The sequence below is a fragment of the Cavia porcellus genome, unplaced genomic scaffold, assembly GCF_034190915.1.
Source record: "Cavia porcellus strain 051 isolate PalLab524CR breed Dunkin Hartley unplaced genomic scaffold, mCavPor4.1 scaffold_6, whole genome shotgun sequence".
In the NCBI taxonomy this organism is placed as follows: domain Eukaryota; kingdom Metazoa; phylum Chordata; class Mammalia; order Rodentia; family Caviidae; genus Cavia; species Cavia porcellus.
This window is the reverse complement of record NW_026947489.1, coordinates 48196644-48636351: the sequence shown is the minus strand read 5'-3', so window position 1 is coordinate 48636351 and position 439708 is coordinate 48196644. Positions and strand designations below refer to the sequence as shown.

General features: G+C 42.8%; 1 protein-coding gene across 2 annotated transcripts; it reads right to left on the bottom strand.

The window, feature by feature from the left end:
• Positions 1–16684: 16684 nt before the first annotated feature.
• Tmem178b (transmembrane protein 178B) lies at positions 16685–414786 on the bottom strand. 2 transcript variants are annotated; one of them, XM_063250614.1, is made up of 4 exons: positions 412860–413252; positions 300670–300783; positions 93558–93695; positions 16685–16950 (listed from the first exon to the last, which is right to left on the bottom strand). In XM_063250614.1, exons 1-4 carry the CDS (start codon positions 413239–413241, stop codon positions 16862–16864), a joined length of 723 nt encoding a protein of 240 aa, XP_063106684.1. In that variant the 5' UTR covers positions 413242–413252; the 3' UTR covers positions 16685–16861. The 2 variants fall into 2 exon arrangements, with proteins under 2 accessions (XP_063106684.1, XP_023423279.1); XM_023567511.2 differs by lacking the exon at positions 16685–16950 and adding an exon at positions 53372–62842 and having other exon boundaries at positions 412860–414786.
• Positions 414787–439708: the final 24922 nt, after the last annotated feature.

Here is a 439708-nt window from a genome sequence, read left to right as displayed (position 1 = left end):
TCCCCAATACAAACATGTAGTGTCCCATTCCTCCTCTCTGCCAATCTACTATGGTTCAAATGTCCCTGCCCAAATTGAAACTCTGTTTTCTCTCTGTAAGTGTGATGAGAGATGAAATCTTTAAGGGGTGGTTAGGTCACGAGGGCTCCATCTTATTAGTGAATTTGTGCCATCATCCTCGGGGAGCATTGCTGGTGTCAAGGCTGAGGGACCTGGAGACATAGAGTTACTATGTGCCCTGCTCCTCATAGGCCCACGTCTAGCTTAAGCTAGTTTCAGTCCTATTGACTGATCTTATTTGACTCGGAGCAGTCTCAGCCCCAGTAATTTTCTGGTGTAAAAATTCCTAGACAAAGAGTCCCTATGGTAACCCCCTTTTCAGTTGCTTCCTGACTACTAGGAGCTAGTTTTCTCTTCTTAATAAACATTCCTCCTGTCTACCTCTTTTGTCCTTAACTTCACTCTTCAATTTTGCAAAACACAAATCCAGACTATGCCATTACACTTTTCTGTTATAGCACTAAAAGGAGTCTAAAATAGCATTCTAAACATGCTCCCTCATGAAGCCTCTCATATAGCTACACTATGATTGATCTGACCCTTGTCTTGAACAATGGTAATGTTTTCATCTGCATTACTCACTATAGCTATTAATCATTAACTTTTATGAAATGGAAACAGAAGAGATACTGAAGAAATTTCTGAATATGTATATATTTCTGAATTATATATATATACATTTCTGAAAATATATTACTGAATATATATATATGCACATTAGTATGCACAGTCAAGCTTTGGAGACCTATATGCTAGCTCTACTCTTTCCCAAATCCTGTTTCACTAAGATGTATACAGACTATTCAAATTATTCAAACTCAACTGCTATCCATCCTTGAATGGTTTCCTAAAGCTCAGCAGAAATCTGACATTCTGATTTAGGCAGTCTGAAGAGCTTCTGTTAGCCAAAGACGGAAGCTGAGCCCCCTTTTACAGTTGGGGAACATTCCAGAGAGCTTCCTCTGGTCCAGAGTGAGCACCTGTCATGCCAAAGAAGAGTATTTCAAAAATGATGACATCTATGTTTGAAGGAGAAACAGACAAAAATCAATGGCAGAAAAAACTAGTTGACCTCAGTGGTGTGCTTAATTATTTGTTGTTCCTGGAATCCTTTTCCAGTCATTTCCCTGCACCATGACCTGCACTGTGCCCATTCTCCATAGGTTCATTACTAGAAAAACAAAATTTAAAAGCTAAAGGAGAAAAGAATGAGCCTATCGAGATTAGTAGCCTCACATACAGCATCATAGGTGAAATCTGCTTGTGGGAACAGGTGCTCCCCAGAGTGGGGGCTTCTTTCATAGAAAATATGCACAAGCTTTTTCAACTTTCATTTTGGTGTATTTACTTTCTTTGTGCACATAGATACTTCCTTAGACTACTTTGTTTCCTCTATGAAAAAAAAATGAAATGGTGTGCTTGTGATATTTATGCTTAAAATCCTTTCCTTATTATGACCTTTAATATCCATTGAATATACTACTACCAGATTGGAAACATGTAAATGAGGCCTTTCCGAAAAGCAATGGTAATCCTAGCAGAGAGAATATTTTCCATATTATCACATGGAATTTTGGAAGGGTTCTCTGTAATGCACACTGTCACCATGCTCTATACGGGCCATATATTGTCACATATGGTTTGTATGACTTCCTTTCTTAATGCATCCCTTTGTCATCTTTGCCACCTCCTCTTGAGGTGGCTGGCACTTTCCAGCTGCCAGTTCCATATGGAACTGAGAAGTCGCAAAGGCAGAGTCCATACTGATGGCATCAAGCAAAAGCCCTTCCAAAATATCTGGAAACAAGGAGGGAATTCTACAAGACATTTTTAATTTTTATATTAATTTCTCTTTTTATTAATATATGTTTGAAATACACAATTACATTCGTCTTGGGGAACTGGCATAGAGAAATAGCAAACCTTAATTGTTTTTACTCCCTCTTTTCCTTCCCTGCTTTTCCATATCTCTGATTCTCAAATCCCTTTTCCAATTTTAAATTTTTACTTTAGTAACTTTTCTTCAGAACAACATACCACTGTTTTGGGGGTGTTCTTTGTTTGGTCTTTTTAGGCAAAGTGAAATTTTAATCAAAAGAGTAATTCTGTGGTATCATCTTAAGTCTACACCATGCAATATAAAAATTTTGGTATTTTTTTCTTTCTTTTGTCTATGCTTTGTTCTTCTGGGAGAGGGTACTAGAGAGCACCAGGAATTTACCATAATCATAAGATTAATTTGAAATTACAGTTCTGACAAGACACAATAGACCTGAAAATAGACCTCTCCAAATCCAATACCTAGGACTCCAATACCTAGAAATTTTAGATAAAATATAACAAGGTTATTCAAATTGCTAAACTGAGCTGGCCAGAAAGAAAGGTGGATCTGACTGGGCCAGAAACTAGGTAAAACCTGAGTTCTGGAATAAAACATGTGAGTTTTGATGCAGTTTGCTGGGTTGAGGACTCCACGGTAGACTTTTAGTAGGCTAGGAGCTATGTTTCAGCACTCATAAAAGCAGAAGAGATAAGGGCCGTGGGTCTTCTAAAATGTCTGAGTCGGAAGTGAGCCCTTTTACTGAGCCACTGGGGGAAAAATCCCTGCCACCAACCTAGGAATATGCCAAGCAAGCTGCTTGTTCCTGCACAAGTTCAAGAAAATAATCTCTCCTGATAAAACAGCAAACCTGCACCTCAAATAAGTTTTCTGATTTAACTGTGCATTGTCTCAGTAATATGTGTGATGGTTAATCTTTATGATCAGTTCAATTGGATTGAGAAACACCTGAAAAATCCATTGTCTGTGAGGTGTATCTGTGAAAATGTGTCTGCGAGGGTGTGTCCAAATATGATTGGCAGATGGTACAGCAAACTGATAGAGGAAACCATCCTGAATTCTATGATTTCATCCAGTAGGATGAGACCATCAGAAGAGGCAGGAAGCCCACTAACAAAGGCCTTCTGGGTTCCCCCTTTTTCTCTGATTCCTGGAAACACTGAGCACAGCAGCTTTCCTTTGTTACACCCTCTGCCATGGTGTTTCTGTCTTACCACAATCCTAAAAGCAATGGAGCCCACTGATCACGCACCAAAACCTCTGAAATCACAAGGCAGAAAAAGCTGTCCTCCTTCAAGTTGACTTATGTCAGGTATTTCAGCACTGCGCTAGAAACCTAACTTAATGTGAGTATCTCAAAACAAGGAAAGTTAATATAAAACTTGATTTCAAACAATAATCCCTTAAATATCTGGCAGAAGCAAACACAAAAAGACTCTAGGGGGAAGTAGATGCCCCACACATCAGTCAAGCCACACGGAATTTCCTTTAGTCCCTTGGCCATAAAAATATTTACTAATGTCTTTTAGTTATATTTTATTATATTTTTCTACCTTTTGTTACTTTAATTATAAAAACTTTAAAAAGGGGAGGCTGGGGATTTAGCTCAGTGGCATAAGCACCTGCCTTGCAAGCAGGCAGTCGTGAGTTCGATCCCCGGTACCGATAAAAAGGAAAAGGACAAAAAAAAAAAAAAAAAAAAAACTTATCTCCGTGACCAAATAATTAAATCTTTTAACATGATATAAATTTTATCAGTATTTTTTTCATATCAGTTTGATACAACCTCTTTCTGCAGTGTATTAGTCACTTTCCCATCAATGTGGCAAAATACTCAACACCTACAACACAAGAAGTTTGTTTGGCTCATAGGCTTTGTGGGTTCAGTCCACAGAAGGCAACAAGGCAGAAACGGCACAGCGGGGGGAGCACAGCGGAAAACAGGCGCTCACCCTGTGCAGCCAAGAAGCAGAAAGAGAAGGGAGGAGCCAGAGACAATACTTCACCCTTCCAGGTCAAATTCCTCAGGAACCAGCCTCTTCCAACTGTACCCCATCTTCTGATAGCACATTCAGCTGTCAAAAGTCCAACTCACTGATGAGTATCGGGTCCCCATCATTTAATTACCTTCCAAAAGCTCCACGTCTAAACACATGAGACCCTTAGGCGTTACTTTAGATCTATCATAACGCGCAGTAAGGATAGCAGCCTTTTGACTATCTGTTGCCAATATTTTCCCAGTTTAATTGCCTTTGTACTAACAACGTAAATATGTTAAGTCTGACACTCTAAGAGCCCTTATCTACTGATCAGAAAGACATGTATATTTCCTACAGGTTTTTAGTGGTTTTGTAGGTATACTAATATTTTAAAATTCACCTATGATTGTTTTTTTCTGTATCAATATGCACTGAGGTCTTTTCAATGTCTTCTCTGATGCTGTTCCACTTGCTCATCCTGATTCCCACACACTCTCTTTCCTCTCAGCTCCAAGGTGGTTTGATTCAGGAAAGCTTCCCCGGACAACTGTGTAGTGAGATTTCAGGACTCAGGCACTCAGTGGCGCAGCATTTGTCCACAGTGCATGAGGCCTGGGTTCCATCCCCAAGATCTAAAAAATATTTTTAAAGTGAAAACATTTTTAAATACTTAACTACTTAAACTCTCCCCTAGTTTCCTTGTCCTTTATGGCATCCATAGACATCTGCAGTTACACATGTCCTTATTTATTTGTTTAATGCCTGACATCTCTCCTCCATGATATTCTAATTTCTATGAGAGCAACACAATATTATTTTTCCAAATAGATAGATAGATTGATTGATAGATAGATAGAGTTGAATGATTGAATAGGTCAGGGCCAGCCTCAGCTTTCTGTTCTCCCACCTACAAAAATTCTATGCATATTTACTGCACACCATTTTCCTCCCTGCAGCTGAGGAGAGAATTCTGCCTTCTCCCACACATGGCTCATCCATTCGCCTGTGTCCTGGAGGGAACCCCTTTTCCTCTCATCAGTTATTTCCCTAATCTAGTATGTTTTGTTTCCATCTCCACTGTCTCAGCAAGAAACCTACTCAAATACATCCATCTTAACATAGGAATATTCCAGTTATCTATCTTTACTAGCCCTTGGAAGATCTAAAGTAAATCATATTAACGTAATTCATATGCAGTAAATGCACCTAATGTAGTTAATCGTATAAATTAGTGATTTCTGATAAATGTATGTCTTCCTATAGTGGCCATAACAAAGATGCAGAACATTTGCAATTTGTTTTCCTGCGCTTCTCTCTTATGCTCTTCAAACTACTCCAATGTCAGGCAACCAATAGTCTAGCTTCTGTCCCCTACACATTAGATTTGTCCCTGCAGACAAATTCCAGAAATGAAATCTTACACTATGTAAGATGAAGTGGGATATTATACCACTTTAGTGTCTGTACATTACTTTTGCATTAGTAATTTGTTCCTTTTATTGGTGAGTAGTTATCCATTGTGTGGATTTACAATATTTGTTCTTCCAGTTATTGGTGGACATTTAGACTGTTCATATTTTTTCTATTATGAATAAAAGTGAATTTGATACTTGCATACAAGTCTTTCTGCAGGCATATATTTGTGCTTTCTTTTCTTTTGGGGAAATACCTAGGAAAGTGTTGGCTGGGTTGTACGGAAAGTGAATACTGCATGTGTTTAACTTTTTAAGGCACTGCTGAACTCTGTTCCAAACCATTCACATTATTTTCCCTTCTTAGAAGTTGTGTACAAAAGTTCCAAAAGCTCTGCATCCCTGCCAACACTTCAGTTTAAAAACCGAAGGCAGCCTAATTTATCTAATTTTTTCTAGTAATTCCACTTTGACAAGGTTTCTATTCAAGTGGTTTGCCAATTTTAAAAAATGTGTGGTTTTTCTGATTACTGAATTTTAAGACCACTTTAAATATTTTAAGTACAAGTGCCTTTTCAGATGTTTTCTCCCCATCTGTACTTCGTAAGTCTTTTAAAGAGCAAAAGCTTTAAACTTTAAAGTACAATTTAGTGATTTTGTTCTTTCACAGTTCATGTTTATTTGACTGCTTTAAGGATTTTTGCTTAACTCAAACCATGAAGGAATTTCCCTTGTTCGTTGAAGCATTTTATAATTTTCCCTATTATATAGGTTTTATGATCTGTCTTGAGTTGACCTTGTGAAAGTTGTGAGGTGAGGATTGGACGGAGGTTTAATTTTTCCATATGTCCATTCAGTTGTTCTAGCATTATTTGTCCGAATACTATTCTTTCTCCCACTGGCTAATCTCGGAAAGTCATCAGATCACATGTATCAGGAGCAGTTTCTTTAGTCTTAGTTCCATTGGTCTATGTGTGTATCCTTACACTGGTACCATACCATACTATCCTAATAAGAAAGCTTTTTAGTCAGGCTTAAAATTAAGTAGTGTAAATTATTACTTTGTTATTTTTCAAATATTCTGGTACATTCTTTGATTTTAATATGATGCTTAGAATCAGTTTTTCAGTTGCTTCAAAGAAGACTCACTTGTGATTTTGATCCCAAATATGTTGAATCTGAAGACCATTTTAAGGAGTTAATACTTTTATAGCACTGAGTTTCCCAATGCATGAACATGACATCTATCTCCACTTAGTTGTTATTTAATTTAAATCAGCAATTTTTAGTGTTTGGGTTTTATATTATACTCTCTTAAATATGTTTTTCATATTTGAGAACTATTGTGATACTATTTAAATTTCAGTTTCCAAACATTTGTTGCTAGAATACAGACATATATCTTTATTCTGAAATCTTTCAACACTCAATTGTCAGTGACAGTCTCTTTTTTTGGCAGCTTAGAGGATTTTCTTTATATTGTCATTTGCAAATAAAGACAGTTTTCCTTCTTATTAATTTGAATATATTTTATCTAATTTCACTTACTTCTATTACCAAGCTAATATCATATAGAATTGGTAAACATGAAAACTCTGATCTACCACCTAATCTAATAAAAGCATTTAGAATTCCACCACTGAGAGTGAGCCTTAGGACACATTTTTCGAGGGGGTTTTTCATCATGGTCAGTAAGTTTCCTGCACTTCCTAGTTCTTATCACAATGGTGGTTGTACTTTTTTTTCCTGCTTCTGTGATTCCCAGCCTAGATCTAGGATTGGAATGTGAGTCCTAGTATGTTGGTCCATTTTGTGTTGTTGTAAAAGACTATCTGAAGCCAGCTATTTTACAAAGAAATGTGGTCATAATTCTGGTGGCTGAAAAGTCCAAACAGCATGGTGGCGGCATGTGGTAAGGTCCTGTGGCTGAGTCACAATATGCAGAAGGGAATTTGTAATAGCAAGGGACCAAAACAGCAAGGAGGGACCGAGCTTTCTCCTTTATCACAATTCACTATCACGGGAAGTAATCCAAGCCTATGAGCCCCAGCCCTTGAGGAAGGTAGGGCCCCCATGACTAATTACCTTGACTAAAACTTGCCTGTTAAATGGTTTAGTACCTCAACACTGACACACTGTGGAGCTCAAGCTTCCAGTACATGAAACTTTGGGATACACACTCAAGCCATATCCTAACCGTATCAACCAGTACGGGCGCTGAGTCCACTGGCAGCGATTGAATGACACAGGAAAATACAGCAGACAAATTTAGGGTTAAAGAGTCACATACTCTTAGATACTTTCCTCCAAATCTCCCCAAAGTTATTTGCAAATTAGCAGCTAGCGGTCTAATTATTTCAATTACAATCACTCCTGAAGCATAAAGCACTGATAATATAATGAATATTAACTGGATCAGGTTGTTTTGCTAACATCAAACTGACAAGCACTGAGGAACTCAGATAGGTGTGAGAAGTAACTGTGAAACTGTACATGCTGGGTTGGGCGGGAGAGGTGTGCTGGAGGGGCGGACACTGTGAAGAGGAGAAAGATGTCAGAGAAAGAACTGAAGGATACCTCAGACACATCTCACATTTCCAGGGACAGCGCTGGTGACAGTCATTATACCTTCAAAATCCTGCTTGCCTATTTTAATTCATTCCTCAATAAGGATAGTTACAAACAAGTACTTTAAAATAACATTAACCTCTGAGCTGTTTTTGGCAAGTACAGCTGAGAACTATTGAGAATTGAGTCTTTATTCAGTGCCCAACTATCTCTCTGGTCCAGATCTCTTCAATCAACTTCTCCAGTATATTATCTCCCAGGCCAGCATCCCTCACAATATTTTTTGGAGGGATAGACACACATACACAGAAGCTCACAGTGTAAAAAATATCACTGCCACCTCCAATAATTCCATGAGTTTGGGTGCATTAGGCTAACCATGTGCTTCTATGCTAGAACTCAATTGAACTTTGGTGTAGAAATGAACATGATGAATTTCCAAAAGGATGTTATGCCATCCAGTGCTGAATGTAATATTTAAGCTTGGAATAAAACAGACTTCTGGACGTGGAGTCTAGAAGTGGTTTGGTAGGAATACTATTAGACTTTGAAATAGGAAACCTAGACTTCATTCACAGTGTGTCTACTTTTCTCATCGCTGAAACAAAACACCCAGCACCTGAACTTAAAGGAGGAAAGGTTTATTTCAGCTTATAGTTTGTAGAGGTTTCAGTCTAAACTGGCTGGTCCCAAAGGCCTGGCAAGGGAGAAACTGTCCTTGGTACGGCAGGCAGAAAAGGCAGCACCAGTGAAGTAGCAGCAGCCTGCCTCTCTTTCATCCCATCCAGGCTACAAATCTTCGGGGTGGTGCCACCCATACCCAAAGTGGGCCTTCCCATTAGCCAGAACAATGATAAACCAATTAGTGGACTAATCCAGCACCACACACCTTAGATTCAGCCACTTTCGAAAAACTTCACCTATGACTGCATGAGACTTTGGGGAGACATCTAGACACAAGCCATACCACAGCACAGGTCACTGGGGGTGGTGATTTAAAAGTTCTGAGTCTTTGTTTCTTCAGCAATTTAAACATAATGCTCTAATTAATCCCACAGGGCTAATCAGGGAGAATAAATGAATTAATGGATACAAAATCACCTAGTCAATTCCAGCTGCTACCTAAATGTGAGTTCTCTTTTTTAATTCCAACCCATATGTTCTTCAGGAAAATCTAGATTTCTAAAAATCTAGCATGACTTGTGCAATGAAGAAAATTATCATTGACGACAAATCATTTAATTATGATCTAATTCAAGTTAAAGTATGTATTCAAAAAAGAGCCTAAAATTTTATAACTAGTAAAGAGGATAACAGTGAACATTGCATAGGACAGTGGTGGCAAGCCTACGGCAGGAGTGTCACAGTAGGCACACAGAGCCCTCTCTGTTGGCACATGCGCCAAGAATATAGTTGTTTTTTCTAAATTGACACCTCAGGATTCAGGTTTAGTTGCAGTGTTGGTACTTTGTGATAAATAAGTGAGTTTAGGGTTGCGGTTTGGGCATTCAGTGTCTAAAAGGTCCCCATCACTGATGGAGGATATTTAACATACGTGTCATAAACTTCCATTCACATGATGAAAATTCTAGGAAATTCGAGTTCCTTCATGAGAAACAGTGGCACAGCCTTTGGGAGGATAATTTGTGAGGTTAGCCTGGAACAAAGCCGGCTGGCCCATCATAGCCATGCAGTTGCAGCAAGGCCAAACAGACATTGAAAGAAAGGAAGAATACTAAGGGGACAGAGCAAAAGGAAAGGGACAGTCTGCCCAGGCGGGGTTCTTGCCTCATTCAGGGGACATTTGGCCTTGGGCATTTAATAGAGATTTAGGCTGTATCAGATTCTTTTTTATGACCTCTCAGTTCTTAATTTCCTTTGCACAGCTTTAACTTTGGATCTCGCCCTCATTGTTCAAAACTGCTTAGTGCCCAAAATTTCAAAATGATTTGCACAAATAGAAAAATCCTGCCACTAATTGTGTATGAGTAAGTTCCGTCACTTAAAATTCTCTGACACTAATCCTAAAGCTCTCAATTTGTCCGTTATTACCGTATCGTCTCTTATCTTGGTCCTTAAGAGGAAAGCTTTAATCCCTGCAGGACGTTTGAGCCCTGGTGGCCCTTTTGCGGTGCAGCCAGCCTAAGAGTGGCCACTAGGTGGCGCTGCAGATCCAGTAGCAGAGGCGGAATTCGGGCTCAAGCAGGGAAGCGGCTTCTCCCTCCGGGTTGGTACACTGGCAAGGCCTAGGCTGCTCTGCCATTTGTTGTCCGGATCCTGGGGTGTCTGGGCTCCAGCCTGATACCAACATTCCTTCCTTAGTTCTCAGCAGTTTGTTACAGGAATCCAGGGCTCGGCAGTAGTATCCCCAAGCCTGATCAGAAGGTTGCCACTGACCCATTCTTGCTGCCTTCTGTCCTCATCTTCCCTCAAGTCCCCAAGTTTGGGGGTGCTGGGGCACCTCCTCAGTCACTCATGCAGGTTTCTGCTGCTGACAGTTTGTGCCACACAAACATCTAGAAGTCTTAACTTGACCTCAGTAACACATCCAGGTGCCGTGGATTAGGGTGGCAGCTCAGCTCCTTCACTTAGGGGGCCAGTGCTTCCCCACGGGAGCACAGGGGTAACTGAGGTTCTATGTCCCTAGCCCGCCCCTCCCCCAGCCCTCTATCAATGCATACCGTCTTCACAAGGGCATAGGGCTTCTCTTTAAAGCTGCCTCTCTCTTCTCCTTCTTTTTTTCCTGAATGTATTTTTGGATATTTGTTTTAACTCTAAAGCAACATAGGCATTGGCCATTTTTTTTTCTGTTAGAAAACTGGACTGTTATTCAGCAATGAAAAATATCCATCAAGCTACTAATGGAAAATCAAGGGGAAATTCTAAGTGCATGTTGCTAAGCAAAAGAAGTCAACATAAAAGACTATATATTTTGAATGACTCCAAATATGTATTCTGAAAAAGCAGGGATAAATAGAGGTGGTAAAAAGATCAGGGGTGGCCTGGGGTTCAGGGGTATAGAAGAAGAGCTCAGTAACTGAAATGCAGGGGGTTTCCAGGGAAGTGAAGGTTCTCTGAGTTGCTGTGATGACAGAAATGTTACACATCTGTCAGGACCGTGGAATGCACCACGAGAAGAGTGAGTCCTCATGCCACTGGGTACCGTAGTTAATGGACATGTATCGTTACAGGCTCATCAATCACAACAAAGCACTGTGAGAAGTTAAGAACAGGGAGAACAGGAAGTAAGAGTTCAGACAGTCTCAATGCTTTCTTACACCTGACACTGCTCACACAAGATCAGCTATTAATTTAAAAAGGAGTCTGTTGGAGGAAAACCTTACATTTACCTCGTGCACTACAGTTTTCCAGTCAAAGCATTTCATTCTTATAGGAGTTCTAGAAAAGGGACAGAAATGGTCCTGCCCAAGTTTACACAGCTGAGGCCAATCAACTGACTTCTTGAGGGCACATGGTTAAAAGCAGAAAGGCAAGAACTTGCACCTGAGTCTTCTCATTCTTAGCTATAGGGCTCTTTTCTCTACATCCTATAATGTTTGCAAGCAGAGAAATCGGTGCGATATCACCTCCTATCTCCGTGAATTCCTCCGTGATCCTTATTTTTTTACTGCCAGGCTTTGGCTTTTCCTCCACTCAGTAGGGGAATACAGTGTAAACTGTACTCACGACTTCACACTCGGGCTGAAATGGCTTCATGGAAGGACTGCACACATAAAGCGGCACCCGCTCTCTTTCCCCAACTCTACCACCAGTTCTTCTCTGCAGTGTCTCTTAGAAACTTGGCTCCTCCCCACTTTTAAAAAGATCCATTTGCGCCTGAGTGAAAGCAGAGGGACAGGCTGGAGGAGGCTTGTTCTTTTAAAGAATCACAGCAGCTCCTGGAGAGCGAGCACACCTAGGAAGGGAACACTCCAGAGACCCCGGTTTTGTCTCCTTTTGGGAGCTCAAACTGCCTCAGCTAGAGACTGCACAAATCTCCACATTTCTAAAATGAGGTGGGAAAAGAGAGTCAAAGTTCCTCAGAAAGGCACTGCTTTCCCTAACTTGTCACCTGGACACTTGCACAGCTGAGCAGTGTATATTTATGATTTTATGACAATTTATAGATTCTGCGCATTCCTGTTTTCAGTCAAAACAATGAGCTGTAAATAAAACAGGATGTACATGGCCATTTCTATTCCCTGAGGTTGTAAAGCAGTTCACAACAGCTGCACTAAGGAACATGATGTCGGAAGACGTTGGAAAGGACTGAAGTGGAAGGGGGACACTCACACGGGGCCCGGAGCTCAGAGACGGCAGCTGACGTGTGTGGTGTCTTTGTGGTTCCCAGAGGATTCACCCCTGTTGCACTGCCCAGCCTCAGGATCGGGAATAGAACTCGAATAGATGAGGGTTAGATCACAAAAGCAGAGGCCAGCTTGGAAAAGGAAGAGATAGTTTGTGAAATGTGCCCAGAAATTTGAACTTTTCCTACAGGGAGTGAAAGCTGAGTTTCAGGAAGCCATAGTGAAGGGGACTAGGTTCCACATTCATCACCCTGGGGTTTGGGGTCGAGAGAGAGACAGTCCCTGTTTTCATGAAGCCACTTCTACTGTGAGGCAGTGGCTGCTCTACCTGAAGCTCTACTGATGGAAGGAGTCCCTGGTGGCTGATATTCTCACCCTCCTCCAGCCCGCTTGATCTCCAATGCTGCTGTTCCTCACAATTCACCCTGCTCACCTGCTCTGGACTGTGTCCTCCAAACAGATGCATTGAAGTCCTGCCCACAGCACCTCCAAGCCTGAGTCCTCTCTTGCAGGTAACATGAGTGATGTCATCCTGGAGTAGATGTGGCCTTGTCCAACACAACCTGTGTCCCTATGAGAAAAGAAGACAGAGGCACACGGGAAGAGGGCTGCACGTGAGGACACAGATGTACCGGGTGAGGATGCCTTGTAAGGACGGATTCATAGATTAGAGGAAGTAGCCTTGAGTTGAGATAGGCCAACGATGGGTGACAGATGACAGGAACCAGAAGAGGCCAAGAGATTTTCTGCTACAGGTTTCCAGGTTCTGGCATCCAGTCTGCAGAAAAGTCACTCTGTGGGGGATCCTTGCTAAGACCACCCTGGGAAGCAAGACTGGTTCTCATTCTGAGCATCTGCACCCTTCACGGTCTTATCCATTGCCAGGGTTAAGGAGCCGTCTGTAGAGTGGTGATTCCCAAGTTCACACGGTAAAGCTGTATTAGGTGAACAGGGATTTAATTTTACCCAGTAGGAAAAGGGGAGAGAAAACCCTGCTTTTCCTGTCTTTCCATTTCCGCACACCAGGCTTCGGCCTCACTCAGTCAGAGGAGACACTGTGGGGAGGTCAGCTAGGCCGAGTGGCTCCAAGGCAGAAAGAAGAGAAGGGAATTCCTGGCATTTCAGCTCCTGAAGACTCGGACACAGACCTAGGAGGTGTTTTGGAGGATAATGTCCAGGTGTTTTTGCTGAGTTTGTAAATCATCCCTGAGGTCAGATGAGTATCTGTGACATTTCCACAAACACATCCCCTGCAGGCCACTTGGCAGCTACACAGGGACATCTCGCAAGCGTCTCAAACAGGCTGGTTCCCAAATTAACTCTGGACTTTCCGCCCTAACCAGTCTCTCTCTGTCACCACCAGCTAACTCAAGGCAGTGGACTGTCCCTGGCATTCATCGGAAGTGGCCTCTTCGCGACCCCTGCTTTTTCATTGGTCTCCATAGACTTCATTCTCCACCCAGCAGCAGTGTGTCCTAGAGATTCTGTGAAAAATGTTGAAAAATCTTCCCGATGCCCCTAGAAGAACCCCCATAATCCTCGCCACGGCCGCAAGGCGCTACGCCATCCCTGCTGCTGCTCTCTAACCACGCTGTGTGTCTCTTTTCTCCTGGCTCTCCGCATTCTCCGCATGCACATGTGCTAAACTTGGGCTGCCTACTGCAGGCACAGGGAGCAGCCCCTTCCCAGCCCCCCCAGTCGCCTCTCAAAGAGAGGCCCTGATGCCCGAGGGCACCTCACTCATTCTGTGAGAACTAACCTCAATGTGCCTTCATTCATTGCTTTTTTTCTTTTTTTGTGGGTGGGTGGGGGGAGGTAGGGTGGTGGGGATTGAACTCGTGACCTTGCACCTACCGGGCAGGCCCTTAAGCCGCTGAGCTAAACCCCGGCCCTCATTGCTTTTTTATTTATTGTCAGCCTCTCCCATTCCTCCCTTCTGCCTAAACCATAGGCCTGCTGGGCACAGGGACCCTGCCTATCCTGTTCATCAGTGTATATTCCACGTTGTGTACATAGTCAGCACTCCAGAAACTTGAAGAGATAAATGAATTGTACAACCAAAATCCCACAATTATGGGATAAAGTTCTAGGCAGGATAAATAAAACTGGCTCTGAGAACAGATAATACCATAAGCTGGCACTGGTTGTGGTTTAGGAAGTTTGATCGGAGGGAACGGTCCTGAAAGACTGGCATGTACAGCCAGGCAGAAGGGGTGGGCTAGGAAGGAAGCCTTTCAGCCTCAGTGGGAGCAGTGTGTGCAAAGGCCCTGAGGTAGAAAGGGGCATGTTGTGCTCTAGAGTCCGAAAGATAGAGGTGAGAAAGCAGGGAGGAGAAAGATTCAGAAAGAAGCTGGTGAAGCAGGCTAGAAGCAGCCTGGTCAGACTGATGAAAAACTTAAACTCAGGAATGACGTGGCATGATCAGAGATTCCTAACAAGACTCCCCTGGCTGCCATGGAGACTTAGTCAGATGGGGCTGGAGTGGGATGGGGTGAGATGTGAGTGAATATGAAATGGGGTGTGAAGTAACCTGAAGTTCCCACAGGTGGTGTGGAAACTAGGGTGAGGGGCAATTCCCAAAGATATTCAGAAAGATATGGGAAAACAAACAAACAAACAAACAAACAAAACAGACCTGGTCTTCACCCTCAAAAACCTTACTTTCCTGAGTATGAGAAGGTGTTTGGAGGGCAGGAAGGGTAGTATGCAAGGTTGGGAACAAACATGAAGAGGCAGGTGGGAGACTTGGTCAAATAAAACCCTAAAAGCATTAAAAAGGGAATTCTGGGAAGATGAAAACCCAGGACTCTTGGCCAATGCTGTTGGTCTGATTATCTCACCAAAGCACCGTGTCAGAGGAGCCCCGGCCACACGGCTCACCCCTGAGGAGAACCAGGTTTTGCATGAGCAGTCTTGGCTTTCAGCCCAACTGCGTGCGCTTTCAGGTCTGATTTTTTTTTTTTTTTTTTTTTTTGGTTACTCGACAGATTGCATTCTTGCTTGTCTTTTAATTATTGAATTACTGTTTTTTATCTGCAGCCTCAGACTACTAACCTTATTATAACAATTGCCCAAGACCCAGACTGAACAGTGTGCAATCAAAGTCCATGATAATGAAAATGCTTAAATTAAATTTTAAAAAAAATCTAACATAGCAGCGTGTGCTGGAATGGACTGTATGAGCTACTAACTACATGAATGATTTATTTTAGAAGTTATGTCAGATGAAGAAAATCATATTTTGATGTCAATGTTCAGCGTCCAGGCCAACTCTAATGGACTCGTCATCAAGCCTCTAAATGAAAGTCTCATGCAGGGATTATTAACCTATAAATAATACCCTAATGGTCTCTTGGTGGTTTATGACTATTTTTTTAAAAATACCTCCCAGTGGCTTTACTGGTTATTTCATGTTTCTTTCTATTGTCCCATACATGTTTGTAACTCTGGGCGAGTGTGTTTTGTTGTGATCTCACACAAATAGCCAGACTGTGATGTCCTGGCAAGAATCTGCTTCTGAAAAAAAAAAAAAAGAATCTGCTTCTGTTTTCCATACTACTTTAAAGAAGAATAAGAAAAGGAAAAAAAAAGTTTCATACAATATTAAAGAAAATCCTAATTTTGTGCCTTGTGAAAGCAGAATGGTTTTATCAATAGTTAATGAGCATGCTCTATTCTAAATTCTGTTCATCTTTTACCAAAACAAAAAGAAATAGCACAATGTGAAGAAACTACCATTTTTACCTTTGAAACTGAAAACTTCTGATGCCAAATGTGTGGGTTTCCCACACCAAGCAATTCTGATGCTGTCTACCGGGGGTCAGGATGGTCCCCAACTCAGATGCCAATCATAAATAGTGGGGGCCCACGTTACTCACACTTCTGTCCAACTTGGCTGCAAATCAGAGCCTCTACCATCTCTCTCCTCAGGTTTGGTAATTTGCTATAAGGGCTCAGAAAACTCACAGGGACACTTAAGCTTACTGGGTTAGCATGAAAGTATTTTAAAGGATGTAGATGAAAAGTGGGCCCTGGGCAGGGACCCAGCCGTGGGATCTCGTGTTCTGAGGAGATGAGGAGATGAGATGTACTACCCTTCTGGGCATGTGGATGTGTTCCCCAACCACAAGGCTCCGAGAATCCCACACAGGGATTCCTGTGGTTTCATCACATAGGCACGGTCAATTGCTAACTCAGTAGATAGCCCCTCTCCTCTTCCTGGACAAGGGAGGTTAGGGCTGAAATTTCCAAATTTCTAATCATGGCTGGTCTTTCTGGTAACCAGCTCCAGTCTCGGAGATCATCAAGAGATGCTCTTATCCCTGGAGAAATCCTAGGAATTTAGGAGCTCTGTGTTAGTAGCTAGAGTCCAAGATCAAGTACTGCAGAAAAGATACTCCTAATACCTCTAGGACTCAGGAACTTGCAAAGGTTTTAGGAGCTTTGTGGCAGGAAGCAGGGACAAGTATATCTGTGTATGCAGACACCAAGAAAAGAAAAACTCCAAGAAAAGAAAAGAAAAAAGAAAAACATATAAATATTTTAATACTAAATTTATGGAGACATCATGAGATTAAAACAAGTTATGTTTGGCCTCTGCAGTTACAATAGGCGTTCAAAATGGTAGCTATTAGCTTGCAGACAATGTGTTAGTCCAGTGAACTGCTGATCATCAAGATTGCTGCACACACATTTTCAAGTTCTTCTCCAAGAGCTGGCAGTGCAGTGGGTCTTCTGTGATATATGACATCCTTCAGGACTCCGCCATACAAGGGAAACATCCTCTGTTGAAAAAAAGCATAGTGTTTTTCTTTTCCTGGAGTGTATGTGCATTTTTTTGGCTGCCACCCCCATCTCTCTGTTTCTCTGCTTCTATCTATCTATCTATCTATCTATCTATCTATCTATCTATCCATCCATCCATCTGTCTATAACAAGGCATTTGATCACTTTACAAAAGTCTAGTGACCAAAGATCATATCGAAAGATACTTGACCTTCCTGGTAATCAGAACTAGAATCTAGTGGACTAGAAATGATGGAGCACAACAGAAAGGTGTGATTTAAAGCACCAGTTACACCAAGCACTGAATAAAGATAGGGGGTCTCCCTGGTTTAAATCTCAGTTGTTCGTATTCCATCCACATCTGGTTTCCTTTAGGGGTAATGTATGGGAAAGTACACTGGCCCGATAGGGAGCACACATATGGAAACCTAGAGTTTTCAGTTAATCATTTAAATCCATAAAAATTGCTTAGGATTATTCACTTATATATACCAGGAAATATTCTAGGGGCCTGATGTACAGCTGTAAACAAGACAGGGACGTTGCCCTACAGCCTATGACTTTCCATTCTGTTGGACATGAACAAGATAATGTCTCTGTCTCAAGATAATAGACTGATAATTTGTAAGTCAGGGTAAGGTAAGTGCAGTGGGGCAGTGGAGAGGTAGGGTAAGGAGAATAGGGAAAAAAGGGTGAGATATTTCTTACGCAAACTGTGAGGTCATCGAAGGCCCCATTAATAAGAAGGTATTTCCAGCTAAGTCTTGGAGAAAGTGAGAGATTAAATTTGGGGCAAGAACTTTCTAGGTAGGGAGAGCAACAAGAGCTCTGTTAGTGTATGGGCATGTACATACACAGAGGAGTGAGCATGTAAAACCAGTCCCAGGTTTAGATATAGAAAGGACTTTGCAAGGAGAACGAGATGGAGGGAAGGCCCCAGCCATTTCCTCTGGGCTCCAAGTCCCCACCATGACCATCCCCTTCTCCCAACCCCACAGCCCTCTCAGCATTCTTGCCTGATCACGTAAAAAGGTCTGGATCAGCCTGAGCTGAGCGGGGAGCCCAAGCGCTGCCGCAGGGCCCTTCCTCCAGCCTCGCTTTCAGTTAGTACCTGATGACTATTACCTTGTGCCTTTGGATAGGTGAGATGTTAGCTGGGAGCTACCTCTAAGGTATGCCCAGGGCCATGTACCACGGCACACTTGTTCATTTGCCCTGCCCTCCTACACACACACACACACACACACACACACACACACACACACTCACGCACGCACGTGCGCGCACAAAATGGAGAAAAGGTTTATTTTGACTCATGATTTCAGAGGTTTTAATCCGTGGTTGGCTGGCTCTGAGGTGGAAACACCGTAGTGGACAGCATGGCAGCTGAGAAGAAGAGAAGGCAAGGACCACCAAGAGAGGAAGGAGCCAGGGACAAGAGCGTCTCCTAGGTTATGTCCCACTGATCCACTTCCTCCAACCACACCCTGCCTCCTAACCACACACGCAGGTATGAACTAAGTGATACACTAATCCACAGTTAGGTATGGGGTCCCTATGATCTAATTACCTTTCCAAAACCCTACCTCTGCACACATGAGCCTTTGGGGGAACATATTTTATTTAAACCATAACACATACACATGTAAGCATTATATACTAGGAAGGAGAAAAAAAAAAAGAATCTAAATGTTCTCTCATCCTCCCTGTCTCTCCTTACCCTGCATACCCTTCTACCTAGCACCCCTGGGGCAGGTCTTTTCTCTGTAATGGACCTCCAGGTTCTAAAATCCACCCATCTAGGGGTATCGAGGTATATGAGGGGATGTGCCAGAATTCAAAAAGCCCTTTTTTTGTTCCATAGGTTCAGCTCTCATAACAAAGCACCTGATTATTCATTCCAGTGAGACTTGAAACCGAAGATCAGTTGCCTTTTAGTCCTATACCAATGACAGTGAGCCTTTAGTACTTTTAATGATATAGACAGCTCTCTGCAGCATGAATGCTGTAAGTTCACCACCAGTGTGACACATATGGATTTAGCCTTCTTCTCTAGCTCAGTAAACTCCTTGACTCAGATTTGGAGAGAGAGAGAGCAAAAAGGAGTAAGGCTTAAGGAGCAATGAAAATAAATTATTTTGACACGATCCTCTTCTCACCTCAACCATCTACACTTACAACAACCTTCCCTTTCCTTTCATTCCCTGTAAAACTAAAAGACAGCACAGGTAAAGAGGGGAACTGTGAATGGAAAACTTTTTAGGCCTCTGGCTGGGTAAGTGGGGGCAGAGACAGAGATAGTGAGGACCCCAAGAGGGAGAAGAAGGGAGTCAGCAGCCAGAGAATACAGCTGGGAACGCAGGGAAGGCGGAGCATCTCAGAGGCTTCCATCTGGATCTGTTCCACGCTGAGAACAGGCTGCATGGAAGGAGGGGAACATTTTTAACCTGCACACCTCCAACCCTGGAGTCAAATTTGGGAGAAGCAGAGGGAAGCTGCAGGGAGTTGCTACTGAACCCAGCAGAGATTTAGCACATTGATTTTTTCCCCTTTGTTTTTTTTTTTTTGTTGTTGTTTGTTTTGTTTTGTTTTGTTTTGTTTTCTGGCACTGTGGTTTGTGATTGAGTGGGGAGTTTGGGGAAGACAGCCAAGGCTTTTAAAGGTGTCAATACTCTGGCAAGAAATACGGAATACTGGCTGCGAAGAGAGCCCAGCTACCCCCGTCTCCCCTCCTTTGCCTCGTTTTTCTTTTTCTCTCTGTGCTTTCTTTAATGACCTGCCTGTCAGCGAGGTGGTCAGCAGCTGTGATAAAGCACAGAGCGGGCCTAGAGAGGTCTTGAGTTTGACTGCTGGTAACCTTAAGCATGTGGTGGCCCAGAACCCAGCTCCCAGACTGCCTGTCTTCTTTCATTCTTGCATCCACTGAGTAGGCATACAGTGCATTATGCACCAACACCAGGCATACAGCTGTGACAAACACGGTTCTGCCCTCAAGAAGCTTACAGTCCTCAAAAGTCAGTAACATTAAATAAATGGTAATAAGCAAATTGGTGATTGTAAATAATGGTAAATTTCACACAGGAAAACAAGAGTGCAGAATGAAAGAGAATTACCCTTTGGGCTGCTCTCTTTAAATGGAGATAAAATAGAGGTAAGTCCTGAATCCACCCATGAGCATGGTGTGTCAAGGAAGATGAGAGAAAAGAAAAAGAGCTCAGGCTGATTCTTCAGACCTAACAGATCAAGATTAGCATCTTAGCCCAAACTTTGTTATGCTTATTCATTGGCATCACATGTAAGTTTGGATCTAGTACAGGAAGTAGAGCATTTGTACTTCAAGCTATTCAGTGGTGCAGGCCTGCTACTTTTTAAAGCAGAAATTTCCAGGTTAAAGTAAATTAAAAATGATGATACAATTTTTAAAGTTACTTCTTATAATAAAAGTGAAGAAGCAGGGATACTTGTTTCCTTATTTTCCTAGGGAAAGGTTTCAAATTCTTTAGCAGGAAATTGAAAGCATTCCCAGATCTTTTTTATATAGGAGTAACATTTCCAGCTTGTAGAGGTTTGGGCTATTACAACTGAAGGTCACTAAAGGATGCTCTATATTGCACTCAATAAATATTTAATGAGGTCCACTCAGTGAATTCCACCCAGCCAGGGAGCCTCAGTGCACAGCACAGAGCCTGGGAAAGGCCCACCCAGTGACACCCGCTAGCTGGGGAGCCTTGGCGAGCCACACAGACCCAGGGAAAGGCCTGCCCAGCAACCTCCACTCAGCCGGGGAAACCCCCTCCTCTACCTCCATGGACAGTCAACACCAACTCAGGAAGCACCTGAGACTTTGCATTCGGCTGCTCTGGAGGAATACAGGAAAATGAGCCAAGGAAGGAACAAAATGCAATCTCAAACTTCCATCTCATCCCAAACAAGTCCAGGAGACATGGACATAGAAGAATGTGTAAGTCATACACCTGAAATTTCTGAAATCAAAGCAACTGAAGTAAAGAAACAACTCCATGAAACTGTAAAGGAAATCAGATAAAAAATAATCGCCCAAGTAAAACAAGAAATAATAAACATAATGAAAGAAATGCCGAGCATATCTAAAGAAGACATAGATTAAAAAATAGAGGAGCACTGCAAAATGATGGAAACATTGAATAAACAATATAGGGAAGAATTAGAATGCATGAAACAAATTCAAAGAGATATCCAAAGGAAATCAAAAATTGCATTGAAAGCTGGCAAACCCCCTTGAACAAATGTGAAGATAGACTTTCAAGCCTTATAGAGAACATTGCATCTAGTATCAGTAAAGGAACCAGCAAACAATTCAACAGTTGCAAGACAATGCAAAGAAAGACAATATAGAATTGATGGCTATAAACAAAAAAGGAATCAATACAAATGATATAAAGGACTATTTACAGAAGTAACAGCAGAAAATTTCCCAAGCATGGGAAAAGAAACTGACATACAGATAGGTAAAGCATATAAAACTCTAATTAGCTATAACCAAAATAAATCTACACCCAGACATATAATAAAGATCTCAGAAATTCAGCATAAGAACAGAATATTAAAATCTGTCAGAGAAGAAAAACAAATCACCTAAAAGGAAAACCCATCAGAATCACAGCAGATTTCTCAACACAATCATGTCAACAAGAGCATAGAGTAAAGTATTCCAAATCCTAAAACAAAATAGCTTCCAATGCAGATTGATGTACCCTGAAAAAATATCCTTCACAATTGATGGAGAAATAAGATACTTATACAACAAAGAATAACTGAAGAACTTTGTGATCACCAAACCAACCCTACAAAGAGTACTGAAAGATATTATAGATAGACATAAAAATGACTATGATATCAAGAATAACAACAGAAAAAAACTACAAAGCAGGACAAACAATTAAACAGAGGGGAAAGGTAGAGAATCAACAGCAGAAAGATAACATGACAGAAATAAGCATATACATATCAGTTATAACCATTAATGTAAATGGTCTCAATTCACCAGTTTAAAAAAAAACAGACTGGTAGAATGGATCAAGAAATAAAATCTAACCATATGCTGTATACAAGAAAACCATCTAACTCAAAAGGAAACTCAGAGACTGAAAGTCAAAGGATGGAAAACAGTACTTTCATGGAACAGGAAACCAGAAAACAGCAGGGGTAGCTATTCTGTTTGCAGACATTGTAAACTTCAAACCAAGAATGATCAAATGGGATAAAGATGATCAGGCAGAAAACTTCAACAGGAAAAGATAACAACCTTAAATACATATGCACCAAATATAAGAGTATGCAGATATATGAAACAAACATTAATAGACATGAAAAATCAAATAAGCAATAACAGAATTATAACTGGAGATCATAACACTCCATTGACACAAAGAGACAGATCAACGAGACAAAAAATCAGCAAAGAAATAGTGGGAACCGAATCAAACTTGTAAACAAATGGAATTAGAGATGTGTACAGAATATTCCACTCAACAACATCAGAATACACATTCTTCTCAGCTGCACGTGTGACATTCTCTAAAACAGACCATACACCAGCCCACAGAACACGCTTAAGTAAATGCACAACAAATGAAATTATCCCATGCATATTATCTGACTAGTGTCATGAAACTGGAAATTAATGACAAAAGAAACTGCAAAAATTCCATAAAGACAAGGCAATTAAATAATACCCTCCTAAACACAGAGGAAATTAAAGAAGAAATTAAACAATATCTATAAGCAAACAAAAATGCAAATACAACTTTCCGAACCTATGGGATGCAATGAAAGCAGTCCTCAGAAGTTAATTGCAATGAATTCTCACATCAGGAAAACCAAATGAACACAAATAAACAACCTGATGCTTCTCCTCAAACATCTAGAAAAAAAAAAGAGCAAGTCAAGCTCAACGCCCAAAAAAGGGAGGAAACTCTAAAGATACAGCAGAAATTAGCAAAATTGAAACTCAGAAAACAATGCAAAGAATTAACAAATCAAAGAATTGGTTTTTTGAAAGCAAAAATAAGATAGATAAGCCTCTAGCCAACCTTATCAAAAAAAGAAAGGAAAAAACTTAAATTCGGCAATTAGGAATGAAAATGGTAAAATTACTACAGACCCTTTGAAAATACAGAAGATCATCAATACCTACTTCAAAAATCTTCACTCTTATAGGCTCAATAACATAGAAGAAATAAACAGATTCCTAGAAACATATGAATTACCAAAACTAGATCAAGAAGATGTAAAACTCCTGAATAACCCAATTTCAGTTAATGAACCTGAAAAAGTAATTAGAAACTTACCAACAAAGAAAAGCCCAGGTTCTGATGGATTCACTGCTGAATTCTACAAGAAATTTAGGGAAGACTTAATGCCAACACTCCTTAAACTCTTTGATGAAATTGAAAGGGAAGCAAATCTCCTTACTCCTGGAACCAAGTATTTCCCTAATACCAAAACCAGAGAAAGACTCAACCAAAAAAGAGAACTACAGGCCAATCTTCCTAATAAACATAGAGGCAAAAATCCTCAATAAAATACTGACAAATAGAATACAATGAGTCATCAAGAAGATTCTACACTATGACCAAGTGGGATTCATCCCAGGAAATGCAGGAATGGTTCAACATACACAAATCAATAAAAGTAATACACCATATCAACAGAGCCAAAGACAAAAATCACATGATCATCTCAATAGATGCAGAAAAACCTCTGGACAAAATTCAGCATTTATTCATGATAAAAACCCTACAGAAAATCTGAATAAATGGTCTTTACCTCAATCTGATAAAATCCATATACAATAAACCAGTAGCCAACATCTTACTAAATGGACAAAAACTGAAAACCTAGAACCAGGAACAAGACAAGGGTGTCCATTATCACCAGTCATATTCATCAATATAATTTTGAAAATATTAGCCAGAGCAATTAGACAAGAGAAAAAAGGGATAAGGATAGGAAAGGAAGAAGTTAAATCATCATTACTGGCAGATGACATGACACCTTACCTAGAAGACCCCAAAACTCCACTGAAAGGTTTCTAGATGTAATAACCAAATTCAGTAATGTAGCTGGATACAAAGTCCACACTCAAAAACTAATAGCATTCCTGTACACAAACAATAAACTCACTGAAAGAAAAATAAAGGAAACCACATTCTTCACAATAGCACTGAAAAATTAAATAGGAATCAATCTAAGGAAGGAAGTAAAGTATATATACATTTAAAATTAGAGTACTCTGAAAAAAAATCAAAGATTGCAAAAGATGGAAAGACACTCTTTGTTCATGGATAAGAAGAACAAACGTGAAAATGGCCATTTTCCCAACATTGTTATTAATGCAATTCCAATAAAAATACCATTAGCATCCTTCACAGATATAGAGAAATCATTCCTAAAATTCATCTGCAGCAAAAGAGACCTAAAATAGAAAAGGCAATCCTAGGTAACAAAAGCAAGACAGGAGGCATCACAATCCCTGACTTGAAAGTATACTACAAAGCTCCTTTGATAAAATCAGCATGGTATTGGCATAAAAACAGACCTAAAGATCAATCGAATAGATTAGAAGATACAGCCACAACTACAAACAAACTCAATCACCTGATCTTTGACAAAGGGGTCAAGCATGTTCACTGGAACAAAGATAGCCTCTATAATAAGTGGTACTGGAAAAACTGGCTCTTCATATGCTAAAAACTAAAACTAGACCCATGCCTATCACCATGCACCAAATTAAAGTCATCATGGATTAAAAATCTATTATATTTAAACAGAAACACTAAATACACTGGAAGACAAAGTAAATAGAAATCTTGACAACAGGGTAGGCAGAGAGTTTACAAACAAAAATCAAACTGCACAGGAAATATGTCACAATCAACAACTGGAATCTCAACTTATTAAAAAGTTTTTGCATATCAACAGAAATCTCTAATGGAGAGAAAAGAAAACCACAAACCAGGAAAAAAATCTTAACCAACTGTCCCTCAGACAAAGGACTCCTATCTAAAACATATAATGAATTTTAAAAAATCAAGGCCTCCAAAATTCAAAGACCCACTTCAAAAATGGGCATCTGTGATGAATATATAGTTCTCAGATGAGAAACTAGAAATGGCAAATAAACATATGAAACAATGTTCATCATTATTGGTCACTCAGAGATGCAAATTAAAGCAACACTGAGATTCCATCTCACCCCAGAAAGAATGGCTATCATCAAGAAATCAACCAATAACAAATGCTGGTGGGGCTGTGGGGGAAAAGGAACCCTTCTCTGCTATTGGTGAGAGTGCAGATTTTTGAAACCACTGTGGAAATCAGTGTGGTGATTTCTCGGAAAGCTTGAATTAGAGGTCCCATTTGACTCAGCTATTCCCCTTCTGGGTACTTTTCCAGAAGAATTTAACACATCACACCACAGGGATACATGTGTACGTATGTTTAACACAACGTGTAATAGCTAAATCTTGGAAACAACTCAAATGCCCATCAATTAAAGAATGGATAAAAAAGATGGGGTATTTGTATACAGTGGAGTACTACTAAGCTATAAAGGAGGATAAACTCAAGGCTTTTATAGGTACATGTATGCAACTAGAGACCATACTCATCACTGAAATAAATCACTCATATGTATAAACATTGTATTGTCTCCCTCATGTAGAAAACTAAAAGATTAAATAGGTTCCAAAAAGTATTTATATATATATGCATATACAAGATAACTAAGATAATTGTACTATTGATCCTATTAGTTCAGGGAAAGAAACTGTGAGTGCTTATATTGTTTGATCTGTTTTGCATGCCTGTAATCTTATAATCTGAGCAACTATTTTGAAGCTAACAATATGCAATCTAGTGACTATTGCTAATTTTCTATCATCTTGTTCTGAAAGCTTGTATCAGTTCTACTGTTTTGCTTTGTTTTTAATGTTTTTAAAAAAGAAATATTTGCTAAACATTTAACATGTGCCATGCATTGTTCTTGCCGAGAGTACAGCACGGAACAGAACAGAACATTAGAGGCTGAGTCCTTGTCTTATGAAGCTTATGTTTTTACTGGGAAGAGGCAGTCAATAAATAAACAGATCAATAGGCAATGACAAGAAAAACTAGGCAGAGAAAGGGACAGAGAACGAATCACAAATTCCCAGTTCATATGAAGATTAGAGAAGATGATGTTTGGGCAGGGACCTAAAAGACAGCAGGGAAGGAGAATTTCAGGCACAGAAGATAAAAAGGTTGCATGGTGGAGTTGTGTCTGGCGTGTTCTAGCCCAGGAATCTCATGTAGCCAGTGTCAAGTCAGGAGTACCTTAGTTTGGGTAATCCCCGATGTAGGGGATTATGTGCAGTGGAACTGATATTAGGAAGCACTGTGATGAATGGGGAATCGAAGGAATGAAAGCTAATAAATCACACATCAATGAATAGGTTAGCACTGTGAGGAGCTGAGCTCAATCCTGTTGGGGAGTTTGAAGGTAGAATATGGTTTAGAATTGGCCCACTGCGGAGTCAGGAGGCTGTTCATCCACCTCACGTCTTACTGGCACTGACAACTTCTGGAACCTGCCCCTAAGCCATAGAATACCTCTGGGTAGATGCAGGAAAGCGCCAGAACATAGGATGATGTCTTCTGGTGACCACTTGGCAAGCCAGAAGATGTGGCCAGGGTCTTGGCTGTGTCCACTGGAGCAAGGAGGGTGAGCAGGAGCTAAGATCAGAAAGGAGGCAGGACCCAAGTCCTGGAGACCATGACAAGATCGTTGGGTTTAATTTTTGATAAGATGGCAAGCATTTGGAGAGTCTGAGTGACATGATCTGATACCCATCTTTAAATTGAAATGTGATGACTGCAGAGGAGGTGGCACAGAAACAGAACTGAAAGCGGGAAAGCCAGTAAGAAGACCTGCATGTAACAGAGCCAAGGGTACAGTGATCTGACCGTAAAAAGTGGCTGACATCCTGGTTAGTTCTGAGGGCATAGCTTATAGAATTCACTAATGAATTGGATCTGGGACAGATAGAAAGCAAAGAGTTGAGACAAACTATTTTCTGGCCTGAGAAATTGAGAGAACAGATGCTTATAGAAGTGGGTCGGGCTTAGGGAGGAGCCCTTTAGGAGCTGATAGATGTGGAACTCCCATACTAAATCAAATATACACAAAGGAGGCGACTGGCCCAAGCCTGAATCTCTATGCAACACCCTGCAACCTAACATCGTGTAAACACATGGACACACCTAACTTACGGACAGCCATGTCTCAGCTAATCACAGGTAGCCAAGCTTCAGTCAATCACAGGCAGCCAGCTGATCACACCACGTACAAACAAGGCAGACACAGCTCTAACCAAGCAAGCTATTTCTGTGCCTCACTTCCACTTTCTCTCTGTACTCAAGGCCCACTTGATAGGGTGGCGCTCCCTTGGCCTCTCCTGGTTCTGACTGCTGCCCAATTCAGGAATTGCTTTTTGTCTAAATAAACTCTGTCAAATTCAATTTGCCAAAAAATGTGCACACCTCTTAGGCATCCAGTTGGAGATATGGATGAACAGAGACACGTGTGCTTTGTTGACTTGTGGCTGTGGCCTATTCCCTTATGGCCAAACCAGTGTTTCTCTCTGCACACAATGCTCCATAAGTTCTTCGAGTTTGAGCACTTTCATTCTAATCCCACATTTCTGAGCATGCACAAGTGTTTTTTTTGGGTTCTCATACTCTTCCTTCCCCCTCCTTACAAATCGAAATAAACAGGTTTGGACAATGACTTCCTGTTCCTTATTTTCCACTGCTCCTTTCCAGGACCTCCTCAACCAAGGCTGATGTTGTGCTGTAGTTAAATACATAAACTCTTATATCTCTGCTCTATTTCACATTCACAAAACAAGCATTGAGGACAACGTTGCTCACATGTCTTGGCTCAGTGTAGAGGCACCACAGAACGACCTGAACAAATTTTTCCACTAGGTAAAGTTACACGTTATAAAGTTAATGCTGACTCACAAAGTAAACCTCAGTGCCTCCACACAATGAAAGTTTATTTCCTGTCCACAGCACAGGAATCTGTCCTGGTGACTCTGATCCATGACTCAAAGCCCCCAGATCCTTCCATGGATCTTCCTCACCTGAGTCCTTCACTTTCACCATTTGGGACATTCAGTGGCTGCCTCTAGAAGTGGCCTAGATCATCGGCCACATCCCCTTGCTAGAACTGAATCACACTGCTCCAGTATGCAAGAGGGGATTATCTCTACTACACTTTATCCCTCCTAAACTGTACTAAAGGTACTTTGGTGCTTTGGTTTGGCTTTCATTCTCTTGAGCATATTATATCGTGGCTTTACTTTGTAAAGTATGATCGTTTCTGGTGAACCAAAAAGATAGCTTCAAAATCTACAAAATCAGGAATCAAACCATACTGACTTCAAAGTGAGGTCAAGTCACAGAATTCATCTGGGCACATGTATCCGGAACAATGCACCCTGTGTACTCAAGAAAGGATCCAATGTGTCCCAATGTGTTACCTGAGCTATTTCCTATGTGTAGGAAGTGAGTCCTAAATTTAGTAATTTCCAGGATCTTTCTACCGCCCCCCTCCCACCCCAAGCCAGCTGCCACTATTTATCAGCTAGGGAGGTAGCTGAGAAAAAGAGGTTCAAAAAAGAAAGAAAGAAGAAATGAGGGGACGGGCTGGGGTGAGGGAACAGGGAAAGGCCAAGAGCCGGGCTAGACTGACAATAAAAAGCAAAAATGAGAAAGGAAGAGAGGCTGCAGGGGAAAGTCGACAGAGAGAAGGGCGAGGGAGAGCCAAGGCGGAGAGGGTGCAGATCTAGGGGAGGTGGAACAGAGGGCAGCGGACCCTGCAGAGGCAGGCGGTGCGAGGAAGAGGACAGAGCCCGCAGGGGCGCTCGCAGTGTGCAGCAGCGCGCTTCCGAGGGGGAACCGAGCTGCTAGTGTCTGCGCGCGGGGAGGCGAGCGGGGAGAGGCGGGAGGTGGCCAATGTAAAGCAAAAAGGAGGAAAGCCAGGGGCAGGGGGCGGGGAAGCCGCCGCTGCGGAAAAGCTCAAAGCAGACTGCATGCTCTGCATGCTAGGTGTTCAAGGCTGTCGCCGCCAGCTCGGTCTGAGATGACACACTCACCCCACCCCTCAAAACTCAGGCTACTGCCTCCCACCCCTCCGAGCTCCCAGCGCCTGGGCGTCCCGGTCCTGCACCTGACCGCGCCTGGGCTCACCTGGCAGCTCCCAGCCAGCTCAGGCCACCTCCTGGACTCTCTACTCTGCTGGAGTCTCCAGTGTGACTGCCCTGAGCGGGAGGTGGGGCTGTCTGTGCAGGCTGGAAATAGAGGACTCAAGAGAGTGCTGCTGATGGAGTGGAGCAGCAATGGTCAGGAATTGGCGGAAAAGGATCAAAAGGGCCTCTCGGTTTTCTCTTCCTGGCCCTAACCTCTGCCCTTGGCAACATTTCGCAGCGAGGGGCTATCAGCGACGGTGCATGTGCAGACATTCAGGCTTGGGACGAATACAAGAGCTGCCTAGAGTTTGATCCTGTTAGAGGCGGAACTGGGCAGTTGGGTTGGTGGAGGATGGGGGCCCTTGAGGGTTTAGGATTGCATCAAGTTGGACTTGACCTCTCTTTTTCTCTTTCCTCTTTCCATTTCTTCTCCCTTCATTTTTTTCTGGGCCACACCTGAGACTTGTCATGAGTCCCAAGAGTGTTACTTGAGCATACAGGACACTTAGTACATCCATCTTTGGGGCAGCTTGGGATGCTGAATTACCACCACGCCTCCTCACTGCTAAACTCTCCTCCAAGGCTGCCAGTTAAAATCGCACAATTTACAGCTGCTTATCACAATGCAAAAGGAAGAGCTGATGTGCAGATCAGCAGAGGCTTACAGCGCATCTGATACAATTCATTATAGTTTCTTTCTACGCCACCGGTTCACAGGTGCTAGGAACAATCTGAGGACCTGTTAGAATTCAAGTTCCTCGTCTTGTCCTCAAAGGTTCCAGTTTAATAGTTCTGGGGCAGGCAGGTCTCAGGGCTTGTTTTTAACAAGCCCTCCAAGTGACTGATATCCTTCATAATGACCACACCACTTGCTGTTCAACCTAACCTGTTTTTCCTTAGATTCTGAACTAGCTTACCTTGAAGTTTTCATTCTTACTTTCCAATACTGGGAATTGAACTCAGGGCTTTTGCACTGACCTACAACCCCAGTGTCCTATTTTATTTGAGATAGGGTCTCACACATCACTAAATTGCCCAGGCTGGGCTCAAACCTGCAATTCTCCTGCCTCAGCCTCCCAGAGTACTGGAATTACAAATATGGGCCACAATACCTGGCTCCTTGAAATTTTAAATGTGAAGATATAGCATGTGGAAGGCTATTTGGCATTAGCAACTTTACTAGATGTCAAATCTACTAAAGCTTCTCTCCTGTGGGAAGCTAATATATTGGCTTTTGAGTGTATTATTAGAATACATTATTGTCAGTTGTGTGGCTCCTCTTATGCAGGTGACAGAAACAAAGAAAAGGACCAGTTAAGCCACAGATCTACAGTGGTTTCCCCACTAGATGCTTTGCACTAATCAATAACAAACACCAAGGTTTATTCACTAAACACTTTCCAAAGCAAAGATCACACACTTGGGATTAGATACAAGTCTGCTTCCCAAGCAGCTGTTCTAAGAGCTTGGAGGTTTAAAAATCTAAGCCATCCCAGTCCATTTAATTGGAATTTAACAAGAATTTTAAGCAGATAAGGTAATTTCTTCACACACTCAAAGATAATCAGAAACAGATGTGACTAGCATAGTAAAAATCAGGAAAGAACTTCTTCTAGTTCAAGGATTTAATCAGAGAAGACCCCAGTCAATGACCTGTAAGAACCCATTCTTCCAAGATTCTGCTATTTGTTTTTCACTGTTCAATTTCTTCTTGGCTCTCACCCATCATTCCAGACTGCTGTGAACATTTGGAATCTGGTTCCCCCAACTCGTATTCATCCTCCAGTTTGATTCACAGACCTAGGAAGAGATTCTTTCAAGGTGGAGACAAAAGCCTGAACCAAGACAGATCCATGACTGTACCGCGGCAAAGGCAAACCTATTCTTCTGGCCACATGGACACTGCCCAGCTCACATGTGGAACCTCAGTACACACCTAGTGTTGCACAGAGGTAGCAGGTATCTTTTCTGTAGATGGTAAGAGACACATAGTAGGTGACAGGCCCAAAGTGATGGGTGCAGTGGGAGTACACAGAGGTGGGATCAGAAGGACTTCCAGATGCTTCTAATAATCATGAGCCATGACATTAAGCTGGCCTTTCTTAGCCTTAACCACATACCCATCATATGCCAGGCATGATGCCTGCGTTATCTTATTACTCCCACAGGTCCTTATGAAAAAGACCTAGTGGCCACTGCATGGGCTCTGGGGCCAGATGGGTTGCATTTGAATCTTGACTCCAGCACTTTGAAAGCATAGTGTTGGAAAGCTGGTTATCTGTTTCAAGAGCCTCACTTGAAAATGACGATGGTAATGGCACCACTTGTGGGTTGTGCAATTAGGTCGGATCTCTAGCTGCTGTGACAGATAAGCCCTTGAGTCTTTATGGCTTAATATATTAAAGGTTTACTTCACAAAGATAATGGTCCAACTGGGCTTTTGATGGGCAGCTCTCCACATGAAAATTAGGGACCCGTGCTATTTCCTTTTTGTGATTTTGCTAACTGCTGGGAAAGATCACTTAGGATTGGGCTTGAAGATGAGAGAGGGGATTATGGGACAGACCTAAAGGTGATGCAAACTACAAACTGTAAACTGAAATAAACCTTTAACTTGTAGGTTTTGTGTATTATATCTCAGCAACAAGAAAGCAATGGATCCACTTGTTTTTGCATATATGTTTAAAGAGCAGCCTGAGGCTTAGGGGAGAAAAGGCACCACCCACCTGCACCCTGGGAACCTAGGGCAGGCTGTACTTGGTGGATGTGATTTGGAGGCAGCAAAGAGGCCAGATAGACCTTTCCAGAGAAAAGGATCTTGATTTGAAGCAGCAGTGTATCAGGAACCCAGCCAAGAGTCTCAATTGTCAGTCTCAAGAATGTCGCCAGAAGAAAAAAAACAGAGACAAGTATGTATTTCAGCCTTGGCTGGGAAGTCAGTGTCTCTGGATCCAACTTCCTCCACTCCCCAAACAGCCACTGTGTAGTGAGAGGTAGGGCTAGCAAAGGATTACAATTCATCTAAAGATTCCAACTCCAGAGGGTGTAGATAATCTTATGTTTGAAGTATTTTGACCCGAGTATAATCCTGTGATAATTTAAGGTGTAGATGATCTTGTGCTTAGAAGTGTCTTATCTTTGAATATAATCCTCAGATGACTTAAGAAGGTGTAGATGATCTCATATGTAGAAGAGTCAATGGAAAATCTCAGATTGGTGGTACCAATAATCCCAATTCTTCCTTTTATCCCATAAGGAAATATGCAAAACCAGTCACTGAATCCGTGGTCCCCAGCAGCAGTAGATAGAAGGAGGAGACTCCCCTGGGTGTGCAGGAGAGTTCAGTCACTGCAGGTATTGAGTGGTAATGAAGGAGAGAAATTCCAAGGATGATACCCATAGAGGGGCAAGTCTGCCTCATAGTTTCAAAAGAGAGCCATGAGGAAAACTTTGGAGTCAAAATAAAGTATAAGTCACCCCAGGTGACTGAACCTGCAGAATTAGATGAGCAGTTGCACAAAACACATACAGTGTGAGAGAAGATGGGGGACAAATCAGAGTCGTGGGCACACCAGCATGAAAAGACATTCGTATGTCTCAGGCTTGTGCGGCCTGTTCCATAGCTGTCCCGTAAGTTTTCCTCAGGTCAGATCATTTTATTCTACCTTCATTAGTGTATTTTGAAAAGAAACACATTTTCACAATAAGAAATGAAAAAAGTAGTATCATTTTCCATAAATAAAAATCCTTTTAAAAAGCTACCAATAAAAACATATAAACAAAAATCTATCTCTGTGTTGTAAATGTTTCAGAAGAAAACTCTAAATTTTAGTCTTTCTCTTTCAGAAAAGGAAGATTAGCAAGCATGGGAGAGGTGCTAAAGCTGTACTTACTAAACTGGGATGTTCTCTTTGTTTAAATCAAAAAATTTGGAATAGAAAAGAGAATCAACTTTCACACTACCCGGTACACATTTTATTTAGTGCTGGCAGCGCTCAGATCTAGAGCACTGCATTCTATTTTATACAGTGTTCACACCCTGCTTGTGATCTTGTACTATCTAAAATTGTCCCCCCTGCTGCTAGTGCCGTGAATCCTGCACACTGGGAAGACCAAGAGTGATGGAATCACAGTGTTTACACAGGTCCAAGAAAGGAGCAGTCAGTTCCAGAGGCTCAGGGAGGCTGGGCAAGTCAGGCCCAAAATGCATACCTTGAATCTGGCCATCAAGGATCGTGGATAGTATCTTTGGTGGAGAGGATGTAACAGTACAGCTAGGGTGACAGAACGGAGTGGTGGAAGAGTGGATGAGCAGCAATAGCAATGACAAACACTGAGAAGGGAAAGAGAGAACAGGGAGAGATAAGAGATTAAGGAGTCTTGCTTCTCTTGTAAAACGTGGGTTACATTTGAACGTGCTTTTAGCTGTTGGGAATGGAGGCGCACATACAGCTCTAAGTCCTACAAAGTAGTGATGACAGAGAAAGGTCACAGTTTGGGAGAAAATGGAAAGGGTTCGGGTCAAGGGTACTTTCCTTAGTGCCTGTAGCTTTGAAGGTAGGAGGTTAGGACACATGCAAGCAAGGTGACTGCTTGACTCTAGAAGTGGGAAGTGGAATGAGCTTATTTTTGGAGCCTAATTTACCTCTGTCAGTGGAAGGTGAGGTTATTTTTGAGGGCAAAGGAAAAGCTTAGTGAAGCTTGACCTACTGACTCGCCACTAAAACAAGCACGTTAGCCAAGGTTCTCCAGAGAAACAGAACCAATAGAGTATATGTACATTAGAGAGAGGGCAGATGGAAAGAGGAGGACAGCGAGGAGGGAGGGGGGAGGGAGAAAGAGGAGGGGGGGAGGAGGAAGAGGAAGGAGAAGAGAAAGAAGGAGAAGGGAGAAGAGGGGAAAGAGAGGAGAAGAAAGGAGATGAAACAGGGAGAGGGGAGAATTTTTAAGGACTTGGTTCATAATAAGTATCAAGGCTGATAAGACAAAAAGTCTTCAGACTAGATACTCAGAGAGGGTTGATGTTGCAGCTCAGATTTCAAGGCAGACTAAGGCAGGATTCCTTCCTTTCTTCCTTCCTTCCTTCCTTCCTTCCTGCCTGCCTTCCTGCCTTCCCACCTTCCCACCTTCCTGCCTTCCTGCCTTCCTTCCTGTCTTCTGATTGATTTAATGGAGGGTACTCTGCTGTACTGAAAGTGTACTGAATTAACTACTAATTTTGCCTTGAAAAAAATACCTTCCCAGCAACATTCAAGCTGATGTTTTACTAAATATCTGGGTCTTGTGGCCTGGTCAGGTTGACCCATAACATTAGCCATCATAAAGAATATGTCTCAAACTCAACAAGAGCAAAGAGATGACACAGAGAAATACGGGTCTATAGCATGTAGAGAGAATCCTTTGGATTCTACTAGGTTTTGATTCTGTTGACTGTGGAGCTCCTGATGGAGCCTGATCAGATGAAATAAAATAGAAGAACCATGGTGTGAGAACCACCTCAGTCAAGAAACTGTCATGGGTCAGGGATATAGCTCAGTGGCACAGTGCCTGCCAGGCAAGGGTGAGGTCCTGAGTTCAATCCCCAGTACAGAAAAAAAAGCATCATATTAGCATAGAGATAGACCCTATAAAATGTACCTTCTAAATGCAAATTCTGATTATGAAGCTCTTGTTAACAAAGCAGTAGGACATCATCCTGCTGCTTCTTAAGTAGCAGAATGTAGATTCTTCAGAGATAAACTCTGTGATTTTCCTTTTTCTTCCTCTATATTTAACAAGTATCAAAAGTATACACACTTATCTCACTGGGATCAATTCGTTTATTTACTTTATCTTCAAGGTTGTCTTCTCTCAGCGTCATGGGATTTCCACTGGGGCTTTTTCCTTTGTTTGTTCACAAGCCAGAAGTCTTTCCACGTCTGTCCTGTGCTTGGCAGGAGTTCTTGGAGAGTAGCCTAGTGGTAAGCCACCTGCTCTGGGTTGAGGGTGGATCTATTCTAGTCATAGACTTTGTGATCTGAACAAAAGAATTGAGTATGTGCTTGTTGAATTGTCAGGCAGTACTAAATTTGGCAGGCCAGCTGAATTTTAGCAGAAAAAGCATGCAAAATAAGGTTGGGCAATTGGGGAAATATCCCACAGGGAAAAAAAGCAATTGAGTGGATCTCAGTAGGAATTACATGGTCATAGAACTCCAGCTTGAGACTTGCAATTAGCTGTGTGACCTTATAGAAAGGGAGCCCTTCCTCAAATAAAAATGGAAAGTTATACCACACCAGAACATTTTGAAACCAATGAGTCTTTGAGAAGAAGCCCCCAGCCCTAGACTTTATGTGCATTAGAAAAAACTGATTTCCTCCAACTTTAAAATGGGTATGGCTTTGAAGTTTATTTCCTCTGGGTTTTTCATCACCACAATCAGAATGACTCACCCTGCCAGCTCCACCTTTCTCTTGGTAGCAATTGCTTCATCCCACCCGACAGTTTACCTGATTCCTCTTCTGGGGTATCAGCCCCTTGATAAGAACACCTATCTTCAGCACAGGTGCAATTATCACAGGTGTAACTCCATTTGGATCTGTGGTTGGTTGAATCTAAAGATACAAAACCATGAATGTAGAAGGCTGATTATGCTGGTTAACTTCTTTTCTTCCCACACCTCAGGTTCTCTTCTCATTATTCATTCTAATTCAGCAACTTTCTTAAAGTTGTAAAAGTCAGAAAGTAAAAACAATTCTTCAGATCTTTGACTAGCACAAACTGTAGGGGGAAAATGCCTTGTGCCTGGACACTTTCAGGTGGAGAAAGATCATAACAGTTTTGGCTTTGTTTTAAAGATATATCCCAGTAAGTTTGTGGGCCACTGAAATAGTAAGATGATTTCGTGTGGATTTCTGCCAAGTTGTATTTCATTCCATTCTGCATATGTGTAATTGACCTCAAAATTTAAGATTTTGTGTTTTTGGAACTCTAATCAAAATCACTTTGAATTTGATGCTATCCATGATTATATTAGCAAACCCTCATTTCAGGTCATGAGTGAATTTCGTATGATATAGTTTCTGGGTTTTTTGTTTGTTTGTTTGTTTGTTTTTTGGTACCAGGGATTGAACTCATGACCTTGTGCTTGCCAGGTAGGTGCTTATGCCACTGAGCTAAATCCTAGCCCGTAGTCTCTGTTTTTAATCCCACTCTTTGTGGATAGGATTGGGGCTAGGATGAAACTTTGGTGGTAACTACCCTGTTCCACATTGACCCAAACCCACTCATAAAAGGCTTCCCACAGTACTACTGGGTATCCCTTTTTTCACCATCTTATCCACAAAGATCCTATAAATGACATATTAAAATATTTTCTAAAGTATAAGGCAATATTTTCCCATAGTAGCCCCTAAAGCTTGGCAGCCAAGGAATCTATTAACATATGAATGAAACAAAGCTTAGGACACAACTTCTTAGCATGCATGTGCTGGTCCTGGTACCAGTGGTGTTCACAATCTGCTGCTCCTGTTTCTGAAGCACAGTTATGTGTCACTTACCAATGGGGATATGTTCTGATGTATCCAAGGGTGATTCTGCAATTTTGCAAAAGTCACAGAGAGCTTACACAATCCTCAGTGGTGTCACCACCTGTACAGCAAGGTTAAGTGGTGTAGCTTTTAGGCTATAGATCGGTGTACAGTGCTCTTGAAACCATTTCCCTAGACCAGGATAGCACGGAGGTAAATTCTTGTGATCTAAATAGAGAAAAGGTACAGTCAAAATAGTAGGATAAAGGAATCTTTAGTTCTTTTATAATCTTATGGGAACCACCATCATATATTTGGCCCATCATTAACCAAAAATGTTGTTTTACTGCATTGACTGGAAATTGAACTCAGCCCATGTTCTGATGCTCAGCTGCCTTTTCATGCTTCAGATGCCATCTGATGGCCATCTCCAATCCTATTTGACTCTTTCATGATTCCTCAAAAGCTGTGACTTTGAAATCACAGTGTAAGTTAATTAAATGAATCAAGTAATTGAGACTCACACATAAGCTTTTGAGATTCGCCTTCAATGTATGACAGGCTCATAGATTCTCTATTTGAGACAAGTTCTCCAATCAGAGATTTAGTACTATTTCTTCTGACTTTTTTGTCTGATTCTTCAGGATTAGATGACTTAACAGGCTTTTGTCACCTCGAACATCTTCAGCTATTAAACAGAGCTATGTGATGAGAAGCTGATTATCCTCATGTGAGAATGTTTCAAATTTTTTCTCCAATTGACCTAAAGAGTCAATACCTCTTGCTATTCTGACCTTTTTTGATGGAGAACATCCAAAGGCCTTGAATGATCATGACAGCATCAAGAGTTTAAGCTGATTCTCCCAAAGCACCAAGGACTTAGAAGATTTTCTAAACCAAAATGCCAGGCTTAGAGTGAAGGTGCCAGGACAGAATCACTCCTCTGATAATTCTTCAGGTTGCACCCTGAGGAGAAAGGGCCAAACAAGGTGACCAGAGAATACTTTGATGGCAGAAAGAGTTTTCCTCTTCTTTTTACTCCTTGTTCAGAATGTAAGGCTTGGAGTTGATGGGAGCATCCATGTTTTTGTTTCCATAGTGTGTGAACCAGAATGAGTTTGATAAACATCCCAGGTTTAGAAAACCAAGCCAGGCTTTGTCTTTTCCCTCTAGACTATAGATTCCCAAAAGTCCTTCCTAAAGAGTGATTATTTTAAAACCCATTTCAGAGACAGAATATCAAAGTTTGAGTCTTAAAGAGGTAGCTTTGAGATAAAGCAGTCACACTGCCTTCTTTTATGCCATATTTCCCTCCAAATAAGACCTAGCTAGAAAAGAATCAGCCTTGAAAACTAGAGATCAAAAATGCCCGTCCTTGCCTTACCTGTCATCACCATCCCCTTGTTCAGTGGCTCTTCTGTAATACAGCAGGTGAGGCAGGAAAGACTCATTAGGGCTGGTGTTTTGATCTCTAGCTTTCAAGGCTGATTCCTTTCCAGCCAGGTCTTATTTGGGGAGAAAGAGGGTAGGCAAAGAAACTGAAGGCCAAAGAGATTTACTGACTTGGCTGAGGCTGCACAGTCAGGAGAGAGTGGAGCAGGCCTTTGAGGGCCGGGATTTGCAATTCTGGGCTCCCTTCACTGTAGTGAGCTATGCTTCCTTCCCTCATGAGTTGTACTCCCTCTGTCAGCTTTTATTTCTGCCCTTTCCAATGTTAAGGTGCTTTTTCTTCCAAGACAATAGTGAAAGAGAATGGAGTTTGAATAGTCCTGGCTTCTGCTAATATCATGCCACATTTTCTAAGATTGGGACTATATAAGGTGGTAAATTTAGACACATGGGAAGACAAAGTGAACCAATTAGACACAGGTGGGGCACAAAAATACCAGTGAGGTCACAGTTGACCACAGGTGAAGGATTAAGGCAGGGAGTGCTATTGCAGAAAAGCCAAATTGATACCAGCATGTATTTATAGAAGGGTGACATGCAGAGGCCAGGAAGCAATCATTAGGCTACAAGCTATATTAGTCAGATCTCTAGTTAATAGGATGCTTGTATGTCACACTTTGAAAAGAGAGTACCCAGAGGGAGGAACAAAGCTATAGATAAGTGTAAGTTAGAATGAAAGTTAAGGAATTTGGGTTGTTGCAGGCAACAATTTTCACAGATTCCACCCATAGTCTGATTACTTACACAAGTAAGAGGAGAGATGGGTAAAGAAGCGGGGAATTTTCTCCGTCAGAAAGTTCCTTCCACCCAGCTGGCCACTTAGCATAGGATTTTAGGAGCCAATCCTGTTTCTTGCTTTCTGATCAGGGTTAAGGTTCCCTGTTGGTCTGTCTATAAAGACAGGAGGTCTTATGGAGTCAGTTCTCACCAAGGCTGGCTCCTCTTCCTGTGCAGGCTCCTGCTATGTAAGTTTCCCTGCCAGGTAGTTATGGGCAATTCAAGAGCACAGTGGTTGAGCAGCCACTGACTTGTGACTGGAACCCCAAACTCTCCATCGCAATCCTCTGGCTCCACCTGCTTTCCAAATTTGTTTTCAGCCTATACATGAAAGATTTCCTCACTCTGTCTTTACCAAAACCCTGCAGGAATCTAAATTGCTTTTATCTTAAGCCTGTACCTGGGTTGCTTTAGAAACCAGCACATTGAATATGATGGAAATATATAGGTCAACCACAGAGACCCAACATTGATTTCCAGAAGTTAAACACAGGATTGTTCTGACTTCGGATATGTTTTACACAGTCACTCCATACTTTAAGGTAAAATGATTTAAAAACAACTCACTGCCATGCCTTATTTTGCTCTTTACAGTGCTCAAGCTTATCTATGTCGCCAGAAATGAAAAAACAGACACACGAGTATGTCATCATCTTGTAAGTCAGTGACTGAAAGTAGAAATGCCCCAGAGCCGGTTTTCTCCATCTCTCCTGAAAGAAATTTCTAAGGAAAAAATACTCAAGAGCAGTGGGAGAATGTCAAAGGCAGAGTCCAATGTCTCAGACTGGGGACCAGGGATCCCCTGGAGCATGGATTTGGCTTCCTCTGTCTGACTCCACAGCTCAGGGGCTCTTCTCAAAAGAACTCTGGGACACATAGGCCGAGGAACTGCTAGGTGTTGCAGAGAATGGCCCAGTTCCCAAGTTTGTGCCATCAGAATTGCAAATCAAATATATTAACACAGAGGCCACGAATGGTCCCACACCATTAACATATAATTTGGTGATCAGATTTCTAATACATGAAATTTGCAGGACATATTCAAACCATAGCATGCCAAGCACAGGCTCAACAACTGGACAGATTTAGGATTGAATGTCAGTTCTGTCTATCCCGTTTCCCCCAGCAATGGGGAAGCCTCAACTAAGTCTAAGGACAAAGCCACATACCTGCTAGAAACCACTTGTCTCACATAGGATCAAACTAAATGTCTGGTGTTTTCTCCTCTGTGTTTTATCTCACACATCTTTCTATACTAACACAGGGACTGACCTTGTTTTAATGACTATGGTACGGCACTACAGGGCCAAATTGATTTTTGTCATTTCCAAGGGTGAAGCTCAAATATCTTTGTACAAATAACTTGTAAATGAATATAGCTGCAGGAAAATTCCCAGGAAGCGAATTTCTGCAAGTGCTGTTAAAGTTTTGAGCCCTGTCTAAAAGTGGTACCCAAGAAAGCCTTGCTCTGTAAGGTACAAGGAAGGGAGGACAAACACGCAGAGTGAGCAAGGAACTACCAGTGTCTTTTGTTACTCTTTCACGCTCTCACAAAGCATTGTTGCTGCTATTTTGCGGGTCCTTGGGTGCTGATTCCACTGCAGATGAGAACACCATTGAGCTTTTCTCAGTGGGGACATCTGTCAGAATCTGGGCTTATTCTTGGCAACCCAGTGACACGTTCCTTGCATTTCCGGGGGACTCTTGGCTTCCCTCAGCAATGACCCCTTTGTGGCTGAAGACTTTTTTCTGGCTTTTCTACCCTCATGTCTATCCTATAGCCTCTTCTGAGATTTGATACATTGATTCCGTGAGCAAATTGTGAGATACAAACCCCCAAACTGGAGTCTGACAACAGAGTGTTATTTGAGAAGGCACATGAGAAACACAATAAAGGCCTAAGTAATAAAAACAAAGTGCCGGGTGTTGCAGCATTTAATATTTAAGCCTTTATTATGGAAAATAGCAAGGATATATAAAAAATTGGAAAAATCATATTCTCTGCCTCTGTGCTTCCTCCCACTGAGCTTCAGTTATTATCACTAGTGACCCTTCTTATTTATTTGTACCCACCAGTTCCCTGTCACCTATATGAAGGAAGCAACTCTCAAACATCCTGTCATTTCATCCACAACTCATCATTTCATTCATAGTTAAGTGTCTAATTTTAAGACATAAATTCTTTTCAAAAAGGTGTACTCACACATTAACATGTAGGAACTAATTAAGAGTAATTTCAGTGTATTCAATCCAGTTGGTGTTCAAATTTCCAACTGCCTCATAAAAAATTAAACATGACTTTTAAATGTCAGGAAAGCAAATCCTCCAGGAGAATTGAGTTCAAGTCTCAGGTTTGTCTTTTTCCCCCATGAGTGACTTTAGATAACTCTCTGCCTTCCATTTGCCTCTGTTTTTAAGAACTGTAGGTCTGGAAAACACCAACAAATCTAATTATTTTCAGAGGATGCTGATCACAAAAAGAAGATAGAAAAGAAAAAAAAAACCTCCTTGCAATAACTGAAGCTAACATCAACTTTTATGTAACTTCTATATATTAGTGACTAGATCAATAAATGCTCACCAAACTCAATACAAGTTACAAAATCTGTGTACTCTTACCCTATGAAGCAGATGTGTTAGCATCAAAGGTTATCCTTCTTGTCTTTCTTGGTAAATAAGTGATTTTCAAAATGAAGGAAATATAGGAGATGCTTTCAATTTAAGGCACAGAAGTGTGTGTGTGTGTGTGTGTGTGTGTGTGTGTGTGTGTGTGTGTTGCTAGGGATTGAGCTCAGGGTCTCCTGCATGCTAAGCAAGTACTATTGAGCCACACCTCCAACCCAAGAAACGTAATGTTAATCCTTTATTTAAAATACACAGGCAGTCCTTTAAAATATTGTTTCATGAGGAGACTGGAAATGGGGACATGAGAAAGGAAGAAAGAAAGAAAGAGGATTTGCCAGTGATTCTGCAAGTCAAGTCATGCCAATGGAAGCTCTAGGGTCATGTGAGATAAAAGACACACATGTAAATTATGAAGTGCCATCAAACCGTTTTAGAAAGCTGAGGATCTCCAGAGTGTTCTTAGTTGCACTGAGCATTTCCTCACTGAATTCATATCAGCAGCAAGCAGATCCAAAGGAAAACATGTACTATCTTAGCAAAATTTAGAAGACAAGGTGAAAAAAAGAAAAATAATTAGCTATATCTTAGTCTGTTCCTGTTTCTAGAACAAAATACCTGGTAGTTTTATAAATGGGTAATTTAGAAAGACTGGAAGTCTACTTGGTTCACAGCTCTGGATGCTGGGAAGTCCCAGGCACAGTGCTGGGTGTGTGCTCAGCTTTGGTGGGTGTTTTCACTGTGTCATAACACGTGGGAGGGCATCTGCTGTGGAGAGACACCACATATGTCAGAGAGATCTCCCTTTTGTAACAGTTGTTCCCTAGATGACCCATGAATCCTTCAATCCACTGGTCTACATGCAGAACAATCTGTTTATAAGGGCTCTGCCCTTATGGCCCAATCTCCTTCCACAGATCCCACCTCCAAACAGCAGTAACCACAATTTGGGGGTTGTTTCCAATACATAAGATTCATGGGACACACTCAGACACATCGACATAAAAACAAAAACATTCCTAAAAACTTGTGGACATCAAAAAAGAGAAAGAGAAGAGAGAGAGAGAGAGAGAGAGAGAGAGAGAGAGAGAGAGAGAGAGAGAACCATTGTGGATACCTTTTTCTTGATTTACATGTGCATTGAGCAGGAAAGTAGATCCAGTCCTGTAAATGGAAGGAGGAAATGAGCAAGAGCCACCCGCAGGTCTCCTTGTGGCTTGGTGAGGACATTATGTAGTGCATCTTCCACTCGTGCAGCAATAGGTGAGACACAGCTGTGCACCTGTCTTCCGTCTCCTTAACAGATGAGGTTTCTGCAGTGAACATTTGGGAAGGATGAGAAGTGGCTGCCTTCTCTCCTTTTTGAGATCAGCAATGCTTAGGGTTGGAAGAGGCTGAGCCCTGCTCTTCTAATGTTATCCAGAGGGTACAACCTGTGCCCTTTAGCAGAGCACTGATGCCCACACACCTAACAGTGGTATCTCCTCAGCTAAAGGTGGAGAGACTTCTAACATGCCAGACCTGTGCAAAGCTTACAGGTGACGAGGCTGCTACTAGCTGAGGGTTCATGAGGAAGGCAGAGACTGCAGAGAGGAGCAGCTAGGGTGGTCTTCACATAGCCTCAAGAGACCTTGGCAGGTTCCATAGGGAGACTGGTGGCAGTGTCCTCCGCTGACCAGTACTGCTCAAGAGCAAGAAGATGCAGACTTGCAAAGACTTGGCAACCAGATAGCAAGACTAGCAGGGCTGCTAATTGGCAATTTCCATAGACTTTTTCCCTTTTTCTTCCACATGCTGGGACACACACAAACACTCGGTCTCTTGTTAACAAGCCTCTGGGGTCATAAGGCTCTGTGCGAGGAAACAAGGGAGAGGAGGAGGAGAGAACATCTTCAAGCACAGGGGGACATTGTGTTTGAATGTCTGCTTCCCACCTGTGGTGGGAGAGAGAAGGGGTAGGAACAAGCGCAAGAGAAAAAGCTAGACACTGTACCATCCTTTTGTTCATTGTCTCCAGAAACTGTGAAAACTGAAAAACAAGAACTTATCCTTGATTCTCATTTCTATCCTTTCCCACCTCCTTTTCAGATGCCTCCTTGTAAGTATTTGCCTTAAGCAGCCCATGCCGACAGGTTGCTGGCAGGCACAGGCTCCTGTTTTTGTACCTGGAGGCTGAACGCATATGGTGCACCTACTGTGTGTCAGGCAGTACAATAGGCCCTGGGCTGTAAGTCAAAGACAGACAGTTTCCCCGCCTTCAAGGAACTAAGGTGTCAGGGCGGGAGACTGACAAAATAACAAGTAAGTGTCAAGCAAAATAATTGCAAACTGGGACAAAAGCACACCATAAAGCAAGGGCCCAAGATTAAGACTAAGGGAAAAGGACTTACCTTTGATTGCAAGGCACAGGGGAAGTCTTATAAAGAACCGTCATTGAATCTGTGACCTGAAGGATTTTTGAGCGAAGAGGAGATGTGCTCAGTGGAGGAACTGTATGAAAAGGCAGGGGGGCAGCACCACGCTGGGCGTTGCTTCAGGAACTGGAATTAGGCCAAGGTGGCTTCCAATTAGTGTGCAAGGAGAATTAGGTAGATGAGGGTTATCAGAGAAGGTCAAGTGAAATAGGGCTTAGAAGGCACCGAAGGTGTTTGGGTTTTATTTTTAGTCCAGCGGGAAGCTACTGGATGGGTTTAAGCCTGAGGGAGGGTGTGACTGGGTATATATTTTGATTTCAGTATACCTTCCTGATACAGACCAGATGGGAGGGTGGTAGTGGAGGGATGTAGCTCCTTAGTAAATTATTTTGGGGCAGGTGAGAGGTAATGGAGACCAGGCAAAAGGACACAGTGGTAGTCCTGCAACAGACCTGGGCTCCAAGCTCACCTGTGCTTTGCTTGTTTGTTCCCTTTGCCTGGAAAAACATCATGAAACAAATCAGCTACCAGGCGGGCTCTGCAGTCAAACTGTGATCCTACTTCCTGTGTGACCTGGCAAGTCACCTCCACTATCTGGCAACGCCAGAGATCAGACAAGATGATTATGAAAAGTGATCAGCACGAAGCAGGGTACATAGTTACAATCTCCCAAACTGGAAGCTAATGCCATTGGTTATTGGAAGCTTCAAACTCAACTGCCCAATGTCTGCTTTCACGGAGTGGAGATGGGGAGAACTGTCTTTACCCTCAAGAAAAATATGAATCTGTAGCAAAACAGATTTGAATTTATGGTAAGAATCTAGAGGGAGCTATGAAAGGGTAAATAGGAAGATGTTTAAGGTTTTTGAAAAGATAAGCTACCTAAAGGAAAGACAAGTACATTATGGTCCTTATAAATATAAATTTGGGAGCTAGAGAGATCTGGGTTTTGAACCCTTAAGTTGCTGCTTACCAGCTGTGAGCCTTGGGAATGTTACTTAACCTTTCTGAGACTGTTCTCATCGGCCGTCATTGCTAATGCCCATGCTTTCTGCATAAGGTCCTAGTTACTTTTTACTTGCTGCTGAGACAAAATACCTGATGCCCAAAGTTGGAAAGGAGAGTCCATACTTAGTTGGCTCCAAGGCAGGGTGGCATGGTAGGGCCTCAGTTCATTGCAGCTGCAAACAGCAAGGTGGAAATTGGCAAGAGAGAGGGACACACCTTCTTCCTGCCATTACATTGTATGTGGGTGTAGCACTGACACCATCAATCTAAGCGCTAGGCAATGAACCAATCACAGATTCATAATACAAATGCATGAGACCTGGGGGCCACTGATATAAACCATGACAGTCATGGTAATGAGCTGACTAAGAAGTACACTAAAGGGCTTGATTGGCACAAGGGCTAGGATCTAGCAAGGGCTCAGCATGTAGGTGCTGCCAAAGAAAGGATAAAAACTTACTCTGCGTTAAGGGAAGGAGAGTATCTCCATGAAATGCTTCTTCGAAATGACAAGGACGTCATTGAAGAATGAGACTCCCCATGTTCACCCCTGCTCTGAACAATAGGTAGTTTAGTGTTGTGTGGCTGCTATAACAAAGTACCAAAAACTGGGAGACTTAAACAACAGACTCATTGTCTGCCATTGCTGAGGCTGGATGTTTGAGATCGAGGCATTGGCAGGCTTGATTCCCTCTGAGGACCATGATGGAATCTGTTCCATGCCCCTCTTAGTTCCTAGCCCTGCTGGAAATCCCTGGTGTCCCTTGGTTGGTGGATGTGTCACCCTAATCTCTGCATTTACACTCACCTGGCATTTTCTGTTTGGGTGTTTTTAGGTCCAAATTTCCTCTTTTTGTCAGGACACAAGTCATATCGATTCAGGGCCTAATCCTAATGATTGCATCTTACTTTGATCATTTGTAAAAATCATGCTTCCAAGTAAGGTCATATTGCTAGGGACCAGGGGTCAGGGCTTCAGCACCTCTTTGGAAGAAACACAATTGAACCCAGAGCAGTGGGTATGCCAGTATTCTTTCCAGATCAGATTAAGAGATTATTGCAGATTTGCTAGTGTGAAGGTTGGTGATGGAGTGGAGAGGCCTGGGTTAATTATTTACAGCCTAGCTCCACAAAGCATCCTACCTTCGAGGCCCCTCCTTACCAAGTCAATACTCTTAAACAGACAACAGGAGTTTGCTCACCAGCAACCAATCATGGACAAATGTGGCCACTCTAAGAATCGTAGTAGTAGTTCCTGTACAAACAAGCAAGCATCAGCTCCACTTTCTTCATGATCTGCCTCCACCTTGACTGGGATTCAGCCTCAGCCTTGCATCACTGGCCTCTGTGAATGTTACCCAGGCTGTGTATGGTTCAAATCAAAAGAATGTCATTTACATTATAGTCTATTTGTTTAAAAAAATACGTAAAAGTCTTGAGACCACAGCCAATCCCTACACCCCAGTTGTTCCTAACTGCTTTTCCTTCTGGTCTACCAGCGGGACTCAGACACACACACAGAGAGAGAGAGAGACAGAGAGAGAGAGAGAGAGAGAGAGAGAGAGAGAGAGAGAGAGACAGAGAGACAGAGACACAGACAGAGACAGAGACAGATACTGTAGCATGGAAAGGAAGAGAAATGAGAAAAGTAATAGGTCACAGCAAAGTGTTCTGTGCACTTCATGATAACTAACAACAGGCAAAGCAAGCATTAAAGATAATTCTATCAAGAAAATCAATCCACTAAATGACAAAGAAGCAGCCACCCAGCAGCTTTGCTATTGGCAAAACCATTGTGCTAATAATTTAGAGATAAGAGGCAAAATTAAAAGTAGCTTCACTGTTATGCACTCTAAGCATCCTGCAGAACTCAGAACTGAGCGAGGTCTGCAGACCAAGGTTGAAACTGAACTCTTTTCAAGGCAGAAAATTTCTGTACTAAAGCAGGAAGATGATGAGAAATTCGAGGATAAAGCATTTAGTGCAAGGAGGAGAGTCCCCTTATTTCCATCAGCTGATACATCGAACACTTGTGCTGCACATCCAACATGACAACAATTATTTGAACAAATAGCAGCTAGGAAGAAAACAGGTCAAAATATTAGCAGTGGTTACCTCTGGGTGGTAGAATAAAATGGAGTTCTTCTTCCTCCTCCTCCTTCTCCTGTCCTTCCTCCTTCTTTTCTCTTCCTCTTTATCTTTCTTTATTTTCCTTATTTTGTCCAATGAATAAATAAGTCTTTTAAAGAATCCTTTGTTTTTTACATTGTTTCTTCATTTCAATAAAATGTCATATCAAAATTTTCCATCAAAAATCTCTTTAAAACCCATTGTATCTTTTAGTTTCAGTATACGAAGAACTGGGTTATTCTAGAATAAAATATGTATTCCAGTGCATGCAATATTCAATGAGATGAATCCACATTTGGATTTGAAAATAGCTAAGGATAGATCTATTTTTTCCCAGGCCTAATTTTAGTGTAGATGATGTTCAATCTTCCTAGCATTTGACAGTTGTAATAAGATAGACCTCTAAGGGGCTAGAAACCAAATTCTCAAGCTTAAATACTTTTTGAAGTCCATTTCATTTCTATGCCCATTTGGTTTAGAGTTAACAAGAAATACTTTACATAGACATCATTTTATTTTTCTAAAGCAGGATCTTTTGAAGATTCTTCCACTTATTTTGTAGGTATGGATTATCAAATTTGACTTTTTGTTGTGGATTGCATTCCCAATCTTTACTGTTCTGGTGTGTGAACCTCAGAGATAACGACATTTTAAAGTCTGAAACTTTAGAACATTTATCAAGTTATTAAAACCACCAGTTAGGCTGAAGATGTAGCTCCATGGTAGAGCACTTGCAGAGCATTAGCAAGGGTTTGATCCAGCACCTTAGGAAGAGAGAGAGAGAGAGAAGAAAGAAAAAAGTCACCCTAAAACCATCAATTATAATGATAAGCACCCAAGGAATTTGGAACCTGCTGCTAAAAGGATTGAGAAAACCAACTTCAAAGATGCCATTGTGAGAAGGGGTACACAAAAAAATTTTTTGTTTTGACCAAACACTCATATTTGCACATCATTTGAAATGGCGTCTTTTTCTTCTCAAACAGAAACAATCCTTCTTGTAAATAAGATCCTCTGAAAGCAACTGATAACTGTGTTTAAGGTATATCTTGACTTCCTCAAAATCTCTTTACCTAGTAGAGAGATCTGTGATCCTTAAGTACACAACAATGCAATTAAGCTGTCATAGTCAGAGAACTGTGTGTCCTGATACAGATGGCTGGAATTCTGTTGGCCTGGGATTCACCATGGGAGAGACATTATTAACTCCATTCTAAAATATGTTGGTGACACATAATCAGAGCTAAAGTGAGCCAAAGGAAACGCCATGTTACGACACTCGTGGCAGATGCAATTCTTGCTAACAAGTTGAGCTATGGGGAGAAAATTTAAATAGTGGCTTATTTTTTTTCCTCTCCCTCCCGCCCTAAATAGTGGCTTATTAACACCATAGTGTGGGGAAACCCCTACTTCGAATCCCACAGTTTATGCAACAGCACAGGGGGATACAGTCACATCCAATACTTGATTTAAAATGGACTCTGTTACTCCCCACGCCATTCCTCTCCCTCTACCTTATGATCTGAATGTCAGATCCAGGGTCCTCTGTGTCCATGACTGGAAGGCAGATTAGTCCCACACCCTCTCCTCCACTGGCCATCATGGGAATGCCATCTTCTTACTCATAGAGAATCACAGCACCTTTCACCTCTACTCTCTTCTGATTTATTTTTCTCTAACTAGATTATCTCGATATTGACCACTGTGTGCTTTACTTATTTCATAACCTCCCTCTTCTAGAAAATAAAAATTTCTGTGTGTTTTATTCACTGCTCCATCTCCATGGCCCAGAACCATGCTTGACACAAAATATATTATCAAAAACTATATACCCCAGAACACAAAGTGATGTAAGGGCAGTGAGTTTTATCCCTCAGCCTTCAGATCCACTGGGGATGCACTCCAGGGCTTTCTTAAGAACAGGCAAAAGCAGAGTCCTCTTCCAGAACAACCCAAGTCTGCTGTCTCATGTGACTAAAATCTACAGGTTCTGCACATCTTCTTAGCGGCAGAGGCTGTAGAGTTGATGCATCCTTGACACCTGCTTGTTGCAAGAAACCAGACCCAATTACTTGGCCCAATTACTTGTTCCCCTGGTGCCGACCTTAACAGCCAGGCTCAGGCCCAGTAGAAAGGATCTTTCTAGGGTTATTAGTTAACATTGATACCTAACGCAGTCAACCTGAAAGTGGATAGTAATTACTGGAGATTGGGAAGGGTGTGGGCTGATAGGGATATATAAAAGAGAGGTTAGATTTGAACAGCACCTGCTGTGTGCGTGAATGGAAATGTCACACTGAACTCCATTATTATGTACAATTTATACATGTTAACCAGAAATTTTAAAAAGGTAAAAGAAAAAAAAGTGATGCTTAGGCTGATGGTGGATTTGTAACTACCTGTGTTCATGGTCCTTTGAAGGGCTACTAATATCTTGATCCTAGGTAAAAGATCCCAGCAGCAGTGTTGAAATGAACAGGCAAACGGGTCAGACCAGTGGAAATGGGGATGGTCTGAGGTCATATGAAAACAGTGATTCTGAGGCTGGACATGCGAGCTGTTCTTTTAGCAAGGTTCCCATTGACGATAAGGCAGGTATCCCAGAACCACCCCTGGAGTGGCAAGGTTCGGGAGCACTTCACTTCTGGGAAAGGAAGAGTTCTGTAAAGCGGAGCTCTGGTCTCATCCTCTCCTCAATTAAAACACTTCAAAGCGTGATTTTATTACACACAACTGTGTGCCTGGGTAGGATAGTTGATTACAATGAACATGCTTGCCTTTAGTTTATGCACACTTCAACTGTACATCAGCTTTTGCTACGGCAAGTGAGTTGGGTCCCTGTGGCACGCTGAACAATCGGTAGGTTTCAGACACTCTTCTTAGATAAAATGGAAAATTTTCTTCATAAAGCATAAGGGCAGACAGAGGAGGTGAAGGGAGGCTAACAGGCCCTGTGACAGTTCTGGGCCAGGCATCCTGTCATATTTGTTGACTCTTCCATTTTAAAGTAGTCTGAGGCAGGTGTAGGAAGACCCATTTTACAAGGACACGGAGTGAGGATGCCAAGGGATGCAACTTGTGTACATGAATCAAGTCCAGATCTGCTTTGAGACTCAAGTGCCTGAGTCCACCCCCACCCCAACCTCCCACGAAGGGCGCAGGGAGCTGCTGGAGGAGAAGCAGAAAGGAATAAGACCACTGACCTGTGCAGACAGCTTGGCCAGGCTTATCTGTAGAGGATCAGAAGGAAGAGAATTTTTGGATACCTACAAAGGAACTTTAATCTGGACAAGAAATGTGCTGGTTCTAACCTATTTTTATTTTTATTCTTATTTTTGAGACAGGATCTTACTATGCAGTTCAGGTTGGCCTTGAACTCACTGAGTAGCCCATGTTTGCCTCCAAATCCGTGATCCTCCTGCCTCAGCCTCTTGAGTGCTGGGATCACAGGTGTGCATTACCATGCCCACTGTTCTAATCCATCTTGTAGCTTAGTGTGCAGTAAAGGTTGACTTGGTGGGCTGGGATGACCAAACCTTGCACATTCCAGGAAAAAGTCTGACACTTGACTGGTTCCTGGAAGACAATCGTAAACCCAGGGATATCTCTGCTTGATGAGGGTGTCTTCCTTTACCTGGCTTCCCTGAGCATGCTGGACAGTTCATGCCAACAGTGTGGTTGTGGGGTCTCAGTTTGACCTTTGGCAGGGCTGGAAGACTAAGTAACTAAAGTCAGCCACATGGGCATTCCATGTCCAAATGACCAAGTATTCCAGTATCACCAGGTACCCAGGATTATATGGGCTTTCCAATTGCCAGTACTTTGTACATGTCGCCCCAAAACCTTGCTGGGAGAATTCAGTGCTGTGGCACAAACCCACAGGACAGAACAATGGAACTGTGCCCTTGGTCCCTCTTGTGTCCTGTGAACCTTCACTAATCCTTTCAGTGTCGTAAAACAGAATCCTGAGTATAACAGCTCTTCTGCAGTTGTTCTTCAAGCAAATCACTGAAGCTGATGGTGATCTGAGGATGCCCCACATTTAAGGAATTTAGTACCAGCCATTAAGCCCCAATGGGAGGATTCGATGGAGGGCTATTGCTTTGGTTTTGATCAGTATTTATTGAGCTCTTAACTACACACTAAACATTGCTAGTCATCAGCGTACAAAGATGAGTACCTCAGACTTCCTAATCTTCAAGATAATTTATTCCTGAGGAGATCCCAAGGAAAACAAAGGTTTTATCTGCAAGTGCTAAATGCCACAAAACATAGCATGGTACCCTGTGGCTTCAGGTAGGGCACAGAACCCCAGGTGGGTGTTCTGGGCAGGAATTCCTGAAGTCCCCTTCCAAGGGCCACCCTGAGTATTCTGGGGACTTGGTTATAGATGTTGGAGCTGCCTTTCTTACCAGGGAAGCCAGGTAAAGGAAGACACCCTCATCAAGAACAATTATCTTATAGTTCTCACTGTAGGGATATTTGTGCTTAGAGGCACTGGGCTTGGGATGAGGGAGCATCTGTGTGTTGGCCACAAACCTAATTCTCTGCTAAACCCAGTGATTGCATAATTCATCACAGGTGAGGAAATGAGAGTTGCATTTCACTGGAGAAAGAAAAACAGACTGTCACTTTGTGGCTTAGCCCAGGCTGTCAACAGGCCATGGGGTATTTTGCCTCAGACAAGCTGCTATGACTCTGCCTACATTCAGGTCAGATCTCCCCATCTCTTCACTTCCAACCAGCAAGGCAGGGCTCTTTAATTCCACCCACTTCCTCTTGAAGGTACTAAAGCTGGAAGGTCTTGGACACTTAGGCAGTGTTTCCGTTCTTGTTCACTTCCAGGTGATACTGCTACTCAGACAGACGTGGGTAGGTGGAGGTTAGGACGCTGGTCTTCCATTTCCTCATATTCATCTCTACTCACAACTTTTCTCGGTCTATTCTGTGTAGCGCCTACCTTTGATCTGCACTTACTTTTGACATGATTTACTGTTTACTACCATTACTCCCAAGATGCCTCCTCATTTTCTAAATTTCACTGATTACATTGTTTGTCAGACTAGATTCACACAGGTGGGTCTCTGTGTACAATGCCCTATATTGTGTATTTCTTCCCACAAATGCTACCAGTCGTGATAGTACCTTGAAGACCGTAATTTGTGTCATATCCATCTGGCCATTCTTTTTTTTGTCTTTTTCTTTTTTATTGGTACCGGGGATCGAATTCACAACTGCCTGCTTGCAAGGCAGGCGCTTATGCCACTGAGCTAAATCCCCAGCCCACCTGGCCATTCTTCCAATGTACTCCTGCAGGATGCCTTCTTTTCCCTTTGGTATCCCACCTCCAAGAGACAGTGTTCCCTCTTTCTCTGCCTATCATATATGTTTGGGGAATTGTTAGCTGTCTGAGTCTGGTGGGAGGCAGAGCTCAGTACCCAATAGAAAAGCTAAAAAGTTTCTACATCTGTTTCCCTGGCCTCCTTCAATAGAGCACCCACCTGAGGTTCTGACACAGGAGCTGCTGCCTGAGAAAAGCAGGGATGCATTCTGGTGGGAGTGGCAGAGAAAGCCACATGCATCTCAGGGTGGAGGCGGCAGCCAGGCACACCCTGGTGTCCAGAAAGCAACAGACCCAGGGGTCTAGGTGGCACCAGGAAGTAATTCTGGCTGCCTGTTTCTTCCTACCTATACAACAAGCTTCCAGATCTCATGCTCTTTCTAGAAATTATTTTTCCCTTAACATCATATAGAACCAGTTTTTTTCAATTAAACTTAGAGATGCTGATTGAGAAACAAGACCAGTTAAAAGGCACTTTCCTCCAATTAACTTCCATTTCCCCCCAGCTTTCCTACACAGGACACTTAAAATGTAGATGGGTAGAAAGGAGCTGTAACTCTAAGTTAGGGGAAGAGATGATGAAGACAGATAGCTAGAAAATAGGCTGGGGAGCTAGAATGGAACTAGTGGTTCTAGCATGTAGTGAAACCTTTTAAAAGTAACAGCAGAAAAAGAACAAGTTTCTCTTTTTTTCTCTTGAGAATCTCTTTTTCCCACCCTCACTCATCTCAAGGCATTTATTGTCAATTTCCTTCTGAATTAAGAGTTTTCAGTTAGCTGTCTCTGTAAGCACTGTACTATTTGTATACAAACCCGAGGGAACAATATTGTTCTCTGTCAAATACTGCAATCTCTGCACAGCCCACTCCCCATAACCCTCAAGCAGACAGAAGACACAATTGTTTAAAACACACAACATGATCTTCTTTATTTAATTGTTTTAATCAGTTTACATTCCACAACTGACAGATTATTTATTTTTATTTTTTCCATGAACAAGTCATTTAATTAATTACCACTTTTTTCTTCAATCGATGGAAATACAGTATTTCTGCCAATTTGAAAAAGAAAATTGCAAGATGCAGTCAGTTTCAGTGAAGTCCCCAAATGCTCTCTGCTTCCTCAGTCCTTTTAAAGTCACAGGAACCTGGCAATTTCCCTTTTCATTCCCCCCTCCCACATCCCTGCTAACTTGCTCTCTGAATATCACAAGAGTTTCAAGATCTGGTTTGGATCACCTTTCCTGTAATTAATTAATTAATTATGAGAAGGAACAGACAGTACAATAGATCTGATAAGATGTAGCATTCTGTTAAGATTAAACAATACATTTATTCACATCGTATCAGAACAAATTAACATAATATTTAATCTTATTTTAGCACCAATAACCACAGGAATTGCTACCTTCAAGGGGAGAGTCATTTTTTGAATTCTGTAGTATACGCCACTCCCTGTTTAACCAATCAGAAAGCACTATGCAAATTAAAGGTAAATAAATTTATATTGACCAAGCAATAATCTGGTGGACCATAAACACTCCAGCTGTTTTGAGAGCTTTGTCAGTGATGGCCCCTGTCTAACCATCATATATAAAACACACCCAACCAATTGGCTTATTTTCTTTTGCCTGGTAACACAGGGCTCAGGACATTATATTTTAAATGAATCAAACCTTGTCACATATTTTGAAAAGCTATGAGAATGCCCAGGTGTTGATAGCTCATATTTTATTCTGTTCTCTATGCTAAGGTCTCATTATTTGTCTTTTTTTTCCTGAACAAGAGCTTCTTCAAACCTAAGAAAGGTCTCCAAGCAGAAAGAAAAGGTGGGCAACGGTGGCCTAAGTCACAGAGCAAGGATAGAACTTGTCACTGCTACTTCCTAGGAGACTTTATTTCCCATCAGCTTGTGGCTGTCTCTTCCCAGTGTTTGTCCTGTTTTAGCATTTGATTTTCAGACAAAAATGTAAGGGAACTGAGAGATGGAGAAAACAGCCCCAAATACTGGGAAGACGTTCTTAGCTGGTGACCTCACCAGGTTCAGAAGGTTGTGGAGTGTTTTACACTTCCCAGAGAGAAGGCCTCTCTGAGACAAAAGACATCTGAATAAGAGAAGGTGATGGCTGATGCTCCTACAACTGAAGAACATGATCTATTTTTCCCTCTAGGACTTGGACTGTCATCAAGGTCACCCAGGGATCATGCTGGCACCCTCTGGGGCTGATGTGATACCAAGTTCACAGCAGCCGCATCTCCCCTTACATAAAGCGAGATAGCAGCCTGGACACAGCTGTGTGCTTCCTCCTCTCAGCTGATCCACCTCCTACGTCTGTCAGCTACAGTGACACCTATGACATGAGTGACTCACCAGTAAGGGCCACCCTACCTTGCTGCCTAATAAAGACACAAAATCTGCACTGTCTAGGCAGTAGCCAGAAGCCACCTGTGGGAGATGTGGATGGTCTAAGTTGAGACATTATCTCAGAATAAAATTAACATTGGAGTTAGAAGGGTTCATTTGAAAAAAATTAAAAAGAACATAAAATATTCCAGTATATTTTTTATGTTGATTGCATGTTGAAATATTTCTGATATGTTGGGTTAAAATATAGTATGGAAATTCATTTAACCTGTCTCATTCAACTTTTGAAAATGTAGCTATTAGGATACATAGCTTGTATTATACTTCTATTGGTCAGTGGTGGTGGAAATCACTTTCTGGTTCCAGAGATGATCACCATGGACCATCAGAGAAGATGAAGGTTTAGACTGAAGGTGCCTATAACCATGGGTTGGAAAGGGTGCTGGCACCAAGTGAGCTTGGGGTGCTCCTGGGGGCAGGCAGCCCTTTGTACTGGGGGATTGTCCATCCCTGCTCATTCCTGCTTCTTCTTAGCCTTGGAGGTCCTTCCCTGTCACTATATTGAAGACATTATGGTGATTCTGCTTCTGAATCATTAAGCAGACACTTCTCTATTGGGAAAGTCCCTGCATCTAACCTCCATCTCCAACCTGCAGGAGTCCATGGCCTCCAACCCTCCACCACCAACACTCATTCGCTCCCACCTGGGAATATCCCTTAGCCAGACTCCCTAATTCTGACATGGAGAGAGTCCTATTTGTAGATCGAGTCATAGATTACAAGGTAACTTATACCCATCATCCCCTTTGATGCTCTTTCTCCTCCTCAGCCCAGCACAGAAAGCTCTGTCAGTAAAGACAATGAGATCATCAAAATGGGTAGGAAAAGGCATCTGAGAATGAAAAGGTCAATAAAAGGCTTTGGACTCTGAACACAAACTGCTGTTCTCTTGAGGTTACTTTCCAAGGTGTAAAAATGCAGGGCAAGAGTGGCAGGGGGAAAAACTCTCTGGATACACCTCGAGGCAGTTAGCATACAACAACCAGCATGGGCACAAAGTCTCTGAAAACAGCAGCAGAATGGACCTGGAGACACGGTGTCTGGGAGTCCCCAAAGACCCCTATCCCTCATTAGGCTGAGAGGATATGGAGACACTATGAGGTAACAGGACTCACCTGAGGCCCCAAGTGAGCCGGTGACAAAGTGTCTAGTGTTACCCCGAGGTGGGATCTGGGTGTCAACCTCTGCTGACCTTCACCCTGCTGAACTGGATGATACTGCTCTTGCTTTTGGGGAGATATATTTTTCTTTAAAGGCAACCCCCTTCAGAACAGAGAGTTCTAAGCAGACACTAATGACTCAGGAGCAATCAGAAGTCTCTTGTGTGAAGGTATCTCTCCCTCCTAGTGCCACCAGACCCAAGACTCTAAGGCAGTCCACTTACCTCCTCAGAAAACTGAGGGCTACATCATTGCATCTGAGTAGTCACAATACCCCTCCCCTTTATTTTCAGGTTCCATTTTTATTTGTACATTTTTACAGATAGTCTTGAATAGCAAAACAGTCACACGTGGGTGGAGGTGGGAAAGCTGAAAGGGTGAGTCTGCGAAAGCTCTCTGCATGGAAGGCTGAGTCACACGCACAACACAGACACACTGGCACACACACAGACGAGAGGGGGCCTCTGGGCCACCCAGAGAGGAAAGCAGAAGCTTGAGGTACAGGAGAGGGGAAGGAGGAGTCACAGGGTTCCCTAAGGAGCAACGTCAATCCTTGGGCATGAGGCTGGCATCTGTCAAAGAGATGCCAGGCTGAGCCATCACTGGGCAACTCCCAGATTGAGGGCCAGTGTTCTGGTTACTGAAACTGAACACCTATGCGGTTGGCCATTTCCCCCATTACTGGCTGGGCAGTTATTATAAAGTGAACAATGACTTGGACTCCCCTTGTGGAAAGTCTCAACACAACATTGATACTTGATTCACTGCAAAGCAGAAAGTGCAGGGAACCTTTGAGAAGTGCATTCTTTTATTTTGAGTCTAGGATTCTGTTTTTTCTTAACAAGACCATACTTGGAACATGTCTTGGTGAATAAACCATCCAGGGGCCTTTTATAAAAACCCACAGGCATCTGATAAAGTCATTGGCTTTGCCCACCCTAAACTTGAAACCTCATTGAAACCTTTTGGAATCTGATTCACTGCCACCACTCAGGCATGTAGCTAGAAATAATATCAGCGTAACTATTAAAAAAAAAAAAAAAAACAAGGTACTAACCACATGCCTCGGTTAAAGATCAACTGTTCCAGCTCACCTGTGCTTTATATGGTTTTCTCATTCCTTCACTTCAGGGGATAGTCCAGAAGGATGAGACTGCCCTTTGCAAAACTCACTTTGGACAAAGAAGTCCAGAAATGGATAAAGTAAGCTAAGGAGCCAATTTCCCTGGAGAGCCCAAATGAAGGGGAAAAAAAAACCCTCATGTGCTTCAGAGGGCTGTGTATAACCAGCAGCCAGGATGACCTCTCTCCACATTCTTCCTTCAGCAGCAAGGCAAAGAATCAGAGGAAAGAATTCTATTTTAGAGGGGGCTCTGCTGCTGTGGGGTAATTTGATCAGTGCATAATTCATGTGACACTTCATGTTTGCAAATCACTTTGCAATTTCTTTGTCACTTTTAATATACCATGAGGTAAAGTGTTAGCACTATCCTCATTTTGTAGATGAGGAAGTTCAAGTATGGAGAAGACACAGTGCCCAGAGTCCCAAGTCATTTTAGTGCAGAGCAGAAATGAAATTTACAGTAACTACATTGTATAAGCATAGCTTGGTTAGTGAGTTACTCTGGCTTTAGTGCTCTTTTACCCATGATTAAACTGAGGTGGTACCTGGGAAAAAGAAGAGCAAGTAGAAGAAAGAAAGAGGAAATTCCCCCCAAATAGGAATCTTTTAGCCCTGTTCTACCTGCACTCTAAGTCTGGCACTGAGTTTTCAAAGGCCTTGTTGCTATCTTTGGGGGCTCAAAGGCCTGTGCTCCTGCTGCCAAGAATTCTGTACAGGCCAGTGTGATTCTGGAGCCATTCAAAATCCTCCTAACTTCAGCTGTCAACCCAAAGATGACCACCAAATAGGTAGGACTTGGAGTTATGGCCATTATCATTGAGCACAACAATAATACCTTGGAGTAATAGAATTATGACCACTCTGCATTGTATTTTACTTTTCTAATCTACAATGTGCATGTATTACATGGAGAAAGACCCAATAACTAATAATAACATATTGTAAGAACTAGGAATAATGTTTCAAAAACAGCTTGCACCATCAATGGCAGCATCAATGAAAAGATGACACATACAGTCCCAGAAGTCAACTTTGAGACATCAAAATCATTTGCATGCCTCAACTTTTGTGGGCCTGCTTAAAAATCTGTCCCCTTCCTCTGTCACACACCAGCTGGAAGGCAGCACCAAAGACAGTTCAGCTGGTATGCAACAGTTATTTCTATCTGTGATAAAATCAGCTCTCACTCTGATTCATCCTATTTCCCTGGAAAGGGTGAGATGTGTTCACAGGGGTGCTTAGTCCCTGGAGCAGAGGGGCAATTAAAAGCAACTTCACTCAAACTACAGGAAGCAACCAAGTATCCCACAACAGCCACACCAAAAGATGACCCAGGGGTATTTTTCTCCACCACTTCCAACAGACACTTGAAAATTAGTTAACACTCCTGACATAAGCCAGGTAAAGATAGTCCATTTTAAATGCCTCTGAGTACTGTATTGTTTCCATTACTTTGAATTTGACTCATGTAGGTGGCTTTGGAGATCCAACTGGCACATCCTCCTTGAAATCAGGCCAGCCACACATGGGTGGTACTTTTCTATTAGGCCTCTTAGCATGAATGTGGACATTATTGAGACAGAATATGGAAAGAAAGGCACCACAACCAGGTGGATCCACTCACCCACAGTGGGAGATTACACCAATATGGTGCCAGGGCCCCAGGTGCTGTGCAGGTGCATGAGGGTAAGAAAGGCTGGTCCCCACCTGGTGCTGTCCAGTCTTTGTGCCTTCATGATATCTGGAGGCAAAAGGGTAGAGTTGTTAAAAGGCTAAGGCTTGTGGAGGGTTGTAGTTGGAAGAGGCACAGTTTTTTTGTTTGTTTTTACATTTTATATTTTGATGTCAGTGCACTACAGATCTCCTCACGAAACCTATATCAACAACAAACAAGCGGATTGCTTGGGGTCTATCTCTAGTCTCACTAGAGAAGAAGTAACAAATTGACAAAAGCTGATGAAGAAGGAAAATAGAAGTGAATAGGGAGAGAGGAAAAGGAAAGAGGAAAAGAAACCATTCCTTCCAAAGGAAGAAGAAAGAAATAGGATTTCTCTCCAGGAGACATTCACATTCTCAAATCTCTAACTTACTAGGGAGGGAAGGAGTTGGATTTTCATGGAGCTTGCAAGACATGCGTCACCATATACCTTGTATGCACTAGACTATAAGGACTTTGCACTTGACCTAGATCGGAACTGGGAGGCTTACTGAGGCCACTAACTCCCCTTAGAAGGTACTTGGATTGAAGTTAGTAGTGTCTGACCTAGAGAGCCTCCTAAGTCAAGGCTCTTTTCTTGCTTGTGCATTGCTTCTTTCTCAGCCATCTCACAGCCAAAAAGCTTCAGGAGCTGTTTGAATGGTTTTTGTGGTCACAACACTATGTGGTCACAACACTATGCGTGAAGGGTCAAAGTCATCTTCGAGTTTTCCCATTGGCCAGGACCTGCCAGCTCTAGAGTGGCTTCCACCCTGACCATGTGGTTGGGAGTGGTTTTTGTTCCCAAATAGGAAATAGACCCCAGAGTGTTTATTTGTACTCATCTGAACCCATTGCCAAAAAAAGCCACTCTGGCCTGGCTCTTCTGATGTTGAGTTGAGCCAGATGGTTTACAACTTTTCTTGGGCGATCTCCTAACATTTCAGGGATGCTCAAGTTACAAAGAGGTGCAGGAAGCTTTGTCAAAGGTCTGTCACAAAAGTAAGTGATTGATAGAGCACATGATTTATTTATGGTAAGCATGGAATTTTAAAAAGGCATAATGTTGGGTCTCAGAGGCAGTATTTTGAAATGTGGCTACTTATGTTATAGTTGATAGCAAATCATCCCCTTTAGAATTATTTCCCCTACTTTTCTGCAACTGGAAAACAACTGGAATTTGCACCTAGTCATAGAAAATACCCCTCATCCAAATGGATGCTTGTGGACACCTGCCTGTCCCTGCTTATTTCAAAACACTTGGAAGGAAGACACAAGGCCTCTCAATCTGAGATACTTTTCTTCACTTTTCCTCACGCCCAAGTATGTCCTTCCCCTTAAGGGAGAAATCTAACTTTGAACAAAAAATTAAAATTCCCAATTGAAAAACTGGGTTTTCTTGCAAATAATTTCCCTTCTCATAGAATAAATGCTTTGTTTTAAAAATAACCCCTAGAAACCTCAATGAGAAGCCAATAGCATTTCTTGCTACCCAGCTCACTCCCAATGCCTGGCACACCCACACTCATACTTGAGACCTTTTGCAGCAGCTCACGAGGGTCCCTGGTGAGGAAGTCTTGAGCAGTGTACCCACACCTGTGCGCAGGCATGTACTGAGACAAACATAAAAATGCACAGAGAGAGACACTCTTGCACAAAGAACCACCCAAACCCACTCGTCAGCATCAAATGTCCTATGTGGTTATGCATTGCACACATACACCATTCAAAAGAGTAGAGGAGGCAGGCAGGACTTACCACAGGTGGACAGAAGAGAAGGTCAGTGGTTAGTAGGTGAGTAAAGGAGGTGACTGGGAGAGACTGGAAGGAAGATAGGCCGGAAAACATGTAGATGAAAGAGCACATGGGGGAAGGAAGGCTGCTGAGTTGGCAAAGTTCCCAAAGCATATTTGTTATGAAACGACTGGATGCTCTGTTACATGGCTCACCATGGCTACACCAGACTGGATTCCCTCCCCACTCCCAGGGCTGCTTGGCAGCAGCTGGGCCTCGGGGGTGATTGTGGGCTGTGCCAGTCGTATAGCACTCACAACTCTCTGGCTGGCTTCACTTGCTGGCACTTGTAATGCCAATTTGCTCAAGTGGGCCCGAGACTGGAGTGGGTTTATTCCGCCTCTGTTTGGGTGCTGGCCACTAAGACAGCTATTTTGGGATTCATGGCCTTGAATATCAAGAGGAAGGAGAGGAGGATGGAAAGAGTCGAGAGTTCTCCATAAATTTACACAACACACACAAACTTGAGCCCATGGGAAATGCAGGTGCTTTCTGCATGTAACTCATTTCCTTTCATTTATACAGAGGTCACCCCTAGGAAAGGGGTAGATGTCTAGTAACAGAGGACAGCCCCATGATGGGGAGTGAAGGTCTTGTTTGGTATATGTACTTATACAACAGCAGCCAGAGGCAACATTCCTTGCCCCTCCTGAACCGTGTGTTCCCCTCTTCTCTCATGGCCTTTGTGCCCAGCTGTGTCTTGAACTTCCACAATTAAGAGGACTAAATCCTGCAGAATCCCAGACTGCAGTGTGAAGAACCACAGGGTCCTCTGGCCCAGTGGTTTTGTTCTTGGTTCTGCCCTCTGGGAATCTGAGCTGTACCAAAAATAATTTTAAAAAAAGTACAACACAAGCAATAAAACCTCACATTCAGAAAACATCCACCTCATTGATTCATGCATTCGTTCACTCACACTCACTTGTTCATTCCTCCCTCTCTCCTTTTCCCTTTCAAGGATCTGCAGCTGCATTGTTGGCACCCACAGAGGCCTGGCCCCCGGGTGATACTTCTTAGGTCTCCTGGCCTCCATTTTGGGCCCCGAAACCACTACAGTGATAAACAGTCACAATGCAATATTTCTATTTAAAAAGTGGAAAGGAAAAAAGGAAACCAGCCAAGATACACGCAGAGCACACACACGCACGCACACATCACAGCATTACTCCAAGGCTCCGATCTGCCGAGGGAGTGCAGTGGGGAGGACAGGGTGGCCTCTTGTTTAACTGGGTGTAAGGCAGCTGGAAGGCCAGAAGGGGTTTTCTGAGCATCCACCGAAGTGTCCTTTTTTGAAGTGGGTCGTGCCTTTCAGCGTGTTCTCTCCCCTTCCCACCTCTAAAACTTTGTCGAAAGTTTGGCCACAAAGAGAAAACATGCTTTCTGTTTGTTTTCTCATCCATTCCGTGTGTGTTGCTGGTGGGCCAGGAAGGATCTCAGAACAGGAAGAGCAGAAAATGAAGTGGTTCTGAAATGGCCCCAGAGACGTGGTTACATTCTATGGACTAGGGGCCGCGTTTCCCTGTGAGATGAAGGAGGGAGGGGGTGGTGTCCTCGCTTGTTGGCCCGGGCCATGGCATATCCTTCTCTACACCTGGGTTGCTTCAGACCACTGCCACTGTCCCTTCCAGCTCACCACCACATCCGCATGAGTGACGGGGATCAAGGTGCTATCCCAAGTGGTGATGTTCACCGTGTCTTCAAGAAACCATGAAGCCAAAGTCAAGAATTGATGGAAGAGCCACAGTATGGGAACACTGTCCCCATCTTGGTGATGAAACAACACAAAGTCCGGTGAGATGTAGGTGCCTGAGCCAACTCAACTCTACCTTGGCACTGACATCGTCTTGATTTAGTTTTGTTTTATATATGTATATTATATATATATATATATTTATATATATATAAATGTATGGGTTTGTATTTTAGCACACTGTCCCATTCTCGGGTCTGGATTTAGGGCAGTTGGTCCTCGGGACAGGTTGGACAGAGGGGGCCAAGGTACAGAAGAATCCCGAGATGAGTGTGAGGCCCAGGCCCCCCCATGCACAGAACATGGACCATCCATAGCCATGGCTGATGTCGTCAGGGAGTCCATACAGGTAGCGTGGGTAGCGTGACAGCTCAAAGTTGATCCCAGCCACACAGGTGCACAGTGAAATGATGCAGAAGGTTCCTGGAGAAGAAAAACAAATATGGGGAGGGAAATGGAGGAGGATAGGGAAAAGGAGAAGGAGAGAGAAAGAAAGAAGTTAGGATTATTACATTTTCAATTTTCTTGAGTAGGAGAAGTGAGGAGATCCAGGTAAGAACAGGCTATAACCAAGGGTGCCATCTGAAAGGGACACACAGGAAGAAGAATACTACTAAATGATCTTCATTTCCTTATTCTCTAATAATTGCCAGTCTTTGAAAGATCAGCGAGTCTCTTATTAGGGAAAATATACCAAATAAATGCCTCATTAGCATTTCCTGCAGGGTGGAGTGAGGCAGGAGATCATTTGGTTCCTTTCTCTAAACCATTTTGAACTCACTGTCTTTCTTTGGAGACAGAAAAGATCTCACTTCTTTAATGGGAAATATATCTTTTTTTCCTTTCTTATATAGAACATCTTGTACAATGTTAAGTACCCTGTCATCTATTCACCAATGACTCTTTGACTACCAAGAGAAAATGTTCCTTCTCAGTTCGTCTTCTCAGATTTCCAACTCCTGGATATCTTTTCCTGTTTCCTGTAAGACAACACTTCCCAAAGTATTCTCCCTGGGAAGCTAACTCTCTGAAATCCTTTGTGATCTGCATTTCCAAAGGCCATTAAGGCACAAGTATAGGGGACAGTTCGGAGGTAGGGGAACAGCTGGGAGGTGACCGCATTCATCAGCAGGAGGTATGAGGTTCTGGTAAGGTGGGCCCAGAGCCTGAAGATTATAATGGCTTAGTGAATGATCATTTTTAGAATGATAATGTGACAACTGAAAGTACTGTCAGGGGTTAGCTGGACACAGACATTATATAACTAAAATATGCCCCATGTCTGTGTGTTTATGGGTATGCATTGCATCTATATGCATCTGAAGTATGTGCACATGTATGTGAATGCATGCGTGTGTGGCTACAGCAGTGATGCACATATGTACACATGGCACCAACATCACTTGTGAGAACAGAGGTCTCAATCTTGCAGAAGTTACAAAGCATCCAGGTTGCCCCACATTCCACCCTGGGGCTCAAACTGAATTCTCTGATAGTTATGACTGTGGAACAGGTCTTAGCCCAGACTTTTAGAATCAGCGTGCCTTAGGGAGAGCATGGAAATCTTTTGTTTTTGAGAGTTTTTCAGATGATTGCTGTGGAGCAGGATGCTGGAATCCTGTGTCAGGGCAGAGGGGTGCTTTGCAGCAGGGAGAAAGAAGAGGAGTGACTTCTGGGCACAAACAAGGAGACAACAACTGAGCAGAGGTGGCAGGACAAAAGGAAAGTATGTCTTGGCAGTTTCAAATAACCCAAATTGGACAAAGATAAGCTGGCCTATTCGAGGCTCACACACTGCCATGATACCTCCAGTTACTGGCCAAGGAAGCTATCGTTGAGTGGCTATGATACCATTCCTAACATTTAGATGTAGGGCCAAACGTGTGTGTGTGTGTGTGTGTGTGTGTGTGTGTGTGTGTGCGCACGCGCGTGTGTGTGCACGCACGCACATACACACACACATGTGTATAGCTCATGTGCACATGTGATGTCATTAGCAGTGACAAGTTTAAATTTGAGCTGCCTTGGGAGGAGTGAAGCACTGGAAAGCACAAATCTGAAGCAGGATAAAAAGTTCTGAGCTGGGGATATGGACTGAGGTAGCATCTTACACATTAAAGCTCTGGATCCTGGATCTGACTGAGGTCCCTCAAAGACTTGATAGAAAGTATATTTATGAAGAATGCTGTGGAAAATAGGGCCACTTTTCAATAGTAGTACTGTTCTCTTTATTGAGTCCAAAGGTTAGCTTTGCAAGAAAGGCTCCACCTCAAAACAGTGGTGGTCTTCTCAAGGTACCTGTGTTGGTGAGCTTGATGTACATAATTGGTGGCATACTCTGCTGGCAGGTTGAGCAAGACACAATGGGTATGGGTGACAAATTGTGAGTGGAGAGATAAGTGGAGGGATTATCTCCATGTGGAGCTAATTACCAATTGGGAATGACTCAACTTCTTTATAACATACATTTTGTTACGTTAAGAGTTAACAGGGACATCATTATGGTGTGGATATATGCTGCCCAAGGCTCATATTAGGGAGTCCCTAATGTAGCAGTGTTTGGAGGTGGGAGAGGTTGGAAAGTGATAGAACCTTGAGGTCTCTAACTTCACCAGTGGATGAACCCATTGATGAATTCATAGCTAACTGGCCTATTGGGAGGTGGAGATTAATTGGATAAAGTGGGGCACTAAGGGAGTAACTTTCAGGGTATATCTTATCCCTGGCCTCTTTTTCTCTAGATTTTCCCCTCTTCATTTCCTGGCACCTATGAGGTGAGCAACCTCCTCCTCCACACACACTCACTACAATGATGTTTTGCTTCACCCTGCGCAAAGCAATAGAGCCAGACCATGGACTGAAACCTCCGAAGTTATGAGCCAAAATAAATCTTTCCTCCCTTAAACTGGCTTTCTCAAGTATTTAGTCGCATAGATGGAAAGCTGTCTAACACAGGCATCTTTCTGCCAATTCTTCTGTGATTTTGGAACCTTTGAAAAATTCCTCTTGTCATAATCCGTACAAGGTAGCACTTCAGAGGGTAAGACAGGATGATAGCTGTGAGTTGAGGCCATCCTGGGCTACATAGTGAGTTCAAAGATAGTCTGAACTACACAGTGAGACCCTGTCTCACACATTCCCCCAATTACTCTTGCCAATATCCCCACAGACAGGAAAATCTTATTGGTCTCACTTAAAATGACCTTTTCAGTGGGCATCTATGAAATCTACTAGGAAGCTCTCTTCCACGAAGATGGTACAGTTGGAACAAGCTGTGTTTGTTTCTACATATGCTGCTCTTTTCTGTTATGAAGAAGGATTTATATTTTTATGTACTTCTCTGATTATAAATTCAAATTGGAAAATATATCTTAATAATTAGAAATGGACATATGCAGGCAGATAAATTCTCAAAAACTGAGCCAAATGAACAACGTGTTGCCTCTCTGCCTAAGCACAGTATTCTGATGGTTGAATCAATTATGTGCTTTGATGAATAGCAATCCTGTCCTGGACAGCTGGAGAAAAGGATAAACAAGGTGGGGCAAGCCCTGCATGACCGATTTCTCTGATGTGATGTATATAATTCTACCTGTAGACTGGTAGCAAACTGGGGAGTTCAGGGTGCCAGAACTTTCCCCAGCCACTTGCTGGAGTTAAGTGAAGGCCTTTGAGGAATAAAATACAGATTTTAAATGCCTGTTTTGGGAAAATATGTGTCAATGAAAGGACAACAATATCCATCACAGGATTCAGCCTCCCTTATTCACTAAAAGTGAAGCTGACCTTTGGGTAAATAGCACAGGGCTGGCAAGAGCAACTGACATACACAAGGGGGCTTCTGTTCAGAAAAGTCCGTATTTAGCCCTCTCTATGGGAAATATGAAGCCACAGGCCATGGCCTCCAAGGCTAAGTCTTTAGACTTTGTCATCATGTTTCTCATAACCATTTAGTGAGGTTCAAGAAAGGCAATAGTAATAATGTGTAATCTGTAATCACACCTTCTTAGTAGAACCTCCCCCACCCCCCGACATGGGTTTATGGGTTTGGGCCTAATTCCAATCATACCCATACTAACTAGGCTTATTGTGTTTCAAGCAACTGAAAATAATTCAACTCCGAAGCCCTTCTGCTGGAGAACAAGGATCTCTGTACTGGGAACACTGGCTGTAATAGTCTCAAGTGTCGCTCTTGCCTGGCAGCAGTGATGGCTGTAATAAGCAGGGTCAGTCTGGAGTAGAGGGACAGGTTATCTGTGACAGGGTGGGGGGTGGTTCCTGTGGTAGTGGGCCCCGTAAAACACAGAATAGATGAACAGCAGTTATGTCTGCTTGGTTCTATGGACCAAGCACTGTGCTAGACGTTAGTACAATACAAGGGAGAGTCAGATATTATTCCTGCCCTTAAGTATCTTTAATTAAATTGAAAATAAAAAGAGCGCATGATCTAGTAGGGATAGAGACATGCATAAAGGGAAAGTTAAGGATGAAGTGGAAATGGCACCAGACTAGGGAGGAAGAAAGCTCTGGACCTCTCATCTGTGAAGTCAGGGAGCTGGGGTAGATGGTTTTAGACTTACCAGGTCTAGTACTGCTGGGAAAAGGAGGAATAAGATGGTAAGAGTAACTCTGATGCAGACAACCATGCTGGATGTGAGAGGGCTGCCCATGGAAGTAGGATTGACAGAAGAACAGGATAGTGACAAGAAATAAACAGGACGGGGTCCTCACCTGGGCAGTGCCCTACTGTCCTAGAAATTCAGTGCCTGAGATGAGACTGTGCTACACTCCCTTCCCTGCACCTGAACTGAGAACTGTTGATTGCTACTGTCCACGTCCAGTTTTCTCCATTTCTCACCTGAACCACTATAACATCACTGGCATCCTGTCTTCTACTTTTGCCCCATACAATAACCAGTGGTATATTAAAACCTTAATCAGTTGATGATTCTTTTCATTCAATAACTTCCAATAAATACAACCCAAACTCTGGTATCTTACCCCCATGGCCTTACCTAAGTAGCTTCCACATACTTATCAGAGTGAGTTTCCCATCTTGACCCCCACATTTACTAAACTCCAGCCACACTAGAGAGCATTCTGTGTCACATACTCACTAAGCATGTTTTACCTCAGGGACTTTGCACTTGCTATTTTCATGCCCAGATGGCCTTCTGGCTCCTCCTGGATCTCAATTTAATTATCACCCCAGAAAGATTATCACTGCCTCCTTCTGAAGCAGTAATTGTCCCAGTAGTTTTCAAATCACATTCCATGAGATGTGTCAGAAGAGAGAAGAAGGAAGGAGTAGATAAGACTGCCAGATCGCTCTCTTTTTCTGAGTAGAATAACTCTGTGTTGATCTGTTACTAGAAAAGATTTTAGTGACCTAAGCATCTCTGCAAACCACTGTCTTGCCTATTTTCAAGGAGAACCTAAAATATGTCATTGCAAGAACTCTCCCTGGGACAGCAAAGTCCAGTGGCTGCTCTGTCAGTGACAAATCCACACGACGGGCAGAAAGAGTCCATCAGTCTCAACCTTGAGTCCTGCTGGTCCTACAAAGGACCTCAGACTCCTCAAATGCAGCCCTCCAGGCCAATGGCACAAGCCAGCCAGTCAAAGCTGGCTCGAATGAGAAATAAAAACTAATTACCCTCTCTATGCCAGGATTCTCACCGGCATGGGCTCAGAGTGGGAGGTCTAGTTAGGGACAGATACGGCACCACCCCAAGCAGCTGTAGCCTGAGAGTTTGCACTGACAAGACCTGTAGTAGGGAGGGAGTGGCTCCCTTCTGGACTGCAGGGTTGCTGTAGCCCTATTTGGATATAACACCTGGAGCAGGAAGCTGTGGTGCATGGAGTAATGAGCTGTGTACACACAGATGCTGCCTTCTGACAGGGCACCAGCTTCCTTTGATGTCTGCCCCACCGGAAGTTCTTTCAGTGAATTGGATAAACAATGTCACCTTGTGACCTGCCACCCTGCTTTGGACAGTTACCTCCTTCTTGAGTCGATGCTTGGCTGGAGAAAGGGAGGCCCCTTCCAGGATTCTGGGATTGCTGCCCTCTAGCGGCTCCCTCCACGCCAGGGAGGATAAAAGAGAACTTGTTTTCCTGCCCGGACTCCTGTTCAGATAGCAAGTATAGCTTCCTTGTCCATCTCTTTCACATCACTGCCAGCCCTAATTAATGTTTCTCTGGTTGTCAAATACTAGATTCTGGGTTTCTTGCTAGCTTTAGTTTCCTGGCTATTTGACAACTTCTGCCTGCTTGGCTGTCTCTTCCTTCAGTTTCCAAGCTGCCCTTAAACCAGGCTTCGTTGCACCTCTCTAGCTGTTACCTCTCAGTCTATCAGGGGCTTCTCAGCCTACATTTGTCATTTCAGACTTCCTGGTGCCTGACTCTCCTCTTGTCCTGTGTTGCATACTCTCTGGCACAAACCCATGTTCTCTTGCTGGAACTACCCTCAGCACATGACTGATTCATATGAGTATCTCCCTCTTCCAACCTCATCCCAGGGTTCACTATGTACCCTGACCACACATGGATTTTCAATGCTACCCCCATGCTATGCTTGGCATTTGTCACTACAAGTTTAAGTGTTGGAAACTTGATTTCCAAATTCTTGTGTTAAAGGTACTTGAAGGAAGGGCATTTGGGAGGCAATGAAGTTGGGGCTGTCATGGTGACATTAATAGTGTTATAAGAAGAGGAAGGGAGACCTGAGTAAGCATGCTTGCTCTGTCTCTCCCTACCACGCCATCCACCCTGTTATGAAGCAGCACGAAGCTCCCACCACATGCTGGTGCCATGCTCTTGGGCTCCCTGACATTCCAAACCATGAGCCACATAAGCCATCTTTACACAGTTACCCAGTCTCAGGGACAGTCATGCATCCCTTAATGATGGGATAGGTTCTCATGAGTGCATCATCATACAATTTTATGGCCCTGTGAGCACTGTAGAGGTATATAATGTTCCCAGGAGATAGGAGCTTTCAAAGCTCCTTCACAACCTTATTGGACCACTATCATTTATGTGGTGTTGCTGGCCAAAGCATCATTGGTCACATGACTATATTTTGTAAGAGCAGTAAAAAATGGACTACAACACCCATAAGCCAAAATTGCCTTGTTTTCTAACTTCTTTTATTTTACAAAGCCTTATTTCTTTTGCAAGGAGACCAACCATCCCTGCCTGTTTGTGGAGAAAGACTCTTGAAACATGAGGCTTCCAATATATCTGGGAAGTCCTGGGCTGGGATGAGAATTTGCCAGTCTACTTGGCTTCCTTAACATCCTGCTCTCATGCTGGGGCCACTCGGGGGTCCTACAGTGACTGCTTCAGTGAATCCCTGCTTGTGAGCTACAGAAAGCATGATGTCTTTGCTAGAAGAAACATAGAAACTTGGAACTTGGAGTATGTTCTGAGTTAAGAAAGGCTAGGCCAGGATAACATTGTTTGGGAACAGCAGATTCTTCTGTAACTCTGAAATGTCACCAGGGAACACTTAATCAGCAATGCAGGGCCATCTTAAAGGTTAATGGCCATGATATCCTTAAACTGATATGCAGAGTTATGGAGTTCACTCTTGCTCAGCCCGCTTCCGAGTGCTAATTGCAGATGCACAAAGTGGGCAAGATAGTGTCACCAGTGTAGTTGTCGCCAAATAAGCCTACACAGCAAGGTGAGGGTAGGACATGTGTTTCCACATCCCTTAGGGATTCTCAAAAAATACATATACTACACTGCAGTGATGCTCCGGAAATGGACACTGTAGACAAACAGTATCAGAATTTAGGCCTCAGGCTAGCAGCAAAGATGCTTTTAGTAATTCAAGATACCATCTCCTAGGAAACCAAGGCCTTCTCGAGGGTTCTATAGGGATTCAGAGTGGCTACATATTGTATGCACAGTTATTTCCCCAAATCTCTATTCCTTGTGTGACCAAGTTGTGTCCAAAACTTCACTGGTACATAGTCTCTCCAGCTTTCTAGAGCTAGAAATCCATCTGTGTGACATTTTCTGTCCCCAAGATAGATGCCAGGACAGTCTCCCCAACCCTGACCCATTCCCTTGTTGCTATGTGGGAAGAGGGGCTCTATTCTGACCCAAACCCTACAGGTTTCTGCAAAGCTGGTGCTGCAGAAGTGTCTGTCTGAATGTGCATGTCAGGTGTCTAAGCAGACACAGCTCAAGTCCTTCCTAAGATAGCCCCCTCCAATTCCCACCCAATCTTTAAAACCATAAAGGAATAAATCAGCAAACAGAGAAAGAATCCTTCCTCCCTCAATGGTGGCACATTCATCCCTGGAAGCCAGTGCATACTAAATCCTTTCTTTTCTTAGATTAAATGCCCCGGCAGCATCCAGCTCTCGAGAACACTTTAGAGCTATGCTCAGACCTGCATGGAATATAAATCAGTGTTGAATTATACTCTATTGCATCATCAGCTGTCAATAGGCAGGTCACAAGGTTTCACATCAAAGGTGCTGTAAGGAATCATGGGGATGAGGCAAGGGACTGCAAATGTGTTTGGGAAAAGAACATGCTGGCAGGGATGGAGCCTTGAGTTAAGACAAAGTCACTTATCATTCTGCAGGCTCTACAAATGCTCTTAGGAAGAGATACTGCCAGGAGTGGAACTCAGAAGCCATACCTCTGGGACAGGCAGGGTTTTGTATTTCTGAGGCTGTCTTTCTACCACAAGGCTATTCTTCACCCTGGCACATTTATACCACAGTAATGCAGTGTCCCCACTCAAACAGCTGAAGGGACTAGCCCATTCATCCAAGTCAGCATCACTTCTAAAGAGAACACAGTTGGCTTTCATAGGTGGCTTACACAACTGAAGATCCAACCAACTGCAGATCAAAATACTTGAAGCAAAGATTTTGTCTGTGCTGAACATGTGCTGACTTTCCCCCTTGTGATAATTCCTGCAGCAATACAGTAGAACATTTATTTATATAACATTTATATTGTATATTAGATATTACAACTAATCTAGAAATGATTTAAAGTACACAGGAAGATATATAGATATTTTATGAAAATTTTATATGAGGTTTGAACATCCACAAATTTTGGTAGCCCTGGGGAGTTCAGGACCAATTCCCATGGATATGGAGAATGGACTTTACTTTCAGATTCCTATCAGATAACCTGAAGTTTCATTCATTGGTTTGTATACATCTTCAGGGTGCCTAGCAAATCTGGGAATGCTGTTGTATGAACTGAATTATTTATATTGAACCCTTAACTGCCTTAGGACCTCAGTACCTCAACCCTAAATATATTTGGAGATCAGACTTATAAAAAGATAGCTGGAAAGTTACTGTAATACAGCATAGCCAGAGTTTGATCCCCAGCACTACCTAAATAAACAAATAATATAAACTCATAAAAATGGAACTTACGTGAGGGACATCGCATGGGCCTGATCCCATCTGACTTGTGTCCTTGTGAGGTGTGGGCAAGGGTTCACCCACAACCTGTGCAAAGAACAACTGTATAGGACAATGCACAAGAGCAAGGTCATCTAAAAGTGAAAGAAAAGAAGCTGTGGAGAAACCGCTTGCTGCACCTCAAACTTGAACTTGCAGTCTCTAGAACTACCTAGAAATAAATTTCTGTTGTGTAAGCCACACAATCTGGTATTTTCTTACAGTAATCCCGGAGAATACGAGAAGTGGGTACATAATAATTGGCTTCCTAGCATTATATTGCAATACCTGATAAAAAAAAGAATTCGTTTCCAGACCTGATGGTCAGCCCAAAGCCAGAACTGGCATCAAAACATGGCCACATGAAGTAACAGCTACTGGGCATCTTGTGGTTTTAATTTTTCACCATGCAATCTCTCTCATTTATGTATCTATGCTCAGTCCCACTCATATCATGTTTAGATTTGATCACAAGTCAGTGACCCTGGGCCTCTGAACTAAAACTCAGAGTCTTTTCAAGCTCCTCAGGTAAAAGTATCATTGTCCAGTCACCTTGACTAGACTGTGACCTTCCCATCCCCTATTCAGTCCTGTAAATTATCCTTTATACTTCAATACCACCTAAGTCTCTCAGAAGCCTACCCCAGGTGTACCCAGCTCAGGATAATCCTCACTTATTTTGAATCCCGAAAACTTCCCGAAACTCGGCCTGAAACAAGAAATCCAACAATTACCTATAGGGGATGTCTCTGGTCCTGCCTCTGTTTTGGTTTGTGTTCAGCTAGATTGCAACTTTCTCAAGAACTAGCACTGGCAGACGTATCTTCTTTTGTCCCACACACAGTGCTGGACATCATTTCTATGTCACTTGAAGAAATGAGACTTCAGGTTATGGAGTCTTTATGTGAAATACGAACTTTGACACTGGAGGGGAAGGAAGTGGTCTCTACGCCTGGTCCTCCAGCTCCCCGGCCTTCCTCCTAAATTGTGAAATGGCTCCTGAGGTGTTTGTGCATCTGTGTTTTTGTGTGCATCTCTGTGTGTATACATGCACGTACACACATGCACATGTGCCTATTTGTACCCACTTTGTATTTCAAGCGATACCTTAGATTTCAGGAAGCATTTTATTTTGCAGAAATTCAGCATCAGAATAATGTCCTCTCTGCAGGATTATTTTGAAGAGCGATAATAATACATGTGAAAAGGCTTGGAGAAGTTAAAATTGCTTTCTATATGTAAGGTGTAATATTAGAAATGGAAAGCTTTAAGTGAGGTTGGAAAAATTGTCCTTAAGGGCACACACACACACACACACACACAAATGCAGTTCCTGTTTTCATCTCCACCAGCCGCTCTATTCTCACCTAGCTTCGTCCCAGGGTAAATGCTGCCCTAGGGAGCAACTGCTGTCCACAGAGACCAGAGGAAATGCTCACCCCAAACTGATCCTCCTGGGGTCTCTGTCAGAACCAGAAACACAGAACTTGGAGGGATATCAAAATTTATCTCCAGAGACAGGCGTTCCTGGACATTCCTAGAAATTCATCTTTGAGCTTTGAGAGGTTGGGCACTGGGGAGCTACGTGACGACACTGTGGGTCCGTAAAGATGATCAGTGGAGCAGGGCCTCCACTAGAAAGGGTGAAAGGACTCATCCTGTTATGGCTTACACCTAGATGCCCCTCCAAAGCCTCATGTACTCAAGGATGGGGCTTTGGGTAGGTGACTGGATCATGGGTGCAACTGGATTAGTCTACTGATGGGTTTGTAGCTGAGTGTGATGCTGGCAGGTAAAGCCTATGGAAGGATATATATATCTAAGGTGTTTGTGCATCTCTGTGTGCTTGTTTATACACTGCATATGTGCATATGTGTGCATACATGTGTGCACACATATGCACATGTCCCTATTTGTACTTTATGTTTGAACTGGTGCCTTAGATTTCAGGAAACATTTTTATTTTTCAGAAATACACACACACACACATATACATCCCTCTTACCTTAAGCATTTGCTTCTTCCAGTCTGCCATGCTATGAGCTATTTCTCCTCTGCTTTGTCCCTCTGCCATGCTACCCTGCCTTGGAGCCAGCTGACTACAAACTGCAAGTAAAAATAAACCTTTCCTGCTTTAACTTGTGAGTACTGTCTGCTTTGTCTCAGCAAAGAGAAAGTGACCAAAACACAGCCCTGAAAGGAATACTTGGGAATCATTATACAATATGAGTGTGGACATTTAATAAAACTTCATTTTCTTGCCAGGTATGGTAGTGAAACCTGTAATCTCATCACTTGGCAGGCTAAGGTAGGAGGACTGCTGAGCTCAAGGCCAGCCTGGTCAGGTAACAAGTTTAAGACTAGCTTTAAATACATAGTGAGACTCTGTCTCCAATATTCAAAAAAACCAATTATCTTACTTTTAATTCATTATTTTTTTGGAATTATAAAAATTACTAGGGCCAGCTTTGGTGGTGTTCACCTGTAATTTCAGCACTTGAGAGACTGAGGCAGGAAGATACCATGAGTTTGAAGGCAGCTTGGGCTACACAGCAAGATCCCATCTCACCCCTCCACACACACAGACCCCAGGAAAGAGCTATTGTGGAAAAGTTACATCCATTCAGGAATGCATACAAGATCTGAATAGATGCCAGTATTTTCTCCACCATCTCTCCCAACTTAGATATCCACTGCTAAAAAGTATATACTGCTAGGTTTTTTAAAAGAAAAACTTTAATGCATTTTTATAAATTTTTTTCCTACTAAATCATATTGTTTTGTACCTGACTTTGATCATTTAATGGGCTTTTGATAGCATTTTATATCTATACACACATTTGCATAATCATATATTCCACTGTGTGTATGTACCAAATTCAGCACGCCTCCACAGATGAGTGTGTGCATGGCTTCTGATTTTTCAGTATTACAAAGAATCTCAAAATAAATATCCAAGCTGGGGGCTTTTAGAAGTGCTGTTGCAGAGAATCTGATCCTGCTTCTCTTGGAAATCTGAGCTGGCCCGGGCGGCTACCTCATATTTATATCTGAAATGACATGGAGTTGCATTTTCATTGTCTTGAGTGTACACCACATACTTTCTTTTCCTTTTTTAGTTAAAACATCACCACTATTTTTTATGAAAATGCCATTCTGCAGTCATAATGGTCAATGCAGACTTAGCCGCTTAAGGCTGTTTCTGTGTCTTCTCCATCTCTTGGGGTCACTTTGAGATTTTTACATATTTCACATAGAAATACCATGGTAAATTAACTTACTGAACATCTCAATGCATATGACAAAGCAAATATTTGACATTTCCGTAGAGCCTCAAACTATTTGCCTGCACAAGCATGTAAGAACTAGACTGTCCATTTCATTTCCTTCTATTGGTTCAAATGAAAAAATACAACTAAATTCCTTCAGGATAACAGCCATTGGCTGGCTCTACGTTGTCCACCTGACCACAGGTATCTTATGCTTCAGAGAGGGAGATCTGCTCTGAGCTGTCTATGTAGGTTGGGATGGAGAGTCTGGTAAAGAAGTTAATTAAGAGTACAGCATCTCCGATTTTTCCACATGAATCTTGAAGCTTCTTATTCATCTGGGCTTTTAGTTTAGAGTGAGATCCAACTGGCTTCTCAACTAAACTGAGAGTGGCTCCTACAGCTGTGCAGAAAGGAACATTCTCAAACTGTGATGAGCGGGCTTCCAAGAGCCTCTCAGAGCTTGCCATCTTCCTGCCCTGCTTCTCTTTCCTCCATCTCTGTCTGGCAGATGACAATGGTTCACAGAGCAAGCTGTGAGAACCTCTTGGGCAGAAGGCAATCTTGCCTGGATTTCTTGGAGAGGAATAATGTTTGAAATCACATAAGCCTCCTGCAGACCTTCTCTTGCACCTACAGCTTTCTGGCTTCTCTCATCATTCACCTTCCTACGTACTGTGTGTCTCAGTTAGCTTTCCTATTGCTGGGAGAAATCCACAGCAGAAAGGAGGAGAAATATATTTGGTGTATGTTTTAAAAGGATTCGATCCATGGTCATCTGGCTCCAGGGGAAGAACATCATGGTGGAGGGTGTGATAGAGCAAACTACTTAGCTCTTAGTGTCTGGGGAGCAGAGCAGGGAGACAGCAAGAAGGAGAAAAGGACAAAGAACCAGATATAAACCCCAAAATCACAGCCCTACAACCCACCCAGACATACCTAGAAGTGTGCTTCAGTCATCTGCTAAGCATTTCTTAATGTAGTCAAATTTACAGTCACCGTTAATGATCACACCATAAAAGACTTTTGCAGAAAACTTCACACCACACCATCACCAACCAGAGCAGCATGAAGACCAGCACACATAGGTCTGGCACTGCATTTGAAACCCTGTGTTGGTGGTCATAAGGCTCGCCTGGCCTTATGTGGTATCCCAGCTTCCTGAAAGGACAGCTGCAACTTACAGGGAGGGTGTTTAGGCAAAAGACTTTTCTACTGAGAATCAGGAAAACTGTTCTGGCCCCATGCACACTGATAAAGTGGGAAAATCACTTCATCTCTCTTGGCCATGATCCCCTCAACCATAACATAGAAGAATAACGTCCCTCCTTTTTACTACAGGGGCCCTACAACTCTAGGAATGGGATAAGAAGGTATCATTCTGTGACTTGTAGGATTGACTGTGACTTATTTTGTCTAACATGAACCACCTGGGCAGAAGTTGCCACTTCTCACCTGTTGGCATGCACAGAAGGGATGGTGATGTCATTATTTGACATCAGTGTGCATAGGAGCTCTCCTCTAAATTGCCTTGATTTTAAACATGGAAGGATGGGAACCCAGCTTTTGAAGTGTCTGGAAGAAATTGGCTCCTGAAAGAAATATTTTTGGCATCTGCCCTATCTGATCCAAGCCAATGCCATGTTAATCAGTAGAGAAAGTAGCTGGGGTGGTAGCCAGAAGACCAGGCAAGCCTGCCACCTGGCTTGGTTTGTGTTTCCATCTGCCTGGCACATTTGTCAGACTGGGCCTTGCCTTTCTTTGGGAGGGAAACCTATACCCATGTGATCTTTTTTTCATGCTGTCTCCTTTTTGCTGGGCTGCTGAAAACATTCATAACTTTACTGGGTAAAACAGTTTATATAATGTTTATACAATAGGTATTGTTCCAAGTGTCTTATAAATGTTAGTTTTTTTAAGCCTCCAAGCAACCTTATGAGATTCTGATGAGGAAACTGAGGTACAGAGCAGTTATGTCAATTTCTAAGCTCACACAGCTATAGGCCCTGGGGCCAAGATTCAAGCAATTTGTTATGATGTCTTTCATTATAGCTATTTCATGCACATGTATGTCACCTCTCCATATGGACCAAAGTCAAGGTTAGCAAGAAGCTCTCTTTTTCCTCAACAAGGCCCTCTATGTAACAATGTTGAAATAAGATTTATCACCTAGCTGGGGACATCAGAAGAGGCTGGGAAATGTGACCCTAGGCTTGAGGTGCCCTTTTAAATAAAATCTTGCTGCTGACTTCTTCATAGAATTAGGGAAACTGATCCCGAACCTTACTCACCATTTATATCACGTAGTCGGGTGACTTATTCTGGAGGAACAATAGTTTTTGTGAGCAGAAGAATACAGAAGTTAAGAAAGGAAATCGAGATTAGAGCACCACATTCCTTTCAATGAGAATCTTTGTAGCCACCCAACAGGTCAGAAAAGAATCCAGTCAACAGAGCAAATGCTGGTCAGAAGAGCCCGCAGGAGCCTGGATGAACTCAGCCAGTCCCAGGCACCCTGTGCACCCTCAGCCTCCCCAGCTTACGGGCTGGACCCTTCTAGTTCACCTTTCCTCTTGGGCACTTGAGGAATGATACTTGTTCATTCCTCTTTCTCCACCCACCTCTGACTTCAAACTCTAACGAGAAAAGAATCACAGGATGTGGTGGACAAGGAGAAATACATCCGCTTTATTACTGATAAGACTAGTTCAGCAACTGTGGCCATGGTCAGGCTCCCCATACAAGTCCCTATGCCTCCATTATAAGATTTTCCTGAGGGAATATTTGGGCCTGGAGAGCAGGTATACCTACCCTATGGCCTATCCTGCCAGGCCAGAGAAAGAAAGCAAGTTAGGCCCCCAAACTGACCTTCTGGGGCCAGCCCTTAGTCCTGGGCCTTGTACCTAAAGGTTGGCCAGACAGAGGGGTGAGTAAAGGAAAAAGAGTTAGGTGTGCTGGGCCCCACAGGTGTGGTCTTCCCTGACCACTCTACCCAATGAGAAAGGACAGTCACTCTTTCACCTGTAGGCAGTAGGGCCTTAACAGGATATAGATTCCCCTTGGTTAGGATCCTCCTGAACTGAGAAGAAAAGCTTCCATTTTATGGACCTTTAATGAGGGCCATAAAAGGCTGTGACCCTGGGCCTTCCGGGAACTGTGATTTCCATGGAACTTACCTGGAAACACTAAGAGCTGAGCCACAGAGAGCACTTTAATTGTTGTTTTAAAGAAAAGCGTAGCTGAGCACCTAGTAGGCCCTTTGAGAAGACTCTCCTAGGTTGTGTGAGGGCATCAACAGGGAGAACACAGTTTTTGGCATTTCTCCCCCTCACCAGGTCCCACACTGTGGGTTCCAATGTCACATTAGACTTATATTTTAAGCACTTAAGCATTTTTCCTTGTTTTTCTTTTTTTAAGATAAAAGAAATTTTTGTTTCATTTGCTGCAGACTTCAGTTACATGGAAATATCGACTTGGTTTATGAAAACTTGTCAGCTCCAGGACTAGGAGCAGTTTCTCTTGCAGGGCCAATTTACTCCCTCCCAACACCTCCATCTTCAGCAAGCCCCTACCCTCACCCCCAGGAGATTTTCCCTGACTCACCTGCAGAGAGAACTCCCCAGCTCCCGAGCCCACTCACAATCCCTCTGTCACAGCATCTGCCTCTCTGCCCCACAGACACCTACTGCCCCAGCTCCACTTGCCTGGGTGCCCTTCACTTATGCATGTTTTTGTGTGTCCATGTGCTAGTACTGTGCCTAATATTCAATACCAACCAAAATGAATTTAGTTGGTAAATGAGATGGTTAAGAAGTGCAATAGAGTCGCCTTTAAATACTTGAAATGTTGTTGAAGGAAGTACTGACCTTAGTTTCTGTCACTTTAGCAGAAAGATCCTAAATCAAGTGAGTGAACACTACTGCAAACCATATTAAGGCTTAAAATAAAGAACACAAAATGACAATTGGAATAACTAACAAGAAAGGACCCCATGCCACCATGGAAATTTTGATCGAGAGGGGAGACAGGAAATGACCTGAAATCTGTGCTGCAGGATACAATGAGGCAAGTGCCACCAAAATGGTACAAGGGCAGAGTTCACAGGAGAGTCCAGATTTACTTAAGATAATCAAAAGTTTCTGGACAACTGAAGCTGTATGTTGAACCTTGAGGGAGGCACAGGGCTTCAACAGAAAGATGGGGGAGGCCAGAGCAGGCAGAGGTGAGTTGTCCAGCTGCGTGGAGCACAAGACATGGGCTGAACACTTGACACAAGACACTGACTGACACAAAACTCCAGGCTGGGGACACATTAGGTTTTATTCTCTAACCATCAGGGAGCCACAGAAAATTTTTCATCAGAGAAATGACACAGCAATTAGTGTATTTTAGAAAAGCAGTGTGCTATAAAGGATGAATTTAGTAGAAAGCATGGAAATAAACATTTATGGAACACTTATTCTCTGCTAGCTGCTTATTTCATCTGCACAACAACCCCACAGGGCAGGAAGCACAATCTCAATTTTACAGCGGAGAAAACACAGGCTCAGAGGCAGCTGAATGGTAGGACAGAGGTTGCCACTAAGGACTACAAGACTCCCAAAGTACTGCAGGCTTCATGGGGGCCTGGACACAGCTCAAGGAGTGGAGGGATGGGACTTGGTGAATGGGTCACAAACAACCATGCAATGGGAGCACTGGGAGAAGTTGACAATCGATGGAAAGGTGAGGCTCAAATGGAAGGGTGAAGAATGACACAGGTGACAGACTGATCCAGGACATCAAGAAAAGAAGCTTGTACGTGGGGGAAAGGAAAACACAGGAGCTGACATTTATTGGGTGCCTTCTGAAAACCAGGTAAAGATAAAGCACATGTATAATGTAGACAGGGGGAAAAAAAGGTCTGGTAAAAGGCATGTTTGAGATTCTAGAAGGGTAGAGCTGTCAAGCAAACAATTAGCAAACATGAGGCTAGAGCTCTGAACACGTGCTCTACACAAGGGCTTGAACTCTGAGATCATTATCACTGTGAGAGGGGCTGTTGTTCACAAGGGGTTATCAAAAGTGAAGAGCCATAAGCAAATAAAACAGAAAAGACACAGAGAAAAGCAAGAAAAACACGAGCGTGTTGTGGCAGAAGATAAGAGAGCTTCAGGAAACACAGGAATAGGTGAATCCTAGGGCAGGATGAGGAGGTTCAAGGACCTGTGGCGCCTGGGGCAGAGAGGAGTACGCGCATCTCCGAGAAACCAGCTTAGCACCTCTGACATGGTGAGGACAGAGACCTCACCACAAGAGATGAAGGGGCTGGGAGTGAAACCATAGCAGCAATAAGCAAGGATTATTCTTTTTCCTTATGAGCCTCAAGCTTTGCCTTTTGTCTCAGAATATATGAATAGATAAGGCCCTTAGCAAGAGATTCATTTTCCTATTTCTCTAAGAAACATTCCATCAACAGAATTGATCTCCTTTCTCCTCAAAAGCAACACCGTTCATCTGCCATGATCAAGGCAGATGTGTGGGGTCATCTCGTATTCTACCAGGTCAGGTGTTGTTTGAGGATCATAATTATGCCAATAAATTAATCATTGTTGGGGTCAGAGCGTTGCATGAGAATTCAAAACCAAGACTTCAGAGTCAGTAGATTTCAGTTTGAATTTTAGCTTCCAGAAACCATGTGCTTTTTGGCAAGGTGCTTGAGCTCTTAGCAAGTGCTAGGTGCTGCAAAGTAGGTAAGAGTTAGTGCTCACTGCATGTCAGGCGTGGTTCTAAGCATTTTACACATCAGCTAATTTACACCTCACAACATATCTGCAAGGCTTTCGGATGTTACAGGTCGTATGCAAGGGGTTTGCCTAAATTCAAAGAGCTTTGACCCCGAGTTTGACCTCTAATGACTCTTACTGCATCTGGACTTGATGTGGTCAGTAACACACTGCTGGTAGAAGTGACTCCCTCTTTGCACTCTAATCCTTCTTTCCTTTCCACCGCAAGTACATACCTACATGCTCCTGGCTGCTGGGAGTGGAGGAGGACCCCTATGGCTGATGGATGGAGCAGGTAATCAGCAGCATGTGTCTGCCCTGCTCGTTAAGTCCTCAGGGTTCTCTCCTCATCTCATGTGTCTGCCCCCAGCATCTTTTCTTCCACACGTCCCAGGGACACAGAAGGAAGAGCAGGGATTGGTGTGAAAATCACTTACTCCACTGCCTGTCTCTAAGCTAGTTTCACGGTTCTCTGGGTCTAGTTCTTAACTACAAAGTGAGGATGGCAATACCTTCCATTTCAGGGGTGCTAGGGTGGAAAGAAAGAGCATTTGAACAGTGTCTCCCCCTGACCAAGTGAAGATGCTCTGTTTATCTTCTTCCCTCTCTGCCTCTTCAGTCTGCCTCCAAAGGAGGCTGGAGGCCAAATGAGTTCTTATCCTTCCTTCAAAGTGTCTTCCTTCCCCAAGAATGATGAGTGGGTAAACGGTGTCTTCTTTTCTTCTAAAAGACACAGAGTTCTTTTTTCTTCATAGTTTGCACTTAAAGTTATCAGTCATAAAGGAAAACAGTTAATTTACTACACTAATTGATCTAGTTGTCTGACTCTTCTCTAAAACTAGGAGCAACAGGCCAGGAGTGGTTTTCTTTTATCTTTCTCAGAACTTCAGGACTTAGTAGATACTTCACAGCTGATTGTCCACTTAACAAATAACCAGTGGGAAGGCTTGAATAATTCACTCAAGTGAGGCTAGGCTTGCCTTTTCACAGCTGTGTGTTGGACATCTGTATTTAGGATACGTGCATTTTTCAAAGCCCAAGTCCAGACACATGGTATGAGACAGTGTTCAATCACAGGGAGGTATATTTGAAATCAGGGCAGGATCCTCCTTCTCCAATTAGTCTAGATATGATAAGAAATGCAAACCATTCCCCATCTATCCAGCAGTCTGAGTTCTTTTAGGATGAAGAAAGATGTCCATCAGAACAGAATCCGTTCATAACCCAGGGCCATGGTGGCAAACCCTCTCCAAAGTAAGGCTATTAAGTCTCCCAAGAACTCCTCTCCCTTGGGCCCTTAGCCCCTGTACAGAGTGAAGGGCTGGGTAGACGAGGCTTGCAAGGCTCCACCCACCTCATCCAAAATGAGGTGCAGAGATGCTGCCCTGGACCCAGGGTGTGCCTGGCTGACCATTGCAACGGCTGCTCTTGGGTCATGCTCCTTGGCATTCTGGTCTGGGCCAGTTCTCAAGTCTCTGGTACCCATAAGGAGTTGGGGGCCCTAACTTCCATTTGCATCATCCAACCTGCCCACTAACAGTGACTCAGTCCAAGTACTAGGGGTGACAAAAAGCACTAGAAATCAAAAAACCCTGTTACCTGGGTCTGCCTGTTTTTGATCACCTTTCACCTGTCCCTCACCCTTATGTCCTCCCCTAGCCTCTATCCTCACCACTCCCATACTCAGCAGACCAGAAAGAGAAAATTTACCCTCATCTACACTTGTTCCATCCTCTTAATCATTTCCTGGAAGCAGCTTTTCAGCCTCACAGGAGGGGCCTCCACTGATTCTAGGAGCCAGGATTTTTCTATGATTTGTGACTGGCTTCAAGGGCCAGAGCTTGCCTAAAAATTTCTTTTCTTTGAAACTTGTACGCCCCTATAAGAACATCCCAGAAGAGACTAAAGAAGGAGGCTTTTGAAACAGCTTAGAAATTATCTGTTTCCATGGTAACCAAGCACTGTACAGTCACCATGGTATTCTGGGGCTTTGTTTCCCCTAGAATGGCGACAGAGAAACTGTTCCTCCTCAACAACCTCCCCACAGAAGCGAGAGTCTCCCAACAGCCTTTCCCCAGCCACACTTGTTTGTAGACAGTCCACTGTGTGGAAGCAAAGGGAATGGTTTTAGTCCTACCCCAGGAAAGGCATGGACTCGCTGGTATTGAAAGAAGCAGGCCTTTGGGTGTCAGGGTCCCAGCTCAATAATTCAGATACAACTGGCACATCTATGCTGGTACAGCAGACCATCCAGGCAGGCACCAGGCCAAGAGAAAATCATCCACTCCACAAGAGAACAAGAACTAAAACCCTGCCCCTCCCTTGGCTGGACACTGAGAACAAAGAGCAGACCTCGCCATCCAGGCTCTTCATGGATATGACTTTGCTCTTCAGCTTCAGAGACTGTGTTGCCCACTAAATGGGTAAATTATTCATTCTATGAGCTTCCAAAAGATCCATCAACTCTCCCACCAAAAGCATTCACAGAAAGCAGGTTGTCCTGAGATCCTCTGAGCCCTTCGCCTCTAAATTCTCACCTGACCATTCCCATCAATCTTGGTTTCTTACCCAGTCCTTGTATGCATTGTGCATACCCAATCTCAGTTAGATTCTGCTTTGAAATAATGGCACCAAACCAAACTTCCAATTCTCAGTAAATTCTTGTCCTAGCTCCTCCCAGGAGACTTCACCAAATTTCTGGAGGTGTAGTTCTCCCCAACTACATGAGCAATACATTCAGCTTCCTCTTCTTCATGGGTTGTACTCCCAATATTAGGGGAATCAGCCTTGTACATAAGGGGCACACAGAGATTAGTTATCAAGATACTACACTTGGCCATAGTCAGGGAGGAAAGGAGCCATAAGCAGATTAGAGAACTGATGTGATTTCTTAAGGTCTCCTAAACAACAGGCTGTGGCATGCTGGATGTTGGGGGTTGAGCTGGCTGCATGCTGGTGGGGCTGCCCCTGTGCTGACACACTCTGCCATGGCCCCTCCAAACTCTTAATGTTTGAGAAGGGATCCTAGATTTTCATTTCACACTGAGTCATTCAAACTGTAGCCTGTTCTGCTTGAAGCAGAGAGATGCTAATGAGTGCACAGCATTGCTGCACCTCTGGAGAGTATTACAGCACCCCAACACTGACCTGGCCACTGCAGGGATGGACCCAGTGCTCCTCCCACTCGAAAATCACACAATATTGCATATCACCCAGAGAACTCCAGGGCCATTTGTGAAGCAGATGAATGACAGGGAAGAATGGGAACTGATCCCCTCAACCAAGCAAGCTCTTGAGCATGGCTGTCAAAGCCCTTTATGACCTACTCTCCTGCTTGGTATCATCTAGACATCTCACCTGTCACAGCTGTCCTCTTGCTCAATTGTTCTGAATCAACAGCTCACTCCCATCCCAGGTCCCTGGCACATCCTAGGTTCTTTCTGCAAAGAATGATCCACCCCCCACCCCTTCATCCCTCACGCCTTCCCTTCACGCAAGACCTTACTGCACTCCTGAGAGACCTTCCATGGCCTCCTCCACCCATGTTAATGCCTCCATCACTCTTTTCCTCCAGTTTTGATCACCTAACATGTCTCATGTATTTATGGTACTTGTTTTGTGCCTGTCTTTCCAACCAAAACATAAGCTTTCTGAGCACTTCATCCTATTTATTCCCAACTCTATCCCAGGCCAATGGTCTCGGCTTCATAGAATATACTGAATGAACAAAAGCACAAACGAATGTGTAAGCAGGGTGGTGACCAGTAAGAAAGATGTTATTGGTATAAGGCTTTGTGTTTCTTATTGCTGTGACATGCGGGGTGTTCATGTGGTTTGTAGAGATTTCATGAAGCTGCTCAGAGCACAGTGTAACTGGAGAGAGTTATTTTAAAACAAAATCTCAGCAACTAAAATAATAATATCTAAAAATTTAATGCGAACAATGCTGGCATTGTTGTAAGCCCTTCACATAGGTTAACTCTATAATTCTCACAGCTACGCTTGAATCAGATACTATTATTAGCCTCTTTTAATAGATGAAAAAATTGAAGCAAAGCATAAAAGGCAGATAAGGAAAGTTCCAATTCACATGACTAGTCCACAGCTCCTTTGATCCAGGACTAGATCTCCATGAAAGAAACTACAGTCCTCTCTTTGAATTGGGTGGTTGTGCTTCCTGAACAAAGACTGATCCCACGTTAGGTGGCAAGCAGCCCATGGACAACTGGGTCCAGGAGCACCTAAGAGATGGGGTTAGCTTCCCACACTAGCTCTCCTGGCTGGACTTCACCAGCCGCCTTCCTTCCCATCTCCTTCCAGGATCTGCTCTGTCTCGGCATTTCATCCGGGAATTTAATGGCAAAGTACTCACTCTGCTCTGGCAAACGAGTAGCACTGTGACTTCATTGAATAATCAGTAGGCAGGTTTGTCTAACGTGACCTTCACTGACCACATTTGAGTGTGAAGGGCTAAGACTGCTCACTGTTCTCTTCTGAAGCCCACAAGGTGTAATCTCTTTGGATCTGTTCCTACTCTCAGTGGAAATGAAATCCCCCTGGCTCCTGGATTCCTGCAGTGGTCAGTCCTGGGCACTGGCTGTACATGAGGTAAATCAGGATATTACTTCCCAATCCTCCCGGCGTGTCTCTCCATGTTCTACTAACATGATTTAATTCTCTCCAGGAATTATTATGAATATAATTATGAAATACTAACTATTTTAAAATGTACTTTTCAAGGGGCAAGACCTGTTCCAGGATATAACAGTGGTTTGTGAATTTCTGCTGAAGGTTTTAAAAGACTGTAGCACAAAATGTCTAGAGACAAGTTGTAACATTCTAGTGAAGTCTCACATGAAGCTATAAAAGCAGGTTAGTGGGGTCTGTGGGTAGGTTTTATGCTAGCATCACCCTTGATTGATCACAATAAGATTGCAGATACTTCTTTGCCTATTAAAGTGAACTTTACTTAGGTAATACATACCCCTATTTATTATGAGATTTACATTTTGGTAAGTCATTGGCTTATTGAATTTATTTCCCCTCCAGAGAATATCTAATATGATAATTCTCTGCACCTTGTCCTTCTTCTCTGACCTGTAAGTTATGAAGCCACGACCTAGAAGCTGAAGTTTAAACTTTACTATTCCTTGACATTATATGTTTCTAAGTACAGTGGTGCCTCAATTTATAAGCCTAATTCTTTCTACAATTCTGGTCACAAGCTGAATTGGATAAGAACTGAATCAAATTTCCCCAAAAGGTCAATGAAAGGTTCTTGCCCTAATATAAATTACTGTACAATTATGGCAGTGGTCTAACATGGCAGAAGGCCAAAGCGGGAATGCTTACCACTTCTTCCTTCTTCTTCAGCCCTAAATCCAACTCCCCTTCCTGTTTGCATGCAAAGAAAATTCTAATCAGTTCCTCACGCATCATCAATGCCCACCTCATGCACCACTTCCAATTAGAGGTCGTATAATCTCTGCCTCTCTGTATCCAGTTGAAGGAGATAGCCCAACCACCATGGGTTGTGTACTCCTTTCCACGTCCTCAATACCTGTTCTTTTCTTTTTTTACTTTTTGCTTCTTTATTGCACCAGAAAACTCTACCAGTCAACATGAAACCTAACCATTGAATCTGGTTCAGTTCTTGTCCAATTTAGTTTGTGACCAGAATCATAGAAAGAATTCAGTTCCTGAACCAAGCTACCACTGTAGAGACAGAGCTAACAAAGGCAGTTGAGAGAGACTGAGAGGCAAAGACAGATGGGGAACGTGCGCATCATTTGACTCTATAAGGATTGCTAAAATTACTGCCCAAATGGAACAGTGCTCAAGGCAAACCACCATCAGCTTGGACTTTTCTTTTAGGTTTATAAGTTTTCAAAGTTGCTGGGTCTTTTATTAAGGTCATTGTCTCTCAAAAAAGGGGTTCAATGCATGGCTGATCTGCACTCTGACAAGTAGGAGAATCAGCTATAGATGCCTGACACTTGATGTCATTGGTTTACAAATCACCGCAATCACTCAAGCTTAATGGCTTGAGCTTCCTTAGAGCATTCTCTTCATTCTCCATGACTGGCTGGGAGGTACAAAAGGTCACACTGATCACAGGTGGTAGGAAGAGAAATTTAATGATTTCCTTTTTCCATTACCACTCGTGCCCTCTGGTCTGGCCACCATCTCTTTCACTTGCTCTGAGAAGGGAAGAAATGGAAAGAAGGCAGTCTTGCCACTGCTAGCTAGGGACCTAGGACAATCCGATGTAATGATTCTATGTCAAACACAGGGAGGCCTACATAGACAATGCCTAAAGTCTATTCCATTTCTAATAGTCTATGAATCCAGGTTAATGACAGGACGCGTTTCATGAATTCACATATAATCCGCACTGTACTTCCAAAAGGAATTTGAGATACTTTATAACAGAAGCCAACAGAACCTAAGACTGCTCAAATAAAGATAAAGAGAAAATAAAGAAGCCCACAGAAGGGAGATGATTAGAACAAGAACAATAGATAAGATAGGGAACTTTTTGAAGAATTGTTGCTCTACAGAGAAGATAGCCAAAACACTTTATGTTTGTTGCACCTAATTCACTTTTCCAACACATTCGCTCTGCAAATATTTACCAGGAGTATATATGAGTTTCCAGCACAGGAGACACTCAGATGGAGGCACCCTTCACAGAGGCAAACAAGGCTCTCGAGGTCATGGAGCTCACATTTTCATGCAGCCCCAGAGAAAATAGACAAATACAGAGCATTAGAAACATTACAGACATCTAATGCCTAGATCTTGGTTTCTAATACCCTTCCTCAAACAGAAAAGGGCATCCTTGGACGAACAGTTGATTCTAGGGGTGGATCAGAAAATACACACAATGAGACTCAGAAGCAAAAGAAGAAAACAGAGAGAAAACATGGAGAAACAAATGGGGGTATGTCAAAGGGGCACGGGGCCAGCAAACAGCTCCCAATGGCCAAAGCTAGAGTAACTAAAGCAACAAAGGATCCACACAGTGACTTTCTTCCAAAGACTACAGGATAGAAATAGGGAAAAAAGAATAATTTTACAGTGGAGAAATATGACAAACACTACTTGTGCCAGGTGACCAGGGCAACATCCACAGTCATAAATCATGCTGAGATGATGTGGTAAAAATAGTACTTTACCTCTGTGATTTCCTGCTCCCAATTCATAAGCCAGTCTAATCATGAGATAAAGTATCAGAGGAAAACCAACAGAGGAGCATTCTCCAATATGCCTAACTGGTACTCTTTAAATCTGCCAATGTCATCAAAAACAAAGCAAGTCTGAGAAGCTGTCACAGCCAAGAGGCGCCCAGAAGACAAGAGAATTGAATGCAGTGTGGTATCCGGATGGTACCCGAGGACACAAAAGGACCCCAGATAAAACCAAAGGACTCTGGATGAAGTAGGCATGTGAGGTAAGAACAATGAATCAAATTCATGTGTTAATTGTCACAAATAATGTCCTCTGTGCGTAGCATGTTAATAAAAACAGAAACTATGCAAGGACAGAGGCTAACATATTAACTATTTGCTCTGTTTTTCTTTAAATCTAAAACTGTTCTAAAAATAAATTTTTTTAAATAAAAAACTTAAAAAAGAGTGTCCAGGGGCCAAAGCTGGCCTTGTGTAATAGCTTTCATAGGCTCTACATAGAAATGAATCTTACCGGGGCTGGGGATTTAGCTCAGTGGCATAAGCACCTGCCTTGCAAGCAGGCAGTCGTGAGTTCGATCCCTGGTACCGATAAAAATGAAAAAGGCCAAAAAAAAAAAAAAAAAAAAGAATCTTACCAACAACATGGCAATCTTGGGAAAGGACCTCAGGCTTGATGGAGACCCCAGACCAAATCATAGCTTTCTTCATAGTTCTGGGAGAACCCAGTTAAAATGTGCTGGAATTCTGAACCATTGGACTCATGGGATAATTAATGTTTGTTGCTTTAAGCTGCTAAAAAAAAAAAAGTACAAAACAAAGCCAAATGTAAACATTTCGGAACAGAGTGAGTGTGTTCAAGACAAAGTGTGAAAGTACCTCGGTATCATTAGACTGAGTGGTGGAAGGTGTTTCTCAGAAGGGAATCTTTGAGTGGAAATCTGAATCCAAAACATATTGTGGGAAAAGCTCTATGGGTCAAGGGATCAGCCAGGCCCAGGGCCTTACAGTAAAAGTTTGGGAGTCCAAGACAGGATGGCAGCCAGGATGCTAGCTGGCATGAGCACTTTTCTGTTTCATACGTAACTATTGCTGGATTAAAGAGACAGCATTTACACCCTGTGAAATAACTAGTAACCAGTTGTTTAATTAGTGTGGTTGCAGGGGAAGGAAGAAAAAAAGGGTGAGAGGGGCCAGATCAGCCAGATTATAGAGGGTGTCTAAAAAAGCATAAGGATATTGGATTTTATTTCCAGTTCAACTGCAAACTGTCAGACCACTGACAGCAGTAAGTGATATATCTGATTTGTGATGATTTTAGAACACTGTGCTAACTGCTCTATGCAGGGCTGATACAGGGTGGTTGGAATGGGGTCAGGACAGTCAGACAGGAAGTTCCAGCATCAGCCACATAAAAGATGGTGGAACCTTAGATCTGGCTCAGGGTAGGAATACTTGCAGCAAATGTTGGAAGATTGCAGGAGGGTTCTAGATGGGGTGGCAGGGACTGGAGGTTTAGGATTACCTGTAGATCTGACTATGTCCATTAAGTGTACCCCGGGAGGGAATCACAAGGGGCTGTGGTATTCACATGCTCCATCGGCATGCAGTCTTTCCCTGTGTCACTCTGTTCTTGAGCTTCTGCGAATCACTGATGACTCATCAGGACAGTTGCTGGAACCCAAATGGTGCTCCGCCTGTCTGAGCTAGATCTTCCCTGGAGGCCTTTCTGAAAGAGAAACTGGATCCCCCACCCCCTCCACCAGCCTCCTGCGCAAAAAGCCATCCGGCTTCATCAATTGCTTCCTCTGCATTGAGCACTAATTAAACAATTTGCTGCCAGTTATTTCACAGAGTGAAAGATGTCCTCTCTTTAACCCACATATAGTTAAATCTGGAACACAGAAGGGCCTGTGCTGCTTATCATCCTTCATATGGGAACAGAGAAAAATACTTTTAAAAAGAATTCTTCTACGTTTATTCTGGTCCTGGTAGTTTCACCTAAAGTCACCTGTGATTCCATCTTTGGACTCCTGACTCCAAATGTATCCCTTTCGTTCTTTTTTCCACCTGGCTACCATACTCAGGCCTGGACAGCTCTTGACACTACTGCTATTGGTCTCCTCCTGCCTGTCTCACTTGCAGCTGCTCTAACCCCTTGGACACATGTCTATGGTTAGTTGAAGACACCTGAGACCCCAACCTGCTTGAATACTCAGACTGTGCATCCTTTTTTTTTTTTTAATAATTTTTTTTTTGTCTTTTTCCTTTTCATTGGTACCAGGGATCGAACTCACGACTGCCTGCTTGCAAGGCAGGCACTTATGCCGCTGAGCTAAATCCCCAGCCCCTACATCCTTTTTTTTAATAAGTCCCATTTTTCAGGAAATATCTGCAACTGTGAGCAATGGTTTCACTGTGTCTGGTTGTCATGTCACTGTGAGGTTGTCATGAGTGGCTGATTCTCCAAGTTCTTTACTAAGTCAAACATAGACTAACTCTGGGGGGTAGGAACAGGCCAGGTTCTGGGAAAGGTGGGTCCTTAACATACAGACTTCCACAGGTCAGAGCCTTGCTTCTGTGGAACCTGAACTCTCAGTTTGGCTCTCACAGCTAAGCATGGCTGGGGAATGCACAGCCTGCTCCCAAGTCTGTTCCCTCCTCGTTCCTAATGAAATCAACCTCCAGGGTCAGCAACTGGCAGCTGGACTTGTGGATGCCAGAGGCTGTGTCCAGCCCAGTGAGAACAGACTCAGATTTGAGAAAAGAGTATCTTTCAAATCCCTGAAGCTTCATTTTGCAAAAAATTGAAAACACACTCCAGGCATCAACAGCAGAGGCCTTTGATCTTCAGCCCCTTCTGTTGGTGCCTCCCCTAGTTGGTACCCATGGATGTATGGACACTACTTCCTTCTCAGCCTCTTTCAGGAGGACATCATTTCACCTAGGGACAAAAACAGCAAAGCTCCAGGGTGGAGGAGAGGGCTATGCGACTAAATGACATAGATTCCCTCCAGCTGGGATGGTGCCACAGATAGCACAGGTCCTGGAACAGCAACTTGCCCAAAACCTATTGTCATACTAATGCTTTATCACAGGCTGTGGCTTTACCATTTAAAAAAAAAAAAAACAGAAACAAAAACAACAGTGCATGTCCAAGAAAAGCAAATTTATTTGGATGCCCTGGAAAGTAGGGCTTGGATAGGCCTTCCCAACAACATGGAGGTCCATCAACTCTGCTCTATTTCTTTGTGCATAAGGCTTGGACACGGTCATAATAGGTCTGGTTAAAAAATCAGGAGAGGCCTTGACCAATCAGTTGGACCCTGGTTCCCTAGCACATTGAAACTGGAAAGAACTCTAAAGTTCTACTCCTTCACTAGTTCTTGGCTCTGTTTGAGTGTGAGGATCACCCTAGATACCTGGCTCACTGGTGGTAGGGTGGGAATGAAGATAGCGTCACTTTTTCTATAAAATCCCTCCAGTGGCTGTCGTGGGCAACAGGCAAGGACCACTACCTGGGCAAGCAGAAAACAAAGTTGTTCTTTTAGCCTGGGTGGAGGTTGCAGGCTCCTCTCTTAGCCCAGGGTTTCCAGCCAACTGGTCCAGAGACCCAGCTTCAAGGAGGTGTCTCAGTAGTATGGGTAGGGCTCTCACCCACCCAAGGTTTCAGGTGAGTGGGAGATGACCCGATGACCTCCCAGCAGTCATAGCTGTTGGCCTAGCCACTGTCACTCAGCTCTAGCCTCTGTACTGTCTGACATGTGGAGTATGGGGAACATAAGCCAGCCTACACTATGCTGGCTTCGCATTTGCCAGCTGGCTGAAGCAGCAAGAAAGGAAGGAAGCTCTCAAAAAATCGAACACTCCTGGGCTTAGCACCTGGGCAGGACCTGAGCCTTATGCATGCCCGAATGGAAGGCACAGAGAGTGGCACAGCTGCCTAGGAGCCGCAAATGCCAGGAAAAGGATGGAGATGAAAGCAAGTCAGCCCCCAGGGCTCCTGGATTCCTGTTCAGCCCGGGTTTGTTTGTTCAGCTTTTCTCCAACTCCTGGGAGATCTCTCCAGAGCCACAGGAAAGCCCGTCTGCTACAGCTTTCCTTGTGCTTCTAAAGGCAACTCAGAGAAACCTTAATCTGAATAGAGCCATGCCCCTTTTATCTTTGCACATTTTGGGGTTCAAATAAAGGTTGCCTTACAGAGGGGAAAACAAAAACAATTCCACTGCTAAAATAGCATGGGAATGGTGGGCTAGACGGACTGCACTTTGCTGAAAGGACTGTTGCACAGAGGTGAGCATCACCTCCATCTCTGTAGGAGATAAGAAGGGTGTGGGAAAAGCTATGAAGAGCTACCTTATGCCTTCCAACCCCCAATCTCTGCCCTATATGCAGGTATAAACCCAGCAGAGGCAGCTCTGACATGGGCCCTCTGGATCCTGATGGCAGAGCGTTTGATAGCTCCTTGGAAAGTCCCTGCTTTCCAAGGGGAAAGATGTGCTTCAAGGAAACACAGGCCCTTCAGGCCCCAAATCAATCCTACAAAGATCTCCTCCCCCAGTCAGAGTTCCCTGGGCCCCAGGGATCTCTCCGTGCTTGGAGAGGGCCAAACTTCCTCTTTCCCTAGCCTGATCTGTACAAAGAGCCAGCATGGCCCACACCTCCACCTCTACCTCTGCTTGGAAACCCAGCGTCTAGCTGTTCACCAAAGGGACCTGACACTTACTCAGGTGCTGAAAGCCCAACTATCATTTGTTCCTATATCAAGCAGTCATTTCCCTTCTCTCCATAAGTATGCCTGATTCTCTCTGTCCAAGCCCCATTCCCAGCCTATCAAGTTCCACAAAGGCAGAGTCATCCCTCTGCCTTTCCCTGAGCATCCAAACCTGCAGCTCTGGATTGAAACCACAAAGTATATTCTAGCTCTGATGGCAAAGAAGAAATACAGCAGATGGAGGGACTTTCCCCTTTATTGGGCTGGAACCTATGCCACGCAGCTACATGGTGCTCCTATGTGCATTTCTTTTTAAGGCCACTGGGTAGGCACCATGTCCACCATAATAATAGACTAAGTGAGACAGAAATAAGAGAGAGTCTAGACTTACCTCTCCAGTGTCTTATTTTAAATGAGGCAGTGATGGGAGGAGCTGTAAGCAGAGAGTGGGCACAGGCCTTTGGAGAGGGCCCTTGCTGCCCAGGAAGCACCTCCATCCTTGCCCCAGGGGCCAGGTATGTAAATATCCCAGCACCTCCTGGGTTCATTGCCTTCCAGGTGTGAGATGTCCAGCTGCCACAGTACAAGTACTGCCTCTCCCTAGAGTTTTTCTTCCGTACTAGGCAGTCAGATCCCAGAGGATGAGGACCACATCCTATCTTCCCATCTGCCTTGTCTTCTTTCCACTCTCCCAGAGCTCCAGTAACCAGGTCCTTTCCACCCACTCCCATCCCTGAGCTTTTGGCCTTACCTCCCATGAGGAAGAGAAGTCCCGCCACATACTGCATAAGGCCTCGGTCCCAGCAGCAACCCAGCACACCAATGATCCAGCCGAAGAGGATGATGGCCACTGCCATGCCCATGAAGCCAGCCGTCATTCTGCGCAAGTCTGTGGGGAAGCAGGTGGTAGCAGTGAGCATCAGAGACTGGGATTCAGGGTCCATGCACCTAGCCTTGGGGGGGGGGCTGTGGGCAGGGTACCACAGGGGCAGGAAGGCAACCTGTCTTTTCCAGACAGTCTCCTGCCACCAAGTGTCCTGTGCTGAGGACTCCTGCCACTCTGTCCTCTTGTGCACAGAATGCCAGGACAGTAGAGTTGCTAAGAATAGGAAGAGTTCATCATAATGCTTTTGTCATTGCTTGTATACCTCACATGTTCCAGATAAGTGCTGTCTTCCCCATGCATCTGTGTCATCCTTGGGGGACAGGTGCTGTCTTTACCCATGCACCTGTGTCATCCTTGGGGGACAGGTGCTGTCTTTATACCTCCATGCAAAATGGAGCAACTTGCTAAAAGCCACACAACTAGTAAGCAGTAGAACAGGAACCCAGGCTGGCCCAGCCAACCCCAGCAGTAGCCAGACTCTCAGAGCAGAGAGAGCCAGGGAACAGGCTATAGAAACAGAGCAGGGTCTCAGCAATCAGGCTGCACCTGCCCCACAGCAGCCTCCTTTCTCCCAGGATCTGGTGGGCTCTTCACAGTCACCTGTGAGAGAAAGGCTGGCTGGGGCTTTCTGTGCTCCCCTGCTCAGAACCCAACAAACAAAGCCTGCAGTGGCTTGAGGAGAAAGAGGGATGCCTGGAAGGGCAGTATTTTTAGCAGAAGAGAGAGGTCAGAGTAGCTGTCTGGGCTCAGCTGGCCACTCAGCATCTTGCTTAGTCCACTTCCTCGTTGGCCCTTGCAGTCCTGTGTCTGGAGGAGGCTACCAGAGCTGCTCACACAGGCTTTTCCAGGCTGGGTCATCTTCCTGTGTGCTCTCCTTCCCTTTCCTCCCACTCCCATTCCCTCAAAACAGCCTTCTTGTTAGGAGCACCCTGCCACTATCACTCTGGCCACTCCCTCCATCTGCCCCAGTGCCACCTGCAGCTTCCTGTCACCCACCTATACCACCTGGAGCCCAAGAACCAGACCCAGCCTCCCAGCAGGGCTTCAAATGGAGCAAATGCATTTCTCTAGCCTTTTCCCCAAGATCTGGCTCCCCTGGAGTTCAGAAAGGATTTGGCTGAGCACACTGGAGGACACCTGGGGCAGCTCTTCTCTCTAAGCAGGGGTGATGAGTGAAGTGGAAAAAAGGGTATCACCATCCCATGTGAGCACACCCAGGGTGCTGTCTGGATAATCTCATCTCATCCCAGAGAAAGAAATGCCTGGGCTTCCTGCAGGGAATGCCTAGGGGTCTGAATGCCTTGAAAACAAATGGGCCGGGCCCCTGTTCCTCTCTCACCCTAGCTACCTCTAGTGGAGATCACATAGAGCCAGCAAAAGACCTTGGAACAGTGTGGCTGGAGCCCTTCTGTCTAGGGATCTGGTTTCTTTATACTGAGCTGGACCATCAGACAGTCAATCCAGGGAGGAAGTGGGCAGGCAGGTGGGGAGGGTCACAAAAGAATGGGGGACAGTGGCCAACCCACCCCTCTGGTGCAGAAACAGACAGCCAGAGTCACAGAAGTATCAATGCTTAGTGAGTTGGGGAACTGCCCAGCAGGACTCTGCCCTACCTGGCTTTTCCTAGCAATGTCTTCCTGGGCCAGGTAGAAGTAAAGCTCTTTACAATTACTTCTGCAAACAGCCCAGGATGCCTAATTACCATGCAGCTCTGTGTTGATTGCTCATGTCACCTAATGAGTCAGATGAAGTTCTGTCAAAAGCATCCTCTAATCACAATGTTAATACCCCAGCCAAGCTTCCTGAGCCATCAGCCACAGCCAGCTTGCAGTGAGGGAGAGGAGGAGGGGCTATTCCTGCCCACGGGCCAGTCCCGCTTTTATTGAACCACTCATGGGTATCATGTCCCTCTCTTCTTCCCAGATATGCTCATTGCCACCAGCCCTGTCTTGGATCCCTTCTTTCTTCACCACAAGAGACTTGAGTGAATGTGACTGCGCTGCTTCAAGGGGAAAGGCCCCAGAGGACACGTGAGCCCATCTGAATTGATTCCTGGAAATGGGATCCTTTTTGCATTCAATGCTTCTTTTCTCCCCACCATCTTGAAGGCCAGAAAAGGCTAGAAAAGCACTGATTTCCAGCATAAGAAAATTTCTCTTTGGAAGGTTCACATGCTCCACTGCAGGAGGTACTAGGAGGTCAAGGTTAGCATATTCCTTCCGGGGCCCTTCCCTTTTTGGTACAGGTGAGTTTCCAGTGGGAGCCAGAGAATCTTGTCCCCTCTGAAAGCAGCTAAGACACACAATTCCACTGAGTGTCTCTGCTACAGGCAGGACTTGAACTTGGTCTCGTACATCTTGTACACTGAGGACCTGCTCCCACCCCTATCCCACAGAGGCACAAGAGCAAAGCTGCTACCTGCTGGGTTAAGTGGATAATGTGTCACACTGGGTGAGTCCACTTTGGACACAGATGGATGGAAAGTGAGCTAGGCAAGAAAAGCAAAGCAAAAATGAAAGGAAGGTGATTGTTGTTGGAAGGTGCAAGCAAAGTGTTTCACTTAAAAGAGAACACACAAACACACACATGCATGCACAAACACACACACGCACACACACACACACACACACACACACACACACACATATACAGGTAGAAAGGCAGAGAAGTGGGAAGAACTTTTCCTCTTCTAAGTGTTTTAGTCAGATACTTGTCACCCGGGGCCCAGCTCAGGGAGGACAGTTGAGATTAGTGCTTCTTCCCTGTCTCCCAAAGGGCTTGGCAAAGAGAAGCAGAGGGCTGCACTAAATTGTTGGCCTCGAAACGGGATGGGAAACCAGGGTCCTCTCCATGAGTTGCCATTGACCTGGGAGGATGCAGGCATCCCCTGTGGGTACGATTTTGCCAGAGCTGTGCATGAAATGCTGGTTATTATGACCTGGCACTTACATGGTAACTCAGGCAAGGTTATAAAGTAGGTAGGGCAGGAATATTCCTATTTGACAGATGAAGTAAACAAGATCCAAAGATGGTAAATAACACAGACAGTCTCAGAGCCAGTGAACTACAAGAGTAGTTAACAACTGCATTATTGAGTTATATGAAAAAAAAAATAATGGAAGTAAAGAGCTGTTAGGTTATAACACTAAACTAAACCTACATATCCAGCATTTTTTCCTCCCAAACCAAGCCGAAACTACAGTTTAAATTTGGTTATTCTTTTTCTCTCTCTTTTTTTAAAGACAGAAATCCACAAACGGAAAAATAGTGAAAAGAGTTGATGACCAAATCAGGAAGATCAGGTGCCACAGAGATAACAGACAGTGAAATTTAGTACAAGAGCCAACCCAGAAGCAGTAGCAGGCATGCCGAGACCCACTTGCCCAATTCTGTGCTCACAGACTGGTACCCTTAGAGCAGGTGGCTGAGCAGAAGGGGGAGTGGTCACAAAGGTCTCTGGAGCAAGGTGTCTGAGAAGGAACTAGATTCCTAATGCCCTGCCCACTCCACACCATTGAGGGACACCCTTTGCTTCCCACCCAAGGGGCATGAGATGGATATTCAAGAAGCAGATTGAAGGGTGAGGATTGATCAGCACACTGCAGGGCCAGGGCACCACAAACTGATAAGGTGCCTTGGCTGTTTAGTCTTACCATGGGGGACCCTAGCCCTCTTCTCCTTGGATCCCATGCCCTGGATGCCAGGCCTCTGTCCCCAGCCTAGATACAGGGAGGGGACTTCCTTGCTCCATTAACCACTTCTTAGGCCACTCCACAGTGGAGCTGACTTGGGTTCCCTTCACTGACAAGTGTCTACAGTTAGCTCTTCAGCACTCCACTTTTACACACGAGCAGATAAGTAGTCTCCACACATCCGAAAAAGGCCCATAACAGGGAGGGTATTGATGGGGAAACAAACTGCAGGGAGGAGATAAACATAACCCAAGATGATTAATATCCCCAGAGAGATAAGAACAGGAAACTATTGCCTCTATGAAGTCAAAACAAAGTATTATTAAAAAGGACTAGCTGGGAAACAAAAATAATACCTTGAAACAACAGAATCAAAACCTATGAAATTCTTTTACTATAAATTCAACTCTAATTTATATACAAGTAGCCCTAACTATGCTCCAAAAAGACTTAAGGAGGCTTACAAAACCCACACAGTAGACCAGCATAAAATGATGCTCTCAAGGAGAGAAAGAAAGGAAGATGATGCCAGGTGTTGCATTTGTACAGAAAACCTGATCCACGAGGCCCTTGGGAAAGTCATCATGCCCTCATATGTGAACTTGGAGGCATTACATTATATTATTTCCATTATTTTAAATTTCTACTGCCTGCTGTTTGCACTTCAGTACTAACTACCACTGCCTATGGTGTGGCCATGTGCAGATGGCACCACCGTCATCCAGCAGCCTGTACCTATGGGTCTCGCTCTCTTTGGGTATAAGAGACTCCACTTAATTCTTCCAGATCTCTCACAGAGCCAACAGCAGTACTCCACACTCAGGAATTCATATAACTCGCAATTCTTCCCCTGTCTCTTTCTTCCTTTTTAGATGGAATGAAGGAAAGAAGGAAGAGGAAGGGAGAGAATGAAAGGGAAAGGGAAAGGAACAGAAAACAGGAAAAGAATAGAGAAGGGGAAGAGGAAGGGGAAATGGGAAGAAAGGGGAGGGGAGGGAAGAGGAAAGCAACCCTAACTCACCTGAGACCTTAGAAAACTACCATACTGAGCTGTCCTAAGAACAATTCAGCCAAAAAGACCCTTGAATGTAAGTTTAACTCTGCAGTCAAAGACTGAGATTTTAAAAAATCATCTCATGATTTGTGTTGGGTTTGGGTCCATTTTCTGCATTGCGTGACCCAAACATTTAACATTCTAATTATTGAGATGAGAAAGGTGCATTCTAAACTCTTTAGAATTAAGTTCAGTGTGGCGGAAAGGAGTGGGCAGAGGGAGGTGGATAATGTGGCAGGGTGGAGGAGGAAAGGCAAGAAGAGCCATCAGCTAGAGCCAGAAAAAGCAGCTCTCCCTCATGGAAAAATTTTGATTCTGAAGTTTACACTCTTATTAACATCTAAATTGAAAGGTATTACTTGCAACTGTACATGGGAAACCAGGGCATCTGCATTTAAATAAACACCACTTAGAGAAGGAAAAATATATATTGGGTTCTGAATGCTTTTTATTTGCTCTTTAAAGACCTTGCACAGAAAAGTGATGATGATTGGATTTTTTTTCTCTTTAAAAAGCAGAACTGGTGAGGGTAAGCATGCTTAGACCTTGCTTGGAGGGTAAAGATTGGATGTACAGAAGAAACATGGTGTATTCATGGTGCCAAAAGTTGGAGCTCAGGGTGCTGCTCTGCAGCTGGGAGTGCCCAGGCCACATCCTCTGCTGGCCTCTTGGGCAGCTCTACTGAGCCACATTTGCCACAGGCTCTCCCTTCTGCAGGCCAGGAGCACATTTCCCTGGCTGCAAAGGTGATAGAGGATTGGCGCTGGGAGCTCCCTGGGAGCTGGACAGTTTTTCAGACACTGATCCAAGTACCAAATAGTATGGAGTGCAGAGCAAAGTGGTGAGAACAGAGCTCAAATGTTTTTGCCCAAGGGCTCAGTTGGTCGGGGTCTCAAAAGTGAAGAGACAGAGAGAAATGAACTTGCTACCCATGGATGGGATCCAATCAGCACCAGCTGGCACACGGGACAGGGAATATTCCAGGGCCCAAAAACTGTAGTCACTATGTCTGAATGAAGTGGGTTTTGATTCTGGAGAGCTGAATGGAGACATCAGCAGTGGGGATGAAAGAATGGATTCCGGGAACCAAGATGCCTCTGTTCAAATTCCAGCCATTGGCTATGAGAACTTGAGCAAATTAGTCTTTCTGGATCTTAGCTTTAGCATCTGTGAATGAAGGTTAGGACAACATTCAAAGAGTCATTAAGAGGATAAAGTAAAATAATATGCATACACAAGGTTAGGACCATAGAAATGTAAATAAGAAAAATGGAAGTCACCCTAATTATAGTAATTCTCTTTTTTACACGCTGTATCCTTTACATTTGCCACACATGAGCATCTAAGGAACCAGGTAATGTGCTGGGATGTACCCTTATTTAAGGAGTTGATACTCAGACGGAGTAAGCATTTGGAATCTGTTCTTCTGCCTTGCAGATACCTGGAGAGCCAACTGGAAGGCACTGTTATAAATGAATATGGAGAGGTATCCTTCCTGGGGTGTTGCTGCTGCCTGTTCTCCAAGGACCAAAACAGTTGGAGGGTTTAACTGCCAATAGCAAAGGTGCCAGTGGCCACTGAAGCTGTTTGAACTCTGAGCTCTGTGAGTTCATTAAGGAAAACAGAAACCAAGTGTGTTTGGCTTCTCAGTATAGTTAAGAATTAAGGAATTTTCCTGTGAAAATAAAATAGTTCTTGGGTTCCCACAGGCAATGGCTAATGTGGGGTTTGATTCCTAAAAGCCGCCCTCACTATCTCTGTGTTCTATTCTCCTCAAATCTCCGCCTTCCCCCTCACACCTTTGTCCTACAAAGCAAAGTCATCTCTCCTTCCCTCCCAGGTGACACTGCACTCTGCCATCATGGCTTCCCAACATGCCATGTCAGGCAAGCTCATCACCCTTGAAGATTTCCCTAAAAGGCCAATGTCTGTGGGCGGATTCCATGGCACCTTAGCAGATCCTCACGTGCAGGCCTCAGGGGTTGTCTTTCTCTCATGGATCCCTTACCCTAAAGACTCATATTTTCATAATGAATCAAGTTTATAGACATCAGGATGCAAATCTATTTTCATAAAACATTCTCATATTTAAAGTGTATCTCATATTTAAATCCTTCTCTGTATATTTTCATCACATTTACAATAAACTTTTTATGAAAAATGTGAAAAAAAAGTAAAGCAGTTGGTTGACATTGCCACTTATTAGAGTTGTTTAGTTCTGTCCTTCTCTGTCCAGTAACTTTGATCTAGCTCAGGGTTGTGCTCGTGTTTGGCTTCTTCTATCTTCCCAGTCCCCAGAGTGTTGCCTGACATCTGCAGACACTCAGCAAATATTTTCTAAACAAGCTCACCATCCCATCCTATAACAATAACTTAAACTGTTGGCACCATGGAATAACACAGGTGACAAGAATGTACCCTCACAATTCCACCCACTTCGATGACTCAAATGTCATTGTGACTTGAAGTTAATTTTTCTCTCCTTCCAAATCTCATTTTTTAAAAAAAGCCAGAATTAATTATTTCTTAACAATTCAACATAATTTCTTATTGTATACAAGAGCCATCAGATTCCAGATGACACACAGTCATGAGGCTTAATAAGCACATACAATACATCACAGATTACAAATGCAACAGACCTCTCCATACTGTCCCTCCTCGAAGTCTGGAAGAGACAAGGGGGAAGACAGTTGCTGTGGAAACAAAAAGTGGTTTCTGGGTCAAAAGACAGGCTTGAAGCTTCCTCCTCCTCAGTCCTACCTCTGGGTTAGAAAGCTGCCATAAATAGGGATATTATGTGACACTGCCATATCCAAATCACATCTATTGTCAAAACAATGGAAGGCAAATTACACAATTTGTATTTCTCTGATGAGAGCTAGGTCAGCAGCTAAAGTAAGTGCTCAGAGAGAAGAAAGGAGAACAAACCCAGCACCAAGAGACAGAAATTCACTCCCCCCACAAAAATCTATGAGAATGGCTTCCTTCTTCCCACTACACATTGCTGAACCAACAGCAAAGTGCAGAGGCAGTAACAGAGGAAAACCATACTCAGCTCCCCAGACAGACCAGCACAACCTCCTCCACAGAAAGAGGCTTCCATTTCTCCTTCTCTAACTCAGATGTCTCTGAAGGGTAAAAATGCAAGGAACAGAACCTTGTGGTTACTTGGTGAGAATGTGACCCCAGAGAGTCACTCCAAGCAAACACAGGTGGGAGTTTTAAAACCGATGGGCACCTGATGGTAAAGAATTTGCAAAGCTCAGGGAAAGGGAAGATAAGCAGGAGCCCGCATTAGTGTCCATTCATTATGTGTAGGAAGAGTTGGGAAACATGCAGAACACATACTACTAGTTCTTTCCCCCAAATCAGGCAGCTTGCCCATCACTGAGCCACACTGCCTAATATGCAAGAAGGAAGAAAGGTTTACTTTAGCTCTGGTTTCAGGAGATTCAACCCACAGTCAGCATGCACCAAAGCAGAATCCTTGTGGCAGAAGGGTGTGGCATAGCAAGCTGCTTAGTTCATGATGAGTGGGAAGCAGAACAGGGAACAGTACCAGACAGCAAGGTAGTATACCACATATACTACTAAAGGCAGTGACCATCCACCCAGACACACTGGTTTGCTAAACTGCTAGGCCTTTCTTAACCCAATGAAGTTGGAGATTAGTGCTCAACAAGGCAGACACTATTTTTTCCACTTTGGAAATTGAGACAAAGGATTTCAACTGACCAAGATAACACAGTCAGTAAGAGGCAGCTGGGAAAGCATTTCTCTACTCATGTCCTTTTTATTCCTAGTGTCCTAGAAGGGAAGTTAACATTCAATAAAATGGAATGGAATATTACTCAGCTATTAAAATTATCCTGTTGAGGAATCCCAATGACATAGAAAAGTTGATGTAGAACATTAAACAAAAATCAAGGCACACTCCTGCATGTTCTATATGACCTCTATGCTGCAGATACATACACAGGCACCCATGCCTGTACCCACATGAGAGGACAATGAACAAGTGCATCAGATGTCAGCTGGGGTCCCTTCTGTCTTGTGATTTAGAGAGGAGTTATGCTTTAGATCTAGAGTGCCCCCAAATTCTCATGTGCTCAGAGTTAGAACTTTTGGAAATGATTGTATTGGGGGGTTCATTATGTTTGTCTGTAGTTTCACCCACTAATGCTTTCAGTAGGTGAATGTACTGTTAGGATGTAAGACCTGATTGCAGGAGACATGTAAGCTGTGGGATGGCCTGGAAAGGTATATGTTTTAGTTACTTTTCTCATTGCTGAGATGAAGTACCTAATGTGCAGTTGAGGGAGGAAAGGGTTATTTTGCTCACAGTTTATACAGGTTTCAGTCCATCACTGGCTGGCCCTAAGGCACACAAGCATCACAGAAGAGAAACAGTTCATGATAGGCAGAGGTAGCAAAATAAGAGTGAGAGTAAGTCTCCTGTCTCTTACACCATATGAAGGCTATCCACCCTATGGTGGGTGTAGCCCTCGTACCTTTAGTCCTAGCCAGAACTATGCCAAACCAGTGACTGATTTAGTAATCATACACCCTTAGTCCCAGCACCATGCACTCTTGACCTAGCCACCTCTGCAAAGCCTCTCCCCCGACAACTGCATGAAATTTGGGGGAACATCTAGACACAAGTCATATTATTTGACCCCTGGTCCCTAAAGACTCATGAATATCCCTTTATGCAAAAGACATTTAGTCCATCTCCAAGAGTTCCCAAAGTCTTAACAGTTTCAGTACTTCTGAAAAGTCCAAGTTCAATGTCTCCTGTGAAATTTAAAGCAGAATCTTAGTGGCAAAAGTCCCTATACAAATGAAAATAAAGTTAAACGCTTCTAACATTCAAAGGCACAAGACAGATATTTCCATTCCTATAGTTGCAAACAGGGGGATGGCAACGACTGGAAACAAAACCAGACCAAAATTCAGCATGGCAAACATGAAATTCTGTAGTTCCATGTCTAGCATCTGAGGTAATCTGTGTCAAGATGTGAACTCCAAAGGGCTCCACCATCTGGCACTGCCAGTAATTGTAGCTCCCACAGCTTCTCTCTTGAGATGGCTTTGCTTCCACCTTGTTTTCCTCAGATAATCCACATTTCCAGCTTCTCCAAATTCCTGGGTTTCCACTGCACCTTAAGCTTCACACTCACAGCTCCACACACTGCTGACCTTCCAAGCCTACTGAAATCTGGATAAAAGCCTTCCTTATCCCATAACTTGTACATTGTACATATACCTAAAGCCTGTACCATATGGATGATACCAGCTGGAGCAGTAGCCCGACTTCCTTCTCTCTGGGTTGTAGGGATTGAGTACCTATGAACTGAATTCTGAGAGACAACATCCCTAGATGCCCATCATTCTGGAATACACTGCTCTTGGACTTTCTTTGTGAAACAAAGTCTTTCACTTTTGTAATTTTGAAGCTACAAGGGGTGGAGTCCTGCTGCTTCTTGTGATGCCTTTGGGCCATCTTTTCTATCTTTCTGTCCTATCTCAGCAATCAAGATCTCCCCTGTTCTATCTTTGTAGCTCATGGCTTTACTGGTGCTTCCTTTCTGGTCAAACTCATAACACTTTAAATTAGTCTGCTGAGCTCTTTTTGCTCTTGATTGTCAACAAAGATCTAGCTAAAAGTCCCCAACAGTAGCTATGCCATCACTTTAACATTCTACTGCCTTGAAATTTCTTCTGCCAGATTTAGTCTGCCACCCTTAATCTTAATCTCAGGAAAAATATTAGACAGGAGCAAAATGCAGACAAACTTTTTGCCAAGCCATAACATGTACCATCTGGCGTCCAACAGCCGATACAGTCCTTCTTCTCAGCAGAAACCTCCCAAACCTGATCTTTACTGGCAGGGTTTCTATCAGCCTCTGGTCTTCTGAGCTCTGATGAAAATTTCCCATACAGTATATCCTAAGGTTTTCCTGTTCTACTTTTTCAGAAAGCATTTCTGAACCTTCTCTAACTCTTCTCCTTCCTCTAAGCCAGTTCCAAAAGTTCCTAAACCACATGACCAAGTACTGTCATAACAATGACCCCACTTCTGTGGTACTAAATTCTGTTTTAGTTACTTTTCTCATTGCCAAGACAAAAATACCTAATGCACCAAGTTAAGAGAGGAAAGATTTATTTGGCTCATAGTTTGTATAGGTTTAAGTCCATAATCAACTGGCTCCAAGGCAGACAGGCACCACTGAGGAGAAACAGTTCATGGCAAGCAGAAGGCAGCAAAGCAAGCAAGGATCAAGACAATGTTCCTTCTGTCCCTTACAGTGTATGCAAATTATATACCCCAAGGTGGGTATAGCATGCACACCTTTAATCCTACCCAGAAATAAACCAAATCAATCAGTGGGCTGATTTAGTAATCATATACCCTTAATCCCAGCACCACACTCTAGATCAAGTCAACTCTGAAAAGCCCCATTCCACCCCATAATTGAATGAGACTTTGGGGGGACATTTAGACACAAGCATAACAATTTATCTTCCTCCGTGGCTCCTTGCTTCATGCTCTCTGCTTCCTGGCCATCATAATGTGAGCAGCTTTCTTCTACTATGCTCCCCTGCCATGCCTTTGTTTGTCTGTTTGTTTTTGAGACAGTTCTGGCTGGAGGTCCTCCTGCCTCAGCCTCTGCAGTACTAGGGGTACAGGCATGCACCACCTTACCCAGTGAATCTTGCCATGATGTTTCTGCCTTGGACCCAACCAACAATAGGATGGAAGCTCTAAAAGCCATGAGCCCAAATAAATCTCTCCTCCTTTAAACTGTGGATGTTGTGTATTTTGTCCTAATAACAAGAAAATGACTAAGATGTGAGGTTTGCTTGTCCTTCTATACAATGAGAATGTTTTAATTTAAAAACCAAATTTTGAGTTCTTTGGGAGATGCAGGATTTATTTTCCAATGGTTCTCAATACAGATCATGAGGTATAGGCAACCTACCTGTCAGGAGTGATGGCACGTAATAGGGCTCTTGGACCTTCAGATCCCCTCTTAGAAGGACTGCCTTTAAAGGCTCATGCTCATTCCCCTATCCTTATTTGTAGTTCCATTACCTGTTATCAACCAATCAGAAAATACTAAATGGAAAATCTCAGAAATAAATAATTCCGAACTTTTCAAGAACTTTTGGTTAAGTATATTGTTATAATTGCCCTATTTGATTATTAGTTATTGTTGCTACTCTCTTATTGTGACTAATTTATGAATAAAGCTTTAATATAGGCACATGTGTATATATAGGAAAACAGCACACCAGCCTAGGAGCTATTTATGGTTGCAGGCACCCATTGCAGATCTTGGAATGGGAACCCTGCAGATAGCTGTACTCATAAATGTACTGCTGCTGTTAAATCATTTATTTTTAACAGTGAATGCCACAGACCTGCTTCTTTCTGGTGTAAATGTACACTGTGGAGATCCTCGCTGCTGCAGATGAGGGCTTCTTTCAGAATTCCAGTCCAGCCAGCACTTGGTAGCTAGGAATGGGGTGCTCAACTGTCACTATTCACAGCTGCTGTTCTGTTCCACAAGTGACCCTTGTCAGTGAGATGTGCACAGTTCTCTGTGTACCTGCCTCTCCCACGGTATCCTGCAGTGTACAGATGGGGTTTGGGGAGCAATCTAGACCCTCAAGCAAAACTCATACAAATGTCTCCATAGAAAATTTCCTATCCCGAAATGTCCCTTCAAATACTGAATTTCTTATGAACAAAGTACAGTAATTTCTGTTTGAACATCAAAATGGCATGGGAAAACAACCAAAATGTTGAACTTGAGGTTATGCAACCAGCATTTGTGTTCTGGTTCTGTACATACTGGTTACAATGCATCGTGCAGATAATAACCAAACTGTCTTAAGTTCCAAGGACAATAGATGACAAGCCCCTCTGCCTCCATAATCTAAAGCTGTTTTCCAGTGTAGTAGCCACTGGACAGATGGGAGTGTTGAGCCCTTGAAAGGGATAATAAGCACTTGAATTGAGTAAGTATCAAAGACTCAAACAAATTCTATAAATTACCTCTTAAAATTGTTTACATCATTACACAATGATATGAGCATGATTTGGGCATATGGGATTAAACCAACTATAAGCTGAAGATTAATTTTACTTGTTTGATTTTATGCCTTTAAGGTGGTTAACAGAAAATCTTGAATTACATATGTGTTTTGCATTATGCTTCTAAGGGACTGTCTTAGTTACTTTTTACTGGTTGCTGAGAAAAAATACCTGATGCCCAAAGTTGCGAAAGGGAAAGTTTATTTCTTACAGTTTTTGGAGGTTTCTCCATATGCAGTTGGCTCCAAGGTGGGGTGGCATGGTGGGGCCACAGTTCCTGGCAGCTGTAAACAGCAAGGCAGAAACCAGCAAAAGAGCGAGACACACCTTCTTCCTGCCATTACATTGTATGCTGGCTCCACCCGTATGTGGGTGTAGCACTGACACCATCAATCCAAGCACTAGACAATGAACCAATCACAGATGCACAATGCAAATGCATGAGGCCTAGGGGCCACAGACATAAACCATGATAGGGATTCCACTTCTTCAAGAAGAGATATAAATCCCTATCCCATGATAGGGATTCCACTGCTTCAAGAAGAGATATAAGGCCTTGTGCAGACCTTGCTACGTGGTACTCTAACCTAGTTCTTCAACTTGTAGTACACCCTTACCTTCAGTACCTCCTAGAAGAGACCAGGAGAGTGAGGAAGGAGGCTGGAGAATGACAGCTTCCTCACAGAGAGTCATTAGAGAACTGTTTTCCTTCCTGCCCCTTAGAGACTTCTCCACTCCTACCTATCACAAGAGCACAAGTCAGGAGATAGTTCGAGAGAACCACTTGGAGAGCTGTACTCAGGTGCTCTCAGGCTCAGAGAGCACAGGCACTGTCCCTACCTGTGGGCTGAGAAAAATGAGACACAAGGTTGGATGGAGTTGACTGTGGCAGGGAGTCAAAACACTGCTCTGTGTTCATTATTAGCTGTGGGAGGATCTCAGGCTCACTCCATGGGCAGAGCTATGTCAGCAAGGACTAACACACGCTGAGAAGGCTCTACCCTGGAGTGCTGCCAATACAATGAGATGACTCCACCAGAAAGTATCAGTAGAAGGCAGCACCAAAGTGGGCAAAGGAGGGAGTGGAACCAGGTCACCTGGACAGTGTTCCACCCATATCAGGAGACAATGGTGAGTTATCATTCCTGCAAAGAGCTTTTCCAAAGGAATCACAAACAGCCCTACAAGAGATGGAACCAGCATTTGGGCCCTGCCACAAGAAAGGCACCAACAGATACACCAGGCACAGTAGGCCCCCTGGGTCTTTTACCAGCCCTCTTGGGTGCACAGATCTAGCCCTGGAGGGACCAGAAATTCTAGGGCTACTGGGGAGCAGGCAAAGCAACAAGATTTAAAAAAAACTGAACAGATCAATTTTCTTATTACGGGTTCCCAATAGTGGGTCAAGACCAAGCTGAAAAAAAAAAAAAAAAAAACTGTCTAAACTAGATCCAGGACTGGTTTTTGGATATCAAATCTGACTAAAATTTTATTGGCTACCAATAAAATCTCATTAATTATTATCTGAAAAGTCATCAAAAGATCTGTGGATGCATCTAGGAATAGAGATGGGAGATCTGAAAAAATGGGCTTGAAAGGCTATCATAAGTAAAAAATAATAATAAAGCTGTAGGGTATAGTTTTTTTCATAAAACAGCTACAGATGACCTTATATGAGCTATCCCTGAAATAAGAATAATACACAACAGATGACCTTCTATGAGCTATCCGTGAAATAAGAATAATGCACAATAACAATAAAGCAAGGATTTTATGTGCTAAGCATGCTCTCAGTAGTTTCTATATATTATCACATTTGATCTGCCCTCCCCCAAATCAATGGCTCTACATTCCTCTTTTACTGATGAGACAAGAAGGTGATTGCCCCAAGCTGGGGGCTCAGAAGCGGTAGAATGAGGAGACCCCTGGTTTGACTCTAAGGCGGTTGCTTTTGATCACAAGGTTCTGCAGGCTGCTGCAGTGAGGGATCAAATGAGATTTGTAAAAGCCCTTGGTAAACTATAAAGGGCTACCACAAATGCCAGGGATCACTTATGTTCACCGCCAAGCTACAAGACAGAGGAACAAATACGGCAGACTCAGTGGCTATTATCAGGATCATCTGTTGTGTATTTAGCTGTCCAGAGCAGACTAGTCTTTTCAAACCACATGGTACTAGCAACTTCTCTCTTTTTTCTTCCTAATAAACCATGTACACATATAATTGCTTTGCCCAGAAAACTTGTGTAGAAGGAAACTAAAGTTTACATCTGCCTCCTCCTTGAAAAAAAAAAAATCCCACCCATAGAAATTTTCCTTGTAGGAACATAACATTCCCTCACCAATTCATTCTGTTCACACTTATCAAGCAGCTACCATATGCAAGAGCTATAGCAGGTGAAGTGGAGTCCCTGGCTTCATGAAATGTACCTTCCCAGGAGGGAGACAAACTGCATACATACATGCATACACATGTAAGGATACATATCAGGTGGGATAAATGCTGGGGAGAAAAATTTCATAAATGGGGTGAATGAAGTGGAAGAGCTGCTGTTTAATATAGTAAATCAGGAAAGCTCTCTTAAATGTGGCATACAAGTAGGCACCTGAGAAAGGGAGGAAGCAGGTACATGGTTTCCTGGAGAAAAGAATTCCAGGCAGATGAAAACTAGTAAACACAGACAATGAAGCAGGAGTCATATTTGAAAGAGGATATACTACATGGTCCATATATTCCTATGTGATGTTTTACACCTAATAAATTATTATACATGCTGACTTAGAGGCACATAATCTTATGGCCTGTTAAAAATGAAAACAAAACAAAATACTTGCTATAAGCAGCTTTACCGTCTTGCAGGGAACAAACACATCTTTCAGTTTTCCACTGTAATGACAGAAGAGAGTATGGAGACATTTGCTCAATTAATTTGCCCCGAATGAGAGATCCATTTGATAAATCAGTCACCAGGAGTTTTGTATGCCACACTGGAAGTGTGTATTTCATCCGGGAAGTCCACAGATGAGCAACAGGAGGAGTCCAATCAAGGAGAATCTGGCTAGAACTCTGTTCACTCTAGGAAGATGCTCACAGTTGCACAATGCAGGGTCAGTTCGGGAGGGAGAGCATTGAGAAACAGACAGTCCTACAGGGTGAGAAAATGGTGATCGGTACACCACCAGAGGTAAGGGATGAGAGGAGAGGAAAAGGGAAATTACAGTGAAAACTTTTCAAGACCTGTCCCATTGGTTTAGGACTCCAGCTTATGCCTGGAAATGTAGAAGTTCAGACTGCAGGCAGTTAGAACAAACAATTATTATGTGGTAGAGACTCACGATGTACATCAGATGGTATTAGGCTCTTGGGATGGGGACATTTTTATCAAATATATACATTGTTCTCTTTATCTTCTATCAGTTTCATAGCATCTGTCAGACGGCACCTGTTTTTTCTCAATTTCAATAGAAGTTCCCTACAAGGGAATTTATATCACTTTGTACTGCTCATCCATTTAATCTCCCATATTTCTGACCTTCTTTGGAGCAGGGATTCAGAGCTGACAGAACCTGTATCTCCTGACTGCAATTCCGAAGGCCCCAAATAAAGCCCCTTTTACATTTGCAGTTTCTGAGCTTGGATGGATCAAGAGAAAGCAGCAGGACCAGTGGAAACTGGTGACTGAATATGAGGATTAAGTAAGGGAGTTGGGTGAGTCACTGATGACCTGCAGGTCTTTGGACTGGACCACGAGAAAGATGGCAACATCCTCAACCAAGCTACAAAATAAAAGAGGAGAAACAAAATGTTTTTGCTTACATATTTTTTTATGTTTTACTTTTTAGAAGAGAGCTGGGAAGAAAGACAAAAGGGAGAAAATCTTATAAGAGCCAGATGTCAAATTCAGCTGATTAGGTACCAAATGCATTCACATCAAAATAGTGATGTCTATTGTGGTACTGGCTAGCATGGGAGACGAGGTTAGTATATGAATTACTGTTTTGAGGGTGTTGTAGTTAAAGCAGAGGTTCTAAATGCCTGCTCTCCCAGAGATGTTACACAACATGAGAAGGAAGGAAAGGTGAGGCCTGAACTTGAGTATCAACATTTAAGTTATGAGAAGGAGCAGAGAAGGAGTATCACAGTGAATGGCCACAAAAGGTAGTGTGGAACTCAGCATGGTAGCATGGAACTCATCATGAGTGAAAGATGAAAGGTTTCTCTTGTGGCTGATGTAGCTGAGATCAAGGAAGACCCATTAAAGCCTTTGAAGGCTGAGCACCAATTGTGTTCCAAGCGTCATGCTAGCCTTAGGGGACAGTTTCTACCCCAGCACATTTCTCCATATGGAGCTCCTAGATTCACAACGAGGAGAATTCCCATGTGACCTTTTTAGTGGAAGCCAATTTCACTGAGTTACTAGGAACAAATGGGAGGTAAGGAAGAAAAATTTGCTCCTAAATAGCAGGCTTCAAGTAGCCTGGCAGGAAAGAAGAGGGAAGGGATGGAATGACAATTAAGGAGAACAAAGAGGGAGGACAACTTTTTCTGTAAAGCATTCAAGACGAGCATATTTATATGCAGAAGAAAAAGAATTAGCAAGAGATGAGCCTCAAGATACCAGAGATTCTGCTTTCATTGTTCTGAATATTATCCAGGTTACTACTGCAGATACACACAGAGACTCAGGAAGGTGCCCCGGGTTCCATTGGAAAATGTGGCCAGCAAAACTCAATTCTGAAGGACACTGGGTCTGGGGTTGACCTATTTGAGCTTCAACCGCAGATATACCTCTTAAGAGCTGGTGACCTTAACATCTTCATGGCTCAATTTCTTCATTAGTAAGCAGGATTCTGATAGTACCCACATCGCAGGATTGTTGTGGGAGTTACATTTGTGTATCACATAGAGGTTGGCACAAACAAAGTGCTTTGCAAGCGCTCAGAAATTCACACTGAGAGACATACACACACAATGCCTGAGTTCACCCATCCAGGCACGCTGGGGAAGGAGCTGGTAGAGAGAACAAAGGGAACAAAGCCTGGGGTGGGTAGAGTGAAGAGCAGGTGGATAAGCTTCCAGGGGAGAGGCACCTGTCAACTTTCCAAGGAACTCAGTCTCTGCAGCTTCTCTTGTGTGTGCCTACCTGTTGCCCCCATTCTAGAGGAAGTTTAATCTGAAAGCATGGTGGTGGCCTGGATTTCTCAGGGCACGCCCATTCTTTGACATTTGTTGGTTGGCTGAGGTCCATCTCTCAGCCAGGTATTATTCCACACACTGAAGATACAGACAGGGAACATACTAGCTCTGTGCCTGAGAAGGATAGTGGTCATACAGCTTCGGGTTTCTTTTGTCTTCTTCTGTGCTGCCATTCTGTTTCTGTAGTCATCCCACTGCTTGGAGACTGAGGCTGCATTTTCTTTGTCTACCAGCATCTAAAATATAGCAAAAGCTCTGATCCCACACAGAATGAACGATGTGCCTGTTGTATTCTCTGGGAACATGAATGAGTAGGAGCCCTTAGTGTCTTACCAGGAAGAGCAGTTACCAAGGGAGAAAGAAGCTGACATTTATTTAGCACTTATTATGTGCCAGGCACTGTTGACAGCACTCAGGACACAGCTCACTTAAAGCCAGACAATGAGAAAACCTTTTATATTTGTTTTGTTGAAAAGTGTTGCCTAATGGCATCACTTTTCCAACATTTTCCATTTTCTCTAGGGTTGTTTTCTATGCTCAGAGTGTCTCTCATGACTGGGAACATTTTCATGCTCCACATGTAGTCAGTCCCTTTTGAAATGTACCGGTGTTTTGCTGTTAGGTCTTTTGTTAAGTAAATGCTCGTTATGTAGTTCATGTCTGGTTTTTCAAGAGACAAGTACCCCACCCCTTTGGCCCACTGTGTGCCAATCTCTCCTGCTACTCTCAACATTATCCTTGTTCAGTGGCAAGCTCTCAGTGCCTGCTGAAGCAAGGTGCTCACTAATGAGGTCAAGGTCACTGGAAGATATGTGAAAACCTAAAACAAAATGGGAACAGTGGGAAAAACACTTTTCTCAGTTCTCCCATACAAGTTAAAGTGTTTGATTTCCCAAGTTGGAAAAAAGAAACTTAATGGATCGTGGATTTTTTAAAAAGTATGATACATAAAATATTTAAGGCAAGAAGCTTATATATTGATGCCAGGCTTTTCTGCTTCCCAGATAATCTCTAAAGAAACGAGAGGCATGTCATTTACTAGAAACTAATTACTAGACCTTCATACTTTTAGTCTCTTCATGTCTGGCAGCATAGAACAAATTTTCAAGTTCAAGGTTCATTTCTACCTTCTGGAGATACCATCTTTGTTGCTGCAGAAAAAGAAAAGGGACTGGATGGGAACTTTGGAGGTAGAGGTGAAGGGAAGATTCCTGGACTCTGGGCAGTCCCTCCTAGGTCTGTGAGTACGATGGACTCCTGGTGTCTTCCAGGCATTCTTGAAGAAATTAAAAACAACAAACTCATTGCCTTGTCTGATTCAAATATTCCAGATGAGAAGACACAGGGCAAGATTAAGGTTTTGGAGCTGGAAGTTGAATATGGTTCCTTCTGACTTTGGGAATTCATCAAAGAATGCAAAAAGGAGTATTCTCTTTGCTGAAAGGTAAGAGTTTTAAGTTTATCTAAGCTTATAACAATAAATTGTACTTTGGCTGTATTCAAATGTATTTGTAACATGCATGCTATGGCTTATATCTAGATGCCTCCCAAGAGCTCAGAGGTGGAACTTTGGGAAGACAACCAAATTTATGGGGGTTTATAGCTGACTTGCTATAGGGAGATGGAGTCTGGTCAGAAGAGGTGGATCTCTAGAGACATGACTTTAGAGGGTTTCTCTCCTTCCCTGGCTCCTTGACTTCCTGCTTGCTTCCTACCATGCTTTGAGCATCTCTCTTCCACCATGTCTGTCTGCCTTGCTGTTTTGCCTTGGAGCCATCCAACTACAGATTGAAAGGTCTACAAACTGTGCACCAAGATAAACTTCTCCTTTAAGTTGTAGGTGATGAGTATTGTGTCTCAGCAACCAGAAAGTAACTGAGGCCCTAGGTAAGTCAGAACTGAGTCTCTACCAATCGGATGTCTGTTATATTTGTGTCAGTATTGCAGATCTTTCTCCCAAGCTTCTGGTTCATATTCCTCCTGTACTGGGGGTGGGGGCGTGTTGATAATGGGTATTCTGATGTGTCTCCAATTCTGAACTTCTAGAGCCCAGTTCTTCATCTTCACCCTCAAAGTGCTCCTCCCCTACTCCATGCTGAGGCATTATCATCCTCAGGATTCCCTGATGTCAGCTGCATTTTGAGTCCCATTCCTTCTTTGTCCCTTCATCCCTGCTTAGTTGGCAAGTTCCCCTGATTTTGTCTCCATGCTAAGTGATGCGTGTGTCTGTCCTCCCCATCCCCAGAGATGTTGCCTCTGCTCTGACCCTCCTTTTCCTGCTTCTGAGCAGCCCTGTGGACTCAAATGAGCCTGAGCGCTGGTTTTAGGGCTGCCACCTGTCTGTGTCACCTTTTGCCTGCAGTCTTTCTCTCTCTCTCTTCATCCCAGGCTCCCTGCTGTGGCTAAGGTGAGCCATAAACACCTTACTCTCCCCTAGCACCCTCTGTTTCAAGAGCCCTCTCTGCTCTTCCCCGGCTCACCTTTGCTCATGCCAAAGTAGGCATCTGTATCCCAGACACTCAACCTAAGTCTTAACTCTTTAAGAATACGCGCTCACCTGCTTATGACAGATGTGATGTGTGCAAATAACTAATAAAGCACACATACAATTAACCCAACTTTCAGCACTCCATGGTGATGTTTAGTTGTGAAAGTTAAAGAATGTTTGTGTTAAGATGCTGCCTCCACCAAATATGTAAATCTGTAGCCCAATATATGTGTAGATGTTCTCAGATGAAGTATTAACTTCTGAATGGTACAGGCTGACCAGCGATATTCTTTTATGTGAGAAGCATATTGCAAACATTAAAAACCTTGTGTGAAAAACTGAAAATAACTTCAACTGTTCCAACAATTGGGATACGGTTAACTAAATGAGGTATACTCGTATTATGGGCCATTATACAGCCATAAAGCTGATGTTCTTGGAGAAATTAGACGATGTTGAAAAACCCAGATACAAAGTTGCACATTCTATCTGCTCCAGGACATATAATTATAATGATTATAAACCCTACCAATAATACAAAGCAAAAAAAAAAAAAAAAAAAAAGATCAAAAGAAATACACCAAAGGTTAATAGCGGAGAAGAGGATTATGGGTGATTTTTATACTCTTTATCCTTTGCTGTGGCTTCTACAGTCCCCATAATAAAAATGTGTTGCTCTTACATCAAAGAGGAAAATACCCGAAGCATTATTTAAAAACCAGCATAGAGACAAACAAATGTCCTTAGGCTTTGATAAGAACCGTAGAGACAAGAAGTTCAAACAGCTCTTTTCTGCATTATCAGGCAGAAGCTGTTGCTCCTGGAGGCATCTGATTTCCATCAAGTAAGTTTCCTCATCAGCAACCACTGTGCCCCATCACAGCTGCCAGTGACTCCCACATCGGCAAGATGACCCCGGAATCCAGATTCAAGGACTTACAGAGGGACTGAATATTTGCTTCTGAAACATGTTGGCTCATGACTGACAGGGCATCCTGGTAGAAATCTTTGTTTATTTTCACATCCCTATGGGCACAGTACCATGGTGCTCTAGGCCATCTTTGAATGGGCCTCTTTCCAGGATCAGAAGATACAACAGAGTCTGAATCCCATGTTGCAATGGGGCTGGAAAAACATGATCTGAAACCAGTATTCTAGAGAAAAGGAGAAATAGAAAATGCATATGGCCTGAACTATGTACCAATGATAAAATTCTGAATGTCAGACAGAGGATGGAGGTAGCATAATGTGCCTTGAACACAGCACCAAAAAGTGCTCAGGTCATACTGTTGGTTTGACTGATGGACTTTTCTTATGATGTGAAAGACCATAATGGCATTGCTATAAAGCACTGTCAAGTATGCTTCTCCGTGACAGTATGAAACTGGGGTCTCTTCTGAAGATCCTAAGAACAGCTAGAGACTTCACCACTTCCAGGGATATCTTTACATTGTAGCCAAACATTGAGAATCTTGAGACCTAGAAGTATTTAGACTTGAACTTTTGGGTTTGAGCTTTGGCTCTTGTCAACCATGTGACTCTGGGCATCACTAAGCCTCAGTTCTCCTGTCTGCAAAACGGAGTTAATAATAGTGTCTTACCCACAATGTGGGGGTTAGAGAGTGTTTTTGTTTGGCTGTGATTTGAGTCTGTCCCCTAAAGTTTCATGTACTACAGGCTGCAGTGAGGTAGTATGGAGGTGGAGCTTGGTGTTGGCCATGGGCACCGCCCTTGGAAGGGATTGAAGCTAGTCTCACAGAGTGAGACTGGTTGCTATAAATTGAGTTCAGTTGCCATGATTCTTGCTTCCCATCTTGCCACGCAGCCTCTTCTATGTGTCCATCATCATTGTGCTGCCATTAGCCTAGAAGGTCTCACTGGAGATGAATGGGTGCTTGGAGTCCTGTAGATGGAGACAGCAGGTTCCTATGCAGCCCATATTGGGTATTCCATGAAGGCCAGCCACTGAGGAACCTGGACACTGGGCAAGCTTGACTCCCTCTGAATTCCACTGGACACTCTACTGGAAAAGCAAACTTTTCCCCATGATTTCATCTGAATTTCTCTACATATTCTTTAGCAAGTGACTCAGATCAAATAAAACTCAACATTTTGCAGAATCTAAATGCATAAATTAAGTGCGAGTTTTCTTGTCAGTAGACAGCATGGATTACATTGTCAGCCAGTTCATACTGCTGTAGATCTCCTGGGTCCACCACTCATAGGCTGCTTCTGAACTTGTGGACTGCAGGAAACATCTGAGCCAGCTGTCGGACAACTGATGTCTGAATGAGGCTCATACAGAATATATAATTTTGTTGGATTTTAGACTTGATCTCTGTATCACCCACTCTCATCCTTAGAATGCCTTGTGTTTCAGTGATGACAACATTTATTCAGCACATATGCTGTACAGAATAAATCATGGCTCTGAAGACTTTTAAATTTAATTTATTTTAATCAGCACAACAAACCTTATGCCTCAGAGACAGCTTGGAGGGACACCCTGTGCCATGGAGTCACTTCTTAGTGAAAAATGGCAAGTTGACAATTAAATGGTCTTTGAAAATATGTGATGGCAATACAAAAGAGGTAAGTCGTTCGAGTCCAGCCTGAAACCCAAGGACCAATGAGTCACCACCTGCATAGAGTTCAGCCTTGGAAACCCTGGGGACCAGGGAGATTCTGTCACCGAGTTCACGAATCCCCTCATCTTTGTACACGTGCACCATGGCATATGAAGTCTGTCTCTAAGGCTGATCCGGACCTGTCTCATCCTCCTGGCAAGAGCCAAGAGGTGCTGGATTCCTCAAGACCAGCAGTTTGTTGCTATTTGTAAGAAAAATGTTGACTTCTAAAACTACAACTCAATTAGGGCCTCTGCATTGTTTTTATTCAGTGCCGAGCATTGTGCCTCCCAAATACCTCCATAAATGTGCTGAGTGGATGGGCACGTTGTCCGGGTTACACTTTTACATGGACCATACCAGGGATGATGGTTTTGTGAATGAGCCAAAATATGCATAATCCATTTTACATCCTAAAGTTTGGGGATGAGTTTGAATCAATAAATGGAGCTTTAAAAGAGGTATGTTTATATTTTTGATTTTCCCCCAAATGTTCATTTTATGATATAATTTTTGGGGTGATGGTTCCCCCTTCTTCTAAAATTGTGTTTATGCTTAACAATTTACCATTTTAGCCATTTTTAAATGTACAGTTCAGCAACACTAAGCACATTCATTGTTTGCAACTATCACCACCACCTCCCTCCAGATCTTTCCTTCTTCCCAAATGCAACTCTTTTCCTTTTTTTTTTTTTTTTTTTTTCCCTAGTACTGGAGATTGAACCCAGACCCATCACACTCACCTACTGACAGAAACTTATAAACTCACTTCGTTGCCCAAGCTTTTAACCTGTGGTCCTCCACTCTCAGCTTCCAAAGTGCCGAGATTACAAGCATTTGCTCTGACATTCAGCTGAGTGGCTCATTTTTAATATGATAATGATCGCAGAGCAACCTCAGATAGCTGTGTATCAGGGTGAGCACCAAAAAGAAGGTAGAGGGCCTAATGGGATGTAGCTTCTCTGAGCCCAAATTTCTAGGTGTCTTGATGACTCTAAAAAAGCCAGGGTGTAGGCATAGACTACTGCAACCAATTTAGCACTTGGTTTAAAAAAGAAGAGGAAAATAGTAAGGACATAATCTAATCTGAGGTCCCAGAAGTGTTAACAAAGAGTGGATGATGGCCCTGCTAGGTGAATGCATCTGCTGGGAGTCTGCTTGGTGGCACTGGTCATAGCTGCCTTGGTGAAGTGGTTCCTCTAGGTTACCAGCTGTGGCACAGAGACAGGCTCATTACACTCACCAGATATCCACAAAGTGCTGGAAGCTGCACCAAGTCGAAGCAAAGTGCTGGGAATAGAAACACAGGTCTTTCTGCATGCTGGGGAGAAGCAGGAAACTTTCCAGAAAGAGCTGATGGAATGTTGGAAGAAGGAAGGAGGATGCCCAGGACAACGGTGGGGAGGCACCTGGCTCCAGGCCTCCGCATGGTTGAGCCCAGGACACAGCAAGGACAAAGGAGTTACAGGAGGTACACAAGACCCTGGGGCTAAGGAAAGAAGGGAGGCCCTGGTTCAAGCCCCAGGAAAGAAAGGCTGAATTTGAAAGGATCCAAGAGCCACAGTCCCACATCCTGTTAATTAACAGAACTGTGATTTGCCAATGAACACCCAGCAGGGACGATCATCTGCTTGATAGAGGGGCTTGGCTTTCCTGATGGAATCTCAAGTGCATGAGCCATGAAATTACTTCTAAAAAAAAAAGACAAAGACAGTCAAAGAGCTTGTGCTTGTAGACTGGAAGGACTCTTGCTGCTCTCTTTCTTGAAGAAAGCAGGCTAATTACGGAGACCAGAGAAGGAACAGAAATATTCAACCATATCATCTCTCCTGGGAAAGCAGAGTAGAGAGCACTTAAAATACACTTGGCGGCATTTTACTCACACTATTTCGTGGACACTTCTCAACAACACACTACCCTCCACATTTCACAGGGGAAGAGACAGCAGCACAGAAGAGCTTCCTCAAGGTCACACAGCCACGTGGAATCAGCACACACATTCTGTTGTTCCATCCTGAGACATTCAATGGTTATCACTATGATTTTTAAAAACATGACTTAAGGAAGGTTAGCACCACAGGTTCCAAATAAAAGTCAATCCGTGAGGGGACTTCTTCCCTCCTCCCCACTAGTCATCTAGAGTGCACTGGTCACTGGTCTCCCAGGCTCTTCGCTGCCCTCACAGCAGTGATACATGTTGACTTCCTTGCAGCTTAGAGTCTGCATGTCTTGGCATCTTCTCCAACCCACGCTGGTATTCCAAAGCTCAGAACTGTCCCACAGCTCCCCACTGCCAGCTCTTTGACATGCTGCTCAAGCCTTTGGTTTCTACTGTGCTTTCACTTTCTCCCGTTTCCTGCCTTCCCATCCCCTGCTCATAGAAGAACCAGTCGTGCCAGAACCAACCCAAAGGCGAAGCCTGCTGTACCAGCTGGACCTCTGGCTTCTTTTCTCTGTTTTCTACACTGCTGTGGTTTGACTGTGTCCCCAAAGTTTATGGGTTACAAAGTTATTCCTTAGGGCAAAAGTGCTGTAATGTTTAAGAGATGAGAAAGTCATGAGGACTCTGCCCTCTGGAATGGATTAATATCCTTATTCAAGGATGGGTTTGCTATCTTGAGGGTTGGTTCATTAAAAGAGAGTGCTCAGTCTTTCTTGGTCTCTCTTAGCCACATAGCATCTTTCGTTATGCTAGGACACAGCAAGAGGTGCTCTTACCAGATACGACCCTCAGCCTTAGACTTCCCGGCCTCCATAATTATGAGCCAATTAAATCTGTTCATTGAAATTCCAGTCTGTGATGTTCTGATTTAGCACCAAAAATGAACTAAGAGATTCATTTATCTCTATTATAGTTCTATCCACAGCATAATGATCTCTTTACTCACTGGCCCCATAGCCTTATCTTTCCTTCTATCCTTCTTTCCATCCATCCATCCATCCATCCATCCATTCATCCATCCATTCTCCCATCTGCCCATCTACCCATCCATCTACTCACTAACCTACTCATCCTTCCATCTACCCATCCGTCCATCCATCCATCCATTCACTCACTCACATATGTAAACTCTGTTGAGTAAAGAACCATGACTACCTTCAGTTAGGTGGTTGTTTCTCTCTCACCTCTGATACCTTGATTCAAAGTCTCATTCAAGCATCAACATGGCCACCCTGGGAACTTGTTAGAAAGGCAAATAACGTTTCCCGTCTGATCTACTGAGTGAGAAACTCTGGGGCTGGAATCTGTTTTAATAGGTTCTCCAGGTGGAGAACAAGTATTCTAATGCTGTGTTGACATGTTATAGCCAATAATTGTGGAGGGAAGGAATGCACAACTGTCACTAGGGGCCAGCCACATTGGCGCCTTTGGAGCCTCCTGCTATGTCTGGGGAGACTTTTTCAGACCAGCCTCCCTATCTTGCTCAGAGTTTTGGCTCAACCTTTTTAAAACCCTGTGTTAGCCCTGGTGGTAAGTAGCTGAGTGATTCTGAGTAAATCAAGTCAGTTCACCTCAGACTGTTTGGCCTCTTGGAAATGTAAAGAAAATTCAGGAAAGAGTCCCTTACTGGGTGATGGCTGTCTCCTCTTTTATCCTCCATCCCTCTTTTGAACAGGAGGATTGCTGCTGCAGTTTGGTATGGACTATTCCCAGGAAACATGGCCAGGCCATATGTTGAAAGGTCAGTTCTCAGCTTGGAGCTACTGGGAGGCACTGAAACTTTTAAGAAAAGGGACCTATTGGGTGGTCTTCGGGTCACTGGGAACATGCTCTTGAAAGGTATTATGGAACCCTGGTCTTCTCCTCTTGTCTTTTCCAGTCCCTGACTATGAGGTGAGCAGTTTTTTCTGTCATGCATTTCCACTCTCATGGGCAACCATGGGTCCAAAAGCAACAGGGCCAACTGATCACAGCTTAAAACCTTTCAAACCATAAGCCAATATAAATCTTTTTCTGTTTAAGTTGGTTTTCTCAGGTATTTGTTATAGTAACTAAATTATCTAGCCACCTGCCTATCTTTGGACTTGATATGCATAGCAAATAAGGGAATCCACATGAACGTAAGTCAACTATAAAGCACTTTTGACATGTTAATTACTATTGACAGATTCAGATTTCTGCTGAAGAAGTATACCAAAGTGCTTTAGCCTCAAAATTCTATGGTTCTGCAAATTTCAGATAAACCTCCATTTCAATGAGCACCATAAAAAGATATGCTTCTTATAAGGCAGTGGATGGGTTGTGACACAGGTTTAGGCATTAAGACTAGGTCCTAACCAGCTCAGTTGCTTTGGTGTGACATGAAAAGTTAGTTATCCTCTCTGTAGAGCTGGCATTTTCTTATCTAGAAAATGAGTCATTACTACCACTCAGCTCAGGATGCTTTGGTATATTCCAGATACTCACAACATCCAGTAAGCATATAGTACACGTCATGGGACCCATGACTGCGAATGCACCATTGCTATTATTAACAATATTGTTCTCCTTTTAAGGGGAAAAGCACAAAATAAGAGATCATCTGGTAGTAAACAACCTACAAACAATGATCTTAGTTGTTGCAATCTTATTATGTGATACCTACCTAATTGTATTTTTTTGATAATCCACACTATAGAGTACTATTTATTTTGGCTTGATTTAGTTTACTGTCATGGTTTATGTTGGTGGCCCCCAGGCCTCATGCATTTGCATTATGCATTTGTGATTGGCTCCTTGTATAGTGTGGTTGGATTGATAGTGTCAGTGCCACACCCACATACGGGTGGAGCCAGGATGTAATGCAATGGCAGGAAGAAGGTATGTCTTGCTCTTTGCTGGTTCCTGCTTGCTGTTTGCAGCTGCCATGAACTGCGGCACCCCCCTGCCACCCTGCTTTGGAGCCAACTGAGTATGGACTGAAACCTCCAAAAACTGTAAGAAATAAGCCTTTCCTTTCCCAACTTGGTGCATTAGGTATTTTGTCTCAGTGACCAGTAAAAAATAACTAAGACATTTACTCAGACATAAAATAGGACAGCCTTCCCAATCTTTAAACATCTCATGGTCCATCACTGCCAAGAATTTTACCTCTGGGTGCTGAACAGCACAGGGGTACCCAAGAGCTAAAAGCAGGGCTCCAGAAACCTTTTCTATAAGGGATCAGGTAGCAAATACTTTAGGCTTTGCAGGCCAGACAGTTTCTGTTACTCAACTGTGCCATTAGTACAAATGACAGTAGACACTGTCATTTGTATCTGTATTCACCCAAACGTGGCAGTTTGCTGACAAATGGCTTAGAAGAACTAAGAAACTAGAAGTGAAAGAATTATGGCCAGTCTTATTTAAAATACCTCCTCTTCATCTTCCTCCTCCTCCTCCTATTCTTCTTTTACTTCTCCTTCCTGGTTTTTTTTTTTTTTTTTGAGGGAGTTAATTTATTGTAAAGAAATCAATTATCCACTCTATGCTCTAGTTCATATATCCTGGGGGTATAAGTTCTAGAAATTGTAGTGAATTGTAATAAAATTCCACTTCAATTTCAGAATTAGAATAATGAAATATTCATTACAAGATTTTATCTTAAATGGTATTTGAAGGCCTAGTACTATAGAACAAAACTAGCTAATGTCAGCCTACACAAACTACTTTTCTTCCATTCTAATTAGAATATGGTGCATTTTATTAAATCAAAATTTACGCATCCTACATGCATTTCCACTTATCTCTTTCTAGGAGTTAATTAAATTTATGGAAAAATGGTCTTTTTGACCCCACATATATTACAAGAATGTGTAAGAACATCAGTATCATGATAAGTAATCTTAACCAACTGCTCTCTAAGTAACATGGGGGCTGAATTAGTGGTTGTTTTGTTGTTAGAAGCCTTTAGGATTCATAGTTCACAACCAACTCTGGTACATTCTAAGAATGATGTTTAGGGAATTGGTCAAGTGCAGGGTCCAGATGGAAAGGAAAGAACTAGGTAATGAATGGCAAACAGTAGCAACTCTCAGACATCTTAGGACCACGGTTTCATGGGATATAAGATACAGAAGAGGCAAGAACACGGGAGATGAAAACCAGAGCCAGGGACCTTCCTGAGAAAAGAAGGAGCAGCAAAAACTCCACATTGCCAGGAAGCTGAACAAATCAGATTCCAGTGATGCAGCACAGGGTTTCTGACACTCTGCTAATGCAACATTTAACATATAGTACGCAGGGAACAGACGAGAGCTGGAAAATGACAGGGTGGGGAGAGGTGGGTGGCAATTTTATCTGCCTTTTGAACCTAAACAGCCCAGTTTTAGGAGCACAGATTTACAAAAAAACAACAATAAATAATGTAGCACACCTCTTCTGTACCCTGTGGCAATAGGCTTCCATTTTAATGAAGATTGAAGTAACACAGACATTTTGATGCCGTGACACATCTATTAAAATGGAAATCTGTGCAGAGCCTGTTACGGCAGCTGCTCCTCACCAGGAAGCCCATCTTTACTCTGAAGGGACCCAGAGGCTCCTATGGCATTGTGAAAAGGAGCCCTGTGGCCACTGTTATGGCTTATGCTTCCTCCTTCAGGCAGGATCACCTCCCTTCTGAAAGGTGGGGACTTTCCTGGACTTGTACAGGAGGACAGGTACACAAAATGGAAGGGAATCTAGTTTCTCAGGAGACCTGAATCAAGTTTGGAGAGGCAGGAGCTGCAAAGATAACAACAGACTATACTTCACACTCATATAAAAGCACTTTTATATAAATCAGGTCATTTGATTTTCATAGACCAGGAGATAGATAAGGAGTGGTTTCTCATACACTGAGGTTGGGAAGCCGGTCCCATGTAAGGTAGAGTCAAGGTTAAAGTGAATCATATAGACAGATCACAGCCCTGTCTCTGGACTTTCAGAAAGCACTCTGGCATGCTGAGTTCCCCACACTGGCCAAGTCCTGGGAGCTGTGAATGTGTCTTTATCTGGAGAAAAAGTCTGCATAGATAGAATTAAGTACAAATGTGACTAAGCTGAGGACCTCAAGAAAATCACGCTAGATTTAGCATGGGCCCTAACATCCAATAACTCAATTCATATAAAAGAAAGGTGAGGGAAACTGAGACCCAGAGACCCACGGGAAAGGTCATGTGAAGAGTCAGACAGACTGGGGTGATTTATTCACAAACCAAGGAATGCTGAGACCACTAGAAGCTGGAAGAGGCAGGAAAGAGCCTCCTCCAGATCTTTTCAAGAGGCCGTGACTTTATAGACACCCTGATTTGGACTTCTGGCCTCCAGATCCATGGGAAATTAACTCACCATGCCCAGCCTGTGGTAAATTATCACAGCTAGCCTAGGAATCTTCATTCAGTGGTGACAGACACCTTTTCCTACTTCTCTCCTGGGTGGCCATGAGTTTCAGTAGCATATTAGAAATGAACACTTTTATCAACTGCAAAGGGCAAAATAGTGCAGAAATCACTATATTTTCTAGAAATATTTTGGTTCCTGCGGAGAAACTCCTATCTGCAGTTATGCCTACAATTGCATCCTTCCCCCAGAATTAGGAACAGTCAGAGCAAGGGATTTCCTGTAGTAATAGACAAGCTAATAAAGACTGAAGGTAGATCACACTCCAGACACAGAGCTAAGTAGCTGATTTAGAGATTATCTTGCTTAGTACTTTCACAATTCTAGGAGACAGGAGCCATTATTATTTCTATTTCTAGAAGTGAGAAAACAGAAACTGAGTGCCCTGCCCAGGATTGTGCTTAGCCAGGGACAGAGGCAACATTCCAACCAAGAGAGACTGAACTCTTGCCCATCACAGCAGGGTGAATAATCTGGGCTCTCATCCTGCAGGGGTGTGTGCCTCAGAACAGGCAGCTGAGAGCTCTGAGCACCTATGTAGTGCTCAGTGCTGGAAAACATGACTGATGATCACAAAAGCCCTAACCTGTCCTTTTACAGTGAAGACTGATGCTAAGTAAGGGTAAAATGGATTTCCAGAATCGCACATCAGGACCCAGCAAGATTCCTTGACACCAAACCCTTACTCTTTAAGTCTTTAGATGGACGGTGTGGAGCCTTGTGAACGACTTCTCTGTCCCCCTTCCCAGGGACCTGCCAGGAAGACCAGAGGCAAAACAGGTTTGCCATGGTGTCTTGTTTTGGCTTTCACCACCATGTAGGTTTCTACCTGGGATCTCTGCGCCTTCAAAGTCAATTTTTCAAATAGCCATAAGCCTAGGACAAATGCAATTTATAGCAGCCACACAAAGAGTGACAACATGGCCATTTCATACTTGGGACCAGCCTCCACATGATTACAGAAATCAGTGCTTGGACAGAGTCCTGCCCAGAGTGGTGGGCCCCTCCTTACAGGACAACAAAGGACAGCAAAGCCTCCCTCACTCTCTCATCTTCCCCTCCTTTTGTGGATAGCTCAGATCCCTCTGTACATTTGAGGCTGCTGCCAACCCCCGGGCTCACCTTGGGACAGCTAAGTGTCTATAATAACAGGGTGGTTGGAGCTTGGGTAATTACAGACCCAAGCAGCCAAGGCTGTGACATTTGTCTCCTACAGTCCGTCAGTCTAGCTCGCTCCCATAGCTGTCCACCTGTCTCCAGGCAACTGCTCAGACTTCAACTTTCCTCCAGCCTTTCATCTCTGCTCTCCTCCCCTTGTTCCTTTTATCTTTGCATGGAATTCTGACATGCTTGATCCCAGGTGGCTGGCGACATGGCACACCGAGGTACACCTACTGCACCCCCAGAAACCAAAGTATTTGATCACTGCCAACACGCAGCTCCCAAACACAATGGCTGAAAAGTCAGCAGGAATGACAGGCACAGGAAGAAGGAGAAAAGGATCAAGAAAGAAATCCTACTCCCTTCTCTGCAGACTGCGCCAGGGAGGAGGCCCCACCTCTGCAGGCAGACAGGCAAACACCCACACTCCAGACAAAGGGAAAAGGAGGTTAGCTCAACCCACAGGCCTGAAGGAGCTTCCTCCAAAAGTCTTTCTGCTCTTTCATGCCAGAATGGATTCTTCTCCCCCAAACCTGAAAGAATCTATTGTCTGCGAGCTCCTCCTCCTAGTCCTTCCTTGGAGTGCCATTTAGTGCTGAGATCAGCCCCCAGAGGGCAGACTATGCCTCTCCCTTCCCGGTGAGCCCCTGGCACAGTGGGAATGCCTTACATGCTGGCGCACCCAATAAATGTTTGACATTACTTTGTATCACTGACTTAGTTTCCCAGAGTGCTAGGTTTATCTCACTAGTTTTATATCACTGCCTCAGCTTCCCAGAGTGCTAGGATTACAAGCATAAACCATTATGCCAGTTTGTTATTATTAATGCAGAAAATAATATCCTCAAAGCCATCCTTTCTGGTGTTTGGAAATAATGGCCAAGACTTGGAAATGGGGCAAAGGGTTAATCATGGGTCCATTCACTGTGGTGTTTGCCTGGAATTATCTGCTTTTTTAGGGGCCTACACTTTGGTTTGATCTGCTGTTTACTATTGATTAGCCCATTTACAACTTGTAGGATAGATGTTAACTTTTAGGAAACTGATAGCAATGATTCTGTTCAATAGCCAAGCAAATGAACATGGCCCTGTCGAGATATAGATGATATTTTTGTCCTGCAGAAAAGAATCCTGTTGCTTACCATTTATCACTCTGTGGTCCATCGCATCTTACCTAGCAATCTTATTCTGACACAATTTAGATGCTTTTCCCTATGGAATATATAATTCTTGATCTTTAATGGGCTTTGAATCTGCTCTGCCATCTTGTTCCCCCCCTCAATTAATGAGCTGAATACACTTTGCAACATATTCATTCTATTTTGTTATAAGAATCATACTCTGAACTTTTAAAAATTATACTTTGATAGAATTGAGGTAGGAGGACCTCCCAGTCTGTAGCAATCCTAGAAGATCAGTTATGCATTGGAGACTTGGATCTTTAATGCCACTGGCTCAGATTTTGATTCCTCCTGTTAGTGCTCCCAGTATGGGCTTCCAGAAGAGGAAGTGCTCCAGAAAGAGGAGGTGCTCAGTTTTGGGGAGAAAGTTTCAGAGAGTAAGAAAGAAAACCTAGACAACTAATTAGCACCTGAACTGAGGGCAGAAAGGACAGGCCAGAGGTCATGATTATCCAGACCATGTTCTCCACACTCCTTTTGTGTGTGTGTGTGCTCCATCAGACATTCTTGGACTCTGTTGGAATATTCCAATGTTATATCACTCACACTCAACCCCAGATCAAAGGCTACTTTCTCCCAAAGCTCTCCTTGACCACCTTGATCCTCCATTAAGAGCAGGTCGCACGTGGCTTTTTACGGAGACTCTTGCTCTGCAAAGGAAGTTGAACAGCTTTTCCGAAAGTTGCGTGAAAGGCTTAACTGCAACATAGGACTTCTGGCTGCCTTAGACAAAGACACTATTCTGGGGAGGGGTGGGAGTATTCCCAGCCTTCAACTAAAAGAGGACATGGGAAGTTCTAGGAAATGTGAAACGGCCTTGGGAAAGGGAGGGCAAAATGGAGCCGAACTAAGGGGACATGTTCATCCCAGGGCTCAAGCTGACGGGGAGATAAAGGAAGAGTGCAGGTATGACTGCAAGAAAAAGCCAAGGACAAGCACCTGTTTGGCTCAGTAAAGGATGAACTGCAGAGGAGACAGGGAAGGGATACAGAAATTACTCTGTACTTCTTTTGGCAGTTGTGGGGAGCGGTATCAGGAATCAAACTCAGGACCCCACACTTAGCAGGCAGGTACTATGCCACTGCACTAAATCCCTGGCTCACTCTGTACTTCTGTACCTCAGTCTTAGTTCATTTGTCTTTCTTATTATCTGGTGAATAGATTCAGGAAAGATTTTTTTTTAAAGTAGCATCAGTAAGTTCTACCAAACTTAAGTCTGAAACGCTAGAACTGCCAGAGTCGCAGTGTGAACAGCTGACTAAGAGAATGTCTGTCATGGGTGAATAGGACCCACTACACTTGCAATGCCATGGTGTAATTATTTATTCTCTTGCTTTTACTTCCACTTGACCATGGTGAGTTGAGATCAGATACTAGCTTGTGTTCATCTTGGTGTGCTGGAACCCAACAGAATTTGCTATGAAGAAAACTAATGGTTTTTAAAGTTCCCAAAGATGTGTTTTTGCTGTCCCTAAGTTTTCTGTTCAAATGGAGAATACATATGAGTTTAATTTTGGGTACCACAAGGAAGGAGCAATGAAAATCCCAAGACCCAAAGTAAAGCACAACTTTAAGAAGGGAGTTAAAGCAGAAAGTGCCTGGGTCCAGTGGAAGGAAGAAAAGGATCCACAAAAATGTAGACCTGGCCTTGCCAGACTTAACAGACTGGAGGCATCTGATTCTTAGGCAGCTAACAAATGAACACCTCTAAACCATCTTCCACAAACTGGCAGAGAGAGACATCTAGGAAACAGGGTGAAACCAGCTAGCCAATAACAGCCCAAAGGTCTAGCGAAGTAATTAAGACCAAGTCACCCTCCTAGGGCATTTACGATTATAAAGAACATTCCATTACCCTACATGCCTCATGAACTGGCAAACACCTCACTTGGACTCAAGTGTGTGTAAAGTATAGGACTGGGTCACAGGACCCAAATTTTTGTCAGAATTCTGCCCAAACTAGACATCAGCTCTTATATTTGAATGTGGTTGCACTGCACCCTATGTTTCCCACTAGTGTCCCATACCTGCCTATTCTGGTCATCAAGTATAGACACAGACACAGAAGGAGGTCCCTGGACCACCAGATGGCTGCAGCCCAAATCTGAGTAAGGAAAAAAGCCTTATACTGGCTAGCACTGACCTGGGTGAAAGCAAGGTCAGGCACCCAAAGATGAGAAACAAGAAAGTGGGAGGGAAGTTGGGATGAAGGAGTGAAATCTACTGAAATTTGCATTGATGTTAAACCTTTCTAAACCCTTCCAAAATTAAAGAGCACAAAACAGGTGCTGAAGCTTGCTGTCCTCATATTCAAAGCACACTGATTACAGCTCATGCTCTCTAATTTGGGATGATGGGGAGACGATGCACCTTCCTGCTGATGACAGTGCCTTTGCCTCACTCTGATTGTTACCTCTGCCTTAGAAATGGACAAGGAGCTTCAACAAACCTGACGAATAGTGCGGTCACTGTCCTACCTTTGTCATCTCTGGGCTGTATGATGTCATAGAAGCCAGCTCGCCTTTCTGGGTCTCATAGCCTCATCATTAGACAGAGACGGTTGGCAACAGCCACTTTGCCCCACCAGCCAGCACTGGAAGCTTGCATCGGAGACCATTAGAACACAGCTCAACGGAGCCTTCTGCAGCACCTCCTGCAGCTTCCAGAAAGCACAGACTCTCCATCAAACCAGCCCAGCAAATCTGATTTTCTGCTCCCTGCTTAATAGTCTAATTTGCCTCCCACATGCTCCTGCAGATGGCCCAGTGAAAAGATCACATATGTCTGAGGCTCCAAGCCTGGGCAATGAGAGAAACCCCTTAGTTGTATGGAACAGACACAGAAAAGCATCAGAGTTGGGGGGCTATCCACCTCTGGGGTGTTTCTCAGACTCCATGCACAGGGTCTGGGTCCCAGCTGCCACTTGAGCAGTATTGAGAACCTAGGGATCACTTCATCTTAGGTGTATCTGGATAACAAAGGTTTTTCAGAAGTTTCAGGCATGAAGAGGGCTCCTTTTTCAAAACGGGCATTCAGAACTTCAAGTTGTGTGCCTCTGGTTAGACTACAAGAGTTACCACTAATTTTAGACTGTGAAAGTCAAGCAAAGATCTCAAATATCTTAAAGTTGGCATTTAATTCTACCCTTAGCCCTGGTGGAAACATTTCTGCGTGCTAGTGTGTGAGAGCCCAGCAGCACCCCCAGCCCTGCCTCAGTGGCACTTGTCTAATTTCCCCACCCTCATGCTCAAGTCCTGACTCTAGAAATGACTTACTCAAATCAGGTCCAGCTAAGGTGGGCTCCTTCCTATTACCTGCTGCCGTGTGCCAGAGGCGAATTTTATGGCTCTCATTCTGAGTCCCAGTTGCCCAGGGCTGTAGAAGCCAGGCACTAGGCTGCAGGCAGGCAAAGTGTGCAGGACATTCCTTCTGGCCCCGATGGGGCAGGGAAAGATGTACTGCCATCATTGCATATTAGAAACTGGAATATAACTTCCCATGGAAGCGTTGTCATGGTGATTTGATTCTATCTGATTCAATATAGAGAAGTAAGATGGCTTCAGGTGAGAAAACCAGAGGCTGGAACTAAATGACTTGTTCACGGCCACATAGGTAGCAAATGAGAGTGCTGAAGCCACAGCCAACTCTCCCAGCTACAGCTCATTATGGAAAAGCTAAGTGGGCTTTTACTTACTGCCGGGGAGCCTGCCATCTACTTACAGCGTGGTTTCCACCGGAGAATGTGCTCTGAGTTCCAACTCTCCGCACCACAGAGAAATTCTAGAACACACTCATTTTAAGTTGGAACCAAACAGCTCTATAGAAGGTCTGTTGTTCTGAGCACTTGTTGGAGGAGTCTAACAAGAAGTGACATCACCCCTGGAGATTCTGCCAACAGAGGAAGTTGACACCTTTCAGCTTAGAGGTCCTCAGGACTCTGATGTTAAAGGAAGCCCAGGAGTTACAGGGGAGAAGAATTTTTCTAATCTCTCAAGGTCAAGCTTAGGTTCTTTTTCTCACCACACGATTGCCAAGGGAAAGAAGCTGGATGTGATAGTCACTGTGATTTTGAAGAGACTTCCATGAGTTCATTACTTTAAGCACCCATTGAGGTCCATCTTCAACCCAACTCTCAGCCTTCAATGAAGGTCAGCTGACACTCAGTGCTTCCTGGGGTGACGGTGGCCACAATGTGACACTAGTCTCCCTACCCCTACCTCTTTGCCAACATGTTCATGGGACAAAAAAAAAAGTCCAACCTGGTAACATTTTGTCCTCTTGGCTCTGTTTCTCTCCTGAACAACAATAATCACAAACATTATTGTTCTCAGATGAAGTTGAGGGAGAGATTTCTTTCTTTCTTTCTTTCTTTCTTTTTAATTTTATTTTGAAAGTATACAACAGAACAAGTCAGAATAAAGCCAACTAAGATCGTACAGTGAAATTGGTACAGAATTTCACAGCAGGTTACCGGGATAACAGTAATAGGTATCACAGTATATTTTGTTACCTTTACAATAGTTGTTCTTTCAATCACGCATATCAAAATGAGATGAAAGATAGAACACTATAGAACTTATCAAAACGGAATATTGAATAGAGCAGTACCATTAATCAGAAAAGAGCAAAACAGTAATAAAAATATTTGCCTTCAAAGAAATGGTAGAAGGAAGTCCCCCTTATTTGCTATGGTCAACCTCCCAGGAGATGCTCAGATTTCTGGTTCCCATTTGCTGATGGGCGGGGGAGGGGGGGAGGAGGATTGGGTAAGTGGGATATTTGACTCTAGGCCATGTAGCAGTGGGTTCACTATTGCTTAGCAGGGAGGCAGGATGGTCATTTGGTTTCACAGCGTCCTCAGTTCCAACATGGCACGGATCTCAGGAGCTGCTGCTGGTTCTCCCCCTGGAAGGGCTGCAGTCAGCCAGGCCACTAGAGGGAGAGATTTCAACAACACCTAAATTGCGATGACTATTGAAGAAGGCTCTTCCCAGCCTCTCCCTCCTTCCTTCTCTCACTTGCATTCTGTAACAGTGACCTTCTTTATGATCCTTCTCTTGGTATCACCTGGACTTCTAATAGATAGCTGAGTGATCACTGTGCAAACACTCTGTGTTAAAAAAAAACCTTGAACCTTGTCCCATTTGTTTAAGCCCACATCATAGTGGCCTCTTATCTGTGATCGGACAGTTATTATGGAGAGGAGGTAAAGGGCAGGAGCACCTAAATATTGGTTCGACTCAGCATTGCCACTCCATATGTCTGAAGCTCTGTTTTCTTTCTGTCACATGAGAGGCCTGAACTGGTTGAGACCTGACAGTCAGCATGGCTCTCCAGGCCTTAGAGGCTCTGAAACAGCACGCTCAGGGATTCCCTGAGGGACATGGGATGAAGGACAAGGCACATCATCATGGACCAGGCTGGAGAAGGGCAGAGAGGAGTGGGAGTCCGCAGAAGAAAAGTGGTGGGGCATTGGCCTCTTCTGATCTCTGGAAACATAGTCTTTCTCTTTTTCCTTTGGGTTTTGGATAGCAAAATCCTGGGTGAGGAGGCACCACAGGAGACTAGGAAGAATTAAGATGACCCACAGGTGAGGCACATCTGCCTCTTTTCCTGGAGTAGTGACACGTGCCTCCTCCCCATCTGTCCGAGGGACTGCCTCACTTTTTACTCCCCATCTCTGGGGGTGTCGAGAGCAGAAAAGACCTTCAATGTATCACATCAACTCGCCTTCCAGGCCAGGACATACGGGTGTGAGAATCCCTGCATCTCTACCATGATTAGAAGGGTGAAGATGATTCTATTAGCAGTAATAGTATGTTGTAAATATCCCATTTCCACCTGTTAATTAGCAGCACCCCCTCCTCTTTCCTCCTGAATATGAAGCAACTATAACTTTGGCATTTTGCGGGTGATGCTGTTTATTATACATGGTATTTCAGTAGTTCGTGTGGGAGAAAGAATTAATTATAGCTCTCTGGCTTCAACCTGTTCCCAACCCCCGGTTCTGTCCTCTCTCCCTTTCCCTGATATAGAAAGCCATATGCATATAAATAAGCAGAGTAAACAGAGTTCAGATTTGCTGAGAGGGACCAGGGCATCCTGGGGCCAGCACTGAGCTAGCAATATGGGCATACCAGGGTTGGGGACCACTGTGAGCCAGAAGAGCAGCTTTGGGAGACACTGAGGGCCACTGTGCCTCAGCTTCTATGTCTTAAAAAGCATGTAAGGAGGTGAATTGCTAGAAACTTTGCATTGCTGTCGAGATGCAAGGTTAGTTCTTCAGAAATGTTCATGCTCCTTTGCTTCTGGAACAGATATGAAGCCAGGTGTCTTTGCATAAGGAAGTAATCACAGCTACTTGGGAGGCTAAGACAGGAGGACCACAAGTTCAAGGCCAGCCTGAACAACCTAATGAGACCTGTCTCAATAAAAACTAAAAGGGCTGGGGATGTAACTCAGTGGTAAACTGTCCTGGGGGTCATTTCCGAGTGCATCCCCCACACATGCACATGCATGATCACAATGATTAGACCCAAACAAACCGAAGGTGGCAGGGACTGCTAGGGTCAGGATCCAGCAATGGGACACAGAGTGAAGGAAGGGGTCCCACTGATGCCCAGCAGCCAGCAGGGGGCTGGGGAATCAAAGAAGAACTTCAAGAGAGCAGAAAGTCAAAGTTATCAGAGAAGGGAAGCACATATTTAAAACATGTGGTAACAACTTTATTCATTTGTTTATTTTAAAGAGAAAAAATAAAACATTACAAGATAGTAAGAGAATAACAATGGTTAACACATTGCATGTTACCTTTAAGTTAGTTACTGAAGGTATAAGATATCGGCATTTAATTGTTCAAACAATTGTTTTAATGAACTATGAGAATTAGTAGTATAACTATCTTAGCTATCATATTTTTTTTCTTGCTTTTCCTTTTTTTCTCCATTCCCCATCACAGTTTCTCTTTCCTTTTGAAGCTTCTTGCCATTTTACAATATCTATTGTACATTTTTAATCTTATTTACTCTTTCAGCTTCTCATATTAGCCAGACAATGCAATGTTTACACATGCGAGTGGTTTATTTCACTTATGAGTACGGTCTCAAGTTGTGTCCATTTACCTATAGAAGTCTCAAGTTTATCCTTCTTTATGGCTGAGTACTCCATTATATAAAAAGTCCATATCTTTTCAATCCATTCCTCAGTTGATAGGCATGTGGGTTGTTTCCAAGATTTGCCTATTACAAGCTGTGCTGCTATAAACTTAGGTGCAAATGTATCCTTGTGGTACAATGTTTTTAATTCTTCTGGGAAGATACCCAGAAAGGCAATAGCTAAGTCAATAGGATCTCCAGTCCTAATTTTTTGAGGAATCTCCACACTGATTTCCAGAATGGTTGCACCAGTCTACTCTCCCACCCACCAACAGTGGAAAAGGGTTCCTTTTTCCTCATAGCCCCTCCAGCATTTATTTATGGTTGATTTCTTGATAATAACTATTCTTTTCAAGGTGAGAGGGAATCCAAGTGTTGTGTTAATTTGTATTTCTCAAATAACCAATAATGTTAAACATTTTTTCACATACTTATTTGCTGCTTATATTTCTTCATCTGAGAAGTGTGTATTCATCTCAGATGCCCATTTTTGGATTGGGTTTTTTAATTTGGAAGGTCTGATTTTTTTGAGTTCTTTACATGTTCTCAATAGTAATCCTTTGTCTGAGGAACAGCTGACAAACATTTTCTCCACATTGTGGGATGTCTCTTCACTCTGTTGGTGATTTCTCTTGCTGTGCAAAAGCCTTTTAATAAGATGAGATCCCAGTTGTTGATTGTTTGTGATAGTTCCTGTGTAACTGGGACTTTATTCAGAAAGTCTTTGCCTATACCAATGTCTTCAAGAGTTTTACCTACTCTTATCTTCTAGAAGATTTAATTTTCTGTTTTAATATTTAGATTTTTGTTCTATTTCAAATTTAATTTAGTGCATGGTGAAACACATGGGCCCAATTTTAATCTTCAGCATGTGCAGAGCCAGTTTTTCCAGCACCATTTATTAAAGTGACTACCTTTCTTACAGTGAATGTATTTGTCACTTTTGTCAAAGATAAGGTGGCTTAGTGTGTCTGGAGTTGTTTCTGCATCTTCTAATCTGGTCCATTGATCTTTGGGTCTGTTTGTTGTTATTGTTGTTGTTGTTTGGTTTGGTTTTTTTTCCAGTACCATGTTGTTTTTATCACAGTAGCTTTATAGTATAATTTCAAGTCAGGGATTTATGATGCCCCCTGCCTTGCATTTGTTGCCCAGAATTGCTTTTGCTATCCTAAGTCTTTTTTGGTTCCAGATGAATCTTACCATTATTTCTTGAATTTTGTGAGACATGCTACTAGAATTTTGATCAGAATTGCATTAAATCTGTATAAATTTTTAGAAGTATGACCATTTACACTATACTTGTTCTTCATACCCAAGAGCAAGGAGTATATTTCCATGTTCTGCTATTCTCTTCAACCTCCTTTTTAGAGTGCTGTAGTTTTCAATGTGGATTCATAGGTATCTCATTTTTTTTTTGGATTCTATGTGAAAGGTGCTGTTTCCTTAATTTCTACGTGAGTTTGTTATTTGTATACAGGAAGGCTACTGATTTTTGAGTGTTGACTTTGTATCCAGCTATGTTACTGAATTTGCTTATTAAATCTACTAGTTTTGTAGTGGAGCTTTTTGGGGTCTCCAATGTAGAGTATCATATCTGCAAATAATGATAATTTAACTTCTTCCTTTCCTACCATTATTCTTTTTATCTATTTCTCTTGTCTAATTGCTCTGGCTAAAGTTTCCAGGACTATGCTGAATAAGAGTGAAGACAGTGGAATCCTTTTCTTGTACTTGCTTTTAGAGTGGAAGTTTTCAGGTTTTTTCTATTTAGTATGATGTTGGCTGTTGGTTTGTCATGGATAGCTTTTATCAGATTGAGATAAAGATCATCTATTCCAATATTCTGCAGGGTTTTTGTCATGAATGGGTGTAGACTTTGTCAAAGCTTTTCAGCATCTATTGAGATGGTCACAAGATTTTGGAGACAACACTTTAAAATGGAGATAGTAAAAGAAATTCAGAATAGAGAGGCGAAGGAGGACTTGGGGTGAAATATAGCTGAGGAGAAAATATTTGCATATCTACGTCATTCCTCTCATCTACATCTTAGTAGAGTTTGAGAATATGCAAACTAACAAAGGCATAGATACAAAATGGAAAATGACAGAATTTGCTGAAAATACCATAGATCTACATTAGCACTGCTGTGGGTGGAAAATCATCTCTATGTCAGGAGCTGCATCCTTGGGACAGAAGTGTCACACAGTCTATTTTTCTACACAGGAGTTGTGATATGACTTGTGTTTCCATATATGGTGGAAGGTGAGAAATATAATTTCTAATTCCTGGGACATTCCTTGAAGTTAGATATTGTTAGCTTACTTCCATTGATCAGGACACTGAAACTTGGATAAGATTTCTTATCCAAGCTCAGGTAGCCAGTAAGTGGCAGGGCTGGGCTTCAAACTCATATTCAAGTCCTAAGTCACCACAGTGGGCCACCTCACATGACAGACAGGAGTGTCCATGCTCTTTATTAGGTCCACAGGGCTGGAGGTAGAGAGGGCGTGTCAGAGCCAAATTCTTTTAGGCCCAAGCCTAAGTTCTCACCCCACACCACAACCCACATCCATCCTGGAAGCTCTGAAAGAAACACACAAAGACCAGCAGTCAGTTGGGTGTGGCCCAAGCTTCCTGGAGCTGCGAACTGCCGTCTCTCTCCAGGGTGTCCCGTGAAGCATAGGGTACTGCTACATCTATTTGAACAAAATCTCCCAGAAATACAGCCACAAGTCAAGAAGGGGCCAAGTGACCGAGCTTGCCTATGATTTACTGAGACCATAAGAGCTGTTTACCTTCAAGGCCTCCAGTCTTTTCAAAGTAAAGAGCTTATAAATTAAAGCAATAGAAGGTAAATGCTTTATCAGTAATAGTATGCTGCAGGTATCCCATGTCCATCTGTTAAGAATTAAGCTGTCCTGTCTTAAGGATAATTCTAAGCTACTAAAATCTTCCTCGATTAAGGTGAAAAGCATGTTGTTCCATGAATTCCCCAAATGAAGTGTCTTAAACCTGACACGCATTTGTCAGGTTGACCTCCCAACTCTCCACTCCACCAGTGTAGTCTGTGATGACCCCAGAGCATAAACATCAGGGAGGAATGAAGAGAATGTTTCCTTCTTGGAAACAGGAGAGGATCTTTTCAGGAGATTTCTGACATTTTTGTTTCCAGGGACCTTTCTCTTTGGGACCCCAGCAGCTAGTGTGTCCCTTAAGTGAAGCATTTCCATGAACAGAACGATAAAGCAGGGTATTCACTAATGCCTGGTCCCACCAGTCTCAGGAAGTGGAATTCTTCCCTGTCTCCTGCCCTCTTAGTCATATCCCACACATCCTCCAAGACCCTTCAACCTTCATGTTTTCTTGGAAGTCCTCTGAGTGCTTCATGCCTTCATTCTAATCTCGCTCCTCCTTTGAACATCTGCTACCCTGTGCACTCATGGTTGAAAACATTGATTCTGTAATTATCATGCTTTCATTAGTTCTCCCTCTCCTGAATTTAACTGCTTTATATTTCCCTTGACTCTCCCTCAGTGTGGAGTAAATGGTTGTCACTAGGTAAATATACTGCTGACTCGGTGACAGATTAGGGATTTAGGAATGCTTGGTTCTATAGTAAGGAAGATAAAGACTTTGGTACCCTGGGGGAAAATGCCCCACTTTAGCATCCCAGAATGGCATCCCTACCCAGGAACACTTTCTCTTTACCAGAGAGGGGAGGAGAACCCTGCAGGAGAAAATGAGTTATCGCACACGTTGTGAATTCCCATATCTAACAGGGCACAAAAGCTCAGGCTGAAATTGCTGCCACTGTCACATTGTTCACCTTAGGTAATAAGACTTGGAGATACAGAGTATACAACTTCTGGTTGTTGGTAGCAACTGACAATCAAGTCTTTTTTTTTAGACACAACGAAGGTTTGGCTTAAGTCTATGCCAGATAAAAGTCCCCTTAGAATCTCTATGGGGTTTGCCTGGGAATAGGGAATTCACCCTTGAGCCTCTTTTTAATTTTTTAAGGATTTTCTTTTCTTTTCTTGAAATTAGTATACGTTTGTGATGTATAAAAATCTGCATTTCTTTTGAGGAATCGATCATCACATGATCCTTTTAAATATCCTTTCCTTCCTCCAAAAAGACTGGCTTCTCTATTTTCCATCATCTCTTCTTTATTTTATTCTTGAATTTATATTTTTGGATTTTCATATAAGATAAACCAGGCAATATTTAACCTTATGTGTCTGACTTATTTCAGTTTCTTTCTTAAATCCCAACCCAGGAGTTAGATTTGGTTTCCAGGGACTAGAAGAGGCTGCAGGCAACAATGCCAGGTTTCAGTCTGGTCTCCTTGCTCCCTGCTCAGAGCATCCAAGGACTTCTTTTCATCTGCTGCACAGAGTCAAAGCCTGTCTGTCACATGTGATGCTTGATTATCTGATTCCAGTTTGGAAAAAGAAATAAAAGAAACAGAGAATGTATGTGCACATCCACAAAAATATGACTTTGCCTTACAAGTAAGGGATTTCCAACACATACTACAACCTTGAGAATATCCAGCTAAGTGAAGTCAGTCAGTCACAAAAGGTCAGAAACCATGTTGCTCCGCTTGCATGAAGCATTCAAAGAAGTCCAATTCATAGAGATGGAAAAGTGAATGGGTAGCAATGGGGAGTTACTGAATGAGGTCAGAGTTTCACTTTTGCAAGAAAAAAGTCCTAGCAATGAATGGTGGTGATGGTTGTGCAAAAGGTAAATGTAATGAAGGCCTCTGAACTGTACACTTACAAATGGCTAACATGGTAAACTTTATGTTATGTGTACTTTACTAGATCACAAAATTCATAATAAAGAGTTCTAAGAAAGAAACTAGACACACAAACAGGAGGTCCCTGACAAGCGGTTAGGTGGTCTTGGCTCTTCCGAGTGGCTTCTTTCAGCCTCTTCAGCCCTCTCCTCTTGGTGACCCTGCCGTAGGAAGTCCCTCTCCTCCTCTTCCACCTGTCAATCTTATCTATGTTTGGAGTCAAGTTCAGGCATCCTCATCTTCTTCTTTTAAAAGTTATTATTTATTTTATTTTTGTAGTGCTGGGAACTAAACCCAGGACGTTCACACTGACTACAAGCCCTTTTTTACATTTTTATTTTGAGATGGGATCTCACTGCATCACTAAATTGCCCAGGCTGTCCTTGAACTTACAATCCACCTGTCTCAGCCTCCCAGAGTACTAGAATTATAGGCCTGTGCCACTACACCTACCTGAGCCCATGTTCTTTTAAAAACCCTCCCCAATTCTCCTGCCCAAACTGATTCTTTTTTCTCTAATGCCTACTGCATGTTGTCTGCATTTTCCATAAATGCTTTTTTTGCAGATAAAAACAAAATCAAAATTCAGATACTGACTCAAATGGGGTACAGTCTACATGGATCATTTGAGTTTCCTTTCAGAAGCAGAGGATCATAAATTTTCTTTTAAGGAAATATGCACATTAGAAAAGTTATGTGTCACATGAGACTGAGAGCTAAAGGTTAGAACTGAGAACTTATGATCCTTACCCCCAATCCCAAGCCATACATAAACTTTCTAACCAAATGTCACCACAGAAAGCACCAGGTAGCCTGAGAATTTTTGGCTTTGAGGACACAGAGGCAAGGTAAGCAACACATGTCATATAAAAGATGTGACCTTAAGACCTCACTGACATACTGGTGAGCCCTGTCAGGCTGGACTGAGGCTGGTCCCTGGGCAGAGGCAGAACTCATGAACAATGAAACCTACTTCTGAGAAGAAGCAGATCCTCCAAAGCCACAGAGGTATATTTTTGTGTAATGAGACTGACTACATAAAAACACAAACAATAAAACTGGCTTTGGAACAGAAACCAGGAAGATAGGTCCACAGGGTGGGCCTGGGGCTCAAAGCCCACAGTGTATGTGGTGAAGAATAACATAGAACACAACTTCAAACAAAGGGATTTTCTCACAAAACCCCTGAAAATAAGTAGGTTTGCAGACAGAGAGGGACAATGATTTATACTTTAACTCAATTTTGCCTTGCTCTCTTCTGTTTTCCTTAAAGCCTAAATGATTCTCTTCTTTGAGAGGAATTTTTAACCTGAAGGAAAATGGATCATAGTACTTAAAGTACTGCTGGTGAGATGCTAAATTGTTCCTTAGTAGCAGTTGCTTGGGCTCGTACCACAGGATTCCAGTACATGCTTGGTCTCTGAAGGCCACTTTCTGTTACAAAGTCAAAGCATCTAAATGCAAACGAAGAATCTCTTATTTTCTAGGCATCCCAGGCAAATCTTTGGGGTCCTTATGCCAGTCACCGCTCTGAAAGTCTTCCTCTGCTCAAAAAAAATCTCTGAACAATTCCTTGTTCAAACCTAAAGCTGTAGACCCCCACATGATTTTCTCTGTCAAGATTCAGTTAGACATTTCTGAATGATTAAAGCTTTTGACACTGATCAAGGACAATTTTGAAAGTAAAGAGGATTGTCACTCTATTGATGAGTTTGACAGCATGGTGCTGTCTGGTGACAGCTGGTATAATTGGTGTGCTAGTGTGTTATTATTGGCTAATCAGAGATTTTAAGATCAGAAGAACATCAGAACCTCCTACACCCATCAATCTTCTCAAGATTTAAGTGGTAAATATATAACACTATCACCACTGTGTCTTTTATTACACTATTTTAAGTTGTGTACAAGTATACCCTCTTTCTCCCATTAGGCTGCATAAATGGAAGTCCAAGACTGGATGTGACCCAGTTTCAAAACCAATTTACTGAAGAGACCACTCCAGGATCCAAAGGAGCTATCAGGAGGTCAGATACAGCTTCCTGGGGTGGTGAGGTGAAATAGAGGAAACATTCTCTTTTAGTGACATGTTACCCATGTAATTGACAGAGGACAGCCAGGAATAGCTCCACAGTTTTTACTAGGAATTTTCTACTTATACCTTCTTAAGCAGTGGTATGGGGGGGGGAAAGTGATAAACTTCTGGCATTTTCCTGTTGGCTAGGGCTCAGCTTAAGGAAACCCCGTTAGGCTCCTGTTGAGAAGCCCTGTTGACCAGAGGTAGTGAATACTTTGTTAGTTTCAGCTGGACTTTGGAACCTAGGGAGACACTTTAAAACAAGGTACACAAGTTAGCCTTTGGGCTGTCCCAGGACACTTATGCAGATATGTTTGCAGAAATTTCAGAAAATCCAGGATATTTTTCATTATTTTTGTTTAAGGAGGTCATTGGAAATGACAGCAAGTCTTTCTCACTTCTGCCTCAATTATTTCCAAACTGTTTCTAAAACTTCCAGCCTGGGCAACTTAGCAAGACTCTGTCTCAAAATAAAAAATGAAGAAAGGGCTGGAGATGTAGCCTAGTGTAAAGACCCTGGTTTAGTCTCCAGTCTCTCTCTCTCTCTCTCTCTCTCTCTCTCTCTCTCTCTCTCTCTCTCACACACACACACACACACACACACACACACGCACACACATACACTTGAGCATTGTAAAAGTTCAGAATGGCCGTGAGTTGGGCATGGAAAGACAAATGCTCACTACCTAAGCTGCAGAGGCTGGTGGGAACAGTTAATGCCAACTAAAGCGTTACAGTCCCTTTTGTCTCCTCTTAATTCATTTTGAAAATTGAGTTTTGGGTGTCACATCATAATCTTGCTGATTAGTAAGAGGGAGTGTCTTCAGGGGGCGTGTGTGAGCAAAACCAACCTCAGGAAGAAAAACCAGTTTTCCTTCTTGCTGTTAGAAGAAGTCAGCATGAATCAATTAAAGTAAGGAGAGATTCTTCACCCAGGGAAATGTAGATCAATCTCTAGCAAGTTCACAGTTATACTCAGAGCAAAGCAGGCTATCATTTATCTCAGTCAACTGTCACTCTTTAAGAACCTGATGGGGCACTGCAAGGTAAGTTCTCACTGGGTCTACCCTCCAGCCTGGCACTGTGGGAGCCAAAGACACAGAGCTGCTTCCCAATGACTGCAGGAACTTCTGAGTCACCCAACAGCCCAGGGAAACTGAAATAATTCTATCTATGTAAAGAAAGCTGCTTACTGGCAGAAATGTCATCTAGATGACCCCAAGTGCCTAAGTGGACATAATCTTACACCCACAGAGGCCTGTACCCCACAGAGTCACCTGCTGGAAAGCTAGAAGGATGTTGGCCTAGGTTTTCATGTCAAGAAGCTCAATTTAGCAGATATGTTCCAGAGCACGCGGAAAAACCTGGGTTTCAATGGCAGAGGTGAGAGAGCGGGCTTCCTGTGGAAAGCAGGAGGGGCCGCGGAGTGACCATGGTGGGAGGAGTCTGCATGAGCGCTGGGTGATGCAACAGAAGAACTGAGCAAGAGTGGGTGGCTGAGTGGCCTAGAAACAGAACAGTTGTGGGTGAGGCGTGTGAAGACGTAGACAAGTGTCAGGCCACAGGGAGACTCAGCAGGAGGTAGGCAGAGGGAGCCACCCACCGTGCGACAGAAATGGGGGCACACGCAGGTGTGAAGGCTAAACACTCTTCCCTTTGGTAGAAGGCGTCTGCTACATATAGCATTTTGCCATGAAAACCTCTTCAAAGTCCTCTACAACCCTGGTAGAAGAAAAGATGGGCTTGAGGGGGGTTTGTCTCTCCCAAAAAGCTCTGTAGGTGGGGACAAGTATCATTGTGTGATTTACCTCTGACCTATTTAGATGAACAAGAAATAAAATTTAGGTCTTCAGTAACTCAAAGGCAAGTGTAGATCTTCTTTCTTCCCCTGACTATAACAAGCTTTGAGGACCAGTTGTGAGGAGTTTCGGGATCTCACACTATCTTTCTTGTTCTGTAGTTGAGTGTCTCAGATGCTTTATCTATAGAATAAAAATAGTATGCACCCGTCTTATGGGGTTACTCTAAAAATCAGAGAGCATGTAAAGTGTTTAGCCCTGTGTCTAATACATAGAAAATGCTCAACAAAGCAGTGTGTTCTCTAAGCTTCCCTCCAACTCTAATAAACTTAGCTTCTATGAATTCTGTCAAAGCTAGCGTTTATCTTCCTCTAAAGCAGGAAGATTGTGAGTGCCCTGAAACTGCATAAAAGGTTCCTAGAAAATGCGCCTGCCCAGCTCACAGTCATTCCCATGGATGGAAAGGGGCCTTGGTGAGCAGCCAGCCTGCTGGCATCGCTGATAGCTTCTGACTCAAGCAAGACGATTGTTTTCTACCGAAATCCTGTAATGTGGTGTTGATATGGACAGTAGGTATTACTGGAGATGAGTTATTGAAGATGAACACAGGAGTAGACCCTCAAACAGTACCTGCTGGGCCCCTGCGACAGTGCTGTCTGCTGTCCTGTCCTTAAATAGGTTATTTTTTTTCTCAAACCCAGGAGTGAGCCCAGTCTTGTTTACATTGGCTAGAGTCTCTACTTGCATGCAAAGGACGGGCCAATGATAAAACACACATGCACATAATCACATTATTTGGCACTAGCAATTCCATTGCCTTTATGGTAGTTTCGTAGTAGTACTCCTGACTTCCCCCTCCCACTCCTCGAGAATGGTTAAACTCCAAGAATTTAAGACCTCGATGGGGTGAACTCGTGGCAAGGAGCTCCATGGAAAACTAAAGCAGTACTTCATTTGATTCACTGGAGAACAAAGTTCCTGGAGCAGATCTTAATGTGCTGACTTCTCCCATCATTTGGAGTCCAGGGAACAGTACTGAAGATCTTGCCAAGTCCCTAAACGACCCTTTGTACCATAATGCCACCAACAAGCAGATAAGAGTTTTAATCGAGTCATTACCCAGGAGAGAAAGGAGCTGAAGGAGGAAATTGGGAGCACTGATTATATCCATGACAATCCAGAGCCCAGAAGATGCGAGCAAAGTTTGAAAACCATCGCAGCCCCTCAAAAACTATTTTTAGAAGTGAGCTGACTCTTGGGTCCAAGATTTCTGGTCCCCCTGATTCTGATGAACAGATATTGAGAGGTATGGAAAGGTAGGAGGATGTTGTGGGGAGTCCAGAGCCCCACAGAAAATCTTTCCATCATTATGTAATACAATGAGTTTTTTAAAACAAAACAAAATAAAAAAGCCACAGAAGAAGAGTCCTATCTCCTTATACAACAAGCCTAGGTAGGGTCAAACTAAGACGTGAAACTATTTCTTTTAAATAGGGTGATACAGAGGGAAGAGGTAGTTTTGAACTGTCACTCAGCTGCTCTTTTTAAGACACACAAGCACAGCTGAGGATGTAACAACAGCCATTTCCAGATGGCAGAGGCTGGAGCAACAGGCGGCCCAGGGACAACAGGAAATGTTCCGACAGTGTCTGTCAGATGTGTGATGTGCAACATAGCCAAAACTTGGCAGGACAGACAGGTAGTAGTGGGTAAAAAGGCACGGCCAGCCCCCTAACAGACACAATTATGGGAAACACCACTTGCTCGTGTTATCGGAGCAGTAACAGTATGCTTTTGGACCGTAGAGGACGTTTTTTTCTTCCCAACTTGCTCTAAGGTATACTTTAATTATACATAGAGTTCAGGGCTAAATGTAATATGTTTCTAATTTTTTATTGCATATTGCTTTATAAAAGTCCAAATGGCTGAGTTGTACAAAGTACCTCTGAAAATCCTAATTGGGCTTATAGAAAGTCAGCCCACTTTCCAGCATGCCCCAGAAGGGACTATTTTATGGCAGGTCTGTAATTATGTATATAGAGCCCAAGGGATCTGGTTCAACTTTAAGGGTTACTCTGGCAACGTATTATTTCAGTAATGGTCACGATGCCTGTGCTGAGGCTCTGACATAATTAAGGACCCTGAAACATCAGGAATAAGGTCATGAGATTTATCTTGAAAATACGGAAAGGGGAAAGATTCTTATGTTGATGGGAAAAAACAATTGGGGGACCCCTTCAGAAAGGCCATATAAATTTAAGTTAGGATGGTCATTTAGAGCAAAAAATGTTTTGGGCTTAATTTTGAATCTGAGGATTCAAAACAAACTTGGAAGATTTGGCTTATCTGAGAACAAAGAAATGTGGAAGCATGTACTAGCATGCTACAAAAGAGGAGACAAATATACTAATTATATATGATGGATTTCCATGCTGCATCAATCATCAGAATATTAGACAGTCAATGAGGTCTCAAGAGCTTGGCCTGTAGAAAGCAGATCCTTGAGAACGTATTTCAAAACATATAGGAAGACTAGTGTGTAGGCAGGTGTCTCTTCCATATATTCAAAGTAAAAGCAATGAGCCATGGTTCAATACTTCTGTGAATTCAGGCAAGTACAGGCTGGGCTACAGCCTCCTGCCTTGGCCCTGGGTTGGCACAGTTTGGGCACAGCTGTGAGTCTGCTTACCAAACTCTTAAGTTTCCAAGAAGAGTAGGTAGGAGCATGGGGCAGTGGTGGAACTCAACCGAGGAAGCTGAGAAGCCTCTGTGGGTTCACGCTGGAAGACACAGCTGTAACATCTGCACATCTCAAGAGAGTTCAAGGTACAGATTAGAGCTGTGTGCATCAGGAGGCCTGCCGTGGGCCTGAGTCACCGGCAAGAAAGGCCGGCCAACTGCCTCAAAGGCCCAACTCCAAGACTGTGTGCCTTTTCCTCTATCATTACATATATACTAACACTCAGAGTGATCATTCTATAAATTGCCTTTCTTGTGAAAGAAATGATCCATTAAAGAAAGCCCACTGCTAACACAGGTAGCAGATGACAGAAGTCCTGGGAAATGGTGTTTTGTATAAAATAAAAAGTGAACTATTGAATTTGGCAGCAGATCAGACGTGTGAAATAAACAAGTTCACTTACATGGGCTGGGACAACAAGAAAATATAATTTATGCGCATTGTAACTGGTACAAAACCTGTAATTTTTCGAGGATTTTAAATAGTGAAGTAGTATTCGCAAAATGGTGGATTATCAAGGTCTTAGGACTCAGCTCTAGGGAGGCAGACTTTGGTATTTCACAGGATAGCTGGCCCAGAGCAGTGCCCAGCACACAGGAGGCCAAGACAGCTCACAGGCAACAGTGCAGTTCCTATGTAGAATTTTTCGTATGTAGAATTTAGATACTTTAGCCATTTTTGCATGGTGGGGCTGATATGATACAGTTTCCATTTTAAAAGCACCTACTCCCTGCTGTGTGGAGAACAGACAACAAGAGGAGCATCTTCAAAAGAAGGCATAAAGAGGTATAAAGAGGTGGACTAGAGCTGACCATGGAGAAGGCTCCTAGGATTCACCATGTGCAGGAGCACTGTGGTCTGGACTTGGGGCTATTGATTGATTCTAGATAAACTGAAGCCTGGACCCAAAGATTCACTGATGAAAGGGTGGCAGACTGCGAGAGGGAGCAAGCATAATCGGCAAGGGAATGGGTGTGGTGCCATTTATTGGAATTGTGGAGACAGGGTGACATCGATGTGGGGGAAGAGAATTTGGCTCTGTGAGTCTTGTTACATCTGAGGTGTTAGACATCTGTGGAGATGTCACTTAGACCTCAGACAGATGCCAGAGTCTCTGATTCTGGAAATCGGAGGAATACACAGAGCTGATTTGCATCAGGATGAAAAAAATAAATGTCTGAGGCCTACTCTCTATGTTAAAAATGGAAAAGGCTCTGGTGAATAAGTATACATGCATTCAGGTACCCTTGGTTAACAGAGAAAATACATTTTCCTTGTGAGCAAAAGGGAAGAATCTGAACTGTCATTGTCCAAAGACATGAAAGTCCCTCCTACACTTGTCAACCTACTCTAATTACACAAAATCCCAAAGGAATAATTAAGAATTTTTAAAATGTCAGATGTGTTGGCTACCAAGGCCTTCATTTTCTCAAGATTCATTATATTCTAATCAGGCAGGATTGGAAGGGAATCTGGAAAGAAGAAAGGGAAATAGAAATACATGATTTAAATAATAATTATTAAACTGAAGTGTGTGGACTCAGTAGAGAAAAAAAAGAACATGTGAGATGAAAGTTGTTTCTTGAAAGGAAGGAAAAATTTCACACAACAGCTCTTTGACAAACAAAGTATGATATGGGAACATCAAATGCAAATTACTTCTTTCAGTACTACAGAGAAGGAATCTACCTCTTTATTCAGAATGGGAGGCCGGAACTGTTAGCTACTTGGCTTTGGGATCCAGAGGAATTTAAGACGTATGAGCAAGGTCACCAGAGGAAGCCAGAAGAATCCATTGCTAAACTGGCTGCCATATTCAAATGCGGCAGGGTGGTCACATCACTGAACTGCATGGAAAAAATCACAGCCACTCGCCCTAACTTCCCTACCTTCTGGGAACAGGAACATCTCCGTCTGCCTTTTTCAGTCCGTCATATTATGGGATAGCAAGGTAAGCATATGAAAGAACTATGCTATGTATACATGTTAGATATGGCTTGCACCATGTGTTACGGGAGAGGTGGATGGAAATATGATGGGGGTGGTGATAGATCCATCATCAGGCACTCAGCAGTTCCACTACTGCCTCTGTGGTACCCAGAATAGGTCTGCTTCCTTCTCAATGTATATTACAGCCTGCAATTTCCTGACAGACTGGAAGGCACACATTTCTCCTCAGAGATGGTACTCTGACCCTAAGATGCAGAGTGACACATTCAGACAACTCACTGCCCATGCAGCAGCCAGCGGAAAAGCTCTCACAGGTCTGAGTATGATTACAACTTCTATGTCTTAAGGATCAGGATGATAAAGACATTCAATTAATATTTGCTCATGGAAAGGCAGAGAATCCCCCTCCAAATAGCCTCATATGCATGCACACAATGACAGAAAACAGCTAGATTTTCACCACTAAAAGGAAAAGGAGCACAAATTTATTCAAATTTAATAAAAGTACTGGTCATGAACTGGACACTGTAGTGCCTATCTGTGATCCCAGAACCCTGGGAGGCTGAGGCAGGAAAATTACAAGTTCAAGCCTACTGAGGCCAGCTTGGTGAGCCCCTATCCCAAAATTTTAAAAATGTAAAAGGACTGTGAATTTGTTCAGTGCGAGGATCCTAGGTTCAATCCCTAGTAACCCCCATATACAATTGGGCCTGAATGTGACATAAAATAATTTTAGTAGTATACACTATATTCTAGTTCAGTGAGGCACTTGGTAACCATATATTCTAGCCAGAAAGGCAAAATATTAGTGATTTTAAAAGTAGATATTACAGAGTATGGGATATCATTTTCTAAAACTGCAGAAAGGCTTCGCAGTCAAACGTATAAGCAAAATGGAGTCTCCTATTCAATTGCATTAGGAAGACTATGACAAAAAGGACAGGATATGACTGAAAGATTCAGCTATTCCAAATGTTTTGCTATCGGCCTAATGTATTCATACATTTAGATTTTTGTGCACAATCAATAAATATTGACACAATTCACTCTCTCCTTCCTCCTACCCCAACAACTGTCTGACTATAATAGGCTACCAAAGTAAGTACTCAGCACAAGCGTCTGGAGATTTTAATCAAATGCACCCCGAAATACACATCTAAGACTAAAAATTTTGTCACTGAAATATGCTTCCTTAAAACTCAACTAAATTTATTTCTGAATTTACATTTATGGGTAGGGTTGGAATATGATGTGAATTCTTAGTTTTTGTTTGAAGTAATAAGAAGAAATGGGTAGAAAAGCCATTTGATGTGAAATCCTGTAAGTCCCTAGTCATTTCTATGTTCTCTGATGGTAAAGCGTTTCCGGGAGATGTGTAATATACCTGCACAACCCCCAATTTGAGAAAAGTCTATCAAAATGTCTTTGGTGTTTGCTTAAACCAAAAGCCTTTGAACCTTACCTTATGATGCTTGTGATGGAGAAAGCAAAAGAGAGAGAGGAGGAGGGCAGATGAAAGAGATACAGTGAAGACAGAGGAGGGGTTCAAGGGTCCAGGAGAGAAAACACCTCATCTAGGTACTGCACAAGGATCATCACGCTGCAGAAAACTAGGACAAAAACCCTCTACTGGATGAAGAGGTTGTGAGAGACCAGCAAGGTCTAGGATTTAAAAATCTTAGTAAACCAAATAGTTTTAGAAACATCACTGTTTTGGGTTTTCTCATCGAAAACCTGCCCAGGGGCTCTGGCCATCTTGGAAGGCTTTCGGGCATCTGTTGGCTGGTTAACAGAATTGAGAGACTGCAAAACCTGTCTGAGAAAGGGACTAGAAAGACACAGAGTGATGGCTCTCATATCACTGTGTGGCTCTCATATCACTTTGTGGTCCTCTTGGTTGGTGCTTCTTCCCAGCAAGACACGTTTTAGGGACCACCTTGTCTCTGTCCCTTGGTGCCCTCATTGTATACTGTGTAATGGGTTGCAATGACATCATAGAACTTGGCAATTCTGAAATGTCATTTAGCAAATGCCACCAGAGCTCAACTCCCAAGTGTGAAGGGATGCCCAGCAGGGAAAAGAACCTGGCTAGTAGCTTTCTTTTATTCTCTCCAACATCCCTTCCATGTCCCTGCTCCCCACTCTCCAGTGGCAGGGAAGGCTCTGGAAATCACACATAGTACCACAAGGGAACACCACCACTCCAGCAAAATGAAACCAGATTTTCCAAGTAGCAGGTGAGATAGAGGATCTCCAGGTAGATAGAGGGATTGCAGAGAAGCTAACCAAGTGTCATGGTTTATGTTGGTGGCCCCCAGGCCTCATGCATTTGCATTGTGCATTTATGATTGGTTCGTTGTCAAAATGTCTTTGGTGTTTGGATTGATGGTAACAGTGCTTCAACCACATAGGGTGGAGCCACGATGTGATGTAATGGCTGGAAAAAGGCATGTCTTGCTCTCTATTGCCAGTTTCTGCCTTGCTGTTTGCAGCTGCCATGAACTGCGGCCCAGCCATGCCACCCTGCCTTGGAGCCAACTGAGTGTGGACTGAAACCTCCAAAAACTGTAAGAAATAAACCTTTCCTTTCCCAACTTTGGTCATCAGGTATTTTGTCTCAGCAACCAGAAAAAAGTAACCAAGACACCAAGGAATCCAGGTTTTCTGCCCCTGAGCATCACCTTTCTCATAGGCTCCTCCTACTTTATTATCAACTTGACTGATGCCAGCACTCTACTATGTGTATGAGACAGTGCTCTTTCAAAAGTGGGTAAAACTTAACTTCTTGAAACTTAGTGCTCTAGTTTAGGGTAAAGTTTAAAAAAAAAATACAAGGAATCACTGCCAGAATAAAGCATGGGAAAAGGAAAGAGTAATTTTTTAAAAGTCACTAGAAAAAGAGTGGAGCAACATGGCAGGCACTGCCTTAGCCAAGATGTACATTGCCAGTGGTTAGATCATGTTGACGTCGTGTACGTCCTAATGTGTGAAGGACTGCACCTGACTTCCATAAAGCACCCTAGATAAGGATTAGAAAACCATGAGACAAAATCAAAACAAGTTGCAGTCAATAAAATACCTAAGCAGTATTCTTTAAAACCATCCAGGTCATGAAAAATAAAGGGAAATCAGGAATTGAGCAAGACCACAGGAGATTCAGGAGATACAGTGACCACTGTAGGGTGGTGTGCTGGGTCCAAAAAAGGACTTCAGTGCGAAAAGTGATAAAATCCAAAGGAAGTTGAGTGTTTTGGTAACAATAACATACTAATGTTAACTTTTTAGTTTTGACAAAAGTATTTAACATTAGGTGAAAAGAAGTGAAAATACAGCAACATTCTATATTCTCTGCCACTTTTTGGTCAATTGAATATTAATCCAAAATAAGTTTATTTTAAAAATACTTGAGTTCCAATAGATCTCAATGCAAAATGAAATCTTAATTTCTTTTCTGATGATTTATGATGATGTCTTAAAATAATAGAAGGTGGTATATACAATACCGAAAATCATAAAACACCACATTTTTACTACTTGGATATTCACTCTTCCTATTTTAAAGGAATATTTTCTCTCTGGCTCACTTTCTGATATACATGCACAAGTATAGTTGCTGATATGAGATATTTGAGTACACACTATTCAGAAGTGTTATTTTCCAGTCAACAATATCTTCTTTTTTCATTATGGAAAAGTTTCATTATGGAAAACTTTTCATTATGGAAAACTAATGATCTTACCTCATTCAAGCCCTCCCATCCACTTCCTTACAGCTAGCTTATTCAAACTAGTATCTAATCCTGGATGATAGCAACTGATAGTTATGACCCTTACACATTTTTAAATCCAGCAAGTTTTCCCTATTGAGATATTGATTTGTAAAGATGCCATTCAAGTGACCCTGGAGAATATCTCAGCTTCTGAATTTCTGTGATTACATCCTCATGGTGATGCTTAACTTGTGCCTGTGGTTCCTAGAAACTCAATGATCTACCTGAAATCTTGATGAATTAATGTTAAACATTTTTGTCTAGAAACTATCCTAAGTGATGTATTGTTGTGTTCAAGAACATATTAAGATTTTTACACCATTAGTGATATGACAGTTACTAGGTTAGAATGACAATATTGTGATGATGTTCCTTATATTGGATACTTCATTCTGTCTTCCTGTAGACATCAAGAAGCAACATGTACAACCAGTGTGATTTTGTCCTTTCTCCCAAAAAGCCATACCTCCAGTGCTTTTTAACAGTAATATTTACCTGAAGTGAGAATTTCAATTGAGATTGGTAAAAATATTTTTAAAATTCTGTTCTCATTGGCTGGCTTTCATCTGTGCAGTAGAACATTCTCTAATCCACTGAAGCTATTTGTTTATACACTCCTTGCAGAAAAGGCATGGGGAATGCTGGCTGAAGCATTTCAATATTTTCCTTATGGGAAAATATAAATAGTGAGGGAATCAAAAGCCCAGAAATTTGCTTGGTCTGTAAAGATTAAGGTAGGTGCTCAACTTGAAGGTCACCCAGTCTTAGACCCTGGGTGACTGCTCCTGGACTGGCTCTATCTGAACTCCAGGGTTAAAGCTAAGCTTCTCCTGCTGCTGCTCACCAGGGTTTGCCCTCTCTGTTTCTATTTTTGGCTACAAATCTGGTCTCTTCTCCAAGACTGATAGCTCCCTTAAGTGAACCCCCTATGTCCTAATCAATACAACAGAGCACTAAGTTCTTCCAGGCCCCTAACATGATCATTTCTAGTACCCTACAAGACCCATGGTGTCCTAAATACAATAACCATAGCCTCCAATACCCAAAAATTACATAGCATAACAGGGGACCCACTTCCTTGTGGCTTTAACTGAAAATGGTGACAGAAGCCCTGGAGTCAAAATTATTTCCCCTGGAGCATAACTATTACCTACTGTAATAAGAAATAGGATGTAATACAGTCCGCTTCTAACACAATCCTGTCTGCTAAAATCAGCATCATAAAAGGTTTCTACTGTGTTTTTAACTCCTTGTCTTTTTCATTTAAAAGCAAAGGCCTAACTGTGACAACCTCAAGGCAGGTGCAATCAGGATGGATGTAACGGAAGGATTTGCTTTTTACGATTCACATGGCATATCAGAAACATACCGGCACAATAGGGGTCAGTTTCAAGTATGGGCCACATGGAATTCTTCTCATTGTGTTAAAGTGTTTCAGGGTTATGCAGTCACAAGCATAAGGACTCGTGTTACTTCTTAACATTGCAAGGAAATGGAATAATAGTTAAATGACTTAAAGGAACAAATGAAAGCAAATAGTCATACTTGTCATTCGGCATATAAAGTGAGAGTAAGAGCCATACATCACATCTGCAAAATCTTGAAGGAAAAGTGTCTGCCAGTGTCCAAGGATACCTTAAATTATGAACAAGAAACAGCATAGAAATAGGAAGACAGATTCTCAAATCTCAGCCACGGGGACACACATCTTACAACAGATATGCAGTGCACACGAGGAGTAGGATACAGGAGGTGTCGAGTGCCCGGGGACTCTGTACCTGCGGTTGGTTTGCTGCCTTGTGAAATTCGGCCGAGAGGGAATCAGGACGGGAAGATCTTTGGTAATGACTGCATCTTTCAGATGAAATGTTCACAAGTTTAGTTCAAATTTTAGAAATGAACCTAGAGTCACACAGTGAAAATTGCCTGCAAAAGTAAACATACTAAAATCAAGTGACAAGTGATTGATTTGGGAAAGGTAGTCCCATGGGTGCTTAAGTAATTGTCACATGAGGGGACACGTGCAAGAACCTGGAATGAGGCAGTCACACCAATGAGAGGAACTCTCGAATCTCATGCATGCAAGGGTTCTTGTCTGTACCACTGGGCCCATTCTTTCTGCTCGTCCTCCCATGAGCAATTGTTTTTTCTCACCCACCTAAGTGCACTTCTCTCCTGATGGTGCACATGACAAAGAGGTGAGAGGGTTGTGCACACAAGAACACCTGCAGTGGTCCACACTGTGTATATCTCTGTGTGCCCACAAAGGTCATGTTTCTAAAGAGTGGTTAACCAGCGAGGTGCCTACACCATGGAAATCATCTGTGAGATGCCACAGGCCTCTAGAGCCACAGAGGGCTGGTGGAGTCCTGCTCAAAGGCTGGTTTCAAATCCAGAGCATGTACTAAATATCATCTTAGTACCCGAGGCTACCAAGAGGATACTGATGCTGGGTGTTTGCAGTTTAAGCATCACATTAAAATGCTGAAGAGCTGAAACACAGCTTGTTGGCCAGCTCAGTGCTTCTGTTCTTATCTAATACAAAAATGGGCTCTAAGGCATTAGATGGGAGGAGCAGAGACCCCTTCATAAATCATAGTAATTTCAATATGCAACAATATGGATGAGCCAAGAGGATACAATGTTAGGTAACTAAGCTAGGTGCAGAAAAATAAATCCTGCACATTCTCACTCATATACAGAAAATGAACACATTGATCTGATAGAAGTGGAGAGTAGACTACTCATTACTGCAGGCTGGAAGGACAGATGGGAGGAAGGCATAGAGAGAGGTGGATTGCTAGATACAAAATACAATTAAATAGGTAGAATAAGTTCTAATGTTTTATAGCACCGGGTAACGCTAGTGAGCAATAATTTATTACATCTTTCAAATTAGCTAGAAGAAAGGAAGTTGAATGTTTCAAACACAAAGAAGTGATAACTTTTTAAGGTAATGGATACACTAATCACTTTGACTTTGTTATGCATTGCATACATGTATCAAAATATCACACTATACCCCATGCATAGGTACAATTACTATGTGTCTATTAAAAAACATTTAAGGGGTTGGAGATATAGCTCAGTAGTATAGCACCTGCCTTGCAAGCACAACATCCTGAGTTCGATTTCTGACACACACACAAAAGTTTAAAATCACAGCCCTTTCCTTCCTCTCTGTTAACGTCCATTCAAGGAGATGGATTTAATGCTTACCTAAATGTTTGCTCGTGTAAGGAATTTAGTGATCTAGTTGGCGTTCCCATGGTACAATTTCAGGTTTACATTCTGACTGCTGAACGGACATTGAAAGACTTTTAGGCACCTATCTTGGAACTCAGGGAACACAAAACAGCCCCTGCAGTGATACCGCAGTCCACTGACCAGCTCACCCCTTCAGGAACAAGTCCTCATTTACCCTGCAGAGGGGTTTTTAGCTGCTTCAGGGCCTCATGGAAGTCGCTCCCCAGAGCTTGCTCACCCTAGGCACTGCTCTTCCCTTGAGGGCAGCCTGCACCTAATGGCTAGGCAGTGGGAGTGTGGTAAAAGGTCCAGGGCCCTTGTCTCACTTGGGTATTCTCTGAAGACCCAGCCAAGCTCTAGAGGACAGCAAAGGCTTGACTGCAATTTCATGGCACTTTAGTTCCCTTACACCATTATGGTTTGTAGCTAGATATTCCTCCAAAGCCTCATGCACTGCATATGGGGCTTTGGGGGGAAGATGGGAATTAGTCTACTGATAAGTTTAATGTTAAATGTGATCTTGGGAGGTAAAGTTTGGTTGGAGGAGGTGGGTCACTCAGGGTGTGACCTAGAAGGGTTTACCTCCCTTCCCTGCCCCTCCCTTGACCTAATATTTACTTCCTGTTCACCATGTGATGAACAGTTCTCCTCTGCCATGCCTCTCTGTCATCCTACCCTCTGTTGGAGCCAGCCAACTATGGATCCAAACCTCTACAAACTATGAGCCAAAATAAATGTCTCTTCCTTTGGTGTTAGGTGTTGAGTAGTGGGTACCAGGGACAAGAAGGTGGCTAAGACATCCCATTCAAACAGGCCTGCTTCCCTCCCTTCCAGCAGGTGTCACTCCCAGATGGCTTCTTGAGTGCAAATCTAAGATTCTCAGTTCATTTCCCAGGGCCCTGATCCACAACAAGCCCCTGCTCTTAATAGCAGCTCCTCACCAGACACAAAGATTTGTTGTTATTTGGTTTGTTTGGGTCTGCACATTATCAATAAGGCCACATCCATAACCATACACCTAACCTACTCATGTGTATGACAAGTCTGTTGCTCATTACTAAATCTAATCACCAAGTTCTCACATTTAGTTAATGTATCTGTTTCTGGACTACACAAAATAGTTTTCAAAGTAGTTGTCTGCAATTTCAAAGCATTTCTCTGCGATTTTGTTTAGAAATTCATGTTTGCTTTTTTGAGACACGCTCTCACTATGTAACCCAGGCCAGCCTCAACCTCACTGCAATCCTCTTGCCTCAACCTTCCAACTGCTGAAATTATAGGTGTGTATCTCCATGCCCACCTAAGTTCAGAATTTTTTAGTAATTAAAAGTCACATTCATCTGGGAACATAGACATCTCTAGGAACCTCTGGTAGGACTCATGAAATGCATACAGATGGGGAGGGTAATTCTGCATGGCTGACATCTGGGCTTAAAGAGTAAGAGACTCTGATGAGGGACAGGCAATGTGATTTGGGAACCTACAATGTTCCCAAACATGTGAATCTTGTAACTGTTGCATGAAGGTGGCCCCGCTGAGAAGGTGACAGTTCGACAAAGACCTAAAGGAGGCAAGGCAGTGATCCACAGGCCTCTGTGCACAGAGGAAACTCCTCTGCAAATTTCCTAAGCATCCATGAGGAGCAACCATGCAGCCAGCATGTCCAGGAGGAGTGAATAATGGGAGAGCAGTACATGATAAGAGACACAGCTAGGAGCTATCAGGTGATAAAAATGATCCTTTATGCCCCATGAAGCTAACAGGTCAAACAGGGAAGACTGAGGATTGACTGCTCAATTGGCAATATGGTGGCCATTGGTAACTTGCCATGGCAGATTTTCTGAAGTGTGGAGAGGAGGGTGGTGAAAGGCAGAAAAGGAAGGAGAGGAACTGGAACCAGAGAGAATAAGCTAACTCTTCTTGTCTAGCTTTACTCAGAAAGAAGAAAAGATGGGATCTGTTGGCAGAAAACATGGGTTTGAGAGGAAACCTTTTGAAAAGGAGAAAATAATACATTATTGGGTACATTTCACAGACTGATCCAGTAGAAAGAAAAGAGAAAAAAAAACAAGGCTAGGTAAGTAAGAAAAGTGGAGCAATGTATTTGCAAGTCAGAGGAGACGAGATTAGTGAGGGGTAGAAGGAAGAGGGGAGAAAGCAGGATGTGTAGGTAAACAGGTAAGCTGAGACGGTGCTGGCCAATGGACATTTGGTATCCTGGCTCCGCTGGTAGGCCTCACTTTAGCGTAGGAATGTACGATGAGTTGCAAACTTTAGATCTTTAGTGTTCTGGGATCATAAATTCTCTTCTCATTGAAGGGACCAGAGACAGCTGAGGTAAAGATGTCTACTTTGTCTTAACATAGTGACATTTGCCCAATTTCCTCCAAGCCTGACCTATTCAGTGCTCACACAGTAGTTTCTACTGCTTCTGCTCAGAGATCTCCCTACACAGAAAACAAAAAGAACTGGTCATTTGAGTGACTGTTCCTAAGCATATGACATACTGTCAGTGTGAGTGCACAGTGTAACTCTGGTTTTCTACAGTAAGCCCCTAAGCTGAGTAGCTGTGCATCCCCTCAGGAAGGAAGGATCCATCCTCACAATACTGACATCACCATGCTTTTGAGCCAGGTCTTGAGATTAAAGAGCAGGTGCCCCTGTCCATGTGGAGACCAACATGCATATCCTCAGCATTCAGCATGTGCAAAGAAAACAGTATCTGTTCCCTAACACTTAGGAACAATTAACCAACTTCAAAGGGGTCAATTTGGCAAAAACCACTCTACTAGACATTGATAAAAAGTCACAGAGCCAAATACTGAGATGTCTCATCCTTCTTGTCCTGACTTAGTCTCCAAGACCTGATGTAAAACTTCTTCCTCTTCAGGATATTCTTAATTCTTCCCATCTAAATGAGATCTTTCTCCTCCTGAACACTAACGGAACTCCCTACCACTTCCCAGCCTGGGACACATCATCACATGTTGCTTTACACACCTGATGCAGGTCAGTCTTCTCCACTGGTGGGAAAACTTGTTGAGGACAGATGCCATGTTCTGCATATTTTGCTCCTGTTTCTCAAAGCTCTGCTAAGTGGCTATGTTTCAGGGAAGCCCAGCCATGTTCACCTGGCAATACCTTTCCAGCTGCCAACATAGACCACCAGACTGGCTTCACCTCTCGCACTGTTGGCCAAGGAGAAACCTGGGTCCTCAGTTCCTTCTCTTGGGTTCCTTGGAGCCAACGTGATCTCCCAAGACTGGGTCTTTTCTGCTTGAATCTCTATGCAATGTTCCTTTCCTCCCTGCTTGGGCTGGGGACTGGCTCACAGCTCCGCCTGTGCAGGGGTTCTCTTTTCCCAAGCCTGTGAGTGCAAACTCACACGGAATCCACTGCTATTTAGGATGACTGAGGTCTGGGTCAATCTTGTGCTGCTAAAAAGGAGGGCAAAATAAGCAGAGGTGCATTTTTTGTTGTTGCTTTTATATAGTTTCTTTGGATTTGTTTTACTCCAAGCTATACGATTCCAGAAGCCTTTTCAAATGAGAATATTTCGCTACTTGCCAGGCACATTTCCATTTTATGGTTTATTTAAAAAGTTGTGTTTAAAAAAACGTCATTGTAGAGATGAGGTAGGAAGTAATCCTGGCTCCAGGGGACAGATGGAATGACCCACTGAGACTGTGCCAGGTCTGTCCCCAAGAGAGAAAGTGGCAGAATGTATTTGTCTGAAGCGAGTTTCCGTCAGCCTGGCTCCCAGCCAGTCTGCAGAGAACAGGCTGCATTAGCAACGTGCAGAGCAAGTGCTGCCCTGCTCGGCATCCTGCTCAGGGAAAAAGCAAAACCCCTTCCTCTGAGCTTCCCATTTTGCTCAGACCCACAAACAAGGAGGAAGCAGGAGACCAGCCATTTTAAACAGCTGGAAAAACTCCGGAAGCTGCATGGAGCTAAAGCTTTGATGGAAAGGCAGAATCAGAGAGAACAACAGAATTTTACCTTCTCTATGGAGATTCTTTTCTCTTTTACACATAGGCACATGCACACACACACAGGCAAACAAATCTTAGAGGACGTTCCTATATAGTATCACTTAAGAAATGACATCTTCGTTAATACAATAAATGAACACTGAATATTCTTTCCTTTGGGGGATGGGTGGATCCACAGGGTAAGAAAATAGCTTTTGGTGAGCAGCATGAAACGGACGACAGCCTGGGAGAAAAAGAGAAGCCAAGTTGAAGCAGAAAGGATGTTTGTCCTTTTCTACAGCTTGAAAAGCTCTTTAAGTGCAAGTGCGACGGGCAGGGTGAACACAGCCACAGACCCTGTTCCTGGGAGCAGCCTCTCTGCAGGGGACTCAGGCTGCCTGGACACCCTCTCCTACCTGTCACTCGGTCACTCACTCACTGCAGTCCCTTGCCAAGTTTCTCATTCAGATCCAAACACAGGAAACTAAGCAGGAGTGGTCTGGTCCTCTCCGGGGAGACCCAGATCAAGAGGCCCCCAGACAGAGGGGATTCAGGAGTCCTGTCAAGTTGCTGGAAATCCTCCAAGGAAAAACTTGCCTCCCTGTAATCTAGCAATGCATATTGAGAGTCTCAATGTTTATTTACCTCTAGGATTTCTAGGACAATGACCAGATGATTGGGGAGGGTTGGAGCTCTAACTTCCTTCTTTTATCAAAATTGTTTAGACTATTCTGAGTCTTTTATATTTCTACAGAAATGTAAGAATAAAATGTTAATTTTTATGAAAAATGACGTTGGCATTTTGATAAGAGACTGTATTTTCTGATCTTTATTATTTTCTTCTATTTGTTTTTTGTTTTATTCTTTTATTTATAACTTATCAAGGAAAGATATGAGAGTATTTCATAGGGCATCTCATAACTTTCTTCTTTTCTAATAAATGCACTTGATATTTAAAAATAAATAAATAACAAAAATTGTGAAACAAAAAAAAACAGGTGTACACCAACACTGACACACAATAATGTCCATGATACCACAGAGCAAAAATAATGACAAAAATATATGCACTAAAAAACAGAGAGGAGCACTCAATAGTAGAATGATATTCAGTCTGCAACTCTCATTCTTAAAATACTCTTAATAGTACAAAATTACTATGATGTATCCTATTAAAAAACAATCACAAGTTTATAAGCATAGAGCCTGTGTAAACAGCCAAGGAGGTATGCACTTAAAATTGATACACTTTGGGCACCTTGCTGTATGTGAATCTCCAAAAAGTACCAACATGTAAATAGCATATGATACCAAGTCTAAAGAATGGATTAGTTATATTTCTGTTTTTGTTATTTTGTGGGTTTTTGCTTGTTTTATAGTACTCAGCATTTGAATCTGGGGAGCACTGAACTACCTTCCTATCACTTTTCATTTTGCTTTGTGAAACAGATTCTCATGGAATGCCCAGGAGGGACGCAAACTTTGAATCAGCTTCCCACACAGGAATTACAGGTACATGCCACTATGCTGGTGGCAGTATTTCCAATGATTTTTCCTTTTTCTATTTTCTTATATTCCCTGACTTCTGAGGAGCAAATGTGGCCTCTGTCTCCCCATTTTTGGTCTTGGGCCATTCAGCCCTTACTCTCCTGCTCCTGGGGGTGCAGGTCTTCAAATCTTCACATGCCCCAAGGTCCACCTACCCTCAGGGACTCTATATCAGCACTTTTTCTGCCTGAAACCCATGCCCTCTGCCTTCCCTCTGCTGACTCCTGTGTACTCCTTAGTGCAAGGCCACTGCCCCTCAGGACTCCTTCAGTGCCCTCCCCTCCATTCCACGGGATGGGGTCAGGTACTTGGCACAGCTTGGAATTACAGATTGTTTCCATAATTCTCTGCATATTGAACAATAAGAACTTTTGGCTTAAGAGAAAGATTTACCTACTATCATGCTCCCAGTGGCCAGCATGATGGCTGGTCCCTCTTAGGAGCCCAAAAAGTAGTTTTTAAAAACAATGAATGGAGAATCTTCTCACCCTTTTGTCAAATAACTGTAATGTAAAGATCAGACCTCTAGAAAAAGATAGAAATTGTGTCCCTTGCTCTTTCTCCGGGAAGAAAGCTGGTGCTGGAGGATAGGGGTGCTATCTCAGGACCCTGAGGCCTCTGCCTTCACTGTCATGTGGTCCCCCACCTGGGAATAAGGCCCAGAATCTCAGTGGCACAAATCAGTGGATGAACAATAAAGGGACATAAATAACAACCATCCATAAAGCCGCAGTTCTACCACCCAAACCCTGTGGATTCAATTTAGTAGCACCAATCTCTTTTAGGGGGCATGGACATTGAACAGTTTTAAGGTCCATAAAACAGATTATAAACTGTCACAGACACATGGCAGAGTGTATTGTGGGTTGAGTGGCCTGCGAAGGCCCTGGAATGAAAATAAAGCAGAGATGAACCCAGAATCTCATCGAAACCAGTTTAGGCATGAGTGGGAGAAGAAGGGCAGACACGTTCTTTAAACAGAGCAGAAGGGAAGTGGGAAGGGAAATGAGGGAGAACCGTGGAATGGAAGAGAGGCAAAGAAGAAAGGCAGTGGAAAAAAACAAATGAAAGGAAACAAGGGAGAAATTCAGGGGAGGCTGAGAAAGGCTGTCCAAGAGCACTCAGGGCTGAGATGCCAAGAACTCTGTGCCCTCCTCTTTCCCCAAAACAAATGACCCTGAATGGAAGATTTAAACCTTCAAAGATTTTGTAAGTCTTAAAGACAAGGAAATATATCCCTCTGGGTTTTATGCAAGGATTTGAAAGCAAGATATCTTGAAACTAATTTGCCATGATCCTATATAACATTTATCTATTTGTGCTTTTGCAGTATTGGGATTGAACTCATTTGCACTGGGCTATTTCTCTAGTCCTTTTTACATCTTTTTATCTTGAGACAAGGTCTCAGTAAATTTCTCAGGCAGAATCAGAGCATGCAACTCTGCCTCAGCCTCCCAGGAATGCACCACCACGCCTGACTACATTTATTTTCGTTACACAGGGAAACAATACATTTCTCTCTTGGGCCAGAACTCATGAATATGGTTGCAGTGCAAAGACAGGAAGGCATGGACAGGAGAAGTCAAAAGGAGAACAGTGTCGAAGGATTCCATCAGCAGGCTACCCAGGCTCCAGGGATCAGGAAACAGGTCATCAATAATAAATACTACAAGCTTTTATTTTTATGATAGCTGCAGAGGAAGGCTCACAGTCAACAATCATCATCTCTGACCTTTTCACATCCCTTCCAGGGTGAGAACAAACTGCTACCACACAGTTACAAAGTACTCTCAGCTTCACAGACATGTCCCCCAACACTACTGCATTTGGTCTGCTAAACAGCTCCAGGAAATGGATGAGGAAAAACACAAAACAGAAGGGATGTTCAGAGGACTAAAGGACTTGGCTGAGATCATCATGGTGGGTTGAATTGCACACCATAAAAAGATAAGCTGAAGTCCTTTCCCCTGTCACCTGTAAATGTAAACTGATTTGGGAAGAGAGTCTTTGCTGGTGTAATTAAGAAGGAAGGTAATGTAAGTTCATAGTGGTATAGGGTGGGCCTTTCACCCAATATGACTGTGTTTTTATAAGAAGAGGAGAAGACACAGAGACAGGCACCTGCAGAGAGGAGAGACGAATGTGGGGAGAGAGGCAGAGACTGGAATTTTGCAACCTCAAAGCACAGAACACGAAGGATTTCTGGAAACCACTTGAAGAAGGAGAAAGAGCTTGGCTCTGCCAATACTTTGATTTTGAACTTGCAGCCTCCAGAACTGTGAATGAAGCAAACCAAGTTTATGGCACTTTGTTCAGCACTACTAGGAAGCAAATAGAGTCCCGGGGGCAGTAGCTGTTAAATGCTGGCCCCCATATTCCATATCCAAGGACTTCCTAGTGCCCTGCTAGCCACGGGTGTCCTGTCACCCTGAATCCCTCTACTCCAGCCAGTCTTGCTGCTCTCACATTCCTTTTCTCCAAGGTCACACTACTCACCGAAGGCCCATCGCCCAGCATTACCATCCCCCCCAGCACCAAAACTCGTGCCCCTCACTTGGCAACTCTTCTAGCAAGTTCCTTCTCTCTGTGATGATGTCAGCTATCAAAGAGGAGAAACTCTGCTAACTTTACAAAGCTTTGTGGCAAAATGGAAACTTAGTAGTGACATTTATTTAGTGCTCTATGTCAAGGTCTTTAGGTCCATTTCTTCTCATCCTTAGAACACCCTTACACAGTCCACTTGGAACTGTCAACATTCCCACTTCACATACAGGGAAACTGAGGCTCAGAGAGGTTAAGAAAGTGTGCTCCATCTATGCAGGTACTATGAACCATGAATCAAAGGGCCTTAATCCCAAAACCCACCACTGGTACTTTCCAGTGCACTGCAAGACTATCATACAGCAGCAGCCAATGGAGCTTTCAAGCTTGACTACCTTGTTTTACAGATGGAATTATCTTTGATCTTAGCCAAGGTCATACCCCAACTTGCTTTCAATTTATATCACAAGGGCCAATTTGAACACTAAATGTCTATAGGAGGGATTTGAAGACAATGACCAGGTTGGAAGAGGGAGCTTTCAAAGCTAATACTTGGGAACAAATATTTAGGAGAGGTACTTGCTTTTAAAGGGAGCATGGCCCAGAAGCATAGGACAAATAAATGTACTGCTAACTGTAATAAGATGGTACAGTTATTGGAAGTTACTTTGGGGCAAAAAAAGGTGATTATTTTTCACCTTGTGTAGTAGGAATTGAAGGAGTTAGTTGTGGAGTAAATCAAAAAAATCACATTTTTATTGTAGGCAGAAAACATAAAAAGGCCATTACCTCTAGAAGATAAGAAGCTATAACCAGATCCACAAACACATACACACACACACACACACACACACACACACACACACACATATATATATCTCCATGCCATGGGTGATAAATATATAAACAGCTATTTATGGATCCTTGTTAACCTTTATATAACCACAAGGAGATTAACTACAGCATCCTTTCCATGCCCTGGGTTTATCTTCATCCTAAACAACACTGTGGTTCAAGTGAGCAACTATAAGAGACTTAATTTCCACAGAAGACCTTTCTCCAACTCCCGTATGTACTGAAACAGATGGGGTTTTACCATGTTACCAAGGCTGGCCTCAAACTCATAATCTTTCCAAGTAGCCGGAATCACAGGTCTATGCCACCATACTCAAGTAGAAGGCAATAATTCTTACAGACTCATGAAACTCACCTTGAGAAAATATTTGTCTCACACTGAACAACCAGTACTGCAATTAGAGTCAAGAGCACGGAATGCAAGTCCTAGTGTTCCATGTATTGGCCTAACCTTGGGCAATCACTTCACCCATTCACTCCCACCACCTTGAAAATTCAAATACCCTTGTCTGTTGATGTCAAAGGGTCACTTAGCGGGAGACAAAGGGCTAATGTGGAAGCATTTTGTGAACTAAGTTATGATATGGAATAAACGATCAACTAAATGGTACATGCAACAGACCCAAGGAAGAAAACAATATCTAATGCATTTTGCTCAGAATAGTTTGGCTCTTGACGCAAGATCCTAAAGGAATTCCTAACTGTTTACTAACCCTGCACAGGCAGATCCCCAAGGTTTCACACCAGCCCCATCTGTGAGTCACAACATTATGACTCATATTAAGATTTGTTCATTCTTTCTTTCCACGCATTAATGAGCTACTCTGGTTTAGGCCCTTGGGACTTTTCTGATAATTTTGTCCCTCCAAATTTTCTGCTTTGCCAATTCTCCCAAACCCATGGTATGAGACCACTTGGCCTGTTTTGTCCCCAGAGGCCAGTCTCATGTTTTCCTTCCCAACTCTTGCCAGAGCTGCTCAAACAATTTTCCTCTCTGTCTGCCATGGCTCTGGCCACAGCTGACATCCCCAGGGTCTTTCTAAGTGGCTGGGCAGATAGCTACCCAGATTGGAAGCGTGGGCTGCCCCTGAGCATTTGCCTGGGAGGTTTTCTTGTCACCTCTCCTATAACTTTCAAACTGCATCTCTGCGCAGCTGAGCTGGGGAAACTCAGAGATGCTTTCCCAACACTTGTGAGTGTCCAGATGCCAGAATGTCAGTGAGGCTACAGCACTGACTTTAAAGTACCTAATACGCCACACTGTTCCCTGCTCTCTCCAGCCAACTGCCCATGCCTCTTAGATTTGACACTTTGCTCATAAAATTATTGAAGCTTCCTGTTCTGCAGAGCTCTTTTTTTTTTTTAGTGGACAAATTAATAGTCTGGCTAATTAATAGATCTTTTAAAATGTACACTTGTTAAATTTCCATGCTTAGCAGAGATTCCAAAGGGTAGTAGCAGTTTTATAGGTGCCAATGGGGGCAGCATTTTACAATGAAGCATGAGAGATGATCAGGCTGCAGATAACCTCTCATCTCAAAACTAAAACATGTCCCTTTGCCATGACTATAGAGTCAGGTATTTATTTCCTTACACGAGAAGTGAGTGGATTTTGTCCCAACAAATGGCCTGAGCAGCAGCTTGAAAGCTGCTATCAAGTAAGGGTCCTTTTACCAACACCCAGAGCTGCCTTGTGCTGGGTGGAGATTGCCTGTCATATCTTAATCTGCTGGGCCTACTGAAAACACTCCTGTGATCACCAGATAGTGAGATTCCTTCCATGACTCGATGTACTAATTAGCAATGGCATTTGTCAGGCTTGCTGTCATGCAGCAAAGGGTCTGGAAAGCTGAATTAATTTAGCCATTGCCATGCACTGAAGATGCTTTGCTTGTAAGGATAATCAACCTTCTCACCTTCTCTCCTCCAAGAGGAATGAGTTTGAAGGTGTCATGAAGACAAATTTCTATTTGTGCTCTGTATTACAGTTAGAGTCAGGTTTGCAAATTCTGAGGCCTACAGGTACTGAAAGGCAGATAATTTTAATGATGAAGTGGGCCTGGTAGAAGAAACACACAACCCACTCTATTCATTCTCTTGTATTTCATTCTTGAAAGAGACAGTAACTATTATGAAACAGCACTGCAAGAGTGATGACAAACTAACTCCAGCCTCAATGTCATAGACAAAAAAGAGAGGGTAAAGGTGGCAAACTAGAGAGTTCATGCCAAGCTAAAATGGGACAAAGGTCACTCTTCCAACCAGAGTGTCATGCAACAATACAGAGAGTGTCATGCAACAATGCAGAACTAATGTTGCCAGGATGCCTGATTTTTTAAAAAGGCCAGGAATATGGAGTTTTATGTAACATCTCCCAATGTTTCAACATCACCAACTAATCCTTTAAACATGTGAAGTATGTATAGAGTACAACACGTATGTTGCCAAACCAGGATCTGTGACATTGTCTTATAATCTCAGCGGGAGCTGGTTATTCTCCTTCTCTCACCCAACTGCACAATAGACATAGAGAAATTGATGATTTTTTTTTCATTCCAAAGATTTTTTTTAGTACTGCTTTTCTGGGACATCACACTCTGTTTGGGTTGCTTATCCATTCCCACTCCTTCACCTCAAATCTTAGAGAGATGGTAGAGACAAATGGCTCCATTGTGCACCTAGGCAGAGTAGTAAGAACAGAGAGGTCACAGTCCAACACCACAGCCAGGGGTTGGGTAGGCTCATACCCAGGACATGGGTCAAGATCCCAAGCCAGACTACTTCCTGGGCAATAGTTCCTTATTCTGGCCCACAACCCTGGAAAATGTCCATGGGAGGCATTGTGCCTCCCATGGTTTAATCCTTTGACCTTCTGCTCTCTTTTCCCTGGCTGCAGAAGCTCCATTCCTTCACTGTTTCTCTGCTTTGAGGTCCTGTGTGCTGACTTGCCTGTCCGTTGTGATTAATGTTCTCTTTGCTGGTTGCCCTTGTAGCTCCAAAACATCACCCTGGCATTTTTTTTATCCCCTTCGACCAAGGAGGTTTGGATGATAGGTTTTTTAAAACAAATTTCCTCTAAAATCTTTGGCTCTCACTTAAAATATTTGAGTCTTACTACACCTAAAACCTAGAACCCAGAATTTGATTCTAATATAAATCCCAGATGGGCAAAGTAGTCAAATACAATGTATTAAGCCCAAATCAGTCAAAAATGTGTTTGGCCACAAATATCAGAAATCTGACTCATGAGGATTGTTTATTTATCCTACACAACACTAAGTTTAAAAGTGGATTATTACAGAATTAGCACAGGGCCACGAGAATGGCAGGATGCTGGGTCAGCATCCTCTTTCTCTGGCCACCCCATCACGCTTGTCAGACAGCTTCAGCAGCTGCAGATGGTGTGCCTGTGCCAACAGGCTGAGCATGAAGGAATGAAAACAGAATGGACTTCCTTCATCAGGATCTGGCCTTTTAATTGAAACAAAACCCTTTCTAGAAGGCTCCAGAAAACACCTCCTTTCCTCTTATGACCCTTAACAGTCCCATGGATGTTTCTAGGATGTATAGAAGGCCAAAAAATAAAGTATCTGTCAGGTATTTAATAGTTCACCATGGCTGGCTCATGTCAATCAAAACATATTGTTCAAACTTGTCAAAAAAAAAACCACCTTCTCTATCTTCCCATCCCTGTCCTTACTTGAATCAAACCAAGCTTCTGTTAACAGTAAAGTGACAGCCATGTGACTACCATGGAGGCAAAACATGCCACAAAGCTAAATGTATAAAATAAATAAAATTGTCAGGATGAGTAACCACATACCCAGAAGTTCTGAAGGAACTCAAGAATGAAATTGAGCAAAAGATGTAGCTGACTCCTACAAACCATTTCTGAAGACTGTTTTATTGAAAATGCATTCCCTATTCTAAAGAATGCTAAGGCAGACCTGGAGAGATGGCAGATAGAGCCTACAGTAAGAAGATCAGCCACTGTGAGCCGCATTGTTTCAGTAATCTTTATGAGGTCATCATCACAATTGTTTACAGTTGTATGTAGTTAGTGCAGGCTAATAACTGGCTTACTGATAATGGCTCAATTAGGAGAGACTGGAGTACAGGTTTGGAAAGGGTGGATCAAAGAGGTTGGATGAGAACAAGAAAAGACAATAAAGAGAAATTTTACACAGAGTTTTGTCAACACCATCAAGTGCATTCATTATGCAAGACTCAGCTTCAAGGAAGGTACTAGGCTAGCAGGCTACACCCTGGGGCAGGATGAACACATCTCACTGAGACCAGATGCACTCTGGAGAGGAAAGGAGAAAGCAGATCATCAGTAAAACAGATCATTGGAACAACACCGGAATGCCTACATACTAGGTAGGTGTCTGGACTCTGTAAAAAAGGGTCTCCCAGTTTCTTGAGGCCATTCCATTCCAACACTAAACTGTCAGTTATGGTAACTGTGAATGTGCAGAAAAAATGCAGAGGTAAACGTGTACACTGCACATCTGGGATTGGCTAACCAGACTTTTAAAAGTCCGAATTCCACATCCATTGGTGATTTGTTTAAACTACATCTCCCTGAGATCTAATATTTATTAAAATGTTAATTTTTAATAGATAGCAATAAAATCTAAACATTTCCTATTAATGGGAAAGCCAGATGGTTCAACAAAGGAAAACTCATGTCTGCCTACTTAGAACTCTTTGAGAAAGGAAGAATATAGATTTTTTTTCACATGGCAGAATTTTGTAGTCATCAATCAAAATTTTCTTAGTGATCTTTAATTGATATAATGAGTTGTCATGGGGATGAAAAGGTTCATATATAAAAAGTTGGTTTAAAAATCAACTATATTCAAACTATGTCAACTATATTCAAACTACAATCAACCATATTAAAAATCAACCATATTCTGCAGAAAGAAGCATAACATACAGAATTTATTTACTCAGAGGGGAGCACCAAGCCAGTCTTGCTTAGCATCTTTATAAATGGTATTGAGGAATAGAGACATATGGATAGGGTTTGAAAAAGAATATAGAGTATTCTTATAAATCCACAGACAAGGTAATGCATGTTGATATAAACAAAGCTATCCATGTGGAATTAAATACAATTGGTTAATAAAGGATGGTCTCCTAAGGATCCCAGGCCAGTCTGCTACTGAGAACCAAGGTCAGGAAAGTATGGACCATCATCAAAATACATATTGAAAATGAGGCACAAAGGCTCACTTTTCCTTTCATAAACCATGACATTTCAGTTTCTAAAACACTCTGTTCAGTTCTGTCTCCAAGAAGTGTATGAGAACTGGATTTCCAGATAAGAGCAGCTAAAATAGTTTTAAGGATACAGGAGCTATGTATGAAAATAGACTTCCCAAAAAGCTCAGTAATTGTTAGTCTGTGAAACATTCTTCATCGTTCTGTGCCATGGACACCTTTAGCAATTCCTCCTGTTTTTGAATGCCTTCTCAGGATAATATTTCTAAATATATAAAACAGAATACAACATGTTACTAAGGAAACTAACCATGATACTGTCTAGTCATCAAAATATTTTCAAACAAATTGGTGATATATGTGCACCTTTATAAATGAAATAACAAGTACCAGCAGGTATAATAATTCCATACTTTTGTAATGGGGATGAGCATAACTGATATTTCAATGTATCTGCAATAAATAAATATGACATTTATATATCTGATATTTTTGACGGGGGCATGGTGGCACACAACTGCAATCCCAGAAACTGAGGCAGAAGGATTGCTGCAAGGTCAAGGCTAGGCTGGGCTACATAGTGAGACCCTGTCTCTAATTAAAAAGTAAATAAATAAAATATCTGATATCTAGTGGTAATATTTGTAGTGGAAGAGAATACCAAGTTTCAATTAGAGAATAATGAAAACAAATATTCACCCTTCCCATCCAAATTCACAAACCTCCTTCATTTCCCCTATAGGCCCCTTGAGGGTTTGAGAACCTCCACAAATCATTTTTCAGTTGCTGTGATCAAATTATTTGACACTGACAACATAAAGGCAGAAGGTGTATTTTGGCTCACAAGTTCAGAGGTTTCAGCCCATGATTGGCTGATTCCAAGGCAGAGACATCATGCAGATTGGGTAGTGGAATAAAACTACTTACTTTACGGCATCCGGGAAGCAGAGTGAGTTGGAAAGAGCCCCAGAGAGGAAAGGGCTAGGAAACAGGTATAGTTTCAAGGCCACACTGCCATGACCCACCCAAACCAACCTAGACATGTGCCTTACTAATCTGCTCAGCATCTTTAATCCAGTCAGGTTGACAATCATGACTGAGAGTCACAGAACCACAGAACCCCTCACAGCAAGGGCAAATAAAACCTGTGGTCTATGTTTATTATGTAATGAATAATGTAGGTCAAGCACTTATACCACACACCCAAAGACATGAAAGTAGGTAAGGGAAAGAACACAAGAAACATGAGCAAAGTGACTGAAGGATTCACACAAGGCTTGGACTGAAGACAAACTTGGAGATGGTACAAAACCAACAGGGCAACATTTCTTTCATTATTTTAGAACCCACTCATAATAATAGTCTTTTGTCTGTGTTCGCAATTAAAACAAATCATAACACCATGGACAGTAATTGTGTAATATGCAGTTCTTCACAATCTCAGCTTCAGGTAGTGAGCATTATAATCTGTGCTCCAATTTACGGACCCCAAACCGTTGCATTAGCAATGATGTAGGAAGAGAGTGCAGGACACAGAGAAGTTGGAACAAGAGAAGACTTAAAGCCCTACTACTCAGAGTAGCAAGAGGCTATGATCCAGGTTTTGCGACATCAACTCTAGGGATATATATGATCAAGGACAAAGAGGGGATCCGAAAGTCAGTTGAATCAGCACCTTGGACAGCTCAGTGACGTGCAGAATCTTTTCAGCCTTTGCTTTAGAAAGAATTTAAACTGGCTTTGAATGTCATCTGGGATTCCCTGACTCTTGCTTGTTCTTCCTATTCATCACATACATAACCCATGTCACTCCAGAATTAAAAGGCCCTGACGTTGTTATTAGAGCTTCTTCCCTTCTGTAAGCAAACCAGTGATCTTCATCTGCTCTGAATCTCTTTCAATTCATGTCAGAGGCATGACTGATGAGGGACTGTCAGGAGTCCTCAGGGTCCCCTGTGTCTCTCTGAGGCTCCTGGCAGGGAGAGAAGTCTGTCGGCCCATGCTTCTGGTTTTCTCCTGAGATGTTTTTTGACTTCTTTTGACTTTCTTTGACTTCTTTTATTTCCTGAGTTAGTCAACAGTTTTAAAGAGCAATCAGAGTCTTGAAAATTCGATTCCTTTCAATAGAATTGGAAATAGTCCCCCTCAAATATCAGTAGTCACCCTGGGTCTCACTGTCTCCCCAAGGGATGGTCCTTCATCTCTCTGCCCCTTTCATCACGCAGCAAACTTCCTGCTCAGGGAGGCTGGCTACTTTTAGTAATTTTTTTCCATTAACATGAATAACTGTGTTTCTTCTAAGAAAAACAAAGGCAAAATAAAAAAAACTCAAGGGAGAATATGTTAATCTTAAATAGAGAGCAGCTAGAACCTCTTAAATCTGTAAGGATATTCAAAATCAGTTCTTTCTTTTTGAGCAGTTTCTTCCCCTTTCACTTTCACAATATCTATTGTACATTTTAGATCCTATTTACTCTTTCAGTTTTTTATCTTGGTAGAGACAACTGAGATGATGGAAAGGAGAAAGAAAGAAGGAAAAATTATTTATACACACACACACACAAATGAGTGAGGTCCACAAATAAAACAGCAAAAACCACCAAAGAGAAACTACACAGAGAGAGTGGGGCATAAAAGGGTGGAGGGTTGTAAATGAATAGGCGAGAAAGGGATGTCAGTTAACACAAGAAACTGGCCCCCAATAAAATAATTTAACTCTGGAGCACACACACGCTTGTGTACATGCACTCAGATTCCTGTGTTTCTCATTTCCCTGGACAAGGCTGGTGAGAATATTGCTTCATTAATTCATTAAAATCATACATTACACAAAACTTGATATTTTTGAGTTTTGGTATAAGCAGAAGAAAACTCACTAACCATAGCATAAACACCATTGCAACTGATAACATCAATTCTTTAACATTCTTTGAGAATAGCTTTATTCCAAAGAAAAGCAAACAAAAAACTTACAGCATTCAAAAGATTATATTAAACTCAAAGCAAAATGTTTATCAGTGCTCAATCATTTATATTGCTACTACTTTGTGGAGACTTTTTAGACATAAACCAGGAACTAGAGGAGGAGTAACAGGAAAGGACCATAGATTCTGTAAAGTCTACTGTGAGGATTTGAACTAGTTCTGTTTTGCTTTCAAATAATTTGACAAATTCTGTTCTCCCACTTTATGCTCTGAGGTAGAAAGGGTACATTTACTCTTGTCCAGCAAATGAGGAAACTGAGCCTTCCTCAAGGTCACACGGCTCTTTATGGGGCAAAGCAGCCTCTTCAGACCCCAGGTTCTATAATCATTATACAATACTGTGCTGCCTGTTCATCGGTATATTAAAAATGGACTTCACATCTTCCAATCCATCCTAACTTTATTTCATTCATTCAATTAATATTAAGTGATAGCTGATGGAAAAAGGTTGAAAAGATAGGGTCACTCCTCAATGAGGTTACAGAAAAAGACAAATCAGACAAGAAATGACGATGATGCAGAATCATTGTAATGGGAAAGGGAAAATAGAGCTTACATAGGAAAAAAAGAATACAAGTCTGAAGCCATCAGGCAGTAGAGTAGTAAAAGCTGTTTTTGGTTTCATTTACAGTTTCTAAATAATGTATATATCTTTTTGGGAATAAACTGCCTTCAAAACAAGTTACAATCTTCAGGCAGACAGTTGGAGAGGGATTTTTCCTACCACGGGGTACAACATACATAAGGCAAAATATTTAAGAATCATTGGTATTTTGAGAAATTGTCAATGGTTCCTTTTTTCTCAAGAATGAAATGTGAGTTGAACCTCGAGATGATGGAGTGAGAACACGCCAGCTAGCTCTCCATGCCTCCCTGGCATGGAGAGATCATTTGCTGTCAGCCTTGAGGGTGGGGGCATGCATGGAGGAAGGCTCCCAGGGAGTGTCACGACCAAGTCCACATGTGAAAGGGCATCCTGGAAGCAACAAGGGCTCAGCCAATAGCTTGGCAGAGAAGGACGGATTGAGGTGGGGAGACAAGCAAGAAGGTTGCACTGTAGTCATGGCAACAGATGAAAAGGACTGAACTGAGGGTGTGGTGGAAAAGATGTATCTGAGAAAGCATTTAATAGCAAAATCCACAGGACTGTGTTTGAATATAGGAGCAAGCAAGAAGCACCACTCAAAACAATGTTAAATAATTCCAGACTCGGGATGCCTTGTAAGAACAGAGGTTTTGTGACGTTCTCCTTTGGTTCTTCTTTTTCTCAAGCCTGACATTTAGGAATGCTCAGTCAACCTCTCTAAAATCATGTTGTTTTCAATATCTTATCATCCACAAGAGCATATTAAAGGTGAGACACATTAATCAACTGTTTCTTATCCCTAGGAATGGCTAGTTCTGGGATCTGAAGCTAGGAGGTACTCAAAAAATTATAAAATTAGGATTTCCAGGTTTTCAAAGAATGACATGAGAAGGAAAAGAAAACAAGGATGTAGATAGAAGCAAAATGGTGAACTGATGTTAGATTCTTTATAAAAAATGGTCAAGCTTATTCTATCTCCTCTCATTGCACTCCTTTAATTCTGATTTGAAGTTCTCCTATCAAGCAGTGGAGTCTATTTCCCCATGAAATGCAGCAAAAGTGACTTTGTATGTGCACAAGCAGGCTTTGCACCCTATAATTCTGTCAGAACCCCACCTAGCCACCTTATGAACAAACCTGGGCTGGCCTGCTGGAGAACAGGAGGTCACACAGAACAGAGACCAGCCTTCCCTCCTGAGGCTACCCTGGACCAGCCAGCCCTGACCCAAGCTCAGCTGACTGCTGATGCATGAATGAGCACCTGGCAATAAAACTGCCCAGCTGAGCCCAACTCACAACGTCAATTGAGAAATTTTTCCATTAAATAAGGGTTGCTTTAAGCCATTCTGTTTGGGGATGACTTGTAACAAAAGCTAAGGAAAAATTATCTTTATAAAAGATATTCTTGCTTGGCTCCCAACTGTGTGTGTATCCATACACACCTGTGGTTGCACTAGGAATTGAATTCATAGCCTCTCACACACTAAGCATGCACTCTACCACTGAGCTACACCACAAGTTCCAGCTCCCTACTTTGAAGAAAATCAGAGCTGTAGGACGGAGACTGGTCATTACATAGCTAACCCCACCTTGTGCTATATACTGCTGCATTCATCACCTAGTAGTGATGGGATTAACTTGAAAAGATGCCAGAAGGTGAGCAGGTCAAACATGGCAGGGGACCCAGGCATGGCTCCACCATTGCTGGGGGTAAAGGCAATTTTTTGCAGGATGGACAAGACTTTCGTCGTTTAAGTAACCAGGAGCCTCTCATGACTAAGCATTGGCATTTCAACAGTAGGACTCAAACACTATAAAGTCTCCAGGAAAGAGAGAAAGAGAAAGAGAACAAACATGGATAACACGTTAAAGGTATACACGGGTATTTTATGTACTGTCCTATCTGAAACATTTTGTAATTTAAAATTAAATATTTTAACCCTCTGAAAATATATTACACGTCCTTGCTGTAATAACACTACTTGCATCTTCTCCCTTACATTGTACCCAGGGGATCCCGTGCCAATATTACTTTTTCTGCTCACCACTATGTTAGGAGAGAAAAGGTCAGTAACATCATATTTAATATATTTTTATAGAATTTCATTTATTTTCAAATTTATTCAACAAATGTTATTAAGCATCTTCTCTATACCAGGTATTATTGTGGGCAGTAAGGATAGGGCAATAAACAAAACAATTTCCCACTTCTCAGAGCTTACACTGTACATATAGTAACAATGCCTGAGGTGATATGTATCATAAAGTAAAATAAAGCCTGCTCAAGGATTAGAAAGGCATTGAGAGGGCTCTTCTATATTCTACTTCATAAGGTCAGAGACGGAGTGTTCAAACTGAGTCTGAATGAGGGGACAGTGGGGACAGAGTTTTGGAATGTCATTACTGGTTCACTTGCATTTTTTTCCACTGTAACACCCCAGAGATAGAGACCATGTCTTCCTCTCTGCACCTTCAAGCCAAGTACAGGCCCAGGTATATAGGAGATATAGGAGACCCTCAATCTTACTGGATGAATGGATGAGTGGATGGATGATAGATGCAGGTGAATGGGTGGATGGATAAGTGGATGAGTGCATGGATGTATAGATGAATGGATGGATGGATGGATGGTGGGTGGATGGTTGGATGGTGGGTAGATGGATAGGCAGGTGGGCGGAGGGTGGGTAGGTGGATGAGTAGGTGAGTGGATGGATGGGTAGATGAATATATTCCTCAAGATTCAGCAATTAGTAAGAGAGAGGAGTCTAATCAGTGAAGCTTTCCCTGTTAATGCCACATTCTGCCCCAGCCCCACCCCTTATTCTGCTATATTTTCTTTTATTCAGTAACAATGATTACCTTCTGTCATAAATGATAACTGAATAACCTTTGTTTATTGTTTGTCTTCATCACCAGAATAGAAGCTACTAGAGGACAGGGGTATTTGCTTTACTCCCTGGCATTGCTCCTGGTACCTTGTACAGTGCCCACCACAGAGCAAGAGCTTGGCAAATGTCTGAAAATGACTATTGTGGTTTTTCTTTGAAAAAAGAACATCTTCAGTCTAGTTAAACTAATGAAACCTTAACTAGGTTACAAGAAGTCAGAGCGTCTGAAACATAATCTGAAGTCAGTCTTGGTTTCTTTCCTGCTTATTGTCTCCTGCAAGATGTCCGCTCTTAGGATGATCTATTGGTCTGCTCTTCCACCCAGAGGTTGGAGTTTACTCTCATGAATAATTGCCATTTAAAAAAATGGGGATTTTTTTTTTGGCAATCTCAAAAGTCAAGTAAGCTCGATGCAGAGGAAAATACAAATCAGATATAGAATACTTTCAAAATACAGAGCAAGTCTGGCCTATAAATAAACATTGAATTTTTAACAAACTGATAACAATGTCAATTAACAAAGTACAGAAGGAAAATATCATGGAAAAATTGCACAATATATTCAGATTCTTATTTGTCTACTCTTTTCTTTTGTTCTGTGCCACTGTGGGTAGGCTTCCTGGTCCTGTCAATCAGCAGCACCCTGTCATGAACTCTGCTTGTCAATCTCAACAGAACTTGATAGCTTTCTGAGCATCCTCACACCTTGCTGATGCTCTGACTTCTTTGTAACCTAGTTAAGGTTTCATTAGCTTAACTAGACTGGAGATGTTCTTTTTTCAAAGAAAATCAGCCTTCCACCCAGAGCAATACACATTAACTGAAATTGCTCCTTTTCTTTATAGGCCCATTTGAAGCTCATATTCCAATTTCTTTGTAACCTAGTTAAGGTTTCATTAACTTAACTAGGCTGAAGATATTCTTGTCAGTTAAAATTTGCTTTCTGCCCAAAATTATCTTTTGGAAATGGTTCCATTTTTCTCACAGTCTAAATTAGATTAACTAATTTCGGACTGCTCTCCCCCTGTATTACAATTTGCCAAGATGGTCCAGAGATGGTTTCTGTCTTGCAGAAACCTATCTCCCTTCTAACACTTGACACTCCAGTCAGGGTGCCATGCCTCACAGCCTTCTCCCCACCCAAGCTCTCCCCACAAAGCCATCACTGGTGCCAGCGTCTTTTAGAGAACACACTGCCCATCTAAGCTGCATGCAATCAATTGCATAACTCGTTCAGCTAGGAACTTAGAAAACTGTCACACACTTGGGCTTTATTACAGAAGAGACTTTGATTCATTGATTTCATGATCTCATTTTTTAGGACAACAAAACAACTGCAAAATTTAGAAACAAAAAGCAATAAAAAATCCACTACAGCAAAGGCCAAGATTTTAGGTAAGGCAAAAACAAAACAAGATAAAATAAAATGATCTGAGTAATGTAAGTCTCAGGAGGAAGCAACAGCATATTTAACATTGTTGGATGTGGTTAGGCCAATTTAAACTCCTCAACACCCCCCAGTGACTACTGTTTTTAAAAGGTTCTATAGTCATAGATGCAAACCTTTGGAAATTAAATTTTGGAGAGCCTGTACAGAGTCTGTCTGTATAGTCACATTTCCTGGGTAACTACTGAGACACAGCAAGATTGTCACATAGTTTGTCCTGGGATTGCATTTATTATATACACTTTCCACCCGAAGGATCCCAGGATTGGCAGAAGTGGGGTAGGAAGAAAGACAAAAGGGAAGGGGAGTGGGACAGGAAGGGGAGGGAAGAGAGAGGCTGAAGAGAGAAGAGGGCTAGGGAGCAGAGAGAGGTTGATCTGGAGCTTAAGCAAGAGATCCCATGCAAGGAGCTGAAAGGGTGTGAGCAGACTCACCGACCTGCTGGCCATGGCTCTCTTAGCTGTGAGCATCCCACTGCATGGAATGTGATGTTTGTACTGAAAGCTAAGTATTTTTGCACAATGTGGCTGCTGTGGTTTGTGTATGGTTTGTTCCCTCCAAAACCTATGTTAAATTTAATCTCTACTGTGAGATATTGAGAAGAAGCTCCTTTAAGAAATGATGAGGGCTCTGCCTTTATGAATCTGTTGATCTATTCACAAAGTTAATGGGTCATTTGGAGATTTGACCTGCTATACAAGCCAATATGGCTAGGTCTCTGGCACTGCCTGTCTCTCACCAAGCAATGACCTGAGCCACTTTGGGATTCTGCCACAAAACAGCCATCACCAAATGCAGCCCCTCAACTTTAAACAAACCTGCACCAAAATACAGCCCTTCTCTCTATAACTTTCCCAGTTTGTTGTCCTGTGTTATTAGCAATGGAAAACAGACCAAAATATTGGCTTCTAAACAAAAACCAGTTGTGTCATCTGATGTTAGACCAGGCCAGCAATGGTGCCTTCTCTCGTCAAAGGACAACAAGCTTCGCTGGGCATCCTGAGGAACTATACACCAGTCTGCAATGTGGCACAACCCAGAAGGATCCCAAGGGAGCAATGTTCATCTTACAAACTGATTTTTATCTTACACTCTAGCTCCACAATCTATATATAACATCATGCTTCTCCTCCATACAGTATTTAAATTTTATGGAAATCTAGGTAGTACCTGGCCTAGCAGATTCCATGTGAATAAGAAATAAGGCTCATTTGTCTTGAGTAATTTACTTTGTAATATAAATCTACTTTCTAATGGGAAAAATGCAGTGCTATCAGTATTTGTATGTGCGTGCACCCTGTTCTGTGTGACTTGCTTTCTTCTGCCTTCTCCCACATAGTAGAGAAACAAGAATTCCAAAGGAAGCAGTGAGATGGATGTGGATCCACATCTGGAGTGGCCGGAGTCAGAACAGGGAAGAAATACAGACAATATATAATTCCCACTCGTAAGGTACTGGACACAACATTGGTAATGAGGCAAGCCCAGGAGGTGAGTAATGTCCTAAGAGGAACTGATTTTCCAGGTAACATTTTACATAAATTTGGAAAGAAGAAAGCCTGGCTGTAATCCTTCCAAGAATTGAAATTGTGCTCTCAAATTATACCTAGGTCTTTATTTTCTTAGTCTCTTTATACCTGATATTCTATAGTATGGTTTACTCTTTTCTGTATTATTTGGTAAAGAGTTATTGTCATTTTTTTAAGTAGAGAATTTTAAAATAGAGATTTTTATGGGTAAGATCTGAATTACATCCCACAAAACAAAGTGACGTTCTTATCTTCTGTCAGTTGGTGACAGCTTCTCTAAATAGCAAGTCTCATTCGGTTGACAAGTCTTAAAGTTTAGTTAAAAATGCTAGCCTAATCTCAAAAGAAGCAATTAATATAAAGCAAGCAGTAAGGATATTTTAAGTGAACATTTATAAATTGAGTCAGTAATTAAGTCAACCTCTTCGACTTTTTTTTTACGAGACGGATATTAATTTCCTGGCCCCATCAGATCTTATTTCACGTTTTCTATGAAACACCAACTATCTGTCTCAAAGTCATTACTTAGCAAGGATAATGACAAAATGACCTGCTAGTTGAATATAAGGAGTATAGCATGACCTTACTAAACATACCCAGCTTATTACACGATAACGTTATCATGCACTGTAATGGTGTCACATCCACCATAGCTTGGCAAAGAAGGAGACCAAGAGCTATAATAATGACAGAAAACAAAACCAAGGTAGGAAGAGTTATCTTGTTTTTCCAGAATCTCTCTGAAAAATCCACACTACCAATCTCACATCATTGACATTTGGGTGTAAAGATTTTATCACAGCACTATGTAGCCATTCTGTAACCTAATTTGTGGATTTCAGAGATTTTGATAAACAACTTGCCATTAATTTAGGTACCAGGGAAAGACAATTTGTGAGAATTTGTCCAGGGTTAAGTTAAAATGTGGCTGTCTTCTATCTATAAATGGAAAAGAGGAAGGAGTCCTAAGTAGTAATATAAATGAAAGTATCTGAGGATGCTTTGGAACTTTTTACTTAATTTAGGATATAATGTCTCCCCAAGCTCTCCTTCATGACATTTTTGTATTTGATGAGTACTTTACTTTCTTCATAAAAGTGGAAGCTATTTCTTTACTGTTTTGTTAGCCATTCGTTCAAGTTCATTAATCAACTAATGAGTCATGGCAGAGACTTGGTAGGGCCTTATTTATTTCTACAACTCTACAACTGAGACCTCTAGAGGGTTTACTGCCTGTCCCTAACCCCAGACAGCTCAAAGCTAATACCCAGGTCTTCTGATTCTCCAAATTTGAGATCTTGAGCTTCCCCAGTGTCTGGCTGGCTTTCTTCTTTTTTTTCTTCTCCTTACCCTTTGTCTTCCTTCGTCCCCTTCCCCTTCCTCCTTTTCCTCCTCTCCTTCCTCCTCTTCCTTCCCTCTCTCCATTCAGGGTCTTGAGCCCAAGGTCCTCCTGCCTCAGCTTCCCTGCTGGGATTACAAAGTGTGCATCACCACATCCAGCTTTCAGTGACTTTCAACCCAAACTTTGAATTTCTAGGAGCCTGGGAAGGTGGAAAGGTGTATCTTTACTGTTCATATTTATTCTCCCATCCTTGGGATCTTTTCACTAAATAAATACAAATAAAACCAATAGCTTAAAAAAAGTCTTAAAATCACATTTTTAAAATATTTCAGTTTTTTTAAAAAGCCTCTAATAAGTTAAAATTATATCATAACTTCATTACAGAATGAAATTCTACATGTTAGTTGTTTTCTTTTTAATTTCATCTGAAGAAGTTTGATGACAGAAGGACCATAGGGTCAAGATTCTGAGTTCAGGCCTTGAAGTCGGAAATCTAAGACTGAGGCCTCCAACCCTGTGACTGAGGACAAATGACTTCACCCTCTAACCCTTAGTGTCCTGGTCAGCAAAATGGGACTTATAAAACCTCATGGTATCAAAGATAAAATGACATAGTTATGCTAATGACTGCTGATGTTGACTTGATCCTTAATTAGATCCTATCGCCCTTACATCAGTACTAGAGACGCGTACATCAGCACATTGTGAGCAGATAGCGTGCTTTGTATTTTCACATTTGCCACAATTTAATCTGCCTTCTCCTCTGCAGGATGAGCAAGTAGCTTTATTTTACCCCCAAAGAGGTTTGAGTACCAAAGGTCAAATTCATGGATCCTGTAGGCTGCAACAGGAGACCTGTAGGTTGCAACTGTGAGGCAGCTGGCTCCACAGTTGTCTTTGAAAAATCAACCATAGGGACCAAAAAGGCCTTTAAAATGCTCCGTCACAGTTGCGGCCTCAGACAAGCCTGATTATAAGCTGGGCAGCTGCAGGAAGGTCAGCAGCCTGGACACTAATCTGGCCTTATGTTCTGAGGTTGCAAATGAATCCAACAATAGGTCTTGGATTTGGGGAGCACCAGCCCACAGCCTCTCTGGGGGCCATCTGGCTTTGGAAAGTCAAAATCAGAATCTCAGGACCAGTCTGAGGGCGCAGAGGTGCCTTGTTTCATTTGCCCAGTTCAGCTTAACACATCGTTACTATACATGGCCTTGTCAGATGCAAGGCTAGGGTTAGCGGGTTACTGATGAATGAGATGTATGTGGTCCTGGGACATGGGTAAGATCTGAGCAGCAGCTGTTAAAGCATGGCCCCTGAACAGCAGCATGAGCATCACCCAGAAGCTTGGCAGAAATGCGCATTCTGCAGTCCTATACCACTCTACTGAATCAGATCTCTAGAAACCATCCTTGCTTCCTGGCTTCAGCAAAGCCCCCCGGGTCAGTCTGATATTGCTGAGGCAGGGGAACTAGTGGTGTAGGATGTGTTTAAGAAGAGTGGCTAGACAGGAGCAATAGAAAATAAAATAATGATAGGAAGTTGGCATTCTGTCAGAACAGATATGAAAACCCCATGGCATGAAGAAACTACCAGGGGTGTGCACAGTGGTCCATCAGGCTGAAAGAAACTGCAGACTGATGTAATATACGACAGATCAGAGAGTTTCACACCTCACTGACTGCAGACACTCAAATGAAAAAGCCAGACATGATTGAGTTGTCCAAATACAAGGAGAGTTTTGCTCAAAGTGGATACTGAGCTTACTCTCCTTGCCCTCTCAGAGGAAAGTGAGCTAAAACTTACCCAAAAGAGATTCCTTATCAACCAAAAGACTTAGGCAATCAGCCAAATGGACATCAGATCAGGCATCATCCTGAATGTCCCACCCTCCCTGAAGGCCAACTAGACAACCAAGGATGCAAGAATGAACTTGATATTCAGGATAAAGAAGCATGAGCTTATGTCGTTGAGCCCATTTCAAGACAGTCCTCACTTAGAAGGTCTGAGAAAAGGCTTTGTAAATAGTTTTTTTAAATATGCACTTTTCACAAAGGATTCCATCTCTGCTGGCTTACTGATGAGTTTGAAAAATGCTAGCTAGCAATTAACTCATCCAACAGCATGAGGTTGGAACCAGGGATACTAAAAGATCTATTAGCCCTTTTTCATCCAACATCTGTTTGCTTTTCAGTTGCATTTTTTCTATGATTTGTAAACATCAACTAGAAAACACTGGAGAAAGCAAGACTAATTTATGCAATGGGAAAGAAGTCAATGGACTCCCAGTGTAGGAAATATCTTAGATCAAGGCAGCACAGGGCTGATGAAGACGTCGTGAAAACACTCTGAGCTTTTCAAAACAGCAGCCATACCACCATTTTTCTTTTACTAGTTAAAAAAAGATGCATTTGGAATTCTACCCCATTGCCCCTTAAGTTGAGTGACTAAAATGATCAATCACTAAATCACTAGACCAAGACTTAGCAGAGCTCTCTGGGTCATCCTGTGCAGCCTTCAGAGACGTCCTTCTCACTGCAGGACAGACAGTCCCGCTTCCTCCCTCAGACAGGAGAGATGGACATGCTGCCTTCAGCTCTGTCGATAGATCCTTTGCTTTCATAAGAGAAGTGAAATTAAAAAGAAAATTCTTAAGTGGATTATGCAGATAACCAGATGACAAGACAGAGGACAAAAATCATGTCCTATGTCCTTTACCTTTCCCTCCCCAGACCTTAGTGGCTTGGAAAACCCCACCATTTACCAAGTTGCAGGGATATGATTGCAGGAAGAAAGAAACCTCATTTTGTTTTGTTTTTTTTTAATTCTTAGATGTCATCTTATTCTTTCATTTGTGTGGCCTTTTGTCTCTGCCAGTTTCCATGGCAACATCAACCAGTTCACATCCTTCTTTCCAGCTTGTGTAGATTTCTCCAAATGGGGTCAAACAGAGCTGGGATGAGGAAGAAAGCAGAAGATTCACTTCCTTTTCTGCATTTGTTCTAAAAGTGCACATATATTTCTATGCATTGATCTCAGTGTATTTTGGCTGCAAGGATTTTTTTCCTCTTTCTTTCTTTCTTTCTTTCTTCCTTCCTTCCTTCCTTCCTTTCTTTCTTTCTTTCTTCCTTTCTTCCTTTTTTTCTTTCTTTCTTCCTTCCTTTCTTCCTTCCTTTCTTTCTTCCTTTCTTCCTTTCTTTCTTTCTTCCTTTCTTCCTTTCTTTCTTTCTTCCTTTCTTCCTTCCTTTCTTTCTTTCTTTCTTTCTTTCTTTCTTTCTTTCTTTCTTTCTTTCTTTCTTTCTTTCTTTCTTTCTTTCTTTCTTGTGGTGGTGCTGGGAATCAAACCCAGGGTCTCATGCACTCAAAGTATGAGCTCTACCACTAAGCCATATCCCCAGACCCTAGAGTTTTTTTCTTTAGAGCTTAACGTTGTTTCTGATCTGGGAGAAGGGAGCAATGAGCTTCATATTCAGCAACATAGATGAGAACATACAGATGCATAATTAGCCTAATGTTGGGGAAAAAAGAATCACATAGTCTTGCAGAAATAAAGAGTTATAATATTCTATTTGTACCTGAGAAGGACAGAAATCAGCATCTGAAAGTGTCTGAGGCTCATGCAATGTTTATAAAAAGCCTTTTGCAATCTACCAAACTGTTAGGTACAGTTTCATGTTGAGGAGTGAGATTTTGCTTTTATTTTACTTTTAGTTGTTATTTCAGTGTTTTTCTGCTGCAATTCTCCTGGATTTTTATGTTTTCTTTAGATATTTTATCCTACAGTGAAGACTGTTAGCAACAAGTGGTGGACTAGCCACAATTAGGACCCTCTGAGAAGCACACATGTATTGACATAGGCGATTTGGGATAAGACTGAAATTAGTATGATTTTACTCCCTTTTAAGACAATAATCCTTATTTAAATACAACATTAATACATTTTACATACCAAATTATAGTAATAGCAGTATTTATAGATAAAATTTCTAGACCAAACTGTTAAATGAAATAAATGTCTTGGAACACAGTATTAATATTAGTTTTCTATAGTTGCTATAACAAATGATCACAAGGCTTAAAACAACACGAATTTATTATCTTACACTTGTGTGGAGGGGCTGGGGATTTAGCCAGTGGCATAAGCGCCTGACTTGCAAGCAGGCAGTCATGAGTTCGATCCCTGGTACCGATAAAAAAAGAAAAAGAAAAAGACACTTGTGTGGGTCAGAGTCCCCAAACTGGGTTTCACTAGACCGAAACCAAGTGTTAACTGAACCACACTTTCTAAGGAGCCTCTAGGGACCAATCTTTTGCCTCACCCATTTCCTGCTTTTAGAAGCTGTCAGTATCCTTTGGTGCATGGTCCTGCTTCTGTCCTCTAAGCCAAGAAAGTCACCTCTTCAAGTTGCTCTTAATCATGTCTGCAAAGTCCCTTTGCCACATAGGGTCATACATTCACAGGCTCCAGGGAATCCAGTGTGGGTATCTTAGGAGCTATTATTCTGTCTTTTAGTCTCTTCTATATCAAACATGTCTAACAGCAGTCATGTTTCCATTTGATCCTGGTCTTACTCCAAGACTTTATAATAATGAGCATTTCCAACTTGCCCTAAATTCTTTGTACCAACAAATGTCCTACTCTTTGGCTGCAAGCCAGGATGACAGCAAGTGCTGTGCAGTTTCTACCAGAATGAGCAGGTCCACTCAAGGGCAGTCTGCGGCTATGTAAGGCTCTTCCTATTTCTGTTGTGCCCACACTCACCCCACCTCAGACAAGGGCTCCCCACAGCCTGTTCCCAACTGCAGGATTCAGGACTGGTTTCTGCCAAGTCCTTGATGATGGTGTAAGAATTTGCTTAAATGTTCACATTTTCTTTCATGTAACACACAAATGATTTGCTTTTCTATCTGATTTTATATTGAACTCACTCACCAACTCTTTTTAGTTCCCTCTGTTAATTTTAATGTATTTCAGTAGATCACTTGGTGAAGTATAGTACTGGGTTTCTGACCTCCTGCATGGGCCGACTTCTGAAATCTGTACTTGTTCCAGTAGCCAGGGTTACTCCTGAGCCAGGATTCTTTCCCATCATGTCCCAGTTGTTCATCTCTGGATGCCCTGCTTGAGGTCTGCCATCCACTGCCCTCTCCTGATTTAGTCTACTGAGTTTCACCATTCTTCCTTCCCCATCCTGGCTGACTGAACCATCCACTGCTGAAATGATCCATCTGTGGCTTCAATCCCTTCCTTTGGGAGGATCATCTTTCTACTCTTCAATCAGAAGAAATCCAAAGAGATAGAAAGCTAGAAAGCCATCCCAAGGGGATTGTTGTAGCTGGCCCCAGTCTGTGTATGAAGAAGAAACTATCCTGTCAGGGATTTATAATATGCAGCTACCTGTTAAAGCCACAACTGCATGATCATATGCTCACTCCACAGACACCTTCTCTCCTAACACCTGCTACAGAAGTCCCCATATGTTTCTGAAATAACTATTTACATTTTAATTGGCAGCTCCAGCTTCTGGGTCCGCGAAAGCTCCCCACTGCACAATAATTTGTGATGGGCCAGAAATGCACCCAGAGTGAATATCTTACCAAGGCCTTATTTTCTTTAAAAATGTATAAATGACTTTGTATGCAGAGATGTCATCACTGACCAGGGTGAAGTAGTTCTGACAGCTGTGAGAGCCAGCCCATCACCCTCTGCATATCCCATTTACTACACAGCCTCATGGCCTTGTCGCTGACCACAGGGAGAATTCAGCCACTCTCTCCCTGCAGCTTCACAGGATGTCAGACATCATGAACTCACTCACCAAGCTAAGTGGTCCAGGTTTGGCAGGTGATGTGGCACTGAAACCTGGCATCACTGAACAAGGTGTGTTATGGGTTGTTATCTAAATGCAGGGGCTTTTTCAGAGTTGGCTGGATCTAAAGTGTGTGACACTGGGATTGATTCAATGCTAGGATCAAGGGCACTAGGATTAAGACTGTAAGTGTTACCCGCCCTGAGTTGTCTGGAGCCATGGTTGTCCCTTGTTTCTTTGCTATCTTCTGCCTGCCATGCCATCCTGCCTTGGAGCCAGCTGATTATGAACTGACACCTGTACAAACTGTGAGCTAAACAAACCTTTCCTCCTTTAACTTTAGGTCTCAAGTATTTTGTCAGCAAGAGAAGGATAACTAAGGTGCTCCCTTTTTCTTTTGTTCTAAACAAGGTAACAGAACAGACATCACCCCTGCCTTCCATCCCTCACCATTCAGGGTCAAGTAGAGGGCAGTCGTGTGAGGGTTCCAGGTGTTTTCATTACAAACTATCTTAATGAGATGTTTCTGGCCAGAATATGAGTACTTCCCAGCCAGAACCTTAAACGTTATCTCTTCATGCTTCTTTGATTTCCAGGGAAGAAAAAAAGTTGAGAGTGAATAAAAAGAAAGGTTGAGAGAAAGTTCGATTACATAATTGAGTAATTTACAGCATTTCTCCACTGATTATAATCACTTTCAAACAAAGTAAGCTTATTAGTGAAGGTTTTAACCACATTATGACCAAAGTTTTCCTGTCCTTTCCTGTCTTACATCTCTATTGCTCTAATTACTTTTTCTCACAGCATTTCAAAAATAACCTTGCTTTTTAAAATATCAAACCAAACTGTTGGGTCTCTTCTAAATATTTTTTGGCCTCTGTCGTTTATAACATTGGCAATAGACTAAAAGGTTCCCACCACCTCTTTGTTGTCAAAAAGTACGGGTGATTTATAGAGAAACACATACATACATACACAGATGCAAAAGCACACACATAAACAATGTGAGCGATGTAGCGAAAAGCATAGAATGAGATTGCCATCATCACTAATCAACTCTGACCTTGAGAAGATTGCTGAGTATCTCCAAGACTTACATTTGTCACCTATAGATGAGGCAATTAATATTGAAAAAGGAAGGTAATATTTGAATATTTCATAGAATTTTCACAAACATTTAGTGCGTAAATACATAGAAAGCATTTGAAACAGTGCTTTGCAAGAAAGTCCAATGAAAATCTCTTGTTGCTGATTTTAATTGTCATGGTAGTGGTGCTGGGGTGGTAGCCATGGCAATGATGATGGCGATGGTGATGGTAGTTAAGGTGGTGGTAGTGATAATGTTACAAGAAATGGTAAAAAAAAAAAAAAAAACAGAAAAAAAATGAAACACACTGTTCCATGGATATAATCTTTAGAATAAAGCTGAGACCAACTGAGCTAATCTTTGTGTAAGGAATTTTACAACAGTGGCTCTAGAAATCACAAAAGCCCAAACAGACAGGTATTACTAGACTCATATGTAGTACAGATGAGAAAGCAGAAGCTTGCACACAGTGGACAGTGGTGCATTTAGGACTTTGCCACTGAGCACACATTCTCCACCCTGCCAGTCTCTCATCACAGCTCAGCACTTGTCACTCCCAGTGTCTAAAATGACAAAATGGAGGCAGACAGCCCAGAAGCCAAGAGAAAAGACAGAGCTGTATGAAGGTGAGGTTCCTGGGGTAGGGGCAGCAACACAGCTGGGTGGGAACCAGGGAGGAGGAGGAGGAGCTTGGATGATGTCACATAGCCACAAGGACCAGGGCAGGACTGCCATTCTTCCCCACTCGGCTCTTTTCAGTAACAGCACGTCTGCCTATGGCAAGTGATGATTACTCTTTTTCAGCTGAAAAGACCGTCAAACATTCTAAATTACAATTGTCAGTAGTGAGATGGTGTTTCATCATGTGAAATGATCTAAAGCTGCAAAGCATAAAGCCTTCTTTAAACAGCCCGGGAATGGCTCCCTGAAGAGAACTAAACCTCAACCACTGAGCAGGCTCTTCTCCCAGAGATACTGGGAGGAAAATTAGAAAGTTTCTCTAGCTTGAAGAAAAAAGAATATGGCCTTGGAGCCACCCACCACCTGGACACACACCCACCGCTGCAGCTGCGGGCTTCTCTCTCACTCACTGCCCGGTGGCTCCTCCCAGTGCCCGGCTGCCCTGACAGAAGCAGCCTTGGATGCCTTCTACAAACGCTTCAGAGATGCAGGCAGTTCCCACCCTGTTGTGCTAATGGAGGAAAGGTGAGGCAATGAGAAGTTTAAAGGGGAAAAAATAGCAGGCCCAAAATGCACGCTGTACGTTATTGTGTTCATGAGCTTCTCTCACTCAACAGAAGTTACTAATGAGCAGCAAAATTGTCTATTTGTGGGTTTCTTTCTTCTGTTCTCCCAGAACCACTGAAAGGTGCAAATGAGCCACAAATCTGCAAAATGCCAAGCAGCAGGGGAAAAGATGATGATGGAGGCTATGGACCAGCCTCAGATGACGCCAGGACCCACAGTCACTCTAAGACCACTGAGGAGGAGAATGAAGGCACAGCGGGAAAAAGGGAGCCAGCACGGCCAGGCCCCTGGGGCCAGAAACTGGGCTGGCAGGAAGGGGGTCAGCTGCAGGCATCATTTATGTGATCTCAGGGCTGCCTCTAGGTCACATCTGTCCTGGAACACCTGTCCTTCTGTTTCAGATTGCTCTTTCTGTCCTACATCTCAGCTGCCAGGAGTTTTCAAATGACAGGTGACACTTGGACACCAGATCCTGGGGTAATCCCTACTGTACCCCTCAGCATATGAGGTCAACAAGATTTTATGAAAGTTCTCAGCACTAAGAGAGCCCTTTTTCTACCCCGTCCTCTGCTCTAGGCTGAGGAATCTTAAAACAACTGAATCAAGACAAAGGAGGAGTCTTTCATTCATTCAACAAATGATTACTAAGCACCTAGGATGTGCAGGAAGCATTTTAAGAACTGGAAAATCTGTAGCAAACAAGACAGAGAGAGAGAGAGAGACCAGGAACAAGAAACTTCAGCTAGGAGCTCCAAGGATTCAGGAAACATCCTATGTTCCCTTTGGCTCCTCCATAGTTGGATAGAACCAAAACCATGAAGCAAGGGTGGGTCTCACCTGACCTCATTTCCCATCTCTGTTCTCAAGACCCAAGTAACTACAAATGTCAGCCAGCACCATTTCCAGAGCACAGTCCAGGGTAGTCCAGAGCAGGAAAGAGGAGGACAAGGGACCAACATGTATCCTGGTGGCTGCAATGGGGCAGGGGCTGGAGCAGTGAGCAAGGACCTCAGTGGACAGGTAAGGGGTCCTAGGGGCTACAAGTGAGCTGAGGATCCAGGTAGCACCATGCCCCCACCCAACATCTAACAGACACATATGTCTTCCTGAGCTGGGCAAATGCTTGGTCTCCTGACCTCGATTTCCCCCTCCCTTATGTAGTGCTTGGTTTAGGCTGCCCCTTGCAGAATAACCCTGTTGATATGGCTTGAATCCAAATCACAGTAATCACAGTAAGCAGTTAAAGTTATTGTTTGCTATTGATTCAGCAGCCCTGGGAGAAATTGTAGGCACCTCAGGGAAAGTAGGGACACAGATGAAACAAAAGTCCTCTAGACTGGTCTTCCCACCCCTCCTAGGACCTACCCTGGACTGAGAACCATCTTCCAAATCTTTACCAGCTACCTGGCAGCTTGCCAAAGATCAATAAGTCTTCTTAGAGCTCCAACTTGCAAAAATATTTACTGTACATAATTTAATAGAACCCTCTCCTGGATAAGGAGCTGACACTTTTAATTACCTGCGTCAAGTGCTCTCTTCCTATAGGACATGACAGGCACGTGGCTCAGAATACCAAACACATGCATTTATCAGGTGCTATGCTGGTGATGTGTAAGGAGGAGGATGAGAAGGTCTAAGGGCTGTGACGTCCATGTGGGCCACTTGGGGCAAGGAGAACAAGACATAGTTACTGACATTTTTCCCCTAGGGAAAACTTTAAATACTGCCCCCGTCCATCCTTTTTTTCTTGTATCTGTTCCTAGATCTTCACACACTTCACAGATTTTTTTTGCTTCTCTTCTAAGGAATTTTATTGTATATCTTCCTTGGGACTCAGCCTGGAGAAGCTGGCACCTAGAGTTCATCTTCCCTAGGTCCCCAAGGATACATGAGTGTAAGTGTACAACTAGAACTGACCGGTAGGAGCCACACCACCTTCCGGGGGTCAGACAGACACAGTTGCTCAGCAGCCTTTATATTTAAGCTGCAAAATAGACCTGCATTGAAGTGATACTGACCCATTTGTCAGATGAGGACACAAGCCCTGAGACACTCTATCATTTACCCAAGATCACCTACTAGGAAGTTGTTAGCCAAGTCTCATGTGCACATCAGTTTAAAACCTGGGTTACATCTCAAGCCCATCCTAAAACAGTCTCATATATTCCCAGAGAATCTGCAGACACCTCATCCATGTTTCTATTCCATCTTTGTGTGAGAATGAACAGATGCTGAACAGTTTTGGAGACTCTTCTGGCCTCTCCTGGCTCCTTCTCCAGGCTACTGCTTCTGGGGTTCTGGAAAGACATTCTCCCACATACTAGATAGAGCTTGGGTCCAGCCTCCACCCAGCTGTGGCTCTTTCTGGTCACTGCAAGGAATCTTCTCCAGCTTCTCCTCCGGGCAGTATGGACAGGAGGTCACTTAAATGTGAGCATCTTTCTCAAAAGCTAATTAATTTCCTTTGGCATCTTAGACAAAAGCAATCCCTTTGCGATCATGTTCTGCACAGCATCTAACAAATTTGTGGGTGTACAATAAATATTCAGCTCTTAACAATCCCACACTTGCTAATGGTTGTGTGGGCACATTTGGTTTCACAGGCAGAAAAGCCAAATAAGAGATTGCTGAAACCAGAAAGGGAATTATATATCGAAAGTAGCTGTGTTCTGCTGTGCAAAGAGCAGGTGCTGGGGAAGCAAGGAGGGCAGGAAATGGAAACCTCAGTGCTTACATGAATCATGAGTAATCCTGGATTGGCATGGTTCCAGCAACTAGCATGTAATGGAGCCATAGGAATGCCGGAACTAATGCTGTTTTCAACACCGTGGATTACAGACCCATTGTGAAGATAGGTGGTAATTCTGGGCCATCCAGAAGGACTGCTATCCTGCTAGGAGCAGTAAAGGGGTGGGTTGGAGAGGATTGATGACAAAGAAACTTAGAAATATAGAACAAACAGTGGATTCACACATGAGGACAACTGTTCTGCCAAGTGCTCTTTGATGTGAGCCACTACTTATTAAAGCTGCATCACACAGCAAGGGGAAAAATGAGCAGCAAAGAGGCAAAACATATTAATCCCCCAAATGCTGAATGAAGCACGTGAGCCCTTTAGTGTGGAATTCAGTTTACAAGGTAGAAAAACACTAAGCGAACCTGACACCTTCGCAAACTGCAGGGGAAGTGGACAAAAGGTACATTTTTGTGCAGGAAGAGTTGCAGGCTGGAGATGAGCTGATCTGCATTTCACACTTCTATTCTCTAGGCAAATTCAACAGTCATGCACACAGCACACACACACACTGTTGTTTTCTATAATTCAAAAATCATGTTTAGAAGAAATGCTTGAAATTCTCCTTGGACATTCATGTGACATTGTTGCCTGTCTCTCGACTGATGATACTTCTCTGAGAGGAGCTGGACCAAGCAGAACTGTGTGTAGAGGAGGAGAAGAAAGCTTGGGAAAGGAAGGAGGAGGACACAGTTGCCGCAGCTCATAGGATAGTTGATTGGTCTGAATGAATAGAACATCCCAACCCACTGTGTCTGTCTGTATGTGCGATCAGGGCGTAGCTTGACATGATATTACTCACCCTCCAGGTGAGGGTGGAAGGCCTGCAGAAGATTTTCCTTTCCTTTAGTATGTAAATGTGTGCCTAAATTTGGAAGAGGGTGTTGGATCTTGGGCATCAATGCGAGATTATTCAGAACAACGAGTCAGGCTAGACTGACTTGGATTGACGCGGGAAGGTCAGAACTGTGTCTGTGGAGTCCCAGCCAGGAAGTCATCCCCTTGCTCACTGGGAGAGTACCACTAAGGCCCTGTGAACAAAGTGGGAAGCCAATCCAGAGGATGCAGCCTTGTGGGTAGTGTCCTCAAAGGAGAGTAAGGGATCCCTGAATGAGAAAACAAGGGAGTTAGACCAGGGAAATTGTACGCACTGAGAATTATAAATAAGGAATTCACCTAGAAAACCCCCAGGCCTAGTCACTGACCCCAAAGGCCATGTAATACCTGATCCAAAAGTTCAACATTTAGTCTCAAACCTCTCTCACCATTGTACCACCCTTACAACTGCCTTCCTCAAAAGCCGGGGGCCTCCTTAACCCCCATTTCTAACTATCCATCTCCATTTCTTTCCTCCCCTTGACAGCTGAATTCTTCAGAAAAGAAACTGTGATTGTAGCCCTTATATCCAGTTTTCACCTCTCATGTTCTCCTAAAATCACATTTTTTCTTCCTCTACTTCTCCAAAACTGTTCATCTCATGCTCATGCTTATGTCTATGTTGTCAAATCCAGTGGAAACTCAGGCTCTCTTTCCCTCCCCATCAACAGCATTTATCAGTGTCCATCATTGCTTTGAAATGTTCCATTCATATGGCTCCAAGGACCACCCCAAAGCTTTTTCTGCAGACTCACAGACCTCAGCTTTGCCATCTGCTTTGTGGATTCTTCCTTATTTCTTGATGTCATAACTTGAACGTATCTCCAGGACTCCATCCAACACTTATCTTTTCTACTTACATTCACTCCGTTAATGGTATCATCTAGTTCACAGCTTGAGGACCACCTATACACATGGGGCTTCCATGTTATGTCTCCAGTCTCTGCCTCCCACTGAACTCATCACTTGTAATCCTCTTGCCTCCTCCAGTATCTCCACCGGGATATCTAACAGGCATCGCAAATTTGAACAGTACGGCAGTTCCCCATAAACCCATCCCTGTGCTGTTGTCCTCATCTCAGTGACAGCAATTCCACAGCTGAAGCCTTGAAGTCAGCCTTGACTTTTCTTTCACACCTCCTAGCTAGTCTAATCAAATCCTGGGGCCACACCTTCAAAATACAGAATTTAACTATCTCGCAAGCACTGCCACCATTTTCCTGCTCCAAGCCTGTCGTCTTTGCCTGGATTGTTGCCAAAGCAGGTGTCTCTGTGACTACCCTCTTCTCACCCCAGTTTACATTCAACAGGGGAGGCCTGGGGGATCCTATTAAAATGTAGGTCATTCTGCTCCAAAACCCTCCAATGGGTTCTCATCAGAGAACTTCCCTCAAATCCATCAGTTTCTTTCTTTCTTTCTTTTTTTCTTTCTTTCTGTCTGTCTGTCTGTCTTTCTTTCCAGTACTGGGATTTGAACCTGGAGCATTTCCAGTGAGCTACATTGCCAGTTCTTTTTGAATCTTTTAATTTGGACATAAGGTCTCACTAAGTCACTAAATTACGCAGACTAGGCTCAAACTTGTAATCTTCCTGCCTCAGCTACCAGAGGGCTGGGGTTCCTGCCACCACATCCACTTTCATTGATTTCTTTTTATCTGCACTTCACTTCTGTCTTCATTTCCTTTCTTCTGTGTCAAGATCCCCCCACCATCACACATGCACACTTAATTACGTTCATAAGATTCTCTATACCTAGCAGCCAGTGTAATTTTCCTAAGAGAAACCTGATTGTGCTCCTCTCCAATTAAGAGTGGGGGTCGTGCTGCCCGTAGGGGGAAGCCTAACTCCTCAAGGTCACATAGCTGCATCTTAAGGTCAAGCCATCTCCCCTGTGGGCCTTCACAAGCTCCCTCACCTGGCACTGATCCCGGGTGGGCTGTATAAGTTAACCTGCCATCCGATACTGTCTGATGAGCTGCTGTCTGTGTGAATCCGATCTCTGCAACCAGATTATGTGTAGCTCTTGTGAGCTAGGGTCACATCCTCTATTCTATTTTGCTCCTTTATCCACTCCCCAATTACAGCAGTTCACTTGATACTTGTCTAATTAATGAGCCAGAACAGACCATATATCTTGTATAAAGGGATGCCAGGTAAGTGTTTCTGGGCCACAGGTAGATTTTCCTCCTCAATACAATTACAGTGACCATTATACGATGTTTCGTCTCATGGCTGATGTGCTAACCATTTAGTACAACTCATTTTTCAATTCCTTTGGGCAAAAAACAGCAAGAACAAATGACTTTACCTGAATATGTTGCAATGACATAAAACCTTTATCCCCTAGGACAAGAATAAAAGGCAGCCCTGCTGACCTGCTAAATGTTAGGACAAAAAAAGTGATATTCAACACAGTGGTTCACCAGGCTGCTCACTGGCTTGTAGAATCTGCTACACTGCCATGGGAGGGATGTGGTAATGAGGACAGCAACCATGATGGCCAAGCAGGCAGAACCCAGCTTCCCTCCTCCTCTTGGAGGGTGGCCCAGATTCTGCCCACAGAGAAGTGGCCACACAACTGTTCCCTGGGCTAAGGCACTAGGGGTGTTGTTACTTGCTTTATCATGACATGCGTCTCTTGCCATGATAAGTTTCTTCCAAGAAATTTCTTGCCAAATATCTCAAGGTGGGCTGGTTAGAGTGGGTAGGAGATGCTGACCCTGTTGGAGAGTTTTAGAACATTCAGTGTCAGTGGTTTATGCACTCTGCTTCCTCATTCCAAGGCTCATAGGTTGACTCTAAGGGCACAGAGGCAATAAACTTAAAGACACCATAGATTTGGAGGGGCATGTTAATTTATAGAAGAGCCAATCTGAGAGGAAGCATAGCATATCAAAATGAACTGCGAGTCCTGAGACTTGATTCTAACCATTAATTCCCTGAGTCACCTTGAGCAAGCACAGAACCCCTCTGAACATCCCTCATCTGGTCAAGGGAGGATGGGGGAGTGTAGAGCATCTTCTAGCTAGGTTTTCAAAGCCCTTTGCAGGTCAGTGAGCCAGGGGTTTGTAATAGGAAAGAAAAATGAAAGGCATCTTTGACTTGGATCTCTTAGCCTGGGGGTTGTAAATGACAATGGCCAGGCTCTTTGCCCCACATTGAGAAAGATCCAGGATGACAGCTTTAACTTTCTTTCCTGAGCAGAGTACAAACATCATGCCAGGAATTGTAGCAGGATATAGCACAGGGTGGAGATGTCAGTTTACAAACCAGAGTGGAAAGACTCCCATAACTCAGATACACTTCTCCCTCAGTTCCTGATTTAGACCAGAGAACTTGAGAGGCCCAGTCACATTCTCAGTGGCCCATATCTTGTTCCTTAGGCCAGAGCTCTCACTACCATGTTACCTGCCTTTCATGGGCTAGAAATTCAGCCTCTAGTCTCCATCAGTTGTAACTAAAACAAGCCCAATTGTCTCTCTTCCCATTAGTGGATATTTCCAAGATCCCCTAACACCTACCACCAAAAAAAAAAGAAAGAAAAATACAAGTATTAGACATAAGATATCACTGGCCAAAGTTTAGAAGGAATCCCCAACTGGCATTCTTCTCCACCACTCCAGTCACAGCAGCAATGCCTCCAAAATAAACCAGGCATGGTGGCACATGCCTGTAATCCCAGCACTCAAGAAGCTGAAGTAGGAAATTGCCATGAGTTTGAGGCCAGCCTTGGTTACGTAAGTGAGTTCAAGGTCATCTTGTACTACGTAGCGAGACCCTGCCTCAAATAAACAGAAACAAACAAACAAATAACAAAACCTCACAATAAACAAGAAAGAAAATACATACTGCACATTCTCCCTTGGGGACCCCCACTTGGGAAAAAGAAATGAGGGTGCAACAGACCCATGTACAAATGACAAAAGGATCAGCGAAGATACGAAGTTGTCTTTCTGTTCCTGGTCATCCTTAAAAGATTCCATCTCCATTTCCAAGCTGGCTGAATATTACAAGTGGTAGGAAATACTCAGAGTGAGTGATAATCCGGGCAAAGATGGATACACGCAGTTTCTCTCCAAGGTATTATTAACATTTACAGAGAGTTCATGTTGAATTACACACACTCTACATTATATGGATGTGGTGCTGAGTTAAAAATTATTTCAACTATAACTACACCTTTAATAATAGAATGCCTTCTATTAAAAATGCCACTGTACATTTTAACAGGCTACCAACATTTTGGTCCAATTATGTTCATAATTTAGAATGTATAAGCTTCATAAAAACTCTATAACATAAATAATGCAAATTAAGTTATCCTAATTTTACAGACTAAGTCTTTATCTCCTATGCCAGTCTCATTTTTCCTATACCTCATATCAGCTACAAATGCATTAAAGACACTGAGTAATAAAACACAAGGATCTTTGGTAGTAATATAACAAAATTTAAAGTCATCCCTGAAAGACTGCAAGGGTCCTACAATGTCCTTCCAGTATGCTGCATTAATAATTAGAAATCAGAAGGGAACAAAAGTCGAAGCTATAGGGTATTAGATCATTACCAACAACTGAGGTTTTGAATAAAATAAATATGGCTTTAAAATTACAACATAATAAAAAATTACAGCAGATAATTACAGCACGTTGCTTTAAATGGTGATCTTGTGGCCAACTGACATTCTATTGTCATTGCAAACAGAAGAGCCAAACTCAACTTTAATTGGAAGAGGCCAAGGTCACAGACCTCAGGGTTTTGTTTAGAATACATTCAGTCAGTTTGGAAATGGGAGCTCTATAAACTCCTACAAGAATGGTAAGTATCCCTGGGAATACATGTCTTCCAAGGAAAACAGGCTGGCTGTTTGCATGGTTCTCTCTTTGATCCATGAGATGTCTCTTGAAAGCACCTGAGATAAGTAGGAAAAACCCGGATCCCCAGAGTGCGCAGGGTAGGGAGAGGATGCCCAGAGCGCATAAAGCTCATACTCATGTATGTGCACACACCCACTTCTAGATTTCAGCAGAGAAAGGGAGGAAATCAAAATCATAAAGCACATCGGTGTTTTTCGTGTTGCTTTCCGCCTTCCAGCGCCTCCTCCATCCTCCCCAGCCTGCAATCTGCCTTCCAGTCTATCCCTAAAATGGTACCTTCCTTTACAATCGTGCAGTAAATTGTGAGCTTTATCTAGAAGCCAAAGGCTGTAGTTGGGTTACACTTTAGCACTGTTCACTTTGTGTCACAGACTAAGAAATTTGCAATGAAAGACATTTATTTGTTGGCTCACAGTTCTGAAGGCTATAACACCCAAAATCAAGGGACCAGCATCTGGCAAAGGCTTTCTGGCTGCCTGATCTCATGGTAGAAAAGCAAAGAGAAAGCAAGAAAAAGAGAAAAGGGGATGAATTTGACCTTCTGTATGGAAACTACTCCTAAGATAACAACATCAATATATTCACAAGAACAAAACCTTGATAATGATAACTGAAACACCTCTGAAGGTCTCCCTTCTGCATCTGTATAATGGGCATCAAGTTTGAATTTTGACAGAACACATTCAAACCATAGCACACATCTAGTCCCTCTTATTCCCTCTTATTTGAATGTACAATGACACATTTGTCAAATGCTATAAAATGTACAATTCCAAGAGTAAACCCAAATGTAAACTATAGACTTTGGGTAATAATAATATGTTGGTGCAGGTTCAGCTATCTCAACAAATACACCTCTTTAGTGGGGGATTTTGGTAGTGGGGGAGGCTATGTATTTGTAACACAAGGGATACATAGGAACCTTCTTTACCTTCTGTTCAATTTTGCTATGAAACCTAAACAGTTCTAAAAAAATACAGTTTGTTAACTTGTCTTTTGCAGTCCTAGGGATTGAACCTGGGACCTTCTACTGAGCTACATCCGCAGCCCCATTCATTCATTAATTCAATTAATTATTCATTTATTTATTTAGACAAAAAGTCTCTCTAAGTTGTCCAGATTGGGCTTGAACTGTTGACCCTTCTGCCTCTACCTCTCAGAGTGCTGGGGTTACAGGTATGTGCCATCATGCCCAGCTAAGTTTATTAATTTTTATTTAAAAAGAGATGTCAACATTCTGTGCTTAACACTGGATATTTTCCTCTGGAAAATGTCCTACAATGAGGTATTTCTGTAGAAAGCATCATGAACTTTGGACCTCGTAAGAAGAGGCCACAGCCTACTTGGTTAGCTATAGTGAGGACATTTTAGTCAGGAGAATTCGGGGGCAGACCCAGACAACAGCATACAGGAAGAACAATAGTACAGAAAAATAGAGCCAGAAGGATAAACTGAAAAAAAATGTCACAGTCTGGTCTGGGGTCACATTATCCAACACAGTAGACACTCACCACATGTACTCATATTTAAATGTCAGTCAATTGAAATGTCAGTTCCTTATATCCCCTAACCACATTTCAAGGGTCAGACACAAGCCTGGGGCTGCCATATTGGACAGTGCAGACTACAGTACTCCTGGGTGTTGCAGGAAGTACTAATGGACAGGGCTATTTCAGAATGGGGATCACAAACTTTGTAAAGGGCTACAGAGTGAATGTTTTAGGCTTTGGGAGCCAAACCATCTCCGTGTAACTACTCAACATTGCTATTCTAGTGTAAAAAACAGCCACAGATACTATCCAAATGAATGGGTATAGTTGTGTTTTAATTAAACTAATTACATAAATAGGATCTGATATGTAGGTCAAGTTTGCCACACCCTGGTCTAGAAACATTTTTCCTAATCCAGGAACATTCAATTCCCAGGAGGCATTAATTCTTGGGTGGCATCTACTCATAACCCCTACAGACAATAGCCAAAGCCTGAGTAAATAAAATATCTAGTACCTCCCTGGATCTCCATCAACATATTTCCATATTATCATGACTGATAAAATTCATTTCAAATCATGGTTGCTGTCCAAAGAGTACTTGTCATTGTTCATTATTCTAAAGAAATGAACCATGAATTTTTGTTTTTTATCATGTTTCTCTAATAAAAATAGTGCACATTTAGTTTAGAAAAATGAGAAAGCAAGATAAAGAAAGAGGAAGCAAATTACCCAAGTTTCCACTCAGGAGATTTTATTAATATGTAAATATAAATGTGTGGTTCTTTGTTCACTGTCACACACAGTACCTTGTATCTAGTATAGTGCTGAGTGATGTTGGAAATAATAAATGGTCACTGAATGAAAAAAATAACTGAATACTATAAAGGAGGGCTGTTCATGAAGGGACTTCAAGAACTGTGTAAATAGCCTGCGTGATTTTGGGTGAATGGGAGAGTTTCTACCATGGTAGGCAGTTTTCATTGGATCATCAAATTGTGCTACAAATTGTGCTACAATCCCAGCACTTGGAGGCCGAGGCAGGAGATTTGCTGTGAATTCAAGGCTAGCATGGGCTACACAGTAGTTCAAGGCCAATCTGAACTGCACAATGAAATCCTGTCTCAAAAGACAAAAAAAAGTTTCTGGGACACTAAAAGGTGAAGAAATCTGCAGTCACCCCTGAGACTAAGCCTGCAGGCCTTACACATCTGTATGTGTACAGCTGCGCTCCCTGGAGAGGCAGGTAAGAGTTTCCCAGGCAGTGTTCCATGACTAACCAAAGCCATCTATCTGATTCCAGATCATTCCAGATGGAAAAGCTGCTAGGCTTGACTGAAATTCACTAGGGGAAAAATGGCAGGAGTTTCTGATGTGGTTTATCCAAGGCTGAGAACGTCGATTTAGTGTAGAGAGAAACATCACTGAGGGCCTCAGGAGAAGTTCAGGGTGGCTCCACCTTCTTTGAGCCCTGTTGATTCGGCAGGCTTAAGAGTGATGCTAATGAAGTCAGACCCTAAGCCCAAGCCCTATGGGGAGCAGCTGCCACAGAGGTGCCATCACGGCTTGCCCCAAGGTCCCGGAAGAGGGCAGGATGAGCAGAGCTCTTTCCACAGAGCTCAGGATGTCCCCATGGTGGATCAGTGGCACTCTATATGACAGGCAAAAGCACACTGTCACATTCACTATTTTGAGCAATGAAGAGTTAACATAGAAAGGCTAGGACTGTTTCTTCCTCAAGATGTTTTGTAATCTGGGGAGGAAATGACTTGAGATTTGTGGAACCCATTTAGAGTTCTCTCAGGCATTTTACCTGCATCTGCTCCATAAGGATGAGTTTAGCTTTCTTCTCTCTATCCTCATAATACAGCACAGTCAAATCAGTGCCATTAGTTGCTAAGTGTAAAGGGCTTTCTGATGCCTAATGAAATCTTTCGGAAACCAGGCTCTTCAGAAGCAGTTCTATTTATAAATCCCACATTTTTTTTCTGGCCTCCGCTTCCTATCTCTGAGAGCATGGGTAGGAGGCAAGAATTTTTTTGCTTCTTAGAAAATGACCATCTGCCCCTCAAACTTACTCTGCACCTGGCAACCTAATCCCAACTGTGACATCCAAATCATTTCCAAGAGCAAACCACTGTACTGTCCAAAAGATCAGATTCTGACTTCAGTGGGAGAGAATGACTAAACAGTAATTATTTCAGAAACAAAAGGGTCTGTTTTATGCAAGTAGAAATCATAATAAAGAATTTGCATTGATAGCCAACCAAATATGTAATCTACAGTAAACAGATTTAGGGCTAAAACAAGATGTGTGCACACACAAAAAAGTAGCAAATGATTCTTAAAAGAGATGGTATACTCTGATTTAAAACTATGATGAGGAAATCAGCTAAAATCAAACAGTTTCATTTCTCAAAACTGGGAGCCAACCTGTGCCTTAAATGAGACACAGCTGTAAAGAGAAATTGTTCAAAGGCAGACTGCATCTCAGACTTCACCAAGTCTGCAACTTGGCTCCCAAAGCCCCTCCTGCAATGGTCTGAACATGGCTCATCCCTCCAAACCTCATGTAGGCGGTTCATCCCCTTGTGAGGGATGAAGAGTAGAAACTTGATCTGATGACAGTGATCAGGGTTGAGGTCTCTAGAAAGTGACCAGGATTAGATAAGGTCATCAGAGTAGAGGCTACATGAGTGAAGCCAATGTCTTTGTAAGAGAGACACAAACCAAAGGACACGCATGGGCACACACTCCTGAACTCTACTTGTATGACACTCCGTACCCACCTAATCCTGTGATCATTACACAATGCAGCTACTTGCTCTGTGTCCAGAACTGTGAGCTGAAATCAGCCTCTTTGCTTTATAATTTGCTAGCTCTAGTATGGAATTATCATCAACAGAAAGCAGACTAATACACTCCTCCTCCAATCAACCAGCCTCACTGGCAGAACCTTTACCCCGCCTCTGCTAAGGGCTGTTCCGTGCTCGGTTACTTGGATTAAAACCTCAGGATTGTCTCCTTGTCTCTAGTCTCACACTTGGATCCACATACGATTTCAACAAGTCTTGTTGGGTCCAGGTATATCCAAAGCCCTGCCGCTTCTTACCATCTCCCCAGCCGTCAGCCTAACCCAAGCCATGACATCCTGGAATATTAAATAGCCTCCTGTCTCTCCACCTTCATCCATGCTCCTAATAAAACATAATTCAAATTACATCAATCTTGTAATTGAAACTTTCCACTGGCTTTTCTTCCAGGAAAAGCCTAAAGACCCAAATGAACTGACTCCTCCTTCCCTCTTTTCCATCATCTCCACTAAACTCTCACTCACTCTACTCTGTATTCACCAGCCTTCAGGCAGGTTTTTGATTGTTCTAGCACTTCAATGCCTCAGGGTATTTGCACTTGCTAGCCTGCTGCCTGAAATCTCATAATGTGTCAATGGATAGCCCCACTCCTGCCAAGACCTTTGCTGACAACCCTTCTCAAAACCTCAAGTTCTGCCCCCACCACAATGTGGCACATCTCCTTCTCTACTTTTCCCCTTCTTAGCACTTAATCACTACCCCCCCCCGCACACTTCACCTTGTATTTACTTACCTTGTTTACCATCTATATCACACTAGAATTTGGATTTGCAATTTCTATCCTTTAGTTCATGCATGAATCCCTACTCTACTGCTTAGACCAGTGTGTAGCTCTCAGTAAATACTTGCTGAATATACAAGCCCTGAAAACAGTAATGGGCATGCCAGATGTTAATTACAAGGAAATAATAGAATACAATCAGAAAAAAATTAGAAACAGCTTAAAGGTTATGAGTAAGAAGTTGGTTAGATAAGCAATGATGCAGCCATAAAAAAATACACAATGCAGCCCTTAAAATAATGATGTAGGATTTACTCGTTATTATGAAATGAACATCACCACATATTAAGGTAAAGAAGGAGGTTGAGAAACAGCAGGTGTGACCTTACTCCAGTGTATAATGTTGGATGCACATGTCAGAAGAATTTTAAACAGATTTTTGCTTTTTTTACTGCTCCTGCACTGAGCTTTCTACAACAAGCATATTTTACACAGAATTTCTTTAAGAGTTTTCTCTTTAAAATTTGCCAAGGGTTAGCTACCTGCAGAGAACCTGCCTAAACTTCATATCCCAGAGAAAGCAGCATTCAAACCACTTCAGTTCAACCTTCCAGGAGCTATTTGACAGCTTGCTCTTCAGAATTCCAAAGTAAGATTTACTTCATTCCCTTAACAAAAGGGAAATAGTGAAACACAAATAAGTACTTTAAAAATCAGGTCCAGAAAAAGCAAGTAAGATCCAGAAATCTAGCTCACTAATTACTATTTGCTTGGCCCAGACCACAGAGGGAAGGGGAAGAGTTGTGCACACAAGGAATATTCTTTCTTTCTCAGCCCTCTCTCACTCCAGCCTTAATCCTTCCCTTTTCTTGATGGAACCCAGGACCCTGTGCAGGTTAAGCAAGTGCTCAGTACTGAGCTACAGCCCAGCCCTCAATCTCTCTTATCCGGCCACTCCACATTTTGAGGACCCCAATGTAGGCAGACTGGGATAACTGTGTCTTCCAAATATCCCACACACCATCACTGAGCCTTGGTTCCATCAGGCCCCCACTTAAAATGTCCCCTACTCTTCTAGGTTTCCTAAATCCTCTTCCTCCATAAAGCATTTTGACCTCAGACTTCCACAGCTCTGTACTCTGGTAGCATCTCTGTCACTGAAGATACATTCCTCTGTCATCACTACTGTTATCAATAATGACACAAATCATGGAACAGACTGTGACAACCCATGCGATTAATAGATGGAGTAGCCCTGCACCTTGAGTGTTTCAGATACCCAGTCAATCTGTAAACATCTAAATTGTTTTCTACCTCCTTTGTTCCCAGACAGATAGCATTTTGCACAGATGAGGAGCCCCACAAAGACATCTTAAGGATGAGCCCAAGCTGCCTCTTGTCATGGGGAATGGCTTCTGCATTTGTGTAAATCCAAACACTTGAACCTGGAGCAGGGACTGAGCCCTGACCCCAGAGTATCTCTGTCCCTGGCTGCACATGGGTCTCACTTAGGGATCATGTTTTAAATGCTGGAAAAGTGGATCAGAAACTCAAGGACAGGACCACAACACTGGTGCCCTTTTAAAAGCTGATTTTTAAAAAGGGTTACAATGAGTGACCAAGGTTGAAAATCACTGCTTGGATCATAAGGCCATTTTGTTGTGTGGCATATATAAGCTGTTCCCTTCTTCCTAAGGGGATCCATCCAGGCCTGCTTCTACCAGCAGAACAAAACCACACCATCTGGGCACAGTAACCCACACAATGTGGGGCACACATGACACCCAACAAATGCTACTTGCAATGGACATCAGTGAGTTCTACTGTGTGTGTAAGTGCTGATTCAGGAGAGAAGAGATGCCTATGCCCATGAGGGACAAACTTTTTCAGAAAGGCTATATCAGCATTTTAGGAGCACATGCCTTATTTTACAGGGTATTAAGCCACTAAAGAAGAGGAATCCCCAAACTGATTACCAGTTGCATTTCTCTGATAGTGTTGGAGGTGACCAGGGCTGTGGCATTTGGTCCTGGCCATTTCCAGATGCTGATCCTCACCCTGATGTTAGCACAACCTTAAAGCAGAATAATGGCCAGGGGCTCCTTGATAAAGAGGAGTCATCCTTAGAAGGATCACATTTTCCCAGGAAGCATATGCAAGGGACAAGATCCCACCAGTGACCTTGAGTGAGGTATATTCCCAATCATGACCTTCAGAGCAGACCTAGGTGAGCTAGGACAGGAAGTCAATTGAAAAACATGCCCAGGTCAAGGATATAATTTAGCAGCACAAGCACCTGCCTGGCAAGCACAAGGTCTTGAGTTTGATTCCCAGTACAAAAAAGCAACCTTATCCCTGGAAGGCTCCCCAACAAGGCAGGCCAGTCCTTGTCCAGCCAGCTCACAAATGTGAGTGCTGTGGCTTGGAGATTAAGTGGGGAGTCCACCCAAGCCCCCAGGTCTCATTCCCAGACTATCTAATAGGTAGATGACTTGCCTTAACCTTTCACCACCTGAATTTCTTTCTCTGTGAAATGGGGTGACTATGAGAACACCTCTATCATAGAGTCCTTTGGCGATTTAATACAGGTTAATATTCAAAATACCTCACAAATGGTGTGGCAGCAACATGCTGGATGAGTGAACAAACACATGAAGGAAAACCAAGTAAGAAATATTCAGGGACAAAAATGGGCCTCCAGATGTGAGGTCTTTACTGGGAGGCAGGAGACAGAAAGAGGGACTACAGGAGACTGGAAGGGCCACTGAAGCCCATAGAAAGGCATAACCTCTGAACTCACAAGGGCTAGAAAGTCTGAGTAGCTCCTCATCCCATTATAGGTGCTTCCTGGACTTTTCCAGCTCAAATACACATGCCTGCTGGATTTTCTTTGATTTATGCAGTGGTCAGACGGAGACATACAGACACACTGTAGGTTAAGCTCCTTAACACATCTAATCTTCACATCCACCCTACCAGTCACATTTATTAGATTCCCATTTTACATTAAGAGCAAAGACTGCACACTGCAAAGGTTAGAAACTTGCCTAAGGTCGCACAGCTAGAAAGTAGAAATGCAGATTCCAACCCCAGTGGTCTTGTGCTGTGGCCTACTGTCCTTAAGCCCTATGGTCAAAAGACAAATCCATCAGTATAACCAAAATGCTCTTCTTCCATCCCGTGCTTGTGGAAATTGACTTCCCTACTAGGTAATTTCATCATCAAAAAATAGTGCCCAACAGGTTCCCCACGCTGAGGCAAATTAACTCAAACTAATTTGAACACCCAAAGTCTAACAAAATAGTGACACACACTGCAGTTGTCCTGTTTAGTCTTTTGAAAGATGGAGAAAATGAGTCTTCTGCCAACGGGCCCAGGTTCAGAGCTAAAAATGTCTAGAAGCTTCCAGGGCCAAGCTGCTCAATTGGTCACTGTGACATTATCTTCCTAGAGAAAATCTAATGTAGAACATTGCTCCTTGGGACATGTCCTGAAAGCCAATTTATTTTTCCCCTGCACTCTTCTTCAAAATACAAGACTTGCTAGTCCAGTAGGATGAGCAAGTCTCTCTTAATTTTATGCTACTTTCCAATTCGCTCTTCTGGAGATTAGCTAGAATCATACTCTACAGTATTTGACAATTCTCTCCAACCATCACAGTGACTATTTTTTTCAGTTGCTTAAAACTTGGTAAAATTGTTCATTTTTTGGCAGAAATATCTCATATTCAAACTTGGATCCAAGGTAAGCATTTCTGGCACATATGGTTAAAAAAAGATGTCTTTAACTGAATTAAGACAGCATGGGAAATACACATTCATTTAGCCCTCTCCAGAAGTTGATTTCTAGCAGTTTAACAATATTTGACAGTATTATTCTTAGCATATGTGATGGGACTCTTGCGTGGTACTCTGTAAGGTAACATATTGTAAGACCAACATGAGCTTCGAATCAGACTGAATTAAAGCAGCAAGTCTTAGGTTTCTTACCCAGGTTTCTGAGGCTGGAAAGAGAGTTAGGTGTCAACAGTGGGGGGGGGGCCCTGAGCAGGTCTAAAGAAAAGAAGAATATTGTCATGCCTAATACATCTCCATTTCTCACTGGGTAATGAGTGGTATTTGCCTTAAGGATGAGGGAAATTTTTGAAAAGCAAATGAAGTATATATTCAGAGAAGTGAGGACTAAAGAAAAACAGCAAAGTTTTCAGAATCCACACACCTGAACATTTTTCCCCTTACTAAATGAATTAAGCCTGCTTGGATATGTGGACACCCAAGATTTGAAGCCCTGAAACTCCCAACTGTTGATTTTTTCAGCCCCATACCCACGTCAAAATGCATTCTAAGAAAGGACAGTCCACCATCATCGTATGTTATGCATATAGACTCAAAATGTGGTACACTTGTGTGTCATTTACACAGGAAATGTCATGTTGTGGAAGAATGGGTGGGTGTATGGATGGATAGTCATCCCATACTAACCCAACTATGATTATGCTGCAGTCATTGTCAAAGGTATGAAGAGAAAACTTATTCCATAAGACATATTTAAGTAAATTGAAAATAAATTTCCTTTCCAATACCCACCTCCTCTTTTTAAATAATAATCATGTTAGAAATAAATATTAGGTGGTAGATCAGTGCTTCTGACATTTTACATTTGTGGATGTTAACAGAATCACACTCTGCACTTATGACAACCCTATTCAGCCACCACAGTTACAATTTTTTAGTTGCTTAGTATGCTGCTTTGTCACTGGTCCTGAATGTTGACAGAGCCAGATGAACTTTGGCCTTGTCCCCAGATTCTGGGAAAACACTCTGCTCTAACTCACTGTGAATTGTATCTTGAATGAGATAACTCCAGGGACCGGGTTATGCTTTGGAGTTTCCCATCATACTTGTGCCTTGAGTCTGATTACAGCACATCTTCCACTTCCATACCACGGCTCTTCATCTTGGCACTTGATCCCTCCTGGGCAGGCATCTCAGGAATCTTGGCTCAGGGCTAAAGATCATCTTGGCATTCAGAGTCGTCCCAGTGGCTCCGTGCACCAGAGTGTCTGTAGTTCCTGCCACCTGGGTTAAGTAGTTCATGCTAATTATAGACCCAGCCTGATCTGCCCTTTCTGCCTCCTCCTCAGTAGGAAAGCCCTGCCAGACTTATTAATGCACCTGCAGCCAGGTGGGCAAAGCAGAAGAGGGAGTACTATCCCCACTAAGGGCCTCTCTATGCTCCAGCATGGAACCTTGTCATCTTGTTTGACCCCACTCAGATGAAGACAAGCTTCCACTCTCTGCCTAAGGGGACAGGGAAACTCAGTCCCTGTGGCCCCTCCAGTAGTAGCTGTACCACTAGATACAATGACATTTCTCAATCAAGAATGTAATCAGATAGGAATTTCCACCCCCTGCCTCGGCCACAGATGACGTTCATAAGAGCTCCTTGAAATTGATTTTTATAAGGATTTCTCCCCTCCTCCATGGAACACAAAACAGTGAAAAGTTTCCAAAAGATGAAAGTTAAACTCACATGCATATGTCTCTTAAAAGAAAAAAAATGGAAATATTTGGATCGGAAAGTTTAGAGAATCTTCTCAATTCACTTGAGAGGGGCGAGACCAGCCAACACCTAAGCCAAAATGAGTGCCTCTCCTGTCCTGTTACTATTACACACATACAAGTATATTGTCATCAGCAACTGGAGAAGTTAGAAATGTCACTTTCAGAGCCAGGCATTGTGGTGCACATCTGTAATTCCAATACTTAGGAGGCTGAAGCAGGAGGATGGGCCCATGCTCAAAATCAAACTGGGCAACATAGTTAGTTCAAGGTCAGCCTGAACTAAATAACAAGACCCTGTTTCAAAATGCCAATTTAAAAAATACCAATTTGGTGACACCAAATTGATGACATCAAGCATTTTTATGTGACACATCAACTTAGATTTTTAAGATTCAAAGGAAATGACCATGTGAAAGTAGTTAGAAAAAAAAAGAGCTGGTAGTTAAGAGTTTGTTACTGCCTTACTCAATACAATTGAAAAACCATACACTGGGAACTCCACGAGAGCAGAAATAGTGCCTGTGCCCTCAGCATCTAGTAGGTACTTAATAAACACTTGTAAACAGCAGAGGGGAACACATGGGCATGTGTGGGGAAATGTTTGGGCATTGGCAGAAGTTCAAAGGTAACTCTCCTAGCTCCCCCAGAATCTGAAAGACTCCCCAAAACCCACTGCTTTAATTTTTCTTATGATCACAAATCAACTCTTCAGTTTAAAATCAGGTTGTGTGGATGTCATGATACCTTCCACATACCATCCTAGGAAGTGGCTATGAGCCTATAAATCCTTAAAATGTGTGCATTAGTGGCAAATTCATACCACGGAATGCTGCTTTACAAATAGGGTTTAAGGATTTGGTGACTATCAATTTCTCCCTCAGAAAAGGTGGCAAACTGTTAAGTCGAGTGTCTGGATTTACCAAGCTGAGTACCAGTCAGCCAATATCTCTTTAATATTCTTTAATAAAAAAATTAATCAGGGCTCAGTCAGGTTTAATAGTTGCCTCATGTGCCATTGCTAGTTCATTCCTTCTCTGGGCTTTAAATATGTGACAACAAGCAAATGCTAGCCTAGTGTCACTCTCATAGGCTCATCAAAGAAGAAGAGCTGACAATGTCTTTAAAAACAAGATCATATTAGTATGTTTCAGCTGTCAATCATCCATAATCAAGCTCACAAATAACAAAACAGAACACTTTTTGATGAGTAACATTTACTCTTACATATTGATAGCAAGTTGGGAGGGATGAGTAGGCTAATAAATAATTTTGTAGAGCAAAAATAGTTATCTTAAAAATAGATTTTCTTGATTAAAATAAAGTAGAAGTCCCAGGTGACCTTCAATTTTATTGTGCTCCAGCACTGAGTAATTCCTACATGCCAAGCCCCATAGCTGATAATAAGGGTGGGGGCACTAGAAGGAAATGAACGGTTCTTGCCTTCAGGAGGCTTACAATTGTTTCAGGGCAGTAAAGCATGAAATCCAAAAATGAAATTGAAGTACTAATAAAAGAAAACAATGCAACAGATGAAATGCAAAAGCAGTATAGGATGTGGTTAAATGTAAGTGCAGCACAGCGGTGTTCAGAGAAGGGGAACTGAGGTCCTTTAAGGCACGGCTGTGTACAAGGCACCATGAGCAAAGTGGACCTAACCAGACCTGAAGAAGAGTAAGAGGGGAGTGAAGAGGCATTTCCGATAAGGAAGCTCACACGGCACATCTATGAGGCAAGGGAGTTCCAGGTACCTGTGTCACTCACCTGGCTTAGAGGTGTGGACTGGCATTGGCCTGGATTGGGATTTCTTTAATGACACCCAGGAATTGCAGCCTTCAGGCTGTTGACGATGGAGAAACACTTGCACAGAGCATCTGCTGGAGGAAAGAGTGTTTTCAAAAGAATCTGGCATAAATGTACACAAACAATGGGCTGGGGAGAACCGGGCAGCAAGAAAATCAGCTCAAAAGTACCAGCAAAGCTTCAGATGTAACTGGACTGAGCCAGGGAAGAAGCATGGGACAGGGTGGAGAAACGTTTAGAAAAATACCCTCAGGCCTGGCCATGGGCATCCCCACACAGAACCAACTGGCAACAATGAGCCTTGGCTTTCAAAGCTGAAGAACGGCAGGGAAAAGACTCAGGTGTGGATGAAGAACCACTTTGGGGCAGAGTGGGTCTGAGAGAACAGGGCACTACGTGGGTGGACACAGCCTTCAAACAGCTGGTGTATAGGCTTCTGGAACTGAAGAGAGCCACTGGCTCGCTCACTGGGGTAATGGAGCTCCTGGAGGAAGGACAGTCAGCATTGAATGACAGAGTGAATATTTAGGAGGAAGGAGAGACTCAAGGGCCCTGGACAGAGACAGAAAGGGTCATCACTGAGATAGAAGGAAAGTAGACCTGATGGTGACATATGGCTATGGGGGCAGCAGAAGGCACTGCAGAGCAGGAGAGATAACGATGTGCCAGGTCCTACACCAGCAGGTTCCTCAGTGTGGCATCCTATAGACCAGTGGGGACAGAAGCTAGGCCACATGGGGCCAGGGAGAGATGGGACATGGGACAGTGCACAGAGTGGAAGGTCACCACTCACGTGAGCAACCACATGAGAGTTCATGTGACCACTAACGTGGAGGGAGGGCATGCCAAAGGGTGGGCAGAGCACTCTCATCTAGCTGCTCCAGCCCTAGCTTCTTTGCCTGGCCAGCTGATACTTCTGTCTCTGCCCACCAGAAATAACACTTTCCCACCACTAATGGAGTAAAAACTTCCTGTGAGCAAAGCACTTGGCTCCACAGGGTCAGGCAAGCCAGGGAGTTTGCAGCAGAAAATCATTCCGTGGCACCAACAATGTGCAAGAGGCTTGAAACCTGTCATTCTCAGAGGTAAACCATAGGGCCACTCTTCTCTACCCACAAGGCCAATTCCAGCCAGCAGGGCTTGAATGAAACATTATGCTGTTGCGCTTTTTCTGATTTTTTTGAACAATGACTTCAATACCTCCAAAAGGGGAGAGATGAGAACAAAGAATCTCCTAGGTTTCCAGGCAAAGAAGCTAAGGCTGGTGCAGCTAAATGAGAGAGGTCAGGTGGTTGTGACACTTGGAGGAGGAGGAGGAGGCTAAAATGGTAGCGCCATAGGCGCCCAAAAGTTTTTGCTTTCTGTTTTCACCTCATTGCTTGCAGATCTCATTGGCATCATTTAGCAGTAGCTCTCTCTGCTTCCTGTCTGCTCCTTAGCAAGGGCTGGATTTAAATCAGTGATTTCTGCAGTTAGTAATGCTTTGTCTCATCAAGGGGGTCCTGAGCCGAGTGTGCCTCTCCATCCCCCAAGCACATCCAATAATGCAGAAAGCACAAAAGGAGACCTTTGTTCCAAGCAAGAAAATATGTCCAGAAGGCCTGTATTTGGCCACTGAAAGGCCCAATTTCATACCACCTCTGGACTGTCGGCTTAAGAACGGACTTAGTAGTACCAGCTGTAACTGTGGAGGGCAACACAAAGAAGGAAACAAAGCATTTTAGTCAAGGTCATAGCCACTGGGGGCCAAACCTTCTTTGGGGCATAGAACTTTCTCTAGTAGTTATGTGTAAATTTGTGCCCTTGACTTCAAAGATCTAATAAAATTAGAATCCCTGGGGTTCATTTCCACAAATTAGCAGAAGGCATATGGGTAGTCTCAGGAAGCATTTCGATTAGAAGAAGACAGTGGCAGGATCTAGGCAGGGTGCAACTCTATCAAGTGAAAGGAGACATCATTATCTGGGCAAGGGCAGAAGACACATGAGCAAAAGGCCTGACTTCCAGGCAGTCATGAAGGCAAGGGGATTTCTCTGCTTGATGATCTTGGTGGTTTTCAGAAAGAGCATGGTGAAGAGGGGAAAGAAGAAATCAGAGCAGTCTTGAATCACATTCCTTACTACTAGGAATGATCTTTCCTAATGGTCAGTGTCAGAATGAAACTTTAGGCTGTTTCACTTTTTCTGATTTGTTTTGAACAATGACTTTAACACTTCCCAACACATTCTTAAAAAGCATTCTCAGTTTATTTTGTCTTTTCCCTCAAAGATTTGACTAGCCCAACCTACTTAAACTCCTTTCACTTGAAACTTTATGATGCTTATCTAAGCAGGACCAGCCCCATTCTGATCAACCGGTTGCATCTTTTGCTAATAAAAAAATACAATTAAGAGTCAATTCTGCTCAATTGAGTTGTCTAAGGAGTTTCTCTTTAAGAGACATCCACCTGCTTTAAAAACCACATTTCCCCACCCCCCATGGACCCCCAGGAGAGGATTTAAATTCTACTGCTTAGTTGCTGCCCTACATGATCTGCAGGTGCATCTTCTTAAGAATGCAAATCATACAAGCAAATTTAGAGCCTGTTTTGGAATAGGCACCCTTTGGAGTCTGAATCTGCAAGCCGAAGATTGGGGAGGTTATTTACAGAATCTTTACACTGAAGGAAGTCTTAGAAAATTTGTCTCCCAAATGACCTTTTAGGCCATTAAAATACCCAGCACTTTATTTCCCAACTCAAAAATGTTGTCTCTCCTATTTTAGCTCTCTGTGGAACCTAATCTAGTACTTACTCATTCTCAGCCACGGAGCATCTTCATATTAGTCTAAGTTTCTCAGGGAGGTGTAAACCTATTATTTCTACCCCTACCTTCCTAAAAGCAAAGCTCTTATCACGTTGAGTTCACAGTGCCTGAACTCACAGGCCACCGTAGCCACAGCTTTAACTGTGGAGGGTAATCTCACCAAGGCACAGAGCCCTGAAAGCTGGACTTGATGGGGAGACCAGGCTGTGGAGACCATGCAGAACGTGAGATGAGACACCCAACTGCTAGGCAGTTGAAGGGATTCAGCTCAATTCTAGAGGAGAAGTCCAGGTGGATGATACACAGAATCCTTAGCACACGGAAGTCATTGAAGAGGCAAAAAGAAGTAAGACTACCCAGGAAGGCTTTTGTAGAGGGTTCAGGGCCCCCACTCAAAGTGGGGTTCAGAGGAGCCCCACTCTGTCTCTGTGTGTCTCTCCCAACCTTTGTTTCCAGTTCTATTTCATCTGTGCAATGGGTACTCACTGCTCGGCCCTGAATGTTCAGTTTCACCAGCCTCTCTCCCTCCCCTGTCTTAGGCTCCAGCTCCCAACAAGGCACTGCCCACCCACCCCAGTTCTATCTTCCTCCTTGCCATCACAAGAGGCCTCCGATGACTGCTCTAAGCTGGTCCTTCCCCTCCCTGAAAATCCTTCCACACTAGCCCACATTGGACACCTGACCAGGGGAAATATGGTCCCCAATGGGTTTCAAGCTAACTGAATAAAAGCAAACAAAAAAATCGAGTGAAAATACTTTTCAAAGTATAAAGCAAAGAGTGGACAATCACAGAGAAGAAAACAAACCATAGACTTGACCACACAGTCAAAAATAATGAAACTAAATCAAATGTAAAATAAAAATACATAGTATAAAAAGCTTACAGCAAATCTTATAGTATTAATATCCTGAATTTACAGTTTTAAAACTTTAACAAATTAATTAGAAAACTAATAGCAAAACATTTGAAAACAGGCAAAGGAAAACAGTACCTGAACAGTGCTTAAACATTAAAATATAACAAAATATGAAAAAAATCGACCTTCCTAATAAGCAAATAACTTGTCTTTTTGCCTATTAAATTGTACAGAATTTTTAAAGATAATAATCAGGTATGCTAAGAATTTAGAGAACGAGCACACACCTATAATCCCAGCACTAAGGAGGCTGAGTGAGGCAACATTATTGCCATGAGTTCAAAACCAGGCAGGTTTCATAATTCAGGGCCAGCTTGAACTATACACTAAGACTCTGTCCTAGGAAACAGGATTTAGAGAAAGAAGTACTTACATATCTTCTGGCATTGAGTGACCCAAAAGTCCCATTTTTCAGCATCAGTTTCAAAGAAATAATGCAGCTAAGACATGTGTAGAAATCTATTATATGTAGCATATTCAAATAGTGAAAACTTATAATTTACATTACAGTAGAATGATTAAACATAGACTACTGAATTATATAATCAATATTTTTACAATGAGGCAAAAGGGTTAGAGACACATATCTTTAACCTATAAAGAACATCTGAAAACCAGTAAAAATATGTAAGAGTGACCACACACTGACGAATAATTCATAGACTAAATAATCTATCTTTAGTTTACCTTTTTATTAAATGAAAGATAAAATTAATATCTATGGTCAGTTTAATACACTGAAAAATATTCAAGCACAAACAATATAATTATATTAAGACTATCTAAATATTAATAGCCATAACAAAAAGACTAGAAGGGTATTCACCATAATGCTAGCAATGGTTATTTCTGGGTACTGAGATGACTAATGGTTTTTATTTTATGCTTGGTACATATCAGTAGTTTCCAAATTTCTACAATGAGTATATACCACCTTTGTAATAACAGAGATGTACTGTATTATTAACAATATGTTGGTGATAATGGAAAAGGTCCAGCCTATGGTGATACAGAGCAAAAAGCATGAAACAACATAAGAAACCACTGAGTATCACTTATGGATATCCGCATTACAGAAGAAAAATAATAATGGGAAGAGATGCACCAGGACAAACTGTGAGTAACCAGCTCTTTTACTTTATTCTTTGACTTTTATTTTATTCTTTAATTTTTTTCTACATTTTCCAAGTTACATTAAAATGCAAATACATTGTTATAATCATAAAAAATAAAATGCTTCAGTTGGAGTTGTTTCCTGTTTGTCAGCAAAATATTGCTTCCCCTATTTCAGGTTGAAGCCCTGACTACCTTTCCTCCAGGACACTCTTCAGATTCCATTACTTGGTCACCACTCCAATGGTTGTACTGAGGATTGAACCCAGGTCCCTCACACCAAGTTACATTTCAGGATTTTTTACTTTGAAAAGGGTATTGCTAATTCACCAAGTTGCCCAACAACTCAAACTTGGCTTGAACTTATGATCTTCCTGCCTCAACCTCCCAGAGAGCTGGCATTATAGGCATGTGCTGCTCCAGCCAACTGACCCATTTCCTTCATCCTCCTAGAGCTTAATAATCAGAATATTTTAACATTGTGTTTGCTCACATTTGCATTCAGGTCAGTCCTGAATGCTGTACTGAAGGACACAGATGCAACAAAGATGACAAATTACAACACAGACTGGGGAGGTGGTCAGAACCAAGTTCTCATACCACCTGCCAACCCCATCACCCAGCTTGGGCAAGTCACACAGCCTCACTGAGATTCAATTTTATCACCTTTAGAATACAGAATTGTGTGGATGCACGGTTTTCATGCTATTTTGGGGGGAGTTGCCATAGGGTAATGTGTATGGGGTCCTACCCTCAACCACAGCAGCTCTCCACTGTCTGATCTTATTGGGTTCCAGATGAAAATGTGTCTTGAAAAAGGATCTGTTCTGCCCATTTACAAAACAAGCTTGAAAATTATAGGTAAAAAATGTTCAACACAATTCCAATGCCTTCATCGCCCAGACCACCTAGGAAACTGGGTTTTCTACTCTGACAAGCAGATCTACAAATGTATAGAGTCATAATTACTTCTTTCATCTGGAGTTCCATTTCATTTTTTAAAAATGAAAAAAGTATGAGTTTTAGAATCAGAGAATCTCATTTCTAGTCTTAATTCATCCCCCCAACATTTCTTTGATGTGTAGCTTGTGGCAAACCATTTACTCTTCAGCTTCAATGGAGACATAAATTGGGTCTCTATCAGTCTCAGTAAGACACCATGAGTGGCCAGGTATGATAGTACATGCCTGTAGCCCAAAACTCTGGGAGGGTGAGGCAGGAGGTTCACAAGGTTGAGCTCAGCCCGGGCAATTTAGGGAGACACTGTCTCAAGAAGAAAAAAGAAAAAAAATGGGCTGAGAATGTAGTTCAGTACAAAAGTCCTAGGTTAGGTCGCAAGCATGACAATCAAGCCATCAACCAATCCACACACATGAGTGAAAAGTGACATATATAAACATGTCTATAAATTTAAATTATTCATAGTAAATGTAATCAAAATCCCCGACTTGTTTTAATTCAACAGATCCTCACTGGTCATCCAGGTGAGTAAGCCTCATATTTCCATTAATATAACCAAACTTCGAGAGCTTGCTATGCTCACTTTCCTCTATGGATTGTCCCGCAGCCCAGTACCTGGAATACAGGGAGTCAGCTCCCTCCACCCCACAATGCACTGAGAACAGGGAGCTTCCTGGCAATAAAGAGGGGACTCAGAGCAATGACCCCTTACTTTCATCCATCCCTTAATTGAAGAAGGCAAATGCAGGTCCTTATGAGAGCCAAGGAAGAAGAGGGGAGTACCCTTTACCCCTGCCAATCACACGTTGGTTCAGGACCCTGTGGCTCATAGCTGCCTCTGATATGCTGGGCTCTGGCGTGATGGGAGCCCCATGCTGGACAGGGGCATCAGCCATGGGGTGGGAGTACTGAGAAGGAAAGGAGCTGGGACCCCGCGAGCAAGTGAGAATCCAGTGTGTGTCAGGGCAGTCTTCTGCCACCTGGGTGGGAGTGCACCCAGGCCACAACTAAAAAGGCTTGCACAGGATCTTGCTAAATTCCCTAGACTGGGCACTTAAACTCAGAGTACTAGGATTATAGGTATGTACCACCAGATCTGGCTTACTTTATTTAAAAAAAAAAACTATATATCTATATCTATAAATAAGGCTATGCCTTTAACTGGAAAAAAGATACAAATTCAATAGTCAGGCTAAACCAGATGATAGTCTAAGCATTATTGTTTGGAACAAAATTGATACAAAAATAATGGCAATATCCCCAATTTTCCACTATTTAACCAATGAATCAATACCTAAAAAGGAAAGAGGAAGGGGAAATAAGTAGAACACAGATATGCCATGTACAGGAATCTAATATCCTTAGTGAATGTAAACATCATGTGTCATAACATGAGCTAAGATTAATAGAAACAAGAATGCACATCAGGATAGGAGAACTAGAGGAGGGAGACGGAAGCGGAAGGGAATTAAAAAGAGAAGCTGGAGTATGAACATATACCCGCTCCCCAAGAGGGCTACAAACTGCATGTATTGCAAACATGTACTAAAGCAATTTTTAAATGTTATAAAAAGAAAAAGCTCTATGTAATATATGCTCAACACGATCCAGAGGATGCTGGGCCAGGAAGGCACACGTAATGAGGTCACTACCCTTCAAAAAAAACCATCCATTTTGGAGATAAGACCAACACCCAACAGTGCGTGACAATACATGAGAATACAGTTGAGAGTGAACTGTTTGTACAGACTACATATTTAGGAGAATTTTGGAAAACAAAAAGAGATATTAGTGTGAGTTGGAGTCACCAAGGAAGCCTTTTGGAAAGAGATAGTTGACCTATGGCTTGAAAGAGAAATGGTATGGCAAAGAGATGAATATGGCTTACTTTGGTGAATCCAGGCCTGGTCTAAACAGGTTATTTAAGTAGAGGGATGACACAAAGAGAATAGAGTCTAAACAAATGAGACTTGTAGAGAAGACAAAGTAAACTGGAGCAGGCTGAATTGGGGAACGAAAGAGACCATAAAGAAAGAGAGAGAGAGCAGTCTCTAAAGATCTTGGGTACCTCATATACTGTGCTTCCAACTTTCTTCCTGAAGTGAATACACTTGCTTGAATGATTTATACTAATAAAGCTTGATTCTTCAAACCAAATATAGCACAAGAAAGACAAGCTCTTATAGGACACCTTTTCGGGACATAGAATTTGCTTCCTGTTACTCAGAGAATGAACCTGTACCTTCAGGTCCCATGTGTGTTATTAACACAGCCACAAAAACACATCCATCCTCTCCTTCGCCTCTAGGAAAGGGCAGCCTCCACCAAGGCCCCTCCCATGGGCTTCTTTTAAAGAGCACAGACACTTGCTGAATGCTGATGAGCAAGTGAAAGAGAATTTTACCTCCATCTCAGCTTGGCACCTTCCTTCTCCCTGATTCGATTGGGTTTATCGAGGCTTTCAGTGAGAAAGTACGACAGCCAAGGAACCCCGAGTATGAATTCAATCGTGTAAACTTCAGTTTGAATAATGAAACATAGTCAGCAACTACTATGTGCAAAGATACTGTGAGATAATCCAGAGCATACAGATACAGAGGAACCATGCCCTTGATATTTTCAAAGAAACCAGACAAGATAATCCAAGTGTACACATGGTTACAATATCTGGCACACAGAGAGAGAGAGAGAAAGGGGGAGACAGAGGGAGACAGAGACAGACAGACAGACAGACAGACAGATGCAGAAACAGAAAGAGCCCAACTAGTGGGAAAGCAGTGAGAGAAACCCCAGAAAGACAGGGGTCCTGTCAACCCCAAGAAAAAACTGAGACTTCGACCAGCAGAGATATCAAAAAGAGAGGGCTCATAAGCAGGGAAACGCAGACCATGACCCCCCAAAAAGGGATGCATTTTGTAGATCAGTGCCTACTAACAACATGGCTATGAGCTAAAGGATATAAAGCACTTGGAGCAATGCTCAGCTATGGAAGGTGTCTCCAGATCATTGGTCACTACCTTTATTATTCAACCACATTTACTAGTGGTTATTATTTACCACAATGGCTCTGACTCTGTTTTTTGGTAAAGTGAAGTGATGGCAGAATATGGAAAAGTGACTGAAAATCATAGGAAAGCCCAAACTGTTCCAGACTGTACAATATTTCTCACAGAGTTTGAGTGATTTGGGATTTACTTTGGGAACATTAATCTGGCACTAGCACAGCCCAGAGTGGAAAGAGATGGAAGGTAGGCATACCAGATAAGACGTTATTCTTGTCATCTGTTAAAAATCTCTATGAGGTACAAACAGTGTGAGAATTGCTAGGTTCTTAGAGTACAGAGATGTTAAATGACAAAAGGAGAGAGAGGGAGGAACAGGTGCTGGAAATATTGAAAAAGAAGTCATGTGACTTACAGCAAGTTAGATATGGAAAGTGAGAGAGGAGGATTCCAAAGAGGATTGGGCTAGGGAGTGGCTACGGAATTAAAGTGCTGCTGAGCGGTCAGATGGCAGGAGGCTCTGGGAACAAGATGAGAAGGGGACTAACAGCATGCCAAATCAAGACGGTGGAGCAGAGCCAAGGGGAGCTGCCCAATGGTAAGTCAGGATGCACCAGGAGAGTAGCTAGTGGTGATGCAGGATGAACTGAGAACCACGTACATGATAATGGCTGCAGTAATGATAAAGGGGTAGCAGTAAGAAAGCTCTGAAGATGAGCTAAGCAGAAGAAGACAGCTCAGAACAGTCTTGGTATGGGAATGTCCATGTGCAGTAGGCAGAAGTCGGAGGATGATAGGGTGAGGACCTGTGCACAGAACCAGTAGAGTAAATCCACTGTCCTTGTCTGCGAAGAGCCTAGAACTGGTTCAGAGGAACAAAGTGCTGTCACTGATGGCACCTCTGTCCACACACCCTGATCATCCACTCTTTCCATTCTCCTTCACCTTAATCCCTAATCACCAATACATCACAATGTGTGCAAGGTATCATGGGTAGGGGGATAAAGAGGAGAAACAACACAGTACGTTTTTTTAAAAAATCAAACCAATTTATGACAACATTATGTGACTCACTGGTACTTGGGACTAAGCAGGTTACCTTCAATCCTGGATATCTGGCTCTTATAATAAGCCCCAATTCTTGAGCAGCTGAGCACTGCTAAAAGAACATAGAAATTTGCATCCAAAATCCTGATTGGACTCTTGTTTCGATTATTTATTGGCTGTGTGATCCCTGACAAGTCACCAAATCTCTCATTTCTTTCATCTATAAAATGGAGACAGGAACAGCTGTACTCAAGATCGTAGTAAGGATTAAAAGGAGAGCTATGTTCTGTGGGTTTAGCACAATGCCTAGAACTTAATAAATAGTAGCTTTTGTCCATGTTTACTATCTACAGGAAATCATGGCAAAAAATATCGTTTGTTCCTTTCCTGACCCTCCTTTGAGAATAACTTCATATTTTCCTCCCCCTCAAGACTTGATGTCACTACTCCTACTTAGGCAACTTGGGGTCATTGATCCTCAGGCTCTCTCTCTGCACTAGACTGGTGCACATCTTGCCTGACCTGGAGTAAACAGTTGCCAGAGAAGCCCAAAGCCTCATGTGTGAATTAATGAGTCTCCCTTACACCAAAATGTGATGCCCACGCAGGGTCCTAATGAGTTCAGAGCTCACGAGTGTGGAGAGGCTATGTCTGAAAGGGACATCACCTGGGTGGTAGGTACTAGCTATTGTTGTAGACCAAGGTCTTACAACAAGCATCTCACAAGGATGGGATGTGGACAGGTTCTGAATCTCCGCTTAGTGGAAAAATAATTGTTGATCCTGGACCATCACAACATTTCATGAAAGACACTGTACATGTAGGATTTGGCTTTGTACCTTCTGGCACCTACACAAATAATGCCAACATAGGTGATTACTCCAGCTAGACACATTTCCAATCCCACAGAAAAGCTACAAGATCATTGACTGAAGAGGAGGTGGTGGCAGCTATAGGCAAAGATAAGCTAATATTCCCACAACGATGCACACGTCTGAAGAGCAGTCTGGCTCCTGGCAGGAGGGAATGGCACTGAATAAAGATGCACTACCTCCAGGAAGAACCTAGTTGCAAATTGGTTAGCCATTTAAATGACCAAATTACCCAAGACATAATTAGGACAGCATCTCTCCCCCTGGAACTCCTCTATGTGAATTAATGGACCCTTCTCAGTGAGCCAAGCAACCACTAATAGCATTTTCTTTCCCTCAGACCATTTAAATCATTAATCCCTTTTCCAAGCTGGCATTTGTGTTTGTGTCTTCTGTGCCCAGAGGTCAAATCTCTATCAGGCTGCCTTTTGCTCTCTGGCGCGCAGTCACGGAGGGCATCTGTCAGGATGGGTAGAAGCCTTCCCAGTGCAGTGCACACTGTGTGCCCGGGGAAGGAGTTAATGCTAATCCAACAAGCACCAGCTTCAGAGAGCACACAGCTCTGTTGGCACCTTACAGCCTGCCAAGGCTATTTTTTTTTTCTGATGTGGTAAAATAAATATACATGACATAAGTTTGTCATTTTAACCACTTTAAAGTTTATGTATCAGTGGCATTAAGGACATTCACATTGTAGCGCAACCTCCCCATCATTCACCTCCAGAACTTTTGCATCTTCCTACAAGGAAACTCTCCACCCGTTAGACAATTAACTGTCTGTTTTTCCCCACCCTCAGTCTCTGGCAATCACTCTTCTATTTTCTGACTCTATGAATTCACTACTTTTAGGACCTCATCATTCAAGAAGAATCATACAGTATTATCCTTTTATAATTGGTTTATCTTACTATCACATCTTCAAAGTTCATGGTGTATCAAAATTTCCTTCTTAGGAATTAATAATATCCCATTGGATGGATAGATAGACCACATTGTTTATCCATTCATTTGAATTTTTGTCTTTTAAAAGAAATGATTAGTAGTTATGAAATTTTCTTTGCATTATAATAAACTATAACACATAACCATTTCTCAGCACACAGATCAGTGATATTAGTTTCACTGAGGTGCAGCCATCACTGCCATCTGTTATAGCTTATATCTAGATATCCCCCCAAAGCCTCATGTTCTCATAGGTAGGGCTTTTCAGAGGTGGTTTGATGTAAGGTGTGATAACTAAATTGGTTTAGCTGAGTTCTGAGTGTGGATAATAGAAGCCCCATCTTGGGTATGGCTGGTGTCAATCAATGTGCTTGTAGCCTGGATGGAATATAAAGGGACAGAAAGAATGCAGGCTTGTTGGTGCTGCCTACTGCCTGCTCTGCCATGGACTGTTTCTGCTCTGCCATGTTGACCTGCCTTAGAGCCAGCTGACTATGGACTGAAACATCTAAAAACTGAACTAAAATAAACCTTTCCTCCTTTAACTTGCGGGTGTCAAATATTTTGTTCCAGCAACAAGAAAAGTAACTGAGACACTACCTATCTCCAGAATTTCTCATCTGCCCAACTCCATAACCAATAAGGATTACTGCCTATTCCTCCTTTTCTTCAGTCCCTGAAACCCTGTCAAGAATTTGTCCTGTACCCACCCTCAGCATCTTCATATGGAAATGAATATTGTCATCATAGACTTGGACCCAACAGTTATTTGAGGCCAAGGATGTCATGGTCATTCCACTCAGGCTCCTTTCTCTGTGGGACAAGGTCTCCCTGGTTCCCCTTGAGTTCTCTTCTTGGATTGGTGTTTTCAAGCAGTCTTGGTGGTAGCTGTATTCAAAGATTCCTGGGTGTACACTCAGAAACCATGCACACAGAAAAGACACCAATATAGCAAAGGGTGGAGTTATTCCTAATCTTTATATACACCTACAAAACACTATTCTTGGGCTGAGTAAACACACTTCAAGGTTGGAAAAGCCAACACATTGATAACAATCCAAATAAAGTTCCCAATTTTTTCATTGCAACCTTTCTGGACTCAAATTTAAAAAAAAAAAAAAAGGAAGAGGAGGAGAATGTGTTTTGATTACTCATTGTTATCTCCTGTAAGAGGAAAAAAAGTATAAATATCACCCACCCAGTGGTAAAACATGAACACATGAATTTACCATCTCCTTAAAGAGAAGAAAAATAATTCCCTATTGAAATTAAGAATCTCACATTTGGCAACAGAGCCAGTTTCAACTCTATAAATTGTGCATGTTTATTAGAGTTTAACAAAGAAGAGAAATTTCATGTAATTAGCCACCAGAGGATACCCACACAACCTTATAAATGTAACAGAAGCATATTGACAGTAACATAAAAGAAAACACTAATTAAATCCAAATTCCCACCAAATAGCGCCAGATCTTTCAGGTACAACCTCACTTCCCAGGCTGGGGAGCATTCTCTCTAATCTACCAGATTTTAGAGTTGGTGCTACAGTTCTATAAAAAACCTTCAGGAGCAGAGCTATGTATTCCTCTGAAGCTGGAACACACTTTGTCCAGCCTAGTAAAGTAGAAAGGAAGCCAAAGGAGGATGGATGGCTGGGGCTCAGTCAGGAGAAGTACACAGAGCCAGCTGAGGAACTTTCTAGAAACACAGAAATGTAATACAAGGTAAAGACACCATATTACTGTGACACATGCATGCCCACACGCATAGCAGCACAAAACATAATAGCTGAGTCGTGGAAGCAGCCTGTACGGCCATCAATAGACAGATGGATAAAGAAAATGTGATGTGTATTACTTAAGGTGGACAAACTTGGGTCATTTGTAGGAAAATGGATGCACCTTGAGTTCACATTTTCTTTCTTTTAGGTTTTATTTATTTTCATTAGTTTGCAATACATGAAGTTTACATTTCTTGTGTGGAGTTGGTACATGTATATAATATATCATAAATGTATATAATATATCATAAATCTCTTTTCATCACCTTTCTGTCCCCTCCCCTCCTATTCCCTTCATCTCTTGATCTCTTTATCTCTTCAGTTTAAGAAACGTCTGTCTCCCTACTTGTTATTATCTATGTTTTATTTTGCTCTTCATCTATATTGAGGTTTCTCATGAGAGAAGCCATGTGGTACTTCAGCATGTATGTCTGACTGATTTCACTGAACATTATGCCCTCAAGGAGCATCCATGTTCCTACAAATGCCTCAAGTTTATCCTTCTTTATGGCACAATAGTACCCAATTGTGAATAAATACCACATTTTCTTTATCCATTCATCTGTTAATAGGCATATAGGCTGCTTCCAAGACTTACTTATTATGAGTTGTGCTGCTATAAACATGGAAATACATGTGACACTGTAATACAATGTCTTTAACTCTTTCGGGAAGATACCTACAAGAAGCATGCCTGAGCAAATGGAATTTCTAGTTTTAGTTTTTGAGGGGTCTCCATACTGATTTCCATGGTCATTGTACTAATTTAAATTTTCACTAACAACATAGAAGGGTTCCTTTTTCCCCTATAGAAAAACTCCTCACCAGAACCTGTTATTATTTGATTTTTTTGTTGTTGTTGATAGACTTTCTTTCTGGAATAAGATGGTTTCAATTTGCATTTCTCTAATTGTCAGCAATGAATCTATAACATTAAGTAAAAGACACGTGAGCTTAAAAATTGTATGGTTATTTTTATATGAGAAACCTAAAGTATAAATAAATCAAATACCAAAATAAAAGATGACAGGACAGAGGGAGACAGACTTTTAGCAAATAGGGCACTAATAGGAGGAGGGGGATGTAAAAAAACAACTGTGTCATGTAGATGTCCCAACTACAACAATGAATGTGTTCATGAAGTACCACAAACGTGGAGTAATAGAGAACTGCAGGTTAGAAAAAAATAAAATAAAAGACAGGAGAAAAGAAAAAAGTGGGGTCTAGTAAGGTGCAGAAACAGTGGAGCATGTGGGATCAAGTGGGGAGGGCAGGAAGGAGCTGGACACTGGAGCGCCATGCTCCCCTGCTCACACCAACAACCTCACCAGTTAGAGAAAAAAGCTTTTCCCTGCCACCTCCAGACATCACTTAGCACCAGCACTGGAGCTCCTTGTGTTGAGGGATGAGAAGATCCCGGAGACCGAGAGGTGGAAGGAGAAGATGGTGTCCACTCTCCTGGAAACAAAGACTGAGGGCTCCTGCTCTCTGTCATTTCCTCAGAGAGATGCAGTAGATCGACACATGAAGGTGCCTGGACTGTCCTGCTAATGGACCCAGAGAACGGCTCATTCTCCCTGACCCCTTCTCATCCATCTCTCCAGTGCTGAGGCTTGTCAAACAAAAATAGCTTTTCTGGCTGAGGACCACTGTTGCTTCACCAAGAATGTATGAGTGTCCTACAGGTCCCTGAACAGAACCAAAGCGACCACCTACCTTTGGCGGGCTTAGATGCCTGCTGGGTGAGACAGGAAAAGGCAGTTACAGAAACACATGGATCTCAAACTAGGGCCAAGTGCATTGGCTCCTCCTAATTGCTCTGTGAGAAGTGCCAAACGTCATCATACCATGATGTCTATCTGATGTTGACACTGAATTTTAAACAAAAAGGTACTGTGTGAACCTTTCTGAACTGTCAGCAGAACCCTTGAATTTCTGGTCTTGGGGTGTGTGTTCAGGAAGGGACCAAAAACAGGACAACTTTATTTCCTACTCTCTGCTGCCCACTGGGGAAGTTCTGCCAAGAACCAAGGGGAAAGATCAGGAGGGGTCTCATTATCTGCTAGAGCAGGATCCTTGAGGAGCAAGGAGCTGGGAAGCTAACGAGGAAGGAGGAAGAAGAAAGACCTGGTCTAGGAGGCCTTGGGGAAGGAGGACAAGGAAGACCCATGAGGAAAGCCTATGGGTCTGGGAAGTGGAGTCTCAGCCCTGCCTCAGGAAAGGCTTCAGGTGCAAACAGCAACAACCTGCCAGTAAAATGGGAAATGCAAAAGACCACTGTCACAAACACAGACTTCCTTGCTCTCTACAAAGAAGCAGTGTGTCAGGCCTCTCTCCAAAATACCATCCTAGCTCCTTCCAACACCAATGGACAAAATCCTTTCTTTACCCGAATCAGTCCTTTCTGGTGATATTTTCCTCCCCCACATCTCTCAGAAGTAGCCTCCTATTCCCACCTCCTGTGGACAAAAGCTGCATAATCCAGTGCTGCATGCAAGCCAGGTAAATTAGAGGAGGGCCAGCAGGGCTCGATATCCTGGTTTGTTAAAAAAGATGATCTCTTGATGGCATTCACAGCTTCACTCAACCCCTACTGACCTTCCTCACACAAAGAAATAGACTCTTGGAACTGGCATGTGGCTTGTGTGACTGCAGAGGATGGTGCTAAGTGCTCATGAGGCTGGCTCTCTCTTCACTGGAGCGAGCCTCCCCCGCCCCCTACTAGACACCAGACACTTCATCCCACCTGTTCTGATGACCATAAATACCAGATTAGTCCAATGGGGACTACCAGGGACTCATTCATAGCAATTCCAGAAGTTTTTTAAAAAGCCTTGGAGCATTCTAAATACACTGTAATACCAGACCTTTCCTCTGCTGGGAACTCTTTCAGAGTTTCCATTCAAGGGGTTTCATAAAGATAACCAAGCTCTGCTTTGGGTTACCAGGGGGATGGGGAAGAGGGGACAAGATGGGGATGTCAGACAGTCCCTGTCCTATAATACCAGCCCCACAACAAACACTGCCTGGGTTCCTCAGAGTCCACAGTTACCAATTCTTAATTCATTCCTTTTTTGAAGTAGAGGATAAGGGAAGGGGCTGTTGGGGTTAGACAACCTTGGCTCTGCTATTAGCAGTGGTGTCACTTACCATCTGTGCCTGGGAGATGGTCATTGGCACATAGAGATGTTTGGAGGATAAGACACTGCAATACATACAAAACCCACATAGAGGGTTGAGCCCATAGCAAAGGCTTGGTCGTGGTACTGCCATTAAAATAATATTGCTTCCTATTATTCTACTTAAGCCAGTAATTCTCAATTCCCTAAGGATGCACCTTACTGTACAAGAAAATAATGAAAAAGAAGATAGGGCTGAGAGCACCATGGTAAGCTTCCTCCTGCCACACAGATCACCAAGGCAGTGTGCACTGTTGGCTAATTCAATACCTGTCTTTCCTTACTGCAGAGACCTGGCAGCATGAGGAGTCTGTGGTGCTGACACGAGGAAGCTGCACTTAACAGGAGGAAAGAAAAGAACATCAGCAGACCATGCAGAGAAAGCCCACTGAAACACACTGAGAACACCGCCAGGTCGTGTTAACATGCTACACAATGTCACCATGGGGGAAACTGAGAGAGGGCACAAGGGATCCATCTATCATTTCCTGAAACTGCATGTGAACCTAAAATAATCTCAAAATCAATTTGTTAAAAGAAGTCTTACAGAAACCCAGGTTCTAAGATTCTACTAATACATATTTGTGCACCCTGAGGGAGCTGGCACTCCTAATACCCAATCCAGCCTAGGGCTTCCAGAGAGGAAGGCTGTTTTTTCCCATCTCTGCATCCACAGCTAAGTATACTGCCTGGCATACAGCAGATTCATGAAAAATATTACATCAATACATAAAAGGAGTAATCCTCTTTACCAAACCCTTTTCCCCTACAGATTAGTCAAAAGTACTCCTCTTCTGTTGGTGGCAATACAAATATTTAAGATTTTGTTGCATTCTATTTTTCCCTGTGTCTTTGGAAGCCTCCACTAGAAGAGATGTGCACAAGGCTGTCAGTGGCAGACACTAAGCCAGGAAAGGTTACTGGGAATGCAAACCAGCCCCATTAGCATCGGGAGGTTAATGGCAACAGAGCTTCGGCTGGACCATCTTCAGATTTCTGGAAATGTGGGACAAAGGTCAGCCTCCCTCTGAGCTTGTATTCCCTCCTCGCTGCCCTTCTGCCTGCCTCCAGCTTGGCAGCCAAAATCACCACTCTAATTTCATTCCCTGCTCTTGGCCTGTGCTTTGTGAATTGCCTCTCTTGACACAAGATAAAGTGAATGAGCAGAAGAATTGGCCCCCTGCAGTCACCAAAGGCAAGGCCAAGTCTGTTTGCTAAGAAAACACTCCCTGCTCACCAACCACAGGTAGTGCTGCTTTGGCCTCACCTTGGTGCTTAATAATAACCCTTGAGCACCTGGCCCTGCCAATCCCTGAGCTACATGTGCTCAGAAATAAGGATGCTAGACTTGGGAGAGCAGGGGAGGTAACACAGTAGGCCAAGAAATAGTTAACTCCCAGAAAACCCGCCAGAAACAGTGGATGTCATATGCTGGGTCAGATGCTAAGGGCTAGCTGTCCCATCCACCCTCCCATGTGCCTCTCCAGGGGTCTTCTTTCCTGACCTCTCTATACACATTCCCAAGCTGAATACATCACTTAAATTTCCACAGTGATGCTCTGAGAACCATGATTCACCCCACAAAGGTACCTGCTCTCCTGCAATTCCCATTCTCCTCATATTATGGGTTTAGATTTTTGGGATCTATGTGCCTTGTCTACCTGTGTACCTTCCACAGAGTAAGCAAAGCAAATACACAGGTGTGAACATCCATTGTCTCTAAAGCAGGTGAGCAGCTCCTTCAGACTATGAGAGTCCACCAAAGGGCAGGACATTTTTTACACAGTATCTCAGACCCTTGTCGAGGGAGCAGGGTCCAACAGTAAAACTGTAAAACTACACATGCAAGGGGGTTCTGCCGACTGAGTCAGTTTGGTAAGTGCCCATGTTTGATATCTGCATAGGTAACTGCTCTGCAGCTGGTGAGATGTGTTCCACCAGGATTTAGAACAAAGGAAGGGTAGACAAGGCATGGATTTCTAGAAGAGATCATACATCAGCACTGAAGATTAAGTGTTTAATCCTCTAGCGGATCTTCTCCCATTCTCTTCCCCATCTTCTCTCAAGGAGCCTGATCTCCAGTGAAAGAGTGGGGTGAAGACTTCTGTCACCCTGGAAACCACACCAATTTCTTCAGGGTCAGGCTAGGCACTCATGGGGTGACTGAGTCTCTCGAGATTAAGCACACCCTGGCTCAGTTTGTTGTCCCCACAAAGTATGTAATTGGAGTCTGTGTTTAGCTCACCTGTTTCGAAAGCCATAAGAGACAGAAATATACATCCTGAGCCTGTGCTGGTCTCTTTCAACTGCTTCTGTTTCTTTTTGTCAGACATCTTTACACAGGACCGCATAGGCCAGCTGGGCCCTCAAGCTCCAGGGGATCTGGGGATGCTGGGTCTCAAAATAAAGGGAATGACTTCCTCAGAAGGGCTCTCTTTGCTTTTCTGGGTTAAAGTAGCTTAGATGAGTAGCAGGAAAGGTGACCTCAGAATCCTAGAAATTTACCTTTATTATTGGATATCATAGCAGCAGCATTTGCAGCTTTATTACTCCTGTCTGTATTACAGCACCTGAGGATGGAGGGTAAGAAAGATTGTTTCCCATGGGGGAGAGACAGAAACTAACTTGCCCAAGGTCTTCTATCTACCAAGACTGCCACTCCAAGCCTGCTACCACCCAGCCCCTCCTACCAATCTTAGGCCTTCAAGGATGACAATGTCAGAGAAGAACCTTCACTACCTCCCACATCAAAGAGTTGAGAAAGAATCCACAACACATCCAGCTCAAACCCTTATAGATTCTCCAGACTCCAAGACCCAGTGGAGCAAGGAGTTGCCACCTACTATTGTAGATTTATAGACTTTCAGTTGTCTTTCTATTGCCAGGAATGGTGCTAAATACTTACAAGGAACTTTGGCAAGCATCACACATCAAACTTTCCTGCTGTTAGCAAATAAAGTCCCCTCCTTTGCTCTCCCAATAACAAATTAAAGAGAAGCAAAGACAACCTTTGTTGTCCATTGTGCAAAGCCACGTCAAGCAGTTCCAGGTGACTGCTCAGTTGGAGACCGAATCCAGGGAAGCCAGCATTCCTCTCTCTTCAACCTCCTTCCCTTCCATTTCCTGCATCTCTCTGCCACTGCGCCTTCATAATTACGGGGCTGCAGATGTAGTCACTGCCTGAGCTCCTTAGCATGCCCACCTCTGAAGGTCACCTTTTTCCCAAGAGAAAAAAAAAAGAACAAGAATCACAGTCAAAGAGACACAGTCAGGGGTCTTAACAGCACAGCAGATTGCTCTAAATGAAAGGGTTTCAGAAGCAACACTCTGGTGGGTGTCAGCCCCCTGGGGAGGGAGCAGGAGATGGAACAGAAAAATACATAGATGTTCAGGCCTGAGAAAGACAGAAGAGCTCCTGGTGGTACTTTTCTTAGGGTCCCAAATGTGACAGACCAAAGCCAAGGGGACTAGAGACATAGCTCAGGGGTGCAGCACCTGCCTGATAAGCATGATGTTGTGAGTTTGATTCTCAGTGGAAAAAAAAAAACAAAAACAAAAAAACAAAACAAAAAAAAAAAAACAGAGAAGAGCAATGGTTTAGGATAAGGTCCCATTCTCTCACGTTTGCAGTTTGCTAACACAAGGAGGGTTTTAGGGTAAAATATGCAAGCAGAAAAATACTTATTCACATGAATTTAAGTTACCCTCCCCTCATGCATCCCCAACATCTGGAACTTGCCAATGACTCCAGAGCCACGAGGGCTGCCAGTACTCTGATCACCCATGCTGTCTCTACACTGGGCCTTACAGGGCTAAGGGCACTCCATGGATTGCCCTGAACTGCCTGAAGCACAGGGATGGAGTCACCCAGGACCAGCCTTCCTCCCCAAAAGCCTGGGTTCTCTAGAAGAGCATTTTTAAAAGGTGACTGAACATATATTCCATTCCAAGGAGAATGCCATTGTAGATCATCAATTCAACAACTACTTTTTATACTCAAATAAACCACCTAACTAAGATGGTACCTGTAGATAGACAGCTATCCAACACAGGTTTCATTTTGTAACTATCTGGACAAGAAAGCAATTTTGGGAGAAGAAATCATGCCCTCAGTGAGCCTGCTGCCATGGGCCCAGAAGAGGTCATGTCCTGAGGCCCCACCACCATCAGGGGAGCATTGCTTAGCTGCCACCCCACACCTCTCCACCACCCTGGGAACCTTGGATTGGAGGAACCCAAGTGCCTAGCCCAATCCCCTGCACCGCGGCACAGGCAGCCAGTGCCGGAAGAACCAGGGAAAAGCAACTGGTTGATTAGGAGGAACATAAGACAGTATCAAGATGAGGAAGCAAGGTGCAATCTCAGACCACCAGCCCACACAGAACAAGTCCAGGAGACATAGACACAAATTAAATTAGAAGTCACACACTTGAAATTTCTGAAATGATAGCAACTGAAGTACAGAAACAACTTAGTGCTTACACTGTTTGATTAACTTGGCATGCCTATATCTTGTAGTCTGAGAGACTATTTAAAGGATAACAATGTGCAATATAGTAACTACTATAAGGGGGAAAAAGTCAGCGTAGTTCAAAATACAGGTACTTGGAGTCCATTTCAAGTTTGTTTCACTCCATGCCTGAGATAAATCTGCTTCCTCTAGAGAGGAGCGATTTGGGACCTCCCCAGTGTTGCCTCCAAGAATAGAACGATCACGACCATGTCTGAGGATCCACAGGCCCCTGTAAAATTTTCATTCTGCAGGCCCTGTTGCCATGACCCTGGTAATGCTAGCATTGCAGGCTCCACCCTCCTCCAGAGTGGCAGGCAGAGATCTGAAAAACAAGATCTGAAAGCAAACCTGAGGCTGAAGGGAATTTAGAGGTGAAATAAAGAGAAGCAGGAGGAAGGGTATCGGTGCGTTAGCAATGAAAGCTCACGGGTGTGCATCTGTGATTTGTGGGGTACGTGCTGGCCACCCTCCTGTTGTCCTGCCCTATTGTGGTCCTCTTGTCCTTGCACATTAATTCCTCTGTCCCTAAAGATGAAAAGATTGAGGAGTGATTTTTTACTGTCTGGTTTACTAGACAAGGTAAAGGGATCCTAGACAAGATGACAATGAAGAGATATTTCTGAGAAATTAGAATAAAACTAAAGATAAGGGGATAATATTGAAGAATATGACACAGTAGGTCAAAGAGAGGAGAAATCTAATAACTTTGAGGCTCTGTTCCATACGCATAAATATTCTGGGTCTTCTAAGAAGGAACAGTGTTCTGCGCTCCACAGAACATTTAAATGGATTCTTGCACAGATGGAAGGAAACTCACTAGAGCCCTTGGGGTGGGATGGGGTAGGGGGGACAGGGGCAGCATAGTTTTTAGATGCTCTCTAGGGAGAGGCACCCGGTGGCTATTTGTAATCTGACAAAACAAGCAGAGAGTGCTGTCTTTCTGGAATGTATACCTAAGATGAGCCACTAAGGAAGGAAAAAGACCAGAGAAATACACAAACTTGAGTGTAGAAATAAATTCAGGGTACCACATTTAGATTGGGACAAAAGGTGGTGAGCAGCAGGTTGACAAAATACTGGCTGCTCCACAATGAACTGGACAAAACTGATTTTTTTTCACTGTAACAGTATGAAATTTCAGCACTCCCCAAAAGAAAGCCTAACCAAGACAGTAAGTGTCCCTAAATTTCCTACTAACTGAAGGTGGGATTCTCAGATGATCTCTATGGTTCTGGGCTCAGGGTTCTCCTGCAGTCTTGGGACCTGGGAGAAGGGTGGGAAGGGGAGTAAGGTATTTTTTCTCTCTTATCACCCCAGCGTGGGGCAGGAATCCTGAGCCCTGGATGTCAGTTTTCTTCCCCACTCTGGAGTAGTGTATTTCCCCCAACAAAGAAAGGAAATCAGCATGATTACTCAACAAAGACAGTTTTCAAAGGAAGCAAGCAGTCATGGCATGTTTTCATTCTACGTGGTTCTGTCCAGTTTCACTTTCATTAAAGGGGGCACACATCTTGGTTTATCCCATTTAAGAATGTCAAACAATAGGCACTGTCTGTAATTCCAGCTGTTTCTCATAATAAAGGAAAGTCTGCTACATGATAATGTCAGAAGGCCTTGAGATCACAAAAAGATTTCCCAGAGGGTCTCTTAAAATAGTAGAGGTGACCAGAGTCACTGGGGCTGAGGTAATCAGGTGCAGAACACTTCCAGCTGCTGGGATAAATAGCAGTTTCCCAATATAGATGGCAAACAGTTCTCCAAAGCCAGTGACAGCAGTGACATCAAGACTCCTGCTATCTCCTGGAGGCCCAACTCTATTACAAGGAGACCATCAAACAGATCCTCGTCTTGTCCTGCTGACAATTTTATCTCTCTAAAGGTACAGAAAGCAATTAGGGAAACTGCTATTCTTGACACAATTCTGACATCAAGGAAGAGCCAGCTGGTAACACGTAAGTGGAAGGAATCTTCTGAGTGAGTGACCATTTTAACTCAGAATAAAATGTAATAGCTTGGGAAGGGACGCTACCTACAGGTGCACAAGGACATCGTCCAGAGCCATCAGCTATGAACAGGACCAGGCTATGGCTTCTGCCCTCCAAGGCCTGCTGGTCTTATTCAAGGTTTACCCAGATAATAAATAACACCGAGGGTACCTTATCAGTGACAAAGCAAAGTTAGAAGGGGTAAAGTGTTAGAGAACACAAGGAGGAAGAGGATCTTAGGGGTGGGGAAAGGCGAGGTAAAAGAAGGCTACAGAGACCGGACTGGTGCTGATTTAGGGAAGATGATGAATGAGAGAAAAAGAGACAGACAGACAGACAAGCAGGCAAGCGGGAGAAAGAGGAGGACACATTCCAATCTGGATAGTAATCTGAGAATTAGGATGCTGATGTCCACCTGGCAGGCACGGACTCTGGCTGGGTAGCAAGCTCCTGTAAGGTGACAGGAAGCATGACAGAAAATCTAGAAGGCAGAAAACCTCTTCTAGGTACTCGATAAGCCCCCCTGTCTTCTCAGAGTCAGGTACTGCACCCATATTTGTTCTAAGGTACCAACTGCTCTCCTCCCCCACCCCTCCCTGCCACACACACACACACACACACACACACACACGCACGCACACACACACGCACATGCACACGCACAGCTGTTTGGATTGGAGCAAACATGGCAAAAGTTGAACCTGAACCACACAGCCTTTGCTGTCCCCCAGGAATTTGGATTCTCCACTGGTTAGCTGCTCACCAGGTACAGAAACACAGGAGCTTAGGGAACACCATCTGCTGCTAGGAACAGATGGAGCAGAAGCCAGTATGTAGCAGATGAGGGCAGAAAGCAGGCAAATGGAGCCCAGCAGAGGTGAGCCTGGCCCATCCTGGTTGCAACTCCTCTCAGGTCAGATTGCTGTCCTCGCACTGGAGTCCCTGAACTCATGCATTCTCCTTTTAACACAAGCCAGGTGGCCTGGGCTCCTCAGCTGCTCCCAAAGACCAGATAATGCTACTCATCCAACACTGAGCTGAGCATTTCAATTTATGTCAATAAATCCAGAGGCAGATTTATGGAACCTTAGGATATGGCAGGGCCAGCAATAGAACCTGAATTGTCTGACTCGGAGCTTGTGCCCTCAACCCAACTGCCATTCTCCCCCATACCTTCAAAGGCTTGTGTTCTGCAACCAGAACCTCTGAGCAAAGACTTTGAATTCAGCCTCTCGTAAAGAAGTTGGTGAGCAAGGCTGATAATGTAGAAGGAGAGACTGCACACAAGAAAGAAGATCCCGGCCAGGCAGTCACAGGAATCATTCAGGGTTAGATGCCAACGTCTTGAGCTTAATTGGGGAAGAAGTGAAGACAAAACTGGGAGGAGAGCCAAGGCTACTAGCCCAGAGGGGCAAGAAGCTGTCAGCCTGATGGGGGAGGTGAGCCTTGAAAGGCTGAGTGAACAGCTAGGTCAGTAGTCAGGTAAGGCAAGGCACTGGAGCAGCCCGCAAGGTAAAGAAGGAGCCAGAATTTGAGCAGCACACGGGCAGAGGTCACTTACATCACCGCCCGGGGCGGGAGCCTTTTTAGAAGAATCACATAGGAGCTTCTAGCTTCAAAGACACAAGGAGGCCGGAAGTCAGTCTACAAAGGACCAAGGAAAAAGTAGATGAAGAGTAAACAGGATAGTTAGACTGTCAAGGAACATGGGGAGAGACTCGAAAGAAATAAGTACAACAGTTGCTGGAGGAGAACAGACAGTCAAGAGGGGTCTCCTTTTTTAAAAAAAAAATCTTTTTTTTCGCTTTCACTTTAAATCTTTTTTCTTTTCTTTCTGGACAGGGGAGCTTTGCTTATCTATGCAGGTGGCAGGAAGGAGCCAGCAAATGAAACCAGAGCTGTAACCAAGAAGAAAGGATGGGACAAGATCCTGGGTGGGCACCTGGACTTTAGAAAACATAAACTGAACACATTACTGGTGAGAAAAAGAGGTAGACTACCACATCTGTCCAACAAGTAAACTGCTCACTCAAGAAACAGTGTAACACATGACATTTCAGCAGAATAATCACGATCCCGGGGAAGAAAAAGAATGGGAGTCATCTAAAGGAGGCCACGTGGTCACCCCAACAGCTGTCTCAGAGCTAAAGCCCTGAAGGGACAGGTGCAAGAGAGAGGAGCCCCCAAGCACAGGGGCACGTGGCTGTGATTAGGGACCAGCGGTGTCCTGGTCTGCAGGGCCGAGGGCTCAAAACAGTGCTGCACAATGTTTAAAAGAACTTTCAAGCTAGGTTTGAAGGAGAAACGAGCAAGGAAAGATGAAACCACTGCTAAGGGAAGATAATTTAATGCTCACAGATGGCAATAAGAAAGCAAAATTCCTCTTTTGTTTGCCTTTCCTTAGGAAAATGATCTTGAGAGGGAAGAAGGTAAAATAAACATCATAAAGAAGTAAGTGGAGTGCAAGAGAGTGGAAAGATAATAAGAGAACAGTTGGCTTCCCGAAATAAGCTCAGCTATTCAGGTCCTGCCGAGACACAGCCCCAGCTCTGAAGGGGTGGCTGGCAGGTCCTGTCTGGAGACATTTTCAAAGAGCCGTCTGGGGACAGGGAGCGACCTTATCCAGATAAGGTGGAGAAAGAGAAAGGCACATTCTCCAAAGCCCAGGCTGACCCCACCATGGAATCGAGTATTCAACTAACAGCTTATGAGTATTTAGAAAATAATATTTTGAATACTACAAGCCACCTGGATACATAAACTGTGCTATATAACATAACTGCTATATTTTAAGAGGGTGGTAACTAGACTGTGAGTGGTTTATTCCTAGTCTCATTTCAAAAAAACAAAAAAAAATTGAAGGTTGATTAAAGAGATACAAAACTCCACCAAGACACTGCAATTTGCAAATATATGAGAAAGAAAAAAAGGAAAGACAGAAATGAAGCAATAAATTAAGACCAAAGTTAAATTGTGCAGAGGAGAGTTCTACACACTTGTTAAACTGGATTTTATTCATTTGTTAAAGGCCAATTTGCTAATTTGATTCTTAGTGCTCAATCAGGCAACAGTAGAAGAGAAACCTGATCAAATCATTCATCTCACACCATCCATGAAATTTCAAAAAGGAGGAAGGAAGAAAAGTAGAAACTAACGGGAGAGTGAGAAAAGGAAAGAGGAACGAAAGAAATCAAGGAGTGTAATTGTCTAAAATGTACCAATAAAATCTGATCTAAAAAATAAGAAGTAATATTCCTGAGAGTAGACCTAAAAGAAACTTCTTCAGAGGAGCCTAAGAAAGGAGACGGTGGGTAACTGTGATAAACAAACACCTCAAGAAGTGGCGGTCAGATGTAACACATCACCTCCAAGAACTATTTGTAATTCCAATTGGAGTAAATTGCATTAAGAATCCTGGTACTGCCAGGGTATGCTCAGGCTCTAGTGCTGGCCTGCTTATTTTAAACAACCTGGAGTGAAGGTCAATTATAGGAACAAACTACATACTAATACAATACAGTTTGGAGAACTTTAGATTCTCGAGTGGTATCTCACAGTCACTGCCCTCTGTGCTTGCCTGTCCAGGGCTGCTTGAGGAAACTCGGCATCCTCTCATCCTAGGGGACAACGGTCAGTGTATTCTCCCTCATCTGAGCAGGCTCACATGGACAGCCATGATGCCATGATGTGTCAGGAAGCCAGTAACCCCATCTTCCAATAATATTAAACTCATGTCATCTCTACCACATCGATTATCCTCTTCATAAGGGCCTTCTAAGTTATCCTATCATCTCTAAGCAAAGAGGTTTCACAAGTGTTCCAATTGTTGGTCCCAGGGAATAATACACCCAAAAAACACTATACCAGGAAGAAAAATGGGGCACAGTCTCTAGACCTACAATGACATCAATTTGTCCAAGCCACTTGGCCTTTTTGGGCTATCCCCTGTGAAGCAAAAAGAGTGTGCTTTGATGACTGTTAAGCATTCTTTTTGTGCTAATATTCAATAATTTAAGAGTATGATGTGTAAATGCATTTAAATGTGTTCTGTAATTATAAAATACAATATATATAGTTAGTTGTCTTGAAAGTTTATTACATAAACCATGTAATTTACAGAACTCTACACATAAATTCTCAGGAGGATATGCATTATGATATATATAATGATCAAGATGGCTCATTCTAAATGCACTATGGCAAACTGGGTTGGATCTTAAAACAGAAAAAAAAAAGGACATTAGTGGATAATCTATTGTTATCCAGATAAAGTGGGTAGTCTTTAAAATGTAGAAAGAGGAGGTTTTATATGTACATTAAGCCTAGCAGATTTGCACTTTTATTTCATAGCTGGCCGTTAGAAATTCAAGCCTTTGAATCCTAACCTCTTCTGAATTGGAATTGGACTCTGCCCTCTCAGCTGTTCCCAACCACTTGGCTCCAGACTGAATCCTTGCTTAGGATTGTGTCTGTCCTTCAGTCACGGAACCCAACCACCCTTAACATTCTTGAGATAATACAAGTAGCCCAGGCCCTCATGGTCAATGTGTGTATCATTTACCCTTCATATTGGACATGAAAAGACATTGACATTTTGTGGTCACTCCTTAGTCTAACAAACCTCACTGACCCCCATATCAGGCCTCGTGTCACCCTATCCTAACAGAATTTGGAGTAAGACCATGGCATTCTAAGATAAATGTCACTTTTATGCTCAATTCTTAGTAAAGATAATGTGATCAGAAAGGTCTAGAGAAGGGCAACTGATATAATCAGAAGATGGAAAGGGCTCCTTCCTGAAGATGAGTTAAAGAAATTAGGAGTCTGCAAGACAAATACATTAAGATGAAACCAGCTCAGGTTTCCAAAAAGTCTGAGAGAGAAAACAATGGATTCATAAACCAACTTTCATAATACCAGATCAAAGTATTAGTTCTCGAATCTTAAAACCAACAAACACAGGCAGTTAGAAAGAAATGACTAATAATAACCACAAAACTGGTGACTTGAAGAGACAGTAAAACTAAAAATGTAAATTTAAGGAAAGTTTAGGTAAAGTCATGAAAAAATTTAAGTAAGAACATTAGAAACAAATTGAATATCTCCAACTGTGGAGCCAAGCTGAACTCCCCGACTGTTTGCCATGCCACTGAACTGTAAGATCTTCACAGAGGAACTTATTTTCTGAAGGCTTTGTGTTGCTCATCTGTTGTGTTCTGAACCATGCAAAACAGAATGCATAGCCCACTGCTGGGCACACTAAGCCTGAATACATAACAAGAGCAGCCATGTAGCTGTAACTATTATATAATTCCGCTGAATGATGTTGGATACAGTGCTTCTGCTGAGTTAATGGATCCTCAATAGGTCAACAATTACTACTTTTTCAAAAATCAGATATTGCTGTCAGGTCCCTCTTACAATGATAGGAAACATTGGAGATAAGGACTTTCACACTAGAAATTTTTCCAGTGTCAATCAAGATCATTCTGGTCCCAGAGAAAATGTTTTCAGAAATAATAAAAACATGTCAGACATTTGGCTTTGCAATAAAACACATCAAAGGGGAAAGAGAAACTGAAAGGTGAATTACAAGAAAAAGAATATTTCTAAACATTCACAGAATGACTTGAAAGCAGAGTCCATCCTGAGGAAATGATACTTCCCTCAGCGTGAGAGACAGGGTGACACATTAAAGAAAGGAATTCTCGTATCCCACCGCGCACTTCCCGGGGTCAGGCAGACAGCATTCAAGGAGCCATTTCTGCCCAAAAACTTACCTTCTACACCCTCGTTTTGGGACACTTGATACAATTATCTTCATTCTGTCTCTCTCACCTTGGCCTATGACACATTTTTATTGGCGATCTAGGGCCAGGGCAAAAGCAAACACAGCAGGAAGAAGCTGGTGGAATGTAATAGCCAAAAAGCATTAACAAGGCATTTTGCTAATACCTTTTGCTAATAAATAAGCCAAGGGCCAATGCATTCAGGAAAGCACTGAATCTAATCAGGTTCTTCTGACCTGACAAAGTGTGCCTGTGTCCGGGGGTCATGACATCCTCTGAACCGCTTTCATAACCACTGGCCACCCAAATTCCCCAACCAAAGTGAGGGTAATGAGTCCTCCATTCTGAGTGGCAGGAAGATCAGATGGGTTTGCTCATGAACTGTACTTAGTGCAGTGTCCAGCACCATGTAAGCATCTAATAAATTATATCTATCACGAGAGTGCATCCCTGTCACTTCCTTTCCTTTTCCTTATCTCTATGCAGTAGGTAATGAAGAAAGAATAATGGGGAAATGTTTAGACTGCTTGCTGTCTGCCATTCCTGCATTTTCAAGTGTTCATTGACTTAATAGGCTGTTCCTTGATTACAGCCCTATATGGGTTTGAATTTACATTCACAAGTGTGTTTGAATTTCACTAGTACTCCTCTCTAGGGACTCACGCTAAGTCAATACCTCTTATCCAAGATGGCTTAAATTGGTGTTGTAAACCACCATTTGGACCCCATAAGGAATGATAATTAACAAACTTCCCAATTGTTCTCCGCTATTCCAGATTTACCAGGCTTTGCAGCTTCAGAGTCGTCTTTCACCTTCAGGAATATCATGGGCAAAGAGGACTTATTGTTTTTTCCTTTGGTCCTGGGGATTGAACTCAAGACCTCAGGTTTGCCAAGCAGGCACTTATGCTACTGAGCTAAATCCCCAGCCCAAAGAGAATTTTTAAAAACCACCATTGATGCTAGGCAAGTGATTTAACTCTATAATTTATTCTTCACAGGTGAGTAATCTTTTGGCTCCTGTCTATCTCTCTCCTCATCAACCGTGGAGATCTTTTTTCTCCCATCCCCAATGGGTGTTTTAAGCTGTTTTCCTGAAGGGTAAGGTTACAAAGGCATCATAACTGGTGAACCCAGATCTAGTTTTCAGACCTTACAACCACTTCCTTTTCAAAAAAATTTTCCCTCCTTGGAACCTGGTTTTTCTCCCATATCTCTGGCCACTCCATCTAGGTATCTTAACTCTTGTTTTCTTGTATCTTCTAAACATCTTTTTATCCATTCTCCATTCCCCAGTGCTCTGGCCTCGTGTAAATCTTTACGGTTGTCACCCGGACCACTGCCATCACTGTCAGAAAGGTTTCCTTGTCAACAGCACATACTTTTCAACACAGTCTTCACTCTACCAGAAAAATGCTTGCTCAAAGAAGCAAATTCAATCACATGGCTCCCTGGTTCTTTTTTTCACCTGCAGCATAGCATCCAGACAACTCTGTGTATGCACAGATCCACTCTTGATCTGGCCTTCCAGGATTGGATCCCTAATTTCCAATGCTTTCTCAGCCCCACCTGCTTCCTGGCACCTGTCACTGCACTGCTCTGTGCTGTCTTCCCCTGTGTATACACACAAGTCCCCTACTGACAAATCTATGCAGTCCAGGATGACTCTTCCAGAAGTCAGTAAGTGGTTCCCCACACACAACAGGCCCGGAAACCCCCACATAAACAAGTGCACTTGCTCATTCACCTTGGCAATGGGCAGAGTCCCACAACCTGTGTCTCACCGGACTCTGTCCCCAGCATGGCGCCCTGCAGTCATAGGCCCCTCTCAGCAGGTCAGCACTCAGCCAGCTATGTGCTATAGTGACTAGAGAAGCAGAGAGGTATCCGTTCACAAAGATATTTTTAAACCCCAAAGAAGAAAAGATGACAAAAACTCCTGTATGTGCTCACGTGAGTGGTGCTCCATGGGGCTTTGAGGAGGAAAAAAACCTCATGACTCTAACTGATGGCAGGCACAGGAAGAACAAGCCTGTCCCTCAGGCGCTATTTAAATTCTACTCAGTGATTTTCTTTTTAATTCATTTTTATTCCAGGTGCAGCGTTGCAGCTATTTTAAAACTGAGACTTAAAATAAAGTAATACTAATAGCTGAAGTTATCAGAGGCTCCTGCAGTAACAGGGCGCCTTGAATCCCAAAAGAAAGCCCTTGGTGGAGTTATGACAAACCCCAGTATCCCTTCCCCAGGAGCGGGTGGAGAGCTAACAAAAAAGGCCTCCTTATCAAAGGATTGTGCTTCCCTTTGCAAAAGCATTCACTCCTACATGCCTAGAAATAGTTCGCTTTGCACATTTAACTGTTGGTTTCCAAGTTATAGACAACCTGAGGCGAAGACTACAGTGCTGGGTGGCAGAACAAAAAAACACCGAGCAACAAGCACTGCCTCCCACTGGGGCTACCAGATTACCTGTGACAGTCATCGGAGGCCCAGGAGGCTGAGCACAGATCCAAATTTTAGTCTAAAAGTCTAAAATGGAGTCTAAAAACCTCTGCTTAGAGAAAGCAGTTCCATTCTTTCATTCATTCATTACTTTTTTAAAATAATGCACACTTCAAGCTGCCCCGGGAAATGGAATTTTGTGAGCGGTGCCCCAGAGACACAGCCCTGCCCCTGACCCGCTTGTGTCAGCAAGAGCCAGCCTCGTTTCTTTCAACTCATTAATGAAAAAAAAGTCATGCTTTAATTACTGGCCTGAGCCAGCAGGGAGTCCACAATATTAACACAGCCTAGACAAGAAATGTTCTCCAGACAGGAAGGCTGGACACTGGTTGTCTGGAGCCTCACTCCCCTCCCAATTTGAGGAGTTCCCTTTCTTCTCCTCATGGCTCACCCTAATGTATGGCACAGACACAGGAGGCAGCTGGCACCGCCTCCGTGCAGGGAGGATGGAGGTGGGCAAGGAACCCAACCCCCTGCACACACACAAACACACACACACACACACACACACACACACACACACACACACACACACACCTGGGAAAGGATCCTGTAACTGAGTTGCCCAATCTGAGCATCTCTGTCATTTGCAGCCAACAGTCTTGTGTATTATGCAAGGTTATCCAAGTTAAAATGGAGTCGATTCCAGGGTTTCATCTCTGTTATGCATTAAAAACTGATGGTCAGCTTAACGCCAGCTGGATTACATCAGCATGGTGCTGAGTGTAGATGTTCCACCTGAAGAAAGCTGCCAGCCCAAGAGAGGTGGAGAAGGAGAGGTGAGGCATTGTGGGTTTCACTAAGTGTTGCTGTTTGAGCCATGGGTTTTCCTGGAGAAGCTCTGGTCCTCACATCAAGCATTGCTTCCTGGCTCAGGAGGGGAAGATGTGTGCCACCTAATCTCCAGGAAGAATTTGTCATGCTGGCTTCCTGGCATGTACTCGACTGTGCTTATCATTGGAGGAGCTCAGAGCCTCCATGTCACTGAGGATGGCTGTGGTGCTTTTCAGGACAGCCCTGATCTTGTTTTGAGTGTGACATCCTGCTGGCATGGACTTTCTAGCTTCCACTTCCGACCTTTGGGCCTTCCCAGCATGGATCTGTAAGAGAGACCGGCGTGAGTCCTTCTTGTGGGCTCTAGACCTCCAGTTGGTCTCATGGGAGGCACTGTCATGAGCTCTGGGTCTTCATCTGGACTCACGTAGGACATTGCTGTGGGATTTAGGCCCTTGGCTGAATATCCTACGTCTTTAGTGTTGTGGACAGATTTCTTACACTTTCTTGTGTTAACTCTGGGTGATTATCATAAAACAATATTATAAATTCCTTGTCCTGATTCTAATTGTTCTCTGCACAACCCCTGACAACAAGAATCTCCCAGGATCCCAGAAAGGAGTCAGATGATACAAACCCAAGGAGGCCCACAATTGGATCCTCCAGTGGCTACTGAGAGGGCCACCCAAGGAGCAGTGCCATGCTACTGGGTCACAGCAGCCTCCCTTGAGACAACCCAGGCATTTCAGTGAGTTGGTCGCTCATTGGGCTAGGACTTTCTGGGAGCCCTTACCTATCTCCCTGCCCTGGAGTGCATGAGCTTGAGGTAAGCTCCTCAGAGGTCACCTAGGAAAGGACACTTCCTATTGTCAAGATGGCAGTGGCTATCTCTCCCTTCCGCGAATTTCCATAGCATTTGCTCTTCCTACCACAGATCAAATTCTCTTTTTCCAACTCAAGACAGCCTTCAAGTCAGAAAGATAATGGCACAATGTTTCCCGATTTCTTAAACTTCACAGCCCATAAAATTCCATGAAAGAGTCCCAGCATCTTCTTCCAATAAGTAAAATTATTTTAAAAATACAATTCCATCCATTAATACTGTCCTGTCATAGAATATTCTCATAACAGAGAAAAATGAAAGCCATCTGAAAGATGTGATCTTAAAGTTTACTCCATTGCCCCTCCTACTCTCCTCCTCCCATTTTATTCTTTTCATTTCGGGTTAGACTAGAGGAGAGTTGCTCGCAGATCAGTCCCAGCCTGTCCTGGAGCAGCCTATTCTGAGCCCTTGAGCTTGGTCCTTCACGGGTGGGATCCCAACCAGACCCAGGCAGGGACCAGCCTGCAGGGAGCACTCACCTCTGTCAGGCCTCCGTCCAGCAGAGTCCTTCCTTGGCAAGAACAGTGAAGGCTTTGCATGTGTCTTTCTCTCATTTTATTTTATTTTATTCTCATCACCAGGTTACTGCCTAGGTGAGAAGCTAATGCCATCACAGGCTGTAACTGTGGTAAAGGTTTTTCCTTACTTGGGACCCAGGCCTACCTCCCCTAATGTTTTAGCACATAATTTTGTGTCCTTATTGCATCCTTTGGAACTTGCTACAGGGTCATTCTTAAATCCCCCCCCCAAGGTCTTCTTGTCCAGGCTCACCAGACCATCCATATTGGGTTATTTAAGGTCAGCAAGCTTCTGTCTGAATCCCTAGCACTTTAACTGTGCCTGTTTCAGGGGAGATAGTGGGTCAGTGTTTGTGGAAGAATGGCTGGAGGGAGTATTCCTCTTTCGGCATGATTTCCAGACCCTGTACTTTCCTGGCCATGTCCTCAAGAGGCGTTGCAGTGCTTGCATGTGCCTCATAAGGGATGTGGCTGAGCCACAAGGCAAGGGAGAAAACATGCACAAGGCCCTGGTTTAATCACCAGCACCACCGAGAGAGACTGACAGACAGAGACAGAGAGCAAACTGTATTATACACATTGAAACATCTCTTAAGGAAATGTAAAACTAGAAGGGAACATAGGGCAAGGGGGTGAAAATGATTTAAGTAGAGTATAAGCATGTATGAATCTGCCAAAATGAAACCCATTAATTGAATAACTGATAAAAGGATGAAAAAATGAAAACATCTCTTGGAAGTGTCACACCCAGAATATGGGCTCGGCAGGAAGGCCAAGCCCCCGTGGGCACCCAGCCTTGATTCTGAGGCTTGAGATTGTTTTTCTTTGCTCTCTGGAAGCCAGTTTGCACTGCTGACTCCTGCGAGACTACCTGACTATAGATATAGACACAAAATTATGTGCTAAAACATTAGGGGAGGCAGGCCTGGGTCCCAAGTAAGGAAAAACCTTTACCACAAGCCTGTGATGGCATTAGCTTCTCACCTAGGCAGTTCTTAGATATCCCTGGTTCTGAATCTGGTCATTGGTATTTATTTTAAACTCAAGAATGGTGCTTTAACATTTAGTGCTGCTAATCTCTTGTTGTCAGTCAGCAAAACCAGTGTCTTCCCTTCCGATGTAATCCTTCCCAGCTGCTTTTTTTTTTTAATCTCTCCAACTAAATAACACAGTTCCAGAGGTGGTATCTTACAAACTTTTATAATAGGAAAAAGTGTAAATGTTCAGCAAGGTAACATTCAGCAGGCATTCAACAGGTAGAGTGTGCTGGCTCACTGCACTCCACTTTTACCCTAATCTGTCTTTTCTTAAAACACTTGGCTTCTGAAGAATCACGTCGCCCAGCACCTAGACCTGAAGACTTGTGCCAACCACTTTAGGTACTTTTCTCATTGCTGAGACAAAATATCTGACACCCAAAGTTAAAGGGCATGAAACTTATTTAACTCAAAGTTTGCTAAGGTTTCTATCCATAATCATTTGGCTTCTAGGCACAGTGGCAAGACAGAGGGGCACGGCAGAGAAGAAACAGTTCATGGCAGGCAGAAGACAGCAAAGCAACAAGGAATAACCACAGCTCTTCCTATCCCTTATGTCTCATCCAGGCTACTCAGAGCAGGGAGCACGCACAGCTACCTGCCCTAAGCATCCTTGATCCTAGTGCCCTTAATCCTAGCATTGCACCATGTACCAATCCCAGTGTCACACCCTCCAAATCCAGCCACCCTCAAAAAAGCCCCACCCAGGACCAGCTGAGGCTCAGGGAACATCTAGACACCAGCTGTAACACCTTCTACAGCTTCTGCCCACGTACCGTAGCCTCTTCCTTGTCCCCATTGGACTTGCTGCATGCCCCCAATCTGGCCAGCCGGCAGTCAGCACACGGCCCCTGTGGGTGATCTTTCCTTCATCGGCCTTATCACTGCCCTTGTACTCATATACTTCACCCGCATTCCTTCTGCTTCCCATACAGCCCACATGCAAGAAAAATACTCAGATACTTGCGTGAACATGCACTTGAGCAAAACAGAGGAGGAATCATTCACTTTAAACATGGGGTTCTCCCTATAAAAGGATTTGTCATGGAGTTTATTTTTATAAAAGACCCCTTTAGTGTATTTAAAATATGATTTGATGAGCCCAGACGCAGTTAAAATGCAATTGTCCATGAACACATCCATTGTGGAGAGAGAAGCCTCTGGACCATCACAAGTAATTGTTCCCTGCAGCGCTGCTGTTAAGGCTCCAGCCAACGGCCTTGGAGACACTGCCAGTGCCTGAGTGATGGTGAACCCTGTACAACACATCACTGTGCATATAAGGAGCGCTTTCCCTGGACGCTACAGATTGCAATTCTTCAATAAACCCTACAGTGAACCAAAGAAACCATAGATTCCTATATCTGGAAATGACCTTGATTGAACTATTCACATCAAGAAATGAGCTAGCAGAAAAATCGACACTACAGATGCTTCCTGACAAACCCATCCTAAATTGGAAAGACTGGAAGTGGAAAATGCATTTAATACACCCAACTCACCAAGCACTTCGGCTAACTTATACATGCTCTGAACCGATTAGTCTACAGTTGGACAAAATCGTCTAATACTTCGTTTTGTAATGAAATGTTGGCTATGTTTTTATCTCTCGTGATGTATCAAAAACTGCACTGACAGTGGAAAGTGGAATGGTTGGATGGATACACACTCAGACCATCAAAAGGCAAAGAATCGTGGTGAGCCACTGAAAGTCAGTACCCCAATGCAGCCCACCGTGAGGCTCCCTGCGGAGGCTGATGGTCCTGCTCCCAACCGCCCCCTACAGTTCCCATGATGCCCCACCCTCACTGTTTCACAGAAGCAGACCTCAGACCCTCTTCAGCTAGCTCCTGCAGACTGGCAGTGTTTCACGGCAAACTACACAATATTTAAGTATTTCACTTCAAAAAGAGTAACCTGGATGCTCATTGCATATATCAGTAAAAACTTTGCCATCTGTACCTTTACTTACTCAACCGCTACTCTGAACTTGTCTTCTCTTGAGAAAGGAGGCAGAGTGCTTGCATGGGGCTTCCTGGGACCTCTGCACAGATTCTAGGGCCAAACCAGCATAGGAAGTTTGGCAGAGAGGTCTGCATGCTCCTAATTAGAGCCTAATGAGGAAGTGCAAACAAATGTACTCTGTCTGCAGTCACAATTACCGCTCAATTTGCTGAAGTAGTACCTGGTTAGAGGCCTCATAATCGCTGCTCTGTTATCTGTAGAATGTTTTGTTTGGGTTTTTAATTATATATTAGGTCAGTCTTGGGGGCTGGGGATTTAGCTCAGCGGCATAAGCACCTGCCTTGCAAGCAGGCGGTCGTGAGTTCGATCCCTGGTACCGATAAAAAAGAAAAAGACAAAAAAATTATATATTAGGTCAGTCTTTAACTTACTTGTGCCTTAACGGATCTGCAAAAAATGCCTCAGTTTCTCATTCACTTATATCATAAGGACCCCCAGGGTTTGAAACTGTGGTGTCAATAAGTAAATGTTTTTATAGATACTTCACAAAAATCATACATTTTCAAGATATACAATGCAGTGATATTCACAATGTGTAATGCTCACCACAATCAAATTAACACATCCATTGCCACCCATGCTGTGCATTAGATATTCACAAATTATTCATCTCATAATGAAATTCTATACCCTTTTATCAGCATCTCCCCATTTCGCCCACTCACAACTATAGTCAACTGCAGTTCTCAGATGTTCCCAGTTCTGTATCTGGTCATTGGTAATTCAAATCCAAGAACAGCACTGTAACATTTAATGTTACTATATCTCTAGTGTTTCTTATTGTACTCTGTTTCTGCAAGTTTGACTTTAGATTCCACTTATAAGCTGTGTCAAGAAATACTCATCTCTTTGTATCTGGCTTATTTCACTTTGCCTATAGTCTTCTAGTTTCATCCACATTGTCAAGAATGACAGGCTCTCCTTTTTAATGACTGAATAATATTCCACATTTTCTTTATCAACTCATTTGCTAGAGGACAGCTACATTGTTTCCATATATTGGCTATTGTAAATAAGGCCACACAGTGAATGTGAGTGTCTCTGTGAGACACTGATTTTACTCCCTTTGGATATATAAGCATAAGTGGGATTGCTGGATCCTATGATAGCTGTAGTTATCTTTCTGTAGTTATCTTTCTGAGTTATCTTTCTTCTCTATACTGCTTTCCATCATGGATGAACCACAAGCTGCTATTTTCTAGAAATTATATTTAGAATTAGAAAAGAGAAAATGAATACAGGTCCAGTGCAAAGGTCAGGGTGAAGGCAATCTTTCAGAATCTCTGAGTTAGGGGACAGAAAAGAGATTGTGCCTATCAACACAATCACAACCACTGAGGTGCCCCAGACTTCTGGTGGAATGACCCCAATGTTAGGATTCAAAATGGGGACTTGAACTAGTCTTTTCTTGTGGTGGCACAAACCTATAATCCCAGCACTTGGGAGGCTAAGGCAGGAGGACTATTGCAAGTTCAAGGCCAGCATTGGCTACATAGTGAGTTCAAGGCCAGCCTGAACTACACAGTGAGACTGTTTCAAAAAAAAAAAAAAAAAAACAATGTGTTTCTTTCCCTCAAAACAGCTTATTTCACACGGATATTATGTGGAGATTTGACTTTAGCAAGTTTAAACCATTTTTCTTGTTTTAATGGGCCATTTCATGTAAATACTACAAATCATTTCTTGTTTACAACAAAATTACTTATTAAATAAAGACTGTTAGAAAACTGAATTATGTTAGTAAAATCCTCAAATTGCTTTCCACGTATCAAGCCATTCCTGCCTTCGTGGGTAACAGCCCACAATTAAAGTCACATAATCGACAGCCCAGGCTTGTTTAACACACACCGCATGGGGATGATGTGAACCAGTACAGCATATGCAAAATCACTGAGTTGCCCTCTGGGATCGTGCTCCACCACTGGGACAGAGACGGGAACAGGAGCTACAGCATAAGGCAACAAGTGGCCAGCGTGAGGGGTTCCGTGACCTAAGAGCTCACAGAAGACCTCACTGTGCCAGAGGTATCCACTGAAGGGGTGGGATCCGAGCTGATGCTTGAAGCACGGAGAGAACGGGGTCCAAGCAAGGGAAACGTGCACAAGGATAAGGAAGAGGGGAAGACTAGGGTCCGCACAGTGGAAAAGCAAGTTTAAACCGTGACACTTAGAAGCTATGTGGCCTTGGGCAAGTGGCTTGACCTCTCTGGGCCTCTCTAGTGTCTCACTATAAAAGTGAGCTCCTAGGGGAGCCTAGTTCACAGGACTGCTGTGTGGAGGGAAGGACACAACGCGAGGGAAACATTTGGCAGTGCCGCGTTGGGAACCACAGTCAGTGCTCACTGTTGTTCTGCCAGGGCAAGCAGACACAAGCCGTGGGCTGAGCTCTGTACTGGAGCCGAGATCAATGATAGTGGGCCTTGTTTTACAATAGCAACTCAAGGACAAAGAGAGGAAGTGGTCGTGCAGCTCCGTGGTACCTGTCATGAAAACGAATGGAAGGGGGTGATGCAGGAAAAGAGGTCACCTCAGCACCAGCAGACTCTCCCCACGGCGGAGATTCAACAGGGTCAGTTCACCCTCACCCACCTCCTAGCCCACTCCACTCCGCAAGCCAGAGGGTCTCGTGGAAGACGCCTCGCCCCGAACACTTAAGGATGGCACACAACCACCCTCCCCTTCAGGAAGCCTGAGTCATGAGTCAGGGAGCCCCAGGTGGCAGAGAGGAGCTGCTGGCAGGTGGGGGCCAGGGAAGCCAATGTCCCTGTTCCAGCCTCTGGTGGGGACCTGAGACACAGAGCAATCCTGCTGGAACATACGCAACAGTTTGTCTCCTGGAGGCCACTGCTGGGGTGGGGACACTTCCGCGATTAGGGACAAAGGGCAAACTGAGAGGACAGTCAACTGTCCCTTCAGAGGGAGCCTTCTGGAGACCATACAGCACCAGGAACTAAGAAAGCAGCATTGCCACCCACTGGCCTGCACAGAGGTGCCAAGATTACTACAGTGAAGATGTTACAGCAGCAAGAGAGAAAAACGGGGCGCTCAGGAAGCACAGGGTCAGGCACTTGGGCTGATCCCCAGGAGCCCCTTCTGCACACAAACACTGGGCAAGGTAGCTGAGTGGCCAAAGTGGTGGCACCTTCTCTTCTGGCACTAGAGATCTAGTGACACAGTTCCAAAAGGCACAGTAACATCCGGCAGCAAAAGCCAGTGTGAACTATGCTGTTAGCTTCTTGTAAAGAGAATTTCTCTTTATCACATCATTTTGATTAAGCCGTGTTGACTCAGTGTTTTCAAAAAAAGGTCCATATTTTAATTATAAATGATGTTTCCAGTGAGACTGGCAATAATAGCAACTGGAACACGGAAAGCAGTGAAACGACTCTTGGTGAACACATGTGACAAACAGGCGTGATGTGAAAAGGTGGTCGGATGCCTCTGCGGCTGAACTGCATGAATCTTCAGGATCCAAAGAGAACCAACCCAAGGAGAATTCCCAGATGTCAGCTTCATATTGTGTGAGGTCTTGTCTTCCCACACCATTGACTGGGCATCAGATTTGAACCAGGTGGCCCTACAGATTGTACAAAAACCAGAGGCTCAACCAGGTGTTTCCCTGGTGGTTTTGCATCTGTAACTAGATGCTAAGGACACACAGTTCTTACAGTACTTCAGGCACCATGGTGTCCTGACCAAAAGACATAAAGCCAGGAGTACCTGGGGAAACACCAACCATCAGTGTCTGACGGTCTGCATTGCACATTGCTGCCAAGTGAGAAACCTAGGCAATAGGTCTACATTGAGAGAGGGATGGGAGACAGAATGGGGCCTCTTGCTGATCAGGAGCAACACTGGCTTGTAGGGTGATCTTTGAGAGTACTCACTCAGCTAAGCCTTGCACCAGGTAGGACTATGGAGGGAATGGTTATCAGTCTGGTACCTCCTTTACTGTCCAATTACAGGATGAGTAGACAATCCAGCAAAGCCCTAAGTGGCTCTTCTAGAAAGACTTCATCTAACCAAGAATGAACCAATATAAGGATATCTCAAGTGCTGGCACAACAGTGCTGGCAAGGCCTAAAGAACCACCAGGCAGTGCCAGCGAGGGCTATGGCACAGAACGCCCGTCTCTGGGCTTGGTATCCACTCCCACATCTCTGCAGATGGGCTCAGCTCTCAGCCTGAGGCTCAATGTCAGAACTTAACTAGGGCCACTCTCGCTTGGCCTGGACCCTGGAAAATGCTGGGGCAATGTCGGGTTCAACCCAATGTAGAACTAAAGAGGCCACATGGAGCTGGTGACACCGGGGCTAATGAAGGTCACTTCGAAAGTTTTCTCCATCGCAGAGAATACACCCACCGTACGCTGGTCTTTGTTTTGAATTCAGCATTGTCTTCTCTTTTCCCCCAGCTTCTAAAAACTGAGAGCCAACAGTATTCTGAGAGGCTGAGGCAAGAGGATCACAAGTTCAAGTCCAGCCTGAGCAACTTTGTGACTTGTGAAATCCTGTCTCATAGTATAAAAACATTAATTAACAAAAAGAGTTGGAGATATTGCTCAGTTAGGAGGTTCTGGGCTCAATCCTCAGTACTAGGGAAAAAAAAGTTATATTCTAGGTAGAAATTGTTCAAACCCCTAGTACTTTAGTGTGAATAAATTCAACAATCATTTAAGTCTTTTTTAGGAAGACAGAGAAAAGCAAAAGAAAAAGCCAAGAGATGTTTGTGCTGTCCTTCTTGGATGCCTTGCTGAATTGACCTCTTTTTGGTTCCAGACCCACTGTATAGGAGGTTGGTTCACATCCCGCACCCCTCTACTCATACTCTAGGTAGTAAACCTGGACAGGTGACATACCTGGGGTCCCAGGCTAAGGGTGAAGGCCCTGAGGGTAGGGCTTGGGGTCAGCATCCAGAAGAGAGAGTCCAGGTCAGCCAGACCTTCTGAAAATGCCACCTATGGTGAGGATTTGAAATGATCCCTAACTCAGGTCTATGTCTCCTCTCCTATCACAGTTAGCAGACGAGATTTCCCATGTAATTGACAACTTTCATCATCAGTGAAGTAAAATACAGTATTGCTGAAAACTTGCATTATTATCAATAATAAGTACCTTATAATGTCTTCACTTGATACAATTATCTTTAATCCTAGGTTCCCTGAGACTCAAGGCAGCAACCAGGGAGCCATGACACAATGAGGTAGTCTGCCCTGGCTCTCCAAATGCAGCTCCTCATTCACCAGGAACTCGTCCCAGCCTTCCCTAAGCTAAGAACCTACAGAGGTACAAAGAGCTGAACCCACCAGGGTACTCTGTGGACACAAGGTCTGAACAAACTCACAGCTCTGGGTGTACATTGGCCAAGAAAAGAGGACACTCAGGATTGTGAGTTTTTACAGAATTGATGATACCAGAAACTCTCTCCACATAACCCTCCAGGGTCCCTGGGGTGAGATGGCCAAGCTCAGATGCGCCCCCTGCTGAAGTAAAGTGGTCACTAAGCTCACACTACTATGGGAGGCACCATGTTACTGGAGCATGCTGGGAAGATAACCCTCCCTGCTGAAGGAAAATCCAGGCACGTCTATTCGTGGCTAACGGACCATTTGGAGCTGCAAGTTCCTTGAAAAGTATGGTATGCTTTTCATAAGGAATTTAGGAGCGCCTTTGGTAGACATAATAAGGTCTGAGTTCTATCTGAGAAGTAAAATATGTTTAATATTCGTGACCTCATGAATGTGACCAGCACATCTATTTCAGAAGGAGGTAGGAAGTACATACGGTAGAGTGACGTTTATATGCTTTTCTATTCAGCAGGTTTTTAAAATATAAATATCTTCCTTTAAAAGTTACTATGTTACTTAAAAAAAAAACCTTGTGTAATAAGCTTAAAGTATATCAGATACTGGTGGAAGATGACAAAAAATTCTTTTTTTAAAAAATTTTATTTAAGGAGAAAAAAGAAAAAAAACAGAAAAAGGGTACAACTTATACAGACTTTCAGAAAAAAATAAACAGTAGGAAATCACTAGTTAATTATATATTGTCATCTTAGAAATAGTTGTTCAAGTTACAAAATTAAAGCAGATAGAGGGGACTTTCAAACAGTGAGACTGCAAACAGTTTTGTTCAGTGATCCAACAAAACTCAGTAATATGGTTATCTATCTTATACACTTAAATATATATGTAGTTATATCTTTTAGAGAACTTCCTTTCTTTTGTACAATGACAATTATACATTTTGGGTTTTATTACTCCCACAGTTCTTATTACTTTTTTTTTTTTTTTGAAGAAAGTAAAACCAAATGTGACATACCAGGACAGAGTCAGTCAAATCAAAAGGATGGACATAATACATAATTTAAAAACAAAATACAAGGTGATCAACAATGGTTACCATAATGCCTCTTGCTATCTTAAAAAGAATTGCCTGTATCATCAGTTATAATAAAATTGAACAAAACAGTAAAGAACAAAACCAATAAAACCAAAACATTGGAGACCTTACAGGTCTTCAAAAGAAGATAATAGTCAATGGGCATCATAGTGAATCTTATTGTCTTCACAGTTGTTGCCTATACTTTCAAAGTTGGTGCTATCAAGCATAACCGAATAGAGGAAAATCAGTCAAAACAAGATGGTGAGAGCAATACAGAGTTTCAAATCAAGTTAATAGGAAATCAAAGTGGGTTACTTTATAGTAACCTGTATAGTATAGTATAGTATCCTGCTATTTTTATTTATTTTTCCCTTAATTAAAGGGATAAAAATGAAAAAGTAGACAATAAAAAGGAGATTGAGATAAAAAAGAGGGCATAACAACAAAACAGTGCAGGTCAAAACATAGCCATTTAAGCAAAATAGTGTTTCACCACAAGATAATCTTGACATAATAGTAGTTACCATAATGTCTCTTCCCTTAAAATCTTTGGGTATAATTTCGTATCCTATAGCATCAAACGTATCAAGACAATGTAAAACCATTCAAGAGAATGACAGTATTACAGGATATTTAGAATCAACTAACAGAAAATGAACAATGGTTTCTGTATAATCTCCTTGTCTATAAAAGTTTTTGTTTATATTATCACATATAATAAAATCCAATAAGATACAACATGTTAAAACTGATGGAGACAGAAGAACAAAAGCTTGATGAGACTTCAAAACAAGAAGATATTAAATCAGCACTACCTATTATGATGTCTTGTTTTCTCCAAAATTGCTGTTCCTACCATCCAATCTTCTCTGCCTCATTTCTGTTGAGCTCTTTTTCTGTCATTAGTTGTCAGTTTGTCTTCTTCATTTCGCTTTCTGCTCCATTCATTGTGGCCATTCTGCCACTGTTTCTGGAATCTTGGTATTTTTCATTTTTAGAATATCCTGCATAATCTCTGTAGAGTTGAATTGGTGGTTGCAAATTCCCCTAGTTCCTCTTTATCCTGGAAGCACCTTGTTTTTCCATCAATTTCTAGGGACAGTTCTGCAGGATATATCAATCTTGGCTGGAGGTTATTATCTTTCAAAGCTTGAATTATTTCCCCCCACGCTCTTCGTGATTTGATGGTTTGTGCCGAGAAGTCTGCTGTAATTCTGATGGGTGTTCCCTTGTAAGTGATCTGTTTCTTGTCTCTGACGGCTTTTAATATTCTGTTCTTATATTGGATTTCTGGAATTTTGATTATTATATGCCTGGGTGTAGCTCTGTTTGGGTTGTAGGTGGCTGGGGTCCTGTATGCCTCATACATCTGAGTATCTTTACCTTTTGCTAAATTAGGGAAATTCTCCTGGATTATTTCTGTGAATAGCTTTTGTAGTCCATTTGTTTGAGTCCCTACTTCTTCTTTTATGTTCTTAATTCTTAAGTTATAGATCCTCTTATCATCTTCTAGCCTTTGTATTATTGCTGTTTGTTTTCTTGTTATTTTTAAGAAATTTTCATTTCATGCTCCCACCTTACAAATCTGTCCTCCAGTTCTGATAATCTATCCTTAGTTTCTTTCAACCTATTATGCCAGCTTTCAATAGAGTTTTTAATTTCCTGGTAATCTCTTTGAACCTGCTTCACGTATTCTATGTTTTCTCTATTTTCTCCATCAAACAATTCTCCCCTTTTTTTCTGTTCTTCCATTCCACCATCTGTTTTTTCTTGGGGGGTGCTTAGCATTTCTCTAACTATTCTACTTATTTCTTGCTTTATTTCATTAAATACTTCATTTTTTAACTCATCTATGAGGCTGAGGGGATACCGCTTTATGTCTATAGGTGCCAGGTTTGATATTGTATGTTTTCTGTCTTCATTCTCTTTTGCATTTACCTTTCCTGGATCAGTGTTCTCAGGATTGGGGACTGAGGACCCTTTCTTGTTGCTCCCTTTTCCCATACTTTTTGTTCCTTCCATACAAGCATATGTAGGAGGCCCAGTTTTGTTTTTTGTTTTTTTTTTTTTTTTTCTCTTTGTCTGTTACAGTTTGTTTGAATTCGCCGGCTAGGTGTTCCCGCCCACTGCAGTGTACTAGGGAGACAAAGACCTGGGCAGCCTCTGCTGGGCCCACCCCTCCAGGTCAACCTACTGAATGCTTCACTGCTAGGGTGCACCGCCAGGTGCAAGGACCTGATTTGGGCTAGCCTACTGGATCTTAGTCCGCGGGGTCACCAGGCCAAGTGCTCTCCACCACTCCCGCTTGAGAGGGGAATATGTGACTAAAGTCACTGCAGGGCCCTGTTCTGGCTAGTCTGCTCATTCCCAGAATGTCTTCTGTTGGAGCCTCCTAGTCTATGAAAGGGTCCCCATTTCTCTCACTCACCACAGGTCGATGCAGGGCTCCCTGCCAGTCCCGCTCTCAACACCATTTGGTTCACTGATTTCAGCTCTCAGAACTTTCACACATCTCTCTCCCTGCCGTGCGGATTGGGACGTGCGGATTGGGACGTGCGGATTGGGACGCAGTATCGGCAGCAGGAAATTCAAATTGCAGCTTCCAATGGTGCAGGATCCAGCTTCCACACTGAGATTTTATCTGTTCCTGTTATAGCATCAGGATTGCATTTCCAGTTGGTTTCTCTCCTTAGTTGGTTCCTGGGTCAGCAGGGTACATCTCCCCTCACGTAGGACTCTTCACACGGCACCACTCCTGGATTCTAAACTGGTAATCTCAGAGAGCCTCTGTAGCTGCTGTTATTTGTCTGCCATGTTCTCCAACAACAAATTCTTTTAAAGAATTTTTTCTAAATAGTAAAACCTTTTCATCGAAAGTATTATTTCATTATACATTTTCAAGAATGTAGTGAGATGTGTTGATGGGTGAGGTCTCTTGAAGGAAGAAAAGGACAGTTTTTTTCTGTCTCAGGTACCACATCCTTATGAATATATCTCTCCTCATTTTATGGGATGTGTCAGTTAACTAACGATTAACTGGCAAACGCTCAGAAGCAACCATTACCGAAAATTACTTCTGCCTTGAAAAGTATGGTATGCCAGAAACAAGTTAGTGGGGGATTTGGGGGTTTGGGGAATTTCACATGCTTTCTGTGTTACACTGAACAATTAATTGCAAGTGCATGTAGCAGTAGAAGGTACATACAAGGAACAACTCTATGGACAACAGGAAATCACCTGAAATTTTAAAGAAATAAATGTATATTATATATTTTTTAAAGTACCTTAAAACCATAAAGCACCATAAAAGCATCAAGTATTATTTTTAAAGAATTTGGTAATCTTTTGAACGCCTATACAGTAGTGGAAATGCTGAGTCTGCTGCTTCATCTTCATCCAGGCCAAGCCCAGGAGGAAAGGCCCTTGGTACCTACTTGTTCACTTAGTCAGCAAACATTCATGAAGCCTTCACTGTGCAGCTAGATGCTGGAATTAGAAATATAAATGAGATCCCTTTCCTACCCTCAGTGACTGCAGGGCCAGAGAATTCCAATACTGCCTGTTCTTACCTCCCTCTTACATCCCTAACCTGAAAATCCAACCCTATCAAGATTCCTTTTCTCAGGAGCAAATAAACCATCTCCTGCCTAGTGCAACCCAGGCCTGAGTATCAACCCAGCCTGTGAACTAGTGAACACTTTGAGATTATCATGAGCCAGGAAACTCAGCCCTCCTCATCCTACCGCATCTGCATGGCCCTTTTGAATATGTCCATGTCCAAACCTGAGGCTTTTGGTGCACACAGAATGAGGCTTAGTGGAAGCACAATCTTTTGGAGTCACTTTGGGAAGAACATGTGAAATACCAAACCAATAAATCAGAGGTGTATCCACCACTGTGCCCATCAGGGAGACTCAAAAATTTAGGCGCAGATGCTGAGGCCAGAAAGATGGTTTGGGTCTTAGTTTGGTCACTTTTGAGTTTTTAAGCTGATTACTGGACCACCCCAAGGCTTAATTTTCCAATTTGTAGAACTCAGCTAATAACACCTATCCCATTAGTGATATTCACATAATTAAATGAGATGATATTGGTAAACAACTTAAGCATGCTGGCACTAGTAAGAACTCTACAAGTGTAGCCATTATTATTTATAATTACTATAATCATTACTATTGACATGCTTACAACACATAGCCCATTTCATCCCACGCCACTGCCATCTCTAGTGCCTCTATGGATGTACACAGAAAGCAAACTTCCCCTGACTCTAGAGCAAGTTATTTCTAACCTAATTCATGAACCCTAATTCATCTTGCCTTCCGGCAAAACTAGCTTTCAGTCCTGAAGGTTACGATGTATTTATCCTTGGTTTAACACTCACTGGATGGACAAAATAAAAGAATAAATCACAACAGAGAGTAATATATCACTTACCAAAAAAATCTATTGGATTTCCTGTCTCCTGCTGCACTCATACACAATAGCTTGGCACACTGCTTCATAGCAGGGCCCCTTCTTTGCCAACTATAGCTTTCTCCGCACACTACCAACTCTCTCTTTGTGATTCTCTCGCCTCCGCTTCCACTCTACCAACTGCCTCGTACAACTCCAGAACACTGCCTTCGCTAAACGCGTGTCTGCAGCTGGTGCAGGATGCTCTGAAAATGATACAGACAATCAAAGACAGCAGAAAAATAATTAACTCTGCACAGAGAGAATCGGCCTAAGCCCTAGGCTTCTGGGAAGTCACCTCCTAGACTCTGGAAGGGAATGACTCAAAACCCACCTCTGTTGGCTGGGGACTCTGGGTCACACAGCATAGCGTAACTCTGACTTAAAGTGGGGGCTTTGGCTCTTGCCACATGAGTTTAATCTCTGAGCCGGCTGCAGATGGAGTCAATCTTGCCTGCACAATGCAGCCTCCTCCCAAAATCTGAACACCATGGCTCACATTGGCAGCACTCTAAGCACAATGTCACACAATGATGCCAAAAAAGTACAGCTCCTCATGACTCCTGGGAAAAGGAAAGCACGAAGATCCACATTTGGAACTCTCTTGGACGCCACCCTGTCCATCTTGTCATTGGCTGAGTTCATCCGTGGTTTTTTTTTTTTTTTTTAACTTTTTTTTTAATTAAAAAAAAAAGCAAAATGGAAAAAGGGTAGAAATGATACAGAATTAAAAAAAAATAACATTAAGAAGTCATCACTAGTTGATATATCATCCGTGTTTCTTAACTGTAATAAACTGTGCCCAATATTTCAGTGCATCCTTTGAGTCTTTCAAGTGAATTATAGAAAGTAAAAGTGATTGTAGGGAGCCTTGAGTATCAGAAGGGAAAGTCTTGTGAGATGTTTCTTAACACTGCAGAGGACACTGAAACAGTGCTTGCAGATGGGCAGCCAGAGTCCAGGGAGTACTAGGGCATCCTCTAGGAAACCAGATAACCATGTCCTCAGACCATTTCCTGTCATCATACGACAAACCTCAAGGCCCAAATTTGTTAACTCTGCATCCACGTGTAGGTGGTTGTGGCATCTGAATGACTGGCATCTCTGAATTAATGTCCACAGATAGGTGGATCTTCCCCTCCTGCAGCCCTCCCTGTCCTCTAATCCCCATGCATAACGGAAGAGAGGTCCTGCCTCGGGATCACTTGGGGTATCTAAGTCTGGCACAAGTACAGCAGATGATAGATAAATCATATGAAAGACTGTACCTGCCACTTGTGCCCATGTGTCCCCTTTGCCTGGAAAATATTACAGCCACGATCCTCAAGCCAAGAGAGGAAATTATATAGACAGGCTGGAAAAGGGGAGTCAGAAGAGTTCTCTGGGGCAGCCAGAGGCCAGTAAGAGGACCGTCAACACCACCACTCCGAATCTTCAGGAATCACAACACCTCACTGGGTGTGGGCTCACTGGGCCCCCTCTGCTTAGAGATTTAAGGTCCTTTTCAAGGTCATGCTTCTTTCTGAAGTGGCTTAGTGTTCAGATAACTGGAAAGCAAAGACGTACATGCTCAAGTCAAGACTCAAGGGGAAAATCCAGGAAGAAGAAATATCAGCATTTGGGCAGCAATAGAAAAATCTCAAGAATAGCAAAAGGGAAAGAAAATGTATTTTGGTGATAATGGGACTGCAGTGAGCCGAGGCTGGCTGAATGCTATATTGGATCTGAACTCTCCACAATATCTTTCTTTGTTAACTCTAAAACCCAGCCAACTGCCCCAAGAAGGCCGAGGAAAATTGAGAGAACACACTGGACCCCATATGTCTCAAATGAAGTAGTTTGGGGGCTGTATCAGTCACTTACGCCTAATATTAGGATTTCCTTTAAATTGCATTGTCGTCAACGGCTGTTCAGGCTGAGTTGCTTAGACAGTAAATTCTGGTTCTAGCTGCCATTTCGCATTATGCTAATGTATGTGAGAAGCTGTCTCCCTGGATACCACAGCAAATTGCTAGCTGAATCACAGAAATGCTGTCAACTTTTTTTGTTCAAGTTTTCCATTTTTGCTTTGCCATTGTGTGTAGTCAAGAGAAACTGAGAAAACCAGGAAGCAAGGTAAGGACGGAGATTATATGTATATTTTCTCCTTCTTCTCATCCTCCTCCTCCTTCTCCTCCTCCTTCAGCTTCCATTGCATTGATTTTGTCTCTTTAAGAAAAAGCTGTGGCTTCCTCCCTTGTTTCTGAAGCAACCATATGCATGCCTCCATTTTAATTGAAGTCAATTCTTTGCCCAAATATCTGCGTCAGCTTCAAGGAATGAGCCTTGAGAGCCAGCAGAGAGAGAAAGACATACCTAACCCTGATTTTCTACACATTCCACCCAAAACTAGAGCCTCAACAGTGGACATTGGCTGAGGCCAAGAGGAATGTGCAAATCAAATGGATCTCATAAATGAGGCGACTTTTTAAAAGATGGCCAGGGCTCCTGGTGCAGAACAAATGGTGTTGCCTAGCACAGTGCTTCTAGTTTGGGTGCTTCTCTCTTCTCTGCTACGAACAGTTCTTTTGTCCATATAGTAGAGGAGGGAACTGGATGAGGCCAGAGGTTCCTTAGAACCCTAATATCCTATGTCTCTGGCACTCTTTCTGGCTTCAGGATAACACTATCTTCCCATGATGGAACTGGAGGCTGGATCTGAGAGCCTTAGTAAGCCTAGTAAGCCAGCTCTAAGAGCTAAGATTCTGTGAAACTGTGGTGCAACCTGGGTCACCTCCCCTATGGTCAGATGGCAGAAGAGACTGATGTGTGCACGTGTTGAAGACGACCCACACTCCCTGTCCCCTTTGCCTTTCCTTTGGGACACACACACTACACTCCTCTCCACTTTGCCATGACCTGGCCTTGCTCTGTTCACTGGAGTTGTGGTTGGGCTGGGGAGCGCCTGGCAGCAAACCTGGAGCTGGGTAGGAGCTCAGGGGCAGGAGTCACATGACAATCACACCCCACGCATTCGCATCTCTCAAACACTCATTCAGCTTTAAGCTTCCTGTCCTGAGGGTGTGTAGCCCTAGAACCTTACATGATTAGCAATCTCATCCACAACCACAATTTCTTTGCCTAATCTGTCCCATTTCCTGTCACTTAACAGCTCCACCCATTCCTTAATGGCCACTTTTTTTTCTGCAAGCAAAGATTCTACTTTCTGTCCATATTTCAACCTCACCCTCATCTAGAATTCCAGCAATTTAAGAGTTGACAATTCAAATGATTTTGGGAGACAAGCAAGATACCTAAAGTTGTGAGATCGCCCAGTTTGAGGAATGGGGAAAAGCACCTGACTAGTATGGCTTAAGAGAACTAAGAACACCTTCCCCCGCCTCACAAACAAGACAGTGAAATGGAACTTTCAAAAAATTTTGTGCAAGGATGTAGCTCAGTGGCAGAGCACTTGTCTAGCATGGGCAAGGCCCTGGGTTTGATCCCCCAGTACCACAAAACGAAATTTTGTGCCCCGAAACAAAATGACTATGCAAAAGCTGTTCCATCAGCTCTTGACTGCAAATGATCTACTCATTCAGTGTGGATTTCCTTTTAAATATAAAGATACCTGCATTGAGAATTCAAAATTCCTTTCAATGACTGAGGCTCAACTAGGGTTAGCATTTACATTATTGCAAAATGGTCTTTTTTAAGTTCAATAAATCCTAAGGCTTTCTTACCATACAATCCATGTGATCTTTTAAATGCTATTTTTTTTTTTTTTTTTGGTCTTTTTCATTTTTATCGGTACCAGGGATCAAACTCACGACCGCCTGCTTGCAAGGCAGGTGCTTATGCCGCTGAGCTAAATCCCCAGCCCCTCCATGTGATCTTTTAATAACTGTTTTAAGCCCAAACTTTATAGCTTTTCTGTAATTTTCCAAAAGAAATGCTCCTGAGAATGAAGTTCTACTTGTAGGCTTCTCCCAAAGTGACATCACTAGGTATAAAATTTATCTTAAGTCTTACAATTTTACCTCTAAAATTAAGTCATTTTTGTAAATTTTGTTCTATATTCTGTTTAATTTGAAAATAATGTTTTCTAAGTTATTTGCCACCTACTTAATTGTTCACTCCAAATCTTCAAGCTAAATGAACATTTCTAAAAAGATGCCCCATATTTATACCTCAGATGGGACCTAGGTCTCCCTCTGCCACATAAATGGGAAGATTACTTACCACCTGCTTCCTAAGGATGAGCTAGGGTATGCACTTGCACAAATGCAGTATAATCAAACATGACCAAATATGGGGACAGAAAATGACCTCTGGAATATTAGTGAGTTCAGCTAATTAATCCTTTCCTCAACTGTAAATCATGGAAAATAGCCTAAACCAACAATCTGAGAACTTTTGTGCAGTGATCAAAGACATAAGGCAAACATTTATTTGAGAACTGTGGAAGAGAACCAGGTGTTAGCCTGGGGAGGTTCCCATTCCCATCTGTAGCTCCAAAGATAGTTAGGTTCACTTAAATTAGGGCAAGACATTGAACATCAGTTTTACTGAAGAAAGTTGATGACTTGACTGGGAGCAGGGGTGTGAAACACATGCACTGTCATACCAAAACAATTCTCTGGGCACTGCCCTTACAGCAGTAATCTTGGTGGCAAATAAATGAGGAAGATCAATGTCAAACGTAGCCTGAGATTGTTATCCTATCTGAGACAAAGACTAAGTGACAAACAAGCCAGAAATGTAATAAAGAGAGCCAGAGGATAAAACAGTGGGCCTTAATGTGGTCCCTAATAAACCTGGTAATCTGAAATGCTGCGTTATAAGAAATAGTAAAATCTTCAGGCTGAAAGGAAATGATTCGTGCACACTCAGGAAGACCGGAGAGGGCGCTGGCTATCTACAAAGACCTCACAAGTGTGAGGCCTGGTACATGAAAAGAGAAAACACAAGAAGGCCTATGAGAAAGTCAACACTGAGAAGACCCAGAGAGAGACTAAACTCTGAATGCACAGAGCAAGTCACACGCAGATGCCCAGCAGAGGATGGAAGCCTTACCTTGCCAGTGTGGTGAGTGCAACCTCTGACCAATTCCTGGCCAAAACTTCGCCAGGCCAAGACAGAGACAGCACCTAGGAAGCCAGACTTAAAAGAGAAGGTGAGGAATCAGAGCTGAGGGGCTGAAAGGAGAAGTTAAGGAATAAGTTTTGCATTAGATAAATTAGAAATTAGATAAATCAGATAAACGAGAAAGCTCTTAGTTCTCTGAGGACAGGACTTTAACATTTCAATGGTCACCCAGTTGTCAAAAAGAAGCAAATTACAGAGTCTCAATATATTCTAAAGGACATATTCCTGAAAAACATGCTGTGTTTTACATCTAAGTACACAGAAACAGATCCTACAGAGTTTTAGTCAACAACTTGGAAATACAGTTGTCTATAGGAAGAGCTATTTGGAGGGCACTTTATAAGACCCTCAAAGCAGAACCAGGGAAACAAAGTGGGGTCTTACTTCTTCTGTCCTTAGGGAAACATTAACAAGAGGCTGGTTCCCTGGTCCCGAATTTCCACCTAACCCAGATTTTCTCTCCATTTGAAATAGTCAGCCACCCTGAAATACCTTCTTTGTGTGGACTCTGTACCATCCATGTCTTGGTTTCCCTCCTACCTTACTGCACATCCCTCAGTCTCCTTTATTGGATTCCTTCCATTCTTGGGGCTCTACTTTGGGGTACCTTACATCTCAGCCATTGAATCACTTCTGTCGGTGCCCTCTCATCCTCCCTAATGATCTCAGCCAACACCAGGACTGTCACCGCCATCCTACACTGATGACTCCTGAGTGCCAGATACTGAGTGCCAGAACTGGCCCCTCCCTTCCGTCCTCCTTCCTTCAATCACTTCTCCTAGTGGCCAGTGTAGGCCTGTAAGTACAGGTTGTATGATATCATATAAAACCCTCTAGTCCTTTCCCACCACCCGGGGAAGGCATCCAGAGACTGGCCTTGGAGTAAGGTTACATAAACTTGACCCTGCCTACAGCTATTCCTCCAAACCTGCCCTTACTGATCTCTCCTTCAACCCACCTGTTTCCCTGTGGTACACATCTCAAGTACCTTCCGCTTTGTACTTGCTCTTGGCTCTACTCGGAAGACTCTCCCCTCAAATATCCAGCTGGCTTTCTTTCTACATTCCATCAGGTTTCTCCTTGCCTCATCTGGAAAGCTTTTTCTGATCTATTTTAAATAAACTCTCAAGTTATTTTTCAGAGCCCTATTACTATTTCAACTTGTTATGATATTATTTGTTTATGATCTTCTATTTCCATTGCAAGAGAGGTAAGCATGTCTGTTATGTTCATACTAAGTACCCAGCATTCAATATAATCCCACCACGGGTGAGATACAGCTACTGAATGAATACAAGAATGGATGGACAGGTGGACGAATGGCTGGTCCACCTCAGCCCCAGACACAGACCCCAGCTCCTTTAAAGCCTAATGTATCCCAACCTTTTGCTCTAAAGGCCCCCAAATGTCACCCTGAAGATTCATGCTGGTGTAGGTTTATTTTCACTCAAGGAAAATTAAAAATAAGAACAAAGTGTGATAACTTTCATTGAGTTACATTTTTGTAATAGTCCTTCGTCCTGAGTGGCCTCATATTGGCAGAGATGCTGATTAAAAATAAAGAAACAAACAAAAAAAGGCAGAGGCTGACATACTCCTGAAAAATGAGTATAAAGTCTGCATAGTCAATCCCTTCTTCCCTTTGGCCCTCTAGTTATCTCTCTCCTTTCACAGCTGCCTTTCCAGAGACAATGCACCCTGAGACACTTCTTTCATGTCTTCAGAGAATTGGTGACTTGAGATACTTAAGAGAGATAAGAAACTTTTCATATTGCAAAGTTAAAAAAAACTTATATGGAGAAAGACTGCCCCCTGATTCATAGATTCTGTAAGTCTATGCTGTGATTTATCAGCTGCTGTTAAAATTGGGTCACCTTTAGCTGGCACCTGAAATCTCAGGACACTGCATACTAAAGATCACTACGCTATACAAATATCAACCCCTTGAATTTTGCCTGCAGTAAGCAGCTGGATGCCAGCAAAGGGGCATCAGTGTCCAGCTGCCTTTCCTGTGGAGCTGGGGGTAGCACCTGTGGGAAGCTGCAGTCATCTCAGAGAATAAACTGCCCAGAGCCCAGCAGCCATGTAGACAGCCCAAACAGCACTAGGGTTAATCCCAAAGGGCCACGCCTCCTCCCAGCTGCCTGTGTGCTTTGCTCAGATTTACCCCACCCTCAGAAGCCAAGCAAGGGCAAGAGGAACCCTCGAGAAACAAAGCAGATTCAAATAAATGTCCTTCCCTCCCACCAAAAGTGCTCTTTACTGATACTTTGTTTCAAAAACGGGTGAGCCCACTTTTAAAATCTTTTTTGAAAAGCAAAAATCTAAACTCACAACAAACAAAAAGCTAAAAGGGAAGAAATAGTAAGGGAACAGGGAAACGTAATTTCCTTTACCAAGAGATACACAGCTCTGCTCAGGGACACAAAAGCAACTCCCATCCCAAAGGAGGCCCTTTGCTCTCTTGGGGCAGGATTAAGGTCCCTAGTGTTAGGAGCTCCTCCTCATTGAAAAGCCTTCCAAAAGGAAGCCAGCATGTGCATCTGAAATGCAAAGAGAACTAATAAATGTGTCATTTAAAGCAGCATTTCAGGAGCACTGCTGTTCTGTAAACCGAGATACACCTGCTGCAGGGAATTAAAAAGAACATAAGCAAGGTGCGTGCTGAAGCTGCTGCTTTACGAGCCTGGATCTGTCAGAACCCACAAGCTGCCAAGGGTACCCTCGTGCTTAACTGAAGCGGGTGCCCAGAGTTGGGCAGGATTAAAGGAACCAGGAAGGAAAGTGAAGCACCCAAGAGTGGGCAGCAAGGAGCACCTGTTCTTGTTCCTAGGTCTGGGAACAGGGGAGAAAAGGGGACCTGGGGGCTGGCAAGAGCCAGCTCTGGGGAAGGGGTGTGGGCAGGAGCTCCACATGCAGCACTGGAAGTGGGGAATAGGGCTCGGCACAGATAAATAACCCATCTGCTTCCTTTATGGGGCTACCCAGTGGTCACAAGAGAGACGCAGACATCAAGGAGCTCAGGTACTGCAGTCCACACAGGTCACACACACACACACACACCCAGGGCAGGGAGAACGGTCTGAGGTAAACACACCAAACCCAGCAAAGTGCCTGGGCTGAGGATCAGGACACCTGGGTCCGGCTTGGCCACTACTGGCTTTGTGACTTGGACCAACCCTCCATACACGCATACTTCTCAGAAGGAGACTGCACAGGGTGGTCTTTCAGTTTTAACAGCCTGTGATTCAGTTTATTCTTGGAGTACATCCAGGAACTATCCCTATCCAGGGGTCACAGAATTACTAATAACACTCTAGCTACCACAATTATCGCAAGGCTTTAAACCAGAGCCATTAAATCTATAAAATAGATTGTGTACTAACTCCAAAATCCAGATGTACATCCAACCCATGGGTACAGAAATATTGGCCAGAGGGATTTTCATCTCTTGTATCTCAACAACTTTATCAGTAGAGTGACTTCATATCTGAACTGGTTTCCCTTGGGTTACTGACGAGGTCAGGATTTCATGTGGCTGCTTTGTTTCTTTTGAAAATTGCAAATCTGGGTGCTGTTAGAACATGAGGTATTTTGGACCCCAGAACGTCAGAGACCATGCATGCACAAGAGGGCACAGACACTCAACATGGCAGGAAGAGACTGGTACCTGGTCCTAATCACTGAGACCCCTCTCCCACCACAGGACTCCCGATTTCCTTCACATCCTTTCCATTCATGGACTGGTGCCTGCCTCTTGCTAGCTAGTTGGGGAAAGAGCCTATGATCGGAGGGTCATTCTCTTTGCCCTTGAAAGAAAGATCTTGCCAGGAAACTGGCTCATACCTATAATCTTAGCACTCTGGGAGGCTGAGACAGGAGGATCACAAGTTCAAGTCCATCCTGGGCAGTTTAACAACTTGGCAAGACCCTGTTTTGAAATAAAATAAAGTCTAGGGATTTAGTTCAGTGGCATAAACTCCTTCTTGGCAAGTGCAAAGTTGTAAGTTTGATCCCCAGTACCAAAAAAAAAAAAATTCAAATAGAAAATATTTTAAGGGGGTAGGTGGGAGATATAGCTCAGTGTGAAGGCCCTGGGTTTAATCTCCAGTACCGCACGTGGGCATGTGCGCGCACGCACACACACACACACACAACAAAGATCTTCTATCCTGTTATTGTCTCATTAATAACTCCTAATGATTCCATTTTTGCAGCTTCACAAAAATCTCTTTCTCATATCTCAAAGCAATGCAGAAATAGACACTAATCAGTAGAATTCCATATTTTTAAACCTGAAGCAAACAGCAACTTGAAGAAATTTTCTTCTCTTAAGCTAAAAAAATAAGGGCTGGGTGCCATAAGTGCCTGCCTGGCAAGTGTGAGGTTGTGAGTTCAGTCCCTGGTACCAAAAGAGAGAGACAGAGACAGAGAGAAGAAACGTAAAGTTGAATAAAATTTCAGAGATGTGGCTGCCCTTGCGCTCCAAGAATAAAGGTACTCTCTCCTGTGAGTGGTAGGGAGCAATGAGATTCTCAGAGCCAGGGGGAATCAGCCTAAGAGAAAAAGTATTTTTGAGAAAATGCTACTAATAAATGAAAGAAATGACAGCCTGTTGACCTTGGACAGAGGGCTATGAGTTGGGACACACTCTTACAGTTAAGCACAATGCGGAGTAGATAAAGTATACCTGGAGTAATAAAAGCTCTAATTTTGCTTTCTAAGTTTACCTTGGAGTTATTACTGTCATTATTTTACTAAATAATTATGGCTTAATGTGCTAATAATTTTTACTTACGCAGTCACCTTCCAGGCAAAGTAGTTACATGGGAATTCTATATCATGCACCTAGTAGGTCCTGGCAATGTAAGTGAATTGCAGAGTTTCGGGTTTCTGAGGCTCTGAGGCCCTGAGAGACCCTGCAGTCTCTTTGCTGTCTGATGCTCCCCGTCTCCAGCAGCACCCTACAGTGTCTCCCTCTGGCGCATGCACAGTGTGCGAGTCATGCAGTTCCCGGCACATCTGCCCATAGGTACTACCAGGCTCCCCCTGTTGTTTTTATTTTTTGGTTCTGGGAATCAAATTCAGGGTATTCTCTCTGGATAACATCTCCAGCCCATTTTTCGTTTTAAGTTGCCCAGATTGGGTTCAAACTTGGGAGCCTCCTAGCTTGGTCCCCACAGTGCTGGGGTTCCAGGTGCACACCACCATACCAAGCTGCCACTTTTGAATGCAGCTTTCTGATTCCTGCAGGTGTTTTCGATTGTGTAAAGACATTTCTGGCAAAAAGATTGCACCCTCCTCAGGGACAGAGGCTCCCATACATACGAGTCAGATCATGAGCCTCTGGAAATGACAGCTTCTCTCATTTGTCATCCGGTCGTTGAGGCTTAGCAGTGGAGGCCACAGAAGATGCCTCAGGAAGGTTTGCTAAGATAAACTGAGTTTCAGGTACAGTGGAGCCCAATGGAGCCTGCAGGGAAACACAAAATTGAATGCAAAGCAAAGGTGCAGGAAAGGAACCTTCCTTTCCCACAGTTTGCAGGGCTGAGAAAGTTCTCCCATTGGAAGCAGGAAGGAGAGAGGAAAGAATAAGGGAGAGAGGTGCAGTGAGGTCAGAGGCATGTGATCCAGCGGACAAAAGGCCAGAGGGTATGACAGGGCCCCACCTGGTAGGAATTATTTAAAGGCAAAGGGAAAGGGAAACTGGATCCTCCAACTTGTTAGGGGTGGGGTGAGGCCGAGAGAAAAGCTCAGTGTGGCCAGGTGCACAGCAGGACCCTGACACCGGGAGAGGCAGACCACAGTGAATGTCAAGATGACCCAAGGAGACCAAAGGCCAGCTCCGGCTCCTGCTTTGCCCAAGAGTGTGTACCAGACACTACACCCTACGCTCTTTCTTTTGAGCTCCTGGAACCAAGTGGGTCTCTCTACTCCACCATACTCTCTTCCTAGCAATTACAGCTCCTTCTGGGCCCGCCTCAGGCTCATGGAAGGAACAATGTGCTCTGAGGAGGAGCCCTGGTCCTTCAACAAGACCATCAGGCCTCTATCGCTCACTAGCTGTGTGAATTCGGACAAGTACTTTCTTTCATGTACTTTAACATTCTCATCTCTAAAATGAGATACTGAGTGGGACACCTATCTATAAGGCATTATAAGAGTCCATAAATGCTTTGTGAACACTGTAAAAATGGCCTGAAAGCTGTCAGTGAGATCCCCAGTGTTCAGCAGTCACATCTGTAAAATTATCTATACCGAGCTATCTAGTTAATAACGGTCATCTTTCAGGGAGTTTGAAAGGATGACAAGCCACAAATAAATTCAACATGGAATGCCAGGCCTACAGCAACTGCACGACAAATAGTATCTATTATTATTATTATTATTATTATTATTATTATTGACAATTGGGAAGTATTTTGAGCCTGAAAAGTTTTTCATTTGAAGAGTTTTATTTATTTAAAAAGAATCTACAATGTTGCTTCCTGCTACCATTTGAATATTGGTTTGTTCCCATCCAAATTCATGCTTGGTCTCATGTGGCAGTGTTGGGAGATGGAGCATTTGCATCACGTTGTGAATTCCTTATGGTAGATTCATGCCTCTCCCCTGGGGTGAGTTCTCACTCTCACAGGACTAGATCAGATGGTGCCAGAGCAGGTTGTTAAGAACTGAGGTTGTCCCACCGTCCTCCTGTTTCGCACACGCTCACTTCTGCATATCCTTCCCCTTCTGCCTCCTACCACGAACTGGTGCAGCACGAGGCCACCGCCAGCAGTCATGAAGAAACATACCGTGCTCTGGGACTTCCAGTCTCCAGAACAGTGAGCCAAAATAAACCCCTTTTCAAAATTATTCACTTAGATATTTTCTATAGAAACACAAAAAGAACTAAGATGTTCTGTACCTTCTAAATTTGTTTCCTTAAAGGAATACCTGCATCAAATTAATAACCTCCCCGAAAGCCTACCTCTGGATGATCATAATGATACAAGATGAAGTCTCAGATTTAATATAGCCACATGGAATTTGTTTTCTAAATTATGGTATTCTGAAGTGCATCTGCAGAGAAAAGATGAAATTGTATCAACAACTATTGGAACGGAAGAGAATAAACTCTCCCTTAAGATCAGAGAAAGGACTCCAGCTGAGAGCCTCCTGCCAGGCACATCACAGAAGGGTGGTCTTGTCGCTGCTTTCCCAGGGACTCCAGTGATAAGACTTTTGGGTCAGCTTCTGGCTTCCACCAGCCTAGAACTGGGTCTTTTCCTCCCACCCCCAGCCACGCCTGCTCTTCCAGTGGGGATTGCACCCCTTGTTATAAGGAACCACTGATGTCCAACAACCCTACGCTATGTACAGCTCAGGAATATCAGTAGAAGCACCACAGCCATGAATAGAAGACATCCTAGTTCTATACCCACATTGAAATATCTGTGATTTTAAAAAGCAACTTCAGAGCACTATAGAAATGGACTCCAAAGGCAGCGAAGGGAGAAGAATGACACATGTATCTCATCAGAGGACTGAGGGAGTACATGTAACACGTCTTTGGGGTGCCAGACATAGGCCCCTGAGAGTGTCCTGTGACCCCTTGATTAAGGTTGCCAGATCTGGAGGTTGGAAGAAGCAAAATCCAGTAAGCTTGAATTGCAGAGTAAACAAGAAGTAATCTTCTAGCGTAAGTATGTTCCAGGAATACTCATCATTAACCTGCAATTCAAATTTCACTCAACATCCTGTATGGCCTAACAATCACACCTCTGACACACCCTGGTATTAACTATTCCCAGTTCTTGGAGAAGCTGCTAGAAGTCTTCTCCCATTTGCTCTTCTATCACTTCTGCCACTGGACATGAGCAAATGAAGGACACCCCCAACCTCCTTTCCTCCTCTGGCCAAAAACAAAAAAAAAAAAAATCCCCTTCCTCAAGTGACATGAGAAAACTAGGGATGCCGCACTGTAGGAAGCAGAATTCCAACATCTTGAACTGAACATATGACCTTAATCTCCTTTTGGCATCCCTGGGGGTCTGAGGATAGACAACAGGAAGTGTGCTGGGGTGTAACTGGTCCTCCCAAGTTCAAATCCCCAAAGCAACAGTATTGAGAGGTAGGCTCCCTAAGAATGCATTAGGCTACCAGGACTTCTGTTCATAACTGGATCCAGGCTGCTACCACAGGGGTGGTACCACAACAACAGGGCCATTATGAAAACCCAGTCTGGCCCTCTCCTACGCACTTGCTCGCCTCTACCCTCTCCCCATTCCTTTCTCTGCGGTCCCCACATGTACACACTCTCCTGTGCTCTTCCACCTTCTACCACAGCATGACACAGTCCAACAGCCCTCCCAGGATGCTGGCACCTTGACACTGGCCTTCTGCTCTACAGAAGTGTAAGAAATAAATGTCTTGTGAATTACTCAGGCTGTGGTAAGAACAGGATCTGGAGCCAACATATAATATGTGCAAAGATTGAAAGTATGCATTTTCCAGTAATGGATGGGAGGGTGAGAATATGTGTGGATATGTAAGGTACCATTCCAGATGCTGGGAAGTCCTTTATAGGGAACCAAAGAGATGAGACCCCTGATCTCATGGTCCCCCCATTCTAGCAAATTTGATAACCTGTAAAGAAGTAGATAAACATTTACTTCTAAGATTAAGCACTCTTAAGAAGCCTTACTTTGTAATGGAGACAATGGTGATTTGCCTATACACAAGCTTTTTTCCATTTTCCACACTCTACAATCTCTTCAAATTTCAATACTGTGTGATCCGTTCCATGCTCTGCCTAGGAAGTCCTCCCTCACACTCTGTACCTTAGCAATATTGGTAACTCCCTATGACTTCTCAGCTTACAGGTTATACCTCAAAGTGCTATATATATATATATATAGTCAAATTATTGTACCCTTTAACTGGCATTATTCTTGTCCCTCTGCCTAGGTTATAACTCCCTAGATGCTGACTACTTCTCCAAATACCCTTTTTTAGACTCAAAAACATCTCCCATTACACTGAGCCTAATAAAATACTCATTGGAATCATGAATGAAAGATCTGCCACTTGCATCAATGTGGGGAAACAGGTCATTACCAGAGAAGCATTTTTCAATTTCATTTGACTCAGAGAATAATAAATATTTGATAATATGATTTGAGTTGAACTAAAATAAGCATGGCTCCACTGGGATGAACTATTAAAAAAAATGAGCAAATTTGCTGCCATTCCTTGGTAGCTATCCAGGACTTGGAAGAGACGTGATTCTTACTCAGAGACACATTAGAGAAATTGTAAATTGTGCTAAACTAAACAAGCTTCTCCTGAACCCACAGAAATCTCGGCAAGTTACAGGTTAAGCTGGAATTCATAGAAATAAATAAACAACCCTATTGTTCCTCAAACTATCATTCCCATCCTGGTCCCTAAAATCTTTTGTAGTCTGATGGTTTCTAGAGTGAAAGCTAAACAATGCTTATATACACGACACAAGTGGCTTTACAGCCTACCGCAGATGACAGTGTGTCTATCATAAGCCATGACAAACTCACTGGACAATTTACACAACCAAAAGAATACGGTTCCAGCGAGGCTGGGGGCAGATCTACTCATAGCCTCCTGGCTCTCCTACCTCTGTTTCAGCTGCAAAATCTGTAGAGCTCCTCAATTCACGCACAGCTGTGTCAGAGAGGCTGCCATGCGTACCCACGGTGGCTGCACTTGAGCTTGGGGATGAGTGAAAACACGTGAGCATTATTTGCAGAAATGAGAAGAGTTTACAGAAGAGGATCTCCAAAGGGAAGGGAAACAGCTCTGAGCCCTCAATGATTTCTCTACTCTCTGGAAACTCAACAGGCTCTTGGAGACCTCTTTGTGCTGTTTTTCTATTTTGGAAAATGTTCTCAAAAGCAGACTCAGCCTCTGCAGCAAAAGTTTAATAGCCAGCCTCAGAGCAAAATTATCTGCAAGTGTGAAATGAGCAAACCTCCATCTACAAAATGTCCTTTCCCAGTTTTCTTCCAGTCCAACTCGGGTTCTGTTTCCAGTCTTTGCTAGTGCTATGTCCAGGTAGTAACCTACCCTGTAGGGAACATTCTCTCCCCTCAGCTCCCCCCATGCAGTGCCTTCCCTTCCCTCCTACCTCTCCATCCAATCCCTCTTCAGGGCCTTTGCCGACTTCTCATCTCCGTAAGTGCAACTTGTGTGTGCTTCATACTATTTTAGCCCCCCACTCTCCTGTTTTTTAGGAAATAAATCTTATTTCTTCATGATCACTTCTAGACCATAAACAACTCTCACATATATGTATTCCTCACTCAATTTTCCCGCAGTCCAGTTCAGATGCCCACAGCATACAACTGGACACATCATCTTCACAAACTCTATGTGTCCCACACTGAAATCATGATTGATCTCTATGCCCTTTGCTTCTCTGACAGCCCCAGTGGGTTCTGTCACTCAGGCCCAAAGGTCCGGAGTCATTCATGTATCCATTCAACACTGATTTAATGTATGTGTCCTTTACTTCCAATATCCAATAGCCAACCATAAGAGAAGTGCTAGCCCGCATCATTCCTCTTCAAAATGCTATCTTCTTTCTGCACTTTTATCCCAATCCTGACAACCTTCAAGGTTCAATTTTAGTTCTAACTCATCTTTTCTCTCCCTAAGTAGCTAGGCCTTTCATTATTTACATTATCATTTGGAAATGTGATAAAACCTTCCCTTGGACTGTTAGCTATTTCATGAAGGTATGCTATAAACTCTTTTATTTTATCTAGCCATACTTCTAAGCTTTTGGGTACAGGTATTATGAGGGTTTTTGAAGTGATCCCCCTACCTTGGCACAGAGTGAATGAACTTAGTGTTATAACATGCTTAGCTCAAGGCCTGTCTCAAATGAGAGCCTAAAAACATAGGCATAGAAAAAGAAAACGATAAATACTTGGTAAATTAAGACTGAGCTATAAAAAAAAAAAGTACTCTCCCAAAATATCCACAGCCCCAATTCTGCCTCCGCTGCCAGTTTTAGTGGAAAGCTAAGAAGACTGGATCATAACCAGTTCAGGCATCCAAGAGCATAAGGGTACGTGCGATTGTTTCTTGGTGGATACATGTTTGGGCCTTGCCAGGTGCTATGATTTATATCTAGATATCCTCCCAAGCCTCATGCACTGACAGGTTGTGCTTTGAGAGCTGATCGGATTATGTGGACATGGGAGGGGAAGCCTGGTTGGAGGAGGCAGTCACTGGAAAGGGGTATCTCCCTCTCTCTGCCTTCCTTATTCCGTGTCTACTTATTCTCTGCCAGGTCCCTCTGCCAAGCTGCCCTGCCTTGGAGCCATGCAACTATGGACTGAAACCACTACAGACTGTGAGCTAAAATTAACCTGTCTGCCTTAAGCTGTGGGTGTCAGTGATGAGGTAATCAAGCCATCAGATCAAACCAAAAGGATTTGTACGGATTTGAACTTTTTGTTGAGTGAAGATGGAACATGGAAATACACTAGCTACTATTTTCTTCCTTCTACCGTTATATATTTTATAATGTAAATGTTCTCATCCCTGTGACCAGTATCTGCCCAGCAATGAGAATGAGAGGACTGTTCAATATGGATCTGGATGCGTGAGCTGACACAGCAGAGAAACCACACACCCCAGCTAACTGTGACACTAAGGCAGCCAACACCCAGCAGTGAGAGCGACCTGCCCAAGGCCACACCTCCACTGGCCCAAATTAGCCCAAGGCCCCTGCCACTCTCTCCCCTCTTGTCCCCTTTCAGCAATACCCACCCTTGCCAACTTTTCCCTCAGCTTCTTAAACATTTACCTCTTCAGCTAAGAAGCTTTCTCGTTACTTCCCATGGCAATCATGACCCCGCCAAGCAGGGAGACGTGACCTCCCTTCACCCCATGCAAGGACAGAAGCCAGTGACTCCTGTGTTCCTTCTCATCTCCAAACAGAAGTTAATAGTTGGGGTCAGACACCAAAACAAGAGGCCATCCCAGAAGTCTGCTGGCAAAACCCCACACAGCCCCAGGTGACCTCCGAGGGTTCAATGGCAGAGCTGTTTTCTCCTTCATTAGCCAGTGAGTCAACAGCAAAGGAAATCAATCCAGGGTCACTTGAGCTGGGTTGCTTAGGTTTGTTTAAGTTTTATTTTAGATTGAGGTATCTAAGCTGTCTCTCTTTTTCGATTATGGGAAATTCAAAGCTATTTGGCATTTTTTTAAAAGAACAATTTATAAAAGACAGACCTGGTGGCTAGTTCATGACAAAAGTCAGAAGAGAGGAGGAGATAAAGGAAGTAAAAAGGCTGGTCAGATATTGGAAAGGCAAAAAAGGGCTATGGCAATTTTAACCCCAAATGAAGACTCGAAAGGTCATTAATCACACACACACACACACACACACACACACACACACAGGTACACATCTGTATTCTCAGCACTTGGGAGGCTGAAGCAAAAGGATCACCAAGAGCTCAAGGCTAGCCTGGACCAAGTTCAAGGCCTGCCTGAACTTCATAGTAAAATCCTATTTCAAAACCCAAAACCAAAACAAAAGCCTTGAAAGTAGCCGCGTAAGGAAGTGCCGTGAGCAAATCACTTCTAAGTGTTGCTTTGTTAATATTGTCTTTTTTTCAATTCAATAGTATGTTTAAATATCCCAAAGAAGCCTGGTGCAGGCTTTAGTATGAGTGGTGGAACTGTAGCAACTGTGACTGAGAAAGTAAATTGTAAAATTTTAATTAAACTTAAATTTAAATTTAAAAATGAAAGTAAAAAGTCTTTTTCCACTAAACATGAGTTTATGTGGTAAGGCTCCTTTTCTCTTGGATTCAACATCAAAACAATTCTTCTAAAAAAGATAAACCAGTTTTATTATTAGGAATGTGAATATTAAAGAAAACTCATTTTTGAATAATCAGTGTAGTTACTGAAAAACTTTTACATATGTTTGGAACAAATTACACATGTAAATGCTTTTCAATGGTAAGTTTTATGAACTCTAAATAAAGATCAAGTATTTCTGATGAAAATTCAGTGTCTCAATTCAGATGTGTTTTAAGGATAAAATACCCACTAGATTTTAAAACTTAGTACCAAAAGAAAATGTAAAATATCTCATTAATAATTTTCTACACTGATAAGTTGTTGAGCCGAGAATATTTTGAATGTATAGTATTACTGTATTGGTTTCACCTTTTCTTAGCCCTGTGACCAGACGAAGTACAGTATTAAACTTAATGTCACCTATTTTAAAAAATATTTTAATGTGGCTATGGGACCTGAATCTCATGTCTATTGGATAATTATTCTAAAGTAACCAAAGCAAAATTACTTTTAAAAGGTTTTGTAATGGTGCAGTGGCACATATCTGTAATCCTAGTACTCTGGAAGGCTGAGGCAGGAGGACCACAAGATCAAGCCCAGCCTGGGAACTTAGTGACTTAGCAAGACCTTTTCTCAAAAAACAAAAAAGGGGGGCTCTGGGTGTGGCTCAATGCAAAGAGTTCAACCCCTAGTTGAACTAGGTAGTTCACCTACCTACCCCCCATTAAGTTCTGATAAAACCCCTTTAAATCTTGCCAGAGCCTTAATAGCTGAAGAGCTGGATAACTCATTAATCTACAAATCTTACTCCCAGACCAACATGAACCAGGAAAGCAGGAAACTTTTCCAGAGGAAGCGGTTAAGTTCTCAGCTCCTAGGGAAGGCTGCTGTTGGCTTCTCCACTGGGAGGCAGAAAAGCCCAAGGAAGCCTGGCAAACACCTGTCTTGTGGAAAATTCACCAAAAGCTTCCAGACACCTAATTACAAGGAGGGTGAGACAGAGCCATGGCAAAGCCAAAGGAACACAAACAACCCGGAGCAGTGGAAGACGAGAAAGCAAATTGCTTTACATAAATGAGAGCAAAGTGGGGTGCCCAGCTACATGCTTTCCCTGAAAATCCTATGCCCAAAGCAGAGCAGGTCCAACTCCCTTATAATAGTACCCTCTTTGGGGTAAAATACAATCCCATCAACTACAAAAGGTTGCCCAGAAATATGCTTAAAAGTAAAATTTGTACTCACAGAAATTCATGTCCTCATTTTCAATAGAGAAAATCATTAACTTTCTATTTGGGGAAAGTAGAAGATAACCGTCACCCACGAAAGAGAAAAGTACCTTGTGCCTTTGCAGCCTAATACCTGGAACTAAAAAATTTCCCTGCTAGCATGAAGTCCAGCTGCTTACCGGTATTGGTTTTGCAAATTAAACTCTATCCCCTCTGGAACTGTGCCTGCTGAGCTCAGGAGCTGCTGCTGGCCTACGGCAGCTTCTTCACCCATAGTGAGGCCTTTCCAAGAAGCATCTGCCTCGGGGGACAAGTCAAACCCCAGGCACTTGCCTAAACTCTGCAGGGCTTTCCCAGCACCCAGGCTCTGTAAGACTTCCCTTTGTTGCAACTCCATTTCCCTTCAGTGTCCCCTCAGCCTGATCCCCAGGGCACTTCCCAGCCAACTTCCTGCATGTGAAGCTGTCCTGAGTCTTGCTTTCCAATCAAACACCTAGCATTTCTAGCTCTGAAGGCCACATTATGGCAAAGATATTACCTCTTCCAGTCCTTACTTTCAAACTGAGGTATTTGGTTTTGTCATTGTGTTAATTCAATGAGTGTGTGCATGCATACACCCATGTGCACACGTGTGCACACAGCAGGGGGCGTCTGCTCTGAATTTGAGTCCAGCAGTGACATCTTGATACTTGAATCAGCGAATATCAAAAGAATGAGCACCTATCAGCTCCTATAGGCTGCCTCAGTGGTGAGAATGACTGTAAAACATTTGCTAGTCCTGCTCTGCTGGGGGGGGGGGGTCCTGATAGCCAAGTGCTAACTAGCCAGGCAGCTGGTTATCTCACCCATTTAGAATCTTCATTATAATTCCAAAGAAGTAGGCTTCCACTGCCCCAAAGGGGTCAATGAGTTTTAACCTGTGTTCCCTTGACCACAGACTACACCCCCACCTACACAGACTCCCAGTAGCATCCTCACTAAGGGTTGCACAGAGGCTGTATAGGAATATAGGCTCAGCTTGTCACCAACAGCGACTAGAGCAAGTGACTCTCAAAGGCACACCTCCACAGGAAATGGCCCAGCTGCATGTCCCCTGCAACCTGCTCTAGTCCACCTGTGCTTCCATCACAGACATAGCTGTCCTCCGAGATGACTGTTCTGGGTTCCTCATCATTCCACATTTTCTCTTCCTCTCTGGGTCATCACTCCCCTCCCTGGTCCCTATCAGTCCTGATATTTTAGTTCAACACTGCAGATATTTTCTCCAAAGTATGAAGAGTTTGGAGTACAGGTGGAACACGGTTGAGATGAAATGCAATTATGTCCTTTTATGACACACTAAATCTGGCCAGGCAGCACACACACTGTTTTCCAGGGTTCCCTGATGGCCTCTTTTCTCAGCCCCTTGGGACTCCTCTTCTTACTTATCCTAACACTGACCGCCACCGAGCTGCCTCTAGTCCCATTATGGAAAAGTAGGACCTTCCCAATCAGGACTCAGATCTAATTGCCCTACTCCCTGGGCTAGAGCCTGGGGACAACGACATGTTTTACTAACTCAGCTAGTCATCAGGAGCTGCCCTCAAATCATCCTGTCCCTCATTCTGCTCAGTGGTTCCATATTACCTCTTCCAGTCCTTACTTTCAAACTGAGGCATTTGGTTTTGTCATTGTGTTAATTCAATGAGTCATATTTATAAGTGTAAATAAGAAAATCTCTAAAAGAAAAAAATCATAATCAAACTTCCCAAAGCTAACCACTGTTAACATTTCGGCTCACCTCCTTGAAGGCCTTTTCCATGCATGTGTATATATTTCCTCATAATCTACTTGGGAGAATAATTTACACATAATTGTACATTCTTCTTTCAACTAATATTCAATATATAAGCATTTCTTCATATCAAAGAATTCAGCACAAGTGCCACATTTAATTATTATAGTACGCTCTACTACATCACTGAACCATAATTTGTTTAACTATTACTCCCATTTTAAGACCATTATGATCACTACTGATCTTTAGAATTGAACAATCTGAATGTCAGATTTTCTGTGTATTTCAGGTTGTCTCCTTGGGACAGAGGTTCCTAAATGAAAAAACACCCTCGAAGGGGACAAACAAAACTTGATAAGTATAACCAAACTGATTTCAAGTAAGGTTATATCAATGTCATCTTACATCAACAAGGAATGAAGGTTAACTTTTTTTTTTTTTTCTGTCTTTTTCCTTTTTATCGGTACCGGGGATTGAACTCACGACTGCCTGCTTGCAAGGCAGGCGCTTATGCCGCTGAGTTAAATCCCCAGCCCCTGAAGGTTAACTTTTTAGGGAAAAAGAAGATATATTGTTAATATTAATTTGTGTGTCAGATTACTTTGGTGAAACTAGACACTTTTCAAGTTTGTGGGAAGTCAATTTTTCTTTGCAACCTATTCACATCCTTTTGGAATTTATTCATTGTCTCTAAATTTATTTGCAGGCCTTCCTAGCATATTCAGGATTCAGTTCCTATTTCATCTCTCTCATCTGTTGCTAGTACTTTTCCAGTTTCCCTGTCTTTTAATTTTTGGCCCATGTAATTGTTGATTTGCAAGTAAACAAACCTATTGGTGTTTTCCTTTGTAATTTCCCTTTAAGCTTAGAAAATCCTCCCTCATCAGAGCGCTAGATAAATATTTACTTATTTTTTCTACTGTGTTAATGGTTTCCATTGACATCACACTCAGGCCATTTCTAATCAGCTTCTTTCCTGCCCTTTCCTTACACACGATCATTTTATCTCATCCACTCCATCCCATGAATTCCCCTTGTTTTTAGAGAAGGAATAGACACAATCCCTTTCAAATGTCCTCAGATATTCTGGGGAAGATGTTAGCTGCTGGCAGCTGGCATAACTCTGCTGTCATCTTCTTCCACCGCTGGGCATGGAGTCAGGAGATGGTGCCAGCGTCCCCTCACCTCATGAGGAATGTACAGTTTGTGTCCAGTAGGTGGGGGCAGAGGACAAAGCAGTCTGAACTTTACAGGACCCTTTTCCAAGGGACACTGGGAAAACATACACACACACACACACACACACACATACACACACACACACACACACACACAGATGTCTGCTTTCCTCTTTCTCCTCTCCATCTTTCCCTTACTCTGACTTTTTGGAAGAGCAGACCTGCTTAAGAAATCCCCACAGCCTATGGTAGACTGGCCCGGCACCAACCAAAAAGTGCTGTACAAGTCCCAAGGGCAGGATGACACCTATCTCGTTCATTGTGTCCCAGACCTGAAGGGTGGCTGGAAGTTTCCCGGGGTTCCGTCAATAGTTGTTAAGGAATGACTAGAAGAATCCTCCCCTGGCCCAAAGAGGGCTTCATATTTTTAGTTTTTGTTTTTGTTTTTGTTTTTGTCTTTGTAACCATTGCAGGTTTTGTACCCTCGGGTAACCCGTGACCTACAAATACCTGTTAGTACTTTGAACTTCAAGTTCCTTAACTTTCTCTGAAACTGATCATTAAAATGATCAAGTTAGATTCGATGATCTCAAATGTCACTTCTGACTATAAAATTCCATGATTAAATTAATAACTTTGAGACGAATGCTTTTGTGGATGGTTATAAACTCTCTCCTGTGCAAATATGGGCTTAGAATACAAGCCATAACTTAAATCTGACTGGAATTCACTGGAAACTAAAGTTCTAGAGAAAACTGACACCATGGATAGCATTTGCAAGGTTACTGTATACACTATAACACAGCGCAGAAATCACCCTCTGTGCAATCATCCCACACAACCAGGAAGCTCTTACCAACATAAAAATATAATCCTTCCCACGATAAATCAAAAGGCTTTATTCAGTGATTCTGAAACTTGGTAGCAGTTATTTCCAGACTATGGGGGGAAAAAAGATGTATAGATGGCAGCCCATTTGCCACAGAAGCCACCGTGCTGGGGATTTCTTATGCTAACCCTGCGGAGTATGCTAACTGGTACTAATGTAAGTAATTAATACTAAAATGAAAATCGATCATCAGACTTCTTTTTCCACAGCCTTATGAGTTTGGTGGCATGCATTCAGGGAGTGCCAATTCATTTGAATATTGGACTAATTAGGAAGGTGAACCTGCTGCTCCTGCTGCCGGAATCACATCCTGTGTTTCAAAGCCAAATATAAATGCCTTTTGTATCACCCACTGATTTGGATTCTTCGCCTCCCACATATGTACAGACAATGCAGAACTGACCAAACTGTTTCTCTTCTTGTTCCTTCTCCTCCCTCACCAAGGCTTGGCTCTGCCACGTAGAAAACAGTGCAGATGGCTGAGAATTATTCTGAGGACTTGGGGTTTGAAGGAACCACACAAGGGGATTAGGGCTTGATGAACTACTGTGAGGAATGTGATAGCCACAGCCCTGGACCAGAGCAGAGGATGGGGTGATGTCTCAGCCTGCTGGGCAAATCAGAAAATCTTGACATAGCTGTGTCCCTGCTTTGACCTCTTCTCCCATGGAAAAGCCCCCTGTAAACTCTATTCTAGCCACATGAGGTCTCCCCCATGCCACTCAGACATGGCCATGATTTTGCTTCAGTCTTTAGGGAAATCTTCATTTCCTACATCTGCCTGAGAATTGCCAGCCATTCTCTAAGGCCCACTCATTTTGAATCTTACATCCCATAAAACTCTCACCAGATCATCTTACCCTCACTAAGATGTTCCCTCCTCCCTATCTTTTAGGGCATCTGAATTGCCTAGAGTGCAAATCACTGAAGTGATTTGTGTATAAATATAAACACCTTAAATTTTATGTACCAGCCATCGCTATTCTGTTGCTCGTGGCTTTTTTGTAAGCCAACGAGGCAGGAAGAGGCTGATCAGGCTGGCGTTTTTGACCTCTAGTTTTTCAGGCTGATTATATTCCAGGTAGGTCTTATTTTGAGAGAAACACAAATATAGGCAAGGCAACTTTTAGAAGCATCACAGAGGATCACTGCTCCCAGGGAGGCCATGTCCCATGATGACATCCCATCCCATCTCACTATCAGGAGTTATCCAACTACAGTAAGATTTTGAAGGAGAAATCCAAAATCTGTTAAAATGCAAATTCTTGGGTCTTGTTAGGATTTTGAGTCAGTCATTTGAACTGGGAGATGAAACTCTGGATCTCTGTTTTCATTTTTGCAAGCCCACTCAGGTAATTCAAAGCTGGAACTCCTGGGATCACTATTTGAAAATCTTGCCACTGTGAATATTTCAAATGAGAGGAGCAGATGTGAAGTGATGTCAAAGAAATTCAACTAGACACTGCCCATTCTGCAAAAGGGAAAAACATTTCTTGGTGGAGAACTTGCAAGATGCATACAACTCTCAGCACTCTTTGACTAGCAACACATGCAAGTCAGTAGGTTCATGGTTTTCCAGACACCCATGGAAGTATTGGAGTTAGGTCTAAAATGCTTTAATCCCTAATAGAACAAGTACCCAAGAAGGATACAGTAGCTAAAAGATACCTAGACTAGTTTTTAACATCTATCTGTGTTTAGATGTATAGGAAGTTCCCAAAAAGAACCTGCCCAAGGTGAAAGAAGAGCTTATGGTGATCTACAACTTAGAGAAAAATTCCCAGGGCTCCTAAGGAAAATGGAGAAAATCCAGCTTAAGAACAAGACTGACCCAGATAGCAACACTGTAAACTCTGCCTGAAGATCAGCACTATTGTGCTTTGAGCTAACCCTAACCCTAGCTCCACTCTTACACTCTAACCTCTCTTAATTAATGTCTCTCATACCTTCTATGTGCCACACATCACACTAAACATTGGGACTAAAAGCTGACTATGACATATTCCATGCTCTAGAGTAATAAGTACAGCAGTAGATAATTACCATGCCAATAGAAAGAGTGCTGATAGCAATATATTGTACACCACTGGTGCCTCCCACCTCAATCTACCTTGGAAAGAGAGAAACAGAAGACCAAGACCCAATCTCCGAACTGACAGACTCCCTCAGGATTACCACAGAAGAACCAACATAATTTCCCTCCATCTGTTCCAAGATACAAAAGCTCCCAACTAAAGGAAGCAACGTCATCTATTACACCATGGCATTCAGGGAGGGCAGCTCGCAGCTGAGCCCAGGTGGTCCTCCCAAACTTTCCCAGTCAAGCTATGATGTGTTCATTTCTAGCCCTCTGCTCTTCGGGTTGAGGCCTGGTTAGTGGATCCCCACAAGCCCTGGAGTGGGAGTTCAGGGTCCTCATGGGGCCTGGGCCTGCCTGCTGTTAAAAGCAGAACGGCTGGAGATCCATGAACACTAGCGCTAGGGGAAGCCTTCTGGTGGGAGAAGGCAGAAGCTAAGTCATAGGAGGGAGTAAGGAAGCTAAGCTCTAAATCTACATGCATCAATTCAAGTTTTATTCATATTTTCACTAAGAGTTAGGGTGTAGGGAAAGAGTAAGGCTCACCAACTCGTGTGGTTCATTATCTGAAGCACCAGCTAGTTAGCCACAAGAAAGCAACTTGCCCGACAATGAGAGCCATGTCCCTCTGCAGGGTCCAGGCTGCAGAAGCTCTCCATCTTGCAAGCAGGTATCTGAGAGGCCCCTTCCCACCCCAGGGAGCAGCCCTGCTTCTATTGCTATACAGGAATGCTGCAGAGAAGTTACCATGTCAAATATAAACAGGAAAGAGAAATGGCTGTATTGAGTGCAGAATTATTTTACTAAGCAAGTGTTTATTTTTATGAGCCATCTGCAATTTTTCTTAAGGTTACACACTGAGTAACTGCAATCATTGATTACATTAATGGATTACCTCTGGAGAAGGAATCTAATTACATTTTTGCACAAATTGCAAAATGTAGATTAATTTCAAACTTCCTTGCAACCCTGTGGTTCTTTCTTTGAGCTTGGTGATGGGACTCTGGATCCGGAGGCCTACATCATGGTAAAGAAGCCAGAACCTGGAGACAGCTTGTTCTGTCACTCAACAAATATTCACTAAGTTCCTTGCTTTCTGCATGCACCAGCTCTACCCAAAGCACTAAAGATGCAAACAAGACAGTGTTTCTCCCCGAGTTTCCCATGGTGTTAAACAGCTTCAAGAGCCATAAACCTCCAAATAGTACTGCACCCATTTAAGTAGTCGCTAGCTTTCTTTTCTGAACATTAGGTAAAGTATGGTGCCTCCAAACCAAGAGTTATCTAGCCCTAAAAGGAAAGTCTGAAAACATGGGAAAAGATTAAATAGCAGGAAACGTAAGAGGGCAACTATGGTCAGGTGGCACCCTACCAATGCCTGATCAGTTTACTCAGAGGTAGCATCAGCAAAGGACTGGGAAGCTAGAGACAAAGCAAACAGAGAACTTTGAAAAGAAGAAACACAAATGGCTAATAACCATTTCTCAACCTCAATTCTTTCCACAACACAGTAATAAAAATTTCAAAAATGAATAATTATTCTTCATCAATCAAATTACCATATATTTAGGGTCAGCAAAAGAATTTTCAATGTAGGTAAAATTGAATAAAATTATAACCTGGCTTAACTTTTCTAGAAAGCAATTTGGAGCATGACCGAGCAAGAATCTCAAAAAAATGTTTATATCTTTTGAGCCAGTAGTTCTTGGTTTTGGTATTTACTCTACACAGATTATCAGAAATATCATTAAAGGTTTATACACAAGGATTATTACTATAACATTAGTGTAACAGCTCAAATTAGTTAACATAAATATTTAAGTTTAGAGGAAAGATTAAGTGAAATATATATGTATCCATATGGTAGAATATTACAAAGTCATTAAAATTATGTTTATGAACTGTTTTGATGACAAGGGAAAATGTTGATCATACAATTATAAACAAAATGAAGAACATAAGATTACATATATTATTTATACTATGGAAAACACAGGGAAATGCAAAGGATAGTCAACTATATGAATATATTGATGAAGTTTTTCCAGTTCTTTATACTTTACTGCCAATTTTTTTATAATAATCATGCTTTAATTTGATAATCAGGAGAAATGAAATAAGCTGATGGAAAATAACATATAAAAGGAGAGGGAAATGTTAATATAATAAAGAAATTAAAAAAAGGATGTCCCCCTTTTTCCATGGAGCTGGGTAAGGGAAGTAGTTACAGAGGATTGAAGTCATAGATTTAAGGTTCAGATCACCAGGAAATACTTGCTGCACAGAGTGGCAGCAAGCTACTGTCTGTCTGTCTCAAATTTCCTACCTCCTTTCAAGACTAACTGGATTGATCGGGAGAACATGGCGGACAGACAACAGCAACTTCTGAACGCTCTCTAAAGGCTCGGCTCAGAGGCCAGGAATGATGCGGACTAAAGAGATACGAACCAGTAGAGATATGCTCTGCTGACTCAGGAACAAACTGGGCTGAGAGAATCCAACTTGGAATACAGTCCTGGCGCTAAAATAGGAACAGAAAAATCTCGGTGTGGAGGCTCGACTCCGCGCCATTAGAAACCGCGGTTTGGATTTCCCGCCGCCGCCCGGCGGCCGGCTACCTCCACAGCGGCTCAGCAAGGAGAGACGCGACCGCCGAGCTCTGGAAACGGGAGTCTCCAAACGGAGTCCCCACGCCATCGGAAACCGCGGTTTAGATTTCCCGCCGCCAGGCGCCCGGCTACCTCCAGAGGGGCTCGGCAAGGAGAGACACGCAGAGGCTTGGGAACGGGAATCTGCGAACGGAGTCGGAAACGCGACGGCCAGGGAGGAAGGCTGACTGGTGGCGAGGTGAGCGAGGAACTGACTCCCTACCGCAGTTTGACTCCAGCGGAGGTTTTTCTGGGCGCGGGCAGTCCTGTAAGAGCAGGGCGCGGTGGCAACTGCAGCCGCACATTTCCCTCTTGGACGGGATTGGTGAAAGGTGCCTGGCCGGAGGGACGCTGCTCGCGGACTCCCTAGGCTGGCCTAACCCAGATCCCAGAGCCTGACGGTGGCCCGGAGGAGCGACCGACTCCTGCGTAGGCTGCCTCCTCCGCAACTCCCTGGGGCGCAGCGGTGAGCGGGAACAACTAGCCAGCGCAATTTGATCAAGCTGTGGCTGGCAGGCAGGGAAGCCGGGCCTCCTGTGTAAGATTACATTTTATAAGGAACAGAAAATATGGGGAAGGGAAGCAACAAAAAAGGCTCCTCAACCCCCAATCCTGAGAATCAGGCAATTGTGGACACTGCACCATTATACATTAAGCGCCATTTAGAGAGCCTCATAGACCAATTCAGGAATGAAGTTATCAATGACCTGAAGCTAGAAGTATGCAGAATAGTTAGAGAAATGCTAAGCACCACCCAGGAAAAAGCGGATGGTGGAATGGAAGAACAGAAAAAGAGGGGAGAATTGCTTGATGGAGAAAACAGAGAAAGCATTGAGTATGTGAAGCAGGTGCAAAGAGACTATCAAGAAATTAAGAAGTCTACCCAAGACTGGCATAACAGCTTGAAAGAAACTAAGGACAGACTATCTGAATTGGAGGGCAGACTTGAAACATGGGAGAATGAAATGAAAAACTTCTTAAAAATAACAAAGAAACACACAGCAATAATACAAAGACAAGAAGATGATAAGAGGAGCCATAACTTAAGGATTAAGAACATAAAAGAAGAAGTAGGGACACAAACAAGTGAACTACAAAAGCTACTCACAGAAATAATCCAGGAGAATTTTCCTAATTTAGCAAAAGGTGAAGATACTCAAATGTATGAGGCATACAGGACCCCAGCTACCTACAACCCTAACAGAGAAACACCCAGGCATATAATAATAAAAATTCCAGAAATTCAATACAAGAACAGAATATTAAAAGCTGTAAGAGACAAGAAACAGATCACTTACAAGGGAAGACCCATCAGAATTACAGCAGATTTCTCTTCACAAACCATCAAATCACGAAGAGCATGGGGAGAAATAATTCAAGCTTTGAAAGATAATAATCTACAGCCAAGATTGAGATATCCTGCACAACTGTCCCTGGAAATTGATGGAAACACGAGGTGCTTCCAGGATAAAGAGGAACTGGGGGAATTTGCAACCACCAATTCAACCCTACAGAAAGTATTGCAGGATATTCTAAAAAAAGAAAAATACAAAGAACCCAGAAATAGGGGCGGGGAGGCCACAACGAATGGAGCAGAGAACAAAATGAAGAAGACAAACTGACAGCTACTGACAGAAAAAGAGCTCAACAGAAATGAGACAGAAGATTGGATGATAGGAACAGCTTTTTTTTGGAGAAAATGACATCTTAATAGGTAATACTGATTTAGTACCATCTTGTTTTGAAGTCTCATCTAGCTTTTGTTCTTCTGTCTCCAATGGTCTAAACAGGTTGTATCTTATTGGATTTTGTTATGTACGATAGTATAAGAAAAAACCTTTTAAAGACAAGGAGATTATACAGAGACCATTGTTCATTTTCTGTTAGTCGATTCTAAATACTCTATAATGCTGTCATTCTCTTAAATGGATTTACATTGTTTTGATATACTTAATGCTACAGTATATGAAGTTGTACTCAAGGACTTCAGGGAGGGAGTCAATATGGTAACTATTTTTGGGTCAGGATTAGCTGGTGGTGAAACACTATTCTGCTTAAATGGTTATGTTTTGATCTGCCCTGTTTCGCTGTTATGCCCTCCTTTTTCTCAATCTCCACTCCATTATTTACTTTTTTATTTTTATCCATTTAATTAAAGGGAAAAATATAGCAGGATATAATATAGTAACCCACTTTGACTTTCTATTATCTCGATTTGAAGCCCTGTATTACTCTCACCATCTTGTTTTTGACTGAGGTTCCTATATTCTGTTTTGCTGGATAGTATCAGGTTCGAAAGTTTAGACATCAGCTGAGAAGATAATGAGATTCATTATAACGCCCATTCTCGTTGACTTTTATCTACTTTTGAAGACCTACAATATCTCCAATGTTTTGGTTTTGTCGGTTTTATTCTTTACGGTTTTGTTCAATTGTATTACAACTAATGATATAGGCAATTCTATTAGAAATAGCGGGAGGCATTATGGTAACCATTGTTGATCACCTTGTATTATGTTCTTATATTATCTATTATGTCCACCCTTTTGACTTGACCGATTCTGTTCTGTTATGTCACATTTGGTTTTACTCTCTTCCAAAAAAGCAACAAGAATCGTGGGAGCAATGAAACCCAAAATGTGTAATAGTCACTGTACAAAAGAGAGGAAAAGAAAGTGCTCTAAACTATATAACTGCATGTATATTTAAATGTATAAGATAGAAAATGATATCACAGAGTTTTATTGGATCATTGAACAGAACTGTTTGCAGTATCATTGTTGGAATGTCCACTCTACAAGCTTTAATTTTGTGACTTAAACAATTATTTCTAAGATGGCAATATGTAATCCATTAAAAAAAAAAAAAAGACTAACTGGATTTACTGTTAGATTTCAATCTCCGCAATAAGTTTTAAACTTGGTCTGGTTCTGACATTCTCAGAGTCTTATTTGATTCCACCATCTTGGGCATCCAAGAGGAATCCTAACTGGTCCTAGAAACGTTATACATTAACCCAACAAACAAAAGTTTCAAAAGAACCACAGCATTTTTCAAAATATAGCATTATTGTGATCAAATTTTTGTACAATCAAATACCCCCCCACCTTAAAAAATCAAAACAAATATGACTGTAATTAGTTGGCTTTAGTTCACATTCTTCCTCTGGTGGGAGACTCCATCCCCTGAACAGACGAATTAGTCCTGGAAAGCCTCTAAAAAGGGTGCCCCATCTGTTCAGCACTTACCTTTCACTCAGTAAACTATAAATGCTTAATGATGAGGCCAACCGTGATGACTAAGTTGATCAATAGTGAGCACAAAGACTGCATTTCATTTCCATGCATTGCCAGGATGGTTCCCAGCAAATGGATGGAAACCACCCGTAGGGAAAAGACAGCCCGCCGCTCCTTCCTGCCACTTCACTCACCCTTCAGCCACCCCCAGCTGGTGGCAGCTCAGAGTTCCCCAAGTGGTGGGCTGGGGTTATTAGGAGACCCTGTTGGAAGTTCTGATAGCTGATACAGAGGTTACTGGCCATTTTCTCACTGGTATCCTTTGCCCATACAATTTTAATAAGCTCAACCGCAAGAAGGGAAAAAGGAGCCTGGAACCATACTGAATTATTCACAGCTCCAATCCCATAGGTAGTGGAACCCCATTCCTGAAAGTAAAAGATAGCTGCTCACTGATTATCCTCCCTCACGACCCCTAGATGAAAATCCAGTTTTAAAAGCAAAAGATAAAGTCTACCTTTGTAAATGTGGGTTTGCAAACAATTCGTGAATTTATAAATTATGTTTCAGCTGATTTTTTTCTCAAGAATAATTTTGATAGTTTAGACTTATTTGGAGAAAAAAGTATAGACTTTGGATTGGCCTTGGCATTATTTATTTAAACAGAATACATATACATACATGAAAACTAACTTTTTTATGGACTAACAACTCTGATTAGTGGACTCGTTTAATAATAAAAATGAGGGTTTGCCTTCAGGATTCTAGGTCAAAAAGGTACAAGGTTCATACATTTATTAGATGCCTTAAGCCATTTTCTGTAACTATAATAGAAAGCCTGGCACTAGGTAATTTATGAAGAAAAGAGGTTTACCTCATAATTCTAGTCTAATTCATAGCAAAAATGGACATGCAAATATGTGCTAAGAAGGTAAAACACAAGGATGACCTCACTTTTTACCTTGTGGTAACCAATGTGCTCTTGTGGTAACCAATGCAGTACCATGAGAAAGACATTAATCCCTCTCAAAAACCTAATTACTCCTTAAAGTTCTCACCTTCCAGCACTCCATACAAAGACAATTAAGTTTCCCCATGACCTACAGAAGGGACAAATCATATTCAAATGCCTAGGTTGAATTAGCTTTTCACACACACACACACACACACACACACACACAGTTTCTGGGTATGGAAAGAGAAATGTAATCCAGCAAAAACAGTTTGTTCTTGATGCTTTAAGGAAAGCTTGTTTTCCAGGGGTTATGTCCATACCCGTGGTGACAGTGGTTCTTAGAGACACTGTGCTCCCAGGTAGTAGGCTAGAGAACAGCTGCATGAGCTTGCCCAGACCCCATCCACATGCTCCAATATCTCATCTGCCTCCCAAAAGCTCGTATGAAAGCGTAGCCACTTCTTAGCTGGTGACCTCGCATCCTTATGCTATTGCATCATCGCACATATCCCTACTGAGAGGCTGAACAAAACCCACTGTCTCAGGCCTACGACACCCCAGAAGGCTGCTCAGAGTCCAGACTGTCTCTTCATCCATCCCATTCCTGGCTGACAGATGAATTTCTTAAGGGATCATGAAGTCTCATCACTCACACCTCATGGCTCTCCCAAATGAGTTGTTAACTTCAGTTTCCTCATCTTTCAGATAGGTCGTTTATTCATAGTACAGGTGGGGTCCAAGGTAAATAATCATGTCCAGGACTTGCCATGGCTGCTGGCATGTGTTAAGCGATCAGTATCTGCCATTTGTTATTACATGCGTACACAAGCTCTAAGGAGAGCAGGGACTGCCCTTTCCCCATCCAAAGCTGGAAATCATTCCTGGTACATGATAAATGAACTCTACATTTTACTCAAGTAAATGACTGGAGTGTTCAGTCCATGTCAAATGTCACTGTTCCTGACCTGCTATCCACTTTCCTTCCCTGGGAGACACCAATGGGGTGTGGTGTTTGTCCCCCACCATCCTGAGTCAGTGTCACTTCTCTGTGCTCTCTGGGAGAGTAGGGCCTCCCTGGACTCTTTCACCTCTACCTCCAATGCTATGCATGCCACAGACCCTCAGTAAACACCAAGAGCAAAGGGCTGGCCTTACAGGTCATTTCAAGAACCACCAGGGACTGCTCATTAGCCTGAGCGACAGAACACTGACCAGGACTTACAAACACTGAGAATTCCAGCCTCTCTAGTTAGATTTCACAAGGAAATAAGCAGGTAGGTAATTTTTTAAACAGCGCATTTCTGTTAGGTCAGCTAAGCTAAGCAAAGAGTTAAATCTCAACCCTTAACCATAACCAGAGGTCGCTCCTCCTTCTGATGTGAAGTGATTTTTACTTTGTAGAAATAAAAACCTCCCTTGAGGGCAAGAACAAACGACAACATAGCATGGGAAGAAGCTGGCATGCAGCATGCATGTGACTGACACTCAGATTAGACCAGGCTGGGGTGAGGGATAGCAGAGGTGTTGGTACAGAGCTGCCTGTAGGGACACAGTGTCAGCATTACACTTGTGAACAATGCCTGGAGGACCCCTTCCGTCTCCTCTGCCTGTTCCCCCAGAAGGATATGCCCTGAGCTCCAGGCAGGGATCTGGTGGACAACTGCTTTGCCTGGTTTCCTTGGCGACCATGCAGGCTCTGGAAGCTCCAGGATGAGGGGGTGGGGTGCCAAATGTAGATGCTGATATCAAACATGGTACCTCCACACCCGTGTTTAACAGCCCCTCGGCTTCAGAAGTTTACACACACAGCTCTCACTGTTCATTTCTAATTTGGTGCCAGGTGCCCAACAAAGAGCCTCTGAGAAATGTTACACAATTAGCCTCATTTAACCAATGTGAGCAGAGACGGGGGCCTGACACTGCATGCTCCCTAGCACCAAGGACACTCGATGTCCCTTGGTTGGGTTTCAGGATTTCATCCAAGCCTATACACCAAGGGGCACTCATTAATTTTGTATCAGCAGCTTGTCATGAACTGAGACCAAGGGACAGGGAACTGGCTTTTACTGTGGGGGCTGAGCACATCAGATTTGGACGTCTGGCCTCAGAATGACAAATGGTGGGGGAGGGGCATTCAGAGGCAAAACTACCTAGAAAGTAAAGTATCCCGTTTCAAAATGGCTGCTATTCTCAAACCTCATTTGTGAGTCACTTATTTAGAATTCAGAGCCCATTTCCAGAAAAGTCATGTCTGTTATAAATGATGATTGGGTTTTTAGGCTAGTCCACAAAAGCCTATTTAATTCATAATGTAGATGAAATACTGTACATTCACAATGAAAAGCAATAGAAAAAACCCTGTTGTGATACCAGTAATTGAATGAAAAAGAAAAACAGAAAAGTAGAAAATAAATAGCTTTCTTTTGCTTCTTTTAAATGCTAGAGCCCTAAGATGGAGGCAGTGACCAGCCTGGGTTCTGAGGGGGAGGTAGACTCCTCATGCTACTAGGAGACAGCAATCCTTTTGGAGAAGGGAAGGAAAGGAGTGGATGAGCTCCCTAGGGTGAGGTGAAGACCACGAACTGGGCAGCCACAGCAGCCTGGCTTCCAGTTCTCTACTTCTTCTCGTAGCTTTAGTGAAGGTGCTGGTCCTTCTAAGCCACAGCTATGTCTCCAGCAAACTGACTAGCTGAGACAAATGTCTGCATGGAAGGCATGGTGCCAGCCTCCACTTACAGAAGGGCTTGCTGCTCAGGTTCTGGGAAGGCTGCTAGCCGTCAACAACAGGCCCCCTTAGGGATTACCCAGACACAGCCACATGCCCACTGCCATGGCCCGCATTCTAGAAGGGCCAATGTGGGAGGCATAAAGACACAGTCATTTCAGCAAACACAGGAAAGTCTGAAGGGCTATTCTTGGACCTCCAAGGTGTGTCCCTACCCCTGCATCCCAACCTGGCCTCTCCCTGCTATGGACCAGACACTGAGGCTGATTTCTAAGAAACTCAGCCTGTGACAGCCTCGCCTAGATTAGAGAGGCGGACCTAGGTCAGCTGAAAATTCTAGCAACACCCCATATAGTACTGGAATTGGGGCTTCTGGGAGCCCAGGGGCAGAATGACAAGGAAGGACCTGGAGAATTCAAAGAGATGTGTTCTATCTTCCTACTTCATTTACTGTCTCATCACTAAGACACAATAATCAACATCCACAACTTAAAGAAGGAAAGGTTTATTTTGGTTCATACTTTGTAGAGGTTTCAATCCAAAATCAGGTGGATGCAAGGCAGGATGACATAGCAGAAAGGCACTGCACAGGGGAAGCAGCTCAGGGCATGGCAGGGGGAGCAGAGAGAGATCAAGGCGGGAGTAGGGAGGGAGATTCAGCCTTCCAGGTCACGTCCCAGTGGCCACCTCCTCCCACTAGGCTACATCTCCCAACACCACACTTGGCTATAAACTCATCAGGGGACCAGTCCACAATAAGCATCAGCCCCCATAATCCACTCACCTCCCAAAGCCCACCCTGGGATGCAGGAGGCTCGGGAAGACATCTAGATATGAAATTTAACACTCCCTGAAAATGGTCAGGTATGCAGATAACATCCAACGTTGTGCTTTTAATGTATGTGTGTTCAGAACCAAAAGTGAATAATCTAGAAATAGAACTTATATGAAAAATGGGATAATTGTTTGTTTGGAGCTGCTCTGTCTTGTGTGGCAACCACTGGACATGTGACTACTTTAATTTAAATTAATTTATATCACATAACACTTGAAATTCAGTTTCTTGGTTGAAGTTGTCATATTACAATACTTAATAGCACATGTGGGTTGTAGCTACCACCCAATTTAGATTTGTATTACTACAGGAAATCCTTTTGGACAGCACTAATTGGAGAATTGGGTTTTGAAGCATCTAAGAATGCCTGAATTGTATTCCATATCAACTTTGCAAAGAAGGCTTCTTAGATAAGCTTGCATAGACAGTGAGACAAAACAAGCACTGTGCCACTAAGCTAAAATGACAATTAAATTTCAGGGGAAGACAACAAAGATAGCAAATAGCAAATAACATAAGGAAGAAGGTCAGCCTGCAAAATCATCCATTGAAGCCCCTAGCCCCAAACATCTTAGCTCCATCTGGTAACGCCACCATAAGACAGTACTGACGCATGCCCAAACTCGTCAGTTCATGCAGCCTCTCTTCTCAGGCATGAGCTCCGAAATCTAATCCCTCCTCCTAGAAGCCAATGCTGCCTGTCACTGACTGACTCCATGATCAATGGCACTTGAGCCTACGGCCTCAGCAGTGCTTAGTGGTCTTTCTGGGAGACCCTGTGCTCCCCACTGGTCTCTGCTTCCCCCAGTATCACAATGTCACCCACACTGCTTCTCTCTCCCTCCGACAGCAGCTGTTTTCCTCTGCCTGAGCCCTCCATTCTCTATACCCCCAACAGCCTCAGAGGATTCTCTCTTTGGAGTATGTTTTCACTTCTAAAAAGAGATCTGCTCACAGCACATATCGGTGGCTCCAGGTTTCCTAAAATGCAGGGCTGGGCTACAACAGAAATTTTTGGTTCACTTCTGCACAGTATCAACTCACACTGTGTTTATCTTCAAAGCTCTCAAATGTGACTTTTTAGACACCCAGTACATAAATCTTCTTTCTGAGACTCATGTTATTGTTTAAACAGAGTTCTTACTGGACACGACTGATAAATTAGAAGGCTGCTTCTGCTGTTGCTATCCCACTGAGGATCTCAAACGCTGATGATTTTCTACTCTGAAGCTCCTTTCACAATATGCCATGCCGCTGCCAGCAAATACAGCTCTCAGCCACTTTCTACTCCCACACTATAAACAACTGAGGCAGGCTCCCTCCACACACCTGTGTAAACAACAGACACACAACAGATCCTCCAACACACACAGCCATGTACAAGCCAGACCACCCACATAGGTTGCACAGAGTGGAACAGCAAAGCTCCTGCGTCAATGAAATGTCATGTCAGAGATGTTTCCCCCAGACTCCATGGAAAATTTAGGGCCTGAGACAGTCCTGTGCCCCAATATGATAACACCTTAGTGCTATGCCATCGGACTGTGCAGAGTTACCAATATCATTTTGTTCACTTTGAATCATATAATAACTCTCAAGGCAGATGTTACTACCTGCATTTTACTGGTGAGTGTACTGTGTTCAAAACACTTAAACATTTGCCCAAGGTCTTACGCCTAAAAAAACGGCAGAGCTAGAACTCAGTACAATGTCCCTTGCATTTGGTGGGGCTATTCTGAATGAGGGAAGTATGCTGGTGACACAAGACAGAGATTTGAGGCAAGATGCTAGTATGAGTAACTATATGACACAAAAAGGTAATACACCTCACCTCTTCTATGCTGTTTTATTCAACTAACAGTGAGTCACACAGATAAAAAGAAAATTTCCAAAGCTATAACTGAATGAAAACTACCAATAAATTTCACACAAATGAAAGTCCTGCTTCTATGTGAGAAATGCAACACTGTCTCTCTCAATTCTCACCCAAAGCCCACCCTTGCTCTTCCTGCCTGAGCTGTGTCAGTACACAAAAGCTCACATCAAAGTCCTCCAAGTCAAAGATTCAGTCTTGAACTTTAAGGTGTTAAGAATCACACAAGTTTCCAGCTGCCTGGCTAGAGATTCTGACTCAATATGTGTGGGCTAATGCCCGAGAATTCCCCTCATTAACAAGTTGCATGCTGATGGGGCTGCTGGGTCACAGATCACATTTAGTACCACTGGTCTTGACTGTGATAAGACCATTGCCAAGACAACCTAGAACTTGTGTTTTTTTTCTACTACACTCTCTCTGTCTCCAGTTACTTCCTCTCTGCCCTCTTCGTATTCACAATGCCAATCCCAAATCCAGGACCTATCCTCCTGCCTTGTTAGTACTTTTGCCCTATGTACCCTATAACTGGTTTCTCTTTCTTCATACTTTATCTCCCTGATACTCTGTACTTCTCACAAACTTGTGGCTTTATTTCCTTTGCCAACCTTCGTCCCTGAAAATTGAATCATGCAGTCCTGAATCCCCAAGCAGCACCTCCTATCCACGTATCTGCTGACTTACCTTGATGCCAGTTGTCTGTCTACCCAGATATCTATGCTTGCCTAACCAAGATTTCCTTTTGCTGAGCAGTCTTGGCTGAAAAACTCAGCTCCTAGTACTCTCTCTTCTCACTGGGGCAGTTTGCCTGGATGCTGAGCTCTGATTGCTCTGTTACAAAGGACCACCAACCCGCTTGTTTCTTTTTCAGCACTGGCGAGCGGACAGATCCCTGGAGGGCAGAGTTGAGGCAGATCAGAAACCTCCCCCACTTTTTCCTTACTGTAATAAACAGGTCATACCTCTGTGATATGGTAGTTTTATATTACATCCTACTTTTATCTCCCCACAATGAATCCTTGCTGATTTGAATATGGAAGTTAGAGCCCATAGTGTATACAGGTCAGCAACATTAGTCTTCACTCTCTGGACAATTAATAAACATTAAGCCACAACCAGTTTGATCCCTTGCCTAGTTGACACGTAGAAATACTGTATATCATCCAATTTAGAAAGAAGAATATCTTTTAGCATCCCCTCCAGCACTTATCATGGGGTTTCTCAGAACAGGCACTCCATGAATACTGAATGAATCAATAAACAAATGGATGAAAGAGGACTTTGGGGTTGTGCCCAGTTTTCCATGGTGATACCGAAATCAGCAGGCTCAACCAGAAGAAGCAATTCCCGATCTGTAGAAGCTGAGGGAATGCCTCCAGCCCAGGTTTTTAACTAATTCCTGGCACAAAATTGGACCTGCACACTCAGATGAATTGTGGCTTGAAAACTGCAATTACACCAGCCCAGCCTTGCTTTTTTTTTCCTGTACATGAATGCCTCTAATACTAAAGATTATACTGTATCCTACTGCATACTTCCTTCCTTCCCTGTTCATTGGCCATCTCAAAAAGAAATGTTCCTCCTTGTGCACTTCATTTTAATCATTTTCATCTAGCCACTCTAGCTATTTGAGTAGGTACAATCAACAGCTGCATGTGTAAAGCATCTCCATCTCTCTGTAATCACCTCCCCATCTTTTCTTTGAGTGAGTCACCTGAAAAATTAAAAAGATAATGCCCAGAGAAAATATCCAAGGTATTAATACCTGAGCTCAAAAGGTTCCTCTAATTAGTGAACCTATTCTCCAGCAGAAGCTTGAGAGAGTGGGACACAGCAGAGGTGAATGTCGGCAGGAAGAAAAGCTACACAGGAGAGAACATATCCCCAGGTAAGTTACTGCTGCAAGGGCAGGTCTATGTGTTTATCACATTAAGGGGTTTGTGCTCTCTACCTGGCTTGCTGCTGTAATGCTGCAAGAACTCTAGGAGGACAGGCACAGAGCAGCCTGTGGCTGCAGGCTGTGGGTGTCACACAAGGTTTACAGTGTTCCTGCAGGAGCTGGGCCAGGGAGAAGTGGAATGGTTTGCAAAGAGCAAAGAATTTCTGTTACCAGGTAACACATGGTGATGATGTGTTGGTTGAGTATTGTGCTACCAAGCTTTCCCAGCTCGGGATGGCTTCTTGCTACTGATGACCCCCATGGATGCCAATCTTGCAAGCAAGAGGCAGTCCCAACAGACTGCTCGCCACAAGAAATTCACACTGCTAGGCTCAAATGCAAGAAAGCAGGGGAAGGAAAATGGCTGATGCTTCAGGGGACCAAAGATTCAGAGATCCTGGATGTTTACCTCCTTAGGCTGTTTTACATAACACCAGCCAAAAGCAGAAGGAAAAGAATAGCTGCAGGACAGAGTTCAGACCTTGATTCTGAGTTCTACGCAGGCTCCTGAGATGGAGGTGGGCTCTCTGGACAGCCCCTCCCTTCCTGACCGGCTTACCTTATCTGCAAAGGAGTTGTAACAATGCAGACTGGACTCCAGGGAATAAACCCAGATCACCTCCAACCAGCGTTACCACTGATGTGAACAAAGAAATGGATACCATTGTACTTGCTGGTAGTTATGTCCCAAGCCCTTAAGTCTACAACATTCATCTGATCACAACCAGGGACAGCTGGGGCAAAGGGACCAGGAGGCCAAGATGTTCAGGGCTGACTGGGAAAAAAGACCAGAGAAGCTGGCTACAGATGAGCAGGCTGGGCTGGCAACTCTCCGGTCAGTCCACTAGAAAAATCTGTCTCATCTCTTTTCCAGTGGCAAAGAACCCACAGAAGTCCAAGGTCACAGGGCTGATCCAAGTGGGAGAGGGACAAGGAACATCTGGGTCCAAGAAGTAGGCAGGACCTGGGGTGACTGGAAGGCGTCTAAACAGCACTAGGGAGATAAGGTTTAGTGCAAGACCCTCTAATTCTAGAAAGAGAAAGAGTGAAGAAGAGGGCATCGGAGTGACCAGATGAGAGCCCAGGTAGAGCTTGGCCACCCAGGTGTGTTACTCATGGAGTATGAGTTCTCCAATAGTAGCAAGACTCATGGGGCTCCTTGTTACATACAAGCTTGGTGGGACTGGTCCCCAAGACGGAGCTGTCCTGCAGGCAAGAGTCAGAGAAGAACTTCCGGGAGCTGCAAAGGTTTTCGGGTACCTCTAGCAGGAAAAATATCCAGGGCTGGGATTTCTTGTCCCTCTTTGGATACACCAAAATACCTTCACTCATTCACAAAGTCTGTCTCCATCTCCACCTTCCCTGTCCCCCACTTCTCATCCTGTCCCCCACTTCTCCCCCTGTCTTCTAACTAGGCTTGACTTTCACTACAATCCCTGCACCTGGCTTCAGGGTAGCTTCTCGGCACCCATGTTCTTTGCTCCACTGGTAACATGACCCCTGCATGTGGGACCCCCATGCTGTGAACAGTGGCAGCTCCTCCACTTGGTCCTATTCTGTGTCCAGGGCACCTCAGCAGGGTCCGCTCCAGAAATTGCCATCCAAGCCAGCATGGGAACCTTGTCAGGGCAGGAAGTCAGGAAAGGAAAGCATATTTCTCTTTGTCTTTGTCTTTCTCTTTCTCATTCTCTTTCTCCTTCTTTTTCTTTCTCTTTTTCTCTTTATCTCTCTCTGTCTCTGTCCCTCTATCTCTATCTGTCTCCCTTCCTCCCCCCATCTCTCCCTCCCCCTCAGCTAGAAATGTGCCAATGAACATCCAATCTAATTAGCTGAACCCTCAGTCTTGACAGAGGCTTCAAAAAAAAGTCTCTAGCTTCCTTGGCTCACAGCCTCTCAAAAGATAACAGAGAAGATCTGATTGCATCAAAGTGGAGCCTCAGCTCTGAGATTCTCACATCCAGCAGCAATCAACTGTGAGCTCAAACCTCCATCTTACGCAGGCCAAGTAGAATGAGAAAATCTGAGTTCATAAACACAGTGACAGTGAGTCCCAGAGACCCAACCTGAAAATTTGGCCACAGCTACCTCCCTGCCAAGCAGATCAGGAGATAGGGTGAAGAAGGTCCCCTCGCACATCTTCCCTACAGGTGTCAGCCCCACAGCTTCTGGCAGACTATGTTACCATGGTCCTGCCAGACACGTGAGGGAGGCTAGGAGGCCAACGACTGGGATCAGGCAGCCAGGGCGGGCTGGCAGGGCCATGGTAACAGAATGGCCTCTGGTGCTCTCGGGGTTGCTTGAGGATGCAGAGTTCTCCAAACAAGTGCGACCACCTCAGACTGACACATGAGCTGTGAAAAGCCTGGGGGCAAAGGTTTTAGTCAGAGGAGGGAACAGTGCTGCTGAAAATGCCCTACAGTGCCACCCAGCTCCCCAGGCCACTCCAGCTACTGGTAATCAGCTTCTGTCGCGTACAAAGCATTAAACCAGACAAGCCATCCAAACAGGGCCCTTTCCAAGTTCACCTCCCAAGGCTGCCTGTGCTCTCTCTGCTGGCCAGTGACACTCCTGCCCTCCTCCAGCCCTGGAGACAGAAGGAGGATCTCAGTGAGGAGCCCACAGAGGCGCCTGTCCCACCCCTGCCACCCACATGGGTTACTAGGACCAAGGGAAGGCAGCAGTGGACAGGACAGTTGTATTGAGGACAGAATCCTAGCTCAGGTTGGGTTCCTGCCTTCTTCTAGGGTAGGAAAAAGGAACAGGCTCCCACAATGTCTCTCCAGGATTGCCAGCCACGCCTGTCCTCAACTCATCCTGAGAACTCGGCACAAAGGCCACCTTCTACTCACCGCATCCATACCGGTTTGATCTTTGGCCTCTGCTGCCTCTGGAGCTTAACATGTATATTTAGATCTGCGAGCCTCATGGTGCACAGGTGGTTTCACCTGCTTTCACCAGGCTAGGGGGCGCAAGGGCTCACAGCTCTGCAAGCGAGCCTCCCATTAGTGGGCTTAACTTTCCAAAAAAACCACAACAGTTATAAACTAAGTCGTGCATTTTCCTATTTGAAAACATTTTCTCCACAACAATGGTTGATGATCAGATTGCATGTAAATTCCTGATGAAATACAAGAATACAAACTGAGGTGAACCAAAGTCTGAATACTTGCCAGAAGTTGTTTCACAAAAGACAAACTCAGACTGCTTTCCTTGGGCGAAAATTAATCTACTGAGAAAAATTACAGAAAGTAAGATATTATGGTCAAATTATAAAATGATAACTAACCTAATATCAAAATGAATTTATTCATTTGATCTCAGATATGAAAGCATGCAGAACTCTCAAAACAAGCAAAGAAATCAGACTTGGATTATTTTATTTCACTTTCAATGCTTGATAAAAGAGTCTGCTCATCTTTAACTGATGCCACTTTATGTCAGTAGGGGTTTCTATGCCCACTTCCCTCCTAATGTTATGAACATTTGACCTTTGAAAATTAACATGGACACTTACTGTCCTTCCTTGTCATGCAACTTTCCCAATCACACTTAGTACCAGTTTCCGATATCCACCTGCCCTCTAGCTCAAAACAGCTTTCATGAAATTCAGCCATGGCAAATGCTCTCTGCCAGTTTAATAGCCCATTAGGTGACTCGGGAAAGAGGCAGATGAATTCTTCACCAAAGAGTAGCATCAATTTACCCAACACTATGTGCCAGAGACCTTTACATAGATCAACCGTTCTGGTGGCTTTTATCAGTTAAAAATAGACTTGTTAGCACCCCAATTCAAAGCATAAGCTACACATTAGATTTTTCAGGACCCAGCAGCACTACAGTTGGAGAATGAGCTTCCTGGAGGCATACAGGGCTCAGAGAGGGCCCTCCCCACAAGCCTGTCTTTGTTGCTGCTATGTGACATGTTTTCAGTGACACCCCAATGGGTGAGCTCCTTGCATTCCAGACATCTACAGAGTGTACAGCCAGAAGAGTTCTACCAGGTTTCCCTTGAAGTGTATCTGTGCAATTTACACCAAAATAATTCTCCTTGCGGAAAATTCCACAAACTATCTTAATTGCTTGAAGCAATTTTCCTATGTTGTAATTACCTCATTGCCTTATAATTATTTGCTTTGTGAATGCCTCTCCACCCCCAAACTTCTCCACCCCTCAACTCAAATGCCTTAAAAGAGCTCCTGGGGGCCTTGGTATCCACCATGCCTGGCAGTTACAGAAACTCAGTAGCTTTGGTTAAACTGAGTTCATCTGAATTGAAACTTCGATGTCCATAACTTCTTCCTTCTTAGATTCCGAATCCCATTAGGAATCCCATAATCTGTTCAAGCTAAGTGGCAAATTAACAGGAATTACATATTTTGAAGATCTCTTTTAGGCTCCTATTGAGTGACTATGCTGGACCAATATATTGTGGGAAATAAGCAAATATTTTCATTTATTTATATATTTGGGTCCTTACATGTCTACCTCCATAAAGAAATTAATAACCTCAATTATTAGGATCTGTAAGGCAAATCTCACATTAGAGTTAAATAAGGATGTGGCACATTTAGCTCAGTGTCTGGCACACAGGAGTACTCTTTAAGCTCTCTGTCCCTATGTGCTGGTGCCCACAGCAATGGCTACAGCTTGCGGGGGAAGCAGTCTGCTGGCACCTGCTCTATCACTGCAGGCCAGAGAAGTACTGGGTAACAATCATTTGGATATCCAAAGTTTTCCCTGAAACCAGTGAATAACTGTTCTATTTTGTTTAATTTTTTTGCCTCTCACCCCTTCCCACTCTCCACACCATGCTATGGATAGTGAAAGTTAAACCAAAAAGGTGGACCCCACACATACAAACAAAACTAGGCCACACTAAAGAAAGATGTTCCAGCCCAAAAAGCTGCTTTCTTCAAATGTATCACTTACGGGATTCCTGATATGAAGAAAAAATAAAACATTCCTTTGCCTTTAAATGTAAACTGAACCTTCACTTTAGGTTGTTGAGTTTAAAAAAAAAAAAGAAAAAAAGAAAGAAAAGAGAAGAAAAAGAACACTTGACCACTGCAAGAGACGTGACGGGTTGCTTAGTCACAAAAGAGTCAGCAAGAAGATCTGTGCCAGCAAAAAGGAGGGTGCATCTGCCACAGACAGTGGATCCCCACGGCCAAAAAGCATAAAATAGCCAGCCTCGCCCTTTATCGTAATTTAACTCTCCATGGTGAAGAAATTCCCTAACCAATAGGCTCGACTATAGAATCTGATCTGTGCTAAGCAACCATGGGTAAGCCAAGGCCTGAAGCCCATCACTGGAGATTTGTAGTTGTTTCGTGCCCACCCACGTGCAAATCCCCAAAGTTATGCCACCAGCAACCACCAGCTCCTTTTGCAAATGACAACATGAGGCACTAGCAGGTTGCCATGATAATATTCCTAGCAACCGGGCAACATGCTGGAGTTAAATCCCACGAGCAAGTTCATTTGGGTAGGTGAAACCTTAAACGTATAGCAGGACAATACAATAAGATCGTTAGTTTTCCTTTGAGTGTGGCTGGGTTTTTTTAGAAGTAAACCCCGTAAATCTATAATCCAATCAAAGCTGAGGAAATTCTGACCAGTACAGTGTCCTGAGACTGTGCACAGATCCCAGAAGGCAGAGTATCCAGTCCCCCAAGCCATCCAGAGGTGACATCACACACAATCACAGCCAAAGAGGCTGAGGTGTACTTACGCAGGGCGTGCCACTCGTCCTGCCGGATAGTCTTCGTGATGTTAAATGTGAGGTTTCTGGGGATAGTTGCTGAGGAGTAGTGGTACTTGATGTACGTGCATCGCTCGATTTCTCCTGAAAAAAGAGAGGGACCCAAATGTTAATGACATTACAGTTGTGTCACAAAGAGTAGCTCTGGGATCTATTTTGCCTGGAGAAACTGACTTGTTTCATACCGGGCTTGGTGACACCTAGTTTAAATAAGATGGCTACACTGGCTCCAAAAAGGAAGAGAATCGAACCACAATCAACGATCTTTGATTAATTTTGAAAAATATATCTCTGAGATTATGCAGCGGTGAAAAAGAGCCAACATTTAGGCTCTTAGAAGCTATCTTTTAAAGGGGGAGGTACCCTTATTTTTCTGACCTTCCTAATAAAACCAACACACAAACTGAGATTTGCCATCAAAAATCTTTAACAGTCTCCACCCAGGAACCAGGAGAAACCAGCCTTGGCCTTCATAATAGCACCTGCTCTTTTAGCAGAAGTGCTGCATTTCAGCCTTCTGCACAGGGATGGGGTTATAGGAAATTTCTTCCCTTTTCTCTTTGCAGTGTCCAGAAGTCCTCTCACTTCTGACTAAAGAGTACTCAAGTCAATTTGTATCTCCTCAGGCTTCCTGGACAAAATTGTGGCACTTTAACTCAACACCCAGTCCAGTATATTATTATTAAATCAAAATAGACTTTGCCAGTCAAATTATTATTGTAGGGCAGAGATTCTCAAAGTGTGGCCTCGAAGTGTTTCCCCAAGAAACTGCGAGACAGGCAACTTCTCGGGCCCAGTCTGACATCTCAAAGCCAAAAACTCCAAGGTAAAGCCCAGTTAGGTTTTATTAAGCCTTCCAGCTGATTCTGTTATGTGTCAAAGTTTGAGAACTGCTGCCTTGGAGAATCTAACAGAATTACCAATGTATCAATTCAAAACTTCCCCACCTTTGCAAACTCCAAGAGGAAGGCCTGATTCGGAGGTCCTCTCTTGTTACCTTTGGTCTCCTGCAAGTATTGCTATTGACAATTGCTTATAACTAAAGAATATTAAAACTCAGTGTCAGGGCATTGTAAAGAATCAGGAAAGAATAATTTTTAAAGGTTAGGGGTTTTAAAATTTGGTTTTGCACCTGAATGGATTTTGGTGGTAATCCATTTTGCACCCCACTGATTTTCAATTTATAACAGGTGGCACCTGATTGAATTGTTTGACCCACCCCGATCCCCACCCCAGTCCACTCTCAGCAGGGAACCTGACAATGGGTGGAGTGCAATAATTTATACAGTGCCTCATGAAACCAATGCCTTATTGTAAATCATATCTGGCCAACTTCCCGGTTTCCAGTTATTGGTGGACATGCCTCAAATGGAACAGACAGACTTTTACCAAACAGGCAAAGATTTGAAAAGGCAGTGTGCACTCTTTTCCTCTGTTTTTAGTTTTTCATACTCCCTATGTCTGTCCCCTTAGCCCACAAACCTCCTGCAAGCCTCTCGAGGGTCCCAGCACACCTCCTCTCTCACCTTCATCCTGTCATCCTGTTTCCTTGACTTGCCAAACTTGAAGAATTATCTAGAATAATCTCCACTTCCTACACTCAGACTAACCCCTCACCCCTGCACACTAATTCCATCACAAATTCCATGGATAGCATCACTGGCATCTAGGCTACAGGAGCATCCCAATGCCTCCTCCTGCTCCTCCCTAATGATGCCTCCACTTGCTGACATCCACTGGTCACCAAATTCTGTCAGTAGTACTCCAGTAATGTTCCTGGAGTCTAATGTCTCCTTTCAGTCCCCACTTCCTCCATGGTAGTTGTCCTAATATGTGCATTATAATGGTACTTCAAAGCCAGGCTGAATATATGATGGAGGTCCCCTAAGATGACATCCCCTGCTGATGTCACAGCCATCTTCATCTGTAAAAGTACATGCTACCACGTTCACACAGTAACAAAATTACCTAACGATAGATTTCTCAGAATGGGTCTCCACCATTAAGTGATAGGTGACCACAGTGACCTATCTCAATAAACAACCACATTTGGTAGGAACTTATAAGTAGGAGAAAATTACCACCTGCTTTCTAGGCCAGTGGTTCCCAACATTACACATGTCATGAAGCTCACAGATAGGATATTTAGAAGACACTCTGGAATAAACAGACAAGGAAGCTCCTGTCCAGATTCCCTGAGAGCTGCAGGAATCAGCATTCCCAACACCCCTGGGCCCCATTCCTGGGACCATATTTGTCCCACCACCCAGGAGACTACATGACAGAGTTGCCATTATCACCATCTCTCTTTTTAAAATGAGCGAGTTCCACTTAAGAAGATTAAGTGATCATGCCAGGATTGGAGCCCAGGGTTGTTCAACAAGAACCTCCCATTCTGGAGCCATCCTCTGCTCAGAGGCCTCCCTGGACTTTGTGCACACAGGAAGAAACCCCACACTCCTCAGGCACAAAGCCCCCAAGCTCCACTCCAGCTCCCCTCTGGCCCCAGCATTCCCACCCCCAAGCTGCTCCTGGGGGACCTTCCCACTGCAGCCTAGTGTCCCACACACATCCCTTTACCTCTTCTCCCTAGGGATGCTGATCGTCCTCAGAAGGGGTGCAAATGGCAGCTCCAGAAAGCCTTCCTTGCATCTAGGAGGGGCCCAGCAGGCCCCAGCAGAGGCACTCACCCTTCTTTCCCCTCCTGCTCCCCTGTGCCTCCTCCTCATGCACCCAATGCACCAGTGGGCTGTGATTTATCTGTTTACACACCTCGCTCCCCCACTAGATTATGAGTTTCTCAAGGGCAGAGACGTTGTCTTATTCATTTATCTTTTCTCCCAGCCCCCAACACAACAAGGTAAGCACCTACACCAGACGCTCCAAATGAAGGCATGAATAATATGAGATGGCCTTGGTAAGACCATGGTAGCAAAAAAGCCAACTGTTTTTATTACATGTAGGTGAAATAATTGAAGCAAATAGAAGGTAATCAGTGAAAGGAGATGATTGCTCAGCACAGTGACTCACTGAACTGAGCAAATGTAATCAAAGGGGCAACTAGGTCAGTGGTTTGGGGGAAGAAAAGGGTGGGGGACTGCAGAAAAGAAATAAGCAAGAGGAGGAGGCTGTAATAAGAATCCTACCACCAACTGCCTGGGACAGGTTCAGTTGGGCAGGCTGTGTCTGCACAAGGGCATTTCCTGAATACTTGGGTGCTGAAATCCAGCTGCTGCTCTTTGCCAAGCCTTGCACCCTGATAAGGCAAAGGTTGGCTCTGCCTTTGCCAGAGGGAACTTCTTTATCTAATTTCCAAAACAGTGCCATATAGATAGCCACCATCCTACATGCAACCATTTCAAGATCAAATAAAACATTCCCTGGACTAAGCCCTGGAGCACAAAACCAGATTTCACTGGTGATGGCCAGATTGGTACCTGTCATTGTGTCTGAGAAAAGTTCTCGATTTCTTAGCTAAGGTCAGGCTCTCTCAGCCTCAACATAAACTCAACAAGTTGTCACAGGTTCCCAGCAAGTTAGAGCCAGCTCCCTGAGCCCCTACACCTGCAGCTCAAGAGCCAAAGTGGACAGAGGCCACATAACCTTCCATAAAAACAAGCAACTAGGAAACAGGTGATGGTGGCAGCCAGAGGACCTCCCTGGGACAGCAGGAACAGCCTGCTGGAGGCCTTCACTGTTTGCTTTGCATTGGAGATTTTAACATCCAGGTTTTGACAGCAATTAAATCTGAAAGAGTCAAATATTGCCTATGAAAAAAGGCAAAATATTTATCCATGTGTCTGCAGGTCCTGTTAGTGTGCTGGGTTTTTGTACACACAGGCACCATCTGGGCACCCAATACGTGTGCCCAGAATGTGGGCTTCCCAGTGCAAGCAGGTTTTCCTGCAACAAAAGATGTGGAGGGGCTACCTAGAGCATGATAGGGAAGCCCTACCTAGAAGAGGTCAAATCCACCTTCTCTGACACCTGCATCCCAACCTGGAGTCTCAGCAGTCCCCAAGCTGCAGTGGGGGCAGGACTGGGCCCTCACTCCTAAGCTGTTTCCTGAGCTGGTGATTGTCCTACCTGCCCATCAGGGTCCCAGTAAAACACACAGTGGCACCCAAACAAGGAACCAAGGAGAATTCTTTAAAATTTAACTCAATAACCTGACTGAAAACTGGGCAAAGGACTCGAACAGATGCTTATACAATGAAGACATTCAAATGATCAACAGATACATAAAAAGATGTTCAGCCTCATGAATTATCAGTGAAATGCAAATCAAAACCACAAGAGGTATCACCTACACCTGTTAGGATGGCTGCTGTCCAAAAACAAAAAAAAAAAAAAAAAAAGGAAAGAAAAAGGAAAAAGAAAAAAGATAACAAAGGTTGGCAAGGAGGCAGAGAAAATGAAACTCTTGTACATTTGCATGGGCATCTATGCTGGCTAAACCCCCATAGTAAACAGTATAGAGGCGCCTCAAAAATTGAAAAATATGGCTTCCATGTGATCCTGTAATCCCACCTCTATTAAAAAAAATCAGTGTCTCAAAAAGGTGTCTGCACACCCATGTTTATTGCAGTGTTATTTACAACATCCAAGATGCAAGTGCCTATTAATGGATGGATGATCGAATAAACAAAATGTGATGATTTTGGTAAACACACTGGAATATTACTCAGTCTTTAAGAGAGAGAGAGAGAGAGAGAGAGAGAGAGAGAGAGATGCTGCCATACATGAAGACCTAGAAGAATCAAATTCTGCATGATTCCACTTATATGAGATGTCTTGAACTCAGGAGCAGAGAATAGAATGGTGGGTGGCAGGGGCTGGGGAAGGTGGAAATGAGATTGTTCAACAGGCATAAAATTTCAGTTATCCAAGATGAGGAAGCTCTAGAGATCTTCCTTACAACACTATGCCTACCGGTAACAAAACTTAATTGCACATTCAAAAATCAGAGATGGGAAGGGAAGATGTAAGAATTTTTATATCTGAGCACATGGGTATAGAGACCAGAGGGGGACGGCGGAAAGGTCCTGAGGCTAACATCAGAAAGGGCGGCCATAAACCTGAGTTCTCGGTAGAGGAGGGAGCTGTCACCAGCAGCTGCAGAAGGTGGCCAAATGGAGAGAATGTCACAGCTCATTTGGGATGAGGGACAGGGAAGAAATATTCAACCTCTTTCTGCTCAGAGCAGCCCACAGGTGCTCAGAGCAGGGGAGGGGGCAGAACCCGGATGGGAATGGCAGCCAGAGTCCCCCTCATTCCTCTTTCTTCTCCTCCTCTTGCATCTCCCTGGACCTCCGTGGCAAAGGCAACCACAGGGACCCTGGATGAGGAGAAGTTTTCCATTCCTTTCTTTCCACTGCAAGTCTTTTTTTTTTTTTTTTTTTTTTTTTTGGTCTTTTTCCTTTTTATCAGTACCGGGGATCAAACTCAAGACTGCCTGCTTGCAAGGCAGGCGCTTATGCCGCTGAGCTAAATCCCCAGCCCCTCCACTGCAAGTCTTACAAGACCCAAGGCATAAAAGCAATAACTCACATCAAGTACTAGGTCCCTGAACAAAATGAGTGCTTTTATCAATGGCTGCTCCAAGACTGATCTAAAGATTCAGGACACAAGGAATCCAAAATAATAATGGCAAATTATTTATATTGGTTCTAAGATGCAGATCTACATCCATATTGAACATTTTTTTTATTGAACCCAGTTCTCGGCACTGAGCTACATTCCCAGCCCTTTTTTATTTCTTGAGGCAAAGTCTCACTGAGTCACTAAGTTGCCCTAGCTGAGTTTGAACTTGCGATCTCCCAGCCTTAGCCTAACAGTACTGGGATCACAAGCATGCCCCACCACCCAACGACCATAGGAGGTTAGGACCATAGTACAACAAAAGCTCCGAGGTACAAGGAAGAAATAAAGACACAGAGATGAGGGGCACAGAAACCAAGTGCACTGGAACTGAGTTCCAGATTCTGGTCACACCCTACAGCACCAGCAGGATAAACAAAATGTAGTGATTCAGCAATCAACATTTCATCATTTCCTAAGTCTTGTCAAGGGAGGCTTCACTTGAGAGTAGTACATACTGAGCAGGACCCTTCTCAGGCAGCAGGGCTTCAGAAAAAGCACGGGTCCCAAGCTCACCCTGCTTAAAGTTATCTTCCCTAAATACGTGCTTCAGTCTCCCACTAGAGAGCTATTCCTTTGGGGCTAATACTGCTCTCTTAGTCACTTTAAAGCTCTTTTGAAGACTGAAGAGGTAGCCCTGAGTCACCAACATCTAAGTGTAAATGAGATCCCAGAATTCCACCTCCTGGCCAGAGAAGCCCTCCATATCACAGAACCCTAGGGACAGAAGATGCTGAGGGGCCACCAAGCATCCTGTGGAGCTATGGAGGAAGAGGAGGGTGTGACACAGGGGCAAACCCTTAACCCCACAGCATGCAGACAGCCCTAGATTCTTAACCCTAAATCCTTTTTCATGCAATGAGCAGCTTCTAGTGCAGAAATAGTGTTTCTGGCAGTGAGTTCATCAAATTCAGAAAGAGGTCTCTTGTTTACATTCTCCCCAAGGCCAAGTACAGCAAACTCGCACAGGGAAAGCCCTCAGTCTATATTTGGATGAGTGAAAAACAAATATCAGGACCTGATATTTGATCATATGATCTACCAGGTAAATTAAATAACTGGCTCCACATGTTTTCTGGTCTTTTCTCCAAGCCTAGCAGCAAAACACCACCAGAATCAAATGCCCCTCACAAGCTGTGTTTGTACAATATCTTGGGTGGCCCAGCCCCAGTCTGATCCCAGTGGACGCTCTCAGGTGAGCTGGCAGCCACACCGAGTCACCTCCTCCATTTTGAGGGGGCCCAGAGAACAGAGGACAAGGTTCATACTTTTGAGAGCACTGCAGTGGTAATCACTGAAAGGAACTGGCAGGTTAGTCCTAAGGTGACTTAGAAAAGGCACATCAGCCCCTAGGAGACAGCATCCTTCTCACTTTCTTCTCAGCTTCCCTGATCGTTTTTCCTCTTTGATATTCACTTACCTGATCAATTCAGGAAGGAACTACTGGGCCACTCAGGGACCTACGTGGTTATCTCATCCACAAAGTTCTTTTTTTGTTATTGTTATTGTGTCTTTTTTTCAAGTGTGTGTATGGTACTGGACAATGAACCGAGGATCCGCACACTGAGCAACATCTTCAGTCCTTATATTTATGTTTTATTTTGAAACAGGGACTCACTAAATCAGCCAGGCCAGGCTGGAAATCACGATCCTCCTGTCTCGGCCTTCCGGAGTGCCAGGATTACAGGTGGGTACAATCACACCTGGCTCAAAGTTCCTACCATGTCTTGCACATCCCAGACACTCACAAGTTATCCCGTACTGTCACAACAGCCCTGAGAGGGAGATGTGATAGGCCTATCCCTATGCAACCAAAGAAGAAAGAAGGAGTTGAGACAGATGAAGGGCAGGAGCTTGGGCAGCCAGGAGGAAGCCAGGATGCAAATTCTGGCCATTCACGTACCACAGCCATAATGGTTCATTGCTTGGTGGAAGACTCGGAAACAGGCTTCTTTGCATACCCACAGCCTTACACAAGGATGGAACTCAGAACACCCACTGAAGGGCGAAAGGAAGGGAGGAAGGGACATCAGCCGGGTCCTACATGTCAGCTCTGTCCTGCATGTCACTCCTCTGTCCACAGTGCCCCAACCCCCCAGGCTCTCCTGCTCCCCTGCCCCAGCCCCAACCTGCCATGGGGCAGCCCCACACGGACAGTCTCACCCTCGTGTCTGTCTCGCCCCCTGGGCTGTCAGCTTGGTCACCTTTCTAGCCTCAGGCCTGACTAGTGTTCTGTATTTCATTTTTTAAAAAGATGAAATAGAAAGTAGGAAGAGCACACAAGAAAAGTGGAAGCCAGCAACAAAAAGTGACAAAACAGATGGTTAAGACTCAGATTTTGTCTTCTTTTGAGTCTTCTGTCAACAACAACAAAGTAAAAGTTAAATCCTAGTGGGGGAGGAGAGCCGCAGGAGGGTTTTCCTCTAGCACTTAGGGAAGCCACTTCTCAGCTGTATGAGCATTTAATTGAATTCTTTAGAAGCCCAATAAAAGGGGCTGGGGTGCAAGAACACAGGAGTTTAGGGAGATAAAGAGTTGATATTAGAAGTGATGAAAAGGCAAACCAGGGATTTTTCAGGGGTTCAGGAAAGTGGATTTGGGCTGGTGGATACCATGCCTCTCAGTCCTGTTCCCAAGGCACTATACTGGGAGGGGACAGGGAAGGGACATCTTGGCACCTCTGTGCCCAACAGTGTTGGCAGGACTTTCCGTATTTAAGAAGCAGCTCTTCACAAAAGCTCATTACAAGAAATCTCCCTCCCACCTCCCCATGTCTTCTCTTCAGTGCCTTCTGCTCCTCCCAGATGTTCTGAGAAAGATTTGCAAGGCTTATAGCTGCTGCAGCCCCAGCCAGAATGTTTTTCGTCTTTGTACCAAGGAAGAGTGTTAGCTACATTTTTGTTTTTAATGGCTTCAGATGCATTCCTTTCTGTGAGCTTTCTTTGCTCTGTTTGTGGTATCAGCATGGCCTTCTAATGTCTCAGATGCACTGCATAGATTGCATTTTAAATATTTAATTCCTTTCCATTCTGTTACATTAATGTTTGTTACATTAATAGTATTCAGGGTACCTCTCGATCACACTCACAGAATTCCATTTTTAAAACCATCGCCTCCATCCACCCCATCACCTATCTCTAACCCTTTACCCCATCCCAGACCTCATCTGCTGGCTCCTATGATAGCACAGTTATTTGCATATTAATCATATATCTCTATCTACAATAAAAGCTTTGAGATAGAGCTTATGCTTTTTTATCTTTGTTCTCCTGATTACCAAAATGGTATTTTGAATATTGCTACTTGTTTTAATAATAGCTGCTATTTAATAAATACTTTTTTGTATTTGGTACTGTATAAAGTTCATTATTATGCATTTTCTCATTTGATTCTTAAAGTTAGGTACTATTATTATCTGCTTTTCACAGATAAGGATATAAAGGTTTAGAGAGTTACCCTACCCAAGAAAGCATAGCTATGAAGTGCCAGAGGTGGGATTCAAAGCCACCTAGCACACTCCGTAAGCACCACATGACACTGCACATGTGAAAGGAAATTGGCAAAAATCAAGCTCTTCTGAAAGAAAGTGGGAGCCCTTCCAAGGTTTTATATTGCTTTTTATATAAAGCAAAACTTTTCCACTTGCAGGAATTTTCAGCAGCTACAGATTCTGCTGCTCTTATCAGAGTAAGACAAAATGTTTGCTTCCACAGCTCCCCTAATGGGCTGGAGAAAAGCTAACTCGGTAGTAACACAGAAGAGGAGAAGTGGAAGAGGACCGGAGGCACGTTTGCTGGTCGTGCATCTGACGCCTGAGTGTGGCCACACTGCAGTCTCCACTCCCCAGATGGCAGGGGGCTTTGGGCACTTTGCTCAGCCTCACAGGGCCTCCATTTCTTCATCTGTGAAATGCAGATAATAATAGAACTCAGCTCATAAGATTGATGAGGAGTAAATGAGATAACCCATGGCAAACCTGCTCCATAGTGAGCCTTCAATAAACGCTTGCATCATTCATTAGTTATGCCTTTGAAGATAACATCCTGCTCTCACAGAACAGCCCATAAATACTTCAAGACAGGTCTCATGCTTCTCCCTACCCCTAAGTCTCCTATGCTTCTAGCTAAAGACAACTAAGTTCTCCCAACCACACTGGATACTCTGAGGGACCAGCATTTCTTCGAGTCCAAGGAGAGCACTGGTCTTGGTCATTCCCCGCACAGATCACAGGACCACAGTTCTTGGGCTCTGGGTGGCATAGCTCTAGGAATGCAGCGTGGCTTCCCCTTAGCTTTGCTGGCAACCTTGTCACAGGGCTCATCACCTACAGGAGACCATGCCAAAGTGGTCTTTCCTCCAAGGAAACTAAACCAACTATACTCCTCCACATGCTTGAGCACCTGTCTCTTCTCATTTTTTGGCTGTGTGTGTTTGTTGCCTGTTTTGGTGTGTTATCTAAGTATAGGATCTCCTATTTGTCACTGTACCCAAATAAGTTTGTTTTAGTTTTCCAAATAAGTATTTGAATCATGATCTTGTCACTCTACAAATTAGTAATTAGTCGCACATGCTTCATCAGCAGGCCATTCCCATCCTCATCTAAGCCATCATTAACGCCCCCTCCCATAGTGATACACATGCACACACGCACACACACTCCCTGTGAGCAGAAATAAAACCATGATGAGAGCTCTTTGGCTGTGACTGTTCCACCTCCTTACCTGCCTCTGCACGTCTGCTCCCCGATCTCCTTCACCTGGACCTCCTGGGACACCTCCCTTACAGTGCTCACTCTGATTGACAGGTCCAAAAATGGCACCCACAACAGGGATGAAGCAGGGGGACATGGCTTGCTTAAGTCTGGGAAGCCCAGCTTCCTTGCTAAGTATTCACCTATTATCTGCTTCATTAGCCCTCTGGGTAACTTTCAGAGCCCCCTCAACCCAGCTGCCGTCTGTGTCCGTGGACTCCTCCCACTTTTCTTCACTGAAACTTGCTAGCTTCTTGGCAGCTTGGATCCTTCAGCAGCCTCTCACTATTCTCTGTCTCTCTCCATACACAGTGGAGAAGCCACTCCCTGCACCTCATGCACCTTCCTGTCCATTCCATGGGCTAGTGGTCAGTACTCCAACAAGAAACAAACATGAGGTTCTCCCAGGGTGGCCACCAGGTGCCTATCCTTATACCCAGTTATCCCAGAGCACAGTTTCTATTCCACCAACTTTGCATTCATCAAGAGCCTTTTCATTGCTTTATCAAGACCCTTCTTCATGAAATATTGTAGCATCCAACGTTCTGCAATCTGCCATGCTAAAGAGCTCTAAAGACATCATCTTTTGTGAGAACTTCAACCTTGTTAATCCTACTTCTTCATTCTTGGGATTGAATGTCTTTTCCCTTTTTTTAAGTCATTTTATATGATTGAGTGATTGATTGGTTGATTGACTAATTGGTTTTGAAGCCAGGACTCACTGTGTAGTTCAGCCTGGCCTCAAACTCATAATTGTCCTGTCTCAGCCTGCAGGCTGAGATTACAAACACGTGCCACTATACTTGTCTATGCACATTTTTAACAAGACATTTTTAAATGTCATTTCATAGTCACTTCCTCACAAAAGGAAATGAAGATTGAGCTGTCACTGTGACTGCCCCACTGTCCCTGCTAGCTTCTGGCTGCCAGCTTCCCACTTTGCACATGTATTTTCCAGCTTGAAACAGACTTGACGGGAAAGAATGAGAGAGGTGAGGTACGCCTTTCCATTATCATTTGGGGCATAGTAAATAATCTGTTCTCTAATTCTCATTGCATCCCTAACAACCTTCCAGAAAGTTCCGGGCCATGAGCTGCCCCTGTCCGGACCGCAGTATCCCTCCCCCCAGCACACAGACACCCGTCGCCTGACCACGTGGCCCCTCCAGGTACAGTTTCCGCTGGTGGAAGGATCATCTATCTCCAGCGCTGACAGACAAATGAGGCGAGAAGGAGCCCAGATCTGGTCTTTTGCTGGAAAACAATGAGCTCATGCTCTCTCTCCAGGGACCTAGAGAGTGGAGATAGATCTGGAGTTGGGAGACAGTGATGGAGGCAGGCAGCAGTGATGAAGGATGGGCCTGGAAGAGGAGGGAAACCGGGCTGGTACTTCTTTAATGTCACTTGTGATAAGAATCCCCAGCTCTCAGGCCAGAGGGAAGCATCCATTTTCTTTAAATTAAGGATTCAGCATGAGGCAGTTGTCCTAAAGGGGAAGAATGGTAAGAAGATAAACAGGGTTGGAAATTTGTCATTCTTGCTTCTTCAGACAAAAGTAAAATAATTGTTCATGAGTCACCAGAACTGCAGATGCCAGGACAGAGAGGCTTTAATATTCTCCGCCGCTGTTGCCTCTGGGTGTGAGGTCAAGATGTGATCATGGCCACTCAGGCCAGCTCTGACCCTTCTGAACCTGAGTCTCCTAGCTTTGAGTCTCTACAGGGCCAACCTGCTGATCCAGACAAAAGTCAGTGTTCACACAGTCAGTGTTAACCCTCATGCTTCCAAGCAGCTTCTGAATGAATGGTTTCAGCAGGAGGGTAAAAACTTCAGATTACTGAGATTGCCACTTTCCATTTGAAAAAAGAGTCAAAATAATATGATTTTCCTCTTTGCCACTTATGCAAAGGAAGAGTAGTAAAGACAGAACAAGGAAAGACAAAAAGAGAGGAGACAGGGACAGAGAGATGCATGCACGCATTTTCACCTGGTGTTTTAGGAGGGAGGGAAGCTGGATTGTATCTAACAAACCAAACCCTGGTGATTGATTACTTTACTCTTCAACCTATTGCATGCCATAGTTTAAAACTGGGCAGAAAACAAAGATCACAGAAAGGGAGTAAAAAGCCCAAAGAGATGAATTATGTTATTCTGTATCCCTCTACTCACAAAATTGACTCCTGTGTTTTCATGTTTAAGTTGAATGACGATATTAGAGCTTTTAACTACAGGGTTAACCTGATTCTCTAATTGCACTCAAAAACAGAAATGAAAATAGAAATTGTGCCTAATTCTCTCTTTCCCTGCTGGGTCCAGAAGCACTGTCCAGGGCTAAGTGTGAGTGTTGAAGTCCTCCTGCCCCCAGGGCAGATCTTGAGACTTTCTGCATTCTGATCTTGGCCAAATTAATGAACCCTCTGTGTCTAAGTGTTTTCTCTCAAATGGGATAACACAGGCATACCCACCTCCATGGGGGTTTGTTAAATTCACTGGATTAATACAGGCAAAGCAATTAGTGTCTAGAATCCAGTAAGCATTCTATGATTATTTTTGCTGTTATTATACTACACTGCATAGAGGATACAAACTTAAGTATGTTAGACACCAAAAATGTCCTAAACACATGCAGCAAACACTTATCTGGCATGGTTTAACAAAGAAGAGACTATCTGAGAAGACAGCTTCCTGCAAGCCTGTCTGCTATTTGCCTCATGTTCAGATCTTTTGTTTCTTTCTCAGCCATTTTTTAACTAATCCATCTTTCCGCATCCCTACTTCTGGCTCCAGGCATCTCCCCCACCCCTATTCTCCAACCTTGGTTGCACCCTACTGCTGTGCTTCTGGCTTACAGACCACACCCACTGCTCCCCAGTTTCCAGCCTCCTGGAACACCAATTACATCAGCATCTGTTATGGTGGATACATTGTGTCAACTTGAGCAGTTTAGAAGTTTGACTGAGAGACTCAGCAGGAGCCAGGGTTCTTACTTTGTAAATATCCTCATCCTGTGCAAAAGAGGGCAAGGAGATTTTGTGGGTGCTACACCTGCCCTAGCTCTGGCTGCTGCCTTGAAGTGTTGTCCCAGTGCCACGCCACCCTGCCTTGGATCCAGCTGATTATGGGCTGAAACATCCAAGAACTGTAAAAAATAAACCTTTCCTTCCTTCATTTTAAGTATCAAGTGTTTTGTCCCAGTAATGAGAGAAAAGTAACCAAGACAGCATCCTATCAAACACATCTTCCCTCATTGAAGCAGACTCATTGAAGCAGAATCATGACTTCAATGGCACACTGAAAAGTATAGACTGAGCTTACAGTTTGATCCCAGGAAGATAAGGAGGTAGGACTCCTTTTTGACCTGACAAGATGATACTTGGTGATTGAACATGTGTCTCCAAATCCCCAACGCCAGCGCTAACCTGATGAAACACAAGTCTGAGCCCAAGATAGAATTTCTCATTTTTTAATTTTCTAGAAATTGTGCTCCACATTCTACTCCCCCATCAAAAAAAATAGATAATATAAAATTTGTTAAAAAAAAAAAAAAAAAAAAGAACAAGAAGAAGAAGAAAAAAAAAAAGAAAAGAAATTTGCAGATGCTGTTGTTGGGAGTATAAATGGTTACAAACACTTGACAAATCAGGAAGAAATGTATATGCCCTGTGGCTGAAATGCATATAGCCCTAGACAGACTCCAACATGTGTGCTTGAGGAGATGCGTATAAGGACATTCAGTGTAGCATTACTTGCCAGAACAAATGTCCATCAGTTAGGAAATAGAAAAACAAAGAATGACTATCTTCATTTGATCTAATAGTTGCATTGTACAGGTTAATATATATATAGACACATCTCAAAATTAACAGAATTGCAGCTGAGCACAAAAGCAACTTGACCCACCGCTGAAGGTGACATCATTTTGTGAAAGTTCCAGCACAGAGGACAACCAAGTTCATGAGAGCATTCACCCTGGGGAGAAACTGAAGAGGCATTCAAGGAAGCCCTTGCCTTCATCTCCACATTTGCTTGAGTGACACTGAGTGACATTAACACTTGCTAATTCCACCTAACAAGTACAGCGGTATGTATTACCGTATTCTTTTGTGTATTTTAAATTTTTTCTCCTACATAATATAGTCCTTTGGGGGCCCAATGGAAACACACCAAGCACTTCTCAGAAAGAAAGCTATTTAATCCCTTAATAAAAATCAAGCCATTATTCTCCAACTGGGGGAAGAGGCAGGAGCTATGGCCCTGATTCACCTCCCACGAGTCCCCCCAGAGGCTTCTCCCAGACCACCTGTGAGCCCTCTCCTCCAACACAGTTTGATCAGGTGCCTGCTGAGGGTGTGGTCCTAAGAGAAGTGATTGGCAAGAAGACTAAAGCCTCAGAGAGGAAGACTAAGTGAGCACAGGGTAGGTGAGAGCTGTCCCATGCCAGGGGAGATGCGGGCACAAGGTCACTAGGGCAGAAGAAATCAGGGAAGGCTGATGGAACTCAGTTTAGGGAAAAAGGACCCTGGGGCCAGACTGAGATGCCCAAAGTGTCTGAGTCTACACCCAGCTGAGCTGGAAACTGAGTTACTCCAAGGCCAAGTCTGAAGGGTCCTGTGGGGAGAGGCAGGTAAGCTGGGGACAGGACACTGAGAGGAAGAGCTAGACGGGACAGTTGTGCTATCCAAACTCCAGAGTGGAGCTGCATGTGGCTGCAGACGTGGGCAGAGAGGATGCATGAGCCCTAGGGTAGGCACATGACTTCGTGGGCCCCTTAACACTGACCTGGTCCTTGCAGAGCCAGGCCTAGTCTCAGTCTCCTGAACACAGGGCTAGCCCTTCCACCACTGGGTTCAAGAGATGCTCTAACTTACCAGGTGAAGGAAGGGAGGAGAGTGTGCGGGTCCCTTTGGGGTGCCAGGATCCAGGCTGAGCAAGGGGAGAGGAGTAGATCATGTTGTTCTCTAAAGCTGAGGCCTCTGCTATTCTAACACCCTTGGGCTTCTGCATTCCAGCCTTCTCTGGAATCAGCAGGCAGCACACAGAAGCAGACTATGCTAAGACAGACACACAGCTGCCTCTTATCTTCTCCTGCAAGGCCTCAGGGAGCCATTCCAGTTGCTCTGATGAACAGAACTGCTGATGCATCAGCCTGCAAGGATGCTCCCTCAAGGGGCCTCAGGGTCCAGGAAGCAAAGCCAAAAAGGCCAGGATTGGTTCCACTTAGAAACTGGATGGACATGGGCTGGAGGGCAGCAGAGGAGACCAGGGCAGGGGTGGGTTAAGTGAGGAGACGGAGGATGATCTGGGCAGCTACCACTGGAGAAATTTCCATTTACTGATATTTTTTCCCTGCTTACCATTGATGGACTATATAAAGATATTTTAAATAAAAACAAATATCCAACAGTGAAGATGCCACACCTGGAGAGTTAGTACTCAGATACACATCATGGAGACATCTTTGGAAGTGAAGCCCTCAAAGCAAACAAAGTCTCACTGCTGAGACAAATGGAGGCCAACACCTGGGAACGAAATCCCCTTCCTTCCTTCTTCCTCCCAAGCTGCAGCTCCCCCCAAGAGCTCCCAGATCTCTCTTTGCAGGACTACTTTTTGCTGCACAAGCACTCCAAACCCCACAATTCTCCCATCCCCAAGTGGTGTCAGCTGTGTGCCTCTCCAGACTCCAAGAGCTCTTTGCCAAGGGCTCAGCAACTCAGCCCATCTCGGCCCCTCCTGGAGTCCTCTGCTTCTCCCCTCTTCCGTGGTTCCTTGAGCCCCCTTCCCAGCAGGGTCTGGACCCTCCCCTACTACCCGGAAGGAGAGAATGCAGTGAGACAGAAAAGATACTAGATCAGAATTCAGAAAATCCAGCTCAGCCCCAAACACACATAGGTAAGTATTCTATAGTAACAGTAACAGCAGCATCTCCAATCAGTAGACAAATTCAAAGACAAAGTAGAGAAAAGATGATTTCTTCAGTAAGTAATGTTCAGAAAACTGGTTAATCCTCTAGAAAAATAGACATTTTGTACCTTAAACCAAGATAAATTCCAAATGAATAATTTTTTGTAAAAAAAAAAAATGGCATGAAGTACTTGAAGAAACTGTGAGAATTCTTATATAGCCTTTGAGGGAGAAAACCTTTAAAACTATGACCTAAAACTCGCTTTTTAAAAAATTGATAAATTTTACTGCCTAAAAACACAAAATTCCACATAGCGAAACCCACCTTACGCAAAACCAAAAGGAAAACCAAGGGAAATATTTGCAACTCATTTCACAGACTAAGGACTAATTTGCTACAACTGAAGTACTTACAAATTGTTAAGAAAATCAACCAATCCAATTAAAAATGAGCAAAAGATATGACTGGACATTTCATGGAAATATAAATGTCTCTTAAACATGTAAGAAGAAACTCAAAAATATTCAATATAATAGAATTACAAGATTATCCATGCAATTATCACTGTGACCCAGCTTGCTAGTGTGCAGGATGGTTTGGGTGTGGAGAAACCAGCATTGTCAAAGGTTGATGTTGGAATACAAATTTTGTATTCAACCTCTCTGGAGAGCAATTCATCAGCATCTCTCAAAATTACAGAGGCTCAACTTGACCCAAAAATTCCACATTTAGTAATTTATGTACAAGATACAATCACACAGGTGAGAAATGACACATGCACAAGGTTATTCACTGCTGGTTTGCTTAAGGCAAACCTACATCTCCATCCATAGGAGACTGATTGGATAGATCAAGGGACAGCCACACAGTGAAAGGCAGTGCAGCCAATTCAGTAAAGACAAAACTCTTTACAAACTGGTACAAAACTCCTTACAAGATAACTAAGTGAACCAAGCAGTGTGCAGAAGGGCATGTAATACACACTATGTTTGTGGAGTGAAAAGGGGGAAAGAGATAATATGATATAAATATAGATGTATTGGTGGGTGTTTCATATCTGTAAAACATCTCTGCCTAGAAACATCAGGGAGCTAATGATGTTGGTTGTCCATAGTTAGAGAATAGATAGACTGGGAAAATGTAAGGGAAAGAAACATCCCTCCACACTTGTAAAATATGGAATCATATGAATGTATTGCCTATATTTTAAAAAGTCAATTATAATGCTAAGAACAAACCCAGGTAAAGTCAAAAACGCTAAAAAGGGGTATAGTGGGTTTGTCCCAGCTCTGCCCAGTGTCCTCGTGGTTCTTGGAGACACTTCCATTCCTAGAGCTCAGAGCCCTCCTCTTCCCTACAACCCAAGCCTTCCTACAAGCCTAAAAGCTGGGCTGACCTTTCCCAGGGGGCTTAGAATGGCTGACAGTCAGAGTGGAGGCTAACATTAACACAGGCCAGCTCTGTCACCCGAGCCTAACTGCACTGACCTTGTATACTGGTCCCAGCAGAGGGGCCTCTGCCTTAATCTACCATGCCTATGGCCAGACATGTGGCCAGTGAATGCACTGGTTTCTCCAAGCCAAGGACTCTGTCTTCCCTCTACAAGGTGCCACCAAGGATGGCCAGATTGCTGACCCCAGATGAACCTGTGGAGGTACGGCCCCTGGCTGCCAGACCTCCAGGCCGTTGGACTAGCAGGAGACAAATGTCCTTAAATTCCTGCTGCTCTGCCTGTCTGCTGTCTGCCCATGAGGATGGCCCTGCAGGCTGGGCTGGCTCATTTATTGCAGCTGCCTCCACCCCTCATGTTAATGGCTGCCCCTCGGGTGCCCCTTCAGCCACTGTGTGGGATAGCTCTGCCTTCACTCATGTGCCTGGCAGGGTCAGGCCACCAGCGTCTTGCTCTTGCAAAAGGCTCTTCAAGTTCTGCCCTCCAGCTATGTTATAGTACATTTTGTCATTTGATGATCATTCTTGGTTAAGGCAAAACAGCTCAGAAACCCTCTCAGGATGTCCTCAGCAAGCTCAGGTACCACAGCTGTCTGGAAGATGAAACAGGGCTTCAGCGCAGACCTTCAGAGCTATGCTGGTTTCACCACTCCATCTTTCCAAAGACGCAGCTGCCTCCTTGCTAAGGCTTCTGATTCCTTTTTAACTTATTCATGACAGGTCCTGTGGCCCCAGCTCTTCCTCTGGCAGTAGGATCCAGGGACCTCTTCCAGCTCAGTATTACCAACAAAAATCTCTGGCCGTGCGCAAAGTTTCTGGATTGGGGCAAGCACACGACTGTGGTTCTCTCCAGGCTTATCTCCAGTCCACAGCGCATCCCAGACTTCACAAAGCAGCCTGTAATTTCGGCGTCCTCTTGTGTGAGTACTTCAAGGTCACAATCACCAGCACGGCACAATCATCAGCTCTTAAATGACTGTCTTAATGGATGTTGTTTGCAGCTTATCCCAACTAGAATGTAAGCTTATTTCTGTTTTATCTCTCTTAACACCTAGGGAAACACACCATTCTGCATACAGATGATGATGGAGAGGAAAGAGAAGCTGGGAAGGGAAGTCAGAAGGTGTTATGCTAGTCTAGTGCAATAAGGGTTAACGTGCTGAAATGCAGTTTATAAGCTCCTTTAGGACAGCGATGGCAAACCTTTTAGAAACCCAGTGCCCAAACTACAACCCAAAACCCACTTATTTATCACAAAGTGCCAGTGCTGCAATTCAACCTCAATACTGAGGGTGGGCTTGTTTTTTTTTTTTTCCCTTGGTTTCAAAAAGACAACTGTTATCTGATGCTCAGCTGTTGGAGCAACTCGGTTTGCGTGCCGACAGAGACAGCTCTGCATGCCTCCTTGGCATGGGTGCTGTAGGCTCGCCACCACTGCTCTAGGAGACATGAGCTCTCTCTACCCACGCAGACTTGCCCTGCTGCTCACTGGTCAGGGCAACCAAGAAAATGGCTTTGTGCAGTTCTGCAGCTATAAGCCAGAGTGACCACACCTTGACCACGCAAGACATGGGGACTGGCACATGATCAAATCCTCCCTGGAGTGAAATTGTTACCAGCTGAAATGTACAGCATGCCATAAGATGAAGCTGATAGCAAGGAAATCAAAGTGAGTAAGATGCAAATTAAAAGCATGAGCGAAACAGGAAGAGAGGACTCACGATGCACAGAGCAAAGGAGGAGGGAAAAACAGGAGCCCAGAGAGGGAAGACAAGACTTTGGCCGCTGGTTCACAGTTTCCCAGCTCACAACCCTGCCCCACTGGATGCATCCTTCCAATCGACCCTCTTTACTTACTTGACATAATAGGGGTGGATTTCCTGACACCAAGGCAGCCACACCAGAAAGCTGAGGTACCCTGAAAAGCTATCCATCTAGTTTTCAAAGCACGTCTGCTTCTCCAAGACACAGCTTCTGGCACCACTCTCTCAGTTCTTCCACTTATCCCAGGCTTTATTGGATCAGTTCTTGTTCCCGCACCTGACCTTGACTATGACCACAAACTGAACCTGTACCACCTGATGCATGATAACGGTGTTCTCTCCATGCCAGCACACACAGCCCACCCCCAGCCTGCTTTCCCTTTGTTAGAGTTTACATCTAAATGTCCCCTGCCAAGTCTCATGTGCTCTTAGGTGGGGACTCGGGGAGGTGGTGATTGGATTAGTTTACTGATGAGTTTATAGGTGAGTGTGTTGGTGAGGTGAAGGTTAGGCCAGAAGGGTGCGTCTTCCTCCCTTCTCCCTTCATCTCTCCACTATCTGACTGCAGTGTCCCTCTACCTTGTCACCCCCCTTGAAGTCAGCCAGCTATGGACTGAAACCCCTACAAACTGTGGACCAAAATAAACTTCTCTTCCTTTAACTTGTGTCCCAGCAATGAGAAAGTGACTAAGACATCCTTTTCACTGTATCCAGTATAACTTAAGATCTGAGACATTTCAAAAGGAAAGATTCTCAGGGGAAGCTGATCAAGCAAACCCCCATTAATATCACTGAAAGGTAATTAATATAAATTACTGGACATTATGACAGTGTCTAACATGGCAGAAGACCAAAGCAAAAATGACACTTACCCTGACGACCACTTTCCCCTCCTTCCCCTTCAGCCCTGATTACAGCCTCCTCTTTCCTTTCCTCACATGTGAAGAGAATGCCAGTCAGTTCCTTGCATGTTGTCAATGCCTGCCCCAAGTGCCACTTCCAGTCAGAAGTCACATAACCATCGGACCCTCTGCATCCAGTAAAGGAAAAAGCCTAACCCCAGGAGTTGTGTGCCCCTCTCCACATCCTCAATAAAGGCGTTCTTTGTCTTTCTTTTTGCTTCTCTACTGTGCCGGAAAACCCTAACATTTGGCGCTGTGACTCGGATTGGCAGTGTGTGTGGGCTCCTGGGAGGTCACTCCCAATTGTGAGCTCCCCTGCCTATGAGCCACCCTTCTTATTACCCTCTTGTCCTCTGGGACACTCCCTGGACACCATGCTCTCGGTGAAAGCCAATGAAAACGGATGCTGGGGCCTTCTCTGTCATGCTCTCTAAACAAGTGATGACTTCTTTTAAAGAGTGTGACCCAGGACAGCTCTCATACAAGTGGAGCTGTTCTCTTGGCTCACCTCTAATTCAGTCACTATGGGGAATACGTTTCCTGTCCCCTAAAAAACACACCTCTGGGGTGCCTGGTTCATAACCTTAGTGCTATTTTCCAGAAGACCATAAAAAATACCAAAAAGCTGATCTTTTACTGTCAGGTGACTTGGTCAACCTATAATGGCAGCCAATGGCCTAAAGCGGGGGACTTCTGACCCCTCTATTCTTCAAGATTTATATAACTTTTGTCACGGCAATGGTGGTTAGAAATCCCTTATGTCCAGGCCTTTTTCACTCTGAGGACATGTCCCTCTCTTATCAGCCATGTACAGCAGCCCAAGTACTTCCGGCTTACTCTACTCCACCAGATTCTCTCCCTTCCTCCCTGCCATTCCCCCTAGATGATGTGCCTCCTGTCCTGATTCCCCCTCTTCCTTATCTCCAAGCCCCTGCTTCAGCCTCTTCCTTTCCTCAACCCCAACAGCCTCTAACTCTTCCTTTACTTCCTCTCTCCAATCTGACACTCCTCAGTGCCCTCAACCTAAAATGTCTATTCCACTCAGGCAGTTCCTCTTCTTCCTCCCCCTCTGCTCTGGCATTGCCATTCTCCCTACCAGCTCACTACACTTGGTCTTACGTCTCTCAGCCACCTAGCAAACCACATGGTATCCAACCATCATCTTACAATCCCATAACACATGGTCCTCAGCAGCCATCTTGCTGCAAGTCACATAGAGAACAGCCACCATCTTCTGGTCCTCCACCATGTGACAGCCCACTGCCATCTTGTGACAGATCACATGGTAAATGGCCGCCATCTTACAGTCCCTCATCATATGATCAGCAACAGCCATCTTGTTGCAGGTCACATGATGACCAGTCACCATCCTGTGTTCCCTCACCATATGACCAGCAGCCATCCTGTTGTGGATCACATGGTAACCAGTTACCTTCTTGTGCTTCCCTGTCACATAGTGGTGAGTGACCATCTTAAGGTCAATCACCCTATAACTGTCCACAGACACCTACTGGGTGCTTGGCCACTTAGTGGCCATCTACACTTCCTACTCCACAGCCTTCTCAGCCTTAAGCCCTATTCTCTCTAAGGGAACAAGCTGGTCCCAAGGGATTAGTTCATATCCATGTTCCTTTCTCCCTAGCTAGCCTATCTCAGATTTACCATAAATCAGGTTCCTTTTCTGCTGACCCACGAACTTATATTAGAGAGTTCAAATTTATAACTAATTGTTATGACTTAAATTTCAAGGATGTTTATATGATTCTAAATACCACCCTCAGCTTATAAGGGCAAATTTAATTATGGCAAACAGCTGGAGAAAAAGCTGATCATAGATATAAAACAAATACTACTAAAAATGGCTCTAGGTGTGCTATTCTTATTTCAAAAGATCTCTGTTCATTGACCTACAAAAAGATTCTCACTAGCCTCTTTATACTTATAAGTGTAAAAACTATAAAAGTTATTATAATTCAAATTGCCCAAACATATTTGCATGCACTATGATTGTGCAAGGTATTTGTCTGTTAAGCAGTATATGTTTTATACTATGCTAAGACAAAGGTTTCATATGGCCAAGACATTCTTATTGCTGATCTTATGGTACATTAAACATATTCTTGCCTTTAAGTATACTAATCTAACATGTAAAATTGGGATTGTTTATGATGATAAACATCTTCTTTCAGATCCAGACATCTGCCTTTTTCCTGTGCTCCAGCAGGAGATTCAAGTCAAACAACATGAGGTCACCAGTCAAATGATAATTTTTGAACAAAAATTTATGTAATATATATGTTATAGATGTGCCACTATATTTAGAGATGTTTAGTCATTGAGCAGTCCAAATAATGTCACAAGTTTCTACAATGACAGTCTATTAAAGGACAAGTTAAGTAAAAGTTTCTTATGAATTAGATAGAGATAACTGACCAAAAAGGGAGTATCTTATTTCAAAAATGAAAATTCAAGTGTTTTACAAAATGTCATCATGATTGTCATGCTATAATATTATATAACTTTGTTAACATTCTATAGGAATTCAAATGTTAAAACACTTGTGGTTAATAGAAAGTAACAGTTCCATTTACTGTTCTAAGATGCTTGATATTTATAGAAGATAGTAATGTTAAGCTTACTGCCTCTACTATACTGTACTGTTAACAATCTCTTCTTCTGGGTGTTCAACAATGAAAGTTTAGAGACCAAAAATTAAAGAGATAAATGGGCTAAGAGGATAGCCAATATTTTGGTCCTCGCCCTCCAAGATCAATAAAGATTCGGGACATAAGAGAGCCTTATGCTACAATAGCCGATACTCAGTGAGTCCCTGATCTTCTGATAAAAGAGATTGTGAGACTACAAAAATAAAGTAATCATCAGTGTGTAGTGTGCCTAACGAGAGTCACCAAGAGAAAAAAACCTCTCAAGCTTTCACAGAAGACAACTTGGTCAAGCAATGACCATGACTCATCCAGATGGCTGACTCTGACAGTAGAGCTAAGAGGCGCTATGCATGGTTCCAAGGTAATTCCTGAGGAGACGTAATTGACTTTGACAGATGACAAGAGACTAATTAAATTTAATACAGACCTCACCTTAACTTGGTCTTGAATATCCTGCAGAAAAGCATAACTTCTCTTTTTCTTTCTTTTTGCTTCTATATTGTGCCAAAAAAAACCCTCAAACAATTATAATTAAGATTATCCTTGGTCTTGCAGGTCTCTGAATGGGCCACTAAATACCAGTGCCCCAGAAACAAACAAAAAGCACAGTGGGGGCTGCCTCAGCCAGAACTACCTGTGGCATTAGGCATGCCTGGCCATGTCTGGAAGGTCAGTTGGGCAGCTGCAATTTACAGCCAGGAAATACCAACTGAAATTCAGAATATCTGCAGTCTAGTCCCAGGATTATCTGGTTCTTCCCCTCTCCAGGCCTGCTAGAAGTTTATTTGTACCAAAGACCAGCATGACTTCAGGGGAAATATGCATCCTGAGAAAAAGGCCCCTCCACAAGCTGGCCCCAGGGACACCAGCAGAGCCAGGGGAGGATTGTTCTGATTGCACAGGGCTATGCAGCTTTGCTGTCTCCAGACTCTTAGCTCCAGGAATTTGCCTGAAAGCCCTAGGAAAGAAAAGTTTAACACAATAAACAAAAAAGCCAGCCACCAAAAGCCCCTGTAAAACCTTGCTGCATACCAACAGCAACACAGGCAGATCAGCAATTCTACTGTAATGAACTGAGAGACAAGGACCAAGTTCAGAGAGTTGGAGTCCAGTGGGCACCACCAAAGCCACACCAGCCTATGTCTAGAACAGCTCAGGGATCAGAGGCTCCCAACATCAGACTAACAGGGGTGCAGCACGATGCCTCGATAGGCAAAAGGGACCACAGGTCAGGGTTGCTGGCAGAATGGACAAGGTTCTTGACTCCTTCTCCCGTTAAGAGCATTTGGAAATGCATGAAACAGTCCTGGGGATGTCTTCAACTCCATCCGGGGAATTTCAGGGTCCCTGAAAGACAATGAAATTGAGGACAACCAAATCTGTGCTTAAAACCAGAACCACGACTTTAAAGCAACTGAAGATCCATCATTCATGTCAGTCAGGCAAATTCAATAGAGTCCTGAGGAACTGTGAAAAACACTGTACAAGACGAAAGAGTAGCAACACACTCCAGAATCTCATCATACAATCTGTCTCAGCGTCTTCCTCAAACTCTAAAGTCAACTGCTGTTTTCACTGGTAATGGCTTATACCACTCTGGGCTTCTGCAGGAAAGGGAAACCCCAAGAAACCCACAGAAATATTTCTTCTTTGGAAAACTCTCCAAGGAAAAGGAAGAATTCCAGGAAACATTAGGGCTAGCAGCCCCCAGCTGGAGACCACATCCAAAAGGTTTGGTTCCATCATGTCTGGAGGTGATGTTCCTTGCTGAGGCCAAACAGGCCACTGGAGCACCAAGGGGACAGACAGGTGGTGCTGACTCAGCCACAGGCCAGCATGTGACCAAAGCCAGCCATCTATTCACCACTGGTCTCTTCCAGAAAATCCTCTTGTTTATCAAACTCCTAATCTTATATATGTTCATGATCATGGACAGTACCAGTTCCCAGGGAGGAAGACTTGCCAAGAGATTTAGAAGCTAAGGCTGCAGCTGAGTATGATGAGATTCACGGATCACTGATAAAAGAACCTGTGGCTGTGGCTTTGCTTTTGCTGTGAACTTGAACCCACTGCCACTCTTAGTCTTGGCATTGAAACTAAGACTAAGAGCAGATTTGAAATGACAAAGGCACATTCTTTTGTCAAGGAAAGGAAAAGAAGTTAAAGAAGCATCCTTCCTTAACTAAAGCAGATGATCATGATACAAGTTCTCAACCCATTCACCTCAAAAATTCCTGGGAAACAAGTCTACACCAACCCTTCCATGGTCAGCTAGTCTACCCTGGCCACCAGTACTGCATATTCCCTTGACACATTCTTTGCCCTGAGTTTTGACAAACATTCTTGAAGAACTTACCATGGGATAAAGCCTCAAAAGGCTCACAATCTGTACATTTAAAGATACACTTATGATCACAGCTCTGCGATGATGCAAACTTACATTATTTTCTAATCTCTACGTATCTAATTTTATCTCTAATACTGAACTATAAATTCCCTGGAGAAAGAATCATATCTTCTATGGCTTTTGAATTCTCACCAGTTCACTATCTTTCTTGACACATGAGAAATGGATGGCTAAATGTGTGGATGGATAGAGGGATGAAGGGTGGATGGACGGATGTTGGTGGAATTTTTCTTCTGTGGAGCCCTTTTGAAATGAGATTTGGAGCACCAGAGGGCAGGGCAAGACAAAATCCAAGTCTGACATAAAGTTACCTTGTAAATATTTGGTCATATATCCCAGTTCACAGATTAAAACACTGAGGACCAGAGAAATTAAGTAACAAGTCCTAGGCCACATCACTAGTAAGTGATAATTACAAAATATAGGAACTGAAAGAAATGCCAAGGTGGTACTGTAAGTATTAAAACCAAGAGGATAATACTTCAAATAGAAGCCATTACATTAATCTGGATACACCAGAGTAAAATAGCTCCTTAAATACAACCAAGTCTCATACAAGCTCAATTTGGCACAATCTACCAGTGAAGTATACATTTTGTTCCTATGAAGAATTAAAGGAAGGTGGAGAAGTGGCATTCAAGTGCAGGAAATGGGGGGGGAAGAGGTAGGATTGGGGTGAATGGTGTATTGTACATGTGTTTTTATTCTATTTAAATGCAAAACCATTTTAAACCACACCCACCAACTCTCCCCCTCCCATTCTGACAAATGGATAGACACAAGGGAGAAGACCCACCGCCGTTCACTTTGTTTCAAAGGCTTTGCTCTATGGAGAGACAAGAGCCAGCATCCATTCACATCTGATGTTAATCTAATTAGATTGCGCCCCTTTTTAAAATGGGCAATATGGGAGGAGCAAGGGAGCTAGGTTGCGAGCGTGAAATCCTGGGAGGAACACAGCGTGAGTGTGGACACCCAAGGGAACCAAGAGGAGACCAAAGGAAGGGGCTTGAGGACAAGGCTACGGAGGAGAGAGCAAGGTGCATCAAAGACTAAACGGCAACAATCAAACTTCATCTCCTTTGCAACTTGGTCAAAGATCAGCCTGGCCCTGGGCTCTCACAGGGCCCTAGAGACAGAGGACACTTGTCCAAGCTGGCCTTCCCTGACCTGACCACTCACCCCTTCATACCTTGCCCTGCCCCTCACCACTTAAAGCCCACCCCCTGCAGCCCTTCCGCTTTTAAAGGTCATTTTAAATTCTAAATATTGCTAAATAGAACCTGAACTGCGACTGTTTCTCTAGACCTAATCTTTTGCTGTCAGCAAGTTCAGAGAGGAAAAAAAAATCAATAAAGGGATTAGCTGCAAGTGACATTGCATATTCCAGCAGCGGGACATCCCATCCCTGCTGAAGGACTTGCTGGCTGACACGTATTATGCAATCATTTCCAACGATGGCTTTTTATCAGAAAGCCTCTCCTTCCCTCCCAGCCTCCGTAAGGTAGAGAAAAAAATTTAATTTGCCAAAAAATGCCTTCTTTCAAAACTTTATCCATTTTTCCACTTGGCAAATTCTGTCACAATGCTGCCTAAATTGTTAACCTTCCATCAGGAATTAACTTTCGCAATTTTCTGATATTATACAGCCCTTTATTCAAGAAACTAAATTCTTAAATCATGGTCTTTTCTTCCAAATTACCATGAAGCTCAGCACTTTCTAGCAAGGGTTTCACAGCTTCAGCTCGTCAGCGTAGAGACTTGTTCTCTAGATCAGTGGCTTCTGGTCTAAACTGCAGGGCTCACTCTGTATCTGTTTATCTCCTGCAGCCAGTTGGTCCTCAGGGTCCTTATGGCCACTTGTGGAGCATTCTTCCACGCAGAAGCCAGTCAAGAACTCAAGTAGCAAGCCCAACAGCCACATACATCAAGGCCATATTCTTTCCTCTCAAGTCCCTCTGCCTTCATCCAGATCCTGCTGCAGCTCCCTACACCGAATTCCAGCAATCACCATAAATGACTTTGGAGACCAGAGGAAATTATAAATACAAAATGATAAACAAAAAGAGCTACAGTTCAAAGCTGAATAACTGGCAGTTGCCAAGAGTTTGTCAGCAGCCATCAAAGAATTATTCAGAGCCAGGGGTGGTGGTGCATACCTGTAATCTCAGCACTCTGGAAGGCTGAGGCAGGAGGATCACAAGTTCAAGCTCAGCCAGGGCAGTTGAGTGACATAGTGAGACTTTATCTCAACAACAACAACAAAAAAAATTATTTTTGAGGCAGGACCTCTCTGTGTAGTTCAGGGTGGCCTTGAGTTCACTACACAGCCTAGGATGGCCTCAAACTTGCAGCAATTTTTATGTCTCTGCCTTCTGAGTGCTGGGATTACAGGCATGTGCCACCATACCTTCAAAAAACTATTTTTGAAGGGTTGGGGATGTAGCTCAAAGTAAAGGTTCTGGGTGGTTCAATCTCAGTGCAAAAAATGGGGGGAAAAAGACTCAGAATAAAGACAGAAGATACCAGGAAAGACAGAAGATTATTAGAAGTCAGGGCAAACTAAGACCAATTAGTTCAGAGGCAAGCAGCCCAGTAACCTTCAAGGACATCATTGGACATGGGGATAACAATGTATCACCAAGGATGCCTTAAATAACAACTGGAATGAGCCATGTAAGAAGAAAAAGATTATACAGTCCCTTCTAGGATTATTTCCACTTTGCCTAAATTTTAACGCAATGCTTAAGTACTCCGGGAATTTTAGGTTTGTGATTCAATGCATACCTCAATGATTCAAGGAGAAATGATGAGGAATTATCACATGGACATAATACTGCTAAAACATCCATGCTTTTATCTCCAGATGCATAATTCCTTTCTGATCATTAATGTACTTAAAGCCTGCACCTCCAATAGGATCTCTGTAGCCTATTCTAGACCCTTAGTCTGATAAAAATGTTTTGTGATGGGGAACTGGCTGGTGAGAAAGGTAGGGACCCCTTCTTTCTCCCGTAAGGTCTCTGCCTGTGTGACTTGATAACAAACACAGTGCCAGGGGGACCAGGGATCTGCTTTCCCCCCTCACTGGAGTTAGAGCATACAAAAAGAGTAAAGGTTATATTTAAGAGACCAGAGACTTAACATGTGACCCAACTGCCACCAGCACCCCTGCCACAGCACGGTGAGCATGGCCAATCGATCCAGTACAGTGTAAAGCTTCTGAATCCTTCAAATCCAGACAGTTATTGCAGACAGAAATTCAAATGGAAATGGCCCCAAGCCTGAGTTGTGGTTAAATGGCCTCGAATTAAATTTATGTGCTGTCAGAGTTGCAAGGTTTTCTGAGGGACAGACTATCTGCTCTGGGCATCTCCACTTCCTCAGTCATGAGTCCAGTTCGACCTTTAAGACTTGGCTCAAAGGAAGCCTTCTCGAGACCCTCCAGGGAAAGGGCTGGAGACAAGGCGGCCAGGGAGTAACTGATTCCGTTCTCTTTCTGCAAAATACCGTATATTATTCACTGAACTCAGTCAAGAAACATTTATAGAGTGTTTCCTTTGTGTTACACACAGTGCTAGGCACTGGGGATATATATTCACATAGGGTATGTTCTTGCTTTCCAAGAGCTTACCATCTATTCTGTTCTGAGTTTCTTACGGGGCAAGGCTGTGCTGTATTCGTCTCTGCACTCTAGGGTCAAATGTAATGGCAGGACTCCTTGAAAGATGTTGGTCACCTACTCCAGGACTTCAATAGTCCTTCCACACTGTTTTTAGGATTCAATATTCACAGCAGTGTGTGTGCACCACTTACATACACACACACACACACACACACACACACTCATTCACTCACATACACACACAACACATTTTTGTGGATCTCATCTATAACAAAACCCCAAGGAGTGATTCAACTAAGCTTTAATGAGGAGAACAAAAGAATTAATTGAGAATGACTAGTTTTGCTTTGGGATGAATCTCACATATAATCATGGATAGCAAACTGCCTTCAACATATTCTCATTACTGCTCCCCTCCCAGTAGCTGTTCCTGTGGCATCTGCTTCTCGGGGACTCTTCTGTGACATCCTGAGGGTCAGGGAGGTGACCAGCATGCTGGGAGCTGGGCAAGTCCTGCTTGGCTGCAGGAGTCCTGCCCAGTCTTGTGTCTTCTGCAGTGGTATATACAGTGGTCTTCACGGCCTCCTTTCTGGTATGAAAATAACTCCCAGTTTATTTTCAAGCTGAAAAATAGCCCCAGCACGTCACGTCGTGGTCAGAGACACAGAGCCTGGTAATTCTTCGTGTCGGTATTAATATTCTCCCTGGTGGCTGCAAATCAAAGGATGCACTCTTTACCCCAGTGCCCAGCTCTGTGGCTGGCACATAGAAGACTCTCAATATGTGTTTATGAAAGAAGGAACAAATGAATGCCCTGCTGACATAATGAGATCATGAAATAAATCTTTTCATGCTCTCTATCCTGTAATTTGGAATTCTGTTTCCAACTTTGTAACCTTGAAGATATTAGGTAATCTCCCTCTCCCTCAGTTTCCTTTTCTGTAAGACAGCAATGTGTTCACATGAAGTAGCAGTTGGGATTAATGGAGGGAAGGTATACAAACACCAACCATGATGCCTAGCACAAGGTAAGCAGCAACAGAGTTTGTGATCATGGAATTGACACATACTAAGTACTTGACAAATATTGGTTGAGAAGGAATGGGTAGCAGTTCCCATTAAAACTGCAAGCACACATTTGCCTTGTCCTAGTCCCTGGGTTCATATTCACACTGCCTTGCTCAACTATCAGCACTCTGTCCTCCTCAGTGAGATCTCCTCTAACTCCACAGCCCCTCCTCTGTATGGGTTCTGCAGCCATCTACCAGAGGGCAGCATCACAAGGGGCACCAAGGCCTGGCAGATGTGGTCATCTGTCCCTGCTTCAGGTCTAAGCCATAACCTTAAACTCGGTGAGCTGAAAATATTAAAGACCTGACTTCCAACCCTGTCTGTCACAGATGATTGATTGCAGGCCAGTTACTTGAACTCCCAGAATATTCCCTGATGGTCAAATGGACTCCATGGTAATACCTACATCCATGGTACCATCATGTGGATAAAACAAGATAATACTTGGGAAAGACTCAGGACACTGCCTTTTACATAGTGAAAAATCTTAAAGACTAGTATTTTGAAATAGACAATCAATATACCAAGGAGCTAAGAATAGGCTTCAAAATTAAAATGTGAAATACTATACAATACTTCAAGCATTTATTTTACAACTAGGGTGTATGTATGTGTGCATGTGGGTGGGTGCACATGTGCATAACCAGAATCTGTAATAACCCTTGGCTCATTCATGAGTTTTAGATTAAGATTAACCCTCAGACTTGCCCTCGAGAACAAGGTATGTGGTGCCAATTAGCAGAGCAATGCTGCCTTTCCCTTGTGACTCGGCATTCGTGTGGCCAGTCCAGGATCTGTGGCAGTGTGGCTAGGAGGAAAGCCCCAGGTATGAAATGACAGCCTGACTAACAAGGACCAGTTTGGAATCAGTTCTAACTTAGACACTTTGAGACCTATTGCTGGATGTATATTTATATCTAGATGTCACCCTAGGAGCACCCTCTTGTGCTCCTAAGTGGGGCTTCCGAAAGGGGATCTACTCATGGAGGTACTGTTAGCTACATGTGATATCAGGAGGGGAACCTGACTGGAAGGAGCAGGTCACTGGGCATGTGCCCTGGAAGGGTGTGTCTCCCTCCCCACCTTGGTTCCCCATTTCTTGGCTGTCATGATGTAAACAGCTCTCCTCCGCTGTGCCCCTCTGCCACGGTATCCTGTCTTGGAGCCAGCTAACTAGGGACTGAAATTTTTAAATATGAGTCAAAATAAGCCTCTCCTCTGTTAAGTTGTGGGTGTCAGGGATTGTGTTTCAGTAACAGAAAAATGACTAAAATACATGTCTGCCCCATCCTATATCTCCTCCCTGGTATATGGACACAAAACACAGAGGTCTTGTCAGCTGGTGGGCACTTCTAAAATTTATTCTAGGGAGAATCATTCGGAACAGATGGAGAGAGACTTCAGAAGCAATCAATTATACCATCAGTGACAGCTAACTTCTGTATCATTCCATGAGTTCTATTGTTTGAGTCTCGTAACAACCCAGAAATAACTGCTGGTCCCCTTCTACAGATGAACAACGAGCACTCAGGATCTCATCACTGTTCCCATCACAACTAAGAAAGAACTGGGAAGAACTGTAATTAAAGGAATAAGGGTCAATCAGCCAAAACTGTAACTGCAAGGGCCCCAATAATTGTTGTGGATGGAAGGGACTCTGTCAATAGATAATTCAGGTCAGGAAAATTAATTCACACTTTGTTGGTGACAATAAATTAATACTACCACTTAAATAACAATGTGAACCTAGTAAGCATCATGAGAATGTATAGTCTCTGACCCAATAACCAACCTGAGGACATCTACACTAAGAAAATAATCCAAAAGAATTTTAAAATTATATGTCAAAATATTGCTACTGTCTAATGATAAAAATGTAGAAAGATAAGTATCCATGGTCAAAGAAAGCCAAAGCACATGAAACACACACTTGATTTCATTTTCATAGCAATATGAAAAAAATTTATATAATGTGGAAGAATTATAATTTATGCAAAACTAATTATGTATTCCTGCAGACACAGTGTGGAAGAGAACACAGGCTATTAAAAACAGCTTGAATTGGCAGGGAAGGCATTGTGGGTCAATTGTTTTTTCTTTCTTTAATTCAAAGTTCTACAAATATTGCAAAATATTGTTGGAATATCACATAAAATTTTAAAAACTGAAATGAGAGAAATCACACTAGAACCGAAAAGATTTCTAATAGTGTCAATAATCTCTGTAAGCCTTGTAAGGCCATAATGAATCATCCTTGAATCTCAGAGTTTTCTGCAAGTGACAACCTCAGTAAATAGTCACAGTATGTAATAAACAACCATATGCATGATTCTTTGCCAGTACTCAGACCACTGGACCATCAGGTCAGCGTATGGACTATGCTAAGACTTATGTGTCTACATGTTAATTAAATGAATTAAAAGTTCAAGACAATATCCTGGAAAAGCTATTTTCCTAAGAGATCAAAGCAAAATTTAAGGAAGAGAGTGCTTGATTAATTCCACATGTTATAATCCCCAAGGCCAGGAACACAAGACAGAATCACTCTAGTTTCCATCCTCCAGTGTCTGGAGACCTTCTCCAAAGTAGGGTCCCTGTCTGAAAGCACAGGCTATGAAGTTTGCATTAAATTCAAAGTGACCAGAAGAATGATTTGAAGTCAGAAGCCAACCAAATGACACCAAGTTAAAAGAGCATGAACTCTCAGAGATTCTGGATTCTATGACATAAATGGCCCCACCAGGTTCACCCCCCATCGGCACCAGTGTAAGCTAATCACTGGACTTCTCTAGCAGTCAGATTCCTGGTGTCTGTCCTGCCCATCTCACAGGAATGTTGTGAAAACCAAACATGTTATGAAAATGTTCAGCCGCACACAAAAAAGAGGTATAAACTTTGAAGTACTACAGGAGGGCCTGACCACAGTAAATTGTCAGAGCGAAATGAATGCAAAAAGATGAATACATAATTTTACAGAAATGTAGGGACAAATATAAGGCAAACACAGTTCTGTCTTCAGAGTAGCAGGGCACAGCCACGTGTCCAATGCATGATGAAAAGGAGATGGGGGGATCACAGGCAAATTGATCTGGGGAGAAGCCATTGATGGAGCTCCTCTTTTTTTCCCCCCCCTGTATTTTCTTTTATGGCCATATTGAGTATTGAACTTAGGGAGTACTGATCCCAGCCCAGAATTTTTTGTTTTGAGACAGTGTTACTAAGTTTCCCAAGTTGGTCTCAAAACCTGCTACCCTCCTGCCTCAGCTTTCCAAGTGCCACTCAATAGGGCCGCATTTTCACAGGGCTTTTGGGGAGTAGCAGTCATGACATCAGGAATCGAGCTACGCTACACTCATTCATCATGTATTTGGGACACCTCGGACATGAGCATTTTGCAAAACATTTTCCATCAATGGGATGGAAGGAAGCCTGTCGTGAGAGAGTATGTCAGGCACCATCTGTGATCAAAGCAATGAAAAAGAGCAAGGGACAACATGTGACCTATGTCAGTGACACAGGTCCAGGCCCCTGGTACTTAGTGACATGATAGAAGGCTCACACCTGCTTCAGAATTGTCACTCCTAATAGAACCTAACAGGAGAGAGAAGACACGAGCCGGCAGGAGCACAGTGCAGCTCACACAATGCAGAGACAGAGCCGCCTGCGTTGGAGCTGCGCAGTGTCATCCAGTCAAACAAATGACATGGGGGGTAATGGATGCACAGGCAAAGAGGTCACCTTTCCAGCCCCCCAGTGAAGGACAAGATGCAGAATTCTTGAGCAGCTTGGGCACTGTGTTAGATCCACTCGCTGTGCGTGCAGGGGAAGAGCCCAGAGCAGCCTTTGCTGGAAAGGACCTTAGGTCATGTGAGTCAGCACCCTCATTTTACAGATGAGAGACTGGACCTGGACAGGTTAAACAGTGAGCACAAGGTGAGCCACTGGCTGTGACCTTTAACACTGTCGTTCTCCAAGCATAATATTATGTGATGGGCATGAATCCAGCAGAATTAACATTAGACTAGCGGAACTGGCTGAGCCAGCGTAGCCACACAATGACAAGGAAGGAGAAGGAATCACTGTTAAACTTCAGGAGATGAAGCCATGGTCTGACAGAGCACACAGACTCCAGGTGAATTGCAGGATTTGGATGCCATCTGCAGAAGCAAAGGCTGCCGTTGGTCATTTCTCTTTGTCTGCCTTTCAAAACTGAAAACTCAGTGGCAAGACTTGAAGTGACTGAGCTCTCCGTCCTGGAGCTACTGTTTGTCCTCTAAAGCAGCACCTGACACATGACAGACAGGGCTGGCGAGGCTCTGGGCCATTCCTGTAGGCCTCCAGTAGTCAGCCTTCCATGTCCCCAGAGATGTCCTTTCTCTGTCCCTTCTGTCCACAGATGATACAAAGTGGCTTTGATCTTTGCAAAATCCAGCAGCCCACCCCATTGATCATGGTGGTTTCCAAAGAAGCCGCCCTCCCTTCATAGAGATGAAATGTTGGAAAGAAAGCAAACCTCCTGGACACTTCAGATAGGCACACTGTTGCTTCCACCCACATGTGCTGGTTGTGAACCCCTTGAAAGGTGTCCTTGACTGGGATTCCAAAGCAGAGAGGCGGCTGACTGCTCCCCAGTGATACAGAACCCCCAGCATGACCTTGGTCCTTGGTGACCTCTTAGCTCCCACTCTCCTGGGACTGAAGTGACCCTGTCTGCTGAGAAAAATGGTCACATCACAGTCCCACCTGCTATCGGTCCGATGGCCCAGATCTGAGTACCGCGGCAGGTGCTGCCAGTCTGCCTTTTCTCCCTTAGTAACAGCAGCTCGACTTTTAGCTAGCTTGGCTTGCTACATCTTAGGGAAAAAACTGCATTTCTCAGCCTCACTTATCACCAAGTGTGGCCACAAAAGAATCTCAACAGCGCACAATCGCAGCACCTTACAGTGTGCCAAGCAAAATGCTGAGCACTCACACATACACAGACTCACTTAGTCTTATAATGACTCTCTGCGAGGCGTCGTGATTGTTCCCTTTCTGCAGGGTGAGTGAAGACACAGACAAGCAAAGTGATTTGTTTAACTCGTACCGAACATGAACAGAGTCAGACTTCGAACTCACTGCACTGGTACCCACATCTCAGCACCGACAGCAGAAATTCTGCAGGAGGCAGAGTTACTTCCCTTTCCCTGAGTGTGAGCCAAACCTACAGCCTGACTTTTGAGCGAGAGAGTCTGGAGAGAGAAATGGAGTCACTTAAAAATGGAGAAACCAGGTCAACACCACCTTAACCCAGGAATTAAGGGCCCCAGCATACCGAGCCATGATCTTAGGGACCCCAATACCAAGCTGCGAGACAGGGGCTCCGACTTTGTGGAATTCTGCTTCAGAACTCTCTACCCAGCCTTATCATGAAAGGATATCAGATCACCCAGACTAGGGAACTTTCTGTACAATATCTGCCCAGACTCTAAAAATTGACCAAGGTTATTAAAAAAAAAAAAAAGGTGGAGAAACTCGCAGATTAAAAAAGACTTAGGCAACACAAAGAGGAAATGCAATGTGCGGTCCAAGACTGGATCCTGGAACCAAAGGGACACTAGTACAAAAACTGGTGAAGCTGGGCATGGCTGTGCATACTTGTAATTTTAGCACTACAGGAGGCTGAGGCAGGAAGATTGCAAGTTTGAGCCCAGCCCAGGTAAGTTAGCCACTCAAAGTAAAAAATAATAATAATAAAATGTAAAATGATGGGAATATAGCTCAGTGCAAAGGCCACAAGTTCAATACCCAGTACTGTACCCTAATGGGTAAGAATCCAAACTCCAGTACTGCAGTATTAATACTATCATGCACATAAAAGCATACAATAGTCAAGCTCATGTGTTTGACTGATTAACATTATGGTTTCAAAAATGGCATCCATTGTTCTATAAACGACCCAAGTCCATCCTTCTTTCTGGCAGAATAGTACTCCACAATGTATAATATCACACTTTCTTTATCCATTCATCCATTGGTAGACATGTGCAGTCAACACACAAGCCATGAGGCCACTGCTGGTGTGACAAGGCAGCTGTGTGACAGCCAGCTTCTTCTATGAGCAGAAAGAGTATACACTTAATAACCATTAAAAGTGCCACGGAGCAGTACCATCATCAAATCTTCCCACTGTCCAGAATCATGGAATGAAAACAACCGTATGTGCCCCATTTCCAAGTCACTGGTAGTCCCATAGGTTGCTTACCCCCCATGTCCCTGCACACCTGGGAAACATGCTGTGCTACAATCATGGTGGCTCTGATATCCCTAGGTGACAAGATTATAAGCTAATGGGACTGATATGTGGTTTTATGATACACGATGGTAATGTCAGACTTTCTCCCCACTGAGAGCACCTATTTCTCTATACCTGGAGTCTGGGCTCCGCCATGTGACCTATTCGAGGCAATATGACACAACAGGGGTGACACTGTGCCAGTTCCAAGCCTAAGTTGGAGAAGCCCCACATGCTTCCGCATGCACATGTGCCATTTCCACATGTGCTCATATGAAAATGATGAGCTGAAGCAACTTGCTTGTCCTGGGAGGAGAAAGAGAGCACATAAAGAGCTCAGCCAAGTCCCTGCCAGCCTACAGATGCAAGATGAGCCCAGACAGCCAGCAGAGGCCAGGAGAGATCCACAGCACCCCAAAGCCCTTGAGGTCTGTGGTAGGCTGTTATAAAGCAAAAGGTCGCTGATATGCTGCCTTTAAAATCTCAACTTTGAGCTAGATGTAGTGGCACAGACCTCTAGTCCCTCTAGGAGGCTTAGGCAGGAGGATTGCAAATTCAAGCCGGGTGAGTTTAGTGACTGAGCAAGACCTTGTGTCAAAATAAAAATACAGAAAACGTTTGGGGGTATAGCTCAGTACAAAGGCCCTGGATTTAATCCTTAGTAGCACCATCAAGAAAAAAATAAATTGGAGGGAATCTATTATATTTGGTGAGAACTGACTACATGTGTTTGCCATAAAATGCTCTGCAGGAAATGGACTTGATGTGCTAGTGAAGTGATGGACACAGGAGCCCCTTTGGAGCCAAACCCACAATCCCACAGATGGACCAGGAAGTTGCCTCCCTGGCACAAGCTCTCTCGGGCACTGGTCTCCACTCCTTTGAAACCACATTCAAATGCTGAGTTGTCCACATGACTCTACCTTCTAAACCATGCTTTCAAAACCACTCATTCCGGTCCCATCCTTGCAGGAATTAAATTCAAACAAATGTTGCCCATTTTGATTAATAAAATGAAATGTGAATATTGGTACCAAGGGAATAAGATTGTTTCCTAACTATGCTTTGGTAAAAAACTAAATTAGATGTCAGCATCCCATAATTAGCTGCATATTCCTTTCATCCCCATAGGCAGTAGAGGTAAGAAGCAAATGTATGTAAAACGACTCGTTTCACTTGGTTTTTAGATTTCCACAAGTAATTCTTACTAAGCATCAACCGCTCTATGCAAATGCTATTCAGATGTCAGCCATGGGTGTGGGCAGCAGCTAGGGCAGAAGAACTGAGCATCTCAAATGCCAGCAATTGAGCCTTCAAGGTGCCAGAGGTGCTGCAGGGTCAAAGAATGGCCGAGCCACAAACCCCAGCGTCAGTACTGGGATGTTCAACACAAGCAGAGCGGAACCAGGTGAAAGGCAGCAGCTGGAAAGATGGGGACAGGAGGGCAGCAGGCAGGAGCTACGTGGCACAAGGTGCAAGGCTGCAGAGAGCTGGCTTCCTGCCCTGCTTGGCCTTCTGTGCTTCCTGGGGGCTCAGGGACAGGGAGCTGGCCAAGCCCATGGGGCGCAGCTGGAAAATCAGCTCCTGGCAGGGATGCTGGCTGCTGAGACAGTCTTCCCTTTCTGCCTGCAAATGCACACCAACACACACACATACACACACACACACATACACATACACACACACAGACGCAACACTCTCTAATACACACATTGCACGCACAAGCACATTCTCCCTCTCTCGCAACATATTCTCTCATACACACTCTTACAATACATCCTAAGACATGTATACAAACATTCATACACATGCCACATATCCACACAAATACACACAACACATATACACATTCTCAGACACATATACACACACTGTCCTATGCATACATTCTCACACTGTGGTGCCCAATACTCAGACCAAACACACACCCACTCTTGTTCTCTCATAAATACAACCCCCTCACACGTAGAACTGTCACATCCTGTCCACCCTCTTTCAGAGGTGTCCCACCCCTCCTCCTAGTCCTTTGTGCCCTGCCAATGCCTCCCTGTCTGCCTCTGGTTCTGGTTCTGACTGGGGCTGCCCCCGCCCCCACCCATCCTGCTGCCCTGCCCATGGTGGCTGAGTTATCTGCACAAAGCTCCCCTCCCTTTCATCACTCTTCTGCTGAGAAGCCATTGGCTCTCCCAGCATGACATAATACTGGTTGTGCCACAAGCACAAACTCTAGTAGGCCCTCTGCTTCCTGGCTTCAAGCGACGGGCACTGCCAAGAGACCACAGGGCCCATCCTTCCCACGTGTCATGCAGGCCCTGGCTGCCTCCCTGCTGTCACTTTTTGGGGCTCCCAACTCTCCTGCCTCGCCTTCCCAGGCCTTTCTGTGGTGCCTCTTGGAACCCTGTAACAACAGCACTATCCCATCTCAGGCCACTCCCCACCACTGCCACCCCCACGGCCCTGGCCTCTCGCATCTTCCTCTCATGCTGACAGAAGCTCTCCGAGCAGCCACATTCTGTGTCTTTCATCTTTGTAACTCTCCGTCTCTTCCCTGACGCTTTCAGTATGAACAATATCCATTAAAAATGTTCTGGACTCACTGTGAATAACTGAATCCCTTTGAAAGTCCATTAATTTTGTTAGTCCTATATTAGGCCAGTTTCCATCCCTGAGCCCAGTAGACTGGGCCAGCAATCAAGGCCAGCCCAGCCTAACTCTCTTCATATCCATCCAAAAACATGTCAGAAAAATAATCTCATTAGCAGTCACTGAGCAGATGGCACATGACAAGCACTCTGCAGGCCACTGAAGAGCAACCAAAACACAGGTTAGGGACACAGACAGCACCATAATGCACCCTAGAGACTGATGAGACTGTAGAGGCCACAGGACCTGAGACCTGACCCCTAAGAAGACACCAGTCATGTGACATTTCTTCTGGGAGAAGAGATGGATTGGCCAATGGCAGAGCAAATGCAAATGAGCTTAGAGACCCTGAAACAGAGATGGGAAGCTGGTAGGAAGAACCAGTTGGGAGGAGACCTGCAGGCTGCAGGAAGGATGAATTCTTTAAATTGTGGTAAAGATACATATTTTGGGGCCAGGGATATAGCTCAGTGGTATAAGCCCCTGTCTGGCAAGCGCAAGGTCTTGAGTTTGAGTCCCAGTACCAAAAAAGAAAAAAAGATGCATATTTTTAAATTGTTCAGTAATGAGAAGTCCATTCATATTATGCTATAACCATTCTCCAGGACTTTTATCTTGCAAAACTGAAACCTTACACTCATCAAACCACTGGCCATCTTTCTGCCTCCTGGTAACCACCATTCCACTCTCTGTCTCTATGACTTGGCCCATCCTTAGTAGAACAAATATGTCCTCTCATATAAGTAGAATTGTAAATATCTGTCTTTTTTGTGACTGGCTTAGTTCCCCTGCTCCAGTGTCCTCCAGGCTCATCTAAATTGGAAGGCAGGAAATATTCTATAGCGGGTAAAGACCACGTTCCATTTACCCCTCACTCATCCATAAGCACTTCTGTCGTTTCCACCTCCTGGCTATCGTGAATAATGCTGCAAGGAACAGAGATGTGAAAGTGTCTTTTAAGACTCTGTTTCTAGTTCTTTGGGGTGATAGTCCAGAAGTGGAATTGCTTGATCATATGGTAGTTCTGTATTTAGTTCTTTGAGGAATTGCCATATTGTTTTCCAGAGGGAGGAGTCTGGATTTTTCTCTCCAGGCACCTGAAGTGGGAGAATGACATAATTCTATCCTGCTGGTTTGAGGAATAACACATTGAGTGGGTTACAGGGGGCAGAGGAGCAGCAGGGGTACTGCTGCAGCTAGAAGCTCCCGAAGGGGCCTCAACAGAGCTGGTGGGGAAGCAGAGAGGAGGCAAGGTGGGGGAGGAGTTAAAGGGGGATGCAAGCGGGTGGGGTGGGAAAGGGGCACCGAAAGGCACTCTTGGTGGGGTCTGAGCCACAGGGTGCATGGTGAGGTCATTTGCAGAGATGGAGTAGAGCCAGAAACATAAATGTCTTTAAATGTTCAAGGTGCCAGTACCTGCCAAAGCTCCTTCCTCCTTTCCTTGTCCTCCCTCCAAATATTTTCCAACCCTAAATCTCGATCTAGCCTTCATCTCTCAGGTCTCCCTCTCTGGCTCCTCCTCAAGATCTCATCCTCAGAGCCAGGCATGGTGACACATCCGTAAAAAACCAGCATTCTGGGAGGCTGGGGTAGGAAGATCACAAGTTTGAACCCAACCTGGGCAACTTAGCAAGACCCTGTCTTAAATTAAAGAAAGAAAGAAAGAAAGAAAGAAAGAAAGAAAGAAAGAAAGAAAGAAAGAGAGAGAGAGAGAGAGAGAAAGAAAGAAGGAAGGAAGGAAGGAAGAGTCACACTCAAGCTGAGTTCTAGCAAGCAGGAAGGAATAGGCTGGCAGGGACACCGTTCCATCAGACTCCCCTAGCCTACGGGACTTGGTTCCTTGAGCATTCAGGCCAGTAGAAAGTCAGACGCACACATTCCCAAACAGGCCTGAGAGCTGGCTGGTCAGTGTCCAACAGCTTATCAGGAGCTCCTTCTGGTCAAGAGCATCACCTGAGACCACATCATCGGACCAGGCTCCAGCAAAGAGTGACCTTGTCCACAGGTCTGGCCTCTTATCTCAAACAGTCCTCATGAGGCTTGTTCTTCCTGCTGGTCTTCTTGTCCTTGTCACATCTCACAGATGAAGGACAGCTTTGCAGAGGCTGAGATTCATCTTTAAAAAGGATTCAAAAAATATTTGCTGACCACCCACCATGTTCTTAGCCATAAAAGAGCAAAAGTAATACAGAAATGGATCAGACATGAATCTTGTCCTTGAAGGATTTTAAGTACCGACACCCATTGGCAACACGAGGCTGCATGGGGTTAAACACCACATGATAAAGAGATTTGGGGGAAGCGTTAGTACCAAAAATCAAACTCAGGACTTTGTGCTTGGCAGGGAGACACTGTGCCACTGACCTACAACCCAGACCCACAACATGCTAAAGAGGAAGAGACCGTTGTGAACCAAAGTCTGTTAGCAGAAGAAATCAAGACTCATGCTGGCCTTCAAGGAAAAAATCTCAATTAGGGCACAGAGAAGAGGAGAGGATGCCCTGAGCAAGGAAAATTCCTTCACTGGAAGCACAGGGGCAGCAGAAAGTTGAGCCATGGGGTGGGGGGGCACAGTGGGGAAGGGGGAAGGGCAGATAGGAGGCTGGTGTGACATCCAGCCAAGAGAGACAAGAGGCAGAGATGCCACAGAAGGAACAAACATCTTCTCAGTACTCACAGTGTGCCAAGCTTCAAGCTGGAAGTTTCCTAGTTGTTACCTCACTCATTCTCATGGCCACCTGTGAGAGCCAACATTAAGGGATTATCCCATTTCACAACTGTGCAACTGGTTAGTTGCTTTCAGACGCACCCTCCAGCCACTGACAGAGAAAACGAAGCAGCATTCACTATGTACACCCAGGGCCCTCTCCCTGTGTTGCTACTGTTGTTATTATTTTTGAGCAGAGTTTTGTTTGCTTGTTGGTTGGTTGGTGGTTAGTAGTTAGTTTGATTGGCTGATTGGTTGGCTGGTGATTGGTTACTTGGTTGACTGGTTGATTTGGTGATGGTTGGGCATTGGATGATTGGTTGGTGGTTGGTTGGGGATTGGTAGGTGGTACCAATGGGAGATGGGAGTTCTTCACTTCTCCCATCCTCAAGGTCACTGTTAAGGCTTAGATCTAAAATATCCCCCAAACTCTCAGTGTTTAAAGGTGTGACTTTTGGAAGACAATTGGATTACAGGAGCTCTATCATCAGTGGATTCATTCATTGATGAGTTCATGACTGAATCTGCTACTAGAAGTTGGGGCCTGATTGGAAGGGTGAGTCACTGGGGGCATGACTGGGAATGTATACTCCTGTCACCAGCTCTTCCCTGGCATCTTTGCTACCTGGCTGGCATGGAATCAGCAGCTTTCCTATGTTGTGCTCCTCCAATGTGCTGTTTCTGCCTTGGAGCCAACCAAACATGAACTAAACCTTCTGAAAACAGCCAAAATAAACCTCTCCCTTAAGTTTTTAGTGTCAAATATTTTTTCTTAGCAATGTGAAAGTAACTAATAGAGTCACCATGTGACTTTTCAGTCTACCCCATGAGAAGTAGGGCACCAAAGCTGCCCAGCACAGCCTGGATTGGCCAAGTTACTGACTATGGGTAGTAGAAAATGACAGAGAAATCAGTCCCTGGAAGCACTCTGCACTTCTACCGTCCCCACAGCTAAGAGGCTACAACACAGGGCTATCCCCTGACCTCCCAGCAAAAAATCAAGGCTAATGATAACATAGAGCAAACTCTAAACCCCAGCTGCAGCTGGGAGCTAAGCACATCCTAAATCTACATCATTTAGAAATACCCCTTTTGGGGGATGGGGATTTAGCTCAGTGGCATAAGCGCCTGCCTTGCAAGTATGTGGTCATGAGTTCAATCCTTGGTATCGATTTAAAAAAAGAGAGAGATACTCAGGCAGCTTATTCTTCTGCCCTCTTGGTAAGTGCCCCCAGCATGGGCCAGGAGAACCAGCAGCTCCCGTAGCTACTGGAGATAGATGTCTATGTATCTCTTGGGAGGATGGCTATATGCAATATAGCAAATATGGGGGATTTCCTTCTATCTCCTGTTTGAAGGCAAAGGTTGTCTTCACTGTTTTGGTGTTATGTTTCTTTTGCTCTATTCAGTACTCTCAATTGGCTTTATAATATTCTGTTTTTGGTTTGATTTCGCTATACTTAATTGACTGGACAACTATTATGAAGATAACGAGATATACCATAGTACCTATTACTACCATCCCAGTATCCTGATGAAGTTCTGTACCAATTTTACTGCATTGTCTCGATTTACTTAGTTCTGTCCTGTTCTGCTGTATTTTTACTATTTCAAAATAAAATTTAAAATAAAAAAATACCCCTTGTGGCAAATCACTGACCTGTCCCCAAACCCTCGTTTTCCAACAGACACATCTGAGGCCCAGACCAGAGAAATGGTCCATGGGAGCCTTACAACCACTTAGAAATTGGGCCTCCTGATTTCTAACCCACTGTTTTTATACTGTACCACCCTATCCTATCAAAAGGATTCCACAGGCTGCAAGAAAATAGAAGAAATCTGAGTCAACCAAGTAAATAATTAAGCAGAATAGATGCAGTCAATAGCATCAAGTCAAGATTTAACCTGAATAATCCCTCTATAATTTAGACTTGATGTGCCTAAAAGAATTTCTGTTGATTTCCCATGAGGCTTTCATCCCAAATCAGAGCCACAGGGAGCTTCAGAGCTGAATTTGTTAACTGCATCATCTTTCAAGATGTCAATCTTAAAAAAAAAAAGAAACAGCCCATTTTTTTTCCTTTTGGTATTTGTGTGTTCTGTTACTCAAAAATAACAGCTCTTTCCCAAATGACTTTGCATGTTCTTCTGTGCTTCACACAGATTATGAGCCAGCCTGAATATTGCCTTAGCAATATCATTCCTATAAATATTGCTGTCCTTGCAAGATTCTTCTAACTGTGGCATGTTAGGGCTGGGAAAGAACTCAAGAGATTGTCAATTCTAGCCTCATCATTTTACAAATAAGAACACCAAGGTTCAAGTGAGATCATTAAGCTTCCTGAGGTCACACAGCTAATTAGTGGCAGAGCAATCAGCAGTCAAGCAGGAACAATCCAGAAATGTGTAATACACACCACTGTTTACAGGAGTTTGTGGAAGTGGGTCACTCTGTAGGTGGTAAGATGCCCAGCGTCAGCCTCATGCTCTGCCGCTGCGAAGAGGCTGAATAACAAAGGGAAATGGCCTTCATTGGTAAAAACTGGGACCTCCCTGAAGAGCCAACAGGTACCAGGATTACTGGTGCCCCAGACCCAGGAAGAGCCAAGGTCCCTTAAATAGACACAGCCTTTCCTTCAAACACAAATGCCAGAACCCTGTGGAGTGCCAGAACTAGCATCTCCCTCTCCTGAGAACTGATAACTTAATTTTGTGAGTGGGTTGTTAGTTTTGTGGCATATTGCAAAGTCAGCCATGATGAAAATATTTACAACATGGAAATTGGCAAATGCTGCAAATTATTGTTTTCTGGGAGCCAGTTAACCCATAGCTTACCACACCAGTTCATCAGCACAGTTTACCTACACCAGTTTACCCCACCTGCAGGGACAGATGGCCTGCCCTTATGCTAAGCAGACTTTTCTAAACAGACAGGGATTCAAAAGGAGATAAAACTGAGTTACCATGGATAAAAGAGCTCCTACCCAGGTGCCTGTCAGCAAAAACCCAGGAGTTCTGTTCCTGTATGTACCTGACTCATATCTGCCTGGCATGATCTCTCAGAATTCCTATCTCAACATCATGACCCCTACTGCCCCCGGTAGTCTCCGAGCAGCCCTGGGTCACCTAACACTCTGTCCTTTGAGTCCTCTGCAGATTGACCAAGTTGGGCCATTTAAAAGGCAAGTCAATCCTCTTTTTAACAGGAGTTGGAAATGTCCACAGCCATTTCCCACTTGCTGAGGTCCAGGGCTCCAGCTGCCCAGTGAAAAGATGAGCCATGCCATCTGATGGCCACTGTGGGGCCTTGGCTTCTCACCTTTCCATGAAGAAAACATCCAGTGTGTAGTCATGTGCAGCAACTGCCTCCATGATCCAGAAGGTCAGGACTCAAAAAAGGAGCCTACTATAATCAGCTTGGAAGGGTGTTCCACGCCCTCCAGAGGCCTTAGTGTTAAAGGTTCAGTCTCCAATCTGGCACTATTAAGAGGCAGAGCTTAGTGGAAGGTCTTCAAATCACTGGGACGTGGTCTCAAAGGGAACTGTGGGATTCCTCCTCTTTTGTTCTCCCTCTTCCTGAACATGCAAACTGTTTTGTTCCACAACAAGCCTCCACCCACCATCATCTGCTGCCTCATCACCAACCCAAAAGCATGGATCTGCCGAATTGTGGATGGAACCGCTACAACCATGAGCCAAAATAAAGGTTTTCCTGTTACAATTTGATTATCGCAAGTCTTTGTTTTAGGAATGGAAAGACAGGAGCTGTATGACCTTCAGTGGGTCAAGTCCTCTCACCCACACCACAGCATCTCTGAAGGGCTGGTTACACAAAGGAAGAAGATAACCAGGAACTTGGGGGCTGTGCAGAGCTTGGGGTTGCTCTGCCCACACTTGCCTTCCAGACCCAGCTTTAGGAAAAAGAGCCTCAAAGCCCTATGTGGGACAAACCAGCCTACGGCTAGGGCCCTGGGATTTTACAGTCTTGTCTCCTGATGATACATGTTCCACCAGAACAGAAAGGCACTCTGGCTCAAGGCTTTAAATGCAGACTTTGGCTAAATTCTAATAAAAATACAAGCAATTCTCAAAAGAACAAATGACCAGCATCATTAGTAATCAAACAATGATACTTTCCAGCTGAGAAAATTTACAAAGTTAAAAAAAAACTATGAGTTACTCAGTGTTAGCAAATACATGGGAAATCTCATTCTCTGCTGGAGGGGAAGTAAATAAGTGAAACCTCCGGAAACTATTTTTGCAATCACACCAAAAGCCTTTCAATGAACAGGCCTCTCGATGCAGAATAGTACTTGTAAGAATTTATCCTCAGGCAGTCTTCTGAATAATGCAAAGATGCATGAACAAAGTTGCCAGTATTGGCATTGTACATCACAATCAAATTTAATAGCAACCTAAATTTCCAATAATAGTGAAAAAATTTTTAAGTAAATTATGGATTTCTATATAATGAAGTATTTTGCAGCTATTAATACTCAAAGCACTGAAAATATTTAACATTGGAAAGTATGTTTAAATATAATGCAGGGTGGGAGATAGTCTATAAATCAATACTTAAAGTAACTCAAGTTTTTTAAAACACATATATATCTGGAAAAATATTAATAATACTTATATGCAGATAGACTGTGGATGATTTGGCGCTTTTTTTCCCCACCTGCAATTTTTGTTTTGAGATGTAAAGATTGGTATTTTTTTAAAAAAACATTTCGCAAATTTTCTACTAAGCATGTGATTTTCTTTTTCAGTTGGAGGCAGAACCCGCGCACAGGCAGGTCCTGATTCTACAGTTTGCCAGCTGTATGACTCAGGATTGTTTATCTGCCTTCTGTGCACCTCCATTTCTTCTGAGGAAGGAATTCTGGTATCTGGCAGTATCAGAATTAAGAAAAATAATTTGGGGGGATTTACCACAATTCCTGGTGCATACCAAATGCCTAGTAAATGTTAGCTATTCCTCTTAGAGAAGATGAACAGTAACTATTATGTTATAAAAGAAAAGGATACATTTTGAGGTTTGACCTTGGTCTCTGTGGAGGTCTAACAGAATATACCTGACTTCCTGTCCAGGTAAAAGGCTAGCTCTGTCCAGGGAGATAAAGAACTGCCTGGTGGAGGCCCCTTACTGAGCCACAGCCTGAAGGATCCCCTCTCACCCTGGTCTCTGCTATTAATGTTCCACCTTCTGAATCCACAATGCTTGGAGCCATGACAGAGCGAAGCTACAACAGGAAAACTTTTAAAAAGTGAATTAAAATTCCAATCCCTTCTAAGTATCCGTCGATGTAAAGCCTGAGCTGGTGATGTACGAGTGACACATGGCCATCCTCTACCCTCAGCTCCTAGGACTCATGGAAATATATTGTCTGAAAATGAGCATCCACACACAAAAAGAGGCAGTAACTGTTTTTAAGGTGACTCCTATTTTGTGAAGTTTGGAAGCCAAATCAGCATGACCTGTCAGAATACTAAGCCAAAAGAAGGGATTTCGGCTATACAGTAACGCATACCCAGCCCATGCCCAGGACTGAGAATCATTTCTGCCCTCTGGGTAGGTGGCTCTGGGTGCCTATATCCCACCCCAAACTCATGTTCCACTGCTATCTGTGCTCATTCCTTGGCCCAGTTCTCAGGACAGTGTCTGCCACAAGGTCCCTCCAACTCTGCCCAGTGCCATTCATCCCAGCACAGTATGACTCCCTGGCCACTGACCCCTCTGTCCCCAGAATCACTGTGCATGCCCTCTTTCTATCTTAGCCCACAGTTCCATTGCAGCAGGCTGCCTGGTGGCTGGGACAATGCATAGCAAGCTCAGCCAGGTGCCAAGTCCATGCTGTGGAGCCTAGGAGAGGCCTTACAGATGAGGGGCACTGACTGTAAAAGAGAGCCCCTCTTGTGGGTGACACCCACCATCCAGGTGGGGGATTAAGAGTCAATTGACCATCAGGTGGAAAGAGTTTATTCCTGGCTGGCAGATACAACTGGTGACTCTTCCACCCGCTTCCAGCTGCGCAATGCTGGCCCAGCTACCTACCCTTTCCAAGACCCAGTTTCCTCATCTGTGGAGTGAAGATGAATAATCCCAGCGCACAGGGTTGTGGTGAGTTCTACGTAAGATGATGGCAGTGAGGTGCATGGGACCTAGTGAGAGGTCAGTCTCTGTTATTATGGACCACATTTGCCATATCAATGCCCACTCCTAGCACTCAGCTGTGATATCCACTCAAAAAGGAGCCCCATGAGACAGCTACAGTATTCAGTACCCTACTTGTTCACCTCTGTGTCCCTCACCTACCACCGCCAGGCATATCATACAGGGCAGACCCTTAAATATTTGTTGAAGGATGACTAAGTGAAAGCCATTTGGTTCCTGAAATGAGCTTTCTGTATTTTATCATTCTATGAATGCTGTATTATTCCATGACCTTTTAGATTTCCATTTAATCATGCATCTAAGTTAAATCGTGATTTATTTCTGTGACCCTGAACAACATACAGCTCTTCCCCTCCATATTATTCCGCCTACATGATACAAGCTCTACATCAAGTTTGTCTCTTTGTACAACCAAACTCTAACACATGGTAGCTTAAAACAAAAATTTATTATCACCCTCAGTTCTGGGGTCTGCCTTGATAGTTCTACTCAGTCCACTTGGACTCACTCATTTGGTTACAGTCACACAGCAGCTGATGGGACGGATCCGAAATGGCCTTTCAGCTGTCAGCTGGACCTCCCTCCAGCCTGGTTGAGCCCAGACCTGTAGAGGTGGCAGGAGAAATGGTCCAAGAGGACAGAATCATAAGCTGTAGCCTCTGGAAACAAAGCTCTGAAATTAGCTCAGCATGATTTCAACCACATTCATTGGTCAAATGAGTCACGAGACCAATGCAACTGGGGACAGAGAGGTTGGAAGGAGGAAGACTCCCTCTCTTGATGAAAGGAATTTTCAAAATACTGTGCCCAGGGTTCCACACCAGATCAAGTAAAAGAAATGTAGAGCATTTAACTCACCCAATGGCGGTTTAGGAGTGGAGTACACATCCCCACTTGGACCCATAAAAAGTCAAGAGAATTTGATGCTGGAAAATATCCTTTCTCCACAGGACTTTTCAAGGCCAGTCAGGGTTGCCTGAAACTTCCGCTCCCTGGGTGATTTCATTTACCCTCATTATTGCAAGGCCATCTATATGCTAATGACCTTCAAATTTTACCTCCGGCTCAGTTTCTGACTCATACGTTCAACTTTTGATTTCCTTCCCCTACTTGCTCCGCCCAGAGTCTTTCTAATCTCAGAAAAGAGGATCCTGGGCACCGAGGATCAGCCCACAAATCTAGTTTGTCCTCAGTTGCTCCCTTTCCTTGACCCCCTACCTTCTATCTACCAGCAAATGATAGCAACTTTTCTTCCGTGCCACCATGACACACCTCTACTACTGAATCAGTTTCCCATGGCTGCCATGACAAAGCTCATCTCCTGGGTGGCTCTATACACATCTCACAAAAGTCCAAAATCAAGAGGTCAGCAGAACCATGGTCCTTCTGTAATGCATAGGAGAGAACACTTCCTGGCCCTTTCTTAGCTTCTGGTGGTGGCCTTGGTGTTCCTTGGATGGCAGTTGTGTTAGTCACCTCTGTACCTCAATCATCACCATCTGTTCTCCCCAGGTGTCTCTGTATCCTTTTTGGACACAAGTCATGTAGGGTTAGGCCCATCGATTCAATATGAACTCATCATGTTACATCTGTCAAAGTTCCCTTTCCTGAACAGCTATTAACAAGATATCAAGGAATAACAAATGCTGGAGAGCTGTGGGGGAAAAGGAACCCTTCTCCATTGTTGGTGGGAATGCAGACTGGTGCAACCCTGTGGAAATCAGTGTGGAGATTCCTCAAAAAACCAGGACTAGAGCTCCCATTCAACCCAGCTATTCCCCTTCTGGGTATTTTCTTAAGAGAATTAAAAACATCATACTACAGTGACATATGCGTACCCATGTTTATAGCAGAACAATTTGTAATATCCAGATTTTGGAAACTGAAGAATGTGGTATTTTTATACAATGGAATATGACTTAGCCATAAAGAAGGATAAACTGGAGACTTTTATAGGTAAATGGATGCAACTTGAGACCATACTCATTAGTGAAATAAATAAGACACACATATGTAAGCATCATAATGTCTCACTAGTGTGAGAAGTTGGATGTAATAACATATGTATATGTGTATGTATTTGTGTATGCATATGTATATAAAAATAATTAAGATAGTTATACTACTGATTTCTATGAGTTCAATGAAGAGAAAGATTTGTGCTAGAATTGTTCAGACAATTGTAAGCATATGTGTTGTTCTCTGGGTGAATGATTTGGGGATGACAATGTGTAATGTATGCACCACTGTTGCCCCCCTGATTGACATGTTTTCAAATTTTTCGTTGGTTTCTTTTTTCTTTTTCCTTTTTTTTTCTTAATAAATAAAATTAATTTAACAAAAAAGAAAAAAAGATCCCTTTTCCTAATAAGACATTCATAGGTTCCAGCAGTTAGGACTTCAACTTATCTTTTGGGGGAACACAATTCAACCTATAACAGTTACTATAATCCTATCCAACATCATTTCTTACTGCAATCATTTTTTATTACTATCTGTTTTACTCCCAACCCTCTACAACAAAACCTCAAAACAAATCTAAATTCTTAACATGGCACTCAAAGCCCAAAAAGCTTGCCAGCCTTGCCCCCCACATCCTCCCTTACCCTTGCAGTATATCTACACCAAGTGCCTCTCTGTCCCCAGCAAGCCAGGCCACCCAAGGGAGAGTCTCTTCTCTAACTGCTTCTTGGAATGCCGCCCTCGGGGTTGAAATGACTCACTCTTGTCACTGTTATAGGCCTAGATATAATCTTGTCCAAGGTTCTCCAGACCTTCTCTTTTCACGCTTTTCCTAATTTGATGTCTTACAAAGCATTTACAACTACGAGTTCTGTTTACTAGTTTGTTAATTCAATTTCTTCCTTCCCCATCGAGAACATCAGCAGGGATGGTGCCTCTGTCTCTGCTATGTTCTCCACATCCGAAATAATGCCCAGCACAAAATAAATGCTCAATAAATACCTGAATTCATGAAATGTTTCTTGACCATCAACACCAGTGGACATATTTCTTTCAATCTTTAGCCTGCAGAACCTATTGCATTTCACAAAAACAATCACTCCCTTTTCTTAAAATTCCGGACCATCTCCTACCCAAAGATTATCTCCAACCTAAAGGCCATGGTCTCCTGGTTTTCTCCTCTATAATATCTCTGCTTCCTTTGTTCACTGCTCTTCCTGTCCGAACCTTTAATGTTGGTAAACCTTGTGGGCTTTGTTTAGGTCCTTGCAGTAAACAGCACAATGACCCCCAAGTCCTAATCCTTGGAACTGTTAATTCATTCCCCTAAGTGGTTAAGGATCTGCACTGGGGGAATAATCCTGACTTATCTGGGTGAACCAATCTCACAAAGATCCTGTCAAAAGGAAGACAGAAGAGTCAGAGTCAGACAAAAAGACATGACAAAAGCAGAGGTCAGAGAGACATGGACACAGCCAAGAATGTGAGCGGCCCTAAGAGGGCGAGGGATGATTCTCCCCACAGCCTGCAGAAGGGGTGCAGTCCAGCAACACCCAAAAGACCCATTTCAGACTTTTAACCTCCAGTGCTGTAAGAAAATAAATGTGCTGTTTTAAACCTCTACGTGCATGTTCATTAGTTATGGCAGCCATAGGGGATCAATACTGTTCTCTTTTCTTTCCCTTCCTCATGTCTCTTTGAACAACAAATTTTATTCTTGCCCGTAGCTTCACTTACCATCTATAACTAGATGCTTTTCCCCTAAAATTCATACTTCCAAGTCCAACATCTCATTTAACATCTTTAACCCCATGTCCTGTGAGTTCCTCAAACTCGGCACGCCTTCAGCTCAATCCCTCTCCCAATTCACTCCAACTCAGTCCCAGCCGATAGCAGTGTGGTGCACAGTTCTCCCAAGTGGGCTCCTAGGGCTCCCCTTCTGCACCTCAATAGCTACTTGATCCGCAGTCCTTTTTTCTCACCTGCGCTTCTCCTCTCCTCCACTGCATCTGTCACAATTCTTTCTGTTGCTTGCCCCGATTTCCACCACAGCTTCCCACTGGCTCTCCTGACCTCCATCCTTGAACCCTTCAAATCCATCTCCATGCTGCATTTTTATTTTTGAAATGCAAGTATCTCACCGCATCCCCTGTTCATAGATCTCTCTGAGATAAAAGTCAAGTTGCTAAACACGGCTTTCTTCAGGCTGCCTCCCCCAGCGTCACCACAGCCTCACCTCCTCTGCACCACCACCCATGCTTCCCACCACCCCAAATGTACTCTGTTGGAAAGAGGGGCAGGGGCAGAGGAAGGAAGCTTGGTTTCCCTCCCAGATCTTTCCATCCCACACTGTGCCTGCTCCGAAACCTCACGCTGACTGACTCTCCATTTGAGGGAAGACCACCCGTATCAGACACTGGCATACACAGACACTGGCATACACACGTGTCAGCTCTTACACATTCTCATTACACTCGCAGTGTAAGCAAAATCACACTCCAAAATGCAAATAGCTGTAACCTTCACTCCTTATGGATATGCCCACTCACAGGAATACAAATGTGGAAGACACAGACAGATGCTCATCCAACTGCAAATGCCTTTCCATAAGTTCCCTTAAAAATCAGAATCCTCTTATGCACACACAGCCTGGGTCACAGACATCCAAGGAAGGAATCAAGTAATTCCATGGCTTAGAGGGAAAGAGAATAAAGAGATAGAGAGGTATGAGAGGATGGTAGAAGGGTTGAGGGTAAACAGAATGACCATGGAAGAGTCTACTGGGATTATATCCATTCTCCTGACATCCTTAAGGTTCAACAAGGCAGAACCCCCAGGCTGTTAATAAGACATCAAAATCTTTAGTAATGGTAATAACAGCAGCTAATGATAGTGGTCATTATATACCAACCACCAAGTAGTGTACATTTGTTGACTCCTTTAGTCTCCATAACAATTGCACGAGGTAAATACTGTCATTATCTTCAACTTCCACATAACATAATAAGGCACAGCATTGTGCATGAAACTTGGCTCTCAGATTCCAGAGTCTATGTACTTCTCCATCTCACAATGACAGACTTTGCTGGGAAGCAACTCACCGACCACCAGACACTGAGGCTGGATGTGGGGGTGGGACATCTTCCCTTGGGGACGAAGCACAAACTGATGGTAGTACATGAATAAATCAATTCTTACACACTAAAGGCAAACAAGACCCAAATGCTTGTTCTGCCACTTACTAGTTACGGAAACTTTACCAAGTTGCTTAACCTCTCTGAGCACATCAATACTCACTCTGTTGGGTTTTAGTAGAATTAAATGAAATACTCCACACAATGTTTAGCATACAGTATATACTCAATAAACAAGTAATTCCTTCCTCTCGCTTGCTCTTGCTCCAACAAATACTTATTCTTCAATGTCCCAAGCCTAAGGCTTTCCAGAAGCATTAGAAGAGCAATTGCAAATTATGGCTCTTGGACATGTACATTGTTTGATGAATAAAGTATACTTTCAAAGACACAGAAACTGCGCAGAAGCTCAGCCAAGCAGCTCCACATTCAGGAGCTCTTGCAATTACAATCTCTTCTCAACCCCTGAAGGCATCTGAGTTCTGGATTCCTGCATTAGACTCAACGCAACCAAAAATGGGCTGCTCCTGACCCACAGAATCACAATTTCCCAGGGAGGAGGGCGATTAAATCCTTGTACACACTTTCCTTTGAGAACCACTGAATTGAAGAGTGGAGACACTTTGTGTTTTTCCAACAGGATGCATGGCTCAGGGGTGAATGCGCAGACCAGCAACGCTGCCAACTTGCGATGTTTCCTTCACATGAAACAAGAAATAAACAAAGGCCATTTCTCTCTTCCTAGAAAGAAATAGCCCTTTTAAGCTGAGCATATACAGAAAATTTTCCAGGGGAAGCGTTGGGCCTCCTTTGCACAGATTTCAGAAGCCAAGAAAGCTACACACAATGGGGACAGGAAGGGTTAACTCTGCCAAGAGGCAGGGAGAAGTCGCTAGGGGACAGAATATCTCAGATGGTAGTCTGTGGTGGGAGTGGAAAATATCCTCATTTGACCTCCCATAGAGGCTCAAGGAGCCATGGCCCAAGGCACAGGGAGCAGAGCCAGGGGCCAGCTCCCAGGTCTACCAGGGCTGAGTGAACACAGGTATTTCTGCTGCACAGGAACAAAGCTGTGAGTCACAGGCCCTGAGAGAGTCTTGCTGGCTGACTCAGCATGCAAACTAAGGTGACCTTCAATATTTCCTCAGGAAAGTAACTATGCCAGAGCTAAAGGTCAAACAGAAAATAGAGACCCCAGCATCAAGCCCACATTTCTTCTCTAGTTAGAAGGGTCACAGGACCAGTCTCTTCCACTGGCTCCCCCAAGCCCCTGCAACCCCAATCTTCCCTGAGCCTTGGGTGATGAGAGGAAGCCACTAAGGTGTCCATCCTGGTCCAAACAGGAGTGGAAGCTTGAGTCTACTTTACTGACATCCTGCCCTTCACCCTGGCTTCCTCCTTGAACCACACAGCTGATGAATGTACCCCTACTTCCTATGCACCCAAGTCTCCAAGTCCAACATGTCCTGCTTCCACTTCCACTTCCAACCTTGAGTGAGGGCTATTCCCAGGCCTGTGGCTGAATTTGGAGACTTGCTCTCACCTGCCTCTGGGTTCTGTGTCCCAGGAACAAGGTGCTTTCCAAGGTATGCTCCTCCCTGATGAGCTCCAGAAGCTGGAAAGCTTTCTAATCCGTCCCTTGCGCCCACAGTACCTGCAGAAGGCCCCCACCAGCCCCACCAGTCCCACCCAGGCCCCTGCACTTTACCGTGTCCCATCTCTAGCTTTATTACAAAATGTAACTTTCAACAGAGAAAAATTAGCAATTACTTTGTGCCTCAATTGTATTTCTTAGCCCATGGCCTGTCTTTCTTTCCTTCTTTTTGCATTAAAAAATTTGTGCATTTTTACACCTACCAGCAAGTAAAAATGAGTTTCCACTATCCAGATATCTCACCTACAGAGAGCAATACTCAGACTACTCAGATGCCTTTGTTAATCATAAAGCTTAATTATCAAGCTGCTTTGAGAATTACAATGTAAACATCAGCACAATTAATGAACTTGTAAGCTTTTGACCAACTGAAGCTTTCTTTAATACTTTGTACATAGAAATCCCCGAAGATTAAACCACTGCTCATACTTTGAATTTGGGCTTTTTGGGCGTGCTAGTGCATACCTGTAATCCCGGTACTCAGGAGGCTGAGGTCAGAGAATCAGAGCTTAAGACCAACCTGGGCTACAAAGTGAGCTCAAGGAAAGTGAGTCCAAGGTCAGCCCGAAGTGCCTAGCAAGACCATGTATCAAAAAGAAAAATAATAATAATAAAAGATAAAAACTAACAAAATAAATGTGGGCTTTAACTCTCAGCTATTGAATGAATATTGAAAGCTCTCCTGTGAAAATCCTGCTTCCCTAACTATAGTCATTCTGCTTTTTTCCTCCCCCTCTAAAACAAGTGTTTTGAAAGTTAAATGTGAGGTAGGCACTGTGAAGAGAACATCCCACCTGAGTTCATGAGCCAGCAATGACCATAAATACGAAGCTATGATGGTTAATCTTGACTGTCATTTGATTACCTTGAGAGAGATATATAGGAGATTAATAGAGCCCGCTTCCGGGTGAGTCACAAGGCTTGGTCATGGGGTGTCTATCTGGTCCCTTCCTTTCTGGGGCTCTGACCTTGTACTTTGTTTCCTGACATCCATGAAGTAAACAGCTTTGCTCCACCGTGCCCTGATGCCATGATGTTCTGCTCGGCCTCAGACCCACAGCAACAGAGTTGGCAACCATGGACTGAAACCAGGAGCTAAAGAACCATTTCCTCTTTCTAGTTCTGTGTGCCAGGCACTTTGCACCAGCAGTGGGGAAGCTAATCCATACAAAAATCAGACAAATAAATAACACACTGTGTAATTATGCTATCAAAGAATCAGTACTATAATAAAAAATAAACAGAGAAAACTTCAGTAGGAACAAGCATGCCTAATGCCTGGGTTTTGGCTTTCAACACTCCAGTGAAAGGAATCAAGGATCCTTGAAAAACAGGCCAGATTCTAAGGCCAGGGCAGAAAATGTCCAAGATCATTCCGGAATGGTTTAAAGACAGAAAGTAAGAAGGCTCTAAACGCACGCATACACATTGGTGGGGCAAGGTCAAAGGATCACAGAGATCAACTGAAAGAGCTCCCAGTGGCCAAATTTAGAATAACTGGAACAATATATGGGCATGGTGGAATACACCTGTAATCCCAGAACTCAGGAGACTTGAGTTTGAGACCAGCCTGGGCTACACAGTGAGTTCAAGAACAGCCTGAACTGCACAGTGAACCCCCATCTCAAAAAAAAACTGGAACAATAAAATAAAATCCCATTGGATTATAACTCAAAATATAAAATAAATATGCTATATGAGTCCAGAACAAATAGGGAAGGAAGGTTAACTTTACAGAAGAGAAATCTAACAGACATGATCGAGCCAAAGTCAACAAGGACAACTAGGCCTCAGGTTGACAGAACATACTTGATCTTCTATAATATTCCCAACCAGTATTCTTCAGAACTGCCAAGGTCATCAGAACAAAGTCTGATAAACCATCACAACCAAGAAGAACCCAATGTAATGTGGTACCCTGGGGGGGACCTCCAAACAACAAAATGGATACTGGGGGAAAGCAAGGAAACATGAATCAACTAAAAGATTAGTCAAAACTGGTAAATCAGCGTTGATTCAATAACTGAAACAAACGTACCAGTATATGAAAAGATGTTCCTAGCAGAGAAAACTGAAGACAGAGACTATCGAGGGGTTCTCTGCACTTGCTGCTCAGTTCTTCAGTAAATCTAAAACTGCTGGAAGGAGAGGACCTTGTACTAAGAACAGAAGAAGCAATGAAAGAAACAGTCTCATTAGTAGAGCCATTTTATGTAGCAGTCCAATTATGGAACATTTTATTATTATCACTGCACAAAAGGGACTGGGAAAGGAAATGCTGGGGATAAAAGCTGGGATTCTCATCAACACTGCTGAGCAAGGTAGAAGCTATTAGGGGGACCAAAAAGGTAAAATACAGGTGAAATCAAATTCATCTTCATTCACTGAAATTAAGTTGATTGTGTCATAATGATGAGAGAAAAGAAAAATGCCAAGAACATCTAGAAAATGTTCGGACTGTCTCACTGAAGATCATATCTAAAAGATAAAAGTTTAACTTTGTTTCTCATAATTTGTGATACCCCTGAGGACGGTACCTTCTTGAAAACACAGAAGTCAGCTTTTGTACACGATTTTAACCAGGAAAGAAAGCAGGAAACCACTTTTGTCTTTTCTCTTATCTTTAACAGCTTGAGTGACTTTTCAAAGAGGTCCTGTTTTTCTTCAGTGCCCTCCTTATGGCACTTTGATGCTCAAGTCACTGCCTCCTGGCTCACTGGACAGTGAACTGTCCCCCACCTCATGTACGCCTTTCCCCTCCCCCAGGAAGCAAGGCCTGGACCAAGCTCACCTGGGCCAGTTTCTCATTTTCTGTGTCTTCTTTCACCAGATTTACAGAGGAGCTGGCAAGGTAATCATTTAAACTAATTCCCTAAATGTATGCACATGACTTTTTCCTTAAAAATTTGAATTTTAAAAGAGATCTCAGGAAAATAAGAATACCTTAAGCCAAGAAACAAGGCTTTACTAATATACATTTTAGGAGTTCTGCCAATCTGGTGGGAGAGATTTTGTAGCCTTTTTCCATACACCACATGGCCAGCCAAATACTGAGCCAACACAAAAGCCCATTTTATCATTAACTTCTGTCTATTTTCTTTGGTTATTTCCATATCTTCCTTACCAAACCAAACCAAAATTCTATTTTGTCTTTAAAGGAAAAAAACCCACAATATTAGCTTTGGCTGCATCAGAAACTCCTAATATATAAATCACTACATGTTATTTATAGTAAAACATGCTTACTTTCCTGGTTTTCTAACATATTCATTAAATAAATATTATTCTAAGCCAGCACTGCTCTGGAAGCTGAAGATATATAGTAATGGTGATCGGATCAGACAATGTTTCTACTCTTATAGAATTTACTTTCTGGTTAAATTTGACTAAAATCAAAACTGCAATCGAAATGGCCATGAGGCTGAAGAGGACCTTCTGAGCTGCAGCCCAGGATGAGAGGGCTGGGAGGAGGGGAGAATCTTATTTTCTCCAGTAAAGAGCACCAAACCTGCAGTGAGGATTCAGGGCAGGAAAAGAGAAAGAAATCCTCAGTGCCATCTAACAGAAGGCCCAAGGCTGGGAATAGTAGTCCAAGGTCTATGTGAAAGAGGAAAAAGAAGGAAATTGTATCAAGACAAATGTTGGACAAAATAAGAGCTCATTAAAATAGAGCTGCCAAGACTGAATGTCTGGAAAGATGAAAGGCAACTGAAACTTCATATTCTATCAGGAATATAAAATAGTTCGACCCCTTTTGAGAACTGCCAGTTTCTTATATGGTTGAACATATGCTTACCACAAAATACCACCCCTAAGTATTTACTCAGGAGAAATGAAAATCCACATGAGCAAAAACATTCACAGCAACACTGGGCCTGGTGGCACAGTCCTATAGTCCCAGCCACAAGAAAGATGGAGGGAGGAGGATGACATGAGCCTGGGAGTTTGGAGCCAGTTTGGGCAATATAGCAAGACTCTGTCTTATAAAAAGTTTGTAACAAATTCATTTTTAAAAGTATTTAAACATTTTTTTAAAGTATTAAAATTAGCTCAAAAGTAGGAATTACCCAACTGTCTATCAATGATGTTACTTTAGATAAATAAATTGTGAAAACAATGGGATAATACTCAGCAATAAAATGTACATAAGGTTGAATGGGTATATGTGTGTCTCTCTTATTTATTTATTTATTTAATTTTGATACCAGAAATCAAACTTACACCCTTGCACTTGTTAGGCTGGTGTTGTGCCACTGAGCTATATCCCCAGCCCAACATAAGGATGAATCACACAATGGACACAAGCAAAAGAATCCAATCACCAAACAGTCCATACGATATGTCCCACTTTTCTACAGACCAAGTGGAGCTAACAATATTAACCTGCACTGAAAGAAGTCAGATCCAGGGTCTTTTGGCTCTGGAAAAAGGTAGAAAATAGAGGAGGACATATATAAGGTGATGGAAATATTCCGCATCTTGTTTGCATCAACTGATATCAAATAAAAGTTAGGATGTGGGTATGTTACGCTACATTACTGAAGCCTCGAGTTTTTAAATTTAAACTGCTTCATATAGACTTAACAACAAAGAAGGCATAAAAAAAATACCAGCAAACAACTGAATTGAGAGCGTTGATCTCTTAGAAGTTAAGAGCACACAAAGTCTTGATGGCTGTCCTTGGCATTCAAAGTCAGTAGAAACAAGTTGTAGACCTATTGGGGTCAAGAGAATTTTTACAGCAAATACTTTCTGATACTCAAAAGCAACTTACTCACAAAGAAAACAGCTCTCTTATAAATAAGAAAATTTAATGAAGCCTGGGGGCTCGAAATTTCAACCACAAATCTTCTAAGCTCCTACTCTAGTTGGGGTAGGACAGCATCAGGGAGAGAGGGTCAATTATAAAATAAACCAAATGTTCAAATTCAATTATTTAAAATGCTGACTTATTATGTATGTACCAAATTTGTACTTAAAAGGTCATCTTGCTTTTAAATTTTTTCTAATTAAGGTAAGAAATTGGAGGACAGACTTTTATAGCAACACAAGGCATACATCAGCTATGGCTACAGAGCACTTAGTTAATTGCTTACTATAATTCCTGTCATACAGTAAGTTTTCAATAAGCTTCCGTTGGTGTTATTATCTTTATTTCTGTTCTCTCCTCATTTCTTATAAGAGAAGCATGAACTTTGAGAATATATGTGCAATTAAAGATATAAAAAAAAATTCCTAATAGTTTCACGCATAGAAGCCCAAACTGGAAACTGCCCAAATAGTAGAACAGATAAATAAATTATAATATATTCATGTAATGGAACATCTCCCTCCAATAAGAAGAGCAAATTGCTGCTACACAGCAATTAACAGCATGGATGAGTCTCTCACATAATATTGATTGAAAGAAGCTAGACATTAAAAAAATATGTAACTTCACTTATATGAAGTTCAAAAGCAGGAAAAACCAACCTATAGAAGTAAACAGAAGCCAGGCCTGGTGGCACACACCTGTAATACCACCAGTACTCTGCAGGCTGAGGCAGGAAGATCACTTTGAGTTCAAGCCAGCCTGGGCTACCAAGTTAGTTCAAGGCCTGCGTAAGACCCTATCTCAAAAAAAAAAAAAAAAAAAAAAAAAAAAGTCAAAAGAGTTATATTTGGCAGAACCTGCTGCTGGAAGTGTGAACTTTCTCGAGTGTTGACGTGGTCTTTATCTTGATCTCAGAGCTGCTGACATAGCGTACTGTGTACAAAATTTAACTGAGCTGTTTTGCTGCATATCTAAATACTTTACTGTGTGTATCTTATACTCAAAAAAATTTTTAAAGAATATAAGCTCCACTAAGCAACATACAGGAGTATATCAGGAAATATGAATATTTATTATGCAGTATGTTGAATATTTTCAGGCTCTGATGGCTGCAGTGAATGGGAATGCTGGACCTCCTTGGTCACAAACAGTTCATTCACTGGATGCACTTTTCCTGGGCATCTCCCAGTTGCCAGGACCATGTTGAGTGCCCAGGACATGTGAATGAACGTGACAACACCATCCCTGCCCTGCAGGCACCCCTGAAATGCGCAGTCAGTCATGCAACCCACTACCCTGGGCAACTGGTGGCAGCTTCTCTAAATGTAGCCACAAGGTCTTGCAGGAGTTCACTGACTTCCACAGGACAGCACCCAAAATGTCATGTATGGTCACTGTTTTCTCCCAAGAAGCAATGTGGTTAGTACAGCTCAGGTCCTGGTATTTAATTGTAACTGACATTTCTCGGTCACTGGGGGCGATGGCAAACATCCTCCTGGAAGGCTTCTTGTTTGTGACAACAGAAAGCAAATGAAGCTAATTTTAGAGAATGCGGCCCAGCTTCTGCTCTGTGGCGCAACAGCCAACAGACAAGTCCTTGTCCTCTCGGCAGCAGCTGCGATGTGGGATGCATGAAACAATATCTGACCCCAGTGATTCTCTCGCTCTCCTCACAGGCCCTGGACACTGCTCTGCAGATGGTCCACATCAGCCTCCTACAGTATTAAAGTGACAAACTCTTTGCTCCTGTTTCCGGCATAAGTAATAATCTGTTAAATATACTTCAGGTTTTGTATTTTCAAGGACCCAAGCTAACCTGTGTTGCAGCAAAATGTGCCTCACTACAGAGAAGCATGTTTACAATGTTGACTGGCAAACAGAGACACATAAGTTACCCAGGAGCTGTTTTGATACCAAAGAAGTCTGAAAACCAAACAAGTCTGATATTTCCTGAGCTGAAAAAATAGGCAGCCCCTGGAGGGAACAAACAAGAGGAAAGGAAGTAAGAGAGGCAGATTGGGGATATGCTGCAGGCCTTACTGCTCCTAAAGCCAGGCTCTTATTCCTGACTTCTACATGGACAAGATTGAAAAGGGGGTCTACGGGCCTAGTATTCAGAATCCAGATATGATGAAAAAGCAAAGACCAGCTATCCCCATGTCCCTGCGACAGTCCCAATAAATACCTGTTACAGATACAATAGGGCACTCTTTCACTCTGAAAATGTCCCAGTTTCAATAATATGATATATGCCAGCTTATCAGTAAAGGAAGTGATACCTGGTGAACTAGAATTGATACAGCCTTTCGGGGAAAGGGACCAACTCTGTTTATGTCCTGTGATTCACCATGGACCTGCTCAGAAAGGTAACAGCAGAATCCAGGGCCAACAGACATAGAGAGAAAATAACACACAAAAGGAACTGGACTCAAACCATGACACTCTGACATGAAAAACCTCACAAAGACCCAAAATATAATCCTCTGCAGACACAAAGACTGTAGTAGTCACTCAGGGTGGCTGAAGAGGCTTGGGCACAAGGAGAAAGGAAGCTCCCTCCACTCCTGGTGGTTGCATTCATTCCCTAGGAAGCCATGGCCCACAGCAGATTCCTACAAAGCAAGCACCCTCACAAGTGTCACTGGGTTTGTTCCTCCCAGAAGCTATGAGGGAGGAGCTGTTCCATGCCATGCTTCTCTCCTAGCTTCAGGGGATTTGCCAGCAATCCTCAGTGTTCAAACACAGCTGTCTCTGCCTCGGTCTTCACGTGGATTGCTCTGTGCATCCCTGTATCACCCCATCCTCTCCTCTCCTGAGAGTGACAGCTGCCACTGCACTGAAGCCCCATTCTAAACCAGAATGACATCTTCACAGAACCTTAATGACATCAGCAAAGACCATTTTTCCAAATAAGGTCAGATTCCCAGGTCCCAGAGATGAGGACTTGGATATAACTTTTTGGACATTCAACCTACTACAGAATTAATGCAAATATATAGATACAAAGAGATAGAGATACATGCAAAGAGGAGCAAAAGCTCACCAAATATTCTTTTCAAGAAAATCAAAAAGTCTTTCCAAGCTAAGTTTAGAATAATAAGAAAAAGAGCAAGATGCACCACGGGAGAGAGGCCAGGAGCAAAGCAGACCTGAGAGACAGCTTTTGGAGGCCCTGTGTCCAAGGAGGAACTGCCAGGCTGGTTGGTGGCCAGTCCCCACCTCTCACCTGAAGACTGTCCCTGACACTCAGCACACACAGGGCAGAAAGTGAAAGATCTGACACAGATCTGTCTGGCCCAAAAGCCTCCATATTTCTCATGTTTTTGCCACCAAAAATAGTGGATTGCCTCTCATGCGTGTTTAGGAGGACATCAGAGAGGAAATAGGGGTCTCCTTCAAGCCATCAAGAGAGATGGGTGATTTCAACCTCAAATTTCTCCAGGATTTTTCCAGATAAAGAGCCCACCCAACCTATGATTTTTGAAACAAAACACCAATCCAGTTTACAGTGTCCGGTGTTCACCAAATGCGTGCGACTGTAAATAAGATAAAGACAGCATAAAATTGAATAGTAAGATAAATGATACATAACCGTCTTCCAGGATATGTCACTCTCCTGCCAGTCCATTGCTGTAGCAGCATTTTGCCAGTGATTTTTCCACTTATTTTCAGAACAAGGTGTAGAGTAAGAAAAAAGGAGGCTCAGGGGAGATGCTGTGGATTCCAACAGCACATCTCCATTTCTGCCCACTTTATCCAACAGCACCCCACTTAAAATTTCACTAAAGGGGGAGTGTGGTCATGCATGCCTGTGATCCCAGCAGTCAGGACAGCTGAAGCAAGAGGATTCCAAGTTTGAACCCAGTCTAGGCAACTCAGAGACTTAGTGAGGCCCTGACTCAAAAATAAAAAGTTTTTTAAAAAAAATACAGGGTATAAAGTTCAGTATGAAAGTCTTGGGTTCAGCTCTCCATACTAAAAAAGTAAAAATTTAAAAATTCTTTTTAGGAAAGACTCTAGGGTTGAATAAATAAATTACAAAAGCCACTGATTTCAGGCATTAAGACCTACACCTAAATTCAAGGCTTTCCCAAATCAGTCTCCTGCCCACCTTGCCTACCGTGACTCTCCTTTAGTCCCCTTACCTGAACCCCATTTCATCCACCACAATCCCCACTTGTCCTTTTGGCCCATGCCATGCTCTCCCACCTACAAACTAGAGGTCCCACCAGGGGAAGCTCTTCCATTCCTTCTCCCTCTACCCCGTTCCATAGCCTCCTCTCCTTTCTCCCATCTCCTGACTGTCAATGATCTGATCTTTCACTCATTCCACATAATCTGTTCATCTCTCAATACTGTTAACTCACCCTAAGCCTTTTCAGGAAGAGAGTTCTAAACCCAAGCAAGTAGTGTTCCCTTAACAGCCCCTCAATAACGTCTACTACCCAACAAAAATCAGTTACCTGAGAGAAGTTTCAGACCCAGGCTTTAAAAGGTAAGTACAACTTTATCTTTGATTCATTCTTACTAATTTCCTGAGTTTCTAGTATCAAAAAAGTTTTCTAGCAAGCTGATTTCCTTCACCTGGAGAATTCCAAATGCCAACTGTAATCAAAGCAACAACTTCATTTTCCAGTAAACTTCAAGTGACATATGGCACTGGACATTATCTCCTCCCAAGTAGTGAGGGAGCTGAGTTGTTTCTTTTTCTTTTCTTTTCTTTTCTTTTCTCTTCTTTTCTTTGTTTTTAATTGTTTGTCAGATTTTCTAACAGCTATCTCCCTCCTGAAGTAATGTATGGCATGTCTGCTTAAACCAAAGCAAAATAAAATTAATTTTATTTCAGAATTTTTTAAACATCTGAACACCTCTTGAGTTAATTGGAGACACCTGAGAATGTCAACTATCAAAACTGGATTTGAGGCAGGGAAGAGATCATCTTCTGAATCAAACGCAGATATTCAGAAGTATTTTTTTAATTCTTTGGATAATAAACAACTAATTAACATCCCCAATAGGAGGCTTCAGATATTTCTTTTATCCTTGGTTAACTTCCAACAAACCAAAGTACAAAAATGACAGAAAAAAAGATGAGGCATAGGTAGGCTTAGTAATTCTGGAAGGTCTCTTTTTATATTTTTTTCTTTTGATTCTGTTTGGTGAGACAAAAGGACCTGAAATTCTAGGGAAGAGTAAAGTGATGAGCAGTGAAAAAGGAAACAGTCTTGTAATCTTCTTTGAAAGGTTTTTATTTCACATGGTATCCCTCCACAGGAAAAATAAAATATAATTCTCATATCCTATATTGCTTATGTTGAAATTTCAAACACTTACAATACTCAGAATACCATATGTTGGACATACAATTCAACAAACACTGATAGCTTTCCTAGCACTGTGCTGAGTGCTAGAGAAATAAATGTAATATGAGCAACTTTCACTTTCAGCACCATGGACAGATCTGAGGAGGGCTACAAACCTGCCCTCAGGATGCTTACACTCTTGAGAACAATGTTTGCCAATATTTTAAAAGAAAAAAAACGGGGTCTCGTTGCTTCTTAATATTTTATATTAATTTTAAGTAAACTAATTGGCGTCCAATAAGAATTTTATTCATGTGACACTTTCAAAACCTGCATGTTTCATATTATTGTACAAAAAAAGCAGCTGGTATGAGATAGATAGATAGATAGATAGATAGATAGATAGATAGATAGATAAATAGATAGACCTGCCTATAACTTCAAGGAATGTTGATATGTCCCCAACTGTGTAAGCACTTGCCTGGCAAGTGAGAGGTCATGCGTTTGATCTCCAGTACCAAAAAAAAAAAAAAATTAATGTCTGTTCTTGGCCTTCACCACCATATGCCCAACAACCTTTAGTTCCCCACACTACACTGTAAATAAAGCAGAGGCCCACCAAGGTCAGGGTCCGCTTGGGCACCCAGTAGCCAGTGTGGACAGAGTTTGAGTCAGGTGCACTATCTCAACAGCCGCAGAGCATGACACAAGTGCTTCTTTCAGAAGTCTCTCTTCCCATGACTTGGATTTAAGTACTACATTTTCTGTTCACTCTGTAAAGCATCATGAGGCAGAATGGACAAATGAGGAAGAGAAAATATTCAGCACCCTCAGAAGAACCTCAAATCAAAGGGATAACAACAAAAATAATCACAGCAGAAGCAGAGTCAGCATCAGAATGCTGGAAATGAAACAAAGTCTGCAACTACACTGAAATTTGGAAAGAGGTCCTGGATAACCAAAACTAGAATTTCCAGAATTTAGGGTATCCTTTTTTTAAAAAAGCTGCCTTGATCCACCTGCAAATGAGAATGGAATAATGTAGCTGGCTATGAAAGAAAATGAGCCATAATGGTTATCTCTACAGCACAAATAAACAAGCTATTATTGTTATCTTTCATCCAGAGCCTTCAGATTTACAAAAAAGAAAAAGAGCTGAGAAAGAAGAAAAATAATGGACAAGATAAAAAAGGAAAAATCCTTTACCCATAATTTCCTCCCTCCATGTCACTGTCCCTGTGTTTCATCTGCTGGCACTGGTGGTGGTCCTCAGATAAAGTGAATCACCCTCGCTGAGAAAGAATGAAATTTGTTTTGCATAATCAATGTCTTTTTTTTTTTTTTTACTATCTTGTGTTCTTGGTCCTCTGGGGTCAAAAACCATAAATGTCACAGCACTTATATGTCACACCAATTTTAAAAAATGCTACAATAATGGCCCATTGATAAATCCATTATCAGTAACAATTTCCTGACCTATAGCATCTGTACAACCTGCATTATACAGAGCTGGCCTGGATTTTAACATTTTATCCTTCCTAAAACATCCCTAAAAGGCCACTGTTAGGGTGAGGGTGTCACTCACTAGAGCTCTTACCTAGCATGCCCACAGCCCTGACTTCCATCCCCAGCACCACACACACACGCCACTGAGACATCCGTCCTACTGAGATCTCTTCCTCCATCCCTCTATTTCTTTTAGCCTTTGCCCTTCTGTGCTTCTCCTTATTTTCTTACCCAGGATAAACCTTGTTTTCTTACTAAAAAAAAGACATTGAACATATCATTTCCCCAGTTTTCTGGGGAAATTTGCAGGCTATTCTCACTTATTGCTAATAATAACAAACTTCTAGTTGGACAAAGCGAGTCAAATAACACTGCTTTTCTCCTCTACATGTAAACTCCACCAGTGGGAGGAAAGAAATATTTTTTAAAAAGCAAAGTCTGCAGTCCACAAAAACAAAAAGAACAGGAATGGAAACCTCAACACATGAAAGATGGTGACACATTTTTGGAGGAGAGTGGGCAGAAGAGAGTACCTGACTAAACAGAGTGAAGGAAGTTATGACCTCAGCAAGTCAGAGAGGAAGCTAAAAGGAAGGGACAGGTATGTGTTCCCCTAGCCCAAAAAACAAAGGCTCAGACCTGCTGGTACTAAGTTCACAGGAGGGGATAATGAACTCTCAAACAAAGAAGCCATCTGAGAGATATCACCTCCGTCATTTCCCAGAAAACAACTGATTCATGCCTTCCAAATTGACATAATTAATTTCAACTCAAAACTGTCTTCTCAAACTATCAGCCAAAGCTAAGAGAATAATAGCATTTTCATGCAAAGACACAGATTCAAAAGTGTATGCCCTCCTTTAAGAAGCTGCAAGCAGAAAGAGGAATTAAACTAAGAAACAGAAGACACGGCACAGCACCAATGATCACCATGGCAGTGATCAATGAAAGCCTTGAATAACAGCCATAAGAAAAACCAACCAATAAGAAAAGCCATAAGAGCAAAGAGAAAGAGAGGTCTAGGAGGGGGAAAGGGAACTTACATATTATCTGACATGCTTTGCTGTTGGGAGAACAAGAACGCCAAGTATTTGACAAAATCTGCTTGAATCTTTGAGAAATGTGCCATTAGCAATAGGTACACTAAAAGCTAAGAAAAAATTTAAAAGGCAATTTATTATCCCCCAGGAAAATAAAATGATGTATAAGTAGTAAACATCATCATAGCTCACAATTTGGCTCAAAAGTAAGTGTTATTTATGCAGTCATAACATTGTAAAAACTAGCAAGGGATTTAACTAAAAACTGTGATACGATTATATTTAGAAAACAAGAAGGATATGGATGAAGAAAAGGGTATAAGGGTGAACTCCAACCATGTCAGAAGGTTGAATATGCACTATCTAAAGCTGTTCAGGAAGTAGCAGAATGAAGAGACTATTTTAAAGTATACAACATATGAGAAAACATCTTTTTAAAAAATCCAAAGTACCTCCTCTAACAAGTTGGTTTGGGAAATTGTCAGAGGACAGCTTTTTCTTTAGGCCACTTTTAGATATACTGGATCAGCATTGTTTTACTTTGTTTAAAAAAGTATTAAAATTCAATTTAAAAACTTGCATCCCATGAATATATACTCTCAATTAACATTTTATAAAACCTGCAATTATCTTTCAAATAGCATAATTGCATTGCTTTATTTCATTAAAAGCATCTTATTGGGTGTAAATATTTAAAATATTCCCACTGTTAGCTATACATAGTGGCACATGCCTGTAATCCCAGCACTCAGGGACTGAGGTAGCATGATCCAAAGTTTAAGCCAGCACAGGGAACTTAGCAATTTAGCAAGAATTTGCCTCAAAATAAAATAAAAAATGTTTAAAGTTCTGGAGATGTTGCTCAGTATGAAAACCCTGCCTTCAATCCCTAGTACTGTGACAGATGATTAGATAGATAGATAGATAGATAGATTATATAGAGTCCACCATTTAAAAACATATGTAGATATACTTGCCCATTTAGTCTTCTCAACAACCTAGTAATGAAGAAATGAAGGTTGAACTTGACCAAGGTCACAAGATTTATAAAGAACAGAGACAGGCCTCCCAAGAATCAGCCATTCTGGGACCTGTAGGAGCCAACCAAGAAGCCAACTAACCAGCCTTTCTGGTAAGCTCACAGGCCATGCAGGGCCAAGGAGGAGAAAAGTCAAACAGTGCCTCCTGTGAGCCTCCTAGCCTGCAGGCTGAGAATCAAACCCCACCTCATCCCCCACGCCCCACCCCCACCCCATAAGCAACCGTTTTATTTGGAGGAGAGGCTGAGTTGATAGTAACTAAAGTACAAAAAGCAACTGAATGCATGTATTGTCTGATTGATTTTGCAGGCCTGGAACCAGCGGTCTGAGCACGTATTGGGAGGATGAATGACAGTGTGCAATACAGCAAATATGGGGGATTCCCTTCTATCTTGTCTTTGAAATCCAATATTGTTCTGTTTTGGTTTTTTTCTGATTATTTTACTTTATTCAATGTTCTGTTTTCAATGGTTTTATTCTGTTTCATCTTGGTTTCGTTTTGCTAGACCTGATTGAATGGACAACTACTGGGAAGATAATAAGATATACTATGGTAGCTACTGTTGTTTCCCTAGTATCCTGTTTGGAAGTTCTGTACCAATTTTGCTGCTTTGTTTTGATTGGCTTTGTTCTGTTTTGAGTTGTTGGATTTTATTATCTTTAAAATTAAAAAATAGAGATAAAATCACCCAGGCCTTCTGATGCCAGGTCCACAAAGCACACCTGAGATTCTGCCTCTCTGTCTTCTAAGCTAGATCCCTCTAAGACTTAGCAACAAATTTTGCCTACAGATATGAAGAAAGCCAGTGTCCTTCCTAAAGCTACAGTTATAAGATCCATCTCCCTGGCCTCACCTTCTCATCCCATCTAAAACGTCACCATGACAGCTAGAGCACTAGGGAAAGCCCCTAAAAGCCCTTTGAACCCCATGGTGATGGCCAAGCTGGTGGCCCAATCCTCCAGATGCCAGGAAGCAAGCAGAGAGACTCATCAGCCTGCACTACTTTCTCCACCCCACACTCCCCAACTGGACCAAACCAGGACAAATGGGATTCCTTGCTGAACACATGTAGCAAATAGCATGCATCAGAGCACGTTCATAAAAATGTGTGTCAAGCAGCCCCCCCACTCCCGGGCTGTAGGACTGTCACAGAGCAGAGAATTTGACAGGCTCTTTCCATGTGTAGTTAACAATTGACATCAGACAGGGGACACATTTTATAAAATCACACTAAGTCATTTTGGTCAAGAAGAGGATGGTGCTGGACATAATGGTGCACACCTGTAATCCCAGCACTCAGGAGGCTGAGGCAGGAGGATCATTACAAGTTCAAGACCAGCCTGGGCTACACAGTTAGCTCAAGGCCAGCATGGACTGCACAGTGAGACCCTGTCTCAAAAAGACAAAAGAAGAAGGAGGAAGAGAAGGAAGAGGAGAAGGAGAAGGAGGGAGAAGGAGAAGGAGAAAAGGGGAAGAAGAAAAAGAAGAGGATGATATCACACATCAATGTCCCATTAATGTCAGAGCCCTCCCAAGGGCTCCGAGGCACTGGAGCCCATCTTACCTCTGCCACTTCTCAGGATCAGCCATCCATCCCTCACAGCTCCTCCTAGCCACCAGAAGTCACTGGAACCATGCAGGACTGGTCCCATAACTGGAAGTGTCAGACAGTTGATGCTTCTGCCCTTAGCAGAACTCAACAAACGATGCAGGACAATCTTCAGGTGAAAGGACAAACAGCCCAACACCCCCACATGTCAGCTTGATGAGCTTTCTGCTCATCCCAGTGTGACCAAGGGCCTCTGCTTATTGGCTAAGGCTTCCTTCCTTCCCACTCCTCCTTAAGGTCCTCCCATCCTTGGCTGAGAACTTCGATGGGGAGTCAACTAATACAAGGCCTCCACTTAATGTTTTAGGAGAGCTGAGGGAGTCAAATAGCATTCTTGGAGACCTGCCACAATAAACAGCTAAGACTAACACATAATTAGCACATCTGTTTTTTTAATGCAAAGTAAACGTTGCTAGAAAGTACGGGTTTCTAAAGCCCCTTGAACAAAGCCCTTCTCATTTTGCTTACACTGTTGTTTTCTTCACAACATCTCCTCACTGCCCTTTCTTCATTAAAAGCAAGCTTCTGGCCACAAAGTCCAAAGAAGCGAATGAACAAGATCTGGATGGTAAAGACTCTTGATCATCCTGGAATGGTCTCTTTGGCAGACTCTTCTGAGTCGTCAGCCAAGGTCATTCAGGACCCTAAAGAGCAGGCCCAGTGCTCCCTCTGCAGTCACCATCCTGATTTAGTTAACCACGTCGTCGCCACCATGTGCTGTTATATAGCACTTAGCCTAAGCTGAGAGTTCCAAACACTATACATGAACTTCTTTCATTCTGGGAAGTGGGCATTGCACAGAGGAAGGGACTGAGACAGAGTTTAATCAACTTGTCTAATACTACATAGAAAACAGGGAAGCCAAGATTGAAGCCCAGTCCACCTGAGCCTGGACTCTCACTTCAGCCCCAGTCTTCAGGTTGATGGCAGAGGCCAAGCTTCCCAGTGGAGTCCAGTTTATGCCAGAGGCCTCCTCAAGTCTTGTAAGCAGCCTCAGAAGACAGTCCCTTGGGTCTGGGCAGTAGCAGGAACAGGAATGAGCCACAGGTGGAAGCATTTGCAGAGCCGACCAAAGGCCATCACCCAAACTTTGCAACTAAGTTCCCTTCTTTAGGATTTCTCACAATACAGTAGCTTCACAAAATGGTGTGAGAGAGAGTCAATAATGCAACATTTTACCAAGATTTTACTCTACTTAAAGATGTCCTAGAAGGGACCCTTGATCCAGAAAAACAAGTCACTTGATTGGAATTTAATAATCAAAGAAATAGGCTTCAGCTCCCTAGTTGAAATTAGTATTTCCTGGGTCTCCACTGGCTTCCTCCCAGCACCTCCTTCCACCCTCTGCAGGTGATGCCAGCGTCCACTTTGCTGGTGCCCTAGCTGCACTGGCACCAAGCACGGCGCTTCCTTGGTCTCCACTCATGGGATCAGCAGGGAGTGGCCTCCCAGAGAAGAAATGCATTTGACCATGGCCAGCTGTTCAGACAGAGGCTTTGCAGTGGCTCCAAGAGAACAACAGATGGTAGAAGGGTCAGGGACCTGACACCCAGAACCCAGAGTTGAAGCTCAAGCTGCCAGTGCCACCCTCGTGTGCCAACAGCAATTTCATTTGAGCAAAAACCATCACCCGCCAGATTCGATTAATGCTGTTAATTTGAATTTTATTGGGTTTTGCCATTCTGTTTTTAATGTATAAATCTCTGCTGGTTTTCTGGATATATAAGAGCTTTAAGTGCTAGGAGCTTATGCTGAGCTTTATTTTATTCATATTTAAATAACATTGTAATAAAAAGAATTTAAGAAAACCCTAAGGACCATGTAAGTTTTCTCCCTACCCCACCCCCGTCCCAGTACTGAAAACTGAACCTAGGGCCTTTGCACTGAATTAATCCTTGGTCCTTTTTTTTTTTTTTTTTTTAATTTTTTTTTTTTTTTTTTTATTTTGAGATAGGATCCTACTAAATTGTCCAGACTGAGCTCAAACTTTCCGTCCTCCTTTCTCAGTCTCCCAGAGTGCTGGAACTACAGGTGTGCTCCACCACGGCTAGTGGGCTTTTCCCCGTGAACCCTAATCTCAGTGCCAGATCTGTCCCTGGGATGTGAGTGCCCTTGCTAACACAGCTCTTGGGGTTCCCCACAGACGCTCTGCAACCTTTCCAGCCACAGGCTCACTGAACTCAACTGCTCACTCCTCTGGGGTGCCCCTTTGTGCCTCAGCAGCTTCTTGTCCCTTTCTCTTCCCTCCCCAGCCAATCCTCCCCAAGTTTTCAAATTTCCATAAATCAGTTCTTACTTTGGTCACATGAAGAGGAAATCCTGAATCCGCTTACAGGCTTTGCGTTCAAGGACTCCATACAATCTGAAAAGTCCAAATATGCCTCCCCTCTGCCTCCTGTGATCCCCCACGGCTCTTCCCAGCTTTTCCACTCCTTCTCCCTCCCACTCTGATCCATGGACCCTAAACATTCTCCCGATCTGCTTGGGCCACAGCTCCACACTCACTGACCTCGTTTCCTTTCTCTGACCACACCCACTTTATGAGTCATGCATTTGGCCTGTTGTCCTCTTGTGTCTCTAGGTAGCACAGGCATAAAGTCCTGTGGGCATCCCAAGACCATTCTGCAGCAGAACACACCCACATCACATCTACCCCAGCTTGTATACTTTAGTTTCTTAGTTTCCCAGGTGACAGTTCCTGTTCCAGTTCTGGTTGCTTCTGTCTCTTAGAAACAGCTGGTCACCGTGATGCATAGCTGGTCACTACGATGCATACTGTAAGAACCAATCCCTAATTGATAAGCCATTCTGCCTCTGTACTTCCTGCTGGCTTATCCAATATAGCCCTAGACCACCAAAGATCGGGGCCTGATATTTTGGGAGTGTCTTAATCAGTGCCCATTGATGTAAATAAATCCACCTCCAAATTGTGGGTGTCGTTTTGGAGTTTCTGCTTTCCACTACAGTTCCAGCTAGGACAGAGGGATGGTGCAACTGAAAGGAGATGCAGTACAGTGATGCCTGTGCAAAGATGGTCCCCAGAAATGGCTGACATAAAAGATGGCAGAGAGGCCGTGCAGTAGGACACAGGAGGCTGCCACCCTCCACGGCTTGCACCGTGCTATGCTCAAAGCAAGAAGCTGTGCTCCTCAGCAGAGTTAACATAACCCTTCCTCCTCAAGGCCTTCACAGGTTAACTAGTGATCTGCCATGTTCCTCCAGCTGCAGAGCTGCAAGTCTCTAGACATCCTCTTCGTATCAATTAAAAGCATATTTGACCCCATACTTAAATACCCTTTATTGTAAAAGTAGCAAGAGAATACACTATGACTTAGATTTTGAAATAGTATTTCTACGCACTCTTCCTACAACAACTCATCGTATAACATCTAAACAACCTTCTCCCCGGCGTGAGGAGGCACAATCACCATATTCAGAAATCAGAGATTATCCAGCTCAAATGGCAATTAAGTGGTGACCAAATAAGACGGCCTCCTCAACTCAATCCTACAAGCATTAGCTGAGTCCCAGTGACAAGAGCCATGCCAGTGTAGGTGCCAAGGAGAGCTAACAATGAGCAGTCACAGTCCCAGGTGATGGCCCAGTTCAACACCCAAGCACATACCAAGATGAATCCCAAGAAACACAGGGACAGCTGAGGTCCAGGAGAGGGATTAGGAATACCTTCAAAAGGGAAGGCGCTGGATAAGGCATGGGGACAGGAAGAAGAGAGATCCTGACAGCTACCTCTGGCTGGGTAATGTCCTAGCTTGCAGTCTGCGATTTTCTGGTCAGATGGTTTTCGAATCTGAGGGTTTCAGGCTACATCATGTGCTGTCGCAGGATCTCAGGGAACAGATGGAAAGTGATAGGACAGATGGGACAGAACACTAGGCTCTAAGGATCCCCCTGCCACCCTGATTTGAACAATTGAGGTAGAACAAAATGAACTCCACTAGAAGCATGCAAAAACCACCCTTGGGGTCAAAAGCGCCCTCTTAGAAACCAGCCCTGCTCCTGCCAGCCACACTAGGACCTCAGAGCCTCACAGGGCCTGATTCTCCCACTTTTTCAGCTTCTCCCAAAACGTCTCCAACTCTTCCTGTTGTTTGCAAATTGTTGGACAGCTTGAGGGAAATCCATTTAATTTTTGGACACCTGGTAGAGGGTTTACTGATATCCTGTGGTCTCCCTCTGGCTATAACTCAAAGGAAGTTCCAAGTCACATGAGATTTCACCTCCTTCCACTCCTCTACCCCACACAAAGGACTTGAGTAGTAAGATAAATGAAATACACTTCTTGGCCACTCATCCAGCAAAAGCCATTTATCACTGTGGCCAAGGGGGTGAGTGGCTACTTACAGGGAAGGACACAAGGCTTTGCAAATGTCCAGGTGAGCTGTCTCTTCTCTGATACATGAAAGTCCTGCCCTGTGCTGCCACCAACCACACTGACCCCCTGGGATTCCTGGTGGCACGGCTGGGAAGAATGTATAGTCCCCTGGCTAACCATGTAGGGACAGCAAAGCAGAGGACAGGAGAAAGTGCTGGCCCTTTGGGCTACAACTATGAATAAATAGATGGTTCAATTTCAATATAGAAAAAAGACAATTGGTGAGGTGGTTTCTGAAAATAAAAATGCTTTGAGTCAATAAACCCCCTCATTAGAATTAGCCCAAAATGTATATGAAAATATGCCTTGTGGGAGTTAATTCTTCCTGGCCAGGTACTAGTACCGTACACACATACAGAAAACTAAAGATCAAATAGAAGCAAAGAGCAGGAAAAGCAATTATTGACTTCATAAAGTGTGTGTCCTTAATACTTCCAATCTGGGGACTAATGTTTTGGGCTTTGTCATGAAATGCCAAGATCGTTAACTTCAACTACTTCTATAAATTAGTACACACACTTTAGTTCATTGACAGGTACAATCAGAATGAAAATATTGATATAAGCAAATACTCATTCCGGGCAACAGAAAAGTAAATATCAACACAATTCGGCACGGCAACCATTTGTCCTCCCAGGATTATCGTAAAGTGTTCCAACACTATTACATCTGAGGACACTATGGAATCTATTCAGCTCTGATCTTTCTTCCTTCTATTTTGTTTTAACCTAGACTTATCATTGGCAAATCCACCAACCTTTGAACATGTGTCTGCTCTGATCTTTGCAGGCTGGCTTCTCCACAGCTGGGCAAACAGCCACAATCCACATGCAAGGGACATTCTCTAGACCCATGAGCTGGCAGCAAAGATGCCAGTTTTAAAGCAATCTCATATGACACAAACGGAAAAGCAGCATATAAGATAAATAGAGGTTAGCAGATACTATATTCTTCAAATTATAGGCAACAGTGTTCCAGTGCCTACATTAGTCAGCTCTGCATTAAGCAACATATATTTATTTTCTCACAGCTCTGGAAGCTAGAAAGCCCAGGATCAGGGTTCCAGCAGGATTTGGTTTCTAGGGAGGGCTCTCTGACTGGTTTGTAACTCGCTGCCTTCCTGCCAAATTCTCACTTGGCCTCTTGCCAGTGTGTCTGAAGAGGGCGCTAATCAGACCTGATAATAAGGGATCTAAGATCCTACCCACCCTGTGACCTCAGCCCCATCACCTCCTCACTCCACACACTGCCACAGGGCTCAATATATGACATCAGCAGGTACATGCACCAGTCCACACAAGTGCCCATGGAGAAGTGTGTTATACTCTGGAATTCAGGTCAAGTATTTGCTCAATCAAAATTTATTTACCAGTTCCTACTATGCACCAGGCATTTTCCTGATGGAGAAAAGAAAAAAAAGAAAAGCAAAAGGATAAATTCAGAAAAGGGCTAGTGTGAATACACGTCCATACCCTCATGACTGCCTGTCTTCTTCTCATTTATTGTACAGAAATCTTGGAGTGTGTATTTATTGACTCTCAAAATACAGCCTCTGTACATGAAGTACAAGGTCTCAGGCGGAAGTAGTGTAATTCAACTGAATATGTGTTTGTTCGTCTCAAGTGTGGGATGTAACTAGACATTCTAAATTGTATTGTGAAATTTCCAAATGGTATTGTGGAATTTCCACTACTTATTTATCAAAAAAAGTACATTCTTCGATGTTACAATATGGCCGGGGATATAATTCAGTGGCACAGCATCTGTATGGCAAGCACCAGGTTCTAAGTTCGATTCCCAGTACTAACAAAAAAAAACAAAGCAATCGAACAAAAATGAACAAGCAATAAGTTATAATCTGTAAGACTCTGAGGGCAGGGACTTTGCTTTACTCCATTAAAACCCTAAGCTACACAGCATCTGATACATAACTGACATCCATACAACTGCTGAATGAATAAAAGAACAATAATAATTTAAAAGATATTATTTTAAATAAAACTTTTTTAAAAACCATCTCTTAAAATCCAAACATTTTTCCCACTCTGCCTTCAATTTCCTATAAATTAGCTTTTAAAAACAGTATAAGATTTTGTCTTTTAAAGGAATACCAAAAATTTGATAAAATTCTTCTAAAGAGTCTATTTTTGGTTCCTGTATTGCTGTCAGTCCAGCAATCTAGAAGGCTAGGGCAGGAAGAGCACAAGTTTAAGCCCAGACTAAGCAACTTAGCAAAACTGTCTCAAAATAAAAATGGGCTAGAGCTGTAAATCAGTGTAAAAGAATTGGATTCAATCCCCAGCACAGAAGAGGAGAGGAGAGGAGAGGAGAGGAGAGGAGAGGAGAGGAGAGGAGAGGAGAGGAGAGGAGAGGAGAGGAGAGGAAAGGAGAGGAGAGGAGAAGAAAGGAAAGGAAAGGAAAGGAAAGGAAAGGGAAGGAAAGGAAAGGAAAGGAAAGGAAAGGAAAGGAAAGGAAAGGAAAGGAAAGGAAAGGAAAGGAAAGGAAAGGAAAGGAAAGGAAAGAAATCAGTCTATCCTGTTTCTCACCTCATTTCCTCTCAACCTAACTACCATGAGTGCAAGGCTTGATTTGATTGCCCCCTTATTTATTTATCAAGCTTTTACTTGTTGCCAGGCACTGTCCTAGACAGCAGGATTAATGTAATGAGAACCTGACACATCTCTACCCTTGTGATTCTTATAATTCTTATAATCTTTCCTGGCAGAGGAAATAATCACACTAACTAATGCCCAGTAACAAAGAGAATCAAGCATATTGTAGAAAAGCAACACCGGCCTTTGAAAACTGTGGGGATCAGGTAAGAGTTTGCAGTCCTGGTAAGTACCAACAATCGCAGTCCCTCTATGAACACAACTTCATGTGTCACACTCCGTCCCCCACTTCCTGAGTTTCCAGCTTGTTCCCTCTAGTGACCCTCCACCACTGTCCTCTCACTCCACCAGGATGCCGAACCCACTGATCCTATGACCTATTTCCTGTCCCTCCTCCTTTATCCCCTTACTGTTTCCTTCCACATAGCCAGTGTAGATTCCATCTCCAGTCATCAACCATGCTGTGCCCGTGCCCGTCTTTTACTTCTGCAGGCTCTGCTCTGGAAAATTCCTGGCTCACTCCACCTGGCTCTCCTCTTCCTACTTTCCCGCATGCAATAGAAGACTGCCAGAAAAAAATGTATGATCATGCCAAACTAGTCTCAAGTTAGACTTTGGACCACAAGCCTTGAGCAACCCCTAAGACTTCCCCCAAGTTACTACCAGGCCAGCTCTATTCACTCGCTCAGGCATCTACATAATTACAGATTTCATACCCCTTCCTTCCTCCTTGGTTCTCTGCAACCTGCTTACCCATTCTCACAATGAAGTGAAGATCTCCTACACTAAGAATTGATGCAACTGGTAGGATTTTTACAAACTCCTATTGCTAGAGCTGCAACTTACTAACGGGGTCTACCATACACTCTGCCTTCTTTTCTATAGCTGGATGGCCCATGGACCTGTCTACTGCAAACTTGTGTGCTGGAAGTCATGCCCCTGTGCCTATTCAACTCTGAAGATTTTCCTCTCTTCCACGTGAGTAAATTGTCTTTCTCTATTGCTCTTTTCCCATTTTCATTCAAATCTATTATTTCTTCCATCCCTGAAAATCCCTCACCTCCAACCCTTTTACATTCCAGAAAATGCTCCTCTTTACTACTTTATGACAAATCACTTGGAAAAGTTCTCTACATCTGTTGTCTGCAACATTTCTCTTTCCAACCCTTCACGAACCTACCACAAGCAGGCCCACACTCCTCCACCATTACTACTGCCAACAGCTTCCAAATTGCTGCACCCAGTGGTCAAATCTCATCTTTATTCATTCATCCAGCAATAGCTGACACAGACCACCCTTTCCCCTTGCAAACACCTTCTTCCCATGGCTTGCAAAACACCCTAAACTCCAGCACATCACCATCTCCTCCTCTATCTTTGCCATTCCTTTTCTTCTCCAGAGCCTCTTCATGTTGTAAGCCCCCAAGACTTGGCCCTTTAATCTTTTCTCACCCACTCCCTTGGCAATCTTCTCTAGATGATTTAAATACTATCTGTTCTCAAAACGCTCAAATTGCTATTTTCAGACCAATTCACTTTACCTAACTCCAGACACACATATCCAAGTACCTACTCTGAAAACCATAAAATGTCTCCAATTTGACATGGCTAAAACCAAAATCCTTACCTCTTCAAAGCTTGCTGTGACTATCATGGTCACAGCATTGGCAACTCCATTCTTGGTCAAGCAAAACCGTGGCTTCTCTGCTGAGTACTCTTTCTCTTATATCCCTCCTGCCCAATCTATCAATATATCATGATTTTAACATTGACAATACCTCCGTAACCTTTCACCTCCTCTGCCCACACTTTGACTCCAGCCACTTGCAATTTGCCCCCATCATGGGGACAGCCTTCTAAATGATTTTGATTCTACTATGCTTAGCCCCTCTATCAGTTGCCAACACAAGAACGAGAATGGTCTTTTAAAAACAGAAAGCACATTACATTCATCTGCTCAAAGTGGTCCAGTGGCTTCCAGAGACCAAGCTTAAGACCTCAATGACCTCTCAGGACAGCACATACTTCTTCAGGGCCAACTTACTCTTCTCCACTCCAGCTATAGATATTTGACACAGGCTACTTCTTCACTCTCCCCTTCTTCCTCCAGAAATATGCATTTCTCAGTGCTTTGCTTTGGTCCTTCGATGGTGTTATGGATTAAAAAACTGGTGGACAACTTAATGCCAGCTAAGTTAAATCAGCATGGTGCTGAGCGTAGATGTTCCACCTGAGGAAAGTTGCCAGCATAAATAGAGACACGGAGAAGAAGTGAGGAGTTGTGGGTCTAAATGTTGCTATTTGAGCCATTCGTTCTCCTGGAAGAGCTCCTCATGACTAGCTTCCCCAGTGTGAGTTTGACCATTGTCATCAGAAGAGCTTGGGACCTTGTTGGTGAGACTGACTGTGGTTCACTTTATTGGAGGTCTGGTCCTTACATCGCTTCCTGGCTCCGGAGGGGAAGACGTGTGCCACTTAATCTCCAGAACAAACTCATCCCACGCTGGCTTCCTAGCATGTACTCAACTGTGCTTATCGTTGGAGGAGCGCAGAACCTCCATGTCACTGAGGATGGCTGTGGTGCTTTTCAGGACATCCCTGGTCTTTATTATGAGTGTGACTTCTTGGCTCCAGTGTAGGACCCTCAACCTACAGCACAGCTCCTTCACCCCATCTGGCATAGACTTTCTAGCTTCCACCACTGACCTTTGGGCCTTTACAGATTCGTCTAAGAGAGTGGTGTGAGTCTTTCTTATGGACTCTAGATCTCCAACTGGACTTCTGGGAGGTATTGTCATGGGCTCTGTGTTTTCATCTGGACTCACATAGATCATTGCTGTGGGTTTCAGGTCCTTGGCAGAATATTCTAAGTCTTTGGTGTTGTGGATAGATTTCCTGCACTTTATTCTGTTAACTCTGGGTAACCATCATAAATAATATTATAAATTCTGAGTCCTGATTCTAATTGTTCTCCTTACAACCCCAACTACAACAAATGGCATCTTCTCAGTGACTTCCTTGTCCAGCCCATTTGAAATTGTGAGCCAGTACCCCAACTCCATTCTCCAAGCTCAATTACTTTGCTCCTTTTTATTTTTCCTGAAACTCTCATCAGCTTCAAACAGTATATTATTCACAATTTCTGACCATTGCCTGCCCATAGAACCCAGGCTCTGGCAGGCAGGTATTTTGTTCATGATTTACTCCACCTCAGACACCTAAGACATTGCCCAACTCACCTTAGGCACACAGGGAACATGTGTTGAGTGATAATTAGAGACAATTAGAGAGACACGGACATCACCACAAAAGTATGCATAATTTATGGAGAGTGGAACCAGTGATGAGGGACAGGACGCTGTATTGTCATTAACAGGTTAGCCTTGGCTAGCACATTTGCACAAATGTGTTTATCAAAGAGCTTGGGGCAGAGAAAATATTCTAAACACTCTCTGTGAGAGACCTTTACATACTGTACTTCTAGATCATTCATACTGTTTCATGCTCCAAAGAGTACATGCACATGAACTTGTACTCCGAATGTAAATAAAAAGTGGGAATGGTCCATCAAAAACCTACATTTCTTTAAATGATTATGTTTCATCTTTAATGATCATATACATTTCTGTCTATGATATGTCTGTTTATTTTAATATAAAAATCATGTTGTCAGGTGTGGTGGTGCACACCTGTAATCCTAGCACTTAGGAAGCTAAGGCAGGAGGATCACTGCAAAATCCAGGCCAGACTGGACTACACGGTGGGTTCAAGTCCAGCCTGAACTGCACAGTGAGACCAGGTCTCACAGAACCACTAACAGTAATGTTAAATTATTTAACAGCATAACTCACTGTTTTCCCAAATAATGCTCCAGTAACATACCCATGCCAGAAAAGGGTCTAGTGTTTGCCTTGGGCATCCCTTACTTCCTAGGAAGCTTGGGATCCCAATTTGAGACTCACCAGACACTTAGAAAATACCAGACAATAACTGTACAGAACGCAAAGCCAAATTGAAGCATAAATACAGATTTGCCTGTTTTACGCTCTTACCTAAGCTGACCGTAACAGACCTATCTTAACAGATCCATTAAAAGGATCCTTCAAATTAGAGAGCACCGTGTACATTTCTGGCCCTGCTTTCCTAGTCTTCTAATGACCTAGCGCTTGCCCGAGAGCTATCTAGAGCAGCTGCATCCCACATTTTATGTTTCCCCTTTAACATCCCTCACAGCTCTAGCTTGGAAGAAGTCATTACAACTGATGAGAGAAATTAAGAGAGAAGAGCCTTTTTAATGAAAATGATATTAATGTGCCTTTCCACTCAGAACTAAATAAAAGAAAAGAAATAAAAAGAATGGAGAGAGGCTGAGCTCCAACCATTACAGATTAGCCATCCCTTCCTGCGCTCATACTGACTCCTACTTTTTTCTTCTTTTTTTATTAGTACAGGTTTGCAGGTACATAACAAATACATCCATGGTGGGGAGTCAATATATATATATATATATATATATATATATCACATCTTAATTTTTTATTCTCCCTTCTCCACCTGTCCCCTCTCCTCCTCTATCTCTCAGGCTCCTTCCCATTGCAAAAGATCTATTTCCCTGTTTCCCATTGTCTACCTTTTATTTTGCTTTTCAATTTATGTCTTGGGTTTCTCATATAAGAGAAACCATGAGGTATTTAAGCTTGTGTGTCTAATTTATTTCATTTAACATTGTTTGTTTGTTTGTTTGTTTGTTTTTGAGACACAGTCTCGTTATGTAGTCCAGGCTGGTCTTAAACCCATTTATGTAGCCCACACCTGCCTTGAATTCACAGAGATCCTCCAGCCTCAATCTCCTGAGGGCTGACATTACAGACATGCACCACCACTTAACATTATTGACTCAAGGTGGATCCATTTGTATAAAAATGACTCAAATTTATCCTTCTTTATAACACAGCAGTACTCCATTGTATGTAAATACCACATTTCCTTAATGTATTCGTCTGCAGATAGATATACAGGCTGCTTCCAAGATTTAGCTATTGTGAACTTGGCTGCTGTATATATATATGAAACACAGAGAGACAGAAAGAGAGAGAACAAAGTAGAAGAGAGATAAATAGGAAGTATGGAAAAGTTCACATACTTCCCTAAATTGCATATTCTGTTATATATATGCTAATTTGCTTCATTTATACTAATGGTTTATCTAAGTTCATTGAAAAGAAAATTCGCATCACTTTTTTTTCTAAGACTTTGGTTCATAGCTTTTAGTGACCGACTATTTTGAAGATAAAAGATACACGGTGTAATAACAATTGTTATTTCCTTATCATTTGGCTATGAAACTTTGCTTTATGTTTCCATAAAATTAAAAAATGCACTAAATGCACTGCGCTGGTATAAACATTGGTCCTACTCTTGACCCTTCCTCCCTCCTCCCTCACCCTCCACCTTACCTTCCCTGCTAGATGAAAGGCCACATTGGGGCAGGCCAATTTTTGGCTACGGGGCATTTAAGTCAGACCCCTGACTCTCTCAGTGTCACTGTCCTGAAAGTCCACAAAGAATTCAGTTTTCAACCATGTTCTAGACTGACCTGCGTCCTTCGATTCGCGCACTGATGTTGTAACCTCTGGCACCTCAGAATGCAGCTTTATTTGGGCATTACAGAGGTAATTAAGCTAAACTGCAATTACTAACGAGGTGCCTAATCTAATGTGACTAATATCCTTATAATAAGAGGAGATTAGGAAACAAGCACATAAAGAAGGAAGACCATGGGAAGACACAGAAGAGGCAGCCACCTATAAGCCAAGGAGAAGGACCTTAGAAGAAATCAGTGTTGCCAGCATCTTGATCTTGGACGGCTAGTCTACAGATGAAAATGAAATGGAAGGGAGTGAAGGTAATGAATGGCAGTGCCCAGGAGACAGAAATACAACAACTAGTAAAAGGAGAATAAAATCTGGGCATGTTGGTTGATGCACACTGGACATCGTAGCATTCTGGGAGGCTGAGGCAGGAAGATCACAAGTTCTAGCCAAGCCTGGGCAACCGAATGATTTAGAGAGACCCTGTCTCAGAATAAAAATTCAGAGAAGAGCTGTAGATGTAACTCAGTGTGAAGGACCTGGATTCAATCCACCATACTTTGAAAGAGAAGAAAGGGGAAGAGGTGTTTCCTAAAAATCTGATTATGTTTCTAGGCCCCAAAAGATTCCAACTTTGTGATGCAGAAGTTGCCCTTCTAATGTACCCACTAATGCTTCTTTGCCACCTGAAAAAGAATCTCATCTTTCTTGCTGGAAGTAGAGGGTTTTGCAGAGCTACCCAGGAGGTCCATGCCAGCTTTCCTCGGGTTCCTGAGCCTGAACTACAGACTAAAAGCAGGGTACGCCCTCACCTCTCCAGCAGAAGTCAATGTAGCCCGCTCCCTGTGAGCCTCCAGACAAAACAAAGGCTTTGTCAGCCGCCAAGGATGCAGCTCCCAAATCTCAAAAGCCCCAGGAAAAGCAAATACTTATTTTACATTCAAAATTGGTAAAGTTCTGCAGGGCATAGTGCAACGTACCTGTAATCCTAGCACTCAAGAGGCTGAGACAAGAGGATCACAGTGAGTTTGAGGCCAGCCTGGGCTACACATGAATTCAAGGCAAGCCTGGTATACATAGCAAGACTCTGTGTCAAAAAAATTTTTTTAATTTTAAAAAAGTAAAATTTCTGACTTTGCTCACATTCAACTAAAACAGTGAAAGAGAGAACTCTGTATGCGTGAATATGCTCTTGGTTGCACATGGCAGAGGGTAGGTGGGGACAAAAAAAATCAATAGTTTCTATATTGGCTCAATAATATCCAGTTGTCCCTATGAAAGCATGCTTCTCACAGCAGTGACCACACAGAATTAGTTCCCAAAAGAATCCCAAATGCAATCCACTCTGTTTTCTTTGCAACTATAAGTATTCTCTTTGCAATGATAAGGGTTTACCAGGGAAAAGTCATAATCCTTGCACTAATGCAGACTTAATAAAATCTGCCAATAAATCTTTGAAGGAAAATGTGTCAGCAATGCTATTATTAAATAGATGAAAAACATATTACATGGTGCCATTTCAAACAATGCATCTTATTATCCCATAAATTGAGGCTCCTTCCAGGTCAAGTTTTGTCCTCCCAAAGCTACATAGAAGCCAAACAATACATGGCCCTGGTCATCCTAAGCCAGGTGTCAAGAATGCACCTAGTCAGCCAGCATTTGCCTACTATGTGCCAGGCAGGGTGACAGAAATGAAACAAATGAATGAGATATGGTTCTTCCCCTTCCCCATTATCAGCTAAGCTGGGTAGGCAAGACAGACTGACACTCGTTAGTTAGATCATAGTGTGATACTGCAACAGGGGCAAAGCCAGGAAAGAGAGAAACACTGAAAAGGTGAGCCTTGTGCTGGGGATCCTGAAACCATCTGAGATTTAACTTCTGAGTGGAGCAGTTGCAAGCCATAGAGCACGCTGCTTTAGTGTTTTATCATCTCGACTCAGTCTGACAGTCATAGCCTATGAGCAACTGCTTCCCTCTCTCCTGCCCCTTCAATCTACCCCACAACCATGTTCGGCAGGTCCAGACTGGCCTCTGCCTTTCAAAAAGATGAGTGGATGTGAGGGGCAGAAAAGGCAACAATTTTTCTTCCTTCCACACTTGAAAGAAAACCAGGTGGTTGGAAAACAATGGCTATAGCAGTAGCAAAACCCCACAAATGGCATGAAGTGCTGTTCTGGGTGTTTAACCTCCCTGATTTCACTGCCTTCTGAAGCATAGAGCTCGGGACAGCAGTGAGGGTTGAGGCCTACAGTGGAGAAGGTTCCAGTTTGTGAGCACCAAGACTTGCCTCCTCTACCAAAGCCACTTAAGTAAACACATGGGACTGAATCTTATCAGCTCTAACCCCCTCTAAAATAGGGTCATATGCCTACCCTGCCTATCTCACAAACTTGGGAGAGCAGAGGGACTGAGATAAGAGAAAATGCCCTTACGCCTGCAAAACACTACAAATATAAAAGAAGGTTATAATTAACCTAGCCACAGATCCTGATTAAAATACACTGTACCCCTCTGGATCGACAAAGTGTGAATCTGGTTAAAAAATAGGGACAGTTACTCCTAAACAGAGACAGTTGGTGTGTGGGCAAAGCCCCACAAGCACTTTCTATGCCAGGAAACTTGCATATGCTTAGAAATTATCACGTTTCTGTTGGCCTTATAGCAGCAATGTAGGAGAACTCACAAAATGATGTCAGTAACAGGCAGCACCACTGCCAAACACAACTGTCCTGGTTCCCAAGAAACGTGCTCATCACCAAGCCCTGTCATTGGAACAGAATATGCACCCCACTGCTAGATAAGGGAACCCTATGCAGCGAGCACATACATGATAGATGCAAACAGAGTCTCCAGGAGAGTGACCACAAACCTGGATGTTTAAAACCTATGCATAAAATCTCCTTTTAAGAAAAGGGTTCCAGATAGAGAAACTCTTTCCCCATCCTGACAAATGACTCACAAAAACACTACTTTTTCTATCTGATTACAGTAAATTTTCCAATACAATGAATGCTTTGTTTGGCTGAACCATTTAATAGTCATCCACACTCTCTAATGAAACTACTAATTACAAAATCTCTGCATTGCAGGCAATAACAAAGGGTTGCTAACCTCTTTACAGTGCTTTGTTTCTGCCATTAAGTAGCATTTACTCTTCTTCAGCCCTCCCTCTTTCACTGATTCTCACCTCAAACCTCCCAATCAAACCGATTGAAAAAAAAAACTCAGTTCTTTCAAATATGTAAGCATAGCACACACACACACACACATACACACACACACCAGAAACTTAAAGAACTGTAACTTGTAATGATAAGGACCCCAGAGGACCCCTGGATTTAGATTGTTCCTTTGCTCTAGTTAGCTAAGCAAAATCAGGGTTCCAGCTCACTATACAATGGAAACGTAATTTTTAATAACATGGCCACTATGATTAAATTTCACCGTAACAAAAATATTTGACTCCTAATAGTTGCATAGAATACACTGCATACACTTTTATGCACAGCAAATCGCTTAGTCACTTTCCTTTTGATGGGACAAAATACCTGTCACCCACAACTTAAAGGAGAGGTTTATTTTGGCTCAAGGTTTCAGTCCATGACTGGCTGGCCCCAAGCAGAAATGGCAAGGGGATATGAGAGAAAAGCAATTCAATCCATGGCAGCCAGGAAGCAGAGAAAGAAGGAGCTGGGATAAGAATGCGCTCTTCCAGGTCATGCTCCCAGTGACCAGCTCCAAGCAAGATCTGCCTGCTAAGCGCACAGTCACGGAACTCATCTATGGATGAATCCACTACCGAGTTTGGCACCCTGAAATCAGGTCACCTCCCAAACAAGTAAGATTCTGGGGGACATTTCAGACATAAACCAAACAGCTAACGAGCTGTTATCAGTCAGTCTCTCCAGCTGCTCTCCTCACACTAAAGGAGCACAAGCCCTGTTGGTTCCTGGGCTGTTACCTCTGTGACAGCTTCCAAGCCAGCAGAACCATCTCAGAGGAGCTAATATGTCCCGTCCCCATGCCACAAGGCATTTCAACTGGACAGGAAAAACAGGAGTCAATGCCTTCACCCTTTCCAACTAAGGCTCTTCAACCTCCAGTGAGGTCAACAGGTGAAGATATGGACATTTACCACAGAAACATAGGCAAAATGACAGAGAGATGGGAAAAAATCTATCCCTCTAGCTTTTAAGGGTTAAAGGGAAAAGCAGAAAGATTGCATGAAACATTTTATTGTAGTTCATTAATTAATTAGTCAAGAGTTAGACAACAGGCAACAGATTTAGAGTAACTTGTGCCAAATCCAAATTGGGTTCAAAAGAGCCAAAATATTTCTGCCATATTCATAGGTGATAGACTTGGAATTTGGTGGCTTATCTAATGTTCCAGAGGGTGTATCTCAAAGGGTTATTTTAAAAACTTGGAAAAATAGTCAAATCAAGCTTTGGATTTTTTTTTCTTTTCCAAAGATTCATGGAATGGAGTAAGACCTTTCAGGGTACTAAAGTCAAAATACATCTTTTATCTACAAAGTAGCCAGATTCTGTAGAAAGGCACCCGTTTGCTTAAACAAATACCAAAATGTATCTATCCTGCTGAATGTTCCTCAAAAAAAGTAATGCAAATTGGGACCTATGTAATTATTCCACTGCTCAGAATACATTCAGTTGTCTTTTTAGAGATAGTTTTTAGAATTAGTTCTTGAGCTATGCAAACTCAGCTTGCTGTCTTGCACTCTACATATATATTCATGGGCACACATTTATATCTACAGAAGAGCTTCAGGCTGAAGAGTGAAAAAGAAACTTCTATTTGCTGTTTCTTTCTTTCTTTCTTTTTTTTTTTTTTTTTTTTTGAGACAAAGTTTTGCTATGCAGTTGAGGCCTTGAACTCATTTTGTAGTCTAGGCTCTCTTCCAACTTGCAGTGATCCTCTTGCCTCACGTCCCAGGTGCTAGGATTACAGGCATGCACCACCATGCCCAGCAGGCTGAGCATGTTTCTGCATGTAAGGACACAAGTATTTTAGAATCTTTGTCCATTTATGTTCACTAGCAATACAACCTCATGATGATAGGATTGGATCAGGGATATCTGGAAGGTGATCAGTTGTCCTGCTCCCCACAAAATCCAACCTGTGGTCTACTCCAAGCTGGTTATAAAAAATGCTAGCATATCTTACTCCTCAAAGAAGGAAAGTATACCAATGTTTGCACTTAGATGGAGAACAGAATGAGAATTGGGGGGGGGGGAGTGACCACCAAAAGTTTTGAAGGAGCTGAAACATGGATATGTCCAGTAATTTAGCCTTGTTATAGGACATCTGGCCCCACCAAACATTCTGAGGGCTGTAGTTTAAAACTTCAATGTCCCCAAAGGCCATATGTTGAAATCTTGGTGCTCAGACTGTGGTGCTGTTGGTGAAACCTTTAGGAGTCAATGCCTAGAGAAAGGAAGTGAAGCCACTGGGGATGCACCCTTGGAGGGCACTTTGAGGCCCTTTTCTGTTTCTCTCTCTGATGAAGTTAGCAACTACCTTCTCCAAACATTCCTACCATGATGTACAACCCTACTACCAGCACAAAAATAATGGGGCCAACCACTTATGCAATCATGAGCTAAATTAAACCTTTCCTCCTTGTTAGTTGTTTATCTCAAGCATTTTATCACAGTGACAGCTGAGTTGCACATGAATTAGAAGTTATTTTTTAATGTAAATTTGAGGTCTTAGAAACTGCACATTCTTAAGTTTCCAGGTGATTCTGATTGCAGCCTGAACTGCAATCCAATACAGGCCAAAGCTCCAAAAGGGGCAGATCTGGAAGTAGAGGCCAGCCTAACACAATGATCTTCCCATTAAATGTCACCAAACCTATGATTAAAGACAATAGCACATTAATCTGGTTGGTACATATAAAATTGTGATTTGTTATGAATTGATAATAGCACACATCAAGTTTCTCTGCCCAATCAAGAGACCAGAACATTACTGAGAATGGAGCTCTAGTCTAACTGGTATGCCTCACTGACAGGCCTCAGCTTAGGTTCTTTAGCAATATATTATTAGCTGCGTTTAAGTCCATTCAGTAAGCTGACAATTCAATTCAGAATTAACTAATGCATAAACCCTCAATCAGAGTCAGACATGTAAGAAAATGAAAAATGTAGTTATTTATAATAATATTAAAAAGAAGTGTGTGGGCCACAAAATACTCATCCCACCTAGTGGCTGAAATTTCATATTAGAAATGTATACCTTGACCTTAAATCCTAGTCTCTGTATCTATAGCAAGTGTTTCTGGGAGAGACCTGCAGTGCTCCTAACTGCTCATTTACAGCTGAAAGTAAAAGACCTGCTCTGATTCTTTCTTGAGACAAAGGGTGTAACAGGAAGGGAGGTAAAATAAATGTTTCAATTCCTAGAAAAGGGAAGACAAGACTCTGAAAGAAGAAACTAGATTTACAAAGACAAACTTCATAGCTGCCCCTAGAAGCACTCAAACTGGCTTTAGTAAACTTAAAAAAGTTTTGTTTGGGGAGAAGGGTGTGACAGATCTTTTTGTTTGCTTTTGTGTTTGCCTAAATTTTGTGCATAAAGTTGGTTCAGAAGGGGCCAAGAACAGAATAGTCAAAGAGCAAATTTCATCCCAAAGGTGAAAGCAAACGCCCCAGAGAAATTACAACAGGGCTGGACAGTAGCTCAGTGGTACAGAACTTGTCAAGAATGCATGAGATTTGATTCCAAGCATTGCAAAAAATAAAATAAAAGGAAAGAGGGAAAGAAAAAAGACGGAAAACAAATTCCAACTGAAAATTTTCAGGTGTGTGCTTATGTATAAAGTACTGCTGGCAATCCAAATCATTTTGGTAATGTCCAATACAGAAACCTATTCATAAATTACTCTGTTCAATCCACTCTATTTTCTTGTGAATTTTAATAATAAATTTTAATATATTTTAATAATAACCTACACTTATTGGTGACAGGGACCATTTTAAAACCTTTATTTATGGTAACTCATTCAATCATCACAATAGATAAATAAGTTACAAATATAAAGTAGGCTACAGATATAATATCCACCTTACAGATGTAGAAACCAGTGCATTGAAAGATTAAGTATCTTACTCAGAGTCAGCAAGATAGGAAAGAATGAAGCTAGGGTCTAGAGGCAATTAGGTTCTGGGCCTACACTCTTAATTACTCATTCTCTAATTCATTAGAAGATATTTAAAACAGGTGCTAGACCACCCTCTTCTCACACAAATATTTTAAAATCCAGGCAATGCAAAAAATATTTTAATGTTCTATTTTTATTAATATACATTAATTTGTACATATTAATGATATTCAATGTGATGCTTCAACACATACATACAAGCATGTACTGATCAAATCCAGTCCCCTTTTTCCTTGCCCCCACTTTCCCTACACCTAATATCACATATGACAAAAAACTTAATTTGTCTCCATATATTTGACTTATTTAATCTAAAAAAAAAACCTCTAATTCCATGTATTTGTCTGTAAATGACAAGATTTCCTTCTCCTATATTGTTAAGTAATATTCCATTGTGCATACACACCCACATTTTCTCTATCCAAGGTTGACTCCAAATCTTAAGCAATTGTGAATAGTGCCACAGTAAACATAGACATAAAGATTTCTCTTTGGGACGCTGATTTTATGCTTTTTTAAAATACACCCAGGAGTGAGGTTGCTGGATCATATGAATTAAAAGAATTAATATTGTGAAAATGTTCATACCTCCCAAAGCAATTTACAGATCTAATGCAAACCCCACCAAAATACTGTCTTAGTTACTTTTCTCTCTCATTGTTGAGACAAAATAGCTGATGCCCAAAGTTAGGGAAAAGAAGGTTTATTTCTTATAAATTGGAGGTTTGAGTCCATACTCAGTTGGCTCCAAGATGCAGGGTGGCATGGCGGGGCCACCATAAACAGTAAGTGGGAACAGCAAAAGAGAAAGACACACCTTCTTCCCTGCTGTTACACTGTATACTGGCTCCATCCATGGGCAGGTGTAACACTCACACTATCAATCCAAGCGCAAGACAATGAACCAATCACAAAGGCTAGATTCAGCAGAGTCCATAACTGTATGAGACTTGGGGGGCGGGGCATCTGACATATAAACCATAACAAATACCAATAGCATTCTTTACAGAACTAAAAATTACTTTTTAAAAATTGTGCTTTTACAAACCTGACAAAACTTGGATTTAAAACCTTAAGCCCTTCCAGATGGCATTACTATATTTAATCTGTGTGAATAATTATGGCTAGAAGAACACTTTCCACAAATACTGGGTAAGTTTCTCGATACCAAAGATTAACATGGCACATACTCTAACTCCCAATCAGTGAACAAAAAGAAAATAAACTAGAAAAATATCTTCTCACCGGGAAAAAGTCATAGGATTCCCATTGTCAAATCATGGCATTCCTAGTAATGTCACAAATCAGAATAAGACATCATAAATGGTAAACTTTGGCAAGTTCAAATAAAAGAAATTGATGGTTAAGGAGTGAAGCAGTTACATGACACATGATTTCTGTTAAAAAAAAAAAAACTACATACCAAGAGTGATGAGGTTTGGAGAAGCAGCTATATTTAATATATGATTAAATATATCTTGATTGAAATGTTAATACTTTCAAAACCATGGACAGAGCCTGCAGGCTCTATTGGCCATAAAGACACAAAATGAGTTGGTCTTGTTTGCTTTTGAAAATAATACCACACAAGGAATGTATACATTATGTGCTGAAAACATACACCAAAAAAAAAAGGGAAGAGGATCAAGGGATGGGTAGAGAGGGGAGACAGGGAAAAGAGAGGATGAAAAAGGGAATTAAGATGTACTATGTACATGTACCAACTTTCTTTTTTTTTTTTTTTTTTTTTTTTATTTAAGAGGAAAAAGAGAAAAACACAAAACAAACCAAAGCGGCGTAAGGGTACACGCAATACAGAACTACAAAAAAAAACAAAACAAAGCAAAACAAAACAAAAAAACCTAACAGTAAGAAATCACCTGCTAGTAGATTACACACTATCTTCTTGAAAATAGTTCCTCAAATCACAGTATCAAAGAACACAAGGTGGACATTCAAACAGGGAGACTGCAAACAGCTGTGTTCAATGTTCCAAAAACATTGATAAAGTCAGCTATTTAACACCCCCAAACACACTTGCTGTTATATCCGTTAGAGCTCTTTTTCTTTTTTTTTTTTCCCTCTCTTTTTTACAACAAAATTTACACATCTTGGATTTTATTACTCCTTAGTGCTTATTACTTCATGTACCAACTTTCTATAGTAATACAAACTTTGTATACTACACACATGTACTAATAAACTGAAAAATAATAATAATACCCAGGATTAGGTTGAGTGATCCTCAGTAATACTTAAAAATTTGGAGAAGGCAGTTCTGAGCTGATTTTTTTTTTGTATGAGAAATCAAACAAGACCTCACACTTGCCAGGCAAGCACTTATGCTGCTGAGCTAAATCCCTGTCTGAACTGATCTATTATTTCTTCAAATCTTGTTTAAGATGTACATAGATGGATATATAAATTAATAAAACCCATTAAAAATTCAGTGTTGAAAGACAACCTAAGTCTAGAGTTCATTGTGCTAAACTAGATGTAGAGGATTTACATGCCTTAATAGTGGCTACAATATAGGTTTTCATATTAGAGGTGAAAAGGTTACATTAAATCATTATATATATGAGAAAATAATGACATGTTGCCTACTATAACAAATGAACCCTAAAATATCACTGGCTTAATTAAGACTTTTATTTATTGATCACTAAGGTCCAACTGGCCACCAAGATAGAAGGGATCATTCTTTCTTTTATTCAGGATCCCCAGGGCTTTACCATTTTAAAACCTTGCTTTCCAGGGTCACTGAGAGTATCAGCATCCAAACAGAAGATGGAAGAACAAACTAGATCACACAGGAGGATTTTATGGGACAGACATGGCATCAGAATGTAGCACTTAGGTTCACACTTAACTGACAGTCACATGGCCACACCAGCTGCAGACACTGCAAGGAAAAACAGGTTGTGCACTCAGAGGCTTAGCGAAGGGAAAGCCACTCTTCCATGGGCAGTCACCTGACCTACAATACAATTTAAAATATAATGTAGCAAAATATTTATACTGGAATACTACTCCATCAAACGAGTTCTCCCTGAAGTCATGAGTAGTACATTTCCAAGGCCGAGAGAGACAATCTGGCTAAGAAGCTTTTCATGTTGAACCTTCCCTTCCAAATACCATGTCACAGGACCTCACTGTCTGGGAGAAATATGGATTAGTTCTACTGGGGCATCATGAGTACTTACACTTCCACTCACCACCTAGTCACTCCTATGGATGAAATCACAAAAGACGAGAGCATTAGTCAGTTTTCCCTCACTATTCCAAAATACCAGAGACAACTTATAAAAGAACTGTTTTGGGTCATGGTTGTGGAGATTCCAGTCGAAGATCTGACAGACTCATCAGTTTACCTCACGGCCAAGAAGCAAAAAAGGAAGAAAAGGGGTTGGGGTCCCCCGATCCCCTTTGAGGGCATACCCCCAGTTACCTAAGCACATCCCACAAGGCCTCCCCTCCAAAATGTTCCAGTTCTACCATCTCCAAGTAGTGCTACCCTGAAGACCAAACCTTCTAAAGATGGGCCCTAGGGAGACACTCAAGATCCAAACTGCAATGACAGGTAAGAGTATAAAACAGGAAAACACTTAGGCACATCTCCTAAATTCCCAGCACTGAGGTAGCATTCTGGAGTGTGGTGGCTGAGAGAACACTGTGAAGGACAAAAGTCCTCATCACACAGTTGGTCAAGCTTTTAAATTCAAGCCTGTAAATGAAAATAATCACCCCTCCCCCATATGCCATACATATGAGTGAGGTGGCTCAGGATTTAACCGTGTCTTTTAAAGTGTTTGTGAAAGGGTAGGACTTGGAAAATAAGCAACTACTAAAAGAAAGAGAGCAAGTAGGTGGATTTAAGGTGAGAGAAGAGAGCAACCCACTGAATAACTTATTGAATATACTGTGATTATTGTGAAAGGAAGTGGCAATCACGTAACAAGGAAAATCATAAGCTGAAACGTTTCCAGAGGCTTGAAAAAATAAAATTGATCATGAACCCCACCCTGAAAGACATTAAAAATCCAGGACCTACTTGCTTATCACGTATTTGAAATCATAGTGTATTTTCAGACACAAAACAGGAAAGAAAGCTCAAACTTTATGGGCAAATCTCAGTGAATGACAATTCTCACATGACTTCTAAATTAGGATCAAGTCTTCCTCATTCCAGAGTAGGAGGCAAAGGCAAAATTATATCCCTACCTGCTCTACTAATAACCTATTTCTGTGTCTTAGCGCTTATACAGTTTTCCTTAGAATTTTGAGTACTTACAATCCCCAGGGAAGAAATATAAGAAACTAATGACATTCACGCTTTCTCAAAAAAAAAATGTACAAAACAATTGCCTAAAAACGTACCTCATAATTTTTGCACAGAAGCCAGACATTTTTTTCCAAAAGAAGATGATTTTGTCCCTTTAATTCCTATTTTAATGGTAGAAAATATTTATTGCCAAGAGGTTACCAGAAGTTCTCACCTTTGTTTTCCAGAGAAGCTTACAGTATAATGGACAAAGGAGACTAATTCTGCACTACCACAGGTCTTCAGTCATTTAATCAGAGGCTCTGAAATGCAGACACAGTGCAGCAGTTTTAGGATGACAAGGCAAGAATGTGGCTATTCAGCCTGAAAATAAAGCAGCTTTATCTCAGAAAATGCCCTGAATGTCATCAGAGTGAAAGCACCCTAAAATTCTAATTAGAGCAGCTATGAAATGAAAGGCTGCAGAAGCCTTTGGCAAAGCATTTCCATAGGAGGAGCCGCCAGTAAGAGAGGTTTGAGGATGGACTGTCCCATCTTTTAGAAAGTACAAAATGGAACTTTGGGGTACCATACTTCAAGCCATAGCACGTCACATTCCAGCTACACCTAAGAGGCAAAAAAAAAAGTCCCAGAATGTCCCAATCATCAGCCACCAAGAACATAGCCAGGTTACACTGATCAGAATGTTTATAAAGAAAAAACAAAGCCACCTTGCACGTAGAATGTAGTAAGGTGTGTTCTCTAATTCCGCTTTCTTCAGAAGACTCCCATTGAATACTCAATAATAAGATGCTAAAATACTATAAAGTCACTCTTCTAAGAAACTTAAGGCTCTTTTTGCTCAAATTAGCTCACAAGCACATAGTGTATGCAAGATGACTGATAACTTGCATCAAGAAAGACAGTCTCATCAGTGTGGTGGTGCATAGCTGCAATCCCAGCACTCTGGGAGGCTGAGACAGGAGCATCACAAGTTTGGGCCCAGCCAAAGCAACTTAGCAAGATGCTTCCTCAAAATAAAAAGGAGCTGGAGATGTCGCTCAGTGTAAAGACCCTGCCAGGGGTCAATGCTCAGCACTGCTAAGATGTAAGAAGGGAAAGGGAGAACAATAAGGGGAAAGAGGGAAGACAAGGGGAGGAGAAGGAAGAAGAGGAGGAAAGGAAAAAGGAGGGAAGGAGAGGCAGGGAGGGAGAGAACTAAGTCTCGGACTTTTACTCCTTGCCTCGCCTAAAACATGTTTCTTCCTATGTCATTTTTCTTTCTCGCCACCTTTTTCTCTCCCTTCATTTCTGACTCAACCTGTGCACTTTCTCTGGCTATCCTTCCCTACCTCTCTCTCCTTTTCTGCACTATCAATTTTGTTCCTACCTCAGACTACAAATATTCTTTTGTTTCTCTAATTAAAAAAGAAAAAAGGGGGCCGAAGATTTAGCTCAGCAGCTTAAGCGCACAAATCATGAGTTTAGTCCCCAATACGAAAGAAAGAAAGAGAAGGAAAGGAAGGAAGGAAGGAAGGAAGGAAGGAAGGAAGGAAGGAAGGAAGGAAGGAAGGAAGGAAGGAAAGAAAGAAAGAAAGAAAGAAAGAAAGAAAGAAAGAAAGAAAGAAAGAAAGAACTTCAAATTTCAAAAATCTTTCTTGACCTAATCTTCTCAGTCCAACCAGCATTTCTTTATGTTCACAGCAAAACTTCCTTAAAAGGTTACCCACACACCACACACTTGGTCTCCGATTCCTCTCCTCCTCCAGTCTTGAGCCCCCTTCAGTCAAATTTTGTTCCTAATACTGAAATCAACGATCTCCACATTATGAAATTCATAGTTCAAGTCTCAGTTCTTATCTTACTTGACGGACTGACTGCACTTCACATCCCTGGTTACTTCCTCCCTAATGCACTTTCTTCCCTTGGGCCCTAGGACAGTATATTCTCCTAACTTCCCTCTCCACACACTCGCTGTTTCTCTCAGCCTCTTTTCCTTGCCTGTGGGACCTCCACAAAGCCAATGTGCCTGGCATAATCCTTGGACACCCTCTCTTTTCCATTTATGCTCACTCTGAAGTGATCTCATCCACTCTCAGGACTTGAAATACCCTAACTAACGACTCTTCAGTGATACTTCTCCCCATGAAACTCCTGAGACCAAGACCTATATAACCAGTGGATTCTTGGCATCTCTACTGGAGCACCTAGAAGATCTCCCAAAGTATCATGTCCTAGATCGTGGATCCTCAAAACAGGGGCCCTCTTCAGTTTATTCATCATAGCAATGACAACTCTGCACCACTGGCTCCTCCTGTTGAGAACTTTGCTGTCATGTCTGACTCCTCTTTTCCCCACATGCCCTGCATCTGATCCATTATCCAATCCCAACAGCTCTCCATCCAGAACCCAAACTTCAAAAATCTGCAATAGCTTCCATCCTTACTCCTTTGACTTTCAAATCTTCTGCAACTTTGATCATACCCTACTGCAACCATCCGTTCTGCCATGCTTGTAATTTTTCCAGTGTATTAGCTATTCTTTCCCATCAGGTACACATCCCTTGTTACTCCCTCTGCCTGAAATCTTTTCCCCCTGAGAGCCCTGTAGCTAGATCTTCACATCCTTCAGCTCTTTACTGAAAAGTCATCTTACCAGTTACAGTGGTTTCTTGGTTCACAAACTCAATTCTCTCCTATCTGGTCAAATTGCACACCCTAAGGTTAACAATGAACCTAACCACTGAATTTGATTTGGTTCTTGTCCAGTTCAGTTTGCAACCAGAATTGTGGAAATTAAGTTTGTAAACAGAAGTACCACTGTAGTTCTTCCCTGGCCACCCCATCTGCAGTTTCCACCTACCACCTCACATTTTCTATTCCTTTTCTTTGCTTTGCTTTTCAGCTTAACAATAATCTATATCTAAGATATTATATATTTTATTTATATTGTCTGTTTTCTCTCACTGGCATATAAGCCCTATGTAGAAAGAGAGTTTTGCCTACTGGGTGCTCTACTTTGCTTTACACCTTGGATATAAATCCTACCATGTAAAGTTACCCTCAAATACTTGTTTACTAGATAAATATATAATCTATGTAATTTACTCACATACCATGAAAGAGAAGCAGATGGTAGAAACCACTACTCCCCTGGAGAAAGCCGCCATTCTTTCTTAAACCACATGGACCTCAGGCCTCATGTAGATATAAGTACCAGTAGGAGTGACCAGTCACTCAGCTCTGGTGCCCCAACCTCCAAGTCAGTCAAAAAGCTTCATCTAGCGTCCCTTTGCTATCTCTGTTAAGTCTCTATCACCTCCAACACCATTTATATCACTTTGTTGTCAGATCTTTTATTTGACCCAGTTTTTCACTGACACTGAATCCAAGCCCACCCAATTCCCTTCAAAATCAGTGTTCAGATTACAAGGACTTTTAAAAAGAGGAAAACTAAAAATAACTATAATCGAGTAATATTTGAAGCCAAAGGACCTAATCCCATCTTTTTCTGGGAATTATTCCATTAAAACAACTGAATTTGCTTTGATTTCAGCTGTAACTGTAGAACTAAGACCTCCTGGAATGCCTGCTTCCCATGCTAAGGTCCCTATTATAGGACTTATCACCTTGGGAGAGTCTCCATCTTTCTTCTAAATAATAATGTTCTCAACAAAGGGGTATCACTGTTGTTATTCTTAAATGTACTCTACTACCTGGAGACTATCTGCCTTCTGTGAAGAAGCCATTATGGTCTCTGATGCATTTCCCTTTTTAGCAGCTTATTGATCTACAAGCGCTCAGCCAGCTACCACCACTATGGATATGTGTAATAAAAGCTGATACAGGCATGCTGCTGGCATAGGAGCATAAATGTCCTCCTTTGAAATGTCAACACTCTGCTGACCTAGAAAGATGAAATGCCACCTTTGGTTTGAAATGCACCTCTGGATTTCTATAGGTTTTTAAATAAACATATACAACCAGTATATTCTAAGGGTTACCTACCATTTTATGAGGCTTACATTATTATACTGTCATCGATAATTTTATAATTAATTTTTACAATTAAAGCTAATCCTTCAAAAGACAAGTTTAATTGAAATATTTACACACTGGTTACTAGACAATACATGATCTTAAATTTGACCTGTTGTACTTTATACAGTTTGAACAAAAAGTGGTAGAAATTGTTTTTCAGCTTAATCCAGCAGAAACTTAACTGATAGATGCCCAGCAGTTATGGTGGTCATAGGAAATGCTTCCTTCATATGAACCATTTGTTAATCTTAGTCTAAGAAGTCAAACAACATGCATGCATCTATATTTATTGGCTAAAAGAAAAAATTATTGTACTTATCCAAATGAGCTGGCAATGGGCTATGTTCTTAGCAGATCTTATGGCTCAAGAAGTCTTTAAATCCTAGACAACAAAATGACTCAGCCTCAAAATCTGTCACTGTCACTTCCAGAAAAAATCCACTTCTCTGTAAGAACCTGAGGAGTGAAAGTCTCTCACATCCACTGTTAAACTGGATCTTGGTGGTCTTCATGAGCAAAGATGCAATGGCTGGCCATGGCACTGTTCTATCTCTGAGTCCAACTGTAGAAGATAAATGATTTCCATCAATAACATGTTCACCAACCACAGTGGGGCCATGCTGAGGACTATGGACCTTATTCTGACTGGTAATCCATGGGAAAACCTTGAAGGGTTTTAAACCAAGTAGTAACATGATCAGAGTTGTGTTTAAGAAAACTCACTGAAAACAGGAAGCACTGAAACAACATGGAATTTAAAGATAGAGAAGGCGCTGATAGGGTCACGGTGATCAGGACGGAGAATGGTAGCAATCAATATTGGATAGGCTGAACCAGAAAATGTGAGGCAGATACCTCTCACATTTTCCCAGCATCACTGATGCACTCCTTTTGAAAGCCATGAAAAGTAAACCAGAGGGAAGCACTATTTGCTGTTTTCTGATTATTATCTGACCAAAATCACTATCAGAGGAGAGAGGAGGCTTCTCTGAGTAAACATTTAAGAGGGAGTTTCACTCAGACAACCTGAAGACATTGCTGATGATAAATACTGAGAAGCATAAAAATGGATTCTGGAGGAGTGGTCAACTATACCAGGAGGAGACCCAGAGTTAGTCTGGAAATTCTCTGATCTACAGGAAGAATAGAAATGGAGGCCACCTTTGTTCTATCCAGTGATGCTTCTAGATGGGAGGATCCACCACAAAAGGTAAAGAGAATAAAGAAAATGGGCAAGATCAAATGAGGTCTAATCCAGGATAAAGTGAAAATTCTGGATATTAAATTCTCCTCTTCTTAATCAGAAATATGGGTGCTTTAAGAGACTACAAACTTTTCAAAATGAAACAAACTTAAGTTTATCATATGTATTACAGAACAATTCACAACAGGATTCCACTTAATGAGTTGCCCTAGTCCAGTAAAGTTATGGATCTTTTTTTAAATGAGATTTCCAGCTCCACTGCATTAACTGAAATAAGCCTTCATTCACCCAACAAATATTTATTAAATGCCTATCATGGACCATGAAATGCATCTATGTATTGTGTAAAACACTATGAACAAAAAATTAATAACAAATCATTCAAAAGTAGTTTCAAAAAGGAGGGAAACATTTGGGTAAGCAACTGAATATAATAAAATGTGATTATTAGGAAGGAAATATATCTGGTGTGTCCTAGAAACCTACAGAAAGAAGAAGGCAATTGGGGTGGGGATGAGAAGACATGGGGCAAGACGGAAAGTGGGGATTTAAGCTGATCTGTAAAGTGTTAGCAGGCACTGGCCCGACATGGAGTGGGGCTTTCAGGCAAAGTGAGCACCGTGATGAAATATGTAAAACTGCTTCATCCATTTAGGAGCCCTTCATCATGGCCAAAGTGAAGCACACTGCTATGGAGAAAGGTACAGAAAAGAATGAGATACCAAAAATGGGAAAGGGGGCTGGCTCATTGCCAAACTTATGAGGCTTTATGCATCATGGGAAGGATTGTGAACCTCATCCTGATTAATATAACTAGGGGGAGCCACATAAAGGTTTCAACTGAAGTGTTCACATGGTTAGAGCTGCATTTAAGAAAAATCCCTCACTGACAAGAGATGAGAGAATGGAGATGCCAACCAAAGATTGGTGAAGAGTCCAGGTGGTCAACACCTAGGACAGTGGCAATACTACAATTCCATGGGGAGATGGATAGGAAAGTTACCAGCAGTTAAAATTATTTCTTCAGGGGCTGGGGATTTAGCTCAGCGGCATAAGCGCCTGCCTTGCAAGCAGGCAGTCGTGAGTTCGATCCCTGGTACTAATAAAAAGGAAAAAAGACCAAAAAAAAAAAATGATTTCTTCATTGCATGGATGAGGAGAGCCGAAGCAAAGTGTGCTTTTAGAATGACTCTCAAGTTTTTGGTCTGGGCAAGTAAAGAGGCAGTGATGTTATTCCTGGAGATGGAGAAAATGGAGGAGGAGTCAGTCTAACGACAATAGGTTGTTTTGGGACCCATGGATGATACCAGTGAAGGTATCTCATTAGTGAGATGTTTGCATAGGAATTCTGAGCCTGAGATGCCCAGTGCAACTACTTGTGATCACGAGAAAAAAAAAAATGGCCCTAGTGTGGATGAGATTGATCAAAGAGAAGGTAAAGAGTAGAAAGACAGAAGTGGAGACCCAGAGAACAGCCACACAAACTGAGAAAGAAGAGGCACTAAGAATAGAGATGGAACTGGATCCAAAGTGGAAGGTCATCACATAAGAAGATTGGGGTGCCTAACCCTCTACAGGGCACTGTGGGTCCAGCAGCTCATCCTTCCCACTCCAGGGCAGGGTTTTCTCTAGATCCCTCTTCCAGCCCCAAGGTTACCAAAATATAAACACACAAAGTTATTCTGCTGAAATGCTCCCAAAACCCCATGGAACTTTCATGATGCTTTGGTAAGGTCAGGTGCAGCTTTGGATTTTTAAAGCATTACCACCAGGTGAAAATGGAGGCCTCGTTAAAATTCATACAGGCTTTTTCTGTCCCAGCTGTCATCTGTATAAGCAGGGCAGGCAGGAATGTGATAATATAGGGGCGCGTGGCTGAAGCCACCCTCATAATTTTCAGACTAAGTAATCTATATATACCTTGTTCACCAATAATAAAAACTAATGTTTTGCTAATATCTCTAAGTAGTATCAAAAAGTGATAAAAAACTACTGGAGAAGGAAAGTAAAATTTTGACTCTTTTAAAATCAGTTCTTCAGCTTTTTTCTTTACCAGATCATACTAAATTTTTCCTTTGGCATTAAGATGCCCTCTAAAAAGTTTACACTCAGTCCCTGGTCTGTTCTCACAGTAAATAGCTAGTTACAATCTGTCTCAGTTCCCTCTCTATTTAAAGTCTAGGCTCTGATCAAGGTAACTGAAGGGATGGCTTTAGTTTAACTTTCTGACCTTTAAAATTGTTGATTTTTCTCCACAAGCAGCAGAAAAACCAGTAAGACTGGAGAGACTTGTACATTAGTTTCTGTCTCTGCAATTAATCATATTAAAACCCTTCTTAATCCACATAAGGAAATATAACTTACTCTCTAAATCCTCTGTTACCTGCTACTTTCAGTAAAACAGTTACTGTTACCTGAATCTCCTCTTTTTTTTAACACCTCTTGTCATGACTGACTTGTTATAAAAGGCAGACTCAGGCTGCCTTGAAGAAAAAACTTTCTAAGAATTGTCCCTAAAGATGCTGCATGCATGCTGTGCCCTGAATGATCAAATACAAGGGAAGATGTTAGTGTTCCTGTCAGGATGACAACGACCTTCCACACACGAGTGTGCACGCTCACATGTGCCATGCTTGCTTCAAATCCTCGTTGTGTGTTTTTTAAGAAATAAAATGCCACAGATGCTTATACAGCCTCCTGGAACCATTCCTGACTTTACTTCTTCCTCTCTCTTGAGAAAGGTAAACACCATCCTTCACTTCGTATTTATTAGTCCCTTGCATATTTATACGTATGATGCAAATGTATTTCTGTAAACACAGTCCAATGTTGTTTTACTGGTTTGGAACATCGTAGAAATGTCATCCTGCTCTGAATTTCATTCTGCACACTCCTCATTTCACTATACTATGTTTATCCATTTGGAAATATGTAGATACATTACATGTATTTTAACTACATAATGGTTTCCATTGTATCAGTATATCACATCTCATTTTCCTTTTTCCCTACCCATTTATTTTGCTGTCACCAACAGTGATGCTAGGGACATTTTTGAGTGTGTTTCTCATAGTCCATGAGAACACAGCCTGAGACAGACTTGCCAGGGTATAAGGAAGGTGTGTCCCACATACAGTCGCCAGCTGCCCTCGAGTCCTACAGCTGACCTGCAGCAGCACATGGACATGCAGTTTCCTTATGGTGAAAACAGCTCTGCCCATCGGTCTGTGAAACACTTCACTGCCTTGGAGCCTTGTTGCCTAAGTAGAATCGCAATGGTCAAGATGAAGAGGAATTCAGGGTGAAACTGAATGAGAGATGCTCCAGAGCAAATAAAGTGTCCAACACAGTGAGGTCCTGAATATAAGAGAGCAGGTCATTTTAAAAAGCAGGAAATTATATAATTGCAGGAAGATGGCCTAATATAAAGTAAATTGCCTTTTCTTGGCAAAATACTTCGACGCCGAAAAAAATCAATGGAAATAATTCAGATACTGCAGTCTCCCATAAAAGCAGCAAATCTGTCAAACTTTTTTGAATGCCAACAGTAGCTTTTATTAAGGTTAAATATCACCTGTAGATGATTCCTAGTGGTTCCTGGAAGAGTCCTTTAAGTGCCATCTCTATGCATATGAATTTACAAATGATAAACATTTCTCATCCTTAAATCACCTGCTCACCGCTTGGAACATATGTATGCTGTTGTTTTTAAATATTGTGAATAGAATGCTTTTGGTGTGATTTATAAAGATCTGGTAGCAATAGATGCCTCTTAGGAGAAGTCAGAGAATCTGGGAAGCAAGAGGGAAGGGTGAAAGAGATGCGAGACCAAAATTCTTTAATAATTTTTAAGTAACACTAACATTCCACCTCATCAGTCCACAAGTCCTCTCTAAGATTATCTTAGACATCCAGTCCACTTTTCTGCAAACTCTGCCATGACTGCTCTGAATTAGCACCAGTCACCTGGGACCCCAGCACAAAAATCTCTTGTAGAACAATCGGGCAGGGGCTGGGGATTTAGCTCAGCGGCATAAGCGCCTGCCTTGCAAGCAGGCAGTCGTGAGTTCCATCCCTGGTACCGATAAAAACGAAAAAGACAAAAAAAAATTTTAAAAAAAAAGAACAATCGGGCAGCTGGTATTTGTTAGTTTACTCTCATAGCTTCTCCGTTCTTTACTCTTCAAGGACAGGACTCTGGATTCAGCTCCAGGTCCTCCAGCCCAGATAATATGCCTGGCATACCTGCTGCTCAGTAGACATTTACAGAATAAGTACACTGAAAAGGTCTTCATCGTTCAGTGATTTTTAAATGATTTGAGGAATTTACTCATTACTTCTACATGCTTTATATATTGGTGTTCTTTAAAAGTCTTGCTTAAAGCTGGAGGTACAGCTCAGTGGTAGAGTGCTTACCTAGCATGCCTGAAGCCCTGCATCCAGTCAGCATCACCAACAAAAAAAATTGTTCAGAAAAAAATATATAATGTTCAAAAATGGTTAAATGTAAGCCCTAGGAGGGTAAGAATCTTGTTTGTTTAATTAACTTCTGTAGCCTTGGCTATGAATTATTCTATACATCTAACAGAAACCAATTCCCTTCTCTATTAGCTGTTTAAATTTCGTTTGTTATTTATTTAAATCTGAGGATGCTACAGTCCACATCTTGATTGTCCCCCATATGTTAAAGGTTTGGTTCTCAGCTTCCGGTGCTATTGGGAGATGGTGGAACATTTCAGAGTCAGAGCCTAGCAGAAGCATGTTAGGTCATGGGCATGTGGACTCAGAGGAGATATTGAGGGTCCATCCTTCCTGTTTTTCCCTTCTCTGATTCTTGGCCTGCAAAGGACGAGCAGTTTCCTCTGCCCCATGCTCCCACCATGATCGGCTACCCATCATGAAAAGCAAAAGAACCAACTAACCATGGACTGAAACCTCCAAAGCTGTGAGCCTCAGTGCAACTTTCTTCTATGCAATTGATTACTTAAGATATTTTATTTCAGTAACAGAAAGCTGATTAACACAAGGGGAAACAAGCATACCATATACAATACTCCATTTTAATCATTTTTACAGTTCAGTGGCATTGAGTACCTTCACATTATGTTGCATCCATTACCTTTCTCTACTGGTTTTAAATGTTTAACCTCAATTTGCAGAATGGTAACAAGTCATTAGAAGGAGCAAAAGTTCACTTTTATTGCATGATTATATAATGATAAGAAATTAGCCTCTTGACTTCCGCATCTCCCTATTACAAATTAGCACCTGGGGATGATCCCTTCGGAAGTATCTTCCTTCCTGTCTCTCCATCTTGTTGTCTTATTCTCTTCTTTCCTTCCCCCATTTGCCTATTCCCCTTGTCTACCGTCTCAGCCCTAGCACCTAAACTTAACTTTCACATCGCATGTTAGAATGTGAAAGGGCTTGGGGTTTCTAGAATCAGACTTACTGTTTTAAAAGTGAGGAGATAAAATCCCTTTAAAGAATATATGCCCTATCAGCTGCGCGCTGTGGTACATGCCTGTAGTCCTAGCCACTCAGGAGACAGAGGCAGGAGGACTGTGAATTCAAGGTCATCCTGAGCAACATAGTGAAACCCTATTTCCCAAAATAGGAAATGAAAAGGTTTGCTGATACAGCTAAGTGGTGGAATACCCCTGAGTTTGATCCCCAGTACCAAAATAAATAAACGGTTTCTCTCCGAAACAGGAGCCATCCACTGAAGACATTAGAATAACTTTCCCTCTGTTCATCCACTGAACCACGCACTTCATCCCTCTCTCTGTGCAGTGTGGGACAGCAAGTTATGGAAGTGTCTGCATCTAAACAAACATTGATGACTCTAATTCTGACACCTAACATGGACATGTAACACTTCTGTATGTATGTATGCATGTATGTGAGGGAAACACCAAGCTGACCAGACCATGTTGAGCCCTCTGCCAGAAAGCCTAGGATCACCTATTAATAACAGAGAAAGGGGAAACATTTTTAACTGACAATCCAAAGTGGAATATACAGAATCAATCCTCTAATTGATCCTTACCAACTATACTATAGAAGAATAAATAAACCAACCTTCAGGAACAGGGTGGTTGTTGGCTTTGTTGACTTAATCAAAACAGTTTAGCCTAGTACTGCCTGCCCAGCAGATTCCTGGTCCAGTTAATACAGATGTGATGCTTGAGGAAGAGCCTCATCCGTTCACACATGACAAACAACATTGGGAGCTGAGCAAGGATGTAGCCTCCTCTGGATGAGAACTAAGTGTGCCTCTTTGTTCTCTCTGTCCCCAGCATCTACAAAGAACTCTGCACATCTAAGGCATCCAAATGCTGAACGTGGCCCCAACCATGCACCTGCCTCCTCTCCTGCTTTTCAGCTTTCCACAAGTACTTGTGTTTGGGGTGTTTATAAGGAGAAACATGACTGTAACTGTGTTTACTTATTACATGTGAGCACAAAGTGAACATTTATACACAAAATGTGTGCCATGTATAGAAGACTACCATGGTTTGCATGGGTTTTTCTCTGCATCTACGTAGGTTTAAGAGTTTTATTCCATCATCAAATAGTTTTTCTCAACCTACTTTGTGCAGCCACCCATATGTGTTGTAGAAATTAGATAGCTGCTGTCTTTCAGGAATGTGTGAAACTTCTCCAGTCTCAGTAAGATTTACCCCTCTTCTTCCCACAGCACCCAAAGCCTCCTGTTAAACTAAAACTAACAGAACTGCTTTATTTTTGCCTTACTTGTTCTCCTGCTTTGTGTCTCTAAATACAAACACACTTCATGATACTCACTACCTTATGCTGTATCATAGACTGATTAGACTACTCGATAATATTTTTATTCAATAGATTTTGCGTATATGTGTGTGTCTGTGTGTGTCTTGCCCCTAACCCATCCAGAATGTCAGCTTCTGTTGACCAGCAGCCCACAGGCCCTCAATAAACATTTAGTGAGTGAATGTTTATTGAAGGGTATAACTATATCATTTGTGCCTAAAAAAACTTCATCTACTATTCTGAGCACAGTAAATGTCCAAAACTTACATGACAAAACTTATCACAGCTTCTCCAAGTGGATCTCAAAATAAGTACATAAGCAGATTCTAAAAGTATTACTCCCTTTGTTTTCCAGTTTGAGAATCAACATACCAGTCTCTTCTTTATCCAGCCCTGCCCCGGTAGATCCCATCAGATAGTTGAGGTGAGATGGTTCCCAGACCTGGGGCCAAAATTCAAATTCTGACAATCTTCACTTACCAATCTTAAAATCTGACAAGTTATTTGACCTTTCTGTGCCTCTGTTTCCTCTACAGGGGAAGTAAAAGTAATATGAAGAATGTCCCCCTTACGGGGTTATGATGAACAACAAGTTAAGGAATGCATGTAACACTTTAAGAAGAGGCCAGGCATGGTGGCACACACCTGTAATCCCAGAACTCGGGAGGCTGAGGCAGGAGGATTGTTGTGAGTTCAAGACCAGCCTGGGCTACAAAGTGAGTTCAAGGCCAACCCAAACTGCAGAGAAACACCCTCAAAAAGACAAAACAACTTTAATAAGAGCATCTGGCACTATGCTTGGCTATTATTAATCTCATTCTTATCCAATCAACATTGCAAGCTGTTTTGAATGGAGAGGGAAAAAAGAAAGCAAAGAAAATCATGAAAGAATTCTGTAAGTCAATGATGGAAAATTAATCAAATACAGATTTAGCATGAACTAAAACCTTATGCCCAAAACATTCAAAAAAAGTTTCTTAAAGAATAATTGGCTGTAAGAATATATTGCCATGCAGTTATCCTCATCTGAAACAAAGCATGTGCTTGTTCCCCTTCAAGGCAGTCGGCTTGCTGTAGTGTCACCCAAAAAACCTTTCTCAAACTATGGGAAATCGCTGTAATCTGTGCTGTCTAATCGAACAACCAATGAATAGCCACATATGCCTATTAAATACCTGTAATGTGGCTAATGTAGCTAACAAAATTAATTTCTGGATTTTATTTAATTTTGACTATTTTAAGTTGAAGCAGCCATATACGGCTAGTGTGATCTGTTGGTCAGCACAGCTGTAGATTTAGTGCATCTTCTCTCTAGCGCTTCTTTTTCACCGGCAAAGATCCAATTCTAGTCCCTTTTCCGGAAATAACCTCTCTCCCCACCCACCTCCAAACCTCATCAAAATCTTGCTCAGATTTTACTTCCACCAGACAAGCTTCCCTAATTCCCTAATTTTACTCCAAGGCTGACACAGTCTACCTCTTGCCTGTTTCTGGTGCAAGCTTTATTATCTCTGTAATTCATTCTCTTGACACTAATTCTACAAGAATTTAGAAAGCTAGGTCTTCTCCATTGCTTCACCCTATTGATGGACGCCCATCCATCACATTATACATGTGCAGTTTACATTATTGATTTTTAAACATGCAAAATGTTAAAATAGCTTGCAGAGTATTGACGACCGCCCTATGATTATGGAAATACTTCGGGCCGATGTCAATTATAAAGGCAAATTTTCAAGTAATAAAAAATTATTAGGTTATTAGTTGAGGGTCTTTTTATCTCAAAGCTTATTAATATAAGTTCAGTGCAAGTCAAAGAATATAAATGTTCCCTGGAGCAAAATCTCATCTAGAGCTACTCTTCTGAAGTACCTAGAAGTCTTGGATTTTAGAAAAGGAATCCTGTCAGTAATCTGTCCCCAGACCCACAGGACTTTTCAGGGAGTCAGAGATGAGGTTGAGAGGCAAGAAGATAAGAAGACCTGATTTAAAACTCTTCATGGAAGAGTCACATGGGAATTTAGAGTAATCTCTCTTTGCGTTATCCCCTACCCAATCCTGCCTTCAAGAAGAAAATAAAATCTTATCTAACATGAAAAATAATGACACTGAGTGATGTGAGTCTGTTCAGTGACATGTTACCCAAAAACAACTGTGTGTTCCCCTTATTCTTTGAAAAAGCTTTTGCCCAAGAAACCTTCCTTCTGATAAACTGGAGGCTTTTATAGATAAATGGATGCAACTTGAGACCATACTCCTAAGCGAAATAAAAAAGACACGCATGTGTAAATACGGTATTGTCTCATTAGTGTGAGACACTGAAAGAAACAACATATGTGTATATATATGTGTTTGTATATTTTAAAAATTAGTTAAGATAGTTATACTACTGATTTCTCAGAGTTTACTGAAGAGAAGGATTTGTGCTGGTATTGTTCAGACAATTGAATGCAGATGTCTTGCGCTCTGGGTGAATGATTTGGGGATGACAATGCACAATGTATGTACCATTGTTGTCCCCTGATTGAAGTGTTTTGAAATTTTTAGTTTCTTTCTTCCTTTTTTTTTTTTTCCTTTTTCTCCTTTAAATAAAATGGGTTGGGGGCAGAAATATCGTGTAGACCAGCTGAGAGTAGTTTGGAGCCTTTAAACACACATATACACACACAAAAAGAAAAAGAAAAAAAGAAGGAAAGAAACCTTCCTTCTTCCCTTTGTTCCATCCTTCCTTCCTTCCTAGTCTTTAGTATCTGTTGAAATACTAACCTGACCTGATCACCACGCTCACTCATTTTTTTAAAATCATGATTTTCCAACTAATCTTTTTATCTGGACTCCACACATGTATTCCTATCATTAGAATTAGCTCTTGAGGATAAATTTCTTTAAACTTCACTTTTATATTTCTGAAGTATGAGGTATCTGGTGAGTGAATTTTATAAGTGTTTGTCTTTCCTGCCCTCCAGGAACTTACAGTTCAGTCATGCAAACAAATAAATACACCATGACCAGAAATACTTGGGAATACAGCAGAGTATTGAATAAAATGAATTTCAGAAAGAATATGAATCCAAAAGATTTATTCTTCAAATCAGATATAGATTTGACTTTTATTATTAACTTAATAGTTTTATTTTTAAATGCACAAAGAGCACTTTCTAATGTAACGAACGTTGATTTGACAAATGATTGAGTTCCTTAGGGCTATTGGATCATTTAGATAAATCTCTCATTCTCCAATGACATTGATAGATTTTAAAGAATCTTTTGTCTGGTTTTCCTCACTCCTGGCCTAAAACACTTCTTTCCTTCTTTCTTGTTTGCTTGCTTTTGTGCCAGAGTTTGAACCCAAGGTCTTTGCACATCCTCAGCCCCATTTTTATTATTTTTTATTTTCATTTTGAGATAGAGTCTTGCAAAGTCACTAGATTGCTCCAGCTGGGCCCAAACCTGCTATCCTCCTGCCTTGACCTCTCAGAGTGCTGAGATTACAGGCATGCACCACCAGTCCTCGCTTTCCAGAATTTTAATAGAAGGTAATGTTTCAAAGAGACAGGGTCTAAAATATTTTTGAGGCTTATGAATAATGTAAGACAAATATCTTTCCATATGATATCCTAAATTTAAGTATAGAAATATCAATTTCTTTTTTTAACTTCCACATAAAATCTGCTTGGAGGAACACTAATTAAATACAGAAATTATGTTCTATATATTATTGGAATTGCCTGAGAATTCTATTAATATAAGATGTGCTTATTGCCAAAATGTGCACATTGCTACTTGGGAAAGGGAGATATGGTTTTTGAAGATTATGTTTTGAGGTTAAAAATGGAGATAGTGACCTTAAGTCTCAAGATTTGTACAGCTGGCATGCCATCTATCTCAATAATACCTAACAAGAATGTCAAGTGGACAGATACAGCCATGGTAAGCGGGTGCTTGCAGCTGACAGTGATTGCTGTATTTGGGGTGATGAAGAACAGCATTTCCATTAGTTCAAGTGAAATACAATGCCCTGCCAACTTGAAGTATCAGTGTATTCAATCCCCCTGCTGTGCATGCCCATTTTCTGTTGCTGCAATTAAAAATTAGTCGATACAAAGTCAAAATGTTGTACATTCTTCCCCTATCCCTTTCCCTGTCACTGTTTCCAGCCTTGCCGGAAGAACATGTCACTATGGTAACCAGTCCCTTTGGTGCACACACCAAGTCAACCCTTCTAGTCAGGTTGCCAAGCAGAGTAACAAAATCAGAGCCCTGGATGAAGCCACCAGACCCATGAATTCCATTCCCTTTCTCTCAGTGGGGTTAACCAATCCCAGACAGGATGCCTGTCTTGTTCTAGAAGGTGATCAAGGAAGGAAATTCAAGAATGTCCTTCAGAAAATCCAGCCAGTGTTTGCCAGTAATTACTAATGTGAATTCTCCCCTACTTTTCAGCTAATTTCCTGTCATTTCCAATTTTAAAAAGCAGAAAAGGATGGTTAAAGCAACACTTTATGGAACTGCAACCTGCTATGAAGTCAGCCAATGTCAAAAATGACTCCTATTTCCTCTTGTTTTCCTGCTTCTCAATCTAACCCTAAGTTGCCCTCTGCTAGAGTCCCCCCAATATCCTGCATATCTTTATAAAGTTATAGAGCTCCAAATAGGTCACCCTAAAGCAGATAGGATGTTTGCAGCATGAACACACCCATAACTAATTCAACTGAGATCTCTAGTCATCCTAAAGAAGCTACAAAACAAACACCAAGATGGATTCTCTCCCTGGACCTGCCTACCATCTAAAAGCAAACTAGCCTCCGCAACCATAGGACTGCTTGTCATTCTTAAATAAGTGACTTTTTTCAAATTAATTTTCTTTCTGATCAACCCTACACTTTTATAAATCAAAGAGCCTCAGTTCTCGCAAGTGTTATTTTAAAACATCAGCAAACCTCATCGCAGTACAATAAGAAACAATAAGAACTGCTTTATGTCTCAGCCTCAAAGCATTTTGCAAATAATAACATCATTGTCACTTGATTTCACCATTTAATAATTGAAAAGAAAGAGAGAAGGTGAGACTCATAACATCTGCACACCTTCCCAGGGTGCAGCTACCATGGAAGAGAACATATTTCTTTTTTCCAGTATTAACACACATCACATCCAAACAATGTTTCAGCGAGTTGAGAGAACAGGAAAGTTGCCGACATATAAATTATGCAAGATTTACAAATTGAAGAGGAATTTAAGATTTATGAAATCTTTATGAAAATTTATGAAATCTTTATGAAAATTTGTAAGATTTGTGAAAGTATCAAATACATTTTTGTGTTTTGTAAACTCAGCTTTTTTTCTGTTTTGGTATACTTTTAGGGTTTTTCATATAAACCATCTAAAAACTGTAATTTTTGTCTCTGAAATGCCCACTTTGGTGCTACTTTCATTGTATTTAGTAGACCCTGCGGATAATTCAACTGAGATCCCTTTTGTGACCACTTTTTCCAAGGAGGAATAAAGAACGGCAGTGTTATGCTACCAACAGGCTTGAAGCTGCTTAGAGCAGGGGCGGTGATGCATTGGTGTTTATATGACCGATGCCTTCAGCACGCCCCGGATAGCACAGCACTCAGCAGATGCTTCTGCTATGAACAAGGCCTTCTCTCGGAGAAGTGCCTTTTAGTTCCCTTAATCGGATCAGTTGGACATCTAAAACAAAATTAAAATTTGGAACCGACAGGTCACTCCTAAAGGGCACACAGCCTTATATTGTGGATTCCCTTCCTTCTCTGAGGCTGATGAGACATTATCCTGGATAAGAACCCTGTACCAGGAGATTCCAGGCGAATCTGGAAAGACAGGAGCAAGACCAGAGTCTGCAGAGAGAAGGTAGAGCCTCCAGCACACTCCATCAGCAGCGTGGGGAGGCTCAGCCAGGAAAACTGCACCACCTGAAGCCGGGATTTGGGACAGCCAGGGGGAGGGGAGCCGAGGTGCTGCGGGGCCTACCAGAGGCGGCCGGCTCTCTGCAGCGCCACGCCTCGCGCTTACCTTTCCGAATGAGGGCGGCGATCTCGGGGTCGAAGCCCTGCCGGTGGCATTTCCTCCAGAGGCCCATGTTGGTGGAGTTGTACTGCCGGCTGCACTCGTCGGCCGGGCTCATGGCGAAGAGCTGCCGGCGATTCCGGGCCCGGAGGAGTTTGCCCTCCCAGCGGTCCAGGCGCGAGCGGCTGGCCCGGAGCGGCAAGTTGTTGTTGTTGTTGTAAATGAAGCCGGGGTCCACCCGGCGGGTGTTGAAGGCCTTGCACCTGTCCCTGTGCTTCCTGGCGTCCGTCTCGTACCAGTGGTCCGAGCAGATGGCCACAGCCAGCATGCCGAGGGCGCAGAGCGCTAGCGAGAGGCCCGTGTAGAGCAGCAACCTTCCGGCAGCCATGCCTCCGCCTCGCCTACACCTTGGGCATGACCCGCCGCGGCCTCGCCTTCCTCCGCGCGCCCGCCCGGGACCAAACGGCGGCGCCGAGCTGGGGGTGGGGACAGCGACAGCGGGGGACTCGGCCGGGGGACTGCGGGGATGGCGGCGAGCGGCCTAAAAAGTTCTGATCCGACTCCCGTTCATCCTCCGAAGCAGGCGTAGCCGTTGGCCGTGGCTGATTCCACGCGGCGACTTCCCGCCCTCTCCCCGCCCCACAGGGGGCGACTGCTCAGAACCCGCGGCCTCTGGACGCACCCCTGCTCCGGAAACCGAAGCCCGAGCCCCCTCCGTGCGGTGGAGCTCTCTGCGGATTTTTTGTGCAGCGAAGAGACCGGGAATTTAGGGGATGGGGCGGTGCGATCAGGGGCAGCCGCCTGCCTACACCCGCGACACCGCCCGCCGGCGAAAGGAGACCGCTGGGTGCCAGCGCCAGACTCCCGAGTCCCGCCTGGATCTACCTGTAAGGTCTCTCCCTTTCCGGTCTGCAAGCGGAGACCCAAGATGTGCACCCAGCAGCGAGCTTCCTTCCTAGGTCGGCTCTTTGCGAGATTTCCGTCCTCGGGTTCCCAGCAGGTCCCTGGCCGGCCCACGCGGGACTCAGCGGCGGGCTTCCCGCGGACGCGCGGTCTCTGCCCACCGTTCCCCGCGAGCTCGCCGGCTGCCGGCCTCCGACCTCGCCATTCAGGCGGACGGCGCGAACACCCAGGCAGCGCTACGGGACGAGTTCTGGCCTGGGGTTGGCGGAGAATGGGCGACCACAGACCGGCGCGAGGGGCGGGCTGCGCAGAGGAGGGCGCACCAGGCAGGGCGCGCGGCGCGGGGCGCCTTCAACACCATGGACAGGGCGCGCAGTCGCCAAGCGCTGCCGGCTGGTCCTCCTGGCGAAACGCCGTGCTCTCGGGCGCCTTCCTGGAGTGTCCACCCGGCCACCTCCAAACCCGCTTCTGCCTCACTTCATGTGGCTCCCTGCAGGCTGGGAGCATACAGTCCAGGTGCAAAGAAAACGCTGCGGGCAGGGAGGAAAGCCCGGTCCTGGCTGTTCCAACAACCCGTCCCCTTCTCCTGAGCCCAGCACTCTAGCGCTGGGTCTGCTCTGCCCAGCCGGAGTCAGCCTCTCTGCGATTGCACCATTTTCCTTGCGGCTCACCCGGGTGCCGAGACGCCGGCTCCCTGGGCAGCAGCGCGCAGTGAATCCGGTCCCGGCCTCTGAGTCGGGCAATCAGGCTCCCAGTAAGCGACAGTCACCGAGGTGAATGGAGCGAGGGTGGGGGAGGGAGCTGGGTGGCTCGGTTTCCCTCCCGGCCTCCTCCTCCAGGCGCAGCGGCTCCGAGGCCTCGCGGGCTCTGCGGGTGCCTGGGAGGGGCGGGAGCCCAGGCTGCGCCCCGGGAGCTGGAGAAGTCACCTCGCCCGGGTGCAGGCGCTGGGGAAGCCGCTGCTGCGCTCGCTCGCTCGCTCGGGCGCCCGGCGCTGCAGCCTTGGCTAAAACCCACCGACGAGAACACGGAGCGCGCGGCCAAAAGCTAGTGATGTCATCCGTGCAACGTGAGCCTCATCTCTTATTTTTCTAGCCTTCTTAAAGATAAACTGCACTATTTCCCAGGCACAAAATGTCTCAGCCTAATTCTCTGACCAGGCAAGTCAATGGTGTCTAGGTAAGATATGTGCCCAACCACATCCATATTTATGCACATATACATGTATGTGGCATGTAGCGTGTTTATATGTATTCTTATACTTTAAGGGATGGTGCCTACACCTGTTTCCTCTGAGCCGTGAAAAGCTCCCTCCAAGCCACCACAATGATTTAAAGAAAAAACTGCTGATAGAAAGTGGGCTCTTTCAGGACCTGAGCGACCCCTGGTTTCCGTTGCTGGTGTCCTGGGGTGCATTTGATTTACACACACACACACACACACACACACACACACACACACACACACCGCAAAGCCACAGACGCTGCCTTGCTTGCTATAAGCTTTTCCGCCCGGGGCTAAGCAAGGAGCGACCGCGGGGTTCACCACGAGCCCCAGTCCAGAGCCAACCTCGACCCCTTCTTCCTTCCCCTACTCCACACAAGGAAAAGAAATAAGAAACTGGGCCGATCCTTTCAGGACCGCAAGTAGAGAATTTTGATGGGGGATTAAGGACGGTTAGATGTTTTGAAACGTTGGGGGCTTGCATTTGGGGGAGGGGCGATTGGATCAAAGCCATCCGCGGCACAGATCTGTCATTCTACATAGGAGGCGGCTGGATTTCGGCTCTGAAGGACCCCCAGACCTGGTGCGAGGGGGCCACCGGCGAGCCCGCTGCGGGCCCCCACCCCCTCCCTGCCTCCTCACGTGAGGCAGCCCTGCAAAGGCGGGAGCCTCCCTCCTCCACCCTGCTTTGTCGGCCTTTTTTCCAGAGTTGGGGTTTCCACTGCCCGGTGAAGAGCTGCCCTGGAGACAGAAAGTGCCAGGCACCAGCCGTTGCACCGCCGGACCACACCTCTACCTTGTTCTTTTTTGTCCACCTCCCCTTCTTTCTGCATTCTGAAAATTCGAACAAGGCGTTTCAGTGCCATCTAGTGGGGGAGGGGCGCGCCTCTCTTTCCATCCCTGGATTCTGCCGAGGGATCCACTGATAAAGAGACAGCAGTGACCGCACAGGCCTCAGGTGCCTGGCTGGTCCAGAGGATGTGGACACCTACCCCGGGCCAGATCCCAACTCGGGCTTCCTAAAATGTCTCAGCCAGCCACGCTTGGCGGCTACAGTCTCACTTCTCACCTTCCTGTCTACCTCTTCTTACCAAGTCTCCCCCTCCCGCCCTGGAAAACGGAAACAGGTGCAAACACTTCGAACCACGCACACGTCTTTGAATTTCAGGAACTATTTTTCGTTTAAGGCCTAGAGCACTTTTAGGCTATCAGGGCACCTGCGTGTGATAACAAGAAGTAGCGTGGTGAGATGCCACCCGCAAGGGCACCCCCAGCGTTCTGGTCTCCTAGTCCCTGCTCTCCCCTCTCCTTAGAACCAGCTCCTGGGCCTTTGGCAGCGCAAGCAGGGCCCACTCCCAACAGTGCACCTGCTCCTTCGCCCTCACCCTTCCTCCTCTCCCTTATTCCACTCGCTCTTGCTCTTGAACTTCTTCCCCCAGGCCCTGTCCTAGGCCTGCTTCCAGCAATGTGCCTTCCCAACGTCCCCATGGTCCTTTGCAGTCCCGTGTCGCAGGCCCGGCATGGAAGAGGCACCTATGTGAGACACAGCCCTCCTCCTCTCTGAACATCATTAACATTCCATTTTGAATTTTTTTGTACTTGAGATCCCAAAAATCCTGTGAAAGATGTTGATTTGAGGGTTCTTTTGAGGTGCAGTCCTTTCCTATGTAGGGGGATAGACCTGCCCCGTGGGGCTCAGAAGGTAGTGAAGTCTTCCCCTAGGCTTTGGGAGGCCATGACAATCTTTTACAGAGTGCGCTAGGACTCTCCCATCTTTTTTCCACCCTGCTAGGTACAGCATCACCACGTTGCATCTCCAAGCTGTTCCTTCCCATTCACACCAACATCCTCCTAGTGGCGTAAAATCTCAAACTCAGAGGAGACTTTGGAACCAAACACTTGAACATTTGCCCAGAGCATCTGCAGGATGCATAGATGATTTTTCCAAAAGAGCATGACTGGCAGCAGCTTGCCCACTTGAAGAGATGTGAAATCCACTCTCACAGAAAGCAACCCATTCCACCATTAAACAGGGAGGGTGATTACACAATACTTCCTTCTAGGGAGCCTTCTTCTGGGTCTTTGTAACTTCTACCCATTGGCCTTTTCTTTGCCTTTATCTTCACCGATGGTATCTGATTCATCTTTTGTATGATTGTCCCTCTCATAGTTGACATCATCATCACGAATCCTTCTTTCCTCCATGCCAGGTATCCTTTGTTCATTCCTTCTTTATGCTAGCTCTTCTCTGATTTTTGATACTAATTTATTGTTGGTACTCCTTTTCGATAACACCCCCTCCATTAAGAGTCATGTGGGCCTATAAGAAAGCTGGCTAGTCATGATTTCACCTGAGCTACATGGTGTCCTAATGACCCTCACTTCCTTTGCTGGGAGCTCAAAACTCATCCTCTTCTTATACCATCTTGGGATCTTGCCCCAAAGTAGCATTAAGATCACTGATTTTTCAGCTCATGAAATCCTCATGGAAATTGGGAATTCCATCTTCTCACACATACCCACTCCCTGTTTTAAAACAAGCTCCTTATCTCATTCTGTACTGTCTTCGGCTACAGTACTGTGCTATCCCACACTCCACTTCAGTCTGAATACCTTTTCCTTGGCATTGTCAATGGGAAGCAAAATGAAAGTTAACAGAGCGTGCTTCCCCTGTGTCATTCATCAGCATTACATCATTCCCTACAGAAAGTATTTTCATTGCTGTTATTGTAATTTACCCTGCACAGTTTGGATATTTTGTGTAACCCAATAGTCGAGCTCTAACCCTGCCAACACAGCTCCCCATGTCTGTGACATGCTAGTATTTACACTTTCACAGGTGCCCTTCCTCCCTTACAAAACCTTCTTTCTAAGTCGCAGCTCACTGGGGAATTATACAAGTCTGTTCATCTTCCTTTCTTCTTTTCTACTTCCTTAGTGCCAGTATAGGGAAAGACTGTCTTTATTATATGCCTATACGTCTAGGTGCTAGGATTCGATGCTCTCACTTGCCTGCATCTAGGTCCTCTACTTGCTTTTATTTTCTTCTTCCTCTACTAGCACCACTTTATTAATCTTAAATTCTACAGATAGATTTTATTCAAATGCTGCAGTAGTCCCATCTTACCCAAACCACAAAGCATCGACCCTTGGCACCCCTACCAGTCCCTACCCTGTCTCAAGCCTGTTTTCTAAAGCAGCCCTCCAAACATGTTCTGAAAGTCTCATACTGACACATTCCCTTACCCCATCAATATTTAACTGCTCTGCTTTTCAAAGCCCTTACAATTACAGGTGCCTCGTATCAATAGGTCAAATAAATGTAATTTGATCATCTCGTTAGATGCTGAAAAAGCAATTAAATCCAACAAATATGCTTAATATTTAAAAGCACTCCCTAAGCTAGGAATACTTTAAAGTGAATAAGATCATCTCCTGCATAAAGAAACATTTCAAACTAGTAAGAATAAAATAAATAGCACAACAGAAGAATGGACAGTTCATAAAGACACAACTTACAGGAGAAATTCAAATGGAAAATCAGCATATTAAAAACTCAACCTCGCTAAACATTTGGTGAATACCATTTTTTTAAATGCTACTCTGATTTTACCCGTCAGATGGGAAGAAATGTACATGTCTGTTAACATGTCAAGTGTTGGCTGGGACACAGGAATACATGCTGTTCTACGCTTCTGGGAGGGGCACTACCCTCGGCAGGCTAAGCTAATTTGGAGTAGCTGCTAAAATGAAAAAGACACATTGTTTAAGGCCCAGCACACATGCTTCTAGGCATTTAGCCTGTAAATATTTGCACAAAGGTCAAGATTATTTTTCCCAGTACTGGGGAGTGAACTGTGGGCCTTTGTTTTGAGCTACATTCCTAAGCCCTTTTTAAATTTTTTATTTATTTTAATTTTGATTTTGATCTTGCTAAGTCACTAAGTTGCCCAGGTTAGGCCCAAATTTGCCATTTTCCTGCCTCAGCCTCCCAAGTGCCAGGATTACAGGCATGTGCCACCGCATACAGCTGCAAAGAACAACTTTTATTTTGTCTTGTTTGTGCTTTGTTTTGTTTTGTTTTGCTTTGTTTGAAACAAACAAACTCACGAGGCGTGGTGGCTCATGCCTGTAATCCCAGCACTCGAGAGGCTGAAGCAGGAGGATCGTTGCAAGTTCAAGACCAGCCTGGGCTTCAAAATGAGCTCAAAGCCAGCTCATTTTGAGAGAGACCTTGTCTCGAAAAGATGACGACGAAGAAGAAGAAGAAGAAAAAACAAAAACTTACTGTGTAGTTCAGGCTTGAACTCACTATATTTGCAAGCTAGCCTTAAATTTGTGTCAGTCCTCCTGTCTCATCCTTCTGAGAGCTAGGGTTACAGTCAGGCACCACCATCCTCAGCCTGCAAAGACTGCCTGTAACATGCTACATGTTAACATGCCTGTAAATTCACGTCCTCGGGCTTTGGTGACAAAGTACCACAAACTACATATCTTAAAATATTATAAATTTATTGTCTCATAAAAACTAGGAGACTATAATCAAAGTGTTGACCACGCCACCTAAAGCTTCTTTGCCTTTTCTAGGCTCCGGGGTTTGCTACACATTCCCTTGGTTAGAGATACTTCACTCCAGTCTCTCTCTGTGATCACATGATTGCCTTTTCTCATGAGTCTTCATATTATCTTTTCTCTGTGCATGTTTGTCCCCAAATTTCCTTCTTATTATAAAGATCCAGATGAATAAAATTGAAAAAATAAAATACCAATGAAAGACCCAGTTGTATAAGGTTGGCCCCACCCTACCTTGATTCAAAATGATCTCAGCTTCACTAATTATATCTGTGTAAGTTATTTCTAAGTAAAAATACATTTGGAAGTACTGGAAATTAGGGTTTCAACTTTTGAGAGGTACTATTCAACCCATTACTTTAGGGGGAAACAGGATATTAAAAAATACACGGATCTGTTTATTCTTGTGAAATGAAAGGATAATGGAAAAACAAAAAAAGCAAAAGTCAAAAAACCAAGAACCACAAAGGTAAGCAGATAACAGGAAGCTGATGGCAGGAAGTCACTCTCACAGTGGGTTAAAATCAGCCTTCCCCCTGATATTTGAAGAGCCAGGACAACCCAGGCCTGATGGTATAAATTCATAATCCCAGCACTCTGTGAAGCTGAAGCAAGAGGACCGCAAATCAAGGCTTAGCCTGAATAACTTAGCAACTTAGCAAGACCTTGTCTCAGAATATAAAATGAGCTGGGGATGTTGGTTCATTGTGAAGGCTCTGGGTTCAATCCCCAGTACCACCAAAGAGCCAGGTGAGAATATAAAGGAAGGCCTACATAATAAATATATGTTTATATCTTCAAAAGCTGTAAGTCAAATGATAGACTGTTAAATAAAAATGTGTTCCATCTTTCCACCTTACAAATAATTTACAATGACAGAAATGTGAAATATATGTAGTTATATATTTTGATTAATAAAAGTTGACCAAAAAAATGCCAACCACATTAATTATTCTTCTTTATATGTTGATGGACCAGCAATGCTTAACAAGTAGTAAGTGTTCATCATTCATAGCTTAGATGCATTTCCTAAGACATTTTTCTTGACTAATTTCACACAAATCACTAATTGCTATAATCAACATATTCCGCATAACTTCCATTCCACTGATGGTAATATCAAATGTGTTGGCAACTACTTTTGATCCTTTATAGTTTTTAATAGCTTTTTAAAATTGATTCCCATTTAGAGACATTTCACTCTACCGAAGCGGTAAAACTTACATGAAAAGTACCAGTAAAATTCTTAAATGTACTTATATTTGGAATTTTCATGATATGTTCAAGCACTGTAATGAAAAATGAAAAGTTGTTTATGCAGAAAATACTATATTTCACCTTTATCAAATAATTCATTATCACACATATCACTTTTACCATCTCTTATCATGACATCTAGATCTATACAAGAGTTCTAGGATTTTTGTCCCAAATATTCTAATGCTAAGACAAAAAAAATCAGAGTATATTGCTTAATTTGGTCAAATTTTTCTACAATCAAAACTATATCTTGATCTATAGTAATTAGAAAATATTTCCTTTGACACTACTTTGAGATTGTGAATCTTTTTATTTCAGGTCATGAAATCATTATCAGTCCTTTCACTTTTTTGTCTGTTTGATTGATTTTTGATTGGTTTTGTTTGTTTGTTGTTGTTGTTGTTCTTTTTGAGACTAGTCCTGTTAACATGGCCCAGTCTGCCCTTGAACTCTTGGGCTCAAGTGATCCTAAGTAGCTGAGGTGACCTGTGTGCATCACTGCACTAGGCTGTATTTTCTTGTTCCTTTCTCTAAGTGAGGGGAGTACCACTTTGATTCTATATGCACTTTGATTTCATATTTAGAAAAACCGGTTCCTTTAAAATTTTAAATTCTATACATTTAAATGTTTCATCTGTTAGATTCAAAATAATATCATAAAAAATCTTCTAGCTTCTCTAGAAAATTTCATAACTATCACTTCAAGTTGAGGCTACATCTCTAGTAACACATTCAAACCATGTACCATGAATAGTACTGGCATGTTTCTGGATTTTAAGCCAAATGTCAGGTTATGTATAAAAGTACATAGAGAAAAGCAACTAAATTGCTTAATATTGTAAAACATTCCACAGGGATTGAGTGCAACTGTTATATAATGTCACCTAATGCCTGTGCAACTTCAGAACTATGCACTGGAGCACAAAAGGAGGAAGAGTAATGCTCAGCACTTCCGGGAAGTGGTTTTGCCTTATTCAAAACTCTTCTGACTGACAAATGGGTGCTTTGTCTTCTCTTGTATCTAACTGTGTCTACCCTCAGATCTCACTCCAAAGCACTCTCAGTCTCCAACATCGCCAGCAATACAACCCATGAAACTCAATGACATTAAATGCAGCAGCCTTTTGAGGATCCAGGGCAAGAGGTGTTCTTGGGTGCGCCCCTCACTGTTGTTATGGTTTACATCTGCAGTGTCTCCCAAAGCTTCCTGTGTTTAGAGGAGGGTCTTTTGGAAGGTGACTGAATAATGGGATTAATCTGCAGATGAGTTCAGAGCTGAATATGTCATTAGGGGATGGGGCCTGCATGTTTCCATGCTCTCAGTGAGTCACTGAGAACATAACCTATAGGGGCATCTGTCTCCCCCAGCTCCTCCTATTTCTCTGTGCTTCCTGACCACTGTGACATGAGAAGCTCTACTCTGCCAGACCCTTCCACAATGCCATTTCTGCCTCACAGCCATCCAACTATGACTGAAAATATTAACTGAAATAAACCTCTCCAGCTCAGATGCAGGATCCCAAGCCATAGTGGCACCATGAGTTCTCCATACCGTCTTTTAGTCTGTCTTTGTCGTATGTTGGTATCCTCTAAAATGGGAAATAGAGGGCAGAGGCCCTCTTGCTGGGGAAGTAAAAATTCATTCACTCATTCATTCATTCATTCAAGGAAGGGCTATTTCTTGAGCCCGGCTTCCAGTTTCACCCTGCAGAACTGGAGCCGGAGAGACACCTGTCTGGCCAGAGCTGGAACCATGCGATGCAAGCATCTGCTGCTGGAATTACTCCCTGTGGCAGACAATAGGTCAGGAACACCCAGGCTTCCCCCTTCCTTCTGCTCACCAGTCTCTTGCCAGGATCACTCATCACCTGCCCTCTGTCAGAAGCCAGCTAACATGGGAGCCGTGGGATCTGCAGCCCACAGAGCTGGTTCCCAGCAGCAGAATCCAACAGGGGAGGGCAAGGAACAAAGTGGAGTGCACAGAGGCCAGGGTGGGCTGGTGCACCACGAAACCTTTGAAATGTCCTCATGCAGTTTGGATCAAGAAAAATCTGCGTTCTCCACCATCATGACCTAATAATTAGAGGTCAAAAATAGGACAGGAAGCAGCAATAAGAGTTATTGGAAGGGAGGATGCAAAGCTATTATTATGTATAGACAATGACTAAAAACTAAACATGGAAAACCCAATAGCACCAATAAGAAAGTGTGCTAATGTGGCTTCATATAAGAAAAAAATAGGCAGATATCAACACTTTCCAAAATAATTGCTAGAAAGTACATTTGAAATACCTCCCATTCACAATAGCAACAAAAACTATAGTATACTTAAGAATAAAAGTTGCAAAGAAAGGAGTGTGAAGAAAACTGTAAAACCTTTATCGAGAGACTTAAATTGCTTGAATATAGAAAGCTACCATGTTTCTGAATGAAACAACTCAGAACTGTAGAAACATCAATGCTTTCCAAAAGTGGTGAATAGGTTTAACATAGTTCCAATTGAAACCTCAATATGTTTTATTTGGAACCTTAAAAAATAATTCTAAAGTGTGCCTGAAACAAAAAGTCATGAAAAGCTTAAGATACTATGAAAGGATAATTTTTCTCTCTCAGAAATAGTGAAATATTTTTAAGAGGCAAAATGTTTTAAATTGTGTAGCACTTACCTCTCAGGCTGCACTTCTCCCAAAAGTCCCCATATTACATATAAGTAAGAAGGAATTCCAATCTAGGAATTAGAAGGGTGGGTAGCAACCACCGGACAGACTTGGCTATTATGAGCACTGGATGCCACTTGGTAATGCAGTGCCCCCATGTTTGCCAAGCATTGGCTGGACCAAGGAGTCATGGTGTACATGAACAGTGTCTCATAAGTCTGGATGTTCATAAAAAGCCCTTCTAGACCTCATCACAGTCTAGAAAAATCCACATTTGTAGTTCCACAGAAAAGTTATTGGAATTCTAATGTTAATTCCAATCTACCACTTCCAGTGCAATGTATTGCAAGAATAAAGATACTAAAGCAAACTTGGAGTTGTGGGACTCCAATGGGGATCCTAAATCCAGCTAGTACGATGGCTAACTGGAACAAAGGCCTTGACCCAGGGCCAAAACCAAGTTTTACTAACTCTTGAAGAGAGGAGTAGCTCAGGGATAAGTGACTGCGAGAGTGGAGGAAAGTACATGAGTGCCTTGAGCTGAGCTAGGTGGGAAGCCTGAAATCACCTCTGCAATATGCAGAGAGAGAGACAGACAGACAGGCAGAAAGAATAATCTGCATAATACTGTTTGAGGCAGTATCTAATGCTTTGGAGTCAGTGCTTCAGTTCTGATGTATAATTTTTATGCCATGAGATGTTACAGCCTCTTTCTCAAGGCTCAGTTCCAGCCCACAGCATGGCTCTCTAGACCCAATTCACATATACTTCTCAGGAGCCACAGACAGGGCAACACTGACCTGTCACCTTGCTTCAAAGCCCATACCTCATCACCTTGGCTAGACCTGTTGCATTGCTTAAAGCCAACTGAGGGAATAAGGAAAAGTTCTAAGCAGCTGTGATAATATCAATCCATGGAACTAGGGCCAGGTTTAGTCAAATGGAGAAGATTGCTCTTCCTTCAAGGGAAGTTATCCAGGTGGTCCTCTACAGATCTTGAGTGTCCTGCACCACCTGCTGTACCCTCTGCTATGAACTGAACCATACTCACTGCATTTTCATGTGGTGAATCCCTAACACCCTGTGGGATGATATTTGGAGACGGTTAGATTGCAATGAAAGCATAATGATGGGTCCAGGTCCTCATGATGAGATCAGTGCCCTATAAGAAAAGAAAGAACACTGGAGCACTGTCCTTGCCATGCAAAACCACATGAAGAAAGTGGCTTCTACACACCAGGAAGAGAGCCCTCACCAGAAGTGAACTCATCAGCACCTTGATCTTGGCCTATTAACCTCTAGAACTATGAGAAGATACACATCTGTTGTTTGAGCCATCCATTCTATGGTATTTTATGATGGCAGCCTAAGCCGGCCAAGACAAAGGGGAATCATCTAGTCAAAGAGAGAAAATTGGTAAGAAATGGCAGAACGTTCTTCCCTGCTCTCTTTCCTCAGACCCATGGGCACACACAAATCCATAGCCAGCTCTCACTTAGTAAAACCCAAACTCCAGGTTGGCAGTAGGGGCCATTCTTGCCAGGGAGAATCTTGGATGTATTTCCTTCCTCCATCACTTCCTGCAGATGCTGGCATTAGCAGGAAGCACCCACTGGAGAGAAAAAATTGCTTGTCAACAAAGGCCTGTGCAAGCCTGAGAGATACAGCCTAGAGCATTGCATTATGGGTATTCACCTGGTTGCTGTCTGCAGAAATTGACATGGGCATAGAAAGCTACTCATGCATAGCAAACCAGGAGGCTGCCTTTTGTCAAGTTTCCCATCACCATGTGCCACTGGAAGGGCTTTCTCCCAGAAGATAATACAGACAGTCCTGTCACAGAGAATCCTTCACCCAGAACACTGTTGTCAGTTATCCTCACACAACTTGACCTTCACAGGATAGTATAAATAGCAGTCAGGGCCCCAAGAACAGCCAGGGATGTGGAAAGTGTGAAGTGCTGAAAAGGAACATATTTAAGAGTATAACTGAGTAAATACTCAAAAATAGAGAATCAAATATTTACAAGGACATATTGTTTACAACAGGATTCACAAATATCCAACAATGGGGGCTGGCTGAATAAATCATAATATAGTCAGTCAATGGAACAATAAGAAGCCATTAAGAAGAATGTCTTGGAGGCATTCATATTTAATAATATAGTGAAAATGAAGCCAGGCATGGTGTTGAATGCTTGTCATCCCAGCTACTCAGGAGGCTAAGTCAGGAAGACTGAGTTTGAGGCCAGCCTGGGCAACTTACGGAGACTGCAGTTTTCTTTGATTAATTAAGTTTATTGGCACATTTTAGGTGTACATAATGATCACAATCATTTTAGGGAATTTGTGCTCATTCATGCTATAACATGATTCTTTTTTTTCCCATTCCCCTATCCTCCTTTCAATCCCTCTTATTTACAAAAGCTTTGTTTCTATTTTTTTCTTTTCTTATCATTTTTTTCTTTCCCCTTCCTCTCTCTGATATCACAATTTTAAAAAAGATTTACATTTATATATACTCAACAAATACCAAAAAAGCATAAGCTATAAAACTGAATGAAATGGTATCTAAATTTTGTAAAGAAAAATAAATAACAAGGAAATACACTAAATTGTTCAAATTAGTTCTGGGTTATCTTCTTGCTAAAAGTTTTTGTAATTTCTAAATATCTTATAGTGAATATGTATTACTTTAATGCCTGCAAACAATGCCCAAATTAAGACAATCAAGACACTCACATTCAAATTTTTATAGGTATGATTAGTTCATGCAATGAGGCTTCCCTAAGCCCCAGCTGAACAAATTCATTTGGGTACAAAAATCTGTAGAACAGCCACTGACATTCAAAATTAAAAGCACTCTCCTTAAAGATAATTCTGCTTCTAAGTGTTCTGAACTTTACATTTTTGCCTTATTCTTCAACAGCAAAGGGTCTTTTCAAGAGAGAAAAAATAATCATGGCTTTTACAGGGTTTCCTCCTTGTTTTACATCATCTGAACAAGAGAATTCGTGATGGCAGGCTAAGGAGAGATAGGCTCATGGGGGCTGCATTTTGGAGTTCTAGTTTTCAAGGCTGATTATTTTCAGGTTAGGTCTTATTTGGGGGGAAACCTGGAAGGACAGTCTTATAGGGAAAACCCTTTGAACCAGCTCACAACTGACCCAGAGAACTGTGCACCTGAACTGCAATGAGAATGCGGCTCCTGTGTGTTTGCTGCCTGCTCTGTGCCAGGGATTGTGCAGAGTGCTTTTTACATAACCCTCACACTAGTCCTATAGACTGGTAACTGTCCTTATTTACCAATGAAAGAATCACCGGTGACTTGTCCAAGTTCATCCAGGTGGCAAATAGGGGAGAGGGTGTTATGTCAAGAGGGGGCTGACTCCAGATCCCACTTCCTGTATGCAATGAATCTGTTGCAGATCACAGAAGTAGGAGACAGTGAAAGCCAAAGTGATGTCTTAGAGTTGAAGGTAGAGGACACATGGGAAGACTGTGGCTCTAATATTCACATAAGTATAATAACAGATGGTCAGCCAATCCCAGGCAGTCAACTGACAGAACACGCAGCCAGTGTGCACAGATGATGATAAATCTATCTGAGGTCAAAGGAATCCAACTTCACATAGCAGTGTTCAATTTGGAGCTCAAATCAGAAATTCTCCCCAGATACCAAGTATTAGGCTAATAGTTCAAGGAAAACAAAGCTCATCAATCCTTCTACAATATTGTAGACAATACTTATAGGCTGTAAATCTGCAAAAGCTAAATTGATCGAGATCAATACCATAAATATCTATCTATACTTTGGACACTCAGCATTGTAAAGCTGATATGCATACGGGTTTGTATGTGTAAGTGCAAACGATTTGTAAGTGTTCACTTTTGTAGGCTGACATTAGATCTAAAGGGAAACTGCTCTCTCTGCATCAATGACAGTAATTATCAGTCTTTGCAAAATGAATATGAGGTTCTGTGGTTCTGTATTTTGCCTGAGCACACAGGGGCCAGTTTGAAAATACCATGGCACCCAAATACCCTACTACTTCAGGACCCTGTAAGTACTCTACATTGGGAGAAGCTTTTCTTAGTCCATTCCATGACCTCAACAGGGCACTAGAAGACTTAGGGATTTACCTTCTTTAACTGTGTGCTTTATTTTCTTTGAGAGACAAGGTCTTGCTATGTTGCCCTAGCTAGCCTCAAATTTCTCCTTCAAGCAATTTTCCTGCTTCAGCTTCCCTAGTAGTTGGGACTAACAGGCTTGAACAATCATAACCAGCTTAACTGTGACCCTTCATACCTGTTTCTGTTCATGGGCCATTGCTAAACCAATGAAGCTTTTTAAAAAATTATAAATGCTTTTTTTTCTAGAAAGTTGTATAAAAACTTAGAAAACTCAGAGGAGCAAAAAGAAATATAGAACTCACTATCAGCATTTTTCTGTTTAGATTTTGGGTAGAATAGGCATAAAAATAAGTATTTATTAATTTACAAAAGTCATTTTCAACATACTGTTTTGTCATGTGCTTTCACAGCGTCTATTGATATGATTCTAAGATTTTTCTTCTTTTGTCTGCTGACGTGATAAATTACACTAACTGATTTTCAGATGTGGAACCAGACTTGCATACCTAGAATAAGTTCCACTTGGCCATAATCATTTTAAATAACGTTGGATTTGATCTGCTAAGCTGTTAAATCTGAGGATTTTTACATCTGTATTCATGAGAGCTGCTAATATACAGTTTTCTTTAACTCTCTCTGGTTTGGTATTTGGAAGTGTTCCTTCTGTTTTGTTTTCTGCTGCAGTTATAGAAAACTGATTTAATTTCTTCCTTAAAAGCTGGTAGAATTTACCAGTGATCCTGTCAGGGCCTAGTGATTTCTGTCTTGGAAGACTAATCACTGATGCAATTTCATTAAAAACAATAGGCCTATCCAAAGTGTCAATTTCTGGGCTGGAGATCTAGCTCAGCAGGCATAAACACCTGCCTTGCAAGCAGGCAGTCATGAGTTCGATCCCTGGTACCCCTAAAAAAAAAAAGGAAAAAGACCAAAAAAAAAAAAAAAAAACAACAACAAAGTGTCAATTTCTTCTTATATAAGTTTGTGTCTTTTAAGGAATTGGTCCCTTTCATCTAAGTTATCAAATTTGAAGGGGTCAAGTTGTTCACCATATTCTTTTATTATTCTTTTCTCAATTTTTATTTTATTAGAACAAGTTTGCAATTCACACAGTTTACAGTCATTTTACGGAGTGGTTACATGTACATATTACAGCTTGTTTGGGGGGACTGGAGTTTTTATCTTTTATCATCTCTGGGGTCAATTTGATGAATCCTCTTTCATTTCTGATACTGGTAATTAAACATTGTCATCTTTCTTTTTTTTCAGTTAGCCTAGCTAGGAGTTTGTCAATTTTATCAATCTTTCAAAGTGCCAGCTTTTAGTTACACTGATTTTTGTCTACTGATTTCCTGTTTTCAATTTCATAGATTTTTGCTCTAAATTCTATTGTTTCTTAACTTTTGATTATTTTGGACTTAACTTCTTATCTTTCTAGTTCCCTAAGGTAGAAGTTTATTGATATTAGATTGTTTTTGTTGTCTTATATATACATCAATGGTACAAATTTCTAAGCATGGCTTTCATCATGATAATTTTGATATGTTGTATTTTTTTTAAAAAATACTACAAATAGAACCCATAAACTTACATATGCTGGAGTTCTACCACTGAGCTATGGTTGAACCCTTTTTAAAAATTTCTTGTGACACATCTCATTATGCATTCCAGGCTGACCTCGAACTTCCAAACATTCTGCCTCAGTCTCCTGAATGCTGAAATCACATGCATGCATCACTATGCCCAGCTTAATTTTTGTTTTGAGGCAGCATCTTGTTAAGTTGCCCAGGATGACTTTGGATTCTACCAATCTTCCTGACTCCATCTCCCAAGTAGCTGAGATTGCAAGTGTGTACACCATATCCAGTGTAGTTTTTTGTATTTCTTTAGTTTGAAATATTTTTATTTTTGTTAAGACTTTTTTGATTCTCAGAATATTTCTGCAAGCAGGGAGGGATCCCAGGTTCCTGAGGCACCTCGGCCTGTGCCCAGCTGCGCCTAGCCATCGGTGTGCAGAGGAGGAGCTGGGCAGAGCCGGAGTGCCTGCAGAAGCCCCTTCCTTTGTCTGGAGGAGTGAATATTTCTGCAAGCAGGGAGGGATCCCAGGTTCCTGAGGCACCTCGGCCTGTGGTGAGTGGCCAGCACAGTCTGCCCAAATCTCAGACTGTTCCGGACCCTCCAGGCTTCTGGGTGCAGTGAAGTGGAGCAGTGGGTTAGACGCCACTACAGCCGCCTCCCCATCCCGGCTACACCTGGAGGTCTGCGGAGCTCACCGGGTGGGTGGGCCTACACTATCCCCCCCCCAGCCCAGCCGCGCCTAGCCATCTGCGTGCAGAGGAGGAGCTGGGCAGATCCGGAGTGCCCGCAGAAGGCCCTTCCTTTGTCTGGAGGACTGTGGATATCTCTGCAAGCAGGGAGGGATCACAGGCTCCTGAGGCACTGCAGCCTGTGGTGAGTACCCTAACCCGGCTGCGATTCAAGAGCTGTGGATCTACCAAGGGGCAGGTGGGCGCACAGTGTCCCCGAGGCCCAGCTTGTCTGGAACCGCGGAGTTCTGAACAAGCAGAGAAGGGCCATTGGTTCTGCAGGCCCAATGGCCTGGGGTAGAGTGGTGCCAGAGTCTCAGTAGCTCCAAACATAGAAGGGGATTTTCAACAGATCCTGAGGAGGCTTTCAAATAACACTTGAAACACAGAAATATAGGAAAATGACAAAACGAAAGACCAAATTACAACCTCAAACCTCCAGCCCATCTCATGAAACCCTAGGAGGAATGTATTTAGAAGAAAATATATCCCATCCTCCTCATATATCAGACGCAATAGCTACTGAAGTTGACAAGCAACTCCAGGAAGCTTTAAAGAAATTCAAACTCGAAATAATATCCCAGATAAAAGAAGAAATGATAAAAGAAATGAAAGAGATTCTAAATATATCTAAAGAAAACACAGATAAAAAATTGGAGGAACTAAACAAAAAGATAGAATCCCTAGATGAGCAATATAAGAAACAAACAGAATACATAATGCAGATGCACAGAGATATACAGGAAATAAAAAACTCCACTGAAAGTTGTAAAAACCGCCTTCATGAAAGTGAAGATAGAATTTCAGACCTTGAAGACAGGATTGCAGCTAGTGAACAGGAAAGGAAAGATCTTTTAAAAATAACAAGGAATCAGGAAACAACAATTCAACAACTGCAAGATGATGCAAAGAAGAATAACATAAGAGTGATAGGGATTAATGAAAAAGAAGGAGATAACATAAAGGATATCAAGAGGATATTTAGAGAAGCAATAGCTGAAAACTTCCCAAGCATGAGATCAGAAACTGACATCAGGATCAGTGAAGCATATAGAACTCCAAATAGTCATAACCAAAATAAAACTACACCCAGACATATAATAATCACCATCCCAGAAATCCAACACAAGAATAGATTATTAAAAGCTGTCAGAGAGAAAAGACAGATCACTTATAAAGGAAAACCTATCAGAATCACAGCAGACTTCTCATCACAAACAATAAAGTCAAGAAGAGCATGGAGTGAAGTATTCCAGATCCTAAAGCAAAATGATTTCCAACCTAGACTGATATATCCTGCAAAACTATCATTTAAAATAGATGGTGAAATACGATACTTCCATGACAAAGAACAGCTGAAGAACTTCATGAACACCAAACCAACCCTGCAAAAAATATTGAAAGACAGTTTAGATACACAAAGGAAAAAACCACTAAGCAAAGCAAATAATTAAACAGAACAGAAAGATAAAGATGCAACAGCAGAGAGATAAGATTCCTACAATTAACCAACATTTAACAGTAATAACCATTAATGTAAATGGTCTCAATGCACCAACCAAAAGAAACAGACTAGCAGAATGGATCAAGAAAAAAAAAAAATCCAACCATATGCTGTTTACAGGAAACCCATCTAACCCAGAAGGATAGTCACAGACTGAAAGTCAAAGGATGGAAAACAATTCTTCATGCAGCAGGAATCCAAAAAAAGGCAGGAGTAGCCATTCTGTTTGCAGACAACGTGAACTTTAAACCAACAATGACCATAAAGGATAAAGAAGGTCACTACATACTCGTAAGGGGAAAACTCCAAGAGGAAGAGATAACTATCTTAAATATATACGCACCAAACTCCAGAGCACCAAGTTATATAAAACAATTATTAACAGAAATGAAAACTCAAATTATCAGTAACACAATTGTAACAGGAGACCTTAATACGCCATTGACACCAAGGGACAGATCAACCAGACAGAAAATGAGCAAAGAAATAACAGAACTGAATCATACCTGTGAACAAATGGGTTTGATAGACATATACAGGATGTTCCACCCAACAACATCAGAATACACATTCTTCTCAGCAATACATGGATCATTTTCTAAAATAGACCATATATTAGCTCACAGAACATATTTAAACAAGTGCAAAAGAGCTGAAATCATCCCTTGCATGTTATCGGATCACAGTGCTCTGAAATTAGAAATTAACGATAAAAGATACTGCAAAAATCCCACAAACACATGGAAACTGAATAACACACTCTTGAGTAATCAGTGGGTCACAGAAGAAATTAAAGAAGAAATCAAACAATACCTAAAAGAAAATGAAAATGCAGATACAACTTACCGGAATCTGTGGGATGCAATGAAAGCCGTTCTGAGAGGAAAATTTATTGCACTGAGTTCCCACATCAGGAAAACAGAACGAATACAAATAAATAACTTGATGCTACACCTCAAACAGCTAGAAAAAGAAGAGCAAGTCAAGCCCAAAGCCAAAAGAAGAGAGGAAATTATAAAAATCAGAGCAGAAATCAATGCAATAGAGACTAAGAAAACAATCCAAAGGATCAACAAATCAAAGAGTTGGTTCTTTGAAAGAATAAATAAAATTGATAAGCCCCTAGCCAACCTTATTTAAAAAAGGGAAGAAAAAGCTCAAATTCATGCAATAAGAAATGAAAAAGGAGAAGTCACTACAGACCCAACAGAAATACAGAAGATCATCAACACCTATTTCGAAAACCTCTACTCTCAAAAGTTTGATAACACAGAAGAAATAGACAGATTCTTAGAAGCATATGAAGTGCCAAAGCTAGATTAAGAGGATGTAAAACTGTTGAATAACCCAACCTCTGTTACTGAAATTGAAAATGTAATTAAGTCCTTACCCACCAAGAAGAGCCCAGGCCCAGATGGATTCACTGCAGAATTCTACAAGAAATACAAAGAAGACCTAATGCCGACACTCCTCAAACTATTCAATGAAATTGAAAGGGAAGCAATCCTTCCTAAGTCATTCCTGGAAGCAAATATCACTCTAGTACCAAAACCTGAGAAAGACCCAACTAAAAAAGAGAACTATAGACCAATCTCCCTAATGAACACAGATGCAAAAATCCTCAATAAAATATTGGCAAATAGGATCCAGCAAATCATCAAGAAGATTATACACCATGACCAAGTGGGATTCATCCCAGGAATGCAAGGATGGTTCAACATACGCAAATCAATAAATGTAATCCACCATATCAATAAAGCCAAAAATAAGAATCACATTATCATTTCTATAGATGCAGAAAAAGCCTTCGATAAGGTCCAACATTTATTCATGATAAAAACTCTACAGAAAATTGGAATATATGGTCTTTACCCCAATATAATAAAGGCCATTTATGACAAACCAACAGCCAGCATCATACTAAATGGCCAAAAATTGAAAGCCTTTACTTTAAAATCAGGCACAAGACAAGGATGTCCTTTATCACCACTCCTATTTAATATAGTACTGGAAGTACTAGCCAGAGCAATTAGGCAAGAAAGAGAAATAAAAGGGGTAAAGATAGGAAAAGAAGAAGTTAAGTTGTCATTGTTTGCAGATGACATGATACTCTACATAGAAGACCCCCTAAGCTCCATTGAAAGACTCTTAGATACAATAAATAAATTCAGTAATGTGGCTGGCTACAAAATCAATACTCAGAAATCAATAGCATTCCTATACACAAACAACAAAATCACAGAGAAGGAAATAAGGGAAACTGGACTATTCACATTAGCAAGCAAAAAAATGAAATATTTAGGAATTACTCTTACGAAAGAAGTGAAAGACTTATACAGTGAAAACTATAATACACTGAAAAAGGAAATTGAAGATGATCTCAGAAAATGGAAAGACATCCCTTGCTCATGGATAGGAAGAACAAACATTGTGAAGATGGCCATTCTCCCAAAACTCTTATACAGATTCAATGCAATCCCAATATAAATACCATCAACATACCTTATAGATCTAGAGAAATCACTCCTAAATTTCATCTGGAACCAGAAGAGACCTAGAATCGCAAAAGCAATTCTAAGCAGCAAAGACAAAGCAGGAGGCATCACAATCCCTGACTTGAAATTATACTACAAAGCAACAGTAGTAAAATCAACATGGTATTGGAATCAAAACAGAGCTGAAGATCAATGGAATAGATTAGAAGATACAACCACAACTACAAACACACTCAACCACCTTATCTTTGATAAAGGAGCCAAGCAGGTTCACTGGAAGAATGACAGTTTCTTTAATAAATGGTGCTGGAAAAACTGGCTCTCCATTTGCCGAAAACTAAAGCTAGACCCATGTCTATCACCATGTACTAAATTAAAATCTAAATGGGTCAAAGATCTGAATATTAAAACAGAAACGCTAAATCTATTGGAAGACAAATTGGGTAGAAACCTTGGAGACATAGGAGTAGGTAGAGAATTCATGAACAGGACTCAAACTGCACGGGAAATACTTCCCAGAATCAATAACTGGGACCACTTCTTATTAAAAAGTTTCTGCATGTCAAAAGAAATCTCCAGCATAGTGAAAAGAAAACCCACAAACTGGGAAAAGATTTTAGTGAACTCTCTCTCAGACAAGGGACTCTTGTCTAAAACATATAAAGAATTAAAAAAACTCAGACCTCCAAAATTCAAAGATCCAATCCAAAAATGGGCATCTGAGATGAATACACAATTCTCAGATGAAGAAATGCAAATGGCAAATAAATACATGAAAAAATGCTCATCATCATTGGTCATTAGAGAAATGCAAATTAAAACCACACTGAGATACCATCTCACTCCTGAAAGAATGGCCAGGATCAAGAAAACCAACAACAACAAATGCTGGAGAGGATGTGGGGAAAAAGGAACTCTCCTGCACTGTTGGTGGGAGTGTAGACTGGTACAGCCTTTGTGGAGGTCTGTCTGGAGGTTTCTCAAAAAGTTGGGACTGGAAATCCCATTTATTCCAGCTATTCCACTTCTAGGCATATTCCCAGAAGAACTGAAAGCATCATACCACAGGGATATATGTGCATCTATGTTTATAGCAGCACAATTTGTAATCGCCAGATCTTGGAAACAACCCAAGTGTCCATCAACTGAGGAATGGATAAAAAAGTTGTGGTATTTCTATACAATGGAGTATTATTCAGCTATAAAGAAGGATCACATTGAGATATTTATCAATAAATGGGCGCAGCTTGAGACCATACTCATAAGTGAAATAAATCAATCTTGCATGTATGAATACCGAATAGTTTCCCTAATGTAAGTAATGATTCAAATATATAAAAATATGTGATAATCATGATTCCCCATTATGTGGCCTTGAAGCCTTATAAAATTTTCACTTATTAATTAGAAAGGCTTTATTCTGGGCTTCTTGATATGGAAATATTTGAAGCTATAGTATATGAAGTTTTATCCAAATATTTTAAGGAAAAAGACAGACACTATGGTAACTACTATTCTTTAAAAAAAATATTTAGCTATTTCTTATGTTTATTTTAATTAAGGGAAAAATTTAAAAAATTAGGATATATAATAGTAACTCTTTTCGATCTCCTATTGTTTTGAAGTCCTGTAATACTCCCACGATCTTGTTTTGACTGATTAGACTCTGTTCCATTCTGTGCGATAGTAGCAAGTCTGAGGGTATAGGCAACTAATTTGAAGGCAATAAGATTCACAAAGATGCCCATTCTGGTTTGACTATTGTCTCCTTTGGAAGTCCTGTAATGTTCACAATGCCTAAGTTTTATTGGTCTTGTTCTCCACTGTTTTGTCCAACTTTATAATATCTAATGAGATAGACAATTCCTTTTAAGGAAACAAGAGACAACGTTGATAACCATTGTTAATAACCTTGTACTCTGTTCTACATCATGTGCTATGTCTATCCTTGGTTTTGACTTACAGCTTTGTTTTGCCATATTTGACTTTATTCTCTCCCCCCCCCAAAAAAAAGTAATAAGAACTAAGGAGTAATAAAATCCAAAATGTGTAAATTTTGTTGTAAAAAAGAGAGGGAGGGAAAAAAAAAGAGCTCTAACGGATATAACAGCAAGTGTGTTTAGGGGTGTTAAATAGCTGACTATATTAATGTTTTTGGATCATTGAACACAGCTGTTTGCAGTCTCTCTGTTTGAATGTCTACTTTGTATTCTTTGATACTGTGATTTGAGCAACTATTTCCAAGATGATAATATGTAATCTATTAACAGGTGATTTCTTACTGTTATGTTTTTTTTTTTTGTAGTTCTGTATTATGTGTAACCTTACACTGCTTTGTTTTGTTTTGTGTTTTTCTATTTTTCCTCTTAAATAAAAAAAAAGACTTTTTTGATTCTCATGTTTTAGAACTATGTAGTTTAATCTTCAAGAATTCTTTTATTTTTCAGCTATCTTTCTGGTTTTTATTTCTAGCTTATTTCCGTTGTGATCTGATTTATATCATATGATTCTATTCTTTTAAGTTTGCTAAGGTGTGTAGTATCTAGATGAGAGTCCCATGCAATCTTTTTAAAAAAGTACATTCTGTTGTTGCTGGGTGAAATATTTTATCAATATAAATTACAGCCAGTTGATTGATGGTACTGTTCAGTTAAACTGTGTCCATCCTGATTTTCTGCCTACTAGATGTTTATTTTTGAAAGAAAAGTGCTAAAGTCTCCAATTACCATAATAGGTTCACATATTTCTCTTTGCAAATCAATTTGTCTTTTCCCTTGTGTAGCATTGGTGCTCTGTTGTTAGATGCATATACATTATATTATTATATTATCTTTAAAAAGTTGACCACTTTATTCATTACATAAAGCCTTTCTTATATCTTGTCCTCCTCTTCCTTCTTTTTCCTTCTCTTCCTGCTCCCCCTCCTCTCCCTCCTCTTCCTCTTTCTCTTCCTCCACTTGTTCTTCGCTCTATAGTACTAGGCATTGACCCCAGGGTCTTACGCATGCTAAAGAAGTTTTCTAACACTGGGTTTCTTTTTTTTAATTTTTGTTTTGACACAAGATCCCACTAAACTTCTCAGGCTGACCAAGTTTGTAACTCTCTTTCCTCAGCCTCTCGGATAACTGGGATTACAGTTGTGCACCACCAACCCTGCCTTATAATGCCCCTCTTTATTGCTGATAGTGTTCCCTGATGAAAAAATCCATTCTGCCTAAAATTAATATGTCAGTAGCTGTGCAATTTCTTCTGATTATTATTAGCATGAAATGTCTCTCCATCCCCTTTTTAGTCTATTTTAGTGCTTATATTTAAGGTGAGTTGGGCAACACATAGACTTTTTTATCTACTTTGTCTCTGAGTTACATATTTACAACATCAAAAAGTATGAGAGTTCTTGATTTTTCAGACTTTCACCTATGTTGGACAGAATATCTTTTCAATTGTCTGTCGTGAGAGAGGTGCTGGAGATTGAACTTCAGGCCTTGCACATGCTAGTTAAGCACTGACTACTGACCTGCATCTTCTCGTTCTTTTTCAATCTTGTCAATGAGTCTGGAGAAAGAGAAATCATATAAAGTATTACACATATTAATTACAATGTCAAATATGCCTCTTACCCACTTCATCAGAAAGCATACAGGTCATCAGCATTTAAAAAGGTATTTCTATTTATATGCTTTATGTGTAGTTGTTACATGCACATAACACATTTTAATTCCTTTTTTATGCTTTTTTGTAAGCATTTATAAGAAAAAAAGGAAAGAGATCAAGAGATAGGTGGAAGAGAAAGGGAGGCTAAAAAAATTAAGACATGTTAGGTACATGTACTCATTTCCCATAAGCCGTGTAAACATGTTTACAAAGATGTATGTACTAATAAACAAAATAAAATAATAATAAAAGAAAGCAAAAAATAAAGGAGTAAAAGAAAAAAATTAAAAATAAAAGAAATGTCTCTGACTAAGTGAGTTCAAAGCCAACCTGAACTACCACAAAATAAGACCCTGTGGTCCTGTCTCAAAAAAACAAAATTCAAAAAGTATTTCTGAAACTGTGTATACAGGAGAGGGCATATCTTTATTTAAAAAATAGAACATTCATCTATTAGTTTAAGCAGAAAAGAGATTTAGTAAAGGATTAACTGCTCAGTCATTTGTAGAATTAGGGAAACCATCTCCAGTGTCATCTTCTGCTCCATGAAACCAGCCTGGTGAGTCAGTATTTGCTTTCACCACACACTAAATGCCAATCTTGAATTCAGAACTTCCAATGGCGGGGTGGCTGAAAGTAAAACCTGAATTCACTGCAACTCAATTTCCACTTGGAGTGGCTCGCTGGGTCTTCCCTGGGACAGCAAAGCATGTGGCTGGCCTGAAATGTGGGCTAATAAACTCTTCCTCCAGGAAAGCACCAGCAGGCAGATAGTGACCCTCTGTTAATCAGTTTTCCATTGCTAAAACAAAATAATTGAGGGCCAGGAATATAACTCAGCAATACAGCCCCTGCCTGTCAAGCACAAGGTCATGAGTTCAATCCCCGGGTCCAATAATAATAATAATAATAATAGATGCTGGGGAACATTTAAGGAAAAAGAGTTTCTTTAGGTCACAGCTTTGGAGGCTGAAAGTCCAAGGCTGGGTCATTCCCTCTACTCAGTCTCTGATGAAGTCCTTGGTTATGACACAATGTGGCATCCTGGGTAGCAAGATGGAGAGGACACACATGAGAGGAAGCGATCACATGGTGGGACAGGAAGCCAGTACAAGGGAAGGCATCAGTGTTACTTTTTTACAACTCATTCTCAATAAACTAATTCATTCCTTAGACCAACATTAATCCCTTCCTAGGGTGGCATCCCTAATGACCTAACTGCCTTCCACTTGTTTGGGACAATTGAGATGACGTAGCTCAGACTGGTCTTGAACTCACTAGGTAACCCAAGCAGATCTTAAACTATCCTCCACCATGTCCAGAGGCCCCAACTCTTAATAGTTCCACTACTTCTCATACTGACACCTTGGGGACCAAGTTTCCAGTACATGAGCCCTTGTACTGTGCCTTGGAGACACACTCAAATCACACCCAACCATAGCACCTTCTTGCACAGAAGGCAGTGAGTACCCAGGAGTAGTATCATCTACTATAAATCTATCAACTACCACTAACCAGCTGCTAACTGGTCAAAACATTGAAGCCATCCACTAATTAGAAAAAAAAAAACATTTAACATCTCTTTTATTGGGTGCCACATTTTATTTAGAATCCTAAATAAAATTTCATGTATTAAATCAAATAGTTTACTCACTTAAGTGACTATTATTAGGAAGCAGAAGGGCAGCTTTGTTTGAAGTGAAAAACTATTTCAAATGCAAATAATCATTCCCTCAAATAACCATTTTGTAAATCTTATTTCTCAAATACCAGCTTCTCTTAAAGTGAAACTCATTTAAATGCCTGTGCTTTGCTTGTAAAGTACAGAAAATCTAAAATGTAAAGGTTAACATACAGTAGACCTTTGGGAAATATCAAATTTTTGTTTTAAAACAAATAAGGAACTACAACACTTCAAATATTCTCATTTTTCTGTACTGTTTATCAATTATATTAAGACCCAAAATTCACTCGGGACCATGTGTATTGAATAGGAAATACTTTGAAAGAAAAATCGGACTTGATTAAACAACAAAGAGAAAAAATAAGCTGCAAACAGACAAATTAACAGACTGATGAAATATAGTTAATTCTTGGGGTTGGGGAGTTCTCACTGAAGGGTTAATCTACTCTTTAATAATTGCAGAGTC

What these genes read in the sequence shown, in the direction of transcription:
- Tmem178b (XM_023567511.2), bottom strand. Translation starts at nt 413,241, where the DNA reads ATGGCTGCCGGAAGGTTGCTGCTCTACACGGGCCTCTCGCTAGCGCTC. An exon ending in GGACGAGTGGCACGCCCTGC is followed by an intron (nt 93,696 to 300,669) that starts GTAAGTACACCT and finishes GCTTCCCCACAG; the next exon opens with ACTTGCGCAGAATGACGGCT. An exon ending in ACTTCTCTTCCTCATGGGAG is followed by an intron (nt 62,843 to 93,557) that starts GTAAGGCCAAAA and finishes TTTCTTCTCCAG; the next exon opens with GAACCTTCTGCATCATTTCA.